Source organism: Bombus pyrosoma, linkage group LG18, assembly GCF_014825855.1.
Source record: "Bombus pyrosoma isolate SC7728 linkage group LG18, ASM1482585v1, whole genome shotgun sequence".
NCBI classification, from domain to species: domain Eukaryota; kingdom Metazoa; phylum Arthropoda; class Insecta; order Hymenoptera; family Apidae; genus Bombus; species Bombus pyrosoma.
The window spans coordinates 1,093,353-1,670,068 of NC_057787.1; the positions used below are offsets into that span (position 1 = coordinate 1,093,353).

Sequence of the window (576,716 nt, forward strand, 5' to 3'; positions counted from 1 at the left end):
CGCCCTCCTTGCTTCGCCGCTCTCTTAATCGCGTCCAGGCATCCCCGTGTTCCTCGTCATCCGATAACGCGAATGGTTTTCCGGCCTCTTGCTTCTTCCGCTTTCTGCTATGGCATTTACCAGTAAAAGTTAGGGGCTGATGAGAATGTAGCAGGCATTCGACCCGTCTTTCCTTCCGCCTCTTTGTAATAATTCAGGGCAAGTTCTTCTGTCGCGATGTACGGCACCGATACCTCAAGATGGGATACATATTTGCATCTTGGATACTCGTTTTAACAAGAATTCTTCCGTTTGAGACTTCAATTTTCTGTTCGAAATGCCAGCACCGTGTCGCCAATCCCTCAATGTTACTGTAATTTGGCCACTTTGCGAATCATTGATTTTGATGACCATATGGTGCAACAATTCTTTTTAAATGGCACGTTTGGCTTGCGATAAAACAGCTCCTGCTACAGATCTTTTGACCCCTTAACCTACAACTACGGGCATGGCCCGTAGTACATGATCGGGCCAAACGTAAACGTTGCGGGCATAGCCCGTAGTAGATGATCGGGCCAAACGTAAACGTTACGGGCATAGCCCGTAGTAGACGATCGGGCCAAACGTAAACGTTGCGGGCATAGCCCGTGGCACGTGCTACGCAAGTCGTGCGAATGGCTCGAAGGCCGCGCGAGCTTTTCTTACGTTTTCCGCGCAAAATTCTCGAACGTAAATAGTAGGTTAAGGGGTTAACTCCTTGGGCAGTTGTTTGGGCCTTGAGGCCACTAAATTCTACGAAAGTATGCACCAGTCAAAGATATGTTTTCCATTTTTCCGAGGACTTAGGGAACGTGAGGAATAATTTTTCACTGGAAACCGTGCAGTTGTCTGTTCTGAAGGAATTCCGTATACGTTAGCCGCAAAGTGGCATTTCGTTAAAGAACGATTTCGAGCAAATAAGACAGCGAAAAGACAAGGCGGTTCGAACGATGGATACGGTGGCTGGGCGAGGTTTAAGGACCCTCGAGATTTCCATCAAAGATGGAAAGCCTCGTCTGCGTAAGCGCGACCTATTACCGAAAGACGTAGCGCGCATCCATCTCGGCTTGGCGCGGATAAAACGACCGCTTTACTTCGGATTACAGCGGCGCAATTTACAGCAGACGCGAGAGCACCTGTTCGTTCTTGAAGAAATGGAAAGGTGGCTGCGCGTAGCTCGAAGGGTAGCGCCTTCCATGGTATGGGAATAGCGTGCTTCGCAAACGTTGCGGTAATTGAATCCCAGTAAGCCCCATCCCTTTATATAGATGTAGCCGCTTAAACGTATAACTTCTCCCCTTTTGGCCCATCTTCTTTCTTCCTCGTCGTTCTCGTATTCCGTCGCGAAATGATGGATTCTCGGATGGATCGCCCTGGCAATACGGAACGATTGAAAAGTAATTAACATAACCATCAGCGGGGAACTAAAAATATTATTAAAATTCATTGAATTGAAAGATTTGCTAAAAGGGGGCTGAAATTGGCCCCTGAAAACTCGACCATCTTTTGATCTTCCGTCGTAAGTCGCAGAGTTAGCGCAGAAGAGCCAGGGGAAGCTTCCGGACAAAAGTTGTTTCTTGCGATCAGGGAAGATTTTGTCAATCGTTCGAGGAAAATAACTTTCGTCTTCGTATGTACAGATACCTTTTTAAAATATAGATACAGGCTGTGTTGCGTCGTCGAATCGTGGCAAATCCTCTCGGCGATCAAAAGATTTCTCGATCTCAATTTACGTAATACCATGGCGTGACACAGTGCACGCGCAATAGAAAATTTCCATTATGCATGGTCTGACGCGAGTGTGTTCCGAGAAACGAGGAAAAACACACGTTCTTATGAGCGAGGCATTACGAATTCTGTTTTCCTGATATATCTAACGACGAAGTGATAAGACGCTCTATTTGTTATTGTCAGAAACGTCGAGGGCAGTTGTCTGACGGAGGCGCATTGACAGTAAGAAATAGTAGCTTGTTTGCCACGTAAATAGTAAATCTTGCCTCTGTAACGATCGTGTAAAGATGGTTGACAAAAGTCCTGAAAAACATCCTAAACGCGCTTACGTGTGACAACGTTCGAAACTGCGAGCAATAACAACGACAACCAGGTGCCTGTCAATGGAGGAAAAATGGAGTTGCACGACGCTGATGTTAAATTAGAATTTTTCCAAGCATTTAGGCTGCTTTCCATGCAACTTGTGGGTAACAAATGTGCACCTGCACGCGCAGGACTCGTAGAACGGGTGGAGGTGGGACAAGAGCAACGTCTATCAGAAGAGGCAGCTATCTGACTGTTCCATTTGCCAAAAATTTACGAAACTATAAAAGCAACGTATAACCCGGAACTAGTGACTCGCCAATTGCCTAATATCATTATTTGGAAAATTACGGTGTAAGAGATGTTGCTTTACTGCGCAACAGTATCAACGAATCGATACGTAGCGTGCAACCGCACGAACTGAAGGTTCTCCATCGATAGGAAATTTTGCTTCCACCGTAAGAAAAATTTCGAAAACACCCTCCACCCTTAAATCTCCCCCGGCCTAATCTCGCTCGCACGCGAGACATGCCGGCAGATTCTCCGGCAACGAACATTCGGTTGCTGAAGGGCAAAATACTGACGCACGATTCTCACGTTCCTAGCAGACACGTTAGCCGTTCCGACCGAGCGATACGGATGTGCTAGGTGTAGACGAGTCGTAGCGTGCTCCGCCCTCATATAATTACTTCGCGCTCCTCCGTTGCTGCCTCCGTGTACGTGTATTTGGAAGCACGAAGCAGAGCAGAGAGAAGCTCGGTATGTCCTGACGCACACACCAAGAGCTGGCGGTGGCCGACTCCCTCTTTCGGCTTAAGCGTATTCCGGCAGCGTGCTCGTGGCGCGGACCGAGGCGGGTCGTTGTGATCTCGCAGGCTGCCCTCGCTCTTTCTCCGCGTGTTGCGGCCGTGAGCGTGTCTTGCTCGCTCCAAGGGTTGCACGGCCAGGGGATGCACGGGGCGATGGTCGAGGAAGGGGGGTTATTAGGCAACGCAACACCTCATCCCTCATCCGCGTAACCGCAGCGCAGCGTGTATTATGTAACAACACGGAAACGAACTGCGGCCCGGCCGGTCGGTCGGTCGGCGAGAGAGCCACCGAGAGACGAGCTGTGTGTCGTTGTTCTGGCGTTGTTGCCGCCGCCTGCCGCTGTTCCGTTGTTAGCCCCGCTGCTGCTTCTGCAGCCGCTGATATTACACGCTGCGCTAACAACACAGGCGCGTTCGAAATAAGCGTTCGTAGCTCGTAACTCTCGCTCTGTTCCGTATTATTTGCCTGTAAGCAGCGCAGATTTTCCCACTTCCTCCGCTCGCATGTACCGCGAGGTATCACGAACGTACATCCTCTTTCTTTTCTTCTTCCGCTGAAGGCGCAGGACGTTTCAAGGTACGGTTACACGCCGACGTTCTGATGAACGAAGCGTCTGAAAGCCACGCTGCGTGTGCTTGTAAGGTTCGCGCACGTGTTCGGTTGCTTCGACGTATCGAGTTCAGCCGAACAGGCATTCGCTGTTGCAACGGTCCACGCGAGAGACAGAACGTGGCCTTGGGTTCCTCTGTGAGACGGCGATGTATCGCGAGATTGTAACGAATGCCTCTTTATACTCGCATCATCGCTTATGGGAGCGTTCATTCTCGCGAGATATTACGACATTGATTTTCGATATCCTCGGTCAGTGCACATCAGGCCACGCAGCGTTGTAACGAAGCGCTTGCACGGTTCATGGCTGAGCTTGCTACGTAAGAAATAAACGTGGAAATGTCGCGCTGGCATCTTACTGTCGTAGGCGTATCTCATGCGTCCATCCGATACAGATATCGCCGTGCGGAAGATTGCCTGAACGTGTTCGAGCACGCACCTCGGAGAACGTCGTCGCGTTCAACAGCGCGAGTTACTTTGTTTCGCGCGTTTCATCGGGAGGAAGCGGATAGCGGGCATTTTCCAACGATGGGATATATTTTTATCGGGCTGCTTTCTAATTTCGTGCGGCGGACTATAAAAATGTCGAGGCTGACGCACGAGCCTCGGTTCCGAGTATCGTCTACCCAAGATAACGCGATTCTGCTCTGGTGTACGTCCAGGGACCGTTCTGTTTTCCCTGTAAATACTGAAAGGAACTGACATCACCTGCTAGACTCTTTGATCTGCCTATCCGGGCAGTTAAGATGTCAAGGCTTCTTATTAAAATAATTTAAGCGGCGACGACGAGCGGGACTGCCGTTCCACGAACGGTATCTCGCCACTTCGTGTCGCCGCCGGAAGGGTCCGCGGCACGAAACCGTCGATGAAGAATGTTCGTCCCTGGTCGCGGCCGGTTAGTTAACGCCCCGGCTAAATAACTGCTCGTACCACGCCGGGCACCGTCCCGACCGGGCTTGTTATTTCTGAGAGCGTCGCCCTTCGATTTCCACCGAATAAATTCCGACACTCGGACGACGCGTGCCACGTATTTTATTCCGCCATCGTTGCAAACCAACCTAACCTCTCGTTACGACGAACCGACGATATATCACGTCTTTCTCATTCGCAATGTTCTTCGTTGTCGTCATTGATACATCTTCGAATCGAACATCTCTCCTTCACCACACGGGCCTCGAGCAAGTCAAATTCATCGACTGGATTTTTCACTAACCTCTTCATTTCATTACGCGAGTGTACGATTTTCAGGTATTCGATTTTCAGGAAACGAACGACTTACTTTTCCACCAGATCGACCGTCGTGCTACGAATAATGGTGCATCGTAAGGTGTATTTTTTAAAAAAACAGCGTTTATAGTATCATCAGTTCTCCTTATTTATGGAGTTGATCTATGTAGCTTGTGGAAGATTTATACGTCAAGAGGATTCTAATATATCTCTATCCTTCCTATCTTCTAAACTATCTTCTATCTTCTCATGCCTATGCCGTTCTTGAACCCCTGCCACCCCTGTAATCTGTCGGGTACCTTTAAAATCCCCGACACATTCCAACAAAACGTGTCGACCACTAGCGACTGTAATCCTTAGAACTTGGACTTAGAACGTAGCACGTTGTATCCGAATTATTCAACGTGGAACATTCCTACAACTATCGGTCCACTGCTTCCGCTACATCCAAAGTGGAATCAACGAAACGTACGAAACTACGGAGGACCCGATAGATACGAAGCTACGTAGATGGCCCTTTTCCGGTGATTTGAAAATTTCCTGAACGGGATAAGTCCATGGGCGGAGTTGAAAAATTAGCGACTATTAATCCGGCTAGAAACCGATGTAGTCGATAGCAGCTGGACCACGTCGTTGTCTTGCACGGGGTTGTCCAACTAAGGAATAATACAAGCGCGCTAGGCAGAGGAGACCGACCTACCCCTTACTATCCGCACACCCGTCGTCCGTAGATAAATCTTCCCGCCCTCTAATTGGCCTTCCCTCCATTTCCTCGTCCCATAGCCTCCCTCCACCTATTCCTTCTTCTCTTCTCTCTGCTCTCTTCCTATCCAACCGTTGGCCGCTTCCCCTCATCTCATGCCACACTCTTGCTCACCCTTTGCTTCCCTTTCGCCTCGGCAACCCGTGGTCTGTCTCTTCTCTTTCTCCGGTCTCATCTTGGTTCCGCTTCCCACTTTCGAGGCTCGGCACGGCTCCAGAAAACGTTCTCACCCTACGGTTCCTACCACCTCCGCCCTCCACCCCCACCTCGGTTTTCCCTCGAGCCCTGCCACAGAGATCTGGCTTCGCATCCAAGCCGGCGAATTATTAGAATTATTGAACGTTATATTGGCCGCAGAGTGTTCGTTACACCGCCAGAACTCAATTATGAATTAAGTTATCGGGTAATGGCGTCGCGAGATGCATGGCCCTTTCTTCCACGTTTATTCCGCACGGCGCAACCGATGGCTCGTGCTTTTCAAGACGACTCGGCCAAATATCGCGAGATATTGCCGGTAAACAGACAGAGATGTATCTCTCGTGGTTTCTTAGCTAATCCCCCGATGAACATTTTCTTGGTTTAAGCTGTGGTTACGATGCACGTGTGTTCGATGAAACGCTCTGACACATCTGAAGAAGACAATGCACGTACAGGCTCGTCGTATGTGTACCTATGAGCGTATCGAAAGTTGAATTACTTAATTGTGCTCTTTTTTTCAATTTCATTGTCCCACTCCTAAGGAAGAAGCGATTCGTTTCAATAAATTTATTTGCAAGATAATATTGTATTGTATTGTATTATTAATGACAAGTAGATTGAACAGGTATTAATTAATTATACTTTTTCTTTAAATTTTATTGTCCAACTCCTAAGAAAGAAGCAATACGTTTCAATAAATTTATTTACAAGATAATATTGTATTGTATTGTATTATTAATGACAAGTATATTGAACAGGTGTTAATTAATTGTGCTCTTTTTTTAAATTTCATAGTCCAACTCCTAAGAAAGAAGCAATACGTTTCAATAAATTTATTTACAAGATAATATTGTATTGTATTGTATTATTAATGACAAGTAGATTGAACAGGTGTTAATTAATTGTGCTCTTTTTTTAAATTTCATAGTCCAACTCCTAAGAAAAAAGCAATACGTTTCAATAAATTTATTTACAAGATAATATTGTATTGTATTGTATTATTAATGACAAGTAGATTGAACAGGTGTTAATTAATTGTGCTCTTTTTTTAAATTTCATAGTCCAACTCCTAAGGAAGAAGCAATACGTTTCAATAAATTTATTTACACGATAATATTGTATTGTATTGTATTATTAATGACAAGTAGATTGAACAGGTGTTAATTAATTGTGCTCTTTTTTTAAATTTCATAGTCCAACTCCTAAGAAAGAAGCAATACGTTTCAATAAATTTATTTACAAGATAATATTGTATTGTATTGTATTATTAATGACAAGTAGATTGAACAGGTGTTAATTAATCCTGCTTTTTCTTTAAATTTCATAGTTCACCTCCTAAGAAAGAAATGATTCGTTTGAATAAATTTATTGACAAGATGATATTATATTGTATTGTATTATTAATGACAAGCAGATTGAACAGGTGTTAATTGAACAGAGAATAATGTTCGTTGAACGTGAACTAATCGCAGCAAACGTGTAACAAACAGCGCAACTAAATAATTAACCAACGACTCGATTCTCATCAACGCAATCCGCTCTCTCTTTCAACATCTCAACTCGTGCTGTTGTTAATTCGTTCTTTGTCCCATAACAACCCCCTGTCTTCTGTCTTAACTTCTTTATAATCCGCACAACATCCCTCACGCCCCTCATCCATCACACTACAATATAAATCGCAGTAAATGGCAAAATAGATTTAAGAAACAGCGCCCGTGACGTTATTACCATTTTCTTCTCAATTTTCAATTCGTGGAATTGAGCGAATACGTAATCATCGAAATAGCAGCTCGTCGGAGCTCACGTTGTTTCGTACGTCGTTTTCATTAACGGCGCGTAGTTCTGCAAATCAGATTTATTTATACTCGTACGCTTAGCTTGGCTAATGCCACGCGTATAAATCACGATAAACCGTTTCTTCCGTACAGAGTTCGTAGCATCAGGTGGAAAGCGGTGTCCTTTTTAGTAAGACAAGATAGTAATAATCCTTGTAGATTTTACGGTATAAAAATGAGGCTATTTTTCGTTATAATTGCCAAGGTCTCGTTTACCAGACGTTCGAGGCTCCACGTTAAAACTTTGCCGTAATACAACGACGTTTGTGAAATTTCGTGAACTTGTTAGATCTAGGTAGAGGGCCCAGGTCGTGACAAAGAGAAAATAGAGCAAGCCGCGATTTACCTGGCAATAAAAGTTGACCTCGAGCTGTCGTGTATTCCGCAGAGCAGTATTTTTATCTCGCCCTGATTCGCTAACCGATGGGACGCGTTCCCTGGAGCCTTGAATTTTGAATGACACCGATATTTTCACAAGATATCTCCATGTTCTTTTCCTTTTTTTTTTTCTTTCTTTTTTTTTTTTTTGTCACTTCTCTCATTTTCCGCTAAACGACGACAGTTTGAATTATCATTGCTGCCAGCGCGCCAGCCTCTGCCACTTTTTCTTACCTTCCCATGTAAAAAATATCACGTTTTATTACCTGCGAACGGCATAAAAAATAGATGACAGTTATATAAAATGTGCAATTTAGTTGTAACAGGTGAAGTATCGCTGTTGGTTACAAAATCGACGTATTTCAGGTGTTGAAATTGAAGGAAAAACAAAAGAAAAAAACTATCGTTTGAATATTTAAACATCGTCGCATATAATTCAAGATATACCTGCTCTGTTACGCAACGGTAACAGAGTCCAACGTCGTTTTACCTGGTTGACCTCGGCTATTAGTGCGAAGGCATTTCCGCCGCACGCAAATCGGGCCTTCGTGCCGGGATTCCTTTAAAAACCGTAGATCGGTAAAACGGGGCACGCACGGTGCTCCCGAAACTGTAACAATTCGTGACCTAACGGTACACGTTGGTCGAAGATGTTTGCGGAAACGCTGCCGATCGTCCCGTCACGCGTTTAGTTTCTTTATCTCAGTGCCGGACAGGCGAAGAAGAAGGACAAGGAAAAAAAATACGGTATCTCATTGTCCCTGGGAAATAAAGGCGAAATAAAGGCGAAATAGAGGTCGAGACTCGGTGGCCCCCGCTTCGTTTCCAGCGTTGCGTGGAACCAATGAAGGGTATCGTAAATCTACAGCGGCGCGGGTGGTAGCTTTTTGCCGGTTACTGCTACGTTTGCCTTCGTTTTTTCCGAATTCTTTGTCCAACGATCGCCCATACTCCGCCTCTTGGTTTTTCCAAAATCAATGACCGCGTCTTGTGACATTTGCTGAAACCCAAAGCTCTCGCTGAACTGACTGCTGGTGCAGTTGTTTGATAGCGTGTTTCGTCGCGTTCTTTCCATTTGAAAAATTGGAAAGAATTTCGAAAGAAAGATGATCTTCGTGTCTTGCAACTTCTTTGGTAATTGCCGTGAGATTATAGGCATAGCGTTGGAGGAAATTCCGGTTAATCGAACGATATGCGACATTTTAGGAATATGGAGTTTCCTCGAAGCGAAAGTATATCTTCTAGAAAGACTCTACAGAGTCTTGCGGATCTTATAGAAGATAGATCTTATAGATTTAGCGTGGAATTTCCTTAAAACAAGGTCCTGGGTTGTTAGGTTCGTCCTTGAATTTTATAGCTCCGCCACTGTAAGTTCCTATGCGTCAAAAAACCAACCACGTTGCTCGGTGCCTTTAAAAGACATAGAGCTCCTTCCAAGGGAACTTGCTTTTTTTTATTTAATTCTTTATATTCTCAATTTGTCCAATTTGGACATTTGGTACAATTTTTTAACTGTTTGATTATCATGTGGGTGGCTGCCCCCAGCAGCATACCATCTCCATGTTTGTTAGGTTATATTCTTCGTGTTCTTCCAACTTTTTTTTTATCTATGAATTCAATTCTTTATTTAATACTTTGCATTCTCAATTTGTCCAATTTGGACATTTGGTAGCATTTTTTTAACTGTTTGATTATCATGTGGGTTGCTGCCCCCTGCAGCATACCATCTCCGTGTTTGTTAGGTTATATTCTTCGTGTTTTTCCAACATTTTCTTTTTATCTATGAATTCAATTCTTTATTTAATACTTTGCATTCTCAATTTGTCCAAGTTGGACATTTGGTAGCATTTTTTTAACTGTTTGATTATCATGTGGGTGGCTGCCCCCTGCAGCATACCATCTCCATGTTTGTTAGGTTATATCCTTCGTGCTTTTCCAACTTGAGCGAATTTCATGGATGAATAATTGCTGTTCAAAATCAAAAGGAGTTATCAATCTAATTAACCTTCGATCGTTCTCATCGTAAGAATCGTACACGCCATAAAACCGTACGCTTGTGGAGCAAGTAGACGCGGTAACATAACCTATAATTAATTCTCAAAATATGGTTACCAGCCTGTGGAGTCGTGGCGGCCAACAGGCCACGTTTGCATCGAATACTCTCTGAAAAGGTTCTCGCGTCTTGATGATTAAGAGCTCGTTCGCATTCAAGCGGCGCGATCGCCAGCAATGATTCACGGGGCGAAAATGGCAGATGAGACGCGATGGGTACCTCGCCGGGGCCAATCCTGGTAAACTCGACACAGGGGAGCAGGTTGAAAAATAAGCGGAATTTCACTCGCCCCCGGGATGGGGAAAAAGAGGAGACGCGGCGATTGCGAAACAAAAGGCACGATAATTGTAGTCGGCCCCCAGGGAGGCGGCCGTAGAACGCGGAAGGGCAATCGGCTTTATATGGCGGCCCGTTCGTAATAAACTCGAAGAAGCGGCACGTTAATTTGTAATCGCTTTTGTGGTTGGCTGATGGTCGCGCCTCTATTGAGTGGTTTCCAGCGGTGCAAAAGGGCTGTGAGAGCGGAGGTCGCGCGCGCCGATGGCCCTGCAGGGGAAACATCCGCGCGGTGATGGTTATGCAGATCGACCAAGGGTGCCATGGTATCTGACAACGGTATAATAACTCGCCTGCCGCCGTTTCTCGGCTAACGCAGAAATAAAGGCCAACCCTTCCCTGGCACGGCCGCGTTTAATAATTTCTAAGCGCTACGACTGCCACGGGCCGTGACGAAATTCGATGCCGCGACTGGAACCTAAACGTTTCGACACGCTACGACTTCTGCACGCCCTTGGTTCTTCGGTGTCGCGCGACGTCCATTTTCTACCCTCGAGATTCTGCTATGTCGATGGTATAACGTCCGCCATAAGAATTGGGACACCGTAACGCTTGCAAGGAGCTGACGAGAACAGCGAAATCTCGAACGAGTCAGCACAATACGTGCATTTTGGTGCTTCAGGTTGATGGTGAAACGATCGCAGAAGGATTTCAATGGCTCTATATTTTTAACACTAATATTGTTTTTTCTCGCTAATATTAAACTTTTACAAATTATTTTGATAAACTCTCGATTACGCTTATTTATTACAGTACCGCTGCGCATTTTCACAACGTTCGGGACGGAAACTGTGATAAAAACATTTACAGTATGAGGAATTGCTGCATCGAGAACATAATTTCTCGATTAATTCCTTGAAAACAAAGGGCCATCCACTCAAATGCTTTTGGGGCTGTTTTACTAGCAACCTGAGGCATCCAATGCGCATACAGTCGACTCGTCCGAGGTTCCGCGGTTATATATCCTTGTTAGTACACGTTCGATGATTCTCACTATCTTCGTTCGCCAGTTATTATTAAATAAGCTCGCCAGAAAAGGCGAGAAATTATTTAGAAGCTTACAGAAAATTATTCGCTAAACGCCCTATGTATTTGATATATTTTCATTAGCATTTTTTCGTTTCTCAAAATATGTCGAAGTATTTGAAGTTGCCCGGGTTCTTTTACCTTTCGAACAGAGTTATGTCACGCAGGCTGTTACAAAACGATGACGAAACGTTCCAAACTGAACGGCGCAAGGACGCCGATGAAACTCCGCTCTTCTACACGGTGTTAAGGTTCTTCTCTTCTAATAAACGTGGCGCTCGTACTGTGCAATCGCACGTAGAATCTGAGGAATTTGGAATTCAGAATGGTGCTCGAGGCGAGAGCGGCAGTTTGCCAAAAATCGAGGGCCGAAGAAATTTTCCGGTGGCGGCGGAGCGCGCGTTTCCGTGTCTGCCACGACGGAGGGATGAACGCGCCGCGAATACAACGCGGCTCGGTGCCACCACGAACGACGGAGGCAACGTAGACGAAGAGGAAGCGATATCGGTGCGGTGATAGAACGAGAAGAGGACGGCCGTGGACCCGTGTAGACGGGGCTGAAGAGGATCGGGGGAGAAAAGGAAAAAGGAAGGAAAAAGGTGTACCGGCAACAACGTGTACGTGATGTATTGTAGCATCGAGCATTCGAGCATCGAGAGGCGGCGACTTTAGCGGAGGAAAGAAGGAAACGACGGAGGAGCGAAAGAAGAGCCGTCGCTTCGCCTCGAAAGAAGAAAGAAGGAAGCAACGGAGGAACGTGGTAACGGAGAACGAAGAAAGGGGTTGGGAATGGTTCGACGGTGTGTGTCGGCGCGAGAGGATGAGGGGCAAAGCAACTACTCGTGCTAGCGACGAAGAAGAATGAAAATAAGGGGTAGCTCGGCGCCGCCGCCCCATGCTTGGCTTGCAAACTGACTTCCGTCCTCCGCGCGACTATTCAGACGCCGTTGGCGTTTTTACCGAGGCGAAGCTCGACAAAAAAAAAAGAAAAAGAAAGAAGGAAAGAAAGAAAAGAAAGGAAAAAGATATCGGTGAAGGAGCAGGTGGAGAGCTGGAAGAAAGAGAGCGAAGAAAAATATATAGAGCACGATGGAACCCGAGCTAGAGGCTGTGACTGGTTGGGTGCTAGTGGCGCGTTTCCTAGAGGCGAGCTAGCTGCCCGGCTCTCTGCTAGCTAGCCGGCTGGGAGACCTAGCAGCCGGTCCTCGTCCCGTGTACGCCGCCACGACGACCAGCGAGTCTATAATATATCTCTTGCCTTATCTGCCGCTTGCTGTTTACTGCCCGATAGACTCCGCAGATAGCAGGACCCTGCATCACCGCCTCGCGAGAGAGCCGAGTCACTTACTTTTATATATGTTGTTACTTACGTCAGGGAGCACGCGGTAGGGAATTCGTGAGACAAGTTGGAAAATGCTGATGGCCGGACGGAGATACGACGCGACGCCCGTCGCCGACGCGGCTAAGCGCGACCGACCTTCGCTCCTCTTCGTGGAATCCGCTCCCTTCTTCTGGCCTGTCCGATGGAAAATGATTTAAACGATCCCCGCGCGGCGTATTGCGCCACCACGACTCTCCAAATCTCGGCTACGTCGCTCTATGAATATACGATGACGTTCGTTCGCCACCTTCGCTACGGGACGACGAAGACTCGCTGCCTACCACGAAGCCCAACGAACGTGAAACGGGAACGGGAAAATTCCAGTTTTAGGGTTCTAGAACAGGCGTATCTGCTGGAAATTGAACGACACCGAGTTACCGTTACGTTGAATATGGTGTAATTCGCGGTTGACGCGTGCCATGAGCTCAGTGCAGGCTAGCAAAAGAAATATTGCAATTATTCGTTGGCGAAAGTTTGGCCATTCATCGGGAATTTCTCGATCGGTGTGGCTGGGCGGTTGGTGGTTGCCCAGCTAGCGTGGCGTCTATAGCGAAGGGCGATACAATCGAACGCGGGACTCGATTCCGGCAAGGGAGGAATCTCGGCTGGCTTGCAAATAAAGAAAATGAGCTGGCGGAAAAGGCAACGTAGACACGAGATAGTGGAAAGAGGTATGAAAGATACACAAGAAGGCGAGCGGTGGTCCTCGTACCGGAACTTCCTTCCTTCCGCCGACTGATCGACGAGCCAAGTTTTCTCGTCTCTCGGATTTGGGTCGGCATCTCCGCCTTCTTCTTTCTTTTTCTAGCCTTCCACTGCTTCCTTCCCGCAGGTTCATCCCTTCGACCTCTTCCCTCTTGGTTTCTTCAGCGCTGATTTTCGACTGGGAGGTTCGTCGCGGCCAGCCGAACGCGCCGGTAATTTCCAGCCAAGTTTTTCTTCTCCTTTCTCGACGTATCATTCGCTGCCTCATGAAAGTTTGATGACGAAAGCAGAAGTTAAGAAGCGGTAGGAAGCCGCGCACTCGAGGTGTATACCGTTGCCACGTTTCCGTGCCGCCAGAAGAAACCGGACTTCGCGGAAACAAAGGAAAGAAATGTCTCGCGTTCGGCAACTTGGTATAACTTATCAGCGCCGCGTGCACGCAAGAAACGCTGGATTTCGTATTTCCGTATAAAGCCAGAGCTCGCGCCAATCCGGCCATCTCCCTAATGTAATTTGAAATTGCGCTTACAAATGATTCATCGGCCCCGGCATTTGCATCGCGTTTTAGCGCGATTTAGACGGACCCTCCTCTTTCTTGCCATCCCACCGCCGCAATTCGTCTTTCGCCGAAATCAGCAACGAGGTGCTGCTTCTATTAAACCGTCGTGGATCACCTTCGGTCGGCTCGATCAATCTTCCTCCTCGTCGGACACCGCCGTATATGGCTGACAGTGTTCGCTCGGCCTCTCGCAAATTATATCAGCCACTATTTGTTGCGGAATTTTGTAAAAACGACGAGAGAACAATTTTAGACGAAACTCGGTTCGTACGAAAACTGGCCGAGGAAAGTCGCCGGTTCGTCTCGCCTTCTTGCGCATCACCGGTGTTCCTTCGTCGCGACATGTCTCTCCTCCTATTACACACGCAGATCCATGACAAATGAGATACATAGACGAAGGAGAGTTCCAGATACTGGATGAATATTTAAAGAGCTGAAAAATTCGAGCAAACGGATCAGCGGCGTTCCAAGCGGATAAAGTCAAGATGTAAATAAGAAGCATAAAATGTACGTAAAAATAAAGAGCCGAAAGAAACGGTAATGGCGTTTACTTCGAGTGAAACTTTGGAAAGTGTCCAGGGTACAAAATTTCAATGCTCGATGCCCCATTCCGTTCCGCCCGAACTTTCCCAAATATTTTTCTCTCGTTAAAGTCACTGCACCAATTAACTGAATTTATTCGATTGGACACTAGGAATCAGACAAGCGAGTGCATAGTGGATTGCTATGGCGGCCACGAAGCCATGATTCAGCGGCCCAAACGGACGCATATCCGAAGCAACTGGGAACGCGTTAAAACGTCAACAAACAGACCGGTTGGTGGATTCATTACAAGGGAAACGATTTTAGAACTTCCTGACAAACGCATTCGTCAGCGAGGAAATTCGAGTAGAAATATCTTTTCCTTCGAACGAAGCAATCGAGAGCCATCTTTGCCATCCGCGTGCATCGGAAAGAGACAGGCAAACGAAGGGGAAGCGTCGTTTCGTCCCCTCGTCTTTGGCGCAATAGCTGCTCGGAACAGCTGTTGTCCTATGTTGAATCGCACTTTGTTCGAACACCGGGGGAATAGGTCGGAGCAAGTTTTTCCTATGTACAGGCATTCCCACCCTACGGCCATTTCTAACTGCGGATTTTTCGAGGCTGACGTCAGTCCATCGTGAGCCTGCACGTCCGTTCGCGCGCGTGTTCTCGATTTTTCGATTCGATAACGACTCGATTCACCGATTGTTTTCTCGCCAGCCAATCTCCCCCGCCATTCCTCGGCCGCCGTGGAATTTTTCCACCTTCGAATCGTCCGCGCGTTCTTGCGGCACGAGGTGTTCGTGGCAACGAGCGACCACGCGTTTCTTGCATCGTCCGTGCAACGGTCATCGAATACGACGAACGAGCTGAAACCGGAGAAACCAGGCGTCAGCCGATCTGTCTCCCGACGTTTATCTCGTCCGCGGTACTCGTCGTACGATGGCACAGCGTTTTCCATTAGTTCTGCAAATGAACGTGTTCGAGAACGCAAAGCTGAACCGAGCCGATCGTGCAGCGCCGTTTGAAAATGGAATCGAAGTAAGCCAGGGATCGTAAGTACGCACTCTCGACCCTCGTCTCGTACCAGCTTCGACGAAACTTCGGCGAAGAACGTTTTTTCCAACGACACGGTGTCCGCCTATTTCATGGCAACTGGGTCAAAGTAATTGCTGTTCTTGCGCCACGAAGGGATCACCGTACATACACAAGAAGGTCCATCCTTCCAAGGGGAATACGTTCTTGCGTAGATCGTGCCGCGACGCCGTTAATAACGGGACGTTCTTACGGTGAAAAATCGATTGCGAATACCTGAAATATGATAATAAAGGTGAAATATCGAGAGGTCCGTGGAAAGTGGCCGAGCGTCGGCCTGCGATCCTTCATCGTACAAAGCCTTCGATAAGGCCGCTATTGGAATCTCGATAGGGGTGGTTGAGGACGGGCAAGTAGTTGGGAAGGGGTTGGCGGGGGGATGGGTGGTCGCGGAGATCGGATTTGTGAAGCGTCTCGATGGAGCAAGGACGAGCGTCGAGGACCGCGAGGGCACAAGGAAGAGAGAAAAGACGGATGGCTGGACGGTGTTTGTGCACGAGAAGCTGCCGAGTGCGTCGCTGTGCTCGTCTCCCGCGCCAGTATTCTAGTTCTGCCCGGATAAAATGTAGATGGATGAGCCATAGATTTATACCGATCCCTGTAATATCGTATCTACGCGGCGCAGCAGAGGGAGCAGCGAAGGGTGAAAAGAGTGTTCGGAGGGGTTTGTCAACGCCGCGTCATGATGTATCGCGATCAGCTGCTGATAACGCATCGAAGATCCATTAAAGAACCTATTCGCGGAGTATTTTTACGAAGCTTGTAAATCCCGATTTTTCACGATGTTTCGCCGCGTGTTTTCCACTGTTACGCGCGCACAGTATTTGCCATGTTTCCTGGAAAAATTCATAAGAATTCGCTTGTGCATTTGAAATAGCAAGGAGCACTTCCTTTCTTTTTTTTTTTTTTTTTTTTTTTTTTTTTTTTTTTTTTTTCGAAAGATCGGACGATTTAGCAGTCCGCGAAACGACGTTGCAACGGACATTATCGATTGAACGCACGATGTGGCACAATGTCCGGCGCGGACATTGCGTACGTTTTAAAAGCCGCCACTGTTTTTGCCCGGACTATTCGTAAATCGTCCGCGTTGATCAATCATTTCCGAATCGCGAAGCACCCAGGAGCGGTGGACAGGTCTCATCAATCCGCTATATCGTGGAATCGCGCATGGGGAGGGAAAATATTGGCAAGTGTTTTACGGGGATTCCAGGTCGAGAGGGAGAGATCGGAGCAACGGTTACACCGCACGGCCATATGTAACGCGACCATAACGTCGTACTGGAACATCATAAACGGTCGATGATCGTTCCTTTTGCCTGGGCTCATCGAGGCAAAGAGTGAGGAAGTCATTGAAAAAGAGAGGTTTTGTCAGAATACGGGATATACCGGCGAGGATTGGGTCGAAATTGGGATGAGAGGCAACGGGATGCGAGGAGGGATGTCGGAGGAAAGTGCTGGTGGAGGGGATGGAAGCAGATATATATCCACGGCAATGCGTTACGGGTTCAGCTAAATCCGCCATGATGAATGTGTTGGCGGGAATAAATCCGCAATGCACACCCCCACTGCCTTCATCCTCCGCTGTGCCGACTCCCCCTCCTACTTCTACCCCGGCGATTCCCCCTCGCACCATCTTTCCCACCCCTTAACGGCTCGTCCTCATACACTTTCGAAACATATCTCTTTCTTCCTTCACTCCTTTCTACATTTCTTTATTTTTTCCCTTCTTTCTTCCTTTCCGTCCTTCGTTCCTTTTTTTTTTTTCTTTTCTCTCCCACCTTCCACATCCCTCTTTTTGTCAGCGCTTCTCCTTCAGTCTGTTCCTTGGCTTCTCTTTTGCCGTTGCAGTCGTCGGCGTTTTTCTTTTGCTTTCTTTGTTCGGCCGCCGCGTCTTTATATCGAGCACGCCAGCCATTGTTCATTTTTTGCGATACTTTTGTGACGCGACCCGATGCCGCGTATATTTCTACAACGTTCGTCATTCCGCATCTCGCGATCGCCTGTATAATCAGGCAGCAAAGGCGTTCGAACAAAGTCGTTTAGCTCGATTACCGAACGATTTATCCGACTACCACGAGCTTCCTTAGGAAAAATTTATAGCCGCGAAGGAACATAACGGATAAAAGTTTCGCTCGTGCATTGTTGCCATATGGCCGGTGAAAAAAAGCCCGCCGACGGAGCGACTTTTACCAAACAATGCGTCGTGCCGGCCACGCTCGACAAATAGTTTCATCGATTTGTTTACATCGCGTATTTAAAATGCAATTCTCCATCCGGTTATCGATCTTTCGCCTGCATCTCCTCGCATTTATTTCTCCGTTGCAAATACGAAACACTGTATTCTTCCGCGTCCATGATGAAGCTGTGCGCTTGGGCGCTGTAGATGCCGCGCCGATGTCGACGATGCGCGCGCACGCACGTGATCACGCGCACACATAGGCGTAACGCGACCGATCACGCTTGTTCTTCTCTCGAACGCTCGACCTCTTTTATTTATGCTCGTCTGCACCGGACAGGTGGACGTTTATTAGGATTTATAGAACGGATCATTTCACGCTTGGCAAGTGTTTTTTTTATCGCCGCTTTTTAAATCAGCTACGACGATCGGCGACCTGACGACGCGAACAAAGAAGAAGACAACGCTGGCCGCGCGCTACGGAATCGGTTCGCGCGCGTCTCCGTCTCAATGCCGTCGACGATAATTTATTTGACTATTCCGCTCGATTTTGCAGCGCGACGTCACCCGAACGCTGTAATTGCGCGCTGTAAATCAAATATCGTCGAGACGGGGAAAAGTATCCTCGGGAAAAAGAGATCGGCCCGGAAAGGAAAATATTTCACCGTTGTGAACGCGGTCACAAAGGAATCGCCGAAATTCCAACGGCCTGGGACCGCGTTGCGCCCGTACGCCGAAAGAAGAAAGAAAAAAGGGGACTCGCAGCCGCGATATTATATTAAGAAATTATGAATCGCGCGCGGTTGCGCGCAAGAAACACGAATCATAAATCTCTGGCCGAGGCAAAACTCTATGAGCCACGAGGAAGATATAATTGACACGACAGGCATAAATTCCATTCACCCATTATTAATGACGTATTTCTCCATTCATTTTCATTCTTCGGTTATAACCACAACTGGTTACTAACTGTTTATCATCTTAGCCATCCGTCCGCGGCGAACGGAAATTTATGTCTTCATCGATAGCCTACTCGTTGCACGGCCGGGAGCAAGTATTCGCGTTCCATCGTCTGCGCGCCGAGACTTTCTGCCCGACCCGATCAATTATTTCATTGCCTTCGGTACCCGTTCTTTATTCTTATATAATCAACCGTTTAAAAAGTAAAATGTATGGAAAATTGTTGAAAAACAGAAGAAATGACGATCGATACAAGCTGAACGCAAAGGCGTCACGTTATTCGAACGGTGTTGCTGTTCTTCTTCGTTTTCGTCGAAACGGCCGGTCCCGTAGCGTGTCGTTGTAAAAAGTGAACGTGTCCATGGCACCGCTCTTTATAGAAAAGATCTATGAGGAAGAAACCATAGGTAAGCAGTACGGGGTACGCTTAGCCAAAGGTAGCCCAAGAGAAGACTGTAGGAGGCGGCGGAGGAATAGGAGGCGCAAGCCCAGACACACACCGGTCGGGTTATTTATTGTAACGAGGACTTATGGCGACAGATTTAGGAATTAGGGTATCGCAGCAGGCCCGGCCCCTAGCAAGGGTTTCCATGGAGAACCCGTACGATACAAACACGTAGGTGTATTCCACGGCATACAAATACGACGTCCTAGGGCATCCTACTGGTGAGCACGTATGGACCCACGTGATACCGCAATAATCCACAAGGATTATCCTTCGTGTTCCAGCGCGAGTACGTAGCGAGCGGAGGGCCTATCTGGCCACTGAACTGCCCGGGAATATTCGTATCGTCGTCGAATACGGCCTACGAAATCTGCCTGGAAACCGTTCGAATCGCTTCGCCGGACACCCATAAATAACCGCTATCCGGCAAAGAATCACGCCGCGGACTAATGATCTTGATATTGTTGCTTATCGAACGATCCGAACTTTATTTTCTCACGCCGAGGCGTTGCGAGGTTTCGCTAATTTCAATCTCAATACGCTTTCTTTTTGTACCTTTTCTGCTTTCATTTTATCGTCTGTAATTTTCCACGTTATTTATGAATTATTCAATGCTTCAGATTTCCGTTCGATTATCTTCTTATCGTTTATGACGTTACATGTCGAGAAATAGTCTTCCTATGATACTTTTCTGTACATTGTAAAGCTTTTTATTTATTTACATTGTAAATTTGTTAGGAAATTCGTGAGCAATTCTGTAACTGCAAGTTTGCTTTCCGATCGGAGTTACGCACATGTTGCAAAAGTAGGTTACCGAGAGGGCAAATGTTCAATTGTTGGTACCGATCTCTCGTGGATTAAAAACGTAGAAAGCAAAATTCCAAATCCATTTGGTGACCTGTCGTTGGTGTCGAAGGAACGTTGCTGTACCATGGCGACAGGTTTGCGTTTGTCCGGTTCCTCAGCAACCCCGTGGTCAACGTCTGACCTCTCGCTTGCTTATGAAATTTAATGAAATTGCCAATAACAATATGCACGCCGTTACTGGCAGACGATCGTAATCGATTGATAATTGCAAGAACGAGAGGCCAGATCGTGTGGACGTTGAAAATTACGTCGTGACATCGTTGGTCGTGAGTCATCCGGCGAGAAAACGGGCGCACGATACGCGTTGAAAGGACCCTGCCGCGTCGGTGCGGTGGGGAGAACGAAACCGGTGCGCGGAAGAGAATCGCGGCGCTTAGGCGCGAGCTGCATGTGAAATGAGTCGAGAGGATAAATAACCGACAGCAATAAGCTCGCGTGAAATTATGAATCTTGTCATCCCTCGTTCTCCGTCTCCTACGTTATATCTCGAGAGCCAACCCTCTCGATTATTGTCCCTTTTTTGGGGCGGCTGGATGACGACCGCTTCATCCAATGAAAAAGGGTTATGTGAGTCACGAGATTGATGGAATTCAGATGGTAGACAGAGCTTTGTCGATTACCGATTTTTAATTATTGCCATTCTCTTTTCATTTAATTCAGCTTAATGATCGTAAATGACCATGAATTTTGATTATATCACGTTCGATGTCTAACCTGTGTGAACTTGTAGGGTTTTCTTCTCATGTTTTACGATCAAACGGTAGAATTTTAATAACATAATTGAAATGAAGATGGTTTGTCAGTTGCAAACACCATTTTAGTATTAGTTTTGATGGGCCACCTCGTCGATACAACTGAAAGATCCCCATCTACCCTGAAGAAGAGATTGCGACGTCTACTTCTGGTGCAAAATACGACATACACAGGATTGCTGCCATAAAACTAATAACATGATATCTTTCTATCCTATCTACGATAGTACGACGAGCATTATTTTTCAGGAGATAAGAACACAATTTTCTATAGTACGCGCGACATCAATCTTTTCCTATATGTTGAGGTTAAGGTTGACTGATCGAAGAACGAGTGGACGAATTATAAAGAAGTTGATAGAAGAAAGACAACTAATCTAGGGTTATAATTGTAGCAAAATACACCAAGGAAAAATACATTAAAGAATAGTTAATTTCAGATAATTGTTCATCTGTCTGCAACTAATATTCCTATGAAGAAAATTGTGGCACTTTACCATTAGAACTACTGATACAAAGTGAGTGGTTTCAGTCTTCTTTTTGTTGGCAAATGGTGTTGAGGTTAGGTGATTGAGGAACGAGTGGATAAATTATAAAGAAGTTGATAGATGAAAGACAATCAATCTAGGGTTATAATTGTAGCAAAATACACCAAGGAAAAATACATTAAAGAATAGTTAATTTCAGATGATTGTTCATCTGTCTGCAACTAATATTCCTATGAAGAAAATTGTGGCACTTACCATTAGAACTACTGATACACACAAAATGAGTGGATTCAGTCTCCTTTTTCTTGTCAAATGGTGTTGAGGTTAATGGATTGAGAAACAAGTGGATGAATTATAAAGAAGTTGATAGATGAAAGACAACCAATCTAGGGTTATAATTGTAGAAAAATAAATCAAAGGATATCTACCGTCAGATAATTGTTCATCTGTCTGCAACTAATATTCCTATGAAGAAAATTGTGGCACTTTACCATTAGAACTACTGATACACACAAAATGAGTGGTTTCAGTCTTCTTTTTGTTGGCAAATGGTGTTGAGGTTAATTGATTGAGGAACAAGTGGATGAATTATAAAGAAGTTGATAGAAGAAAGACAATCAATCTAGGGTTATAATTGTAGCAAAATACACCAAGGTAAAGTACATTAAAGAATAGTTAATTTCAGATGATTGTTCATCTGTCTGCAACTAATATTCCTATAAAGAAAATTGTGGCACTTTGCCATTAGAACTACTGATACACACAAAATGAGTGGTTTCAGTCTCCTTTTTCTTGGCAAATAGTGTTGAGGTTAGCTGATGAATTCGTAATAGAAAAGTATATTGAAATAATTAAAGGTATCAGTATAATGTTTATGCTGGTCCAGATCCTTGCCCTCTTAGTGTCACAATACAATGGAATGATAGGGAGCAGGTTCATGTATTTACAGCAAGAGGACATTACCAAAAAGGTTAACCTAATAGCTTCAGGCAGAGGCTACAATTAACATAAATAGAAATCTGTTTATTAGGTGCTTTGTTGCTAGACGTTGCAACCCAAAATATAATGTACATTCAAGTGTACAATAATATGCAGCTCTCCTTATCTAGAATATTTCTGCGTAATAGCAGTCTCAAGGTCACGGATGTACATAAATAAAATGTAGAGTTTTTCTTGAAGTAGTCACAATAAAAGATAGAAAATATGACATCGTGTTCTCTGTCTGCGAGTTCAATTCATCACAGATATTCGGTCGGTTTTTCGCGAAACGCCAGATTACCAATTCCACCGCGGTCACGCGGAATGTTACACGCAAGTGTTTTGTTGGCGGCGAGAAGTTCCTGTTCGCCATCGACACGTGCGCAAGAAAGCTGAAACGATTTGCACGTATTCGAAACACACGATGGAAAGTTTTAGCGGGCGCACGAAATCGGAATCCCAAGGGTCCGTGGACGTGTTCCGATCATCCGGTTGTGTGACATCGCGTGGAATTCGAAAGTGCGGCTCTGCAATCGATGGGACGGGACACCAGCGAGAGGCGCATCAGGCTGTGAAGCCGAGTCTCGGGGTCGCGCGAGTCGAATCCCGAAGCGCTGGCCACGCTGATTTATACGAGTGGGCAGGATCAACAACCGGAGAGCTGTTTAGCCGGTGCGTCTCATATTTATTTATCGGTGGCTGGAACTGCTCTCGCGCGATTCTAGCGCGTGCACGCGAAAATCAGCCTCTCTGCCCTTTTCTTTTCTGCTTCTCTGGCTTTCGTTCTTTTCCGACCGTTTGTTTCTCCACGCCAGTCCCACGACGTAGCTTCGCGATCGTTGCTGGAACCGGCAGCGAAACGTTCGCGAACCGACTCGCTGGAGGAAGTCGGAGTAGGAACGAGGGCGGAAGTGACGCCGGCGCCTGAACGGAGCCAAGGCAGGGCGCCGGTGCGCTCCGATGCCTCTATCCATGCAACGTCCACCACTGTGTCTTCGTTATGTCATCTTCCTCGCTCGCTTCTTTCTCATAGTCACCGACCCTTCTGCTTATTAACGTTGAATCGTCTTTCCTCTGCGCTTGAAAGATAGCACCACTTTTACGCAACTTGGATGGCCAATAACATCCAATGTATTTTTAACATCGATTTCCAGCATTCCACGTGTTTTATGGACAGGGTGATCTTTTTATTGCGCGGCTAAAATACGCCACGCAAATGAACGAATTACAGTGCTGCTTGGAATGGTAGAGAATTTTGGGAAATTTGTTGTGTCGCAGGGAACCGGCAACACTAAAAAACGTGATTACAATTTGAAAAACAAAAAGCCAACGCCGGACATAATTTACCCTACCGCGTTACACTCCAACGACCTTTATAACTGGTGTAATTACAGAAATTGATGGTCTGCCACGTTTTTTCACTTAGTTGCGATGCTATCGGTATCGAGTGGGTCGATATCATGATCGCTGATCGATGATCGGTCCCTCCGGCTGGCGCTACGAGCGAAACGACGCACAGCTCGCTCAGGTATTCCCGATCGTGATTTCCTGATCAGCCATGCACGGACTAGCGAGTGTGCGCCAGGCCTACGTTACCACGTTCCACGTTCACACTTTTTAGTATGTACGGTTCGTCTTTCGATCGTCGGATTGGATGTTCGTCGCGTAGACGAGCATCGGCCCAGGGTCTGCGCACGCGGACGATTTAAACTGTTCCGTCAGTGTGGGCGTGTAATTGTTACGGGTGTCTCGTGCGCGCACCGCCGTTGAAAATTTATCGTTCGCCGTGTGTGTAATGCGTAAATTATAAACGCTGGGCTATTAATTAATCCCGCATAGATTTCGCCGCGGCTTCCGTTGCTTCCTGGCCGATCAAAATATTCCCTTAATTGATGAGGACATCGGCCCACTGAAAAATACATACATTGTATACGCGCAGGCCTCTGGGATACCGTAGATAGAACGAATAGAGCAAATGCTACATTTAATGTGAGATGCGCGCAAATAAATAAATGCGTACGGTAGATAGAGTTGCGCGTCGTTCCCGCCATTTCCGCCAATAATTCAGCGGCAAAAGTGTCGCATCAGTTTGAAAATCCTCCTCTTTTAATCGTAAAATGTTTCTTTCTTCTGAAGCTTCCTTCAGGAAGCTCTACACCTTTGTTCGATTACCTTCGTACCGGACATGTTGAAATATCGATCGATCAATTGGGAAATTCTCACTCTTGCAAGCGATGCAAGTACGGTGAACTCGAGGTAATTTTTGCAGCTTCTCCAACCGACACTTTAAACGACGATACTTTGCTTATAACACAGCTACTGTGTTTCTTATTTAACACGTTTTGCGTAAAATTAAATATATTATCAATCTGACTACAATTTTGCTATATATATTTAATACAAATATTTCAACAATCTCAAAATGCTCACAACCGTTCGAACGTAGGAGAATTCTTCCGTAGCTTCATAGTGTACAGTGAGTGGAATATCACAGTCGCGTGAAGCTCATAGCACGAAACCCACGAATACGAATTGTATTGCGTAACCATATTACTAAATTTCCTCGAACGTGAAACAATCGAAAACTCAAAAACTCATCTCGCGCGTGGGGGATGGATCTCCGACTGCGCGGTTGCGGAGGCGTTTAGAGAGGGCAGCGTCGAGATAGCGGGAAGGGTATGGCTCCATTTGGTTAATTCATTCGCATATTAAAGCTCTATATCACGGGGAGGACGCGTGATCCGCGCGCGCGTTCCCGACACTCGCGGCCACTTGGTCGCCCGTGGCCACTGCGAGATGTCTGAGCGTGTACGTGCACGACGCACGAGCTTCTTAGCCTCGTGTTCCCTCAGCTCGCTCACCTTCCACTCCGTGTCGTTTGTACCGTTTGACGCGCGCAAGATTAACTACGGGCACGTAGCCTCATCTGTCTATCTCACAGCGTGTAATCGCATGTACGCGACTAAGTGCATCGCAAGAGTAATCAGCAGCGGCCGGGCCGACGCGGCTTTGATTAATTGAATCCGCCCTAAGAGACGCGCGTGGCTTTATACCTGCTGGCACGCACGCACCGCATCGCCACTGTTCATTCACGGGCACCCGTGCCTGGCCTTAGCTCGCGGTTAATTATATCCCCGAACGATTTCTTCAGGGTTTCCTGGACTACCGTTTGTCTTGATTGTGCAACGCGCTCGCTCCTCTCAACGTTTCGTTGGCTATGGATGGGGCTAGTTTGGAAGGTGGCGGTGAGGCCAGGACTCGGCTGCAACACCGATCGTATTTATTAACGCGTTGACTGCCGTGGGGGTCACCGGTGACCGGCACTCGATTTGGCTATAGCGCCGTGGGGGCCACTGGTGAGCGGCGACGCAGCAAATATTAAAAGTACGATTGTTTGAGAAAAGGACAATCGTGATAATTGTCTACAACGCCGTGGAGGTCACCGGTGACCGGCACTCGATTTGGCTATAGCGCCGTGGGGGCCACTGGTGAGCGGCGACGCAGCAAATATTAAAAGTACGATTGTTTGAGAAAAGGAAGATCGTAATAATTGTCTACAACGCCGTGGAGGTCACCGGTGACCGGCACCCGATTTGGCTATAGCGACGTGGGGGCGGCGACGCAGCAAATATTAAAAGTACGATTGTTTGAGAAAAGGAAGATCGTAATAATTGTCTACAACGCCGTGGGGGTCGCCGGTGACCGCCACTCGATTTGGCTATAGCGGCGTGGGGGCCACCGGTGGCCCTCGCCACGAAAAATGCTTCGAGCATGATTTTATAACTCATTTTATTTGCTGCAAATAATATTTCAACATAATGTGCCTCGCATAATGAAAAGTTCGGGTCGGCGCGTTGGGCAAACCGTGGAAAATTCGTCTGCCAGTCAACATGTTGAGATATGTATGATTTGATGTGCTGGACTAGGTTAGATGCGTAGTAGAAACACTTGTACGTGAGTGACAGTGTGTGGAGGTATGTGCGTGCGCAGCGTCTCGAAAACAAATGAATGTAAACAGTACAGTCGGTATGGAAGAAAGTGCCGAGACGCGTACAAGTTTGTATCGATGAATATCTTTGCGATCGCTCATCAAATAAACATAGAATTACTCTAATGTTAATTCCGAGTGTAAATTTAGTGTTCCTATACCATTATTTCGGCTGTTAAGATCCACAATTCTCGACAGTATCGTAATTTAGTGTTTGTTGCGAACCATGGAAAAAGCGGTCGATCGGATCGATTCTCCGTGCGTGGTGATCCGACATGAACGATGAACGAACGAACGAACCAACGATTGGCGGCGTCGTGGCCATAAAAAGAGAGAAGAAAAAGCACGGTTCGAGTCGTGGAAAAAGGTACATTAATCTCGGATGGCGAATCCGTAACAAATGGCGCGTATCGTTTGTGCTCCAATCACATTACACGGCCGGCCCGGTCCACCGGTAATTAACAGGTAATTATTTATAATGGAACAATGGAATTTAAATTAATAGTTTAGTTTCATTAATAACACCGCGTAATTTCGCCCCCGTGCATGTCAGTGTTAAATAAAATATATGTACCGGTGAACCCAACGCCGCATTACGGTCCGGTAATGCGCGTACTGCATGGCAAAACAGCGCCTCCGACCAGTGTGCGCCGCCACCCCCCCTCGAACGCCCTCTCGAACGGCGTCCCACCCTCCTCTTCGGTGCCCCTTGTCTCCTACCCCCGCAGGCTGACGCATACGCCCTACCGGAATATAACCACTCTATGTCACGTCTGTTATAAACGCGTAAACACGTGCTGGTACCTCTGCAACCAGGTTGTCCACTATCAAGTAAATAATGGCGCATTAAGCTTTTTCATTCGTATTCAGATATGTGCGGTTCAGTTTCCGTCCGTGCATACCGGCGCGCCACGTGTGCGTTCCTACACGTGGAATCGCGCGCTCTCTCACGCCCGCCAGCCGCCCCCCGCTCGATTGCGCCACGCACGCCAGCAGGTTGTTGTAGCTGCCTCATAACAAAAAGTCCACTACGCGGATTCTTATCGTTCGCTAATTAGCGAATTTAAAGTAATTGTAGGGTCATCGCAGCAGTCTCCAAGTTGATGATATTCTAATAAGAGATGGTGTTGTTCGTCGCTGAGAAAATACAAAGCAGCGAGGGGGGTACTCCGCTTGTTCGCTCACCATCGCGCGATTCTGTATGATGTCATCGGTAAATGGTAAATGTGTTTATTTTTATGATCGGAATGAACCGAGGAAAAGCAGTAAATTAGACCAGCGTCCCTTCCAAGTGTCGAGCGACCAACTGAATGTGCTTGTTACTTGATCACCGTTCGTAATCGCGGTTACCGAAAAGGTCACGGTACAACGATTACAAGATTCCCAAGAGAACGGTTTCTTCGATTCACGGCAGATTGAAGAAACGTGCTATTTCTACTCGGGATATCTTGATCGATGATTGTTCTCGGTAACGAGCGAAAGAATAATGCACGCGGCTGCTATAAATTCATTTCCAATTGAAAGTAATCGGTGCACGTGGCGTGTTCCCGGCCGAAATTAACTGGAACTTAGTATTACAAGTCCTCGGAGCGGAGGGTTGAGGCGCGTTCTCCCTTGGAAAAAAATGCCTGTATTAAATCAACCGGCGCTTCGTTCGTTGCCCTTCCCCCCTTTGTCCTTAGCCGATCGTGGGCCGAGGCACGGGCTGCGGCGAGGACCTACTTATCTCGTGAAAGAGAAGGGAGGCTCCTCTCCTCTCTTCGTTCCTTCCACCGTTCTTTTCTTTCCTTTTCTTTCTTTTTTTTTTTTATCTAGTTACGGAGGCTCGTCTGAAGGAGAATTTCTGGCAGGCGGCACGGAGGTGGAATGGAATGGAAAGATGGGTGAAGAAGGTAGCGGGGGACGTTAGAAAGGGGTGGGTGGCGGAGGTGGAAGCTGGAAGGAAGGGTGTTATCTGGGTGGCGGACGACCGAGCAGCAACATAAATATTAGGCTCCTCGTTAATGCCTCTGGTAGCTACTGGCGTTACGTTTCGCAGTAAGTAAATTACGCGATATGAAATTATTAGCGCCATTAAAGAAATTTATACTTTTTTGGAGGCAGCCACGGCCCTCCGTCTTTCGCGTTCGCGTCCGACCAAAACTCAAGATTGGTGACGATTTTTCTATTTTATCTGCTTCCCGTTTGCCTCGTTGCTTCGGAACCGCTCGCTATCGTAACTACCCCCGCGTGCACCGATCTTCTCTCGCTGCCTCCCCCTTTGGGCCGCCAGTTACTTCGTTTTTCCCGGTGCCATCGCGCGCGTCTCCTTCCCTCGAGCCGAGTTGCGCGGCCCCCCCACCGCCTATACCGCCTAATGTATTTGCAAGAGCCAATTCCCATCGTTATCCTCGGCTATGATCTACGGTTACGGCGCTTTGATTGTCAGATATCTGCGCCGTTTGCTTCACCTACGTGAAATGTTGCCTCGCGAAGAGGAGCGGCCGCCGACACCGCGCCGCGCCGATAACCCACAGGTGGGACTTTTACGGCGCTTTTTATTTCCTTTCGATTTCTTTCTCGTTATCTCGCTCTTGTCCAGTTTTGGCAAGTCGTCGAGATTCTTGTCGACGCTTCGTGTGTTAAAACGCGGATGTAAATTAATGATTGCAACATGAATTGGTCAAACCGAAATGACGGAACATTGGGAAAGTGCGTGTTCCAGAAGGTTTACAGATGTTGGAATCGATCGATTTAGTTGGTTTTTAATTCGCAATGTCCGCTGTATATATTATAATACCTTGCGGCATTTCGACAGCGTTTCGACGCGCGTTACAACTTTATATTTATTAAATCGTGGCGCATTTGCATTCAAACTGCCATTATCCCTCAGTGTAGAAATTCATAGTTTAATGGCAGCCATTCGATATCTCTTTGTATGATAATAAGCAGGATATTTATAACACGAAACTGATAACCCAGTACGTATTCATGATCCAAATTGATGTAAATTTCTTCCAATCGCTCGGACAAATACGCCTGACGATTCGTACGGAAATAAAATAACTTCGAGCTAGAAAAGACCTTTCTTGATCATCAGCCTATTTTAAGCTATTTAAATTCTTAATGACAAGTTTTAATTACTCGAGATGTGTAATGACCGTCCCCATACGAAACTCATATTTTCTATCAGTTAAATCTGCCACAATCTTTCCATCACCTTCGACCTAACTGTAATTTTTAAAAAATACTAAGAAATAACTGAATTTTGAACGATACGTGACAAAGATTCTTTTACATCATCGTAAGACATTGTGAATTTTCTCTGTTGAAAATGAGAGCAAACTGCGACAAACTTACTCCTACAGTTTCTTCAATTATCGCGTACTCGTCTTCACGAGTGAATTCATTTGAAACGCTACATTAATATTCTATTCTAATCAAACTATAAATCCAATTGTTATTTATGAGCAAACAGAGAGCCTTAATTAGCTATCGTTTCAACTGCTACGTTTAATTCTGGACAGCCTGATGAAACTGTGTGAGCAGCTTGGAGATGGGCGTTGGGAAGGGCGACAGGTCAATTAAAGTTCGCGAGACAAGTCGCGGGAGCCGGTCAGGGGCGATAATTTAAGCCGAAGCGGAGCAGGAAGAACGATCGGTTCGATCGGATTGCGCAACCCGGGACCGGGCACGAATTTTGAGACGGACTGTACATTCTTGCCGCGGCAAATAAAACGAGCCGACGAAGACAACATTATTACGGAGCGCTGCCAGCCATTGCTCATGCCCTGCTTCCTTGCGTATTTCCATCCTTATACGTACGTATAGCCGCGCACACAATCACGAAACAGTACGCCCACACGTAACCTCGCGATACGCATCGCGCGTTCTCCCACACGCCGAAGGAGTCGCGAGTGAAACACTGGAGCGCGCGCGCGCATGTGCCTTGCATAAACAGGCGTCTTCTAAAGAGAAGGAAAGACGAACAAGAGAGAAGGAGGGATTCTCTTCGTGAATTCGTATTTCATTGCGTTTCTCTGTTACGCTATCGACAATAATTGAGTCTACCCTCGAATGTGCAGTAGACCCATTAATTGCAAATTCTCTCTCCCTCTCGTATTCCCGTCACATCGATCAGAAAACGGATTCGTCGTGGCGTACACGACAAGATATCGTCGGGAACTGTGCATCTTAATCGGCGAAATAAAGGTAAAGGAACACCAAGTTTACGCTTGGAATCTATATCAAAATACTTTTAGATTTGTTTAACAAACGATTCCCAGGATTTTCGCGGATACACATTTGCACGCGTCTCCTAACCTTCTCCATGCCGCACTGCTAACGGAACAGTTGCGTTCGTCTGTTTTTCGAGACGCTGTGCGCACATATGTGTACTCACATGTACGTGTGTCACCACCACGCGGCTAATCTAGTGTAGCACACAAAATTACACGTATCTCGATAGACGTGCAATGTCGTGTAACGATGTGTGAAACAACAGAAAGCTGCGTAGCCGAAGACAGACGATTTGATCCGAGGAGACACGAAAGGCGACGACGTTGGTGACGAAGGACTCGTTGTTAGGCGGCTCCGCTAGGGGTCCGCCTGGCGGTCAGCTTTTTATTACTCAATTAATACTAATTATGATAATTAATTGGAACGACCGGAGGAGAGTTATCCACGCGTCGGCGATATTATTGCCAGGTGGGATTGTGTACGGTGTGGCGTACGCGGCGTTAAATCAGCCAGTCGTTAATAACGATTACGTATTATTTAGACGAGTGAATTATTCGCGCGGTGTTCACCGTGCGTATCGAGCTTTATTTGCATATTCGAAATCGGCGCTTTCTCGAAAAGGTTAGACGAAGCACCGATGACTCGGAACGGAGATGGAGAATTGATGGGGCGAATTAAAATTCATTTATTCGTCCGACTCGTTCCGATCGAATTCCAGAGAAATTATGAAAGCTTGGCGCCGCTACGCTCGTTGCGTAAAATCAGACAAAATGATTGCGAAATCACCGAGCGAACAACCGAGTCACCGCGAGGATGCGAACGACGGTACGTACAAGGTAGCGTCACCGGAGATCGCAAGGCCCGACGTTAAGGTACTGTCGCGTAATGTACGAGCAGGTCGAACAGAAGAGAGAGAACGAGGGAATAAAGTGTACGGAGGGCGCTACAATGGAGTTGGCACGGTCTGCGGTCATAGAATCATGGCTGTCTATTCAATGAGCTCGAAAATAGCCTTCTCCAACAGATATCTCGAGGGGATTCCGTGGACGGGATGTATTTTACGAAGGTGCACGACCCGCTGTACTTCTAATACCGCGTATCTGTATTGTTAAACGGCAATTCTTTAGGGAGGATAATATCGGGCGCGATGTGCTCAGATTCACAGACACCGGACGTCATCCAAAGGCAGTACCCTTCGATTGTGCCGAATTTTAGGCAAATCTATTATCCACGGTACTTCGTCCACCGTATCGTCTTTATGGTCCGATTCGTTTCAAACTACGCGCGAGCATACCGGACAGAATCTACGAAGAAGATGGTAACTCTGAAGACGGGACTTGCCCGACCACTGGCTCCGTCCTGACGTACGACGTTCTCGTGTTAAACGCGTTAACGCTACGATTTAATGCAATTTTGTTGCAACTTTGATGTAGCGAACAGCCGACTACGAGGCACCGTGGACGTCCGTCTTGACGATCGAAATGAAGCGCGTAATTCTTTAGCGAGCCGTTACGGCGGGGATTAATCGAGCATCCCGAGGGGACCGTGGCCGTTGAAACGCTGCTCATTCGTCTTACGTGTCGCGCCTGCGATGGATTACAAGCTTCTGAATGTGTATTCTTCAGCGAGCCATTGAGAATTTCGATGAAAATTAATGGAGCATCGAGCGACGAGCGGCCGCAGCCGACACTGGCATAACGCGACGAATCGCCAAATCTCCGCGGAATATCGCTGACCCGAAGCGAGCTCGCTAGAACAAAAAAAGAAATACAGCGAAAGTAGCACAATCCTGGTAGGTGTGGATGGTAGATCGGCGAGAAGGTGGGTAGAAGGTGGAGGGGAAGAAGGATCGTCCAGGAGGTCACTGCCGAAGGAGTCGTAAGAGGGCAAGGAAAGGGGGTGGAGTAAGGAGGTACACGGGCGGGGAAGCGGGTTAAGGGAGAGAGGAGTAGAAGCGAGAGGAGAGGAAGACGAGAGGTTGCCCTCCATGAATCACGACACGGAGGCTGATTTAGAGGCCCAGAAGTTACTGCTATAGGTACTAGCTGCCTTCTGTAACCTTCGCGCAAACCTACCGATGTACAGAGCGCCCTAACAGGTCCCGTGATCCAACGTTTCTTCGCGATAATTGTTCAAATTCTGTTTCCATTCCACCCAATCATCTACGAAACTACGCGTGCTTGGAATAGGATCCATTTGAGTACCGTCGGATCGCCTGGTCGGTTTATCGTAATATCGACGAATTGAACGCACTGGCCGCTCCTTTTGTTCCGCGTGGTTATCGGTGGCGACGGCAACGATGCGAGAAAGTAGGTAGCCAGATATATCATCCGACGAGATTATTAAAGTCCGAGGGGCGAACGTAGCCGGGGCCCGGTACCGCCTCGACAAAATCGGCCGAATTAAGACGGCGCGCTATCAGCACCGAGTCCATGAAACAGACGAATAAATTAGAGGCAGTACCTGCCCATCGAGAGCGCCGTACTGATAAATCTCTGCGCACGCTCGCGCAGATGCGAACCGCATGTATTTTACATTCTCAATTCGGGATGACCAGATTTATTGGGCTTCACCGACCAACCAGCCTCCCTCTTCCAGCCTTGGCCGTACGAGCACGCGTGCATCCGTGTATACGTGTTGCTGCCCGCTTGCCTTCCTATTTCTGCCAACCTATAGATTCATTCATTCGTGTGTCGTATGGAGGAGAGCGGCGCGTGAACGGGAACGTCGACGATCGTAAAGCTGAGACAGAAATATCGCTGGGCTTGACGAGACCGCGTTTTCCTTGCCGCTTTCCATCCTCCAGCCTCTAAGTCACCTGGAACGGCGACAAAAGCATGGCCAGACCGTCGACCGGCTTGTGAAGTCTGCCCGGTCGTAAAATACCTACGTTTGACACGAATCCGTCATAATTTAACGGATGGCGAAAGGAAACGAAGAGAAGAGACAGAGAGAGAAAAAAGAAGCGGTGGAGCTTCATTATAAAGCCAGGATTCAGCGATAAAACAATGACAGCCGCGCAACACGCCGATAGTAAATCGAACGTATAAATTCGCCGGGCCACGCTGAAATGTGGAGGGATCAGGCAGTGGGATAAAGAGACGGGAATCGAACGGGAAGAGGACAGAGAGGCATCGAGTGATCGGCACGATGGAACGAGAGAGGAACAGAGGTGCTCGAACTGGCAGATAGGGAGGAAAGGATCATGCACGCGTACACCGGGGTAGGAACGTTGAGGTGAAGGGTGAGAAGAGGAGACGAGTGAGTGAGTGAGAGAGAGAGAGAGAGGGCACACGGCAGAGTAAGTGTTAGTGGCTCGTCGCTTCTCCATTTCAAGCCTAAGCGCGGCTATTCATCAGGATTTCGGCGCGCAGACGTGCTTTATTACTGCTCGGTCGAAATTGCTATCCTACGACTCCATTCCGGCCTGCGAGCTTGCATGCGCCGCTACCCCGACGAGCCTCCCCTTCTCCTTCTGCCTCTCACTCTATCTTCTTCCGTGCTGCATCCTCGTCTGCCACGTCCTCCCGTTGGTTGCATAGCCAGGGTAATGCATTAGAAGCTCATATAAGGTTCAGTGGCGCGCTCGCAGTCCCAACTCTTAACGGAGGCGGGATGGAGTTAATCAGATCGTGGAGCAATGCGTCGCGGGCGAAACCAGTGGAAAATTGTGGACGTTTCTGGACAGAACGGTATTCGGTAGGTAGAACACCTACCTAGCATCGTCCTGACAAGCAGTCACCAAGGAACATTAAGAGATTTCCTCATAAACTGATTTTACGATTATCGTGCGGTTCTGCTGCACCGGCTTATCTCTATGCCCTCTAATCGCTAACCTTTGAACTGCACGAGCTGGAAAGTCGAAGAAATTAATTTGGTAACGCCAGCTTGGTGTAGACAGTGGAAGCTTTACGATAACCGAGCGATTCTGCTGTTTCACGCTACTTTTCTATCTGGCCGGATGGTCCACGCCCCCGAGAACGTCTTATTGTCTGGCAGGATCGTTTTCCAGAGAAGAGGAAAACACGATGGAATTACGCAGATGCTGCGATAATCGAATCGACTGGAACGCTATCCATCCAGAGTCGAAGGTAACAAAGCGACATTAGCGTTTCCGCGGCGTTGACGGTGTCGCGGCCATCGTCGCGCATTTCGTCCTTTCTGCAGCGTCTGTTGGTTTTTCAGAGCCGGGTAATATTCCCGAATAAGTGGGGAAACTCTTATCTTCCTAAGTGCATTACCAGAACCGCATACATTACTCCCTTACGAGCGTCCGCGTGTATTGGGTACATAGAGCCGCGGCCAGGTTTACGAGAAGGTTCTGAAGCAGAATATTTTAAATGTATGCAAGAACACGTTCCGCCCTTCTCCTAAAGCAACCACTGCGAAGTAATCTCCCTTTCATCGTCATGAAGAACTGACTCGTGTCGTTGCTCGCTATAAAAGCACACGCCTACCCATCTAACGTACCCCAACAAATTACAATATTATACCTGAAACTGATGGAGGAAACTCGTGTTCAGTTACCTACTCCATTAGTTCATGATCATCCGGTCGTCTTTTCATCTCCGTTGTACCAACGAATGATTCTGATTCTTAAAACTCTCTTCCCCTTTTTGCCATTTTGTCCATCGGATCGACCTGTGACCCTGTTTGACCGCAGAAACTTGTCGCGGTCGCGATGATTCGAGTTCTTCTTCTGATTTCTATTTCACCAAAAAGTGTTCGTGCAGTCCCTTTTTTTCCATTTAGTCCATCGGGTCATCCTGTGACTCTGTTTGACCGCGCGGCCGCGATGATTCGAGTTCTTGAAAACAAAGGAGGAGAAACAATTTCTTGAGAAGCGACCTGTTACGTTGGGAAATACAAAATGCCATTTCTTCTTCTGATTTCTATTTCATCAAAAAATGTACTTACAGTCCCCTTTTTTCTATTTTGTCCATCGGATCTACCTGTGACCCTGTTTGACCGCAGAAACTTGTCGGAGCCGCGATGATTCGAGTTCTTAAAAACACACGAGGAGAAACAATTTCTCGAGAATCGACCTGTTACGTTGGGAAATACAAAATGCCATTTCTTCTTCTGATTTCCATTTCACCAAAAAGTGTTCGTACAGTCCCTTTTTTTCCATTTAGTCCATCGGGTCATCCTGTGACTCTGTTTGACCGCGCGGCCGCGATGATTCGAGTTCTTGAAAACAAAGGAGGAGAAACAATTTCTCGAGAAGCGACCTGTTACGTTGGGAAATACAAAATGCCATTTCTTCTTCTGATTTCTATTTCATCAAAAAATGTTCGTACAGTCGGGCTGATGCTAAAGTTTCTGAAGAACCGAAAGCGAATCTCTCGAGATGTTTCGCCTTGGCGTCAAGGAGGCGAGAAAGCCGATGAAAACTCGAGGATATTCGAGTGGACGTGTGGCCATCGAAGCGCCAAAAATTCGGAAGAAAATCTTGTAGAGAAGCAGCGTGACCAACGAAGCATCTCTCGGTGATATGTTCGATGGAAACGGTAACGTGACAGCAGCGGCATTTCGCGGTCATCCAGTTCGACCGCGATAATAATCGTAACTCGAATGGAGAACGGAGACGAGTATGGTGGAAAAGCGGCAGCAGCAATAACGATGTTTCGCGAACAGTTGAAGAAACACGAGCACGCGAGTAAGCGCCCCCTCTGAACGTCTTTTGCTTTGTTTTGTTCGTGTGGTTCTTTCGTTGCGCCGCCGCCGCCGCCGCTGCCTTCTGGAGGCAGCATGCAACGAGTAAAGAATAAGACACCAGACACATATTTTACGCCGGGGCTCTTCACCGACGGAGAATATCGCGAGCGAGCGAGCGGTGATGTCGCGTTTTGAGTTATCGTCATATAAAGTACCAGCACCGAAATGGTAGATGCGTTGGTCTTCGATATTCCCGTGGCACGCTCCATCAGCTTGCCACGTTCGCTTCGAATCACAAGAAAATCCTTTATGTTCGAACGTCCGTTATGGCGAACAATTCTACTGAAAAATTAGCTATTGTGACGTTTGAAGTTTCATAGAAGACTGCTGTTCTGTTTTATAGTAATCCCATAGATCGTGCATTGTATGGATATGGGAAATGTGGAAGAAGCGACGAGGAGGAAGAAAATATCCGGAAAGTCAGGAGTAAACAGTTTCATCGGCGGCGAAGAGTTGCTTTGGAATTAATACTGCGTCGTGTTCTTAAGTTGGAGGGTATGGTCGGCCCTGAGAAAAAGTGTGAAATCCCGCATGCTGGGATCGAGGTATCGAAGGCACGAAGTCAAGAACACCGAGTCTGATTTACCGCGGCGCAACGTCAACCGGATGAAATATTCGTGCAAGCCGCAGCCTGTTTTAGCAACTTCGTGCTTCTCTGCCGCAAAAAGGAAAAGGCTGGTAATAACAGGTCTCCAGTATTGAACGATTCGCGCGTCTTATCGCGGGACCAATTCCATTTCTCCCCACCTCTACGCTACCCCCTTTTCTTTCGCCCTCCCTGCCCCTTTTACTCGCGTTTGCTTACTTCGCGCAAACCACCGCCACCCACGCTTTATCGGAAAGTTTTTGCAGTGTTGGTGGGTCGGACGGGTCATCCATCGTGGCGGGTGGAGCGGAGCGTGGCGCGAAAGAAGTGCGAGGAATGTTAATACGAATATTATGATTTATCGACGGAACATCGGATAGAGAAGGGAGGCGGAAAGGGGAGGAAGGGTGTTGGTTCGGTGTTCCGGTCCGGTAAGGGGTGGCAAAGCGAAGGAAAGAAAAAGGAGGATAAAAAAGGTGGAAAGCCTTCGGGGTACCGACACACATATACATTCGCGCTAACGTTAGAAGCGTGTGTCGGAGGCAGCGCTTGATCCACACAGGCGCGAACGCGCGCGCGCAAGTAACATGGGGCGAGGCGTTTTTCTTAGTCCGCCTGAGCCGGCAGAGATTTATTCCCAGGTCCCGCAAGACAAATGGTAAGATTGTGTCCAAAATTTTAACAGCGCATTTGGGTGAACACGTCCTTGCTCCGCGAGGAGACTCCCTCTCCATCTCCTTTCCCACCTCATCCGCCCATCTTCTATGCCGGTCGTACGGCCCGGTATAAGGGATAAAGATAAAGGGGCAGGGATTGTCAAGAGCAGAGGGGCTGCACATAGGAAAGTGTTTCGCGTCGGACCGAAGACTCGAGCGGAAAAGGAAGTTTTCTAGTTATCCCTTCGGCGAGAATGCGGTCCCGAAACTCGTTGCTCGGTTCGTGACAGAATCGAGCCGTGAAACGAGATCTCCTGGAAACTGCCGGTTGGGGACGGGTTTATCCCAATTATTGGCTTTCGATCAGCTTTCCCCGCCGCTTTACGTGCCCCGTTTTGCACCATCATCTCCGTACGTAATTTAGGACGCGAAGGATCGAAGACCAAGAGCCGTTCTTTCATCCTGCACCGATGCTTCTTCCACTCCGCGCCATTCACTGCCAGTCTCCCGAAGCTGTTTTGCAATTCCAAGAATCGCGATGATCTCTCCATTTCGATTAAAATGAAACGCTAATTGAATTCGAACGTCAGAAGGAAAGGGAGTGAGTAATTGTCTTAATAAATATATTATACACCCAAGATCCCTGCAGCAATTCACGTGTCTCGAGATTGAGTGCAGAGACGCGGACTAGGCGAGATATTAACGTATTATATCCAGCAGCTCATTTCTCCTAGAGGTTGTACATTAATTTAAAGAATGTTGTCGACTGAGCGGCATTCCATATATGAAATTTTGCCACCAAAAAGGGTAGAAAATAAGGAGAATTGCTCGGCCTGTATCTATAGTAGATGGGAGAGCGTGCCTAGCGTGCCCGACCACCAATTTCGCTGCCGTATAAATAATACACTGAGGGATGATTCTCCTGGATCTGGACACCACCCTCTTCTCCACGAATTAGATTTCCTATCTATCTCGGAACGAGCGTGCTTCTTATGCCGCGGGGCTTTTATTACATCGCGGCAAGAAACAGAATTGCCTTCGCCACGATCTTCGCCGTCTATTCGAACAAGCGTCCGTGTTTCTCCCACGGTTTACGCTGCAACCTCACCGGTAGCTTCTTTCTCTGATCGACGACACATGGCTGAGCGTTCGGACGAACCCTGACAAAAATGAGATGAAAATGTGGAACGTACTTTCCTCGAGTCTAACGCACCGCTTGGAATGAAATCCAACTATCGACTTTCCCCAACTATTCGATAAATAAAGCTGGCCGCCCCTTACTTTAACTTAGTATCGTCTGGCGACAATGGCAATACGAGGAACGAGAATCAATGTTGCTTATCGGTAAATGGAGACGAATCGTGTCGGGCTTTGCAGTTCTTCCCCATCAGGCGTCGAGAAGATGCAGCAGAGCGGAGTGCCGCGTTGACAGGGTAAAGACAACGAAAGAGAAAGGGAAATAGAAAGATGGAAGAAAACGAAGAGGGCGAGGGTGCGAGGATAGGGTTGGCAGGCTGATGCGCAGCGCGGAATAAACGCGCTTTGCGTTCAATCAAGTCGACTACAAAGGTGGTCCCAGGTCCGCTTCTCAACGCGGATAGTCAGGAGATTCGCTAGGGTGAGAGATCTCGCGTAGATCGGTCAAATTATCCAGGCAGAATCTCATTGGACGATTCAAACGCGTCCAAACTTCCCCCTAAATTTATATGTTCAAACGTGTGTTTTATCGTAAATGAAGAACACGGAATCTTCACATCTGAAAGTCAGAAGCAGCAAGTTCATCCGCGTGCCACTGTTCCCTCGACTATAAGAGTTACTATGGATGCGTATTGTCGAAGATAGAGGACAGCCTGGAGACAAAGAGAAGCTAGTGAACGCTTTATTGGCGGGGGTGGTGAGATCCTCTTTGTCCGTAGAGGCTGCTCCTAGCCCCGTTGCAATCTCTTTTCTTTGCTCACGTAACCAATTCTATTCACCCGGCTCTATCCATCTCTTTTTCTAAGGCGGTTCGTTGATACCGATTGCGATAGCGCGACGCTGTCACCCCATCCATAAAAGTGTGGCCGTCGGACCGGCACAATTTTAAGTTTTACGCCATTTACAAAATGAGTCGCCATTATTTTTGCCGGTTGGATTTATCGCTACATACATTTGGACCGAGCGACAATCCAATTTATGTGGGAGTCCCATAATAGTCTGCCACCGCAACGCGAGAAACCTCCTTCTCGTCGTTCTCTTCTCTGCTTCGGCTTTTCCCTCTTCCGCCACACGGCTATCTATCCCCGTTCTACCCCGCCGAACCCCCGGCCAGCACTGATTAAATAAAAGAACAAATGGAGGTGACTCCTAATTAGTGCACTACTTCCTTGCAGTCGTGCGTTACGTCCGCCGCGACGTTCCCTTCGCTCCCTCCACTCGCAACCCTTGCTGAATTACCGGCTCCTCCTTCGCGATGCAATAGCGCGTCCGACCATCTTCTTTTTAATGGAAACACGAAGCATCGAGAAACACCGAGTCGCCAAGAATGAAGGAATTATACAGCATAATATTCATGGTTGTAAAATTGGCCAGTGGTCGAAGTTTGCGATTAATTTTTTTTTTTTTATTTAATAATTTCAATTCGCAATTTATCCAATTTGGACATTTGGTGAATCTTTTTTAGCTGTTTGATTATCGCCTGAGTGGCTAACCCCAGCGGTGTACCATCTTCGTGTTTGTTAGGTTATGTCCTTTGTGCGCAATTAATTTGACACGGGTTAGCGATCGTAATGACCTAGAGCTCCGTTCGAGTATCAACTTACATAGAAGCGGTGCTTACTTTGCGACAAAGATTGGAAGATTCGTTTGCTTGCGAAGAGAAACGATCGTAACTCATTCCTAACCTATATCGTGGCAGCTCCGATTTTACGACTCACCGTTCAGTCGATAACGATAATAAAAAATGATTTCTGATAAATGAAATGTCTGGGAACTGAAATACAGTCATAAGAATATACGTATATGTATATTTGATTGCTTCGGAGCACATGTTGAGTACGTCAAAATAGCAGTTCATCGGAACACGCATCCACCGTGTAGCCATAACCTGATATCCTCGCCATACTTCTCACTTTATTTTATGATGCCACTATATCAATTCCACGTACTATACAGGATCTTGTAAGACAGTAGAAATTACTCGCTTCTTGATTTAGATATCCGAGCAGCAGATTGTGATAATTAGTTGCAACTACGGATTGCTCGTCACAGTGTTTGCGTCTAGCGTGCCCTAAAATCGACACACAGCCACGTAGCCGTAGGATTTGTAGTATTTCTCGGTACTAATGAACGAGGAGCCGTTTCATGTCACCGGAGCAGCGGTGCCATTTGTCAGGCGAGAGTAGGGCTTAATTGAGAATGATAAATAACAGGTATGTTTTAGGACGCAACGGATGCTAATTCAGATCTATTAGGTCAGCGGGATTCGTGTTTCTTCGCGGTCGAACTCGAAGGAGCGTAGCATTTCCTTGCGGGGGTGTGAAGCGCATCCGCGATCGAAAAATTGCAGCTGCCACCGCAAGCGATTAAATCAAACAGAATTATAGCGAAAATACGAGCGCGCGAAATATTTGTCGTCGTCAGCAACAATTTCTACCGCGCTCGTCCAAACAGAGCGGCGCGTTTCCGCGTAGCCGTGCACGCGAGCGCGCAGGATTTATCGCGAAATTTACGATGTAACGGAGCGCAATTTCGGTATCAGCCTCAAACTCGCGCACCCGTCGAATTAAAACTCCAAAGTGCTGGCGGAACGAAAAAAAGAAGAAAAAAGAAAAAAAAGAAAAACAGTCGAAAATTAAAACGAACAAACAAACGCGTATATGGAAATATATTACATTATTCAAAAGGCTGGAGGTAATTCTATTGGGCGAGGGGGAGGGGGGGAGGTGTCGAAAAACGGTCGTGTTTACCGGGTCTAGGCAGGAAGCCGGCTCGTTTTCGCCAGTCATCGCTCACCCACTGTTTACTCGAGATGATCGAACGCCGGATCAGAGAAAAACGTATAATACGGAAGGAGGGGGGTGGGTGGGGGGGTGAGGGTGGGGTGGATGAGCGAGGAGACGTGAAAGGGAAGGAAAAGGGAAAAGTTGGAGTACCCGAGGGGGCCGGAGAAACGAGCAGTATCGGACGATAGCGAGTCACAAGGGGTTGAGGAGGGCGGGGGCGCGGCTGCGTCTGAGCTGCTCGCGATCTATGGCTCTCCTTTCTAACCCCCACCTTTTCATCCCTACTCCGTGGCCGGTCTGGAGCTAGCTAGAAGCAATTTTTTGTTCCTGGCCCGGTTGTATCAAATTACGATAAATATTGCGGTGCCGACGTGCACCCCCGCCATCGCATTGACTCCGCCACCAACGTCGCCACTCTGGCCATGACTTAACGTCACTGGGAAAGGAAATCAACGCGTTCGGAAGGCGTTCCTGAGCAAAATGGACGACCCAACGATTCGCACGGAGAATCGTCGGGGTTGTTAGACCGAGTGTCTTTCGCAGAACCAATAGCGAGGGGGATGCGAGAGTCAGAATTCGAGGGAACGAAAGGGGTGTAGCACGGTTGACCTTTGGCTCGGTAGAAGAGGCGATCGCGGCGCGCGATGTTCCGCGTGTCAATTCGAAACGGTGTGTTTGGCGGTGTCTGAAAGGGGAGAGCGCGCGAATGTCGTCTGATTTATGAAACGTATGAAAGAACAATATAAGTGAAAATAATCGAACGTTGCGCGATTACGTGCCGGCGTGATCGGCTAATGCTTCGAGTCACGACAGAATCGTATTTGCCCATATTTTGTTTAAACGTGCCGGTAACAATGGAAGACCGCGCGAGCGATAGATTTAATAAACCTGGCCGGTCGAAAATGAAAATGAAAATGAACGCAACGGTAACCGGCTATCGGAGCCGAAAGAATAGTTGGCAGAAGAGTAATGGAGGCACTCGGCGTGATGGCGAAGAAGCGTAGAACGCGGTGGAGAAAAAAGAAGAAACTCGATGGCATGGGTTGGAAGGGTGGGGGGGGGAGGAGGAGGAGAAAGATGAAGGAATCCCGCGTGCGAAAGACTCGGGATGATTCCGTAGAAAAGAAGCGTGACGAGGCTATGTGGAAGCAAGTATTATGTATACCAGGAGGAAGGTAAATATGTGCCTGACCGATGGTGTATATAGGCAGAAAGGTATCCACCCTATCCAGTTGCGTGCGAAGGATAGAAAACACGAGGCAAGGGAGGGTCGAGGGGGTTGTGGGCGGTGGATCGGGGGATGGTGGTAGTGGATGAGGTAAAAGGAGACAAGGATTGGGAAAGGAAGAGAGCGAGCGAGCAAGAAATAGCACGGCGAACGGGGTTGGCGGAGGGAAAAGGGAGAAAGAGAAAGGGAGAGAAAGAGAGGCGGCTATGGGTCAGGTAGTGGGGGCTGACAGAGATGAATTCGTTTCATTTCACGCTGGGAAGCTCTCGCGTTCCCCGCGTCCGATGATTTACTGGGCTACAATGTGGTAACCCATGATTTATCGCTACCAACACGCCGCCTCGCCACTACGCCATACCTGGTACCATGACTACGTATGCGTCGGGTCCGTGTGTCCAGAGAACTTTATACTCTCTTTCTCTGTTTTTCGTTCCTCCGTCCCTCGTCTTCTTTCCCTTTCGCCTTCCCTTCTCGCTATCTCGCGTACTTGAGCGTGTCTTCGCTCTCGAGCGCAATGGGAGGAGAGAAAGGGGGTTGAAGACTCTCATGGCCACAGTCATGGAACATATACTATCCACCTACCTACGGATCGCGTAGCGGCGCGAACCACGATGACGTCGTTGTCGTATTCTTCGTCGTCTTCGCCATCGTCGTCGTTTACGAGGCGGCACTTGGCGAACTTCGCGATTCCACGGTCCGCCACCTTTATTTATGCGCCAGGGACACTCTCTTCGGCGTTGGTTTCGCGCCGCCCGTGCACGCACAATCCGTCATTTTCAATGTATGCTTATCTGCGAATTAACTATCGAAGTCACTGCCGGCACCGGTGTACCGGTGTTCGCCGATAAATTGCCAAGAACCGAGAGAGCTAATCATTAACTCGCCGTACACGAATTGATCTATCGGTCGCAACGCGCTATTATTCCGTGGCGGTGTCGCTCGAACCGGCACCCGTGCAAACGAAATTACTCGCATTGCCACGGCTCACCGCTGCCCGCCAGTTTTTCCACGTTCCGCGACCGGTCTTTCCATCGCACGCATTCATGCGATCTGACTATTTCTTCCGGCAGACCACAGACGATCGAATTAATGCTCCCAGCGTTTAGTCATCGGACCCGTTCCGCTGATCGAACGCGCTCAGTCCCGTGCAACCTAAGCGTCACGCGACCCTCTCGTCGCACTCTTTTGACGTCCTACACAGTGACGAAAGTTGCCGCGAGCCTTAAAACTATAGCGACCGTGGCCAGCTTCGGAGTAGATTAACAGCCACGAGACAGAGTGCATATTAATGTGTGGTCGCGGTTGCATCAGCTGGACCACGCAGACTTTGGGCCCCGTCGTCGCATCGCTCGGTGAACCGTAACGCGACCGTATCGCGGCCATCATGGTTGAAATGGACCTGGTCAACGCGAATATGTAACAATAACTACGCTGAGCGGAGGACAAAACGTCGGCAAAAGTTGCTCCACTGGCGGCTATTATCGCTCGCTTACTGCACCCGGAACCCGGAACTTTCACGGAATATCTTTGCGTTACGCGAGGATTCAGACTCGAACGCGTTGTTAAGAACATACTGTAGGAAGAAAATACAGAAACTATTTGTTCTTTGATACCTTGCACGTGTTGCAAGCGGGCGCAGGCAAATTCAAATCAGTTTATGATACTCTTTCTTGATAACGACAAGAAGATAGCCAAGTATTTCGCAAGGTTCTTAGATCGTATCGGGAAACAAAAGTATAAACTATGCAAACGCGTGGCAAGCATTTCCAAGAAAGCGATACACGAACCAGCATAGTTTTTCCCAGCACAAGAGTCCGGGGTTAGTCCGTCCCCATAAACCTCGCTCGGTCCTGTCCAACCGCTGTCCGCGTTATTTACGCGACTTGAGCTTTGCAAGAATAACAGTAACTTGGCGAATACTTGCGCCGATGGAACGCGCACTGGACTGCGGATACTGCAGGGAATCCTTTCGTACAGTTATAAGTGTAGGTAATTGCAAACGGTCGTAAGTTGCTGGGAGGTGGAACGATACCTTGTAAGGCGTAAGGTATCCTCGGCTCGTTGGAAACTCGAAACCAAGTCTTAGCTACCGCGCGAGACCGGCAACCGCGGCAAAGTTCGCTGCTCCCTGCTCAAAAGTGGCCAGACCAACTCCAAAGGGTCCTTCGGTTAGATTCATTAGGGATCTTACTGATCCGGACTGTGTTCCGTGCACCGGCAGCCACCTTGCCACCAAATTTATCTCGACCACGTAAACTTCGCTCAGCCGTTGTAAACAACCGGCAAATCCTTCGTCGTTTAAACGTAACCACCCCTGCAGCGCCGGACGACGTTCGTCGAACGATATTCCAACCCTCCGTGACTTTGCGCAAGAACTGTTTTCCCTGTATGATGATTCACAAGTAAACTTTCCGCCTTCTCTTTCGCCGACATGGAAATTCGTCGAAGACGGAAGTTCCAAGGAACTGGCTAAGGGAAGTTATATTTATCCGGCCGATAAATCAGCTTGCGCGCTTAGGATTACTAAGAAGTCGACCCGCGTCGTCAAGGTTCGCCGTTGCCGGGCAAAATGTTAATGCACGTTAAACAGCAAAACGGTCACATTGCTGCAAGAACATGTCACGAAAATAGAAAAGTGGCTGCGAGTCAAACGAATAAAAGCAAAGCCCGACAAACGCAACCATACTACATTCACATCGCGAAAGCAGATGCCACCAAACATCCTACTGAACGCACACAACACAAACGAGACAAGCCAAATACCTAGGACTCCACACAGATACACAACTCACAGGGAAACAGCATATTAAATCAATAATAGACAAAATACAGACAACAAGGAGACAAATGCATCGGCTGACGAGTGGAGAATCCAAACTAAGCATAGAAAATAAATGAAAGATATACAAAACGATCATAAAACCAGTCTGGACGTACGGAATACCACTATGGGGGACAGCAGCAACCGGCCATATAGACAAAATAGAGACAATACGAGCTAAAACTCTTAGAACAATAGTAAACGCCCCATGGTACGTTAGAAACGAGGACACTCGGAAGGACCTGGGAATGCCAACGGTCAAGCAGGAGATTAGCAGATGCGCGGAAAAGTACGGAGAAAGAATAGCAACGCACCGGAACCGTCTGGCTGCGGAGACGATCAACACAAGGAGCATAGAAAGAAGACTGAAAAGGAAACACCCAACGGACCTCGCAAAGGATATAACCCAACCCCCCTGGGGGTAGCCACTGGCGCGATAATCAAACGGCTGAAAAATTCCACCAAATGTCCAAACTGGACAAATTGTGAATGTAAATTATTAGATAAAAAAAAAACGGTCTGGTTTCGGAGAGGCAATTCGCTTTCTCTGGCCGGCTGGAGCGGGTGGCGGGCGATGGAACGGACGAGCGTCGTTCGATGTCTTCGCTCGTTGGCGTCGGTCGGCGCGAGATAACCTGGCGAAAATTTCACGCAGAGGATACCTCGTCGCGAGCGGGCTCGAGAACGCGGCATCGCGACGTGCAAGTGGCGTTGCATTTTTCCCGTGGTTTAATTAATCGGCGCGCGAGCATTCCGCTCGGCGCGATATCTCAAACGCGGAAGCGTTATATACGTTGCGTAACTGCGTAACGAGATATATTTCACCAAATAACGAGTCGCGAGGCAAGAAAGTGGCGGTGTTTAGCTCGGTGTACGCGCGCGTACGGCTTTAGCGGCCACGCTTTATGATTTGTGGGCCCGTGCAACTTCTAGGCATCCATCACATTTAGCGGTTGTGAAACGAGAGTCGAGTTGTAAAACACGCCGGCCAAATGAGGATATACGTGGCGGAAGAAGTGCCCCGGGGTCGTCCCGTTGCGGAGCGTCGCGCGCGCCGGAGGGTAAGTTGGCGGATGGGGTGAGGCGGCGACGGGATTGCTCGGTGGATACGCATGTGCCCCCAGAAAGCGGATTTTATAGCGCCGTTAAGTTAGCTCGACGATTTTCCAAACTCGTGTGATTGTCTTGTCGCGGCGAGCCGGCTATTAAATGGCACGGAAAATAAATATGCTCCGATCTGGCGTTTCGTTTTATACGAGCTCGTCCTTCCCCAAGGATACGTTAAACCGAACGTCCACGTTTTATAGTTCTGATTCTCCGTCCTTGCGTCATAATATCGATACTTGCTGCTATTTGTCAAATAATTCCGACGTATGTATTCTGCTCACCAATTTCCATACGTCCAACACCATCAACTCTGGTATCCGCTTTCCTCTCTGTCGTTAAAATCAGCAACAAAATAATTATCGTGCAGTCAGTAAAGTGAACAACACGAATAAACAAAGTAAGACACAGGTGCTAGCAAATGGAAACTAAAATGAAAATAAATGTCGGAGATGAAAGGACGTCGGGACCTCCCTTTGGCAATGTTTGCGAAGGTGTCCAATACTTTAGTCCAGACTTTTATCATAGCTACAATTAAATAACAAAACTGAGAAACAGTCGTTTATGTCCTAATCCGAGTACGGGTGCCCGAGGTTTATGACGGTGGGTTTGGGTGTCGAAGTGACATAACTGAAAGTAGCCACGGTCACGGGAGGGACGTGTACCTAACAGAGGTGTGGAACAATTACATAGCTTCTTCTTAAAAACAAAGATTGACCCGCGAGGTACGGAGAGGAGTGTACAAGGGCAGTTTCACTTGGACTGTGAGTCAGTTCATTCAGGGAAGTTCTGCTTGTACGTTGAGTCATGTCGCATTCGTCATCCCGTTGGCCTTGGATTCGTTATCGAACCTAAATTCATTGTCGTCGGCATCTCGTTTGTCCGATCACCGCTATTACTTGTTAACTCTTGTAATAATCGCATCTGTAGCAATAAAGATCAGCTGGAATACAAAACCACGATGGCCGATTCGAGCGAAGATTCGTCAAACGCCCAAAATTCCAACGCCAGCCCGACATGTAAATAAATTTAGATATCTTGCGTGAAATAACAGAAACGATCTTGGGTTTGTCCGATACCTTCCGCTTGCTTCCTAAAAACGAATCCCAAGAGGACTCCTCTTGGGAACTTCTGAACTTTCTGTTTAGACTGACGGACGTGAAATTAAAGTTTGTACGTTCAGCGAACTGATGCACTTAACGAGGAGGCCGTTTCCGCGCGAGGCCTCAACTTCTTTAAGCAACAACCCTCGACAAATATACTGGCGTGTAAGTCGGGGGGTTGCCCGAGGCTTTCATCGTTGCTTCATGGGATTAGCTTGATTGCGCGTGGAGGCGTAGGCTCAAGGGGAATAATTGTCATCGCGCTTTCCTTACAGGCTGTTTAACCCGACGCACCATCCGGGACCCGATCCAAGACGTCTACTGTTTAACGAATTAGTCGAAGATTTACGCGACTCGAGCTTTTGCACAACGTTGTACTTAACATGTTGCCGAGTAGGGGGACTATGACCTACAGGCAGTCGCGAACATTCGACGAACCACTTTAATCGCGAGGCAACAAACCGATGAAATCGTAATACAAGTGATGACGTCAGGCGAAAAAGGAAGGAAAGAGAAAAATACGAATAACACGAGGAGACAAATTAAGCGCAAACCCGCGAGAAATGACCTCGGCGCATTTAGTCGCGATATCGTGGATCGATAAAGCGAACGTTCCGAATGTGTCCAGGTGAAAATTACTCTCACGTACGATCGAGATAATTTCGCAAGGTGCACGCGAGACCAGCCCTTGTCGGCCGGCCAAGTGACCCAAGACGACGTGTCGTGGCCTCTTTGACTCGACCTTCTCCGGTTTCGGCGAAATTTTCTATGGCTCGAGGTGGATGGTATCGAAGAGGAAGATTGCTACGATGCTTTTCACCGTCGTGCCCCGTAGCCGTAAGTCTGAGGAGGGCACGAAGGATGGGAAAAGGGTGGAAAGCACAAGGAGGCAGCTGAATGACGGGATTCATGCCCTGGCTGTGGATTCGTAGACCCCGTGAATGGAGCTGGCGGAAGGGCTTCGGAAATTAAACGTCCTGTAGATGGTCTTTTTTCGTGTGCGGTAATGTACGGTCTTCTCCCACTCTTTCTTCTCCCGCGCCCTACCGCCGCCCCGTTCTTTGCTTCCCTTTCCCTGTTTCTCTCGGGGGAAGGAAGAGGCTGGGGACCTGCCACGACGGCCAGGACAATTTCGCTGCGATAAGGAAGTAGATCGAGACGGCAGATACGCCGCATCCTCCTTTCTGTATATATGCCAGCGTACACGATGTACAGCCGCGTATCCGTGTGGATACGCGCGCGCGTCCGCAAGCATTCGAGGGAAACGCCGCTGTATCGTAGCCTCGTCGTAAAGCACCCGCGACCGGTTAACCGTATTTCCCGTGAAATTAGGAACTCGCGAGCGCAACTCTTTCTTTGGCACTCGAAAGTGTGCTGGAATTTAGAGAACGAAACGAATCTCCTCCGCTAACGTACGTGGCTATGTTATTAATACGGCTGATAATTAAAGAGCGCATCTGTAACGTATCATTCGATAATGAATTACGGAATATCGTTTCCCGCTGCTGAATTATGAATTCTTAGCAGAGGCAATAAATCTCGATTTATTAATATTAATACGTCGATTGTCGTGTATATGAATTCTAGGTTTCTTACGCATAGTAGTAGTAGTATTATTCGCTTGCTTCATCGTGATAGCTGTATTTTTACCAATAAATTATTTCATTACACTGTTATTATTCCGAACATAGTCGATGCTGTTACTACCTTCGCAACTCGTAATTACATAATTGATTATCCAACTACTAATTAATTCCTACGCTCGAGTCTGCTCGTGATTATCGCCGTATGTAAAATGTTAAAAGAAAAATTGCCAAAATATAATAAGACGATCAAATCCGCGTAGAAAGATACAATTGCAAGAGCTGCGAGGGGTGAAACGTTCGTTCCACAAATCGATAAATCTAAAGCTGTACAGTATGTGGATAATATATTCGGCGATCAAGCCGATCTAAACTACGGGAGTCGTGACTTCAATAGCAACCGGTGATCAAGATTCGACGTGCATAGAACGATCGATGGCGAATGAAAATCTACGGGAGTAGGAACGCGTGTCGGAGTCGCATAACCGCGACATTGACTTTCACTCGCGATGCCGAGGCGCATCACTTTGGTGGCGGAAGTTCCACTCGTTCGGAAAGCGATCGGTCTTAGAGGTGTTTTCACGATGTTGCCGGAAGTATTATCTCGTTTTACGTGATCGCGATCTGCTGTGCGCGACATCCATCAAGCCCGCTGCAAGAAAGTTGAACCGCGCAGTAACTTAGCGTCCTACTTTGCTTCTTGACAGTCTATGCGCGCCTTGATCGATGCTATCTCTTTACGTAACGCATCGCTACCATGTACGATACACCGTACAATATGCGTTCAGCTTGTCTATGCGATCAATGTGCAAGTGTTTCTCTAGAAAATTTCAAACGCTAGAAAAAACACCTAGAAAATCGTCTACGAGATCGAAGCTGGAAGAGTAAGAAAGTGATCGGGAAGGAAATTACGATTTACGCGTATTTCATTCGATTTTAAGAAGAGAAATCGCCAACGAGGGAGTTAAAGCTAGTTAAACCGACTGGCCATCGAGGTGAAACCGACACATCTTAATTTCCTGTCAAAATATTGACAACGAAGCGGCCATTAGCATTATGAACGACTCGTACTGGGTCAGTACCGGTTGGCCGGCTTCGCCGGCTGTTTAGTTATTGTTTCCGCTACAGATTATAGGGATGGGGTCTTTATTGCCCTATGGCAGTAATATAGGTATACCGACTCACCGATACACTCCTACGAGCTTATGTATACATTCACGTGTAGGCTTGTGCAAGCTCGCACCTGTTGGCGCCTGCGATTATGGCCGCAATAACATTCCGTCAAATTGCGAACACGTACCTAGACCTTCTAACCCGACCTAAGCTGCCAGAGGCATTCCGGTAACCGCGTGATCGTCGTGACTTACGTCTATTTTCCTATCTTTTCTTTTCTTTTTTTTTTTCTCTTTTTTTGCCATTGCGCTCTCGTAATTATTTGTTATGAATTTTCGATAAAAAAAATCTCAAGGATCCACGATAGATCTCTGTGGATTTCTATTTTACAAAACGGTGCACGAGCTTTGACGGATCGACGGGGCAGCAGGTGCGTGGTAGAAATTGTGACGCGGAGAGCAATAGTCTCGTGTAATTCGATAGGGACTAATAAAAGGCTCCGTAATATATCTTCGCGGCCAACTTTTTTCTCCCGGTCGCCCGTTTATATTTATTTCGCGTGTTCGCGTGTTTTTGCGGACTTTTTCGGAGCTAATATTGTCCGGCAAAACAAATACGTGAAACGGAAAGGAGACCGGGCTCCGATTCATTGATTTTACGTCGCAACATTATTTATCGTCCAATATATCGAGCTTGTCGATACCATTCGTTGCGTCATGCGCCATAATAACGGTATCTTCTTCAAAATTGTTCATTGCCAGACTGGAGGGCGGGTGAGTGGTGGCGAGACCGGGACGTTCGCGCATTAAATTCTTCCGCCAACGGTTGACGAACGAACGTCGCGGATGATGCACGTCCTCCTTCTCTCTTTTCCACGCTCCCCCATGTTATCAACGTTCACCGTTGGTCGTGGGGAAGAGAAGAAGGGAGGTGATACACCTCTGCCTCTCTAAATTCACCGACGTGGAGGTTGAGGCTCGATTTAAATTTGCCCGAAGTGGAATTGGCCGTGTGGTGAAACACAATTTCGCGGCGAGTTCATTCTCCCTGCGAAATTCGAATTAATGCGACGACGTACGAATTGACTTTCTGAATTATTGCCAGCAGACCGAACCAACTTTCAACGGGCGGCGTGCGCGCTACCCTCTAATGAAAAGAATTTCCGATGAAATTGCCCGCCTGCCCCGGCCGATGATTCCCGCTTTGAGGAACGCCTTCGGCCCTGATACTCGCTAGAAACGAAAACGCGACGCAAATATTTACGAGATACCGCGCCGACGTGTTTGGTCAACAACGAGCAGGAAGGAACGCGTGTTTTCGTCCGCAAAGGCTGATGAATTATCCTCGCTGGGCTTCCAACGCCTTTCCATATTCGCCCCAAGGAAACGCGTTAATTTTTCGATTAACAAATCTCCATTTATCTCTCGATACCTGTCAGAGATCCCGTGCATTTAAAACGAGAGAAAAAGATGGGACAGGAAAAAAGACGATAGAGGAGGAGAAAAGGAAGAAAGGGAGAAAGCGACGCGAGTAACGAGTCGATCCAGCAATGAAGGCTGCGCGAAAACAGGAAAGCCGAATGTGATAAGGGAGTAATTAAATTCGTACACTCTTTGCGCGTCGATAATTCGCGCCGAGGTAGGCTGGAGATTCCGGTAGCACCGAGAGAGAAAGAGGGAGGGAGAGAGAGAGAGAGAGAGAAGAGAGAGAGCGAGCAGTTGTAGAGGATACACGGTGCGGCCACCACGTGGTTGCACAGAGAATCGAGCATGTGTGCGGAGGAGCGGCCACAAATCACCATTACTCGATGTGTATCGCGACGCTATATAATTATACCTATAACGCCAAGCACCAGGTAATGGCTCAATCCTGCATGTGCATGCGATGATAACCAGGCCTGAAGGTGGGCCACTAGGTGGGGTCTTGGTAACCCGCGAGATTCAAATTGCTCGCGTCCGATTGGCTCGCGTGGAGTCACGTGGTCCGTTACGTCATCGTGGCCATCCTCGTGAGCGCCGGAGCCTGCCAAAGGGAGTGAGAAAGAACGAGAGGAAACGGGAGTGCGCGCGAGAGAAATGACGCGAGAGGGAGAGAAGACAGAGACATCGAAGCTGTCCTTAGAGCACGCGAGTACGATTACTTGGTGGAAAGAAGACGACGAACGATTCTCGTAAATAAGGATAGATCGAGAACGACGAGGAAGAGACTGATGGTGGCCGGGAAGAGGAACGAGGTTAGAGAAGATGGAAACAGAAAGAGAAAGAGACAGCAGGCCTATACCCTACGTCGTGCCCCCTCCCGCCATTAACAACGCCCTTGCATATAAATCCCCGTCTCATCTGTGTGCGGGCGGGCATGTGTGAGGGGACCGTTTGTCTCCGTCTTGATCGCGCGTCCCCTATATCGCTTGGTCTCCGTTCACAGTCAGTTTTCTCTCTGTCGCTAATTCTCTCTCGCTCCCTCGGTCCGGATTCCCCGCCTTTGCACTGGCCGCAGGACAGCCGGGACGAGGCACGAGGCAAGAGGAGCGTTCGAGGGGCCGTGAAACCGACGGAGAGAGCGGACGAGAAAATGCCGGGCGAGGAGGAAAGCGAGAACGCGTGGCAGGGCGAGAGAGAGAGAGGCAGGGATTTCTAGGCGGTTAGAGGGAGACGGAAAGGCGAAGGAGCGAGGCAGAGCCGCGAACAGAGAGAGAGAACGAAGGCAGCGCCGCGTGGCGGTACGAGGTGGGGACTATCGGGCCGTAAACCATCCGCGGTGAACATTTAACTCACGTATTGCCATCCGACAAGTTTGCTTTGGCCCGCGAGAGAGCGTCACCCGAGCGAGCGTCCGACGTCGAAGCGAGCCTTCCGCGAAACACGCGAGGAGGTGGATCAGAGCCTTCGACTTCACGTGGCTCTAATCCGTTCCGTTTCGTATCGTTCCGTTCCAGACAAAACCACCGACTTCTCGTTCACCCTCGTTCCGGGTCCTCGATCGTGCCCGCTCTCCTTTTTATTTCGCGCGACCAGCTAACATACAGACGGGGATCCGCGACGCGACGCGACGCGCCACAACCAACCGGAATCACGTATCGTCAGCTGGGAACGATCGTTCCAGCGTGGAACGATCTTCCCTGAGATCTCGAGTCTACGCACCATCAACCGGCGAGATAACCTCTACCATCCTGCCGACGCGGACACCTTTTGGACCACCAGTCATCCGACACGGAACTTCCGGATGCAACAACCGATTCCGGTCTGAACGATCGCTATCATGAACAAGAAACGAGCGCGGCCTATCCTTCCGCAAACGACCCTCTGCTTTCGTTGAGTCTTCCAGCCAGCCGCTACAGGGTAAGTCATCATCGTTCATCTTATTTCTTCGACGAGTGTACGCCTCTATTTCGAAAAACTGTGCGATATTGCAACGCGAACGTAGGTAAACGTTTCGTACACGCGGCGAAACCACTCTTCTAACCTATTCGATCAAACAATTTTCGATGACATCGCGACAATGTCTCTCCCGCCAAAATGTAGGCTCAGTGCACATGCTCGGGTGATTGAGGTTATCGTGCCAAAGAATATTAATTCTTATCGTATCTCGGCCATTTGTGATGTTGATGTAAACTAGCGCGATACTCGAAACTATAATATGTTCCGGAGAATATTTTCGATTTCGCGATCGCGACGCCCGCCGCGAGAAAGAATAAATGCGTGCACGTGGTTCGCGTGAACGTATGCCATGAAACGACCCCCGCGATTCCAGATAAACGCAACGATATTTCTTTTTCCCCGGCTACGTACGCTTGCACGTACAGTGTATAGATATCAATTACGGAATTAATCTCGGCCGAGGGAGCGTGCATCAATTTTCCTTGTATCTCGTTCTGTCAAACGGGTGTTTTACGACCGGCGTTAATGAAGAACTATAACTGAGTGGACGTGATACGCTTGTAATGCATCGAGGCTCGGCATAATAACGTCTAGCGATAAAACGTCGCCGCCCGTCAGTCCACCGAGAAATTCACCAACAGGACTAGTGCCAAATGATAAATAATCGTCTATTTGAACCTAATAATTACTTTTGCTCTTAAGCTGGCGATTAGACGCGTTTCATCTTGTCTTCTAAAATTACTTGAAAAGCACTTCGTATATTTTCAACGTCGTTAGGTACAGTGTCTTATTCTTCGAACGATTCCTCAAACTTACAGCTAGGAAAGTTAGATGATAATATGACCACAATTTCTATCATTTATCCCGCGTTATCCCGATTGTTCCGATCGATCACGTTTAAGTTGGAGTTTCCCACGGAAAAGGGGGGAAAACTGGCCGAAAATAAAGTGAGTTCGGTATCGCAAGGCCCGGGGGTAAAATAGGTGGTGTGTACCGCACCGACGCCTGACGGGGACCATAAATAAGGATCCGACGGTCGGTGCGGCTGCAGCCAGTGATAAGCGTTCCTTTGCCCCCTCCAGCACCCCTTCTTTAGAGTTTCTTCTTCGTCCTCTTCTTCCCGCTCGAACACCTCGAAACGCCTTCTCTGATACCATGCATCTTCACTTAGGGGTGGAACGAGCATTATTCTTGTTATTGTCGCTCGACCCGATTGCTCGGTCAAAAAGTTGCCCTACCATCGTTGTCCAGGAACCTAACCCTAATCGAAAATTTCCACGCAAGACGTCGGCAATACCTGCGACTTTGTAATATTTTCCTCCAAGTTCCTCTGCTTTTTAAGCTCCCCAGTAGGGAAATGCTCGGAGAAAAATGATGATATGGCGTTTCGCCACATACAAGCAGCGTAACTCGTACAGCGCTTGAAACTGGATTAAACTACAGTTTCGAATTAATTCGCCGGCCCTGTTAAAATACATACTAGCTGGTTGCAACCGCGCAAGATTATTGCAACACTTGCAACCCCTGTAACACACGGGTATAATTAGTTTGTCAAAGTGACAACGCTATGCTTTTTTGTCCCCTACGACGGAACCACGTCCCAACGGTACAATTCGACGATCCTCTTACGAAACACGTCGTTTCTATTCGGAACAAGCTGTTGGTACAATTGCACGTTTCGTCTACGTTCAAAGGCACCTACGCAATTAAACGATACAACGTTGCTTTGTGTCGAGCTTCTTTCAAGAATCTCGAACGATATCGTGGGGTAAATCTGGCAATAAATCCACGGGTTCGCGGAGGCGTAAGATGGTAACACGGTCGGTCGACCTGTATTGCCGCGAATATCGTATCGGGCAAACGGGGGTTGGAAACACACGAGGTGGCTGAACGTTTCCTAACTGTGTAACGTATAGGTGGAGCTGGGCTCCTTCATCCCCTACGGGCAGCACGAAGCGACCATTTCTCATATCAGTTTAGCCGACACTTTCGAGAACTTGCTCGGAGAGCCCGGGGCGTCGCGACGTCACCCGATGCCTCTTGCCCTCTTGCCTCCTCGCCTACCTTCCGCCTCCAACCCTATTCCGACTCTTCTACGACACCTTGCCTACATTGGGATTCCTCCCTTTCTCAACAACCCCCTCGTTCAACCCTCGTCTCATACTTCAACTTCCATTTGCGTTCAAGATCGTCCCCGTTTTAGCCTGTGACTCGCTCAGATACGGAGAAGCACACGCACGTGCGCGTCTTTTCTCTCCTTTCCTCTGCTTCTTTTTCTACCCTGTTGGCAGTCGCAACCCTCGCAGCCGGCCGTATGCCCGCGGCTGCGAGATAACCGATGCCCGAAACTTAACAAATCCAACCGCAGATGATGAAGAACTGCGCGACCTTCTGGATCAACTTTGGCCAAGGCAGAGTACGCCAAAGGTAGCAACGATGAATGTCGTCTGCATTTGCATACTCTTTGCTGTATCGCCGATTTTATTGTTTGGAAAATGTATTAGGTCGTCCGAAAAGATTCTTTCCTCTTTTTAAGGAAACAATGGTTGCACATTTTCCGTTTTATATTATTTTCTCGAATTACGTATGATCCATCTTGCTCTATCGAAATAAAGGACACAACGTTCGACAGATTAGCTTTCATATTTGTACAAAGATAAGGTAAAAGAAGGACACTTTTAACGTAACGAAATTTTTCCCTGTAGCTTGTTCACTGTCATTTAGTTCCAAGTCATAGTCTACTCGTCCAGCGTTCTATCCGTTAGTGGATTATAGAATAGCTATAGACGATTCACTATTCTATATCCAGTAATATAATGACGCATCTGGGTGTGTTGTTATTTTGTAAAAAAGTTCCCCGTTGATTCTGCTTGGACCTGTACCGTTTCGGTCTTTTTAACTGCAATCATCCAGGTTATGCGACTTGCTTGTCTTTTTGCTTCCAACCGCAAACCTATCTTCCTAAATTTCCGCGAATTTAATACCGCGACCGGCCACGTTATATATCGCTGAACGTGAATTAAGTGTTTTCGCAGGTGTTATACGTTATTCAATAAAAAGTAACGGTTTCAAGACACAGTTAAGCCTGATAAATGGCCGCCTAGATAGTATTTTTAAATGGGCGGGGAAGGGGTAGCCGGGCGCATTGCTCGTATAAATTCGTCCAATCTTCCAGTTGAGCGCGGAGAACTCGCGTATTTCTATTGAATTCAATAATTCAAACGCGGATACGCTATATCACACAGAGCATACCAAATGGCGCTACTTCCACGTGCTCTTAATTATCGGTTCAAGTAATGATCCGGTTGCCCGCGATTCGCAATTTCAATTTCTCGCATCGTAGCCTGTCATTCTGAGAAATCATGCAGAATTAAACGCTTCCAGATTTGGAAACCATCGTTTCCGTGTCGAATAGGAAACAGATACGATCCTGCATCGGAAAATTCTGTTCGAAAATCATTGACATCTGCGTAATTTCTCGATCAATTCGTAAACGCGTATTCCGTAGGCCCCTAGAAATGTTTTTCGTGCAAGCTCGAAGGCATAAACGTATTTTAGAACAATTTTAAGGCAGAATCGTAGCGGTGGGAAGTTGAAACCGAACGCGCTTGACGTTATGGCTGCCGTCGGATCGTACGCCGATAGCAGATCGCTCGGCACGTCGAAACGCAGCGAAGGTTGACCCGCGAGAGTTTCGAAATTACCGCACAGAAGCAGAAACAACATTCCTGGCGTGACGGGGGACGATATCGCGAATTTATTACGCTCGCTAAACGCACTTTTGAATATTTTGTCGGAGGTGCCGATGAGTGTATGTAACGCGGAATAGTTGGGTGACATGCTGTTTCCAGTCTCTTTACCAGTTGATATAATTTCGCGTAAGAAATATGCCCGTCGCGCGTCAGCCTCGCCAAGCGCGTTACATAAAGTAAGTAAATTAATGATCGGGTAGTTAAACAGCAAATGTATCACACGTGGAGTAGGTATTTTGAATTAATGGCCGACTATTAATTTCCGAAGCAGTTTTCAACTCCTCGGCCGAACCGGTATCCCCGCCATGATATTTTTCTCTCGGTTACGAGCAAATTGTTGCCGATCCTCCGCGCAAATTAATTCATTCGATCGGCTTCTCGATCCGGCACGCTCGAAATTGTTAATATATTGGACTCCTCCTCTTCCGTTCGTGCATCGAGAATAATCCCCCCCGAATCGGCGCAATTACGCCTGGAATTATTCCTTCCGATCGCGATTTCGTCTTTGAATTTTCACAAAACGACGCGCCAATGCCAGCCTGATCGGGCGAAGCAGCGCGCAGGCGTGCGCTTCATAATTGAGAACACCGTGCTGCCGATCGCGAATGTTCCGCAATTTCGCCCTGTCATGCGACATTCGCGCGAATAAATCGCGAATTAGAAGACATAAATCCGAACGGAACGCGTCGAGGTAGGAAAAACGCGGCTGGCGAATGGGGCCGCGATTTGCCGGTCGATTTTTTATGCCGGAACATCGCCGAACATTGTGTTCCGTTGCACCTTGAAATTGCCTTCGGTACGTTCTTCACGGATCAGGTTGAAAGCTGAAGCGTCGCCTATAAGAGTGACCTTAACCATAGCAAAAAATATTTAAATCGGTTCGTTTGAAAGTACAATGGGATTGTTTTGCGGCCTGGAGGAAGAGCGCGAGTCGCTTTGAGGAGGAGGTAGGCGCACAAGGGTAGGCCACAACGGGAGCCAGACCCGAGGGTGTGAAAATGTTTTTAGAGCAAGGTCAAGCGCAATTGCATCACCTGTACGTACCTTCGACTCCTACCTGGCTAAGTTAACACTGAAAAACGAAGCTGGCCACGGCCGTGTCCATAAATTCGAACGGTCGTAACGAAAAAACAAGTCAAAATGCCTAAAACTAGGTAGTTACGGAGGATGTCTAGTAACGGTACAACGACTTCGACCTTTTTGCGGCCGAAGGTCACTGCTCCGTCGTTTCCACAAGCGCGCTGTTTGCCTCGATGCCTGCGCTCGTTCCCAGGACACTCGCGTATACCTCCACGGTCACGATTTTGACTGTTGTGAAATACGAGAATTCCAACATGATATCGCTGCTTGCGTGATCTTTTGCAACGGGCTGACGCGACCACTCGTCGCGTTTCGTATATGAGATACGCGTCCGGTCGAGAGAGTCGTTAACCAGAAACATCGAAAATACGTGGATATTTGATCCTTAGTCGGGCTAAACTGATAATTCGACGGTTGCATTACCCAGGGGAGGATTATGTGGAAAAAGCTGAACGACGGTGGAAGCATAGCACCAGCGCAGTTTGTCGTAAATCATAAATCACGGCGGCCCATCGAAACGGACGACATTTACGCTAAAACGATTAAGTATGTCTCGCGTCGATGATTTACGAAGTCGTTGCAGTCGGAAAGAATACAGACGACAGAAGGAGCAAAACGAATGACGGAAAGAACATGGTGGAGGGTGGTAAGCTAAAAGGAGAGACGGAGGAAGAGGGAAGAGCGCAGGGTATCGCGAGACCATGATCGATTAATGAATTCGACTTGGAACGGATAAGACACGAAGAAACCTCTCTCATTTGTAAGTTGAATTATGACAACGATCGCTGCGGCCGTTCGTTAGCCATTATTTATAAATTCAACGTTAAATGGGGAGGTTGGATATGAAAAGTCCGTCGGCCGTCCGGGGAGGAGACGGCCAGAAGAACAGCGGGACGATAATGGACGGGCAACAACGAAGAACCGGCGATTCCGTTGTTGCCGTCGTTGATTTATAAGTTCAACTCCAGACGGACAATATTTTTGTTTTAGTGCTCCTTTTATCCGAAAGTGTACGTGCCCGGACTGCCGGATGGGTGCGAGGTGGACATAGGTGGCTGATGATGTCACTCGCTTTAAGCGAGCGAAAACTCGAGGGAAGGAGAACGAGAGAGGGAACATCGTACGAGGCACCGGACATCGGGACTACACGGTGCCTAGTTTAAGCTGGGTTGTCGCGATGGCACACAGAGATTACATCGTACACCGCGGAATATACCGAAGGTGTCGGCGACGATTCTTAGCTACACGAAGATTCTTAATAGCCGGTCTCGCCGTATGACTTGCTTTACGCTTCATCCTTACTGCACCTTTTCTTTCCGCGCACGATGCCCGCTACTTTTCACGGCTTTCGAAAAATCTCTCTACGAGATAGTGTCGCCTTTATGGGGAACCGTGGTAGAGTAACAAACGTGAGAAAGCTGAGAGAAAGAAAAAGAGAAAGAGAACCAAGGTTTCTAAATAAAAATCTTCCGGGTCCTAGTAACAACGTCTTATGTAATTCTACCATCTGTTTTCTAAACTGGAATATCGTTACATTCGTAAGAATTGATATCGCGGCAAACAGAGTGTGACTGATTAACAGACTTATACCGTTACGGTAATTAATGAATATTCGTTGATAAAGAAAAAGAAAAAAAAGAAGAGGAAGAAGAAGAAGAGAAAAAAGGAAGTAAAAGGTTTTTCGGCGCGAATGCTTGAAATTTCAAATATCAACGAAAACAACGAGTTCGATACGATTGCGAAGAATTAAACGCGGGCAATTAAATCTCCGTCGAATACGCGATAAATTGCCGAGATCTAGACGAAACAATTTGTTGGACATTAATAATTAGTAGTTCGTTAGCAGGCGTAGAAGGTGCAGTGGCGCGGAGATCGCCCCCGATTAGACACTCGGTGGAACGGGTTCCTCGATCGTCGGCCGTTTTAAAAGTCGGAGAATTGCGCAACGGAACGCTGCCTCTAATTATAATTGTTCCATTGATAGCATCCACGCATCGGCCAGAGCCGTGGAATGGAAAAGAAGTGCGTGGCTGACGCATTGGGGAATTTTTCTTCAGGCAGCCGAACGCTGTTGGCGTTGCTGGAGCGCGCGCTGCCGTGGAAATGCGGTTTGCATACGTTCGTAACGTGCCACACGATGCCGTAGCCGCGACATCTGATTAACATGAGAGGCCTGAAACACCTGTGTGCCTCGATTCACTCGAATAATTATTCGCGAGTTCGTTCGGTTCACGACGTTCGCACAAGGACGCGCATTAAACATTTTCTCTGTTTCGTTTAACGGTCTCGCATTTTTACCGAACGGCGAATGCCGGTCGAGAGAAACCTGCGACATTTCCTTTCGCGTTTGCCATTTGATCGAACGACCTTGTTAATTATTAGCGCGCGCGCAGATGTACTTCCGGTGAGCGAGTTATGAATCGCGAAGCGGTCGAATGGAATTGCGAAACTTTGGCAAATTTCCTAAATATTTATCGAACGGTTTTTACCGATGTTCGATCGAGTGCCATTACGAAGTCGGTTGCACATAAAACAAACAACCGGGGATACTCGGTTTTTGTCGGTTTCTTTTTCCGCCGTCGTTGCAGTAACAAACGATTAATGGCCGGTTTCGAACGGCCACTTCGTATTCGACGTTCATTGAGTCATAAAAGCCGATAATGATCGTTAAACTGCGAGATCTTGCGTACGGTTCTGCGCTAACCAGCCGTCCCCAGTACCGCCGACAGTTTCCTCCATTAGGATACGGAGAAATTATGCGAACCGGATAGAAGAAAAGGAAGATGGCGAAGAAATGAACTTATAAGAAATAAGGTAACGTTTACGCCTTCGAGCTGGAAGTTGCATGTACGACGCGTACATCGGAACGTTTCCTATGTGCTTGGCAGGTGTTACTGTTTATGGGAATCCCCTGGAACAGCTTATCCGTGTGCGCGCGATGAGGGAGCCTCCGATAAGGAGGATAGCGGTTAGCTTTCGCTTAACCCGGTTCTAATTATGGTATTCCCATTCCATGCATTATATTCCATATGTACAGGGTGTGTCGTATGAACGTTAGCTTCCAATGAAAAAAAGTATTGCAGATTATTTTTCCAAGAGGCGGAGGAACGAGGAAAGTTAAATGTGTATATTCTAGAGAAATGAAATTTATTGCATTTTGTATAGAGGGATTATTATCGCGCCTAACAACCTCGTCTAATTGTTGATGCAAATGTGTAAATAACTCTGAAGAATAGACGATTTAATGGTGAAGGAATAAAGATGTTCCTCCGATGTTGTTTATCTTATCTTTAATTCAACGATTAAACGCATCGGCGAATACCGTCAAAGTGGCGAACATCTAACTCTTAGAAATGTTTGATTTAACGTTTGGCGAGCACGGGACCTCGTTACCGTTGCGAGTGAGTAATTCTCGGCCGCTCCGTATACACTGTATAGCCCCTTACGATCATTACTCCGCTACCCGGTTACGTAGTAACCGCCAAGTTGACCATGATAAAACGAGAAACTGGTTCGAGGACCATGCATGCGATAGAGCTGTTAATGATAAATCGAAATGTGCAGACTGTAAAGAAAGGTAGCAGACGCGGTGGTAGCTACGGGGCTACACCTACACAAACATGAATATACATGTGTGCACGCATATCGATATCTTTTGCTCGCTGCCAGACAGCCGAGGGAATCTTCTTCTCGTTGGTTTGGTCGCGTCACTCGGATTTACGTATCCTCGTTTCACCCTCTACCGAGAGAGCCTGCTTAATTAAGCGTTTAAGAGATGAAACTGGTTCTGATGTTCTTCCTTCTGCTCGTTGTTCTTTCGCCGCACGCATATGCTTACGACACAGCTGTTGCCGCGGCGGAGTTAAGTTGTCCGACTTTTGAGGAGCGCCGATTGTCTTCGAAATTAATTAAACGTTTCCACGAGTCGCGTCGTCTCGTTCCCCTTGGTCTTTGCCCCCGTACCTCGCCTGTGTCTAGTTGTCTGTCTAACAATGCCACCTTTTAACCGATTTCGAGTCGTCTCTAGGCCGAGACCACGCGTCCAATATGTTGCGTGCTCGTTTACCACCACCGAACACAATCTTCCAGCGTTGCCTCTATTTCTCTTCTTTCTTTCTTTCTTCGGACGTCCTGTGAACCCGGCTCAGTTTCACCGAAAGCGATTTATATTCCGATTATGCAATAGAACGGTGGCGATACTCTATTTGCCTGCTGCCTGTTCTTTCCACGTTCGTCGGCGAGAAATATCGGGGGAATATGTTTCCAAATAGGCGGCTTCGCGAAACGCATTGAATCAAAACGCGTAACGGAATCGCAACCGGACTGTGTACTACGTGTCTTATGAGGTGTTCCCGTTGTTAAGTACGATTTACCGTAAATTCTAGAGATTTTATCGGTTCACATCCCGCGGCATTGCTCGGGCTCGTGTAGGAATGTCGTTTTATAAGCGTTCGCAGCCGCCATTGATACCGAGGCGAGCCACCGCGCTGTTATCTCTGACCTCTGAGAACAATCGAGTGATCGCTCTATTTCTTTCGTATTATCTTCTGCGAAACTCGTCTAAATTTTCTTCCTTTTTTTATTTCTGTTGCTCGTTCACCGTTGTGCAAAGTACGCGCTAACGCGCACGGGTGCCTCGTTATTGAAACCTTGAATTTGAATTGAAAATTGAATATGTAACTCGCCTCTTAATCGCGTGTAACGTCGGTACGCGGCTTGTACTCAGCGCACGTATTTTTTGCATTTCTGAAATGCGCTCGCGTATGTCGTAAGCTGAAAGACTGCAAAGTGCGATACGACACGTCGTTGCGCCTACCTGTACCGACGTTTTTATCTTACCTTTCTATTTAAATGCTGCGTCGCTAGGTACTCTCTACGGTAAACTTTGCTTCTGCAGTAAAAGGGTGTATAAGGAATTCCATCTGTTTCTGCATTCTCTTCATTTAAATATAAACGCGTTTGCACAAACGATTTTAGACAGTAAACAACCCCCTCTTGCTTGACATCTACTTTTCTTGAAATGGCACCTACTTTGTGATCGACAACCGTCAAGGTTTACCGGAATCTAAACGAGTAACTTTTCTTGACTAAAACAATTTATGAGGAAAAGTGTTCAAACAAGGAGTATTTTACATTTTCTACAGCAAACTTTGTTTCTGCAGTAAAATGGTACATAAGGGATTCTATCTATTTCGGTATTCTCTTCATTTAGATATAAGCACGTTTGCACAAACGATTTTAGACAGTAAACAACCCTCTGTTGCTTCAAACAGCATCAAATTTGCGATCGACAACCGTCAAAGTTTACCGGAATCTAAACGAGTAACTTTTCTTGACTAAAACAATTAATTCAAACACACAGAGTATGAGGTAAAGTGTTCAAACAAGGAGTATTTTACACTCCTACAGCAAACTTTGTTTCTGCAGTAAAATGGTACATAAGGGATTCCATCTATTTCTGCATTCTCTTCATTGAAATATAAGCACGTTTGCACAAACGATTTTAGACAGTAAACAACCTTCTGTTGCTTCAAACAGCATCAAATTTGCGATCGACAACCGTCAAAGTTTACCGGAATCTAAAAGAGTAACTTTTCTTGACTAAAACAATTAATTCAAACCGGACAGAGTATGAGCAAATGTGTTCAAATAAGGAGTATTTTACACTCCTACAGCAAACTTTGTTTCTGCAGTAAAATGGTACATAAGGAATTCCATCTATTTCTGCATTCTCTTCATTTAAATATAAGCACGTTTGCACAAACGATTTTAGACAGTAAACAACCCTCTGTTGCTTCAAACAGCATCAAATTTGCGATCGACAACCGTCAAAGTTTAGTGGAATCTAAACGAGTAACTTTTCTTGACTAAAACAATTAATTCAAACACACAGAGTATGAGGTAAAGTGTTCAAACAACTTTACACCGATTACTTTACACCACAAGAATGTTTGAACATCTTGTCTATCCACTTCGCATATAACTCAAACGCATCATTCTAAATCACTTGAAATCTCAAACGAATTGGTCGCAAGCAAGCGAGAGCCCTGGTTCGAGGTGTCTCGTTGGAAGAAATTGATAAGAAGAGCGCGTAACGGGATAAATGACAAAAGGGCCTGGTTGTGGTGCAGGTGAACGAAAGGAGTAGGTAGGGATAGGTAGGGAGAGTCGGGTGTAGGTGTAAAGTGAGCGTGATCGCACGATGGATGAGCGAGGGGTACCAAGGGGGAGTGGTCACCGGTTGAAGTCTCGTGCTGACCTATTCCTTTCTGTGCCGCTGCAGTGCATTATGGCCGCTCTACAAGGCTCTTGGCCTCGGGTCTGCCTCGATCACCATAGACGGTCTCCGGCGTTTGTCTAAACGCCAATGCGTTATCCTTTAGTTTCGCGCGCGGATCACTGGTTGAAATCTTCGAGAATCGTAAACGTCTCGCGTTCGCGACCGTGCTTCTTTCTCTTTCTCTGTACTTTCTCTCTCTCTCTCTCTCTCTCTTTGTTTGTCCTTCTGCCTCTCTGTGATCGCGGTTGGCCCACAGTGGAACGTGGCCACGCTGGTGTTTCCTGATGGCGCTGCTCGCCGTATCTGTGTACGTGTGAGCAGCAGTGTGTCAGCTCGTCGAGACCGACGAGGGGAACAGCGGAGAGTTTGCCGGAAAGCAGAGAGGGGACTTGTGTCGTTGCGGCACAATGGGACCACTACTGCAACGCTGTAAGTATCCCGAGAGCTTACAGACTGATCTCTCTCTCTCTCTCTCCCCCTCAGTTCTCATCTTACTCGACCTCTCTTCTTCCCTCGTTGTCCGGTGCTTATACCCCGTGCACTTTCGTTCTTGCAATAGTCTCTCAAAGCTTTTGCGCCGCCGGGCTTTGGCTACCATCGGTGCACGGGTATTTCTGGGATTAAGAACCCGGCTGGAAGCGTATCGCCAGGCCAACTGGTGCGCTAGAATCAGCCGAGAATCCGGTAAAATCTAAACGGCCGTAGCGTACGACCGTGTCCTCGTGGTATCCGTTTCGCGATAAAGTCTACTTTCCAAGTGGATCGACGACCACGAGGAGAAAAAGAACGGGGGAAATTTCCACGCGTCGCGTCCATCGAATATCGCCTCGAAAACTGTAGTCGAGCACGTTGGTCGAAGAATCGAAGCTGATGAGTCGCTTACTTACTTCTTTTCTCTTTGGTCGTTGCTGCGTTCCAGGTCTAAGTGGAAAATTATAGGATGGCGAGAGCTCGGTCAGTGAAACGTGGTACCGTAACTATCCGATCGAAGTTAGCTTCGCGGGTACTGGAACAGCGCGCGAGCTTAGGAGAATCTAGAGAGACAGACCAACCGGTTCGCGACTTTGGCGGCCGCCATCTTCCCCTCTCCGTTTGTCTGTTTCGCCTCGCGTGAGAACCTGCTCCCTATATATCCACCTTTCTACTCTCTGGGCTACTCTGGCCGAGAGTTCCGTTTACGAATTTTTTTCTCCGCGCAATTCTTGTCGTCCCCTGACGATCGAACAAAGTGAATCATCTTTGTCAATAAAAAGTGTTCTTTTGACAAACGAATCTTCTTCAGACGAACGTCAAAGCCGTTCCCTGATTCGATCCTGGCTGCGTACTAAGAATATACCGTGTGCGTGTTGGAAGGGAAGAAGGAACCGATGATCGGAAGAAAGGTGAGCGAATGGAGGATTATGTACGCGAAAAGATTAATGAAATGTTGACCGTTACGCGGCAGCCGTAGTAACAGTCACGCGATCATCTTAAAGGGGATTAGCGGACGAAGCGCGACGCGACGTCGCGCAGAGGATGAGTTATCATCTACTTAATTTAATTATACGTGCCAGTGTTTTAAGATGCGCAAGATTTTTACGCTCCACGGACCATAATGCAGCGTGCTCTGTCCACCACTGGTATAACTCACTGCCGCTGCTTCTTGCATTAACGTTTCGCGTGCCTTTGGCCGGAATTTAATATTCATTCGTCGCCTTATCGCCTTACTAATTTTCTCTTTGCCTGCGCGCAATATTTGCTACGAAATTCCAACTCGAATGTACGATGACGGTGACGAATGTAACACTACGAAATCCATTTTTACGTACAGGACGAAGGATTTAGGCTCTAAACTGTAGAGTTTTGTTGGTAGGAACAGGGTCAGACTACGAGCAGGACACCTTTGCCTGCACCTTGATTATCCTTGTCCTCGTTACGCGATAACAACGCAACCAGAACGTAGCCACAGCTCGAAGAAGCTCGCCCGTCGAGCTGAATTCCAGCGTACGCAACACGTACAAATCGAGGCAATTAAACGTGCGTAACGCGTGCTAGTGCTATTCGTAGTTACATGCTTGATGCTGTGTCTAATTCATCAAGAAGGGACGTTCGTATTCCAGCAACGCAACGGTGCACCGTTGTGCCTATGTACTTTTAGCTTCGATCACATCCTTGAGCCTCCATTTTCATGACCTTCCAATGAACTTTCAATCGTACCCTCCACCAATGAAAAAGGAAACCGAAGTAGTAACAGGTTTAAATAGACTTGCCAGAGTTTCGTAACAAATTTCCGTCAGTTTTCTTCAATATGATTTACATAGAATTTACATATAATTATAACCTAACCTCAACCTAACCTAACCTCAACTCTCGCAAATACGAAATTTCGTTATGTACATATTTACATCTTCCATGTTATTCTCGTTAATTTGACATTATCTCTGATTTACATCTAATACTTTGACATTAGCCACATTTTCCTATTTTATGAAACTTACGATCGATCCTTTCGTGGGGGAAGAAACGCGGTCGCGGAACATCCGGGATGCTACACACGCGACGCAGAAATTCCCGTGATCTGTGCTGTATTCGCGGCGATACAGGATCTCCGCGCTAATCTGCCGACACATTGGCCTATCGCGGTCGTTCCGTACCCAATCGGGACATGGGGATCATGAGAATCCAGCCGGCATAAATCAGAATGGATGACGAAACTCTCACCGCTTGTTCCAGCTAAAGGGATTTTCTAGGTCGCGAGAGTGGAACGTCGACCATGCATCGTTCGCCGATTCGTTGTTGGATTTCCAGCGATGGGAGAAGAGCGTTCGACCAGCTTGGCCGATTAAAATCCCATAAGACGGTGTCGCGCGTGCCGCGTTTACGCGCAGATTACCTGACAGAAGACTTAATGACTAGCCCGTGATTCATGATGCGTTTAACACGTTCACCGCTGCATACTTACAAATTATTCTTACGTAATATAGGAAAGAGTGGGAATGTGAAATACTCATTTTACTTTTTAATATAGATAGTCTCGGAATGATTGTAAATAAAAAATGTAAGCGAATCGAAAACGGATATTATTTTGCAGAGACGTTATCAATCATTGTTAAACACGTAATTACTGTGGATAGATATAATTCTTAATGTCACATATTTCTACGATAATATTTATTGCTAACGTTTACTCTATCTGCCTGTGTAATGCAACATCGTCGTTATGAAAGTATTTCCCATAATTTCATGATTTTTAACTTACTCGTTCAAATGAGTATTATTATACAATATTATATATTGTATATGTCGTATATCTGTTGTATTGGGAAGGTGCCCAATACTTTGGTCCAGGCTTTTTATTATAGCTGCAGTAAAATAATAAAACTGAGGAATAGTTGTTTATATTGTAATCCGAGTACGGGTGCCCGTGGGCTTATGACAGTGGGCTTGGGCTCGAAGTGACATAACTGAAAATAGCCACGGTCACGGCAGGGACGTGTACCTAACAGAGGTATGGAACAATTACATAGCTGTCCTTAAAAACAAAGATTGACCCGAGAGGTACCGAGAGGAGTATATAAGGGCAGTTCCACTTGGATTGCGATTCAGTTCATTCAGATAAGTTCTACTTGTACGTTGAGTCACAGCAGGATCGTGTATCACATCGCATTCGTCATCCCGTTCACCGTGGATTCGTTATCGAACCTAAATTCATTGTCATCGACATCTCGATCATTCGATCGCCGTTGTTACTTGTCACGCTCTGAAATAATCACATTTGTATCAGTAAATATCATCTCTGGTACATCACCACGATGGCCAATTCACCTGAAGATACATTAGACGCCCCTAACTCTAACGATAACCCGACATATACAGGGTGGTTGGTAACTGGTGGTACAAGCGGAAAGGGGGTGATTCTAGGCGAAAAAAGAAGTCGAAAATATAGAATAAACATTTTTCGTTCGAGGCTTTGTTTTCGAGAAAATCGACTTTGAATTTTCGCTCGGTACGCGTGCACTTTATCACGTCACGTTATAACGGATCTCACTGTAGATCGTTGTCTCGATGGATATTATCGCAGTTTAAGCTTGTTTTTACCGTAACGAAAGATTAGGAATACGTAATGAAATAATATGAAGTAATCATAAAGTTTATTATTACAAAAATTGCTGAAAATGTTGCCCATTCTACCGAACACATAGTTCTGCTCTTCTAATTAAATTTCTATTACACGTATTAATAAACAAAATGGATCACACGATGTAAATTGTAGGATAAAAAATGTAACGGATCGGAAGAATACAAAACAGAAAATATTGTGCGTCTATTGTTTCCTTGTGAAACGAAAGAAACTTATCGGATAACCTAATATATATAGTACACAGTGTTTATATTATACGCGTCTAGTGATATCTTGCTTCAATGACATGCAAATTACTGAATGAAAAAGAGATGGGTTAATAACGATGATCAATAATAAGATTAACTAAAGTTGCAATGAATTCGTGCCAGAAGTTGCTCCGTTTCGTTTCGAATCATTCGCTGCGCTGATGCGATGCTCTTGATTCGATATCCGACGTTAGCGCTGGTGAAATTGGCAGCGCCAACTGGTATCCAAATGTTTTGTCAAAAATATTAAGGTGTAGAGGCCAATTTGTCTAAAGTATCAGCTGCATCAGGATTGGGTTTGATTGTTTCATAATGGCTGAGGTAATTCAATACGTACGTTACGCTAAGGTTAAAATATGTGCGTTAATTGTCCGTACGTTATTAAACGTACCATTGGAATGGTGGGATAATTTAGGAAGCGTCCGTAACATTTTTCATCTTGTTCCCTCACGCTGATTGTCAATGTTGACATTCGGTAAAATATTACGAAATTTACTTCTCATTCAAACGTATGCAAACTTCACGTCAGATCATATAAACATCTCATACTATAATCTTGTGTTAAGAAATATTAAGTTGGTATGATCGCTAGTTCCTACAAGCTAAGTTGGTACGACATCTAACGACGCTCTTTTGTCTTAGGAATCGACCACGTATCAATTATCTAAATGTACCCGGTGTGTTCAGACGTTTTGTACGAGGCGGCGAAACGTAGAAAGTAAAATAGAATCTGTGTGAATCTATTAAATATCAACCCCAAACCAATATTTAATAACATCTTGTACTGTCAATTACCTGAAAAGTAGCATAAGTGACAAAGTACTTAATTCCCAGGCGGCAACAGTGGCTAGCAAGAGCTAGCATAAAAATATTTCAGATCCATTAGTTTCCAAATTACAGTTACGCCATTAGTATATACATTAGTACATACAGTTAGTCATTATTGTATGAACCTGGTAGTAAATTTAGTTATCGTTTACTTCGTTTTATTTTCGTAAAATAGATACCGCTGACAACAACGACCTAACCTTCACTGTATTAATTTTAGGAAACCGTGTAGAAACATAGATTCTACGTCACACAGAAATACCTACCATCCATTGGCACAGACACTTAGAGGTTGGTAACACGATCCTGTAGATAAATACAAATACAACGCATCATTCCATCTGTTTATCTCGTTGGTAGAAAAAGGTTCTGCTTACAAGACGTTTCCACCGAGCCAACTGCTATCTCGTCAACTAATCAAGCTGCATCAAACCAGTCGACACGTTGTCATATGAGCACCGCCGTTCCTCTCTATCACAGTTCCAATAACCAAGAAACAAGCGATATCGACTCTCACATGTGTATCGCGGCACGCCTCTACGGCGAGGTACATTCGAGCCGCGTCCACCTGTCCGCGGAGCGAGCGAGGGACGAATATTAACCGCATCCCGCGCGGAACGGTGTATCAGCGGCGAGATTATTCGCGAGCACGGCACACGTGTATCGTGTAAACGCGTAAGTGTACCGTACACAGGCAACCGCCTCTCGGTTACTATAGCGGACGGGGCCCGACCGGCGGGTTTCTGTTAGGTTATGTTCACCTGCCTCGGTGGATCGGAGTTGGGACTGAGCGGGCTCGGTCCGTAACCGGCTCGGCAGCATGTCACCCTCTTGCGCGGGTGACTCTATGCCTGGTTCCTTTTACTTTGCAGTCTTGTCACGCCTTCCCTTCCATACGGCGAGGAAGCGAACGAGTCGGCGAAGAGAGCGAGCGGTGCACGCGAAAGCTACCTCGAGAGGAACGTTTACACCGCGGCCGTTGGCCGTTTTTCGCATTCGCGAGAATCTCACGCAGTCGTGGCTTAAGGCCGCCGACTGATAAGGCAACATCCCGGATACGAATGTTCCATCCGCGAACGATTTTTTCACGCGCTCCACCAGCTCTCTGAGCACCGACCGTGCGTAACGGGATCGCTTTCTCTCTCTCTTTCTCTTTCTATGAGCCGGCGAATATTTTCGCTCGTTACACCGCACCGATAGGGACGTTGGCACGCCAACGTTGAAACGTTCCTCCGCTTCCGCGATGATTCGATAAATTGTTAATCGATCGTCTGTCTTTTCACCACTTCTCACAATAACGCCTCGTTGTACGCCAATAAATGTATTTGTCAGGATCATAGTTGCTTCGAGTCTACATTCGCTGTAATCATCTTCTTAAGTGTAGCTTCTCTCATAGCGGTATCTGTAATTCCCGTAACCTTGGAAGGTTCCTTGGAAGGAAAGCTGCAGGTTATAATTAATTTTTATCTAATTTCACTCAGCCTCGTTTTGTCGTACCTTTTTCTGTCAACGGCAGGAAATATGGTACGCTATTTATGACTGCGTTGCGTCTTCCGTAGTCGACCGGATGCGCGGTCGTTCGCAGCCAGTCGAGCTCCGAAAAGCCGCGATATATCAGCGCAATTCTTGGGACACGCGAAGACGAATATCGGTCGACTCAGACGCTATAAAATACCATGCTGTATCAACAAATTTGCTAATTCGCCGAACCTTGCTTAGGAAATACGCATTCTCCTCGCAGAAAGTTATATTCAGGTATCGCGACTAGATCGTATTTATCAGGCTTGATACGTGCGACATTTTAGACTAACCAGAATCGTGAGGTTATTTTTATTTAGCGACTAGTTTCGGCGCAAGCTGCCGTTATAGATCAATAGCTCGCGCACGATCAATTAATCTGGCTTAATTGGAATGACTTGATAATATCGCGGCGCACGGCTGTCGCTCCTTTCCCCATTTATGGAACAACGTATTTAGAAATTACGCACCGGAGCATTCACGTGGACGATGGCGCGCATGTGAAGCCGCGGAGCACACGCGTACCGGTTCCATAACGAGGATTACTTCATCCTCCTTGTCCTTCGAGGAGCCACCGACTCTCGCGCGATTCGCTCGGCTAGCCTTCTCTTCGCTACCATATAGCTATCGGAAAATAATGGAATACCTAACGTTTACTCGCGTTATATACACAGAGTTTATTCAAAGAATATCACAATAGTGGAAATACTAAAAACTAATGTATCTACCGGATAAAAATGTTAATTATGCAACAGCTTTTAAATTTTGTTGAAATCTCTTGACAAAGTGATGTTCAATCTCCCAGATAAAGGAAAAAAAAAAAAAGGAAAAATCATAATGAATTAGTCAGCAGATTAAGGACTAACGTAGGCATCCTAAGAAAGGTGTCAAGTGAATAATAACACCTTCCAAACCTTTCTAATCTTTCAAAGGCAGAACGAACGTATCGAACTTAGAATACAAGAAGATAAATTTGGGAAAAGTGGTCGTGGCTATAATAAAGGAACGTTTAGGTGAAGAATGAGACGTCGGAGAAGGCGCATCAGCGGAATGGAAATAGATAAAAAGTAGGTCAGTAGATAGAAGAGGGAAATTCGAAAAGCGTGGTCATAAGATAAAGACAAATTTAAGAGTCCCGGCGATAAGAACAACGGCGGTACGATCGCGTAAAACAAGAATGACGATTTTCATTATCGGTTTAGTGGATCAGAGCCGTGTCACCCTCGAACGACCGAGAAGTAGGGTTCAACGTTCACCGAGAACGTTTTCGAAGGAAAACAAAACCGTTCGAGCTCGTTTATCCTTCAGCCTCTGTAGGTAAGCCGTTTCGCGTCGGAAGTACGTTTACCAGATCTTGCACACACGTTCAATAGCGGTGACGAATGGTCCCTTGGGTTCCCGAATTCTTCCCAGTGGACCGTGGTTAGCACGGTCGCAGAAGCCAAAGGTTCTGAGACGGCCCGCGAGGACGTAACTCATCGCCACGCCTCTGCAACGTAGCACGTTGCATGAAACAGTGCTTCCTCCGCTCAACGTGCATACGTAACGCTCGCTCGCTCTGTGACAGCTGAGCCTCGCTATTCGCGTGTCCACTCGAAACTTTCTATAACGAACCACCCTTCCGTCACACCACTACTCCACGTTTCCCCTTTTCGTGACCAGACCGAACGACGAACAAACGAGTCGACCAGCCTTTTCTGAATTTTCTGCCTTGCGATTTCTTTTCGTGTATCGCAATTGGTCATAAAACATATCACGGAATATAGTTCTAATTTAATAATAATAGATTAACCCTTAGAGTGCTATGGACGCATATATGCGTCTGGCGAAAGCCATCGGTCTGGACTAAGGACGCATATATGCGTTTGTCAATTTTTCCGGACACCTACGCAGAAGTGATACTATTACGTTTGTACGAGATAAATATAAATGCATTTCAATGTTAATGCCGCGTTCGAAGAAACTGTCTTTTCTTTTTTTTTTATTTAATACTTTGCATTCACGATTTGTCCAATTTGGACATTTGGTAGAATAATCGTGCCGGCACAACACAACTGTCAAGAAGAAAATGTGTCGTTCGTGTGAAAAATAAGAGAAGCAACGACAGAAAATGCGATGTCAGATTATGTATCGATGATTGTTTTGAAATTTTTCACGCACAACTGAATTATTAACTTGTGTTATATTTACTAAATTTAGTTTTCTAATTTACTACCCAAATTCTAGTAAATTGTAAATTTCAATGTTTATAATAAATAATTAATACTAAAAAATAACGCTCTTGAATCATTTAATCTCGCGCAAAAGCATTACTATAACTTATTACGATTTGCGCTTTGAATAGTCGATCAACAGAGTTCAGTATAGCGAAAAAGTATCCAGTCCACAGCGATCGTCAGCGCTGGCAGCGTGCCGTCCGTACGGATGGCATAGGCTGCGAGTATTCAGCACTCTAAGGGTTAAAGAATAAAGTTCTTATTTATCTGGTAGACCATTTACAATTATTACAAAGTAAATTATTTTGGCGTGGCACCGTAACTTGGATCATAAGAGTTCATAGTATGTTCGATTCTAGTTGAATCTAATGCTTCAATCTAAAGAATATTGTCTTTAGTCTGCGGATCTGATCCGTCGTGTCAAGCAGTCGGTGCTACGACCGTTCGCGGAGAGACGCGTCAGCGAGAGGCGTAAATTCTCGCTACGATTCGGATAATCGACGCCGCGAATTAGTCGTTCCCCTGTTTCGAAGATAACAGAGCTGGTTCGATGAGTTTAACACTGAATTAACAGGCTTGACACAAACTGGTATATTTGACAATATTTAAAATAATATAATGAGCACGTCACAAATTATTTTACGGTTATATAATTAGTTTGTTAGTAATTCGACCCGACTTTATAATATTTCTTGATGTATTCGGTAAACTACGCGATTTTAGATTTATTTGTCAGAACCTGTCGATGCATAACGTTCGAATCCTCAAATGGTACTGATTGCCCTTCGATCTTTTCTTTGTCGTCTTTGGGAGACGACCCCCACTACGCTCGGGTCACGCCACCGTTCGCGCCTATGATCACGTATGCCATCTTCTTTGTGTATATGAAATAACGGACCGAAGGCGAATCGACGTTTCTAGAACTATGCGCTAGTCGTCGCTACATTGTGTATATTTCGCCGGTCCTATAAGACGATCTGTTTGCGGCAGTGTAGTACCACGAGCGACGGTTAGGGACACGGCCTATGGTAAGCCTCGTGGCGTAACAGTTGGGAAACAAATGGGTTTTAGTGGTTGTTAACTCTTAGATTATATCTGTTTCTGAACTTGTATATTTCTTCTTTGTATATCTCAAGGTCGCGATGTATTGTTTCCTTGGTAACATACCAAGGTGCATCTATTAAGGATCTTAGAGTTTTCGATTGGAATCGTTGGAGAATTTCTATGTTGAAATTCCCCATAGTTGGATCCTATAGGTCCGAACAGGTTTTAATATGGCTTCAAAAGAATAAAGTTATAATTTAATCGATTACCCGTAGGACTTGAAATGAAAATCTCGAGTTACGTCACCATGATTTTCAACCCGCCAAATATCTCGCGGGTTCAACATCGCTCACACGTATGACGCGTTTCATCGAGTGATCGCGTCATCGTATTCATCGAACCGTCGATATCTCGTGTCAGAAATATCCTTCTATCTCTTCATCTGTCGACTATTTCTCTTCTACCTAGCGGCTCAGTTTCTTCTCTGTCTCTGTCACCGGCCTTTCCCCAGCTTCGACCGGCTCTGGCGTTCTTTCGTCGGTTCGAAGGACGACCGCACGAGAGAATAAAGCCTATCCATACTCTCAATCTGTCAACCGCCTCCCACCCGGCTACACGGTACACATGGCGAATCAAGCGTTGTTATGTAAATATGGAAAAGGTTGTTGATTCATGCATGAGGAGGGCATGAATCTCGTTGTCTTGTCCGACGAGCCGTGAAACTGATGCATTTGTATCGCTAGCCTCTCTCGATCCTCTCTCGCGTATTGTGCTGTGGTACGCGTGCGTTACGTTCGCGTATCTGTTCCCCACACGGTTATTCGTGTCGAACGAGCGGCGTTCGTGAATTTCTATTCGTCGAACGAAACGAACGTACGTTGCCATTAGCCAATCATAGAAACAGCTAAACATTATGGAAACAATATACACGAGGCAGGTGGTTTCTTTTTGTTAATTTCTGTCCTTGTCCGACTCGAACCGATACGACGAAATTCACGACGGTTCTGTTAGAAAGATAGACTTGCGATTATAGGGCCATCAAGGAACCGAAATACAAGTTGAATTCCACACCTCTCGGGTGTGTTCACGAACACATTTATTTACGGCCGTGGCGAGTTTCGGCGCGAGTATACGCGCGGCATGTCGCGTGTGTGGATAGTCGCGACGACCAATAGACACCGCTGCTCTACGGCCGTGCAAGGATATTCACGGAGCCGCAATAAAGCATTTACCCACGCGTTGTGTATGCACATTTATCCTCATCCTCTGCGCGATATCGTTCGCGTATGCCTTCGTGCATACAATTGCATATCGTCCATCTTGGCCGCACATTGCAAATATGTATGAAACTGGCCTGTTCCTCGTGCTTCAGAAAGCGGCCGCTCGTGACGCCGTTCGCTTCATATTCGCTTGAAAACCCCAACTCGGTAATCGTTGCGGTTTTCCTCTCTTCACCTTTCATTATTTCACCGACGATCCTACGACTGATAGATGCTGATCCCTTAATCCGTCTATTGATAAAACATCGTTGAAATCAATCTATAAAGACTATTAATTATTATTAATTATTAAGACTATTAATAAAGACTAGTAGTCTCTAGACAGATTTTTATGTCCTGTTCTTAGCCTACAATTTTGGGTGTATTCTGTTTAATTTGATATTCCATTTTGTTGAGGTTAACTGACACAGCAACGAGCGGATGAATTTGTAATAGGAAAATATACTGAAATAAGTAAAAGTGCAGGTATAGTGTATGCCGATGCAGATCCTTTCAGTGTTACAATACAAAATAATGTGATAGGGAAGCAAAGGACATTGCCAAAAAGTGAACCTTAGTGCGTAGCTCTAGCTGAAGGCTACAAACAATAGCAACAGAAATCTATTTATTTATAGCTCTTTCGCTCTAGACTTTGTAATCCAAAACAAAATTTATATTCAAGGCCACAATAATATGGACCTCTCCATACTTTGAGCTTTTTCCACTGAATTCTATTCTTTCCCTAACAACAGTCTCCAGGCTACGGACATACAAAACAAAATATGTAGAGTTTTTCTTGAAGACTTGAACAAATCACTTCAACAAATTTGTTCGTTTAATATTTTCTTTACGGTGCCGTAATTAATATCAACAAATACTCAAGTTTGATGTTTCTCGGACGAGTGACGGTCGTTAAAGGAACTAAATTCTACAATTTTCACACGTTCCCCTGTTATGTGTAAAAAAGCGGCCGCTTAATCGGAAGGATCACGAAACGCTCGACTTGCGACGCGGCGCAGCGTAATCTCTTGGCGCGGAATTTCGCGATCGCGCGTCCGAAGTCTGAAGTATCCGGCGTATCTGATCGGAACTCCGGCCGTGTATAATGGAAAAACGTAATATTTGTTCGGTTGATGAGCACGGGTGAAATATAGCGCGGCTCGGGAATAGGTAACCGGAGGCCGGCGGGGTAGGAGTTAGAATGAGACCAACACGGGCATAAATCAACATTACTCTGCATTAGAGTAGAGTTTCCGGCGTAGCTACCTACTGGAGTTTACCAGCAAGGTAAACTCCGGCTAAAGGTGGCTACGCCGCATTACGTGTACGTACAAGCGCGCTCACACAGTAAACAACGCCAGTTCCCCCCCTCAACACGTATGCATTTTGCGCGTGTATCAGGTTTGCGGAGCCGACTCCAACCCTCTAACTTCCAAGTTACTTACCTACTTGCCACTTAGACGCCTCCCCCTCCTCCCTCCCCCCTCCCCCTCGACCAGTACGTAGCAGACTCTGCCAGTAATTCACTGTCACGTTTACAACGCCGGATCGGGACAGAGATATCTCTTTGGCCCGACTTCTTTTCCCTAACGATTGTTAATTAACCCTCGAGGAAGGTGTTGGAAATACATTACGGTTTTTCCTGTTGTTCGTCCTTGAAAAAAGGGGAACGTTGTTACGGTAGGCGACGATGATGAGGGCGATGGCGGAAGTTGAAAGGAGGAAGATGTCTCGAGGTTCAGAGTTACGTACATCTTCCCCTGGCCGTCTAATTTGCATCCATGGCGATTAACATAATCTGTATTGCGAATATTTATTTGGAATTAGCCGTGGCTTGCTCGTAACTCATGCAGGAATTAGTTAAGCTCAAGGATTTCGGGCTTACCAATCTCTGCCGCCTTTCGCGCTATTGCCTTCACCTTCGCTATGGCTGCCCGTTATCGCGCCATCCTTCTCCCGTCCTTTCACCTCCTTTTAACCCTCCGCTCTATCACCAGACGATGCTGAAGAGAAATTGCGTTTTAAATAAACAATCTTAGATAACTGGAACGTTAAATCATCTCTTTTGAAATATATAGCTTGCCGGAAATGGTTCTTCCGTTTTGCAAGGAAATAATAGACGCGCTATGCTTTTTTCTTTTATATTAGTTTATTGAATTATGCACGAACATAATAACAGAAATAAGGATCATACTTAATTCAATAAAATAATATTGCAGTACCGTGACTACTGTAGTTACTTCATTCATGATAAGTAGGTTGAACAGGTGCTAATTGTACAGAGAATAATGTTCGTTAAGCATGAACTAATATCGCAGCAAACGTATAATAATCAGCACGACTAAATAATTAATCAACGACTCGACTCTCATCAACGGGATCCTTTGACATCTCAACTCGTACTGTTGCTAATTCGTTCTTTGTCCCCTAGCAACCCCTTGTCCTTTGTCTTAGCCTGGCTACGTACGTGCTCAGCAACCCCCCAGGCCCCTCATCCATCATACTACAACATGAAACAGAAATTGTTCTTCGTCTATTATCGCCTTATGAAACGAAAGAAACTTTTGGAACAACCTAACATCATCCATACTCCTCATACGATCTAGCAATCTTAAACGGTCATCCATAGTTGCTTGCGTCTCATGTTGAAGGAAGAAAAACTTGTCACTAGGAGAAAAGTCAATGATCGAAACTGCGGACGTTTAATTGTCAGCGACGACGATTAAGAATGTCAATTTCCCCTGAACACGAGGTTCTCATAGTCCAAAGGATTGACAGGATAAAAATGCCCGTCAATCAGCCAGGATGGCATATGAAATTTACATATCGCGGAGCACGGGAATTCCGGCGCGGAATTAAGGCTGAAACGGGGCCCCAGGATCCGGACGTAGGATCGTGGAGCGGGAGAAGTCGCGAAACGAGGATGATGGATTCCCGTCAATTATGGAGGCAACATCGTATTGTTTTACCGTCCGACGGCAACATTGATTGATCGCTGCCGTAGTCGTGTAGATACTTGGCTTCGGGCCTTTTTGCGTCTCTCCGACCAACACACCGATCGCAGCGTGTGCATCAGCGGCTGGTTGCATGTGCCAGCGTGCACACCCAGCCGGTAGCGGTGCATCCGCGACGAGATGACCGCGGTGCGACTCATAGGATCAACCTACAACGCCTAACTTCTTACCAATCCGTCCGCTACAACCTGGACAAGCGCAGGTTCCAATTTCTCACTCGGCCGGGCCAATTGCTCTGGCTTTTCACAGCGTTGCCAGGAATTGGTGTTGGTAAGACCATTGCGCACGGTGATAAATACCTTGCCAAGGATAGAAGAAATCGATGCGTGTTCTCATGAAGAAATTGGGTTCGAACATGTGGGGGCATCGGTTTATTTGGCTTGGAAACCCTAATGGTTTGGACGAACTTCGTGGTTGGGTATACGACAGACGAAGGGCGAGAATTTCCTAAATATTTAGATGTTTAAACGGAGAAAGAAGTAGAGAAAAGATTGGGAGGAGCAGACTGCTGAGGAAAGAAAAGCGCTTGTTAGCTGACTCTATTTCTGTATGGTAGTCAGCAATGGGCCATTCATCAGGCGAGTTGTTAAAGACAAACTCATGGTATTCAGACGGCCTGTACTTGAAGTAGCTGTCAAGGTGCCAAGCGTTAATAAATATACTACCACCCCTTGGTAAGAGCAGATAGTCGAAATCGCAGTCTGTCTTGGCCGACACCGAACACGTTGTTATCCACCATATATAACGCGACCATCAGACGCCAGGATTCCTGCTTATCCTCTTTTCAATGTCGATTGTCCTTATAAAATCTCGAGTTACCGATTTTCATGTCTCCGATGTGTCCATCCCTCCGCGCTTGTTCCACTGTGTTGGAAACTGTATCTGTCGTCGGGTTCAAGATAAAAAGAAGAAGAAACGCGGAAGATATTGTTCACCGGCAACTGTCTTAGCAGAAACGCAAATTTAGCAGCGCGGAGATGACGCGTGCGAACGTGACAAAATCGCGTTGGTTTATAGCCGAACGTACGTACGATACAGCGTGGTCGCTCGTTGACTTCAGACTGGAAGCTTCTCGCTCTGTTCTTATTCCTTCCTTTGCACCCGTCCCATGCCAAGTTTCCCTCCGCCGAGGCTGCCATTCTTCTTTGCGGTTACCTCTCCGAGGAATAAACGCAAATTAGACGTGTCGAGCAATCCCCTCTTTGGTAAAAGATATTCCCCCGTAACGAAGATTAGAAATAGATTCGCGTACAACCGCCACCAAACTGTGCTTTATTTTTAGACAAAAATTCCTTCCGACCACTTTCCATCGGAACAGTAAAAAATCCAGCTCGCTTTTAGATCGCGATTTGTGGCGTACCGTTTTAGAGTTTTATGGGTTCGTTGCAAGATGCGCGCCATTTCGTCCAGGCCGTCACTACGAAGTTCCTTTGCTTTGCTTAAGGTCTTCAGATTCTTTGTCTCTTTGATACTGTTTGTGATAATCGCGATACTTCGACCGAGCCCAGAGTGTTTCACCCCGCGGCGTCCTTGAGAACTACGGTAGTTCTGACCACTTCCGCTGCACCACGTGCATTCCCATAAGTTTGTGTCTTAATAAGTCTCGGACTCTAATGCGAAGGGTGTGATTTCTAATAAGCCGTGGTAGATAAGCATCGAGTACAGGGCAATTCAAAAGCGGAAAGAACAGTGTAGATAAAAGTTGCATCTGAATTACCACCGTCGAATTATCGTGCGAGTCCATCCAGCTATCAAGCTGGCGGTCTTAAGCGAAGAAGAATAGAGTCTTTGATGGAACATTAAATTTTTATCGCTGTCCATTGCAATAACGTCGTACACCATCCATTATGTCGTTCTAATGACACGCTTTCGATGCCTCTCTCGAGACCATCGTTCAAATATGAATCAGGGCAAACGATTAAGCTTAGACACATCTTGGCTCGTACACGCGTTCCACGCCAATGTCGTTTCTCCAATGTTTTCAACTATCCATCCGAGCATTCGTCAGCGAATGCGTCTCGGTGACACACGCGAAGGAAATTGATCGACTTAAGCGCACACACAGCGTATCTGTGCCAAATCTTAAAGAGCTATGAGGCCGATCGTAACTGTCGGACATAAAGCTCGCCCCCGCGGCAACGACGCCGCTTGAAAAAGTGGCCGCCTAAAAGGGGTTGGGGTATTAGACGAGACGGCAGTATCACGGTATTCGCGTAATAATGTTCATGATGGACGAGTTCGCAGCGTATTCTTGGCAGCAACTTCGGCGGCTATCGAACGCAACGGAGGGGGTGGTTTGGGTTAGGTCTGAAGAGCGTGGCTGGGGCGCGAGTACGAGGTGGGGTGACACTCGAACGAACTAAGGATGGGGTGGGTTGTTGGCTGAAACGAGTGGCGCGGATTCGTACAGCCAGTAGGAAGTTCCGCGAACCGTTCTCCGCGTTTCTAGAGATTTTTCTGCCGCCTCTGGCCGGTGTATATTCCGTAGCGCGCCGGAACCAGACACCGCGGCCTCCGACGAGCAAAGCAAATATTTGGAGTCACGCCACTAAAAACTCGAGACCAGCCAACAGACGAGTTGATTTGTTTCCCTACGACGCCGCTTTCTTCGCTATTTTTTTTTTCTCTTCTACCGTCTACCGTCTCCTGACGCAGACATAGGCCTTCCTCTTCCACCATCTTTAACTCGAGCGCCATCCTCGCGATGCCTACGAAACTCGAGAACCTTGGAGCGTCCATCCGAAAATGACTTCTATAAGTCAAGTTAAAGGCAAACGCGCCCCCCACTCGGCTCGGCCGCTCTGTTTATCGGCCAACTTCTTTTGCCTCGCGAGAAACTGCCTATTCTACTGCCATCGATCGGCGAGCGTATCCCCTGCCGCGTCCTCGCGTACTGTTACGCGTGTTTCGCTTACGATATATCGAGTTCAGACCGGGCAACTGTAAGTTGATAAGTGTAGAAATTAATTGGAATTTATCGGTACAAAGGCGTAATTACTTATCATTCTGATAGCATCGACGCATTCTTCATACTCGCGTCGATTATTCTTTAATAAGCTGCATAAATAAAATCTTTATGCATTTTCTGCACGTGTAATGTGTATTAATTATTGCGCATACTTTATCATCTGATCTCCATAATATCGACCAGAGAATTAATTAATTAATCGTATTAATAATGTATCAATGGGAAGAGAATCGACAGAAATCTGAAAGAAGTGAACTTGTGTCGAGTACACCGTAATCTTCCCTAGATTTTTATCAGAAAAGCAAGAATATCGTGTTGCGAGGCTATTCAGTGCTTTAACCCTTTCGCTTCGGTAGCCCAGTCCGCAGAAGTACTGTCACTGAAGGGAAACTCGTGCGTGGTTGCTGTACATACGTTTCCCCGAGTCTTAAATGACAATAATCCTTGTAAAAACCGTTTCACTGTCAACGGATTTAGTGGATTTTTTCGCATGAAACGGTACACGATCGTTTGGATGTTTGAAATATATCGCGTGACACTTTTTGATGTTCCAACAATGAGCAACTTTAAGAACTGATTAACCCAATACGTCAATAAAATCCACGGAAAATGTTCTATCGATAATGAAAGAAATTGGCTGCAGATAGCAGCACTTGTATCTGCATCATTTAAATGGCGGATATTTGGGGCGCCACAGTCGACGCGAGAGGTGTAATTGATGTCCTGAGAAAAGATGTCAAACCAAAGCAAGTTTGCACTATGCTTGGACTTTGTTCGTTATACATACAGGAAATGAAAGCTTCTGTAACAGAATGCGCTTTGTGCAAATCTACTATATCAGTAATAGATGAATTTTCGCATAACAGCATTAGGAAAGTGTTGTCTAAAGTATGCAAACATTTACCAGCAGACAAAGAACATAAGTGCACTACCTTTATTAATTCGTATGGGCAAAGCACAATAAATATTGTCAAGAAGCGCGAAAATATTTACAAAATATGCAGTAAAATAGGTCTTTGTGCACCCAATTGTTCAATAGTATCTTTGGAAAATTCGTGTAATTCGAAAATCATATAAAGCACTGTGCATGGAGCCCTGTCTACTTGTGTTCTACTGATGAAACAGCCGGCGAATGTAAGGCTGTTGAACGTTGCAAAGAAAACGTATGGAAGGCCGATTTCCTAAACCTTTACAAATTGCAAGTCGATTCAACACTTCACCGTATCGAGCAAGCTACTATGCATTCTGCTTTCGCGTCAAATTGTGGAAAACTTGGACGAGAGTTAATTTCCTGCGCTCCATACACTGCGTACCGCTTTCTTCTTCGTCCTCCTTCGCTTTTAAAGGTTCATTTAAAGCCTATCCTTTACCCGTAACGAACCAACTCTTTCCGTCGGCGTTCTCGGTTACTCGCACCCTCGCTTCACCACTTAGGCTGGCTATAGAGGTTTTCTTTTTTTTACCACCCTTAAAAGCCGTGGCCTATTCTCTGGCGCCCCGTCTGAGCAAGCGACCTTCTTGCGCCACGGCGACATGTGTTTTATGAAACGAAAATTTTGCCCGGCCGCTTTAACACGATGAACGACACTACGGTGCTAAGGACAGGGGGACAGCGCTTGTTACCTTCGTCGTTCTCTCTTTACAGACGACATAAAGGTGGCGCTCAGCCGCGAGATGGGGCTCGTTATAATTGCAGGAAGCGTCCCGACGAAAAGTATACGCGCGTGCGAGCTTAGAGAGCAGCGCGGATGTTCATATCGGCGATTTATGCGAACCCGTTGATAAATGGCGGCTTCTGCTGGACTCTAGCGTTCGCTTGTCCCCTGGTGACGAACGAGCTCGGCCACTTGAATCGAAAGCCGAAACAATCATTTAAATTTAATTAAACCGGAACGAATTTACGCGGTCGCGCCACTGAGCGGGACGCTTTTAAATTCGCACGGTGGTCTGTCTTCGCCACGGTTATTTATGTTTTCCTCCGTAAACGACCGCCGTCACGCCACGCGAATAATCTTCCCTCCGTGTCTTTCTCCAATGAACTTTCAATCCGTTCGTACTCCTATTCTCCATTCGCTTTAGATATCATATTTTTCATTCGGTTGATGGACGGATGGAATTTTCATGTTTGAAGATGTGCGCTACCAAAGTCATTAAAAGCAAAGAGACCAGGCGGCGGTATCTTTGTGCGCGTTCGTATCCCGCGCGAAATTAATTAGTTAATTAAGCACCGAGCGATGGTGTCCATCCAATTAAATCCGGCCGGGTGAATGCGCAGACTCGACAACCGGCAGAAGCGGCTCGCGTTATACCGACAACTTTCCGGCCACCCTGGATTCCCCCTTGTCGTACAGAGAGCCCCTCTCGCGCACTGTCTTCCGCTTTCATCTTCGCACTCCATATCCACGTTCGAGTGCCTTATGCGCCGTGTAGTCACGTGTGCCACGTGCTTGCCATACCTGTGCGTCTGCTTGCAACCCTCGACACCGATGCGCAGGCCATGAAACTTCCTCGATTTTCCTCGTCACGCTGTTCCTCTGCGCGTTACGTGAAAGTATTCGTCTTGCAGATACGTACAAATAACGCTGGTCGAAATCCTGTAATTAGAAATATTTATCGCGTTGAGGAAACTCGTTTAAATTTAGTCCACAAAGACTGGCAATTATTACAAATTAACATGTTCAATGCGCAAGAGTTTCTACGATTATTAAACAAAAATTTCACCTGTGTTTTGTTCTGAAATGTCTACACGTTGGATGGTTGGAAAATATTGCAAAGAGACGTATATGTATCTATTGAGATATGCGAGGCGGTTGTTGGCGACCGTGCCCATGAGAAATACTCTTGATGTTCAACAAAAAGGTTCATTAAACTATTAACAATTAACAGAGACAATTAAAAATTAACCATCAACAGCAATTAATTACTAACCTTTCGCACTTCGCAGCTCGGGGCAGAATGAATCTTTGGTTCGAAACCAAACGGATTCTTTCCTTTGTTGCCCCTGCATATCCCCACTACGTACGCGTTTATTAGACGTCCGCGACGTTGCCGCGTATGCATTCTTCCGAATATTCGGCGAAAGAATCGTAGGGACATCGATGGTACATTAGGCACTTACGCTTTCGAGGTATAGCGCTTCGTGTCGCGAAGCCGTTGCAAAGTTCCGTGGTCGAGTGCCACCACATATGTATCATTTCATGTGTTACGCTAGGTTAGATGCGTAGTAGTAATACTCGTTTGTGAATATCGGTATGTGGAAGTATGTGTGTCTCGAAAACAAATGAACGTAAACAGTGGAGTCGGTTAGAAAGCGGTGAGACGCGTGCAAGTTCGTATCGATGAATATCCTTGCAATCGCTTATCAAACAAATATACAACTATTCTAATATGAATTCTAAGTATAAATTTAGTATTCCTGTACTATTATTTCGGCCATTAAGATGCAAAATTCTCAAGAGTATCGATAGCGCATTCAGTGTGTTAATACGAACTCGTCAGTAAATTAAATTTCGTCGATTAAAGATCGATTAAAGTCAGGATGAAAGCGTATCGGTTTCAAAGGTATTTATTATCACTCTATCGTGTTACTGGTTACTGGAGGGCGTACCACAAATCACTCTCGCAAATTCTTCCTTCCCCTTTCGAGTCCTCTTAATGGAGTGCTTCTTCGAGCCCCGCCACAGAAACGTTCCAATTTCACCGACCAAGTGGTTGATTAACGTGCGTTAATTATTTCTTTCGGCTCGGTTTTTACGAGACGATCGGTGGCCTGCCGCGTTCGTCACGCCTCCTGTATTGACGCAAGAGTTATTACTTCATAGCATTCCGGGCTGCTCGAACGCCACGGGATCGCGATGCTTGCGCGGAATGATCGATCGATGATCCTTAATTATTCTTCTCGACGGGTGAGAAAAACGACCGCCACCGCAACGATAAGGAACCCCGTTGTTTCACTTCACTCTAAACGCTATACTATAGTATTGTGTAGGAAGAAGTCTCGTTGGTGATTCAACTTCATTAGAAAACGTAGAAAGAAAAACGTGTCGATATGGTATCTAGTGTGAAGTGTTCCGGTTTCATTCTGAGGCTTTCAAGAGGTTTAGTGTTCTGGGAAAACACTCGTTCACGGCGCACGTCTATACAACTGCACGCTATAGCCAACTCCGCACACTGTAGTTACAAGCTAAGAGTAACAGCGAAACCTTCAAATTAATCATGTTATCTGAATTCAAACAACTTGAAACTACCCTGTCTGTCTTACTTTGCTGAAATATCAAGTTTCTACCCTTCTGTTCGCTAATCAAGTCGCTTGAGTTTAATTATCTCGGCTAATCTGCACCAGGCTCGAAGCAATAAGTTGAACACTTATAAGAAAATCCTATTGACGATTTTGTAAAATAATATTCCGCGTTATTGTAAATATTACATTTACCAAATATACCAGAATATTTCAATTAGTAGAAATGTTTTTTCTTTTATATTAGTTTGTTCATTAGATTCAGCTAGAACCAAACATACGATAATTATTTGTTATTCACGTTATAACACCACGCCGGAATAATTATAATTCTCAATGAGAATTCATTGTAAATTACTTGTAAATAAAACAAAAAATATTAGTTTGTTGAATCGTGCACGAACATAGTAATAGAAATAGAAGGAAATGGGTCATACCTAATTCGATGGAATAATATAAAACAAAATCGTTCATCTATCATCACCCTACGAAACGAAAGAAACCTTTCCAACGACCTAATACATTTACACCGCATCTATACCATAAACCAAGTATATATATCTCGTCAAATCTTGCCATAGAGGAACTCAACGAGACCTTCCTCGAATTATCCAAACGGTCAGTCTATAAACATCGCAAGATCTCTGGTCGTGAATGTATCGAGTGTGTCCCTGAAGCTTCGGAGGCTCCCTGAACGTGCGAATATTGCTAGAGGAGATTTAACGAGCGACGAGAGAGTCGGAGAACGAGCGTATCTATATCTATAGATAGCGTATATACCGTGTACGTGTATACCGTAGCGAGCGAACGAACGAACGAACGAACGGACGAACGAACGGACGGGTGAAAATGATGGGCCGAATGAAACTGGTGTAAAACAGCGGGTAAATTTTAGCGTGAAGAAACAAAGCGTTTGTTGCTGTTGGACGAGAAGAGAATGAAGAGCGCGCGCGCCATTTTCCGCAGGGAGGGGGTGGCTTGGGGCCGCTAGCGAGCGGAGAGAGGTGAATCGGCGGAGCGATTTGTCCCGTCTGTTAATTAGTGAAAAAACGGAGTATGAATCTCGAGCGATCGTATATTACCGCGGCCGTAATGGATGGGATTACAGCTGCTGTGTTAAATTAAACCGACCGGCGGCCGCGGCTACGCTACAGTACGTTATGTAGATATAGCTACACGCTAACCCGTAGCGCAGGGGGTTTCCCTTCCTCTGTCTATGTATTATCCATGTACAGCAAGTACCGTTACCTATAGTATTTTCCCTCGACTAGCCCGTCTCTGCCCCAAACCATCCCTTTCGCCCACCCGCTTATCCAAAGGTTCGCGTCCGACACAGAGGTGTTCTTCACTCGACACGTAGAATTCGAGGAAACCCGGCTACGTTACGCGTAATTATTTCCGCCGACATATTGGCGGTCCTTGCCTCGCTAGTTCGACTTGCGAGTAACTTTAGGGCACGTATACACATCCGACTTGGTTTGCGGATTTCCATGGAATTGTGCGAGCACAAGGAACCGTGTTTAGGTAATATCTGTGGCGGCACAAATACCACCACTCGACACTAAGTAGCGTCGGACGACGGCAGCGCAGTGGTTAGCGTCTTAGCTTACGAACGTTCGGGACCCGGGTTCGAATCCCGGCGATTCGCAGTTCGATTTTTCTTCCACGATTTTTAAATAACGAGAAAGTACAGCACAGTACCTCAGCAACGCGACATCCACAGGCAGCTACAATTATCACGGACAACACTTTACACCTCATATCTGCTAACGCGGTTCGACGTGAATTAATGCACGAGCCCATGTACGTTGATATGTTGTTCGAGTTCCGTGATTTTAGTGTTGCGAGCTTTCTTTGCGAAACGAATGGAGCGAGAGTTCCCTGACCGGTTGCTAGCGGAACGAATCGTGTCCACTGGCTTTTCTCTGACCATGATGATGCGACGAAAACGGGTAAATTGTGTGTATAGTGGAAAAGGGGGGTAGGTTGAAAAATATTCAGCGTACACAACGAGAATTCACCCTCCCCACGCCATGCAATACTACTACCCTAGCCTCGGTTGTTTTTGTTGCCTCCAGGAGGCTGCAGAAACCCGGTCTATCTCGTGCAATTGCGTGCAGCGACGTATCAGTCGTTAGTCAGCTCGCGGGTTGAAGGATGGAAAATGGCGATAAAGCAGAACGGCGCGAGAGTTGGCATGGCACTCTTCCGCGCAATTATTACGCAATAAGAGGGTGAAGCACGTGTTGCCGGTCCCTACTGTTTTGACCGGTTGGTGATTTACACGTCGCTTACCCAGATATATCCCGGCAATTAATTAACTTATCAATGGCTTGCGACCCCTGTTGCACGGAAGAGTTTAAACGGAGAAGCGAAACCGTGGATTTTCGATGGTTTCTACCCCATTAGGTTCGCCAGCTGTTGAATGCTCGCAACTCGAATCCTTTCGTGGATTATCGTACGTTCAGTTCACTCACTCTGTTCTTTCCATTCGACGTTATTTCAAAGGTTTCCGAGCGCGCATTGATTATTCTGAAGCGCCATAGTACGCGACAAGTATGAACATTTACGAGTCTCCGGGGGATGTAGAGAAAGCCGTTGGCTCCGTGACTTCGATGCCGGAATCCTTTGGCAGCGAATAACGGATCGACTGGTTATCTCGATAACACAATTAGGTGGTCGCGGTAACTCGGACCGGTTGGACAAATCTCTTTTATCTGCACGGAGAGGGGAAGATAGCGGAATTTTCTTGGTTCTGCACGGTACACGCTGCGCGTAGTAAGCAAGGGAACATTTACGTGGGCGCACTAGCTTGCGCGCGCGCGCGCGCGCGCACGTCCGAGAGGAGGAGGGTGTTCGAGAGAGGAGGGAACCTGGGAAAAGAAGAGAGAGCCCACGGAGGCAAGGAGAGATAGATTACTCCGCCATTCTTGCAATTTCCCTGTCGTATCGAGGCTCGTAAATTCCCGGTGAAATATGCGAAGGGGCGCCTGGTGCGGGCAGCACGCTGCTGCTCTGCTCTGCTCCGCTCCGTTCTCCTCTATCTCTCTTCCTCTCTCCCTTTTTCTCTCTCCACTCACCCGCACATTCGTCCACCCTTCTCACGCTGCCGCCCTTTACTCCCATGATAGGGGTTGCAAGGGGTATGTCTAGCGGGGCATAGTCCTCGGCCTCGACGTATCACCGTCCGGGGTGCGAAATATCCGGAATTAGCGTTATCTTGCGGATCGCCTTGGTGAATCCTGGATTTTCAACCGGCCACGTTTATCGGCCGCCATCGAGCTACCCACCCCACCGAGAAAAACGGCCGTTGCACATTTCGCAGTCGGCATTCACCGGTGCTAGAATATCCTCGAGTACCTACTCTTCTTCCTCGTAGAATGATTTGGAACGTAGGAAACCAGACGTCGATCCATCGTTCTCAGTTTTGTCATTAGCCCGCGACTATTTCCATCGAGCGAGCATTGTATTTTCATGTTTTACGCTGATACGTTCCAGTTCTCCCAATGGGAAATAGCTAAATCATTCGGATTGGCTGGATAGCGGATGTTGATACTGCAGGCCCAGTGTTATTGCTTATCTGAGGAGCGGCCTTTTTGCGCGATAGCGGTTTGCCTCGCCATAGGGCCAGGATCTAAATCGGAGGGTTGCCGGGACGAGTGGCTTTCAGATACAAGGGGGAGGTGTTTGTCAAGACGATAGTAGAGGGGAAAGTCTGCGGTGGCAGATAAGGGCGAAAGAAGTAGCGAACAGTTGTGGGGGTGGAAATGCTCGAGCCACTTTTTCGTCGCTGGAGAACCAACAGAGGGAAGAGTAGCGGAGCTTATATCACCGCAGCCGCGACTGCAATTCGGCCCCTATATTTAATTTCGCTGCTTCGGGGATTGTGGATGGCGTAGGTGGTAGAAGCGGTAGGGCGAGTAAGAATCGTCGTTTAATCTAACCGTGATCCTATCTTCCTGGAATTTATCATTCGATAAATTGCCTGCGTGTCCCCTGCTACGTCGAACTCCTCGCAAGATCTTGTCCCGCCGATACCTCGAGGACGCGTGCGTGATACACTGTTCCTATGATATTGCGTTCCTGACTCAACAACCACAGGAATCTCGGTAGAGAGTCGAGAAATACACGGTAAAAGGAGCGATATTTAGGTGGTAATGGTTTCTGGAGCTCGCGGATGGTCCTTGAGATGGAGTAATTGGTGGTTTATGAATCGTAGTGCACCTCATCTGGCTTCCTCTGGTCCGTTTTGGCCGGGTCCAGCGCGGGCCACGACTATTTCCGCGTGATTCTCACACCCTGCTTTGCTCTTAACTTAATGTTGTTTCCCTCAGTCCATTAAAAGCTACGCCACTCGGCTCGTTTCACTTCCCACACTGCGGTTGCGGCCTTGTGGTCGCACTTGCTTCGCCTGCCTTCTCCCTCTTTCGCCAGAGCGCACGAGAAGTCGTGTTCCATTACCCTCTATGCCAACCTGTTCTTCTTACCTGTTTCCCCTTCTTGCGATACCAACGAAAGTGTGCTGAACTTTTTGCCCCGGCGCGCGCCACCGCTTCTTACCACCAACTTACTAAGAATAATAGTGTCGTATCACGGCAGAGCTTCCTGGTCGCGGCGCTCAAATTTAATTAACACGGTGTCACTGAAAAAACGGTTCGTCACCCGAATAGGACCTCGTCGTTGATCCCTTTCACCTAACATTACTACCTGTAATCGTTATAACAAATTTATTCATTGCTCTAACCTTATTCATTTTTGGCATCTGTTTTTCTTTACTCTTCTTGGTAATCCTGAGCCTCGATATGTACGATACTGCAACACGAGTTTGTGTAACACAGCATTCTTCAGGAACCTGTCATTATATGAGAATTGTCCTTCCCTTCGTGTCGATGTTCGATAAATATTGTAGGACTTTTGCATCTATTTAGAAAAGGGAAATTATGGTTATTTAACGTCATTGACAATGTGCTACAACTAAGACAGTTACATAGCTTACAACTCTCTTTCACGCGGACCATCCTCCTCGACACTCTCTGACTTCTCAACTCACGACTCCCTGTTAGTTCGTCTTTCTCCCTTAAGCATCCCTTTGTCTTTTCTCACAGCCCCAACACGTACGCGTTCCGCAACGGTCAAACGGCCAGGGTCACGTAGGTCTTCTTTCCGCGCGACAATTCGACCGAAGCAGCGACGACACATTGATGGGCCTGTCAGCACTTAGGCTTCCTCGCAACATTGTTCGTGATTCAGCCGATATTTCTTAGGTCATTCGTCTGCGATACTGCGATATTCGTGTGATGTTAAAGTTAAAGTAAACGGATCAGAGTTATCCGTTTTCCAAGGTCACGAGTATATCTTGATAGGAGAATTAGCAACGCCGGTCTATCGCGTGTTCGTCAACAGCCATCATATTTTTAACGAACCGCTGTGAAAGACGCGAGGCTCACTGTTGTAGCGGCCAGGGGATCCGTCATTTCGTAGCTCCAAGTCCTTCCACCGCGTCCATCTCGTTATCACCGGTCAATAGATCACCGGTTGTATCGCGACGCGTACGTTTCAATCACTCAACACGTTTCGCGATTTTCGCAACCTGTCGGCGAGGTACGTTCGGGCAATCTGAATTCTCGCAGAGATCCAGTTTAGAAGCGATGACAGTTATGGATCTCGGCATCGTAACGCCGTGCCAACCGGTGATGTCGTTTGTCATCCCTGTGCCACCGTATCCCTCCCTCCCTGCCGCCCTTCTCTCAGCCTGTCAAGCGATAGAGGGGTGTCGGTCGTAACAGCGCGCCAGGATACAACCGAGCAGCCCCAGAACGCGCGTTAACGTTCTACACGTGCTCACCTAATCCTGAATACGGAGTTTACTGTTACGTAATGCACCGCCACCGTGTTACCGCGCACCAGGTACGATATCAACCCCCTTCTGTTTGGCCCATCTTCATCCCTCGCCACCTGTCTACAATCGTCCTCCAGCCTCTCTTCTCTACACCATGCCATGTGTACACAGAGTGGACCCAGTCTGACAGAACTCGCAATACGCAGTAGTTAATATACTGGTTTCTCGTCGTTAGCCGAGACAACATTATATCTCGGCAACCGAGGCCGTGGTTGTCGCGGTGTAATTCTAGCTGGGCCAATCAACCATCGAGGCAAAGCTCGCCGCGAATTCAGATTGATGCATCCGACTAATTGCGCCGGCCAGTTACTTCGACAGCGATGCTGCGGCTCGCGCTGCCACCGTGTGATCGCACTTGTTCGCTACAAGATCTGATCTGTGTGATACCTGAAAGGAAGATTCTCTTTGCGGACTGTTGTATTGGGTTGGCAACTATGTGACTGCGGATTTTATCGTTAGACGGTAATGACAAAATCCGCAGTCACTTAGTTGCCAACCTAATATGATACATTTTCCACTTTCGCACGACAAATCGCCTCTTCCATTTGTTCTTGTGACCCGTTTTCATAATTCTTTTTTCCTATCGTTCTACAAGTGGATAACTGTGACGAGACGGACAAAGAGGAAGACATAATGGAGCTATTGGGTTGGCAACTAAGTGACTGCGGATTTTGTCATTACCGCCTAATGGCAAAATCCGCAATCACATATTTGCCAACCCAATACAACAGTCTGCAAAGAAAATCTTACTTTCAAGTACCATAGAGATCAGATCTAATGACAAAAGCTGCAATCACTTAGTTGCCAACCCAATGTGATACATTTTTGACTTTCGCACGAGAAATTGACTCTTCCATTTATTCTTCTAATTCGTTTTCATAATTGTTTCTTCCTATCATTCTAAAAGTGGATGATAGTAACGAGACAGATAAGGAGGGCGTTGGAGAAGCAATCGTACTATTGGGCTGGCAACTAAGTGATTGCGGATTTTGCCATCAGGTGGCAATGACAAAATCCGCATTAATTAGTTGCCAACCTAACCTCAATACAAAACCTTAGCCCAACCTAACCACAATACAAATCCTTACCCCAACCTAACCTCAATACAAATCCTTACCCCAACCTAACCTCAATACAGAACCTTAGCCCAACCTAACCCCAATACTTTCGCACGAGAAATGGCCTCTTTGTTCTTGTAACTGGTTTTCATAATTGTTTTTTCCTATCGTTCTAAAAATGGATAATTGTAAGAAAACAGATAAAGGGGAAGAAATAATCGAACTACTGGGCTGTCATTGCCACCTGTCATCAATCCAATAGTTGGTACTTTTTGACAAATTTGCAGCATCGCAGTTTCTCTGCTTTATACCGATTCTCTTGGATTCTTGTCAGAAACGATAATCGACATTCTCCAAGAGCGCGTACTTGGGATTTTTCGAACGTGTTTCAACGTAGATCCACTTCTTGCACGTTCTCATTTTCTAGAATCCCTGTTGCAAGTGACTAAATATTCCTCGTTTTAGATTTTATTCCGTTCTAATCGCGCGCAAACGAGATCAAAGGACATCCTTGCAATTAACGATGCGAGATATCCGAAGGAACGATAAAAAAGTTAGTCGCAATAAAATTACCTAGCAGAGTAATCTCCAAGCTGATGCCTGCAGCTGTCTTTTTTAAGGAAGCGAAACGGTCGTGAGAAGCGTGAAGAGAACCGGACTCAACATCTTCATCCCGTTTCGCTTCTATCGCAGTTGATGACCGGTTGCTCGTAACGGGCTTCTATCGATCCGATAATACCAATTCGAAAATTACGGGATTTAGGGAGCCATTTAACTGTGGGAAGCATATTCAGCATCGTGGATTTTGCATCTCTCGACACGCGAGCAATCGAAAAGAGATTCGTTCTCCATCCGAGGCCGGACACGAAAAGAGGAGCCGCCGTGACCGTTAAAAGATAACCCAGTCGAAAGTTTAATTCGGCTGCCTTTGATATTGACGAGTTAATTAAATCTTTCTTTTTTTTTCCAACTTAATCAACCTATGACGATGAGAATAAAAAATCGCAATTCCGTTTCGAGTCAGCGCGTGCTAAATCGCAATTACGCAACCGCTACATGGCTACAACGTTTTACATAAAATTCTAACTGAACTGGGAAACGATGCTGCTCACGACGAAACTTCGGTTGACAGTGAGTGACGAATGGCGCGTTCACCGCGCTGTCTATGATTGCTTAATTCGCATGCCGATGCTCGAAACCGGCTAGGGCTAGTCAGTTCGTTCTTATCGCGATCTTACTTAGTTGAATAATAATTAACCTCGCCGGCTCCGAGTTTCCTTCTTATCGTTGCAACTGTCTCGACGTCGAGTGCGCTTTGTCCACGATAAGCGTATCCGTGTTGAAAATCAAGCACTGGTCGAGTACTATCGACGAAACTCAAACATCACTGAACATCGTCGAACATATATTTCGTTTGGGAAATAAATCATCGTTTTCAAATTTCTATTCGGCTCAACTGAAATTCGTCCGAAAGAAAAGATGGTCGGCTGGCTTCTTCTCTGTTTACCCTCGAAATTTTCCATCCATTGAATTTCCATTCCATACGTATAATAACGTTTAAATTATCGCGAGAAATCGAACCTACCAAACAATTAAAAGTGAACCCTTTCGAATGTTTTTTCATCCCTTTGTGAATATCGTGCTAGCGCATATGCCAGCGTCGGAATAGAGGCGTCGGGACGTTGGAAGATGGACCGTTGGCATATAAATGCTATTAATTTAAGCAAAGGAATGCATCGGCCCGTGAAAAGACTGTGCGTGCGCACGAATAGGGAAAAAAGGAAAATTACGTTGTGCTCGCATGGTTACGAGGTTTCGTAGGGTTGCACCCTGGGGGCTATTGTCGTCGGATTCCATAGTGGCAGGAAGCGAGCGTGCAACCATAATCTATTTAGAGGAGGGTTGCGAGGCGTACCGTTCTAGGCCCAAACTCCGCCCTAATACTTTGGGAAATAGTGAAAAGTACTAGGTGCTCCGGCAAGACGATAAATTTCGGCTCATTAAATATTCTAATATGCGCTCACCCCTAAGCGGTCATGGCCACGATATTGACTCGAAGAATTCACGTAATTCGGTAGCCAACGATGGAATTACAAATTGAAATTAAAGACAGCGGAGGGAGGGGTGCTTCCGCGTGCGAAAGTTATTGAAATTTTTCACTGAGCTGATATTACGAAACGGCGTGAGCTTCGTGATTAAATTTCTGTCGAATCTTTTTTATATGATAATATAAATGATAAAAATTCGCCTTCTCTACGTTACGAATCTACCTCTTGTTTAATATTATACGAATCAAGTTTATAAGAATGTTGAGAATTTTGGATCTTAACTGTCGAAATAATGCTACAGGAATACTAAATCTACGCTCAGAATTTATATTACAATAGTTATACATTTATTTGATAAGCGATTGCAAAGATATTCATCGATACGAACTTGCACGCGCCTCACCTTCTTCCGTAACAGACTGTGCACTGAACAGTTTGCGTTCATCTGATTTCGGGACGTACTTGCACACACACGTACTTGCACACACTGATATTCACATACAAGTGTCACTACTACGCAGCTAACCTAGTCTAGCAGATAAAACTATAGATATCTCGATAACGAAAAAGTATGTTGTGAAAATGAGAAATAAAATTGATTTTTTTCTTAGACACTTAATTATCAGATGCTTAACAGAACTCTTCCATCTACCGATCGTCCTATTTGAACATCTGATAAAAATGAAAAAAAATGTTTTCTTGGAAAAGGAACGGTTTTAATGAGCCGTTCGTGGGGCCCGAATCCGGCGTTCTAGACGAGGGCAAACGGTTCTAGGTAAGCGGCGAGCGAGGGGAAAAAAGGCAACTCGATGCGTCGGATAACGTAATGCAGGAATGTCGCGCTTCTGGTTTTTTTTCGTCGCCGCTAAGTAAGAATGAAAGCGCATGGCCAACGTGTAACTATGCGAGGGAAATATGGCAGAAGGATTCTCGTCCCCGGTCATTACGAATCTCCTACTCGATGAACGTTTTACACATTCGTCTGTCAAAATAATTCTTTCGATCTGAAATAATCTCTGAGGAAGAATTTTGAAAATAGTAACTGCGATTCTACGGAACTCGCATCTATTTAAAATAAATGTCGCTCACACGGTGTTCTTGTCTTAAATCTAAACCTTCGTGGCTAAAGTTTACGTACTCTATGCAGTAAAATATACCCGAGTACCTTCAGGGCCACGGAAAAGTCGTGTACGGACAAAAATAAACATAAACGAAAATAGAAGAAAATAAAAGTTACGTAGATATCTGGTGGAAGAGTTAGCTCGTGGTGACACGTAAAACACACAAGCTTCGATCTCGGTTCCGGGACAATTTCGTAAGCCCCACCCCGACAACCCCTACCCTTCTATTCTAACCAGTCCCCCTTTTACCCCCGTCAGAAAATCCCATCATAGCAGTCGGGGTAGAGCGGGTCCATGGCACGTTGGGTCCACCATAGTAAATCAGGCAGTCGCAGGCGGTCCTTCTGATCCGGCCGAGCCGGGCTGCCGTAAGACGCGTCAACTTAGCCCGTCCTACTCGCGCCATCCACACGAAAGTAGTGAAATAACTCGTCTAAGTAACTCTATCTACCCCGTGGAATCGCTTATGGCTCATAAACGCCTCGTAACTTAGCCCGGTGGCACGCGCCCTTGAGAAATACTGCCGTGCACCACAGAGAGAAAAAGAGAGAGAGAGAGAGAGAGAGGAAGAGGGAGAGAGAAAGGGTAACGGTCGCAGTGTTATCTATTACCGAAACGCGCGCACAGTTCGTTCCGTCGTAGAATATGCGACGGTTTATTTTTTACCGCGTGTGACGAGTGACCGACATATCCGCGAAATCTTCTTCCATGTGGTGATGCTGCATAGAACACGATTGCTGTGTTAATTCACGCAATGGGACGCATCGGAAGCAGGTAATCGATGGAGATTTGGAATTTAATAATTCATTAGCTTTGTCTTCTTCTTTGTTGTTTATTTGAAGGAAGGAAATTGTGCGTGGGATATTTTAGAAGTAAAGATTTTCCTGGCCTTTTAAAGATCGCATTATTAAAAGCAAATATAGATTTATGATTTTTTTCATTTATTACGGTTGTTTCCTGTGACGTCGGGTATTTGACCTTGGAATATACAGCCACCGTAGAAATTTTCCTTTGTACTTTCTATCTTTACATAGATATTCTATAGTAATCATTTATTTTTCTCTGGCGAAATTACCAAAAATTCATGCACCTCGGCTAAATATTATTTTTCAACCGGTTTATGTAATCTTTACTCTCGTCGATAAATTACGCGGCCCACCAAATGTAAATGGGGTTTTTCGACACGCAGGGCACGCACCCCCCGCTTTAATTCGCCGCGCAAATTCGCGAAAGTTCATTTACGACAGATCCGTTAAAAACACGGGATAATAGCCCGGTCGAAATGAATCATCGACGGTGGCCGAACGAACGGCTATAGAAATTAATTAAAATTAATGAAGCGTAAACGGAAGTAACGATAACATGACGGATCGACGCATTTACAAGCAACCTACCCTTCCCACTCCGCAATTCTCATAGTGTTAACGGCACGCGAATTTTGCGATCGTTTAATTTACCTCCATTGACAAAACATCAGCTCGCCTCTTTCCAGCGACGCCCGATGAATAAGGTTCTTCGTCCGTGTAATTTCGAGGTTAGAATTTTGTTACGTTCGAAACAACTCGCATAGTAAAATATCGAATATTAAATAATTAATACAGAAATATTTCAGATGAATTATTAAACAGACGAATGATAAAATCGCAATAGTCAGTGTACATTAAAATCATTTTAAATACCTGTACAGAGATATTATATGCCGGTCGTAAACGTCGCTCGTTCGATGTGTTCAACTCTACGCTTGCTAGTCGACTGTGTAATGTCGTTACAATGATCGTTCTAGAGAGCACGTTCGTCTATTCGTATCGATCGGTGGTATTACAAAAACTGTAAACGTATCTGCGGTGTACGGTTACGAGTAACTGCGACGATGTTTCGCTCGGAGTTTGTTTACTTTAAGCCTAGCGAACCAAAACAACGTTGGCATAACACTGTGAGTCTCTTTTTATTGGAATCTTTCGTTCACTCGCGTGCTGCTACATGTTCATATTGTTTACGTAGAATTTAGAACATATTATATTATCTGTAAATAATGCTTATACGATCCTGCTGCTTTCGTTTTAACCAACGAAAGGACTGCTAATATTCTGAGTGAAAAATTACGAATATTACGATTCTTTAGCGTTCTTCTTACATTGCACCGCCATGTCGAGTGTGACTCGACGTCAGTTTTTATCTCTGGTCGAGTCTCGCCTTTTTCTACGAAACGTACGAAAGAAAGGCTATATCAATATATACCATACACTTAAAAATTACAAAATACAACAATAGCGTGAATAAAATTGATATTTTCTTTCAATTGTCTTATTTTTTAGTCGAAGTAAATTTCAAATAAAACACTTAACGGAACGCTAAATAAAATAAAATTCGGAGTGCAAGGAGTTAAAACTTCTTCTAGCCAAAGGAAGATACAATTTGAAAGTGTCGCAAAGGACACAGGACGAAATAATTCATAGAATGTTTCGTCTAAGACACTGAGATATACATAAAAATGTTTTCCCTCTTCTCAAATATCTTTCAAGCCACATTAACGTCCGAACTAATATATAAAATTATAAAAAGACATATTTGACATATTTAAAAATTTTTATCCTCGGAATGATCTAACCGTTGCGTCTATAATACCATGAACTTCTAATCTTCGGAAACGCACGTCCAACAGAACCAGAAAAACAGTGATGCACAGTACACAAATTTTCGGGTAGTTCGAAAGTTTCATCACACCGACGGTGGTGGTGGACGCGTGCTATATACACGGAGGTACGAACAGTCGCGTTTCCGCGTATATAAACGCGATACGTGTCCTGCGTTTACACCGTTGATGTATGTTCTCGGCAGCGATCGATCTCTCTCACACGAACTGCTAATTGTGCGGCATCATAACTCTCTGCGTGTGCTTCATCCCTCTCTACCTATTCCTATCTCTCTCTTTCTGTCTCTCCTCTCCCGCCTCCTACCCCCATCATACGTACACATACACGTGCACCAACATACCATTTCCCCACTCTTCTGCACTTTATACAACCGCGTTAGAAACCCGTGTATTATTTCTACGCGTACGTAGGTGTGCGAGCGTGCACGCTCGAACGCGAATAAGAGTTGCACCGGTTACACGGTGTAACGCCGCTATTATAGTTGCTGTGTAGTGAACGGCCGAAGAGAGATGGCACGACGACGGGGTGAACACCGCGGGAGTACATTACTGTAACGTTGTTTACGGGGTGGCTCGACAGTCTTTCGGCCCATTGCCGATTACCGACTATCCCATTTCGCTTTATCATCCGCGCTCGACGAGGTCTCCACTTAATTGCTCGGCAATTTTTTCAACATCGAGCGCGATTACCTTGCCGCACAGAAACGGACCAAAACGTAACGAAGAAATCATGTGTAACCTGTTTCAAATCGGACACCGTTTAACGATACCGAATTTTCTACAAAACTTTTCTATAAACTTTCGTGAAAGCACTGATTGCGGATTAAATTACTTTCGACAGCTTCGTCTATTTCCTCTTGTAATTACCAATGGTATGAGGGACTGTTCTCGATTCCCGTTTGCCAATCGTTTTACCAGGATCGCTGAATTACGTATCGTGCTCTTGTTCCTTAGGCGACCCGAAATTACGCCGTTCGAAACTCAATTCTCCGTATCAATTTGCTCCTACTTTACCATTCCATGTCTCTTTCCCCCTTTTATTCTCTATCTGGCTTCGGCTTCACGTTGAACTCCATTACCCTCGTTTTCCGAGAAGAAAGTTTCCATGAGTCGGCGCCTATGAGCGCTGGCAGATAGAAAAAGGAGGGTTGGCTGACAGTAAGAAACGGGAGGAAGAGGCGCGGGCGAATAATAAAAATCGCCCTCGTAATTCAAGCGAAGGATCCTGGCGCGGGATAAGAAAGTATCGGAGGGACGAAGAGGGTGAAATCGCCTCGAGCTTCTTATCTCACCGCGAGGGTGACATTAGCGTTAGCACGGTAATTCTCTGTCTTGGTTGGCGTGTGCAGTGTAGCCCGGGTAAAGAAGTCACGCTGCCATCTATGGTCGACTTCATCCACGCTACAAGGGCATTATAATTCGCGTAATTCGTTAAATGAAGGGCTAGCGGGGATTTAATGGTCGAGAGACGAGTTGCCTAACAACGCGTTGCGACGGACAAAAATTGCAGAACAGCGTCTGTGTAGAGTCTCGTTCGTTCGATCATTCGCGTCTTCATCGACCGATCGCTCGTGTTAATGTTCTCGCAAATTGAGCGCGCGATGCTCGATTAGACACGAGCTCGCAAAGAGGCGGCAATTACAGGGTAGATAATCTACAATTACGACTAAATACAGCCATACTAGAGGATGTCGACGATTCGCTAGGTGCTTTATCGTGAAAAAATGTCAGCAAACCCCTGCCAGTTGGCTACCGTGATACATGTTGTGCATCGTGTGTCCACGCCGTTTACGTCTTGTTCTTGAAACGTTTACTATTGTATTCATAGCAGCGCCGCTTCTGAAATGAGTACAATGGGTAGCAATTGCACAATCGTCGTTTATCGATGCACGATCATCTGGAGAACGATCGGGCAACACGCGAGAAACGGCGAAACGCGTCGCTCCATACACGCGCTTGTAATTTGCTACCTCGGCCGCACCAGTTTTTCATTTTTCCAACGCTGGCAATCTTCCTGCAATTTTTTTCTTCCACGTTGCATCTCGATCGCCGATATTGCCGCAGGTTCAGCACGCGAAGGAATAGAATCGGATGACGAGACCGGCTGTCTTCTAATCGGACACGAGCAACACGCAGAGCCAGATCTTCTTTTTGTCCGCGTGGTTCGGCGATTAAAAAAGCGATAATCGTCGAAACAACATGGCGTCATTTACGTCATTGGCGTCCACTTCTCGCCCAGCAGATCGACGACAAAGAGTCGCGAGAGCAACGCGGCCGCGCGGTTCACTTGAAAGAGGCCAAATGACGTAACGATCGGCGAAGCAGTAAATTCTCCGATGTATTTGTCGCCGGTCGGGAAGAGAGCGCGTGTGTCTTCCCGTTGGGAAGAGTATCGATGGGCGACCAATGGGCACCCACGAAGTTCCTTCGTGTATTCTCGTGTAGCCCGACGGACCGCATTCTTCCCCGTGACTTTAGGCATTGTTCCTGCTAAAGTTCTCTTCTTCTTCTTCTTCTTCTTCTTCTTCTTCTTCTTCTCTCTCGGCGTTGTCTCTCTTCACCCTGTTCGTTGTATCCGTCGCGTCGGACTCTCTCGTTTTAAGACCCACCTCACCCCACGCTCCAGGCTTGCCTCGCCATCCGGCTGGCTAACCGAGCGGAGGACCGCTTATAACAAGCCGGACAGAGCGGAGTTTTTGCCCCGACGCCTCCCTTTTTTTCTCTGGTTCTTTTTTTCTTTTTTGACTGCGCTAGCACAGCCGAAAAACGCCAACGCTTGATTTACGACCGCCACGATGACCGACTGTTGTCCTCATTCGCTTATGAGTGCAGGGGCTGCTCGACCCGACCTTGGACCGACCAGGCCCACCACTACCTTATCCTTCCATACGTTGCACGAAAATGTGCTCCGGAGATTTGATTATCTAGCATCGCGCGATAAGTTTACCTGACCGATGCAGCAAAATAATTATCCCGCCGGATTGCACCGACCGAGTCCATCTTATCGTACGGCTGGCTGGTTTATTCCTCTGATTACCGATCACCGGGTCGATCAGCGTGATTTATTTAGTGCAGGTTGACGCCCCCGAGCGTCAATTGCTGCTCGCCCCTTTCAATTCCACGTACGAAGCGATGATCCTTCTATTTAACTCCTTTGTTTCTAATAGACTGCTTCGCATCGAGTACTATGCAGACTAAATTTTTCTATTTTATTTAGTAACATAAAATTCTGTTCCATTACGTAATCGGTTAAATTTACAACGATTTTATAATCAGGTTTTTTTTTATCTTTCACTCGGTAGAATTATATGCATTTGATTTAGCGATCGGTTAAATGATATTTGGCGATGCTGTTTCAATCGCGTTTCACTTGTTTCTATTTCGTATAGTAGTAGAAATATGTCCAATTGAGCAACTAATTAAATAGAATTTGACAATGCTCTTTCAATCAAATTCCATTTTATTTATTTCGACTGTCGGTAGAAACAAGGAATTTTGTACGGGCTTTTGGGTTTTCCATCTATCACGAATCGGCCGTAAAATCGCGTAGGACTTGGTTCGTCAATGGAGAAGTACGATGACTTTGTAACGAGTTTTACGACTTCCAACACGGTTTGTTCGATTGGACATTCTTCTTTTTTTACAGGGTCTTCTTTTTCCAGGTTTTTTCAGCCGTATAAAAACGCCAAAGCGTAGATTTATGGCTTTACAGCGTGCTGCGGTTGTTCCTCCTGACTTTTAGTTGTCGTTTGACCTTCCATAGTTACCGAGACGATTTCGAAGCTGGCCCTTTTTAGGCTTCGCTTATCTACCATTGCCACTGAGAGGGCCTATCCTCGTCCTCGTTCTAGCTACGATCGACGAGTGTCCCTTTTTTACTGGTGCCAGTCTTTTGCCAGTTTTTACGTGTTTACCTAAGGACAATAATATCGTCTTTCTCCTCGGCATCTAACCTTCTTAGGGACTACTTCTCTTTTATTCCACCAGCTAAAAACTGTCGCTGATTTTTGTTCCACGATTCTCTTCTCCGAAGACTTTCGAAATTTACCGCGTCATTTAATTCGATCATTAGACGCGAAAGAAGGTATCATATTATCATATTGCCGTAGAAATTCGAGATTCGATAATTCGAACCTTACGACTTGAAAGTCGCAACAAATCGAAGTATAAACTTACTTCGTCCCGAATTATTTGCGACATATCTAGCTATGTTATTTTATCTGTATAATACAAATTCACCAGGAAATCCAACTTCTGCAAATTGCAGTTTGCCTCGGTGAATAACAATTTGATTACCGCTGCCCCTAAAACTTGAAAAGGTTAGGAAACTAGATATATGTTGTACATATCTACACTTCACAATGAAAGGTCGTATCTTCACTATGCTCCTGGTCCTCGCACTGTATCAAGTAAATTGTCATTTTTTTTTTTAAATAATTAATCGAACCCGGAAAGTTGAATTTGCCTCTCCTTGAACCGCGACAATTTTAACTCTCTGCTTAAAATTCGAATTACCGAAGTTTCGCCGCATTAGCAATTCATTATTATCAAGAACGACCATCGTTCGTGTTTCCTCGGTCACGGATCGGCACCGCGGTTCCTTTATTACATTTGCGATTTCCGCACGCCTTTAAAAAGGTACAGCCAAGATCCTTCGAAGCGTAAGACGCTTATCGAACAAGGAAAGGTCACAAGAACGCACGAAACGGCGTAAAACGGAGCACGTGAAAGTAAAGAGTTCGCTTATCGAGCCACGAATAAAGATCGTAAAGTGTCTTTAAACGGCGTATTGCTAGCCACTTATCGGCGAACGAATCGTTAATTTCGCAACGACCAACGAACACACATTATTTTTGCGTCTACGCATAGCCGAGCGGTTCGTACACGCGCGGCGCTCGTGTTCCAGAAGTTTCACCGTGGCGGCGGCGGCGGCGTTGCCCGCGTGCACACAACGCTCGCAATTAGTCGCAAAAGTTCGTGCTTCGCCTAATAATGGATTTCCTCACGAAGAACAAATTGGTGGAACGATATATCTTTCTGGCGCCCTGGCGAACGTGTGTATTCTTACACGCGAACCACCTCAGATATTTAATTTGCGTGCACACTGACACGCCCGTGGACGCGCGCGAGCGCGCCCTCCTTCCTCAGGACACGTACACATGCACAAAAGGACAGAATAACGTGGGATGCACCGATTTCCATGCGAAACAAGCAAAAAAAAAAAAAAGCGACGACGAAGTTGCATTTAATTACCACCGTCGACCACGTTGCATCAATGCGACCGGATTCCGGGGAATTTTTTAATCCGCGACAAATTCGTGTGACGGGATCGACGGCCCGCGGACTGTGTACCTTCGTGTCGCGCGACTCAATCGGTATCGTTGCTCGTCCGATCGAGATCGCCGATCGAGATCGAGACCGTCTCGTCGTATTCCTTTTTCGGTTTATTGATGTCTCTTTATTGGAACTGACCGGCGCGCCTCTTCCTCTCCCTGCACGCTATGTGGAAAATTTTTTCTACCGTTTTGTTTTTCTGTTTCTGGATTTTCATTTCATTTTGCGTTTGACTAAAGCCCCATTTCTATGACATCGATGGAGGTTTACTTAAAAAAGAACGTATAATAAGAGGTCATAACATTGGTATGCATTTGTTTATGTCTATTTTGACTGCAATGTCATTGACACGTGTTTTTGTGGATTATTTTGAAATTTGCCTAACGAATGATGTTATTGGAAAACTACTTAGGAATATTTGCGCGGTAAGCACGTAACCTAGCGATAAATCAAGCAATTTCGTTGGGAATACACGGGCGTTCCGCATGAAATTTTTAACTCGCCGCGTTTCGGCTAACAAAATAAACGTACATTCATTTTACGGTTTGCCAAGCTTATCATAAACATAAACCACACGCGTCTTCGCTACGCCGCGTAGCAACGCTGGAATGAAATTACAATCGCGAAGATAGCGTCTTTGACGCGCTTGCCGCCGCTCTTTTATGCAACGGTTGCCCCGACTTGTCATAAATACGTCGATCAATTCGTTTCGAGCACTTGTTGCCGCGTCCTTCGCGTTACTCCTGGCCAATTCAAACGTTGACGACTAACGAACCTGCTGATTACCTATCATAAATAGGAACAAGGATGCATAGCACATTGTGCAAAACGGTAATGAAAAGGACACAACGTAACGCGAAGCTTATATTATAAAAGACAGCAGCAAAGAAGACAGAGTGTAAGGCGAGAATATCAGCGGCAGTTTAATTAGGCAAATTATAGCGGATGAAAGTGGAAAGTGGAGAGTCGCAAGTCGAAGCGTGCATCAGTAAAAGAGAAAACGAAAGCGGGAGAAAATGCTCTGTCACACGGAGTCTCGATGAATTTTTCACAAACTACTTTCTTCGTTTAAAACCTCTTACAAATAGTCAAAGGCGTGAGCGTTCACGCGGTAGTCGCGCCCAACTAGGAAAATCAGCCAAAAGAAAGCGGCACGAAGGGAGAAAGAACATCGGACGGACGTACGTTAGAAAGGAGCGCGAAGAGCGTACACGCGCCCGCGGATTAAAGAGTTATTTGAGTCTCGGAGGCGGCCATAACTCTCCCGGGCTATTCCCGTCCCGCGCTCGCTCGCCCACCGGAATATTTTAACATCGGGGGTGGGTGGCTGGCTGGCTGGTCGCCTTTTACTCGTGTGCGTGCATCAGCTTGGTGAAATACACGTACATATCGCGTGTAGTATCGTTGTGTCGGCGGAGAAACGAGAAGAGATACGCGCGCGCGCGCCAACAGGCAAGTAAGCATACACGAACGCACACCGACACGTGGTGTAACGGGGAAAGGAGGGTTGGTGGGTGAGACGACAGGGTCCGCAACTCCACGCAGCTGACAGCTGTTTCCTCGGTGGGCCGACCGGTCGGTGGGGAGGATTCAGCCTAGTCGCGCCCCTTCTATAATGGCTCCCTTTTCTTCCTTCCCCTACCTACGCCAGTATGGCTGGCATGGGTTTCTCTCTCTCCTAGGCTCGATGTTACGTCACAAGCACACGCCGTCGTTTGTCCTTCTCTATAGACCGAATGACGTCAGGGCTACATTCCGTCGAGCGGTGACGTAGCGAGGCGTAGCGTCATCGCCGATACGGCCGGCCGTCGATCGGACGCCGACCGCCAGGGGCGCGCCGATCGCCACGCGAAACTGTTACGCCGATCTGTTATCCGATACACCCGTGCGCCGCGCCACGCCGCTCTGGTTACGCGGATTGCGGAACCATGCGATCGCAATACGTTCTCTTTGATATATGACAGGGTCAACAAGGTTTTCGGCTACTCTCGAAGCATCTAGATTTTCCAACAGCCCCGGTCCACTTTGTTCCACGCTTCCCGAATTGTAAATCTTTCGGACCTGTGTGTGGTCTATTACGTGGATCGTATTCGAGTTCGTTACCCCTTTATTATGTCTACATGAAGTACAATTTCTTTCTCTCAATACGTCGTTCCTTCGTAATTCGAATCATCGTTTCTAACATCACGTAAGATACGATAAAGATATTTCGATAGAAATGAAAAAAAGTCAATATCGTCGACTGGATATTCAATTTTGGCGATAGGGAAAAGAGGTGCGAATAGGTTTTTTAGGGGTGGCGATAGTATAGGTTGGCGATATCGACGACGGCGTAAGTACTTTCTGACCGCACGGTGCCGGTATCATCAGCGATAGGCAGCAATCGTAAAACGCTTGTTTTACGATGGACTATCGCGGTGGGAGGACTGCCGGTTGTGAGCGGTAAGCGTCGAGTGGGGCTCTCACAGTTTACGAGCGCATAACAGACGCGTTTATGGCCGTGATCACGTGGCCCCCGCATACCTATGGCTATATAACCAGGTCCCATAACCCACTGTGGAGTAAACAAATCGTAAAGCTCGGTTTCGGATTTACTGACCTGGCACAATATACGGAAAGCAATACGGAAAGCCAGCCACTTGGCAATGATAACCAGTTCCCTGCCACGCTTGAAACAGCCAAGTGGGGGTTCATCATGGTGTGGCGTGCTACTGAGATATCGTTTGAAATACATACAGAAGCAAAGGGTTGGAATCCCGTAAGGGTCACATGCAAATCAACGATTTCTGGATATTTCTATATCTATTAAGATTACTATTTTATTCTATTGGGATTTGTATGGAACATTAAATTGAAAATATTACAAATATCATGATTATTTATATAATAATAAAAACAACGGAGAAAATGTTGCTTCCAAACTGTGTGGCAATTGGTATTAAATTTCTCAGGTATATTTTTCTTTTTGTCCAGTTTCATCTACTCGTACATACACTGTCTTTTTACGGGCTAGTTAATTAGTTGAATTTGTGTCAGTCGATCTTGTCGTTCTTTTGCTCGTAACGGAAAATAAAATTGGGACAATGTAAGCGTCATAAAGTCTCCGGGATAGACCTAAAAATTTGTCTTCCGCTGATTTTGCAGAGTTACAATATCTTTCGATCAATGGACCATGATGCGCCCGCGCACACAATACTTCGTCTTCTATGCGTTGTTTCGTTTGTTCTCACGAATGCCGCCAGATGCCAGCACTGCTTTATGACCCTGGTAGTGGCCAACGACTATTCGATCGTTTTATCTTCCACTTACTCTTCGCCTTTACAATTGCCATGACATAATACCCTCTATTTGCCTGCTGGAAGTTTTGTGAAATATGCGAATTTTCATTGGGCAATAAACAATGGTATTATTTAACATTGCGTTATTATTTTTACGCGGCTATTTACCAAGGTAATTCCCACGTCCTCTAAAGTGCAAAGCAAACAGCGAATATGGTGTTTAGCCTTAGATTATGTACGCTGTTATTTTGAAAAATTTAACAACGACCGCGATAAATCAGGGTATACGAAATGTAGGATATTAATTTATCGTCCGTTATTTATTCCAATAAAATAGAAATATTGGTCGTTATAAAAATTACTTAATAATTAGAGGTACGAACTTTGAGAAAACAATTGTGCGACCTTTCGTTTCTCTTACGTAACATGTTGTATCGTAACAAAGAGTTTTAAGCAAGATACAAGACGCTTTATTACCTTCGATTACATATCGTTTGCCAACGCAGTCGTACAACGATTTCCTGTTGTCACTCGAAAAGAAGAGAAAAGAGACGAGACGTGACAGTACATCGTTGTAAAAAGAAATTTGAACTCCTTCGAGCGAAGAGACGAGCAGCAACTCTCTGCGTAGCCGTAGAGAGCCACCGAGGTGATTTATTCGAGTTAATTCCAATTCCATTGGAGCCGCGAGGGCAGTTGGAGGGGGTGGGAAGGGCGAGAGCGGGTGGGGTGGAGGGTGGATATTCTTATGCAATTTGCCAGAAAGGTTCAAGAACCCGGGAGATCCCGCAATTTATCTTGCCTTATGTTACGCCGAGCCAAGGCAACGGAAGATAGATGGCGTCACTGCTACCAACCCCTCCTCCCTTTCCGTCTCTTTCCCTCTCACTTGCTGCCTCTCTTGGTTTCCTCGCCTCTCGGGTCACCCAAACCCCGTACAGACCCCTGCGACCACCCCTTCCCCCAACCAATGAGGGACGACCGCGGTGGCCATCTTGGATGGAGAGTTATTGAACGAAAAAGATGAGTAAGAAACTTGTTATGGGGGTGCGTTCTCTCTGCGCCGTTGGGAGTTGTGAGGGAGTGAGAGACAGGGCGGGCGGGAGGGTAGACGACGAGAACTGGAAGCTGAAGAAGGGTGGCTGCGAAGGGTTGTTGGCGCTATATTGATCAATTGCTTTGCCGTGCTTTGCACTACTTTCCTACTATAATGTAGAATCCCCGTTGGTGGTGCCACGATACCCACTGCGTGGTCGAGTGAGACTAATTATATAACGATCGTGTTCTTGGGAATTTCAGTACTTTCTGGCATTCAATCTTCCACGCTCGGTCCGTCACTCTTTGCTAGATTAATTTCATTCGCACCACGACTTTCCGTTTCCTTTACCCTGCGATTATCGTTACTCTCATTCAGTTATAACCTTGTGACATATACAACGGAACTTGAAATTCTTTCTTATTTTTTGCCCTTTTTCTTTTATTCCTTTCTTTCTCTGTATAATCTTGGAGACGTTTTTAAGGCATTCGGGCACCTTTCACTCAGGCATTTTTATCGCGTCCCTCGATCACGAACGTCGTAATGCGGATATTGATGGCGAATGCGATGGAAAGAGCAACGACGTACGGGTGGTCCTCCGATCGCATTTCACGAATGCTTAACGCGTTCCCGGTTTATGGACGCGTGTGCGCGCGCGAGCTGACCGCGTAACTAAATTTCGCCTTGAGCATTTTAGAGGCGCCCGTCGGCACGCAGGCCGGACTGCGTTACAGTCCACGCATACACGGACCGCCGATTCGTGAGTTGTTTAACAATGCCGCAATTAGGTTGATGAATTGTGACAGGCATTCGCAAGTAATAAACACACGCACCGATCGCACAGTATTTCGCGACACACATATTCGCGCGTTGTTCGTTGAACATTAGGGACGGACAGAAGGAAACCGAAAATTTCAATTTGTATGCAAATACATTTGTTCGGTGCGGGTGTTGTCGTAGGTCTGCGGAAAACGCGACTCACTCACGTGCAAACTATTCGCCAGTCGAGCTGAAACTTTAACAACCTTGGAAATTTGCTCGCGTACAGTTGTTTATGCATTTTTTAGTCTAATCGCCATCTATATTCGCCGCTCGGTTCATTTGTTACAAAAGCTTTCACGTTTAATACGTCACGGACTTTATTCGCTGTTTTTGTACAAACTGGAAATATATTTGTGAAATTTCTATCGAACGAATAGATTTAATTTGTCTATTATCGTATACTACCCGTTTAATTTCATTTGTATTAGGGTACGATACATACGTTCACGTTGTTCATTCAAACCTACAATCTTGTTTCTCAGCTACTTCTCTGTTAAAAGAAATCGAACATTTTCGTATCGCTAGCAGAAAAGTTTTAACTAGAACATACATTTTATTCAAACTTGTTAATCGATTGAAAAGTATGTCATCGTAAATGACATTTATTTATCTTAAAACCGTTAATATAACAAATTATTGATATAATATTTATATCAATAAATTCAATAATCCGTGTGAGCAAATTTTTCCCGCCAATTCTTACTGTGTTAAATTTCTCTGGAAAAAAACTCTCCGTTTTTTTACCGACTGTGTTCACCGTCTGGCTGCTAGATGGCGCAGCTGGCGACGACATTGCGAGCGTCATCTATGGCGATTCCGAAGAAGTTTCTAGCGAACCACCACGTGCGCGCGCCCCACCAGGCGGCGTGAGTTGCGAAGAGCGGGGGTTTTGCTTGATGGTGTGCGCGTCGAGCTCACCGGCAAAAGGTAGTGGGGAATAGACACCCATGGCATGCCTGCAACGGCGCAGAATCCCATCGATCATTCGTACCGTTTCCCCGTGTTTCACGCCGCCGTGTGTTGCACCGTGTAGAGAGAGGAGTCGGCCACCACTGCCCTCCCTCTTCAACCTCCACTCTGCCCCTGACACGTCCACCCATCTCACCCCACCCCCGCGCGAATTCCCCCTACCTATACGACGTGCTGAGTCCGTGACGGTTCGGCGGGCAATGCCGACCAACCATCACGAGGCCTTACCTTCCCTATTATATTTATGTGGCGGCTCGCGGTCGGGAAGGTTTATGTGGTGTCTCCAGTCTGTCTCGTGCCACTCTTTTTTTCCTCGTCCTCCTCCTTTTCCTTCTTTCCGCGCGTCCGACGTTTTAGTGTGCCATCAATGTTTGTCACCGTACTCTGCACTATCGATGAAATCGTTTCGTCCGCATAGTCGATCCTGTCGCCTGGTTCCGTCTCGATAACGTTGCTCGGCACAAATCCTGTGATCACACAGCGTTGATACCGTGTCAAAGTTACTAGTGCACCCGTCGTACTTAACACACGCACAGTCCTTCGATCAGATCACACGTCGAAATTGAAGTTGAGCGGCTTCCTTCCAAATACATCGAGCTCTCGTGCGATTATCGGTCGAGTCACTCGAATCGATTCTCGCACACCGTTTTTGCCGGCATTTCGTCGTGCGCTCATGCCGCAACCGTCGTTTCGTTTCGAATCGCGCGCATAACGTGCCTCAGTGTGTGCATCGCGAGACCCGGTAGCATGATCAGCAGATCGAAGCGTGCACCACGTGTACAGTGGACTCAATAAGTGCAGGCGTACGTTCAACACTGACCAATGAGAATGTAAGGATGCAGGGCCACGCTCCGGATACCGACGACGTTCACTTGTCCGAAACGTAACCTTACCTTGCGTGCATTTTGGCGGATTCACTGATATTCAGCCGGTAACTTTGAATTTCATCTGTCGTTGCTTTACTCTACCGTCTCCCCACGTTCCGCTGATATGATTATGTTCTCGTGTTTATTACGCGTATTTTCTTGGTCATCGTAAGAAAAATAAACGTGCTGCTTGTTCAAAAATGAAAATGGGTCTTTAAATTGATCTAATAGAATTTTATCGGTTCTTACCTTACAAAACCTTACAAAATTTATAGAAAAATTAGATTCCGATATAACCTGTGATAGTTGCCACACAAATAACAAATATCCTCTTATGATACGACAGTCATATTCAGAATGAACACAGATTGCGCTAACAGACGGCAAGATCGATCAACGTTAAAATGAAAAAGCCACGCAGGAATATCTCATTGCGATTAAAAATTTTCTGCAACATCCGTTCTATCGGTGTCGGTTCGGACGAAAGGGGTCTCCATAGTACTTTCGTAGACACGTATGTACAGGTGCTTCTGTACACGAGCGCGCTTGTAAGCACATGTACGAGCCGCACGTTACGCAGAGTCGATCGTAAATCAGTCAGTTACCTATATATGCGCATATAATACGTACGCAACGTAACGGTATGTAATTTATTGTTTCAGGTAAGTGACGTTGCACCGCCCCAGGACTTGCGAAGCACATGCGTGCATCTTCCTTTCCCGGCATAATGTAAGCAACCCACTGTACCTATTACATTACGACCGATGTCAAGCGGACGCGCCGCTGCGTTCGCCATTGCTCGTTCGGGGAAACAATGAAGCTAGACCGCGCGTCCACACGCTCGCCTGCGTTTCAACCACCTATTGCCCTTACGCGCAGTTCTAGCCACAGTTCTCCGTTTTTTTTACGAAAATTTCACCGCTCCGGGAATTTATTGTCTGATCAGCCGGACAATGAGTGCAGATTTTATCGGGGTATTCGATACACACGCGACAGCGCGCGGCGACTTCGTATCGTCCGCGATCACGTTTCCATCGTCTCTTGCGCGCTCGTGTTCCCTTTTTGTTTCCACGGTACACGGTCTCTTTCGTGTGAACGGTGAATTTTTTACGCAGTTCCGGGAACACTTGATTGCGAGTTTAATGGGCGAACGCGAAGGACGTGGCTGCTGCTTTGTTTACGGGGTGTTGACCACGGTGTTCATAAATTGTCGCTGAAAGCATAATCGCAAACGCTCCGTGGACGTTTCGAATGGCAAACGATATAAAGGAAGGTTACTGTGTAAAACTATTATTAACGTTAAAGTGGAAAGAGGATGTTGTCTAGCTTGCTTGCGCGATAAATTATACCGGAAGCGAGCAGAATTGCGCACGTTCCGTGCGCAGATTATTAAGATGGCGGTGTCCGTCAAAGAGATTCTTCCGGGTAGGTTTCTTAATTTTACAACGAAGATCGCGTATCATTCGAATTACCCGATTATGAATCGGCAGATCGGTTTATATCGGCATGGGATGATAGCGGTACTGCGTCCGTGCGAGGCAGCTGTCGATACGAAATCCGGTTTTCTACCGATTTCGATTACACCTTCGCTCTGATATTCTCGCGGCGATAAGTGGACCATAAAGACGAGCACCTGTAATAAAATATATTACCGTAATGGTGCGTGCTTGGCTTGCTGCAAGATAAAGGACGCTGCCACGAGCGTACAGGTGTAAACGGGCCTAAACGAGCTGCGGTTATTAGCGGACACCGCGGGAGGGTGGGAGAACAAGAAAATAATAATCCAAAGATGGATGAAAGCGAAAGGACAAGGGTTCGTCGTGTTCGTCGGGAACCAGCCGCGGTACGAGAGTGAAATGACGGGTAGAGGGGGTTAGGGTTTCATGGGCAACCGGCGAGAAATCCTCGTCAACGACGTAGCTGAGATAGGCCACACACCGGCGGCTTGTAAAACACGCGGCGAGATTAAATGCTTCATTAATGTGATTAAAGTAAAAAGCTGCGTGAGTAATGAACCCAGCTGAATCATCAGCCGGTCATGCGGTCTACGCTCGAGCCTTGAATTGCTCTGTTGCACCTCTGTAGTTGGTATTTAGCCCTGCGTCCCCTTTCGTTAGATCGCAGCTGTAGCTTTGTTTCAACCACTTCTTCAGCTTTGTGATCGAAATATTAAGACGATTGTCGTGTCAACTATCCTTTATTTCTTTCTGAAATTTCTTCCCAAAGAAACGTAGTTTCCATATATATATGAAATCGCGATGTATCGTTTGTAAGACGTTTGTGATATTATACGATTAATTATATTATTTGTTATCATAGTTTGTTTGTCTCGAAGAAAGGAAATTCGCCTGAGGAACAATATTTCATGCTTCTGTTATTTTCTCTTACGAAGTGCAACGACTCTAAAACATATCACTTTTCAACAGAGTCTCCGCGCTAGATCGGATTTAGTTTTCGTAAATACTTCGCCGGTAATTCAACACGGTCAAATCGATTTCACGAGATTGGAGTGACAGGGGAGACCCCTGGGCCTTGGTGGCTTAGAGGAGAAACGAGTCGGAGGCAAGGGCGAGGCGGTTGGATGCAGATACCGGAATTTTTGTGCAGGCCCCGGAGAAGCGGCTATCTGGCCGTTCAGAGGATAAAAGTCGCGGTGTTCACAATTGGTAATGCCGATAGAGCTGCCATCTTCTTGCCATACAAACGTCCTCCCGGTTACAGGCGGACCGGCCTTTCTTCGCTAAACACAACGATCGTTGCGCATTTCTTCGCCACGCGCATCACAAATGTCCACCGAGTCACTATACGATACTTTGTTTCGATTGCGTGCACCTCTTAGAAGCGTAGCCCGCACTCGCGATCTTCGTTCTTCTTCCCTTTGCACATTGTTCCACGTGCTTCTCCTTTTACCTGTCGCGATATTTTCTTTAAATCAATATTCATGGCGGGAAATTTGAATATTCAATTTGGCTATCGAGCAAGAACGCTCGGCTAAAACATAAATTTTGCGAGAGATGGTTTGTTCATGTTTTTTTGGGAAAGGCGGGAAATTTCTGCTCTGAATATTAATTCTTCCGTTGAGGTTGCCACAGATCTGCTTCCACCGAATGAAAAGCATAAACATAACGACGATTCTTCATAATTAGTACTATGCAATTTGTATCAAAATTTATTGACGTTGAAGGAATGTCTCGTGCTAGTTAATACTCGACACAGTTTGCATACCGAGGCACGTGTAAATGTCAAATGTCGCGCAACATATGAAAACGCGCCACTTGCTGCTCCATTCCTGAACGCTATGCATATTTTACAAGAGGCGTCACACAGCGCCATAGTGAGTCACAAACCACGACACTATAAATTGCATTATTAGGTCATTACCTGGTTTCTACAATCTATCAACGCTCAATATTATCCATCCATTCTATGTTCGCGATAAAATTCAATAATAAAATAATAGGCACCATCATCGTCATCATCATCATTCCCCATCGTGACAGTGCGGGTGTTTATGCAAATTTATATTTATCTGAATACAACCGGTTTAAAGCAGAGTTTAGTTTCCTCCGCTAAATATCATAACAGACGTTATATTTTGGATATTTTACATATCTCTTCATCATATGAATATTCTCTTCATTTTTATATCATTAACACTTTAAATTCTCACTACAATTACGTGTCTAAGAGTTTAATATTGAGCGAGGAATATATAATGAATTAAGAATACATATTCATATGCTGCCTGCCTATTTTATAGTTATTACATAAACAGAGCATATATGCATTACACACCAATACCTATTTTGCACGCTGTAATATATTATCTTATCTGAGCATCAGCTGTCAATGAGGAACAATTCATAAAAACTACGAGAATGTAAACTAATTAATGCAGATAGAGATCTAAAGTAATTACACGCTATACGGAATGTTAGCTCATTTCTAATGTTATCGATACAATATACCGAGCAAACTATATGTGCCGTAAATGCACAAAAATCAGCACTCCACTTATTAACAATTATTATAAAGTCCATCGCTTCTTCCATGAAAAAGGAGAAGACAAAGTTCTTTAGAAAGAAACAGGGAAGAGTGGAAGCCGTGTCGAATGGAAAGGAACGTTTCCGAATGGACAGTGGCCGTTTCATAAGCCTTCAATTGGCGTTCCTAAAGGCGTCAGTCTTACGGCAGGCGTGACATCCGATCGGTTTGCGAGCTACACGGCAAACGTCAGGTCGTTACAGCGGCAGATACGAGGATCTTTGACGGGGCGGTCGCGCGGCCCGACGTACAAGGTGCCGTGGCTTGACGCAAAGTGCAAGGAGATGCGATCGACGATTATGCACTTACGGTGTTACCGTATATAAACGGGCCCCGTATAAGCCTCGCCGGGTATGCATGGCGCACGTATAGCGCGCGGACCAGGCCACGAGAGCAATGTATCTTCCGCCGTGACATTGGGGTCTGCGCTAATCGCGCGACAATCTTCACCGCGACGAGCGAAGCGGCGCGAACCGGGACGAAGAGGACGGAGAACGACACCGACTGCGCCAGTGCACAAGTATTCCACTAGATTCGAAGAGAAATTCGGACCAATAGCTAGGCCTAGGGAATTCGAGATCTTCTAGAGATATTTTTGTTTTGACGGTTGAAACGCCGTGTATCTAGTTTGAAGGTAGGACATAAGAACACTGAATCGTGGGGACGTGTGAAAAATGTGACTCGATTAGATCGTATTGGACTCTGTGTCATCGATTACGATCTATCGGTTCCGATGTAACAAATTAACTAGCGAGTGGCCGTTTGCTTTAACACTGTTTTTTCATGTACTTCATCCGTTTCGTCTGGCGTAATGTTCGCAGTAATTTATTAATTCTCGAATAATTCTCGAACAACTGAAATTTCACTTTTAGCCTACTTTCGTTTATTCTCTCTCTCACCTTTTCGAATTCGTGCAGATTTTTAGCTTGCGGGCCGTGAAAGTTCTTTCACGAATAACAAGAGTAGAAACCTTGGTGTTCTTGAAACAATAGAAGTTGCTAGAATTGCTGCAAGACGCGAGATGGTGATTCTGCAACTGAAAGGATTAATTCTTAATTTTGAAATGTGGTAGTAAATCAGGTGGAAACACAAGAAGCTCTCCAGCAAATGGAAACGCTTCTTCTTCCGCAGACGCTGCAAGGAAATAAGTGGGAGTGGACGTGGACGAATCGCAGAAGATGGTAAAAACGCAAAATACTGAACAAGAAAACAGGAATGAGAATGAACGAGTGCTGTTTAACACATTTGATCTTACTGACGCATATCTTGTTTTGCTACTTGAATAATACTCTTGACGCAGTTGTTGCGTTATATGCGTTTCAGGAAAGTAATTTCGACATACAATGGACGGCGTGTTAAGGAAAACATTATCAAAGTATTTCTTTTGAAGAAATGCGATTTTAGCCTAATATTAGTAAATTGACAAGTGACAATTTCTAGGTTATAAACTTCTCCTATACTTACAATTTCATAACTTTTCATCAAGTGGGGTTAGGTCACGTAGCTCGTGATTTCTTAAACTCATCTACTTGTAACGTTACATGTAAAAATATTATAATTTATTTTTCTATCTTTCAATATTAATAGCTTGTATCATGTAAATTAACAAAATTAGTTCGTACCTTAGTCAGAACCTAATGTGTTGAAATTCAAAGGACAAAGTGAGAAGATCAAGGAAAGAATGGAAGGAAGAAGGATGCCAGGGATACAGAAAAAGATAAAAGAGAAACACCAGGCGAGGAGATAATCGCTTGTGCGAATCGAAAAGTGCAAGAAACGGTTGTAAAGCTGGAAAGAAGGAAGAGGAGGAAGAATAAGAGGAAGATGAAAGAAATCGCTTGGCCCGACGCGAGACTAAACTGTTCGCGGTGCGCGATATCTCGACGCTCACTAGCAAAGGACAATCGTATAATTAGGTGTCCTGCGGAAGGCTACACAATATCCACAGGGAAGACACATTGGCGGCAGGTTGGCTGCATATTCTACGAGATGCGTTCCGCGCGGAGCAGATAGGAGTGATCGCGAGAGGCTATCGCCCAGCAATCGGAGTGTCCACGAGTAATCGATGCTGGAATGCTGGTAGGAATGTTCGAACTGGTCGACGAACGGGATCACCCGGATGCTGGCGTTGCCTTTAACCGAATGCGCTGCTTAAAAATGCCGCTTTTTGGCATGGCCACGCGACCGCCTCCGGTTCCGCTTAATCGCCTATAACGCTCATTGTGAATGCAGCCGTCCTTCCTGTTTCAATTAACTCGAAATATTCTGCAATATGTATCCTACGACGGCATATATGACAGTGAATCTTGTTCGATGTATAGAATGGAAGGTCGACCGAGTGGCCGCGTATACGGCTCTGCGGAGAAATTGAATATTCACGTTGCGTGTGGAGGGCGCAACGTTAGAGCGGCTCGTCTGAAAATATCGTAGTTCGCGACCACTTATATCGCATATTCTCTGTAATTTTTATACCCTTCGATAAGAATCTTCTACACGGATTCTTCTATAAAAACTAGGTGCCGTAGAAAGAAGTCTGACGTTTATAAATTGGATGGTCTTAAACCATGGACGATGGAGTTTGAATAAAGGTGAGAGAATTGAGACATTGAGAGACGATTGAGATTCATCGAGTGAATAGTAGCGACGTTTCTGATAGTGGGAGTATGTTGACCAAGATCCTTCTATTTCATTGGTCCGCCGCGAACTTATCCGACAACGTAATTACCGGCGTGTAAATGTATTTACGCTCGGTAGACAGGACGCGCGTCAACAGTACGTGCATTCGCCATGGCCGTATTAATGCCGATAAAAAATTGCGGAAGCCAACAGCTGCGGTGGCGCTCTCTATCGAGAACAGAACGGTCAGATACGGATCTATCGAACGCGCCTATGCCGCTATGTGGAGCGCACGCAGCGAGCAGACCCGTAATTTATTTGCCGCCGGCCGCCTACCTTCCAGCTCCAATATAATCATTATAATTATTGTCTCCCCTTCAAATCGAGTTCGATAATCATCGCCTGTGTATTTGTTGCACGGCTCGCATTAACGGGCCAGTTCGCTCGTACGGCGGAGACTCCCCGTTCCTCCGAACCACGAATCTGTCCTTCTGTTTCACCGTTTCCATTGTTCTATGCCATTCGTGTTGCTTCTGCGAGCCGGCGAGACACGAAACTCTACCTTGCAAGGTGAGCGTGGCGGTAGGGTGCGATCGTTCTTCTTCTTTTTAAATAGCTTTCTTCTTTGAGGTTTTTTTTTTATCTTCCAGAAAGATTTGTTAGAAATAGAAAGAAAAAAAGATTTAGAGGTTTTGGTGTGCGGGTGGAAAAGTAACAGAACACGCGAAGGTATTTTCGTGGTTCAGTTAGAAGGTACATCGATTGTTCCATAAATTGTCAAGTAGAGGAAAATGATATTATTTTTTTAAATGTGTTTTAGTACTTGTTTAACGACAAACGAAGCAAGAAGTAAGTCATTTGTTCTTATATACTATACAATCATGTATGTATATACATACTTGGATAATGAGAAATTTACAGAAAGTGAAGTCTACCAGTTTCGCTCTTAAATGGACAGCAACAATAACGGCCAATTCTTCGATAATGTTGAACGTTTCGCTCGTTCCATTGTTCCTACTTAAAAGTGAAATTTCTGAAATGTACCGCAACGTTTCCCTTATCTAATGAAATTTCTTCATCGAAGCTGGAGATAACCGGTTTTAAAAATTTCTACGCGGAAGTCGTCGAAACGATATAATAAAAAAAAGCCTGGGGAAGAAATAAAGAAAAACGCTGGCATTCCACGGACTGGCATTTATCGGTGGCTTTTCGTTGGTGTTCACGATAACCCGCAGCGGCGCTCTCGACCCCCGGTATCGCGTTCTCGTTCCGGCGGCGTAGCGGCAACCGCGACATTATAAATTGCGACGATCCATTCACCGTGTTAATTTGTCCGCTTTTCAATTAGCGGCAGAGCCGAGTTCGAGCGATGGCGTCGGCGAATAAATCGAACGATGCCGGCGACGCTGCTCGTGAGAGAGGCTGTCCGTGACTTTCTAAATTCGCCATATGTGTCTGTGTGTACACGGTGTACGTACACGTGTGTATATCGTACGTATTAGTAGTAGTTGGCCCCCATACTAGCGGGCGGTGCGCTGCGCCGTTGCCATCGCTGTGCCGTAGCCGTTTCACCGACAGGTGGAAGAAACTTCTCGCTTCCTAGCGCTTGGATCGTTTCCAAAATTCGTGCTGCTGCCGTATCGATGCCCGAAAAACGTTTGATCGCGCCGCGTCACTAGGTGCAGAGAAAATATTGCCCTTCGTTATGGAACACTCCTTAGAGTGCTGAATACTCGGGGCCTATGCGGTCCGTACGGACGGCGCGCGGCCAGCGCTGACGATCGCTGTGGACTGAGTAACAAAGTTATAGTAATTCTTTTGCGCGAGATTAAATGATTCAAGAGCGTTATTTTTTAGTATTAATTATTTATTATAAACATTGAAATTTACAATTTACTAGAATTTGGGTAGTAAACTAGAAAACTAAATTTAGTAAATATAACACAAGTTAATAATTCAGTTGTGCGATTACTGTTGTGCGATCGTCATTTACTGTATTATTATCGTTAAAGTGCGACATTTGTAATAATACAATGTATCGATCTCGTGCTATTATTTTGCGGAAAATATTGCTTTCCAACAGTTCGCCCGTAGACCAATATTCTCTCAAAGACAGTTTCAATTCTACCAAGTGTCCAAATTGGACAAATTGTGAATGCAAAGTATTAAATAAAAAAAACACACAGTTTCCTCGAACGCGGCATTAACATTGAAATGCATTTATATTTATCTCACACAAACGTAATAGTATTACTTCTGTGTAGGTGCTCGGAAAAATCGACAAACGCATATATGCGTCCTTAGTCCACGCCGATGGCTTCCGCCAGACGCATATATGCGTCAGTCCACGCCGATGGCTTTCGCCAGACGCATATATGCGTCGGTAGCACTCTAAGGGTTAGAAGACATTAATTGTTTTGCGTTTCTTAGCGATCGACGTCGAACGTCCGAGTGACAAAGTAGCGGAGAACGTTAGCTGCATTCCTATTTACGCGTTGCCTGTCATGCTACCTCCTCTCTTGTGTTTTATGATTGTACGTCGGCCGCAGAGCGTCAAAATTTCCACCAATGTTTTATGCCAATGGTGTGTAATAAACAGGCTGTATATCGAGATACGAGGAAACGAAACGCGCATTCGTCTTACAGCCCCGGCGATGCATGCAAGGAGCACCGTTATCAGAGAACAACTCGGTATATCTAATCAGCTAGACCGAATTGAAATCGGGTTGAGGAACGGTAGATTGACGACGGGCAGGCTTTCGTGCTGGGATTTGATGAATTCGCGGTATTGACACACGTGACAGTAATTTCCATGGAAAAACTCGGTACGGTTGGTCGTAATATTCCGTCATTTAAAAAGCATCGCTGCGGCCGCCGCCACGAAGGGAAAAGCAAGTTGGTGCCGGGCCACCTGCAGGCAACTTGGGAGCGTCACGACGCCGCCGTCGCGGCGAGTTACGGCCACAAATCACGCAATTCGTAATTGCCGCTACCAACTACGCGATTTCATGTAAGGGGAGGGACACACGGCCGTGTGTTGGTTGCACGTGTGGAAGGAAATCCATAAACATCGATTGCCTGTGCGTTCACGTTCACGTGGAACGTCGAACGTCGAACATCGAACACCGACGAAACGCTAAATATTTCCATATCGTGATCCGCCACTATGAAATCGCGGGAAAGTTCTTTGAATTCGCGCGCACGATGTCTGCACGGCCCCGTTTGACGGCATCCGTTCTCCGAGCGAAATGCCCGCGCGTTTTACCTCCTACGGGCATAAGAATACAATCGTTGGGAATACTCGGTAAAAACGATCGGGAACTTCAAAGGATTGCGTCGCACTGGTTAAGTCTCGAGCATAACGTTTTAACGAAAGAGTTTCGCAAACTTCGAACGATAACCTGAAACTTCGATTTCAGCTATGGCTTACGTTTTTAAATTTCAATTTCAATTTGGACGTGCACTTTGAACTTCCCAATATGAATTTAAATTTTACAGTTTGTCCAGCAGGACATTTGGTAAAATATTGTAGCTTAAATATTTGTTAAAAAATATCACGTGGATGGTCACCTCCAGCGGGGTAGTTTGTTTGGTTATATCCTTTGTGCAATTTAAATCTCTAAATCTAAATCTTCAAATCTTTAGTTTGCTTTTTTCGTATTTACATTTGAATATTCAAAGAGGAAATTTGAATCTTCCACCTATATATCACCCGAGTAATTGTTAACATTTTGCTTAACGATCCTTCTAATATAATTCTAGCTGTATGTTCGTTGCTATCTCGACCGTACGCTGTCCAAAATTATGCGCATACTCGTTCGAAATCGTATCGATAAAGATGATGTAGCTTCTTTTACTGGAAGAGGAGAAATATTCTATTTCGGGCCCATCGAGCGAGGCGATTAGGTTTCTAGTTCACAGCATCGCGCCGTTTGTTACACGTGACCCCGGATGGCGTGGGGTGTGAGAGTGCAACATTGTACCAACACGCTGCAATTTCCGCGGCGATATATTATGTTCGCGTTCCAAGACATTACTTCGGCCTCCGTCGATGTCGGGGTAACAGGCTGACCACGGTGAGTTTGATTTCTTGCCGATGCAGGTTACATTTTCTGCACGGCAACTGGAAGAAACCGCTGTCGATAATAAGCAGCCCTACGACGCTTGTTCGCATTACAACCGATTGATTATCCCATCTAACGTACGATGATCGACTGCTTGTTCCGATAATGACATACGCTTCATTGTATAGAAGATGGCGTTCAACCGCAAAACTGAAATTAAGATATCTGCAATTATCTGCAACAACCTTCCGTTTGGTCAATGTCAGACCCATTATTGACTGTATATACATTTACATACATGCATTGTACGTAATGATTTATTTATTTACGTACGAACGTAGTTATTTGTTTTTTGAAGCTGATAACGAAGTTTTACATTTTTAGTTGTTATTTAACGTGTACGCCGTAACTCAAACCTACGTAGCTATTTAGAGCACTTGTGCGATAGCCTAATTCAAATTTCACCGGCCAACGCAAAGTAAAAATTACGAAATTATGAGAAAGAAATTCCTAGTATTTGGTTCTCCTTTGCGGACACGTCTTTCACAACGACGCATCTTTATACACACATGAAACCTAACCTGTCGAACGTTGTGATCCTTGTTTTGATAGAGCAAAATGAATCATACGTGATTCGATAAAATAATATAAAACGGAAAATGTACATCGATTGTTACCTTATAAAATGAAAGAAACTTTCCGGGGGACCTAATATTTTGCAGGAAGATACAGCGCGGATTGAAACGAAGTTTAAAAATCGTGCGACAAACATCGTAATCTTTTAAAATAGGATAATAGAAATTTAATACACGAATAATCCGCAATCTAGAATATTACGTGATCAAAATATAACATCAATAGAACATGATCAAAAATATTTAATACTAAAGCTATCTACCAATACACAGCATAGACAAGTACACGCTACCTTTTTTCCATCTCTCTCTTCCCCCTCCCTTTCTCAGCGAATAGTATACAATTCCACGTATAATACAGAAACAAGTGTAGCGTCAATCTTCTTACTAACATTGTATCGTCAGTAGGTATACGTATTATGTTTCTCTTGCCTAACTTCGAAACTTGAATCCCTTCAGCCAGTTAACTGACGTTATGCGCGATAACACGATCGTAAAAAAGCCCTTCGGAGAACATTTAACGCAGCAAGTAACAAAAAATCACCTCATGGCATCGCATAGATGTTTTGCGATGTATTGCCGTGAACGCAACGGTTGCGACGCATCGGTTCTTCCGATGGTCGATCGCGGAAGAAACCTGGCGACGCGACGCGCGGAAGATTTGAATGTTATCTGACACAGGGATCGACGCGTACGCGTCCAGGTCCACGTCATCGCGTAGTATATCACGCGCTGCGTCGGAACGTGTTACCATTGTAACACGCTCGTTCCTGGGGCAATACATTATTCCGCGTTTCGCATTCCCGTGTATTAGTCGGTGTTCCTTTTAACACGATCGCCGTGCCCGGTACAGCATCGCTCACGGTTCCGTCCACGCTAAAAGCTTTCTCCGCTCGTAATTACCGGCATATACGCGTGGGCCACTGCAATCGTTCCGAAATCGAGAAACGCTGCGGATCCGACCAGGAGAACCATAATAGCTGGCAGAAAGACCTCTCAAAGCCTTGCTTTTTTTCGCCCTGCAGAGAAATGATCGGGGAAGAAGTCGTTGAGAATCGTGGAATCTGGTTTGCGGTCCAAATCTAATTCATTCTACTTAGTCTTCCTTCGAATTTGAAGTTTCTACTGGAACTATGGCATAAAGATTGCCGTGGTTTTGTGAAATGTGACTTTGTATCCTAACTGGCTATCCTATGATTTCTTCAGCTGATTGTCAAATCTTCAATGTTATGATATTGCATTGGATGATATTATTTGGAAATGTCCATTATCTGTATTTGAAGACCCCATAATAGATAGCACAAGTGATAAAAACCTTTAGATTGGGAGTATAGTTGTCGAAGTTAAATGTTAATAAAAATGTCCGTATATTTTCAAACACTAAAACACTAGATGTCACTACTAGTATGGAGAAATATTTGTACCATTCTTCCTTTAGTTAATGTTCGTTTAATAAGTTTAGTTTCTTGAAGAACACTTGTACACACTGATTCTCCATTCGGCCCTTTATTTAATCAATTTGACATCCCATTTCAATGAAGTCGAAATTCAGATTACATTTTGTAACGAATACACTCTGTTTCAATTGAGCGAAAAATATAATCTCTGCCATGACAGCGACTCCATGTTAAAAGGCAAGGGGTTAAAATGGTTGGTCGAGTCATTGTCTGCTCTTTTGGTAACTGCTTTTTGTCCGAAATAAATTGGCCGTTCAAGGCCACTTCCGTAATCATACATTTCTTTACATTATAACACAAATTATAACAGCCTCCAACTGTTCACAAACGTACGTAAAATATTCCCTAGAAGTTTCAACTGTACACGAGAGATGTCGTCCGCGTACATAACTTTTCCCCTCCTCTATAATAAAAGGTTTCTAATATAAACACGTAGGTACGTTGTATTAAACACGGATAACATTCTCCTAAAGAAAAGAAAATAATAAGAACGTACTATAACGTACGTGTCTTACGTGCTTTACAACCGGAAACAAGAACCGCGGTTCTAATAATCACACTTTAATAATAACCTTTATACCTCTATCTTCGAGTAACCATTTAACGTGAACGAAGAATTTACAACTCCGCTATGTAGTTTACATATGCCACTGCACTGCATTGCAAACCATTTATATACTTTAATCGTTCGTTGCATCACGCAGATGCGCGTAATTGCTGCGGGCAAATTAATCAACCGACATATACCTTAGTATCAAAAGCATATTAACAATTTTTCCCAAGTTAGCCACCTCTGCAGAACGCACTTCCGCTCTCTTTCACCGTGAAGATCTTTTCATTGTCGGTACTCGTACTTACCAATCGATCCATAGGGGTACCAATATACTTGCATAATTAGCTCGAATGCATTTTTCCTAAGATTCCATCGAAAATAAATGGACTGGTTCCATTAGCATAGGTGTGTTCGTGTGGTATATCCGGAGGCCTAGGTGTAGGTGTGTCGGTGTGTTTCCGCGCGCGCCCTCGCGCTCCTTCCTCCTTCACCGGCGCTGCCTGCCATCGTATCAACATCGCACTTCATAATCCTGCCAGTGTTTCTGCGCGTCTCGATCCGTTACCTCACCGCGATCGGCTCGTTCTCTATGCCTCGAGTCTACCTAGTTCAGTGAACAGCCGTGTTTTCTATTCCTTCGCGTCTTTCATTCGCGTCTTTCATTCGCGTTTCATAGACGTTTCGTAGATATTTCCTGGCGGACAAGGATAATCCTGATGGATGGAAGCGGAAACTTATGGTCGAGTCGCGTCGCTTGCGCGATCAAGATCGACGTCGAGATTTTGTGCTTCGATCGCAGATGTGGTACACGTGACTAAGACGATGTAAGACGCATTGATAACTTGCGAGGTATATTTACGTTTACGTAACGAGTTGGGTAACGTCCTAAGTTATATTTCTTTTATTTAATTCCTTCGACGTAAATTATTTCGTTAACTCGTAACATTCGACTGGACGGCATAACAAAAACGCCATTTGTTTCTTCTAATGCGTTTCGATCGTGATTGAAAAGTGAATATAATTGCCGTTAAAATGTCCCCGTAAAATGGCGTAAATAGAAGGTCCGGCCGAATCGTTTCAATCGTTGGAAAGTTGGAAATTTCAGAGTCCGGCCCTGACACGACGGGGCAAAAAGTTGGTTACAATTTGTTCTGTCGCTGGGGGCGAGCCCATCGAAACGAAGCAAAAGGACGACATCGAAAGACGTTCCGACTAAGGGGGCCCGGCACTTTTGAGTCTCGCCGAACGTCCGGAATACTTATCTCGAAATAGATCATGAGAATTCGACGAGACGCGGTCCTCGCAAGGGAGCCATGGTATGCGAGTGAGAATAAGGATTTTTCCTAGTTAGATCCATGGCCGACGGTCGTTCCGCCCGGTGCCGATATATCAGGCAATACGCGTTTCTGTCGTGCCAAAGTGAAATGCCATTTCTATCCGTCAGGCATCGAGCCAGCGGTGCACGACGGTGAATCGTAGCCGCGTGCTTCTTGACCCTCATTTTTTGGTATCGTGCCGCTTTCGGACGAATTCTAACAGTGCATTGTGACCGAGACCATAAATCACCTCCAGCTTCTAAATTGCTTCAGTTTGACAGTGGTTCTTTTTATCTCTATTCTTTTTTCTTTTCTTTACTCTTTCGGTTTGCCACTTAGGCTTCAACAAATCCCGCAGAAATGTATTAGAAATATCGTATAACAGTACTCGTTTTTCGAACCTAGTCATTTCTCGTATTGTCACCATCGAGCGAATGTGGCAGGTGATACTTTGCTCGGAATCAATTGGCCGCTCAAGGCCATCAAACGGTTATCCCCACTACTAGAATCGTTTCATCATTGTATCCCTTACTTTTCTCCATCCTGTGTACCACAAAGACGGACCACGAAATTACAATATTTACTACCGATGGCTAGCTTGCAGCGACCAATTAATTCCCAACAAAGAATATTCGACGCATATCCATTGTGTTAACCCGTGAGTCTATCGAAACCAGCAGCCAGCCAGGCGAGGGGTTAGTCTTTGCTAAAAAAATTCGTCTGTAAATGCAATCTTTCTCTATGAGAAATAGCAGCCTGACTAGTTGAGCGAAGAGAGAAGAAAAGGGAGGTGAAAGGTAGGATGGGTGGGAGACTAAGCGCAATTTGCCCTGCGGGCCCCGTGGGTGGTTGCTCGATTCTTGGTTCTGTTGTGCGGGATTGGTCAGACGTCTGACAGTTGACGGATGACAAGCCGGCCTTACAGTTCTCCCCTTTTACGCCCTCGACGCGAGGCTTTGGTTCCAGGTTCGGTTCCTGCCACGTCCATTATGTGCCGTGAGCGAGGCTGAACCGGGCGTAACGGGATTATTAACTGAAATAGGCGTATAAGTCATGTGTCTTCGTCTACCCTGCCGCCAGTCCCTTCTACGCTGGCGATCCTCTTCTCTTTCAACGTCGTCTTCGCGCATCTAATTTTCAAGAGACCTGTACGCTTGGGAACACACGGGAACGTACAAGTCTGTTGGAAATTAGAGAAATTCCCCCGTTCGTGAGCCGCGAGAATTCTCGGCGATGGCTGCTGGATAAGCAGCGGCACGCAGTCGAGATGCGAATCTCGGAAACATTAAAAATTATTTCCACTTCTTCCCGGGTTTATTCGCTCGACCACGCTACTCCTCTATCTCCTGTCGTATGACTCCTGCCTTTGCTACGGTGTTTCCTTATCGCGCCTCGATCGTTATTGCCTTGATCTTATATGCGTATGACCCATGGTGACAGGGTCATGGGACTCGGCACTAGCCGAGTGTGTGCTTTCTAGTTTATGTCAACGAGAATGTTGAGAATGTTAATCTACTAGATTGTCCTAAAAGTTTCTTTCGTTTTAGAAGAAAATAATAGATGCCCAACATTTTTTGTTTTAATACAAACGAAGCGTGTCCTACGACAGCTACAAGACGATCGAAGATAAAGACCAAAACATTTGACAGGTTAGGTTTCATGTTTATACCAACATGGCCGGCTAAAGCAGCTGCGTGCAGATAGTGAAAGGCATTTTTGGGATAACCTAATAGAAACACTCATGTGTTATTGATAGTTTTAGAAAGTTCCATAAAACAATTTCTCTTGTGTATACATTGTTGCGATAGAAAAGTTAAATAGGAACAGCTTGACCTTCGTCGCACGTGCGACTCAGAATCTTTTTCCTGCCCAAGCATTGGCAAGAGGGAAGCGAACGATTCGGTCGATCCCCTGGTTACATGGAGAATACATTTTTCGATAACCGCGGCGAGAGATCGTTGGCGAGGCGGTGGTCGATAAACGAGTTGTCGGGTCACAATTTTTTGATGCCGAATGCGCGATAAAACGGCCACGCTGGCGCGATGATGCGGATCTAGAAGCGACGCGCGAAATGTTCAGCAACAGAATCCGCGCTTCGTAGTCTCGCGGTTAAAGGAACGGCGCGGTGTAAGAGGTACACACCGGTGTCACGTTTATCTGCACGGCGATCGGTTGCGCGCACCGCGATTGCGCGAAACCGCTGCGTGGCGGTCTTGCAAGCCTCCGCTAGCAAAAGTATCAACCTCGTGTGTAACCGGCAAACCGGTTGAGCTTCGCGTCTTAGTTTTCTGCCGATCTTGTTCTCGCAAAAATCGATACCAGTTTAGTTTTCTGGTTCGATTAAAATTCGATTTCTTAACGATTGGGACCGTCGTATCTGCGTGTCGCTAGTCGGCAAGCAAACGGGAACTCGTGCGGGAAATTATAGCCGTTTCTCAATGATTCTTGGCGCGAGATTTCAGATAACGACGATTCGCCGACTCGTAACGAACACGAATAGTCTTTTTTTCCTGAATGGTATCTTTTTTATCGTGGTAAAAGAAAAAGGAACCGAGGTGTCGGGAAACACCCCCCATGGTTTTTCTCTCAAATTAGTTACAAATAAGCGCGCGGTAGGTAGCAAGTAGACCGTCCTTTCCGTAATAATGATTTGGCTCGTCATTTATGGTGAACGGCGGCAATAAACGCCACACAGAAATGGTACTACGATGTAAACAGGAACAACGCAAATGAGAAGTAAATTAATTCAGATACTCGTGGATTGGCGTGTTTTGCACGAGGAATGGCCTAACGTGTTTTCAGCCACTAATTAAGATTATTCCTCGAGTTTATCGCGTTCTTCCGTAAGCGGTGTGTCGACTTCTCATTGTATAGTTTTGGTGGAAGTTCGTGATGCGTGAGAAAACGGACACGAACCGGCATCCCGGTTTGTGCGGCGATTAAATCTCTCGCTCTTCCACGTTACTTATATATCGTTGTGCCTGTAAAAACGGTTATGTGGACTAATTGGTCGTCGTTGATCCTTCTTCTTCTTCTCCTTCCCTTTTTCTTCGTTCTTCTTATACGCCTCTTTTTACGATCCAGCTTTTTTCCTCTTTCTTTAAAACGCTTCTACATTCGTGCAATCCTTTTTTGTCGTCACGTCACAATTTCCTCCCGCCTCGATGCTTATGAGTTACTGCATCCATGAGGAGTATTACTACCTGTCGAACCTGACTCGTATACTCTTGCCCTGGCCTATCATTTATCATCTCATTTTATAGTCAACTGATCGTGCTCCTCGCTGAATTGCCTGTAGCAGTTTACTCCGGATTAAACCTACCAATATCCTTCTCAAGCACATACATCTTACACAATGTATCAAAGTTGACTTATTTTTCAAATACTTATCGATTTAAAAAAATCTCTATGTTTCCTCCCTTCTTTCTGTACCATCGGGGAAAAATGAAGATAGGAGGGGAAAACATATCGCTGCTTAACCCTTAGAGTGCTATGGATGCATATATGCGTCTGGCGAAAGTCATCGGTGTGGACTAAGGACGCATATATGCGTCTGGACTAAGGACGCATATATGCGTTTGTCAATTTTTCCGGACACCTACGCAAAAGTAATACTATTACGTTTGTGCGAGATAAATATAAATGCATTTCAATGTTAATGCCGCGTTCGAAGAAACTGTCCTTTCTTTTTTTTTTTTTTATTTATTACTTTGCATTCACGATTTGTCCAATTTGGACATTTGGTAGAATAATCGCGCCGGCACAACACAATTGTCAAGAAGAAAATGTGTCGTTCGTGTGAAAAATAAGAGAAGGAACGACAGAAAATGCGATGTCGGATTATGTATCGATGATTGTTTTGAAATTTTTCACGCACAACTGAATTATTAACTTGTGTTATATTTGCTAAATTTAGTTTTCTAGTTTACTACCCAAATTCTAGTTTATTGTGAATTTCAATGTTTATAATAAATAATCAATACTAAAAAATAACGCGCTTGAATCATTTAATCTCGCGCAAAAGAATTACTATAACTTATTACGATTTGCGTTTTGAATAGTCAATCAACAGAGTTCAGTATAGCGAAAAAGTATTCAGTCCACAGCGATCGCCAGCGCTGGCAGCATGCCGTCCGTACGGATGGCATAGGCTGCGAGTATTCAACACTCTAAGGGTTAATAATACAATAGTGAGCATAGCATGAAAATGAAGTCCTTACTCATCGAGATGCGATCAAAAATTGGTCAGTGATTTAATTCGCCGTTTCGATGCGGGACAAGTTATTCAACGCGCGATCGATCGTCTAATCGTTATTCAATCAATGGCCGACATTTTGTGCAGCGTTCGAAGGAAAGGTTAGACGCTCCTTGACGCGAAACGACGTGCCTTCACGCGCTCTCTATTCGAGCCAATCTCTAATAATATACTTTAACACTTCGCTGATTCGTTTCGGTAGACCACCCAAATGTATACCGATCGAACGATTTAGCTTCGACAACGGTGGCCCTGATTGGTATTGCAGGAGAACGACGGCCGTAAACGCGCAAACAAACAGTAGGTTAGTCGAAGTGATTGATAAGCAGCGCCACGCGCCATTCGACGGACAAATACGATCGTCGAGAAAGCGACAGGACCGCCCGCGGACAGCGTTCGCTGCTCTATCTATACGGCTTCGTGAGCTGAGCATGCCCCCAACAAGGAGACTCTAGGGAGTTGTTGAAAAACCGTCTCGAGATTATAGACTGGAAAAACGTGATAGTTGTAATGTTAATAACGAGGAAACAATAGCAATCGGGGGAAAAAAGTACACGTGTGTCGAATCGGTAGGCAGAGCCATGCACCTCCAGAACGAGCAAACACCGAATCGGAAAGACGACAAGACCGCCCGCAGTGCCACACCACGGTATTATGTACGACACAAACAAGAATGATTGTGCCTTTCGCGTTTTGCCTTTTGCCAGGCTTTCTAGGCGCGACAAGATATTCACTGTCAGTGTTCACATCCTGAGCATTGATTTATCGTTTACCACCAGGATTCTTACGAATGCGTTTAAACGTCTTTTTATGGAAATAAAGAGAATTGTTGTAGGAATTAGAATGTATGCAACATACACGGGTACTGTATGAAGCAGATAGAAACGAGACAAAGAACTAGAAAGTATTGAATGAGGAGATTTCGAAATCGGCATGGAAACATTCGTGAAATTCTGTAACCATTGTGAGTTCTCCTTCGGATCGGTTGACGAATATAACCTTAATTAGCATTTTGTACTAAACATATGCACAATTTGTCCGATATTCGATGTAAATAACGAATGTGGTTGCCGGCAGCCCTCAGTTGTAAGCAGTTATTTGCATACATGAATATTGAGGCACCGATATCGGATTAAGTGACAACTAGCCGAGATAATTGCTTGAAAAAGCAATATAGTGTATATATAGCGTTCGGTCGGCGATCGTTTGGTCGCCATGTGATTCGAAAAAAAGGAACCGGTTATCGGGGACGATCGTGTTACATTGACTATTTTTTTTTCCTGTAATCGTGATTTTGTCGCTGCCGCGTCCATTATGCAAATTGAATCGACACTATTCTCGACCATCTTATTTCGCCACTTATCGATGGGAACGATCGCTAAAAAATGTTTAACGCTACACGTGGCTTGCCGAAGCATGGCCAAAGTTTTCCGCGGGATTCCCGCCAAAAATGATTCCAGCCACCTATCGAATTCGGCAGGAACCACGAGGAAACGGATGTTCCGGAAAAGTTCGAGAGATGGCGTGTCGTGTGATTCGAGGTCGGGGCGGTGGAGTATGCCAGCTGTTTCCGTGCTGCCACCTTCAGTGGCCCGTTCAAAGTGAAGGCGGTACTGACCTGCGCGTGTCCCGCATCATCATAACACAAGCCGAACGCCATGCTGCCAGAAGATTTATGGGCCATATCATGGCGCGGCATCTAAACGATTATTTGCTGTTAAACGTAAACGGCTTATAAAAACGAGCCTGCATAATAGAGTAAATATAGGCTCGATGTTCGGCCCCGGTAAATTTATAGATCCACTTAAAACGATCTTGTATCGACGCACTGACTGCTAACCCTTAACCCTGACGGAAACTGTCCCGGACAACAACGTAGCCTTCGTAGAAACCGCCATCTAGTGGATTTTTAATTTCTTTTCTTTTCTTTCGAATAAAAACCAGACAATTTTAAGCGAAATTAATTTTTTCTCACGATATAAAAAACTTATACAACGAATCCTTGACAAATTTGTCTGCTGTTTCGTTCTGCTTATCTCTTTTGTTTTTTATTGACGCATCTAAAATTAATATTTCAAAAGGCGAAGAACAAATCGGACGGGGTCCAACTCGATCAGATATTTGCATGCGTCGATCGTCTTCCTCGTACATCAAGCGCGTGTTTAGAAAGTCAACCGAGTGCCTCCTATGAAGAACAATAATTTATTAAACGGATACGTCATCGCCCTGTTGCGATACTTGTGCGTTTCCCTCATTGAGAATCAGAAGAGTGAATCGCGGCATTTGAATAACAAACGGTATGCAAATTCGGGTTGCCCCGCAGTCGTTTAGTCCCCCGTGCGGATCTCTATGCCGCGAAATCCGAAAATATACTGTGTCCATTCCCGAACACGCGTCTTCGATCATTCTACATCCTGATCGATTTATTATTCGTGCCGTTAAACATTTCAACGGAGTAAATCGATTTCCCTTTCTCCAATGTCCTTAAACGTTTTCATGTGTCTGGAGGCAATTGATATTCCGTGTAATCGTCAAACAACTGTCAGTATTTCTCTCATTTTTATTTTAATTCCTCTCCTATATATTTCAACGATTTATGAACATTATATATTTATCGATAAATTTTAGTCATCTTTTCGATGAATCACGATAGTGGAATAAAACAAAATATCGTGTTAGATTTCATCGTACGTTTTAACGCAGGAATGAGGAAATACATTTGAATTTTTCAAAATTATTCCTACCTTTTCGGCGTTGCGGTGATAAATAAGGAATCTTTGTACATATAAATTTTACAGATCCTTTCGGTGAATCAGCAAACTGAAACAACGAAATAAAATATTGTCAACGAAAGATCTAACTATTTCTCGTACGATTTTTATCATCGACACGTGAAATTTTATCGAATATCCTTGGAAATTATTGCTGCTTCCTCGGTGTTGCCACGATATAGAATAAATTACCATATAAATAGGGTTCGGTGTTACATCGTATTTCCTTGTAGAAACAGCGCGGCGCTGCGTCCTCCGGCGTTCGTTAATCCGACCGGCTGCTCAGAAATACCATCGGCAGGGAAAGCTCTTAATGTTCTATTCTTACATCTCGCGGCATCTCCGGGGCCAGCGCGGCTTGATAGCCTTCCTCCAAGAAGATTTTAATTAAGCCCGCCCTTCCAATGTTTCGTCTGATTGGATGAGCTAATCCCGTTCCGTAGAAAATTTAGGGTGTCCCTTCTAGAAAGAGACTCAACCCTGCTCTTATGGCCGTTAACATTTTTTCGCGGCCTACTAAGAAAATTATAATGATTTATCGACCGATAAATAAAATCCACCCTTGCCCGGCCAAACCTCTGACATTCATCTTGTCGTTGACGTCGCCGCGTTTCTCTTGGACAATTCTGGTATTTTTAACGGGCGCGTGCCTCCGCTTCGATTTCATTTTTTTTTCCTCCCCCCCCCTTTTCCTTTTTCTTTACTTTCGATTTTCACCTCGAAGCTTTTTTACGCCGCTTTAAACCCACCGTTATTCACAGCAAAATGTCCAAAACAAGTAACACGTCACTAAGACGTTTTCCAGGGACGGAATAATTGTAGATCTCCCGAACTTAAAAACATCCTGCCCGCGCGCTGGTATTTTTCGGCCGCAGAACACACGGAATATAGATGTCTTCCTTTTTGACAGAGCTGTATTTTTCTATGGTAGAACGACCCCTGAAAAAAAAACAGCTTGTTCGGCGATGAGTTTTCCCAATGATGAGTTTCCGTCGGCATTTTTGTCCATCATCATGGAGGCGCAGTTCGGTCTCGGTGGGAGGGAAAGTTTCTGACCAAGTGGAGGGGATGAAAGGAAAGTAGTAGCACGTCAGGGGATGACATCTAAATCTCCCTTTTCGTTTCACGCTGACTGCCCGCCCTTTCGCTGGCTACGCTCCTAGTCGAAACTCCCTTTCTGCTTGTTCTGCCTCCTCGAGGGGGTGGGTTCCTTTGGTACATTCGATGGCAAAATCTTCCGGCTATCCTTCGGTATAGCATAGCAAACTTTTCCAAACGAAAACTCGTTGTTTTATTTTTGTACAAGTCAACGACAGTTTTTGAATATATTAGATTGTCCGAAAAGTGTCTTTCTAATTGTCTTTATACAAACATATAATTCGCTAAAATAATATAAAAGGAAAAATGTTGTGCGTCCATTATTTTCTTACAAACTTTTCAGATGACCTGATCATTGCAAGTGTATTATGAGGCATTAAAATGTAATAGCAAAGTATTTGCTCAGTCTGGTTACGTGCAATATGCTTTTCTGTGACTCACGCTGAAAATATATTATACTCTGTCATATACATATCTAATATAAGACTCGTGAGTTCGTATCTACCGGTATTTAAATAACTGTAACTGGAATAGAGTGATAAAAATAATTATACACGTACGTGTGTTTCGATTTCGTGCAGGCCGACCTTAATTTTCGTACAAATTATCTGTACGTTCCTAGTAATTACGTACATATAATATTTGGATCTCGATAAAAGTTGACAGTAACTTTGACAAAATTATGTATGTGTCCTTAGTAATTAGAAAGGAACAAAAAATGAAAATTATCCCGATACCAGTTCTCTAAATTGTCCTATTAAACTCAATTATCGACAAATTTTCAAGCGAATTCTTCAATTTTATTTTTATCAAATAACAAGCATCTTTATCATACGAGCAACCACAGAATATGACATCTAGTATGATATACATCTTCAACGTGAAAATAGGACGCACTTTGCTATAGTACGGTTCCATGTCCTGGGACCACGCAGGGAAAATAAAATTCTTCCGTCGGTTCCGTAATCTGTTAGCATCTCATTCCGAAATGGGAATAAAGGAAATTCGCAATGAGAGAGAAAGGAAGAGGGAGAAGTTCATTGTCAATGGCTTCCCGGCGGGTCCCAGGGCCGACGTCGTTTCACGCAAACCAGAGCGCGGCCCGTCGGCGCATTTATATTTTTATGGCGGTGAAAGTTGGTTCGGGGGTCGCGACCGTGAAGGCATTTCACGTCCCTAAGTTTCGTTGCCGCTGGAAAAACGAGGACAATAACAAAGAAACTTGAGCGAGTTTCACTTTTGCCCCCACCAACTATAAGCTCGGCTAAGAAAAATCTGCAAAAGGAGAAAACCGAAAGAGCGTTCGTCACTTTTCCGCACCTGAACCAGTTTCTCTGCATCTTTCAGCGCGATCCTTCGATTCTCAGTCGGAGAAAACATGGAAATCTTCAGTTTGTTTCGTAATCATGGCGCGTCTTTCATCTCGTAAAGTGAATAAATCTCTGAAAATTATCGAAATTCGATTGTTTGATAAAAGAATTGGAAAGAAGCTAAGAAAAATAATTAAAGATGAAATTTCGTGAAACGTACAGCGACTGGGTTTGCTTAATATGCGATAGGCTGGTAAATTAGAGTATATACGTGTCTGATGAAAGATTGTAGGGATTTCGCGATTAAACACAAGAGGATGAAGAATAGCCGGCGGTACTTTCAGCGACGCGGTTCGTATATTTCGCGCTGGTATTCCGTGGTAATCTATCCTCGTTTCTCGGATTTCACGTAAACAGATCGCTTCGAGTTTTACGATTGTTTCGACCTTTCGAATCGTTTCGACGGTGTCCATTTCAGTTCTGTTTATATTTCTACGATACCCAGTTGCCATTTAGAATCATCCAATGGGTACAGAAGAGCACGATACTGCAGCCTAAATTATGAAGTTACGATCTAACCTTTCTACCATTAATGCATACATTTTTATTACGCAATTGTTTGCCAATGTAAACTTCCTCCGAACGAGAAATGAAAAATTGAAGGATCGAAAAAGGAAGAGCAGAAAAATAAAGCAGACCACGGAGATTTAACACTTGACCCAGTCCAGCTTCTAAATTATTGACTCATAATTCAATCCTATCTCTATGTACACAGAATTTTATTACATTTTTCTCGACGGGTACAAACTTTTTTAAACAAACTATCGACGATTGGTCAATCAAAAGAAAAAAAAAAAAGGAGAATAGTGGAGAAAAACGAGGTGATCGCGGGGGTAGAATCGCGAAACACGTCGAGGCCGCGAGTTTCCACGTAACGCGCCGCCTATTCTACGAAATCGTGCACGTGTGCAACGCCGGATTCAGCTGCCTCGTTCGGTTCACGAATGAATTATCGCCCGTATGGGTTGGGCTCTTTCATTTCCAGTCCACGCGGTAGCTCCGTCCTTTCCTCCCTGTTTGCGCCGGCTTCCCCTTCGCCGGCCCTCTCTTTCCGCCGTATCGGTCGAGCCTGCCGTCAGCAACGCTTTTTCCCATCCCTCCGCGATTCAACCTCGCTTCACCACGCTCTCTCTCCCCCTTTCTTTTTCCATTTCCAGCGGAAAGATACCGTACCGTACCCCCTTTTCTCTATCCCCTTTTCACCGTCTATCCTCGACCGTTTTTATAGACTGCAGCGTTTTCGCTAAATATCGAATCTGCTTCATTTCACTTTATTCGCCGAGTTCATTTATTTTAAACGGAGTAATTCAGGCCGGTTAGATTTGAATTTCTTTTTTTTTTTTTTGTAATTGTAAAATTGATATTCTAGCAATTTTTTCGCCATTTAAAGTTCGGTACAGTTGGCTTAGGATTTGACGAATTTGTTTACCCGATGTTTGTTGGAGAGTTTGAGAAATGGTGTCTGGAAATGTATCGTTTTGCAGAATATCTTGGTGGAGTACAGACTCGGAAACTGGCAACCTCTTTCGAGAGGACAAGACACCACCCGTCACAACAGCTGTTCTTTTCCTCAGAGCTGCGCGTTTCCAAACTGTATGCCGGCAACGACCGCCTTCCATTTTTGTTAGGAAATCAATGTGAACGATTCCTCGGGTACTTTCAGTCGAATGTTGCGAACGTAACGGGTTTGGGAATTTTCGAATTTTCCGATTACTCGACAGATACATAAGGAAGTAATATTCGAAGCTGTAATATTTCAAAGTTGTTAATATTGAAAAGTATAAAAATGGCAGAAATATCCGAGCAGCGGTTGTAAAGATGACAGAAATTTAATATTAAGTACAGGATTTTAATGCGACTAATAAACTTGGCGATATTTTGAAAATCGCGTGATTTCGTTATATTATACCGTGACGCCATCGAAGAAAATAAATTGGCAAAGATAGTAGTAATGGCTGGCGTGTTTCTGGATGCAATTGAGTGGTTGTTTTCCCCCTCCGTAGCCAGAGGGTCAGAGAAACGAGGAACGAATCAAAGGGAGAACGCAATCAATCGAATGTTTTCCTTCAGAACGTTCGCTTACAAACGTGACGGGGAGGAAACGCGAGACGAGGGTAAATTGAAATTCCGTGACACGGAAAGAACTTTGATTGGAAGAGGGACAACCCCTGCGAGATGTCCAGTAACAGAAACCATCTCATCTTAGATGAAACTCTTACTTTTCTTATTTTTCTTCTTCTTACTTCTTTTCCTTATTATCATTTTCCTCCAAAACTTCCTATTCTCCTCAATCTCTATTAACGCAAAATATATTTATTTTTTTGTAAATTGACCTTAATTTAGGAATTGACTTGTATAGCACGCAGCTAATTCCTACTATTAGGTTTGGATGTACACTACCAGCCATAAGTACAAACACAGTTACTCGTTACATTTATTGCAAAACTATCAATCTTTATTTTATATGCAACAACCCTTGCGTGATGTCCAGCAACAGAAACCATTTCATCTTACATTTCTTATTTTCCTTCTTCTTATTTCTTTTCTTTACTATCAATTTCCTTCAAACCTTCCTATTCTCCTCAGTTTCCATTAAGGCAAAATATATTTCTTTTTTGTAAATTGACCTTAATTTAGGAATTGACTTGTATAGCACGCAGTTAATTCCCTCTATTAGGTTTGGATGTACACTACAAGCCATAAGTACAAACACAGCTACTCGTTACATTTATTGCAAAACTACCAATCTTTATTTTATATGCAGCAACCCTTGCGTGATGTCCAGCAACAGAAACCATCTCATCTTACATTTCTTATTTTCTTTCTTCTTATTTCTTTTCTTTACTATCAATTTCCTCCAAACCTTCCTATTCTCCTCAGTTTCCATTAAGGCAAAATATATTTATTTTTTGTAAATTGACCTTAATTTAGGAATTGACTCGTATAGCACATAGCTAATTCCCTCTATTAGGTTTGGATGTACACTACCAGCCATAAGTACAAACACAGTTACTCGTTGCATTTATCTTTATTTTATATACAACAACCCTTGCGTGATGTCCAGCAACAAAAACCATCTCATCTTACATTTCTTATTTTTCTTCTTCTTATTGCTTTTTTTTACTATCATTTTCCTCCAAACATTCCTATTCTCCTCAGTCTCCATTAACGCAAAATATATTTATTTTTTGTAAATTGACCTTAATTTAGGAATTGATTTGTATAGCACGTAGTTAATTCCTTCTATTAGGTTTGGATGTACACTACCAGCCATAAGTACAAACACAGTTACTCGTTGCATTTATCTTTATTTTATATGCAACAACCCTTGCGTGATGTCCAGCAACAGAAACCATTTCATCTTACATTTCTTATTTTTCTTCTTCTTATTTCTTTTCTTTACTATCATTTTCCTCCAAACCTTCCTATTCTCCTCAGTCTCCATTAACGCAATATATATATATTTTTTTCTAAATTGACCTTAATTTAGGAATTGACTTGTATAGCACATAGCTAATTTCCTCTATTAGGTTTGGATGTACACTACAAGCCATAAGTACAAACACACTTACTCGTTCCATTTATTGCAAAACTACCAATCTTTATTTTACACGGTATTTTACAATATACACAATATTATATTATTAATATTATTTTACGATACATACGATGAGAATGAAGTAACAAGTTCGTGGTAAAAGAATTCTTATAAACGGAACAAAATTCATGGTGAAATAAAACGCGCAATTTGTATGAAATATCAGTAGACGTAACACTTATGGCCGTCAGTATATATGTACACATAATTATCTAAAAAAAAGAACCATAATTCGACCTACCCATTTCGTTACAAAATACCACGAACATTACAAACGATGTAGATAAAACGAAAATAAAATAAAATTAAAAAAAAAAAAAATGGAGAAAGCACTGAACAAATTCTAGTAAAGTAACAAGGGTGACACCCCTTTGTAGAAGGGGGTTAGAAATTTAATCGCGGAGAAAAGGGAAGAGTAATGGCGGGTAGAAGCGGGGATGGCGTCGAATTGAATGTTTTCGTTTTGAGGTGCGCTTTGGCCGGTCGATCGAAGCGGAAGAGTTCCTCGAAGAGGGTAAATTGGAATTCCGCGACGCGAAGAGTAGCTCGGTTAGCTCACCGGGCCAAACAGGGGGTCAGTGGGGTGAGGACGAGGGCAGGAAACCGGAGAAAACGAGTATATGCGGAGGAGCAGAGGGGAAGAGAGAGAGAGAGAGAGAGAGAGAGAGAGCACCAAGGAACGAAAGAGGAAAGAGAGAGGTACCCAAGGAATATTTACTGCCATCTTCTCTACCACTTACCCACAGATTCCCTGCCTGAACTTGTAAACACCTCTTAACTATATAGAGATAGTATCTCGGTTTCCCTTCTCGTGTAACCTAAGCAGTTACGCGGTTGTTATAGTCGAAAGATTATTAATTAGATCGTCCCGTGATTACACACGAATTTCCTTTTATCTCTGTTCCCTATTTCCTCTACATTTCTTCATTGCCCTTTTATTTTTCTTCAATTTGTAATTCCTGTACATGGAAATGAGTTTCCTATAGAGACGCATGTCTCTCGATTTCTGCATTTCCATCCCTCTCCCTACACTGCGATGCCGAGAGGTTTAATTGATTCGAACCGCCGTGACTATCGGATTATTAATTGCGCTGTTAATCGGGCACGACGGTAATTAAGCTGTCGACGATTCAGTTTTATGATGCCACGCGGCTCATGCGCCATGCGTCTGCCTTTCGCGGCTCCTTCCTGATCATTGTCGAACACGTAAAAGACCTTTGATTCCATGCAGATTTATGGCTTCCAGGAAGGTTGGAAATTTCTTTAGTTCTCGCTACTTTCGCAAATATTCCAAGCCAAAAAAGCATTTCTATATTTAGCGCCTGGAACGAGAAATATGTTTCATTTTTGCGATCACAAACGTAATGATAATCAAAGACGGATGCCAAACATATCGAAGATTTACGATGACAGATGTCTTGCAGGAAACGCCACGTTCATTAACATCAAGAACACGGACGATAAGCAACAAGAATTACGTCAAAGTGGTGTTAACGAGCTGCCTCTTGCGAAATCGAAATTCCTCTATGTTTAACGATCGCGATTAAACATCGGCGTCGCAACGAAAGTAAAATTTGCGACAGGACGGAAGCGAGAGGAACACGCGGAAGCGGCAAAACCGGCGGGAGCATTGCCGCGATAATTGTTCGAATTCAATGAAATTGCCACGCGCTTCCGACCGGCCTGTTGTTTTTCGATCGATTCGCGCGCAGCCTCGTTTTGCGTCTGTCGACGCCGGGCCCCTTGTCGATCGGTTCACCTGAATAAACCAGTCGGATATTTGTCAAATGACTGAATCAATATTTGTCGCTAAAGTCGCAGAAGAAGTTTTATACGAGACGTCCTTGCGATTCAAATGCGTGTCGCGAGATATGTTATTTTATCGAAGCGTACGTTTGTACATCGTTGCTAATCTGTTAATGGAACATCTTTGCCAGAAATTTCTCTAATCACAGAATCAAAAGTTAAGGGATAAATCGGTTTCAAGTAGGTCGGTTTTAATCCCTGCACGTGTAAATATCGTACATTTTATTTTCAATGGAAATATTTTGGCGTAAAATAATGTAGTAAGTAAAGAAATTATGATAACCAAAAGGTTGATAACCAATTCATACGATGAATGATCTCATCTTCTCTGGTTGGTAGATTTAGGTTAGGTTTTAATCCTTGCTCGTGTAAATATCATACATTTTATTTTCAGTGGAAATATTTTGGCGTAAAATAATGTAGTAAATAAAGAAATTACGATAACAAAGAGATTGATAACCAATTCATACGATGAACGATCTCATCTTCTCTGGTTAGTAGGTTTAGGTTAGGTTTTAATTCTTGCACGTGTAAATATCGTACATTTTATTTTCAATGGAAATATTTTGGCGTAAAATAATGTAGTAAATAAAGAAATTATGATAACCAAGAGATTGATAACCAATTCATACGATGAACGATCTCATCTTCTCTGGTTAGTAGGTTTAGGTTAGGTTTTAATTCTTGCACGTGTAAATATCGTACATTTTATTTTCAATGGAAATATTTTGGCGTAAAATAATGTAGTAAATAAAGAAATTATGATAACCAAGAGATTGATAACCAATTCATACGATGAATGATCTCATCTTCTCTGGTTAGTAGGTTTAGGTTAGGTTTTAATCCTTGCACGTGTAAATATCGTACATTTTATTTTCAATGGAAATATTTTGGCGTAAAATAATGTAGTAAATAAAGAAATTATGATAACCAAGAGATTGATAACCAATTCATACGATGAATGATCTCATCTTCTCTGGTTAGTAGGTTTAGGTTAGGTTTTAATCCTTGCACGTATAAATATCGTACATTTTATTTTCAATGGAAATATTTTGGCATAGAATAATGTAGTAAATAAAGAAATTATGATAACCAAGAGATTGATAACCAATTCATACGATGAATGATCTCATCTTCTCTGGTTAGTAGAATTAGGTTAGGTTTTAATCCCTGCACGTGTAAATATCATACATTTTATTTTCAGTGGAAATATTTTGGCATAAAATAATGTAGTAAATAAAGAAATTATGATAACCAAGAGGTCAGCTATTCAAAAGATGAATTAACTCATCTTCTCTGGTTACTAGGTTTAGGTTAGGTCTAATTAACTTAATCTCTTGTTGCAGCGTTTTAATATCTACGTGCTTTTATCTTGAAAGAATTATACATTTTTATAGAATTCTTAAATATTCCAAATTATAAAAAGTGCGAAGAATATTTTCAAAACGAATTGTACATTTTGTTGGATACTTGAAAGTTTATATATTTCTTAAGAATAATTTTTCTTAAGTCAAGAAAATATTAGAATTTTTAATTGGCTGGCATAATTACGGGTGACCGTTGTTTTTTTTTTTTTTTGAGAAAAACGCGGAAATAGAGTGATTTCGTCGGTTTTCCGTTGAATCGAGCGAGACACGATCGGCACCGATGTCAACACGGAAATCCTCAGCTTCTATTTTATTCACGACGAGAGAGAGTCAAAGCGAAGAACGTTGTTCGGCTACGTGTGTTGAAAGCGGAAACGCGGAAGGGACTGGAGGATCCGCGGAGACGATGCTCGACATGCAGTGCACACGTGCATACGTATAGCGTTGTATTTCATTCTTCGTTCACGTAAGAAACATCGATCGATGGATTATATTTGATTATTATTATTAAAAATCACCTATAATTTCCTCCTCGTCTGAAAATGACGGTAGAACGAAATTGGAAATTGAATAGAAAACGAAGAAGACAACTGACGATTACACGTCAATACGTTACAATACAATATACGTAAAATTCTAATTCTAATTCTAATTCTTCCAATTTTAACATATAACGATGAGCAGCATATTTCTAACCAGAATGAAGGAGACTATTCGCCTAATATTATGTTTCTTCTAACTGAATATTACACGCGTGTTTAAACTGCCGTGAGAATTTTATAAAAAAAACCGTTACGTTTCACACGACCATCCAATAGCGTGGACCATTCAATCTCATATCTCTTTCCGCCCAAACGTTCTCCGAAAAAAGCGGCTAAAAAACAGAGCTCAGCCACTGCTAAAAAATCGGGGACGAGGAACATGTATTTCGTGCCTGTGTCTCAATCCAAGCAATTTCCATTCGGAAAACCGAGCGTTTTCCTTTGAACGACAAGAAAAAGAGGGGAAAAAAGCGGCAGTGCTCACGGCTTGTAGCCTGAAAGGCAAGAAATCGAAGCCCTGAAACAACGAGAGAGCCGATGCGCCCTCGTAGCTTGTGCAGAGACGCCGGAGACGCGGAGATGTAGAACGAGAGAGACAAATAGAAGGAGACGGTGAAACCCACTAAATCAATACTCTGCCATCGCTCCAACTCTAGCTCATCCCCTCGTGCCCCCTTAGCTGCCAGCGTACCTCTCTCTCTCTCTCTCTCTCTGCCTCCTTCTCTCTCTTTCTCGCGTTCTCCGCTCCTCCTTCGGCGTCGTTCCGTTCGTGGCATGCCACCCTTCGTTCCACCCCCGTCACGCTCTCCGGCCCAAAACTTCTCTCCGGTTACTCCCGCAGAGAGTTTGCCTGTGTCGGGGTTGAATTTCCCCCTCGCGCGTCTAACTACAGCTCGCGAGACGTCCACGATCAGCCACGAGGAAACGAGCTTCCTACCGGCCGTCTTTCGCGATACTCCAGCGTGTTTCCTCGCTTCACGGTGGGCTCGGTCTTCCGGCTTCCACGGACCGACAGAGCGTGTCCAGCACTTCGCTGTAGGTTCGATTCCAGGATGCGGCCGGTGTCGACTCGCTACTTGGAACTCGTACTTGCTGTTCTATTCTTGGGGGTATGCTCCGAATGCCTGATGAAGAATTCGTTGCGTGGCCGTTCTGGATTGTAGCCTTCGGTATATGCTCGATGCTTCACCGCTTCTGTCGGGTTTGTTGTTTCAAAAGACGGGGCATTGTTTGGCTTGGTGGAAGGGAGACGTATTATCTTGGCCACTGTTTTTAGCTACCTAAAATTACGTTCCTCCGTCTTTAGGCTATGTTTCGGGACAACGGAAGCGTAAGAAGTATCGAATGATCGCGATAAATCATTTGAAGTGCCTGTCGAATTCTTTGCCTCTTCGATTTTGTTCCTACGTGTAGCGCGGTTCTTATACAAAAAAGGAAGTCGCCAGTTGGATAATCGTTCTGAAAGTCGAGTCGTAAAAAAACCTAGCGTCGAGTTTCGAGCCTCCGCGTAAGGCTACCAGGATCAAAAGGACACGAGTCTACCCGAACATGGTCCATACGGATATCACGCGATTCATCAGCGAACTGGGTCACGTAGATCTGCTGGCACACGCTCACGCAAGCGTCCACCATTTGCGGACCACTACCGAACCTATCTACGATCGTGAGATACGACTGGCCTGCGAAGAAGTAGGAGGAAGAGGTCACTGATTGCCGAAGGGGACCGCTTCGGTGCGTGTCTGCGCGACCGAGTGTTAGTCGACGATCTGGCTAAGCTCGTTGGCCCTCTTTCTTCTATCCCTTTCTCTTCTTTTTTCTTTTTCTCTCTCTCTGCCTATCACTGTACGATCGTCGTGTAACTCGACGAATGAACAGTCAGCTGCCGTTTTGACGGTCACCGGGCTACCGACGCCATTTGCGTTGCGGTAATCTCTCTGCCGTCGGGGTCGAGCTGCTACAAGTTTATTTATCGAGTTACTCGACGACCAGTTTATGTTTTGTTCATTAGCAGGGCTACAAGCCTTTTTTTCCCTGCGTTATCGTTCTCTGTAGTTTTTATTGCGCTGCCAGAATTCTCGACGAAAGGGAGGCGTTTTTTTGTTCCGAATAAATAAATTAAGCGACGAAGAAAATGCAAGACGTGCTTGTAAAAAATTGCTAGAAACTGAAGCTTATTTTTCTAACTCGGAATATGCGGAATATGTTTCACTGAAGAAATCGAATTTATCGTAGAATTTCATTTATCCAAGTCCATGGAGTTTAGTCGTGTGACATAACACGAATATGATTCATGCAGGTATTTGTAGTTTATATAGCAGAAGTTTCTAGTAGAACCACGTCGAAATCGTGTACAGAATTATTCAAATGGTCACTGAAGTTCACATAATGGAAACTCATTGATTCTTCCCACCTATGATTTTTCCTTCGTGCAATGGGAATTCACGTTCACACAAATTGACATAATAGACGGGAGTGCAGTAAAATTGAATTTCCAACAAACGGACCTTTACTCTACTTTTCAATTCCATTTTAACATTCTCATCCCATTAATCCTGCTGTCTATTTATCCCGTCGCTGGAAATAATCCGAAGGAATCAACATTCCTGGGGCATCGATCTGAAACATTTAGCAAAGGCGACATCCCTGAAGCCGAAGTACGTGCGCAGCACCGATTAAAAGTCTGGATTAGCGGCTGAAAAAGAAGGGAACCGCGGCAGTCTGGCAGCTTCTTAAAGGGAGCATCGTCGTCCTCCCGGCGAGTCCAATTACACGGGCAGCGGCTTCTGCTTTGTTTCACGGCCGTTGCCCGTTGTCTGATGTCTCTCTCTTTCTCCTTCCATCCAGCATTCTCGTTCCCTCGTTCTCGTGGTCTCGTTGCGGATCGCGGTCGTACACGGTGCAACTTCCGTTGGCAGCCAGCGTTGCGATTCCGCGACTGCCACCTAGCGCTCCGCAACTTAGCATCCCGTTAATTTCTCGCGATCCGCGCTGCGATTACGCGCCGCCGAAAATTTAGCGCTTTTGAACCGCCATTTAAATCTTCGCGCGCTCCCCTCTTCGTCTGCGGCCAGTCGGGCCGGAAATAGCGTGGCCGCCATCGTGTTAGCACCGCCTAATACGCTCTTCGCGGCCCACTTATTTATTAGGCGTATTAACTCGATCCTGTTGAAACCGTCCCGACTGTTAATTAAAAGCGATCGTTGCTCGACTTGTCCGAGTCGATCACGAGACGATGGCTTCTTTCGTTTCTTTTGTGCTGGATGACGAAGAAGGGCGTGTCATTTTAAATATGGCGCTGAGCTTGGTGATGTTTCGCCGTAATTTTCATTGGAAGGTCATGGAACGTTGTTACTCGAAGGCCAGCGATCCTGATTGATTAATTAACAGTGAGACGTTCTTGTCTCTCCTCTACTGCCATTCTTCGACCCGAGACAATTCATTTTCGCTCGATCGATAAGGAAGATAAAGCTACGTATCTTACCAATCGGATGGAAGAACAAAAAAATATTTATACTTTGCAAGAAAAATTCACTCGGTTTATTTCCTGTCGAATAATACGTTCTTCGTTGAAACCGTTCGACGAAACACGCAACAGTAATATCGAACACGAACCACCAAGTACATGGTAATTCTATTCAGATTGGAAATATCAAATGTCGAATCCATCAGGAGCGTATGTACACATCACGAGATCCGCTCGTTCCTTGCAGCGCAGCGCAGCAAACTTCGAAGCAGAACACCACTGTTCCGGAGGTGTTCACGGTTTTCAATTAGGCGCAGTCAAGGATACGCTTTCTTGTGGCTATAACTTGTGGGCGCAGTCACGCATTTGACGACCAATTAACGGAACGCCGCGTGCAAGGCGATAGAAAGAGAGAGAGATAAGACTTTAGTTTCCTAAACAAGTAATTAACAGTTGCGATACGTGATGTAACCGATTGCGTGCAGTAATAGCCCAGAGAAATTTCGCCGAACCCGGCATATGTCGATTAATATTTATAACGCGATGCGCTCTTTAATAACGCATTCCGCGTACGCTGTCCTTCTTATCTCGCGATATCTTTGCAATTAATTGCCGCCTGGCAAACCGCTCGCCGCTAATTAATCAAAATCTTCTCTTCTAACTGTTGCAGGTAAGAGCGCTTTGACGTTTCTCCTACGCGAACGCGTCGTTCACGGTGATGCCGGTAAGTGTTGATTCCCTCTCGAGCGTGATACAACGACGATGTACATCTGGTAATTAGAAACGCCTTGGCACACGGGAATTTTCCTATCAACCGTGTGCCAACGGTTCGTCGCGCTTTGCGGAGGAAACGATCGCGTTTCGCAGCGCAATTTTACGCCTCGTACCTCGATCACATCGAGTATACGCAACCGACGTTATGTTGTTAAAGTTATTAGGGACGTTATTAGCAGGAATCTCGGCATTTTGCTTCTAACGGCACCAACGCTGGCTGGCTTGGGTGTTTCTATTAACGTACTGTTTGTCGTTAGCCAAGGTTCATTCAATAGTAGCAAGTATGGCTGTTTCGTGTCGTAAAGCCGCGTTTTCATGCATACGTGCGTCTTGTAAAACGATATATGTGAAACACGTGCGCTGGTGATTCTTCGGTAGACGAGGCCGCAGGTTTAGTCTCTTTTGCAAGGTGTCTATGGTGTTCGACGAATAAATTGATATTAGAAGTTCCTTTCTCCTGATATTTCTCTTAAATATGCTTCAGTTATTTTAAAAACAGCCATCGTTTTAAACCGATCATCGAAATACGGTTATTCTCGTTTGAAATCCAGAAACTTGGAAACAATTGTATCTGTTAGTGAAATATAATCCTCGAACTGATGTGACTGCTTTTCAAAAGTCACGTTTACATGCATAGGTGTGTCCTTGTAAGGCGATACACGAGAAACACCGAGCGATGGTGGTTCTTCGGTAGGCGAGACTGCAGGCTTAATCTTTTTTGCAAGATGTTGTCACACGCTCAGAAACTGTAATACGATAGCCTAAATATCCTGCATGCCACAGTCATCAAAACAATAACAAAATAGTAACGAAATAGCTGCCTCTGATATACACCAGGGGGACCAAAACCTCAGTATAAAAACGCTCTCAAATAAGCGCTCGAGATCAGTCTGTCGTAACACTTTGAACAGTCACTCTGTTGGATTTGTATAATAAATTCTATTACCATATACAAAGTTCAATTTCTTCACCTTATTTGTGAAACGTTCCAACTGCGACGCGAGGAGATCACCGGCGATCTTCATTTTCGTAATTTCTTGTGCGTCTCCTACGTGACAGTGTCTGTGTCGTTTGACGAATAAATTGATATTAGGAGTTCCTTTCTCCTGATATTTCTCTTAAATACTCTTTAGTTATTTTAAAAACAGCCATTTTCTAAACCTATCATCGAAATACGGTTATTCTGAAATCCAGAAACTTGGAAACAATTGTACTTGTTAGTGAAATATAATCTTCGAACTGATGTGACTGCTTTTCAAAAGTCACGTTTACATGCATAGGTGTGTCTTGTAGGACGATATATGTGAAACACGTGCGATGGTGGTTCTTCGGTAGATGAGGCTGCAGGTTTAGTCTCCTTTGCAAGGTGTCTATGGTGTTTGACGAATAAACTGATATTAGAAGTTCCTTTCTCCTGATATTTCTCTTAAATACTCTTCAGTTACTTTAAAAACAGCCATTTTTTAAACCTATCATCGAAATACGGTTATTCTGAAATCCAGAAACTTGGAAACAATTGTACTTGTTAGTGAAATATAATCTTCGAACTGATGTGACTGCTTTTCAAAATAACCCGTCCGGTCCTTCCTCATCAACCAAGCAAACAAAAATAAAACAGTTCTAGTGTTTGTAGGCTGAACGTCATTCGTACGATATTACAACAAAAATTCAAGATAATCGTCTAAAAAAAATAGATTCAAACGTAAACAATGAATATAAACATGAAAATAACATATGGAATCAACGCTTTTCGTTACTTTTCTACCGATATTAGCTCTAAAGCTACCTCACAACAATTCTCCTAAAAAATTACTGCAAACCTAACCTACAATTCTGCAACTTTTCACGAACCTGTGCCACCTCAACCAGCTCGAAATTATCAGTTTCCATTCCATCAGCATTGCACGCAGGTGAATCGAGCATGGTTTCATCGACGCTCGGCTGTACGTCGATGGCGTGCTCGCTTATTTATATCATTTGCTGCCTGGCAGGGCGTTACGAATAGGGCGAGTATCCACGCGCTTCTGTCCGCGATACGCCGGCACTGGTCGCTCGATAACTTCACGATGGCCGCGAAAAGATTGACGGCCGGGTCCGTCGATGAGTTGGCGCGGACCGAACACGGATTTTCTGCGATTTTCCGCGCGATCCTCTCGCTCGTAGGCCGTGCACGTCTCGCCGAGGTTCCAGAGACTCGCATTCAATTCGATTCGCGTACGCTTCCTCGTGGCACGTGGTGCGTCGGCCGAGCCGATCGCTCCACACTCCACACCGTTTTCCACTTCGAATCTCTCGTTTCGCTCGTATTTTCACGAGTCCACCGCACCCGAAAGCTCGTTTCGATGGAGTAACACTGGTTTTTTTGAAATAGCTTGTACATACATCGAAGTTTCAGAGGCAATATTTTACGAAGCCGGACTGGCCGGAATTTGCCAGTTTTTAAAAGCACGCCGGCCAACCGCGGCGTGTACAGGGTGGTTTTTAGAAGGGGAAACGATTATGTGGGTGGAGCGGTGGGAAAGTCGACGTTTTCTATTTTTCCCTGATACGAATTGTATAGTCGGAGATAACGTCTATAGCGGATAAAGCGAATGAAAGATGGAATTGATACGGGCGAAATATCGGCCGCGGACCGAAGTAAATTAATCGATTAACCTTCGCGTTTCAACCAACGCTCCACTGAAAACTGCCCGACAGATCGATCAGTTTCTATTTGCATAACGAAAACAAATCACAGGAAAGCGTTCGTCAAATATGTATATTTCAGGAAAAAAAAAACACGTAATTTTCTTCTTTAACCCTTAGAGTGCTGAATACTCGCAGCCTATGCCATCCGTACGGACGGCACGCTGCCAGCGCTGACGATCGCTGTGGACTGAATACTTTTTCGCTATACTGAACTCTGTTGATCGACTATTCAAAGCGCAAATCGTAATAAATTATAGTAATTCTTTTGCGCGAGATTAAATGATTCAAGAGCGTTATTTTTTAGTATTAATTATTTATTATAAACATTGAAATTCACAATAAACTAGAATTTGGTTAGTAAACTAGAAAACGATAAACTAGAAAACTAAATTTAGCAAATATAACACAAGTTAATAATTCAGTTGTGCGTGAAAAATTTCAAAACAATCATCGATACCTAATCCGACATCGCATTTTCTGTCGTTGCTTCTCTTGTTTTTCACACAAACGACACATTTTCTTCTTGACAATTGTGTTGTGCCGGCACGATTATTCTGCCAAATGTCCAAATTGGACAAATTGCGAATGCAAAGTATTAAATAAAAAAAAAAAGAAAAGACAGTTTCTTCGAACGCGGCATTAACATTGAAATGCATTTATATTTATCTCGCACAAACGTAATAGTATCACTTCCGCGTAGGTGTCCGGAAAAATTGACAAACGCATATATGCGTCCTTAGTCCAGACCGATGGCTTCCGCCAGACGCATATATGCGTCCTTGGTCCACACCGATGGCTTCCGCCAGACGCATATATGCGTCCTTGGTCCACGCCGATGGCTTTCGCCAGACGCATATACGCATCCATAGCACTCTAAGGGTTAAAAAACGTACACCAAGTATTGGTGAAATCAGGTTGTTGGAGAAAGCAGCGCGTAAATACCAGTTTCGAACGCTACACACCCTCTCGTACACATCCATCGTTCGCTTCTTAGGCGTTCCGTTTCCTCATCGACTCTCGAATTTATTTGGTCCGGTTGGGAAACGAATACGGGCAACGGCTGGTGGAATACGGGCGATCAAATGTTATCGAGCGTACGCGTCCCTTTGTTGACGCAGAAAGAAGCAGCGTGACAGCGGTTCGCAACCCTCGATCCTTCCATAATCGAATCGAGGGAGGGACGCACATAGGAAACGAGCGAGTGAAAAAGCAGCAACGATAGGATACGATTCATCGGCAGAGCAGAGGAGATTCTCTGTTCGCGGGAGAAAGTGTAAAGCGGACAAGAAAGACGGCAAGCAAAGCGGAGAAAGAGAGCGAGCAAGCGTGACGAAGACAAAGAGAAAAGGAAGAAGAGGGAGGGCGCTGGATATACGCAACCACCGTCGTGTTGGATCACGGGGGCGTAGAGAGAGGAGCGAGAGAAGGAGATCGGCAGACGCGGGTGTACAGGGGCAGAGATAGAAGAAGAAAGAGAGAGAGAGAGAGAGAGACATAGACGAAGAGCGTAGCTCAACGCATGTGCACAGGGCGCCTCGCGTCGCGGCGCTCTGGTCCCGCCGGTCGGAGGCTGCGAAACCGAACGGCCGGAATTCGCGGACCAGAGTGGTCGCATCTCTCGGTTCAGATATACACGCGCAGCGCAAGCCCCAGGTCCGCGGTTTTCCATGAAAATCGAGGAACGCGCGGCCCACCCGACGCTGGCCAACGCAACTGTACCAGCTGAATCGCGTGTCGATCGTCGACGGAATAATGCCGCCGCGAGTATCGTTCCGTCATCGGTGACGAACAACGATCGTTTCGAACCACACGCTCCACGATCGTATCGCGACCACGGTGTGCACGTGCGACATGATCGCCCGGAGAAAAAACGTCCGCTGAATCCAGCCTATCGCTGGTGTGTCCGAGTCTCCACAGAGGCAAGTGCGTCCAGTTAACAGAGACGATCCTACGACGCTCTGAGGCAGCACACGGTGAAGTCATTGGAAGAGAGTTGACGCGGTGTGTCTACCACTTGGCGAACAGAAAATCTTCTTTCATCTGTCGCGTCGCCGGCGGATGTTGTTACATCGACAGGCTTCGCGGATCCAACCAGCTGCATTCGGCTCAGAATCGAATACGAAATACGATCGAATGAACCAGTCGGGTTCATGACAAGCTAAGGCAATCGCTCGCTTATTTTTTATTGTTATTCATCGGCAGACGGCTTGGCTGTGGCTGGCACTCGCGATACGTTAAACGTTCCACGACTGTTTACTCAGTGGCATTTTATGCGAAACGTTGACACGAGTAGGTCGAGTGGTTTTTGCTAGTGTGCGGGCGTGAAGGACGCAAAGAAAAACACTGAGAAGTGACACGCGTATTTGAGAATACGGTACCGATCGCGGATTTCTGTGAAACGGTGGTAGCGAACAACAGGCTCGTGTGAGAGAAGGGTGATGGTGATTGGACTCGAATGGTCGCTTCGCGTCGTAGAGCAGAGTAAGTTTCCACGAAGGACACATGTTTGGTGGACGGTGTCGGGTCGTTTCCACTCGAGGCCAAATAATTCGGTGCTGGCTGGCTCGGTGACTGTACGTGTTCACGTTCGGTCTGCCAGGACCACGACCACGAGCACGACTAGGACCACGGGGCTGCCCGAGGAGGTGCCGGTGCGTGGAGGGAAGAACCAGCCACGACGGAGCCCAGCGCCGGGGCACGGACAACAAGGCCCCCGGTGCAGGGAAGAAGCCAGGCAGAAGGGGAAACCGGGGCCAGCGTAGCAGCAACGGCCCTGAAACTACAGGGGAACCTAGCTACCCCCTTGCACAGGGGGGAAACCAGGAGGAGACCTCGCCGGCGGAGGCGACGGAAAAAGAAGCGACGGAGGTGAGCGCGTTCACTCCCATTCTTCCTCGTCTTTCACCGTCATTCTTCGATTCCCCGTTTCTTTTCTCCTCCTCCTTCCTCGTCTTCTTCGTCAACGCGAACCGTAGCGAATCCTCAGCGCGTTTTTATTCACAGTGTGCACGGCCGCACGTCGTCGAAACTGCCACCTCGACACGTGTAACTCGCACCGATGTTTGGAAACGAACGAGATTTCACGGAGCTTTTTTTCACCAGAATTGAGTCGTCGAGTCTCGTTTCTCGAGCGTAGATTTCAGGATTCGTGGAAGTACGCGGATCATGTCACGTGCACCGGCGAAAAACACAGCGGTGCACCGGTTCTCGCGGCCTCCCTTCACATATCGAGCGCGAACGCTAATAAAACGACGCGCAGCCAACTGAATTGCCCGCAATAACGCGATGGAGATCCGGTTTCACGAGCATCGCCTGGCTTTTTACGAATTATCCATCGGAGAATGCGACCGGTGTGGTCCTAAGAGGCAGAAATGCCGGCTGAAATTCCACGGCTGTCCGTCGGTCGAATCTCAACGAGCCTTCGATTCGAGACGGACGCGAAACCAGCGAGTTTCGAATCATGGATTTGTTTGCTCGAGAAACAGGCCGGACACGGAATTCGACGCTCGCGACAACAATGAGCGTCGCGCGTCTCGCTAAATATAATTCGCAGTTCTGATTCACCGGGAAACTAATTAATTTGGCCGGCCGTCTCCCGCAATTTATTGCTCTAACACTTCCAACCGTGTAATCCAGCCGCGCGAATTGGACGCCTGCACGACGGCATTCTTACGTTTCACCGATTTTTCACACAAAATCGTTTTTCTTAGGACGTGTCGAATACTAATCACGTATCGCTAATTAATTTAAATTCCACTTGTTTTTCCATTTCACAACATTAATATAATAATCTCATTAATAGAATAATCTCAAATTTATTATAAATTATAAATTCTCAGTGTTGTCAAAATTTCAAATATTATATTTATATAATAAATAAAAATAAATAGAATGTCAACATTTAGAATGTTATCGCTAATATTAAAAATATAATTTTTTCTTCTTTAACGAATATAACGAACGTTTAATGATCTCCTCGCTCTACTCAAGGACTTAATTATCGACTTTGTTAATTATTCGCATGAAGTGGTTTTACGATGATGCGTCCAAATCTACGAAACTGTCACTAATATTTAAGATACAATTTTTCCCTAACGAATTTACTGAACATGTAACAATTTACACTATGCTTAATTAATATTAAAATCGGATAAGGAGGAGCGACGTGAAATACGACGAACGAGCCGCGTGTCAGTGGAATTAAAGGGAAGGCAGAGGGTGCACGGTCGCGTTTACGTACAACAGGTCACTCGTTGAATAATTTAGCAGAGGAAAATATTGGAGAGCGGCTAGTGACAGGCCTTGAACGTCGCCAAGAAGCGACACGAAATTCGCTTGAACGGTGCATCGACTGGCCGGAACGTTATGATAAAATGCGCGACGTACGCGGAGATAACGTGACGTTTAAATTAACGCCGCTGCCGCAACAAGCGACACGCTTCGAGTGTCACATTACGATAGCCTCGGTAACGGTTGATCAATGCTGCCGCCAAAATTCGTTACCGAATTCCTGCTTATTCATCAAAATTCCCGCCGCTGTCGATGAAACGTTCGAACATCGACGAAGTTATCTGATTTTTCCTCGTTCCTCTTTTTTCCTTTTTCATTCATTCTATTTTCTTTCCTACTATTTTTCATCCGCTTTTTTTTCCCCCCGATTTTCGTTTCCCCGGGGGTATCTTCCGCTAACACGTCCGCCCGATGAAATCGAAAGCCGCGCCCCGTAAAAAATAAACGAACGCGGTCGCGCTAAGCGAATCGAAGAACGAATAAATTGCACAGGTAGCGGGAATCGAAGTCGCTGAAAGATTAATCGTTATTGGCGCGGGTGCGTCTGCTTCGTAACACGTGGCTGCCGTCGCACTCTATTTGGGTCTGTTTTAACGCGATCGATCGTCTGGCGATAGATTTTTTCGTTTCGGAAAATCCGAGAAATCAGTAATGAAGATAACGTAATGAAGATAGCGAGAATAATCGATGAAATTGATTTTTGTTGTATGGTCGATTCGTTAATTTATATTCTTCTTGGCGAGTAAATTTCTTTTTATTATTAGCGTGTTCCTCTTTTCGTAATTTTATGATAATCGTCGTAACAAATCCGTGGTAGATTGCCTGGAAATAAATTAATCGTTTGGCCGCTTTCACGTTTTCTGTTACTTCTGCATGTTTACGCAACACGCTGGTCTTCATTCCTGCTGTACAATTAGCGATGCCATGGATAGCCAACTTCTTCCCACGTTCCTTTCTCGAATTTCCTTTCACGCGAAACACGTCGCAGAAACTAAATATCGATTCGTTTCTTAGAAGTCTGCAGCTATTATTTCCAAGCAAGATAACTCGGTTTTTCAGCGAAATGTAAATATGAATATTTTTTTAAAACAATTTATGAAAGTTCTTGCGAGTCCGTTTCGTTGATAACTCTCCATCTTGTCAACTTCCACCTTACCACAAGAAACGATATCTTCACTTCTCCACCAATCAATTTCTCCAGCTGAACATCTTCAGCCAAACAAAGTTTATGATAACAACATACCCTTTCGATGCCCAATACCAACTTAAAAGCAAAAGTACAAAAATACCCGTGTCGCCTATTACGATGATTAAAGAAACCGGGAGAGGTTAACTTGTCAACTCCCAACTCCCATCTTGCCACAAGAAACGATATCTTCACTTCTTCACCAATCAATTTCCCCAGCTGTACAACATCTTCAGCCAAACAAAGTTTGTGATAACAACATACCCTTTCGATGCCCAATACCAACTTAAAAGCAAAAGTACAAAAATACCCGTGTCGCCTATCACGATGATTAAAGAAACCGGGAGAGGTTAACTTGTCAACTTCCAACTTCCATCTTACCACAAGCAAAAAGCGATATCTTCACTTCTTCACCAATCAATTTCCCCAGCTGTACAACATCTTCAGCCAAACAAAGTTTGTGATAACAACATACCCTTTCGATGCCCAATACCAACTTAAAAGCAAAAGTACAAAAATACCCGTGTCACCTATCACGATGATTAAAGAAACTGGGAGAAGTTTCGCTCACTCGACCACTGGATACACGCGCTTTCTCAACAGTCCTTGCAAGACTAACGACGGCGCAAGAATTACCGTTTCCTCGAAAAGTGCGGGCACACGATCAGGCTGCGTGGTGCGCCGCGTGCCATGGTCATTCGGTAATTCGCTAACCGCTCTTTAATTGTAATTGTTCCGCGGCGGATTCCAGGTCGGGCCGTGGGGTCCACGCAAAAACACGGAATTCCAGTGTTAGCTGCAATTGGTCGGTTGGTTCTTGTTGCGTTACGAAGGCAGCCATAGCGCCGACCGCTCGACAGCGCGTCACAATGCCGTTTTTCTTCCGGCGCGTCAACAAATTTCATCGACGTGCCGATCGGATGCCTCGCTGTCGACCACCGCGCCACTGCGCGTGGAGCGAGCTTCCCAGGAAACATTCCTCCGGCTCGTTTGTCCGCGAGTCTAGATCGCTTACCTAGATACCTTAATGGCCGGTCATTTTGATTAAATGCCGATAATTGGCGCTCGATCAAGAGAGCCGCGAGATTGTTCTGCGTTCGCGCCACGAGTAGATTAATCGTTCGTCTCGCGAAATGAAATCGATCTGCCGTAGAAAAACCGTGAAACGAAACGATTTATCCTTTACGGTTTGATTTCTTCTAGCTCGACCGACTTCTTTCCGTTTATAAGCGTTCTACGCGCTACAAACTGAGTAAATGATATACGTCCTATTGTAGAATTTTGATATTGTAGGAAATTCTTCTGTCGAATGATCGAGTCATTGACTCGTCTCGCGTGTCTTCATAAAGAAGGTTCAGTTGGTCTGCAACAATCTTAAAGGCTGCAGCAATCTTCTGCCCATCAAAATACGTAGCGACAAGTGAGGAATGAAAATGAATGATAGTAAGAAGTAACTAGTTACGTCACGTGTCTTTGTGTGATACTTCGGTGATATTCGCATGCGGAAGATAAAGCCTTCAGATCTAAAGGTACAAAAATTTATTTCCTACGGATATTAGTTGACTACGAATGTATAACTCCTACTCTTCATTACAATAATCCCTTCGACGAACAAAATACAATTGGCCTCGCCGTTACTTCACCCGGGTCCCAACGCTCTAAGGTCCGTATTTTCCTTCTCAAGGCGTCACAAGCATCTGCCATCTCGACGATCTTCCAGCTTTATGACATTCGTTAAAAAAAAAAACGCCATGCTGGTTTTTTTTTTTGAGGAAAAGATCGGCTCTGGGCGCGGCTCGCGCGCAATTCTTAGGTCGAGAAGCCACGATGCTGGTTGGCTGAGGTTCCCCTCGCTCGCATTACGGCCCTTCCGTTCGTGACAGCGCGGCATCGGGGGTGGGGGAGGGTTGCGAAGGCAGGAAATGAAGGGAACGGACGGGGGGTGATAGGAAAATTTGATGGAGGGTGGCTGCTGGGAAGGGGAACAGTATAGAGTGAAACAGACACAACGAGCAAGAGGAAGCAAGAAAGGGGGAGAGGGGACGAGCCGATCAAGGGGAAATAGGAGGTACGGAAGGCTATCAATGACGCGTTAGACCACGTCACGTCGTGCAACACATCTGCCACCGTGCGCCGTCATATATATTATCTTGACGATACGTCAATTCGACCGCTGATCATTATACTGATTACCTTGGCACGCAAACTGTCCCGCATGTGCGCCAATTCTCATGACTCGGTTATTAATAAGCGCGGCTGGGATTTCGGTGAAAGGACGAGGGTATTTCGCAGAGAGGAACATGGTTGTCAACAAGGAAGCTCCTTGGCAGGATAAATGTCCCTTTTCGCTGGCCTGCAAGTAGCTTGTCTCTGTGACGCGGAAATAAAATATACGAGAATCGGGGAACTGAAGATTGAGCAACCAAGAGACTGTAGAAGCAAGCAAAGCGATTGTACCAAATAGGATGATAAACGGAAGCAGGGACGTGTTAAATGTTTTTAGATTGAACGATTAGAAACAATTAGATTACTATGATTTATGGAAGCTTCTTATAGTATTCTGTTTATATGTATATTTCAAAGAATTTAATTAATATAAAATAACTGTTAGATAGATAACAGTAGGTATCACAGGTGCGTTCGTTACATTGCGTCATAGTGTTTTACTCGCTTTATTTTTCAAAATTCGAAACTCTCAGATAAAGTCATTGTTCTTACATAATCGAAAACACTGGGTCGCGTGAAAATTCCCCGTAGAACGAGGACCCCCGTCGATGACTCGAACTGTAAAGAAACACCTTAGTGCTTGGAACACAATTTAGCAATAGAAGGCACTTTAATTCTTGAAAATGAAATCTATTTCGCGGAACGTCCATAAATAGAGAGCCTCGTTGCCTTAAGAAAGAAGCTACGTGTACACAATGTTAGAGCGAGAACAGGATCTCAGTTTCGATAATAGCTGCTTGAACGGCAAAACGTAAGGAAGAGCGGATGGAAAAGGGCAAAGGGAATAAGGCAAAGCAGACGGAAGGTGCTGAAGAGAAGAAGCTTTGATGGTACGGCGTACCCAGCGCAAGGCCCCGGAGCGGCCGGTGCCATAAATTTTGATATTATACACGAGGCCTCGTCGGCTCCGGGCGAAAGAAGAGAAAAGAGAGGGGACAGAGGGAGGGTTGGAGGAATAGCCCGCCGGTGACGCAACCAACAATGCTCTCACGAGGTTTTAACTTTCTTTTTTCGCTCCCTAGGCCCACAATGGTCTTGCGCAAACTTTCCCCGATTTCCCCAGAACACGTACCGTTCATTCGCTACAAAGGATGAACAGAGGCAACGGTACAGTTTGCGAGGCAAGAAGAAAAATTCTGTGCTGCTGGTGTCTACCGGCCTTCTGCTTCCCTACGATGCTTCTTTCCTTTTTTTCCGGCTCATTTTTGCTTGACAACGAGTCGTATTCAAGGTCGAGATATGAAAACGTGACTCCCCGAACGATCCCGAATTTATTCCTTGGGGACACTGCAGAGTTTCGTTCACAGTTCCAGCTTTGCTTCCTTTCCCACTTGTTGGTTAAATCTTTTAATTTTCTTTTTTCTTTTAATTATTTAATTCGTACTTTACAATTTGTCCAGCTGGACATTTGGTAAATTTTTCTAACTTAATTGCTAAATAATATGTGCATGGGGGGCTGCCCCCAGCGGGATACCATCCTCCAGAATTGGTTAAATCTTGGATTTGTAGATTCTGAATGGGATTAAGAGAAAGTGTGGTAGTTAAGGCACCAGATCAACCGTGCTACGATTTTTAATATCATTTTCGTTTCAACATTTAAAAGAAGCTTTAATGTTTGAGGAGAATTCATAAAATTAGGATAACAGATCACAGATATTAGGTGATCCCAAAAGTTCCTTTCGTTTTATAAGGGGATAATAGATGCACAGCATTTTTTGTTTTATATTATGTTTTTGAATTATCTGTGCTATTTTTTGGTTTATATTACTTATTGAATTATGTGTGATACATAGCATAGTAATAGAACAAAATGACGTATGATCCATTTTGTAGCAATAGAACAAAACGTAGCGCACATAATTCAATAAAATAATATAAAACGAAATTAACTTTTGGGACGATCTAATTCGTCAGTAACAATATTCTGATATTTTCCTCAAAGTATAAAGTAGTTTGTTAAAAATAAAGGAATACGCTTGGTTCTCAAAGATCAAAATCAGTCTAACGATCAACAGAATCAAACAGCATAAGAATTATTTTCCAAAGCAATTTTCAAATCCGTAAGATTTCCTATCCTAAGATAATAATCCTAAGATTTCTATTGACCAAAAGTATAATGGCACTTTTATCCCCCTTTGAAGCTAACCCTTGCAGTCACAATTTACGTAGGTACTTCATCCCAACTGCCTCCATCTCGTTATCGCGCGACCCTCGGTTGGATTCTTTCAGCGAGAAATCGGAGAAATGCGGTTCGTTAACGAGTTCCTTCGTACGTAAACCGAAGCTATTGGTCTCACGAGGAGATACTCGAAAGATTCTAGCGTCAGTTCTACTGGAACATTTTTATTTCGGGAACGAACCATGCAACGCAGTGTCAAATATACATGCCCCTTGTTATTTCTCGTACTCTCCATCGCGATAAATCAACGACTTAAACGGAAAGACCAAAGTAACGAAATTCGATAGAAGTGAAACGCTAGTAGATGGTAAACCAAGAGGCCACGTGTTCGATAATTCACCGACAGATTATCTACGAAATTATATAGAGTTTAACGCGTTTTTCTGCCCTATTTTAGTGGCCGTGGTTTCTAACCGCTTTTTAAATGCGCATAAATTCAGCCGCGATTTCGCCGCGCCCCGAGCCAATGGGAGGCGATAAATAGGCGGCCGGGGAACAATGGGGCGAGGGCACGTTATCCGCGTTCGAAATGTGTCTTTAATAGGTTAACGGGACGCGTCGATATCTATTGACCGAGAGTCATCTACGTGGCTTTTTCATTTCTCCGACGGAAAAAGGGGAAAACCGATAGGATACTCGGTGAACCGTGACTCCGCGATTTCTATTGTCCGATCTGCGTTTATTTCCTCTGTATTCATATAACCTGCCTTGATATTCTCCATTTTTTTTTTTTTTTTTTTTTTTTTTCGAAATTCATGATACGCTCTATTATATCTGTTAGGTAATTTATTATCGAATTACTTGAATGACCAAGGTCATTCGTCAACCAGCCTATTTCTCTGATAATTCAATCGCATTAATTTCAAAGGGAAATTCCCAGCACGCGTAGCTTCGTTATTTCCTCTATATAATTTACCATTAAATTATTACAACTATGATATACCTACATCATTCACGAAGCAGCCTGTTTCTCCAACAATCCCATCAATTTGAAAGCGACGTTACTCAAGTTTTCGAGCCGGCAATCAACAACACGCTAACTCAATCCATCTCTCCTTTGTGGAACGCGGAAGGTCCGCGCTAATTCGTCGAAAAAACGATACCGTTACGCAATCGGAGAACCCGCCCCTTATTGTTTTCGAACGCGAGCTTCTTAAATTCGAGTTATTTTCGTGCTAGCACGCGGCAAGATGGATGGCGCGTGGGCATTCTGGCAACACCGTTGCTGCTCGCGACGGCAACTGCTAGACAGTGAGGAAGAACACCGCGAGAAGACGAAGGAGGGGAAGACGGGTAAAGACAGAGACGCGGGAAGAATAAGAAAGAGAGAGAGAGTCCTTCGTGTTGGAAGTTCTTCCCAAGGAACGTCGCGCAGTTGGCGAACGGAACGCCAGCCGCCCCCGTACGTCCACGTCGTTTGTTCTTCTGCCCTCTGTCCTTTTCGTCCTTTCTCGCTACCACTTGCGACATCGTGTGACGCCTTCGGGGCGCCGCGCCTCGTTATTCGCGTGATTTATGCCGCGCTAATTGCATCGCGGTGAACAATAACCGCGCTGTTCTTCGCTCGATTGTCAAGGCCGACATTGTCTCTCCCTCTTTTTCCTGATTCTTATATCGATGGATATAGAGGTCACCGAGACTTCTGGAGCCAACGATGATTAGACAGCTTTTTGTACGATATTCTGTAGGATGATTGGTTTTCATTAGGAAGAATTACCAATTAAACGATATTAATCTTCATCGAGGGTTATTAATATTATTATTATCGAGATGAATTAGGTTATGTCGAAAAAGGTTAGAATTGCTTGTTTCCACCATCTTGGTAATTTTGCTCTCGTGCGAGCTTATCGTTCGTCTGTGAAATTTGATCTTTTCGTCTTGTAAGAAACAATAACAACTTTACGTATCGCTCAGCGAAATCTTAGCGTTCAGATAGCATTACGTGTTTCCAGTAGAACGATTTCTAGGACCAGAAAATTCGGTAGTAACCGAGAAATTTATAGTTTATTGATCCTCTGTGGTCGCCATTAATAGTGCAGCGATTCGATAATCCAATAATCCATTAAGCAGAAATTCAAATTAAAATTGAAGCTAAAATTCAGAATCCAAACATAAATAAAAGAAGGAAAGAGAAAGAACTTTATCGGCGAAATAAGGACAAAACAATGCCACGTGGCTCGTAGCGAGAAGCACAGGTATCCACCCGGTCGTTTCTCATGAATCCTCCGCCATTCCTTGTACACATCGTGTTTACCACGCTGCACAGCTTACACGTGTAGCCGGCTACGTTTCACGCGATGCTTCTGTGTGCAGTGGCGGCCCCCTGCTCGTCGTCTGTCTGCTTGGTTATGCAAATCACGATGCTCGCGCGGTTCACATTTACGCGTACTTACGTTCGACGATGCATCGTCCATGTTTCGATGTACAATGGGCTGTCGATTTGTTATTGTAAAAGTGAAAAAGCGTGACGCAACGGCACGTTATCGTCCGCGCGACGTCTCAATACCACAACACAGGCAAACGATGCTGGCGGTCTTAATTCTGTCACGAGAACGCAAATCACCATGGACCTTTATTTCTCTCCGTCTTTTTCTAGAGCGCTTGTAATTTATAGCCAGCCGTGGCATGTTTGTTTCGTCTGTTCACGCGTCCCTGTAAAATATTTCACTGTTCGCAACGAGCGTAACGAGCATCTTATTACGTAATCGTCCTTCGTCTACTGGCGCTATATTCGACAGACAATCACGTTTTCTGTTTCCCATTTTCTTTTTAATTTATTGCGAACGAGCTTGCAATCTCTTACTTCGTAAGATACGTGTCATAGCTTATCATTATTCGAACGAGTTCAGAAGTAGATGGACAGTGCTTGAATTATTCCAGTTTAAACCTGCTGGGACCTTCGAATATTTCATGCTTCAATTTTGCTTTCGTTTCGATCGAAGGAAGCCTTCTAATGTTTTATGAAGAAGCCTATAACTATAACTATAACTGTACTATAACATTTAGATGACAAATCGTGTATATTAATGACGATTCTTCCTTATTTTATTTCCTAGCAACAAAAGATTTCAACTCGTTGGAAAGTGATTCAAAGAATGTATTTGGTTGTCCGAAAAGTTTCATAAGGTGATGATAGATGAACGAGAATTTCTGTTTTATATTATTTTATTGAATTAGGTGTGATCCATTTCTATTTCTATTATTATATTCCTGAATAATTCAATAAACTTATTGAGATATGTATAGTTTTATGTGTTAGACTAGGTTAGGTGCGTAGTAGTAATACTCGTATGTGAGTATCAGTGTGTGGAAGTATGTGTGCGCGCGGCGTCTGGAAAACAAATGAACGTAAACGGTTCAGTCGGTCAGAAAGTGGTGAGACGCGTGCAAGTTTGTATCGATGAATATCTTTGCAATCGCTTATCAAATAAATATATAACTATGCTAATATAAATTCTAAATGTAAATTTAGCGTTCCTATACCATTATTTCGGCTATAAAGATGCAAAGTTCTCAACGAAACTAATATAAAACAAAAAGCACTGTGCGTCTATTATTTCCTCATAAAACGAAGGAAATATTTCCGACAATCTGATAGAAGGATTAAAAAATGTACAATTTTCTAACCAATAAAATTCACTGTTTCGATAAAAAATCGCTAACAGTAGCGAGCAACCCTTACTTTTAAAGGTATAGCGAATATAATTTGGGTGTTTCAACGGCAAAATGCGGCAGCTGCCGAAGTCCGGTAGAAGTTTTGTTTTTTAAGGAAGAATACTTTCGACGTTGAAAGTCCGTGCACGAGATCGAGATCGGTGAAACCGTCTTTGTAATCTTTCGCAATAAGTCGAACTTGCCGCCGTTTTTTTCGATGCACGCGACACTCTGTCATTAGTTCAGTGAATTTGATTCGATCATGGTCGTTGAGAGATACTTAGATGATTGTATTCTGGCCTGGGAATCCACGTAATAAGTGGTCCTCGGGGAGTAGTAAAGAAACTACCAGCCTCTTTGCACACGATATTTACGACCACCATTGTCCGACAGCTGAGAGTAGGGATTTTCGCGGTCGTACGAATACTTCGTCTTCCGAGGGTCAAGAGTGTGGTTTTCTCCATTGCCTACCTTTCTTCTCTCGCTATCTCTGAAAATTGTTTTCGTCTATCGACGTGCTGAAACTGTTCCCACATATTTCCTTTTTAGCTTTCTAGCAGTTTATACAAAGTTTCTTTAAAATCAATTTAAGCAACAGTTCTATGCCTTTTACGTATTCTCTTCATCGATCTCGTAACAGTAACATGATTCACGTTGTTCTGAAGCGGGTTTGCAATAAAAATTATTGTTGAAATTTATTCTTCGTTAAACCTTGACATTCGCTACTTGCAACGAACATTTAACCCTTTAACAATGTAACACGAGGCTGTCAACTCTAATTGCCCCTTCCAAATCGACGATTCTAAATTCTTCGTCAGTTTATTATTCCACAAAGAATATAACCTAACAAACACGAAAATGGTACCACCCACACGGGGTTAGGTTGAGGTTAGGTGAATCAAACAGCTAAAAAATTTCACCAAATGTCCAAATTGGACAAATTGTGAATGTATCGAACTAAGAATTTCTTGCCCAAGAACTAGCACCGATTCTTCGTGGCCGTAACAACAAGGAAACAAAAGGACAAGGAAACGAATCCGTAATCATCGGTAGCAAGCGCCATGGTGCGGAGGATCGGTAATCGTCACCAGATGGTAGGCATCATGGCGTAATTCGAGCCACGTAATTTTTCTCCTTCGGCGGCAATTTGGCCGAGTTGGAAACCGAGGGTTGAAACCCATACTTGCCCTCCCGGAATATCAAAGCGTATCAAAACGATCGAAGCAATCAGAAGGAACGGCCGGCCGCGTCCGGCTGCTTTCGTTCGTTCGGTTGTTTCGTAAGTTCGAGCAACAGCCACGGTCGTTGTGTATTGCCGGTCAGCAGGCAGGATATCATCTACCGATCCTCTCTCGTTTCTTTCGTGCGACGTGCACGAGGGGGCGGCCATAGGGCAGCATATAATTATCAGGACCGTAATGGCGGCCATAAATCATAGGCGCTTCTCTGCCCCCGACCACGGGCTCATTTCTTTCTTCCCTGGTCTGGGCCGCGGCTCTGCCCACGGCTACAGGATGAATACGGATGAGAAATCGGCCCGGTCGATTGGATAGAGTCATCACTCCGCTGACCGCAGTGCGAGCAGCGACTCCATTTTCCTTGGAAACGCGTCTTCTCTGATTCGTCGACACTTGGAAATACGTAGCTCGAGTCGCTGTAAAAGTTGCATCGTTGCATGGTTAAAAAATAAGTCAGCGCTTAGATTATTTGCAACATTCTGTGGAATATTCTGTGCAAGATAGTACAACTTCATTTAGCTAAACCTATTGGGAGGCAAATAACTCATATAACCGAAGTTCACATTGTTGTACGATCATTGGTCATTCGGAATAGTAGGGTTCTTCATTATCAGGTTTTAGAAATGTCTGTCTTGTTATTTATTTAGTCGATGGATATCAACGAACATCGATCGTATTCTTAATCCTCTGTCTATTGTATTGTGTATGTATATCTCTATATATGTATTCGTTGACTTTAACATTCCACGCAGTAGATTCAGGCAAATGAATTCCATCGGCAGGGCTTGATTTCATCAAACGCGAACTGAAATTTCGCTACAACAATAAATGGCGTTCGGATAAAGGAAGTTTTCTCTATTATCTATACCTAGTAATAGGCTCTAATTTTCTCGTTTCTCTCTGTGAATAAAGCTTTTTTCGTTTTATAAGAAAATAATGGATGCAGAATATTGTTTTATTTTGTTCTATCAAGATAAAGATCACAGCGTTCGACAGATTAGCTTTCATGTTTGTATAAAGATGCATCGGCGTAGAAGACGGGCCTGTAAAATACATCTACGTCTTTATTAGTACAAAGTAGTACGTAATAGTAGTAGAGTTGGGTGCGCGAATGAAGGGAATGAGCGATAAGAGCAAGATAAATGATGGCGTCGCGACCAATAAAGCTGTACCGTGGGTGTCGTTTTCTTCGTCAATTTCTCGTTTTCAATAGTAATGTTCTGGAGGAAATGAACAGCGGGAGCGCAAACACACGATGTTTGCACGATCCGTTCCATACACGCGGCAAATTTCCCGACAAAGACGATCTATTGCCCCTTCGGCCGCAAGGACAAAGGGATCCGTTTCGTCGATAATCAGGACCCTTCGGTTCTCGCCTCCCCAAAGGTCAGCCTCCGGTTGTTCCGCCAATGGCGGACCGTTCAATCGTCCCTCGAGACAAGTTCCTTGGATCTACACTAACATACACAGACGATGGCTATCCTTCGAGCTGACTCGCGAATCCAACCCCTCGACTGGCGACTGACATTTTCTACCCGTGACGATGGGGTGGGCCTTGGACACGGTTCGATGGTGGGGCGAACAGGAAGCCAGGGAAAATGGAACAGGAAATGGGCCCGGACGTCCAACGATAAGCATGGTATTTTCTTTTGGTATTAACTTGTGGAGGGGTGAAATTCCATGTTGTTTTACCTCCGCTATGGAGTTTAGAATTTGCCAATTCTTAGTATCAGAATGTTTAGGGATGAAGTTTGAGAATGATCTGTTTTACCTGGAACTTTCTGGGTTCTATAATAATCACGTGGTATTACGTGGGAAGGAGGGTAAACGAACCACACAGAATCCAAATTGATTAAATACATCGAAGATTTTTTTTTTTACATCGACTGTAGAGCAGTCAACATCTCTTCACCAGACTATTCATCCTTAGAACAGTCACCTACTTCACTTATATCTTCTCTACAAAGTTGGAAATGTCTTTCAACTGTTGATCAAGCATTCTACTGATTAAAATCGAAATAGGGGACCGATCAGTTCGTGGCGTCATTGCCCGTTGATCTCCCATTGGCGCGCTTCCTCGCGATGGTGTCCCTCCGCCACTGGTAGAAAAGGAAAAGGTAATCTAACAGTATAACGTGTCATTAAAATGTAGAAATTGGCGATATGGAGTTGATCGAGCGTAGCCTTCGAATGATTCAAAAATGCCACGATCTTGGTTACTCTGGAAGCGATAAGAAGCAACAATCTGTTCGTCACACATCTACGATCAATCGCACGAGTGTTCATACCTTCCGTAACGACGAAAGTTTCAAAATTACCTTACAGTTAACCCATTCGCTGCTGTGACTCACAATAAATTTTGTTATCGCAACACCGTTCCGTGTTTTTGTTTCGCATTTCTGTAAAAAAATATCCAGCACGTCCCTCCGTTCTTTCGCGTCTACTGCCCCTTGAAAAGTGAAACGCGCGAATCTTGGCGCGCCACAAATTTCCCGTTTCCGCCGGTGATTTACAACCTTCGGACAATTACGGGAATGCGTTGGTCGCGAGCTGAGCTCGCTCGACTCCTCGTCACCAAGCTGACATTTTATCATGATTACGGACCAGCCTCTGGTCACGCATCGACGTGGACGAGAGGCGGAGGGGGAGGGAGCGGACGAAGTCGAAATCGAAAGGCAAAAAGGGCGCCGGAGACGCCGCAGTTGTTTCGCAGGTATAAGCGAGAATTATGATCCATCTACGTGGCGATGGACGCGAAGGGACTCGGCCGCGCTTTTCCGCCGCTCTGCGTTATATTCTTCTGTTCTGTGACCGCGTTCCCTCTTTCCTTTTTTTCCTCCTCTTTTCGTTCCTGTCTGCCGTTCCGCGTCGCTCGTTGCCCGCTGCAACGAGCGGTGCTGACATTTGAAATTTGTTGGGAGAAAGAAGAGGTAGGGTAGGATGTTTTGTGAATAGTATTTAAACCTCGGCCGACTGTATAACATTATGAAGATTTCCAGAGGCGTTGATGCGCCACCGACGAATAATACAGAGACACAGAGGCGGCGCGGTTTAAATGTATGGAAATTAACTTGACCGGATAGTGTGATCGCCGTTGACAATCGTAAATGAAATCGCACGTAGCTTGGCTTTACTACTTAATTCCAGTGGCTCGGAAAGCAATAAATCCATTCGAACTGCCTGCATGCGACTATGAACCCCATCTATCTAAAGAACGTTCCATCTACAGAGAATTCTCTGTTTCGTTAAATGCCAGAGAAACCTCAAAAACCAATAACGATAATAAGATAAAAGATGTAGCGAGGTTTCAGATTTCAAGGCCAGCAAAATTTCACCATTCACTTTGTTCTTGAGTGATGCGCGTTTTTCCCTCCCGTTTCATTGGGTTTTCTTCGACGTGGCTTAGCGCGCAGCGACGCACAGGGTTGCACGGGGCGGCGTGGAAAAAGGGCGAGAGAAAGAGAGCGAAGCGGTAGGTAGAGAGGGAAGCGTGGACGAGGGAAAGCGAAGCAGGGATTCAGGGTGGGGGTTCGTCACGGTAGGAGGGGTTGGTTTCGAGGGGGCACTCGGGGTGGGGTGCGCTGACAGCTCGACGCTCTCGTCCGTTCCACGCTCGACAGGAGGATACGCTTCTCTGCACACATTCACCATTTACGCACACGCATACGAACGACTCGTGCACCGACACACACAAATTTCTACGCGTCTACATGTGTAACAACGCGTCCCTTTTTTTCTTTCGGCTCGCGTTCGACTCGTCTTCGTCTGTGCACACGTGCGCGTATACGCACTCACACAACGTCGTCGCGTCTGCCACCAGTTTCCCGTTTCTTTCCCTCTCTGTTTCTCTTTCTTCGTTGCTCTGGCCGCGCGTTGGTCGTTCGTGTGCGTGCGTTAGCCGTCACATTGTGTAGTTTCGTTTCTGTCTGTACTTCTGCCGAGTCAGAAGCTCTGACGCGGACGCGGAGTCGTGGTAGCTGCGTCGCTCGTGTTCCCACTGCTTCTTTCTCGCGCTCGTGTCGATGACAGTTCGCCGGAGATCAACGTGATCATGAGCGTCATCGTGGCTGTACTCGCGAATCGTTCGTGCCCCGGTGAACGTCGGACACGTGATCCCGAACGTGACGTTCCCGAGCTCCCACGTGTCTGTCAGTGAGCCGAAGAGTCGCGCCGCACGACTGACGTCGGTTGAACGCGTGTGGAAATGCTGAATGTTGCAGTGCAAAATCGTGAAAAACTTCCTTACTGTGTGCAAGACGTTCTCTTTCGGTGATTTCAAGTATTGTTTCAGTCTCTTCGCGCGTTTTGTGTAATTTTACATCGGATCTGCCATTAAAGTCTTTTGATCTTGAGGATTCTCACAGTGGATCGAGATTTTCAAATCGAACGCTTAAACAAAAGTGATCGAATGTCAATTTACATGGCCATATACGATTATAGTTTGCTTGGTTATATATCTGCAACATCGCGGACAAACGAGTGTCGATCATCAACCTTTGACTGGCGAATCGTACGTTGAATGGTGCGCCGAGTGCTTGCCTATATCTCGTCTACCATGTTGATTGCAAATCGTCGGACACCTTCGAAACACGAAATTCGTCGTATCGCGGAAAGGTACTGAATCATCGCAATTTAACTACCGTCTTTCGCATAAGAATTTCCTTTCTGTCCAAATTAGTATTACAATATTGTAAGGATCAAGCGTTTTTCCCATCCTTTTAATCTTTCAATTACCGATGAATCATAGCAACCGATCTACTTCGATATACGTCTCTATGCATTAGATGCATTCGTACTAATTACACGTACTAATTTCCTAAGCTAATTATCGCAATAAGAGGCGAGTACCGCGACGTGCTCTCGAGCAATGCCGCTAGAATCGTTCCGCTCTCGTGGAAATAGTGGCACGCGCTTTGCTTGGAGAAAGCGTGCTGGGCTCCGTTACGTCTTTGCGTATCGATAGACGGCAGTGTGTACGTAATTGGCGGCGTGTTTGCACAGTCTGCGGCTGCAACAGCGCGTCGTCGGTTTTCGCGGTTGACAACGCACCGCGATAACGCCGTGTCTCGACCTGTCCTGCTCGCATAATTGCCGCATTCCCTCTTTCTCTCCCTCTTTTCTGTTCTATTTATATATACATATATGTTTATGTTGTGTGGCGATTCAAGCGAAGCCTGATTCGTCATTTTCGTGTTTATCGACCGATAGTAACCGCGAAGAAAATCGCAGATCACGCACAATTGCCTGCGAGCAGTCGCAGATACATGGTAATAGTTTCATCAAGGACGCATCATGACGCAGAGTGGAACGTGCATTTGATGATATTATGCCAGTATGATAAAAAAGACTATTGTTTGTTCGATCCGTATTGATGAAGGTTTCGCGTTCGATTTGGCTTCTTTCTAATGATATGGAAGTGATAGAAACGGTTGACAGTGGACGTTGAGGTTATGGTCTACAAATTCGTATCGTATAGTCGTCTGTGAATGTTACTAATTTAATCTGTACTTTTTAAAATAGGAAAGGGAACAGGATATTCGTGCTAAGAGTATCAGACTCGTTAATACGACGTTTTTCGCATTTCGCACCGCCATTTACTTCTTTTTATTTAACTTATTAGCTGCTAACATATATCTGTTCCGAAATTATCGTAAAATTCATATTACAACCTAATACAATTATCTATAATTTACATATATAAATGACACATTCTGGCATATATTAAAGACTAGTAATTCTAGTATTGAAATATCTCACGCACAATTAATTTACATACGAAACTGGCCTCGTTATCTTGATGCTATAAAACATCCTTCGCTATCACGAAGAGATGCATATCGAAGTGCCATAAGTGGATTATCACATTCAACACATCGCAAACATTCCGTACGACTTTCACTCTCATCTATTTTCTATCCATCTGTTACTATCGTCTAAAAGAAACTATTATCCCTGGAACTTTCGTCAGCCGAAATAGAAGCAACGTTTCACCGAATGTTTCCGGTCTCCGTTCGACCTGGTGGAAGACAAATGTGCCGTTGAATGCGCGACACCCCCGCATTATCTCGGATTAAAATCAGAAATGCAGGTCAGACGGTTGGCCGGCGTTCGGCGGCCACGTGGCCATGCGGAGGACTCGTTCGACTCGCCAGGACACACGACGAGATTACTCTTTATTACCTGAAGATAACAGAGAGAACTGGTGTTGCATAATCTTCGACCTGACCGAGCTATTTTTAATCTTGACGAGCAGCACGCGACCGGATACGAGAAAACGAGAAAATTGTGGAAAAAAACACGAATCTTGTCTACATAAGTACTTGATTAGATCATTATGCATAAAAGATTTCTTCTATGAGATAATGTCGCCAGCAGGAAAAATGGAAGAAATGTGAAAACCTGCAGGACAATTGCAAGCAACGTAATGGTTCGGTTGATCGTAACACAGGGGGTGGAGGAACCGTTTCGATATGGTATCGCGACCCTATAAATATTTAATGAAGCTGGAACCCTTCGGATTGACGAGGGTCACCGGGATTAAAGCTCTCGAGGATAATCGGCGTGTTAAGAAACGAGTTTACAAGGCGATTAACGGGGTCTGCTACGCGATTTTTCGTCCGTGTTCTATACTTTGTCGCGTATCGCTACGATGCCGAGGAAATATCAAATTTCAAGTTCGTAGAAGAACGTTGCAAATGGTGGTTAAATGGTGCATGAAAGGTGAACGATAAAATGTGGTCACGCGAGATGTTTTTAGCAGCGTTGACGATAAATTCGAGATAAAAAAGGCGTAGATGAGACGGCAACAGGTTACGAAAGTGCGGAGAAATCGTAAGTGTAGATGAAGCAGCGCGCGTAACAAGAAACCGGAGAATATTTCTTTCCTCGACGCGCGGTTTCTTTTAATTGTAGATTCGTTCAGAGGGAAAGAATGCGGGTCTGCAACATTGTCACTGACGGAGAACACGTTTCGAGCCGCGAGCAAATATTCCATTGCATCGAGCGCCGCGTGCAAACAGTCCCCGCGAATAATCGACCTCACTTTGCACGCGCGCCTGTTCCTCCAACGTTTCATATGCATTGTGTTTTCGTGACGAACGTATTCTATTCGGATCGCATCTCTTGAATCTATTATACGCGACAGTTGCTTCACGCCGTGTCAGCTTTCTTGCTACATATCGTACGATGTTCGATAATTGAAAAGCGCAAGTACAGAATTTCTTATCGGTAGAGCGAGGAATTTTTAGGAATTTTTGATCGCAGGTGTAAAGATGCACAGAATGCACGTAATGTGCAGGAAGACGATTCTTCGAAAATGGAATATAAATATTAGATCGATGACTTTTACACCAAGCAACAAAATTTGCTATCCAAGTTGCATGTTTTTAATTATATTCATAACAATGTGAATTTTCATAAATTTTATCGCAGTCTAGCGGTTATTTACTGCGACTTTTATCTTTCAAACCCGCCAATTTCGATACATTCTCGAATACGTGTATTCTACGACAAAATATTATCAAACAGCCTTTTGTCATACAACACTTAAGGACCGCGCGATCCATTTATTACAATATTTCATATTTAGTCTTTGTTTTCAAAGGCTGTTCCAATTAATATGTACCTTCTTTCTTTTCCTCGAAGAAACTTTGTTTTAAGAGCAGTTTAAGAAAATCGGAAAGAGATTTAAGTAATTGCAGAGGTAAGACGCGACCAGACGACGACGACAGCGCCACCTAAGGACCCGTTGACCTTTTGCGAGTTGCCACTTTGTAGACACCGTCGACCAGACTTTGAACTTTGCCTTGTATTCGGTCGGCAACTTGAGCAAAACCCGAATCCGAGGGTGATCCAAGGGTGAAGACGCTTCGCTGCACTTCTGATTTAGTAGATCCGTGGCCACTGAGTCGAGGGTGGGGGTGTCTACTAGCTTAGAGAAGCTTACAACGTGAGATGAGGGAGGAGCGTGAAGTGTGGGGGCCTTGAAAGATTGTTAATATGGAACCCTCTATTAATCACGTCTGCTCGTTTAAACAATCTTTTACAAAAATACGACCAATTAATTTCTTTAATTTCGTGTTGTTTTCTGATGTTGTAAGTTAAACACTTTGATCTTTAATAGTTAAGAATAATACGAATTGCATTGCATGTGATAACCGAGAATTAAAGGAGAGTTTTGCTTTTACAGTGGGCAGATTTCACGAGAGATTTCATTGGTTTTCGTGTTTAATATCGTTTACGCGTTTATATAGTGTTCTTTTATTTGCCGTTGTTATGTTCAGGTTCTTATCTATCTCTCGCTCATTTCACGCGCCATTAAACGTCAATCATTGTTATTAATCAGCTAGCTAATGTCCAATGGCATATCTTTATAAATACATTTAGAGCAATGGAATCCAGATAGAAATTTATTTCATTCGCTGTACCACAGCAAGCGTTTTATTTTGGTTGCTTTTTATTTGCAACTTTGCGCATACTGCCTGTATGTACACGTTTAACGATTAATTTGTTAAGTTTTAAACAAGTTCAGGCATTGTTTAATGTTCTCCAGCATCGTCTGGCTTATTTATGTTTCAAATAAGCAAGTCTTTTTCTCTAACAAATTCCTAAAAAGATGCAACAGTTGCGATAACAAAAGATAGGTTAGGTTATCCGAAAAGTGTCTTTTCTCTACAGACACGTCTTTATACAAACATGAAACCTAATTTGTGCAACGTTGTGATCCTTATTTTGATAGGACAAAATGGATCATATTCGATAAAATAATATAAAATGGAAAATATTGTGCATTGGCTATTTTCTTATAAAACGGAAGAAACCTTCCGCACGACCTAACAGAAGTTAATAAATTGGAACATCCACTTCATTTTACACCGAACGTACCAGAAACACATTCTAGCGACTCATAGTTTTTCGATTCCCTTGTGAAATCGTTGTCTATGTTTGCGTATACCTACGTCGCATAATATGACGACTGTTGGAAAAAGTTGTTCAGCGACGGCGCGTTGGGACGAAATATTCCAAGGAAATCCGTGCGGTGAAAATAGTCCGAGAAAGGAAACTGCGCGGCGGGACGAGCTGCCTAGAAAATGTTGCGCGAAGAACGTCGCACGCACCTGTTTCCCTTCGATTTGCAGGAGAGAACGCCGCAAATCCGCGCTTCCCGCCACTACCACCTCGCAATTAGGATAATTAGCTGCAAGACCTGTCGCGGATTCGAGGAAATTTAGAGTCAGCCGAGGTGGTGAAATTTTTCCTGCAATTCTATGGAAACCGCGTCGCTCTCGTTACTTCGAAAAATAACCATCGTCCTCGTTGACCTGAGTTTGTAGTCCACTTTAGAAATACTATGCGAGCTTGATGAAATATCTCATCGAGTTTTCGAAGAAGTTCTATTTTATCTTGGACTTTGTTTAGTTTCGAACATTGATCGTCCTATTAATCGAATTATTCCTTAACGAAAGAAATTTCTGTGATTATGAAATTGAAAAACAAATCAATTTCAAGACGATGAATCTTCGTTCTTGTAAATGTGAATGTATTAGGTTGTCCGAAAAGCTTTATCTTTACGTAAACATGAAACCTAATCTGTGGAACGTTGTGATCCTTATTCTGACAGAACAAAATGGATCACACGTAGTTCGAGAAAATAATTATTTTGTATTTTTTAATTTATAATATTAACCCTTGGCACTCGAAAGGTGCCTCGAGAAGCGCCAGTCCCTGTTCATGTTAGATTTCGACATCTGCGATTGATGAGAGTGCAACATTGGTTGGTAAATTGGTTCCTTAGTTCATTAAGTTCTTTGTTAGGAAGCGTAAAGTGTTGGACTTTAAAAATTTAATCCCATACGCCTCTAAAACTATGGTTCTGGCAACGTCTGCAAGGTTAGTTTAGATTAGACGATCGTGGCAAAAGTATTATAGGTTAGAAACCCTCAAAGAATGGTTTTCGTAAGTGAAATTAGCTGAAATGAAGATGAACTTGATTTGAACTGTTGAAAAATGGGATCAATTATATCGAAGAATGCATCTTGCTGAATGCTTTATAAATTATCATAAAAAAATTCAGAAATTAATATTATAAAATCATATTTCCAAATATGTAAGTATAGATAAATTATTAGAATATAATTGTTTTTTGTAAGTTAATTTCTATATAAAATCATTTTACGTTAGCCGTAAAACACGCGTTACATATACACTAAACCATCCGGAGTAGCTGCTACGCCCCACCGAAAATGTCCTCGAGTGCAAACGGTTAATATAACTAATTTTTAACTCAAGTAAGATGATGCATTGAAAATACCTAAGTAAATTACTATACCGAAGCATTTGGAGATCGATCGACGAATTAACTTGTCTTCTTTAATTAAAAGATTAAAAATCGATGAAGAATAAACTGATATTACGTGCCTCTTCAAACAGTACGTTTAAGAAACAATTATCTGTTTCGCTGGTAAATCGCGTACAAACATCCATAATCGATGTATATGCTGGAAAAACATTGAACAAAATAGATATAACCGTAAAGAATTAATTTACAATTTCATCGACTGACACTTTTTGGTCACCCAGTAGTTAATTAACAACTTCGAATTATTTATAATTATTTATATATATGTCGGAGATGAAAGGACACCGGAGCCTTTCCTTTGGAATTTTGGCAAAATCCTCTAATACTTTAGCCTACATTCTATCATAGCCGTAATTAAGCAATTGTTGTCATTGTATTTGTTCGAGATTTGCGATGGTGGGATTGGGCTCGGAGTGACACAACTGGTCGCCGAACGTAGCCACGGTCACGGGATGGACGTTTCGCCTGACGGAGGTGTGCAGTGGTTGTATGGTTCTCCCTAGAAATGTGGTTGTGGCGGCATACGACCTCAAGAACGGGCCTGGCCACGTGTGATTTTGCCTGGGAGGTGTCGATTTAATGGGACACGCGTTGTATTAATAATCAAACTCCAGACAGAAACTGTCTAGCAACGGCGATTGCAACTTTCTCGATGCTTCCAACCAGTATATAACAAACGAACGGAATCGCAAAGAGAGGAAAATTTTCATCGGTCTATTATTCGTGCGATCGCCTTGGAAAGTTACACATCGAGCAGCGTATACCGAGTGTCCCAGCAGACGTATTTTGTGCTTCGAAGTATTGCACGTTTAGTAAAGAGTTCTCCCGTTAACCGTGGATTCGTTATTGAGCCCAAGAACATTGCGAATAGCATCTCGCGCGTCTAAACACCACGGTTGTTCGTCGAACTCTGTAAAAATTCATATTTATACTTGTAAATATAATCTTTGTTGTACGAAGCGATGGCTAATTCAAATGAAAAATAGTTACGCGCCCTCAATTCCAACGATAACCCGACATATATATACTGCAACGTTAAAGAAATATTCTCAATGTTCCACTCTATCGTTTCGACCATTTTGTTTTCATCTTCTTTCTGTTGACATTGAAACCGTCCGTGAAATCGATCCCATTCTATGTTTCTTCAGTATTCCCTCTCCTTTGTGTTTTTGACCCTCCATCGACAGATACGTTCGTTCTTCGAACAGAACTCATTATTATCAGCACGATCATATCTTAATGACACGTAATTTCGTGGCGATGCTTCTTGGAACTGTTGCTTGATTTAATTTCAAACCTCGGCTACGTTATTTCGCAGGTTTCCGTTAATTCTGGGTTTGGCAACGTGTTGAGCAGAGGCTCCTTAATTCGAGCGGCCGCAGAGCGTGTAAGGACGTCCGTGAATTCCCTTTTCCGAAATTTAAAAAATAATCCCACGCGCCCATCTGCAAATTAATCCTCCTGCAACTTTCCTCTAATATACGCGCACACGTGGATTAACATCGTTTGATGCTTCTACGAAGTATGTTCAGGTTTCAAAAGGGTTTTCGATCTCATCCGTGAAATTATAGAGCCAGCTATTCTTTTATGGCCAGCTTTTTCATGATCGATGTAACAGGACGAAATTTATTACATTCTGACTTTTGTCCTTATTATGTAACCAAGATTGAGGGTATCGTGCAAATATCCCTAGAACATGGATCTGGGAAGAAAATTCCATTAATGTGAAGCAGGCATGCGATTTACTTCCGCCGGAATATTTTTTTATTTTCTAATCGTTCAATTTTACGACAACCAAATAAAATAATTCAATAACGTCTAACGTAGTGTGTTCTGTGATCGATATAAAATAAAAAGACTTATTACGTTCTGATTTTTCTTTGCAATCGTTTCGTATCAGGTCTTCCATCAACGATTGAGAAAACCTTGGAACTTTTAAAAAAGTTAAAAATTTAAAATTTAAAAATCACCAATCTTATCGACCTTGCAATTATATTCTAACTTTTGTTTAACGTCATCGTCGATAAAAGTGTGAAAAAGCATAGAAACATGAAAAAAAAAACAATCTTGAAAAAATCGTAATAAAACGTTGCTCTCTTCGAACGTCCAATCTACCCCTATGGAAATACATTGTTTTTCAACCCCTTCGTTCGATGAACATCAAACGGGGAAAGTCGAAGCTCATAGAATGTAACGTACGTTCTGAAAAATAACACAATGTTGCAAACCGTGGATAGAGGAGCGTCATATCGATCAAGTAAAACGAAAAGGGGAAAAGAGAAAGGAAGAAATAATAGAAAGCATGGCCGTGAACAACTCGAACGATTTTTTACAATAGCGCGCCGCGGGCCACCGATACTCGCTTCAAAAAGCAATAAATATTTCAGCTAACCAGCGTGTATGTATATAAGGCGTGCTGCGCAAAAACGTTCCATTTATATCGCGGCACAACTTCAACACGATGTACCCGACTCTTTCCGCCTCCCTTCCTCGTTGACCTGTTCGCGTGTGTATCGTGTACGTATTGATACATACAGCGGGGCTCCTTACGGTTTACGAGCTGCTGCCATGATTTATCGCGATCGGCTAGTGCCGCAAGGATCATTAGAAACGTCGCTTGAGACCGCGAAACGTCGATCGGGTCGGTGATCCTGCACGCTACGACGGTTTATTGATTCTGCTCGCTTCGACACCCTTTCAGATTCATTCGTCAGTCCACGAGATGATCTTTTAACGAGCTGTGAATTGCACATTAGGTTGATATACATGTTGAGGTACATGTTGAGGTATACGTCAGAGAAACATGAGGCAAAAGAGGAATTGAAGATTCTTCCGTATAGGATGGAAATACGTTCGTGGAATTTTGTTGTTTTTTGTAGGATAGAGAATTTGTAAGTGCGTTAATTTTCCATGAATATGTTTAAGGAAGCATTACGTGAGTCATTCCAGGTCTCCCTTCATTTGTTAATGGACTTAGCATGTAGGTTATCGATAAAGATTAATATTATCAGCGAAATTTTAAGTTGTTGATAGTAAAGTCGTTCTGTTAGACAAACCAAGAATAAGGCCACTTCAACAACAATATAATAATATATTTATTTCGTATAAACAATAACAGTATCTGTATTTTTCACACGAAATAGGAATATCAAATAAGACTGACAGTGTACGAAATGTAAATTGCAATTAGCCATTTCCAATTCATAAACTATAACATTTTATTTGAAACTAATAATATTACGACCACCAGTATCGTTGAATTTTTCCAACGAGTAATCACATTGGACGCTTCAGACGGTCTGATCGACACCGATAGTCCACTGTATATCGGTTCTTCGCTGCGACAAATTTCCCCGCTGCATTCCTGCCACGTCATGAACCCCATCCATAGTACACGGGTGTTTTCCAGACGCTCTCGTCGAGCATCGTAGGAGGGACGCGCCGGTTATCTCTCACGGCCTTCCGATTTAATTAAGCACGGTTTCAGCTCGAGCCAGGAACTTTCGATATTAGGCCCGGCTCGCTCGTATCTATCGGGTCGAGCGAGCAAACTCCAACTCCCCTTCTGGGCGGTATACCGGTGGTGCACACGGTTCGTGGCGTTCTCACACGCATACAAACACACACAGAAGAGGTACGCACGCGGTATCCGTGGCGTGTGTATGTGATCTCGTTTCCAAAGTCCGAGAGTAGGCAGCGGGGCGAAGCCAGCCGGCCTTTGTTCACGGCGTTGAATCTACCGGGCTTTCAACCCCCTACTACCCTATCCGGTAACCCTCCGTCGGACGCTGAGCATCGCGACGCCTCCTCTTCCCACACTCCTCTTTTCGTTGCTCCGCTACGTTCAGCCCTCGCTCTTCCTCCCCTTCCACGTCTCTTGCGGCTCCGCCACGACCTTTGTGCTCTTGTCAACTTGTCAAACTACCCCTACCGTGAGCTTCGCCGAGGCAGCATCCAATACCAACCCCTGAACCAACCACTCCGCCGAATCCTCGCTTCTCACCCTGCCCCATCACCGCTACTCCTCCCAATATCTTCCTTTTCTTGCTTGCTGGCCTCTCTATCGGTTTTCTCTGTCTCTCCTTCTGTGTTCCATGCTCCTTTCTATCTGTCATGCTACACTCCTACGGACAGCCGGACAAGCTACCGGAAACGTATTTCCTAGGGGCAAGACATGGACAGAAGCCTGTCTATAGTGGAATAGGGTAGACCCTATTTCGGTTTTCTTTCGATTATCGCCGGTTCCTTTGGGATAGGCCACTTCGTTGCTAGTTAGTGTAAGGGACGTCGCAGGGTGGTCTGATCTTTCCTGGAGTTTCTCCGGGGGATGAGATACCTGAGTTTATCTCGTGGAGATATAGTTGGCAGGATGGATACCTGGAATGAAATCGTAAATTCTAGTGTCAAATGGTAACGCTTATTGATAGTGTATGTAAAGTAGAAATCGTGTACAAATCCTTTGAACTTTAGGTTGCAGAAAACTTGTCCTAAAATTCTAAGATACCTTCCAGTCCGAGTTTCATGAATTTATGAAAACAAGAGTGAAAAATTGCGCTTTTGATAACTTGGTAAAAAAGCTGACCAAATTTGTTTCCCAATTAAGAGGCCCAATTACGAATTAAATCAAGTTAAATTTGACACAACAATCGCCTCTGTTTGTATGCTCGTCACTGTACATATTTGTTCTTTCTATTCCTCTTTTATCAGTCCAATAAACGGTAAAATATTGTTATAAAATATTTACAGAATCTTCGGTCTTGGTTGTTTCATTTATACGCCAAATTCTTTTATATATTTTTATCTATTATTATAACCAAATATTCTTAGTAGCGTTCGTTGCACGTTTCACGGAGGACCATGAAATGTTCTGCGACCCTACGGTGTTTCCCTTCGACAAAATTCGATCTCAATATTAAAGTGCGCGCTCGTTCCAACGCGATTCAAGATAGCCAGCTCACCATTTGCTAATTATATCTGTTAATTGTATAATATCTGTAGCCAGGCAGCAGTGTGTTCAAGAGTGTTGTACGCATACCGTTACACTGAACACGAGCGCGACATATGTAAGAGCTAAATGTTTCCTCTGTGCCGGACATTTCCGCGATTATCGTAGCGCGATATCTCTGGCTCGTCCGCCGCTGTATAGAAGTTTGCCTCAACCAGAGAAATTTGCATTTACTTAATTTGCAACAATGTTTCTTCTTTTTTTCTATTTTTCTTTTTCTTGCAATGAACGAAGATGAATTTGAAGAGATTGGCAACGCTATAAATACAGCGATTTGTTTTGACGTTTTATTAATCGCACGTGATCTTGAAAATTGCGCGATAATTAAAAACAAAGAAGGACAGGTTGCAGAGAATTGTTGATGATGGCTGGTTCTTGTTACTCTTGACGAGTACCTGCAGTCGTGGCAAAGTGAAGAAAATGTCAATGTCTCTTTGATGTGAATTGTACTACAGCTTTATCGGTTTAAGTGTAGTAAATTTAAGTTAATGGGCGACAATTAAAGGTAAACTGTCTCATATCTCTCTAAATTTCTGGGCAACGACGTTGGAGCAAGGAAACATCAGATAAGATGGAACGTAGTTAATCCTTATGCAAGTAACTAAAATGTTAAGTTTGAAAATGTAATATTTCACACTTTTATTTATAAATATAAAGGGTAACTCGGGTTTTTAGTTGTCCACACTAGGATTAATATCGTTATATTCTTCTTCATTCGCTACTAATTCCTCCCTTTCATAGTTCCAATTCATGCTTCTTACAACAACAACGTATATAAGTGTAGAAGTATAATTACTTCAAGAAAAATTCTACACATTTTCTTTTGTATACCCGTGACCTGGAGACCGCTGTTACAAACAGAATAGAATTTAGTGAAACAAAAAGCTTCGAAATAAGGAGATGCATATTATTGTGACCTTGAATATAAATGTTTTGGGTTACAAGGTCTAGAAATAAAGCAGCTATAAGTAGATTTCTATTGCTGTTTCTTGTAACCTCCAGCTACAGCTACTGCACCAAGGTTAACTTTTTGACAATGTTCTTTACTATAAATATATGAACATGCTTCCTATTACATTCTTTTGTATTGTAACACTGCAAGAGTGAGGATCTGGATAAGCATACACTATACCTGCACTTGTGCTTATTTCAATATATTCTTCTACTACAAATTCATCCACTGGTTCTTGTGTGAGTCAACTTCAACAATATCACACATTAAATTAATAAATAATGATAACAATTTATTTAACTTTGACTTCATATACTATACTTGAACTTACTCTTATTTCAATATATTTTTCTATCACAAATTCATCCACTGGTTCCTCTCTCAGTCAACCTCAACAATATCATACATTAAATTAATAAATAATGACAGCAATTTATTTAATTTTGATCTCATACACTATACTTGTACTTACACTTATTTCAATATATTTTTCTATCACAAATTCATCCACTGGTTCCTCTATCAGTCAACCTTGACAATAAAACACATTAAATTAATAAATAATTATAATAATTTATTTAATTTTAATCTCATACACTATACCTGTACTTATACTTATTTCAATATATTTTTCTATTACAAATTCATCCACTGGTTCCTCCATCAATTAACCTCAACAAGATTAATATTGCTATACGCTCTTCTTCATTTGCTACAGATTCTTCTCTTCCATATTTCCAATTCATGCCTCTTACAACAACGACATATATAAGAAACAATGATACATTGTTCTCTGTATAACAAAGCGAATATGAAACTTCAATATCCGATGAAACTCATAAACAAAGTTACAAACCAAATCACGTGTAATGCATAATTAACCATTTCTTATATTATTCACGCTTCACGCGATTCTCCTCTAAGGGTGAGTGGTGCAATTTTTCCAGAGCATAGAGGCGTGTTAATTCGGGAAAAAATCGCATCGTCGTTCCCTGAACGCGACATAAATTAACTCTGGGGTAATTATTTCAAAGTCAAGGCAGCTGGACGGCCTGGGGGATGGAGATAGGGATGGGTTGAAGCCGTAGCATGAAAAGGTGGCGGAGGAGGCGGGGTGGAACTGTTGGAATTTTTGACTCACCTTGTACAAGCTGTCTGTGCCGAGAGGCGAAGGAGACATACGGTGAGCGAAACTCTGGAGAACCGGGGTGAGACCGTGCAACGTTTCGGCCGAGCGAACCCGCGGCTTGATTTATAGGGTGGCGTCAAAACTTTCCACTCTCCGTCGTGTCTCGCCGCTCTTATAGGTACCCCCTCGCGCGTTCGCGACGAAATAAAGGCTCACCTTCGTAATTTCGACCTCGTTGCCGACGCTCTCATCGAAGACACGCGTCCCTCGCTCTTTGTCACGTTCCGTCGTTCTTTCGCATTAACGTTGGATCGATCAACGCGTTGACTATTGTTGAAGTAATTACTTGAAGAAAAACTCTACATCTTTATATACGTATATCTGTGACCTGGTGACCGCTATTAGGCAGAAAATAGAATTTAATGAAACAAAAATATTGTGAATAAGGAGAGGTGCGTATTATTGTACCCTTGAATATACATTATGTTTTGGGTTACAAGGTGTGGAAACAAAACAGCTATAAGTAGATTTCTATTGCTGTTTCTTGCAGCCTTCAGCTGCAGCTACAAGTTTAACCTTTTTGGTAATGTCCTTTGCTAGAAATATATGAATGTGCTCCCTGTCATAGCTTCTTCTATTGTATTGTAACACTTCAAGAGTGAGGATCTAAACTATGGATCAGCATACACTATAGGTATACTTATACTTATTTCAATATATTTTTCTATTACAAATTCATCCACTGGTTCCTCTATCAGTCAACTTCAACTACATCACAATTTAAAATAATAAATAATGACAACAATTTATTTGATTTTGACCTCATACAGTATACCTGTACCTATACTTATTTCAATATATTTTTCTATTACAAATTCATCCACTCGTTCTTCTATCAGTCAACCTTAACAATAAAACACATTAAATTAATAAATAATTATAATAATTTATTTAATTTTAATCTCATACACCATACTTGTACTAATACTTATTTCAATATATTTTCCTATTACAAATTCATCCACTGGTTCCTCTATCAGTTNAACCTCAACAATATCACAATTGCAATTAATAAATAATGACAATAATTTATTTAATTTTGATCTCATACACTATACTTGTACTTACACTTATTTCAATATATTTTTCTATTACAAATTCATCCACTGGTTCCTCTATCAGTTAACCTCAACAATATCACAATTTCAATTAATTAATAATGACAATAATTTATTTAATTTTGACGTCATACACTATATTTGTACTTACACTTACTTCAATATATTTGCTATTACAAATTCATCCATTCTTCTTTCAGTTAACCTCAACAGCTATGTTTGTGATTTTAATGGATGATTGTTTGGTTAGCTGAGATGAAATTAGTTCATACAGTTCATACAGTAACAGCACAAAAATTGTCTTTGTGCTCTCAATATCCAGGGTATCCACGGTTACTGGCGATCCTAAAAAATCGAATATAAAATTCCAAACTTGAACAATTTTGCACAACGCTTATTTTATTAAAGTTTTATTCTACCACTAATTATTTCTATTTATTTCCCTATTATTTTATATTATCGATTACTTTACTACTTTAGTTAATATCTAATCGCGTCTAATTAATAAATTCAATTTTATTATAAGCATATAGTTCGTTATCCTCTGCGATTTCAAGTATCTACTTGTCGATGGTCAATTTTTCAGCTTATCGCCGGGAATACGAGGACTTCACTATATTGAACGAGCAGTTAGGAAATCTTCGTGGAAATGATTAGGAAGTGAAATCTGTCCGAGCACCATTGTTCCAGATGTTACGTTCTTCCACGATAATTACTCTTTCCGAGGAAGGTGCTTCCTAATGGAAGGTTCGAGTGTCGGCAATAAGAATGAGTAAACGTTAAGGTTACGCGTAACGAAAGGTATATAGTGTTTTGGAAAAGTATTAGGGTCTTTGTATAGACCCTGTCCCGTCGGTTAACCATGCGCTCATAAATTATCAATTATCGCACCCTTTCGACTTGTCCCTGTGGAAACCAGTTATCTTGAATCATGAATTTTGATTAGCAATTTTAAATTGCCAAAACAACTACTATGAATTCTATCAACTTGAAAAGATCGAAGGGAATCAGTTAATAATGGAATTATTATTAAATTAATGGAATTTAAAAAAAGTTCTATGGCATATTTTTGTCAAGATTGAACGGACGATAAAGTACGGTTCTACAGTTCTCGCCGATCGTCCGGTATACACAGGTTGTTGATATTCCAGCAGAAAGCGATAGAATGTCGAGCACAAAAAAGCGCGTTAAGTGTTCGGCAGTTATGGCACAGTGTAACTTAATAGTCCACTTATCTTAGCTAACGTTGACAAATATCTTCAATTTGTACGTAATATGAGAAAAATCTGGATTTATGTTAAACCAGTTCTTGGAACGTTACAGTTCTTGTCGTTTGTTAAAATGTGAACAATATTCAAATATAAAAATTAGAGAATTGTAACGGGGTTAAAGTTTGAACACTCATTCGAGGTTTCCATTTAATTGCGTTGTTGAATCCTTTTCAAATTTTACTGACATAACCTCAAAACTTTCATCTTCCTATTGACATCAGCTTGTCTAAGCAAATTACTTTAATGTACATCATTTCGCCCATTCGAGTTTGCATATGTAAGCGTTCGAATACTTTCGTCAGCCACTGTATTTATTTTTCCTTTCTTAAAAATCCCTAGCTCTCAGCGCACTTTTAACACTAGAACTACCGATAGTTAACACGAAGCTATTTCTACCAAAACCAGTGAAAATGAAGGGTCCTTAAAAAATACCCAATGATAGAATATTTTTATATTTATTGATTTATTACTTTCTTACAGAAGCAATTCCATGTTATGTGGTACATTTTTGCTATTATTAATCCATCTGCGACCATCGTCCCTAAATGAGGGTCGACGCGTTTATAAAATTGTAGAACCAGTCGTTTCGACTGCTGTGGTATTTCTAGCGTTAGCATCTAGCGATCTAGCGATCGATCCGGAATTTTCCTGATAACTGATATCGTCGTATCGAATGATACGCGGTGAAAATTTAAAAAACGAGTGACAAGTTGTACAAAACGAGGAAACTGGTTAATTGGGATTCGATAAACAGATTGCAGGATCCTTTTACACTTTGGCAAATACCAGTCATTTTAACTGATATTGGCATAAGTAGCCTCGATGCAAAATTATTTTCAGTTTGAATACACAAAAAACAAAATAAAATTCATTATATTATTCTTTTAGTTATCGTTGGGAAAGTCGTTACATCATTGCGGAAAAAATATAACACGAAGTAGAAATTTTCAAATAAAATTGTAAAACCAGCTAATTTGACTGGTGTTAATTCTCCGTTTATTGCAGCAATTCCACGGTTTAAAACAGTGCCTCGTTGTCGCTCTTGTTCCCGTGACTTTATGCTGCCAGAGATTCCCTTAATTCGTCGACTATCTTCCTGCGACTTTTAAAGTTCATCCAGGAAACTTTCATTGCTTCTTGATGGACCATGAGATAGCAAGCGATGTCCTCCTCAGACACGGTTATTAACAAAGTGGAAATCTAGATCTTGTGGAACCTTGCCGACGACTTTTAACCTCGTCAGCCAGGTGAAACTTAACGTTCTCAGGAAACGCCGCTTTTTGTTTGTGTACGTAATGTCAGCGCTCGAGGAGATCCTATCGGTTTTGGCTTTCACGCGCAAACGAAGTCACGCGCGTCATTTAGTACTTTTTGTGTGGAAACATCTTGATCTGTCATGTGAAAAAATTAACGTTATAAAAAGTAAAAATTAATTTGAAATTCATCTTTGAACGTATCGATAATATAAATGTTACCAAATAATTCTTCAATTTGCAAGCTTATTTGCCCTTTCAGAACTTTTTTAATTTCCAAGAAAAATTATTTTTTACCCAGTGCTAATAATAAACACACGTTTTTCCAGAAAGTTCCGCAAAAAATCATTGCACTGAAACTCATTGTGACTTTCACCAAAGATAAATATACTTGTCGTTTAGTTAATTGCTTAATTAATTACTGAAGTACAATGTTGCACATATGTACGCAACATTGTTTCAACCTCACGAAGAAAATATTACGACGGCGGCGAACGTATTTTGTAAGAAAATGAAATAAAAAAATTTGATCAACAACAAGTATAAATAAATTTCTGTGTCGTGCAGAGCTCTGCTAATCTGAATATTAAAAGTTCACTGTCAGCTAAACGACCTCGTTTCTTTTGACTGTAATAAAAATGTCGTAGCTGCAATTCTGTTCGTTATCTCGTGACAAGATAAAACGGACTAGATCACGTGAAACAGTTTAACGAAGCAGCTTTAATTTCTCCTGATTTTTCAAGGAACCATTGACCCTCGAGACAAAGCGCGCCGGGGTCGAAAAGAGAAAGCTGACTGCCCTAAATTTCATGGGTCGTAGAGAAAAAAGTTTTCACGAAAAAATGTGAAAGTTGGGTTCGTTGCGATTCTGCTAGGCTTTTCAACGTTTTGCCACCAACGTGACAGCAAGTAAATGGCAACGCTGGCTGTTAGGCACCCCGTTGCGAGGACGACGCGCAAAATTCGAGCGATCTACGTTGAGAATTGTCGGTGCTCCCTCGATTTCTCTTCCCTCTGTTTACTGTTCTCGCGTTACGAACGAAGGTGACCTGTGGCCATTGAAATCGATACAACGTAGATCTTGATGCTTCCACTGTTACGGCTGAGTCGACACTCCCGGCCATTTTATAAATTCATCGTCGAAAGTAAAGAGCGTGTAAAAGTTATTGTTCCCATAAAAACCTCGTTGTATTTTTTAGCTTTCGTTCTAACTATAATCATCTTATCGATCGGTATCTTTTGCTTTAGTGAGAAAGCTTTCTCGTGTAGAAATACTTGATATTTGTAAGTCGAAAGGAGTCACGCGAAGCTATCAGGCGTCAAAAGTAGCTAAATAATTTTGCAGCTAATCAAACTTTCCAATTTACGCAAACAAATTTTTGTTTCCATGCTCGAACTGATTATCTCTTTCGCTATCTCTTTCCGGTCTGGCGTTTAGCTATCTTTCGGATGTTCTCGTTTAATTCAAAGATGATGTTCGGCGATTAAAATGGTCGAGGAAATTAGGACGACTCCGAATAGGATTATTCGTCGCGTTTCTACGATAGCCTTTCGATGTAACGAGGCCAATCGAGATGATTCCAGTAAATTGCGCCCGAAAATCCGCTCTATTTATCGCTCGATACTTTCCGAAGCTTCGACTCGTCGTTCATCGCGTCGAATAAATTACAGCGATTGGTCGTAGGAGACGCATTATTCATCGTATCGAGTTTCGCCTGAACATGTCCATGTTCCTGATAATTTCAACACGTTTCACGAGCTGATATATATTAAAATATTTCGTCGAGTCACATCTGCTTACGAGATACAACGTCATACGTGATGTGTCATCGGCCAAGCGAAGACTTTGCCTCTGCGTTTATTATATTCGTGCGAAATCCGGTCGTCGATTGCATCACGTTCGCCAACACCACGTTCATATTCAATTGTCGAAAGCGGAAAAACGATTGTTTCAATAGCATCGGAGACGGGAGAAGTTTTTTAACGCGTCGAACGTGGCGACGGTCTCCAGTAAACGACGGAGGAGTTGACATTCATTTGACATTGGCCGCGAGTGGTCGCCATGCGATGAATGTGTAAAAACATGTACTACAATTTTCCATCTCAGTATAAATATTCTACGTAAAATATCACATGCAATCTATATATATAGTATATTAGTAATAATTAGCAAATGAAAATAATAAAAATAAAAAATAAAAAAGATACAGTAATAATACAAAATTAATGGAGAAAGAGGGCGATAAGTTAGGCTACCTATTTCTTATAGGAAAGCGGTTTTAAAATTCAATGTGTTTTCAATCAATGGCATGCTACTAAAATTCTTATTTAGTTTCCAAGTCAAACGTACTTTTTCTTATCCTTTTCAAAACTTTGAAAGTACTGCTCGCTATACCGTTAAAATATTCCTCGTTTGGCCGATAGAAGACTTGATCATCTTCAAGAAGCTTCAAAAATTACACGTCATTCATATGTGAAGTTTAAACTTAAAAAATTATGTCATATTAAAATCTTCTTTAGAATCGAAGAGCGAACAATCCGCGTGATCTGCAATTTTTTGTTTCGTTGTTCGTTCGAAAATGATACACACCACATGGGCAGGAAGTTGTGCAGAATGTGTTAACGAGATTCGAAATCGGAAAAAAAAACGAGAAAGAAAAAAGGAAATCAATCACGTTGGTAGCCGATAAAGGTTTCATTGAAACGAGTGTATCTATGAGGACAAAAAGCGTTATCGAGCACGTGGTTACCTTCGATCTACGCGACCGGAAAACAAAAACAACTTTGGCCGAGACAGCTCGTTGAAAAATACGAGCGTTGATAATCTCGAATGCAGAATTGAGAGGCGAGCGAGAGAAAAATAGAAAAAGATAGCGTGGTAACTGACGCGATGCGACCCAAGTAAGTTGTAAACTAACAGAAGAGAAAAAAAGAAAAAAAAAAAAAAAAAGAAAGAAAGAAAGAAAGAAAGAAAAGGGAGGTTAAAATGTACGCGAGGTTGTAATACATATCGTCGGCTAGCAAAACACTGGTAGGATTTATCTACGACGTTCATGGTCTACTGTTTCGACCCTCTTCTTCCTCTTGGCACACCCTTTAGCCAGCAACGCTAACCCGGAAGTCTATATGTGTCTCGGTGTCTCTGTTTATTATAAATATGTCTAAATATACCAGCATTTTGGTACTCACGATGGCGAATTTTCTTCAACGTGTAACACGATCCTGTGTGGTTTTTCGACTGTCTCAAAAATTGATAAATATTTACGAATAACGTAATAATCCGTTTTTATCTGTTCGAACTTGATTTTGTTATATGGCTGTATATTATTCACGGCGATTTATCATGATCGGTGATTTACACTTTGCAAAGGATTTATGAAATATCGGCACGATTTTGATATCGTATGTCGTAACGAATTAATATGTTGATTTTTCGAAATTGATTGTAAATAGCATATTTCATAAAAGCAATCATGTATGTCAGTATACTTGAACATATTGACCGGCGTGAAAATTGTATATCATTTATTCACCACACAAAGTGCACACATCGCGCACTTCCATATTACGATATACCGATACTCGGAAGTTAAACTGGTTAATTTTATTTTTCATGTAATGGTAGCTCATATACAGATAAATAGATTCAAACGATAGGCGTTCATATACATAATTAAACACTGAGCTGTTTATCCAAACAAATGAAACTGTGTAAACATACAGAGTGACTGCAACAAACATTCACGCGGATCCTTATTTTCCGAAGAAGCGTTTTTTATTAGGTTCTGCGTTTCACTCTCATAGCACTCAATGTTGCTTGTCATATGTAAACATCGCTAAACGATACGAAATTCAATATACTTGCACCGAATTGAGCGAAGATCTCGAATAAGAGTGCGAAACACATGCAGCGTGTTTTGGCAAGCAGCGATTAAGTTACACTGTATCAAGTTTCAAGCACCTAACGTGCTTCCTTCGTTTGTAAACATTCGCAAATATCGACAGCTTGTTATACTGAAACGATCGACAGGCACTGCAGAACTTTTAGGTTGGCAACTAAGTGATTGCGGATTTTGTCATTATCACCTAATGGCAAAATCCGCAACCACTTAGTTACCAATATACTACTCACGCAACTGGGATATTATGTTACTAATTCAACTTCTATCAGAATGTGCCATTAGTGGACCCGCATTCGAGCATTCCTTTTTATTAATTACAATCTATCAGGTTGTCCGAAAAGTGTCTTTCTTTTACAGTCACGTCTTTTGCAACAACGCATCTTTATACAAACATGAAACCTAACCTATCGAACGTTGTGATCTTTATCTTGATAGAATAAAACAGATCATGCGTAGTTCGGTAAAATAATATAAAACGAAAAATGTTGTGCATTCATTGATTTCCTATAAAACGAAAGAAACTTTTCGGATAACCTAATACATAAATGCCATAAGAAATACAATGTTGCACATGTTCATAGCGACTGTAGCTCCACTACTAATCACTTTAAAGTATCCGCAGCGACCTTTATCGTAGTTGAAAGAACCTCTACCTGCTGCGATACTAAATGTTATCGGATTCCTGGTGAAACACGTTCGCCAGGATGGATTTTGCAATCGGTGGAAACGCGGGACGGGAACGAGCGGTGAGGTCCGTTTCTCGCGGTCAGCTGACGCGAGACGATGCGAACTCGGTAGGGGAAATGGAATTACGGATGCGGCGTGCGTGGAGAGCGACATAAGCTATTGGGCGGCCGGCTTTTGAGCGGCCTTGCAAACTGGTTTCCTGCAGGCCGACTCGATTATGCTAATCGCATATGCATGTTAGCATTTGGCTGATCCGCTGGCGTGTTGGTTCTCCGTTCACCGGTCCGGCAGTTCGATGTGTGTTCGTGTAAACGATCTCACATACGAATAGAACCGTGATCCTTTTCGATGGAGCAGCGGTGCGCTCGAGAAACCTTGATCGCGGCCACCCTTCAATGCCTACTCGACCTTCCGCCAGCTGGACACCTTCCACCGTGCGTAACGGTATTCTTCGCTGATTTCCCTCGACTATGCTTTGACGCTGTCCGTTACTCTTCGTGCAAGGTTTTTCTTGCCGGGGATTTTTCTACGGGAAATTTATCTAAACTCAGCAATAATAAGTTCATTCGCTTTTGAATGTTGGAATAATTGTTTAGAAAATATAAACATACACGCGTGATCTGAATTTATAAAAATGTGGAATGAAGAAATTACTCGTTGGTTAGATAAAGTTTGTGCGAAAATACGGTAACGCTTGACCTGTTTCTTCGAGAAAATGAATTTATTACAGCTTTTTTTCTCTTTTTTTTTATTTAATAATTTACATTCACAATTTGTCCAATTTGGACATTTGGTGAAATTTTTTAGCTGTTTGATTATCTTGTGAATGGCTACCCCCAGCGGGGTACCATCTTCGTGTTTTTTAGGTTATATCCTTTGTGAATTTATTACAGTGACTAGAAAAAGTATTCGAACATTATGGTATTTATCGTTGCTTGTACGTGTGTCTTTCTGTGTATATCTTCGATTCTTCGAGGAGCAGTTCGAGCCATATCACATTTCAGTTGTGAAATACACTAAACTAACGCCGAAGATCGTGGTTAGCCCGATTCAAGATCACATTCCGAGAAAGATCCCGTCGGTATTTACCACGCGCGAGGCGCTCTCGCCGATAATATCATTCCATTGCATTCCGTTCTATTTACATTTCGTGTGCATTGTGGTTTTGCAGATTCATGGATCGAATCGAGGTGGCGAAGCATCGCGAGAATCAAGAGATGTAGCGATTGCAACACTACCGAGTCATAGCTATTTTGTTCCATTTAATCTCAGTTCTCGACGATTCGCCTCCAACCATCCACAATGAACTGTATATATTCGGTGGCAACTAAGTGATTGCAGATTTTGTCATTAGTTGGTAACGACAAAATCTGCAATCGCTTAGTTACCAACCCAATACAATACCTTTTCGACTTTCGCACGAAAAATCTGCCACAATTTTCGATACACGCTGTAGCTTTCGAATCGACATCTTCCATTGCAGACTCTTGTAACTCGTTTTCATAATTATTTCTCCCTATCGTTCTAAAACGGATAATTGTAACGAGACAGATAAAGATGGCGTTGGAGAAATAATGGTGCTATTGGGCTGGCAACTAGATGATTGCGGATTTTGTCATTAGGTGGCAATGACAAAAGCCGTAACTACTTAGTTGCCAACCTAATAGAACGCAGAATGCAGAATGTAATGCAGAATGACGACTTCCGCGAAAATCGAGTGTATCTGCGCTTCGTTAATTTCCGATTGAATACGCTAAATAAAAAATAATCAGCAGAAGCTCAATCCCATTTGTGAAAAGAGGCCGAAGCTGTAAGAAACAAAATTTGGTTAAAGATTAAAATAAGATCTTTTCCTAAATACTTGCACATACTTAACATTGAAAACGTAATGTTTCTCGGAACTGAAGCTTCCCAGCGAAATTTGTCAGTCCACATTTTCGACTAAATGTTACACGAAGCTTGCATTACAATTTTCAATAAACTCAGCATCTGCTGAATCTTCTAATTTCTTGGACGCGAAATAAGATCAAGAAGAGTGCGTTTTACTACGCCAATGAACGTTCATCGTCGGCTCTCTCGGCTCGATGGCCACACATATTCAAGAGGATGGAAGCGAAGATTTCGAATCGAGATAAGGGCACGCTCAGCCAATTTACTATGTAACAGATACGTTTGTTAGAAAAAAGTGGCATAATTATTTTATTCGAACTGGTTCGTGGGTTCGAAAATGCGAAGGATTTCTTTCGTTCTCGTCGCGTAACTTCGTAACCGGACTTCGCTAATACTTTGCTTATTACTAACGCTGTTCGTAAATTAATGACATGCAATTAGTGTTCCCTATGAGACTTTAATTGCGCTGCTACGTCTGTTTCCACACTGCACGATCGATGTAAATATTCATCAACCTCAACGATTTCGCGTACCGATATTTCTAAATTTTGTCCGATCTTTATCTATTGCAACTTGTTTCTTCTGTGTTTTAAATTACGTCATATTAAAAAGAAAAAAAGAAGAACAATCTATAATTAAAGTAAAAAAAGTCAGACACGCGGTTTCAATTACGCTGAAATACTATGTGGGGATATAAAAAATGTAGATAGATAAGTTAATCGTGTAATATCTTTCATCCTCTTTTCCGGTATCAGAGCTCGAAGAAAAAAATGTCCGATAAATTGTCCGATAAAATGACCGATAAAATCTTTCATTTCGGGAAGCTTTGGATAGAAAAGTTTCAAACACATTAGCATACATACGTGTCAATAATCGCTTAAAAATTTAGAATAAAATTGCCGAATTATTAAAATTGAAGATTGAAGGAGTCGTCGACCTTACAAAGTTAAAAGTAAAAAAGGAAGAAAAAAATAAACCTTGCCAGAGAAATCAAATCACACTGCTACGCATATTCATGGAGACTCAAAGATTTCTCACACCACCGTTTAGATAGTTTCACACCTATGCGTCAAAATTTCAAAAATATCTGTACTTTCCAACCGAGCCTTGAATTGTTAAATATTTTTCGCAACATTCATCAGTGTGTCGTAAATATATTCAACTCTCCAGCTATTCCACGTGCAAAGCGTTTATCAATAGCTGGATCAGACGCAGCGGAAGTTCGGAAAAAAGCCGCCACGAGAGCAGCGGGAAACGCGCGTTGGTCGCAGGGATCCGATCGACGCGGCCGGAACTGGAATGCGCTCTCAAGGTCGTAATTTTATGTTCGCTGTTTTATTTTTCTCCTGAATGGATGGAGAATGAAGAGGTGGCCTGGTGTGGTTCGAGGGTCACCGTTTTACGACCTCGTTTAGTTTACGACTGTTTCACGGCGTGCGAACGACTGGCACGAGCTACGGGTCCCATAACTGTCAAATCCTGCCACCGTTTACGGTGACCACTGAATCTTCCAGCTGGCCGCGATATTTCGTCGCGTTTATTCGAGCAACGCTGTTCGAACGAGCGCGTGAAACTTTCATGGGTCATCGCGCGACTATTTCACCGCTCGATTAGCATTCGTCAGTTTATCGCTCGGATGGCTGGTGGTGGTATCGTGTTTCAACGAGAACGTTTTATTTGTGAAATAGCAGTAGGCAGGAGTTTCTGCTTCATTTTTTCCTTCCTTTCTCTCTCTCTTTCTTCGTTCTGCTGTACGTTTTATGGCTTCCTGTTGCAAGCCAGGGGAAACGGATATGGTGATGTTGAACGTAAAGAAGATGCAGGCGTTTTGCTAATTTAATAAGATTACATAGGTGGCGTGGCAAGCGAAACGACGGCAGGAATTTTATATTTGAATCGAAGATCGGTCGAGTGAGATTTCACCGCAATTGGTACGCCATGGATAGATACGTTATCCGGTTTTATTTAAACGTTTCGCGATTGAAACGTGTCGCTGACGCGGACAAGTGGTTATTTTATTCAAACGGATCGATAGCAAAATGTCTCGTGTAAATCATGCAGCTTGTGAAACGCTACATTTCAATGTTCATACGTTGTACATATGAAAGTAGGATTGAAGAAAAGAAACTTGTTAATAGTTGCATTTGATTTCGACGGTGTATTCGAATAATTACTTGGAAAGTATCAAACGAGTTTGTATGCTCGATGACTCTTGGAAGAATCGCTGTTCGAGCTGATAGAATGACAACTTCCTTTTACAGCTTGATAACAACGACTAGTAAACAACCGCGAGGGACAAAGAAATTCCCCAGCGAGGAGCCATTTTGTTAACTAGAGGCCATCATAGCTGCCTGACGTCACTTCCATATCCAACTATGGCGTCACGTGACGCTCCACCCTGTTTTCAATCACCTTGGACCCGAACCCACCCAGCTGTCAGACACGCTCCACCCCGTTTTTTCCACTCTTTCTGGCTATCGCCATCGCCATCTGCCGGCAATAATATGAACTTCTTAGAGCTTTAAATGGCTAGCTAGTTTATGCCCTTTCCGGTCGGTGTCACCACCGAATAAAGCTCGATGACCTGAATTCGTGTCCTTGAAAAAGTTACGGTGTCGAAGCAGATTTCGACATCGATAGTCACGCGGAAGAATTTATCTGCCATTCTTCCAGTCATTTCCACCGTTCAGGAAGCGGCTTTCCGTTAAATACGAGTTCCCTCCACGTAATTAAACGCCACTTTCCAACGAGAGAATAGCAAAAACGTTTTCACGGCAAGACAATGCGAACGTTTCCGATAATACCCAGGCGTGACGTTTTCCATTTCAAACGGTTTATTACACGGCTGGCGTAACAGCGATCGCGTTTAATCGCGCCAAAGTAGGAAGCTCTGTGCTAAGCTGCGTTCGAACGAGTCTCTTCAAAAGAGGGGAAAAAGACAAAGAAAGAAAAAAGAAAAAAAAAAAAGAAAACGAGAAAAGGAAAAAAGAAAAAGAGGATAGCAGACGGAAGCAAAGTGTTACGCGTCGCGTGGTTCCAATGGAAACGAGCCGTAAACCTCGATCGCTGGGAAAGAGGTTGGCGAGGTAGAGAAACGAGAAACAAAAATAACTCGCGCGGCAGAAGGACAATGTTGCTGTTCCGTGGAGGGGAAAGAATACGTAAGGGCGAGCCCGTAAAGCGGGAATTGAGTTAAAATCCTGCGAGAGGTAGAATTTATACGCGATCCAGGCGGGCACCGGTGCGGGGAGCGCGGCCAGCCGAGTACGGAGCGCATGGAATCGCTATCGGCGGCCATTCATCAATCCGAGGAATCAATACGCTGGAATTAATGAAAGCGCCGCGCGAACAGCGAGCTAGCGGCCGGAATGTTAATCGCGATCGTCCCGCGTCCGACCCATTCCCGTGTACAGCAAACTCCCAAGGGCCCCACCTCCACCCGCAGCCCTTCAACCTGCCACCCCTCCCCTTGCCCTTATCCTTCCCCCCACCTTTCGATCCCCTTGTACATCCGTCCCCGTCTCCCATGCCCGCGTGCTCTCTACCATTACCAATACGACCACCGTGCTGCCCACAATGCCGTCGCACCGTGCATTCTATTCTCTCGTCTGGAATCGCAGCCCTTTTTTCCCTTTTTTATTACTCGCGGAATCGGCGATCGTTCGCTCCTCTCACTCTTCCAACCAATTTGTTCTGTAAATGGCTGGTGTTTGTTCGTTCATAGAAACTGGTTCTAGGAATTGTCTGTTTAATTGTTTAAGGCTATAGTTAGTATAGTAGAAGATGTGCATTCGGACCAACTGGCGTTCTGCTGTATGAAGTACCCGAAAGCCGCAATGCACGCGTTTATAAGTAGATTGCCAGCTTTTATGGAAATTTCCATTTTTATCTAACGAGCAATCTAGGAAGAGATTCATCTTATCCGCTAGATATCGTAATAAGTATATTAGTATAGTATATCTTGGATATGTCTCCATATTACTGCATTTTTGCAATTTTACGTTTTTTTTTTTATAAACGCATAAAGATCCGTCTATTTATAGGAATCTATATACATATTTACTTGTTTTGATGTACGCATTGAATTCAGAACGTCAGTTTATTCGAATACTCACTCACCGTGAACGTAGCTTAATGCTATAATTGAATTGATAGAAAGCATTCGGAATAGATGTATAGAGACTTACTTTATTTGCATACTTCAGACGAATAGCTTTGTTTATGTGTAGAGTGTAGCCGGTGCATGAAGGCAGTAGGTTTCGTCGTTCGTTATCGGACATTTCAGTCGCGTCAAGTGGTATGAGCCAGTAGGTACACAGACACGTGATATTCAGGTGGAGGCACTGAGTTAAAAACTAACTTCAGGGCGATACCGGTGAAATGACGCACGGTCGGTATGGAAGGTTTCCGGGCCTGATCGGAAGATCGGTCCGGAAGATTGAAGATCCAGCCGATAAAGGACCGACGGATCGTCGATGTTTCGAAATTTTTGAAATTACCGGTATTGTCGCGACTTTCCGATCTATCGTTAAATCTATTATTAATTAAACGAACATTATTGCCATGTGTAATGACTGCCTGTTACTGTTTTTGTATAGAAACGATCTCTTTAATAAAATCAATTTCACTGTATGGGAAATATAATCCTCGTTCTGCGGAACTTTGTTTTGCCCGAAGTTCTTAAAAAGGAAGGGGACGCCACGATTCTAGTTACGTACTAACTAACGAGTTGCGGGGAATTCATGTCGGCAAGCAGTGCAGCAAAAAAATTAGTAGACTTGGGGAGAATCTCGACGAGGCGTTCAGTAGCCGTGTTGCTTAATGGACGGGAATTTTCCAAATTTAACGATCGTTTAGCCCGCCCACACAGAAGGGACAAGCGAGTTTGGCGTCTGGGCGATGGCCGTCACCGTGACGAGCACGTGTGTAACTCGCCTTCTGTCATTTAGAGTAAAACTCACTTCTGTTCGTTCAGTTCGTCGAAAGATCAGCAAACGGAGCTTTTGCCGGCTTCAGCGACTGTTCTAATGGACGAGCTCGGTATAACACACGGTACTTTGATACTCCGACGAGATTCCAATCTATTTCTATCTGTATCTTTTTCTCTTCGATAAAAAGAAATTCAAAGTATGACGATGAAATGAAAATCTGTTTTTTTTTTTTTTTTTATTTTCTCGTTAAAATTGCCACCGTTTTAATGTTTTAATATTCTTGCATATGATGTACGTAAAATCAATCGAATTATCATTTTCATGTTACAGGTGTGGCATAACTTCGTTAGCAGGGTGGACAGAGGAACGGAACGTGTCTGGAGCGGCTTGGCGTTTTGAACGAAGGTACCACACCGAAGAAGAACTCTGATTACCATCTTACCCCCCCCCCTCGTGTACAAGTTTTAAACCTGCCCCCTAAACTATCCCCCCGCAGCTTGATAACTCACGGTTCTGTAGTGCTCCAGTTTCTAGTTTTTCTTTCTATATCGATGAGTCGAGTGTGATAAACGGGCAAAGGAACGAGACAAGAGTATTAAAGAGTATACATAATTTGATGATACGCTAAGTGATTCACGGTGATGTTGGTGTGATACAAAGAGTGTTGCGCGCGCGCGTGTTGTCCGACAGTGAGAGTGTGAGGAGGGAGGAATCGCGCCGGAGGAGGTGATACTGTATGTATAAATAATAGAAATTTATTCATGTATATGTAAGGACGTGTGCCAGTGTGTCCGTACGCAGGTATTCGAGTACAAAGAAAAGAAAAAAAAAAAAAGAAAAAAAAAGAAAGAAGAGAAACCCGACTATCAAAAGTGAAGACAAAAACAAACATATAGTTTGCCAGTACGAAGAGGACAAAGAGGAAAAGAAAGAAAGAAGGAGAGGAGAGGAGGAGTAGAGTAGGTGGAGAATAAATTAAAAACCCTGCCTAACGATCAGAGACTAAGAAACGAAGAAGTGTGAGGACACGTAAGGGAAAAAAAAAGATCGAGGTGGCATTAGAAGGTGGGCCAGGTGGGACAGTAGCATGAGTTCGTACTTCGCGAATTCGTACATCCCGGACCTGCGTAATGGCGGGGTGGAACACCCGCATCAGCATCAGCAGCACTACGGTGCCGCCGTCCAGGTGCCCCAGCAAACGCAGTCGGTACAACAGCCATCTCAGCAAACCGGGGATCCATGCGATCCCAGTCTCCTACGTCAGGGAGTGCCTGGCCATCACTATGGGGCCGCTGGTAGCCAGCAAGATATGCCTTATCCGAGGTTTCCTCCGTACAATCGGATGGACATGCGGAACGCGACCTATTATCAGCATCAACAGGAGCACGGCAGCATGGACGGGTTGGGTGGTTACAGGTCGACGTCCCCGAGCCCCGGTATGGGCCACATGGGACACACACCGACCCCGAACGGACATCCGTCCACTCCTATTGTCTATGCGAGTTGCAAGCTTCAAGCGGCCGCGGTCGATCATCAGGGTAGCGTACTCGATGGACCGGACAGCCCGCCATTGGTCGAGTCGCAGATGCACCACCAAATGCATTCGCAACATCCTCACATGCAGCCGCAACAGTCACAACATCAACAGCAGCAGCAGCAGCATCAACATCTTCAGGCGCAGCAGCAGCACATGATGTACCAACAGCAGCAACAAACGCAGGCGGCGTCGCAACAATCTCAGCCTGGCATGCATCCGCAACAACAACAGCAACCTCAGCAGCACCAAGGGGTGGTCACGTCGCCGCTTAGTCAGCAACAGCAGGCCGCTCCTCAAGGTGCGGCCACTGCCAACCTACCAAGTCCGCTCTACCCGTGGATGAGAAGTCAATTCGGTAAGATGGACTTTCAACATGTAGATGTTCAAAATGTCTGTTGCTTGCGCTAAAATCGTGGGGAAAGTGTACACAAATTCACGCGGCCGTGGTTAGGAGCTTTTAAATTTGCTAAGATGTCTCTGATGGATATGATACGACCTCGTATCGCGATAATATACGATGCACTGTATCGAGAATTCGAAGAGAAAATTGTTTTAGCTGAATGAAAATAATAATCGAATTTAGTGAAAGAAGTTTTCGCTCAAAGAACTGGTGTATAAATTTAAAGGATTAGGAAGACCACTAGAGTAGTAGAAATCGAGAAGCAACCATGTTGAATCCTCCATTTGCATCCGAATTACCCTGCTGGTTAGCACGATTTCAAAAATTGTACAGCGAACGTTACTTCAAAGGAAAGAATCTTTCTATCTCGGAGTAGGAAAAAGAGAAGAAACAGAAATGTTACATTCGTAAAGTCAGAGAGGAGATAATACGTGAGGCGGTTGTCGAAAATAGGCTCAAGGATTTTCCCGCGTGACCAGAAGGTTCGGGTAGAAAGCAAGATTTCTAGAGAGGACGGCAGGTAGTCGGCCGCTTTCAGATTTATGCAACAGTAGGTAAAACTAGACCACATTCGTACGGTTCGCAAGCCAAGATTGGCATAATGTCTCCAGTTTCTAGGTATACCGACATCCCGAGTTATTTATTGCCCTGACCTTTTAGCTCTCGCTGGTTTCACCACACGTAAGCGTATACCTCCCCATAAAAGTTCTCTTGCTGACTGTGCCCGTGTTGGCTCCACGGCTTGGCAGAGTCTCCGCTCATCCACTTTTATTCCCATGATAACTCGCGGCTGCTTGCTTCCACTCAATGGTATGCTGAACTAGTTCGCTTGTTTTCACTCACCTTCCTTCGTCTGTCTAGTTAGACAGGAATCTGGTATATTGAACGACCAGTACTTCCTTTTTCCAAGTACTTTCTGTGAAGACGAGAGCAATTTCTATTGAGAATTCGTTCTATTTGACGAAATTCCAGCCTCTTCGTGATCTTTATGAAGCTGAGCGTAATATATTCAAGGGAACAAGAAATACCACCTGCTTTTTCAAATATAGGGTTGTAGCGTAAGAAAAGCTTTAGGAAATCTGCTGGAGTCGACCGTGACTGCAAAGAATCGCACGGGTAATTTCGGAATAATGAGTTGGGAATTTATGGCAGCAATAACCAAGTGATAATAGCCGTTTTCTTTAACCCAGAGGTGTCCCGGGTTGGGCAAGAGCACCGGTTCCGGCGCTCCACTGTGTTTGCTCGTATTTTCTTCACCCTTCCCCTGATTCTTCAAATCCGAGAAAATGCCGCAACCTTGCAAAGTCAGGCTTCCTCGACCCCTTTTTCCTTGCTACCTTTCAGCACTCAGTTGCTCGATGAACTCTGCTCAAGTTAAATCTTCGCTTCTTCAACTCGAATTATTGCAAGTACTCACTTACAATATATCAACTTTCAAGATACTTTGCTAAATATTTTGCTGCTCTTATAAAATCGTTCACAAGCTGCCACCTGTTCTTTACTGGATATTTGTCACGTAAGTGTAATTCGAATTTTTATACATTTTGTACCGTTTATTTTTTACACTGGATGTGAGAATGTAATAATCTTACGAAACCATCTCTCGGTTCATTTCGAAAGCTGGTACCAACCTGCTTGATTCGCCGATAAACGGCGTGGTTCACGAATGACGGGACTGGTCCATGCTCTTCGTTGCCAGTCAAAAGAAGAAAGAGGATCGAGTGCCTGAATCTGCTCACAGATGTCGGCACGCTTAAGTCTTTCCGATCGGTTGTCCAACAATATATGTATTCGTTCCTCGTGGTTTATTTAGTAACCGTATTGATTTCACACTATCTTCGCCATATCTTTTCATAAGTAAACAAAAATGATTCATATGGAAAGCACGATATACATTTACACCATCTATCTTCGAACAAATCTTACAGAGAGTATCTTCTATGCTCATTTAAAACCAATAAAATATGTAGCTTTGTATCAATAATTCTCTCGGTTTAACCATTATAAACACAGTTGCGTGTTTTATATGTGTATTTCTATTCCACACGGTTCCATCCATCGTGTATTTATTAGCCATTCGAAACAAGATCAATCGGCTCTCAGAAACGATGTATTCTAACAAACATCCTTCATATCTGGTTTCGATACTAATTCGATCTATGATTATCCACGAGTATTCGTTCTTCTCTGGTTAACACTGTTCATGAGGTTTGCCACTCGATCGTATTACCCTTACAGGTCTACCAATCATGATAAACCTCATATCAATTTATCTAGCTATCCATTCGTGGCCGTGGCTGCCTGTTTCTTTCCACGTTGCAAAACACCAGCTGAGCTAAGCGTGCTATAAGCAGGACTCCATGAATAATGCATGGCTCAATTTTATAGATGCAGGTGCTCTCCCGGGCATTTGCCCGGTGAAACCGCCGAGATTCCCTGGCACCTTACGCGGGACATTTGCGTTACATAGGTTAGGAAATTCCGGCATAGTTGGCTGGCTCGCGAAACCCCGGCATGCGAGTGCGCATCGGTGTCGTTTACTGCCGAACATCATGAAACGCTTCGTGAACGTGCACGACTTTCATCGTGAAAGCTTCTTCTATATACAATGCCCCTTTGCTCCGCCTTTCATTTCTTACGACGACAATTTTCACTAAATATCCCTAGCCACCTGTCGAGTCACGTGACAGCTTCTGGTCGTATTACCAGTCCTAAGCATTGCGTAATTAGTATTTTTATTATTCTTCGAAATGTCAATATGTGTTACAATCCACGATAATTCCTGTTTGTCAAAACATTCATTTCCACAATCAGTGATACCTCAAGGAAATTTAACATCTTTGCTAGTAAATATTGTTTCACTTAGTGTAAATAATGTCGACGATTTCGTTAGCGATTAATAGTTGCGGACGTGAACCATGTTTTCGTTGGAGATAAATAATTCTGTGGACGTTGTAAGTTCCCTGATCCGAAGTTTGCGGATGCGCCGACACTGAACTTCGGTAAAATTGTTCATTGTCATTCGTATCTTGCATTCGCATGCATGCATGCACTCACATGCATAAACTTTCATTGATTAGCATTTTCTTTTTCAAATTAATTCGCCAAGCAGATAAAATTAGAACCAATTGCGGGGAATGATAGTATTCGGGGTTCGTGATCAAGTTAATTAGCTCGATGGAAAAAGAAAACGTGAAAATTAGCTTGCACAGGCTTACACGGATTCGACCATCGGTAATTGCGGTGTAACAACTGCAACAGCATACGCGTTATCTCAGTTTATTCTGCGAAACGCATTATCATACGAAAAAATATAATATTTCTCGTAGCCAGGGCCCATGAAACACCATCGCGATACCATAAAAATAACATACAATGAAGTTATAATTCAGAAGTTGCAGGTACCGTGACGTTTCGACGATTCCACCGGATCTTACGTTATAAGACAAGCAAATTTTTAATCCCTTTTATTTCGGAATCAAACTCGCAACGAAATTCTGATTTAACGCTGACTGATTGTAATTATGTATCGATATTACGTCGTCGAACATGGATGCACGTGAATTGGTCGGTTTGGTAGAAAGAAAAAGCCTATCGATATCGCCGATGCTTTTAATACGTAAGATAATTGCGATCCTTTTGCGTGAAAAGATTTATGGTATCGAGTTCCTCCGGTTCTGCTTGGTCTCCCCTCCTCCACTTCGTCCCTTTTCTCCCTCTCACAAATAAGCATGCAGCGGTGCAGTTATACATAGGTGTGAGGCTTCCGTTATTGCGTACACGTGTACGTGGTACGAGCGCCACATTTCTTATGTAATCCGAGCACTGACACGAATGCTTAGCGGACGAACAAAGTACCACGGCGAAGAAACCGCACTACCGTCGAATTAATCGCGCGAAATATCTACGTAAATGGCCAATAACCCGTGCGCGTAATGAGGAATTAAAGTGGCCCTTACTCCGCTCCCTGTCTCATTTTATTTCTCCTTTTTCCTCCCACCTTTTTTTTTTTTTTTTTTTTTTTCCGTACGACCTGGCTAATTGAGGGCGCAGATTTATAGACTGGACACCATTTGTTCATTGAGGCACGTGGCCGCGTTTATCCGGCGAGAATTTACCAGATATTAGCGCGCATCTTTTAGTTATTTGTTTTTTTACAGGTTCCTAACCTTCTCTCGTCGCTACCTTTTTTGAGGTTATCTTGCTATGTATGTGGTAGATTTTCGTACATAGCTGCACTGTGATTTTTTAAATATAGCAGCCTTAACTGCGGGCTACTTGTGACGCAAATATTTCACGTTTATCGCGTCGTAAGATATATTCAGGTATTATTATTCCATCAAATTGTATACTAGCCTTACTTTTCTACGCCCAGTTTACTATCACACGGTTACACGTTACGTTTTGCTCTATAAAATAAAACATCAGACGTTTACGATAGTAACAATCTACTCTCTGAACTTAGGTTAGAAAAATCTCCAACGTGCCATCTAAATGGGGAAGCGTGTGTAGCAATAAAAATTCTTTCGCCCAACCTAACCTAAAATGAAATTTTAATTTAAAAGAAGTAAAATCCGGTCGAACTTCGGTCGTTTCTCGTTCAGAGATATCTGAAAGAACGCACGAGGGTTAAGCGCAACCGCTCAACACCTGTAACCCTTTTTTCCTCGATATGTGAGAAGGATAAAAAAAAAGTCCCTAGATACCATGTGGCAGGCGTACAGTTTTAATCTGCGTCTGTGCTGGCGGGGGTCATGGCGATCAACATTCACATCTCGAAACGCGTTTCGTTCTAGTTCGCGTAGTGTCAGACACCAGAGATTGGTGTCCGAAACGATGGCGGCTTCGTGAGATATTCAAAAAGAGATGGAACCCAAAGAGGCAAGAAAGGAGGAGCGTCGAGGAAATGACGTGAGGTCGAAAGGCAGAAAAGGAGAAGGCGAACGAACGCGGTATACGGTGAAACAGAGACGGAGGTAGTCGACCGGAGGAGGGCGTAGAAAACGTTGACGATGATGGATGAGACCACAGAAATCCTATGTCCGTTTGCTTTTTCGGGCCGCCGCCATAAACTCCCGGGACAACTATGGACGATATGGGCTCCTTCGCCTATTAAACATGGAAATTTGGGGAAACTGGGGCGAAAAGGGTCTAAATCAATGATCTTATTACACATACGAACTACAGTCTTTTTTTTTTAGGATCGCTGGCAAGAATTCTTGAAATTCTGGAAATTTAATATCAAGCAAGAATTTAATATCGGTTAGGAACCCGAGATTTTTAATATATTTGCTTCATTCGTTATTCCTTATTCGCAAGATAACGCGTTAAAACACTGCCAGTTTTAACGTATTTCCTTCATTTGTCATTGCTTATTCGCAAGATAACGCGTTAAAACACTGTTGATTCCTAACTTACGTTATAAATTCCCTGTCGTGAATTTCAAGATTCCCAGTTACCTCTGACCTTATCATCGTCCCTTGCTGTTCGTCGCGAAGACTGCACCGTGAGCGGGTGTAAACAAAGGGGGCGGGGGGCCGGTCGTAGACAAAGTCAGGAACAACGAGCAAATCCAATAATTTTCTCTCGTACAGATACATAGGTCGCATCGGGCCCATTCTGGCTGCTCATTATCTCGACCTTCTGGCGCTCTCCTCTGGGCTTTCAGACTCCGTCTCCTTGTCCGGTTCTGTCTGTTCGTCTGCGGTTGAAAGGCAAAAAAAGAAAAAGAAAAAAAAGAAGAAGGTGAAGGAGAAGAGGGAAGGCCTCCTATCAGATACTCTGTGCTCTCCTCAAGGGCTTCTAAGACCCCTCTATGAGTGTCAGTCGACTTGACGTTCTTCTTACTCCGGCGGCGACTTCTGTTGAATTCCTTTTTCTCTCGTCCTTTACGAGTGATCTTGGCGCAGGTGGCTGTTCCAAGCTTAGGACGCTTCCACCTCGTCCAGTTTCCTCAGACGAGAATAATCGTGTCCAGCTTGTCCTATGCAGCAGAGGAGACCAAAACTGCTGTCATCCTAGTCGATAGAGCGAGTTGTCTCTGTTCTTGAAATATCTTTCTCTTTATCGGCGATTACCAAAGACGCGCGGAACGACTATGACTTTGTTTTTAGATCGCAGATGCAGGAAGTTCGCGAAGCTTGGAACGCGACCCTGCGTGTACCCGCGCCGATGCATAAACAACCGACGAAATTCCTGAACGAAGCTTGTCTTGACTGCGTGGCGCGACCCCTATGCTCAGGCCATGCTGCCTGCCGGTCCTTTTGCCGGGGAAAAAACGACGCCTCCCCCCTTCGGGCGAAGAAAGTTCAACGAAAACAACGTGACATAAAGCAGCCTAGGACGGAAATACAAAAAGCAAGACGGATTGCCGGGCTTAAAATATATGGAGAGTCAGACAGACGCGAGTTGGGGAACCGGGTGCAAGTTCGATCACGTGTTCAGGATTAAAGAGACGGGCACTATTTCGACGTAAACGTTCAGGAGTTTCTGCATTTTGCTCGAAATCCAGCAACGTGTTTAGGCAATATTTTTCCTCGCCTATTACAACATAGTAACGGCAACAGAGTTGAATGAATCGGACGAAGGCAACTGAATCTTCGGAATACCCGTTCTGGAAGGTTTTCCAAGGTGGTTCACCGGATTCCACGCAATTAATCTGAACCTCTGTCAGCGACGTGGACCGGTCATATAATCCGAGAGGCTCGTGTAGCGAGAGTCTGTGGTGTAGGGAGGCAGGAGAGAGGGCGAGCGATAAAATTAATGGGATATCTAGGGTATCTAATCGAAGAGCATTTCAAGGCCTGGCCTTAAGGTGGCCACGTAAAGCTTAGCTTAATTGGGCAGCGAGTGGTGGCCGCGCCTTATTAGCGGGTTACAACATCCGGCTAGCTGTTCATCTGAAAAGTCCTGTGCATGTATCCTGCGGCGGGTCTGAAAGACCAGTCGGTCCGCAGAGAAGCAACAGAGAAAGAGAGAAACAGATGGAAGGGGAAAGAGAGAGAAACAGAGAAGCGGAGCAACTAGCCTATAATAAGCCGTACGGTTGTGTACGTTCTGTTCTGTTCCGTTCCGTTCCTTCATGCTGCGCCAGTGAAGGCAGACCCATAAATCTCTCGGGCATACTCCAGGGGACATTTGATCCTTGCGTAACCCAACGCCGTTAATTTATTGCCCCGCGTTTAAAGTCACCTCCGTCCGCGAGAGAGCAACGGCTACGCCGCCATCAGAACGCCGGTTCAGCATAAACCGACGGTTGTGGCTAGCTTTTCTTGTTATCGACCTCTTTAACACGCCCTACACTTTGCTTCATTCGCAACATCCATCCTTCGATCGAGAAAAAATTCCTGTTCGCGCCATCGTTATATCCGAATCGAGGTTGCCCAGACCTACGGAGACCTTGTGATACATCGTTGTTTCAGCTGTTCGACGTTCCTCCTTCTCGCGATATTCCATTAGGAAAGAAAATCTCACACCCTCGCTATCTACATCGCGTTTCCCACGACGCGTTCGTACAATGAAAACGCCATTAATTTCTTTTCAGCCGGCAAGAATGTATACCGGTGATTAATTTGCCGGAGATGTTGCGCGTTGATAACGCTTTCACACCGTTTTCCAAGGACTCGGTTGCGCGAATACAATTCAAGCATTTAGTATCGCACCCTACGTTTCGTATCTTCGTTTGAGAAAGATGAAAAACGAGGGGAAATATTCATCGAACACTCACCGCTTTACAGAATAATTCAACTATCGTTCATGTGTTTGCTAAAACTACTGTTTTTGTAATTTGTTGTAATTTGCCAGGTGGTCGCGATGAACGTGCATTGCTGTCCTTAGCACGTGACCTTCCTCTTGTGTTTCACCGCAATGTGTCTCCCTTGTCCTTACAGGTCGAAAATTCGAATAGCTTGTTTTCCATAAGTTGTGCAGTTTACAAGCCGATTAAAGTTTCTGTTCACGTTGGCCATCCAACGTCTGTTTAATTAAGCTCGCATGTTCGACGCATGGCGAGAAAAAGTCCGATGTCTAATTCAGCGGGCGGACAGGGCCTGATCAAGATTCGAGTCTTCGCCGCTGGGATCGATTGACTTCGAAACAGACAGCTGCATACGTAATTCGAGAGGATATTGCCAATATCCTTGCGCCATCTTCTTATTAGGACAATAGTTACTCGCGCCAGTTTTAACGTTAATCCTTCGTTTCTCATTGTAGCATTTGCATGACACTATAACAAGGCATTATTACTAAAAAACAAAATATGTAGAAACTTTATATGAAAATTTGCTCACCGTTCGTCCCTATCTGCTTTGCTATGAATATGACAAATTATTCTTAAACCGAGTGATCCTCTTTTACTATTTGGCACTGTCCGTTGTAGAGATCTGATTGGTCGATCTACATCGTATTTTATTGCCTTCCATGGCATTCACCAGCCACGTGAACGTTGAGGATTCTCTTGCAATTAGGCAATGAGAGTGTTATCGATAAAGAGGCACGAACTAATCGGCACGGACCAGCTCGAGCGTGACTCGACACCATTTCATTATTCCGTGAACGCTTTGATGATCTTCTGGGTTAGACGGCGTACACCGTCTTCAAGAGGCACCTTCATTAACCGGCTGACGAATGAACATTAATAAGCCGGGCTTCCAAGTGGAGGCGCGTTCGCGCGCGACTCATCAGCCTCTTTGATGAAACCCGAGATCTATGTTTATCCCGGGCATCCTTTGATTGGCTGGCTAGGACTCCAATTTTGCGGTTTTGAACACGGCACCGCGTACAAACTCGTCGTTGATTGCCCCAGCGTCTGTAAATTGGGCATCAAAGAATGTAGGTAATATTAGAAAGTTTAATTCTAATGTATTTTTAAAAGCGCAGTTTACTCCGACGGAGCGGACGAGTATTTAAGATGCGAGAAGGATTCCAGCAAAAACTGCAGGCTGTGATGCAGAGTAATTGTTCGCCAACAGGCAGGGAATCAGAGGAAGCTAGGCGAAATGGTTAAAAGTTATAAGAAAACGCTAGAGATTGGTATGTTGTTAATTTGAGAGCGTAGCCCGAGGGAGAGAGAAAGAAAAGGAGGAGAGGGCATGTTCCCAGAGTTTCTCTCCTTCCCTTGGCGCGCTGCTCTTCGTCCGGTCGAGCAACGCTTGGAACCCTTGAAGAGAAGAGAATCTCCTCTTTCTCTCTCGCTGTGGAGGAGAGTCGCCATCCGTCTTCATCGGCCGACAGCGCGACGGGCGGCGTTTGCCTCGAATGCTCACCAAGGAGTTTTCTTCTTCTTCTTCTACTCCTCCTCGTACTCCACCTCCTCCTCCTCCTCCTCCTCTTCCTTCTGCTCCTTCTCTTCTCGCTGCTGCTCATCCCTTCTTTTTTTCTCTCCCTCGTACCACTCTGAGATATTCTCCTTTTGCCCTCTTGCACTCGTGTGGCAACAGCTAACCTAACCCTTTGAGATTATGCCTGGTGAGAGAGTATGCATATACGTGTACGTGGCCACCACGCAAATACCAATATAAACACGGACACGCGGTCCCAGACGTTGGTTCCATACAGAGTCCAGCTGGTTTTCTGTGTACGTCCGCGCTTCTCCCTTTCCCTTGCTCCCTTGGCAAGTACAATTAATATTCTTGTTCGGGATTCGTGTACCGCCACACCGAGCGCAGATCATGTCACGGATATCTGTAAGGTATCTATCATACGCGGAACTGCGCCTACGAACCGGCGGTCGTGAGCTTTTTCTTCGTTGGACAGACATTTTTGTTTCGTCCCGAGCCCGTAAAAACTTTCCCGCGTGCCGAAGCAGGTTGCAGGCCGTGGCGTTCATTAAATATCTCAGATTGCGGTCTCGAGCTCTCCCCGCCGAGTATACGCGCCGCTAACGAAGCCTCCCATGATCCTCTTTCCCTATGCCATGGCTATTTCCAATGGATCGGAATGTCGCTGAACGCTAGAATTCGGCAGTTCTTCTATTGTTTTTCTCTTTCTTGAGCTTTTCTTTAGGATTACACTAGGACAGATGTCGATAGTACAGAAGTTATTCTTATACCGAGTTAGAATTGTTCTGAAGAGGTTAGGATTAACCCTATGCGGTATACCAAGTTGCTCAGTAGCAAAATGATTAAAAAGGAACTAGTTCCACTGATCGAACCACATTAGTATTGGCTTACAGTGGTCTACTTACGTTTTAGCGAGAAACCAAGTTTCTTGAAACGACATTGAAATTAGAGCGCGCATAATGCTCGAGTATTATACCGGCAGTTTTGAAATCACAGTACGTTTCAAGGGTAATTCGCTTGCACATGCATCCGCGGAGTGTCTGTGACATAAAGAGGAGCAATAAAAAAGAAGAAAAAGGTTACGGGGGTTACATGTGACGCTTGTTCGATTGTAGGATCAAGGACGCGAGTTGGTCCACATCCAACCTGGCAATTCTTCTATTGTTTTTCTCTTTCTTGAGTTTTTCTTTAGGATTACACTAGGACAGATGTCGATAGTACAGGAGTTATTCTTATACCGAGTTAGAATTGTTCTGAAGAGGTTAGGATTAACCCTATGCGGTATACCAAGTTGCTCAGTAGTAGAATGATTAAAAAGGAACTAGTTCCACTGATCGAACCACGTTAGTATTGGCTTACAGTGGTCTACTTACGTTTTAGCGAGAAACCAAGTTTCTTGAAACGACATTGAAATTAGAGCGCGCATAATGCTCGAGTATTATACCGGCAGTTTTGAAATCACAGTACGTTTCAAGGGTAATTCGCTTGCACATGCATCCGCGGAGTGTCTGTGACATAAAGAGGAGCAATAAAAAAGAAGAAAAGGTTACGGGGGTTACATGTGTCGCGTGTTCGATTGTAGGATCAAGGACGCGAGTTGGTCCACATCCAACCTGGCAATTCTTCTATTGTTTTTCTCTTTCTTGAGTTTTTATTTAGGATTACACTAGGACAGATGTCGATAGTACAGGAGTTATTCTTATACCGAGTTAGAATTGTTCTGAAGAGGTTAGGATTAACCCTATGCGGTATACCAAGTTGCTCAGTAGTAGAATGATTAAAAAGGAACTAGTTCCACTGATCGAACCACGTTAGTATTGGCTTACAGTGGTCTACTTACGTTTTAGCGAGAAACCAAGTTTCTTGAAACGACATTGAAATTAGAGCGCGCATAATGCTCGAGTATTATACCGGCAGTTTTGAAATCACGGTACGTTTCAAGGGTAATTCGCTTGCACATGCATCCGCGGAGTGTCTGTGACATAAAGAGGAGCAATAAAAAAGAAGAAAAAGGTTACGGGGGTTACATGTGACGCTTGTTCGATTGTAGGATCAAGGACGCGAGTTGGTCCACATCCAACCTGGAAATTCTTCTATTGTTTTTCTCTTTCTTGAGTTTTTCTTTAGGATTACACTAGGACAGATGTCGATAGTACAGGAGTTATTCTTATACCGAGTTAGAATTGTTCTGAAGAGGTTAGGATTAACCCTATGCGGTATACCAAGTTGCTCAGCAGCAGAATGATTAAAAAGGAACTAGTTCCACTGATCGAACCACATTAGTATTGACTTACAGTGGTCTGCTTACGTTTTAGCGAGAAACCAAGTTTCTTGGAACGACATTGAAATTAGAGCGCGCATAATGCTCGAGTATTATACCGGCAGTTTTGAAATCACGGTACGTTTCAAGGGTAATTCGCTTGCACATGCATCCGCGGAGTGTCTGTGACATAAAGAGGAGCAATAAAAAAGAAGAAAAAGGTTACGGGGGTTACATGTGTCGCGTGTTCGATTGTAGGATCAAGGCCGCGAGTTGGTCTACATCCAACCTGGTCGTAAGAGACCTGGTCGTGAAGGATACCGATGCATAACCTCGATTCACGCCAGATCCCTGACGAGTATATATATTCGTAGCTAGGGAAAAAGGAGGAGAAACGCGAGACTAACGAGGAATCTGTGCGGTGATTTCCATGTTTCAGAGAGGAAACGAGGCCGGCAAACGTACACCCGATACCAAACCCTCGAGCTGGAGAAGGAGTTCCACTTCAACCGATACCTGACCAGGCGGCGGCGCATCGAGATCGCGCACGCACTCTGCCTGACGGAACGGCAAATCAAAATCTGGTTCCAAAACAGACGGATGAAATGGAAGAAGGAGAACAAGACGAAGGGCGAGCCAGGCTCGGGCGACGGCGACACTGAAATCTCGCCGCAGACATCGCCGCAGGGTTGAGAGATCCCCGAGGAGTGGAACTTCCAAAGAGGTCTCATCTCTCTCAGGGTCGTTAATACCTTGTTTCCAGCACTACCTCCTCCCCCTACACATACATACACATATAAACACATCTGCCCCTACCAGCCCCGTCAGACCCCATGCTAGCCCCGCCGCCCCCCGCCCCCGCCCCCCCCCTATGCAAGCCCCGATACATCTCCAAATATCAAACCCCCCAAAACACCCACACGCCCAGCCCACCCCAACCCAACCCAACCCACCATCACCCCACTCATACAGCAATGACGCTTATTTTGTCGTGTTAATCAAGTTGCTCGTACCAAAAAAGGAGAGGACAACGTAAGAGGGATAAACGGGATAGAGACGATCGTGGAAGAGAAATGGACGTTGCCGACAGTGTGGATAGAAGTGAAGACGTGAACGGAACGATGACAAAGGGATGAAAGGATAAGGAGCGAGATTGCGCGCGCGAGAGAGAGTTGAAAAGAGAAGGAGAGGGTAGGAGAAGAGAAAGAGGGAAGGCAGTGCGAGATAAGACGAGGAGGTTCGAGTGGAAAAAGGAGCAGAGGGGGACATGGAACGGAGTAAAAGGAAGGAAAAGGAAAGGAAAGGAAAGGGAACCGGACACACGAACGAGTCGGATGAAGATTTATAGGGACGCGCGATCTTCTAATAATCACGTAGTGGAATGTCGAAGAAAACGGAGAAGAGGCAGAGGAATTGGATCGGATCGGAGGAAAACTGGATCACATGCTAATCAGAACCGCGTTAACCTCTATTACATTTAATCGAATGTAATTGTACTAAAGCCTATAATGCTAGGGATAATTTGGCAGAGAAGGAACGACAGAGAGAGAGAGAGAGTGAGACAGAGAGAGAGAGAATGTACGAGAGTGTGTGGAAAAAAAGAGCGAGAATGAGCGAGAAAGAGAGGAACAAATATACGTACTTTAAAACGCGAGTGTCATGAAAGTTACGCGAACTGAACGAATCGGTCCTTGTAATTGTATAGTAGAGTATGCATGAGCGCCTGTGAAAACGTGTAAAGTGATATATATATATGTGTGTGTATATATGTATATATATGTATGTGTATATATATATATATATACATATAAATATATAAATATATATAAAAGAAGTAAAGAGAGCGAAAATGCGAGGTATGGAAATTTTACTGAACGAATGAGAATTATGAGCGAACGAGCGATATGATCGCGCGGATCGAGCGATGATGAATCTTTCATGGATTAAACGTTGTATTCGCGTGGAAAAAAAATTATCCGTTAGGAAAACGTTTTATTATTTATTCTCTTACACGTCGTACACGCGTAGTGTTCGTAGTGCGGTTAGGTCGTAAAAAGAAAGAAAACTAGCGGAAAAAGGACGGTCGTCCAGTCGTGTCTCTATTTAGCGAGTAGATGAACGGTTTAGTGTTCTTTAGAAGATCGTTTAGATAGGTTTTTCTCTATAATACCGCGGTGGCTCAGCGAGGGTTATTTAGTAATCGCGAACGTGCCAAGTGTGATCTTCGAATGTGTGTTTCTCCAGTGCCGGGAGGATTCGATACGGATATGCGGAGATGAAGAGAGAACGGAATGCAGAGGAAGTTCCGGTAGAACGGCTGCACACTTAACATTATCTCTGGTTAAAGAACGAGGTTGCGAATGAATTAAACAGAGAGGATGGAGCGAAAGAAAAAAGTCAATGCGATGTTCGATTACGTTGTCGTGAAGCCAGTGAAATATCAGTGTGTGCTTGTAACGCAATCCGTTAAATTCCAGTGATATTACGGTGATCAATCGGATCTGTCGATTTGCCAGTAGTCTTGGCCAATCACGAATACGTCGAACGAAACGGGGGATCCTTTTCTCCGGAAAGTGTGCTGATCGAATGAATGAAAACAGTGCTGTTAGGAGTGCGGAGGCCTCCGCCGGAGCAGAATCGAATCGACTTGACATTTCTTCATCAGTGTCGTCGTAAGGTCAGTTAAAAAATTCTATGCTTACTTGCACTTTCGTGTATGTATGTTTTTGTCTCGTCATTATTGCAATTCTTTCCTCTTTAAGTATTCCGTCATTTTCTTCCGACTGGTTTTTTACAATTATTATCTCGAGTTTATTCTTTCGATCGTATACTGCTTGAAGAACATGTCAAAATGAACCATCTTTGTTTATTCTCGTCGGGTGCGTAGCTAAAAGATTACGGGTAATATATCGCTGTGTATTATAATTATACATTTTTCTTTTTTGCAAGCAAAAATACCGCGGCTACTTGAGTAAAAAGGTGTTTCCCAACAGTCCGGACCGATTGTGTCAACAGACAAATTAGCTTTCTTGTCATAAATACACTTTTTACTACTTTTCTTATATTCAAGATACAAACTGCATTTCAATTTAAAGGACAGATTTATGATGTTTACTATTCGAATACATTACAATCTACTTAAGAAAATCGCGCATTTTGTTGCAAACACCTTTCATCAACGTAGATGACGCGTCCAAGTGTTTTAAAAAAACGTTTTGCGTATTTACGCAACAGTATTTGCGTTCGCCTTGTAAATATTCGAAGCAACGGTGAAAAAATGTAACTCTTATCAGATAGATCCTTGATAGTACCAAAATTCGAGGGATCTTCAGGGGCGAGTGACCATTAAAAATTTACTACTGCTCCGCGAGATACGAGGCCAAGTTACCAAGTGATGTAATTCGTAACATATTTTTGGAATAGGATGCTTTCGGCATGAAACAGCTTGGCACCTTAACAGCGATTCTAGGAATCAGAGCTGTCGATCGAAAACGCTATCCTGATCTGCTCTTATTTCAAAGCATCCATCTCTCTTTCAAGCAAAAAAAAAAAAAAAAAAAATATTCAAAAAGGGCAGAAATGAAAATTCAACAGCATCTTCATAGTTTCCTCAAAAGACTGTACTCTTCAAGTTTATTATATGTTCAATCAAAATTTTCATTCGTGCATATCTAAAGAAATTATTCCTCTGAAACAAAGATACAAAATAAAAATAGCTTTTTCATTTATTTGCAAGCAAGTAAAAAGATATTCAAATGAAATTTAATAGACTTTGTCCTTTCAGTTTTGTTATTAATGCACGGTCACTAGTCACATGTTTGAACGCATGTCCACTGTGACCCTAGTTTTCTTTCCTTGCATGTTTGTTGAAATGTGAAACGAGTCTATTCGAATCTTCGCGCCCATAGAAACTGCGTTAAGTGTGCCAAGCAGTGGCCAAACGCACCATCTGTCCGGGCCGGTCGATAAAAATGCTTGCGATCGATGACGGATCGATGACGCCGGATCGTGACCTGGCCGATGACATCATCGTGTCTATCTATCGGGCCGAGGACACGTCGGAGAACTCTGCCGCGGCGAATTCTTGTGCTGTGTTGTAAAACTTAGATCGACATAATTTAGTTTATACCTTGTATACACGCAATTTAATGATATACGTAATAAACGATAATTAACGAATACGTAATAATGTATAAACGATGACGACGATGAAAAGGCGGTATTTAAATGAAATGGACAAAAACAGAAAACGATAAAAAAAGAGAGGGGGAAGGTAAAGAAGAATATAAATGTACATAGGAGGAAATAATCTGGGGATTTCGCGAAATCTCGTTTACATGTAGATCGCACGGGTTCGAAGAATGTTCCCGTGGGACGCGAAACGATGTCCCGCGAACTTTCTTCCGGCCCGTCCTCGCATTAATGGGGAAAAATAAAAAGGAGAAACGATCATGAAAAAGAAAAAAAAAATGGAAAAAAATTGGAGATATATGAAACTGATATACGTAATACATGGTCCAGCTCGCGCACGCGCATCGATTGGGCACCGGCCGGCCTTTCTTTCTCGAGAGATTTATTTATATATAACTTTTTGTCCTTGAGGAGCAACGAACTGTGAAAAACGGAAGATCGTCGACGATCGCTCGCTGTCTTTTGCGGACAGTTATTCTTTTTTCGGGGGGAAGCGTCGAAACCCGTATGTTTACGGTCAGAGGTCGTGATTCTAAATTGCTCGGGCAAATTGGCGTCAATTAAGCTCGATAGCCCGTTGAGGGCCTCCGCGTCGTTGTCGGTATATGGGTTTTCGTGAAACTTTTAACAAAAGAGAAACACCGGCGATAAATAACAAATCTTTGATTCTTGTTCTGATCTACTTACCTCGAATTATTACATACCCTTTTTGCCTTTATGTCATTTCAATTATGTCCATGTCAGGCAGTCGTATAGTTTTGCGGGTTAGGATAAGATTATCTTTGCCTTGTCGTTTACATCGAAAGTTATTTATAAGAAGATACTTATATACACTTTTCGTATTATGTTTGTTATTGAGTTTAAAGCAAACTGTCACACTTCATTTGTTTAATCATTAAATATTTTCAAAATATTTATAGCACTTGTACATGCAACTGTCAACCATAAATATTTTTGTTTCGCCGTTTTCTCACCAGTAGCTCTGTCTGTCAATCGACATCGATATCGATTAGTTGTTCTTTGTCATTCGATTCAGTTTTCGACTCGCACGTCACGTTGGTTAGCAAATTTTCTTCCTTTCTTGTCGAAAAATAAAGTGTCTTCTTCTGTGTTGTTGATTACAATGTTTGCGATAAATCGATTAATCTCATATAATTTGGATATTGTTTTTGCGCGTTTCGCGGTAGATAAGTGAGACATGTGTTAATTCTGACTGCATTAATCAGTGATACCATCTATGTAGGCCAGGTAATGGCCGGCATTGAAGCGTAGGGTGCGGCTTTCGAGACAAAGGAGGTATTTATTACTCTTGCATCATAGTATCAACTGTTACGACACGGTGGTCAACAGTGCAGGCGAAATTTCACGCATAAATGCCTGCTTGACAAACCGTTTTCACAGAGACTTCTCGCCGGCCACTACATAGGTTAGTTACATTAATCCTCGCTGAATGTTTAGTAGATTGGCAAAAACACGTTCACATTGTTGTGTCTCAATTCATGGTAGCATATGTTCATAGCAGTAGGTCAAATCAATCGATCAGAAATATTCTTATTAACGTTCTTGCTTATTCAAGGTCCTGCTGGGTGTGTAGGAACAAGAAAAATTTGTTTGGTCTTTATTGGTAAATTTATCACCGGTATTTCTCTTGCCAACGATCATTCGTGACACGTGGAAAAACAGAATTGTGCAATAATTACGCGTCACCGTTTAACGCACGCGTTACTCAGAGTTCTATATTTATTTAATCACCCGTCGTTTAGATAAAATGCAATTTTGGACGAAAGGGACAAACACAAAGATTTTTCTAAAAAAAAAAAAAAGAAAATCAGTGGACGTTGTGAAGTTTGTTAGATGCCGCGAGCGATCGCCGTGAACGCCAGTTTAGCTTAAAGTGAAAATTTTGTATCCATCGGATAGCGAACACACATTACTACTTATATAGAGTAAATATATATGTATAAATGCGGCAAAAAAGAGAGATAAGGCGGAAAAGTGAATTCCTACCGTTAACTGGAATGTGTAAAATGCAAATTATATATTTTATCTTTACTCTTATATAGTCGCGTAAAAATTAAACAGATATACGTAATTTAAACAAGAGTGAAAAAGAAAGAAAGAGAAGAAAGATGCGAGAGTACCGTGATTGTGTGTAGAGGTAAAGCGAAGAGGCAAGAGGATTAAGTGGAAGGGAGTGAAGTTAGGAGGAAGAGAAAAATAACGATAGCAACATGTGCGTACGTACGAAGTGAGTCACTAAGCTAGCGCTTAATCGATAAGGTTAACGTCTAAAGCCTAAGTCTTAAGATGATAATTAAATAGAATTAAGGAAACGGGCATATCGGTTGCAGCGGGCGGGGGCGGTGGTCATGGAAAAAACGAAAGAAACATCTGGTCGAAAAAGTACTTTCGGTCGCCGTTCTATGTACCATGGGCAATGCGCAATTAAGTAACTAGCGTGGGGTTTGCGATCGTGTATATAGTCAATGTCTATTTGGGGAGCTCGCAGACACCACCTATCGGATAGAGGATTTAAAACGCTTGATAAGAAATAAGCAGCTTTTGGTATCCTCCATATTAATGTAGTAGTACCGCGTAATATTTATTGTTACCATATTGCGTGTAGCAAAATGGTTTTCCTTTTGTTTCCAATAATCGCCCAATAAATATTTTTTACTATATATATCGTGCGTGATTCAATAAAAATCTATAGGTACGCTCTAAACATTCGTTGTTATTGTTTTAATATGATATTAACTTGTCAAATTCGACTTTGAATGTATATACTTACGATACTGTTGGATATATTTATTATATATTTTGAATTTCATTTTTCCACTGGCTTACAATGTCCTTAAGCAGTTGGGTACGGAAAATTATATCATAATTGGCAAATAATTATAAACCACGTCCTCGCACGCCCATGCGCCGAAGAGTTCCTGACAACCTGTCAGTCTCCAGACAGGTGTCGTTAGTTTCGTATACCTTTCTAGGTACTGTATATCTATCAAAATATGTAAAGAGAAAAAGGAAGGGTAGTCCATCGCCTCTCTACTTCAGTCAAAGCGAAATCCATTACTCCGAGTGCTGTAACTTAAGAACGTTCATCATGCTGTACAATTCAATTAACCGTCTTTTATACGACACAAAGGAAAACATAAAAAAAAAGGACTGACAGCCAAAAATAAAACAGTTAAAAATGGATTTATAACTTCATATCGGTAAAATAGAGGAAAATTTGCTACGCTCGATAAGGACATACGCGCCGTGATATCCCTAAACTTCTGTTCAATTACGTCGCTTTAGTCGGTGTTTTTTCTATTGGTTTTATTTTTTGAAAAAGATCGTTTTCGCATAAATTGAGAAACTAGTATAGAAGTTGAGTACTTATGCTTTCGCCCAGCGTCGTATCGTCTGAATAAAGATGTCTGAATTAGATGTCGCGTTTAAAAATCTGGCCCGACGACTCGCTCACTATACATTCAATGCATTTGTAAATATACAGGTAATTGTAAAGTATTGCTTTTTTTCGGCTGCAATTTGAAAAGTCGCCGTCATTGTTTCAGAAAAAACATTTTCCAATTCAACGAAAAGTTTCCTAGAACGCGCGGTCTCATTGATAATAATTCCGCTGTGTGAAGACTGATAGACCCGGTAACACGCGACGAAAACGGTGTTTTACACGATAACAGTTTAAAACGTATCCGATTAAAATAGTATTGCCAGGTTCGTGTGCTACGAATAGAATTTCGTACATCTCGAGGTCGTCATTTAGAGAATTGATTCAAGGTTTTTACTTTTAAAAAATTCTATCGGGGAAGAAAAATAAGAACAATAGTACTTATCGAGGGTGTTCCGGTTTTTGTTGAAACGCGGCGATGTAAGTCCTGTGTCACGGGCCACGCTGTTACAAGAGAAACACTGTAAATAATTCCACGCGAACGAAATGGGCGCATCGACGAGGTTTTTTTTATCGGCGGGGCAATGTGAAAGGCGACGTCTGACGTCGTGGCATTGAATCGCGAGCCGCGACCACTGTATACGATACCGTGTAGGTAAAGTAGGTACCTGTTTAATAGACTAAAAGGATTACAAAGTAATGGTAGCAGAGAACTAATTAATTACTATTTATTGATACGGTACTGTAACGATATACGAGCAACGCCATGGCATACGGACGATTCGACCACCTCCGATGGTCTGATTGCCTGTAACCGTGACGAGGAAAATAGAGTAAAAGGATGACAATATTATTAAGAGCTGCCACGTTGTCGTCCCCAGATGTATGTACTTGTGATCGCTCCAGTGTGTAGAACTCTTATGCTTTGTTTTCAATAAAATCTCGAAAAAAACGATGACCATCACATTTTGTAGATATCTATTCCACATTTGTAGACTTCTCTGTATCATTATCTGTATTTATAGATATCGATACTTACGGACACCTATATTTACAGATTCATCCGTGCAAGTAGTTCGTACCAATGCGATTTTATGAATAGAGCTTAAGATATCGTAGTACTGGAATTATGTACGTCATCTTCTTTTTCGCTACATCGACTGCACACTCGAGCCATCAGTGTTACGTGGACACATTGCTCCGACCGAACCGGTGGAACATTCATGTACATGTTATATTGTACAAGAACATATTACACACGTACACACACAACAACCGCGCACGGACGCACGTACACACATACGCAGCAGTACACGCCCAACACACAAAAAAGACCGGGTACAACGCATTCGTTTGAAGCGGGTACGCGCGATGCGGAAGAAAAAAAGAGAAACACATTTAGATAGGGGTGTGCCTACAGGCCGAAAAATATGTAGGCAACGCCACTTTACCGAAGTATAAGTGGAAAAGATGATATAAATAAAATAAATCTATATATATATATATATATAAATTATATATATTTAAATATAAATATGAAATATAAATATAAATATAAATATAATAGTATTACGAATTACGATAAACGTATATAATTATTTTGTAGTGTCCTGCATTATGTAAACTAAATGTACACATGAGAGAAAAAAAAATGTATGTCAGCGAACGATGTTGATTATAATGATAATGATGATGATAACGACGATGATGACGATGACGACGATGACGGCGATAATGATGGCGATGATGATGACGACGATTACAATAATAACGATACGATTGCAATGACGAACGATATGCACGCGAATGAACTATGTATTATGAGTAATGACAGCGACGATGACGATGGGAAACGATAATAGTATTATACGCTATCATGTCGACAAGTCTAAACCGTATTGTATTATATTATATAAGAGTCTGTCCATATTAATAATAATTATATTAATTATAATAGCTGTGTTTGAAATCGAGAAATAAATTGTGGTTGAATATGAAAATCAAAGAGAGTGTGAAGCTCGGTTTGGGGGGGGGGGTGGCAAAGACGGATCATCCGGCATGTATGGTTTTCCCTTCTTCAACTTTCGTTTCTACGTCCGACCGAACTTTATCGATCGAATATACGTGTTTGAAAGCAGTCACGTGGACTGTTGGTTGGGATCGTTCGACCCCGCTTCGAGAGATTCATCGTACCTTCGTGTGCACCGTCCTTTCTCTCTTTTCCATTAACTAACCGATTGATAGAACTTCATCGATTGTTTTATTTTAATGTCAGCAGCGAGTATATAATTACGCTACTGGTTTTAAAGTTCGAGACCGTGTTCATGATCATTGTATCTTGGAATATAGCAGACAAATAGCTATAATTACCATCTGTCATTTTACAACGCCTTAATAATCATCATGAGACGTCATTAAATTCATCAGCCATATATCTCGTAACTTAAACGATACACCAAATCACGATAAGATATAGAGACAAATTCGACGATCGTGTTAACTAATGTCCCTCGTTGAAATTAAATTGAAATTAGAACGATCGGATAATCATCGCCGGAGGGTGGTCTCGAATTCGTATGATTGATGACTGTACGTCGCTCTAATTCGCGGCATGTGACGTATTTGGGAAGGTGGTGCCGGAACGATGTTCGAATTCGGGTCGATCGGCTGAACGTCTTTCACGGTCGAACGAAAATATCGGCGGTTCGCCGCTACGCCACTGGGACCCTTCGAAAAGGTTGCCCGGTAACCCGAAGGTTGCATTTATACGAATTGTGGCGGAAGGAACCATTGTATAATCCAAGATGGCCTCCACCTCGGAGAGGATTATTATTGGCTAATACGAGGCAAGAGGCTCCGCCTTGGCTCACGGCTCGTGACGGGATGATTTATTGGGATTTCTGTCTGTTCGCCCCTGCGCTGCAACGAACATACCGTGTGCCTAGCTTCTAGGAGGCCGGTACGCCTGGAACACCGCGATATTGGATTTCGACATTTCGCCCAACTGCAGCTGTAACAGCCCGCGGATTTCTTCTATACGTCGTACAGATGTCTCTATTCTCGCTTTGTCCACGTGGAATTCCATGTGTCTTTGCCTGACCTAATTTCCCCTTCCTATTTCAGCGCTGCTTTACTCCATCGCTCTTTCGTTCGATCCGCTAATGAAATTTTCGACGAAGATTGCTTTGTTCCTGGAATTCCAGCTTTGTTGATATTTAATATAGGATGGTAAAATAACTTCATCCAACTGATAGACGCCGAAATACGTATATATACGTAAGTGGAAATTCGAAGGCTCGATGCAGTGGTTCTTGAGTTATGAGTGCAGTCGAGAAGTGGGTGAAGATCAAACAAGCGTGTCGACTTGAACGTCTGTCAGGTCAATTGACGGTTTGTCTCCCTTTGTTATTTATGGTCAAGGACGTTCTGCCGGTAGAATTACCCGTATCGACTCGCTGCTAGGTCATTAGACTATCCAGATCTGCTTGAGCAACTGACATCCACTGAACATAAGAAATCTATTTTAAAGAACAGTACCTAACGGTAAGTATTCGTCCATCTAATTAGCTCTGTCAAACAAACAAACAAGAAATAAAATAAAGAAATAAACAGGATCTTAAAACGTACGTTCGGCACGTTTAAAATATCAACAATGAATTGTCAAAGTAAATTGAACTGAATAATTCCCACTTCCGACGATTCACAACACTGTCTGTCACGCCAACGATCAGAACGCCTGAAGGTTATCAAGGACGTGAAACGGAATCGTCATCGAGTGAGTATTAAAGAGCGTGCGTAACATAAGAGGAGGAAATGCACGTGCTGACCTTTGCCAATTCCGTTGTTGCAGGTGCATCCAGGTTGCAACGTAGAAAGGTGGAGGCGAAGAAGAAGAAGGAAGATGGAAAGGGAAGAAAAGAAAGAGATAGACAGATAGACGGACGGAGAAGGGGAGAAGTGTGAGGCGGTCGAGTGAAGAGCCGGCAAGATAGAGGGGCTCGGCGGGAGGATGGCGGTCAGAATTTATGGCCGCTTTATCACTTTACCGGCCTTGCCGCGTCTCCTTTAGCCGCGAGGAGGGCAGGATCTCACGATGAACTTTGGCACTCGACTCCGCCGCACTCGACGAGCGGTGAGCCCCTCTAACTTTCTTGTTTACTCGCGTTTCGCCGAAGAGAGATTACGCGTACACCTGTTTCCTCTTTCGCCCTTTCCCGGTATCCTACAACCGAATCAGACACCGTTTGGGAATGGAAATTGCCTGCTGATGATTACACTGAGTTTTAAACCGAGTCATCGAGGGTTCACGAACCGTGAGGGATCGTTTCATAAATTTGGTAAATTAACGAATATCTTAATTACTGTGTAATTCATATTTGGCCTTTGGATATTTATTATTACTCTTGCTATGACGATGTACTTAGGTTCATTGATTTTCTATCGGCAGAGTTTACTCTTTAATCTATTATTTCAGATTTATCTTTTATTTATCTTACCCTCATTGGACAATATTTCGATCGTCGACGTATAAAACATTCAGACATCCGCACGAGGATTACAATTACCGCTATCGAGGAAAAATCTGCAACAAGCGGGTTTGGCGCACAGATCGGGGCGTTCCACGTGTCACCCCTGGCGCAGGAAGAAAACCGCGCGCGGCAGGCGTCGCGAAATTTACGCGAGGCCGTGCAGGCGTCGTGACGCGCGTACGACTGCATAACGCATAAAGTAACCCCCATTAACAGACCATAAATTCAATCCCTGCGGCACCGTTGTTATGTATGAGCGTCGTTAGTGTTAATAGAGTGTTAATTGCTCCTATACCGCTCTCGATTCTGTTCAGGACGTAGGTGACGGAGCCGCTGATGGTGGTAGAAGGCGAGACGGACGAGCGGCGAGAAAGAGAGACGAGGAGAGAGAATGCCATGGAGAGAGACCGTAGAGGATTCTCGGTTGCGTGTTGTCCAGCTACTACTAGCGCCGTGCTTCTGCTGTTTTGCATAGGGAATGCATCAATTTTCGGCGCTTCTCGTTCACAGATCCCTCTCTTCCTTTTACTCTCTTTCTCTCTTTACCACCCTTCTTGCCTCTATCTTCGTACTCTCTGCCCCTAGCCGGGCGCAGCCTAACTTCCGGCACGCACAACTTCCACCGTTACCCCCACCAGCGTAGCGTTTCCCGTAACTGTAATTCGCATCGAAGATAATTGATATCCCTGTTGGTCGCTTCCCTCCATCAGCGTTACGTGATCGCCACTTTCGTGACGTTTGTAGTAACGATGATCGTTTGCGATTTTCTTGTTGCCCTCCGATGGCACTTTGTCGCTGATTTACGGTTGCTTATATCGATTCTGGTAATTCCGATCTTCGTCCAGGATATAGCGCTTGACTGACTATAAATGAAGCTTTCAGCACACGTGTCTATATAGCGGATAAGTGGAATGTAAAGTTGTTCGTTAGATTTCATTGTTCTTTGGGCACACATAGTAGATATTTTTAGTTAAGGCGTTTCTCATTGATCTAATTATATAACTGCCATTATGGAAGCCTTTTTATAGTTTCTTCTTTAATATTGTACTTTAGAATTGATAGTTCAGCGAATGGCTCTTAAAGAGGAGGAATTTCTACAATCTACAAATCAGTGCAAATTTAGTAATCCAATTATTTGAATAGAAAATGCATTCCTCCTGAATAAGCCCATTGACAATTTGTCTTTAACTTTCTCACCTTAATTGGTCTGATCAAACTGTACCAATAGTTAAGCTATACCTACCAATTATGTTCATCTTTAAGTTTGTAAAACGGATTCTTGGTATTCCTATTTTAGAATGAATGTTCCCAATTGGAATAACATTTTTAAGCAAGTTTAGAACGAAACTTTAGGAGTGTCGTTAAAGTAAAAGTTGTACTTGGCGGAATGAGATAAGCGCGTGTGATAGGTGGAAATATTCAGAGTCGAAGGCTGAGTGCGAGGAAAACGGTGGCACTTGCCTCGGATCATTCGGCACCGGTGTGGAGGAGCTAGAATACATAACGTAGAACGGGACATAAATCAATAATATCGCCGCTCCCTCTCCTTCCTTTCCTACCCCGGGACACGGCGGTGCTCCCCCGAGCAGCGTCTCTCCTCTGCAAACCGCCGACCGACGCCGGCGTCTCTCTCGCAATCAATGTTCGCGTCTAAAGCGTCACAAACAATATATGACCTCCGGCGTTCGACGATTAATACGTCCTGTCGCATGCGTGCAAAAGTATTTCCACGACTTAATTAACGAATCAATCGACGCGCGCGTCCACCAGACTGGTGCACGCCGCGAGAATTATATTTCGAGCACAAAGCTTCCGCTTCTTCTATGTTTATGCGATCCTTTCTTTTCAACGCAATATCCTTTGTTGATTAGTAAAAGTCCTTCATCTTCTTTTGAAGTAATTCTACATTTAATAAAACTGAATAAAAACGCTATGACATTTAGTGAAGCTACTTAGACTTTGATGCGATAGTTGTAAACATTCAAAGGTATTTGAATTCTTCAAGAAATGAATTCCTATATATAGAAGTACCAGACCATCAGATCCTAACTACTTTGTAGAATGAACCCTGTTCGCCCAACTTTTCTCGTGATAGCGATCAATCTACTGTTTCCTTGGCGTTGTCAGCCGAGACTGAGACTGCGGGAAAGCAACTTTCACCGTGTTACAGGGCCGTCTATTAGCGCGTTAAAGCGAAGTTAGTCAGGGTCGTCGGGGGTAGCAGGTTCCCAGCTGGTTCCGCGGAGTTTCGTGCTGTACGTGTCGTCGATACGGAAAGGCTAAATGCAAAACCTTGTAAGGGGAGATGGTCTCGAGTTGCGACAGGCCAACAAAACATTCTCGCAATTAGCCTGTATATCCCGATGACGCTGGTGTGCAGTATCCTCATGGGGGTAGAGAGTGTCCACGGATGGTCAGGTTAGAAATTTCGTTTCGTCCAGCTTTCATCCCCTTTCTCTCCTTCGCGTCAACATTTGATACGTACTACCAGGTTGCTGGCCACCCTCGAATAAAAAGAAAAGAACGTTAAATAATAAAAAGCTGCCGGATTTATGCTCTGGAGAATTGGCCGTGTAGATTGAGAGACGCGTGCTAGTTGCAGGCAAAGAGAGAGGGACTGGAAATTCGTCGGACGAAATTGAAAAGTGGCCGGGAGATATGGCCCCGGACGAATATCGGTAGGCAGATGGATGAGGAGCGGCCTCGAACAGGGGATTGAAACGGGCAAACGGACGTGAAAAAATACCCGGCGAAGCCCGATCGACTGAAAAGTGCTTGTACCAGCTACGCTTTTTCTTTTTCTCCTTCTACTCCCTTCTTTTTTCTCATTCGGTATTCTTCCATTTTCGCACCGTTTGCCCGCTTTGTTTTTGTTTTTCAAGGGAAAATTATGTGGATAAATCGTGCCACCTATGTGGCTCCAAATGTTCGCGCGACTTTGCTTCCTCTTTTAAAGGTGGAACGAGGGTAGATTTGCTGGAGGATGATGCCAGTTCACACGATACGTCACGATTAATACCTTAGTTTCTAGATTTCATAACAAATCTTCAAATGTATAACGAATGCTTCAACTGTTCCAGGCGATGCAGTGTAAAATTTTTAATTGCAATGAAAATTATTGTTGATATCAATGGATCAACATCATAATAAGATACAGATGCAAGATATATGTATTTCTGGAAGCACGAAGTTGATGAACCTGGAATGGAAATTCATGAAGGGTGTGGTTCCTGTGGAGGAATATAACTTGGCTTTCATCAAATACCGATCGTTACATTTAAGACACGTGTACAGGATTTGACAAATGGATTCATTTCGACGTAATCTCCAACCTTCGTTGCATTTTTCATGAAATTTTATTATACATTTCACCCCATACATAACATCGTCGTCTTATCATCGTGCTTAGGTTACCGATTAAGACGTTCAGTCTTTTCTAGGATGAAAATTATTTACTAAGCTACTCTGTAGGTAGACCATTGCCAAGACAATTCATAATTTTCCGAAATTCTTTCAAAGAATTGCTACACACCACGCTACTTAAACCGTCATGTACCACATCATGGATCGGCGACTAAACTGAAAAAGCAAGGATAGCCCGCAGCAAGTGGGAAGTTGGCCAAAACGAGGGAAGCCGGTGAAGTTTGTAACGAAGTGGTCGCGAGACCATTTCAAAACTGGCGCCGTTTTCGAGGTGGCTGGCAGCCATTAGGTTGCCCCGTGACATTCGAGGGAGAGGATGATGGTTCCATCGAGTAGGTAGTGCCTAGACGGGGCTCCACCCAGCACTTAGTTCACGTCGTGACTGTGGCCCGGGGCACGGCCGTTTCCAGGGTACAGTCACGCCCCTGCCGTGCCGGCACTGTACTCCGATTCGCTGGCCCATATCTCATCTGGTCCATCGCATTAGCCTAATCTGCCAACTACGAGAGAATAGAGGGACGAACAAGCAAGAGAGCGAGAAAGCCGGAGAAAGCAAGAGCAAGAGGAAGAGATGGAAAGGGAGTAGAAAAAAAGGAACGGAAAAACAACAAAAACGCGGCCATCGATGCATGCCCCCGCCGCCACGAGAGATCGCTTGGTGAGGTGCTGCCACCTTCGCGGCCGAACCGTCAACGCGACCGATCGATTTTTTTACAATGTTTCACCGGAACGTTTCCCGTGCCTTCGGTTCCATCCCTTATCTCGCGAGGATGTTCCTCGATTCGCGACATCGAACCCCCCTTTTTGGCGATTCCATGACACCAGACTGGACGATTTTCCGCCGATCGAAACGGCACCTTCCACCGACATACTTGAAGTAGCGCGCAGGGCGGACATGTTGCATCGGCTGAGGTAACACTTGCTTCAAATTTCCTAACAATCAGATTTTCGAGCTTCTTGATAACGTAGTTATTATGTATCGAATAATGTAATTTTCGTGGAACACATGTTTCTACTTGATTTTTAAACATTTGGGATGAGTCTTCTTGGGTTGAGGTTAGTATTATACGCAAGTCTGAGTAACCTCTTCATAATCATTTTATTCGTGGTTCAGTGCATGAGTTGCATATCTCACACAAATAATACGTGCAATTATGAGCTGAGAAAACCTGAAATATCGTTTCTTGTATTATTCTTGTCAAAATGTTTCCAATGCTTTTCTCATTATTCTAATATTGTAACTTCTATTTTTCCAGTTAAATTGATGACACAATAAACATCACTTGCTATCCTTTTATTCAATTATGGGAAGTTACAAATAACAGAAGAATTCAGAACTTCGTATATAGAACCGAAGAATCCCATAATTACAATAAACCTGATCATGTCCAGAGCAGTTTTATGAAAATCAAAAAATTCCTCGATGCTTTCAAATTCCGTGGCTTTCCACGATACACGATCTTCCAATAATCGCCAAACATGAACTCTCCGTGCTCATAAGAGCGTCATCCGTATTCTTGAAACGATCTTCTTCTCTGAAACGCGTTACAAGATATTATTGTTGGTGGCGACACGACCAGTTCGTTGTCCGGTGCACAGTTTAAAAAATAGTTTGATCGTGTTGCAGCAATCGCTGGAGCAACAGTTTTTGCGAATTATCTTAGAAACACGGCCTGGGTGCGATCAAGCAGTCAGTTTGCGTCTCACGACGGACGAGGAAGCAGCCTGTCGTCACGCGGTTCGACTTTCTGTTCTGTTCGAGTCATTGTCGGCGAGATCGGTGAGTACTTTCTGCATGCCATGCAATTTTCCTGTCTTTGTTCTCTTTAAGTTGCTCGACTCGGCCCGATTCCGACCTCGAAGCCGATTTCTGGACGAAGCGACGGGAAAGTGAGTTCGATGGGCTTACTGTATCTCATCGGATTAGTACGCCGACTTAGATTTACATAACCTTCAAATTAAACAACAACCTTGCTATTTTGCATGAGCTAAGGTAAAGAAGAGAGATTTGGTATAAAGAAACAGGAAGAACCAGCGTCTGATACAAATGTTCATTTCATGGTACAATGTCTCTCATATTTTATTCTATGGGAAGTATGTTTTTGTATAGAAAAGTTTCTACGTCTTTATTTTAAAATATTGTTCTATAGAAGACAACTGTGTCCATTATGAAATCTTTATAATTTTTGTCTTTTATTATTTAATTTATACTTTGCAATTTGTGCAGCTGGACATTTGGTAAAATTTTCTAACCTAATTGCTAAATAACATGTGGATGGCTAACCCCCAGAAGGATACCATTTAATGACAAATTTCTTATCTTCCTGTATTCTGATGGTCACGTAAAGCAAATACTTAAATCAGCATAAGTACGATACGTTTACGATCTGGTTTTGTTCGTTTGCAACATGTTTACAGGCAAAAGTCGCCAAGTGTTCAATAGCCCGGCATAAATTCTCATTTTCTCGTCGAGCACATTCGGAACTCCTGTTCACAAAGACGTTACGTGGCGGTGGCCAGGTCGGCAAGAAAAAAGCCAGATGTTGGGAATGTCATGGGTCGAATATTGCGAGGAATTTTCGGTGCCCATAAATTGCTCCAATTTCGAAGGAAAGCACATCGCGACACGTGTGTACTGGAACAATGCTGGTTTTCTTTGGCCCGGAAACAGACCTGCGAACGTTCTGCCATTTCGCTAGCATCGTGCAATCGTTCTCGAAAGGTTGTTCGTGAAATCCGTTTTGCGTAACGGTGAAACGAAAGAAAGACGGGAAAACGTGAGGATAAACGACCGAATCGGATTGTTAAGTACTTATCTAGCTATTCAAGTCTTTGTCAAGTCGAGTACCGAGTCTTCTCTGTGCATTCTCAAAGTAAAGATGCGTGGAAATATGCAGAAACAAGGTCTTTCTGTAGAATGTTAACCTTTTAACCGGGCAACACGCGTTAATTAATCTGCTAATTTCTTAGATACGATAATTCCTTTCTTCAAGGATTTTTATTTATGTATGGCACATGCTTGGGCACTTTATTTGCGCATCGTTTCGTTTATCTTGGAAATAAATCATCACGTGCCATGTTAAATTTTGCAAGTACCGCAACAAAATGTAACTTTGTAAAGATTAGTTTGCCTTTATCAATAGGAAATTTTGATTAACAGATAGTTCAGTTGACAGGACAAGAATTAGCTACTTGTACATACATTGGGTTGTCTGAAACGTTTCTTTCGTTTTATGAGGAAGGTCTTTTCTTTTATATCAATTTATTGAATTATGCAGGGACATGGTTATAGAAGTAGAATGAAATGGATCACATGTAATTCAATAAAATCATGTAAAAGAGAAATTGTTCATCTATTAGTGTGGAAGGAATACTTTGGTTCTGCATACTTTATTTATAACTGTACTAAGAAATTAATTATTTTGCTATAGAATAACGATGAGAGAGTTGCCTTATTTATTTCTATCGATGCTCGCGGATTTTATTCTTTTTTTCTATCAGTTTCTTTCGTCTTATGAGGAAATAATAGACGCGCTATGTTTTTTCTTTTATATTAATTTACTGAATTATACAGGAAGTCTCACGTAATTCAATAAAATGATGTAAAAGAGAAATTGTTCATCTGTTATCAGCTTGTGAAACGAAAGAAACTCTTCGGACAGTCTAATGTATATGAACAAGTCAATAAGCAGTTTCAAATATACAAAGTCAAAAATGAACTTGTATTATTCCAGTTACGCATAGCGGTGCAATTATATTGTAACGTGCGCTTGCAATGAATATTCCTAAATGAGTGAAACTGTTGCAACACTTTAACGAACATATGTGTGAAACAAACATGTAGCACGTACAATATAATGATAAATATTGAACTACTTTCGTTGATGGCGTGTATTAGGTTGTCCGAGAAGTATCTTCCTTTCGCAAACGTATTTCTAACAACAGCGCACCTTCGTATGAAACGTGAAATCACAAATAATAGACGCGCAATGTTTTATTCTTTTATATCAGTTTAGTGAATTATGCAGGGACATGGTAATAGAAATAGAACGAAATGGATCACACCTGATTCAATAGAATAATACAAAAGAGAAATTGTCCTTCTGTTATCAGCTTGTGAAAGGAAAGAAACTGTTCGGACAAGCTAATGTCCTTACTTTTGGTGTTGTGTGATAATATAACACCAGGTATATTTTTCTACAAAGTCGTCTATTTTATATTCCGCGTATATCGGCGCAGTTAGCGATGGTTAGCGCACGCGATTTCATTTCTAGCGCGAGTACACCAAGCGAGAATTGGGTGGCGCGAAGTTTCGAGATCGGCTGGCTGGATCTCGTGCAAATTGAATATCTAGAGGAAAATTGAAGCGACGATAGATGATGGGGAGCGAGAGATGCTTAAAGCGTTCGCTTAAATTAATTCGCCTGGTTGTTAAAGCCTAAAGCGTGGCATTAGTTATTAGGCTGTGGTGTTAATTATTAGATGAAATGAAGTAAATAGTGTATTGTGTGAAAATGAGCCTCGCTCGGTTCGTTATGGTTGCATCAAGTATGCGTGTAATTTATTACGTGAAACGATACGGCTGACTTGTACGCGACGCATAAATTTTCACGCAGGTGTATGGTTTTTTCTTGTTCCTTTAATTATATAATCGACGACTATTACAGTTTTCTTCATTTTCTTCGGTGTTACGTTCAGTTGTAGTTGCGTAATTCGACGAATTCAAATTATCCTAATGATAATTTAAGTTTCATATATTTCGTATATTTTGAAGCAAATGCTCTTCAAATTTGATACAATTTTCGCGTATTTGAGTGTTGAGCCTCGTACACGTGATTCACGGCCATGAGAGAAATTAATGCGCGGAGGTCGGCTTTGAAAATCACCGAAACGTTATAAAAACGAAATTATAATACAATCATGATACACACTTAATAACTTACGGTAGTCAATGTCGGTACTTATTAACCATCTTATTTATTAACTCGTTGCGTCATTACCCATTGACCTTTAGATCACATACGATTACAACAGCCGTCTATATTCTGCGAAATTATATATTACGTGTTGTCGTTTCTAGGCTATAATTTACATTACTATTAATTATAACTTGCTATTAAAGACCTATCTAGTTATATCTAGATCACTATAATAAGCCAAACACACAGTGCTGTCGATCGCAATCTTCTTATCCTTTCCGCGTTGAAAAACCGTTCTTGAAATTGCTAGAGCAATGTTTCAATCATACTATCATTAAAAACTACACAATGTACGTTTAATAGATAGGCTGGACAAGACTGGATTATCAAACTTTGGTTTCCCTATTTTCCGTTTTTCTAACAATATATTGCAAATGATAATTAGCTCTGTTCAGCAAATATCTTTAATTTAAAAAACAACTTTCCCAAACATTCCAATGGAAACGTAATTGTTTCTTATCGCAAACCAATAATTAATTCTTTGTCGAACAAATATCTTCACTTTTAAATCCATCTCTTCCAAACATTCTAATAGAAACATTATATCTTCTTATTATAATATATCATAAAGTGTGTGTTTTGTATTGCAAATGATAATTAGCTCTGTCGAACAAATATCTTCAATTTTAAATCCATATCTTCCAAACATTCTAATAGAAATACTATATCTTCTTATTATAATATTTCATAAAGTGTGTGCTTTGTAATTGTTTCTTATTGCAAACAATAATTAGCTCTGTCAAACAAATATCTTCACTTTTAAATCCATCTCTTCCAAACATTCTAATAGAAACATTATATCTTCTTATTATAATATATCATAAAGTGTGTGTTTTGTATTGCAAATGATAATTAGCTCTGTCGAACAAATATCTTCAATTTTAAATCCATATCTTCCAAACATTCTAATAGAAATACTATATCTTCTTATTATAATATATCATAAAGTGTGTGCTTTGTAATTGTTTCTTATTGCAAACAATAATTAGCTCTGTCAAACAAATATCTTCAATTTTAAATTCGTCTCTTCCAAACATTCTAATAGAAACATTATATCTTCTTATTATAATATATCATAAAGTGTGTGTTTTATAATTGTTTCTTATTGCAAACAATAATTAGCTCTGTCAAACAAATATCTTCAATTTTAAATCTACCTCTTCCAAGCATTCTGATAGAAACATTATATCTTCTTATTATAATATATCATAAAACGTGTGCTTTGCAATTGTTTCTTATTGCAAACAATAATTAGCTCTGTCAAACAAATATCTTCAATTTTAAATCCACGTCCTCCAAACATTCTAATAGAAATATTATATCTTCTTATTATAATATTTCATAAAGTGTGTGTTTTATAATTGTTTCTTATTGCAAACAATAATTAGCTCTGTCAAACAAATATCTTCAATTTTAAATCCACGTCCTCCAAACATTCTAATAGAAATATTATATCTTCTTATTATAATATATCATAAAGTGTGTGTTTTGTATTGCAAATGATAATTAGCTCTGTCGAACAAATATCTTCACTTTTAAATCCACGTCCTCCAAACATTCTAATAGAAACATTATATCTTCTTATTATAATATATCATAAAACGTGTGCTTTGTAATTGTTTCGTATTGCAAACAATAATTAGCTCTGTCAAATAAATATCTTCAATTTTAAATCCATCTCTTCCAAACATTCTAATAGAAACATTATATCTTCTTATTATAATATGTCACAAAACGCGTGTTTCGTAAGTGTTTCGTATTGCAAACGATAGATTTCATTCATCGACTGTTCGACAACACACGGCGTTTTATTCGCCTTTTGATTCGGTTTATCGTTCATCTGTGAAGTCTTCAGGCCAAGTGCGATGGAAGAAGCCCGAGACGTTCGTGAGACATTGAGTCGTCTGGCTGACAAATGACAGCCGTTTACGTTCCTCGACCGAATATTTTCGGTGTTTCTTCTCCGTCGACCAGCCGTTCTCCTTTTATTTCAACCAAATCCGCGAACAATGCTCTCGGCTCTATTATGTTTGGGCAATCGAATCATCAGAAACAACACGTGATTGAGGTGGAAAAGATGGAGGATTGGTCGTAGCTGTTACCCAGACCTATTGAGCTAGATCAGTGTTTCTTTGTTTAGGTCTGGGCAAACAATCTACACAGCGATCTTTGGAACTCACACGGTTAACTTTTTGACAGTTTGATAGAACGATCGACCGATTTATTTATATAGAAAGTAACGTTCTCTTTATCTTGCGGATTTCCTCCATTTCTGGTATTAAATATAAAAAAAATACATTTGCAATTTTTCATAGGAAATTAATGATATTAAAAATCCGACTTAATCATATCTTTTTATCATTAACAAATTTCTATAAAATCGTCATTAATATGCCATTTCACATTGTAATGTTATGCGTGAAGATGTTCTCAGAACGTTAAAAATCTTCTTCTTCTTCTTAAAAGGGAAGTGAACTGGAGACGTAACGAGTTAAGCAATGCAATTGAGTTAAGACGTAACATTTATGGCATTATATTTGACAATTTGAGTTTTTCTTAACATTTTGACTGCCACGTCGAAATCACATGTTTCACCGAGGACGTCACGGGAGCATTTTTATTATTCAAAGCATATAATGGCAAAATAATAATAAATTGACGATGTACGACAACATTCTTCCCCAATGGACCGTTTACCTTATTGGCGGTCATGGGTGACCATCGTTGGCGCCTTGCTAACAGTTGATAGCGACATATTGTAACAAGGCTTCGTTTATTTCGTTGTTTCGTCGCAGGCAAAACGCGCAGAAGATATTGGTAAACAGTATTACGATTATTTTTATGATCTCGACGAAACGTTCGGCTGAAATGGTGGAGATCCGGGAAAAAATTATGTTTGTGATAAAGCAATGGTAGTGGTAGATTACAAGAGAGGAAAATGTGCTGTAGATTTATCAGATCAAATGGTAGCATATTCTACATCATATAGAAGAACCCTCAAGTGGCATATAAAATTAGCTTTAGAGTTACTGTTAAATACATCAATTTCAAACGCGATGATACTCTATAAACAAGCAAGAGAAACAAAAACCAAGGTGTCAGCTTTTAGAATGGCACCTGTAACGCACCTTACACAGTGCCATTCACCAGAGCCGTGAAATATACTTATTCGATAAAGATCGCGACACGAAACGCAGAAGAAAGAAGGGCAAGCGTACCTGGCAGGAAAATTTTGCAGAGAGTGGTATAAAAAAAAATGTGAAACAGTTAGGATCAAAAATTGCTAAGAATCGGACCAAAGAGGCGACCACCTATCGTCCAGATCGTATCGATGGGCCACATTTATGTTTGAAGTGTTTCAACACAGTGCACCGTTAGATGCAACGTTTGTTCTCGTTTGTAATCAAAGTGTTTAATTGTTCAATGGCACTTTTTATTTCAAGGAATCTTCCATTTGTCGAGTATATTCAAAATGCCCCAACTGTCAATTTTCATTCAATTTTTACAATTGTAAGAAGTCGAAGCGCTCCGGTCGCCAGTGACCACCGTAGCGTCGCGGGAGAAACCGGTGGGCCATATATGACCCACGCGGCAGTCAAAGTGTTAAGCTAAGCTGTTAAAGGGTTAAAGTACCTATGAATAGAAGAATTGCATAACTTTCTTGTTCAAATTCTAATTACTACGTTGCAAAGACGTAAATGTCATTTTAGTTTCGATGCAAGTAGAAGCTTCTCAGTTGTTTTGAAATTTTTCTTCGCTAAAACCGGACGGGAATTTGTCTCGTGGCAGAATTTCGGTAATTGCCGTCGCCACAAACGTCACGGTCCGATTCCCTTGCTCGTCGTGATTTCTACCGTTGATTCCTTTATTCCGCGGAGAACCGATTCCATTCACTCGACTAATGATCCTGGCCTCTTCGGAAGTAGCACCTGTTTCAACAATGACTCTGTTGTCGCGCATAACGGAGAGCAAGATTAATGATGCCTTAATGACTGCATAAATGGTTTTGAGCGGCCGTCAAACTATAACTCAATTCTGGCGTAGAAAATATTCCACGTGTGAAATGTAATTACTTAATTATATTTCAACTGCTTTCGGATATACATATTCGTTGTTTCATGTATTTTTTCTTTGACAGCTTAAAATGTCTTCCTCTGAGCAGGCTTCCCAGCATTTACATTTTGTTAACTGTACTCGACACGGTTACTTAACACATTGTTGACCGGTTGCGAGTAAACTCGTGACGCGCTTCTCTCGCACCAGCGTCGTTTAACTATAAAATGGTCCAAAAAATTACCATTTTCTCCGATAAACTGCACCTCGTTCAATGGATATGAAACGCACTGTACCTACCTGCCAGGAGATAAAACAAGGTGCAATAAATTTCTACCGCAAGCAGCTAGAGAATGGACAACTGTGGATTGTCCTGACACTTCTCGAATTTCTAAAACGGCTCCTTATTACAAGGATGCATCCTTCAGACTTGTCGGACAACTAAGACACCACGTGTTAGGAAAAATAGTCACTGGCAGAGAAACAAATCCGACTAGAGCGTGCAGAGTACGCCGTTGCAAAGGAAAACGCAGCGAAACTGGATACATTTGCAAAAGCTGTGTGCCATTTCACGGAGGCGATTGTTACACTGTTTACCATAAAAGTTGAATAGTAAATCAAATTTGTTGAAGTTTATTTATATTGTTTTACTTGCACAAGTGACATGAGGTTTCCAAAAAAGGCCCATACAACTATCCTTATTGAAGTTACGTTATTTTCTTCGTGCCATTTTTCTTCTTCTCCTTTCAATTAACAATATTTAGCGACCTATAGAGTGTTTCATAAAAAGAAGACTAAAGACAGAACACCGCACTGACCTGACTGAAGAAATAAAATGGACAAACTGGAAAATGGTACCCGGCTGGCGGTGGCCATCCACTTGTTATTTAGCAATTAAGCTAGAAAAATTAACCGAATGTTCTCCTGGGCAAATTGTAAAGTAGAAATTAAATAATAAAACAGAAAAACCCATAGAATACACTTCAGGTACAGCTCCAAACATTTCAGTATATTTTCAAAAACGAAAAAAGGTACCAGATAGAGAGTTAGACCTAAGGAAACCATTACATTTAACAAGACAATTTAAAAATATTTCTTCAAAAGAATGCACGAATTTCTGAAAAATGTGACCCGCGTGTTAGTCGACATTTTTATTCATCCTAGGAAGAAGTGCCGTTTTCCAAGTGCCGTTATAATTGCCAATTTGCGCAAACGTAACTAATATTTAAAAAAGCAGAACCACTTTGAGTATAACAATTTACCTAAATCGCCGTTGGCCAGAAGGCTTCTCAATTCAAACCGCAATATTATCCTGCGCTGATCATAAAAATCATAAAACCGCGAAACTTTTTAAGCAAAGCAACCGCGATTCCATCGTATCGATGGCAAAATGTCGAAGGCGTACGAAATTGCAGCGAGGGTTTAACATCGTCAGCCTCGTGACTTACACAGTGGAGGCAGGGAAAATGGAAAAGCCAGATAAGGAAGTTGCAGGATCCTGGTGGAATGGTTCTGGCGGTCAGTTGCACGCTGAGTTCCGTGGCGACTTCGGGCGTAATAGCTGGAAAAGAGAAACGATGCGCGTTAGCCCGTAATTAGCGAACCACCGATAATCACGCGCTGCACGCGCAATTATCTTCGGAAATTTTAGAAAGCTCGTTAGTCCGTCCTCCCAATTACTACGAATATCCTTTTAATTACATAATCGGCTTCGTAGTTAATATTTAATCGCGCTAGCGTACGGCTCGTTCATCGGCAAAATTTCCTACAGCGAATTTCCGATCGGATTTTAAGAAGAATATTTTCTGGGACGATGTTGCGTTCCGGCAGACAACGGCCCAATCCTCCACTCATCGTCCTCCGCTTCTTATTCCTCGTTTTTTCTTCTTCGTCCGCCTTCTCTCCTCGTGCGCTCATCTTCTTCTTTTTCTTCTTCTTCTTCTCTCTTCCGCGTACATTAATCACCCTTTGGCGAGATCTCGCACAACTGGCATTCACTTTGACGACTGTGCTCGCTTTCCTCTCGTTTCGTCGCTTTTCAGTTCCATGTCAAAGGGTGCACGGACGGCCTGCTCTTTGCTGCTCGTTTTCTAAAACACGTCCTATCGCAAACACTGCTTCGCTATCGCTCAACATTTCGCTATAATTTTCTTGTCAACTGTGATTTATGCGCCCCGATTACGCATAGCTACATTATGATTTTCTGCATTTGTAGACCCGGGAAATTATGATCGGAGGCTAATAGCTTTCATTCCTTCCTTTATTTACATCTACATTTAATTCTCTTTCGAAGATGATCGTTTATCTTCAGATTCAAATCGTTGGGAATAAGATAACGCGATACACGTCGCACAGAACATTCGTCAGACTTCGAAGTAAAGGAACAAAGGAGGAAGAAGAAACTTCTATACACCTGTTACGACTCGATACGATCAGCCATCAATTTTCGGCAACCGGCCCCGATACCAACAGCGTCGATAATGAATTTTTATCTCGTCGCAAGATCGATCGCACTCTTTTGTACTATGCGATGGCGAGCCGTGTCACATCGTTCGTGTATTTCCTTCACGTTGTTAATTCCATTGCTTTAATTTCATCCGGATTATGGTTCTGACGTTTGTTGGCCGTTGCGTGGGCAGAAACAGAGGCAGCCTGAATCCTGTTGTTTGTCGTTCCGTTGCAACGTTCCCTGCGACCGTAACAACCATCGAGAATTGTCTTACATACGTGGCCCTTGTTAAACGCTCTCGACAGTTACAAGCTCCGCTGTACGCTGCGCGGCCGTAATTGAAGAGGATTTCGGGAACTCGTAAGAGGGTTGGCTGCCAAAATCCGTCGTCGAACTCGGACGTTGCTGTGCAAAAGAAAATATCACGTTACACGGCCGTTCTATATTTGTTAATTAGCTTGGAATCGGTTGTCTGGTAATTAGACCCCGGTAGCTTTCTATCTGCCAGTTGTTATACAACATTTTTTCACGATGAATCGTCGGCCGATTTGTCAGCAACACACCGTGATACAGCGCGTTATGGAAAATGAGAAAAAGATTCCGGTACACGTAAGTGGATCTAGTTGTACTTAATGGTGGTAGGAGTTTCCTGCGCGCAAGAAATAGGGGAGCCGTACGGGGCAGCAGAATGATCGGTATGGTGTCCGCATCAATATGGAACGATAACACGGAGGCTCGTGCTCAGGCGATATTTATGTCTGACATTTTGTCGGCCCTTGCAACTTCCACCACGTTCGATAATTATTACTATTGAGATGTGTATAATTTTATGTGCTGGACTAGGTTAGGTTAGTAGACACACTGGTATGTGAGTATCAGTGTGTGTGTGCGCGGCGTCTCGAAAACAGCCGAATGTAAACAGTACAGTCCGTATGGAAAAAAGTTTGTATCGATGAATATCTTTGCAATCGCTTATCAAATGGATATAGAATTATTCTAATATTAGTTGCAAGTGTAAATTTAACGTTGCTGTAACATTATTTCGGTGAACAAGATCCACAATTCTCAACAATTACAATACACGAGAAGGATATTGGTTCTTGTGTTTTTGTGGAACAATGAAGGAACTGTTGCAAAACTGTTGAGGAAAAATAAACTTGTTACCAGATCGCGGATATTTGTAGATGTGTAAGCTAAATGTGTAAAAATATACAGAATACGTTGCAGATAATATGCAAAAGTGAGGAAATATTGAAAGCCAGATTTTGCATATATGCAAGTTATTAATTAGTTGAAGGATAAATACTGTCAGTAAAATAGAACTTAGGTTTTAGCGTATTAAGTTAGAATGCTGCATAGAATCGTTATATCTGTCATTGATAATTATCAATCGTTTGCTGTCCTGTGTCGAGTGTGATATCAGTTTCCTCAGCAGGTCTCAGCAGCTCCTTTGTCGAGTCCCAGCTTCTTTTGTGAAGCGTGCATTTTGGAAATTCTTTCAAGATATATCATACACTTGAAAATTAGAAAATACAGGGATAGTGTGAATAAAACTATTTATTTTGTATTTAAGCGAATTTGTTTTTTCCTGCATTTATTCAAATTGTTTTATTTTTTGGTTAAAGTAAATTTCAAATGAAACGCATAAAAGTGTTGGCTGCTAGTAATGAAATTGAAATAAAGTTCCCAATGCAAAGGGTTAATAAAGATTCTAATCTGTTAAACAATCTCAATTTTGCACTGTATTTTATCAACCCTGGAGTATCAGTGTCGTTCTACAGAAAACATGCTGTATGCAGATTGCATGCATTTTAACTAAAAAATAAGGCAATTTAAATAAATAAAGGAAGAAAGAAATTCACTTCAAGTAAATTTCAAATGAAACACACGAAAGTGTTGGCAGCTGCTGGTGACAAAATTGAAATAAAATTTCCAGTGCAAAGGGTTGATTGATATTCTGATAATGAATATTCTAATCTGTTAAACAATCTCAATTTTGCACTGTATTTTATCGACCCTGGAGTATCAGTGTCGTTCTACGGAAAACATGCTGTATGCAGATTGCTTGCAATAAAAAGTTACTTCAAATTCACTTCAAGTAAATTTCGAATAAGACACCTGAAGATAGAATTAATAATAAATATTTTGCACTTTTGATTTTGATTTTGTTGCTGAAAATACAGATAAAGTTACACTTGTAGTTGAAATATCGTGGAATTTAGCGATTCTACTCCAGCTAATCGTAGACTCGTATCTTGAGAGCTAACAATAAGAACAGAACTGCCTTGTAGCATTAAGTACTCAACCGTTTCATGTCGGCCATTAGAAAAATTCTAATTTTACTCGCCGCTGATATATCAAGCAGAGGGAATTCAGCGTTCCGGTAAGGGACGTGTACAACATACGAGTAACGTGCAATAATTACAATACGAACAAGCAGAGCAAAGTTTTAATCGGTCCGGTGGATCGCGATTTTCACCCCTTGGCGAATCACGCAGCCGCGAATCGTTACGAATAAATAATCGTTACTCGCTCGTGACGTTAACGACCGGCTGATTATCAATTTCCATTATTGCGTTTAGTGTCCAGAATGTGCTTTAATACAACGAAACGAAAAAAAAAAAGAAAGTAAAAATGAGAAGAAACAAAGGAGAGAAAAAAGATTAAACGAAAAAAATGCGGTTAATATGGAGGCGCGGCTGGCCTGCGAGACTGGCGACCTCTAACGAATATTAATATGGCGGCCGAGTCAAAAAACATTTCCCGCGCATTATACGTTTAATGCGATCCCAGCGAATGTGATCGCGTAATTCAAAACGCATCGTGAAACACACCTTGCGAAAATTATTCTCGATCCTCTCGTTTCACCTGTATTTCCAAGTACAATAACAAATTTCACCAGTTTTATCTTCCTTCAAACATAATATTTCGTCGTAATTCGCGAGATACAGGAAAAAAAATAATCCTCAGATTTGATCGATTTTATAAAAACGAGTAAACATCGATCGGGTTCTTGTCCCGCGTACATTTCGCAACTGCGAGCAAAAATGTTCCGTTCAGATGTCTGACAGTATCAAACGACACTTCACCCTTAACCGGCATAATATTCGCAGCTGATAAACTTAATCGGTAAACTTTGACAGTTTCTTGCGCCGCAGTGGGGGTAGTCGAATGGCGGCAAATTGATTAACAAAAACGCGGAGTGCAAATTCCCGGGGAAAAAAGAAGAACGGCCAAACGAGGAGCGGTGAGGGGGTGAGGTAGCGGGACGGGGCAGGGGTAGCGGCAGAGGATCCCGGGGCGCAACGAATATTAATAACGTGGCAAAGTTAAAAATGTTTACCGTGCGTTACGTTTGATACGAGGGCCACGAACGTGGCAGCAGGGTCCCTCGTGATTGATCGCACGTCTCTGCATCTCTCCCTCTGACACGGGGTGTTCCTATGGATATTGCTTTGGTACGGCGTTGCAGGCCGCCATCTCCCCCCCGTGTCTGTCGAGGTAGACCCATAGCCGATCTGTTCTATCCCCCTACGAATCAAATCTAGCCCCCTCTCAGCTTCTACCCCGTGCACGTCATCCATGCTCCTCTGTTGTTGGCCGAGTCGTAGCCTCGGGTTCGCCATGTGCAAGCAGGAAAATCATCGTGCAGGAATGTAACGCGACGAATTCATCGTCCAAGGATGTTGGTTCGCAATCTCTGCCGGATGTTTTCGGCCTATATACGCGGATATTGCGCGGGGATTTGGTAGGGGAATGTTGGGGAAGGGAGAGTCTCCTACGAATTGAATAATAAATTAACAGGGGACCGGGTCGGCTTTATTATTTCAGGACACCGGATTTCTCATTTATTTTTTACTCTCTTTCTCCTTCATCGTCTTCTTCTTCTTCTTCTTCTTCTTCTTCTTTCTTTTCCTCGTTGTCGAGGTGGTTGATTTTCGGACACGGTGCTGCCATGTAGTAGGAAGCGTACTCGATGCAATTAATTTCACGCTAGTGGCACGTATCGCGATTAATCTGGCGTTGGCAATGGTGTGACAACGGTGGCGATCGAAGTCGTTTCAAGCAATTAGTGAGGAAAAAGTAAGGCGAGCCGCGGCCGTATAATTAGCCGTTTCTCAAATTGAACGGCGCGTTGTTGTTAGTTACGCTTAGTCGCTTGATAATCTCTTCTTTCGTTCGCTCGTTAATGAGCGCCCTAGCGGGCGGCGCTCGTTGTAATCTCGCAAATGGCTACCGTGCAAACGTGACTAGACGATGACTGAGGGAGAAGGATGAGAGGGCAGGCGGCTCAAATGAGACGAAAGACGAACGACCTTTGTGCGAAACACGTCAGCTCTGACCGTTGATTCTTCAGCGCGTTGCGTTTCCAATCTTGCGACTATAAAACCCTTCTATGGCTAGGCAAATTTCCTACGGGATCGTGTTGTCACTGGCCATTTTGCCAACCTCTGAAGAGAATATTCGCCTATGGCATACGGTGCTTACGTAGTCGAACGTAGTTGGTCAGGTTCGACGAGGTTCCTTGATCTTTGCACGACCACCGTGCGCATTTAGTAGCAACTGGTTGCAGTAGCAAGAATTAGCAATTAATCTTTCCGTCGGTATATTGCGACGAATCAGAGAAGGGGGACACGGTCAGGGTGGAGGGGAGAAAAGGGCAGATAGGACGAGGTGGAGGATGCAAGCAAGAGATACGCGGAGAAGCCACGCTAAAGAGGGTACCGGTCGCAAGACAGAGAGGCAAACGGTGGAAGGTAGAGCGTTGGCGAGGCAAAGGGAAGAGAGAGTAGTTACAGACCGGGCATTATGCAAACGACGCAACAATTAGACCGTGGTCTTCCACCGGTTATTTAGTATTTAATATAATTTACCCCGGCGTCGGCTACGTAATGGCTATCTTCACACATTCCACCAAGACTTTCGAATATCCAACAGGTATCCAGCTGTCGTTGTTGTCGGTCGTTGCTGCGTCACTTTCAAACGATTAATGTCGTACGAGATGCTGGATCTCTGGCGAACGTTCTTGTTAACGATTAAGCCACGATAGACATCTCTGTCTCTCTCTTTTTGGTCTCAGTGTTTTCGTCAACCTGGAACATACATGTGTTTTCAGGAAGGTGCAACGATCGTAGTGTTTTATGAAACCTACATGATATATACTGTCTTTGACGAAAACATTGGCGGATGGTGGAGAGAAAAGAAGGATTCAGCGGAACAAAAGCGTATCACGGTGTCCGATAAATCCCTAGGCTGGTGGACGAGGAAGAGAAGGAAAAAAGAAGGAGAAAGGCTGGGAGAGCCTTCAATTTCCTCGTCACGAAGCGGGCCAACAAAAGCATTCCGGCCAGATAAATTTCTACGCCGGTCGCTTTTCGCGTCAGCCCTTCGACAACCTTCAGGTTGCTCACAAAGGAGCACACAGCGATGGCGGTGGGCAGCGCGAGCGGTAGGCAGGTCCCTCGGGACGCTGCCTCTCTCTCCCTCTCCAACCCTTGTGTCTCCCTTCCACGTTGTCCCTTTCTCTGTCGACCAGCAACGAGGAAGACAGAAATAGCGGCGGAGCAACGAAAAGAGAAAGAGGGGGATCGCATCTTGCTCCGCAGGACTCTCGCTCTCGCCACCGGCGCCCCCGCTATTTATTTTCCAGGATTTCAGAGTCCGAAGCCATTAATCTCCGCTCCGCAGCGTCAGTGGAGCGCGTCAGGGCGACGTCGGGGTGCGTGGCGTCGGCGACGTCGCTCTGCTCTTAGCCGCAGCCTCGTGTACAGCACCGTGGCAGCCTGCTGCTGCGGAGAATACAGAGAAAGCAAGATGGAACGATCGGCAGGGGAGGAGGTAAACGGCAAACCGGGAGATGAGGTGTCGGTAAAAGAGAGGTCGGCAGAAACATCGAGTCAGAGAAAGAAGCAGTGAATGGGGAGGGGGGAAAGGTGGTCGGTAGTTCAGGCAGGGGGTGGTGGTAAGGCGCGGGATATGGGAAGTTCTCTTTGGCTTTTGGAGGGGGTGCTGATGGCGGCGACGAGAGGGGAACCTTGCTACGGCCAAGTTATGCAAAAAACGTCTATTCGTGAAAGGATGCTGCGAGGAAGGTGGAAGACATTAGTATCGTCAGATTTCGACCCCCCCCCTGCCCCCTTCAGGCCAGCGTGATGGTCTTTTGATGTCCGTTCGCTGGCTCGATTTGCCGCGTCCGTTCCCGGTTTAACGCTCATTACCGTATTAATGAAATTGGAATTGGCTCGGTCTATGAATCGTTCGGCAGCTCCTTTTTCCTTCCTTTTTTCATTTATATCGAGTATAAATAGTTTTGGCGTACTTTTAGATAAAAATAAGTAGAGCGTTCGTCTCTGAGGGGAATTCATTTTGACGGAAGAACTCTCATCGGCCCGAAGAACTCTGCTTACAAATTTCCCTCGTAACAAGAACTACCGCGTGACCTCGGCATTGAGCGTGACCCGGCCGTGATCGCGTTAATCGCGCGCCGCGCACCGCCTGCCCCTGCGCGCCGTAATTTCGCCTTAAACAACGGTCGTTCAAGTTGTTGCTTTAAAGACACGTCGCGAATCGACGTAAATGCCTCGGTTTGGCCACGCACACCACCTCCGAACGAGCCTTTGGTGCGCGAAACAGCTTGGACAACGAGTGGACGAATGCCCGTGTCTAAATCCGCCGCGAATAAACAGGCAGAAAATGAACGCTCTTTAATTCGACGCCGACTGTAATTTGATCTTATAGGTAAAATTACACGCCGTTGTATTATCAATCTCCCTCTCCCTTTACCTCTTTCACTTCCTCTCTCCTTCTCCTCCCCTCTGTTCGTTACGGAGGATCGACCGCGTAATTTTCAGGCTGGCTGAATCTGTAATCAGAGTGAATTCACCTGTACGGAGACGCGCGTCGATACCACGGATAAGATTGCGCAGCGCTGGAATTATCGTGCGCGTCCTTCGTACCAGCTACACTTCGAGGTCCCCATTTTTCTCCTCTTCGAACGATTATAATATACATGTCGGGTTAGCGTTAGGTTTAGGGGCGTGTTACGAGTCTTCATTCGGACTAGCCATCGTTCTTGTACAACACAGATGATACTTACTGGTATAAATACGATTTTTACGGCGTTTGACAAATAGCCCTGGCGATCAGACGCTCGAGATATTAAAGACGGTGTTCCTAGCTTCGATAACGAATCCACGGTCAACGGGCCAACTCTGCGTTAAACGTGGAATGTATTTTGAAGCGCGAAGCAACGTTTGCTGTGACGCTCGGTACAACACTGCGCGTAAAGACAATGTGAAAACTGTCCAACGTGATCGCAAGAATAAAAGACTGATGGAAGCTTTCCTCTCCTTACGACCGCGTTTCTTCGTCGCATATTGGCCGGGGCTACCAACAAAATTCCAGCCACCGTTGCGGCAGACCAGCGTACAGGGGTTCGATCGTTAATACAACGTGCGTCCCACAATATTGGCGCTCCTCTGTTGGGCAGAAACGTTCATCCCGTGACCGTGGCTACGTTCGGCGAACAGTTGTGTCACCCGGAGCCCAAGCCCACTGTCAGAAATCTGGGGCAAACGTAATCGGATTGAACCGTAACGACTACTTCTAAGTTTCATTGTTTAAGTACAGCTATAACAAATAGCGCGGACTAAAGTATCGGGGATGTTCGCAAAAATTCGAAAAGACAGGCCCCGGTGTCCTCTCATCCTCGACAGGATTTGTGCTGTGCATCGCTTGGTCAGGCTTTGCCAATTAGTCGCATTAATTGCAGATTCGCCGGCTAGCTTAGCTTTACGATGAAATTCACCGTGTCCTCGGCCCCTGATCTCGTTGCTGAGACTCGCAGCATGACTCTTCTTGCCAACCACTCGGCAATTACCAATCGCTCATGCGCATAGTCTCGTTGTTGCTGATTGAACGCAGGAAATTGATGCTTTCTGTGTACATTTAAATAATATAAGACAGGCGCGTTTTCTGTTTTTCAACGTAATTATGGAGATCTGAATAGTTTGATGGCAGTTCAATCACTTTTCATCCGCCAAGTTTCTGTGATCAGAGAGTCGCGTCGCTGTTGATCATTTCAGGGAACTCGTTGCAGATCGGCTCGTTTGTTCGAGTTAACAACCGCAATAGTCTATACCAAGAACTTGATAGCAGGAAAAATAGTCGGAAAATGCTGGCTAGGAATTAGGTTGTCGCGCCGACAGACGGCTACACAGTATCTTGACTCGATGATTTCATCCTTTGCCTCGGTTCGCAGAACTTGTCGTTTGAAAATAGAATCGCCTGCCACTTTGTATCTATCATCGCAGGGTTAATATCTCGCGTTACCCGTGATTATGATATATTTATAACTTATATTTCAGTATCTATCTTCAGATAAGTAGCAACTTCTTTGCAAAAGTTCATATTCCTATGAACACGACCGAATGCACATTTCACCCCCTTTGGATATTTTTATATTCCGTACATCTGCTGAGTTTGCTATAAATTCATAAACATGCACGGTATCATCAACGTTGCCACTGTGTTATACACACCGTGTACGACAAAGTACAACAGAGTGGCTAAATTTCACTGCCTAGTTGCTAGCCAAAGCAAGTTTTATTTCCACTGTAGAAGCTGAATTCCTTGAATAATTTTAACATGGATATTACCTTTCCGTATCAAAGCTGCCTATATTACGAAATAAAAGCAAGTTTGCTAACCCTATTCGTACTTTCGATGCACGTAACAGTGAACCAACCCTGTGGAAACTTTCTCTGCGGTGAGATGGGTGCGCGGTGGCGAGGGACAGTGAAAAACCGTTTCGCGGAGGCATCCCGATACTTTCGTTCATTAAACGTTCTATACTTAGTTTGCATAACTCAAGCCAGCCGTCGAGTGGCGTTGTCGGCGGGGTTGGGGGATAGAGGGGCTCATGAATACCATCGTTGATTGAGAATCGTGAGCGCAGCCGGGATCTCAGGAGCGGCTCTCCTCTCGTTAATTAACATTGTGCTCCATGGAGAAAGACGTCAAAGCGTCTGTCGGCTCTCACTGCCAACCCCTTTTGTCCCGGACGCAGCAACCCTTCTTTCACCCCCTTTTATATTGTTTACCGTGCTCATTATGCGAAGCTTGTTATTCGTCTCTTGATGTTCTAATCGGTAGACTGTGGCGCTTCCTCTTCTTCCGCTTTTTCTTGTGTCCTGGTTTACTGGAAGAAGTTCTTGGAATTTTGAATGTGAACGATAAAACTGGTGGAGGATAGGTCGGATGATGAAAAGAAGAAGAGCGAGCCAGCCGGACCGTCGGCGGAATGTCTCGAGGAAATGGTGTTCCGGGGCTGATTCCGGCTTGAAAGAAAATTCCTTGTCTACGATGATCGCCAGGGATGATTGGTAACCTTTCCTGCGTCTTGCTTCTATTTTTAAAGGCGACCTCGTTTTCTTGCTCCCATACCATTTCCATTGGCGATAGATCTTGCTGACGTAAACTGGTTTCTTGGATTTTATAATCTTGGAATTTTCTTGTTTCCATAGGGAGAACGTTGGTCGAAACAATTATCGAAATACTGCGATTCATTTTTATTACATCGAATAAGCAAACAGAATTATACCAGTCCTACAGAGTTAATTGATTGACACGCTATTTCTGTGATACTGTGATAATGGAAATTGGCTTTCAGATAATCGTTTAACCCTCGATTAATAAGATTGTGTCGCAACAGTTTCAGTTAGTAGCATAACTAGCACATCACTCAAATTGACTGGTTTTACAATTTTATTTTAGAATTCCTACTTTGTGTTCTAGTGTAGCATAGTAATTACATCCATCCTATTCAAACGAGTTGTTAACATTGAATATTTTGTACATTTGAATCTCCCATAATTGTATAAACATTCAGAGAATACTTATTAACACTAGAACTAACACTCCAGTGAAATTGACTGACTCTACAATTTTATGTGAAAATACCTACTTCGTGTTATAGTGTAGTATAATTTTGTCCAGCCTTAATTATTTAAACGAGTTATTAACATTGAATATTTTGTACATTTTATACTTGCACATTTTAATTTCCCATAATTGTATAAACATCTAGGGAATATTCATTAACACTAGAACTAACACTCCAGTGAAACTGACTGGTTTTACAATTTTATTTGAAAATTCCTACTTCGTGTTCTAGTGTAGTATAATTTCGTCCAGCCTTAATTATTCAAACGAGTTCTTAACATTAAATATTTTGTATATTATATACTTGCACATTCTAACCTCTCATAATTGTATAAACATCTAGGGAATATCTATTAACACTAGTACTAGCACATCAGTCAAATTGATTGGATTTCCAATTTTATTATAAAATTTCTACTTTGTTTTCTAGTGTAGTATAGTGATTTCGCTTTGACTATTCAAACGAGTTATTAACATTGAATATTTTGTATATTATATGCTTGCACATTCTAACCTCTCATAATTGTATAAACATTTAGCGAATATTTATTAACATTAGAACTACCACACCAGTCAAATTGATTGGATTTCCAATTTTATTATAAAATTCCTACTTTATGTTCTAGTGTAGTATAGTGATTTCGTTCAGCCTTAATTATTCAAACGAGTTGTTAACATTGAATTTTTTGTACATTCTAACCTCCCATAATTGTATAAACATCTAGGGAATATTTATTAACACCACAACTAACACTCCAGTGAAACTGACTGGTTTTACAATTTTATTATAAAATTCCTACTTTGTGTTCTAGTGTACTATAGTGATTTCGCCTTAACTATTCAAACGAGTTATTAATATTGAATATTTTGTATATTATATACTTGCACATTCTAACCTCCCTTAATTGTATAAACATCTAGGGAATATTTATTAACACTAGCCAAATTGACTGGTTTTACAATTTTATAAACGCGTCGACCCTCGTTTAGGGACGATGGTCGCAGATGGATTAATAGTAGCAAAAATGTACCACATAACATGGAATTGCTTCTGTAAGAAAGTAAGAAATCAATAAATATAAAAATATTCTATCATCGGGTATTTTTTAAAGACCAGTCATTTCCACTGGTTTTGGTAGAAATAGCATCGTGTTAACTACCGGTAGTTCTAGTGTTAAAAGCGCGCTGAGAGCTAGGGATTTTTAAGAAAGGAAAAATAAATACAGTGGCTGACGAAAGTATTCGAACGCTTACATATGCAAACTCGAATGGGCGAAATAATGTACATTAAAGTAATTTGCTTAGACAAGCAGATGTCAATAGGAAGATGAAAGTTTTGAGGTTATGTCAGTAAAATTTGAAAGGATTCAGCAACGCAATTAAATGGAAACCTCGAACAAGTGTTCAAACTTTAACCCCTTTACAATTCTCTAATTTTTATATTTGAATATTGTTCACATTTTAACAAACGACAAGAACTGTAACGTTCCAAGAACTGGTTTAACCTAAATTCAGATTTTTCTCATATTACGTACAAATTGAAAATATTTGTCAACGTTAGCTAAGATAAGTAGACTATTAAGTTACACTATGCCATAACTACCGAACACCTAACGCGCTTTCTTGTGCTCGACATTGTATCGCTTTCCGCTGCAACATCAACAACCTCTGTACACCGAACGAATTAGCTTCGCGTTAACTATCGCTAGTTCTACTGTTAATTGCATTTTTTTATTCTTCCAGACAATTTACTATTCCTTCATTATCACGTACCACACAGAATACAATCCATCACTGCTTTTGTTAAAATTTTTGCAAACATCTACGACTCGGTAATAGCAGCTGAGTATTAAACAGAATAATAGCCATAAAAATCAAACGATTTCCCAATTGTTTGATCAATCTCCAAACCATTTAAGTATACCATCATTTTTACTATGTACATTTCCAGGACCAAAACGCACTCTTCATCAATAACAGTTCATTTTCTCAAGAGTAACGATCTCTCAGCAGCGACGTCGTGAAAAGGGTGCGCAGGGTAATGACGGCAGCGAGCAGTCTCTCGTATTAGGAAACAAGTTTAAGACCGTGTGGTTGAGTCTGGAAACTCCATGGTGCAGCCCAGCGTGCCGATATTATTACTATGTAAATCACCCGTTCTCCATAGTACGCTGACGCCTACGGTGACAGCCTACCGAGTGGCCCGACGCACGATGGATGAGCTTGAGCTTCTTATTAGATATTCCTATGCCGCCACCCTTCCGATCTGCAAACATGTTCCTTCATTTTGCGTCGATATACGTTGTACCCTTATCGGGGAAACTCGCCTGTTTGTACACGTGGGCGTAGCACAGTACTCGGCTGAGGAAATTGCACTTCAATTGAAATTGTCTGCTTCGCTTTCTTCTTCTACTATCGGCATTTTCAGACTGAACATTTAGAGGTTCACGGTGAAAATAGGTACTCGGCATCATGAGGAATAATTGGTTTGGAAAAGAGCGTTAACGGGGGTGGTGAAGTGGAATTTCGAATATCCTGTTCAGCTGCCTGTTGGAGAGAGATCGAGCCAACTTAATGTAAAACTTCCGTGACTGAACGAATGGAAAAGTGGAAGAGGGTTCCCAGAGAAAGTTATATTTAAACCATTAATTCGACTTTAATGTACCCCGGTAACGAAAGAAATTACCGCTGACGAGAAATTGTTACCTTCGCTGGACGTCCAAGTTAAATCAAATTCTATTCCTGATTCTGTGCGATAGCTTCGTGTCATTGTCTTCGAAGCTTCAATAAGCAAACCTTCTGACAAGCCATCTTCCTCAGCTCGCAGGCAAACTATATTCGATTATTCTGAGAGTTTCTGTATTATTCTGAACGCGTATCTCGCTATGAACATTTAGTTAATTCATGTACAAACTGCAACAACGTTGTTTACAAATTCTTGCGACTTTTCGCGTTATTGTTATTAATTATTAATATTCTGAATTCCTATACATTTATTCGCGTTACCATCAAATGGTTTATTCATTGTCAGCCATCTCTCATTTGCGTTTATTGTCATTTGTTGTTACATGAATTCTTCTTTAAAGAAGTCACAGCTAAATACCATCCTATTCCACTGAGGGATGTTTCTATGAAAGAACAGTTAAACCAACAATTATAAAATGTAAGTGACAGTACGTTATTTTCAAATGAAAGATTCCTTGGCAAAATTAAAAAGAAACCAGACAGTAGCTTTCCCTCTCTCTTACCCTGCACTCTTTGAGACACATTCTTTACACCTTCCCTGCGTAAGATAAGCGATAAGATCCTGCAATTTAGTCAAAAGAAGGAGGTATGAAGGAAGAAGCAACGGAAAACGATTGAACCGCCAGGGGTGGCTGAGACACTTGGATAGGAGGTCGGCTGACGCTGCTACCGCCCGTCTGCCCTCAACCAACGAGTGACTACAGACATTAGTCCACTGACACCATTGACACTTTTATTAATGACATCGATGCCTGAAGCAGCATCCCCTCCAGGGGCCTGGTCTTCGTTCACCCTCGACAACCCTCCAGGGCAGATTTTCTGCCGCGGCGAATGCAGCCGCGGTAACGTCGAGGATTCGTTCCTTTCCATCTCGCAGACCTTTTTTCCCAGCATTATTGTATTCCCCGGCAAGAAGAACAGCAACTTTTCTCTCACTCTCCACTCTCATCCCGTGTCTATCTCTTCTTCACGGTCCTCCATTCTCTTCTGTGGCCTCTTTTTCTCCGCTGTGACCCTCTCGCTCCGTCGTCTCCGGTGTTCTTGTCGCCCTGGCCCCCGTTGCCGCCCTTCTTCGCCGCCTGTTCATCCATTCCTCTGTCCTGGGACCTCGCGAGGGAGCGGCTCTCAAGTTACATTGAAAAATCTGGCGGACGGCTGAAAAATTGGCGATACCTATATCATCTATTGTGCCTTGCAAGCCTCTCCAAGCTCGATCCGTTTGCCCGCAAAAAAGCGTGTATTTAACGGATACCCTCGGTGTTCAGGCAGCCGGCGTGTAGCTGTTTCTATCTTCTTTTCACTTCTTCAGTATCGATCGCTAATTAGAAATTATGGACCGGTTCTAATCTGTTTGCAAACGTTGCTTGTAGTCAGCCGGGACAAGGAGCACCCAGCTTGCGGAGAAATTGGGGTGGCTTTATGCGTAGGTTTGGTGAATCATACGACGCTGCTTTTGAATTGATCGTTGTTTGGATACGGGCAGTCTGATTGTGATAGTATCGGAGCATTCAGAAGCTGTATCGACCAACTGAAAAATTGAAAAATAGAGAAAAATGATAATTTTACGAGCGTTATTTTGTTCATCTTACTGTGAAGTTTACTATCAATTGTGTCGTCTTTTTAGGATAAACGTACTTACTAGTCATCTATTTCTTGAAAATTGAATATCAATCGCAAAGTTGAGGAATTTATAAGGAACATAGTTTGGCTTTTGGAAAGTTCATTATGAATATGAAAAATACTTATACCTATACTTATTTCAACATACTTTTCTATTACAAATTCATCAATTGGTTCCTCTATCAGTCAATCTCAACAATATCACACATTAAATCAATGAATAATAATAACAATTTACTTGATTTTGACCTCATACACTATGTCTGTACTTATACTTATTTCAAATTCATCCACTGGTTCCTCTATCAGTCAACCTCAACAATATCATACACTAAATTAATAAATAATAATAACAATTTACTTGATTTTGACCTCATACACTATACCTGCACTTATACTTATTTCAAATTCATCCACTGGTTCCTGCAACAGTCAATCTCAACAATATCATACACTAAGTTAATAAATGATGATAACAATTTACTTGATTTTGACCTCATACACTATACCTGCACTTGTACTTATTTCCATATATTTTTGTATTGCAAATTCATCTACTGGTTCCTCTATCAGTCAACCTCAACAATATCATGTATTAAATTAATTAATAATGGTAACAATTTATTTGATTTTGACCTCATACACTATACCTGCACTTATACTTATTTCAAATTCATCCACTGGTACCTTTATCAGTCAATCTCAACAATATCACACATTAAATTAATGAATAATAATAACAATTTACTTGATTTTGACCTCATACACTATGTCTGCACTTATACTTATTTGAACATACTTTTCTATTGCAAATTCATCAATTGGTTCCTCCATCAGTCAACTTCAACAATATCACACATTAAATTAATACATGATGATAACAATTTATTTGATTTTGACCTCATACACTATACCTACACTTGTACTTATCTCAATATATTTTTCTATTACAAATTCATCAATTGGTTCCTCCATCAGTCAACCTCAACAATATCACACGTTAAGTTAATAAATAATAATAACAATTTACTTGATTTTGACCTCATACACTATGTCTGTACTTATACTTATTTCAAATTCATCCACTGGCATCTCTATCAGTCAATCTCAACAATATCACACACTAAATTAATAAATAATGATAGCAATTTATTTAATTTTGATCTCATACACTATACCTGTACTTACACTTATTTCAATATATTTTTCTATTACAAATTCATCAATTGGTTCCTTTATCAGTCAACTTTAACAATATCATACAATAAATCAATAAATGATAATAACAATTTACTTGATTTTGACCTCATATACTATGTCTGTACTTATACTTATTTCAAATTCATCCACTGGTTCCTCCATCAGTCAATCTCAACAATATCATACACTAAGTTAATAAATGATGATAACAATTTATTTAATTTTGATCACATACACTATACCTACACTTGTACTTATTTCCACATATTTTTCTATTACAAATTTATCTACTGGTTCCTCTATCAGTCAACCTTAACAATATCATACACTAAGTTAATAAATGATGATAACAATTTATTTAATTTTGATCATATACACTATATCTGTACTTGTACTTATTTCAATATACTTTTCTATTACAAATTCATCAATTGGTTCCTCTATCAGTCAACTTCAACAATATTATACACTAAATCAATAAATGATGATAACAATTTACTTGATTTTGACCTCATATACTATGTCTGCACTTGTACTTATTTCAAATTCATCAATTGGTTCCTTTATCAGTCAACCTCAGCAATATCACACACTAAATTAATAAATAATGATAGCAATTTATTTAATTTTGATCTCATACACTATACCTACACTTATACTTATTTCAATATATTTTTCTTTACAAATTGAGGAGTTTATAAAGAATATAGTTGATCAGTTTGGCTTTTGGAAAATTCATTATGATTATATTCAATATAAGGAACAATCTTCTTTTCTGTCTTTAGCCTTTTTCTTGTCCTGTACCTGAATTTTCTATTTTTATATCCCAATTGTGCCCTCTATTTTTATTTCCTATTCTTATTCTTTATTCTTTATTCCTATTGCCTAGAACTTTTACATTACACGAAAAGACTAAATTACTCGCAACATTTTTACCGACAATCCATTCGTCATTTTGTATAAAATATTTAATAAAATTAATCTACGATCGTTGAGTACCTAAATCCACGAAAGCATCTAACGTATTACTCAAAATTAGTCGAGACCCAGTACGATACCATATTATATCTTACGATTAGAGTGGAAGGGTGGGGGCAGGAAGGAGGCAGGGTGACCCACACTCGGGACAAATAAATCTTATAAGTAGGCGGTTCACGATACTCGGATCGGCGGCCGCAAATCCGCGGATAAGCCATCGAGAACAAAAGTCCGGGAGAGAACAACGTGGTCAGAAAAATACGGTACGCATTCGACGGTTGGGATAAACGCGGCGAATGGTTCCATTGCACGAACAAACGATCCGATCGAATTGTCATTACAAACGACGTGAGAATTTAGAACGTCGCTGTATATATATTGCTTGTTACCCGGTCGATCGTGCAGATATTTCGTCCTCGTTGTCATCAGTTTTCATAAATTTCTTAACTCGCGTTTTCCAAACACAAAGTTTCCCTGCCAACTTATCCAATTTATTACTCGAATTTATTTTAAAACGACGACGCGCCTCATCGCCTCGATAGAAACGATCTAAGCAATCGAGAAACCATACAGCCACGAAGTTGTTCGTTCAAAATTGCAGCCCATAGAGAAGAACATCTTCTTAAAGACGTTATCAAGGTTATCGCTATTGCACATTATCCGAACAGCTTCCATAACCCGAACCACGATCCACCACACGCAATCCATGTTTCTCCCATTTTGATAACGTTATCGAATGCTGTAAAGAAAACTGGACGCTGCGTGGCATATCGTCTTTCAAAATCCTGATCATCGAACGACATAAGAGAAACGAGGAATTTGTCTCTACTTGACTCGATGGACCATGTTCAACGGAAACGAAGTGTCGACGCATGAGAATCCCTAGGCCGGGTAATCCGAATTCCTGATCTCCTTTGTAAAGACCTCTCGAACAGTGTTTTCCCCGAATATCCCACCACTTCACGTGGCAAGCGGACTGGGGTAAAACGAGCAAAGGAAAGAAGAGCGGAGCGCGTGAGAGAAGGAGAGGAAGGAAGATAAGAAGCGTGGAATCGGTCTAGGCTGGGTCAGGCTCCAGCCTGCTATCTCGTCGGGTTGGAAGCGTGTGCTGATGGATGACAAATGGCTCCTCCACGACGCGTCACTCTAGGCACTGCTAGGGGCTCCTCCTATACGTGATCAACCATAGCTCTGGCTGACGTAGGGGGAATAGGAGGGGCAGAGAGAAGAAGAGAGAGAGAGAGAGAGAGTTGGGGTAGAAAACCGTGGCGCAACGGGGGTTGCGGTAGGATAGAGCGCGTTGCTTGAAGAGGGGTAGAACCGACACGGGATACGGGGGTGGAAAGGGGGTAGAGCAGCAGGAGCAGGAGGAAGGGAGTTTGAACGGGTCGGCGGAGATAAAGTGGGACGTCTGATCCTCCGTCGAGGCGAGCAAAAAGATCCTCGCGCTTCGCGTCCCAGGAGACGGAAGCCGGGAACGAGAAAAACTCCCCCAAGCCACGTCCACCCGTCCCTTCTTCGTCTCTCTTCTCCTCTTCCAGGCCCCTCCTTGTCCGATCTTCTTTGCACTCGCACCAGCATCACCGACCGACGTAGCCGACGCTTTCATCCACCTTTTCCAGCACCACGAGCCACCCCTCCAACACGAAGAAAGAATCTTCGAAAGGGAAGAATCTCATCCCGTGGCGATGGCCCTGTTAATTAGTTCGGAATAATCCAGTTGTATGCACGTGTAATACAAATTTCTAACGTGCACAAGACGCGTTGTCGCGTCCTCAAGCTCAGTTTTTGGAGGATTTGTAATTGGCGAAAGAGGGTAACGACGCGAGCTCGCATGAATTTACGATAGAGATTGGTCATTTTATTAGCGTGAAATGTTTGTGCGTACGGCATGTTGGAGTACGTTGGAGGGAAAATCGAGAAGATACGCAACATTTCGTTACGTCAGATTACGAATAAAGCAAACACTCGGAAGAGGTTGAAAGATGGATGACTACGTGGCTCGAGCCTCCATCATGAGCGACACGTCAGGCGGTTCGTATGAATTCTTCTTGATTGCTGGGCCGGCTGTAAGCATAACGAGCCACCCGCTACGTCCATCAACCACGCACCGGTCAATTCATTTCGGATACGAACACCGGCGTCTGACCACGCACACCGACGTACTCGCGCGCCCCTCGCAACGCGTACCACACGTGTCCTCTCTCTTTCCATCCTTCAGGATGCACTACGCGCGTCACGGACATGCCCGCAGCGTGTACTTACGCGCCAGATATTCCCGCTGGGTTGACGCCTAACCTGCCTACCTACGGTATGCGAGGTGCTCGTTTTGCTCGATTTCTTGATTTCAATCTTCGTCCAGTTCGGCCGTCGGAGACGGACACGTCGGGGGACTGATGAGCTGCTTTGTAAGCGAAATGTCAAACCAGGGCCGAGCCCGTTCCTCTGGCGGATAGAAAAATGTGCACATGGTATCGAGCCGACCTGTACAAACACGGCACGTTTTTCTCAACGAGATACACGAGGAGGGCTCGCCCAAGTTATCGAGGGATAGGGGAATCCCTGTAACTTTCGGTTACACCATCTGCAAAGAACGTACGTTGTTGGCTATTTGTATGATATTTTGCCCAGGAGTTTCAAGCTCCAGAAGATTCCAATTAAAATTCAACGTGTTCCTTCTGTTGACACGATACTAATAATCCGCGCGATGACTAGAAATACTCTCTGGCGCATCGAAGAATGAAGCCGTTACCAAGGCCAGTTATTAAATACCTGTCTGTCCTTTTAGCGCGAGTACGCCGCGTATAATTTGCGGACAAGCGGAGTCCGCGCGCGTTTCGCCCTTAGGTTTGCTCGTATCAATTACCGTATATAGCAGGATAGGGCCAGAAACGCAATAAAGACATTTAACATTGAGCTTTATTACAGGCGACCAGCATATCAAAGGTTCGAGTCTCCGCGTCCATAGGCAGCGTTTAATATTTTACCCGTCTCATTTTCGCTGCTCGTAAACTATTCATTTATCCGCGCCTATAATCTTGATCGAAACTACGCATTATTATCCTTCTTGTACCATCAGCCTCCCCTTCGCCGACCGCCTCTTTTCTCCCACCCGTTGCCCCCACCATCTTCTTACCCTTTCTCACTCTCTTTCTCTCCTTCCGTCTGCCCTTTCGGCTTCTACCAATTTTTACGCACGTCGCGGTTATTTCATTTTTCTCTGCGGTGGTGAACGTTCTAGCAAAGACGATTGTCGTTACGAGGGGTTGGTCGGCACGGAGCGAGGGAAGTATCGCGATGCGATTGTCATCTCGTCGCCAATGACGTTGACGTTGAGAGGCTGAAAAAATGTCGAAAAATGTCCACGGCGCGCAACAGAGATCAGCGGATTTCCCATGTTCCAGCCGCGTTCAATTATCGATCGGTTTAACGCGAGCTGCGTTGTTCAGCCGTTCGCATTCTGCATTTATTAGCGAGCAACGCAGAAATAATTATGAAACGAGGAAAGAGAGACGGAGCGAGGCCTGAAATTTGTCCTCTGCTTACGGTGTATTGATAAACGCCGTTTCGCCGTAAAAAGAGAGAAAGCCAGCCATAGGCGTAGACGCTGACGGGGCTGATCCGCGCCACCAATCTGCATAATATATATTAAAGTTTATTATCGTGAGCGGCCACGAATCGATACTTTGCGGTCTTTACTTGCCGGGCCTGCTTTTTGTCTAAATTATACACGTCGCCTAATGTCTTAACTGAAATCGGCTCCGAATCATTATCATAATTTTGGCGTTTCTCGGGGTTCTTGTTTTCGTGGCGCACGATGCGTGCAATCATGTTTCTGGGTGGCGTCGCAAGTTATTGCCGGTTTTTATACGGCGATTGAGATATCGCTGTGTATATACTGTATACTTGTCCGTTTCTTTCTTGCTTCTTCTTCTCGTTTCGTTCGCTTTGCCCTTTCCCTCGCCGCTTTCATTGCGTATGTCGAGGTTAACCTCAAAATGACGTAAAAATGGCGGCAAAATACGAAAGGTAGACGATACGCAGACCTAATTATCGTGGAAATTTTGGGCGAAACTCGTGCCGTATAAAGTTGATAAAAGAGACAATTGTAAGTTTACAGGCTGGTCTCGGTGAAAATTGAACGACAGCAAAGATCGATCCTGCTTTCTCGATAACTATGGCACCGTTCCGATCGTGTTGAATAACGTCGATTTAATTTCGTCCTTGTAATTTAATGGCGTTATTTATAAAGCAATTCGTAGGGGTATCTGTGTACGATTATTCATGCGAATCAATTAACATTATAATTTCTTCCATTTAATTGTGATTCATTCGGTTCCGGTGTACTGTAAAATTTAATTGAGTATAAAATTGATGACACTTTCGATAAATGGATAAATATCGTTGCGCGTATAATAACAAACACTTAACTTTCGCAAAATTCCCACCATCCATTTGTATCCTGTGGATTATTATCTTTCGTAAATCGACAACAATTTCCTCTAAAAAGCTAATTTTTGTGATTCTCAAAACAGAAGATGAGAAAAATTTATTGAAATTACACCATCTACGCTTTGTTCTATATTTGAAGCAATTTTCTTTCAACGTCACTGTTGGAACATCTTCCACGTTCAACTACATTTAGCATACAATAGAATGCACGAAAATCCAGAGTTTTTGTTTCCGTTGAAGAGAAACGGCCGAGGACGGCGACTATGCAAATTCCACCCCCGAAACGACTGTCCCCTCAGTCGGTCAGACATGATTAAACACAGAATGGCGTTGTTTCAACCCCTTGCAGAACGTTCAACGTAGCTACCTCTGGAGGCATCCGACTCGCCAGGATCCCTACGATTCATCCCTCAGTTTAATCACTACCCCCTTGAAAACTCGGCATGGCCTGTGCTTTCGTGGCATTCAATAACACGAAGGCCACCCCTCTCGACGATGGCCCGCAGCCTTTATCGGATCTCCTTATTCCGCTTACACCCTACGAATTTATCTCGTTACGTTTTGATTCTGTCGGCAGACAGGCCACGACTCATCCCCTAATTGCTATTCATTCTCGTTCATTGATAAACTCTTTCCCCTTAATTGGAATTATTACCGCGGTAAGTTTCGTTGTCTAATGTCGCCGAAAGACACGCTCCTTTTCTTTATTAATTTTCTCCAGCAGGATAATAGTTGGTTCGATTGCTGTGCTATCGTTGCGAGGAATAAATTTTTATAAATTTGCAGAATATAACTAGGAAATTATTGATTTGTCTTGAAGAATTAATTTTATGAATAGGACCCTGAATATTCAGCTTCGTTAGTTTTGTATATTTGATTTCGTACTAAGTTTCTTACAAATGAACAAGCACAGTTATGAATCAAGGCTACTGCTGTTTCACGATAATTAACAGCAAATTAAACATGCCACGGAAAGCTGGAAAACAAACAAATAGCCACCTTTTTGTGCATTTTTAAAAATTGCGAAGAATCCAATAGCAGCCATGTTGATTAGTTCGATGGTTCTGTACAGTGTCGATATTCCAATGTCGATAAGAATGGAATAATAGAGAAGAAAAGTGAATGGAGGAAGAATGTCGACTATAAAGAGAGAACACGTTACGGGAATTGAAAAAATTTCATGGTTCGTGACAAAACGTAAGCCAGGGGTTGGTCCTAAATCTTCTGGAGAGCTAGAGAGAATGCGACAGATTGTTTCGTTGCATAGGATGCCGTAACAACCGCATTTAAACCGCTAAATGGATCGTCTTTCTCTCTATGTGTATCTCTTTAACTGTTATGTTATGGCGACTCTCCGGCTGCGCCATTCTACATCCCCTTATAGCATCGCGTTTACGTTTACGAGCACCACCGCTGACGTTTACGAGCCACCGGCTGACGTACGAGCCACTTGCTGCTCTCTTGCTTCCATTGCTGGCGCCCGCACGTTAACGTTTTGCCACCGTCGCCTCCGATCTCCGGTTCGAATTTGTATTTTAATGTTATTTTCATCTTTTAATGTGCCTTTGCCGCTTGAAGTTTCTGTCGATTTCGAATAAATTATTAAAAAGTAATTTACCTAATAGTAAGCTAACCTAACCTAACTTAACTTAACCTAAAACCTAATTTCTTTTATTAATGATGGTAATAATAGAAATATGGCGAAATGGATGATACTTAATTGAATAAAATAATATAAAAGAGAGATTGTTGTTCGTTTATTATATTCTAATTTATATATTATTTATATATTATATTTTAATTCCGCATGCTTTATTTGTAACTATACTAAGAAATGAATTATTTTGTTGTAAAGTAACGATGAAAGAGTTTCATTATTTATTTTTATCGATTTCTTTTTTCTATCAGTTTCTTTCGTTTTATAAGGAAATAATAGACGCACAATGTTTTTTTTATTATGCACGAACGTAATAATAGAAATATAAGGAAATGGAGCACACCTAACTCAATAAAATAATACAAAATAGAAATTGTTGTTCATCTACCATCAACTTACGAAACGAAAGAAACTTTTCGAACGACCTGATATAATTAAAAATAACGGAGGATAAAATGCAGTGAAGAAATATTTGTGTAGAATATTGGAACAGTTGATAGGATTAGGAAAGAAAAATTGCTGATAGAAAATGAAATAGAAAATAAAGAATAAATAAGGAAACTCTTTATCATCGTTAGTTTATAATAAAATAATTAATTTATTAATATAGTTATAAATAAAGTATGCAGAACCAAAGTATTCCTTGCACACTTAGAGTATCTGAAGAAAAACTACTAAGAAAAATTCTTGATCGAATAATAAATGAAATAATAACGACGACTCTTTCATTATTATCCTAACAGACATACAATTATGTCTATTTATAACTACACACAAAGTATCTATAATAATATTAATTTCTGTTTTGTCGGAATTTCCCTAATTTTGTAAGAATTTAAACGATTTCATAATATGCAAGGTACATGATCCTTATTGCTTTAACGTAGAATTTCTTCAAAGAATATCATGTACCTTAATAAGAATTGCTTTAACGTAGACTCTTCTCTTCCTTTTCTTTGAAGAATATTATGTATCTTAAGGAGAATTGCTTTAACGTAGACTCTTCTCTTCCTTTTCTTTGAAGAATATCATGTACCTTAAGAAGAATTGCTTTAACGTAAACTCTTTTCTTCGAAGAATATCATGTGCCTTAAGAAGAATTGCTTTAACGTAGACTCTTCTCTTCGAAGAATATCATGTACCTTAAGAAGAATTGCTTTGACGTAGACTCTTTTCTTCGAAGAATATCATGTACTTTAATAAGAATTGCTTTAACGTAGACTCTTCTCTTCTTTTTCTTCGAAGAATATCATGTACCTTAATAAGAATTGCTTTAACATAGACTCTTTTCTTCTTTTTCTTCGAAGAATATCATGTACCTTAAGAAGAATTGCTTTGACGTAGACTATTTTCTTCGAAGAATATCATGTACCTTAAGAAGAATTGCTTTAACGTAGACTCTTCTCTTCAAAGAATATCATGTACCTTAAGAAGAATTGCTTTAATATAGACTTTTCTCTTCAAAGAATATCATGTACCTTAATAAGAATTACTTTAACGTAAACTCTTTTCTTCTTTTTCTTTGAAAAATGTCATGTACCTTAATAAGAATTGCTTTGACGTAGACTCTTTTCTTCGAAGAATATCATGTACCTTAATAAGAATTGCTTTAACGTAGACTCTTCTCTTCTTTTTCTTCGAAGAATATTATGTACCTTAATAAGAATTGCTTTAACATAGACTCTTTCCTTCTTTTTCTTCGAAGAATATCATGTACCTCGAAAACGCTGAGAAAACGTCTCATTATAATAAGTTCCGGTAAAATTTGACCAGCAAGACACGAGAATGCTGTCAAGAGAAATCATGCAGGTAGGACGCGGAGGGTGGTCGAAAGGTACAGGCGGTAGAATTCGGGTGCAATTGGTTTTGCATTTCGTCCACGTAACCGGCGTCCATTGCAGGAGCAGCGTTTGAGCGATTTATGGGTTCGGCAACCGCATTGTATCTGTACGTGCCGGGCGCCGTGACGCACCGTGACGTGACGTGACGTAACTGACAAGTCGGATGTGAAACCTGGGAAGCCGATCTTGCGTCTACCTAACGTTCATCCTAACCTGCCCTAACCTGCAACGTTACCCATCGTCGCGTGTTTCACGCTATTCCACTTCTGTATATTTCCTTTCCTCTTTCTTCTTCCTCTTACTTATTCTTTGCTCTCGCTAGCACGCGTATCTATACGCTCCACGTGTCTTTCTTTCCTCCTTTTCTTTCCAAAGCTCCGCGGCAAATTTATCGCTGGCAGCTATCCCGGCAAAAGGAAGAAAGTTGTTCAAAATTGTGTACACACTCGGCGTACTACAGACGGCCAACGGTTGCTCCAGCAAGGGGGTGATAAGTACCTAGGATCAAGGACTTGGGCTTGGCTGCTGGCCATATTTCTCAAACGTTGTTGTTGCTCGCGGTGGGATTTTCTATCGCCAATTGATATTCGTATCTTTCATACGGTTTCGCGGCACACGGTTCCCTGAATTCCTTCCCTTCGTGCGATGTCCGCATGGCATCTGCACGAGATTCTGCTCGACCGATTGGAGGGATGATAGATAAGCCATTACGAGAGTAGCCAGGATATGAGAAATTCTTTAGATTAACGAAACTATCCACTTCGTTGGCTCAAAGTTGGTTCAAAGATCTGGTAAAGGAAGATTCTTGCAGACTGTACATACTTCTGGCTAAGCTGTGTATCTGGCTGATTTCAGAATAATCAAGGCTTCATGATCATAAATCTATCAGGACGAGAAAAGAAAAAAGGAGAAAGATGCAACAACTGACGCACATAGCAAGAAGCATCAAACGTATCTCGGCGTTCATTCTTCTTGTGTCGGACCGACGAACAGAATTCCCGCATCGGCGAGTAATTACTGCGGTCGTTAGCGGCGGGCGTTCTTGAATTAATAATGACGTCACAACGCCAGACACTTCTGTTTGGCTTTAATAAGGAGACGACAGGTCGCGTTCGCCGTTAGCGACGCGCGGGGGATGCTGTTCTCTCTCTCTTTTGACTGATTAACTATCTCCGGCGCTAATTATCCCCTCAAGTTGTTAGCCACCCTACACGTGACGTCGCGTCTGACGAAGACGTTCACCCGGCGAAAACTGCGACGACGTTGTTAACGACAGAAACGTGGATGTCCCAAAAGAGTACTATTTTGCGTCTGGTCGCGTTTCAACGCTTTGGCTCACGCTTCATTCCCATAGTAGAGGCTATTCTCGTTTTAAGAGCGCAGTTCTACTTTTTAGTATATACCTGTTACATTGTATTACACAGCAGTCAAATTGACTGGTTGTACAATTTTATTTGAAAATTCCTACTTTGTGTTCTAGTGTAGTACAGTGATTTCGTCCATCCTTAATTATCCAAACGAGTTATTAACATTGAATATTTTGTACATTTTATACTTGCACATTTGAATCTCCCATAATTGTATAAACATCTAGGGAATATTCATTAACACTAGAACTACCACACCAGTCAAATCGTCTGGTTTTAAAATTTTATTATAAAGTTTCTACTTTGTTTTCTGGTGTAGTATAATTTCGTCCAGCCTTAATTATTCAAACGAGTTCTTAACATTGAATATTTTGTACATTTTATACTTGCACATTCTAATCTCTCATAATTGTATAAACATCTAGGGAATATTCATTAACACTAGAACTAACACTCCAGTGAAATTGACTGGTTTTACAATTTTATTTTAGAATTCCTACTTTGTGTTCTAGTGTAGCATAGTGATTACATCCATCCTATTCAAATGAGTTGTTAACATTGAATATTTTGTACATTTGAATCTCCCATAATTGTATAAACATTCAGAGAATACTTATTAACACTAGAACTAACACTCCAGTGAAATTGACTGACTCTACAATTTTATGTGAAAATTCCTACTTCGTGTTATAGTGTAGTATAATTTCGTCCAGCCTTAATTATTTAAACGAGTTATTAACATTGAATATTTTGTACATTTTATACTTGCACATTCTAATCTCTCATAATTGTATAAACATCTAGGGAATATTCATTAACACTAGAACTAACACTCCAGTGAAATTGACTGGTTGTACAATTTTATTTGAAAATTCCTACTTTGTGTTCTAGTGTAGTATAATTTCGTCCATCCTTAATTATTCAAATGAGTTCTTAACATTGAATATTTTGTACATTTTATACTTGCACATTCTAATCTCTCATAATTGTATAAACATCTAGGGAATATTCATTAACACTAGAACTAACACTCCAGTGAAATTGACTGGTTTTATAATTTTATGTGAAAATTCCTACTTCATGTTCTAGTGTAGTATAATTTCGTCCAGCCTTAATTATTCAAACGAGTTATTAACATTGAATATTTTGTACATTTTATACTTGCACATTCTAATCTCTCATAATTGTATAAACATCTAGGGAATATTCATTAACACTAGAACTAACACTCCAGTGAAATTGACTGGTTTTACAATTTTATTTGAAAATTCCTACGTCGTGTTATATTTTTCTCCGCAATGATGTAACGACTTTCGCATAACTGAAAAAATAATATAATAAATTTTATTTTCTTTTTTATGTATTCAAACTGAAAATAATTTTTCATCGAGGCTACTTATGCTAATACCAGTTAAAATGTCTGGTACTTGTCAAAGTGTAAAAGGGTGCTGCAATCTGTTTATCGAACCCCAATTAACCAGTTTCCTCGTTTCGTACAACTTGCCACTCGTCTTTTAAATTTTCACCGCGTATCATTCGATACGACGATATCAGTTATCAGGAAAATTCCGGATCGATCGCTAGATCGCTAGATGCTGTTGCTAGAAATACCACAGCAGTCGAAACGACTGGTTCTACAATTTTATAAACGCGTCGATCCTCGCTTAGGTACGATGGTCCTAGATGAATTAATAATAGCAAAAATATACTGCATAACATGGAATTGCTTCTGTAAGAAAGTAATAAATCAATAAATTATGAAAATATTCTATCGTTAGGTATTTTTTAAAGACCAGTCATTTTCACTGGTTTTGGTAGAAATAGCTTCGTGTTAACTATCGGTAGTTCTAGTGTTAGCTGCCATGACTGGTCCTTTGTGTCGCGATGATAATGGCGAGAGGTGGATTCAAAGTTGAGGATATACAAAGTTAAGGAATTGATAAACTTTTTGGTCCCTAAGTTTTCTAGAACATAGGCTTCTTCGGAGAATAGATTTATAGGAACGTCACAGGTTCGAGAAAAGGTGGGTGGAGCGAAGTTTCGGAAGAACTTCATCTTTCCTTGGAAAATGAACTTTAAGCTCGGGGGATTTTCACGTCCATAACGGAATTAATCGCGTTGTGTGCCGGTCCTTCCTTCATTTATTTGTCAAAAAAGGAAAAACTTTCGATAGTTTAAATACGAACTTAATTCACAAACGTAATCTATGTCGTTTAATGAACAATACAGTCGTATTTCTTCGATACTTCGATAAATATTCTATATGAATTCATATACAGGAACATAGAGAAGCCATGTATCCACCCTGTGCGGAGTTGGTTCAACCCCTGTGCACGAAGCCACACGAACGCTCGAACGGCAAAAGTAAACAATGAGCCTGCGTTGCGGTGGGTTTTATTTTTTGAAAAATGGAGGAACGACAACGCGGCAGCCGGACTTCCGGAGGCCTGGTCGACAGCTAGCATTTTCCCTGCCTCCCCCCATTATGCTCTCGTTCTCTCCATTTCGTTTCACCCCCGTTTCTTTCAACCGACTCTTTCCCTCTGTTTTCCTTGCCTTCTTCCGACGTTCCTTTATCGACCCGTCCATCCTTCTTTCTTCTCCAACTCTCTCTCCCCTTCTGTCTTTCTTTGTTTCTCTCTCTTTCTCTCTCTCTATCCTTTCCACGTAAGAATTTCTGACGGCACCCTCTAGTTACACTCGATCTTTCTAGCTGACGTTTATCCCTTTCTCTACCGATCTCACGGTTTACCTCTCGCTCCCGCCACTAGTCCGCTCGCTTCTTCAACATCCCTAGCATTCTCTCATGATTCATCGCCGCCACGATGGATTATCCGTCTTCTCCCCCGCTACACCCTCGCTGGGTCAGAGACTTGACCAGATCGGACACGAGGCAACCATCGACCTGTATCGTTTCCTTCACGACGATCCCCAATTTACCCTGAGAGATTAATGCTTGATATTTTGGCATCTTATAAGTTGACTGTGTGGCTGCTTGTGCAGTCGTGGATATTTAGACACGCGAAAGTATGTGAAATATTCAAAGTGCAGCGTTTAGAAATGTTGCAGTAATTATTTCAAGAGAAACTCTACATCTTTATTTCTGTATATCCGTGACCTGCAGACTGCTATTACGTAGAAAATAGGACTTAGTGAAAGAAAAATATTGTAAATAAGGAGAGGAGCATATTATCGCGCCCTTGAATATACATTATGTTTTGGGTTACAAGGTGTGGAAACAAAACAGCTATAAGTAGATTTCTATTACTGTTTCTTGTAGCCTTCAACTGTAGCTACAAGTTTAACTTTTTTGGTATGTCCTTTGCCACAGATATATGAACGTGCTCCCTATCATAACTTTTTCTATTGTATACACTATACCTGTACCTATACTTATTTCAATATATTTTCCTTTACAAATTCCTCCACTCGTTCCTCCATCAGTCAACCTCAACAATATCATGTATTAAATTAATTAATAATGGTAACAATTTATCTGATTTTGACCTCATACACTATACCTGTACTTATACTTATTTCAACATACTTTTCTTTCACAAATTCATCAATTGGTTCCTCTACCAGTCAACATCAACAATATCACACATTAAATTAATAAATGATGATAACAATTTACTTGATTTTGACCTCATACACTATACCTGCACTTATACTTACTTCAACATACTTTTCTTTTACAAATTCATCAATTGTTTCCTCTACCAGTCAACATCAACAATATCACACATTAAATTAATAAATGATGATAACAATTTACTTGATTTTGACCTCATACACTATACGTGTACTAATACTTATTTCAACATACTTTTCTTTCACAAATTCATCAATTGGTTCCTCCATCAGTCAACTTCAACAATATCACACATTAAATTAATAAATGATGATAACAATTTACTTGATTTTGACCTCATACGCTATACCTGCACTTATACTTATTTCAACATACTTTTCTTTTACAAATTCATCAATTGTTTCCTCTACCAATCAACATCAACAATATCACACACTAAATTAATAAATGATGATAACAATTTACTTGATTTTGACCTCATACACTATGCCTGTGCTTATAGTTATTTCAATATATTTTTCTTTACAAATTCCTCCACTCATTCCTCTATCAGTCAATCGCGACAATATCATACACTAAATTAATAAATAATTATAACAATTTACTTGATTTTGTCCTCATACACTATACCTGTACCTATACTTATTTCAATATATTTTTCTATTACAAATTCATCCACTCGTTCCTCTATTAGTCAACTTCAACAATAAAATTCAGCAATTGGAACCAATCTTTGCCTAGGTTTAATGCTTCTTGATTACATTGCGAGGTACTCGAGACCGTCAGTTGGCTACAGGTGTCTATGTCTTCATGAATATCTACAAAACTATCTAAATCGTTCAAAGCCTAACAAACATTGTACAATTTAGTGGACGGAACAGATCTCTGTTTAGATGATTGAAAATTGAATGTTAATTGCGAAGTTGGACAATGAAATTGAAGAATTTATAAAGAACATAGTTGGTCAGTTTGGCTTTTGGAAAATTCCTTATGAATATGAGAAACAATCTTCTTTTCTGTCTTTAGTTTTTATTCTAGTCCTGTACTTTAATTTTCTATTCTTATATCCTAATTTTATTCTCTATTTCTATTTCCTGTTCTTATTCTCTACTCCTATTTCTTATTCTTTATTCTTATTCTTATTATCTAGAACTTTTACATTACACCAAAAGACTAAATTACTCGCAACATTTTTACTGACAATGCATTCGTCATTTTGTATAAAATATTTTACAAAATTAACCTACGGTCATTGAGTACCCAAATCCACTCATCAGAATACTTAAATACTTTTACCAAATCTGCAGTTTACAATGCAACACATATATGCTTGTCCGGAAAGTGTCTTTCTTTCGCAAATGTGTTTTCTACAACAATGCACCTTCGTACAAACGTGAAACCAAGTAAAATATCGCGGTGTTTATCCCAACAGAACACAATGAATCCTACGTAATTCTACAAAATAATACAAAAGAAAAAACCTTGTGCTACTCGTATTATTTCCTCATAAAGCAGAAGAAACTCTTCGAACAACCTAATATTTATACAAAATTCTACTATTTTATTTATAACCAAGAAACAACGCAGTTAATTAACCATACACCCTATATACCTACTACTACTTCTTGCCTGTTATGATAAAGGAAGAAAAAAAAGACGATCGAACGTTACAGGTTGGTCGATAACGCTCACGCATCCGGGGGAAAACTGGGGGGCAGCGAGAGGCGGTCGCGCGCGGTATACGCGAAGGCGTGCGCAAAACCGGAAATTACTCTCGATATAAAATATTCTTGATACCGGTGAGCAATGGCTCGCGATCGGCCCTACTTAATGCCCCCGGCTGGTGCTTATAATAATCTCTGCTAATAATACATTTAAATATGAAAGACTAAAGCAGGATACCAGCCACGGTAAGCTAACCAGAATTAAAAGACGCTCGATGACGACGGCGTGTGCTGTACCGAGGGTGGATGGACCTTCCGCGGGACCGTTTTTCGCGTTCGCGCGCGTACTTTCCGCACTCAGCGTACGTTTCTTCTTGTAAACTGGTCTTCGCGGTCTACCATGGCCGCCGCCGCCGTCGTTCTGTATTCCGGTCCGTGCTGTGTTGCTCTGTTTTTCGTTTCACGAGCGACCGCCCGAAGCTTCGAACGCGGCCCTCGTTCTCGGACCAGGCCCCGACCGTTTCGAAAGTACAACGTATTACGCGCTGCAAAACGCAATTTCGTTTCCCGGCGGGGCAATTTCGAGAGCTTCGAGAGCCACACTTTCTACCCGAGTGAGCCTCGCTAATTGCGCCCCTCGCGCACCAACAGTCGCTTTTCTTTCTCTCTTTATTTCTTCCTTTTTCTTCTTCCACCTCTTTAGAAGCCCTTCCCGATACCAAAGCTGCTACTTTCCAACGAGTGTTTAAGCAAAGTCGATTGGCGAAGGAGAATGCGTGTTACGTAAGCGATGCTAGGTGAATTGGAGGCTGATCGAGAAAGGGGCAGCAACGTATATTTTGTGGAATCGCGTGCGAGCAGATTAAGTCGTTACCATGCTACTACGATGGTCGAAGGGAAAAGATGGCTGTGGACGATGAGCGTGATATTCTGTTGCACCAAGTGCTTCGATAGAATAGATGCGTCTATTTGCGTTTACTCGAATGGATGATGTGCTGTCGGCATTTTCTTCCATTTTATTTCTCTACGACAGGTTAGAGCATTCAAAGAAGCGTTTATTATGTATAATGTTTGTTCATCTTCATTAATGCTTCTTTGATGGAAACGGTCCGCCGCGTCGCTTCGAAACCTGTTGGCTCGAAACGCTTCATTTCATGAAGACGTTGTACGCTACTCGCAGTCGTAGGAAAATTATTGCCATTTGCGACTGATCGATCGAGCTGCCGGGCCCTACGGTTAATCGTAATCTATCATTTGCAGTTATGCTACCCGATTCTCGGATAAACGTGGCCATTTCCTCCTGTCGTTTGCTATCACACTCGATCGTTGCTGACACTTGTCGCTCGCCTTTTCCATCTTATTGTACAACTCGGCCTTCGTTAACAAGGATATTTCGCCAAATTCAAAAACCTCCGAACACCTTAATGGCGTACATTTGCCGTGAATATTCGCGGCCAATTTCATTTCCAAAGAATTCATTATCGCAAACGACCTTTCATTATACGAAACGGACGAAAAAGTAGTTGGCGAAAAATAAAAAAAGAAAAAAGAATCAAAGGAATTGCTATGAATCGTTTTGTAAAATGGGTAAAATGTAAAGAGAGAAAAAGAAACGAGATGATAGTAGAACCTCTAGACAGAAATTAATGCGCGGTTAGTTATAATTTCGAATGCAAATTGTACGATGTCGCGTACATTGTATCTTTCGCTGAATCACCAACGAAAGGAAAACATTGGCAATCGCATCTTTCTTACGATATCTTGCAATTTCCTAGCGTTTACATTTTTTAAACTACGCGCCGGAAATTGCCGGTTCAGCAAAGATGTGTAAAATAAGAGCCGCTTTCGTTCTTTCTTTTGTATCGCGATGATCGCCTTTGCTCGTTACCTGCACACGATCCGGTTCGTCGATTGCTCGTAAACTTTTCAATGATTAATTCCTTTTCTGCTATTTAACGTTGATCGAGTTCACGCTGCTAAGAAACGTTAAAATCACCTAGAAAAATGATTTCATTAATTTTATTTAATCGACTAATTTAATTTCATATAAAATTCACAGATGTTTTACAATTTCGCGAATGTTTTCTAGTCGTCGATTGAATTTTCATTTCTAGTGCAAGTCATCACGATGTTCAACGCGTATTTAATTAGTTTAATTAGGGCAAATACCCTGTTACCTAGCTGATTTTACAGAAATGATGTCGCCTGCTTTTGACTGCGCTGGACGTTAAAGAATGGCCGATGCGTCCATAGAAAGCTGCTTATAAACATCTTTATCGGGTTAACAGCTATTGGCAAAGGCTGCTTTCCTTTGCAACGCGGCTGTGATATACTGGGTGTTTGGTAATCCTCTCGTAACCGCTTCATTACAAGTCGCGGTAAGATAAAAAATTTAGCGAGAAGAAAATTAGAAATAAATAGCCAGTTTTCCTAGTACAATTCCGATAAAATTTTCCTGCTTTCGATTTAAACGCCTGGAACATGCAATTTTTCACGTTGGTGTGAATTTCTCATCAAACAGCTACATACAGTCGAATGGCAATTTATTAAAGCAACGATGATTCCTTATTTATTTTTATTGATTGATTGATTTAGTTTTTTTCTTTCCTAATCCTACCAGCTGTTGTTTCAATATTTTACGCAAATGTTTCTTTGCTGTTTTTTATCCTCTGTTATTTTTAAAAGTTTCTTTCGTTTCACGATAATAGATGAACAACAATTTCTCTTTCATATTATTTATTGAATTAAGTATCATCCATTTCGTTGTATTTCTATTATTACGTTTTGCATAATTCAATAAACTAATATAAAAGAAAAAACATGATGCGTTTATTATGTTCTTATAAAATGAAAGAAACTGATAGAAAGAAAAAATAAAATTCGCGGGCGTCGATAAAAATAAATAAGGAAACTCTTTCATCGTTGCTTTATAACAAAATAATTAATTTCTTAGTATAGTTATAAATAAAGTAAGCTGAATCAAAGTATTCCTTCCACACTTAGAGTATAATAGACGAACAACAATTTCTCTTTTATACTATTTCATCTAATTACTACTACTAGTAATTCAATAAATTAATGCAAAACAAAATTGCGTCTATTATATTCTTACAAAACGAAAGAAACTTTCCGGACAACCTAACATTAAACCACGATAGCTGTGAATGAAAGTTGCAAACGTCTTAATCGCGTTGACATGAAATTTGTCACACGAACAGAAGATCCTATTGTTTCAAACAGCCCACGATGAATCCGTTCGTCTGACAGGCGAGACGTTTCTCTTACCGCAGAAAATTCCAACAAGCATTCCACTCTAAATCACTCGAGAATCAACAGACAATAACATTTGCCTATGCTCGCTTTTTTTTTTGCTTTATCAATATCGTTCAGGATAACCTACAATGATCGCTACGATTGGTAAACGGAACGATGAACGACAGCGCGGAACTCACCTGTGGCTAACAAGTATCGAAAATGCAAGACCAATGTCGCACGCAACCAGAGTGTCCTGATTTTTAAAAGGCGCTCGATCTCCGATTTTCTTATCCTTTCTTCCTCTCTTTTCCCTGACTTTTATCCCGCGGCGAACAGGCGTCCATTAATCAATGTATACATACATTGTCGCGGTGGACAGCCCACGTCTGACACGGAGGATGATTATCTGAAATAAAATATCGTGCGACAAATCACTTCCTTGCCAAGAGTCATTTAACTGGTTATATAAAATTACAGGCGCATTGTACGGCGGAGCAGCGTGCAGAAGTCGCATGAAAAGTGAACCGTGAAATACGACCGTTAAATAATTCAATGTAATTCCGGCGTCGTTGACGGCAAACAACCGATGTGAACGGAAACTTTTCGTCGCGGCTACCTGTTCAATCTTCCAATCAGATTTTCGACAAGATTGCCGACGTAAAACCAAGCGTACGAGGAATGTTTTGTTAAAAAATGTTAAGTTGGTATGATCGCTAGTTCCTACAAGCGAAGTTGGTACGAGACTTCTAACGACGCCCTTTTGTCTTAGGAGTCGATCACGTGTTAATTATCTAAGAATAACCAGTGTGTTTAGATGTTTTGCACGGCGAAGCAGCGTGCAGAAATCGCATGAAAAGTGAACCGTGAAATACTACCGTTAAATAATTCAGTGTAATTCCGGCGTCGTTGACGGTAAACAACCGATGCGAAAGGAAACTTTTCGTCGCGGCTACCTGTTCAATCTTCCAATCAGATTTTCGATAAGATTGCCGACATAAAACCAAGCGTATGAGGAATGTTTTGTTAAAAAATGTTAAATTGGTATGATCGCTAGTTCCTACGAGCTAAGTTGGTACGACTTCCAACGACGCTCTTTTGTCTTAGGAGTCGATCACGTATTAATTATCTAAGTGTATCCGGTGTGTTCGGACGTTTTGTACGAGGTGGCGAAATATAGAACGTAAATTAGAATGTGCGTGAAGCTATTAAATATCAACCCCAAACCTATATTTAGTAACATGTTTTTCATTTGATCACCAGGTCTTGATGTAGGTTAGATTCTTGACGATAGATGAGAATCAACAAGGACAAGCAATCAGGTTGCTTGGAACAGCTTTTGCAAATGTAAGAAGAAATATTTGCACCGGTGACGAGATGGCGACGCTATTAGTCCTGGCGATACAATAACCAACGACCCAGGTGAAAATCCTTTGTCAAACTATCACGAAAGAACCCGCAGAAAATGCGAAATTCCGCGTCGCGCTTTCCCGCGCTCGAGTTGCATAAATCATGCCGGAAACGCGGCGTTTCTCATACGGACGAAATAAATTCTTTTCTTCATTTTCATGCAAACGAAGAGCGCGGCCGCCATATTCTCGATCGGTCGGCGCGACATTTTTCCGCCGGCAACGAAACCTTTCGTTTGAAACGCCTTTGCCTTCCACGTCTTCGTTATGCGCGTATAACATACATATGCACACATTCGCGTGTATAAACACTGTATTACGCGTGCCTACGTATTTATTATTATTTCGTTTCTTCTTTTTATTCCTGTTCGTTTGCCACGCTGCCGAAGCACAGAGCCGTCAGACGCAGGGACGCCATTCGTCGTGGCGGCGCATGTGAAAATACGACGGAAATATTTCACTTTTCGTAGCGCTCGCGCGCCCCGACGACAGCGTCGCGGTGCCACGTCACGAGGCATTCATTTCGAAATACGTACACTGGTACGTCCAGGCTCCGGGGAGTAGCCTTAATAAATGTAGAAGCATTTATAAAGGCAGCAAGATGCGAGTATTCTCTCTCTTTCGCTCTGCCTCTTTTCCCTCGTCTTCTTTTTCCATTTCGTATTCTTCCGTTTCCTCTCTATCGTTTTACCTCTTCGTCTGTTTCTCTTCGACCGCTGTGTTTTTTCTCTTCTTTACCATTCGCGCGGATGACGGATGGAAATAAACGTGGAGAAACGTCAATACCGAACGCTACCGGTTCGCAGCGTGAAAGCTTGGCCGACGTGAATGTTTTTCCTGAACGGAAAATCGCACTTATCCTGCAGCTTGAAATTTGGCGGCCGATTTCTCTGCTTTTATTTTTCTTTTCGCGAAAATAACAAGAAGATTGATTATTATCCATCGCGTGTTCCGTAAAGCTACTATACTTTTGTCACTGGTGTTTTTCTGCAGTATAAAATAGGCGCTCACGGATATAACGTAGAATCGACAGCGTTGTCTTTGTCAATTTTTCAAGCCGCGCAACCTGCCACCCGGTTGACTAATGGTCCGGCCAACTTTTGTTCTCGCGATCGCTTCGAAATATCCGACAATGTGTCGTCGCAACGAGCCTTACGCAACCTCGCTTTCGCGAGTTGTGATTGAGTATTGTATCGGAAGTGTGTACAAATTGTAGCCAAGCACACGACGCACGGATGTCACTTGAGCTTATTGTGTCGAACAATTGAACGCCGGTGGGCGACGTATTATTTAACATCGACCGTACGACCGTTCAAAATTCATTTGTTTCTTTATTCCTGCAGCTTATCCGCCATTCATGCGCGATATCAAAAATTATTTCCCTTCAAATTATCTTCTTTTTGTTAAGGTACAGAGAGAATTTTGGAAAGAACAAAAAGTTGGAAATTTATTTAATAATTATCTGAATTTAACTGGACATAGCAAGGACTCGACAATCTACTCCCTAGTTTCTTTCTTTTCTTCTGATCGCTTCTAATAACTTCCAACCGCTTTTAATTGCTTTTGTCTCAACTGAGACCTGGACACGCTCACGTACACTCTCACACGTACTATTATTTATTTATTTATTTATTTATTGTTGCTTACTCCGTGCCTTTCGGCTTTGGTTTTGGTTTTGGTCTCTAAAACTATTGCAACTTTTGAGCTTTTGCCTCCTTGCTGTGCTTCCTTATTGTCGTTCCTCCCCGTCTTGTATTGCCCTTCTCTTCTCCATTATCGTTTTCAGTGCTGTTAGTCCTTCTCCAGTCTCGTTTAGTATTTTTTCTGTGTCCTTTGGTCCTTCTTCTTTCCTTTTATATAGCCTGCATCTTTCTTCTCCCTCTTCTTTCCAGTAGTATCTTGCTTTGGTCTCGTTTCCACATCTGAATCTTGTTAGTATTTTCCTGTCCTTCCACTTCATCTTCCCTTCTGAGTATTTTGGTAACTCTTCTTTGGCCATTTTTCTATAATGTTTGTTATATTTCTCCCTCTCTTCTGATTCTCTCTTTCTCCTTTCTTCTATAATTTGCTCTACCGTCATCCTTTATTGCTCTTCTCTTGCTTCCATCTGTGTCCCTCCGTTTCTCACCTCTTCTAGTCCCTTCTTTCTCTTTCTTGCTCTTTTCCCTTCTTCGCCATTTCCCCAGTTTCTCTCTCTTTCCTTTATGCATCTTCCTTTCATTTATGCCTCTCTGTTTCCTCTTACCCTTTACTACTTCCTTTTATCACTCTATGGCTTTCCCTTCATACCTTGCTGCTCTTCTTAATGCTTTTTCTTTGATTTCTGTTAGCTTGCATTAGCATGCACATCTAAACCTAAGATCCATTTCACATATCTTCTTTGCATTCTATCCAGTCTTTCTCCCATCTACCACCCCCATACACAAATACAGTACATATATACAGGACATACAAATGTACTATCAATTTAACACTCTTTGTATCTCATACTGTACGTATACAGCTGCCAAATATTCTTTTCTCCTTTCTATTTCCCACTTTCCTTCCTATCCAGTCTTTCCACCCCCATACCTGCACACGTACTATATAAATACAGTACACACAAATGTGCTATCAATCTAACACTCTTTGTATCTCATACTGTACGTATACAGCTGCCAAATATTCTTTTCTCCTTTTTATTTCCCAATTTCCGTCGAATTTCACCACTCACACGTTTCTCACGGTGAAACTTTCGTCCCACCAACAGTTCTTTAATGACGACGTACAGGGGTTGGAAGTTGGTCCCCCGACACGGACGGATTCGGACCGACTGAAACAAATGTAAAGGCATTTCTAACTGTAGCGAGGTTCTCGCACCTCCTCGTGTACGCCGCTCGTCCGACGGACGTGCTTTTGATCGAACTTCCGGCAAACTCGAACCTTTGGCAAGCGTTCGGATGAAAAATGCTCACCTCCATCCTGTCACGAATTCAATCACGCTCATCCCATCTCGTAATACGGTCTCGCTAATTGAATATTCTTTCGCAAGAATTCCTTCCATCTCAGTTAAACGCGAATCCTATTGGAAATCGAAGGAAAATCAAGAGATTACGTTGAATGTGTAAGTGCCTAATCGGCGAACACGATATCGTTGTATCCGTTGACACGTTAGCAGAGATATGAAAATATCAATTTCGTTTGGCTGTTAGCAACGACCAAATAATCTCTATAAATATTTATACTCGCACACACAAAGAAGAAACGCCTATTTGCAGCTGCTGTGTAATGACAGTTTGGTTTCACGCGCGTGGATCCGCGTCTATTAATAGCGCGGATCTCGCAACGTTTGCGCTTTATCCGACGTTATCTCGAACCGTTTAACTTTCCATTAGGCGAGTCGAAAAATGACGAAATGCGAGCTGAGAAGGTCGGCCGGATGTTATCTCTCGGCTCGGCTACAATTTCTCATACGATCGAAACCTCGTCGATCTATCGTTTCTTTGTCCGTGTCACTTTTTTTTCTTCTTCTCGAATTTTATAACAGCGGAACGATGTCACGTCTATCTGGACGTTTGGACAAATGAGAAGGTGGAACCGGAATGATATCGATGCTAGAACATGATTATTAAAAGTGGATATTTCAGGTGCTGTGTTGTTTAGGATAGCGTGAGTGTCGGTTGAACACGAGTCGTAGTTTCAATTCCAATCCACTTGCAATCGTACGGGCAAAAAGAAAGAAACAGAGTCGTAATGAGCAAAACAATGATCGCCGCGTTAAGGCGAAGTACGCAGCGATCACGAGCTTTTAACAGCGCGTTCAGCGGGCCACGCCGAACGATTTATATTCCCCTAGCACACGGCTCGACCCTCTAATCAATACCATTGGATCTAACGCGTCTCATTTCGTCGGATCCGGCAAAAATTCACTCGGCCACGATCGTGTCACATCTCCGCCCTGTCTTAAAGAAGAAAAACCACCGCGTTTTAGCGAACAACGAGATTAGACGTAAAGGTAGAAGACGAAAGAAATAGATGAAAATGAAATCGACGTAGAAAAGTGGACAAAAGGTATTAGGTTGTCCGAAAAGTTTTTTGCTTCATTTTCTAGAAATCTCATTAGGCAATTGAAGAAAACAGTGGAGAGGAATCGTTAGAAGAATCATCGTTGCTCAAAGTAAAGGCATACAGGATTGGCTATGCACTTTGGAGGTTCTTAGAGCTGCGTTTAATACTGCAGAGTTTCTTGCCGATGGAAGTTTCTCTGTGAATTGTAATGTTATTAGGGTTAGGTTAGGATTGACATCATCAGTGAGGTTGGGTTACTACGATTCCTACGACGAACATTGAAACGACTCTTTATCGGTTGGTTTCACTTGAAACAATATCTTGGAAAGTATTAAGAAAGTTAGATAGAGATGTATCAGGTTGTCCGAAAAATTTCTTTCGTTTTAATAGACGTTTTATATTATTTTCTCGAATTACGTACGATCGATTTTTTTCTGTTGAGATGAACACCGTGACGTTTCACAGACTTGGTTTCTCGTTTGTACGAAGTGCACTGTTGTAAGAAACACGTTTGCGAAAGAAAGACAATTTTCCGACCACCTAATATTTCGATATTTATCGTGGAAAATATTTATGAAAATAGCGTTATAGGAAACATTTTGAAATTTCATTAGTACCTTAATGAGACACGGCTATCTCAATTCATCAATCGAAAAGTGTATATGGAAGTTACAAAATATTTATTACAATTTGCATTACATTAATTGTATTTATTACATTTAGTAAAAAAATTAGTATACAAAAATTAGTATATAGACTATGAACATATAATTAATGTTACAGCCTCACTAAACATTGTAGCTTACTAATATTAGGTTGTCCGAAAAGTTTCTTTCGTTTTATGAGAAAATAAAAGACGAATAACGATTTTTGTTTTATTGTATTTTGTCGAATTACGTACGATCCATTTTGTTCTGTTGAGATGAACACCGTGACGTTTCACAGACTTGGTTTCTCGTTTGTACAAAGCTGTACTGTTGTGAAAGACACGTTTGCGAGAGAAAGACACTTTCCGGATAACCTAAAAATTTGTATATCTTTGTATATAGTGTGATTTCTTAACTATCTATAATGTACAATTTGTTAATTCGTTAATGATATTAGTTAGCAAATTATCGTTTGTGCGTGCCTAGACAATTTATAAAACATTTTACAAAATTGTACAACGTAAGTGCACGAATTAATTACGAATTTTCATGAACGTAACTAAAGAAATAGAAACTAAATTAACGTTTGTTTCACCGTTTAAATATTACACCAGGCAATTTTTATTTCGTGATACCACTAATTATACGATATTAGTAATTAACCTCTTAGATATTAGGTTATCCGAAAAGTTTCTTTCGTTTTATGGGGAAATAATAGACGCGCAATATTTTTTCTTTCACATCAGTTTATTGAATTATGCACGAACGTAATAATAGGGATGGATCATACGTAATTCAATAAAATAATATAAAAGACAAATTGTTGCAAAAAGAAACTCCTCAGACAACCTAATACAATGAATAATTCATTACTCAAATACCTTGACCATTTCTATAAAGTGAATGCTTCCAACGAATATCTTATATCTTCTTATATACATTTTGCAATTTGTTGCAAATTTTACATATCGTGTTGCTCGAGTCTCGTTACACTGGTTCGAAAATTTCAAATTGTTTCGTATAACTCACGTAACATAATATTCTTTCGTGAGTTACCATTTATTCGAGAAACATTTTTCCGAAGCCTGGACGAATCATCTCGATGTATCTCGCAGCTGTTCCGTCGTAACGAAAAGCGTATTCGAATGTTGGTGAAGATTCTGGCACGATTTTCGTGCGCCGTTGAAAAATAACGAAAATGCGGCCGGCCGTGCGACACGACGTTGCCGCGACAATTAATTTTCGGCCAGTTAAATCGCGGCCCCGGGGGCAGCCAGGCAGATCGAAAGTGCGTCAAAAATACGTGCTTGTATGGACGCGTATATACGTCACGTAGCACATCGACCAGCTTTTTCCTTCGTTGTTATTCACCAATACGATCGTATAGAGGCGCGTTTTACTTGTATCGGTGTTGTGCACGGTCGCGAACGCAATACGCTCGACAGCTCGTGAGCGACGTATTAATAGAAGCGTACTTCGACGCCGTGCGTCGTTGTTGCCGACTGTCAAGCGATATTCTAACGAGCCGTGACCGTTGAAACGCGACGATTTTTCAAAAGCGAGAGATCACGTCGAATAGGATACACAGGCTGCAGAGAAATTCTGTAACGAGTCCGAGCCGAACTGGCCGCCAGTCCAGTCGCCATGTTCCGACGGCCGTCGCAGCGCCATGTTGGCCTGCCGCCTCCGACTCACGCTCCATCAAGCAAATACGAGCCGTATTTTTCGTTTTTAATGAAAAATCCTTGCGGAATTGTTGTGCAATTTCTGTGATTTGTAAAGCTGTGCCATGGGACAATTTTCGTGGGAAAAAGAACGACCATTTTTGGATAAATTTTTCAGAAGAAATGGTTTTAAGAAGACACCAAATTTTTATTTTTTTTTATTTTTCATGAAATAAGTTTCATCTTTTTGGAGAATATTCCTTTTGTGTTTCGGTTTAAAGGTAAAAGGTTTGATTTGTCTTGATTAGCGAATCTTGCTCGTTTTCACTGGTAAATTTGTGGAAAGAATTATTTATGTCGGAGTGAAATGTTTTTAAAGAATATTTGTACCCCGTGTACATATTTTCCCCCCCCCCTTTTTTTTTCTCGCGAGAAAAAATACAAAAGCATTTTTTTCTATAAAGTAGGTAATATATTTCTGGTGGAGTTAGTGGAATTATTTCGATTTATGTTTCACTCGGTTTATTTTTGATTTGTATCTCTGACTGAATAAATATAGATCTTGAAGCTTAACTACTATTTGTTGTCGCCCTCTATAGATTCGCTATGAATTCAATATGCGATCATAAATAATTCTCTTGCTGTTTTATACACGTCGAGGTGGTTTGTACACTGGATTAATTTTTGGTGTAAATTTATTCGCTCATTAAGCTGTATCCCTTTCGGCTTTTACACGAGAACCATTTTAACCCAAATTGACGTCATATTCCTGATTATTTCGTTGCTTTAGAATTTTTCATTTTTATAATCAAAATATTTTATTTCCTTTGTTCCATTTCAATTTTTATTTAGAATCATTATCAATTACGCAATCTTCGAACTTTGTTTCATAATTTTGTCTTTTGTCGTTGATTCGAGTAATTAAGCAACTGCGATAAATTTCAATAACGTTATTTAATAATTAATTCTAAAGCAAAAAGACGAAAGTTAGCCGAAAATTACGCTGGTAATTTGTTTTTCCTGCACGCGACGTGGCTTAAATTTATGCGATCAAGTGAAACCCAATGAAATATCTCCGGTGGAAATAAAACACGAAAACGATGCACGAGTAATTAAATGTAACATAATTGTTTTTCCATGAAAAAATGTCCGTGCGTATGTCGCGTAATCCGACGGCCGACGCATTCGAACAGGTCCGAACGCGACGACTTGTACCCTTGATAATTAGAACAGTCAAATAAAATTTATCAAGCATCTTACGGTAAAAAGAATCACTTTTAATGGAATAATTTTCGAGTAGATTTTTTGCAGCTTCTTCTAACTTTTTTAACTTCTACAAAATATTCTACCAAAGAAATGAATCTTTTAATGGAATAATTTTCGAGTAGATTCTTTGCAGCTTCTTCTAACTTCTTCAACTTCTACAAAATATTCTACCACAAAGATGAATCTTATTTAGAAAATAAAAGCTATCTATCTATTCGAATCGATAATTAGAACAGTCAAATAAAATTTATTAATCACCTTACAGTAAAAAGAATCATAAAAAATGGAATAATTTTCGAGTAGATTCTTTGCAGCTTTTTCTATCTTCTTCAACTTCTACAAAATATTCTACCACAAAGATGAATCTTATTTAGAAAATAAAGCTATCTATCGAAGATAGTTAGAACAGTCAAATAAAATTTATTTACAGCAAAAAGAATCACTTTTAATGGAATAATTTTCGAGTAGATTCTTTGCAGCTTCTTCTAATTTCTTCAACCTCAACAAAATATTCTACCACAAAGATAAATCTTATTTAGAAAATAAAAGCTATCTATAGAGGATAATTAGAACAGTCAAATAAAATTTATTAATCATCTAACAGTAAAAAGAATCATAAAAAATGGAATAATTTTCGAGTAGATTCTTTGCAGATTCTTCTAATTTCTTCAACCTCAACAAAATATTCTACTACAAAGATGAATCTTATTTAGAAAATAAAAGCTACCTATCGAAGATAATTAGAACAGTCAAATAAAATTTATTTGCAATAAAAAGAATCATAAAAAATGGAATAATTTTCGAGTAGATTCTTTGCAGCTTCTTTTATCTTCTTCAACTTCTACAAAATATTCTATTAAAAAAATTCTATTATTCTAAATATTTTATTAAAAAACTCAATCTTATTTAGAAAATAAAAGCTACCTATCGAAGATAATTAGAACAGTCAAATAAAATTTATTTGCAATAAAAAGAATCATAAAAAATGGAATAATTTTCGAGTAGATTCTTTGCAGTTTCTTCTATCTTCTTCAACTTCTACAAAATATTCTATCAAAAAAATTCTATTATTCTAAATATTTTATTAAAAAACTGAATCTTATTTAGAAAATAAAAGCTATCTATAGAAGATAATTAGGACAGTCAAATAAAATTTATTTGCAGTAAAAAGAATCATAAGAAATGGAATAATTTTCGAGTAGATTCTTTGCAGCTTCTTTTAATTTCTTCAACCTCAACAAAATATTCTACCACAAAGATAATCTTATTTAAAAAATAAAAGCTATCTATAGAAGATAATTAGAACAGTCAAATAAAATTTATTTGCAATAAGAAGAATCATAAAAAATGGAATAATTTTCGAGTAGATTCTTTGCAGTTTCTTCTATCTTCTTCAACTTCTACAAAATATCAAAAAAATTTTATTATTCTAAATATTTTATTAAAAAACTGAATCTTATTTAGAAAATAAAAGCTATCTATAGAAGATAATTAGAACAGTCAAATAAAATTTATTAAGCACCTTACAGTAAAAAGAGTCATAAATAATGGAATAATTTTCAAGTAGATTCTTTGCAGCTTCTTCTATATTCTTCAACCTCAACAAAATATTCTACCACAAAGAATTTAATCTTATTTAGAAAATAAAAGCTATCTATCGAAGATAATTAGAACAGTCAAATAAAATTTATTAATCATCTTACAGTAAAAAGAATCACTTTTAATGGAATAATTTTCGAGTAGATTTTTTGCAGCTTCTTCTATCTTCTTCAACCTCAACAAAATACTCTACCACAAAGAAATTAATCTTATTTAGAAAATAAAAGCTATCTATCGAAGATAAAGAGAATAATATACAAAATTATTTCCACTATACAAGCAAATCAAGGAAACAGATTTCCGAATATCACTTTCCGAAAATCGTAATAAACTCGCGGCCTTCTCCAAGCCGTTCGAGAAAGGCAAATTCGACGAGGAAAATTACAGGATGGCGTGACTAGTTGTACGCGCTGCTAACGATAAAACAAAGGGCGATTCGATCGAAATTTATCGATATTGCGTGGCGTTGCGCGCGCGTTCCTCGAATCGGTCGCTAATCGACCTACGATTAATTTTATTATTCGTCACGACGCGCAAAGTGGTGCAGTCTTATAGGCTGGCAAAAATTATTAATCGAGAACCGGGGCCACCTCGCGATACCGCGTGCCCGTGCGAAAGAAACGAGATGAGGAAGAAGAGGCGGAGGACGTATTTACGAAAGCGGCCCGCGTGTACCACGTGTGCGTCGTAAATCATTTGGCTGACTCCTCTAATTATAAGTATGACTATCGCCGCTATCGCATCGTCGTCGCGCGTACAACGCCCGAAGCGAGACAAGCAACGGTGAACTTCTACACGATAAAACGATCCTTGCAGTCTTGAGGTCGCGATACGTTCGAGAACAGACGAAGAAAGAAGAAGAAGAAGAAGAAGAAAAAAAAAAGGAGGAGTAGGTGGCGTAAAAAGGGCCGACAGATGAATTCCATGTTGCATGGAATCGGTTGCTCGTTTACCAAGAACCAACTCCAAACGAGACCGTCTTTTAATTGACTTTTTCCCCACTTCGGCATGTTCATGAGAAGAGGCCAAGTTTTTACCTTACGTTTTGTATATGTTGCCATTGGTTGTTTCGGTTGCTGCATCAAATGGAACCAGGTACTTGAGAGAAGACTCAATTTTAGGTTTGTCGTTGAGTTTCTTTTTCATACTTTTCACGATATCGGTGTTCGCCTTGGCAACTTGGTAGCGCACTTTAAGAGAAATTCTTTGCACCAGCGAAAGTAAGACACTGGATTCTGCGCAGATCGATATGGTAAGACGATATTGAGATGGAAACGAGCGCGATTTTCTATGTGAGAAAGTCGAAAATTATAATACATTATCGAAGATCTCTCTATTGTGGGGCGCAAGTCTGGCATCGAAGTATTCTTACTCTTCTCGTCTGCTTCTCAACTTCATGAAGCTGAAGCTTCTTTTATTCATAAATTGGATATTCCAGGTTCCATTCCGTCCGCGTCAAATCCAATGGATCTCGCTTAAACTTGGCTATTTTATCGCATTTTTCAACGTCGCGCGATATTTCTCGCGAAAGTAGCGTTGATAAAGTGAAAAAAAAGAAGAAATTTCGTTGGGAATTAAATTTCGATCACGTCAACAACTTTGCCCAGCCGACATTTAATAACGAACGATGATGGGATCGCGGGAGAAACGGTGCCCGAATGGGCGTAAAACTGACGTCGGCGACGAGATCGGGGCGGAAGCAACGTGGCACGTTATCATTTGCGAATTTAAAAATATTTTCGATAACCGATATCGACGGCCACATCGCCAGGCCGCTGTCCGCTGCCGGCAGATATATCGCGCGCGCGAAAATATTACTTGTCGTACATCATGCGAGTACGTACGCGCACCCCGCGGATATCGCGACCCATTATCGATATCGCTGTGATACCTAACGCCTGAATTCTAATCGCGAGACCCTTCGAATCCGGTCGATCAGTAGCCATTTTGACGTCTGTTGTTGGATTGTAAAGGACGTATTCTGTTGGATGAAGTTCTGTTATGGAGATAGACAGGCGATTGATTAATGCGACGATTAATCGAGTTTCTTGGAAGCAGAATCGTTTAATTAGGCTTTTTATTAATTTGTTAATTTTATTACGTAAGTAGATGCGTGATTAATATTCAATTTGGGGAAACAAACGAGCTACTGTGGTAAGTTCATTCGTGGGAAGAAGACGAATAACGATAAATATTCAGATGAATTTAAGGGACACTGTTTGTGAAATATTATTATTTTGCTGTACTTATCAACTTGTGGTTTTGATCAGTGCAGCCTTTGAACAATTTAGTTGAAGATTGCTAGAAATTTATTTAAATTGTACAGTCTAATTGCTCAGATTTAAGATAAATAAGAGAAATGGCATTAGTCGTGTTGATGTCTTCAACAGTTAAATTAAAAAATTCAACTAAATACAAAAATCATTATTTTGCTGTACTTGTCAACTTGTGGGTTTGATCAGTGCAGCCTCTGAATAGTTTAATTAAAGATTGCTAGAACTTTAATCTAATTGCTGAGATTTAAGATAAGTAAGACAAATGACATTAGTCGTGTTGATGTTTTCAACAGTTAAATTTAAGAATTTAAATAAATGCAAAAATCATTATTTTGCTGTACTTTTCAACTTGTGGGTTTAATCAGTACCCCCTTTGATCAGTTTAATTAAAGATGGCTAGAACTTTAATCTAATTGCTGAGATTTAAGATAAGTAAGAAGAACTGCATTAATCGCATTGATGTCTTTAACAGTTAAATTTAAGAATTTAAATAAATGCAAAAATCATTATTTTGCTGTACTTTTCAACTTGTGGGTTTGATCAGTGCAGCTTTTGAACAATTTAGTTGAAGATTTGCTAGAAATTTATTTAAATTGTACAGTCTAATTGCTGAGATTTAAGATAAGTAAGAAGAACTGCATTAATCGTATTGATGTCTTTAACAGTTAAATTTAAGAATTTAAACAAATGCAAAAATCATTATTTTGCTGTACTTTTCAACTTGTGGGTTTGATCAGTGCAGCCTTTGAACAATTTAGTTGAAGATTGCTAGAAATTTATTTAAATTGTACAGTCTAATTGCTCAGATTCAAGATAAATAAGAGAAATGGCATTAGTCGTGTTGATATCTTCAACAGTTAAATTAAAAAATTCAACTAAATGCAAAAATCATTATTTTGCTGTAGTTGTCAACTTGTGGGTTTGATCAGTGCCCCCTCTGAACAGTTTAATTAAAGATTGCTAGAACTTTAATGTAATTGCTGAGATTTAAGATAAATAAGAAAAATGACGTTAGTCGTGTTGATATCTTCAACAGTTAAATTAAAAAATTGAACTAAATGCAAAAATCATTATTTTGCTGTAGTTGTCAACTTGTGGGTTTGATCAGTGCCCCTTCTGAACAGTTTAATTGAAGATTGCTAGAACTTTATTTAAATTGTACAGTCTAATTGCTGAGATTTAAGATAAATAAGAGAAATGGCATTAGTCCTGTTGATTTCTTCAACAGTTAAATTTAAGAATTTAAACAAATGTAAAAATCATTATTTTGCTGTACTTATCAACTTGTGGGTTTGATCAGTGCCCCCTCTGAACAGTTTAATTAAAGATCGCTAGAACTTTAATCTAATTGCTGAGGTTTAAGATAAATAAGAGAAATGGCATTAGTCCTGTTGATGTCCTTAACAATTAAATATAAAAATTTAACAAAATTCAAAAACGAATTTGAAAAAAATTACAGTTATTATACCCAGTTTGATGATTGCTTAAAATATAATACAACGACGATTAATTCGTAGTACAAATATTTGGTATACAAGACTTGCCAACTTCCGTCTACAGGATTTATGAAGTGCATCAAATCTGAACGCGCAGTAACGGTGAATTAATTTCAATCGTTGCCGAAGCGAAACAAACGTTTTTCCTCCACCATTTTGACCGCAACGTGCCACCAACTGAACCGATCGATACTTGTAAATAGAACGCGCCGCGAAAGGCCAAACGGACAAGCCAACGACGCGTTAAAATTAATCCAAGATACAACGCCGATCAAATGCCAGATCGGTTGGTTATCTTACTATCTCATTCATTTACCTCGATATTTCCACGTGGTGCGTACTCGACGATCGTCCAGGGAAAGGAACGAACCAACCGCGTTGCTGCGTAACAACTATAAATCACGTTGGACACTGGAAAGCGCACTGTGCTACACGATTTTTGCTACGATCGATTCGATTGATCGAGCATGAACCACGCGAAACGCGAAAATCAAAAGAGGAAAAAACGTAGGCAAAGATGATAACTAAGATAAAGAGCGATCGCGATCAGAAACGGAACATCCGGACGTCGAGGAATTTTGCGTAGAACTGAACCAGGTAACCGATTTTCTCGCCCAGTCGAAATGAAACCCTTTAGTCGCCGCGACCTTGAATCTCATAATTTGCTTATTCAAAACGAATATTGCGGGGTGCGGCGGTCAAGCCTTTGGGTTGTCCGGGCAGTAAATCAAAGTGCGAACAGATCAGTTCGTTCTGGTCGTTCTCCTTTCTCCATCGGCTGACGGGGGGCCGCGGAAAAGGATGAGAACCGATGCTTCGACAGGTGAAGCGAGAATCTAATTTAAACGATCGTGGCGAAGGTGGTTCGTTGCTATCGTTTGTACAGGATATTGCGCCCCGACCTTTCGTCAAGGAATTTCGCTTGTGTCACGGAACCAATCTGGAATATTTTAGTTGAAACTTGCTTGGGAAATGACGCAGAGTACGTAGACTGTAGATGTTTCTGCATTTATGGGATGTTTAAGGGATGCAAGTTACGTAGATTGTACACAGTGTGGAAAAATATAAGTGAACAGGTCTCGTGATAATAAATAATAAAAATAGTTGGAAAATTAAAGGAAAAATAGTCTGGTAATAGAAAGAAGAAATGGCTATTTTTTGGAAGATGGAACAAATCTTCGCTTCCTTAATCGAGTTCAGAAAAATACTAATTTCTATGAACATTCACAAATAAATAAATAAATGATAAATACAGTTCAAAAATTAAAGGAAAAATAGTTTGGTAATAGAAAGAAGAAATGGCTATTTTTTGGAAGATGGAATAGATTGTTGCTTCTTCAATCGAGTTCAGAAAAATACTAATTTCTATGAACATTCACAAATAAATAAATAAATAAGTGATAAATACAGTTCAAAAATTAAAGGAAAAATAGTTTGGTAATAGAAAGAAGAAATGGCTATTTTTTGGAAGATGGAACAAATCTTCGCTTCTTTAATCGAGTTCAGAAAAATACTAATTTCTATGAACATTCACAAATAAATAAATGATAAATACAGTTCAAAAATTAAAAGAAAAATAGTCTGATAATAAAAAGAAGAAATGTCTATTTTTCGGAAGATGGAACAAATCTTCGCTTCTTTAATCGAGTTCAGAAAAATACTAATTTCTATGAACATTCACAAATAAATAAATAAATGATAAATACAATTCAAAAATTAAAGGAAAAATAGTCCGGTAATAGAAAGAAGAAATGGCTATTTTTTGGAAGATGGAATATATTGTTGCTTCTTCAATCGAGTTCAGAAAAATATTAGGTCGTCCGAAAAGTTTCTTTTGTTTTATAACGCGCAACATTTTCCGTTTTATATTATTTTATTACGTATAATCCATTTTGTTTTATCAAAATAAAGACCACAACGTTCGACAGATTAGAACAGTTACCATTAACAAAAATATCGAAAGTAATAAGAAGCAGTCGTAAAGTAATACACAATTTCTTAAAAAATGTTGAAAATTATGGCAACAAGAAAAGTACTGGTCAACCGTACTCAGCAGCAACAGTTCAACCGTTGTCAACAGCGACAGTTACCATTAACAAAAATATCGAAAGTAAATTGGAAGCAGTCGTAAATTAATACACAATTTCTTAAGAAATGTTAAAAATTATTGCAAAAAGAAACATATTAGTCAACCGTCCTCGAGCATTTGACGAGAATTGTAACAAATAAATCTCAGTCGTATTAGTTCGATTAATCAGCGTATTTTTGTTCTCCACTGTATAAAACATTAAACGCTCACTATGGAACAACAACAAACAATAAACGTAGAAATTATCGTATAAATAATAGCATAAATATGTGCATTTTAACCGTAAGAGAAAGTTTCGAATTTTTAATGTTTATTAATGCCGTTGCGTGTCCATTGGCGAATGGACTTTGGCTTTTACCTTTTTCTTTTCAACTTCTTAGTCGCCAAGTGCAACATTCTTGCTGACATTTGTAGATACGATCATATTTCTTAATTCTTAAGCCCTGCAAACGATTGTTTGCCAAGTCTGCTCAGCTGGCGTCTCCGAGAATTTTCGCAATTTATTCGATATTAATCTTCCTTTTTCGAGATGATACCGCCGCTTTTATTATGTATAATGCAAACTCGTTTGTACCTTTCCTACTCTATTATCATTGCAACTTGCAGTTTACTTTCGTTCATACTTCACTTCCAACCACGGTGTATTAGATCGAAACGTAGCAGTTTCGCTGTTGCTCGTATTATTATCAGAACAGTGGCATGTTATCAGCGGACTAGCGGCGATTACGAAATTCTATACTTAAACTTTCTAATGCCAGTATTTCGTAATACGCGGATAAGCTTCGGAGGCGGCCAGCCTCTTTAAAAAACCTAACCATCGTGTTTTAGCTACGTCAGGCCAAAGTTCAGATGAATCGACTGCCTCTCGAGAAAGCTACTTCTCTAAAATCAACAACGTGATGCAACAAGATCAATCTTCCTTTCGAGCGTCTCCGTTATTATACGCAACTTAAATTTCATTTCATTTAGGAGTTTCAAATTTCCTTGGAATTTCAACTGGAAATAGAATGAGAAGAAATATCTTACAGAAGCTACACTTCTTAAATCAAAATTACAAAAATTCTACTGGCTCATTGGCAGACCTTGCAACAAGATCAATCTTCCTTTCAAACATCTCCGTTATTATATGCAACTTAAATTTTATTTCATCTAGGAATTTCAACTGGAAATGGAATGAGAAGAAATGTCTTACAGAAGTTGCACTTCTTAAATAAAAATTACAAGAATTCTACTGGCTCATTGGCAGACCTTGCAACAAGATCAATCTTCCTTTCAAACATCTCCGTTATTATACGCAACTTAAATTTTATTTCATCTAGGAATTTCAACTGGAAATGGAATGAGAAGAAATGTCTTACAGAAGTTGCACTTCTTAAATAAAAATTATAAAAATTCTACTGGCTCATTGGCAGACCTTGCAACAAGATCAATCTTCCTTTCAAACATCTCTGTTATTATACGCAACTTAAATTTTATTTCATCTNAGGAATTTCAACTGGAAATGGAATGAGAAGAAATGTCTTACAGAAGTTGCACTTCTTAAATAAAAATTATAAAAATTCTACTGGCTCATTGGCAGGCCTTGCAACAAGATTAATCTTCCTTTCAAACGTCTCCGTTATTATACGCAACTTAAATTTCATTTCATTTAGGAGTTTCAAATTTCCTTGGAATTTCAACTGGAAATGGAATGAGAAGAAATATCTTACAGAAGCTACACTTCTTAAATCAAAATTACAAAAATTCTACTGGCTCATTGGCAAACCTTGCAACTTAAGCGTGCAGAGTAAAAAGCCATATTAAAACCTGTTTAAATCTATGGGAAGTTATGGGGAACAGCGAGTAATTCCAACCTGGAAATTCTTCAACGATTCCAATCAAAAACTCTAAGATACCTACAGTTAAAGAAGAAATATGCAAATTGAGTGATAGATATAACACAAGAATTAACAACCACCGAAACAAACTAAAACAAACCAAAACAAAAAGATATTATCCTCCAGATTTAAACATTAGATTCACCTAGAACCAAGCATACGATAATCATTTATCATTATAGTACCACGCCAGAATAATTTACTTGTAATTCTCAATGAGAATTGATTGTAAAATTCTTGCAAAAGAGAAAAAGAATTTGCACTTCGTCTGGCCATTGTGAACGGTGGCCAGAAGTTGTCACGTATCCAAACCACCGCCCATTGAAAGTTTCATCCGAAAACCATGTGACATGTTGGAGGAGGCTGAAAGCCGATGTTTCTCGTTTCCTCTGTCAAGAGTATCGCTTTACCTCGTCCTGGAAGATGAATTTCCAGACCGAGCACGACCTTGCATCTCAACTCAGCGTGCACATGGTGAAGCGTAGGCGCAAGGCTTTAACACGTCTGTCTGACCTCGCAATAAATCAAATGAAATCGGTGAAGTTTGATGAACGTTGGGTCGGCGACGATACAGGTGACCTCGTTGCGCTGGCCATTGACTTGAAGTAGGTCTCCAGGTATATTCTCTTTGGTTTTGCATAACTTCTGGCAACCCCTTGTAACCAGTAAACCCTTCTCAAGCTTCTGTCTGCCGAAATGGGAGCAGTTTTCCTTGTTCTGTAAGCCTTGGACCAGCGAACAGTGAAAAGAAAAAGAGCAGAAGCGTAAACAGTCGCTGTTTCGGTCTCCACTGGCACCCTGCGGTCATCGTCAAACCTGATCGCGCGATTCGCTCTGCTTCAGTTACGTTGAATGCCGGACACCCTCGGAAGTCTTTGCGGATTCACCGGGGACAAGGTCCGAAAGAAGGTTTGCGGATGTGGCGCAACTTCACGTGAAATCCTCCGGCTTTTCGCCCCGTTGCATCATCACGAACCCATCCTCCTTTTCCACGACGATTCACCGACGTCGGCCATTGCCGGTCGGCTAACCGCGATGGATCAAATCTTGCGTTTACTTTATTCTCTTCAGATCGTTGCGAGAATTTATGCGAACCGGTTTTTATAACGGTCAGTGACTGTTTTAACACACTGTACAGGGTAGCTGATGATCTAATCGTACGTGAAATTTTATCATTGAATTTCTTGGTTCTCAGGTTTTATCCTTATTGGAACAAGTTTTAAATATTTCGTATAAGTTTCCATATCATTTATTTATAACTGTCAATGAGAATTGATTGCAAAATTTTTCCAAAAAGAAAAAAAGGTCTCAAGTAAATTTTCTTCAGTTCTTTTTCTTTTAATTCTAAAACAATAAGGAAGAATTGCAAAGTTACAGGAGTTTGGAAAACTGTGACGTAGATAAAGAAAAGAATGGAAGAATATTGTTTTCCGAAGAGCGAGGAGGCAGACGTTCGTCTGTTTTGCGTAAATAATTAGCTGTTGGTTCGTTTCGAAGTGCGTTCGTATGAAACCGAAGCGAATATTTTGCGAAGATAACAAGCGATATAATAAGCGCGAAATTACAGCGTCGAGGCGCATAATTATTATAACAACTTCCTTGCAATTTTCCGTGATACCTGCGCGATCTCACGTCCCGAAACGAGTTCTCAACGCATTTTTCATTCGATCCATCCTGCGTTTAAAAAATTCCTTCTATAGATTCTTACCTTTACGTTTGTTGCTTATGAAACACCGATAACTCCCAAGGCAAGAGAATGGAAAATCGAAAGAATGGAAGAAAGGCGAACTGCTGCAAGATCTCAAAAAAGATCAAAGTTTCACTTTAAGATTCGCCAATATTATTTTCTATCGTAGCGTTTCTAACCTCCTACTATTGGGTTGGCAACTAAGTGACTGCGGGTTTTGTCATTGGGTGGCATTGACAAAATCCGCAATCACTTAGTTTCCATAGATTGAGGTTAGGTTCGATGATATTGGCGATGTCTAAGGAATTGCTGCTTAATTTCTTATCTCGTTATTTTTCTAGCTACCTGAATGAGAGTTAGCTATACGATGCTACGAAGCGCAAGCTATGGATGATAATGTGCGATTATAGCAATTCGGTATAGTAGCTGTTCAGGTGCCACGTTGATCCATAGATTGAAATGTCTGGAAGAATTATGGTGCAGACACGCTATTGTTAAATCTATCTTAGAATTTTACTATTATTTGTGTTACCTTAGGATGGGTGAACTTATGGATCATTCTATCGGCAACTAAGTGACTGCGGGTTTTGTCATTTGGTGGCATTGACAAAATCCGCAATCACTTAGTTTCCATAGATTGTGATATCTGGAAATTGCTGCTTAGTTTCTCATCTCATGATTTTTCTAGCTACTTGAATGGAAGTTAGCTATACCATGTTGCAGCAAGATATCAAGAGCAAACTATGGATGATAATGTATAATTATAGCAATTCGGTTGATCCATAGATTGAAATGTCTGGAAGAATTATGATGCAACACGCTTTCGTTAAATCTATCTTAGAATCTTGCTATTAAATAATAATATAATAATAACAATAATGATAACATAAATATGTTACCTTACGATGGATGAACTTATGGATCATCCTGTAGAAGTTGGTTGGTCACCGTAGAGGATGGTTGGTTTGTTGTGTTTAAATAACAACATAACTCGCTGTTGAAAACCGTCGAGTATATTTAAAACGATAAATAAATTAATACAGACAATAATCACTCGTACTAACGGATTCCCTGATAATAATAAGATCGCTGATAACTCGTTGATAACTGATAGATACTGAACTCCTTACGATCGCGTTTGTTTATTTATCGTTTTAAATATACTTGACGGTTTTAACAGCGAGTTATCTCGTTATTTAAACACAATAAACCAACAAACCTCTACATTGGTGACCCTAACGTGATGTGAACAGGACCAACTATCCTCTACAGTTCTATTATTTGGCAACTAGGTGATTGCGGGTTTTGTCATTAGGTTGCGCTAACAAAATCCGCAGGCACTTAGTTGCCAAGCCAACAGATCGAATCCCCCACCCGTCCACTGCAAATGAAGCTACGTATAGGAATTAAAAAATTATATCTGACTCGCCTGTTTCGCCCAATTTATGTGCATCATGGCCCATACTGTCGTGTTTCATTTTCCAAAGAAAAATTCTGCTAGAGAGGGTTGAAATGAGAAACATAGACGAAGATGGCTGGAAAACGTAGCTACAGGATAGACAGCTGCGTAATGGGAGGGGAAAGGTTCTCAGGCGAGTGGATGGGAGAAGGAGGAAACGTCCAATTGACGGTGGACGAGCGTCGAAACGTGTGCGGAAAAAGAGGATCGTTGAGCTTGTGATCGGTCGGCGGGCGCGAGGCTAGCGAAAAAATTGCGTGCCAGGTTGCTGGAAAAATTACGTATTCTCGGTAGACAGATGATTTTCGCGCCGTTACCAGCGACGCCTGCGGCTTAATTCGCCAAGACACGCGAAAGCGCGCGCTAGACGATGCATAATTCCCGCCGCTCGCTGAATATGTACATTTTTATCAAGCACAGCCGATTCGGCTTGAAAACTTCGGCGACGTCCTGACGGCGCGGCAGGGGAAACCAACGAGGAGCCAGAATTAACGACGCCATGTTGGTTCGCTGGAATCAGCGTCGTAATTCCTCTTATTGGCAACACGTATTCACTTAATTCACTTTCTCTTTCTGCATATTCTTCAAATTTCCAGACGAAATATCTCCTTCTTCGCATTTCTTCTTTCTGCTTCGTTTATCAACTTTTTGCTTTGTTATATCACATTCGTGCGTAGGTGGAAAAGAAATGGAGGACTTGGAACCGTAGCGAGGTCGTTTAATCCGTTGCTATTTTTCATAAAATAGTGTCGTATGTTTAAGTATGACGAATAAATGAATTAATCGAATGGAAAAGAAAGAAGAAAACGGAGGAAAAATAGAAGAGTGTAATGTAGGGTGAGAAACTATATAAAGTACAGTTAGCGTAAATGTAGGTTATGGTTGTTTAGTTTAAGCAGATCCATGTATCGTGAAAAGGAAAATATTATGTTAAATGAAAAGAAAGGAATAAACGAATTAATCACACTTTTTCAGATTGTGAAAATCGTATAAAGTTACAACTGAGGTATGAAATCCCGACATATAAAACTGTGGTTCTCAGTCTCTTAAACACGAGCCTCTGAAAGCCTGACCAATTTCATAAATTCAGAAGTAAAGAGAAACGATAATGTCATAAAGATTTGTCTTATTTCTGCTATCTGCTAACGTTAACATGCTGTTCTTTTAAAAACTTGGACCACTAATCGGTAATCGTGTACGGTTTAACTCGATGACAGGTAACGATCTAGTTTTTGAATTATGATGGTGCTAGGAACCGGTGGTGCAACACGTCAAAATTCATCTGGCAGACGCGAATCGTAATGGCTGATAAGGTGAATAAAACAATTTGTATGAGTTAGCACGGTGATGAATGAAGGTAAATGGTTCGAGACAGAAGGTGGGAGGTTTCGCTGCGGACGCAACGCCGCGCCTCTAATAATGATAAATGAATAAGTAGCCAAATCGGCCTCTACAAAGGGCTCATTGATTCGATTTGATTGATGATTCCACAGTCTTTGTATTTCGGTTGCCGATGGAAACCACAAGCGTAGTACGCCTCCCTTGTTGTGAAACACAACACGTTATTGTGACGGTAGCGTCCATTATCGAGTTGACGCCCGATTCTCTGGAACGCCCGTAACGAAGTTATCGGTAATTTATGGAAAAATGACACGGGACTGTGAAATTTCCGGATAATTCATTTTCAGGTAAATCCTAATATTTTGAGTTCTATTTGTGGAGTATATAATTTATAACGCCTCAAGTATTTACAATGACTGAAAGTATTTGAGCTCTTGAAAACTTGTAAGAATATCATTACAATGTGGAGAATCTTCTGAGGCTTTGTTGGTGTTGAATTAGCTACTTCAAGAAAAATTATATATCTTTATTTATGTGCATCTGTGACCTGGAGACCGCTATTACGCAGAAAATAAAATTTGGTGAAAGAAAATATTCTAAATAAGGAGAGGTGCATATTATTGTACCCTTGAATATGAATTATGTTTTGGGTTGCAAGGTGTGAGAACAAAAGAGCCATAAGTAGATTTCTATTGTTTCTTGTAGCCTTCAGCTACAGGTATAAGGTTAACCTTTTTGGTAATGTCCTTTTCCTATAAATATATGAACGTGCTCCCTATCATAACTTTTTCTATTGTATTGTAACACTGCAAAAGTGAAGATCTGGATCAGCATACACTATAGCTGTACTTACACTTATTTCAATATATTTTTCTATTACAAATTCATCAATTGGTTCCTCTATCAGTCAACCTCAACAATATCACACATTAAATTAATAAATAATTATAACACTTTAATTGATTTTGACCTCATACACTATACCTGTGCTTATACTTATTTCAATATACTTTTCTATTACAAATTCATCCACTGGTTCCTCTATCAGTCAACATGAACAATATCACACATTAAATTAATACATGATGATAACAATTTATTTGATTTTGACTTCATACACTATACCTGTACTTACACTTATTTCAATAAATTCTTCTATTACAAATTCATCCACTGGTTCCTCTATCAGTCAACATGAACAATATCACACATTAAATTAATACATGATGATAACAATTTATTTGATTTTGACCTCATACACTATACCAGGTACTTACACTTATTTCAATATATTTTTCTATTACAAATTCATCAATTGGTTCCTCTATCAGTCAATCTCGACTATATCACACATTAAATTAATAAGTATTGTATTGTAACACTAAGAGAGTAAGGATCTGGATCAGCAAAAACTTATACATTATACTTATACTTACACCTTTATTTATTTCAATATATTTTTCTATTACAAACTCATCCACTTGTTCTTCTATCAGTCAACCTTATGAAGAATCCTAAGAGTAGGACCAACTTATCAAAATATATAATAACAAACCAACATATTATTATTTAAATTAATATTCTAAAGCATAAATGGGATGTCTTAAAATAAATGAAAAAACCAAACATTCTAAGTATATCCTGTGGGTATAATCAAATAGAAAATGTAAACACAGATTGTTCAAAGCTTTATGAAAAATCCAACCTATCAAAATGGATAATAACAAACCCACACATCATTATTTAAATTAATATTCTAAAGCATAAATGGGATGTCTTAAAATAAATGAAAAAACCAAACATTCTAAGTATATCCTGTGGGTATAATCAAATAGAAAATGTAAACTCAGATTGTTCAAAGCTTTATGAAAAATTCAACCTATCAAAATGGATAATAACAAACCCACACATCATTATTTAAATTAATATTCTAAAGCATAAATAGGGTGTCTTAAAATAAATGAAAAAGCTAAACATTCTAAGTGTACCCTGTGTTTATAATCAAATAGAAAATGTGAACACAGATTGTTCAAAGCTTTATGAAAAATCCAACCTATCCAAATGGATAATAACAAACCAACACATCATTATTTAAATTAATATTCTAAAGCATAAATAAGGTGTCTTAAAATAAATGAAAAAGCTAAACATTCTAAGTGTACCCTGTGTTTATAATCAAATAGAAAATGTTACTTAAACACAGATTGTTCAAAGCTTCATGGAAAATCCAACCTATCAAAATGGATAATAACAAACCAACATATTATTATTTAAATTAATATTCTGAAGCATAAATAGGACGTTTTAAAATAAATGAAAGAGCCAGACATTCTAAGTGTACCCTGTGTTTATAATCAAATAGAAAATGTTAGTTAAACACAGATTGTTCAAAGCTTCATGGAAAATCCAACCTATCAAAATTGATAATAACAAACCAACATATTATTATTTAAATTAATATTCTGAAGCATAAATAGGACGTTTTAAAATAAATGAAAAAGCTAAACATTCTAAGTGTACCCTGTGTTTATAATCAAATAGAAAATGTTACTTAAACACAGATTGTTCAAAGCTTCATGGAAAATCCAACCTATCAAAATGGATAATAACAAACCAACACATTATTATTTAAATTAATATTCTGAAGCATAAATAGGATGTCTTAAAATAAATGAAAGAGCCACACATTCTAAGTGTACTCTGTGTTTATAATCAAATAGAAAATGTTACTTAAACACAGATTGTTCAAAGCTTCATGGAAAATCCAAACTGTTTTGGTAATGTCCTTTTGCTGCAAATACATGAACATGCTCCCTATTTTTCCATTGTATTGTAACACTAAGAGAGTAAGGATCTGGATTAGCATAAACTTATACATTATACTTACACTTACAGCTTTATTTATTTCAATACATCTTTCTATTACAAATTCATCCACTCGCTCTTCTATAGTCATGCTCAACAGTTAGCATACTAATAAGATACGAGTATTGCGATTACATTGGTAAAACGTGGGACCATTCTGAAAACGTATGTAGAATATATAATTCATTTGATGAAATAAAAGAATTAGTACACAGCTCGAATAGCAGTCTCGAACATATAATTACTGCTGAAGATTAAAGCCACTAAAAACATTGCGGCTTATTAATGCGATAAATAATTGAACGTTCAAATAATTATTGCCAGTAATATCCATAAAAAGTTTCCTACAGGTGTCCATTATATATAAAATGACAGTACTTACATCGACAAATAATATCCACTGTGTGGAGAAAAAGGATATTTCTGTGTCAGAAAACTAATTGAAACGTCATCAAGTGACCATATAAGTTCAAAGTATTAGCATTCGCGCGTGTAAACCAGAAGATGAACAGTTCAACCTGAATTCATTAATTCATTCACCGATATATTCGTCAGACGGGACCATAGTCTGAATGAGTTTGCTTATCTGACTTTGCGAAGGGAAACGCGTCGTGGCGTCGATGATTCGTCTTGGATCTCAACGATTATCTTCGTGCATGCAATTATTAACATGGATCGCGACATGTAATCGGCTCTTATCGAATTTCCTAATCTGCAGCGTTTAAAAACCGGTGGTCAGACGCGACTCATTAGATTCGTGGCCGTTATTTTCACACCGATAACGCGGCTCATCCAACATCTTGATACGCTTCACCTGTCGCGTGCCGAGGTAACCAAGCATTCTGGGTAATTCATCTGCAAGAGAAATGATCCGAGATGCCGTTAAAAGCTGCGTCCACCCTAATTAATTTGTCCGGCGAATAAATTTCCACGTTCGACGAATCGGTAATTAGCGTCAATATCGCGATGAGTAACGCGAACGCCGGCTTCCGTTGATTTTTCTCCCACTGTAAACAAGACGAAACATAAATTAGCGGATCTCTAGCGTTTTGTTAGAAATTAATGCAGCTCACTGACCTAACCTAACCAGAGACGCGACTCCAAATGTTTCCATCGAACTAAATACGCGTGCTGTTGTTGCGCGATATTTTTGCCCGATCTTGTTTGGTCGACAGATTATTTTCGTTTGTTGAAACACGTGACAGAGCCATGCGCGGATTCGACTCTGCTTCGATGTATTGTTTTTATCAAGTAAACAATTGCGTTTGTCGCGTGTGTTCAAAAACACACGAGTTTCGCACGAGTGCGCGTCGAGCCTCGCTATAGGCTTCTATGCCTCGATAACGAATGTACTCCATAAATAAATTTTTGCCCCGTGACCGATGCTGTTAATAGGTTATGGTTGACGCTCGATTATTCTGTGGCTCGGATGGAATTAGGATTATGAATCATCCACATGGTTATTTTATTCTATTTTCTGTTTGTTTAAGCCAATGCCCTGAAATACGATCGCTGACTCCGCATCATTTTAATCTTTAGTCTTTAGTGATACGAACGTAGAATAATTACCATGATTCAAAAAATTGACACTAAATTTAACTAATATTAATAACGAAAACCCTTATTGCTGAATTTTCTACGGTGCAAATTAGATTGAGGTTAGGTTGAGGTTAGGTTGAGGTTAGCTCTTCTTCTCTTTCATTTTTACGATTCATATGCACGATTCATGGTTCACCTCCGAGAGATGATGACACGATAACGCAGGGAATCGTGTCAGGGATGCTGATAGATAAGAAACACGAATGTAACGGAAAAAATGAACACGCCGAAGAATTGTTGAGCGTTGGCTTGGAATGACGAACCGGGTAGAAGATCAGAGGGTTTTCGTGGCAGAGTGATTGGTGGCAGCTGTTAGTTTAATCATCGCGCATTAGCCGAACTACCCCTTAGCCGGAGGCCTCGCCCACTTTCACCCTCGGATTCCGCGTTGTTCGTATCGTTCGGTCGCCTCTGTCAGCTTTGTTCCGTCCTCATTTGTTTTATTCAGAGTTCGCGATACACGTCGCCGTTTGTCACCGGCCACTCTTTCCGCGTTTCCAGTCACTCGCCTCGACCAATCGCACGCGTCCTACCCGTTGTCCGTCATTTTTGTATTTTCCAATGCCCTCGGCTCCAAACGCTTCCCATTTTTGAGCAAATTTCTCAAGTGGAAACTTGTTGTCTCTTTTTCTTCTTTTCAATGGAAATTCAGGCAACAGTTGTTTTCTGTAATATTGCGATAATAATGGGAGGAGGAGCTTTCTCTTGATATTTGGATTATTGTTATCATATTGTTATAATGATTCAACGAAGAGCTGACCGAGAAAGCGCGTTATACGATAACTTGAATGTGGATATCGATGCAAATTTGTATTTTTATAAACATAAACATAATGAAGAAATACAGTGTTATGTAAATAGAGGTTCGTTTTGGCTATTAAAGATTGCACCTTGTATTTTGAATATTTGATATATTTGCATATTGGTTGCATTCTGTGTGTTTTTGCATCTCTACAAAAATTCCCATAAACATAGAAAAATAAAAAATTAATAAACATTTAATAATAACGCAGTGAAAAATACAATTTTGTAGAATAATAACGTGTTTAATTACAATAAATTTAACTGATGAAAACGAAATATTTGTCCGGGTCAGAATTGACCCAGCCCTCGTCATACGAGGATTAAGACGATAAACATATTTGTGTTCGAAGGAACGTAACAGATCTTCCTGGGTTTCTTTTAGCAAGAGATATTTCATTTCTTTTGTTTCTGGTGTCGTCTTCAACCACAGACAAGGAAAACCTATAAAGCTGGTAGAACGTTTTGTTTTTCTGCGCGAGGGATGAAGCGATCTGGGACCACTGTTCGTGGTCGAAGTTAAAGCAGAATTTCCAGATCTCGTCGACCTGGTTTTTGCACAAACACGCGGTTAACTGTGTCACAGTAGAATCTTCGTTGGAACGTGTTTCCCGCGTTTTCGAATTTACGAGGTGGCGCGTCGCGTATGAAAAGAAATCGAAGAGAAGAACCGTAGAAAGAAGGTCGGCTGGCAAGAACAATGATGAATGTGACGAACTTCGAGATTCGTTGGCAAGTTCAGTGGAAGGCAAGTTGCGCACCGGCTAATGTTGCCATGCTTTTCCCCCTTTTTCTATCGCCTAATTATCCTGCAAAATAAGACAAAACATCGATATTTTAAGTAAGATATTTACCACTGGATTTTCAGAAATCTTGGAATTTCGAAGTTTATTCGACCTCATCAGGTTATTCTTCGCGAGTTAATTTCAAATTGACCATTAAAAGCTGCGAGTGTCTATGCAAATTCAGATTTTTATAACAAGCATAGTGATTTCGTCCATCCTTAATTATTCAAACGAGTTGCTAACATTGAATATTTTGTACATTTTATACTTGCACATTCTAACCTCCCAATATTGTATAAACATCTAGGGAATATTTATTAACACTAGAATTAACACACCAGCCAAATTGATTGGTTTTACAATTTTATTATAAAATTCCTACTTTGTGTTCTGTTGTAGTATAGTGATTTCGTCCATCCTTAACTATTCAAACGAGTTGTTAACATTGAATTTTTTGTACATTTTAATCTCCCATAATTGTATAAACATCTAGGGAATATTCATTAACATTAGAACTAACACTCCAGTGAAATTGACTGGTTTTACAATTTTATTATAAAATTCCTACTTCATGTTATAGTGTAGTATAATTTCGTCCAGCCTTAATTATTCAAACGAGTTCTTAACATTAAATATTTTGTATATTATATACTTGCACATTCTAACCTCTCATAATTGTATAAACATCTAGGGAATATCTATTAACACTAGTACTAGCACATCAGTCAAATTGATTGGATTTCCAATTTTATTATAAAATTTCTACTTTGTTTTCTGGTGTAGTATAATTTCGTCCAGCCTTAATTATTCAAACGAGTTCTTAACATTAAATATTTTGTATATTATATGCTTGCACATTCTAACCTCTCATAATTGTATAAACATTTAGGGAATATTTATTAACATTAGAACTACCACACCAGTCAAATTGATTGGATTTCCAATTTTATTATAAAATTCCTACTTTATGTTCTAGTGTAGTATAGTGATTTCGTTCAGCCTTAATTATTCAAACGAGTTGTTAGCATTGAATTTTTTGTACATTCTAACCTCCCATAATTGTATAAACATCTAGGGAATATTTATTAACATCACAACTAACACTCCAGTCAAATTGACTGGTTTTACTATTTTATTATAAAATTCCTATTTTGTGTTTTAGTGTACTATAGTGATTTCGCCTTAACTATTCAAACGAGTTATTAATATTGAATATTTTGTATATTATATACTTGCACATTCTAACCTCCCTTAATTGTATAAACATCTAGGGAATATTTATTAACACTAGCCAAATTGACTGGTTTTACAATTTTATAAACGTGTCGATCCTCGTTTAGGGACGATGGTCGCAGATGAATTAATAATAGCAAAAATGTACCACATAACATGGAATTGCTTCTGTAAGAAAGTAAGAAATCAATAAATATAAAAATATTCTATCATTTTTTAAAGACCAGTCATTTTCACTGGTTTTGGTAGAAATAGCTTCGTGTTAACTATTGGTAGTTCTAGTGTTAAAAGTGCGCTGAGAGCTAGGGATTTTTAAGAAAGGAAAAATAAATACAGTGGCTGACGAAAGTATTCGAACGCTTACATATGCAAACTCGAATGGGCGAAATAATGTACATTAAAGTAATTTGCTTAGACAAGCAGATGTCAATAGGAAGATGGAAGTTTTGAGGTTATGTCAGTAAAATTTGAAAAGGATTCAACAACGCAATTAAATGGAAACCTCGAACAAGTGTTCAAACTTTAACCCCTTTACAATTCTCTAATTTTTATATTTAAATATTGTTCACATTTTAACAAACGACAAGAACTGTAACGTTCCAAGAACTGGTTTAACATAAATTCAGATTTTTCTCATATTACGTACAAATTGAAAATATTTGTCAACGTTAGCTAAGATAAGTAGACTATTAAGTTACACTATGCCATAACTACCGAACACCTAACGCGCTTTCTTGTGCTCGACATTGTATCGCTTTCCGCTGCAACATCAACAACCTGTGTATACCGAACGAATATCGGTACTTCTACAGTTAACCTATAAACGCAAAACCATAATTGTTCTTTTCTAAGCAAATGTTCCTACAACATAAGGGAGAGGAATGAAATAAAACGACACACGGAAAAACGTCATATGTTGGTTCACGAGTCCCCTTTCCTCACGGAATTCACTGACAACAAAGAAAAATGATCGTTGAGGATCTCATCACACTGTTCGTCCCTTCTACGACGTACAGTGTTTTTATAAAAATCATGGAATTCCGAAGAATGGCGAAAGATAGCACGTCTGAGAAATCTTTCATGATCCGCGTTTCTTCTTGTACCGATTAATTCCCTACGTCTTTGAATCGTGACCCTCGATATCTTTCTTTCGCGTGCGATCCCTCGTCGGCCATTTGTAAATGGTCCAGGCGTTCCATTTGAATTATTATGTTGCCCTTTAGATCGCCTCGGTGATACGATCTTCATTAGTAGCTGACAGCCTCTGAACATTGATCTTCGATAAAGAGTACAAATAAAAGACGAGAGATAATCCTACAATATCTTTTCTTCAACTCTCGCAACAGAACAGACGTATAATTTTAAAGGGAAACGTCTAATAAGCAACGTTTAACAATTTTCTGCTCCCCAAATCCATATTACCTCTATAGTCCCGCTAAAGACCTTCTTCCGCGTACAGAAGTGGATCTCATAGCGCTGAAGAACAACAATTCACGCTGTAAATACCTTTAATGTTCGCTCAGCGACCAAACGATCCTCGCGCTAACGTCCTCGCAACGAAACACCGAGCATCGTTCTTCCACGGTAACAACGACGTTGAAAGACCTTTTCAAGCGAAACGAACGAACGACGGGAGGAAAAGAAACGTTGAAAGAGAAGAAGAAGAAGAAGAAGAAGGGACGGGGGGCAGCAAAGATTTCGAAAGAAAAATACGTTGAGAGCATGCGAGAGGAAAGAATATTCCAGGGGTGGTTTCTCTCGCCGGTGTCGAAGCTCGCGAAGTGGCGCATTCAGCAGTGGAAAGGGGTGGGGTAAAAGGGGTGTGGAGCGGAATAGAGAGAGGACCAGGGTAGAGAAAGACCAAGCAACCTGGTCCCGGCTCGCTCGCTCGCGTCCCAGCGCGCAACAAAAGCGTGATAAATCGAGTACATTAATTCGCATTTTACCTTTGTTTGCGTTATGGAATACAATATTAAATGGAATGGGCGCACAATAGATAATGTTGGGCGCCATCATTTACGCGGCGCAGCGCCGCGTAGACGAGAGCGAGACATTGCTTAGGTTGCTCGGGGAGTTGGCTCGGGAATTGTTCCTGCCATCATCCTTCGCCGTGGAATCCGCCTGCCGACACCCCTCCACGCCCCGCCAAATCGTTCCGATCGCCGTTTCACAACCAACCAGAGCCATTAATCTGAGACCTGCTGAGAACCTGCTCCTCTGCTTGATTGATCCCCCGTTGATTTTGTCCTGAATTCGTCCTCGAGGAGGCCTTGATAGCCGATTTCCGCAACACCTCGTCGATCTTTATTTTTGGTCTTCGTATCTATACTCAACAGGTATCGTATGACGAGAAGTTAGCGTTGCTTGGGAGAAATTTATCCCTCAATTCTATGATCGAATTTGAAAAAGCTAGGAATCTGACTGGAAAGGGCGATTAGAAATATAGCGTCTCATTAGCGTCGGCGTTACAAACAGCGGCTATATCCGCGCGCCATTTGTCGCCGCCCAAACAACTGCCGTATCGTTGCTCTTAATGGATTTCAATTTGAAACGATCAACAGCAGAATCGTTGGTCCATTGACTAAAATTCCAAACATAGAACGAGGCTCGTGTCACGGCCCGTCCACCGTTTGCTCGGTTAAATCATAAAATCAACAATCGGTACACGCACAAACAATTTCTCCGGAGTCTAAGACGAAGAAAGAGGAAGAGTGAGGAGGGGGGGGGGCAGAGAGAAGTTAGCGATCTTTAATCGAAACCGGGCAACGTTTCCGCTCGATGTCTGCTGGCAGAACTTAAGGCCCGTGGAAGTTGGTAGCTGCAAATGGTGTTGGCAGGCCTGGGTGACGCATGGATTCGATTCCTGGGAGCTCGTGATTCCGCTCGGTTAGCCTCGCGTCACTCCCAGCAAACCCCATTACCCGCTTCAACCCCCGGCTGCGTCGTCGCTGCGCTTCTATTCCGCTCGCTGTCGTGGAATCTGGACGCCGGCGTGGCTTACCTACCATCTACACTTAACCACTAGCACACGTATGAGCACGGTTGCCAACTGAAACGCTCGAAAGGACCAGGGGAACGTTGCCATTGACGTTGCGATCCGAAACCACCGCCGCTGATAGTACGGTTCAGCGCGAGTTAATGCAATGTCCAGTGATCGGTGATTGATGGTCTTTTCTTTTTTGCTTTGTTCTTGTTTCTTTGGCGGAGAATTGTCGATTCGATAGCGTACGACGAGATTTTGTCTTTTATTTTGTTTGGATAAAATTCGTCGGATTCATAGCGTCCTCTTTTGCACTGTAACTGTAATTGCCATAAAATGGTGGATTGATAAAATTCTATGGGAAATTGTGGTTCTTCTCTGAATTTTGCTAATTGTAATTAAACCACTCATGGGAAAAATATGATCATTTCGATGTTAGTTGGCAGCTGGAAGCATTTTAACTAATTGTGCTAACCTAAATCGAAAGATGAGTCTTTTAGAAGCAGCTGATGAATCTTACGTTTTGTGATGAAGCAAATATTGTATTTATAACGATTTTCAAAGTGTTCAAATGGTCCAGGGTAATATAAGCAGAAAAATATGGAGCAAAAGATGTAAAGTGAAAGATATTGTTGATATAAAATTAATTGAATTCTACAAGGCCACGAACCTAACCTATCTATTAATGTTATTCAGCAAACAAGGATCCTTGAATTTTTCCTAAATTGATAATATTGAGTTTTATAATCGTTTCTCTGTGAAACATAATATCTAACTTATGATGTTTCTGTCTTGTAATTTTCGTAATTATAACTACAACAAATATAATACAAATTTCATGATAATTAATTAAAAAATACATTCTTTGATTATAGATTCTTTTTAATACTATGATTTTTATTGAATTTGATATTGATAAGAAGAACATAGGCGAACTTAAGGAAATTCGATTAATTTTTCGAATGAACTTTTTTTCCCCCCACCAATCGGTATCTGGAGCGTTGGTAAGAGGCAAAGGACAGAGGTTTCGCACGCGAGATCTCCATTTCCATGGCGCAATTTAATCGCGGCGAGGATGTCTGCTAGAGAACCGAGTCGTACGAACGAATGAACTAAACTTTCGAGAGCTATCGATTATCAGCTGCGCTCCCTACTATTCTCTGTCGCTCAGAATTCTCCGTTCCTCTTCCGCTGCCACCCTAGCCCGACATTCATTAGCCTCAGCGATGGCGAAGTAATTTAATTTGTTGCAGGATTTGTGGAATGTTAATGAAAACAGGACAGGCATCCCTGTGTCAATTTCTGATTAAACTTGGTACGACTGGCCTGCTGTATGCGCGATGTTAGTTCACTCGATTCGATTCAACGCTCCGTCCCATTCCTATCGCATAATTCGTCATGAATTCCTATAGTGTTTTGAGTAAACGTTAATAGGAAATTGTTTAAGAATATTTATAAAACGATAGAAGAGTTACGAATGATTAGGAACGAATTCTTTTCTTGTATCGATCATTTCAGACGTACCAATAAACACGTCCATTCGCAGAAGAAATATTCAGAGCGTAAAGAAGATTAATTTGAAAAGAAGGTCGTAGCCAGAGTATTTCACAGGTCATTATCTGCGAGTCCCAAATTCCCTGCGACTCATTTCTCCTATTACCCTTCGTAACCGTGTTACAACTTGAACATCTACGAGGACACGAACCTAACCTATCTATTAATATTATTCAGCAAACAAGGACCCTTAAATTTTTCCTAAAAAGAAACCTATTATTATTAAATTAAAAAATATGAAAAACAATTTTCTAACGCGCTAATTATACGCATCGATAATTGAAGCGAAACTTGAACATCTGCAAGGACACGAATCTCATCTATCTATAGTAAACGAGGATCTTTGAATTTTTCCTAAAAAGAAGCCTATTATTATTCGTAAAAAATATAAAAAACAATATTCTAACGCGCTAATTATACGCATCGATAATTGAAACGCAACTTGAACATCTACGAGGACACGAACCTAACCTATCTATTAATATTATTCAGCAAACAAGGATCTCGAAATTTTCCCTAAAAAGAAACCTAAAGTAAACCTAAAGTAAAAAATATGAAAAACAATATTCTAACGCGCTAATTATACGCATCGATAATTGAAACGCAACTTGAACATCTACGAGGACACGAACCTAACCTATCTATTAATACTATTCAGCAAACAAGGACCCTTAAATTTTTCCTAGAAAGAAACCTATTAATATTCGTAAGAGATATGAAAATAGATAACATCAAAAACAATATTCTAACGCGTTAATTATACGCTGTGGATCGATAATTGAAACGAAATCCTCGCGTCGAATTTACGGGCACCCTGCAGCGCAAGTTCATCAACTGCTGTAGGCGCATTTGCAACGATGTCCGGACGATCTATCGGCGATATCGGTTTGCACGTCGATGCACGATGCTGGCGAGCGTGCACCAGAGTAACGGGGATAGCGAGGCACGACATCCAACGTTTCCAGGGGGTGGAACTGGAATGAGGGTACCCGCTCGCCCTGGTAATGGAATACCTCCACTGGAGAAACGCAATCACGCTGATGTTTCGGAACCCCAAGGCTGCCACGAGGGATTTCCACGCTCATGAGCAGATCAGACTTGCGTGCTGCTGCTGGCTCCTCTGTCTCTCTTATCCCACTCCCCTCTCGTTTCTCCAATTTCCCCTTCCCTTGCTCCGCCATCCCTCCACCTGTCAATCAAATATATCTCCAGGATGAAATTCTTTTTCCGGATTCGTCGCTCGTATCGATTAGAAACTTAACCGATCGTTTCTTCGGTGGAATACGAAGTTACAGCATTCCTTGGTTTCTTAACCGCTGGTTCCAAGAAATCCAATCTCGTGAAATAATTTTGTAATTAATATTACGTGTACAGGTTTGTACGATTTTGTCGAACGAACAGTTTTTGCAATTTTGTGATCAGACGGTTCGTAGTATGTGAGATTAACTTGTCTTATTTATGAAATTAACTAACTAATTCGCTAATTAACTAATTGATATGAAATTAACCCTTTGCACTCGAAAGGTGACTGTCATTCACCACGGCGTTCCATGCTGCAACTCCAGTGGCGAGCGAGAAGCGACAGTCCCTGTTCATGTTAGATTTCGACATCTGCGATTGATGAGAGTGCAGTATTGGTAGGTAAATTGGTTCCTTAGTTCTTTATATTCTTTATTAGGAAGCGTAAAGTGTTGGACTTTAAAATGGAGATAAAATATTTAATCCCATATGCCTCCAAAACTATGGTTCTGACAACGTCTGCAAGGTTAGTTTAGATTCGACGACCATGGCAAAAGAATTTATAGGTTAGAAACCCTCAAAAAATGGTTTTCGCAAGTGAAATTAGCTGAAATGAAGATAAACTTGATTTGAACTGTTGAAAAATGGGATCAATTATATCGAAGAATGCATCTTGCTGAATGCTTTATAAATTATCATTAAAAAAATACAGAAATTAATATTACAAAATCATATTTCCAAACATGTAAATATAGATAAATTATTAGAATATAATTTTGTTTTTGTAAGTTAATTTTTATATAAAATCACTTTACGCTAGCTGTAAGACACGCATCACGTATACGCTAAACCATCCGGAGTAGCTGCTACGCCCCACCAAAAAAGTCCTCGAGTGCAAAGGGTTAACTAGAATTTGATATTTGCTTTATTATGGAGAGCATTTTTCAGGCGAGGTATCTCGTACATCATATAGTTTCAATAATGTTGAGGTTATTAGGTTAGGTTATGTTATTATAAACAGAGAAAATTGGATAAATTGTAAAGTAGAAAATATATTTTAATACAGAAGTGTAAGTAGCAATATAATTTGAGCTGGTGCAGATCCGTACGCTAGCAGTGTCACCCTATAAATGAAAAGCCTGAAACCATCGTTGCCTGTCTACTGTCTATGGTCTGCCTTCGTCCCAGTCTTTTGTCTATACGCTGTCGATGGCTTCAGTGCTTGAGAAAACTAAAAAGACCAAGTGGCGACCACTTCAACAAATAATATTAGTTTAGTTATGCAAAAGTTATCAAGATCTGGGATTATGTCCTTTCAATCGAATAGTTCATTTTTTATTCTTTATTCTGCTGTTAATATTGGCTTGGCAACTAAGTGATTGCGGATTTTGTCATTGGCTGGTAATGACAAAATCCGCAATCACTTAGTTGCCAACACAATGGTATCAGTTTGTGGCCTTTTAATTCAAACAAATTCACAACTTCTGCTACTGAGAATGGTGTTGAGAATTAAAGATGGATTTTTATAAATTTGTTTGATTGCAAAAAGCACAGATTAGTGTTACTAAGAGAAATGGAGTATTTCAGAGGATAAAGTGTATATAAAAATTCCAATTAATAAATTCCACTATCTTGAAAGCAGGATCTCGGTGTAAGTCCTGAACAGGAAATGGCAATTTCTCCCAGCAATACTATCGCGAGGCATCGCCCTGACTTTTGCTCCTTCGTACATTGCCTCGGACGATGCCGGTTTCAGCGGACGAATTCCGCATTCCGGAAATCGCGGAACGTTATTCCAGGTCCCATGCGGGTCGTCCAAGCCCCCCGGAGCGACATAACCCGTGGCCGTCCCCGGAGCCAGCGAATCTCTTCTCGGCTAAGTCGCCGGGCAAAGTTATGAATTCTTTCGAAAATCTTGCCGGTGATCCTTCGAAGTTGAGCGGTCGGCGGGGATCAAAGAAGTTGGTATGGCTCGGCCGGGGGGTGGAAAGGGGTGGATCAAGTTGCCTTAGAATGAAGCCTCGGGAAGAAGTCGAGGACGACGACGACAACGACGAGAAAGGTGAAGAAGAAGAAGAAGAAAGTGCAGGAGGATAAGAGAAGAGGGTTTTCGGTGAGAAGAATCCACCAGAGGGTAAAGGGGGTCGCAAAGGGGGGAAGGTAGTAGGAGTATAAGATCGACAGAAGGGGCTGAGAGAATCGTGAAGCTTGAGACGACTAGGAGGGTGGTGGAAAGGGGAGCAGCGAGCAAGCAACGTGGAATACAAAGCAGCGACCGAATGATAGGAAGAGGTGGCTGAAGGAGTTTGGAAGGCTAAGCGGTCGGAGGGGCTGAGACGTTGGGAGAAGACGGGTTCGAGAAAGAAGAGACCCCCTGCCGTCTATTCAAACCGCGCATGAGTTATTGCCATGGATAATTCGTAAATATGTTTATTTTGATTTTGTACACAACGCGGTTTTATTTCGTAGCCGGTTGGACGCTCCTTCCCCCTGTTCTTCCAGCCACTTTTTGGAATCGGCTTTGATCGCCACTCTAGTTTCGGATTATAAACGAGCACGGCACATGTTTCCAGAGGTAAACCAGAAAAATGACTGTCCACCATGCGCCTCTGTCGGTTTATCGCAGCACCAGCATTCCACTTGGCGTCGCGTACGCGGCTACGTACGTGAAAGAATGTCATGACATTTTTAACGGCCCGGTAGCTGAACACGGAACACGGACGAAGACGTACGCAATTTTCGTATCCAAACGCGTTAACGATCCAACAGACCAATAGAACGAATCGGTAGGGTCGAAGGTCCCTCGAACGTCGTTTGAATCAGAAAAAATTCCTCGTTGATGGAACAAACGACAGAGGGAACCTTTCAGACGCCAGCAAACGGTTCCTCGAATTCCTATAATCCCGCGCAAGCCCTACGCTTCACTAACTCCTAATATCAATGATCGCGAGGGGAGAGTCCCCGTGGAAGATTCCTCGATCATTGATATCACTCGAAGAAACGGCTTGGGTGTATCGTGTTTGTCCCATGTTTGGACACGAAGCTTGGACGAGAGAGGCTTGGTCAGGGTGGTAGAGAAACACGGGAGAGAAGGTCGAGCCGAGGACGAGGGGATGAACGGAGACGGGAACCACGAGGGAATATAACGGAGAGGCTGTTGGAGAGAGGGAGAAAGGAGACAGGCCGAAGGAGAGAAGAGAGGAATGAAGCCCGCCATATCAGTCTTGCTTGCGCCGACAGTTCGTCATTTGTCACTGTCGCGGCCATTAATAACTCCGCCATCCTGTCACTGTGGATAATACGAGTAGGTCTCTGCGCTCGGGCTGTTGTAGCTCCGGTAGGGGTGGTGTTCCGTTCAATTCAGTTCGGTTTAAGGGGTCGCTACAACGGATTGGAAGAGCATGCCTTTCAGGGGATGTGTCATTCGTCGCTCGGGGATATGGCGTGCGATCTTGTCGTCCATCTTGGGATATGTTCGCTTTTTTTACTAGTTCCTAACATATTTTTTATGTATCTATGGGATTGAGAATAGGTTAAAATATGTACAGATATTAGGTTATCCGGAAAGTGTCTTCCTCTCGCAAACGTGGTTTTTCCAACAATGCACCTTCGTACGAACGTGAAACCAAATCTGTGAAATGTCGCGGCGTTTGTCTCAACAGAACAAAATCCATCGTACGTAATTCGACAAAATAATATAAACCTGTTGAGAATTGTGGATCTTAATAGCCGAAATAATGGTATAGGGACACTAAATTTACACTTAGAATTCATATTAGAAGAGTTATATATTTATTTGATAAGCGATTGCAAAGATATTCATCGATACACATTTGCACGCGTCTCAGCACTTTCTTCCATATCCGACTGAACAGTTCACATTTCTTTGTTTTTGACACGCCGCGCACACACATACTTCTACACACTGATATTCACAGCAAGTATCGCTATTACGCAGCTAACCTAGTCCAGCAAATAAAATTATACATATCTCAATGAAACCAAAAAACGTGCGTCTATTGTTTCCTTATAAAACTAAAGAAACTTTCCGGACAACCTAATAGAATGTTATACATGTAATTGTAAAATAATGCTTGTTAATAATATAATAAATCACGTAATATCGGAATAAGAAACGTAATGTAATTTTTTTAATAAACAATATTTCAAAATAGTAATTTCATTGCTTCCATATTTTACCAATCCATATCTATCAAATCTGCAGAAGACGATTAGAAAAATGGCGATTTTAACCAGCAGCAGCCAGGACAGCTGAGAAACGTCCGTCAGCTCGTCATCGACACGGTTCCAGCGTCGTCCATCATCCGGGCCGCGTATCTGCGCGTGTCAAGCACGTCTGCTTTCAAGTACTTCGAAGCGATTAAAACAAAAAACGAAAAGCCACAGGGAAAAAAAACAAAGTACATATCGAGAAAAACAGTCACTAAAAAAGGCAGGGAAAAAGAAGAAAAATAGGCAGAGTGGTCGTAGTGCGTTGGGGAAAAAAATTTTCGCGAAAGCCCTTTCATCACACTTGCCCGCCAAACTGTCTCGCTGCAGTTTTTATTGTGTCCGAATTGCGAGAGCTACGGGGGTAGAGAATTATTGTGAAAGCACCGAACATGTGCACGTTAACACCGCGAGAGCTCGTTTGCCCGCGGACCAAGGGCAAAGGGTCGGCACGGGGGACGGGGGCGGTGGGAGATGCGGCAAGCTTGTTGGTATTACGTAAGCGTGGCGCGGCCATTTCAAAAATGGGGGAAAAAAATATACGCGGGGAAAAAGAGGTTATGTCCCGGCCGCTGGCTGATGCCAACACGGCTTTTTAATTAGAACCGGCAACGCGCCGCCACCTGACATCCTGCACCGCCGCCACCCCTTCATCAAAGTATCATTCTCATTTCGTCGAATTTCACCGGCAGAATTGCGATGCATCGAGAGCCATGTTGCGTGAACTGCGAAACAAGATGGCGGAAAAAAAAGTTAAAAAAGGAGGATAAAGGTAAAGAAAAAAGATAAGAAAAAGATGTTACACGGTTTGTACGTACGTAAATGCATATGCCGTTAACAGCCTGCAGGCCAACATTAATTGCGCTGCTTTTTAAATGCATCGAACGGCCGCGTTTAATCGGTCAGCTCGATCGCTCCACTTGCCCGGTGAAAGGTTCGATATATGTATTATTATTTCAACGCTGGAGAACGTAATATTGTATGATGAGAGCCGCTTCCTCGCTTTCCAGAGACGCAATGCACCGCGCTTTGATCTGCCGGCTATGTAAGCGGGAGGGCTGTGCCACCGAGTATCTCCATTGGTCTCGTTGAACGGTGAAAGGTTGTTCCGTAAGGACGTCGTTTGTTACGCCTATCGTTTGTGTATCCACGCGGAATGCGCTCCGTGTTCTGGAATGAGCGATCGGGGCTGAGTAATCGGTGATATCCTGGCAACCTTTGCCTCGATTTGCATCGGCCATTTATGTAGTCGATATTCTGGTATGCGTTGCTTGCCACGATGTATCCATTGTATTGTGGTGGACGGTATGACGTGTTGTTGGTTAAAGTAATAAGGAGACGAGTTGATTTAATTAACTATATTTACCGTTCAAGGAAAACTCTACATCTGGTCTTTTTCATTTTCTCAAGCACTGAAGCCATCGACAGCGCATAAACAATAGACTGCGACAAAGGCAGACCATAGACAGTAGACAGGCGATGATGGCTTCGAGGTTTTCGGTTATAGGGTAACACTGCTATTGTCACGTCGGAGACACAAGAAATCATGAAACCGATAGATCTCCTCGTGTCGCAGTTCGAAAGTTTCACGAACAAGGTGAAGAAATTGAACTTCGTATAAGATGATGGAATTTTTATTATATAAATCCAACAGAGTGATGGTTCAAAGTGTTACAACAGAATGAGGTCTTGAGCGCTAATTAGGAGGGTTTTTATATTGAGGTTTTAATCCCTTCGGAGGGGTTGTCTGTTATTAAATATAGTTTTGGGGTTGATATTTAATAGATTCACACAGATTCTATTTTACTTTCTATATTTCGCCACCTCGTACAAAACGTTTGAACACACCGGATACACTTAGATAATTAACACGTGGTCGACTCTTAAGACAAAAGAGCGTCGTTAGAAGTAGTACCAACTTAGCTTGTAGGAACTAGCGATCATACCAACTTAACATTTCTTAATATTATCGTCGGATGTATATCAGATATTCCGTTACTGTTTGGTTATTATTTCGATAGCTGCGGCATGCAGGATGTTTCGTCTACCTGATTACTGTTTCTGAGTGGGTGGCCTTCTTGAGCGTGTGACATTAGCGTGCGGATCGGGACCAGCTAAAATTATATTCCTACTTGTACTTACACATCTGTATTAAAATATATTTATAAATATATGCTTTACAATTTATCCACGCGTTCCTCTCTTCATACATCCAATAACCTCAACATTTACAGATATTTTAAACTGAAGAATACAAAGTTAATCGCAAGCGTTGCTCGCTTATGATATTCGTTATGAGATTGCGCGATACTGCAGTGCTGATACTAATTGTTATAGAGATTCGCTAGACTGATTTATTACATTTATTCGCTCCGCTGACTGACCGACTCGATACTGATATTGATTCGCGCGACTGATTGTGTCTGGTGGATGCCACGTAAACTTGAGACTTCGATTATAAAAGAGAAGAAGGTTAAGCCGTAACTCAATTACTAACTTTCTTTTATAGAATTTCATTATAAGTACTGTTGAGAATTGTGGACCTTAATAGCCGAAATAATCTTATAGAAACACTAAATTTACTCTTGGAATTAATATTAGAATAATTATATATTTATTTGATGAACGATTTCAAAGATATTCATCGATACAAACTTGCACGCGTCTCGGCACTTTCTTCCATACCGACTGTACTGTTTACATTTCTTTGTTTTCGAGACGCCGCGCACACACATAATTCCACACACTGATATTCACATACAAATATCGCTATTACGCAGCTAACTTAGTCCAGTAAATAAAATTATACGTATCTCAGTAAGTACAATGATTACAATGATTTTACAGAGGTAAAACGATACTGAATCGCAGAAAGACTGAACAAGAACTGCCCGAGCTAGCTCAAGTCTCGGCTGATATAAGTTTTGGTTCGCGGACGATGTGCAAAAGAGTCCGAAGCTCGGGGGTCGATGTCTCATCTCTGGTGTAGATTAAGATGTGGTTGATGTCACAAGGACATGGTCGTCTATTTACACAGGTCGAGGGGGGTACTGAAAGGTTTGAACTTGTCGCCGGTTGTAGGTTGCACGTAGCAGCGAAATTGCTTTGTCCGGAGTTTGTTTATTACATTACGTGCGTCGTACAGTGTTAATCCTGTGTGGCAAAACAACTGCGTGAGATGTCCTCGAATCGAAACGTCCTAAGAAGCATATGCCGCTACAATATATAGAAGCTGGAATAGTAACGAAATATTCTATACACCTTTGCTATTGTCGCTTTTGCTCGAATCTCCATTTATTCTTTAGCATGGTGGAACTGTCAATCTGAAGGTCTATCGATTCTAAGATTTCTCAAGGTAAATATCAATGATTGCCTTTGCTTTGCCACTAGAGGGAAACGTGAAGAAGAAACCAACTTGGCACAATGGATACCTACAAATAGAATAATACGGTGAGCTTCTAACCCGATTCTTAGGATGCGTGACAATAGCATTTTGCTAACGATTCAATAGGATTCGGGGATCAAGGACATTTTTAAGTTCGGAAAGGATTTCAACTTCACGCTGCGACCGAACGATTCTTGTACGCGAGCCCGACCTTCGTTTCCTGCGTCACGAATAGCGAAAAGGATGGCCATAAATCCCGTCAAGGTCACTGACTCCGAGATCCTTTCAGTTTCCTCTTCCTCTTTCGCCGACTCTCGTGAAATCGTTGCGCATATCTGGTTTAGAGTAACCCGACCAGCGAGTACTCTTCCTGTTTCCTTTTCCCTTTATCCTGGCCTGGCCCGAATCCTCAGATCCTTCCATTACGCCACCGCAACTGTCGAGAATTCTTCGCTTCAAATTCGCCAATTTCTCTCGTCTTGGGTTTACAAAGAATTCTTCACGGATACTGTCAAATCTTTAAATTATGGTTGTTAAATTTTTCATGAAATACTTCGGTTAAAATATCTGCACGTGGCATTTAAATTTTGATGTGTTGGCTGGGTCGTTCCAGGAAATTCAAACTGATTCTCGATCTGGTTCATGTCAGTTTTGTAAATACGATGGAATTTATTTCTAAAATAAATAGAATGATACGTAGAAGGCAGAAGATTCGTAAGTAAAAGGATTGTTATGTCCGAAGATTGGCAAAATAATAGCAAACTAATTTAAATCCTGCCAACTTCTTTAATTATGTTACCGAAGAGGTCACATCGATCGTCGTAATATCTAATCGTTCGTCGAGGAAATTCGAAGTGTTACGATTGAACATTTTACTGTTGGGGAATTTTTTACGATTAGCGTGAGATTTCACGGGAAACGATACGATGATTGGGATAGAGGAGCGTGGGAAGGCCGACCGGAAGCATGGCCGAAGAAATCATGAAACTCAGCAGCGTACTGGGACGATCGGAGCTGTCGGCGGGAGAGAAGGGTGTGATGCCGGGAAACGGGGCGAGAGCGCATTCTGCAAGACGAACGAGGGGAAAGTAAAAAAATATCGAGTGCGATTTATCAAAGGCATTTCTTGGGCTGCTGACTCTGTACGAATTTTCGCCATATTCCTGCGAGGGCGAAAAATGTTCAACCTTTGTCCCTATCTATCCAACTTGTCCGCTAGTGTATGCAGTAATTGATTACTATTATCGTATCGTACTTCAAACCTTGTTAATTATTAATTATTATTTGTTTATTAATTTATAAAAATGACAAGACATTGCGTGATGTTGGCCATTAAATGACGCGACAGACGCATAAAGCTGTTGCTGTTTCTAGACACATAAGGCGTTGTGTATTCCTATTGCCAAAGTGTAGAGTATTAAATTATTTATTTTATGGTAGCATCTATAAAGCAATTTTTTAAATATTTCGTTCATTTCTTTACTTCAATACTAACCTAATACTTTACACTTTGGTAATAACAATAATAATTATGAACGTTGTAATAAATTATTTATTTTATGGTAGTATCTATAAAGCAATTTTTTAAATATTTCGTTCATTTCTTTACTATAATACTAATCTATTACAACGTTCATGGTTATTAGTTTGCGATTTCCTCATATCTTCTACACGTACTTTAGCTGTTTAATAATGTTGAGAGCTTTGGATCTTAACTGCCGAAATAATGATATAGGAACACTAAATTTGCATTTAGAATTTATATTAGAATAGTTATATATTTATTTGATAAAGGATTTCAAAGATATTCATCGATACATACTTGCACGCGTCTCACCTTCTTCCATACCACACTGTTAACTGAACAGTTTACATTCATTTGTTTTCGAGACACCGTGCACACACATACTTCCACACACTGATATTCACATACAAGTATCACTACTACGCAGCTAACCTAGTCTAGCACATAAAATTATACATATCTCAATAAATAAAAGAAACATTCTTTGTGTTGAAATAACTGCTTCAAGAAAAGCTCTACATATTTATTTGCGTATATCTGTGACCTAGAGACCACTATTACACAGAAAATAGAATTTGGTGAAAGAAAATATTGTAAATAAGGAAAGGTGCATATTATTGTGCCCTTGAATATACATTATGTTTTGGGTTACAAGGTCTAGATCTTTGTTCCTAGGAACAAAGCAACTAATAAATAGATTTCTATTTGTGTTCCTTGTAGCCTTTAGCTACAGCTATAAGGTTAACTCTTTTGGAAATGTTCTTTTGCTGAACGTGATCCCTATTTTTCCATTGTATTGTGACACTAAGAGAGTAAGGATCTAGACCAGCATAAACTTGTACATTACTTTTACACTTATACCTTTATTTATTTCAATATATTTTTCTATTACAAAATTCTATCAGTCAACCTTATGAAGAATCCTAAGAGTAGGACAAACTTATCAAAATAAATAATAACAAACGTACACATCATTATTTAAATTAATATTCTAAAGCATAAATAGGGTGTCTTAAAATAAATGAAAAACCTAAACATTCTAAGTGTACCCTGTGTTTATAATCAAATAGAAAATGTAAACAGAGATTGTTCAAAGCTTTATGAAAAATCCACCATACCAAAATGGATAATAACAAACCCACACATTATTATTTAAATTAATATTCTAAAACATAAATAGGGTGTCTTAAAATAAATGAAAAAGCTAAACATTCTAAGTGTACTCTGTGGGTATAATCAAATAGAAAATGTAAACAGAGATTGTTCAAAGCTTTATGAAAAATCCAACATACCAAAATGGATAATAACAAACCCACACATTATTATTTAAATTAATATTCTAAAGCATAAATGGGATGTCTTAAAATAAATGAAAAAACCAAACATTCTAAGTATATCCTGTGGGTATAATCAAATAGAAAATGTAAACACAGATTGTTCAAAGCTTCATGGAAAATCCAACCTATCAAAATGGATAATAACAAACCAACACATTATTATTTAAATTAATATTCTGAAGCATAAATAGGACGTCTTAAAATAAATGGAAGAGCCTAACATTCTAAGTGTACCCTGTGTTTATAATCAAATAGAAAATGTTACTTAAACACAGATTGTTCAAAGCTTCATGGAAAATCCAAACTGTTTTGGTAATGTCCTTTTGTTGCAAATACATGGACATGCTCCCTATTTTTCCATTGTATTGTAACACTAAGAGAGTAAGGATCTGGATTAGCATAAACTTATACATTATACTTACACTTACAGCTTTATTTATTTCAATACATCTTTCTATTACAAATTCATCCACTCGTTCTTCTATCAGTCAACCTGAACCCTCTGAAACACAAAACGATGATATAATCCCAATAACTACACATAAATTAACAATTCCAAGATATTTTATTATATTTGCAACGATGATGCGTTTAAAAATTAAAAAGTGCCATATTTCCACAAATGATGGAATATTAATATACCCACTAAATCATACTTCACAATTTCACGTAAACCTCCACCATCATAATGACCCATTTTGTGTATCTCCTACAACTGAACACTGCCACCACAAGCTACTCAAACCCGGTAGCTGAACGACAAAGGGTCACCAGCGCGTGAAAATGATTTCGAGTCGATCTGTTGAACCATTCATAGAAGGTCGGTCTTGCGAGCTTCACCGCGACCGATAAACGTGATTTATATGAGGCGTCGATTTTCTCGAAATTTTCACCGGTTTCCTAAGGGCGACGCCACAGGAGGAGGAAGGTACCAGGCAAAGGGGAGTGGTGAGGTCGAACGTACGATAGGTTCATCGGGTCGTGTTCCACCCCCCGTCGATCCGACGTTTCGTTCGGCCGCGACGCGGAAGCGAAGGGAAATAAATTACACGGCACAGCGTCCAACGGCTACGTCTAGTTCGCTTCACCCTCCGGAGGCCTCGAGGAACACCTCCCCTTGCTCCTTGCTCGCCTTCTCGCGGCTCATCCGGAGCCCCTCCACATCGAATCCACCCACCCGTGGATCGTGAATCGAGTCTCAGCTCTTCTTCGTTCGCGTCTTTCTTCATTCGACGATCACGTCGCTTCCTCTGGTTGAAAACTCTGGACGAGCCAACTTCCACCAATCCGGCCGCGTTATTAATGCTTTTTAATTTCCAGCCGATTCTACCACCAGCTACCCTCTCGTCCTGCTTTAACAACGGCCATGTTAACAAATTGTGTAATTAGGATGGATCTCCCGGGAATTTGGTCAGCTGGATCACGTGGCTAATTGCTTTCGTGGCTCGTACCACGATCCCATCTCGTTTCGGTTGCACGACTTTCAAATGGTTTTGACGGACGGTTCAATGAAATTCGCTTGTCGTTTTGTATTTTTGTTACGTCGATTTGAGGGGATCTGGTCCGCGGTATTTGTCACAGGCTGTAGAACGTATGATTTTTGCAATCTTTGATTTTTGATTTTTTGCTACATTCTACATTTTAAATCATACTTCTTTAACAAGTTCCATATACCGTATTTGTTTTATTTTTCAATTAATTTATGCTAATTTACATATTAAAACTGATCATTCTTAAAGACGTATGATTTTAGGGTGATCTGGTTGGCAACTAAGTGGTTGCGTATGTTAAATAAGAAGGAAAATTCATAATTTTTGTCTAAAAATATAAATTTGTTCAATTATTCCCACATACGGCACGTAACTTGTTGTGTACCTGCCATGTGTTCTTACCTTTTCGGAAATAATACGATAAAATATGTCCGAAATCCGCGTCTTGTTCTTGCATTTTTAAATTGGCATAAAAACGAAATTAAATAATTAATCGATAGAATTTTTCTATTAAATTAAAAATGGAAGTCCAAGGAACAAGAGAACAATATAGGTTAGGTGCTTTGAACAGATTGACAAAACAAAAGAATGTGTTAAGGCTACCACCTATTGACAAAATCCGCAATCATAATTATGCAATTTAAAAAATTCTGCAAAATACATTCTGTACTCTACAAGAATTACACTCCTCCCCAAATCAATTTTACAAAAATGTACACAAGAAACGAATGTGAACGAACCTTTCGTTGAAACCATTTCAAAATCCTTCAATCGCCACAGGCAACATCATGTTCGTTATTTTGGGAAAGAATTCTCATTCCAATTGCTATGGATAATTCTTTCTTCTTTAAGCTGACACAATTGATTCGTTTGGACATAGAAGCACAAGTGTGTCACTCGCGCGATCGATTCGTAGCGGAGACTAGGCAGAAAGTTTCGGTGGAGAACGGTATCATTAAGATCTCATTATTCAAATTCGATCTTTGCATACTTAATCGTGGCCGTGTTCGTGTAACCACCGTACCCGGGGACTGGCTGCCAAAGATAAAGCATAATATCGCGATTCCCGGCCGCGTAATGATGATGACCGGCTTGCCGCCGCGTGGATAGCCAGGTAAGGGCTGCGCCTTCGCTACATAATATGCGTAATGTGAAAAGAGGCGATTTTCTCGGTGCTGGCGCGAGCAAAACGACCAGCCTTGGTAAATTCGTGTTATCAGTGGCGATGGAGAGCGTGCTCGGGGGGCCACAGCCGAATGAAGTTGCTAGTGGAGAATGGCCGCTCACGAGCCAGCCCCGTGAAACGCGCGAAATTATGCTTACCATGGCCGTGACATGGGATTGAGTTATTTCGCCATTTCATTTGTCATGCTTCGAACGAGCTCTCGGCCACTGCTCCATTATTTTTTACACGTTAAGCTTGTTGTATTTAAATGAGCAATTTATAGAATTTAGCATTAGAACTACCGATAGTTAACACGAAACTATTTCTACCAAAACCAGTGAAAATGACTGGTCTTTAAAAAATACCTGATGATAGAATATTTTTATATTTATTGATTTATTACTTTCTTACAGAAGCAATTCCATGTTATGTAGTACGTTTTTGCTATTATTAATCCATCTGGGACCATTATCCCTAAACGAGGGTTGACACATTTATAAAATTATAGAACTAGTCATTTTGACTGGTGTGGTATTTCTAATGTCGGTATCTAGCGATCTAGCGATCGATCAGGAATCTTCCTGATAACTGATATCGTCATATCAAACGATACGCGGTAAAAATTTAAAAAACGAGTGGCAAGTTGTACGAAACGAGGAAACTGGTTAATTGGGGTTCGATAAACAGATTGCAGGACCCGTTTACACTTTGATAAGTACCAGTCATTTTGACTGGTGTTGCTATAAATAACCTTGATACAAAATTATCTTCAGTTTGAATACCTAAAAAACAAAATAAAATTCATTATATTATTCTTTTAGTTATCGTTGCGAAAGTCGTTACATCATGCGGAAAAAACATAACATGAAGTAGGAATTTTATAATAAAATTGTAAAAGCAGTCAATTTGACTGGTGTGGTAGCTCTAGTGTTAATAAGTATTCCCTAGATGTTTATACAATTATGGGAGATTAAAATGTACAAGTATAAAATATACAAAATTGTTATATGGACACTAAATGTTATAGAAACACTAAATTTACACTTGGTATTAATATTAGTATAATTATACATTTATTTTATGGACGATTTCTATGATATTCATCGATACACACTTGCACGCGTCTCAGCACTTTCTTCCATACTCGACTGTTAACCGACTGAACTGTTTACATTCGTCTGTTTTCGAGACTTACGCACACACACATTTCCACACACTGATACTCACATGCAAGTATCTCCACTACGCATTTAACCTAGTCCAGCACATAAAATGATACATATCTCAATAAAAATATTCAATGTTAAGAACTCGTTTGAATAATTAAGGATGGACGAAATCACTATACTACATTAAAAGGAATTTTCAAATAAAATTATAAAACCAGTCAATTTGACTGTGATGATAGTTCTAGTGTCAAATATTAGGTCGTTCAAAAAGTTTCTTTCGTTTTATATTATTTCGTCGAACTATGATCGTATGATCCATTTTATTCTATCAAGATAAAGATCACAACGTTTAACAGGTTAGGTTTCATGTTTGTGTAAAGATGCATCGTTGTGAAAGACGTGTCTGTAAAAGAAATATTGAAGAATCTGGAAAATTTCTTAATAATAAAGCAGTCAGATTTTTAGATCTTGAGAAGGTTACAATTTAAAAACATTCACCATGTGTATCATATTTTAATACGCTTGAAAATGCTGTTTGTACGAATAATTTATCTAATCGAATGCTACTAACAACGTTTCACTATTTATCGCTTGTACCAGCTCTTATTAGCTTCTGATATTACAGTTCCGCTGTAGATGAATACGTCTATGCATTTTGTCTAAATTATCTGTGTATCGCATTTCACTTGCCCGACGTATATAATTTATTCTGAACAGAAACAAATGATTGGATAGATAAATATAAAAATATGTGCTCATATAACTGAAGTCTTGCTTTTCATGTTTTCTACAAAGTTAAAAGAACAAGTGGTGTATCATTTTTCATTTTTCTCAAGCTGTGAATTGTAACGCGATAAATGTGAGCGATCTGCTGCCAAAACTTGGCAAATTTCATTACATCGATCAAAACATCCGCAAATCATCGTCTATAATTATAACCCTTTTATAAATATAAAATATTCGGAAGATTAACTCGGACCGAGTAGATCGCGTGAGAACACCGATATTTCCACGAAGCCTTTCCCTCCTGTTTTTCGTTTCGTGCGTCTTTTTACCTCGATTCAGCCGTTAAACAGGCAAAAGAAAAAAGAAAACGTTCATTCTCGAGATTCGGCCGCGTGAAACACCAAAGAGCGTCTTTCGCGAGACAGGAAGGACTATTAATTACTGTCCACGATGGCTGAGCGCACGGCTAAGGAAAGTAATTATGTGTCGCAGCCAGCTACTTGCGACTTAAGACGTACGAGCCGCAACAAACGTAATTTTTTAACGCCTCTACCGAGCCTGCTTGAAAGAGGAAGAAAGAGAAGAATTCTCCACACCTGACACAACATTCCGAGATCGAAAAACGAGACCCGAATATAAATCGAAATCTTCTATAATTAAACATTCACGGCGATTTTAGCATTTGAAAGTCGTGAATATTCAATTAAAAATCCATGTGCGTAACGTTAAAATTAGTACAATAGGGGTGTTTATCTCAACAGAAGAAAATCGATCGTATGTAATTCGACAAAATAATATAAAACAAAAAACATTGTGCGTCTATTATTTCCTCATAAAACGAAAGAAACTTTTCGGATAACCTAATATCTAAGAGGTTAAGTACTAATATCATATAATTAATGGTTTCACGAAGTAACAATTGCCTGGTGTAATATTTAAACGGTGAAACAAACGTTAATTTAGTTTCTATTTCTTTAGTTGCGTTCATAAAAATTCGCAATTAATTTGTGCACTTCTGTTGTACAATTTTATAAAATGTTGTATAAATTTTCTAGACACGCACAAGCGATAATATGCTAACTAATATCATTAACGAATTAACAAATTATACATTATAGATAGACTGTTAAGAAATCACGCTATATACAAAGATATACAAATTTTTAGGTTATCCGGAAAGTGTCTTTATTTCGCAAACGTGTTTTTTACAACAATGCACCTTCGTACAAACGTGAAACCAAGTCTGTGAAACGTCGCGGTGTTTATCTCAACAGAACAAAATGGGTCATACCTAGTTCAATAAAATAATATAAAACAAAAAACATTGTGCGTCTATTATTTCCTCATAAAACGAAAGAAACTTTTCGGATAAACTAACAGATAACCTAATCCGGGTAACCTAACGCCACAATTCGATAGCTATCCCTTTATATTCCATAATATCCCATAGCCATGCAAAGTAAAGAAAAAGCACCCTAAAACCTGCACGAAAATCACATTCCAGAAAAATACTAGGAACCCTTTTGATCTTGAGGAAGGATGAAAGCCGATTAGGGGAGACAGAAGACAATACACAGCGCGCGCATCGTGGCCGGTGCGCTCGCGCATCCATCAGCGTTGATGTCTTTGTTCTTCTCGCTGTACTGCCACGTAAGAAAGATCTGGCAGGCCTCGGAGAATAAGGTAGGGAGGCGGCAGCAGGAAGAGACGACCGTGGAAAAACAGAGTAGCTCTCTGTCCAGGGCGTCCTAGTCGCGATCCATCAAACGTCAGCGATCAGCTTTTTTCTCGTCTGAAAAGTGTGTCCAAGACACGCACACTGAAATCATCGGATCGTTGAGCCGCTGGAACGGAGGCCAGCTGTCGTTTCTCTCGTTTGTGTTCGTCTTCCGCTCTTCCTTCTCTCTCTCTCCCTCTCGGAGACGGTGTTTCGAATTCGAGCCGATTCGACCAGGGCAAACACGCGTGCGGTTTTTCCATGGCTACCGAGCCGATTTTTCAAGCGCGACCCGTGTGACGCTTATAGGCTCGAAGATTGTAGAAGGGGACGGGTTTCCGACACGCGGTGAACACGGGCTGGGGAACACGGGCCAGGAATATGAGCGGAACACGTCTCGACCCTGTACTCGAGATAACCGAGCTCGCGGGAACATGTCCGCTCGACGAAACACCTCGCTAAGAACGAGCTCGGATTTTTACATATTAATTGGAGGCTGTGGTGGAAGATGTCGTTGCATGTAAGATCTAAAATGTCGATTCTCTGATGCGATTGGTCATTTCGTTTGGAAGAGACAGAACGTGTTTATTAATTCGTGATGCTTCGTGTAGTCGTTGTTACTTGTTCTTAACAGCTTCGCTAAGTTTTATTATAATAACGACGTGATTACACTGTGTGAATCGTATTTAGTTTTTTCATCAGTACAGTAATCCTGGAAAGTTCAAAGAGAATTATGCAACTACTTGCTTGCAGTCCTAACACGCTGGAACATTAAATTACCAGCGTTGCATTCTAATGGGAATACACGTCATTCTTTTACGATGAGCAAATTACACGCTTCTTTCAGCGTAAATTGAACAAACGTATACGGTGTGCTTCTTAAAAAGAAAAAAAGCAAAAGGAAAAAAAGAAGGAAAAAACGATCTAATGGAAAAAAAGGCAATTTTAGCCATTACGCTCATTGAAAACAGGCAGAAGAGCGGCGCAGTAAAATACAAATTACACGGTCAACTTCTTTTCACACTCGGTAGTGCATCGAACAGCGATTAGAACCGCGTTACGTTCGAGGGAAGATTGAAGACATCAATTACCAGCGGAACCTATCGGACATGGACGTCTAGAAAAATCAATTATAAATAACCGGCGTTGTATCGAACGGACGTTTCTAATGTATAATAATGCAGCCCGATCGTCCGCCGCGGCGTAATCCAATTTCGATGTTTGTTTTTTTCGCGACACGCGTGATAAAGCGGCGTATCCGAGCGTGGACGTGAAAAATCGTGGCCATATTGTATATGTGCCTGTGACTGACTGCCTACTTCACCGTCTTGCAATCCATACGCTAAGATTAATCAATGACATCCATTGGAGGAATGTCTTCGGGTTTGTATTTGTCACTCGCACGGTTCCTTTGAGACCGCTCTCAATAGAGGGATCGGATAAATGGAAAACGAGCTGGAGCACGGAATCGATCTCGTCACCATGTACTTTTTAACCCTTTGCAACGATCTTTTGCTCGCTTTGTATTTCAAATTCCAGTCGTCTTTCTCCTTTTCCAAGCTGATTACACGCGATGCGCTTGTGAATGAAAGGTTAGTTACGTAAATTATACGTAGAATTATAAAACGTATCGTTTAAAGTAATTTTGTTAGGAAATAGAGTTCCTTTGGCAATCATTTTTACAGGAAACATTTATTGACTGCGTCATCGACTTTCTCACTCCGACTTCGTAACTCTGGGGAATTTCCTTTAGAACTAACGCAGTACAAAGTATCTTGTACTGATTGTATCATTTTATGTAATGTTCTGTATCCAACTACAGCGTGGCATTAAACTATACTGCGTTCTTTGCATTACTTCAAACTTAATCATATCTTTTTATCCTTAAAAAATTTTTATAAAGTTGTTATTAATATACCATTTCACATTGTAATGTTATGTGTAAAGATGTTCTCAGAACGTTAAAAATCTTTTTGTTTGTTGAAAGGGAAGTGGACTGGAGACGTAACAAGTTGAGCAATGCAATTGAGTTAAGACGTAACATTTATAGTATTATATTTGACAATTTGAGTTTTTCTTAACATTTTGACTGCCACGCCGAAATCACATGTTTCACCGAGGACGCCACGGGAGCATTTTTATTATTCAAAGCATATAATGGCAAAATTTTCATACAATTTTTACAATTGTAAAAAGTTGAAGCGCTCCGGTCACCAATGACCACCGTGGCGCCGCAGGAGAAACCGTGGTGGGTCATATATGACCCACGTGGCAGTCAAAGTGTTAATCAGTACTTTAGACACCGATAAAGGCTATCCGTTTAATTTTCTGTTCAACTATACATCCACGTTAACCTTCCACATGACTGTTACTTCTTCGTACAGCAAAAATAAATCATATATTCTTCACATGGGTAAATTTCTATTCTACTGGTATGCAAAAAATATCCAAAAGAGTCCTCTTACGCCATTGTATTACCATGAACATGTAATTAAAGCCGGGTAAGTACGCAATAATTCGCGACAGGGTACAATGTTTTTAACGCGGCGAAAAAGGGGGCGGTCAGGGGTGCACTCGACCGCTTCGAACATTCTTCTTGCCCAACGTGTATCTGGTGCAGGCTGCGCGCGATCCACTCTATTGTCCTAACCTTGCTGCTTGTATTTGGCACATGCGAGTGTGCTTCAGAAACTCTCGACGCGCGCGAGAAGTTTGCATAAACGAGACTGCTGGTGTCAGCACGGGACACCAGGCAGCCTCGGAAATAGAATACACGATATGAAGAACGTCCGTAACGCGACAGGATCTAATAAACGTTACGGCGTTCTCGCCACCACGAGAAGAAAAAAGACAATACAAAAAGAAATATCGTTTCGCGGGAAAAGAATCGATCTGGTATGGGAGGGGGGGCAATTGAAAAATTCGACGCGAATTTCGAAATTGTTCCAGCCGCTGCAACCTACCGTTACATGCAAATAGGATCCTCTGCGTGTGATTGCTTTATGCCTCGCAGCGGAGAACTACGCGACGTAACGATGAAATCGCTGGCTGGTCGCGTTCGTGTGGAGGTTAGGTTGGGTTCTACGCCTGTGTTTTCGACGTTTTTCAGAAGAGAGTGCTTCGATGGTGCTCGTGACGTAACTGATCGTTTTACAGCTAACTGGGTAGAATTTCAGCTACGATTAGTCACTGGCTATATAATTCATCGAATTCCTACAATCATTTGTTTCGGAATTAATATTAGCTTGTTATATATGAAACGTTTGATTCTTAACGACTCGTATGCCAAATAGGATACATCATGCGATCATGCACGAAAGAAAAAATAATAATGATACGTGTACAAAGATAAAAATATTTATCGAGAAAGAAGATGTAGAAAATTGATAAAACGAAATCGGAATTCCATATTTTACAATGCAATATTTATTCTATGAAATTGCAGCGGTACATGAGCTAGAGGACAATTCGAATCATGTTGTTTCGCCTCGGAGTATCAACCTTGTACGTAATGAAATAATAAACCAACTCCGGGCAAAACAATATCGCCGCTACGTGCAAGCGTCAAACAAAGACGAATTTAAATCATCCTAAGGTGACCAGTTTTTCAGTCTCAGTCTCGAGCTATTTTTATAGCAATCAATACACAGTCTTTAGCGAATTAATTAATACCGAGCATCTTAGCGAACATTCTCTGTATTTATTAATTATTTTTAAATATATTTGACGGTTCAACACCAAGTTATCTCGTCATTTAAACCACAGACCAATCCTCTATAAAATAAACCTAGTATTTTCCTCAAACGAATTCCTCACATTAATCGTCTACGATATACAATAACATTAAAATAACATTAAAATCGTAAACAATAACCACATCAAAAAGTCACTAATGTAATTCTAATGCAAAATGATAATAAATAGAAAGCGATGAAACTGTGTCCATAACCCTCCCACTACTCGCCTCAATAGCCTTCAAATAAAACAGCTAGCAATAATTTTGTCCGCCCCTTGGTAAAAGTGCTGTGGAAATTTCAAGAAAGCAACAACCTCCATTTGCCCTGTCCTGCTTCATCCACCGCTAGACATGTTCCCCTAGCAGATCGCGGCAAAAAATTAATATTCGCGAACGTAGCGCGGCAGCGGAAAGGCGGCAGTCACGTTGCACGCTCGCGTTGTCCTCGGACGACGTATTTGTCAGGCGCAAGAATGCTTTAGAAAGAGCGTTGTGCCGCGGTGTGTGGGGGGTTGGGGGTTGAAACGCAGGTCGGAAGCGAGGGTTGTCGGCTGGCAACGCAGGACAGAGCCGCCGCATGGCACCGGAATACGTAATACGGGGAATAGCCGTGGCCCTGGTTCACGTGGTGGCGGAGGGCTTTCGGCGGAGGGTGGCTGGAACGAGGGGTGGCGGTGGCAGCACGCTGGGGGAAGGGCTGGAGAGGGTAACGAGCCGCGGCAATTAATATCGCCGGGTTTCCACAATGCGCTTGCAAATGAAAGGCCTTTGTGACGTATGATTGCGTTACCGAGTGAATAGTTGAGTAATGGCGGTTCGTGGCGCCGCCATCCGAATCGCGCTAACCGTGCAAAAGCTCAGTCTCGGCTGCCGCCCGATAGTACCTGCCAGACGAGCCTCCTTCTCCTCTTCCCCGAACCCTCGCCAACCCACTTCTGACGCCGACAGTTTTCGTATTGAAGCCAACCTCGGATGGATCGCTTGTGAATGTCGCCGCTGTGTTCGAATCGTCCAACGAAATCTCCAACGCTTGTTTGCGTCCCAGCCGCTTACGGAATTTCCCACCTTCTCATGTGACAGCGATCGTCGTTCCGCTGTGTGCACCACGGAGTATGCACTTTGGAGGTTCTTAGAGCTGCGTTTAATACTGCAGAGTTTCTTGCCGATGGAAGTTTCTCTGTGAATTGTAATGTTATTAGGGTTAGGTTAGGATTGACATCATCAGTGAGGTTGGGTTACTACGGTTCCTACGACGAATATTGAAACGACTCTTTATCGGTTGGTTTCACTTGAAACAATATCTTGAAAAGTATTAAGAAAGTTACATAGAAATGTATCAGGTTGTCCGAAAAGTTTCTTTCGTTTTAATAGACGTTTTATATTATTTTCTCGAATTACATACGATCGATTTTCTTCTGTTGAGATGAACACCGTGACGTTTCACAGACTTGGTTTCTCGTTTGTACGGAGGTTTACTGTTGCAAGAAACACGTTTGCGAGAGAAAGACACTTTCCGGACAACCTGATACATCAGAGCAAATGAAGAGTTGGATGGAAAAAGATCTCTAATCCGTAAAAACTATTCCAAATATTAATACGTTCGATGCTAATAAAATACATCTGTATTTACCTGTCTCATCCCTGGAACTGCACATTTTCTTCACGAGAAACGCCTTTGCTTTGAGCAACGATGATTATTCTAACGATTCTTCTCCACTGTTTTCCTCAATTGCCTAATGAGATTTCTTGAAACACACGAGGACTAAAAATACACCGGTTATGTCAGTAGCACGATGTTATTTATTGTTATATAATCGCAATGACGTGGTGTAACGTACATGTCAATGCAACAAATATATTCAAATACTTTAGTATATATTCTTATAAAGACTTGAAAATTCATAACCAAAACTCCTAGAATCTAAATAATAAAATCTCCATTAAAAAAAAAAAATACTTTTAGTCTCACTACTCTTCGAATATTAGGTCGTCCGAAAAGTTTCTTTCGTTTCATGAGGAAATAATAGACGCACAATGTTTTTGTTTTATATTATTTTGTACTATCCGTTTTGTTCTGTTAAGATAAACACCGCGACGTTTCACAAACTGTACGAAGGTTCACTGTTGTAAAAAGCACATTTGCGAAAGGAAGACATTTTTCGGACAAATATATTGACACTTTAATCAGTTTCACTGTTAGATGGAGGGAAAATGTGTGTGTTAATGGATATGAAATTCGAGGAGAAATTAAAATTGATATGATTTCTTTGATGGATCTAGTGTGGGTAGAGGAGAAAAAGATCAGACGTCGAGTGTGACGAGTAATTTCCAACCGATACCCGTTGACCAATCACCGGTTTGGCAAACGTGTCACGGAGCTGACAGGAATCCGCTGCAACGCAAGCTTATAATTTATCGGATCAAAAAAGGTGGACGCAAAACGTATGGGTTTTGCATCAGACACAACAAATAAATATACGGATTTGTTGGTGAGTCCTTGCCTAACAGATTCAGTCGTTGGTATATACATCGACGAGATTGCAACGTGCATTGCACATGCTGGTTGTTTAGCCTCGTGGAAAATGCAATATTTACCGGAAATATCCACGCATTTGTCAATATATATCTTAGACTAAATGCACTGGCTTTGCCAGAAAATTGTTTAACATAACATCATGAAACGTCCAACTGATTATATGTATCCTCGTGTTTGTCGTATGCAAATATTCCCCATTTTGTATACCAAATCGATGTACACGCCGATAAAATGTAGATTCATCGATAACAATCTCGTTTAATTACGTTACGTTAAATTGGGAAATGAGAGTAGTAACGAGTCAAGTGCTTCACATTCACAATCGAATTTTTCTGATTTAAACTGCTGAAATTGACAACGTGAGTTCATGCTCGCCATTCATATGCAGACGCGTTAGTTACAAGAAATAGTAACTAGAAGATAGCTCTAGTTACAATCGATAGATTTAATCGATAGGTTTAGGATGTTCTTTTGTTTTTATCCCTAGTCCATGTATGTATGTGCAATAAAAGGTTTCTTTGGCTCAGAATGGTGTGATAGATTTATCCATTGAATATAATAATAGCTATTGTGATCCTACCTCTGAGTATAGAAATAACAACAGTAACGTTTACGATATAAAAATAAAAAGTTTCTACGGAAAATAATTTGAAATAATGTACGAAAGTTTCCAACTAAAGATTCGTTAATTTAGACGGAGAATTATAAAATGTATAGTTTCAAATTTTACCGATATAATCACGATAGTTGTACCTCGTTAAAGTAATAACAATATTCCAAAATGTAACTGTTGAAAACGACAACGTGAGTTCGTGCTCGCCATCCATATGCAGATGCGTTAGTTACAAGAAATAGTAACTAGAAGATAATTCTAGTTACAATCGATAGATTTAATCGATAGGTTTAAGATGTTCTTTTGTTTTTATCCCTAGTCCATCTATGTATGTGCAATAAAGGATTTGTTTACCTCAGAACGGTGTAATAGATTTATCCATTGAATATAATAATAACTATTGTGATCCTACCTCTGAGTATAGAAATAACAACAAAAACATTCATCGATAATAATTTCAAAGTTACTATTTTATTTAACTCTGTTACGATACTTGAACTTTTATGTTTTAATTTCATTTTTGTGTCAATGAAATTTTTTATCTTTCACGTAGTATCAATTTTCTCCAATTTAATAAATTGATTAACAACTGGATCTAAAAGAATTAAAAGAACGCGATAAGTTTAAGCTCCCACGACGAGGTGCTAATTTTCACGTTATCGTGGCTTCTGTTCGATGTTCGATATTATTGAGCAGCAAGTGGAAACTGTTTCGATAAACCTCCGACCCCTGCACGTTTCACCACGAGGGTTGCGGGAAGCGTGGTTAGTCGCGGAAGATCGAGTATGAATAAATAATTTCCGTGGAGCTCCTGCTTCAGGATGCTGTCAGGATGGGTTACAGGCACGCTGTGTATAATAAGATTGTGATATATAAGAAAAATGTGGAGCAATTTAGAAACAAACAATGTATAACATATTAGCACGATGATATTAATTCCCAGAATAACCTTCGTGTCAAGAGTCAACAAATTACGATTCTTATTATATTTGTGAGGGAATTCAATAACATGGAATACCTGCAAAATAGAGAAATGATAATAGTAAATAATTCAAGAAATGTATAAATTAATATACACAACAACAATGTTCCAAATCAAGTTATGGGGTTGATAAAAACACCTAACATGGTGACAATAATTTCTTTACGTATGAATCGCGTAGAGCAGATTTGCAATGGAACATCCAATTGTCCGAACGTCCAAAACGCTGAGTACATGTCGTGTACTGATAACACTCACACGGAGCTAACTTAACATCGCCAGTCGACGTAGTATTACGAGCATTGCATACAATTTCCACTGATCCTAATTCAAACAGTCAACCCTCCGTCATTATCAGCAACGAACCATCAAACATCTAGCAAAATCAAGGAAATTATAAAGAGCATGAAAAAGAGAAGAGAACGTAACAAAGACTAGGAAGAAAGAAAAGGGGACAGAGATGAAAGCGCGGAAGCAGGAGGAGAGGAAAATAGAAAGAGACTGTGGAAAATAGAGGAAGAGGGTGAAGGACGTGGTAGGACGAGGCCCACGGACTATGAGTAATATTGCGGGGCTTTTCCACCCCTGGGAGCGCGAACCTGAACGTGGAGGGTGGCTGACGGGGGTGGGAGCCCAGGGACGGTCGGGCGTGAGAGAGCCGCGAGAGGGTGCAACGGAGGGAGGAGCGCCGATCCATCAGCGTCCCTCCACCCTCGCCTTTCCGCCACTCTCATTTTTCTCCACGGTCCGCGCTCCATCATTCCGCGTCACATCCGCCCTCTTTCATCCCTCTTTCCTCCCTCCGGTTCTGATACGGTGCCGTGGCTCTGCTTCTCCTTGTTCCTCGTTTCTCCACCGACGATTTCGCCGGCTCCTCGACCCTGAAGTCATCCCCTCCCTCCCCATCCTTTCTCCTCCGCTACCAGCATTCCCTGCCAGTAGCTGCGCTACTGATTACACTTTCCAAATTCATTAGCGGAGCCCTTGTCGGAGGTTTGGCCGAGTTCGACTGTCGAGAACTAAAACGTCGTGTCGACTATGTACACACGGAGTAGGGGTAAGCCGCGAGAGAGAAGCACCAGGCAAGGGGGTGAGAGCGCAAAGGGTTGGCCCGTTTTCCTGTAGCTGTCGTTATGGATGTTTGATGAGCTGTTTTGCGCAACCGAGAACCGCTGCCGTTGGCTGTGTTCGCTTTTTCGACGAATCGTTCGGCTTTGGGGTGGCAGGGCTGTCGATGATCGGCCAATTAATATCGCTCGGGCTACGAAGCAGGGGATCAGAGGGTCCTGGAAATTTTGTACCACAGCGATTTTAACAGCGCCAATGGCTACCGAGAAAGTTCATCAAGAAGTCGTTCCTTTTTTTAACTGCAATTCTACAACGTAGAATATTTCGATTCTTCTGAAGACTAATATAAAATCCTCGACAGAATATTGTCGGGCCCATACTTGGAAGCCAACGATCGCCTAAACTCGCAATTCCCCGATGTCGTCGTGTATTTATTTTCATTGGAGTTTAATTAGCTACGCATTGCTTGTAACGGCGACCAATTAAATTAATAAGCGCAGGCATCTGTTAGTATATCCGGAATAATGGCGGTCATCCGTCTTCAGGGTGCTACTGTGTTGGATCTGCGAGCCAGTCTCACGTGTAGCTGATTTCGCGAATACTCGATACTTAAATACACCGGTCCTCGATTCGATCGATTCATTGTGAGCACAAAACATGCTGGTTTTCACTAAGAACCAAAGATATCGGGTACACAAATGGACACCGGGCTACGAATAAAACGTAATGTTACGAGAGAAGGGATATTGGCTTGGATTCGAGCGTACGATTTAGCCACTAATGGACTGCCATACTTTACACGTCGAAGGGAATATGTTTAAGAATGCATGTTGATGCGCGGTAATTCACTTTCGTACGTGTTAATATCGGCAGGCCGACGACGTCGAGGAATACCCTCGGTTAATATGGCCATAAATCGGCTGGCCTGGTAATCTAAAAATATTTTGTAACGCGTTTGTCATTGGGCAGCGGCGAACAGCGCCTCTAGAAGCAGGCTTGTGAATTAAATATTTCATTTCGAGCGATCAATCTCGAACGGGGGAATAACGTACCCTTTGGCCGATCCAGCCCAAGACTCGTTCGTCGTTCGTTGCTACCTTCTTTTAAAACGCGGTGGCGAAAGAAACAAAATGGGCGGTACGCTTCCGCGGTAATGACCGCCGACGTCATCATCATTATCGCCCTTGTGTCCTGGTACGTTCGATCCCAGCGACGTCTATGATGCCTCGCGCACGTCGATTCGATGGTTCTTTGATGGACGACGGCCATTCAGATTTCTCCATTCGATTTTCTGTTGAATTTTAAATGCTGAATTTCATTAGGCTACTTTGTCACGATATCGCTTAATCCTATCGATGCGAACAAAGTTTTGTACTTGAAATTACTTTATTAAAATTATACAAATTTTATATTACCTCATCGTAGTATCGTGGACGAGGGGCCTGGGGGGGCGGGCGAATTATAAACAAACGGCTGCGGAACACGTACGTGGTGGGGGTAAGACAAAAGACACGAGGCTAAGACAAAAGACAAGGAGTTGCTAAGAGACGAAAACGAATTAACAGTCACTGTGAGTTGAGAGTTGTCTTAATTATAATACGTTATTGTGATTAGTTCACGTTAAACAACCATCGTTTTCTGTTTAATCAACGTCTGTTTAATTCATTTATTGTAAATAAACTAATTGTAGTAAAGATCCTACGTTATTATATTCATAAGTTATGTACAAGTCGGTACATCTAATGTTTCATGTAGTTTATGGTTCAAATAACATGAATTTTTCAGCGAACTTGGTGATATATTAGCTGGTTCCTTTGTTGTCATATAAAGTGGCAAGTATTAATCATATAGCCGTACATTTTTGAATGATTAACATCTTCCACTTTGAAGATATATACAAATATGCTTCCATCAAATATATTTATGTCAAATAATATCTATAATAATATATATGTGAATTATTATATATGTAAATAATAATGTGTATGTATATTATCAAAGATAAATACCGACTTGTGTAACTTATGAATATAATAAGGTAATATAAATATTTGTATAATTTGTAGCATCTTTACTACAATTAGTTTATGTTTATGAATATAATAATGTAATATAAATATTTGTATAATTTGTAGGATATTTACTGCAATTAGTTTATTTACAATGGATTAAACAGATGTTGGTTAAACAGGAAACGATGGCTATTTAACATGAACCAAATACAGTGACGTACTACAATTAAGACAACTAAACAGTTGATTTGCGACTCTCGTCACTACGGTTACAACGCTCTCTCTCTCTCTCTCACGCGGACCACACTCTCTCGACAACACAATTCGCACTCCCTGGCTTCTCGATTTACACTCTCTGACTTCTCAACTAACACTCACTGTTAATTCGTCTTTTTCACTTAGCATTCCTTTGTCTTTTGTCTTAGCCCCACCACACACGTGTTCTGCAACCGCTCGTGGCCAAGGTCACGCAGGCTTTTTCCGCATAATTATTCGATCGAAGGACCGATGATACATTGTTACATTGATACAGGGTCTGTCGACACTTAGGCTTTCTCGCGACATTGTTTATGGCTCGCCCGGTATCTCTTAGGCCTTTCGTCCACAATACTACAAATTTACATAAGAATATTCACCATGAAATATATAAATCAGGGCCGGCGTAACCTTTTGCGGGGCCTGAATACACATCCGAATGCTACGCTTAAATTTTACAACGAGGAATTATTTATTTACAAATGCTGTTACATATTATATATTTTTTATAAGATGAATATTAAATCTTTATTTTTTAAGCAGTTTTTTAAACAAATCCGAGTAATGTTCTTTCGTATGCATAATTCGCTTTCAAGGGGCAAAACATTCAACGAAAGTAGAAAATTTGTAATCATACATGACTTTTGCAAAAAGCTATTGATGTAGTTTAATTTCTCTAAAAAGTACATTTTTCTGAAAGCGCCTGGATTTCTTTTATCCAAAGTAGTTTCCAGAATATGAGCACTTTATGGAGTTACACTGAACTTTCATGATTTTTCTCACTCCTTAAAACCGAATCATCGCTACTAAAAAAATCCCTTGCGTCTGTTAATGGTATTCATTCTGTAAACAGTTAATCAAAATCGGTGTCTTTTAATTGGATAATTTTCGTGGACCGCGGGGCCTCTCTAAACGCGGGGCCGGCTCTGATATAAATATACAGTTAAATTAACACTAGAACTACCGATAGTTAACACGAAGCTATTTCTAGTAAAACCAGTGAAAATGACTGATCTTTAAAAAAACCTAATAATAGAATATTTTTATATTTATTGATTTACTACTTTTTTACAGAAGAAATTCCATGTTATGTAGTACATTTTTGCTATTATTAATCCATCTGGGATCATCCTCCCTAAACGAGGGTTGACACGTTTATAAAATTATAAAACCAGTCGTTTCGACTGCTGTGGTAGTTTTAGTGTTAATAAGTATTCCCTAGATGTTTATACAATTATGGGAGATTAAAATGTGCAAGTATAAAATGTACAAAATATTCAATGTTAAAAACTCGTTTGAATAATTAAGAATGGACGAAATCACTATACTACACTAGAACATGAAGTAGGAATTTTATAGTAAAATTGTAAAATCAGTCAATTTGACCGGTGTGGTAGTTCTAGTGTTGAGCAAAGTATCTAGACGATTTATACAAATCCTAGATTGATCTACTCCGTAAAATATCAAGTATCAGCGGCAATATATAAACAAGTACACTATCTGTTGACGGGGCAAAGTTGACAGGACGAGCATCAGGCACGATCAAGCCCAATTCTATTAAAGCAGTCGGGCAAACACGACGTAAACAGGAACGGAGAGTGTCCGGTGGTCGTAATCAAATACGCATTACCAGAATATCCTAGCCACGTCGCGTGTCCGCGCGAGCGCACCCGATCCTGGTTCGCATACATACTCCAGGTAGATGAGTATTCTTTGAACACCGCTTCCATACATCTGCCTACGATATGACGTGTTTCAGTGGGCCGGCGCCACGTACCGATAGGTAATAACGTGTCTGCGGTACATTTATCTTGGCACGCGAGGCGACCATCATGCTCATGAAGCCGAATCAGTGGCGGTGATCTGCCACCATAAGGAAAAAGAATACCTGCCGCGGATTTGTTGCGCACTGTGACGCACAGTCCAAGATTTAGAGGGTGGAACGCGTTAGAAAATCTGTGAAACGTGTGTTCAATTGAAAATCCCCAGTCGAAATTCCGATTATTAGTTGCAATTCAAGATAACAGCGATTAAAATAATAACAATCGTTTGGCGTAAAATAATCGAGTCCGATACGGCTAAGTTTAGGTTAGTTGCATGGAACGGCGCACGTGATCGCATGAGAAGCTTATCCTGTGATTACACTCCGGAGAAAATCTCGGATATGGTATAATTTTTCATATAATTGGTCCTTGTTGAAGTGGTCACTTCTAAGAAAACTCTACATATGGTCTTTTTAGTTTTCTCGAGCACTGAAGCCATCGACAGCGTATAGACAAAAAACTGGGACGAAGGCAGACCATAGACAGTAAACAAGCGACGATGGCTTCGGGCTTTTCAGTTATGGGGTAGCGTGCGGATCTACACCAGCTGAAATTATATTCCTACTTGTACTTACGCTTCTGTATTGAAATATATTTTCTACTTTACAATTTATCCACGCGTTTCTCTGTTTATACATGTCATAACCTCAAATGTCCTAAACTAAGATAACCAAAAAATTGTTGCAACAACGACGATACACTTACTGAATATTAATTATTTTGAGAAATAGTAAGAGAAATAGAAGGCTACTGGAAGTTTCCTAATTCCTTTTCCATCTTCTGACTCTATTCTTCTCCTCAGCCTCGTTGTTACTTGTCGAAAGTCGAACCTGAGGAATCGCACCTGACGTAACGCCAGCTTAGGGAAACAAACGCCAGATACTTCAGGTACCGCGAGCCTCGTAACTCTTTACGCTGTTCCTTCATCTCTGTTTGCTTGCCACCTTTCAATGGACGAAAGAAGAAAGAAAGGAAGAGAATATATAGATGGAATGCGCTGCATATTCTCCCGCGGTGCGTAGCGGTCGGTGGAGGCCGACGAACAAATAACAGGTTGGCCATGGCGATATGAAATACGATTACCCCGGTTCGGCGTACGAGTTGCATCGGTCAGCCGCTGCCAAGTTTTCAGCGCATCGGTTTGTCAGGGCGTGCCGTCGTTCTCGTGCAGCATCGGTAACATGGACAGAATTTTCAAGCATGTCGCGCATCCGTCGCGCGAAAAGGTGTGCTCCGGCTAGAGAAACAGAGATACAGAAAATCAGAGGGAGATGGAACTAATACGCTTAGGGGTTGAGAAAGCAGAAGAAAGAGGGAGAAGAGAGAAACGATATGAGGTAGACATCGCGAGCGCACGGCACACAGAGTCTACACACAGCACGAACTTGTTCGGCTTGGGATAGAATAGGATAGGTGGGGCCGTTATTAATCTGGTGTCGAGTTGAGCACAAAGTTATATAGGAGCTCAGGAAATGAAACACGAGAAACCTCCCCCTCCGTCGTCCTCGCCGCGCTAGCTGGCTCCCTCTTGCTTCGCCTCTTCTGCGTCCACCTACTTCGCCACCCCGTTTTGCCCTCTCCTACTCCCACGTACAGGGCTGGACGATCCTCCATCCCCCTTTTCTCTGTCCCTACAGTCCCTACATTCAACTTTGAATGTATTACCGGACCACCAACCCCCTGGCTGGCTCTTCCAGTCTCCGGTCAGATGGAGATATAACGATCACCGGCACATGAACCATGGGCCCGCGGAGACATGCATATTTATGTCGGCTGCCCATAGTCTCAGTCTGCCGCTGACACTCCGCCTGTCCTTTCCACAAACTTATACCGACCTTCCGCGTTTACTTCGTACCCCAGCTTCACCCTTTTTGCGTCCGCCGATAAGCACCGTTAGCTGCTGTCTGAGGAACTTTGGTGCATGAGTGAAAGTATATCTTTTATCTGCGATTGTCCAATGATATGTACAAATTTGAAGCTTCAGAAGTTAGAAGTTAGAAAAGTTAGGTTATAGGCTTAAGACCAATTTTACGACACTTTCGCTAGAAAATAAAAAGATTGTCGAAGGAAATATAGAGGTGGGACACTAAAGTCCTACTTTTATCTGGAAAATGTAAGGTTTCTGGGAAAACTTAGGATTAAAAGGTAGAAGACGAAAGGAAGTTTGTGGTCGCTTATCGCTGATTATAATGCCAGATATCTATGAGCGGAGCCAAACAACACGAGTGAATGGATAATAAAACTAACAATCTCTAGGGAAGCGGAAGAGAGGGGGGAAAGGATAAAAGGAGGGGGAAAAATGGCCAAAGAAGAATTACCAAAATACTTAGAAGGGAGGATGAAGTGGGAGGATAGGAACATATTAGCAAGATTCAGTGGAAACGAGACCAAAGCAAGGAAATACTGGAAAGAAGAGGGAGCAAAAAGGTGCAGGCTATGTAAAATTAAAGAAGAAGGACCAAAGGACACAGAAAAAATACTAAACGAGACTGGAGAAGGACTAACATAACTAAAAGCAATAATGTAGATGAGAAGGGCGATACAAGGCCGGGAGGGGGCGACAATTAGGAAGCATAGCAAGGAGGCAAAAGCCCAAAAGTTGCAATAGTTTTCAGAGACAGAATAATTAAGGGAGTGCAATATAATAGAGTGGATAAGAGGGGAGGTAGATATATAAAAATCGAAATAGGTAAAAAAGATGGTCCAAAGCTGGTCCAAAGCTGAAAGGCACGGACTAAGCAATAATAAATAAAAGATAATAACTAACAATCTCTGGGAGGATCAGTATCTGATATCCGTTTAAACGATCCATTTATAACACACTACTTTAAAGTTCAATAATTACATTCTCTTTACTGATAAGGAACAATATTCTTAGCTTATCTTATCGATCATTCGATCCATCTCGCTCCATTTCGAGTTGCCGGTATTTCAGACGTTAAAAATCTGCACTCAGAGAAACCCTTCACTCGTGATCTGAAATTCGATCATTGCAAGGGTTAATTGCTAATATATAGGGGGACTAGATTCGAAAGGGCGACAATGGCAAGAAGGCATGAATTACGCGGAGCCGGTTGTCGTCAGCCGGCGGCTAGATTCCTTCGATATCGAGGGGCAGAGGAATGAAATTAATCGGTTTTACACCGGACCGGGTGGCTAGGGGTTGGTCCGGTCGAGAGTCCAGGCCTTTGGCGGCGGGCGGAGAAAAAGCGGGAGGGGTAGCCGCGATTAAAATCGCATCAGACCGACTTTGATGCACGAAATGCCCGCGTTACCGGTCTCTGCCTCTTTCGAGCAAAGCGCTGTACGCGCCACGCACACGATCCGAGCACCGTAGAAAGCGTCCTCTTGCTTGCGCGGTCGTTCTTCCTTCTCTTCAGCACTCGCGGCTGGCGTCAGAAAAACGCGGAGCTTCGTTCGCCGTTGATGGACTTATAATTGCGCGGCTATTGCCCGGCGCGGAGAAGATGGCGGGGACGGTGGCGCCCTCGAGATGGCTGCGCTGACTCGCACGACCGCGTTCCACGATATTCTGCCCTTTTCCTCGACGCTTACGCGCTCTTTGCATAAAGATAGCCCTGTACCAGCAGCTGGCCGCAATGATGTCGTTAATAAGTGTGTTCACTTGAGCTGATGGTCGGTTAAACTGGAAAAGATGAAGAGTCTCGAGATCGCGTACTTTTTATTTTTTCCTCTGCTCTTTGGTGATCAGGATATTTTAATTGGGGCAGGATGCTCGTCTCAAGCTTCGGCTCCTCTTCTATCCTGCAAACTCTTCGCACACGGTGTATACCAATGTAATCAACGGACGGATACGTTTGCCTATAGTTCGATTAAAAAAGAAACTAGCGAAGATTAAAGGAAAACAATTGCAGCGTGAATAAGGCACTGGTCATCTCACCGTAGGTTGCAACGAGAGGGGTGAAAAGAGACGCGTGCTCGAGCTAGGGAAAGGAAGGAGGACGAGGAAAGAAGGAAGGAACAGAGGGAAGACAAATGCCGGGGCCATCAGTGCGCCAAGCCATTTCTGCCTCATTGTGGACTCCATTTGCGACTCTTAGATTGCCGGTGAAATATCTCGCCGCGGTGATGGAAAAATCGCTAACGTAGGGAACCGGCAAAATAAAAGTAGCGGCATTTCTCAGCCAGAGGGGGCAGCCACGAGTGGTTTGCTAGCGCACGGTCGCGGCGCTTAGGAGGGGCAGGGGTGACAGGCAAAAACCGAAAAGCGATAGAACACCGACGCTCCGTGCCGTTGAATACAACCGTAGCCGAGGCAACACCCGAAAGAAACTTCGGGGACGTTGATGGAGTTGCAAGTGTTTGCTCTACTCGCGACAAATGCCTCGTTCTAGCGTCTTCGCCCCTAGTCGTGTCCGCCACCGTCTTGTTGCCCGGTTCATGGATCGTTTTGCTTTTTACCATCCCGTTTACTCCCCTTTCCGCTTCCAACTATCTTGCCATCCGGTCGATACATTCACCCTGTAACCATATTTGTCAGTTGTGTTAGGATTCGAGAAATATTTTGAGAAACGTTGAAAGGTCGAAAGATTGCCACGGAGCAGGGGGATTGTTGGTGTTGATGGATACGGAGGAGGGGTTTGGAACTGCGGATCGTTTGCCTTCAGAGATGTCGGCAAAGTTTCTGTTTTACGACGAAAGGTTAAAATAGGGTGCGGACTTTTCGTAAACGACGATCGTATTATATTTAAATGATATTGGACCAGGTTCAGCGACCTTTCGAATAACATAAACGTGATTTCACAGAATATGAGGGTTATAAAATAATGTCCTCAAAAATATGACTATTCTACTTGCAAATTTCAAGATAATCAAAAACTCCTTATCAAATCCTTGTGTACAGTACTATGAACACTATAACTTCCTTAAGAAATTATCCAAATTTTTTTAATCTCAGTATAATCTTGACAATTCTTATGTACAATTTTCTTCAAAACTGAATAACGCAACGTTCGCATCTGGAAGCAGAGAGTGGAGGAGGCAGAAGGAACAAGGGAAGCGATAATAGACAATAGAACGACGGGTAGAGCCGGGTAGAAAGGAGAGAAGGACACGATATAAGGAGCGAGTTTTTTCGCGACGTGATAGATGAGCCAGGACCGAACTGGTAACAGAAAGCAGCGAGAAAGAAATCACGAGCGTAGGATCCCTATGGGGACGCGGTGGCGTCATTAGGCTGCTCGGGTTGGAGAGTTAATGCACCGTTCGCCGGATTTCGCCCGGAGGCCGGTCGGAAAAACCGAGCGAGGTCAGCATGTGAGCCGGGAGCTGGAAAGAACGACGAGCGCGTAAATGGCGTCTGCTAAAGTTGCCACGCTTTGTGATTCTGTTCCCGAGTGAAACTCTTCGTGGTCGTCTCGCGAAAGAAACTGCTGTAACGAGATCGGGGTTGATGCAGCGATCGCATGCTGCCTGATCAAATAGACTCGCCGAAGAGTACTTTGCGGCTCAGCGAGAGCGACAATTCTGCATGCAGAATTTGGTGTCCGCTATCCTCTGCTGAAACTGCACGTTAGAAAGTTGTTCAGCAACTGTAACACGTTTGGTAGTGACACATTCTCTGTCCTTGTAACGAGACCGATGAGTACGTATAACAAAAGACGATAGGTTTTCAAGATTGTTTAATTTTGAAAATTTATTTTCTGAGAAGTAAGAAGCTGCTTGTACTGTCCTCGTAGAATATCAGTGAAGAATCCTGTTTTAAAACGTGCAGCAAATAAATAAATGCGATTAACTGATAAACGTGGCGCTGGCTGGTGAAACTGGAGGTAAGAAAAACGACACAGTACGAGAAAGTGGTGATTACAGTGAATATATGCAGATGAGCAATCACTTAACACTAGCAAACATTTGAATATAACGAAGTATGTAATTATTCAAATACAGATGATCACACAAATTAGACTGATTCCTATTAAACTATCCTGAAGAGGATCCATAATGAAAAGCTCGAAACTAAAGACAGTAGTCAATTGGAAATACTAACCTCCCAATTAGAAAAGATTCACGAAGAAGCAATCGGCACATTTGACGACTCAATACCTGCCGAAGAAGTTAGCTCGTAACAGAGAGAATCCTGGCTGGAAATCCATTCTGAACAAACGGACCAGCCACCGCCATTTCTCTTACGCACGTATAAACTCCGTTGCCAACAGGGAGCGTCCGTGTGTATCCAAACAGCAATCAGCTCATCGACAGGCGAGCAGATCGTGCTGGGTACAGCGGAGAATCTCTCGTAACGAGAGCACCCCGGAACACACAAACGAACGAACGTGTACCCATTGGAAGAACGAAGGATAGTATGGTGAAAGCAAGAAGGAAGGAAGCGAACAGAGAGCCGAAAGGATGGAGGGTTAAGCGCCGGAGGGATCCGACCAGAGGAAAGTGTAATCCCAGACGATCAGCGTGCGGCAGATTCGGCCTTAATGAGCTCCAGCAATGATAAATGACGCCGTGGGCCGCGCCTCTCTCTTACCGCGTTTATCCTCTGCTCGGAATAAGGTGTATCCTTGTACGAGGTATCAGGCCTGGGTACCTGGTCGTCTTCTGAACGGCATCCATCCCGACCAGCCTTCCATCTCCCGTCTTCGTTCCACGGTGTAAAAGCTTCATCTCCGCCTACGATCCCTCAAACTCGGCCCAGCAATCGAGGGGAATTCAAAATGGCAACCGTGCTCGCACGGTCAGACCTCCCTCACGCTAGTGACAGCCATCCATCCTTCGTTCCGGGACGTTTCAATTGGGTGTCCTATGCAACGGATCTCGTCCTGTCCATCCACTGTCTCGACATGTAGCCCTAGCATCGGATGTCGCTCCGTTTCCGCCACGAATTGGGCAATCCCTTTCCTTCTTCGTCTCCCACTGTTTACTTTTTCTAGGTTATGGGTGGACAATTGTTTGACAATTCAAACAATCGGGATATTTGATGGAAATCCTGTTTGCAAATAGGGGATGATAAAATAGTAGATGGCTTTAGAAGCTATGGATTTATTGGATGTGTAAATTATTACTTACGAGGAAGGTTTTTTGTTTGCTCGAGGTTTGAACTGGGGATATTGGATGGTAGCTTTGTTTGAAGATACAGAAAGATACGAAGATGATAGGATAAATCTGGAAAAATTTGAATTCCATTGAGTCAAAGGTCGTTCTCGTAGAACAGTGAGATGAATTTTTCTTAGGAGTCAAGAAAAATTAGTTGTAACGATAATAAGGGTTCGAGAACCCCTTCAGCGTTCAGTTTCTTTTCGAGGATCACGTTCGTTAATGGCTTTTCCATCCAAACTGACGTGTAGCCATTCGTTTTCGTGACGTTTCAATTGTGAAGCGATCTTCAAGAGCCAGAGACGGAAGTTGATTGACCGTTCCTTTGAAATTTTCGACCTCGAAAATCGTAAGATGCCCGAGATGCGAAACTACGAGCTACCTGGTCCGTCGACGAGTCAGTTTATTAACGAGGGTAGAGAATTCTAGAGCAGAAACTTAACTGCAAACTTCTATAATCATAGACCTGAAAGTTGACAAAGGCAAATTAATTTTAGTTAGGTGAATGTTAGTTCTTGTATTACCTACATAAATTACTTGTAATAAGAATTAAACGATACATTTAAAAGTAAAAGTTTGATAAACAAAGAGATAATTATACCCCAGAGATTAAGAATTCCAATGACGAGTTAACTCGTCCTCCCCTACTGTGTTCTTTGCGTTACTTGCATTATAACTAGCATAAAATTGAAACGAGAAATCATGCATATCAATGAGTTTTAAATTTGAAGAAATTTTTTATCAATAGAAATATACTGTTACATTGCAAGCTTCAATTTTCTTTCTATTTTTATATTCTTTTTATATTCAATTCTATTTCTCAATTTTCAATTTGGAAATATTAAAAATTCTTTTACTTGTTGAAGCGAAAAATTATAATACAAAAATCGAAGATCAGTATAATTAGTATTTAAATTTTAAGATACCCAACGATTCGTTTCCACCTGTTTATACGGTGACAAAGAAATTACAATATTTCATGATAGTTAATCGACGTGGTAGCTGAATCGGTTTCGCGGTATCGTGGAGGAAGTCATTTCCCGTGTGTCATTAATCGAGGCGAAAGAGTGCCTCTACATTAGCTACAATCAAGCCCTCGCAGGTGCAGACGGTTATCGACGCCATACTGACAGGTGATCTGCTCTCGATGGAGGAGGGTGATCTTTGGTTAATGAGCTCGTTATCCCAAGCATGTACGAACAACCGATTTGCCGTGGCTTTGTCAACAGCGGCTCGATATTCGCTATTTGTTGGTAATTGCTTAATAATCCAGCCTAACCTCCAAATTATCGGTAATTTCAGATGGAAAAAGACCTGTTTGTATTGCGTGTTTGTAATATTCAGACAATTTCGTCTATTAACATGCCAATTTAATCGATTACCTTGATCTTGGAGCAAAATGGATTAAAGGGATAGCGTGCGCATATATGTGCGAGGAAACCTTCGTCCCTTTCGTTCTCGAGGTATAATAATACCAAGTGAGACGATACCTGTTTCCCATGGTTAACTGTGTGCTTGCGTTCAACGTCCTTGAAGCTACCAGATTCTCAGCAGACACTAATAATTACTTTCGAGTTTCAATGACCAGTTTTAATGAAACGTCGCTTTCAAGGTTTCCAAATAAGTTTCAAGGTACTAAGGAGTTGAAAGTTTCAAGTTTTGCTGAATACATTAACACTTTCTCGACTCCTCTTGCGTCTGTATATAGTTCAGTGTATGAATGATGATCATCTGAAATGTCGGATTTTTCAGAGAAAATTCAAGCCGAATAGTTTAATGCGATACATTAAATATAAGTAATATGTCATATATTCCAAGAATATACAGAATCGAATATACAGTAGAGTTCCATTTATATTACACGTCTCAGGACAGACAATTCATATAATAAGAGTTCATTGATGCTTTCAGCTACCTATGATTTTTCGTAACTATAGTAGAAGTTTACGTTCATATGAGTTACATTCAATCGCTAGCAGTGCATTGAATCTAACAGAAAGTAAAATTTCGTTGAAATACGTTAAAAGTCACATGAATGGAAATTCTACCGAGATAATGAATAGATTTCGTATAAATAAAGTTCTACTGTACCATACGCAATCGAGAAACTTTTAAAAATCACCAATACCTTTCCTAGTATCTTCCTTCAAGTTAATAAAGTCCAAACAAACGAAATTCTACTATACAGCAATCTTAAAGCTATCACCGTATACTTGTTAGGTTATTCAAAAAGTTTCTTTCGTTTCATAAGGTGATAATAGATGAACAACAATTTCTCTTTTATCCTTTTATTTCCTTTTCGTTCTATTTCTATTAGTACGTGCATAATTCAATAAACAAATATAAAACTATTGAGATATGTATAATTTTGTGTGCTAGACTAGATTGGCCGCGTAGTAGTGACACACGTATGTGAATATGAGTGTGTGGGAGTATGTGTGTGCGCTGCGTCTCCAAAAACAGATGAATGTAACTGTTCTATTGGCAGTGTGGTATAGAAGATGGTGAGACAAAGAAAGTGGTGAGACGCGTGCAAATGTATATCGACGAAATTCTAGAAATCCTTTATTAAATAAATCTAAAACTACTTTAATATGAATTCTAAGTGTAACCTTAGTGTTTCTTTACTTTTATTTCGGCAATTAAGATCGACAATTCTCAACAAAAACAAAAAACATTGTGCGTCTATTATTTTCTTATAAAACGGAAGAAACTTTTCGGATAACCTAATGTTATTAAATTCCCTAGATACTCTCCGGAGCTTAAAAAATTCCTAATTCTCCCAAACCTTCTAAATTCCAATATTATTCACAATATCGATTAGGATGTTCGATTTATGAAACAGTTGAAAGGTCCTGGACGAATTCTCGGAGTGGTGCAGTGTCGTCAAACGATCGCGGCAGAGGTCCGCGGTGTTACAGTGCAGTGGTCGGCTCGTTCGCTTCGCTATTCGTTACGTGTCCGCTAGAAAAACGGCGAACGTGGTTTCTCGGCGGAGGTTGCAGAGACTCGCGCGAGATCCCGCAAAGGGCGCAGGATCTTTTCGTTGCCGTGAATGCGCTGCATTAATCAAGCGCCGCGGGCGCCTGACGTCTTAATCCTGGCTAGCCTACGCACCGTCCGTTCTACGCCCACGCCTCAATGTACCTACTAAACGGCCGCTACGTCAGCGATTCGCGGCCTTTGTACGCGGCCATCATTGCGTCGTGGGATCGTTGGTTTCTTCTTTTCGCGGTTCAGCCTAACGGAACTCGGTTCGTAGTCGGCCGATTATTATTCAACAGGCACTGCGTCGATATTCTGGTGGAATGAAAATGCTATACGCACCAACGTTATCTTATTCATGGTACGGGAAACGGGGAACAGTTATGTTGCATGCGCTTCAGGGGCAAAAAGTGTGGACAGCCTTCGTTTGTCTGCTTCGTCCCGGTTGACATTGAATAGGCTGTGATTCGGATGGTTTGTGCGTAGGCGGTTTACGCCAGAGTAGGTGGATATCGAAGATATTGATAAATCTCCTGGTTTTCGTTATGGCTGACTGATATTAAGGAGAATGAATTTATCGAAGGAGGGATGAGGCGATCGTGTTAATGCTTGGCAAAAGATCCGATCATAATACCAATGTGAAATATGAGGTTGCTGGAACTGTGTAACTGTATTTACATGTACATGTGACATCTACGAGGACGTGGAAGATCAGTTAATGCGAGGATTCTTTGAGTTTTGTATGAGCACAGTCTTGACAAATGGTAAATTACTTTACAATTTCCTTATTTTCTCCATTGATTCTTACGAACTCAAGCTACGGTGTCTTACGCTAGCATGTTCCTATTATAAGAAAATTTAATTATTTTCAGCGATAAACCAACCAGAACGATGGATTAAAAAGACTTAGAAGACTCGATTTCAAATAACAACTATTCTTTCCAATTATTTTCTCCCTGAAATTCGAAACTAATGAAACTTACGCAATGTAATTTACCGTTCGAAAGCCAATGTAAAATTCCAGTCACGATATCTCATCGATTTCCTATGTTAGTGCGTGTCGCGACCATCCACCAGGCACCGCCAAACGAGTTTTTATACTACGTTACCATTAAGAACGTCGCTGAGACCGATGGACCCTAGTCGATGACCAGGTAAGCAAACGGATCAGTGGTGGGACGAAGGTAGGGAAAAGGGAAAAAGTCGTGAATACGACCTAATCTCGAGAAGCGGCCGGCATCGTTTCGTGGGTGTCATGCTTTCACTTCGGTTCAGGTTGTCTGCAGAAGGCGATTGGTTCTCGCTGAGCTCCTCCCAGAATCCATTAAGAGCCGAAACGGAGAAACACAGCATTAATTTTAAAACCAATCCCTGAGGAGAAATCGGGCATTGGCCGCCATTCGTGCGAGCTGCCGCTGGAGAAAATCCATCGAAAAAAAGGCTTCTTAATTACTTCACCGCTTGTTCCCCTCTGCGAAGCATCGGAAACACGCGAGATGACTCGCCTCCGGGATTAAACGTATCTGTTTTGTCCTTCAAACGATCCTGTCGATCATCGATCATCTGCTCGCGAGGAGTTTCAACCCTTCTCTTTACAAAACTTCGTCGTCTTGAACAACACAAATCGCATACGTTGGTTTTATCGAGGATTATTGTAACACTTTGGATTATTGTACGTTAGTTGTAACACTTTCTTTGAAAGTATCCCGATATAATTTATGTATTTCCTAAAAGTCAAATTTTTCGTGCAGGATACATCTACGTTTGTCCAAAGAACCTTGTTATGGATCTCCAAGCGAATACGAATGCGCATAGTAATTGTAACTATAATTAGAATGTGCTTGACTGTTTATTTGGAAAATGTTAATGTGCAAAGATATACAGACTACAAGACGCAAGAATGTGGAAAATATCTGAAGTAAAGTATTTCTTTTCCTTAATTCCATGCATGTAATTTTTGTAGTTTTTTAATTATTTACGTAATTTTTAATTTTTTGTATTCATGTAAATTTGGACGTAAATATCCTTCTATTGGATTGGCAACTAAGTGATTGCGGATTTTGTCGTTAGATGGTATTGGCAAAGTCCGCAATCACTTAGTTGCCAACCCAATAGTTGCAATAGAAGCACACAAGTTTCATTTTATTGCAGCCTCGCTTTATTCGCAGTTGTCTCTAAGTAAGATCGTCACTGATACCACAATTGGCCACAACTGTCCGAATCAATCGAAGCTTGTCCGACATAAAACACGCTGCAGATTCATTGAACGTCGTTAATCCTTGCTCGCTAAGCTAATCTCGCCGCAAGTCACGATAAAGCCGAAACCTGGGAAATATCGAAAGATAAACAGAGTGATGGTGAAACGATCGAGAGACGGGACTATACACCGGGAAAGGGTAAGAGGAGAAAAAGAAAGAAAGAGAAAGAGAGAGAGAAAAGCGGGAGGGTAAAGTCGAAGTCGGGCACAAAAGAGATGAGGAAGGATAAGGAACAGAAAGAGAGAGAGAGAGAGAGAGAGATGGAATAAGAAGAGAGGAAGGTTTAGGTAGCTACTCTCGCTCAGGTTGAAACGAAGGGAGCCGCCCTGTGTTTGTGCTCTCGCCGGGGAGCACAAAGAGAAATGGCGTGGTATTTATCAGTGCTCACCCCCTCTCCCTCTTTTGTCCCCTTTCCAGCATCTCCCGTTGCTCTCCGCCTGTTCCCCCGGCATACCACTGTCTTTGTCTAGCGCTCCTACTATTGCCTTGCTTCCATTCCACATCCAAATCCATTCGCCTGCCTGCCAAACCCTCCCTCTCCACCACCTCTCTTCCACCCTCTCCTCTAAGCTCTCTTGATGCCCTTTCGCGCACCACATATATGGCCACTCGATCTTCTCCTCCGCGGGACTTTGACAGCTGTCTAATTCACGTTGCGCGCTCGTTCACCTGTGTACGTGGATTTCCTCGCCCGTTGTTCCATGGACGACCCCTAGCTAAGTACGTCACGCCGCCTTGCGTCGATTGGGAAAGAGGCAAAGGAGTAAAGGAATTTAGAATTCTTCGAATGATATAGAGAAGAGTAGATTTTGATTATCTCGTTGTAGTATCTTTGTTAGTTAACTTGTGGAGAAGTTTACGTTGGTTGACCTTACAGATGTTTAGCTACCAACGATAGACGCTGTGAGTTATTAAATCTGATTAATAGTTTTTCATTTTTGCATAGATACTAGATGTTGAGAATTGTGAATCTTAATCGACGAAATAAAAGTAAAGGAACACGTAGATTACACTTAAAATTTATATGAAAATAGTTTCAGATTTATTTAATATGTAATTTACAGGATTTTCGTGGATACACATTTGCACGCGTCTCAGCGCTCTCTTTATCTCACCATCTCCTTTACCGCGCTACCAATGGAACGGTTGCATTCTTCTGTTTTTTGAGATCCTGTGCACATGCTGTGGGTATAATCAAATAGAAAATGTTCAAAGCTTTATGAAAAATCCGAAGAGTAGGACCAACCTATCAAAATGGATAATAATAAACCCACACATTATTATTTAAATTAATATTCTAAAGCGTAAATAGGATGTCTTAAGATAAATGAAAAAGCCAAACATTCAAACTGTACTCTGTGGGTATAATCAAATAGAAAACGTAAACACAGATTGTTCAAAGCTTTATGAAAAATCCTAAGAGTAGAACCAACCTATCAAAATGGATAATAACAATTCTCATTCTAACATCTCTAACTACATATCTGCATCTTTTCGGTTGTTTTACTTTAATTCACCTGGCATGACGTTATCAAATACGAACCGACCTACCTTTGCGGCTTAAAATTTCCGTGCTAGCTATCCCTCGGTAATCAGGACGAACGTGAAAAAAAAGAAACAACGGGGACAGAATGTAGGACGAGCAGGAAAGTGAGGAATTAGGGGTAGCTCGCGAACGGGCCAGCGAAATTTCCGAGCAGGCCCGCGCCGCTTATTTGCAGCGACATTAGCGCGGTAGCGGCGGCGGGTCGCGAGTCAAAACATTACGTAAGGTTTTTAGAAGAGGAGGAGAAGACTAATAATCTCGAAATAATGTAAGCATAATAAATGGGCGAGCATTAGCGGGGCGCTCGGCAGCCGGCTCATATTTTCGGTGGCGCTGGCTTTGACGTAGCATTACTCCAAAGTGCGTTACATATTACTACCATACACATAGCCACTTTTACACACACGCTTATACAGTGTCCTATGTGTGTGCACACGCGTGCATCTTTACGCGCGAGCGTGTGTGCCCCGCTGGCGACCTATAATATATCCTTGCAGCCAGTTGTCCCAACACAGGAGCACTCCATTTCGTTTCCTGTTTTCTTCGCGAGCGAGCCGACTTCTTTCACGACAGACCCCAGGTCGCTGTTAACGATCGTGCAAATACACTAGCTGTTAATTAAATGACAAATACCGGCCGCTCAAGTATTTTTTAAAGCGAACGTGAGCGTCCAGCGGATTACGATCGTGAAACGTTCCTGGATGAATATCCTGTGGACCAGGTGGACAAAACGTTGGCAATAATTCGCAATCGTAAGGAAGCTTGGAGGAAGAGACGATTCTTGACCGCAGCTCGAGCTCTTTTTATCTGGATGAAAGTCGACAACTGTCAGAATATGAAGTTGTCAATTCGATGAGGTTAGGTTTTCGGGTCAGATGAATATTTCAGTTAACCTAAGTATTAGGTCGTCCAAAAAGTTTCTTTCGTTTTGTAAGTAAATATGAATGCACAACATTTCTCGTTTTATATTAATTTATCGAATTATGATCCATTTTGTTGTTGTTTGTTTGACAGATTAGATTTCACGTTTGTATAAAAATGCGTCGTTGTAAAAGACGTGTCTGTAAAAGAAAGACTCTAACAATTTAATTACGCCAAGTTCAGTTGTGATGAGTTTTTAGAAGATGTATATTTGGAAACAGATTATCGAAGTCGTTATCAGTAGCGTGATAAACAGTGAAATATATCGTGCAATTACATTGACAGCTCGACTACCGTAGTTCTCTACGACGATAGAAGATTTTATACTCGTAGAAAGGAAAATTTGTTCAATTAATATTAATATACTCGTTTGTAATTGCCATAATTCAATAGCGCATGTACATTATTTTATTTCATTTTACGTATCATGTAAAAGGCTAGCAGTGTTCTATAAGAAGCTTCATTATCAAATGTAAAGTTCAAGTTCTTCAACATGTTGAAAGTTATACGGCTCAAATAATTCTACCGTTTTGCGATGCGTATGCGCATACGTTAAATATAATTAAGATAATTCGTGTTTCTCTAAAGAGGCTCATATCTCATAGTTCAGAAAGCGAGGGAAATATGTTCTTCGAACAGCACAGTTTGATGATATCTATAAAATGAAAGTTTCGATGGTAGTGAGCGGAAATACGCGACGAATTGTTCAATTTGTTACTATTTTCTGGAAGATTCTTATCTTCTTAAGAACCGTTCCACCGCGGAAGATAAAGTAGACGGAATAAGGAAAGTGAAACGTACACGGCAACATCTAAGAAACGAAGCTCGAACGAATTAAGGATGCGTCGTTACGCTTCTCGAAACATGAGAAATAGGATAAAAATTGCGGAAGACAGGTAGAATCGGTTAGTATTAATTATGGAAACCCTCTCGAAATACCAGAAGCCAAAATATTTCGCGTGATTAATGTCTACTGCCCTCGCGATTCTCCTTCCAAGTTAATACGTTTTTGCGGCACATTTTTATTGTACAAAATCGAATTTCGTTGTGTTTTATAAAAAAGTACAGTGAAAAATGGCCGCACGAGCTTCGAAATTCTTCGATCCGTACGTTCTTCGTAATAACGTCAAGCCTTCTAAAATCAACGAAAGCCATCGACAAATTTATAAGACGCGCTCTTTTTTTAAAAACAGACAAAGATCCTGGCACGCATGCAAAGACGAAAAATACAGGATTTCCATTGGTCGAAAGTGGTGGAACGACGATATGCACGCGACTTGGGCTCACGCGAACCTTCGAAGCCTCGTGGCAGCGACCAAGGGTCCGGTGAAGGAAGAAGAAGAAGACTATGACGAGGACGAAGATGAGTGGAAACGCGGCAGAAAAAGAAGAGGATGAAGCAGCAGAAGAAGGAGCAAGGGGAAGGGAAGAGCGCGCAGTCAACGGGTACAGAGACTATCCGAGGTGCCGGTTGACAGCAACAAATGCCTCGGTGCGGGCAAGACGGGGAGCTCGCGCCCGGGACGCCGGTTGCAGGACCAGCTTGAGATATTACCAGGCAGATGCGGTCGCGCGCTGATCAAAGAAACGCTTCTCACTGAGAGAGATTAAATGGATGCTGGTGCGCGCCGGCAAACCACCACGCTGTGGCTACAAATAATAAGTGGAGAGTGAGAGAGGGAGAAAGGAAAGCAGGGAAGGCCTGTTGAGTAGAAAGGAACCGTAAGAATGAGAAGGATAGGAAAAGAGAGAGGTGGGTTTGCGAGGCACAGGCTGCTGGCCGTGGCCCTAACTCGCATTTGATACATTCCCATCTTCACGAGTATTGCTCTCCCCTGCATTTGTTTCTAACGCGATTGTACTCACACCGGAACCAGGTCAACTCGATTCAGCTTCCTTGCGAGGAAAATGAATGAAAAGAGAATTTAAACACGATACCGCGCACCGAGTTTCGTTGGTAGAAATTGAAGGCTATCGGAAGGGAAAGATTTTATTAAAGCTTCCTCGAGTCTAGTTTCGAGTCTGAAGGATACTCTTGAAAAAATTCAATCACTGGTCAGTAAGAAGTATCTGCAGATGCAAGATTTTGGTTAACACGTAAGACTTGGATTGTTGCAACATCGTATTGCTTTTAAAAAGATCATGTTTGTTAAGGATAATATTTTGCGAAATGATGGAATTTCAATTTTTATTAATATGCCCATTTTGTAGGTTATGATCAGAGAGCTGGCACGTGGTTCTCAGTAGCAGAATGCAAACTAATAATCATGAAATTGTAGGCAGATTTACGTTTACAGTATGGTATATAGATATCGTATGAAAATTATCTGTCAGGCAACAAGATTGTAGAAAATAAAAAGCAGATCCGCAACTAACGCGTTATAAGGTGCTGTTTAATCTGCTACACACCGTTCAGCGCATAATACGATGATACGGTAATGAAGGAGGTCACGCGAATCTAATTGGCACGCCATTTGAAAATCACGAGTAGAGGAAGGGGATCGGAACGCAGGATTAATGAAAACAAACGAAAATCGGCGTTTACGTTTGCTTGGCGGCCGTTCGCCCTGCAATTTAATCAATTTACCTTCTCGACAGTATCAGACAGAATAATGAGAATGCATCTCGACAAACGTTATCATCGTCGAATCAGTCCTGGCAACCCCTTATTTAGAAGATAACAGCGGCTGTTCGCGAAAACTCACTCTCCTCGAATGGTGTTGTCATTCGTCGCGTTCCTCCTACCCTCTCAAAGGGTTTAGACGCGAAGCAAGCTAGCCAATGAGAGAGAACCACCTTCCGTTCTCTTTTCCACCTTCTCCAGAGCACTTACCATCTTCTTTCACCGTCCCCTCCTACGCCAACATGCTCTTTCTCCCTCTATCTTCGTCTACGCTTGCTTTTAACTTCTCGCTCGGGTTCTCGCGATGAGATATGACTGCCACATTATCACCTGATTATGTTATCACTTTGCATCGGCCGTTCCTTTGCCGCGCTGCCTCAAACTACCGTTTATCACGACCGTGGAGATCCTGCGGGCTGGTGAACGGTCGTTGGAACGGTACGATCCTTCGAGCGAAGTATAGTCTTCGATTCCGTGGTCTTCGTTGATTTCTGGTTGCTTGCTTTCACTATGAGAGCCGCGGCAGCGTCTGGGCCAATGTTTCCTATCGTTTCTCCAGCGTTAAGTGCGTCTTGTTATTAAAAATCAAGCTGTTAAGAATTGTGGATCTTAATTGTCAAAATAAAAGTAAAGGAATACTAAGGTTACGCTTAGAATTCATATTAAAATAGTTTTAGATTTATTTAATGAAGGATTCCCAGGATATTCGTGGATATCATTTGCACGCGTCTCAGCGCTCTCTTTGTCTCACCATCTTCTTTACCGCGCTACCAATGCAACAGTTACATTCATCTGTTTTTCGAGAAGCTGTGTACACACATACTTCCACATACTCATATTCACATACGTGTGTCACTACTACGCGGCCAATCAAGTCTAGCATACAAAATTACACATATCTCAATACAAGCATATCGAGATGAATAAGCGTTGAAGGTCTTCGTGGTAACATTTTCTGAAACCAAAAATAACCATGATTTTCATTCAAAAACCAGTTTACGATTCACAGATGGGAAATTATTCATAGACTACAAAATAATGTTGCCTTAATAACAAAAAATTGCTAATTTGGCTACGAATATCTCACTCCAAATTAACTGTCACAGCGCAGTATCGCAAGAAAATGTACCCTCCCGGATAAAGAAATCGTAGGAACATTTCGCTGCAATTCCCTCGCCGAAACTTTCACCAAACGTGCGGACCAACCCCTCGACATTGCCTCGTTTCCAATACATCCCATCAAACCTAACCTTCCAAGCAATTACAAAGCATGGTAACAAGCCGAGCCACCCTCTCACCCTTAGCGAAGATTAAAAACTCGCCAGGCATCCATCAAATCGATCCACGCGTGCCCCATGTGCGTATTCCTGGACCAGAGAAGGCGAGGACCCGGGCCGCAATTTTCCAGGTAGCGCGGAAAATCGCGGTGGATTCCTGCACGGCGATAAAGATCCAAGAGAGGGGAGAAAAAAGAGATTGCGCCGGACAGTCGTGTAGGCAGTAACTGGATCTGGTACGAGGTTGGTCGAGAGAGTGCAGGAGTTGAGGCGAGCATGGCAGAGCGCTGCGGGACCATCAGGTCGCCCACAGCTCATCGCCAAGCGATCACATCTCATCGCCGCGTACCATCACAGACTATTACAAACAGAGCTCTCGTCGCGCCCTATCCCTCCGCTGTAACCGTATCGTGTCCCCTCCTCACACACTCTCGTCTCTACTCTTCCGTGTCTCTCTATACATCCGTTTCTCTCTTACCGGCCGCTTTTCAACCCCATCGCGATCCCACCTCCAGTCGTACGTATCACTGCCGCTCTATCAGCATATCCGACCGCTTAGCACCTACTTCCCAGGAGTGCGATACCGCTCGTAACTCATTTGAATTACACATTTCCCTGGGTCCCGCGAAATAATACGTGTGAGGATCCGCGAACACGCAAATTGCCGCGTGTACCGCTCCGGTACGAGGCTCGCGTTCCCAGCCGCGATCAACCGATGCTGAATTTCAAGCGGCGATTTCCACCAACTAGGATACGACACGCTTGGGTCCTGATCGGATTGCGAGCCGCTTCCTTCAGCCCACCAGCCATCATTGTTCGTTATCCAACGTGATCTTTGCTTTTGCCCTGGATCAAATTATAGGGATGAGGGTTCAGATTGAGTTGTGGATGGATTATTTCGATGTGAGGAGGAGGAGAGAGAGAGAGAGAGAGAGAGGTGAGTGATCGGTTGCAGAAGTTAACTGCGTGGTTGGATGGTCAGTTCACTCTGTGTGAGATGTTCAATGATTGCAGTAAGCAGGTGAGGTTTGAAGGAACGTTAGGTAGCGATGGTGTATTTAGTTCAGGGACTCTGTTGGCTAAGAGTTATTATGACTCACGTATGATCGTTAAAGGCGTCAAGTTTAATGGCTTTCCTGTGCTTTATGCTTCATCAGAATTTGTCATGGATAAGGCTTCGTATTGTCTTCAGATTTTTTCTTGCACGCTATTGTGTTTAACGCGCTGTTTGCGTCAGTATACTCAAATATCGATTTGGTAATTGTTTTATGTACGAAAATTTCTAACTAGAGATTTGTTAATTTAGACGGAGAATTATAAAATGTATCGTTTCAAATTTTACCGATATAAACACGATAGTTGTACCTCGTTAAAGTAATAATGATATTTCAAAACGTAACTGTTGAAAATGACAACGTGAGTTCATGCTCGCCATTAATATGCAGACGCGTTAGTTACAAGAAATAGTGACTAGAAGATAGTTCTAGTTACAATCGATAGATTTGATCGATAAGTTTAGGATGTTCTTTTGTTTTTATTCCTAGTCCACGTATGTGTGTGCAATAAAGGTTTTCTTTGGCTCAAAACGGTGTGATAGATTTATCCATTGAATATAATAATAGCTATTGTGATCCTACGTCTGAGTATAGAAATAACAACAGTAACGTTTACGATATAAAAATAAAAAGTTTCTACGGAAAATAATTCAAAATAATGTACGAAAGTTTCTAACTAAAGATTCGTTAATTTAGACGGAGAATTATAAAATGTATCGTTTCAAATTTTACCAATATAAACACGATAGTTGTACCTCGTTAAAGTAATAATGATATTTCAAAACGTAACTGTTGAAAATGACAATGTGAGTTCATGCTCGCCATCCATATGCAGATACGCTAGTTACAAGAAATAGTGACTAGGAGATAATTCTAGTTACAATCGATAGATTTAATCGATAGGTTTAAGATGTTCTTTTGTTTTTATCCCTAGTCCATGTAAGTGTGTGCAATAAAGGTTTTCGTTGGCTCAGAACGGTGTGACAGATTTATCCATTAAATATAATAATAGCTATTGTGATCCTACCTCTGAGTATAGAAATAACAACAGTAACGTTTACGATATAAAAATAGAAAGTTTCTACGGAAAATAATTCGAAATAATAGTTTCCCAGCCACTGTATGTACGCTTTCACTTTGTTTACCTTCCACATTTATTTCTGTCCATTCATGATTTATCTTTTGATTCTCAAATTATGTATTTACTTCCTGCTTTTTTAATTTCATCCTCGCTTCGTTTAATTATATCGCTTTCTTAAACTCTGTTTTTCTAATTTATCACCTGATTACATACCTTCTCGCACGTATTCGAAAAAAGATAAAAGATTGCTTCTGTAAGAAACGCCGCGTTCTGTTTTCCAGTAAGAAAGTTCGCGCTTCTGCTCGAGAACGCTCGAGGGGGCCCGCGTAAAAAGATTAGAACTCCGTAACTGCTCGAGAAAGTAGCTGTTCCGGTCCCGGGAGTATCGACGGCGTTTCGACAAGGAAATGAACGCGCCAGCGATTGATCGCTGCGCTCTTTCTCTCTCTCTGTACCGGTTGGCTACGGCTCCCTGGCGCCTTGCTTCGCTAATCGAGGCCCATTAAAACACCCTCGGCTGCCGCGTTGCCGAACCGCGAGCGAGCTCTGCGAATTTTCTCACCCTAATCTTGCTCGGTAATGCTCGAACTTTCTAAACCTGCAAGATCGCGGCGAAGTGGCTCTTAACTTGCCTACGGTTGCACGCGAAAGACCGGCTGCTTTCAGCATTTCCGAGATTCTTCGGCTTCTTTGGTCGCTGCGATAATTGCGCCAGCCGGTTTCCTTCGGCGCCGCCATTCTTCCTAATTTTTCGATCCATTGAATTAATTGGAGTACATTCTACAGGAATCTGGAAAGAGATCACTACTTGTATTCCTCTTTGATGTAAGAACTATCAGAGTGAAATAGTTCGTGATATTTTCATAGAAATTTTGTGTGCTTTTTTACCAATTTCAATGATTTTTCATGAACTATGTAGATAAAAGATTGCTTCTCTCTGTGTTGTGTTATACACAAGCAATAATTATGCCAACTAAATATATATCAGTAATGCTGAAGTGACTACTTCAAGAAAAACTTTACATCTTTGTTTATGTATATCTGTGACCTGGAGACTGCCATTAGGCAGAAATATTCTAAATAAGGAGAGCTGCATATTATTGTACACTTGAATGTACATTATATTTTGGGTTGCAAGGTCTAGGAACAAAACAATTAATAAACAGATTTCTATTTATGTTCCTTGTAGCTTTTAGCTAAAGCTATAAGGTTGACTCTTTTGGTAATGTCCTTTTGCTATAAATATATGAACGTGCTCCCTATTTTTCCATTGTATTGTAACACTAAGAGAGTAAGGACCTGGATCAGCATGAACTTATACATTATACTTATACCTTTATTTATTTCAATATATTTTTCTATTACAAATTCATCCACTTGTTCTTCTATCAGTTAACCTCAACAAGTAACAATTATTAGAAAAATCAAACTATTTGATTGATCACTTTAAATATAGAGTGTGTGATACAACTGAAATAAGAGATTTATGATAATATAACCAGAAAATAGAAGTAATGGCATTCAACTAGTATCGTAAATATCACAATAATTATAGTTGATGTTGAGGTTACATCAAAGATTACATCAAAAGATACACTAATCTTCCATTTTGATTTTTCTGGAGTCTCCCTTTACATATTTATAGTTCGAATATCGATCATCCAAGTTTCTAGTGTTAGTCAACAAAACAACACCAACTTTATGAATTTCTATAGCAGCAAGTTGCAAGGATCACCGTCTACTACATTTCAAACATTTCTGCGCGTAAATAATATGCCCGACGTGTTAGCAGTAGTATAAATAATAAACTGTGAGTAACACGATCTTTTCGAGCTTCGAAACACAACCTCTGCCCAACTCCTTTGTCCCTGTGCCAAAAGAACGATAGGCACAAGGTTGGTAACCCGTGTCGATAACGCGGAAGATCTGCCTCGGTCACAGACACCGGCTCGCAGCAACGTTCAGCACGCGAAACGCCTGACAAGGTTTACGTATGTGACGACTGGTCATTGAGATCGCGTGATTCTTTCCAATTAATTCCGCCAGCGTGGCTTTCATTAGCGAAGCAGCCAGTAGGGCAGAAAGTATCGCGATTCAATCGCAAATCTAGGGAAATTTCACGACGAAGGTTTGCCAGCGATAGGAAGCCATTTCCGTGGCAAGAAAGCAAGAGATATGACAGCCATAGACGGGTACGAGAGGTGGATTAGGGTAAAAAGAGAAGAGGGTAAAGCAAAGAAGAGAAGAGAATAGAAGAGAAGAGAAACGGTTGGCGCAACGAGGACCGATCCTCTCGGCGAGCAAGGATTTCCCTAATTATTATAACCCATTAATGCGATGAGCGTTATTATTTTAATGCCCGTATCTGCCGGCAGTCCGGGCTAATTTGCCTCCGTGAAATCGATTGTGCCGCGTGCGTTTGCACGTTCATAAATAATCAGGCCGTGTTTACAGGATGAAAAATCGGTGCCGGCTCGGTAGCGGCGCGCTGTCTGACGTTATAATAAATCCGCTGTTTCGCGGCTCTCTAACGAGCGTTCTTGTCGGACGGTTGTCGATTATATCAATCGTTCCGAGCCAAAAGTCTATACCGGACGGTTTCCTTCCGCGAAACTCCGCGCTGCGCGCCATTAAACCCCGAGACCGCTGCCAATTCCCGAGATTCCGTACGAACGTTCATTACTTGGCGCTTTTAAAACACCGGAAAAACTGCTGTCATGCGAATCCTCCTGTTCGGACATACACCGGTACATTTGTCTAGTCGATTCAGCTGTCTACGCCTTTATCCAGTATCGAACACTCGTTGTCGGTAATCCTTCCAATGTATAAATCTTTCTCGTGAGTACGTTATTTATTCCACGTTTTTCTCAAATTCTATGTACGTACGTGTACAAGCAACGAACGGTATTTACATGCTTTTGAATTTGAATTTTTTTAGCGAAGATCGCTACCTAATCCATCATGGCGGACGAAGCAGGAATCACGAAAAAAACATTGTCTGGAGAAAAGAGCAACGGTTCGTAAGATATTTAAGCCGCGAACCAGTTGTCGGATAAGCGTATCGTGTGTTCATGGCTGTCCGCGTGCCTCTGATAGTTATCATAATCTGGGTATTTCTGCGGGGTTATCGTTAACCACCCACCGATACATAAAGCATAACGATCGAGTGTCCTTTACCGGCCACGGGACATGGTGCACACCGTTGACAGGAGTTTCACGGCTCGGCCGACAGATGGCTGTCGTTTAAGCGTCGCTTCAACCCCTAAGCCCGTTGCGCAAAGCCTCGTTGTTGGTCTATCCCGTGGCTAAGTTCGGCTAGAGGGTGGATGAATTACCGACCCGACAACTCGAAACGATGAGGTTCAGCTTTATAGTCGTTCGTCTAAATAAGCGGCCACGCCGTTCGTGCTCTGGCGTGACTACCGCAGGCGACACGTTTATATTTATCCGTCGTTCTTTCCATTCTTTTTTCTCTTTAAATAACACGTTTCTTTCACGCGAATCGATCGCTTGTGACGGAAGATTACCGTGATCGTTTGACGCGCAACCGGTCGAGAATGATAGTTGCACAGAGATGCGACGTTATCCATGGGAAATCGACGACTCTATCTTGCCTCATTACTCATGGCTAGACTGACATCCGGTTCTGACATTCGAATTTATAATTCCTAATCAACTTAAACACATTCACATTACAATCTTCTAGAGAATTAATGACGTTTAAGCCTCTAGCTTTCCCAAATCCTATCCAACTTTCCCAGGTTTCTTAAATCTAGTTGCTCTTGACCCAGAACCGTTCTTCTACCAAATGCAAACTCATAATCGGTGAGTCTTTAATCGCAGAGAAAAATTAGAAACCGGTAGAACGAGCATTCGCATAGCCACGAGGAAACCTTGAGAATCCGCTAAAATCCGTACCGTTATCTATCAAAAAGCTGCGCGTCGCATACCGTGGATACCAGACGCTAGATCGACGATAGAGACAAGATGTTGTGGGAGGGTGAGGTGGGCAGGGAAGCAGAGAAAAAACGTCGGCGAATTTCTTTGAAGATGTTCCCGAAAGCCTGAGACTGACTCCCCTCCACCGTGCAAGAGACGGTAGACCGAGCGTGATTGCCGTAATTTCGCCTCATTACAATTACGCTAATATCCAGCCATCAATTAGCCAAGGCTAAAGAGGCTCGCATTAAATAGCTAATGCATCGGCGTCGTCGCTGCTCGCCACGGCTCGAGATCAGACGGTTCGCTCACTCACTCGTTCGTTCGGTTGCTCGTGCGCGGTGCACGGATGATAGAAATGATGATGACCGCCGTGAACTAGGTTTCCACGGTCAGCCTTAATGGCTAAATTACACGTTACGATTGTATCGCGACTCGCCGCACCGTTTCGTCCACTTAATACCGCCGGTCGGGGGAGTTTCGTGCTTTGATAATTGCCAGCCATGAATCACCGCGATCGCCAGAGACGGTAGCCAATAGGAAAATCGTTATAAGATCTGCTAATGAGCGTCTCGCGATCTCCTCGCTTCGTAAACCTGTTTATTTCATGCGAGGAAAGTGAAACCCTTCATGAGCATCTGCCTTATAATGTTTACTGTGAAATGTATGTATATTGTGAAGTTGAGATTTAGATTTGAAATATTGCAAAAATATTGCTTTGGAAAATTTTGAACTGTCGCTTGGTATCTGCAAGTTTTCATAGTGTCCATAACCCTGATCTATTAGATCGTCCGAAAAGTTTCTTTAAGAATAAGAAAATAATCTTTTATATTATTTTATCGAATTACATATGATCCATCGTGTTCTATCAAGATAAAGATCACAACGTTTGACAGATTAGGTTTCATGTTTGTATAAACATGCATCGTTGTAAAAGACGGATCTGTAAAAAAAAGATACTTTTCAGACAACTTAATATTTCGACCGAAGTAACCTAACCTAAATTCGACTAAACCTAAAGTTTGCGAGACAAGTGTCGTCGAACCTTCTCGAAAATCGATCGAATTAAGAAGCAGCGTTAAGACGTCGATAACGCAGGAGTTTCAGAGCGAGTGATTAATTCTCGGTACGTATGAATGACGAGCATAGTATCGCCTACAGACGAGACTCCTTTTTACTACAACGGACAGATAAACCGAAAGAGGGTTCAACGTTTCGCGGCACGTGCTTCTAGTCTTCTAGTTCTTTTCATATATATGCGTCGATGAACTCGATATTCTCTGATTTATATTCTCTTGTTTCGGCTCGATGGTCACGATACTCTTTCCTTTTTGTTACATATTCCACGTATCGTTTAATGATCCTGATATTTCTCACGGACTTGTAAACATAAGACACAGTTGTGTGTGGAAACGTTGAGAAAACACCAAGTCTTCTTTGATTGATTTGATTTATTTTCTTCTTCTTTTCTGTTTCTTCGAGCAGGATGCATGTTTTTCGAATAATTTACAGCTGAAAAAGGATTTAGCTTTGGGAAAACTCGTCGCGGCATCTATTAAATGCTATTTCCTCGCATCCCGTCATCGGCTCGTATTTTCATGATTTATCGTCGCTTGTGTGTGATGCAATACCCTCCATCGGGGGCCGTAAGTGCGCGTTTAAACGATAAATCTCGGAAGTCACGGTAGGAGAAGCTTTTCAGGTCGCGACACACGCGGGGTAGCCTGGCTTCTGCCTATCGATACCTTGGCCGCTGAAAGAGTTTAAATACGTGCTGCGGAGGAACCTCTTGAATATTTTAGTCTCTCGAATCTGCCCTTATTCTATGACCATTTATCAAACTGCTGCAACGAGAATTTCTTGGTGAACCGATATCTTAAAAATTATGTTAATTTTCTGTATTACGCTTTAGCTATATACCATTTTTATTTCGTCTTATCAATGGAAATTAAATTATCGCTTTTATATTTCGCCGATTTTGGATAAATCAATTTTGAATTTCTCTACACTGCATCAAGTTTTCAAGCACAGTTGTACGATTGCTACCATCCTTTTCACAATTCAATTAATATTATTGTTACAATTTTACGGGTCACAAGTTACAAGTTGTCGACGATGAATTCTCTTACACAACTGTAATCAGTTCTTCAGCTACGTTACTGGTCAGCTGATCGTTCTATTCGACATTTTATAAAATTGTACAACACAAGTGCACAAATTAATTGCGAATTTTTATGAACGTAACTAAAGAAATAGAAACTAAATTAATGTCTGTTTCACCGTTTAAATATTACACCAGCCAATTGTTACTTCATAAAACCATTAATTATACAATATTAGTACTTAACCTCTTAGATATTAGGTCGTCCAAAAAGATTCTTTCTTTTTATGAAGAAACAATAGACGCACAACGTTTTCTGTTTTATATTATTTTGTCAAATTACGTACGATCCATTTTATTCTGTTGATATGAACACCGCGACATTTCACAGACTTGATTTCACGTTTGTACGAAGGTGCACTGTTGTAAAAATCACGTTTGCGAAAGAAAGACACTTTCCGGATAACCTAAAAATTTGTATATCTTTTTATATAGCGTGATATCTATAATGTACAATTTGTTAATTCGTTAATGATATTAGTTAGCAAATTATCGCTTGTGCGTGTCTAGACAATGAATCTTTCGAAGCAAATCGTCCGGCAATTACACGATTCAAACAGGTATTACAGTTTGATTGATTCCGATTAGTTTCGCGTTGCCAGTCGCGGATATTGCTTTCCACCGTTCTCGAATAGCGGTGTCTTTCAATTACAGTTTTCTGCCATTTCCGTGGACGGACGGATCGATAATAACGCGATAAATCTGGCCGGCTATCCATGGTCAGTTATACCAGTCAACTTATTCTTTCGGCTGTTCGTAAACAACGTGACAAATACCTCGCCAGCCCATTAATCAACTCGTCGTAAATTCGCCCGCCACTTCGACCGCTTTAATTGGAACTAAAACGCGAACTCCTAGCTTCGTTCGCGCGTACATCGAACTCGGATTACTCGCTTTAGACCGACGGGACGCGCGCGAAACTTCCGCTGCAAATGCACACGACCAAAGCCATCGTAGAAACGTAAAACTCGGTGAAAAGTTTCACTTTATATTTCCTCGAAGTTACACAGCGAATCTAACTATTAGGTCGTCCAATAAGTTCGTGCCATTCGTTTTCCTCTTTTATTTCAGCATTATGTTTTTATTCACATTTTATTGATTTTGGAATATTCGAAATTTTAATAAATAAAGATCCTAACAGATTTTTCTTTCATCCAATAAAATGTCTAATTACGATTCATTTAATAATTACGATAGAATTCTTTATCACGTGTTTCATGAATATAAAACAATACACGTCGAAGATGATTCATGTGAACTAACCTTAAACAATCAAGTTGATTCTATAGAAGCCATTTGAGGAGAAACATTCAACGAATAACAAGCATTCTTATTAAACTACATATTAAAAAATGTTAAATATACTTTGTAACAATTGTTACTGTGTTTGCCTTATGAAACTTGTAAAACACGGCACGTCCAAACTGGATTTGCATACAACAATCTTTTAATATGCCGTTTAATAAGAATATTCGTTGATTGTTTCTCCTCGAATGGCTTCTATAGAATCAACTTGATTGTTTAAGGTTAGTTCACATGAATCATCTTCGACGTATATTGTCTTATATTCATGAAACTCGTCATAAAGAATTTGAACTCGACGTAACGCCAACTTATTACACGACCTAATACTTTAGCAAAGTATGAAAGTAAAAGTAACTGTGTCAAAAAGTAAAAAGAAATGTAATGAACAAAGTAAATGTTCCTTTGTTACAGATGTTGAAAAAGTTTGAAGAAGAAGATGTTTGGTCCAGCAGCAACATTTTTTCCCTCTGCTCTACCACACCACTGGGACAATGTTACAAGCGTGGATTGCAACTTATAAGGAAAGCTCGAAGAAAGTCGAAGGCTTACACGAAGCTTCGCGCGAAATCAAGATCTTGGTTTTAAGGTGGGGACACTGAGGTAATGGCGTGTGCATTATTCTGATAAATCGCCTCGGCTGGCGTCAAACCTGACTCTGGCCTGACGGCAACCTTGGTCAATCGTATCTACTTCTACGCAAGTAGAATCGATCCTGTGCAGGATATTCCAAAGGAGACTTCTAAGGAAAAATACCACTACGTACATGTGCTACGAATTGCGCCGGTTATATCAGAACTCTTTCTATCAATTTAGGAGATACTTTACAATTTGCCTTGAAATTAAAAAATTAAAGACTGTGAAGGTAAAGGATTTATCAAGTAATTAATTCTATAACATAATTCGATAATTATGGTGGTAATTTGGAATGCATAATGCGATATGTTTTTTAATAAAATATAGCGTGAAATACGATTTTACAATTTATAAAATCAATTACAGTTTGGCACGTTCATAATTGTATGATTAAAAATTGTACGATTTTGAAATTTTGTATAAAAATTGTAATAAATTCTATAACGTAATTCGATAATGATGGTGATAATTTGTAATGTATAATGCGATATACTTTTTAATATAATATATAAAATCAATTACAGTTTGACATGTTCATAATTGTATGATTAAAAATTGTATGATTTGTAATAAATTCTATAACATAATTTGATAATTATGGTGATAATTTGTAATATCTAATGCGATATGTTTTTTAATAAAATATAGGGTGAAACAGAATTTTACAATTTATAAAATCAATTACAGTTTGACACGTTCATAATTGCATAATTAAAAATTGTACGATTTTGAAATTTTCTATGAAAATTGTAATAAATTCTATAACATAATTCGATAATGATGGTGATAATTTGTAATGTATAATGCGATATACTTTTTAATATAATATATAAAATCAATTACAGTTTGGCACGTTCATAATTGTATGATTAAAAATTGTATGATTTGTAATAAATTCTATAACATAATTTGATAATTATGGTGATAATTTATAATGTATAATGCAATATGTTTTTTAATAAAATATAGGGTGAAACAGAATTTTACAATTTATAAAATCAATTACAGTTTGACACATTGATAATTGTATAATTAAACATTGTATGATTTGTAATAAATTCTATAACATAATTTGATAATTAAAATGATAATTTGTAATGTATAATGTAATGTGTTTTTTAATAAAATATAGCGTGAAACACAATTTCACAATATATAAAATCAATTACAATTTGACATAATTGTATGATCAAGCTACATCACGTCAGAAATAAGCAAGTGTCTTATTACACACAGCTATGGTGATCATAAAGAATAAAATCATTGCAATGTGATTTTGCAATTAAAGTGATATAATTGAAGTAGATGTAGTGTAGTACTATTTTCGCCTAACCCGATTTCCGAGCAACCAGGCCAAGTCCAAATTAACGCGAGTTCCCAGTACCAAAATCGAAGGATCGACGACGCTGGCTGAGAGCGCACTCGCAGCATTATTAATCGACGATGCAACAGCGCAGTGGATTGGGCCGCCTCGAATTTCCATGGACACTGATTAAGCAACACTCGCGTTCACTTAATATCCAGATGTCCGATAAAGACCTTACGACAGAGTTGCGGCGATCGCGGGTCGAGATAGATGCGGCGTCCGGCAGACGCGCGTCCACCGTGGCAAAATATTCGAAACGAATGACTCGCGTCGTCGTGGACACGGCTACCGTGCATTTGTCCGCTCGTTCCTTCGTCTGGATCCTATTAATCCGTCGCTAATGAGCACCGTCCGATCGCCGAGTGGAAACGCGCGAGTATCATCCTCGAAAGGAGCAGGATGGAGGATGGGCTCATTACGGGCCACGCCGCGTGTGCTTCGTGACTGGCTCAATATTTAACGCGTCTCGAGCCGTTCCATCACCTTTCGATATCTCGACACCTGGTCAGCAGGATTAGAGAACTAGTTCTGAGACTTGCGACTGTAATCGATGTTCGTTGATTACCGATTCGCCTATTCGGGCACGTTCGTTCGTACTGAATGCTGATTTTCGAGAAAATCTGACTGCTGAGACGAGCAAAACTCGAAAGAAGAATTAAAGAAAGAAAACTAAGAAGGAAACACTAATCTCACTAAAGAAATAAAATAGTCAAACTAGAAGATGGTATCCTTCTGGGGTTAGCCATCCACGTGCTATTTAACAATTAAGCTAGAAAAATTTACCAAATGTGCAGCTGGACAAATTGTAAAGTACAAATTAAATAATAAAAAGAAAAACTTTCGAGAAAAGTCAATGAGTGTGGAAGAAGAGACCATTTGGAAACCATTTCGGAAGAGTGGTTTATAAGGAACAGAGAGATTTTTGTGAACGGGAGAGAAAGCTCTAGGTAACGGTTATTTGATATTGATAGAGAGGAGAAAAGCAAAGTTTAAACGTGTCAAAATTCCTAGTAAATAGAGTTGACAATGTAAAAAATGAACGGCCATCGAGGTTCAACTTAGACAAATATCGAAAGCGGACAAGGGGGTTTTTAGAATCAACGAAGCATAACCAACGATCAATCGCCACCTTTGCTATCTGGTTGCTCCGCTTTGAAAAATCCCTCGCAACCGCAGAGCGTTAATTAACCGAAAAGTCACAATTACGGTTCGAGCGCGCGTCGAGCACGATAAAAATCCGAATTCCCCGTGTCTTGGGATTATCTGGGGGATCTGTGAAAGGAGAAGGCAGGCTGTAAGCTTGTGGTTAACAGGCGTATTGATCTGGACGGTTGGGTCCACTGGCCGGTTTGATAATTAGTCAATCAGTCAGCGGTGTGCGTTGTTTTATTGAAATACGGTCTGGAGTCGAGGGCCAACTCTTAACAAGCGGCGCACGGTTCATTCATGCCGGTTAATTCCCACTCTGTTTCCTTTTCGCGTTGCTTCGTTCAGCCACTTTTACGCGCACTGTGTCATTAATCGTTCGATTAAGCCGACCGATAACGCCCTCTCCAGGAGAGCGGTCCTCAGGCGTACCACCAGCCGGCGCCATAACTCCCTAGCGTGGCAAGACGCGGTTACGAACGAACGAGCCACGATCCTGACGTTCGCGTTCGTTGGAGAACCTGCGACCGCCTACCTGGATCATCGGTACCGATTTTTCATTCGAAGATACTTTATTCGCCACGCATGCGGCCGCTCGAGACGTCGTGAAACATAGGGACATTTGGATGGACATGAAAATACACTCTTATCGATTCCGCGAACCCGAACGATTCCTTGCTTACCCTGAACCACGTCGATAATTAATTACAAGGTCGGATTGAGATTGCGTGGATGGTCGGGAAGTTGTTAACGAGACCAAATTCGAGGGAGGAGTCGCATCAAGCGTCATTGGGTTTCATCGATTCGATTCTTGAGGATCGTTCGGTGATCTCAGAATATTTTGGTGTCTGGTAATCATCGAATGTTTCTGTATCTGGAGATTGTTATTTTAGAAAATTACTACTCTTTTTAATAAAATGCAAATAGAAAACATAAAAAGGATTTAATAGTTTTGATCAACGATGCTAAAATCACTAGATTTATTAGTACATAATTCTTAATTCTCACGTTGTTGCAGGGATTGTAGTATCCATTTCAAAGAAGATAAAGAACTTTTTACTCTCCAACTTTCTTTTCTATTTTTTGCATCACTATTCTACATGTACATTACCGTGCCATAAATATCGAGACACGATGATATCTCGTATAAACTGTATGCTTTCCACTGTTTTCATTTTCTAGTTATTTTACTAAAAATTTATTATTTCATATTTATCTCTTGCCAAATCCCTAGCTTGTACCTGTTTTAATCTCGGTTAATTGCTCAATTCTGCTCATAAAGCGGTCGTACAGGGGCGACCGGTTGAAAATAGTTCCTCGGGAACGGAAGCAACAAATAATCGTCCAAGGTGCGGATGCAAACCGCGCGTAACGTGGTTCCCGGTCGCGCGAAAGCCAGGAAAGAAAGAGAAGGACGACGAAAGTGAATCGAAAGGAGGGTGACATACCGAAAACGAGGAAAGAACGATCGTGAGGTACAAAGGACGAGAGAGACAAAGATAGAAGAAGAGAGAGAGAAACGAATGGTCGAAAAATAGAGAAACGCGTTAGAATGGATGCGCCCCATATAATTTCTGCGATGCTTCTCGAGTCTTCTCCTCGCCTCGGAGATCATCCCTGAACTGTGTCGAAGAGTCATCGTCTATGAGCAGCGAGCTCGTGTCATTGTGTCAGGCTTACGACTTCGTGTGTTGATCCATTGTCGCGGAACATGCGTCCTGTCAACTTCCAGAGACTATAGGGACAGTTAAATTAATCAATGACTATATCGACTAGAAGATAATCAGTCGTTAGGAACCCTGAAACTGCTAACCTTTAAATTGTCATGATATGTAAAATCCCACCTCATGCAAATCTTATTTTAATATTATACCATCTTGTGATAATACCATCGACGATTATTTTGCCTTTTTGAAATGGTATATTAACAATTTTCAAAATTGGATCAATTCCAATGGAGATGTTTGATTAACAATATTCGATGAGATTCGATGTATTAACCCTTTGCACTGGGAATTTTATTTCGATTTTTATTTAGCAGCAGTTCCCAACGCTTTTAAGTGTTTTATTTGAAATTTACTTTAACTAAAAGATAAGACAATTTAAATAAAGAAAGGAGGAAACCTAACCTCAAATACCAGTTTTATTCACACTATTGTTGTATTTTCTAATTTTTAAGCGTATGATACATCTTGAAACAATTTCCAGGATGCAATTCTGCTTTTCTATCGCAAGTTCCACAAAAAAATTGAAAGAATGTCGAGTGGGACTCGACAAAGGAGCTCCTGAGATAGAAACTAATGTCGAGTCACACTCGACATAGCAGTGCAAAGGGTTAATATCGAGCACAGAAAGATTCGCAGGGATTGAAGATATAATTGCGAATGAACTAGATCGAATTATTGTAGATCTTAATAACGGCGCCTATGGGTAGTTTACACTATACACGCGTACACGTTATATATACGTAGTACCGAATTTGCAGTGCAAAGCAAACCGTATGTCGGACATCGGCACGATTTATCGCGTTGACACGTGTCTCTTACCGAGACGCGTTTCGCCCCTGTGCACGGCCTCTCTTTTAACCGCGATTAAAATACATTTTCGAGGATAGAACGACCGAATTTCCGCGGACCCCGTTCTCTTACCGTGAAATGGTTAACTCTTTCGTCGTAATTTATAACCGCCTGTGATGCGGCCTCACCGAGAGCTTTATTAAACATGAAATGGAAACCATGTTGCAAGAAACATTAAACTATGTCTTGTATTTGGAAAACTAAATTTAGAAAAACATACAAATATTTTGGTAGAATGGAACATTAACTTTTAGGGGGAGGGGAGAGGTGAAAGCGGGATAATTTCTTACGTGAAAGTTCCTCCTATTTTAATAAACTAAAAGTAAATTCATCTTTTTCCAAAAATATCACACGTTTACTGAAGTTTGGAAAATTTCAGTCAGACAAAATAAGGTACATTGACGAAAGTTCCCATGTACGTATTAACACTAGAACTATATATAGTTAACATGAAGCTATTTCTACCAAAACCAGTGAAAATGACTAGTTTTTAAAAAATACCTGATGATAGAATATTTTTATATTTATTGATTTATTACTTTCTTACAGAAGCAATTCCACGTTATGTAGTACATTTTTGCTATTATTAATCCACCTGGGACCATCGTCCCTAAACGAGGGCCGACACGTTTATAAGATTGTAGAACCAGTTATTTTGACTGGTGTGGTATTTCTAGTGTTAATAAATATCCCCTAGATGTTTATACAATTATGAGAGGTTAGAATGTACAAGTATAAAATGTACAAAATATTCAATGTTAAGAACTCGTTTGAACAATTAAGGCTGGACGAAATCACTATATACGAAGTAGAAATTTTAAAATAAAATTGTAAAACCAGACAAAATAAGGTACTTTGACGAAAGTTCCCATGTACGTATTAACACTAGAACTATATATAGTTAACACGAAGCTATTTCTACCAAAACCAGTGAAAATGACTAGTTTTTAAAAAATACCTGATGATAGAATATTTTTATATTTATTGATTTATTACTTTCTTACAAAGCAATTCCATTTTATGTAATACAATTTTGCTATTATTAATCCACCTGGGACCATCGTCCCCAAAACGAGGGTCGACGCGTTTATAAAATTATGGAATCAGTCGTTTCGATTGCTGTGGTATTTCTAACGTTAGCATCTAGCGATCTAGCAATCGATCCGGAATTTTCCTGAAAACTGATATCGTCGTATCGAATGATACGCGGTGAAAATTTAAAAAACATGTGGCAAGTTGTACGAAACGGGGAAACTGGTTAATTGGGGTTCGATAAACAGTTTGCAGGACCCTTCTACACTTTGCAAATACCGGTCATTTTAACTGATATTGGTATGAGTAGCCTTGATACAAAATTATTTTCAGTTTGAATGCGTAAAAAACAAAATAAAATTCATTATATTATTCTTTTAATTATCTTTGCGAAAGTCATAACATCATTGCGGAAAAAATATAACACAAAGTAGGAATTGTAAAATAAAATTGTAAAACCAGCCAATTTGACTGCAGTGGAAATTCTAGTGTTAAGATATTACAGATGACGTTTCTATATATTCAGACATTTTCTAAGCTCAGCTTAGCTTTGAAATATCATGCGATTGTGATATTCTTGTACATCCACTACCCTAAAATCCAATGTACCATTTCATCACAATTCACGCCCTTTTAATCCACTGCACGTATCCTGGTCCAATTTTTCCCCTTTACCAAATCAACGACGGAAGGAGATGGTAAAAGAGAAAAGAAAGGGAAGGACGGGGCAAAGAGCGCACGCAAGCTGGGAACAGGATCGCGCGAAGCCAAAGATCGGAGAAGAGAGACTGCTCGTACAGGCACGTTGGCCGACCGGACAGATATGATTTATATTTCTTTCCGATCGTTCACATTAAAAATGGTAAATGCTCTTAATGACGGCATTAATAATTGTATTCAACGAACCGCCGGTATTGACCTGAAGACACCCGTGCGAGGCACGCCCGTAGAATACCCTTGTAACGATCTGGTCCGGCATTCATCTGGGCGGAGAGAGATCATTTGTGAATGAGCGAACATTCAATGGGCACACTTTTGATCCCGACATTATTAATTATCCGCAAGTAGCTGCTAGACGCTTTGCTCTCTTTTTTCTAGCCGTGCACGGACTTTCCAGTGCGGAGAACCCTCGTGTCTTTGACCCGTGACTCAACATTGCAATGGTTTCGAAATCGGTTGGATATCGGATCATTTTCTTCGAAACGTACTGAATTTCATAGGTATAAAACTTATTGTCAACACTGGAACTACCGATAGTTGACACGAAGTTATTTCTACCAAAACCAGTGAAAATGACTGATCTTTAAAAAATATCTAATAATAGAATATTTTTATATTTATTGATTTATTACTTTCTTATAGAAGCAATTCCATGTTATGTAGTACATTTTTGCTATTATTAATCCATCTGAGACCATTATCCCTAAACGAGGGTTGACACGTTTATAAAATTGTAGAACCAGTTATTTTGACTGGTGTGGTATTTCTAGTGTTAATAAATATCCCCTAGATGTTTATACAATTATGAGAGGTTAGAATGTGCAAGTATAAAATGTACAAAATATTCAATGTTAAGAACTCGCTTGAATAATTAAGGCTGGACAAAATCACTATACTACACTATAACACCAAGTAGGAATTTTAAAATAAAATTGTAAAACCAGTCGAAAGCAGACTGCATTGGCTCGCATAACAATGAAATTACTTAAAAATGTCAATTAGATACAGAACAGATATAATAAAATAAAGTGTAATCAGAAATACAATACGCAAAATCGAATAGTTAAATTTATTGAAAAACTATCGATTATCTATTTCCATGTAACTGCGAACTGTGCAAGTTTACGCATACTTGACAAGTTTCCAAACTCGAATTTCTCGAAAGTGAGGTGTTCAAGGCAATTACGTTATTCTTGACTTTATTTTCATACTTTATTGAGCTACAGAACGTTCCTGATTTCACTGGAACTATGAATCTAATGGCACAGTGTATATTCAACGTCAAAAATCCCTAATTCCATTTCCCGCTAATAATAGAAAATAAAATTTCAACACATACCTTTGTACGTATTGCCTCCATCGACAGCTAAACGGAACTGGTAGCGGCACACGAGTCGACGGAATATTCGCAGTGGCTCATATTACTACGCCTTGCAATGTCAACACTGTTTTGGTTTGCTAGTTTCAAAGCTAAACAAACTCCGGGCAAAATATTATCGCTGTTACTTGAAACCGTCGACCGGAATTACGTTTCAACTTTCCGTAATACCATCGATCGATACAAACAGACGAACGTGCTCTCTAGAACGATTATTGTAACGAGTCACATAGTCGAATAGCGAGCGTAGAGTTAAACGGTAGTATCGAGCGAGCAACGATTACGATCTCTATGTTTGTGCTTAAAATGATTTTAAGGAAATTAATATTACAATTTGATCACTCGTCTCTTTATTAAACAAACCAATACGTTTAATATTCACCTGAAACTTAACCCTTAACACTTCAACTTTTAATTGTGAATAACGACCGGCAACTTCAATTTATTCTCATCATACTTCGATTTGCAAGTTTTTAACTGTCAGATTTGAAACGCTACAGTGACGTGTAAATAATAACGTTAAAGTCATTCGAAACAATCTATATTCATTTGAGAAGTAATATAATTTTGATTACAATATTTATATTAATTATAATCGTAGAATTTTTTCAAATATCCATTCAGATACAAACCGGGTTTGTGTCCACAAGTGTCACAGTACTCATTGACGAGTATTATTTCTTATTTGTAAACAATTACCGATAACGAGCGAAAAATACATTTGCAGTAGAACACAGTACATTGGTGGTGCTTGAGAGGCACACTTGGAGCGTTAAGAGTTAATCTCGCCACGAAGAAAGAAAGAAAATTCGTATGTGGTGGCGGAGCCGGATATGGTCGTCCTCGATGGGCGTCTGACTGGAGGCGGGAAGAGGTGGCTGCGGGCCATCGGAAATCGCTGGAATCGCGACCCTTATCGCCTTATTAGAGAGGGGCAACTTGCATGGCGTCCTAAGCCGGACGCGGCGTGGCGCTGCGGCAGGTTTATCGGCCGCCTGTATCAGCGTACTCACGCTCCCTTTCATGGTCTTTAAACCGGCGCACTTAGCATGGCCCGTCATTATTTAACGGTGAGTAATAAAGTTGTACCACCAATTAGTCGACAGCGTGGAAGCACGCGCATCAACGACGCGGAGCTGGTAGCTGTACTTGCGTATCGTGGCCGACCTATCGCTGCGATATCTCGTTTCGATCGTCCGGCATAAAATCGGTAATCCGAGAATAATCGTTATTATGCCGATGCACGGTATAATCGATCATGCTTCGAGAAAATGGTTGATCGCTGCTTGCCAATTTACTTGACGTTCGATTGCTGTGCCGGAAACAACTGTTTTCCATCGATCGACACAGCCATCGGGCATTGCTTCGAGAAAGATGTCTGGGGAGGTGCTAGGTGGTTACATGGGATCATTGTATGTTTGCTAAAACGTAGATCGAGTATCTTGTAGATGATAGGAATTGTGTATAGAAGAGTTCTTTTCTTCAACGAAGGAAAAGTATATATAATCGTAATTGATGTTGGTAGAATTGGATGTTGAGGTTGAGTCGATTGCAAGATAGCATGGTCAGAGTTGACATGTGAATTTTGTCACACTTTTCTATTAGGTTATCCGAAAAGTTTCTTTCGTTTTATGAGGAAATAATAGACGTACCATGTTTTTTGTTTTATATTAATTTATTGAATTATACACGAACGTAATAATAGAAATATAACGAAATGGATCATACCTAATTCGATAAAATAATATAAAACAAATTATTGTTCATCTATTATCATCTTATGAAACGAAAGAGACTTTTCAGATAACCTAATATTATTAAAAATAATAGAGAATAAAGTGCAGTAAAGAAACATTTGTGTAGAATGTTGGAAGAACAGCTGATGGGATTAGAAAAGAAAAATTGCTTATAGAAAAAAAATATAAACGTCGATAAAAATAAATAAGGAAACTCTTTCATCGTTATTTTATAACAAGATAATTAATTTATTAATACAGTTATAAATAAAGTATGCAAAATCAAAGTATTTTACAGTAAGTCAATGCGTTTCTTTCCAACCAAATAAGAATTTTTTTCTTCATTTTATTCATTGATAGATAATTATTGCATGTTTATCATGTTTATTAGAACAAATATCAGACCGAGTTTCTGTTGCAGTTGATGCTGGTGTTCGATTTGAAAGAAGTCGATCGGAAGTCTGTTAAAGTGAGGACAACCAATCTGTGCGTATCCTCTGATGATTTTTATTCAGACATTTTTATTCGGCCAGCGTAGGAATAAAATGGAACGGAAAGACAAACAGCAGCGGTCACGTGTGAGTGAGCCACGGGAATGTAATTAATGAGCAGTTTGGCGGTCGGCCGGACAGCTGTCCCGTTTTTTTTTCTAACCCAGCGATGGACGGAGTCGCGGTACCGAGAACGGCAGAACGAGAAACGTGAAAACCTTGCGTGGAAGCGGTCTAGAAGACGCGTCTTCGGACGCGGCGGAAGGAACAAGATGGATTGCCTGACACTACCGGACAAGATCAATTGAATTTCTATTTGGACGTAACCGAGACCCGTTTGCCTCTAACCCCACCTTCTTTATCCACCACCAAGTCCCCCTTACCGCGACAGCCAAACTCTAATTCTTCTTCTACCGGTTGTCCACGTCACGATAATTGTAGAAAGTGATCTACTGCAACTTGATCCCTTCTTCCCCTAACTGATTCGTCGGTTATTCAATAATAGTCACGGACGTTTAGATCGTCATTTTGTTAATTTACGAATGCTGTTGGAATTGTTTCATTGAAATTTGGTATTTGGAAAACTTTGGTATTTGGTCTGGATTGTAAATTTTAAATTGCAAGCATGTACTTTATTTATTAGATAAATTTTATATTAGATCTTCTTCTATATTACATATTAGATTAATACCTTGATGTTTTTATCACGTTTATTATTATTCAGTTCTTTTTAGTTTTAAAATATGATCTAATATAATCATCTTAAGTCTTTTTACCTATGATGTGTTTGCAGGTGGAATTGTATTTTCTATCCAACTGTGTTTTTCTATTACACAATTTCTGAGAAAAATATGGCAGATGGTGAGTAACTGTGATTTATAGCTTTTTAAATAACTGCAGCAGGAAGATTTGAAAATTGCAACAGGGTTAAGAACAGGTTATTACGTTTATTATTACTCAAATCTTTTTAATTTTAAAATATGATCTAATATAATCATCTTAAGTCTTTTTACCTATGGTGTGTTTGCAGGTGGAATTGTATTTTCTATTCAACTGCATTTTCCTATTAATACACAATTACTGAGAAAAATATGGCAGATGTTGAGTAACTGTAATTTATAGCTTTTTGAATAACTGCAGCAGGAAGATTTGAAAATTGCAACAGGGTTAAGAACAGGTTATTATGTTTATTATTACTCAATTCTTTTTAGTTTTAAAATATGATCTAATATAATCATCTTAAGTCTTTTTACCTATGGTGTCTTTTCTATCCAACTGCATTTTCCTATTGGTACACAATTACTGAGAAAAATGTGGCAGATCAGTGAGTAACCACGATTTCTGGTTTTTTTAATAACTGCAGCATGAAGATTTGAAAATTGCAACAGGGTTAAGAACAGGTTATTACGTTTATTATTACTCAATTTTTTTTAGTTTTTAAGCTAATATAATTATCTTAAGCATTTTTACCGATGGTGTGTTTGCAGGTGGAATTGTATTTTCTATTCAACTGCATTTTCCTATTAATACACAATTACTGAGAAAAATGTGGCAGATCAGTAAGTAACCATGATTTCTGGCTTTTTTAATAACTGGAGCATGAAGATTTGAAAATTGCAACAGGGTTAAGAAAGGGCAGCAAGTATAATAAATATTAGTAAGCAGCGTAGAATCTTGATAAAACTTGGTATAATACGTTATATTAGCAGTAAAAAATCATGACACGACAAGAAATCAATCTTTGCGGAACATTATTTGCAGATATCAAAGTAACCAGACCTGCAATTCCTTTCAATCTCTAAGAACACGAAGAACGTAGGTGATTGTGCTAATAACTCGTTCGACAATTTCGTTCGAATAAACAGTTTCTGCAAGACATAAATAAAAAGGTACGAGTATTATATTCCTCAACTATGGTGAGATAGCCGAGTGATAATAAATGGGTTTGAAAGTAGCTGCCTAATTACTTCCTCGGACACCGCACGAACTCGCGATGCAACCGTTGATATCGCTACGTACTTTTTCCTTTTTCCTGAGCCCCGCGCCGGCTACCGGTTTTACAGCGACCGTTGAATTTAACTGTCTATTAATTAATGCGGGCCGATTAATTTCCGTCACGGCATAAAAACGCAGTTCCATGGAAAATTATGATGGCGCAAGGTCTCGCCTCCGCGCCATTTCCCTACGATTCGTATGTCATCGAACCATCGTTCTACAGATCCATGTGAAAAATACCGACATGTTGCGGGTATTTCGTTTGGGGAAACTAGAAAAGGGGGTAAGTTGAATTTGCATACTGTGCAGTCCACTTTCTATCTTTTCTTTTCTTCCTTCACCGCTTTCTTTTTCTTCTTTCCTTTCTTTGCTTCTCTTTCTTCCTTTTCTTCTTTTCGTTTGCTTGTATTTCTTCCCTCTCCTCCTTTTCTTCTTATCTTTGTCTTTCTTCTCTTTCTCCTACTCTTGTTCCTTTTCTTTCGCATGCTCTTTCCCCTTCTTTTTCCTCTTTTATTTCTCTTGTGTCTCTGGCTTCTCTTTTTTCTTTCTTCCCCTGCTTACATCACTTTCTTCCTTCTCTTTTTCTCTATTTGCCATTTCTTTCTATTTCTTTCGTCTCTCCTCTTCCTTTTCTTCTTTTCCTCTCCGTCTTGATATTTTTGTTCTACCGCTTTTCCGCCCACCCACATATATTCTTCCAAGTACGTAGAGAAATTTGTCATATTCGTAAAAGTATATGAAGTGTAAGTGAGATAGAGAGACAGGTTTGTCTGCTGATTCATTGATACCAGTATATATTTCCAGAGTAAAATAAAATTGTTTACAAGCTGAAAAATAAGCCTCCAAGGACGTGTTTGCACATGAACATTGTCATCGTTTTGATGTCTACAATTTACCCTGTACATAAATGTCCATCAAATATTTTGCCAAATCCTGTACAAGTACAGAGTTAGGAGGAATTAAATTAAACCACGTAACAATTGCATTAAATGAAATTCAACGTTGGTAAGTTTCATTCAAGTAAACAAGAGTTAGCGATACTGTCAGAGAATCATCTAGAATAGCTTCTTCGAGTACATCAACCGTGACTGACCATTAAAATACCGGCCTTGATAACTGGTAGCATGGTCACCCAGTTTTACGTCATTCGGCAATTTTTCGCGGTACTTCGTTTCTTTCCACAGTCTGGTATCACTCGCCGCGAGCGGATTTTCGCGGTCAATAACCGATTGTGGTATCGTTTGAACCGTGATACGCGTTCGCCAGACTTGGTTTATTCCTTGAAACGACGATTGTGAAAGTTGTTGCGATAAGTAGCGAGAGTGGTTGGAAACGAAGAACAAAATAGTTTGCACGATATTACGCGAAAGCGGTGATAATTTAAACAGCTCTCACTGACTGCGAATACATAGCTTGTAATGAAATGAATATATTGAATAACGTTAATATAATATTAAATAGTTACTAACTAATGTTAAATAACAAAATATTACATTTCCAGGGATTAATACTGAAATGAAAATGAGTTGGAAATAAAAACTTGGCAGAGACTTAATAGAAACGAATAATCAAAATTTAGTATAAAGTCCCGTATTATTTTTTGCTGTGTCTATGAAATAACGTAAATACGACGCCGCCATAACGTTATGCTCTAATGTAACACATGCTACCATAATAAACTTCATTACACTGATGTCTTTCAAATGACCACGGTACAGCGTGAACATGGAGGAGCAAAGGAACATAAGCGCGCAACGCGAGCATGACGTCGACATAAACGCCAGAGAGGGCAAACAAAATTTTCAAAAATTATATTCTCATGATCCCCTACTGACCTGAAGTAAGAAATTACTTTGATTTATGTACCCCCTAAAGTTCTTCGTTCCAATAGTATAATACTCTTTTCTTTTGCTTCTGAAGCAATTGTAATTTCCTAGTATATTCGTGTCCTTTCGCCAAGTAGGAAAGCTCGTTTGAAGCGAAAACCACGGAAAGTTGCCGGCATGCACCAGGCAACATGAGGTTCAATGTATCATTAGGTAGTCATTGCGATCACCGTGGGTCCCGTTGGTACACGCACGATCCGACGGACACGTAGGTAAGCCATCCTGGCTTCATTCACGTCAGATGCGAGGCGACCACGTCATTTATCTGCCAACCATTCCGGCTAACGATGCATTGCCGGTTTGTTGGTCGAGCGTCCTGGTATCCTCGTGTTCCCTGCACGAGCTTCGTCTGGAATTTCCATCTTTTTTTATGATGCCTCTCAAACAATTCTTTTGCACTTAAGGTAATATCAATTTAATTTGCATTTGCGCAATTTTATACCACTGTTCATACAATTATTATGTTTCCCTATAGGAAAGTACATGGAGGTTAATTATGAGCAATTTCTATGAAGACCAGGATTCCTTGTATTTATGTTAATTAACACGAAGCATAATACATGAAACCAAATTTGTTGGATCTTTGAGTACATGTACATTATCTGTTAGGGCACATGTATATTGACATTAGATCTTGCGATATTAAAAGTAGACTTTTACAACGAGGAATTATTTGTTTACAAATGCTGTTACATGTTATATATTTTTGTAAGCAGCTTTTTAAACAAATCCAAATAATATCTTTTCGCATGCATAATTCGCTTTCAAGGGGCAAAAAATTCAATGAAAGTAGAAAATCTGTAATCATGTGTGACTTTTGCAAAAAGCTATTGATGTAGTTTAATTTCTCTAAAAAGTACATTTCTCTGGATCTTTTTTATCTAAAGGATATGGAGTTACACTGAACTTTCATGATTTTTCTTACTCCTTTAAACCGAATCATCGCTACTAAAATAATGTCTCGCATCTGTTAATGGTATCATCATTCTGTAGAAAATTAATCAAAATCGATGTTTTTTAATTGGGTAATTTTAAAGACTGCCTTGCGTCGGCCCTGACTTTTAACATATTGTCATGTTCTCTCTCTTAAAGTCTTCGACTTTATTCACCTTGTGGTTTTGTATTTTACCATCTGAATTTATTTCCATATAATATCCTACCATGCCAATTCATCTGCATTTTATATTTTCGATAATAAATCAGGTGCGAGTATACGAATTAAAAATAACAAACGATTATTTCATAGTTGCAGGCAAATTTTACTGCCCGTTCACACCAATGCGGAGCGTCCACGTTTCAGTATCTTTCAGAAAGATACGAAGAGGAGACTCTTAGCGTCTTATCTCTGTCGTACGTGTTGAAGGAAAAACAGTGAAATAGTTTTTGTTGAGACCCATGGCACAGTTCGCTAATTGCGCTAGAGGATATTTAAGGTGCGTGTAAAATTTGGGAGTGGCACGTGGTGGCGCGCGCGGCCGTGCGAGAGGGTGGAAGCGCGGTCGTCTCTGCCGGCGACAGAGGAGCCCGGTCGCTTCCGGAACACGCGAAACTCTCATTAACTTCGACCGGGCGCGATATTGTATTGCGCTTTAAAGTCGTTCCACGCTCCTTGGAGCGGAGACGCCGGCTGCGAGCGGCGGCGGCAACGACTTAAAAAAAGTTCCAACCACGGAGACCGGAGTTTAATGGGTGCCACCACAAACGACAACGTCGATACTCTTCAAGGGAGGACGATGAGCGAATTTCAAACGCTTCTGCATCGCAAAATTACCCATTGCAGTCGTACGATATTCCATAGGATACTTTGTTAACTGATAATAAAATTCCCTGCTATGCGTACGATTGTTCCTGTGTATCAAATACGATTCACCAAGATCACGCGACGAATATTTGATTGCTAAATATTCTTATTTCTTATATTTTGTACCTTTTTTTCTTCTGTACACTAAGCGATAATGGGAAATTTTCAAACGCTTCTATGCTGGCAACAGCATGCACTGAAAGCATACGATATTTCATGTAATATTTAGTGGTATTGTGTTTTATGCATTACGTTCAATCTTTTAGGTTGGCAACTAAGTGATTGCGGATTTGTCAATACCACCTAGTGACAAACTCCGCAATCACTTAGTTGCCAACCTAATATATTATTCACACGAATAATCGTAGTTTAGTATTATATTTATTATTTGGCATTGGGAAATAATGAATAAATTTCAAGCTGTAACGAGGATGATGAGTGGAATTTTGTTTTTGAATTGCAGAAATATTCGCTGAAATTTTTCAATATCTAATTGTATCCATTATAAAGTGACATTCTACACATGTAGTTACTTCTGAACATGAATAATCATAACACGTGCGATTACTTACAAGGCCTTCAGCCTTTCTTATACACCGATTATAAGTGTTCACCTTACAACCGAATAATTTGCAAGAATTTCGCAATCAGCTGCTACTTTTGCGTGCACACTTTGGTATGGCGTGCAGGCGGATCAATATAAAATATTGAAATTATTACACGGTCTTCTTTATTACGAGTAACACCTTTGCCGACATCAATTACGTTCATACATATTATGCGCATTAATTTTATTTGCGCTCAGCCGATTCCGCTACTGGTAATTCTGCGCAAACGAGATTAATGTACATTAATTAAAGATGGGTGAGGGGAGGGGAATAGCGCGATAAAAGGACGTACCGTACAAGAACCGAACTAAAAAGCAAGCCTTTGTGATATTGAGCCTAGCGTGCCGGTTTGATGGTGTTCGGAAACCTCGATAGGGATCCTATCTAAATAGTTGCATACACATTACGCTTAGTAAACGATTTTATGTTAAAAGTGAACACATTATTCTAATAAAGCAGACCTGTGAGTATCTTGTTAACGTAGTTGCGATGATAAATGCACGATAACACGCGCTTTGATTTACGCCTTGTTTGCGTAATTGTTCTGAAGTTGTAGCATTGAAAGAATAAAATTAATTCCGCTATTGTATTCAAATTAATTTCATTTTTCATTCTTTCGATTTAGACGGAAAATATGCTTTCACCAAAGAAAACTTTTAAATTTTAGATCGCAAAATTTGATATATACAATCTGACATACAGTAGCTCAAGAGACAATTTCTATGAATCTGTTGCATTCGTTATAGGAAGCTTTTTCAAACTTCGATTTTCGTGACTGTATTGATAAATTTGAAGCTAATTTGAGAATTTATATTGTAGAAATTAAAATATTAATTCAATTTAGGCTAAAAGTGGCGTGATAAAAAAGACGTATGGATGTTATCCACCTGACGTTCTGATGATTTCGTTGAAACAAAGAAAATTAATTATCAAACTGGCAAAGCAAAGGGAAAAGCAAGGTGTGTAGCGGACTACGATGCCTTGATGGGCGCAGTTGATAAAATTGATATGATTTGTGTTCACTTCGCTGCGTTCGAAAAAGCACAAAATGGTATAAAAAATATTTTTTCCATCTCTTACACCTCGCTATATATAACGCATATATTCTTTACAAAAGTGCTAATAATAAAACAGGAACGTTTAAAAATTTTCATCCGCTTCTCGTAAAAGTTAGTAGAGGCTGAAGGAGGAAGAGTTCATTCGGACGACCTTCCATTTCGGTTAACGGAGAGGCATTTCTCTACATCCTGCGTAACTAAAGAAAATAATAAACGTTCTTCACGACGAAGATGCGCTGTTTGCACTACACATAATCGCATGCTTTTAGATTTACCATACAATACAAAATTATTAAATTTTCAATTTAAAAGATATAATTTGAAACTTTGATATCGTTCATGTTATTATTGCTTAATGAAATAAATGGTTATTAAGACTTCTCAGGTCATTACATAATTTATTTTACTCACAATCAGTATATTTTGCGATGAAAATTCAGTCTGCTCAGCTTGCGCTCTTTCGTAAAAAATACGCAGCCCACGGTGTGCTTCTTCGTAAAGAGTGAGCCGTCCATGGCGCACGCTTAACGTCGAACAACGCAGTGCTCAAAGGGCTAAGACATCTAATTACAGAACATTTAGATTGTAATACTCAACATCTTTCCTAAGCTATCTTAACCATCCAACGTATACTTCACGAGGAATCACGAATTTTGTCTCAAACTCTCATTCCTCCAGCCCCCGAAACCCTTCAGACCAAAGTACACGAGTAACCCAGTATCAATCTCTACATTAACCCAGCAAATCCACAGTCCTCGAGGACTTGAATAATACGAGCAACCCCTCGCCACTTCCTTTACCCTTACCACTAAAATTCGCGATCCCCTCGAAAACCATCTTCGCCAAGCTTCTTCTCTCGGCTTTAATTTCCAATATCGAACAGTTGGATCTTTCAAAGTGGGAAAGATCAGCGGCACCGTGGTGGCGTCGCTGGACCATCATCGTATCAATGCGCCTTGGATTGACAGTGCCGCCGGTGATAAATGATATTTCCAGCGGTCCCTCTTCCCCGTGGTAGTTCCGCGTTTGCCGTCGATCCACCCCTGCTGAGAGAGAGCTGGATCGGGAAGAGGGTGCCTCGGACCGCTCGCAGTCTCAACAGACAGCGCCGAGAGAGAGACTATGAGAGAAGATATCCGCGGTGAGAAGTAAACACGTTATACAAACGAATGCGGGATCGATAGCGTTGCTCGGAATCCCGTGAAGACGTACTCGTCTCCTCTTTCTTCATTTTTCCTCTCGTCTTGTTTCCTCTCTCTGTTCATCGTTCGGGACGTGCTTTTTCCAGTGCGACTGTCTTCTCTTTCGATGAATAGACTCTCTTTAGATATCGCAGGATACTAGTCCGCGGGGCACTTGATGTTCCGTGATCAATAACGTTATATTGCAATGTAATTCTCCGATTTATCGAGGAAAATGATTTACTTGCAGCACGTAGAGATTTCCGACGGGGGTGTAAGTGGAGACCGTTGTCGGTGGTGGGAGGGTTGCTGGCAATGAAGTTAATCCTCGCTGTAGTTGGCGGGGTGAATTGCGTTGTTACAAACTGCAAATGAAGCATCCGAACATTAGAGGTTTATAAATATTTTTGGAAAGATATCTTGGCCATTTGCTATATTTATTTTTAATTTATTTTTAATTTTATTTATTTGGTAACAGTGTGTATATATGAATGTTTGAAACAAGAGAATGTTTTTTAAGGTTTTCAAAGATTTACCGAGTGGTCTTGATTGAAGAAAATTACGTTTCCTGCATGAAATAATAAACTTTGACACTTTATGATACATAAGAAAATACATAATGTATAAAAAGATTGTTCTTTCTAACAAGGATTAATTGTTAGATAGACGATTATAGGGACTCGTTGAAAGAACGGATCAATTTCTATACGTATGTACGAAATTTCGGAGAAATAAACACGGAAAAATACTATAAAATCATACCTGACTAAATAATATCCAGCGTGAAGATTGACGTCGACTTAGGTTATACGTTTATTAAGCAGTAACCATTAATCATATATCTCCCATGATAAAGTCTCCTTTACAAAAGTTCCATGTTCACAAACCAGTACGATCGTAGTAGGAGTATTTAAATTTTAAAATGCTCAGGGGAAACAATGTTGTTGTGTGAGTAAAAAAGTTAAAATAAAAGTACATAAGAGTCGAAGAAATATACGACGACTAATATCTATTAATAAGTGGCAATATTTACTATTTTCATTATAACTTTTCAAATAGTCGCTTGGGATTTCTCGTACAGCAGAAAGATATGCCGCACCATAAACGGACCTCATACCTGCGTTCGATGTTATTAAATTCTGGAAAGCTTGTTAAAAGCGTTAGTTTTGCAGCCTGGGGAGCCAACGATGGAGTGGAACGTATCTTAACGTGACGAATTGATGCTACCTTTTTCCGCACTCTTTCTGAGAAAAATTATTTTAAAACATAAGCCTTGCTGCGTATTTCAAATCATTAGACAGATACTTTCTAATACGATAGAACTTCGTTTATGTTTGTTCTTTCATTTCAGTTACAACGAACTACATGAAAATTGTTAAGAAAAATATTAAGTTGGTATGATCACTAGTTTCTACATGTAAAGTTGGTACCACTTCTAACGATGCTCTTTTGTTTTTCGCGTCCGCCATGTGTTAATTAACTGAGTGTATTTTTTTTTCTTTTTTAAATAACGTTTATTGACCAGTAGATGAGTATTACATGTGTATGTTGTTCATAATAAACAGTGAATTTCGATCGTGTAGTGGTTTAGGCAAAAGTACCGATACGTGACGGTATGACATAGCTATACAATTGTTCATATGGCTGTGCATGGTGGTGAAGTACAAAATATAAAAACCGAATCTGTGTGAATCTATTAAATATCGAACTTCAAAGCCTATTTAATAACAAAAACGAATAAATTTTCACATTTTAACGTTGAAGAGAGTTATCCTGTAAATCGTTTACGACAAGAACTCTAAGCTCGAGCAGATTAATGCACAGTAGGACTCCATTTATACGAAGTTTGTAGTTCGATCTTCTCAGGCTTCGGCAAATTAGAAATTTGAAAAAAACTTTGAGCATCGTTTTCTCTAACAATCACAGCTGTAAAAATGTATCCATTTACATAGGTTGTTGAAATAAAAGTAGACGTATAACTGCACAATGAACGTGACAAAGGTTATCGTATTTTGCTCTAGTTTCCTGTTCCTTTGACCGAGAGATCGGCGGCCCTTTGAACGATTGCTCAGCAGCTTTTCCGCTCCGCCCCGTAACGCCTGCTTTTCTCTAGTTCGCTGCCATTAAACCCTTGGCATGCTATATGCAGACCACCATTTTGAACTTTCTAATACGTGTGCAACCACCTTCCATATTCTAATAGCACTGTCATTTGACTTTAAACAATTTTCACCGCGTATTTTCAACCCTCATTCACGCGGTATCTGTGCCAAGCCTTTAAGCTTTTTTAAATAAGAGAATCTCGGTGAAACGTACTGTACGTGACAAACAGTGAAGTTTCAGGCGAACAGGACTATAAAGCTAGTTGTGCAGCAACGCAAACAAAATATAAATCAATCGAACAATAATAGAGACCGTCTGGCTTGATCCCGATATTCCCAATTTTCCCAAATGGTCACAAACACCGCCCTTGCTAGCGGTGAAAATTCCGTCCCTTTCGAGGAAGGTACACGAGGCGGTCGAGGGCACACATATGTTACCCTCGGAGATGCCGCGCCATTTCACGCAATACGTAGCCCCAATTTAATTTGTCGTGCGAGTGAGAATCCTTATTCAAAGTAACTGGTTCGCCCCATGTCCCATTGCACAGATGTGTGCACGCACCTCGATCCAATGCTTCTGCTCCGTTAATTTCCTGGCAATGCAAACGAATATTCTATCGCAGCTTTAATTTTCATTTCTACATGATGTGTATCGTATTTTCCATTATCTTGCAAGCAAAAGATCATCAGCGATCGTCCTTGAGCGAAACACCCTGCCGATAATTCTTAATTCTAATAGAAAGTAATTTAGAAATTGCTTATATAATATATGCTTATAATATAATATATTTATATAATTATTGCTACTTAATGGAAAAGGAAAAGAATAAATTAGGTTAGATTTTTGAGATATTTAGGACGAAATATTTCTTCAGAACTGATTCCAAGGAATGAATTTTTACTTGTGATTCGAATGAACCTATCGATGGAAATTCAAAAATTCTAATTGAATAAATAGTACTTAAATGAGCAAGTGAAATTATAGAACGTTTTAGTCAAAGAATGCGTTGAGAGGATAAATATTGTGTTAGCTGCCAACCCAATAGAAACGAGTGATTCGTCGTTACGTTATTTCCCATGACTGCCATATATATCGTAAACGTATTATCGCAAGCGTAGATTTTAATGCATCGTCGAGCGAAAAAAGCCCCGAATTCTCTTTAATTTTACAAAAATCCTCTTTAATGATTGGTGTGCGCGTTATGAATCTCGGTGGTGTAAAATAAAAAATTCTGAATTACTGGGTTTCAGGAATGGTCGATACGTCACATGCTTCGATCGGGAGGTTAGGTACGTAAGCTTTTTCATATATAATTAATACCTTGAACCGTTGGGTCCGGCGTAATTATCGTCACAAGGTTTTCGACGAGGCACAGCACATGATCGGAAATCTTAATTGCACAGTAGATTCGCGAATAAACCTGGATGTCTTCCTATTGACAGTGAAGCAAGGAGAAACTCGTGGAAGGAAGGAGAAGCGAAGGAAGAAAGGAAAGAAGGGAAAAAAGCGCACAGGTTCTTATTTACAGCAGGACCAGGCCAGACATAGCATTAAGCAAACTACCTGAACGACACCTGGGATGACGTATTACAGCCAAAGTGCGCTGTCTTTATATTTTATGAGTCCGCTTCATAAATAGCAGCGTCCCTTAACAACCGAGCAGCTCGAAGACACGCGCCTCCCCACGCGTTATCCCCACCCCTGTTGTCATCGAAGAGGAAGAAGAAGAAGTCAGAACTGGAAGTCACGGTGTCTTCATTTTTACGTCGGTAATGTCGCCCGCACGGTCTCAACGATGCAACACCATAAACGGAATTATTGCCAGCTGTTCCTGTTGTTTTTGTGCCAGTCAGGTATACCAAGGGACGCAACGTTCACCCGAAACGAACGTCACTTTGCAAAAATTCCTCATCACAATGAGCAATAAAACTTTCACTCGCTACCCTTAACTTTGTTTTTTCCAGAAATTTGTTCCGTACTCGTCCTGCTGCAAGGTCGTACAGTTACTTTAGACGTCCTCTGCAAACATTTTACACGGCACAACAAATCATTTGGAAGTTTGGGCATTTTAAATGCTCTTAGGGTTAGGGACCTTATGGTGGGTTGGTGTTACGCTGGTCAAGCATTTACATATAGCTAAATCGAGTTTTAAGGACTCTTAAATTTTAAGGACACTTTTAATTTTTGGTGTTGCAAAATAATTGCTCGAGTCTTAAGAATAGACTCGAATAGAATTACATCTTCGATTTCTGGCGTTTTAACGTACTAATTTCTGGATCCTAAGAATCTTCCATTCTTACTTTTCATCCAGATACGTTTTAAATCATCCGTATCATTTATTTCATCATTCCAAGAATCCTGGAAATTATTTTGGAACACCAAAGATTAAAAATGCAATTCGATGCAGGAATTCTTCAGTAGAATCCAGAATTCTTGTCTGTTTTATCGAATTCGAGATTCCTATGGAATATCCTGCCTCGAATTGCCCATTTGACCAACGAACAAGATTTCCATGGCGTTTCGCCGACCGAGAACATCACTTTTCCTTTATCTAAAATCTCGCAGTCCCTCACGCGTCGCTCAAGCTTTCATTAACGGCGAGCCTGATGGCAAAGGTTACCGCGAGCGAGGAAAATTAAGTCAGTAGGTAAAATTATGGTTCGCGAAACGTTCTTTCGACCCTCGGTTCCTTCCCACAAGTATCGCCCTTTGCGGATTATTATTTATTATCATCATGGCCATTTCTTTGTCGAGCACGCGAAACAGGATCCGAGCTCTCCCAGCATCATTTACGTGCTGGTGTGCGTGAAAACGTGTCTATATACACAAAAGGTCTGCTTGTATTCGTGTGGACGCGTGTCCATCCTGATCAGATGGCCGGATTCCCCGTTGATTTGGTCACCACGTCGAACGAAACATCAATCACTTTCTTTCGGGGTTACTTTACTATTTACAGTTTGTTCGCATGGTCGTCTATTATCTTCAGTAGACGATAATTATTTCGAAGTGGGACCTTTAACCATAAGCTGATCATTAACGCCTGCTGCACTATTGTATCTCACTTAATCCTGGTTTTAGCCTGGCACGGTGCTCAAATCAAACGAGATTTTGTAATTCATTTTGTAATTCAGCATACATCAGTGTGACTGTTTTAATTAAACTATCTGTCTATAAGTTGCGAACTCAATGGAATATCACTTTAAGGACACTTTAAGATAATTGAATTAATATTGTTAGTAAAATTTTACAAGTTAGGAGTATTTTGTGTTTTATTAATATATATGTATTAGTATTATAGTAATATATGTGTTGATATTAGTCAATTCTTTTGCAATTATTGTAATTGATTTTGATATAAAGACAGAAAATTAAAAAACTAAATCTCGCAAATTACAAGCTATCGAGTTATTCTACGTGACGTAAAATTGCAAAATTGCAGAAAAGAACTCTATAACCTATAACTTGTTATTTCATTAATATTACTACTTGACAAGTTATTTCTTAAAATTACCCAGAAATGAATTTCATTTTGAAGACAGGGTTGTACAACTATCGGTCTAAGGATTTAACTAATAATAAAATATTCGAAGAAAAATACTAATCCTCTACCTAACTGTTAAATTGACAGTTTCCATCGTAATTTCAAGAAGAATGGCAGAGGAGAGGTTCCGATACGGTCAGTGCGTTCAATGGAAATGGCTGAGCCTACTTTCATAATTCTTCAGATTTCCTCGACCTTTCCTTTGTTTGTTTCCCTGGTCGAAAATGCACCGGAACGAAGGTGGGATTAATGAAAATACAGAAGATGAACGGGGGTAGAAGAGACGTGCTAAATGCACGTGTATATAACAGTAAAGAGAAGAGGGAAAGAAAGAGAAAGAGAGGGTTCAGCAGGGTTGATTAATCGTCGCCGGTCAGGCTTCTAGAAAGAGACGTCACTCGCAAGACTGCTTGCGTCTAGCTTTGCTACGCTCTTTGTTTACCAGCTCAAAATATCTATTTCTGGTTTCCTCCTTTCTTTTTCTAGAAACATTGCAAAATACCCTTCAAAAATTTTCAAATTTCAACCATGAACATTTGAAAAAGATTTTCGTAGGGAATAAAAATCTAACTTAACCTAAAAGTCACTTCCTTTCAATTATACATCACCCAAACTAACCTCTACTTTTCTAGCATCTTGTACTTTACTTCATCAAATAAAGACTACAGGGAAAAGACACAGTAAGTCAGATTTCATATTTTTGACAAGGATAGGATTATAGAATTTAGTTAGCAAAATTATCTTCTGCTTTAATTTCGAAGCTAAACGTATTTATGTTTCTTCAGTCTTTACAAAATTCTAGAAAATCGTACCTTTGGCTTCTGCAAAACCTCCTCAACTTAACTAAGATCTCTGATCTTGAAACATTTATAGAAGGTGATTAAACCAGTTGGTGTTTGTAGCGATAAGACGAGTTGATGTTTGTGTGGTCAAGTGCATTTTAAAACGCTTACAAATATATGATACAGAAACAACCTGTACAATACAGGTGATACAAGGTCAACTGTATGTCGCTCGATACTGATCGCTATAACAATGTTCGATGAGAATGCTCGATACTGATTAACAATTGATTCGCTGAAGACTAATTACCGATCGCTTTAACGATCGTGTTCGTTTATTTTTACCGATCGAGTTAGAACCAGAAACTTAGAATTTGACTTGGTTTCACGGTTGCTTGTAGCGGCGACGTTGTTTTGCCCGGAGTTTGTATATTATTTCGTATATCATAACGGTGTTGATACTTCGAGGTAAAACAATACAATTCAAATTGTCCTCTGACTCATGTGCCGTTACAAGCTGTTCTAATTTTACACTAGGTCAGTCTTCTACACAATCGTAAGGTGAAATCGAAAGAAGTAAATTAGCAAACTCATACCTGTGGTGTTTTCCTGTTGCGACCTTCGCTCCTGTTTATCCTCACATAGCGTCTCAAATCTGGCTTATCAGTTTATTCAATTTTGTCAGTATGTGGGGTTGCTCGATGGCGATAGGACGACTGGGTGCACGCAGTCCAAGAGACGTGCACACATGGCAGAGACATTGTGCGAGGTCGGGTGCTAGGGGAGCCAATATGGGTTTTGTGTGAATAGCGTTAATAGTGGGAGGGGATTGTGGCACAGATCGAAAAGCGAGTGCGTACATTGGGGGTGGCCTTAACTCTGAATCAAAGGGCAGCTGATAGAGCCGACACAGCAGAGCTCCCCTGTGGTAGCCGCGGAGTTTCACGGGAGGTGCGACATTGGGTACGAGGGTTGTTTGGCCCTGTCCCTTCCACCTCCACCCGGGTACGTTGTGTCCGCGTGGTACCGTAATAAACCGGTGAAAGTTTGCCTGGGAGCCCCTTTTTGGCACGCGTAGAACCCCCATGTACCGTAAATGGTCGAAATCGTCACAGGGACAAGATCGTTTCATTTCATTGGAAGTTGGCTTGACGTTGACCTCTCTGTGCTCGTCATCCCCTGGAAAGCTATTCTGGATGGTACACGCAGTGCGGAAGGAACGTGTCTTCGTTCCTGCTCCTCTAGTTGATCTTCTGACAAAATTAAGTGTTTCGTGTTATTCTTTAGTGAACGTTCGATAATGTGCATATTTATATTGTAATGTCTTACATTCTAACGCGTATCTTGACGACGTGTTGTGTACGTGGCATATGAGGCTTGTCGTCTAACCTAACCCCAAGTGCTCCAATCTGTGCCGTTTGGAGAATCCTGGTCTGTGAATCTGTGTTTTTAAGTGCAGTTATTCTAATAATATGGCAAACGCCGCGTATTTCGCCAACAGCGAGGCAGACTTGTGGTCTTGTCAGCCACCTATCAACGAACAATTTTCGAACAATTCGTATTCGCCAGCACGTCAGCAAGTATATCCAAGCCAAAATTACAATCAAAGGGCCAATCAGGATGTTGCAGCTCCGGCTAGCCTTTTGGAGACGCTGTTACGACATGGCAAAGACGCAGTAGGCCAAGATTACGTTAATCCTGGTGAAAACCCGGAAGCAGCAATAGGAGGCGGACAAAATATGTCTAATATTTCCTGTCAGTCTACTCCGTACACACCAACATCCTCGACTGATAGAATATCTCCTGTCGTTGCCTTTGTACCGAACGCTCAAGGTCAAATTCAACAGCCACAGATTCAACAGCGACAGATTCAACAGCGACAGATTCAACAGCCACAGATTCAACAGCCACAGATTCAACAGCCACAGATTCAACAGCTACAAATTCAACAGCTACAAATTCAACAGTCACATATTCAACAGTCACATATTCAACAGCCACAAATTCAACAGCCACAAATTCAAAATAGATGCTTTCAAAATTACCAAGGTTATCCTACACAACAACATTGCAACAGCTGCGTAACTGCCTCCACAGTGGTAAGAAACTCGTCCACGAACTATGGCGTACAACCCAGTTGCCCTGCTTACACGAGTGGTCATAATAATAAGAAACGCAGTCTTAACGAAACTGACGAGTTCGTGGACAAGCGTGCGCGTCAGCAGGTGGACTATCCGTGGATGAAGTCTTATTCTAACGGTTTGTAGGACAATCTTAATATTTCATATTTCTCAATTGCATGTAATTCTGTAGAATTTTTATATTATTCTTTGTATTAAAAATATTCAAATACCGTAGAGGTTAGTCTGCATAGATTGAAATTTGTCGAATTTCGTGGAATCTTTATACTGAAAATATTTAAATATTGTACAAGGTAATCAACAAAAAAGAAAAAAATGGAGCGCGAATTTAAGCCTATCGAATTCTATGGGAATAATTACTTTTTGCTCCCATTAGATTACGGAAATTTTCTTTTTATTTATTGTTTGCTTACATTTTACAATTTGTCCGTTATGATTTAGTATTTGATAAAATATAGCATGTGGATGGTTACCCCCAACGGGACTCCATCTTCCTGACTGTTTATTGTTCTATTATGAGGTCTGCAGGATGCTTCTCCTTCAGTCTTCTTTCTATTATTGTATCATTCGTTTCAGCAACCAGCTGATTCGGGTATGTTGCAAGTCTTTCTTTATACTTTTTTGCATATCTGGCGATTTCCTCTTTAACTGTTGGAATTTTTCAATCTTTTCCTATGTCCTCATTTCTGACGTACTATTGTCCTTAAGATTTTTGCTTGCCCTGTTTCTATTTTATTTGTGTGACTCATTGCTGCCATCCCCCATAGTGAGACTTACGGAAATTTCGTTAACATTTGCTACACTAATTTGCTAGTTGAGAAAGTATACATTTCTTCCTATTTGATATGACACGTAACATTGAAATTACCTTGCAGGCGATGGAAACAGCGTTGGACAGAAACGGACCCGACAAACATACACTCGGCTCCAAACGCTGGAATTGGAAAAAGAATTCTACTATAATCGCTACCTCACTCGAAGACGTCGCCTCGAGATAGCCAAGACTCTCTCTCTAACTGAGCGCCAGATCAAGATCTGGTTCCAAAATCGACGAATGAAGGCGAAGAAGGATTGCAAAATCGTTCACTCCGCATTAGAAGTGAACTCAGAAGGAAGCAATTCGCCGAGTCAACAAAATGCTTCACCCATCGATAAGCTGCTGATCACAAGACCAACCGCCGTATCAGCCCCGCCAATGATACAGCCAGAACAAGCTGTGATGCCCATTCAGCCAGAACAAGCTGTGATGTCCATTCAGCCAGAACAAGCTGTAATGCCCATTCAGCCAATTGCTGTCGCACAAGACAGGCTCCACGAGGCGTATTTTCATTATCGTTATCAGCAACAACAGCAACAGCAACAACAACAGCAGCAGCAGCAGCAGCAACAACAGCAGCAACAGCAGCAACAGCAACAGCAGCAACAACAGAGACGGTACGACGACGACTATTTTTAGAAATAGAATTAGGAAAACCCAGGTCTCTTGAAATCCTAAACGCTTATAGCGCTGTACATAAATGAATCGATTGACAGGAGACTATAAAAGTATAATTAGTATAATTATCTTAATAGCAATTTTCGTGTAATATTATTTTAGTAACGATATTTGACATATCATGATACAGAAGTTTCTCTTAAAAGACCAATACTCACGAAGATTTATTCTATTCGATATTATCTTCCTAAGATGTTGACTTGAAAGTAACGGAATTGCGTACGATACGTTGAGAAACCATCGAGTATTTGACGATTGTTTGTTGTTAAATTTGCAAGGTGAACTTGTTAGACTGTTTAGTAAACGTAAGTTGCTAATAGCGTATAGGAAATTTCGAGCTTTAGCATAGGTCGTGAGCAAAGAACGTAGTGTTGGGAACAAGATCAGGCCAGCTGACCCGGCAACCACTATGATTTATGGCCAAATGAGCTAAACAGTCGAGTATCCTGCGGCTCAGGTATCCCGAAAGCGAGGTCGTTCACGGCACATTTTGTTCGGTACATGGTTCTCGTCGATCGGTTCGCATTACAACACACAGTATCTGCATCTCGAAGAGAAGCGCGAGCGTCCTTTCGAAAATATTTTGACGCACTCACTAAATTTCATATTTTGACTGATTAATAGCACTGACTCGGCATTTCTCGCATTGTTATGATCCTTTGAACGTGGTTTCAAAAACTGAGAGATTCGTAAAAAAAAGTCCACTTGACCGACGGTTTCGCGCCTCTTCGAACATAATTCTGACTTCGACGATTATCGGTAGGAAAACGGTTTCGATATAAAAGACGAAAAATAATTTAAAAATTATCTATTCAAATATTCCACAGAAATTTGATAAAGAGGGAAGTTGGGAAAACGAATAATTGAAAGAAACATTTTAACGATTGTCCCATTAAACGTTGCAAAATATTTTGAAACGAAAATTAACAACAAGGGGAATACAACGATTCGGCAAAAATATTTTTTTTTTTTATTTATTGTTTGTTCATATTTCCTAATTTGTCCATTAGGACATTTGGTAAAATATTATAATTTAAGTTTTGATAAAATATAGCATGTGGATGGTTACCCCCAACGGGACTCCATCTTCCTGACTGTTTATTGTTCTATTGTGAGATCTGCAGGATGCTTCTTCAGTCTTCTTTCTATTATTGTTTTATTCGTTTCAGCAACCAGCTGATTTGGTTGTGTTGCAAGTCTTTTTCTTTATACTTTTTTGCATATCTAGCGATTTCCTCTTTAACTGTTGGAATCTTTAAGTCTTTTCCGTATATCTTCATTTCTGACGTACTATTGTCCTTAAGATTTTTGCTTACTCTGTTTCTATTTTATTTATATGACTCGTTGCTGCCATCCCCCATAGTGAGGGCAAAAATATTTGTAGAGTTTCTTGCGAGGAAAAGTTTCTAATTGTAAACGTTTTAGATGCTAAATGCAATGGATAGTCTCTTGGAGAGGTTAAGGAACTTGATAAAATTGTCGATTGGAGTAAACTTGAACGTTCGATAACAAGAAATGTTTAAAACGGGAAGTGGAAAATAGTTTAAAAATTGGTTGCCAGTGAAGGTACAGGACAACGTGGGAAGTCGTAAAGTTAAGGGATGAAGAAGAGTGGGGGCACGCTCGGCAGCTGCGCCGTTCACACGAAACAAGATGGCCGAAAACGTTCCTTGTGCGTGTACAAACGTTCATCTTACGCTTCATTTTCCCAAGTAATTTCTAATTAATAAATTAAGTTAATTTACCGCTCTCGCTGAAATCGACGAACTTTGTGTAGTCGCAAATTTTAAAAGTATCTCTTTGTCATCGTTACTTGGAGAAAGTGAAGTGCGCCTCTGAATAAATGGAATCTTTTACATACCACAAAAATGTAATCCTCAGTCCATGGGTTTTTGTTTGATTTAATAGTGGCTTCGAAATCCCAGTGTTAATTATTTAGATCTATAGTCATTTTTTCTAAATTTCGTTGTTACAATAATTTCAAATTAACAGTAATTTATGACTCATACGTATGAGAAACGTTTTTAACTTTCCTATTAGTTAATTAAATATAGTTAATATTTCTGTTTATTTAATATTTTAAGTCATCAGTTTTCTAGAAGGAAAGTACCAGTACCTGTAATTTCAGGTACTTTTATATTAATCGTACAATTATGTTACTCTTAATTATATTTATATTTAATTATATTCTTTTTACACCTGAATTATGAATTTATTAATTATAAAAATTACGAAATTTTATATGTAATGTTCCATTTTATACTAAAATAAATTTCACATAATTATGAGATTCATAAAAAATTCAATTTAGCTTCGTTTAATTAAAAACAGAAACGATTTATCTAATACAAGCAGAAGCTAGTAAACGGGAATCACATTTCCCTAGAATTAATTTAGACCGCCAGCGAAGATTCTCGTCAGTGGACTACCAGCAACCGCACGAAAGCGATTCGACAAACGAGGCCGGTGAATCGCGAGCCGTGTCGTCGTTATCGGTCGATCGCGAGGCATCGATGGCGATCGATAAAACATTTTAATGGGATCGCGGTTTTCCTTTATCGTGAGGATTCCTCGTGCACGACAGCTCTTCGGCCTTTAACTATACATCTCTCGCTCTTTTCTTATGCAAACGCAGCAGGGTCCATGGAGTGGAGGAGAGACGTGCCATTTGCGAAATGGTCACGGATTCTCGACCAGAAAGGAGGGGAGAGAAAGAGAAAGAGAGAGGAAAAAGGGGGGCCGAGTAAAGGTTTATATAGAAATGTATAGGTGAGGCCACATCGCGAGGAAAGAGAGAGCACAACTGTGGGACGAACGCCGGTAGCGAGAGTGAACCTTCGGTTTCTAGGGGTTGGACGAAGAGAGCGAGGGTCGATATTGTGCTTGACAGATAGTTTCCCATAGCTCCAGCAATCCATCATGGCCGGCACGCGGATACGTATTGGTTTTTCTGCAACGCGTCTTAGCTGTGAACCTCGAATTGAATATATTTTTTTTCCTCCCCACCCTGTCCGGGTAACCCGCGCGGAATTTATCAGCCCTCTTGTTCCTTTCCTCCCTTTTCTAGCTGAGTTTATAAGATTCTATTCTGTTCTCTTTTTCGATGATGTTTGACAATTTTATCAAATTGAACTTTCACAGGATGCGATAGAATATGTCTCAAAGTAGCTCTATGATACCTGGATTGTTAGAATTTTCCTGGCTCGAAACCCTAATTAGAAAATGGTATTATATCAGGAATGAAATTATGTACACGTCACGTATCCAAAATTATGGCGAAACCGTATTTTTACTTTAACTATTATTATCTGTAGATATTGTTACATTTATTAATGCGATCGTTGTTAGAGAGAAAATTCCTTTCTAACGGTTCAAGTAGAGTCATATTGACCTTTTATTAATTAACATTTTTATATTTTAAAATGTCTCACAGCGATTTGATGCAAATTTTCACGTTTGATTATTTTTATTGATAAAGATCCTTCAGTTGTATTCATCGATTTAACATAACCTATAATATTAAGTGTCAATAATGAGCAGAAAGGAGTATCTCAAAGGTTATATTCCAACTACATATCTCTATTACCGTGCAAGAAGCATCAGCCCACAGACCCGCCAACGACAAAAAGAGGACTATTGACCTGGCAACCCTTATTTATGCAAACACATGAAACCGTCCACGCAGGGATTTAATATATGAGCATCGTGACAGGCGCACAGCCACGACAAGATCTACTTACATTAAACCACTGCCTTCTAAACTTACTTGCACGAATCATTGCATCATTGGTCTCTAGCGTGTCCTATAGTTGAGGGTACCACAAAGTTCAATATGTTCATGCGAATTAAAATCAATGTATTCTATGCAAACTGAATTCAATACAAAAATAAAAATCAATTGTACATATAGTACATAATATATAATGCATATTATACTATATAATATATTATATAATATGTTCTATATAATATAATTATATATATAATATATAATATAGCATTAAATATTCTGTAGCATATGTAAAATATTTGAACTCTCAGGGCAAACAGAACTGTAGTTATCCAACAAGAATATAAATTTCAAAAGCAAAAAAAAAAGCAATTGTTCATATACTATATAACATGTAGTGCATACTATACTACATAATATATTGCATATTATATAATATTTTCTATATAACATGTAATATAGCATTAAATATTCCGTAGCACATGTAAAATATTTGAACCCTGAGAGTAAACAGAATTGTGTTATCCAACAATTAAATGAATTTTCAATGTAAAAAAAAAATTGTACATATACCATGAAATGTATATTATATACTATGCTATATAATATAACATATAATACAATTGTACATATATAATGTAACATTAAATATTTTGTAGCATACGTTAAAGTATTTGGAACTTTGTGGGAACTGTAATTGTTCAACGAATAAATGAGTTTCAATCTTTAACATATTTATAAATCATTTGCCTAAAAATTTATACATATTATTAGTAGGAAATAAGAAAAATTGTAAAATGAGACATGTATAAATTGTAAAATGAGACAAATATAGAAATGTTAACATTATAACAACCCAAACTAGAGTTAAACATATTTTATACAGATTTACCTACCCATTCTCATCTGTAGTTTACAAGTCACTTCAACCCATTGCTACTTACAAGTCATAAGAAATGTACTTCACGATAATTCGTTGATTAAAACCCGCTATCAACGACGATGATTACTTCCCCAAAGTACTTCTGGTTGGACGAGCGGCAGATATTACCGCTGGTGAAGGAAGAGGAGAAGAAAACGCCGCGCAAAGCATCCTCTTTCGCGTCGCGGAGAGGAAGGCATAACAGATACACGTGTCCTGGCGGCTCTGCTTTGCGACACGTGATTCATGGGGGTCCCGATACGTTTTTTACACCTGAGACGGCTTTATTAGAATTTCTAATGGGACGAATGGAGAAACAGAGAGGCGGAGAATGGACGAACGCCGAGCGGGAGAGAGACAGCTTTGAAACGACAAAAGAGTGACACGCGGCCGCGAGGCAATGCGGATCAGACCGAAATGCCCCGACCGTGGTCGACTTCTTTCCAAACCGATTCCCCCTATGCCTTTGGCTTTCATTACGTCAGTCTGAAATACATCGACGTCCTGACGTGATGACTTCGTTATCTCGGCCTACGTCCCGAAGAACGTACATCAGCGCGACTCTTCGTAGTATTCTCCGAATGCTATGGGACATTCGTAATTTTCATCGAAGTATAATTTGTTGCCTGTTGCAGCTCGGGTATTCGAACGTGGCACGTAATACGATCGAACATGTGGCAAATATAATTCGTAATGGCGAATGATTGTGACGAGAGAAGCATTTATAACATAATTGATTTCTAAAATATTTTGAAGTAATTCACGAGAAAATGTAACTTCCTCTAAGTAGAGTATTTTAGAATAAGCTGAACTGCAAGTATATTGCGGATTTTTCTACAATTTCACATTTTTATGAATGTGAAGAAATGGAAGTTACATTTTCTTTCATCCACTAAATACCATAGCAAATGTCTTTCTGTATATTTTTACACCTTTAAATTCCCTACGAATATCATAAAGCCCGCGTAGAAAATCTCTGCTCGAAGAAAATACCTACAAATAACACATCCATCTCCATTAGTCCAAAGAATGAACAATTTCAAACGTGACTTATTCTCGCCAATCGATATTCATCCAAATTTTATTATCGAATGGTAAACTGCAACGATGCAACTGTATCCGGTTCTGGCTGCGAGAATTCATTGGAAAGGAGCCTGCGGAACACCGGAAACACGGACCCCCAAGTCTGCAAGAACAAAGCGGCATCGTCGGCGCGATGACGAATCCGCAAACGTCCTGGCAATGATCGCGCTTCCAACGACTCGACGGTGTTTTGCGGCGAGAATGAACCGTGTCTGATCCGCGATCACTTGTCAACCTCCATCTCCCTTTCTCTTCCTCTTCGGCGAACGAGTTGGTTGACGCGCGCGCGCGCGCGATCGTTCAGGGCACGCCACCGCGACGTGGAAAGAGAGGACTAGAAGGATGGTAGGTGTAGGACAAATACCGGGCTCCGAAGTGGCGAATACTGAAAAGGTGGTGGGGATAGTAGCGTACACGTACACAACCGCGAGAGAACTTAAAGAGGAAGAGATAGCTAGTTTGGTCGGCGATGGTGGGGCGCGACGGTGCGGTGGTGGGGGGACGCGAAAGAAGGGTGGGGTGACCGGGGGCGGGCGCGCGCGACAATTCAACAGGAACGGACGCACTTGCCACATCTGGCGAGCGAGTGGCATACTAGTGGCTTTTCACTCGCTTCTCTCCTGCTTCGAAATTATCCATCTATGGTCGAAACGTGTAGCGATGATTTTGTGAGAATGTTCCGGCGAAATTTCGACATCATAAAGATAAGGAGAATGTAACAGGATCGTTTGAAATGCAACACCGACTGTACAACGAGTAGTCAGTTGATAAAATAGATGAAAATAATAGATAGATGGAGCGAAGGGAAAACAGGAAGACGATGATTTAATTACGTGAAGCGTAGTCGCGAGGAACGCGGAAAATATGCATGAAAACTGGCCGAAGTCGAGCACGAAGAGTTATCCGCGAGAAGCAAGGAGAGCTCCGCCTCCTCGGCCGTCCCCTTCGCTCCGGAACCCCACCGACACGTCGCCACCCCGCGGTGCCCCCCGTTTGACCAACTGGCTACTACGTCACACATGCTTCTGCTTGCTTCGAGCCGCCAACTCCGAGGCTTTCCTCTCGACCGGCTCAGTCGGTTCAGTGAGTTACGAGTTGCGTCCGGGTTCGCCGTACGTGCGATAACGGGGGCGTCAATCGGATTGCGCGATTGGGAGAGGATTCCTAACCTCGTGCACGCTTTCCTCTCTCCTTCTCCGTCTTCTCTATCCATCTTTCTCTATCCGTCACCCTGCCTTTCCATCTCTGTTGCTCCTTCCTTCGGTCCGTCTCTCTCATTCGGCTATGGGCAACAGGTTTGAATTTATGGGACAATAAAGAGTGCGGTGCGTAGTGCGCGCGTGTTTCCCTCTTGCTCGCACGAGCGCTCTCCTCTCTTTCCCACCAGCGAGAGCAGCCTCGTTTCTCCCACGGACACGTTCCGGCTCCTCTGCCATCAGAGAACACCGCGCCGGAGACTATCAAACTCTCATAAAACTGTCAGCCGCGGCCGGCCGGCTGACTTATGCGCATCCCTTCTTTCGTTCGCGGCTAGAGACCCGTTTGCTCCTCGACGCGTATTCCTTCTGAAACACGGGGCCCGCGAAATGCGGTCGAAAGTGACTCGATGGCAGTGATCTCCCTTTGGTCGCGAGAAATTTCGTCTAAGAGAAACGAAGAATATACATTCCGTCGAAGCAGCGGCCTTTCAACTCGGAAACTATCGAAGACCATCGTCGCTTAAGCTTGTTAAATCTTGAAGAGTACGACGAAAACATAGGAGGAAATTAAAGGTAGCGATTAAAAGCGATGATGATCGCGCGATACCGCTAACGTAACGAAAACCGAGAAATTGCAAAAAGATCGAAGCGATCGGCGATCAAGCAGAACGCGGCGGTAGCATCTCGCGGGGAACCACCTCTTCTTCCTTCTTTCGACGGCACGAGGGTGTACGCGGAAGGGGGCGCGTGCGCGCGTTGCCCCCTCGCAGAGACGGCAAGCGGAAGACTACTTCTTGGTGACGTTGCGGCTAGAAGATTGCAAAGGAGAAAACGACAGCAAAGCAGAAAGAGAGAGAAAGAAGCAGCGAGATCCTCGCCCCACCATCGGTCCTCGGGGCTCCCGAATATCTCTCCATTAGCCCCCCTGACGGTGCTATCCCCTCTCTGTGACCCCACGGATTTCCTGTCCTGCTCGCACACCCCTCTCGTCGGCTCTTGTCACGTCGGGTAGCAGCCAGGCAACACCACCACACGAGCAAGCAGCAGCAGCAGCGCCAGCAGCAGCACCAGCACCACACAGACCCGACGGAGACGCAAGGAACGGGGTTGAAGAATCCTACGCCGGCGGAGAGACCAATCAAGGTTTGACGAACGACGGGGATTGGTCGAGGCGCTCCTCTGACACGCAGAGAGCGCGGGCACGTGACAAGCTACCGCATACACCGGGCCTCCGTTGGATCGTAGCGAGGCCTTCAGTACGATACCAACCACCCTCCGCGCACGCAACAGGAACGGTGAACGCCGAGCCGCGGCAATAACGCTTCACCCCCTAATGCGGTGATATCGGTACACCGGCATACCGACGATTCACCGCGGACAGAGAGTCATTCGCCACGGTTCCGTCTTCCGTCATACGACAATCGCGTTTTGTTCGTTCGCCGTGTACGTTCTCATTTTTTCGTCAATCTTTCTGTCATACGGACGCATCGCATCGGTTGGTTACGTTGGAGATACGTCGTATCGCGAACGCCAGCACAACCGCGGATTTCGTGCATACGCTGTTTCAAAGGACACGCGGTGATTCGTGCGAATAAATCATCGAGGAAGAAAGAAATAAAGAAGTGCATGGGGTCTGGTCTTCAATGGGGCGACCCGATAAGCCGGCTGTTACGCGCTACTGCACGCTGCCTCGACGAGTTCTCTGTAGGTAATTGCGACTCGTGAGGTCGTAAAGAAGCAGAAGACAGTTTTATAGCCTAGGCCCACGTGGCCCTCGTAAACTCGACACGGCTCAGGTCGGTTTAGACTCTGCCCGCCTGCCGGTACACGACTGCGTCTCCTTCTATTCGTCGCGATCCCCCTCGTTCATTATCGAATCGTTTAGGGACGTGTTTATCCGCGTGTAACGGGCCGCGATAGGTGTGAACACGGCAAACGAACAAGAGAACGGTGAGCTCGTTTTTATTCCTAACCAAGTGATAGCACCTAATATCCAAGGTTCCTCTGTTATCGGCAAGTGTGACATGCTACCGTTCCCACCGTCATCGTCCTCGTCTTCGTCGTCGTCGTCGTGAAATCAACGACCAGCGATGACAGGGTCTCGTATTTAACGACAGTGCGCGTATCTTGCCGCCACTCGGAGATCCAGATTAGATCGGTGGTGTTGTTGTCGTGGAATATCGAATCGTAACACGTGTGGAACGAATCGGGTAACAGTGACGTTGACGACGGGTGCACTACTCGCGTGAACCATGAGTTCCTATCAGTTCGTCAATTCGCTGGCGTCTTGCTACGCGGGGCAGCAGACGCAACAGCAACCACGAGCCACAGCTAACTCACCTGGAGAACCGATGCAGGCGGCATCGCCTGCAGGTGGAGACTATTACAATCCGAATGCAGCGGCGACTAGCTACCCTGCACCGTGTTACTCTCCTCAGCAACACTATCCTCAGCATCCGTACGCCACACCAGCCTCTGGAATGCAACATACAGCGCCTACGGGTATGATAGACTACACGCAGTTGCAGCCACAACCTCGATTGAGCGCAACGACAACCTCGCAGCAACACAATTTGCACCAGCAGTCGCAACATCATCCGCAACAGCACCATCCTCAGCAGCAGCTGCATCAAGACCCGACGACACCACTTCTTCAGGCCGCGTCCGCGCCATCGGCACCGTCCACGTCGAGCTGCAAGTACGCCGACTCGACGTCCTCAACCAGCGTCGCGTCGCCCCAGGATCTGACCACGTCCACCTCTAGGAACAGTCCGACCCCTCTGGTAGCACCTGGCACCAGCAAAGCCGCGTCAGGCCTCACCTCGCCGCCTGGAAGTTCGTCGAGGTCGTCGGTCGCCGCATCGGCCGCCTCACCCGCAAGCGGAAGTTCCAGACCTGTAGCAGAGGGAAGTTCCACATTGACCACCGCGTCATCCGCATCCTCGCCAGCATCCTCGACCTCCAGTACCTCCAGCACTGGCAACAACACGTCGAATAAGACAAACCCCACCGGCAACGAGCCACCGAAGATCTACTCGTGGATGAAGAGGGTGCACATCGGACAGAGTAAGTCCCGAAACTTTTCTTCTTCTTATTCTTTTTCCTCTTAACTCAATCGCTGCGATCGCATTTAATTGCATTTAATTGCGGGTTAAGGTCGGACAGTAGACGATCTCGGGCCAAATTACTCTGCGAATTGGTCCTGAAGACAGTAGACTGTTCTATTCCAAGAGATGCTCGCGGTCAAGTTGTTAGGAAATTATTGCAAAACAAGCATAGTATGTGTTTTGCGGAGAGAACGTTAAAACACGGTTATTTCGCGTTTCCTTGTAGGACACGATTATTAACATGGACGTATAAATTAGACTTTCTGCGATTTTGGTTTTTACCGATATAGCAAGATCCCATTCGAAGAAGAAGAAATATAAAATAACATTGTCAGTATCGCAAAAGGTATAAGATATCGCGAGAGATATCTCTCGTTTTTTCATCATTCTCCAATTTTCGCTTCCGGCGACGCGTGCACGAGTTCCTTAAGCGTGATTGGCGAAAGAAAGTTTCGAATTTCTGGAAGTCCGACAGTTCTCGTGTTTCCTGGAACACGGGAAGTGTGTGGACCACCATAAACGAATTACTCCGGACGCACACGCACGATGGACAAAAAAGGACGACGTGGAACCACGCGAAAATGGAGATTCTGTCAGGCCGTAAATCGTGCGTCGGCTTGGGACCCGATCGGCGATAAGTCATCGCGTAGATCTACGAAAGAAACGTCGCGGTTGGGTAAAAGTAAGCAGTCGGTGATTTGTTTTTCGACGCCACGGAAATTTGTGCCAGTATGTCATAACAGGAATGCGGGTCTTAGTTGGCTGTGTGATTACTTCGCGGCGGCCGCCACCTTAAATCGTCGTTAAATCACGCATAAAATATATTAGCCGAGCGATTATAAATTTCGATACTCGTCGCTGATAGCGATCCTCGTTCGTATATCATGCGCCGTGATGTCCCGATGTTGCAACTATTTCAAATATTCTTTATCGCTTCTGTGAAATTTTTTGATAACCGTTTAGTAGGTAAATCGAGATAGAAGTTGGCTGCTTCTTTCGATATTAAATGCGTATTGCTTTATGAGCGGCTAATGGGTTGGCACGCGGCGAAAAAAATTTATCGGAGGGCAATTTGGAGCAATTTGCGTCGGGGCAAAGTGTAGTTTGTAAATGTTTCCCGTTATCGCGGAATGGCCGACGTGTAAAGACGAACGACGCGCAAGAATAGCAGAAAATAATCGATAGGATAGCCTCGCTTCTTCGAAACTTGCTGGAAATTACGCGACTATTGTGTCAGAAGTAACAGAAGAATAAATAGAAGCCAAGGGAAGGTGACGAGCGAATCAAAATTCCGAAAAATGATAGACGCGGATAATGCGATATTAGCTTGGATTCTGTCGAGGATGGTTATAAATGAGAAATATGTTAAATACTAGCTACGCCGTCTTCTTCTAAATGATGAATAAAAAATTGCTAAGCTTGGTAAGAATTTTGTACTTGTGAAGAATCTGACACAGGTTTTTGAAAATTTATTAAGAATTTCGAGTGTTTGGAAAAGTTCTTTATTTTGATAGACGGAATTTGTAACAGGAATCATAAATAGAAGAGAGCACATAGTTAAATGGGTTTCAGGGACGAAATTCTGAAGAAAAGAAATATGAAACCGTAACACAGGCACTTGAAACTTCTCTTCGACCACCTTTCCTATCATAGAACTTCGATACGAGTATCTAAAATTGAGACCTTGTTATTTCAGAGGATTTCAATGCTATATTTTCTTTCAAAGACAGCGACTCTTTCTAAAAGTCTACGAAAATTAATGATGCCAGAAATGGTGAAAGAGCCGCGGCAGCCCAACGTTCTCGATTCATTACCTCCTCTCGTCCCTTTCAAACAAACAAAAACAAATATGGAAAAATGCAAAAGTAAAAAACGAAATCATCTAAATGGAAGGAAGCCTGTGACCAGTTCGCAGTGCTGCCCTCTCGCTGTCCTCTCGCAGAAGGTATCTTCGCACCGTGAACCTGGAGATCTGTGTGAAACCGCGATTACGTAAACGGTGTCCCGACAAGTGACTGCCGCTACCGTGGTGGTAGTCCCTGGTGAAATCAGCTCGCTGATTCTCCCGTGGATAAGCGACGTCGACTATAAAAATACGGAAACGAGAGGAGACAAATAGAGTGCGTCGGTTTCGAGTCGTGAGGACGCCAAGGGGGTTAGAGCTGGTAGAGAAGGAAAGAGTAGGAAGGACAAGGAGGGGGCTAGTCCGAGGCCAGGACAAGAGTAATTCAGCGGAGTCCAAGAGACTGGATCCACCTGCCCCCGTGGTTCAAAGGAGATAAGACAGCGAGCGCTGGTCGCGTTCACATTAGTCGCCCCGCGTGATTTACTGCGTGGCCAGTATGATTCAGTCAGCGGGGAATTTGACGAAGAATTAATGGTATTATGATATCGTGTGTAACTCTATGTATGTGCGCCCGGGCCATAAATCAGGCTGCATTGTGAGGCGCGGGGGGCCCTTTCCTTCGTCGTCTTGCTCTCTTTCTCGATGGCCCTCTCTGTCTCGTCGCCTCGCCGTGTCTTTCTTTCACCGTTTCCATGGTCCGTTCTCTTGCGCGTTCCCTCTCTGTTAGTCTTTGCCTGTGCGCGTCCGGCCTCTCACGAACGAAGGCCGAAGCCCATTCGACGGGCCTCCCAAACGGGATACGAAATCCAAAGCTCCTTTCCTGCGCCTCTCTCGACTTCCTCTCCCTCGCGCTCACGCCTCCTTCGCGCTTTCATTCTTTCCCCTACGTTGCCTGTGCGTTTCTGATTTCCAGTGCGCGGCTGCTGCGCTGGGGGGCTAGGATTACCGACACGGATTTTCCCAACTGCGGCTAGAGGATCTTTTAGAGGCTGGAGGAACTTTCAGCGGCGAACGTTGCGAGTTCCCTCCTCCGACAAATGTGCTTCTCTTTGTATTTACCTGACTATTCTACCCGCTTGAAATTTTGTTTTAGTAGAAACACTTTGACAGAAACGTAAAGAACTGTCGCAACTGTGCAATATTACTGTGTCCTTGAATTCAATCGGATTAATATACGAGGCTATATTTAGAATCGTCTAGCTTGCATTGCTAGAGAAGCTTTATTATACTGAAAGAGTTCGTGTTTGAGGCTCCATTGACGGTACAGCAGTCCTGTAATATTCGTCTCGCTATCCAATGCGACGCACGGCGAACGGTACCGCTCTGTGGAGATTCGAATTTTTGGGGACGAAAGGACGTCTGTTGAGCGAACCTAACCTTACGTTAATTGCACTGACATTGTCGTAATAACAGCTTCGTTCACAGAATTGTGAATAAACGGGTGAAGCACAGGATGATCGTAAATCACGGAAAGTCACACGAACCTCCTGCCGTCAAAGGGTGAATTGTGCTCGAGATAATTACGCTAGGTGAGTTCTAACCTGACCGTCTCTTCTGTAAACGATCTTTGAAAGCAAAGAACCCGTTGTTCGTTCTCTTCTTTGCTTCTTTACTGTCTCAGAGATTCTGGATTTAGAGTAGTTTGATTCAAATTTGCCAGATCTACGAATGGCTAACGGCTATATTTAAGGAACAATGGTGTTGCTGTTGTACGGATTTCAAAATCATAGATTCAACATGTTTGCCTATGCATAGATTAAATATGCAAATAAAAAAAATATAGACAACGAGTGCGGTGTAAGAATATACAAAATATTCAAAGTATTCGTGACTGTTTTTTAGAAGATGGAATAAATCTTGGCTTCTTTAATGGAGTTTAGAAAAATACTAATTTGTATGAACATTCACAAATAAATAAATAATAAATACAGTTCAAAAGTTAAAATAAAAATAGTCTAGTAACAAAAAGAAAGAACTGACTATTTTTTAGAAGATGGAATAAATCTTGGCTTCTTTAATGGAGTTTAGAAAAATACTAATTTGTATGAACATTCACAAATAAATAAGTAATAAATACAGTTCAAAAATTAAAAGAAAAATAGTCTAGTAACAGAAAGAAAGAACTCACTATTTTTTAGAAGATGAAATAAATCTTCGCTTCCTTAATCAGTTCAGAAAAATACTAATTTGTATAAACATTTATGGATTCGTAATAATAAATAATAAAAATAGTTCAACAACTAAAAGAGAAATATTCTAGCAATAAAAAGAAAAAATGATACCTTTAATTTTGACAAAAACACGTGTCAGAAGATGTTATACGTAATATTATCTTCGTTCCACAAATCAGACGTACATTCGTAAGGGTTGGTTCACAGAACCAGTTGCTGCATTAATATTTACGTTATTCCTTTGTGCATGCTACTTCACTTGCTTGAAATCGTCATGAAAACCTACCGTCGCTTTACCATAAAATTCACTTTATCAAATAATCCGGATAATTGTCGATACAGTTAACGAGAATTTCTTTACGCATAAAATTCAAGGGAAAGTGTGGCTAATTTTTCTGATGGAAAACACGTGGAATTGCGGTGATTCGAAGCCGTGGCAGCGACACGATGACGTCAATCCTCGTCACAGGGTAGTATTTGTTTGGAAAGAGGTCGAAAGAACGCGTAAGAATAGACATCTCGCATGTCCGCATCCAGGAGGAAATAATTGATTCGTCAAGGGTCGTATTCAACAACGCGTCTTAGCTGGAGCGTCGCGACGCTTTGAAACACGCGCTGATACGTAAACATTGAACCGTGTGATCTGAAGAAATAAACGTGCCACGGATCAGATGTTTCCGCGAGCGAATTTTCCGCGTTCGAGAGAAGAAGCCACGATTATCTTCGAAGATGGGGAACATCGATTATTTTAGATCGAGGAATTTCAATGTGGCGTCACTTTCCCTACTAATAGATACACAATGTATATTTGAGCGCGTCGAATTTGATATAAGAAAGTTATTAGTCGAGAAAGACGATTTTTACTGGTTAAGATCGTGGAAGGTTGATGTTCAAATTTACTTTCTGTAGCGATATTTCCAAAATTGCCGGTTTCAGGCGAGTACTGAGCTCTCATACTTGCTTATTTTATTTTTGATCATAATAAAATTCAGAATTAACGATAGGCTTCCATAAGGCCAGTAAGTAAATATTCTTGCAAGGGCAGGTAATTTACTCGATGGAACATTTTTCCTGGAAGCCGGGGGCAGAAGATGGCATCATTTGATATTGTATTTTTTATTATTGGGCTGTGCAAAAAGTTGGCAAATTAAAAGTTGGGAGATGCTGAACGTAATTAGTATTCCGAGAAAATGATGCACGCAATTAAAGTCCTACTTCCCGGTATCCTTGGCTTATTCCACGCATAATTATCTTATACAAGAACGGTATAATTCTCAATATCCTTTCCATTATACGCGATCGGAATTTATTCGAAATTATGTATCTTGATTGTAGTTTAAAGAGTTACGTGTTTCACGATACAAACGGCGAATTATTCTTCAAAATAAGGAAGAATCATTAGGGATATTGGAAAAAGTTAAGCGTTATTAGCGTATAATGCAACTATGTATAAAAATCTGCACGATTATTCTCATAGAATGGAACGCGAAGACAATGCCAATTAACCTAACCAATTTCTCACACTTGCATCGACGTTCCCCTCCAACGAGCTGAAAAATCAATCAGAGCCGAGACACGAAAATCACAATTAACACAAAATCTCGTTGCAATCCAGTCGGAAATCTTCATTGTGGCCTGGTGGACGGTGAAAAATCGACGAGAAGAACGAAGTAGCAGCCGCGTTAATGTCCACGAAGCACGCAGCGTTAAGAGACTTGCGATAACGATCGTGAAGCGCGGCCTACCGGTGCACGACGATCTCTTGCGTCGACGAAACGAATCAGTGGCGAACGATGGTGGCTCATCTTCGAACTCGCCGTCTATTTAGAAACGGTCGATTGGCCGTTAAACGGCACGATAATCGGCCTCGCGCGACCCGCTATCGTCCATCGAACGATCGCGCAATTATTTTTGCCTGGAGGTTAACGATTCCACAAGAAGCTGGCAGAAGCAAGCGGAAGGTGGGTTCGCGTAATTACAAGCCGATCGTTCTCTCATAAATAAACACAGAGAAACGTCCTCTCCGGATGTTTCTTCTGGTCTATCCGACGGTAATCGTTCGGTCGTGAGTAGGTTTGTTTGGACGTTTCGGATTATTTGATTGGAGAACGATGTCCGTGTGATGGAGAAGACACAAACCAGGTCTTTCATTCGGTGTAGGAGTGGTAGAATACGTTTGTAATTGTAAGAGTAATTGGAAAGTTGTTGTAACAGGCGCTGAAAGCCTCATAGATTAAAGTTTCGCGTGGAAAACTTTCATGTAAACTTCGCTTCTCATGATTATAGAAATAAGATGCCTGGGTAACTGGACACTCTTGTTTTTACAGTAAATAGTTTTTGCTTCTATGTTATGAATAATAGATAAAGTGGGAAATATCGATTACTAAATCGAAATACTAGCTAATCTTTCTCAAGGACAAAGTAACAATTCTTCGCATTAATTGCAGTTTCTCTTGATATTTGAGAAAAAGCTTGGAAAACGAATTTTCTTTTCACACATACGGTTCGTGATTTAAATAACGGGAAAGTCTTGCAATAAAGTTATCGATGATCACTTTTCCGAAGAATTTTTCATAAATAAACCATATGGTTTGACGTTCGCGTGTCAAATAAATTACGCGCATCGATTAATATTGATTAGAAACGCCACGATTGAAATAGCTATATTTCCTTTGAATAGATTTTATTCCTTAGATTTTAGACACTTTTAACAAGTCAATTGATGTTCGAGGAAAATGTTCTTATAAAGAATGGCGCATCCGCTTTCATGAAAGCCCAGTCGAATCTTTTTCGACTTTGTCTGCTTCTTTTTCCATAATTAATCAGCAATAAAATAGAATGTTTTCACGAGAGAACGCAGCATTCGTGTCAAAGTCTATCGCCATTTGCCGTATTAATCCTGTTGAAGTAATTACTTCTTCTGAAGTAAGAGAAGTTGAAAAAGTTGAGGTCCATATTATTGTGCCCTTGAATGTGAATGTTGTTTTGAGTTACGAGGTCTAGAAACAAAAAAAGCTATAAATAGATTATTGTTGCAGTCTGTTGTAACCTTCAACTAGAGTTACACGCCAAAGTTCATTTTCTTGGTAATGTTTTTTGCTGTAAATGTATCAACGTGCTCCCTGTCATCTTCAGTTGTAACTTGACACTGCTACAGTGAAGATCTGCATCAGCATACACTGTAGCTGTATTTACGTCGCTATATATTTCTATTGGGTTGGCAACTAAGTGACTGCGGATTTGCCAATACCAGCTAATGACAAAATCCGCAATCACTTAGTTGCCGAGCCAATATTACAAATTCATCGACGCGTTCCTGCATCAGGTAACCTCAACACATCCGATCTTATAAATAAATAGCATGATAATAAGGACAATTAAAGACAAACGGATGAGCACGTAATACTCCTCTGGAATTCTAAGGCTGCCATGTAATTTTTCATAAAAGATTCATGTAACCGTTCTGAGTATCATTGAATGCCACACAAAATCCTTTCCAATGGAGGTTTTTGTGTGGAAACAAATGATTGTACGTGACTTCATTGTCGATCTGGCGTTCCATATCTTTTCATTCTCCATTTATTTACCATCTAGCAATCTGAAGATCGTCTACCTTCGCAGCCCGTAATCACGAGTCAATCATTTCACCATAAATGAATACTATGAACAGAAAGCGCTACGAGTAAAGGTTTATTGTACTTTATAGGAGCCTATCGGTAGCAGTTAAAATGGCTGGTGGCAAGAACTACCAGCGATTGCTTTCCCCCTTTAACAAGTCCGTCTCGATCGTCTTAACGTGTTGGTTCTGGTGATCATCGGTTGCGTTTTGAGTGGCTAGAACTCGTTACCGGCTGTGGAAAGGGTGGTGCGATTCGAGCGAAGGATAACAAGCGGATAATACGAGAAGCTATTACGAGTCAGCTCTTCGGGGTCATATTTGTTTGGTCGATTGCAATAAATAGCCGAAGCATTTGCGATTGATCGGCGTTCGGTCTGGTCGTGTTTGGGTCAAGGTAGGCAGCAACACAGGAATAGGTTAAACGTTCTATTCTCTAGTCGGCTTTTAATTTATTATTTCACTTAACTATCGCAAGAATAGAAATCCATTAAAGGGTTTACAATAACAAGGAGGCAGTTTTAACATTTCAAACGTATTTGTTGCGAGAACAAATACATAGATTTTTATGTTGAAAAATGCAGAAGTTTATTAGTATGAATTTCTAGCACTTTTTGATTTTCAATTAATGTCTGCTGATTTACTGAAGTTACTTGAAAATGCAGTTACTTTCTTGTTATAGTAGTCCATTCGGTTTCTATTATTTAGCTAGTGAAAGGTAGAAGTTAATGATGTGACTAGTTAAAAGAGTAGGTCTATTTCAGTTTATCATTTAGCTGGCGGTTCTTAAGTATGAGAATAGTGGAAGAATTTTTCTCAAGATCCTTGGCAAATCTACCTGCTTTTATTATGGTAATCTTCGACGCACTGTTTAATCTCGAATTAAAGCTCGCCAACGAGTTGGTCGAACGATCGTCTTTTTCCACCTGATTTCTAATAGGAAATTAACAAGCCTGTAGAGATCGAAGGATGGTCGAGGCAGACGGTATCGGCCACGCATGATGATGAGAACGCGCAGACGTATGTGCGCATTCACGATTATACCATGCCTAACAGGCGAAACTAACACGGGAACGCTAGACTAGAACTGGTTTTCCCAGTCGCGTCGCATATTTCATCCTAGTAACAACAAAAACTTTTTTTCATTAATATGCATTAATCAATCAGCATGCATAAGCAATACCCTGTCAAATATACAGCTAGTTCCGTGTTAACGTTACATACGCATTCGGACATTCACGCGGCAGCCATCATATTCTTCCTTGCGAGATCCAACTTTGCAGATGACCGCTTAACAATACTTAATTTACACCCTCGGGATTGCTACTTCATGGAGTTTTTATGGGAACCGAGATATAGCGGATGTTTAATGGCCGTATCCGGTCGAATCCTGGATGAGACGAGTCGAATGATTCCCTGAATGAAGACATTCGATGTATTTTCTTCCAATCGATTTTCTAAAATGTCGTTCTATCGGGTGTTTCCAATTTGAACATCCAACTCTAATTTAAATAATTTAAATTACCCCAATACCTTTCGCTTATCTTGTTTTCTTTCATAAAACCTGTGGAGAATTGTGGATTAATGGGCGAAATAAATGTATGGGAACACTTACATTACACTCAGAATTGATATTAAAATAGTTTCAGATTTGTTTAATATATGATTTACAAGATATTCGTCGATACACATTTGCGCGCGTCTCAGCGCTCTCTTTGTCTCGCCATCTTTTTCATCACCATGCGTACGCAACAGTTGCATTCTTCTGTTTTACCATACGCTGCGCACGCATATACTTCACACACTCGTACTCATATATGTGTGTCACTACTACGCGACTAATCTAGTGTAATACACGAAATTACACATATTTCAATAAAAACATAGCTCGCCGCTATATACAATCTCAGACCTTAAGAACCTAAATGGACAAAAATATTAGATCGTCGGAGAAGTTTCTCTCGTTTTATGAGGAAATGATAGACGCACAACGTGTTTTCTTTTATATTATTTTATCGAATTACGTACGACCCATTTTGTTCTGTTGAGATAAACACCACGACGCTTCACAGACTTGCTTTCACGTTTGTACGAAGCTGCATTGTTGTAAAAAACACGTTTGCGAAAGAAAGACACTTTCCGGGCGATCTAATGCCTCAACACAATTTATATTTAGAATCTAGCGATTTAGAAAAATACAAGCAGCGATTATGAAGCGACCAAACTACAAGGATGAACAGCAGCCATTTGAAAAAATTCAAAACCATAATCGTATAATGGCTGAAGCACGCGTTCACCTCGGTAGAAGGAGGATGCTGGCAGGTTGTCCAATTTAGATTTAGCGCGGGGAAAGACTCGAAGCGCGGTACAAATCACTTATTAGGACATAAATTTTCAATGCAAGCAGCTAGCGCAAACGGGATGAGCCGATGGGGTAATGGATGTGTGCCGGGAGCGAAGTGGGCCGCCTGTTGCTGCGTGGCCCGCTCACCACGGGGATCCTTGATCCTTATGCTCCTGCAGTCGCTCTCTTTCGGCCCCGGCAAACCCCTCCCCGAAGGAGGATTCCCGCTCCTGAAAATTTACGAGCTGCCGCTGAATGGCTCTAGCTGGCCTGCCGCCACGTTACACGCGTTCCGTGGTTTTCCCGCGACAAAAGTCGCTGGAAAACCGACGCGTAAACCTCCTGATGTCTTTTTCTACCGATTGCTTCCAAACATCTTCATACGGCCCATTGAGTACAAGCTTCTACACACAGACTTACAAACATATGCCAACACTTGCACACATATTTTATGAATATATTATGTATGTTATACATTTTGAAATTTCATTAGAACTGTTGTGAGATTTGGTTATTGTGGTTACGTTGATAAAGTTTGAAACGTGTTTGAAATCGTATATAGAAATTACAATATTGCAAATGTAGCTTTACTGCGTAACAATTAGCAAAGTATTTGAACAGTCAATTATTCATTATATTTATTAATTGTATAAGTGGTATTGGCTAATTAGACGTTTAAGGCCACTATTCATGCTGTACACTATTTCTCTTTCTAAATGTATGTTTGCAAGATTGATTTCTTACCAACATCATCATGCCAATTGCATGTTATTACGATGCTAATGAAATTTCAGAATATTTTCTACATTAAATTTCCTGATCTGTATTTGACCAATTGCAATCTAATGTCAGAAATTGATCGTTTTATTATTCAACTTTCGAAAACCACAGGAAAAATTGGTTAACGCTAGGTCAGACGTTGTTAACTCCTCGATTTAGTTTCGAGTTATTATAAATTTAACTTGAAGTCAATTAGAAAGCTGCAGTGTCTGAATCAGATACCATCCTTGTTCTCCCTGGCCGACAAATTGTCTACGTATTACTAGCTATTTAAACGAGACCGATAAAAAGGTCGGCAGGAATTCGAGGCTCGTATGAAACGGGGCATTCGTCGATCCAGGCCAAACGAGTGATTGTAAAAAAACAGTGTTTCACTCCGCAGGAAATTTATGGCCTGCTCTTGAATGGCGTCTGTTCGTGCGTCTTGGGCTTTGATACGACACGAGCACTGCAACAACCGGGCACAATGATCCTTGCGGATGCACCCAGTCTGTATCAACCCCGGGTATCGAGAACAATTTAACGCGTCCTCAAGGCGTAACATTGTCGTATAATTCTACCTGGTAAACACCACGACTGCCTGGATTATTTATGTGAATTAGAGAATAAGTCTTTACCTCTGGTCTTTTAATCGATCGTGACTCCCCTTCTTCAAGTCTTTCGAGTTTGCATTTTGTAAGAGCGCTGGTATTAAAGTGCCTCTAATTTTCTGACAGATGTTAGCGAATTTTTAAATAATTATATGAAGTGGTATATTGGGGTTAGGTTGCGGTTACGTATCAAGAAATACTCTTGATGTTCAACAAGAAAGTTTATTAAACCATTAACAATCAACAGACAGCAATTTACGATCAATAATTAACGATTAACGATAAACAACTATGGCAGCACTCGACAACAAATACCACCACTGAACACCTAACTAGTGTTGGACGACGGCAGCGCAGTGGTTAGCGCTTTAGGTTACGAACGTTTGGGACCCTGGGGTTTCAAATCCCGGCGAACGTATTCCGATTTTTCTTCCACGATACAAAATTAAGAAGAAAAAGCACAGTACCCCAGCAGTACTACTACCAACTATTATTGCACCTCACAACAATTAACGATTAACTATCAAGAGTCAATAATCACGTATCTCTAATAGTGTTTGCTTCGCTATGACGTTAACCCTTCGCACTTCGCAGTTCGCAACGGAATGAATCTTCTGTTCAAAAGTAAACGAATTCTTTTCTTTGTTGCCCCTAGATATCCCCACCAAGCTCGCGTTTATTAGATGTCCGCGACGTTGCCACGTATGCATTCTTCCGAATATTCGGCGAAAGAACCGTTAGGGATATCGATGGTACATTAGGCATGTTATTCTTTTACACTTTGAAGGTATAGCGCTGTGTGTCGCGAAACCATTGGAAAGTTCCGTGGTCGAGTGCCACCACATATAGAATAGTATGTATACTTTAAAATGCTATTTAGAATATTTTTCCACATTTTGAAATTAGTAAGTTGACGTTTCGAAATTGTTATACTCTAAGGGTTTTATTTCAGAGGGAAAACAACACTGAAGCATGCTGTGAACACTGAAATACGACTCTATGCATTTAAATGTGCTTCGTCGGTATTATAACGCCATCTCTAACAATTTTAGTCATTTGCTTATTTTCTGAAACGTGTTCGTGCAAAGATATTAAACGCTCGATAAAAATTCGCCAAAATTCTGCACCGCGCCGATTGTTTATGCTGAACGATTAGTCGAAGTTAAAACAATCTGAGAATTATTCTGGAAGATTGGGCGTCGCGACGCCTGATTTACGGCCGATCAACTGTAATAGACGTCTGCTCGCTGGCCGCGCGCTCCTTTGCAAATAAATCACACGAGATCAACGGTTCTGCGCATTTACATCATCGTTTTAAAACGTATGGTCGAACACGTTCTTCGATGCGATTGAACTCTCGAACAATTTTCGCGACTTCGTGGTTTCCTTCGCGCGGCACGTGTTCTCGTTGCTTGATCAATCTCCGAAACTCGTAAAATTAACGTCGCTCTTATTACCATTGCTCCTTATTATTGATCGATGGGGCAAGTTTCTAGAGGAAATCTTGAGCGAAATTGCCATAGCTAAAATCGTGGATTATTTGTCAAGGGATGTTGAATACCGTTTGAACAGTGAGAAATATATTTGCTTGTCATTGTTGATCGATTATCGAAAAGGAATTACTGCTTTTACATCATTTTCTCGTAGCATGTTTATCAATATTATGTTTTTGTCTTTGATTAAGGAGGTGCCCTGAATTTTTGTGATTTTAAAACAGCGTCTTTTGTGATTTTTTTTAGAAGGGAAAGAAAGAAACGAAGTTATCGAACTTCGAGCTACAGTTTTATATATATTTAACGAATACAAAAAAATTTTTTTAAAGTAAAACAAAAAATTATAACAGATTTCCAAGCCCATTGCATGGGCTCCGATGAACTAAGAAAAGGGCAGAGAATAGCGTGAAATTAAAAATGTTGGCGGGTTTAAGAAAGAAATGTGTTCTATAAAAAGGAAAAATAAACTTTAAGGTGCTACAACAATTTTTTAAATAAACTTTTTGACGAACTTTTTTATTATCGAGAAGAAAAATACACAATAATTTAATCCTTTTTTGATTTTTTTATTTCCATCAAGAATTAAGAGGAGGATCTTTCCCGCCGATTGAAAACTGCAGTCCATGAAATAGGCTTAAAAATCTGTTATAATCTTTTGCCTTACCTAAAAAAAAATTTTTTTGTATTCGTTAAATATATATAAAACCATGGCTCAAAATTCAATAACTTCATTTCTGTCTTTCCTTTTTAAAAAAAAAATCACAAAAAGACGCTGTTTCAGAACATTCCAATTCAGGACGCCCCCTTAAAGTAGGATATTACACGATAATTTAACTATAATAATTGTACCTGTCAATTTGTTTCTAACATCCAAATCGAAATAATCTTAGTGCCAGACAGATGTATATTTTTGCTTTTTTATATCGACAATTTTGTCTGTTTTCACACGGTTCTCAAAATGAATGAATTGTTTTCGTTCTTGCAATTGGATTACAGTGAAAGATATCGGAGAATCGGTTGAAGCATCGATCACAAGATGTACGTAGATGCGTCCTCTATGATGAGAAATATTTACGTAAATGATACGTCGCAGATAAGTTCAAGGCACACGAGGACACGTGCACGAAACGTATCTCTGTGAAAGTTACGTGTGTAACATCTGACAGATAAATGTTTATTTATCATGTATGTAACAGTGTTATTTTATAATTAATACAATCGTTAATAACTACGGCAAAAAGATACTGCAATTTAAACGTAATCTCATGCAGAGATATTTCAGAGTCATCAAGAAAAATGGTAATAATTGGACGAAGTTGCAAATCATTTAAAAATTAAATCACCTAACGTTTTTATCATTGTAAAGTGTGAAAATTATGCTGGAAAACCAGCAGCTTCTCGATGATGATATTCAGATCTAAAGTATTCGACGCTATTTAACGAAGTTTCGATTTTTTATTGGCTGGAGGAGTCTATTCGAGTTTACTTGGCTGGAGGAATTTCGACGATCTCAGTCTATTTATTTAAAGAAACATGAACAACGATTAAAAGTGATTAGAAAAAGTTGGAGAATTGATCGTGGAAATTGACATCGAAAATCGAAAGTTAGTTTTGTTTTAGGCCAACCATCCAATGACGTTTGCTATTGAAACTGATGACACGTTGTAGTAAAGAACTTGGCTATTGAAAACAGTGGAATAATTTTCAAGGACGATGAATTCTTCCCGCCCTTAAAACCCGAAACGCTAGAAAGGAAAACGTATGTTTGCTTGAAAATCAGCTCCACGAATCCTACGAGAAAATTAGTCGAAAAACCGTGACGATAAAACTCTCGTAACACCTGTAGTAACTGTAATGCAACATTCTGTCAGTTGAAAAAAAAAACGTGATAAGAAACGTGTATTAAGAAAGAGAGAGAAAAAGAGAGAATTAAAGCTACCGAGGCCAGTAGGGGAACAGAGTATGGCACCTACTTTGATGCGTGATAAAAAAGAATGCATAAGTCAGCTGCTCGCTTGCTGAAGAAAGATTGGTCACGGTGACATTCACGGTTAGCAAGGAGTAGGTCGTGCATATGAAGACGTCCATGAACACCGAATTCTGCATGCCAAGTAACAAACACGTCGAGTCTACTTTTACATTTCCAGCACTTCAGCCATTCCGTTAGTCGTTTCAACGGTTTCCTGCAATCGCCAAGTCTTTCTTTTGACATTTTAATTGCAAAACTGCCAAACATAGCACTAATCTGTGAACAATTTTCTTTCGAGATCTACTCGCTGTATCTTTGAAGAACGAAGAAGCAGGATGGTCTTAGCTATTTAATGACCACACGTTGGAACACTGAGAGAATAGTTGCTAGAGAGGCAATCGCTTTGAAAATGGCCCGAGAACGCTAATCACCGAACGGTGAAACGGTAACGTGCGCAAATCGTGTCCATTAACGGGTCTAGTGGTTAAGAGTAAGATGCAGAGTTGGTCCGAGTCAATTCGTTAGCACCTACGTTCTATGACACGGCACATTACGTCCCGTGTAACAATTTAGCGAACACATACATTTTCCATCCGTAGATCGCCACAGGCTGATCGATTTAATGAGAAAGAAATCTTGCAGGGCAAAAAGGCTTTGCATAATGCGACGCTTACGGGGCTTGCGTGAACCATTCAATTTATTTATTCATACGTTGAACCATGCGCCATTCGCCAGCTTAATTATCCCTTCGGATATTTCAATCCGCACGCGGAATCACGCTCAGCTTACATCGTTGCCCCTTTTACACCCCTAGCAACTATTTTCGGCTCGTGCGTACCGTGAATACTCTGATCGACTGGCTCCAAGGGAACAGAGGTTACCGTGGACACGGTAAAAGCCATTTTCCAAGACAATGTTGGTAAATACGTTGATATGTGCTTTCTTCTTTGCTGATTCTTATTTATATTTATTTGGCCAAAGAAAGATTTATGATTATCACGGAGATAGGGTGGTCAGACAGATTGAGGTTAGGTTAGGATTTGATATGATCCTTAATGGTTTCCTGCAAGTTGGGTAATTTTGATCAGTAAGAACTGTACATGTCTACTATTTGACACATTTGACTGCCATGATGTTGTATTCTTGTACACTGAAACTTGGTACACATATTTGTTTTATATGAATTATTATTCTCTATAATTTTATGATTTTTAGTTCATATTCCCCACATTTGTGTTGGTATTGTGTAGATAATTTGAAAATAAGTGCAGAATATGAACTGCTCAGAAGTGCAATCCCATGAACTGAGAAGCAGAGAAACGTGGTTATGTTAAAAAAATGATTTTCTTTTTGCTTTAGAGTGTACTATTGGCTTGGCAACTAAGTGATTGCGGATCTTGTCATTAGGTGGTAATGACAAAATCCGCAATTACTTAGTTGCCAACCCAATATCATAAACTTTTTAATTTATATTATTTGATACTTAAACTATCTAAAATGACCTCCAGTGTTGAAAATACTATTAATTGAAGCTACCAGAGTATCAGCAAGCTTACCTTCAGCAAGGAAACCAGAATTGAACGGGGCAACATATGTCAACTTCTCACAATAAATGAACTTATGACAGAAATTTACCTTCTGAAAATGAAAGCTCAGTCCTATACTTCTGTAACAAGTACTTACTTATACACAGAAAAGTAATTTTCTATGGATTCAAATTATTCTAAAATTTACAGTTGATGTAACTTAGTACTAAGATGTTTATTGCATTGAACACTAATGTGTTAATTATCTGAGTGGGTTAAATATCTCTAGCTAATTTTAACTTAATTTTGAAGTGTATAAATACTTCTGCAAAAGTCCTATAAACTGTCAATCAATTTGGCTTGTGAAAGTCTGATATATTAGTTTGAATGTTTAAAGAGAAAATATTTTATTTTATAAAGTAGATACGACGACATAATAGAGACATTCTTATTGAAGAAAATCGTTGATTACACATTCTGAACGAGCTCAGATTCGTTCGAAAGGGCCTAGTTGTTCGCGCGAGACAAAGTGCACCGTATGATGTCAGATAACTTGTGTTCACCAATTATCACATGGTGTAGCGTCAATTAACAAGCGCTTGCAGAGGCGCTTTCGCATCCCATGGATCAAAGTGGAAGGCGGAATTAAGTAGGAAACAGCTTTATTCCATGGCTGATGGCTCGGTGTAAAATATGTTCTGTAAAGTGCGGCGTAGAGGCGGCCCCCGCGCACAGCCGGTGACCCGAGACCATAAATAAATGCTTGCGTGAGGTTTACATACTACTGTGAATTCTTTGGAGGGTCCTTTCCATTTGGATAAGATTTTCAAACATCGCCCTCGGGAAAGCGTCAGCTACTTCACTAAAAACCAGCTTGGAGATCTTTCTTTCTCTTTTTTGTTTTTGTTTCCTGAAAGCGATGTGTCGCTACAATTTGTTCGCTTATTAAAAGGTCGAAGATAAATGTTTTAAGAACTCTTATACATATCTACATTATTTTTATTATTAAAAAATATTATATATATATGTTTGAATATAATATTTAATTTAATACAAAATTGATGTTAATTATTTTAATTGAATATAAAATTGAATATGAATGTTTAAATATAAAGAACATTTTTTAGAGTTGAAATTAACTAGAGATATTTAACGCACTCAGATAATTAACATATTACTGTGCAATGCAATAAACATCTTAGTACTAAGTTACATCAACTGTAAATGTTAGAATACAATTTTATTAAAAGGTCGAAGACAAATGTTTTAAGAACTCTTATACATATCTACATTATTTTTATTATTCTATATTATATATATTATATATATGTTTGAATATAATATTTAATTTAATATAGAATTCACTTTAATAATTTTAATTGAATATAAAATTGAATATGAATATTATATATATGTTTAAATATAAAGAACATTTTTTAAAGAGTTGAAATTAACTAGAGATATTTAACGCACTCAGATAACTAACATATTAATGTGCAATGCAATAAACATCTTAGTACTAAGTTACATAAACTGTAAATTTTAGAATAATTTGAATTCATAAAAAGTTACTTTCTATTCTCCAAATAAAAAAGGAATTGCAGAAAATTGTAGAAAAAACTTTTTAATTTATATTATTTGATACTTGAATTATTTAAGATGGCCTTCACTGTTGAAAATGCTATTAATTGAAGCTAGCAGAGTATCAGCAAGCTTACCTTCAGCAACGAGATTTCGCTATATAAAACGAAGGAAATCGGAATTGAACGGGGAACGGCTTCATTCGATAGGCGATGCTCGAGAAGAGCATTATGGTTGTGTAGAGGCGGTTCCACGTACACCCTAGCGATCCAGCACCATAAATAAATGCTCGCGCGAGGCTTATGTACTACTACAAGTCGGCCTCAGAGGCTCGAGCACCACCCGACTAGGGTAACCAGGAGGAACGCCATGGCCGATCAAAACCGACAGCCTCCTAAGAGGAACAAGCTGACCTAAAACATCGGTACTGCATGATTCATAGAGGACAGGAGCGGTAACTCCAGGGTCTCGGAAGAGAGATGCGTTTCCTATGATATCTACTTCTAACGCGTGCGCTTTGCATGGAAAATAAGAAGCAGATGTCACTTACAACTTCTTACGAATTCTGCGGAAATATTCCTTGGAAGATGATTTTCCTGACAAGACCTTAGTCTTTGTAATTGCTCAAGAACATAACCTATCCATTACTCTTTGCTATTGAGTTGGTACGTTGTATGAATACGCTGAAGAATATAACTGTTTAGGTTAATGACTAGATCACAAAAATCGTTGAATAGTCGAAAATATGTAAGATATCCAGAGTAAAGTACTCAACCAATGAGTAAAACAAATGCGAGGTTAGGTTTCATTTCTGTAACGCATTAGGAAAAATACGAATTTGCCATTGCAACGACACGTACGAAATTATGTTCCTGTTTCAAAACCCACCATACAAAAGTACATATTAATCGACGACTAATCAAAAATACATAAACTTCATGTAAAAGAATTGTATTTTAAGTTTCATGGCGTGTATAATTCAGCCCATCTATTTATCTGTCATTCAGCCATTTTAATTCCACATTGGAAGAATTACCTGCTAATACCAGGATAGTTCATTTCAGATTACTCTAAAGTTAGCCTGTGAGTGGGTTTCAAACAAACGCGAGTCCACTGGTATTCTGGAATTGAAATTGAAGCTTGAAATTGAAATAAGACGCGTTTCGCTTTGGCCGCGAGGCAAGATGCGTCCGGTGGCCGAAAATATGAGCAAACATCCTAAAATTGTAGGATAGGAAGTGTAGAAACTGCCAACAATGTAGCGTGAAGGAGGAAGAGGGGGTAGTGAGAACACGGGGAGGTATACAACACGATAATCCAGCGAGACCGTGGCAAATTGCGCGTGAAATATTCGCAGCGCGCCAAGAGAGACACAGGCCTCGATCGGATTACGCGTGTCCCGAACGAAAAACTGCTACGAAAATGATATCGTTCGCATTCTCGCGTCTGGAAATAAATCGATCCACGGATACACACGCGTCCCTCTCTTTGCGTTCGTTTGTGTGTTTTTGTTCGACCTTAGGCGAGAGCCTCTAGCATCGCGGCGGCCTGCGCGCTACTCGCAGACACGTAAAGAGTCGCAGCTGACTGTATTGTTCCCGTTGAAGGTAAGTCATTAATTTTCCCGCGGCAGCAACGCTGTCTCAGTCGTTTGTGTGTGCCGTTTCTAATATGTATGTGTGTGAATGCGCGCGCGTGCCTTCGTACAGTGTGTCACGGACCAATGTTCGAAGGATCATTGCCAATTAATTTTTAAAAATCTGCTTGGCATCGTGTGCCATTGCCTGCGATCTATAGTCGCGGTTGGTTGATTGGTTACACTGTTAGATGGCGATGTCGATGCTCGATGAGAATCTTAATGACGTTTCTAGACGAATAATGGATGTATGTTTTATTGCAAGTCTAGATGGCACCGTTACTAAGAACATTAGAATTCTTCAGATTAAATTAACTAGATTTTTATTATAACGAATGAAAGTATGAAGAATTTACAAGCTGCAGTAAACGTTAGTGAACCTGATCAGATCCTGTCATCGACTTGCTGTGTTTTTCACCCCACTCCGCAACATTTCAGACTCGATCTAATCTTAAGTTTGACGAACCTTGATATTGTATGGTTTCTTGCCGTAAATATTAAACGAAGAATAAGATCAACAGGATTACTCAACACATATGTAGCGGCGCATGAGCTAGAGGACAACTCAAATCATGTTTTTGTTTTGGCCTCGGAGTATCGATATCGTTAGGATACACGTAATGTATCCTAACCTAAAATAACAAATAAACTGCGGCCAAAACAATGTCGCTGCCCCGACCACTACAAATAAACGCGACCGTAAGAGTTTTAGTTACCAACGAGTTAGCGATCTTATTTGCGATTTACACACTGTCTTCAGCGAATTATTTTATTAATTATTTTAAATACACATGACGGTTTTAACATCCCGCCATCTAAATAACAACTCAATGAAACAATACTCTACACATATAAGCGTTTCACGGAAGATGTTTATTAGTAGACGTACAAAATTGTAAAGATGCATGAAAATGATTGAATTACTCAACACTTTTCTTTTAAACCGACTGCAATACTGAAAGCTTCCGAGATTCCTAAGCGCATTCCTAGTCCAGTAAATTCCAAAGTTATATTTTTGCCCATGTTATAGTCCATGCAGAATACCAAGGACGTTTGTGGCTCGGTGAGAGCGTGTAAGGCAGAGCACGTAGAGAGCACGGAACATTGAAAGGCAAGGACAGTGACATGAGTATCGGTGCCGTGGCGAGCCATACGTTATTCCACGAATGCATAAAGAGGCCTAAACGCTCTTATTATCGAAAAAGCATCGGGGATAGCCGCGCACTGTGAACGGAAGATAATGCATTCGGAGGTTGTCTGTAGCTTCGAGTCGCGTGTTTCGAACGATCGAACCGTTGCCTGATGGATGGAGACGCGTATCCACTGTACACCCATTCTTCCTCAATGCCGTTCCATCGTCTTCGTCGTCTTCCCTCTACGCACACACAGATGTCCCACGCGGGTCCATCTTCCTCGCGTCCCGTTTCTCTTCTTTCAGTGCCTCTCGTAGCACAAAAGTAACCCCTCGGCCGCAGGACAGTTTGTTGCGCGCGCGTCAATTCGGTCCCCTGCGTCCACGCACTCGAAGATGGCTAATGTGTTGTTGTGGATTTCATGGGGCTGAGTGACCCACTGAAAGCACACCGTCTAATTTTGGATCAGCTATGATTTATCGTGCCCCGTTTCCAAGGATTGGACAAGGATTACGGGGACCAAAAACGCGCTTACGAGGAATCGTACGATAATTCGAAAGCAATTGCGGTCGTCGAGGAATCGCGCGAACCTTCGATGATCGCTAGGTTCTTCCTCCTCAACTATTTCCAAAAACCGTAAATTTCATGAAATTGGACATGACATCCAGCTCAGTAGCGAACTATTTATCGTTGAAAGTGTTGGGCCAATTAAGGCTCGCTGAGGGGATCGTGTGTATCTATCTTCCGATGATTCCAAATTTCCAAAATTTTTTAAACCACTTGCACGGGCCAAAAAATGCGTAGAATGAGCAAATTAAGAACGATAGGGTTCGATAGTGAATAAAGTTTCTTCTGGAAATTATACAGTCGCTGTCTCGTGTACCGGAGGAGCTGCGAACGGTTCAAGGTCATCGAACATTCCAGGCACGTACGTCAATATTCCGTCGGTCCGCGAGCTCGCATAAAAGAGACGAAAGAAGGAGAGCCAAGTGCGACTTTCGTTGCCTGTCAACGGCTACAAAGTGCAGAAACGGTGGGGGTTGGCGTCGACAACGACGAGAGGCGTTAATTGAATTTGGGTTCGTGTGGATTATTGTGAAGCGTTTAAAGCGGCCAGAAACAAACCTATTTGCGTCGGGGAGCTTTCTCGTGGAAGATAACAAATGATCCACGAGGCGGCCGGCTCGCAAACTTCGGCATAAAAGCTTCACCGGCAGAGAGAACCCGTCGTTCTCCCTCTCTTTCTCTCCCTGTTCGTCGAGGGATCGGGCATCGTTTCCTTCTTCAACCCCCTTTGCTGTTCTTTCGTTCGTTTTACCCGCGTCGCCCCCCCTCCCTTTCACCGACACGCTCTTCTCTCAGGGAAACCTCTCGCCGTGCCACGCGGATTGAAAAGCAATAGTTTTTCAATCTATTTATAACTGTCCGCTTCACACGGCCAACGCGGAACCAGAATGATCTAATTTGATTAGACCGCTTCTTCGTTGTGTTCTCTCCTTTTCTTTCAAAGGTAAAGCGCGATATTAGGTTTAACAGACAGTGGATGTTGAAAAGTATTTGACCTCGAAACATGTGGCTGTTATGTAAGGTGAGTTGGAGAGATAGCGTACATTTATTATAATCCAGCAGGATTATGGATTATGGGTCTGTGATATAAGAACAAACAGTTTCTTCAAAGACTAAGATCAAATTTCCCTGACGGAGTCGCAGCGCCACCTATTGTACTCTCTAGGGTGGACAGAATGTCTTGGAAAAAGTTAATACACGTGAACGCGTTTAGGGCCGTGTTACGTGAAAGCGACGATGGTTTTAAGTATAGAAGCGTCCACAAGATGTCACAACTTTCACGGAGGCCAGCCATTAACACCTCAAAACAATGATACAGATCAGATCACAATATCGTCAGTCGCCATTCAGCCCACACTTTGCTGCTGTCTGACCAACCCATTCCACCCACGTGATCCACGTACCTCGACAATCCGAAAAATGGATGGGCTCGCAACGTCCAAAGTGTCTCTCTTTCCTCGCCTACTGTTCTCTGAAGTCATATCGTCGATTCAGAAGAAGCTCGTCACAGCACATAAATACAGAGCTTTGAAAATGATTGCTTGGCCGGAATGTTCGCGGGACGAGTGATGATTCGAACGTGTACGTTGTTTATCAGTGGAAATAGATCCGGCTTTCCAACGCGGATTTAACACGGTCGACAGATCCTAGAGCTGTGCTGTCGGACGTATGGTAACAGGTGGATCGCGTAACGACCAGAGCGGATGGAGGCGAGCGTCAAGCGGGACACGGCGTTTTCCTCGTCGCGGAATGTCGACAGGTCATTGATTTTGCGATCTTTGGCCGGCGATCGGCCGCCAGCTGCGAAAGCACCGAAAGGTCACAAATCAACCGGGATAGGGTCTGAATGACGCAAAACACGCCTAGATAAATTTAAATCGCGCGCACCGACCCGGGCCGAGTCTAGCGTTTTCGCGATACCTCCGTTGCGATGGTCGCGACTGGCTAAGAGCCAGTCGTCGATGTGGTCCGACCTGATCCCTATCGTCCACGAGGTAACTGACTCCATGCGAGGAACCCTTTACTCGAATAGTTGTTGCGCTAGGAAATATGAGGTTTCTTGGAAACGACGTGATCTCCACTACACAGATTGGTTATGCAATTGGGGGAAGCTTCAAAGGAACAATTCTTCGGAGGATGAAGCTTTGTGCAAACGTGGAACCACGGTGGTAGTTTGTTAGTTTCCATTATGATCACCTTATTGAGATATTGATTACTTTCGCATTTTCAAGAAGTTCCTGAAATTGTTCCTGAACTTGATTATGTGAGGTAGAAGTTGAAGAAATATCAAAAGATTATGATCATGTTCTTCGGTAATTTCTCTTCTGATTTTCTTCTTTAGGCTGTTTGAAGTTGTTTCTGAACTGGATCGTGTCAACTGAAAAGTTAAACAACGAGATGTTGGAAGCTCGAGAAGAGTTGAAGGACTGGTAAAAGATTATGATTACGTTCTTCGGTAATTTCTCTTATGATTTTCTTCTTCAGGCTGTTTGAAGTTGTTTCTGAACTGGATCGTGTCAACTGAAAAGTTAAACAACGAGATGTTGGAAGCTCGAGAAGAGTTGAAGGACTGTTAAAAGATTATGATTACGTTCTTCGGTAATTTCTCTTATGATTTTCTTCTTCAGGCTGTTTGAAGTTGTTTCTGAACTGGATCGTGTCAACTGAAAAGTTAAACAACGAGATGTTAAAAGCTCCAGAAGAGTTGAAGTCTTCTTCAGGCTGTTTGAAGTTGTTTTTGAACTGGATCGTGTCAACTGAAAAGTTAAACAACGAGATATTGGAAGCTCGAGAAAAGTTGAAGAATTATTCGAATACTATGATCATGTTCTTCGATAATTTCTCTTATGATCTTCTTCTTCAGGCTGTTTGAAGTTGTTTTTGAACTGGATCGTGTGAACTACAAGATTAAACAACGAAATATTTGAAGCTCGAGAAAAATTAAAGAGTATCAAAAGATTATGATCATGTTCTTCGGTAATTTCTCTTATGATTTTCTTCTTCAGGCTGTTTGAAGTTGTTTCTGAACAGGTTCATGTGAATTGAAGGGTTAAACAACGAGATGTTGGAAGCTCCAGAAGAGTTGAAAAACTATTAGAAGATTATGATCATGTTCTTCGATAGCTTCTCTTATGATATTCTTCTTCAGGTTGTTTGAAGTTGTTTTTGAACTGGATCGTGTGAACTGAAGGGTTAAACAACGAGATATTGGAAGCTCGAGAAAACATCAGTTCACTGTTTTGCGATATTTTCATTAGCCACGAACGGCGGTTCGAGGTTGGCTCGAAGACATCAGACACGTGCTGCAAGAAACGAACACCAGCGGAGGGTTAGCTTTTTTCACAAGTTAGTCATAGTCTACCATCTGTTCCATTTTCTTCCATACGCGTTTTGTAATTATCAATTACACAACGATTTCTTTATCGATCACGATGTCGGCCACACTTTCATAATAAAATACTTCTGACTATTCATTCGACAAATCATCTCGTCGGCACTTTCGTTTCTCAGCTAAGAATTGTCTCGGAAGCGCCACGAGAGAAAAGTAAATACTCCAGGGTTGAGAGACGGGAAATCGGATTTCGACTAAAAATATCACGCTTTCCTTCTTCTAAGATTTCCACGTATACTAAATGGAAAATAGAAATTCCTGTTTTGAAACCTGGCAAGAGAACGGACCAAAGGGAAATAAAAAAGAAGACGAAAAATAAAAGGCACGCGAAACAGTTAGCCGAGTATCCAAGAGTCGAAACAACGACAACTTTTTAAGAGGCATTATCTCGTTGACTCGGCCCTGAGATCTTGAGGCCGTGGACCACCTAGGCTTGAAAGATGCAATCGTAATTGCATAATAGGCACGATAAACTGGCCGGGTTATTTATGAACCTACACTCTTCTTTTGTCGGCCGTGTCAATGGGGAGCTGGGATTTGAACGGTGCTGGATGTGTTTCAGTGGATCGGGCCACGATGTCGGGCCCGAGTAGATTTTAGATTTACATCGTCTTTGTCGTCGTGCCACGCGGTACTTCAGTCTCTTCTTCTTTTTCTTCTTCTTCTTCCTCTTCTCTTTCTCGTTCGGTTAATCTCTTCGGTCGAGGATTGATGATTTATAATTTCTCCGGACTCAGATTCCTGTTCGTAGTTATAAATACTTGTTGTTCTGGCGTTCGCCGCGTTGAGGCCTGATTTTCGTTGATAAACAGCCGTTGCTCCGTCCGATTGCTCTCATCGGCCATTCGAAACGCCGCTTTAGGGAATATTTGCAAACCTAACCTCAATATTTGATATACAGCGCAGGTCATAAGCGTTCAGAAAATATGACGCGAATGAAATAATAGATTTATAATAAAATAGCTAGGAAGTAAAAGCAGCGATTAATAAATATTCCAATGTTTATAACTGACGGTGTATTTCGATTAGTTTCTTTTCTTCTTTCTCCGAATTTTTCTTCGAAGAAGGGCGCCATATTGGCGTTCGCATGACCCATCGTATGATTATTTTTAAATATAAATAGCTACGTAAATATTATAAGCATTCCACTTTGCATATTACGTATATCTTCGCACTTTTTCATCTTCAAATTTTCCTTAAACATGTAAAAGTGCTCAGTCTACTCACGAGTCACGATCATCGCAAATCATACTGTTACTTCGATCGGCTACATGTTGCTCTTCGCATTTCCGTCGTTATCGCTATCATCGTTGTTAGCCACGCCAGTTCCAATCATGCAACGTAGACTCTATAGAGTTCTTCACTTTGCAACGGCCATTTTGAGAAAATAGAAGCAATCGCGGCGCGATGTTTGCACCTTATCACTCGCGCCTTCTTCGGAGTTCTAATTTTTTCTTTCCTTTTTTTTTCTCTCTTACAACGAAAGCTGATTCTCTGGCCGAAGGCCGAATTCCACGACGTTCTTTCCGTACATTCCACACGGAGGTTTTCGTTTAATGAAATGCAAAGCATCTCTTGCATCGCGTAGCTCAACGAGCGCTGGATTTTTTGTCTACGTTTTCGGAATGCGCAGCATTCGCGGTCGCGCTTTCACAGAGAATGTTCGTGCGTCAAGAATGGTCGTTTTGCATGTTAACCATAAGACCTGCTTTGTTACTTTGAGCTCTATTTATATAAAATGCAGCGTTGCACATGGCTACATGTTTGCATCGCTAATTCGTCCAGCAATGGAAAGTTAATAAAATAAAAAGTGACTACGTATATGAATAATATACATTCGATAAAAAATAAACGGAGCACGATAGAACGATGTCAAATTGGTGCAATCGTCGAAGATCATATGTCATAAGTGTAATTAACTGTTTAAATATTCCTGTGATTTCTGCCAATTGTATACTTGCACCAAATATCTCGTACAGGGGTTAGATAAAATAATAGAGACACCCCTTATATGTCATATACATAAACGTATAAGAGATATTCCCATTATTTTATCATATACCTGTACGTATAACACATAAAACATATAAAAAGTGTTTTCATTATCTTGTTCAACTGTTGTAACTACTACATACATTTCCAGATTTGTTCCAAATTTTACTAAAGATAGCCAGGTCTCATTACAGTAGTATTGGGTTGGTAAATAAGTGATTGCGGATTTTGCCATTACCAACTAATGACAAAATCCGCAGTCACTTAGTTGCCAACCCAATACAATACGTTTTCGACTTTCGCGCGAGAAATCGCCCACGATTTTGATACACGCTGTAGTTTTCGAATCGACAACTTCTTCCATTTGCTCTTGTAACTCGTTTTCATAATTGTTCTTTCCTATCGTTCTAAAAACGGGTAATTGTAACGAGACAGATAAAGAGGACGCGGGAGAACTAATCGTACTATTGGGTTGCACTATTGCGAGCACTCAAAAGGTTAGTAATTTTAAACATAACATCTAGAGGTTAGTTAAACAAAAATACGCAAAACATTTTATCTAATGAGGTGGTTTATTATAGGTGTTAATTTAATAAACAGACGAGTGATAAAATTGTAGTAGTCAGTATATATTAAAATCACTTTAAATGCAAGTACAGAGATAGTGAGTGCCGGTAATCATCATAACCATCGCTCGCTCAATGCTACTGTTCAACTCTACGCTCGCTATTCGACTGTATGTTTCGCTCTTCTATTGGTTTGGCAACTAAGTGATTGCGGATTTTGTCATTAGGTAGTATTGACAAAATCCGCAGTCACTTAGTTGCCAACCTATAATATGTGACATATCACGTTTACATATCACAATTTTCTCAAATAATACAAACGATTTTACTTTTTAAATTAATGTAATTATTGCAATGGTGTAAAAAGCCTTCTATTGATGTATAAAGCTGGCTATTTGGCNCCTCAGACGACGAAAGTTGAATCAATTTTCATTCATATGGATTTCATGTTTATTACTTTCTTTTAGGTTGGCAATTAAGTGATTGCGGCTTTTGTCAATACCACCTAATGACAAAATCCGCAGTCACTTAGTTGCCAACCCAATAATACAATTTCAAATGTAAAAATCACGACGGATCAGATCCGCAGTTTAAAAAGACATTACTCTTTAGTTTAAACATTGGATTCAATTCAAACACTTATTAAACACATCATAGTACCACGCCATAATAATTTACTTACAACTTTCAATGAGAATTGATTGTAAAATTCTTCCAAATAAAAAAAAAGTGTACAAATTTCAGAACTTGTTTTCTCGTATTCTTCGAACATTCTCATGAGCTGTAGATGTGAATATTATAATACAGATTAATATTGAAAATTGTAAATTTCACGAACGACAGAAGAGATTGGTCAACGAAACACCGAGGCTCGTCTAACAATAAAGCAAAGTCTCCACTCACTCGACCCATAAACTTTTACGGTTTCCAAGCATCGGGTAAACTGAGCTGCTCGTTATCATTAGGTCGCGAAACGTCGATGGTTTTATTGCTTTCCTTGGAATTCCACGATCGATCGGTCAGATGGAAACGGACGATAAACCGCCGCTACTCGCTATTCCTATCAGATAATCGTTTAGATGCATGTGGCGGCGAGGGTTAACGGTGGTGAGTATTCTAAATATACATTCGTCGAGTCCGCTGTCGACCAGAGAAGCTCTATCATGCTTGCGCGTAGAGCTCGCGACGGTTGTTGGAATGCGACACGCGGCCGTTTCAGATTCTGATGCTGTTCGGCTCGCTTAATCGAGCAATTCTACTTGTGCGGCTCACCAGTTGCTCGCCTCCTCACCGATAGTGCTGCCGCGGCCAACGCGATTAATTGCACGTCCACCGAGATAATCCCGCCTTCCTTTATGCGGATATCTGAATCACGCTGGATGTCCGTACGTTTGATCAAACGACGCTGCTTGGCTTTTCGCAACGATGAACGTGGTACTGATGGCAGTCGATGGTTTACAGTGAATTTTGGTTTGCATTTTTTTTTATGAAAGTATAATTATAAAATTTTGTAGGTTATACTTTCTAAATGATTTCTTTATTCGTCTTAGGACTGATAATTTTTTCACCCTTTTCAACCCTCGGCGTTTACATATCAATTAATTCATCGCACTTGTATAATTTTATTATTTAATCAGTTAATTGTTTAATCATTTACAGTTCAGTTTGATCGTGTCTATGTTTACCCTGTTGGTGTAAATTTTATATTTGAGACCTGCGAGATGTTAGTGTGTTTTTAACTTTCCAATATGTTTCCAATATTATGCAAATTTCTTTCTATTGACAATATCGTTTATTATGGTGGCAAGATTTTCATTCTTTAACCCTTTGCACTGGGAATTCTATTTCAATTTCCTTAGCAGCAACTACCAACACTTTTAAGTATTTTATTTGAAATTTACTTGAAGTGAATTTCTTTCTTCCTTTATTTATTTAAATTGTCTTATTTTTTTAGTTAAAATAAGTTATTAAAAACTTCGCCATTAAAGCCTGATATTATCAGAAGATTCTCCCATCATGCTTAGGAATAACTTTTTATTGCAAGCAATCTGCATACAGCATGTTTTCTGTAGAATGACTCTGATGTTCCAGGGTTGATAAAATACAGTGCAAAATTGAGGTTCTTTGAGACAGTACAATCTTCATTATCAGAATATCGATTAACCCTCTGCACTGGGAATTCTATTTCAATTTCCTTAGCAGCAACGTTTTTAAGTTCTTATTTGAAATTTATTTTAATTAAAAAATAAAAGAATTTAAATAAATAAAGGAAGAAAGAAATTCACTTGAATACCAGTTTCATTCACACTGTTGTTGTATTTCCTAATTTCCAAGTGTATGATATATCTTGAAACAATTTCCAAAATTTCACAAAAAAAGCTGGGACCCGACAAAGGAGCTTCTGAGATAAAAACTGATGTCGAGTCACGTTGATATATCAGTGCAAAGGGTTAAGGGTTACTTAATTGATAGTGTCATCCACGATAGCCTTAAACCAGTCCAGCCCCTGATACTGCACACTAAAAATCAGTTGTTTAAACAATCCTCATCTATGGAAGATCTTGTTTATACGTGGAACTGGCGATGCCACCCCCGATCACGCTGTCACGAGAGACACAGAAAGGACAGCAGAACCGAAGGAGAACGGGGTCTAGCGAGGTTATCCCGGTCACGCGTTAGTCAGGCTGAACCAGCCGATCTGTCAGTCAGTTCGGTCAGGAACAGTCTCGATGCTGGCAGCCGGTGACACGTTCGGTACACAGGCTCGGCTCAGTGCGAATACACGCGCCGCGAGGCTGGTTCTATTAAGAGCGAGCCACGAAAACGCTAGACGACACGAGGTGACACCGAGATGCCTGACACGACACGAGCCTGCGCTTAGCGCGCAGTCTTTCATTCTACACCACACCGGTTGCCTTGGTGTCTTAACAGCACCGACAGCTATGCGACTCGTTGACCCTGTCGTTATTTCGCTCTTCTCCCCTATGGGCACGTCAAACATTTTTACGCAGTGAGACTCCCTCGGTGACGCTCGATGGAGCAAACTCCCGATTTTCTTCGGGAATTATTATTAGGCTAGACGCTGCTTCTTGCTTTTCCAGAGAGTAAATCTTTCAGAGTTTGCAGACAGTTTGGTAGGTTGCGATGGTGGTATTTTTTTCTATCTTCCAAGAAGTTCCAATCAAGTTTGATTCATTGGTAAAATATATTTGTGTGTCTTCTTGTGTGTATCTTTCAAGAGGTTTCAATCAAGTCTGATTCATTGATATATTTGTGTGTTGTTGTTAGGATTGTGGGAAATTTTAAGCTGCAAAATGCACACAATGTACAGACATATTGCAATAAGACATCTAAAATGTAGTACTTTGAGTTATAATAATTCACCAGGTTCCATTTTTTATTTATATTTGTACAAATATGAATATCTTCAGTTTAGTTATTATTTCATCTAACTGGCAATGATGCAGTCTTTGCTAGACGATTGTGAATCACATTTTTAATTGTATTTTATTTTCATACATTCTTCCTCTTAATTGAAGAATCTGAAAAATTTGAAATTTGAAAAAGAAACATAAAAACATGTTCGTTTGTAACTCTTGATATTTGGTATTAATGTGGTATTATGCTAACATCTGTAATTTCTATAATTACCAACGCCCATTGCAAATTGGTGAGAATTACGATCCTCTTCTTGTACGACCACGTTTCATCGCCGCTTCCTCCCCTTTTCTTTTGTTTATGCTGAGCTATCCGGACGTCTAGCGTAACACAAAAGCGAACGCTTGCAGCTGCTGCGAGTGGTAAGACACACATCGTTGACGGTCCGTATATTTTGTCATAAGTTGCTCGATGAGTAACGATAGGAACGATACAAACCTAATTAGAGTTGTATAAGCCCCTATCCTTATTATTCGCTGTTTTTCTGATCTACTAGCAAAAGTGAAACAAAACGAAAATAAGACGATAGCACATGGTGCGTCTATCATAACAATCTAATGAAACTTACAGTATGAGCATAACGAACCCTCAAAACGAACACGATGATTCATTGAGAAAGGGAAAAAGATGCATATGATACTTTGCATTTGAGTTTCAATAAAACTTTAAAAAGCCATTAATTAATATGTAGCGGAATTCGACACCAACTAGTGTCGAACGGCGGCAGCGCAGTGGCTAGCGCCTGAAGTTACGAACGTTAGGATACAAAAATGAGAAGAAAAACAGCAGTACCCCAGCAGCGACATCTACACCAGCAGCAGAACCTTATCTCAACAACTACTAACTAACACTTACACCTCAAATATTTAACACGTAGGATCTGACCAGAAACACACTTTCGTTCGAGAGAAAGAAAGGAAGAAAGGAAAAGAAAGAAAGAGAATTTTAATAATACAGCGCGAATGCAAAGAAGTAAAACGCTTAATGCACTATTCAGAGCGAAAGCAATTGCAGAGAAAGATTGATTGCCAGTAGTTAGCGGAGATTTTTTCGCCGATTCATTCGCGTTCGAGAGATCCGATCTGGCCTCCATTAATAGTAACACGCTCTCGTAACAAACGCTTAATAAAACGTTGTTCCACGGCGATTCGCGTCAGCCAGTTTTTCTCTAATTACCGTGATACCTTGCTCACCAAGAAGGAAAAGAAAAACAACAGGCACGCGTGTCGTTAATTGCTTGCCGCCTTTCCGTTCGTTGAACTGATCGCGATTCTCCGCCCGCCCAGCGAACAGATTTATTCTTTCGCTAGGGAAACCCGATCGGAGATGTCGTGTCTTACGCCCACACCCGTTCAATTATCGTCGTGTGATCCAGCAAGCAGCTTAATTTCAACGGTTATTTTCGGTGTTCGAGATAATGTTACGAGGAAAAGCTAGTCTCGTGTTTTTTCGCTCGCCTTCTTTGTCTTGCTTGTCGTGAAATAAAATGATTTACGTGTTTACGTTCACGTGGACCAAGTTTCTCTCGAGGACCGACAGTCAACTATATATGACAAATGGAGCGAGATTTCGAATAGTAAATGCACATTTTACACAATTTGTATATAGTATTTCAATTGGAATGGAAGATCGCTGTACTATTAACGTTTTAAATTCTACGTAAATGAAACGTCTGTCAAAAGGACTCGATTGTTCAATTCAAATCTCCTTGTCTGAGGTAAATCAAAGAGCGATAAAAGCTGATCTATACTGTTGAGAATTTTGGATCTTAATTGCCGAAATAATGGTATAGGAATACTAAATTTACACTTAGAATTTATATTAGAATAGTTATATATTTATTTGATAAACGATTTCAAAGATATTCATCTATACACACTTGCACGGGTCTCACCTTCTTCCGTACCAAACTGTCAACCGACTGAACAGTTTACATTCGTTTGTTTTCGAGACGCAGCGCACACACGTACTTCCACACACTGATATTCGCATACAAGTATCACTACCACGCAGCTAACCTAGTCTAGCACATAAAATTATACATATCTCAATATATACAGCGAATGGGAGGAAGTTTCAAAGAATAAATAAAAATTTAAAATTTGTCGCATACATGTTGAGGAAAATATTAGGTTGGTATGATCACTAGTTTCTACATGCAAAGTTGGTACGATTTCTAACGACGCTCTTTTGTTTTGGCATCCGCCATGTGTTAATTATCTGAGTGTATCTGGTGTCTTCATATGGCTGTACATGGTGGTGAAATACAAAATATAAAAACTGAATCTGTGTGAATCAATTAAATATCGAACACCAAAACCTATTTAATAACAATTGAAAGAATAACGTGTACATTGCCAATCAGTCAATTTTGCACATAAAACAGAAGAATGCGTTCAATCGTTCACGTTCTAACCAAATTTTCTTGTTCAAAGCGAGTGAAAGAGCACTAGAAGGACTGAAAAAAAAATAGATTACTGTCCGGCAGACAATATTACAACAGTTTTGCGTGTTCCAAAAGGAAGGAAGAGGACGGTCGATCGCGAGTCCGAAACAAACGAAACGAGGCTCGACTTTCACCGGGACCCGCATTCTTCCGTCACACAGGCCGGTGCATCGACGTTGACAAGACGCGGCTAGCGATTAATCATCGCGTCGTGCGGGAAAAGAAAGAAAGTTTTAGCCCCGTGTATTCCAGTCACGGTGGATCGCGCCAGTTCGCCGCCGTATCTTTATCACCGACTGATAATGGATCATTATCCAGCTCTCTTTGTTCCGCCGGTTGAACGAACCCGTGGCCGAATACGAATCCGCGGACGCATTCACGGATTATTCAAAAGGCGGTCCTTACTCTCTCTCTCTCTCTCTCCTTTCTCTCTCTCTCTCTCCTTTCTCTCTCTCTCTCTCTCTCTCTTTCGGGCTCGTACGCGTGTGCACGCTCGCGTCAGAGTTGTTGCGAGAGGGCTCTGTTGTTGCAAATCCTTGGTCGTGGCATTCTTTCACAGCATTGGCCCGATGCGACGTGGACGAAACGCGCGGACGAGTCATTAATCATCGGTGGCGGAGGATTTAGAAAAAGCATCCGACCGGTGTCCTTCTCGATGACAGAGCCTAGGCACAGCTTGTTCTCTGGCTAATAGTTTGATACGCGTTTATGCCGCACGCGATGAACCGCGATTTTATTATTCGATCGACACAACCACGTTCTTTTTTCCTCGTTGCTTTTCAATCGCGCTTTTTTACCGACGTTTTTATAGACGTTACCGACTGTTTATATTGTCCGATATTGTTCGATGTTGTTTGTTGTGTGGAATATCTAATCTTATTGTATTCTTCAAATTTCGCGATAAACACGCGTTTCGATAAACTAAGAAATTTGTAATATTTTTAGAAACACCAACGCACGAATAAAGGATGGAAAATATGGATATTGACAGTGATCTTTTCGTGTATTTAAAAATTTATAAAAAGTAAGAAGATGCGATTGGATGTAAAATCATTCAGAGAACGCGACAGAATTAAAGGACGCAGTGGATGATATGTCGCGTTCGTTTCGTTGTTTAACAGAGACAATGTGGTACAAGGACATGAAGGGAAAGTTCGTATTCATTGAATAGCATTTAACAGCACTGTTAGATTAGGGATTAGAGAGCGCGGAATTTCACTTATTCAAGGTTATTTCTTTAAGATCCATCAGGTAAAGAATTCTTTTGTTGTTATTCATTCACCTTAATGTTAGAGATTGGATAAGAATATTTTTTGAAATAACATTGAACAATAGATGCTAACATATATTCAACGATTTTATAACATATAGACTGATTTGCAAGTAGATTGATACACCAAAAATAACAACTAATCACTATGCTTGTAACAGATTCTGAATGCGGTGATTATCGGCTTTGGAATCTTCAGCGTCGAATCGACTACTTTCAATTTGCAATCGCTTTCAACGCTACCATCCGATCGGTCCAACTCCACCCCCGCATTTAATTTCCAAATCTCCCGTGCATCGTCACCATCAATAATCTCCGCCTCCGTCTTCTGCATGTTCCTTCTCCTTACTTCCAAGTCCATCTCAAGTATTTATATTTATCATATTTATTATTATTCATATTTATTTTTTTTTTCTTCACATTTATTCTCTATACATTTCCTTTATTCTGATTAATTGGGAAAAAGACCAATAATCTATTTTCTAGTTGGATGCTTGGATTTTTATGAAATTTATGTACCAGCCATTAGAAGAATATTTCTCTTCTTTAGCTAATCACCGCCTCCGTCTTCTGCATGTTTCTTCTCCTTACTTCCAAGTCCATCTCAAGTATTTATATTTATCATATTTATTATTATTTGTATTTATTTATTTATTTTTTCTTCACATTTATTCTCCATACATTCCCACTATTCTGATTAATTAGGTAAGAGACCAATTGAATACTTGAATTTTTATGAAATTTATGTAGCAACCATTAGAAGATATTTTTCTTCTTTAGCTAATCACCGCCTCCGTTTTCTGCATGTTTCTTCTCCTTACTTCCAAGTCCATCTCGCGTATTTATACCTGAGATGCACGTGGCGATAGACTCCAAACACTTGTATTTCTTTTTACTCAAACTTTGCAAATTTTATTTCTTCTTCTTATTCTAAAAGATTGACATTGCAAGAATTATTTCTTCACGTTTATTCTCCTTACATTTCCTTTATTCTGATTAATTGAGAAGACTAATAATTTATTTTCTAGTTGAATATTTGAATTTTTGTGAAATTTATGTACCAACCATTAGAAGAATATTTCTCTTCTTTAGCTAATCACCACCTCCGTCTTCTGCATGTTGCTTCTTCTTACTTCCAAGTCCATCTCGCGTATTTATACTTGGGACGCAAGTGGTGATAGACTCCAAACACTTGTATTTCTTTTTACTCAAACTTTGCAAATTTTATTTCTTCTTATTCTAAAAGATTGACATTGCAAGAATTGTTTCTTCACGTTTATTCTCCATACATTTTCTTTATTCTGATTAATTGAGAAGACTAATAATTTATTTTCTAGTTGAATATTTGAATTTTTGTGAAATTTATGTACCAGCCATTAGAAGAATATTTCTCTTCTTTAGCTAATCACCGCCTCCGTCTTCTGCATGTTTCTTCTCCTTACTTCCAAGTCCATCTCAAGTATTTATATTTATCATATTTATTATTATTCATATTTATTTTTTTTTTCTTTACATTTATTCTCTATACATTTCCTTTATTCTGATTAATTGGGAAAAAGACCAATAATCTATTTTCTAGTTGGATGCTTGGATTTTTATGAAATTTATGTAGCAACCATTAGAAGAATACAAGAAGAATCTGGATGTCTGAAAAATACATCCACTGTCTACTTGATTTGAACGTTTCCCATTTTGAATATAACTTAAAATTTGATCAAAATATAATTATCAATTTAGACCAATGCTAATATTTAAAAACTGTCAAAGTAATTTATCCACTTGCCTAAGCGCTTTTTCCAGAAATTTCTTCAGTTTCTCAATTCTAATTAAAAATTCCGACCAAAGGCTTACTCTAAAAACCTCTTCAATTGAGTCGATTCTACTTCCCTCAAACTATTGCCATTTTATAATACAAACTAACATACCAATGACTCTGTAGTTAACATCGTACAGCATCGAACTACTCGCGTGAGGATATTTCGAGCGTGCGGATTGTCTCCACGCTGCGCCATAGGGCGTATCGACGTCAGCGGGACATGGCTGGCAATTAATCACCGGAAAGGATCCACAGCGAGGATCTACGGGAGGAGCACGCTGAGTGTCCCTCGGTGCCCCGTTCAGCGACGTCGGTACGCGTGCCGGCTTTATAGTTCGCGCGTTCGACTGTCGTATAATAATGAGCCAGCCAGAAAAAGGAATTCCTTTTGACCGTTACAAAACGGCTAGGTGCGCGCTGGATAAACGATATGCGGGTTCTCTCCAGTCGGGCCACTATTTATTAAAAAGTCAGCTCGACGACGTGCTACATCGGGAGGAAAGTGATAACACGCGGCTCGAAAGGTCCGGTCATTAAGCTTCGCTGGACAGGAGGTGCGTCACTGGAAACTTTCCTCTGGAATCTCCAAAAGCAAGTTGATTTCCTCGTCAACGAGTTTCCACGCGAAGAGCATTTATTTCCTGTGAGAATTCTGCCGGATGAAAGTCACAGGTTTTGGGACCTGATCGGATCAAAACTTTGGACTTTCAATATTTTATTAATAAAATATCTTTCAATTTCTATTTAGATTTGTGTGAGATCTTTTTAGACGATGATCATTGACTTGGACTTTTTTAATTATTTATTAAGATTAATAGAAAAATAATTGTTCGAGGTTCGACGTTTCACGCAAATTAAGATTTTCTTACAACACCACATTTCACATGCTTTCACGTGACCATGCAATAGCTCAGCTACATCGCCGTCCCTGAGAGAGTCGAGCTCTCCCTTGCACACTGCTATTAATAGCCCGCTCATTATCGCTGTAAATGAGCCGATTCTTTAATATCCGCATTGACATGGATCTATGATGATCGTGAAGGGCTTAGGTTGAGGTTAGGTTGTGGGGTTAGGTTAGGTGCAATTTCGATCCGCTTAGCACCTGCTCGATTCGCTGATCCAAAACCATCGATATGGCTTTGCTCGCCTGTATCGATTAATAAAAAGGGAACAGGTAGAAATTGCAGCAGCTTGTAAGTGAATTCTATTATCTTCCATCGGTTCTAGTTTACCTCGGTTACCTTGTAAATCAACCTTATCAGATAGAAATCTAACGACCAGCTATATATTAAACGACAGCAATCGCGACGCCTGAGCAGCAAATTCCATCGATGAGGCTTCCTGAATCGATAAGATTACGCGAGCAACGATCAACGAGACATGATTCAGCGATTTCATAATGAGAGTATCGAACGTTATTGTAATTGGGATATTAAAATGTTAGCAGTAAATCGGCGAGTTTAGCCGCGAGCCGCTGATTGCGTGGCTGGAAAAGCAGAAGTAACAGGTTATTGGTATTTAAAGGCGACCTCGAGATTTCTCCTGATGCTCGTTGCCCGAGCTATTCATTACCGAGTCTTTTGCAACGCACAGAGGATAGGTGTAATAGGCGGAGTATCGTAATAACAGCGTTGCAAAATTATTTATGGCTCGGGCGTGCTGAGCAAATAGGTAAAACAGCTGCCAAGTGACCAGTTCGCGATCCGGTAGCCACGGTCGATGTATTAGCCGCGACTCGTTGAAATAATTAACCAAGTCGTGAAGCGTTACACGCGTTCAGCCCAGCTATTATGCATCGTACGCGTTTCATCCTCTTCCCCCCCTGTTCCTTCTTTCTGCATCGTTCGTGCGTAACGCTTCGATACATTGGATGATCGTGGATCTTGTCGCCTTCTCTTCGACTTGTGTTATGACACATTCTCAATTCGATAGGTCAATTTGATAGAAACACATGATTGCCTTTAGCTGATAATTCTATGCAACCTGTTCAAGCTAAGTTGATCGAAGGTGGTGTCAGATGACTGCCTCTCATGGTCGTTCCACCTAATGATCATAAGCAACCACCATTGATATCTAATCATAGACGACATAATTGAAGCTCAACCTTGAAAATAGCTTGGAAGATCCTTATTTATTTAGGAAGATCCTCAAATTTCCATAGAAGTATCTCAGACTAAAGACACAGACTCTATGTTGTCATATAAGGATCATGTAATAACAGATGGATATATTTGTTTGGCAGGCACGGTGAACGCGAATGGCGAGGTGAAACGACAGAGGACGTCGTACACCAGGTACCAAACGCTGGAGCTGGAGAAGGAGTTCCACTTCAACCGCTACCTAACGAGGCGGCGTCGCATCGAGATCGCGCATGCCCTTTGCCTGACGGAACGTCAAATCAAGATCTGGTTCCAGAATCGACGGATGAAGTGGAAAAAGGAGCATAAGATGGCGAGCATGAACATTGTTCCGTACCACATGTCGCCGTATGGCCACCCTTACCAGTTCGCGCCCCACCCAGGCCAGTTCGCTCATTTGGCCACATAGGACGAGTTCTCGCCCGCCGAGCTCGGAGCACACGCTGTCCGGTTCCCCGGGATGTACGGCGAGCAGAACTTCTAAAAGGCTTTTTTCCTGTTCTCGGCTCGGTCGCCGTCACCAAAGACTATAGCAAGTCTCGCGTGACCTGGCGGCCCGGGACACTTCACTTCCAGTAGGACACGTGGTGAGACCCGACGAGGTCTGACACAGGCCACCGATGCCTCGACGGATTGTCACTCGTCAAGCAGAATTTCTACTCCTCTCTTTCTTTTTATTCTTATCCCTCTCCTTCTTCTTTCTTTACCCAGGCTTTCCGTCGTCTCCTCCCATCGTTTTTTTGCTGGTATTCGAGTACTACACGCGTTGCGTTCAGACGAAAGGGTTTTAGAGTTTTTATCGCGAGGAACCTAGACCTGACGTGTTTAAACTTTAAGAAACGAAACTTCCTGAAATTCATCGTGATTTTACCATATTTTATGGTACTTTATCTTACACGATCGATTGGAATTCGACGGTTCGTCGGTCTGTGCCTGTGTCCATCCATAAGATACTCCGTCACAATACAACTATTTGAAGTTGAAGGGAAGCCAAAAATTTTCTGCAAAGCACGCCGTGCGCCCGATTAAATGGACTGGACGCGCTCCGAGGGGCTCTCGCCGCGGCTGGATTACAAACGTACCGATGCTGAACGCGGACGAGGAGCCACCTCAGCGGGTGAGATAAAACCGCATCAGTAGTTTTTAAGGCTTAGAAATTAGCGGTCTAAGAAATTAATTAATTGAGCGACTAATTAATTAATTATCTTGTCTGGCTGCGCACTGTTCCGCATCTCTGGATCTATCCAAACCCTCCTACTCCCCACCCCTTGGCCCCCCTATCCAACCTATGCACATGGTTCCCTATATTCCGAATACGAAGGAGAAACTAAAAAAGAAAAAGAAAGAAAAACAGAGGATGCGCTGATGTACTTACTTAACTTCTTGTTTCTTCTTCCACTTCCTCTCTTCTCTTTCTGTTCTTTCGCTCGTTCTCGAAATCTATCTCTCTGCGAGGGTGCGTTCGTCGATGGAGATTCGCGAACCACGCAGTCTCCATCGGCGTACCGCGCAGTTTCTATGTGCACGTTAAAGTCTCTACTTCATAGTACGTAAGGTGCCTATTAATACTCGAGCCTATTCTCTGCCGTTTTTCGATAGAGGCTGCTGACAATTTTCAAGGTCCGCTCGGTCGACACGAAATAAGTCGCCAAATCGATGCGACAAAGCGCATGTTAACTTTATAGCGAGTAAGAACAGCCGATAGTTAAGAACAACCTGTTGTATCGCGCCATCGCGAACCTCGTTTGCTATACCGCAGTTCGTTAAGCCAAATCGATCAGAAAAGTATCACTGCTTTCCTCTTCAATTTACAACATTGTAGATGTACACATCTAATACACCAAGTCACTTGTTTCACACGATATTCCATGTTCCTCTTTTTTTTTCTCTTTTCTGCCGTGTTTTTTAAATATATGTTTCTTCATTTCCTGTGTCTTCACCGAACACAACCAAGTTCTCGAAGATAACACTTCATGGATTTTAAATTTTCGATAGAATAATCAAGAAGAAAATCGGCGAGCAGCCGAGGATACAGCAAGCTCTCTGTAAATACCGCGGTCCGTGTTTTTCTATGGCAGCTAACGATCGTCGTTTCAGAACGAATTACAATATGAACTGTTCTTTTTTACGACGATAACTTTAGGCGTAGCACGCGTGCGATTCAACCAGAGCAACGCAATTTCGATACGGAACCGTATGAAGTCGAGTCTCGTTGCACTCGCAGAATTCTCGCGTCGCGTCGTTGTTTATAATAGTTGCAAATGTTCGGTGCATTATACATACGATACAATATTGTTCGAAATTGTACAAGAATTAAAGAATGTACAACTTTTCGTCTAGAGGTAACAAAGATTTCCAAATCAGCTGTTCACACGTACATATGTGAGATAAACACATTCGTGCCCGCGCATGCGTTTGCCGTTTGCCTGCGCGGTCGCAACTGCGCATAGCGACGCGACGCCGCGTGGAATACGAGCGAATGGAGCGGAGTTTGTACAGCAAAACGAACGAACCGACAAAAAACGAGCAATTGTCCTTTGAGGAAGAGAAGGAAAAGGAAGAGGAAGTGGAATAGAAAGATTCCTCTACTTAATCGAACAAAACGGCAGGTGTATAAATGAATTTAGATAATGTGTTCGCGGTCGTGGTGCGCGCACGTTCGCGCGCTCGCGTTAATTGGTTTATCTTGTGATACGAAGACATGAAAAAAAGAAAAGCTATAATTAAACGAGGAAAAAAATAAGATAAACAGCTAGCAGTCGCTCCGTGCTTAGTAAGATGTCGTGAACTGCGTAACTTTATGCGAAGCAAATTCGGAAGAATACAGGGATCTAAAAAAGTATATATTATCGATATTTAGAGAGAGAGAGAGAGTGAGTGAGAGAGCGAGAGAGAGCGCGAGAGAGAGAAAGATTACAAATGTAAGGTGAAAGCGAACAAGGCGGAAAGAGAGATGTAAGTGTAGGCTATAATGTTGAATTGTACATAGCTATTGAATATACGGCAACACAATATTGAACGACGTTATTATCGTACGAGGCGTTAACGAACGAGCCGATTCCTCCAGTTCTTTTGCAGTCGATAAGCGACAAAAAATGATGTATCCGTGCTTCGTGAAACGTAATTGTTTGTGATATCTGGCACAGATGCAGGATACAAGTTGTTCGAAGAACGAATCGAAGCATATTTCCTATGTTGCAGAATCTTTCGTTATCGCCTGGTACTTTATATAGGAATATTTAAAGAAAAAGATAGTGAGGATTATAATAGTAATTATTATTATTATTATTAATATTATTACAATGATTATTGAAATTATTGACATTATTGCTATTATTCTATTGAGAGTGAGCCTGTTGCTAATGACTTGGTCCAGTGTTAATATTGTATTTTATTTGTTTCGTTATTATTATTATTATTTTTTTTTTTTTGTTGTTCACGCCGCGTGTCGTACACAACACGTTCCGTACCTATGAATGCAGAGTTCGGTTTTTCGCGCTCTTTAAGGGAAAAGAATCCGTCGTGAATGGGAGACGCGGAACGCGTGTCTTTTCGACGTTCGTCGTTTTACTTTCTTCAAGTCGACCGCGTCGTTCGGTAAACACGCGTCGCCGACTCCGTAGAAATCGAGGATGAAAAGAAACAGTGGTCAACGAAGCGAAGAAGAAGAAGCCTATTTACTCGTCAGGTGCGAAGGATGCGTTCTCCACTTTAAATTAAGCTCAAGTATTACGTTCGTGTAGCGTCAACTCAAATGTTACTTCATTCCATGTAATATACGTAATAGTCTAACTAAAAATACCTACTTAATACATCTACGTAACCTAGAGCACCGTACGTGTAAGGTCGCATAATTATATAATTTAAATTGTAATTATTAAATGATATGACGTACAGAAACATACGGTCGTTATTCATTACCTGATAATCCGATATATTAAATTCATCCAACTACTAATTATGGCTTCTAAAAGCTATCATAACCTACAATTACAGAAGCAAGAAATCGTTCAAGGTTCAACACATAAATAATTTCGGCCATATTTACTCGTAAACTCTGCACATTTTGGTTAACGAAAAATATTAACGTCGCTTAAAGAAAAAAATACTTTCCCTCCGAGTGCAACAATAATTGTTGCGCATTACGAGATACCGAGCGACTTAACTGTCCGATAACGCAATCCTGAATTACTTTTAATCGGTGGAATAACACGACGCAACGCATAAAAATTGTGTTAATTACGGCGTGCTCGTAAAACGATAATTATTATGTTTACAATTACGGGCGATAGGACGAGGCCAGCCGTTGCTGAAATTCCAGGCCGCGATAACATTCGAGTCGAAAGATCGAGCGATGCCCAGCCCAAAGGTTATCGGATACAGTGCACGCGTGTACACGCGCATTTTTCTTCGACTATAATAACGTTCGGTATGTGTAGATGGATCGTCCTCTAATTGGCCACACGTTTGACGAGTTTTAATTTCAATCGTACGGAACAACGGTTCCATCTACCGAGAGCTTGTGAATTATCCGTAATTATCGATAACAAGGCTGGCTGATTATATTTCGCCGCATCAGAAAATAATAGTTTACCCGTTAACATTGAAACGAGCCAAATAATTGCCTTCTTTAATAAGAGATCGCATCGATGACAGTAATCGGGCGTATCCGATCGGTGGTCGATCGGCGGTGAAAAATAATTTCGTTTTCAGCTACCTGCTTTGTTCCTTTTATTTCTTCAATATCGACCATTCGTAAAATAAATTGGATAAAAAATATTTTCTACCCACGAGCACCACTTGTATGCTACAGTGACGTAATTCGAAGGACAAGGATCGAGAAACTGGTGGAGATCGGCGATCGTGAGCGGTCGAATCCACTCGAGTAGCGCGATAAGATCGCGTGACAACAGCGGGAGGTCGCGCGTGATAAAGCAGCCTCACACCCTCAAAAACTACCGAAACGGACAGGAGTCGGGTAACAAGGAGACAACAAGAGACAAGAGGACTGAACGCAAGTCACGATCTGTGCTTCGAGCAGTGCTTCTCTCTTTCTCTCTCTCTCTCTCTTTCTGTTTATCCTACGATTTGACCATGCTACCGACGATGACAGCGCAAGTTTCAATCCACCACCGGTTCCTCACGCTGTACGTTTCGCCTACTCGACGATCGTGACTTTCCTTGTCCAGATTGTAACGATAGACCGCACGGATCGAAGGATAAAACGAGCATGGCGCCGTCGAATTATCGATCCCTTCCTTTCCGCTGGATCCGTGGCCGGTATTACGCGGACAAGCATGAATCCATGATAGTCATTAACTAGAGTGTTCGTTGGCAAACGTAGAATTTTCATTTCTACCAACCTCTCATTTTGATGGTTCAATCGAAAGTCGTAAAGGACTTTGGTAATTTGATAGTCGATGATTATCGACATTGAAACCTCGTCTAACGAGTTCGTTACACTCTTCGTCTAGTCGAGGAACGGGTAATAGTGTATTTTCACTGTTTGAAGACGTGTTCGTGATACTACTACTCATAAATATGATAATAACAGAGCGCGAATTTTAGCATAATAGAGCGATGAAAGAATTCGATGACAGAGAGTTTGTCAAGTAACAATATAATTCTACAAGGTTTGATAATTACAAAGAACAGTTTCATTATCGTATGTTGGCTTTTGCAAATCAATTTAATCTCATAAAACGATTATAAAGAATAAAATACATCGTATCAATAATAAACAAGTGTCCAGATTCTTTTTAATGGTCTCTCAGGCATTTAGATCAAAGTTCTCACGAGCACAGCCTAGCAACCACATATTATAAAATATCTTTGTTCATTTCTGACTCTGTCAAAAATAGTCTTCAAACTATTTATCCTGACCATTAATTATGACAAATAACATTTAAAAAAATACCACAATTATAAAATCGCAAAATGTGTCTCAACACATCTTACAGATGTCGTCCTGTTCGTAAACGCTGTTCGCCATCACGTTTGCTAGTAAAAACCTAAAGAAATCCCCATGTGTTCGTTAAACGCTAGAAGCAAAGTGGTTTACATGAAACGGTAGAAAATTCGCAAGATTTCGAGGTAGGATTTTTCTTGGTGGGTAAGCGAGCCTCGTCTCCGGGAAAACTCGTAGCAGAAAGCGTGAAGCGTTTGGCGCGGAACGCCGTAGGTATATAATACCTCTGGGCTGGCGTCAGTCACTCAGTCAGTCATTGATACCGCGCGGTGATTAATGAAGAGTCAAGGTTCGGGATCACGGTGCCGAGTTCAGAGTAGGGGACACGACGGGAGAGCTCTCGAGAGGGACGAGTATCGATACCGCACGTTCCTTGGGAATAAAGCGGAGACGTGCTCGTCGCGCGTGCAACCACAGGGAATGCCCGGTGTTTGTTTCAGACGAGCGCCAATCGTTAGCCCTTCTAGCCTCGTGCAATGAACTTGAGTTATTATTCTGTTACAGTCGTTGTTCCATGTTACCGAGTTTGTATCAAGAAATGAACATCTTTCGTACGATCGTTATATTCGTGGAGGTCGAATTTCTTTCTAATTTTGATAAACCGGGCACCTTTGTTCGACACATTCAACGTCACACGCGTGTCACGCTTTAAATCGAATTAGGATTTATATTGATGTATGTAACTATAGTAGTCGACTTGAGGTGTTATGATTGCGATAGTTGTAGTTGCTAGTGCATAGAGAGGCCGAGATAGATTCTGCTGCTGGTGTAGAGATGTCGCTGCTGGGGCACTGCTGCTTTTCTTCTCATTTTTGTATCGCGGAATAAAAATCGGACTACGCTCGCCAGGATTTGTCCCGCGTCCCGAACGTTCGTAACCTAAGGCGCTAACCACTGCGCTGCCGTCGTTCGACACTAGTTGGTGTCGTCCGGTTGTATTTGCTGTCGAGTGCTGCCATAGATTAAAAAAGTAATAGAAGCATGTGATATTAAAATTTATAATAAAAATATATCTGAGTTATTGTACAAAAATACAAAGAACAAAGCACAATCCGTGAATAACGTTTTATTCCGAACGCGTTAATGGTAAAGTCTCGTACTAGCAGAATGTTCTCGTAAAGTGATTATAACTACGTGACAACTCGTCATAGAAACAGCGAGCCATAAATCGAAGCAAACGAATGAGAGAATTGTGATGCGAAAGGCAGACGTCTATGGCGAAAAAGTATCGCAATTCTCTAAAGCGGCACGATGTGGCCGGAAAGCCATTAACAGGCTCCCGCTAAGACACCGGCAAGATGATCCGCGTTTGGAAAAGTTCGATAACTCGATCGGCAGCGTGAGTTTTTCCGCGGCGAGTCAGAAAGGCGGCCCTCGATCCCGCGGCCCTTTCTCCTTCCATCAGCGGTCGATCGGTTGAGTGACAGGCGACGCAGGGACCAAGAAGAGAGAAAGAGTCAGAGACGAAGGAGGTAGAGCCCGTCCGTCTGTCCGTCCGTCCGTCCGCGTCGCGTTTGTTCGTCCGTTTGTCCGTCCGTGGCCGCGTCCCCTGTCCACAAACGGAGCGGAGCAAGACTTCACCACTTTTATGTACGGAGTCTGAATAACAAATCTGTCCAATTCACATGTCGACATCAAAGAAGATAATATAAACACTACATCGATACATCGTCTACAAAACCTTAATGTTTTATTAATGCGGCCTCCGTCCTCGTCCCATTCCGCCGAGTCCATTCCACTCCACAGATGCAGAGACTCGGACGGACACCAGGCGCAACTCTTCCTCTGGCCAACGAAACTCGACGATCTTCGCCGATCCACCGGTGGAGTATCAGCACGCTACGGGGAACACCCGCTTATCCTGCTCTCGAACCTCCAGTTTCTCCTTTTGCGCTTTTTGCCAGCCGATGAGATGTGCGCCCCCTTCCGGACAAGCTTTTGATCGCCTGTCCAACCATAACGTCCGCAGATACTTGTCTTGACGCCCCGGTATCGCGGATCGAGTCCCGCTTTTGAAAAAATTCGCAAGCGATAGTCGATGCATTGGATCGAAGGGTCGAAGGACCGAGGCTTCCGGTAGATTCGATGCAGGTTCAGAGATAAAGAATCGTTCAGTTCGATAGGTGAGATTGTGAGGTATATATAGAGTTATGAAGAAGTTTCCGATGTTTTGGTGCTTGTTTATAATATTGAAATATACTATAAGTCTAAAGGAGAATTATTGATTTGTGTGGTTCCATTGGTTGTGTATTCTTCGTTCGGTATGTTAGACTTTTAGGTTTTTTGATAATTGTGAGCACTCAAAAGATTAATAATTTTAAACGTTTATAACGTTTAAGTGTTAATTTAATAAAGAGACGAGTGATAAAATTGTAATAGTCAGTGTATATTAAAATCATTTTAAACACAAGTACAGAGATGGTGCATGTCGGTCTTTTAGATTTGTCGATAATTGTGAGCACTCAAAAGATTAATAATTTTAAACGTAACATCTAGAGGTCAATTAAACAAAAATACGCAAAACGTTTTACTTAATGAGCTGGTTTATTATACGTGTTAATTTAATAAAGAGACGAGTGATAAAATTGTAATAGTCAGTGTATATTAAAATCATTTTAAATACAAGTACAGAGATGGCGCATGCCGGTCTTTTAGATTTGTCAATAATTGTGAGCACTCAAAAGATCAATAATTTTAAACGTTTAGATATCAATTTTTGAATTAAACGAAGATACACAGACCGTTTTACCTAATGAGGTGGTTTATTATAAGTGTTAGTTTATTAAAGTACAGAGTATATAAAAATCATTTAAATACAAGTACAGAGATAGTGTGTGCCAGTCGTAATCATCGCTCGCTCAATGCTACTGTTCAACTGTACGTTAGCTAGTCGACTGTATAAACTCGTTACAATGGTCGTCCTAGAGAGCACGTTCGTCTATTCGTATGGATCCGTGGTATTACAAAAACTGCAAACGTATCTCCGGTGTACGATTACAAGTAACGAAGACGATGTTTTGCTCGGAGTTTGTTTACCTTTAAGCCTAGCGAGCCAAAACAACGTTGCCACTTCAAGGCACAACACTGTGAGTCTCTCCCGATTCGAATCCTCCGTTGACTCATGTACCACTACATATTCATATTGTCTATGTAGAATTTAGTACATATTGTATTATCTGTAAATGATGCTTATACAATCCTACTGCTTTCATTTTGACCAGCGATTATTTCATGTTAATACAATACACGATAACGATTTCTTTGCGTTCTTCCTACATTTAAGACTTCTTCTGGCCAAAGGAAGATACAATTTGAAAATGTGGCAAAGAACGCAGGAGGAAATAATTCATAAAATGATACTGAATACATAAAAATATATTTAAAAAATACTGAAATATACACAGAAACGTTTCTCCTCTTGCCAAATATCTTTCAAGTGACATTAACATTCGAACAAATATGTAAATTATAAAAAGACATATTTGATATGAAATTTTTATCCTGTGTAATTCTATCCTCAGAATACTCTAACCGTTGCGTCTATGACGTCATCAACTTCTAACCTTCGGAAACGCATATCCAACAGAACCAGAAAAACAGTGATACACAGTACACAAATGTTCGGGTAGTTTGAAAGTTTCATCACGTTAGTAAAACTTTCCAATTTATTATTAATGTATTGAACTTTATTATACTGCATTATTAATCCATGCTTTGTATTTCTAATTGTATTTATAACAATTCCTTTTCTCTTTTCACATAAGAACGAAGGATATTTTCTATCGGAAGGAAGATCGTGACGCGTCGAGTCAAACGGGAAGGGAACCAATGTGGAAGACGCGACGAGTCTCGTGACACGAGGGACCAACCTAATTCAATTTGCCGGGCACGTTTCCCGAACTCATCGATGGCTAACGTTGCAGCTTCAGCCGATTACCATATTCGCATTCGCGCGCGATCGATGCTTCTCTCGCGCGCCACTTCAATTTGTATGTAAATCCCCGCGGAGCCGGTGGGTTTGACCGAGTTACCCAGTTCGTCATCGGTCCGCGAGATAGTCATCGACATGTACGCGACGATGCAACCACCCGTGGCTACCGGTTGCGTTTATTACAACATTTTCATATCAATCCGGTCCACTGAAAGTCAGCCATATTGTAATTAACATACTTTACTTTTTTCGCAGCCTTTGAATGTTCTGGTTTTCTCCTTCAGATGAACTAAATTCACAAATATCGGCGCATATACTCGTTACGTTTACACGTTGTAGAAATAGAAAGAAATTGTAATTTAATTTAGTATTTTAGGTTATAGTATACGTATGATGCCATACGAGATTTATGATAAAATAGTAGGAAGTAATAAAAAAATTCATAGAATTTCAGATTCATAGAATTTATGCTAAATATCAAGTGGAATAAAAATAATTCTATATTTGTAAATCATAACTCGATATCTGATGTATAATAGGAATTAAAGCGTCATATGTGACTCAGACCATAAAGTCTTAAGATTTAACTAGTAGAAAAAATCGTTGATGATTTTTAGTGGAAAGTTGATGAAATGGGTAGTAACTTTCTCGTTATTATGTTTCTGATAAATGTTGAAATTTCTTTGGCGATGAAACAATTTATTCGATGATGATAAAAAGTGCGTAATTAATTGGACAACGTCCTGCGATTAAATTTTAGCTTCAGGACTTTCGGATTCATGGATGGAACGTTAGAAAGTAGAAAAGTAGCTGGAAGCACGGTGAAACGCTCGAAAAACACGATTTTCCATGACCACTTTAAACATAGTCTTTTACAGCCTATGATACTCATAAAAAACATCCGCACAGGAGTCGACTTTCCGTGTGTTTTAAATTACCTGTCCTATAGAAGGCTTCCCTGGGAACCTGAACTAGGATAACGTTATTTTTCAACTTCACTCGCCTTATAACTAAACTAAAAAATCATTCCTTTAAAGACGTTGTATCGCTTCCTTCATCGTTGACATCTTTTATTGATAAGAGTCATCTTTTTTTTGAATTGTAGATATGAGAAATGTGCTTGGATGTTTATAATTAACGTTGACAATGAACCTTTCAGTAGAACTCTATTTATTTGAACACACGAAAAGTTCATATTTAATAATTACAGGAGCTTTCAAAATATAAATGAAAAGTAATATACAACCATTGTGCTCTGCAAGGAGACAAATCTTTTTACATATACTACAAAAAAGGATGAAGGATGAATTGCTTTTAACACTTTGACTGTCACGTGCGTCATATATGACCCACGGTTTCTCCTGTGACGCCACGGTGGTCACCCGTGGTCATACCTTACTATTATATATAGAATGAGCAAATACTGTTAACTAATATCTTCCACACGTTTCAACAATATATTCTGCACATTTTGCTTGCGACGAAACAACGAATGCGAATGGTTTGTTGAAATAAACGAAGCCTCGTTATAATATGTCGCTATCAACTGTTAGCAAGGCGCCACGGTGGTCACCCGTGGCCACCAATAAGATAAACGATCCATTGGGAAAGAACGTTGTCTTACATCATCAATTTATTATTATTTTGTCATTATATGCTTTGGATAATAAAATACTCCCATGGCGTCCTCGGCGAAACATGTGATTTCAAAGTGTTCAATTATTTCTATTGTTACTAAAGATTCGTCTTGATGTCGCTTAAAACATCATATACATAACATAAGAAATAGATATTGACACGCAAAACTGAATTGATGGCCTTGAAATTATCTTCAGGATATTCTCACAGATACTTTGTAGATAAGTTAGATGCTGAATTTAAGCAAGACCCGGTATATAACATGTGATTTTGACGTGGCAGTCAAAGTGTTAACTTGTCCTGCCCTAAACGAATCTCCGTGCCCTACCAATACAAACAGATTGTTACAAACATTGGCAGATGTAAACCTAAACCGGTGACAGAGTTTTCGATCTCACCGTATCATCTCCATCTGCTATACTTCCAACGAAACGCGTAACTCGAGCCAAAAATCGACGCAGGGACTGTTTCGCTTCGCTGGAGTCCGGCTACAACGCACGTTACGCACGAAATGCATAAGCGCAGCCCCGTGTAATTGTATGCAGGAATGCAGGCAAGGTAGCGAAGACAGGGTGTACGGTCTTCTGCTGCCGTAGGGAGGTTTGAAATCGAACGAACGAGGACGAGCGGAACAGTAAGAAGGGCGCAGGGCGGCGGGGAACGAAAGAAAGCAGGAAAGACGAAGAGAGCGAAGAGAAGACGACAAGATAGATAGAGAGAAGCCCCTGATCCGCGGCTGATGTGACTGAAGGCCGGGCCGTGGAAAGAGGCCCGAGAGCTGAGTGACAGCCTCGCCACGTATGTGGGAGGCGAACCCGCAACAAAGGAAAGACGATAGCCTTATGCAAATAGCTGCGATATCGCGAGCACTCCCCGCGAGACACGGACCCGCTTCGTTGATGGAGAAGCAGACCACGGCAGAAACCTGCCCCGTCCACGGCCCCACGCCGGATTCGCTCGCGTTCTCTACTCGTTCAGACGCCCGGGGAAAAATTTTACCAACACGCTGCTGGGAAAACAGAATACACGGCCCTCGCGATTCTATTCCACAAGGAGACGCATGGTGGAAGCTTTGTGCACTGATATTGGCTTGGCAACTAAGTGATTGCGGATTTTGTCAATACAACCTAATAACAAAATCCGCAATCACTTAGTTGCTAACCTAATAGAAGAGCGCGATTTTGTACTTTAACCTTTAAGCGCTATAAACGCATATATGCGTTCTCATACGACCATTCAATTTAGGTTATGAACGCATATATGCGTTCTCGTACGACCATTCAATTTAGGTTATGAACGCATATATATATGCGTTTTCATATTTTTACATCCGGTGACTTTTTACGGCCGAGACGGCCACTAACTGTGCACATAGAATTAAGCGGACCGCAATAATCCTAAGGAACTGTCATAAAACGAAGCTTTTAGATTTGCCGTTAAGGCCGTTAATTGGCATAGAACATCTTCGAGTCAGGAGATTCCTTATGGCTATTGCTCTATCAGTTAAAAAGTGGGGAAACGTGAAGTTTTCCATTTTTCCTGGGATTCCACCCGCAAGCGACCAGTGATGGGGCAGTCTCCACCGAGCAAGAGCTTTTCTTTGCGACAGCATCGTCACCGAATTTCACTGGTTCATCGAATTTGGGTCAGTCAACATCTCCGCATTGATTCAATGACTACAGATCAGTCAACATCTCGGCACTGATCTATATCTACTTTAGATGCATCTTTCTAACTTACACATACGCACCCAGCGTAAATATCTTGTCTACAAGTTGTTGATAAATAAATTGATAAATTTATACGAAATAAAGGATTATCATGGAAGATGATAAACTCCAGCTGTAAAATTTTATGGACCTTCGTCAGTCCATTGCGTTCGAAAATACATAGATTATTTTGACTTCTGAATTCCCATTATTTAACTAATAACACGTCAAATATTAGATCAACACTCCATTATTTAGCTAATGGAACGTTAAATATTAAAACAATAAAAGTCAACTTCTGGTTTATTATTTAACTAGTGAATTGCCGTTTATTGTAGACCCTTAAATATTCAAACTACCAATAAAATCTTCAAGATTCTTTGATTAACTCATAGTAAACGATTTAATCTCGTTACTAATTAGAAACATTCATTAAAGAAACACATTAATCCAACAATAACCCAGCTATCAATCCGCTATCAAACTTATAGTGAGACACGTCCTTGTCCTAAAAGAATCATTTGGAAACCTTCGCGTTAAAATGACAGAAGGACTAACAATAATGGGAAATTGGTGCGGCAGGCCAAGAAAAAAGAAGTCAAGACAGACAAAGAAGCCGCGGAAGCGGTAAGAAGCCGGGTTACCGGTTAAAGCAACGAGGGAGGCCTTTAGACGTCACTCGGAATTCCAAATATCCGCGAGTTTCTACGATGTAATAACGAATGACACGGCCGGAGAACAAACGAAACGAGAAAGTCTGCTTGGTGGTAAGAGCAGCTCAGAGGGTTGAAGAGGGTATGGGTTGTCGGGTGTACGCGAGGAGCGAAGAGGAGGTTCGAAGTGACGGTGGTTGGGGCTGTTGGAATGGTAGAGAAGACGGGGTGGAGCGGGCGCTACAAGCGAGTTCCAAAGGGTCTGGCGCTTTCCTGCCGAGAATTAATCATCCCTGGCAGCTCTCAATGTCCCTACCTACTACTTTCTTCGCATTCCCAATTATACGCTTATCTAGCAAATCCGCGTCAAAGCTTAAACATAAACGACCTTCTTGAGAGTTGGAAATTTGAACTCTGTTGGCAAAAAAGAATTTACATGTACGTATTTATATGTAAAAATATTTTCCAGCAAACTTTCTTATCAGTTCGTTTCATGTCTTCTAGGAAACTACTTCTTTTTGTTCTGTTTCAACACGTGAAATAAATTGAAATTTAATATCCTGGAAGATGAAGCGAGTTACGTTACGAGTCTCTTGTAATGTAGCAACTCTTTGACGGGAAAGTGATTCGATGAAAGATGATTGTCACAGACAGTTGTTTCTGTAAAGTTCTCGGTCAACATTCGTACACTGTCAATCACTGAAAAAACTATATTTAAAGCCATATATTACCCTAATAGATTACAATGTTCATCAATCAACGAATCATTAGTATTCATTCACGGAATTAACCTGTCACTCAATTTTAAATCGACAAAAACGCTATGTATAAGTTAATTTAAAGGCGCGACTCGTCGTACGTAAATGAAACAAAGGCGGCAAACGCAACAGTCCAATTAGCGTGCCATTCGTAACACAGGTGGCAACAATAGGCTGCTCGTAAATAACTTTCTAGAAGGAGATCACGATGAAAGAAGAAAGGAAGTAAGGAGTAAACACTTCTACACATGGATACAGCAGCGGGGCAGGAGCGGAGAATTTACGAGATAGCTGGCCTCCCCACCGCCACCCCCCTTACTTGCCCCTTTTCGCTTCTACCTTCTCTTTCTCTCTCTCTCTCTCTCTGCTGCTGTCCTCAACAGGTGGTCGTTTTGCTCAACTTCTGTATAGTAATTTATAATTTAATTGATTTATGCCCGAAGCCGCGGTTATACAGCGACGGTACTCCGTTTTGGAGAAAAGTACCGTTCAGTAACATCGGTTCGGATAACGGTCCCGCTGCGAATCCGATTTACAACCGCGTTTTACCGCCTCTGGACCCCTCTCGATCTATCAATTCTCTACCTTCCTGTCTTAACCAACACTTTTTCTCCTGTTTATTGCCGTGCTTCTTAATGGGAAACGAAGGCCGTCGTTACTATTGCGCAAGAAGTGTTAATAGTTAGAACGTCTCGTTCGGAGATCTCAGGAAAGAAGAAGCGCGATAAGCACATTTTTCTTCGTCTTCTCAGTTTGATGTCCGGTGACTAAAAATACGTATTTTAATATACTGCGGTTATGGAAAATATTTATTAAATTAAATAATTAATTAAAATAGAATTGTTAGCGATTGTAAACAATACCTTAACATCTCCGATATTTCCATGGTTTAATATTATTTAATATTAAAAGGATGGAAATGTTATGGTCCGTAAAAGTATTTGTATTCTTATGTTGTTGTTTTTATTATATCTTCAAGGTTATGATCGAAGAACATTTCCCTGTTTTAGTCGGAAAATTTTGAAATATTTTCCAGACTTCGTAAAGTGTAAAGTTGTGTACAGAATCTTGGCAAGCGGTCCGCAGCGGATCAAATTGATTTCCGTTTTCCATGGATGGACGTTGAGAGCCTGAAAAGGGTCACTCGTGGCAAATGCAAATGACAACCCTTCCTTTTGTACTACTATCGGTTTTTATGTATTCCCACGACCTTGTGGCAAATATCGAGCAAAAGTGTTCGGACCGTAAATCAAAAGTACCAATTTTCCGTTACTTTGCAAACTTTCTCGCAAAATTTACTATTGGTAATACTAATGGCGAAAGAAGCGTAAGGCGTTACTGGATTTTCTAACGAAAATTATTCCCTTGTTTCCTTGGATCGTTCGGTAAATGTTTATTTAAAAGATACGGCAGCATCTGGAAAGAAATTAACATTTTTTAGCAGCAGCAAAGGTATAATTTTGTTGCTTCCTTTGGCTCATTTTCGATCGTATCGTATTTTTCTATCAATAAAGAGTTTCTTAAATTGGAAGAAAATATGGAATTCGTACGGTAAGTCGTTTTCTTCGTTGAAACTAAAACGAGACTGGAACGTGAAAAATTTAGGGACTACAATAAGATTAGATAAACGAGAGAAGAGAAATTGTCGTGTCAACGATGTTCCTATCGTTGTTTTACAAGCAACAGAGAAATGCAGGCTTCCATGGTCGAAAGGAAACTTTATCGACGTAACATCGGCAAATTAAAGGTGGCCGCAATTCACCGCGGGGTCATTAGGAGATAGAGCGGCGGTCGAATCACGACCGCCTTATCGGAAGACCAGATCGCAGCCAAAGAAAACAAGTCCTTCTTCAATTCAACTTACTTGATGAACTCGGGACCCGTCTGTTGGCTTACGTGCCGCGACGACTCGCTCGACACCTGCAAACTTTTCGCTGCTATTTTACCCTCATCGCGAGCGACTTATAGCCCCATTGAATTGTAGCTCGTTCGCGTTTTCTACTTAATGGTGTACTATTATGAAGAATTAGACGACTACCAGGAAACAAAGATCGATACACAACACACACTGTTGAATATATACACTGAAATATGTAGGAAATTAGTAATAATAAAAATATGTATTTATATGGGAAAAATATTGAGTTGGCAACTAAGTGATTGCGGAGTTTGTCATTAGGTGGTATTGACAAAACCCGCAATCACTTAGTTACCAACCTATAATAACATTTACATACCATAATTTTCTCAAATAATACGAAATTTTACCTTTTAAGTTAATGTAATTATTGCAATGGTGTAAAAACCTTCTATTGGTGTATAAAGCTGGCTATTTAGCCCTCAGACAACGAAAGTTGAATCAATTTTCACTCATACGGATATTTCATGTTTATTACTTTCTTTTAGGTTGGCAACTAAATGATTGCACATTTTGTCAATACCACCTAACGACAAAATCCGGAATCACTTAGTTGCCAACACAATATATCGATATTGAAAACTCTAGGGATGTGTAAACTAAACTCTAATTGAATTAATAAAAATGTAAACACGCGAATGGCAGAAGTCAGGAAATTAGGAGTTGGTGTAATGTAAAAAATTGGTAATAATAAAAGTATGTATTTACATGGGGAAAATACGTCGATATTGAACACTCTACAGACGAGTAAACTAAGCTCTAATTGAATTAATAAAAATGTAAACCCGCGAATGGCAGAAATCAGGAAATTAGTAGTTAAGGTCATAACCAAAAGAATTATAACAATGGTAGAAAATATACTGGAAAATTATTTAGCAAGGATTTCTTTCGCCGAAGTTTACACTGAAGTAATCATATGCTACTCTTATACCGTGCAATTTTCGGTAGAATTATTATGACATATTAATCAATGCTTTATTAAAACTATCACAAAAGATACCATAACCATCTTCCTCAATCTCATCCAAACTTCTGCCCTCAAAACTCATAGAAACACGTTCGCATGGACACAGGTGACCGGAGCTTAACAAAAGCGATCAGCGGACAGAGTATTACAAGGAAAGGGAGGAGTTGCGAAAAGTGGCGACCTTCGAGTTCTTTCTATCCATAGCGGGGTAGATTTGTAAGCTGCGTTAACCCTGGCGAGCAAAACTATTACAATTCCTGGTGCGGCTGAAGCGCGTTCCCTTCCCTTTTCGTCTGCCCATCCTATCGGCACCCGTTCCTCCACGCTCGTAGCCCTCCGTAACCCACGTTTCCCCCTCCCCCCACGGCGTTCTGGCATCGCGCCCGTCAAGGGAGATTTATAGCAACTCGAATTCCTCGACTACTAGTCGGCCGTGGCTGAAGGAACGAACAGCGGACGAAGAGTAGAGCAAAGCAGAGCAGAGAAGAGAAGAGAAGAGAGGAGAAGAGAAGGGAAGAGAAGAGAAGAGAAGAGAAGCAAAGAGTGAAAGGGGGGAGTGAGCCCGCGGTTCTGGAGAACCTGGAGGGCCCTCTGCCTCTGAGGGTGGTTGTAGGTGGCGTTGCCTGACGTTAGGTTGTTGGCCCGTTCGATGGCCTGCCAGAGTGTCGGGGGATGCAGAGGGAGGGCACTCGTCACTGCGACGTGACGGCCGCGGAACTCGACTAGCACTCCATCGCCTAACCTGTCGACGTCGTCCCGAGGATTGCGTTCGTACCGATGATGAGGATGGAACGTTGAAACCTTCGCGGTCTGGTCTATGTTTCTTAACATAACTAAAGCTACTGACCCGAGAAAAGAGTTACCGGTTTGTGAAATGAATTGATACGATGGAACGATAGTATTTACATCGGAGAATAAGAGAACGCGTTGCAGAGTTTGAAGAAATTATGAGGTTTTCATAAATAGTCTCCATGTTCTTTCTGATTTTCAGATCAGACTCTTATCGTAGATAACTTGCTATCTAAAACACGTATTTTATTTTGAAATTTATTTCTCTTTAGTAAATAGATTAAATCGAGAGAAGACAAGATAGATCGATGCACAAAAATTTCATACGACTTAACCTTACTCCGAATCTCCGAATGCAACTTGCAGAACCACAAATTGTAAAATCGAGGAATCGATATTCAATCGATTTGAAGTCTCGATTTGAAGAACTACGATTCAGAAAAGACACGGGAGCTACCCTTAACCGAGTGAAATCGAGTTGGCGCTTTCGTTTTAAAACAAAAGCGCGAACGGGAATAGTTTTCTCCTCGGGACTGCGGTGGGAATCGGAGGGAATAAAGGGAAGGGCCGCGTACGAGACGAAGTAGATATCAATCACGCGGGCCGGTGACGGGCTGAGATTTGGCAGCAGCTTCGGAACGCGTGGAAGAAAGAGGAGGGGGAAGAGCGCGGGGGCCGCGAACAACTGCGTCCATTCTATCGTCATTTTTCTAAGAAAGCCTTCCTCTCTTTCCTATATTGATTCACGAGTTATCGAAGTGTCAACGCCGACTGCTATTGTCGTGGTCTGGGTCGGAGCTGTCGCGTCTTTCCGACCAGGCCTGTCATGCCGCTTCTTCTTGTCGTTGTGTTCCAGTCACCGGAATCTTGGCAGCGAACCTGAATCTTCTACTTCTACTCGTTGAGAAACTGTGGGAGAACTTGTCTGCGGATTAATCGATTTTCATTTCTTATAACTATGCCTGTGCCACGGTTTTCGTTTCGGGACACAGCGTCGCCTGGCAGCCACTCTTACATTGCGAAATATTACGTGTCTTCTTCTAAAATGCCACGCTCTGCGTTTCAAGACCTTGATCCTTTTAATCTAGGATTTCTCGATTCGTATTTAACGCTCATGTGAATAAATAAAGTTTCCATTTTAATGCGTAGTGAATATTTTAACTCGTTGGCTTCGAGTATCGTTCCACTCTTGTGAATTTTGCTTACGATTGGCTTTCTGAGCTATAAACCAAATTTATGGTTTTCAGTTGGTATACATGATCAAGTAATGGAATTTTTAATTTTAACCTTAGTCCCAGATCTGATCGTAACCATAGGTTAAGATGGCTTCTTACACCATTGCGATAACTACATTAACCTAAAAGGTAAAATTTCGTATTATTTGAGAAAATTGTGATATGCAAATATAACTTATGTTACATTTTATGGGTTGGCAACTAAGTGATTGCGGATTTTGTCATTAGGTGGTACTGACCAAATCACTTAGTTGCCAACCTAAAAGAAAGTAATAAATATGAAATATCCGTATGAGTGAAAATTGATTCAGTCTTCGTCGTCTGAGGGCCAAATAGCCATCAAAGAATAATGAAATATTTTAAACAAGATATCGAGGTGTTTTTAAATCGCAACAAGGATGGTTCTAAGTTTGTTCTGATGGAATTCAAAGGAAAGGGCAGACGTTGCTGTGTTGTGCGGATTCAGTCAGCGTCAGTTTCAATGAGGAAGGAACCATGCCTTTCCTCTGACCAGTGTCAGTTACATGTTCTAGAATACTGGCCCCATGGGAGCACGAAGGTAAGACTTCAGCCAACAAAACTGCTCGGTGTCAGGAAGACTGAAAACGTGATGTGACACGTGCTCGCGTGTTTAGGCCGACGAGCGTTGTTATGAGATTGCGTAATGCTTGAACGTACGACGAGAAACACGCCGTATGAAATGTTAAAAATGTGGTTGACACAAAGATGATGATAAAACTTTCGTTATGTCTGTTGATAGAATTGATGTCCTACAAATTTAATTATAAGTTATGTCATATTAAAAAGTTACCTAGAATAGCATTTAACATTGTATTCAATTTTTCTACTGTTAAATTTGAGTTATCGAAGTTGAAAATTCAATAAGTGAAAAGAATCTTACGATACGAAAAGCAGCAATTTATTTAATGATAATAATTGTTTAATAAGAAATATTTAATATTCTTAGAGAAATTAAATGATGACTTTAACGTTATAACTCATTGAAAGAAATGCTAAATTGTGTAAAAGCTGAAACTTAGAGGAAGTAAAAATTCTGCCATCTACAAGAAAGCAACGATAACCATTTTATAAGCACGGTATGTATGTATTTTGTAGCCGATGGTAGATCTATGTTTCTTCGTGATCTACAGTACCAAGCGATAGAAATGTTCAACAATTCAGAGACACGTTATAAGATGGCGCACTAGTCGTCGTACAGCCATCATGAATCAAATTATGTCAAGAGAAAGTGGGGGGCGATGTTGACGAGAGGTGGGCCTTTCTGGTTAAGCCTACTACTCGAAGGGTGGAGTCGGCTACGCGTGACCTACGGCCACCTGGGTTCACCACATTGGCGAAGGAATGTTAAAATTCACGCACTAAGTATATTTGTCTGTGATTCAAGTTTACGTCAAAGCAACTAAACTTTTTAATCTATTCTAATTAATTAAACAAACCCCTTATTACGCGAAATACGTAGATGTATATAAATGTAAATGTAAGTATGACAGCAATTTAATTTTTATGTCAATATTTACGAAAGAATTTACAAATTTAGATTGTTTCAGTACACGTGATATTATATCATAATATGTCATTTATGACATTACAAATACATAGACGAATTTCCAGTTAGTGAAGATCACAGCGCACGTTTTTAGATGCAGCACTATGACGAACCAGAGGAACTGTATTTTGAAATAAAACCCGTCGGTAACAATTCTTACTTTCGTTCAATTAAAAACTATATCGTCTATTAATAATAATTTACAATAAAGGTATACACATATTTATTTAGACCAAACAGAACGCACTCATCGATCAATGTATTTTTTGTAATGAAAATATTTATTATTGTTAATAATATAATATAACTTTCATCACTGAGAAAATCATCATCCGCAAAATCTCTAATTATTACTAGTAAACTATTAATATTATAAAAATATTATATTATATACAACACTCCTATGAAGAATTTTGTACGTATATGTACGTATAATTTATGTATGTGTATAATAAATTTTGATTCTGTAATATTCAATTTCTGTATCGATAGATAGGTACCGACCGTCAACATTATCGCAGTTCGACTTCAGCCATTAACTAGGATAAGAATAGATATGATAATGACTATACGCGTGCAATCATGCCTAAGGCAGGTTCGTCTGTGGTTGAACGAGTCAGTCATCTGTTTCTATTTCTTGTGTTCACCGTATAAAATCACAGAGGGCGTAAGATATTTTCCAAGTCGGTATTTCAGCTTGAGGCACGAACTATCGTCACGTCTATCCCGCCAATGATCACAGACCATGCAATATCATCTACGATCGGTAAAGTCGCATGTCTTTTATTTTTCTACCATTGTTTGTCTGCGACGTAGCAAAATTTCTGATTTTTTGACGAACGTTAATATAGTTTACAATTATACAATCGCTAAAGAGCTAATTTTTGTATTACCTACATTGGTAAAATAAACAGTATTTCTGATTAATAGCGTAGTTCCAATTGTCAAGGAAATGTTTTTATTAACTAATAATTTCTTTACTCTGAAATATATTTTTACTCTGAACGCTCTTTAATTTCAATACTAGAATAGAGAAAAATTAAGGATGAAAGGAACGAAGTGTTATTACCATGCATGATTGATCAATGGAAAGGAGAAAGTTTATTCAAAATTACGTTACACATTCAGATAAAATGACATAATTCTAAAAGTGGCTTTAAAATAGAAATCTGAAGGCTCGCAGACTTTAGATCAAAACACGGTGAGCAATATCCGCTATCGCAGCGGAATATCTCGCAACAGTGATCAATGACTGGAATACTATTCGTGACTATGCAATCTTCGAAGGCTATCCATCAGAAAACGTCGACAAACTCAAGGTCATGGTCACTATCACGAACGAGTTACTGCTATAAGGAATGCGGAATATAAATAGGATCAAGATGCCGCAATCTACACCATACAATTGTTCGATATATAAATGACCTCAAAATATAATTTTTATTTTATACCACATTGCACTTACGGTCTTCTACAGTTCGATTTATCATATCTGTTATGATTTCATTACAAACACTTCATCTCCATAAATAGAAATAATATTTATTCGCAGATCTCAATTTCTCTTGAATATTTCTATGTTTTCTTTCAAATAATTAAATTATAACTGTAACAACCTATAGCCACTCTTGACGCATAATCGACGCATAATCGCGAAGAAAAGGTCTCGATCCAGACCGGTCAGCGCATCAAGATCACTGCACAAATTTTTTTCGTCGACCTTTTTTTATCTACCAAGAGAGAATCTTATCGCTTTCAAGAAGCTCTTGACACGCGTTGATTACGGAACACAAAGGAGGCCACTGAAAGCATCTTCGATAGCATCGTTTAATAGCTAACATAAAGAACACGATACAATCAAGAATCATGGCAAACAATTTCAAACGCCATGTTATCAAACCAACGAGAATTCCAAGTTCGATAATCATATAAACGTAGAATTGATTAAATGCAATTGATGCAAGTTTAACATCAATTTCATAATATTTCATCACTAGCTTCTCGGTACCACAAATGAATGCACAACGTGCCTACTTACTTTTCATCAGACTTGATATTTACAGGAAAATTATTCATGTAAATTATCATTCGTAATATTTTATTCTTATAAGCGTTAGTTATTAACATTACAAGTACTTAATTACATTCATGTCATAATTCCATAATATTCCGCGATAGAAGCATAAAATAATAAAATACATGACAACCTAGTTACATATTTTAACCAGAACATGATCCAGTTCTATTCGTACGGAGATTTGACAAAATCGAATTTATTATGAGTCCTCTCCAGAGGGCAGAAGTTCCGCGACTTAATATTATTTTGGTAGAGACTGTGGCGAAGAGTGGTGGATATAACTGTCACCGAAGACAATTTATGTTAATGACTGTTCCTGGCCCGAGGAGGGACGAGGCTGGATCATGAAACAGTCTGCAAGTCTCCGTGGAGTCGATCGGACACGCCACTGTCTGCTGGTGTAACTATGCCGGACTTCCCCCTCTCAAGTCCTGAAGCAACGCCACCCCGCTTTATACTGTTCGTTTCAACCCCACGATGGCGACGCCCAGCGTCGATCCAGCTGTCTACCACGCAAACTCGCCGAATCCACATCCCATGGCGCTTGTGCGTGACCCGTGATCGTCGACAAATGTCGCGTTGTGCTTGCATCGTGTCCAAACGTTTCCCTAAAATGTCATTTTAAATAATCAAATCGGTGATTGATAGTAATGAAAAATTTGCATTTACCCATTTTGTCGATGTGATTAATATTTTATGGTGTAATTAAGGGAAGAGAAGAGAATGATGTGGTGTGACGTTTAGGGTGTCCTCTCTGGTCTTGTGTGCTGATAAGATACAAAATGGATGTCATTGGGTGGACGAAGAAATTGTTCGACGCTGGTAAATTGATTTTTTGGTTTCGCGTTTGAAGTGAATAGTGCTTTTGATGTTGGAATTGTCAATAATGAAGATACGTCGAAGAAACGAATATGACTTGCTGCTTCTGGTTTTTTGTCTGTATGCAGATCTTTTGGTGATGATATGCATGTTCTATTGGTAGAAATAGAAGAGTACGAAGATACCTTAAGAGGTCACAGTAATTACGTCGATGTTAATGCATGTGTTTTCAACCCTCAGAGCGCAGACTCGCGGAAAATCCATTGCTACCATTTTACTTCGGACGAGACCAGGCATAGTGGAAATTTTGATGGAACGTCTAGCAAAGTTTTAGTTGTGTATTGGAAACTATTATCAAAAGGCCGATGTTCTTCGTTCCAGTGAGTATACGATCTCTAATTTATATGATCGATGATCGATACTTCTTGCATTTAAATCTTAATCCTATTGGGGAAGATAGCGGCTGTTTATTTACTCTAAAGAATTACATTTTTTGTTATCAAAGTAGAATTTATTTTATAGTTTACAGGTTCAGGTAGAATTTATTTTAAGTTATTATGGAAGTATATAATTGTCATATTTTATTATTACAACCTGTTTTTTCAAAATTTAACATATAAACTGTACAGTATTTTCTCTACTGAAATCCGATTTGTTCTAACACCAAATCAATATCGCATTCATTGCAACTAATATAATTCCATTGTTGTGAATAATCATCTACAGCAACGAGTGTTTAACATTTATCTAATTGAAATACATTCAAATCTAATTATACATTTGTTTTTATAGTCTAGCAGTCGATTACCATTAGCTAATTAAGTAGCTAAGACTTTCATAGCCTATCAATTAATTATAATAAAGTATAATTCAGTCGAATCATAAAAAATATCACCTCCAATGTGAATGTTCTTATACACTCAATCTATATATTCTTTAGATCAAATATCCAAGCTTTTTGCTATTGCTCGTTTAATTTTTTATACAACCTCGTGCATTCACGATTTATTCGACGATAAAGTTCGACCTTGTGACACAAAGAATACCAGATAACCGAGATCCTTGTAAATCTTTGCGAAAGATGAATAGTCCGGTGAGTCAAATCTCGTCGTCGTCGGATCGGGGACCGGTTGGTCGTTACGTTTCTATTTGGAACAGGCGAAAAGTCAGCTCAGTGGCGCCGACGGTGGTGGATTTCACGAGCTTCGGCCAACATCTCGGAATCTGGCGGGACGCTGATCGATCTGCTCCTCAACCGCGGCACACTTCAGTTTCGGTTCGTTTCGCAACCAACGAAAAGGTGACCGCGGAATTATACGCCGACCCGATCGATCCACCACCCCCCGCGCGATAATTTTGCGGTTTACAGTGGCCATTCTCTTACAAGTTACTCAGTTACTTAGTTCGTTATTCAGGAAACACTATCCATTTCCTGTAGCTTTCTTTTTATGTTATTTGTAACAGAGCTAAACGTTGTTTTTAAAATATTTGTACTCGAAATTCGATGTGTCAATTTTTCAGCTTATTGTTGAATACGTAGGATACTAACGATGTCATCTAGTCAGACGTACAATAGGTTAAGTGCTTTGAACAGGCTGACAAAACAAAAGAACGTGTCAAGACTATCTATTGACAAAATCCGCAATCACTTAGTTCCCCACCCAATATATCGATTAATAATACATTTTTTTGTTTCTTAATAATATATATATTACACGATGCGCTTCATATGGTATAATGTAAGAATAAACAATTACGAGCATACTACCACATGTTCGGTTATTTTCAACGCTTATTTGTATATAAATATATAGAACGCGAGAGAAATTTTGAAGTAAAAAATAACAAGTTATTGTGTTTACAGTTAGTGCTATTATTGCCAATCTGTTCCTCACATTCGACTTAAGGAAGATACAAAATTATCTTCGTTATTGGCAGTATCATAGTCGATCTTCGCTCGACCCGAATACGACCGAACTTATCCGTGATATTTTTCAAGATAATGTACGAGTTAATCTTTCGTGGCGCTGTGAGTCTCCGAACAATGGCTGCCCATGTTTGCAGAATGTAACTGTGAACCAATGTAATAGCAGAGTACTTCAAAATTCGCAAAATATAATAAAACCATCTTACGATCATAATCTTCCAAGTGGAGGAATGATAAGTATATCTAATTTAAATAGTATTGTCTTAATAGTTTTATTTTTGTCTTATATTTTCTTTATGATGTCCGTAATGATTTCTCTTAGAACGAGTTTCCAGCTAAGAAAAAGAACATTCGCAACACCCTACGTGACTGTATTTAATGAGCCGTTTTCGAGTCTGTTCAAGAAAACGACAATATTCGGTAGATGCGTAAGCATGAGGGCAAACCGGCTATAACTCCAATCAAGGACTCACTCGGCTCGGTCCACATTCCACGTCTAGTCCACCGATCCCTAAACTCGTCGGCACGTTCGACGTTATGGTCCATCTTCGTCCTGGCTTCATTATTTCACTGTTTTCGATGATTCTTCCCTGGACATTGTGACCTGATTCTTAGAATGTCAATTTATTTGAAGAAGAGTAATAGAAGCTATTAAAAGTTGAAGCTTTTAGTTGAAGCTATTAAAAATTGAAATTAATTTAGGCTTAACGAAAATAACTTGAGGATCAGATTATGAAAATGAAATAAACAGAGTCCGAAGGATAGTTGATATTTCAATCGATTCTTCAAGCATCTTTATCTCAATTTCGCTTTGAAATCGGTTTACTGACACTGTGAAATCGATCTACACCGTAGGCGCCGTTCTTCGAATGTGTTATTAGTTAAAACATATCGGCAGGTCCGGTGAATTGGCACCTGAATGAACAAAAAATGGCATGACATGACAAACTGTTGGATGATCGATGTCCTCGGAAATACAAAGCATCGTGATTTTTGCATATTGAAGGAACCATTCACAATCTTTCAACCTGTTTCTCTGTTGAACACGTCATTCCAACACTCTATAATTCTATTCATAACTATGTGCTTACTAAATTTAAATTTATCGTTTCAAATATCGTATCTTTTCCTATAGAAAAGTTTATTTCCATTTTGAAATTATTTCCACTATCCATTTGTTACTGTTCACAAGATTTTTCAAGGCCATATATTATTTCTACATTATACTGTTAGTTCATATTATTTCTGTTACTACCAAATGTAGAATTTATCGCTTGATGGAAATATGAAAAGAAAATCGGATATAATTCAAGCAATTTTGAAATTCACATGCAAATAGGATATTGGAATAACCGATCCAATTTTCGGCCAGCAATCATGTCTGAAATACGAGCCAATAACCGTTTCAATATTTTAACATAACTACACGCGAGACCGCCACTGCCAACCGTTCGCTACCACATCTCGTCAGAGTCCTGTTTTTATTCCGATGAAATGGAAATGAGCGTAGGCGCGATGCACATTCAACGAAAGTTAAACCGTGGTCGGTGAATTCATTGAAATGTACAGCTGCTCGTCCTACCGTTAAAACATTTAACGATCCGCTTGCCCCAACGTTCGCGTGACGACTTGTCGATTTCGCGATAAAAGTGTCGATGAAAAATGAACGAAATCGAGATACCAGTTCGACATTTAGATTTATTTTTTATTCAGATACGAAGTCTCTCACAAAGGATATAACCTAACAAACACGAAGATGGTACCCCGCTAGGGATAACCATCCACATGCTATATTTTACCAAATGTCCTACTGGACAAATTGTAAAATTTAAATAAATAATAATAAAAAAAAAAGATACAAAGTCTTATACTTGTGATACTTATATAGAAATAAATTAAAATAACCAATGACTTGTGTATAGGAAGGATTTTGCACTTAGATAGCGAACTGGCTTTCGTGTTTTGAAATTTGATACAACTGGAAATCTAAGAACTTGGTGATATTCTTTCTTTCTTTAAACAAACTCGATAATATCACAGTTCCAAAGCATCAGTAGAGTAAAATATTTGAAGATTTTTGCACAAACGAGAAATGTCGAACTTTGATAAGAATAGAAACATAAGAATTTAGTAATTTCTTCTTAAGAACCAGTGTCGCATCTAATGAAGACGGAACAGAATTTTAATGCAATGTTTTCCCGCAAAGCTTTCCCGCTGTTTCCGCGCAATTTCACGACGGACGGCTGGAATGAAGAAATTAAAGCATCGCTGCAATAAATTAACACGTTTCCGCGAGAAGTGACGTCATGCGCCGCAATTCGACCATGGGACTCGCAACGAGTTCTTGTTAGTCTTTTATAGTTCGCCATATGGGCACAAGTCGATTCCCACCACTGACACCGATACGCGCTGCTACAAACTGCACGTTAATTTACCCGGGGTTCGAGTATCCGTCACTTTTTTATACGCGATCCTTGATAAAAAAGTTATCATCGATTTTGGATTGGTCCATTGCGAACCATAAATACGTTCTACCATCGGAATTGTAAATTTAAAGAAGTCGTACATTATATAGGGCGACATAAATTTTGAGCAACACTGCTTCATAACCATTTTTTAAATTTCGACCGTTACTTAACAATGAATTATTCCAAAATTGTCATAAAATAAAGTCTCTTACAAAATTTCAAACTTGAAATAATCATTTTTCTTAAAATGTTGAATGTTAACGACCAGGTATATACACTTTCTACTCAAGTTCCTCCAAAATTTTCTTTCCAACTTTTACACGATCTGACATTTCACCTTAAGATTACAAATGTCAATAATGGAATATATTCTTTCAAGAGAATTACTCAAACGTTTGCTTTGCAACTTCCACAGTACGAAGTTTGAAATTAGTACCATAAAGCAACAAAGTCTAAATATTTTTTACTAATAAATCTTCGCGTTTATTGCTTTCTGTGAATGGTATTTTTAGACGAGCGTTTGACACTACGTTAAATAACAAAATTAAGGGGCCCTGAAAATTTTCCGAGAATTCCGCGTCCAGTTTTACGAATGCAGCGTAGTTTTATTGCAGCAGTTTAACAGGGATGCTCGGTGTATACTATTGTTCAACTTTTTCCTTGTCCTGACTGAGAGCAGGTATCGTGGACCTTAGCAGTTAATAGGCAGGGAATAATGGCGGTCGATTGACCTTCGATTCGTTGGCCAGCGTGCTACTCGGTTCCAACTTCTCGAAATTTAACTTTTGCTGATTTTTACTCTTAGAAAGTATTATTTCTTTTTATACCTTTACCTTTTGTACAGCGATTTTAACGATACATATATTATTAAACTTCAATTTAATTGTCGAGGAAATGGAAGTAGAGTTGTTAGTTTTAGCTATAGATCTGAAATCTGGTTATGTTTCCTTATTGTTAGATATTCAGTACAGATGTTATTATAATATGTACAAGTTGTCTGCTTTGTTCCTGATACATGGATTATTCTACGAGTCGGCCTGGTCTCGTTACGTTTAATTATCATGAATAATGCATAGTCTCGGTCAGCTTACCGCTGAAAGATCTACGATCTGGTTGCCGCGTATCCTTTCCAAGATCGTATTAAATATCGTGTAGTATTACTTCTATCGTGTCAAATTAAAGATACGTTTAAGCTAACACAAAAAGATAAACGTGACCCACAATTATATCCCATATAATAATTTCTCGTTTATTCTAGCACTCGTATAATACGTGAAACAGATCGTTCAAACAATCCACTGAAAAATAAAAACCAGTTCCAACATTGAAAAACACTATCAACCATGATCATCCACTGACAGAGAAAGATAAACGTAACGTAGAATTACATTCTATATAGTAACATAATCCCTTGTTTAATCCAGCACATAAATACTGTGATAAGTACGCGGATAATTATGCAGATTCATATTTTTATGGATATAAGCAGAAAAATGGAAGCTAGGTAAAGTCAGCCAGAAACCTGTATTTTAAACATTTCATACATACTTTTAGGTTATGTGCATTTGCATTCCACAAATGCATAAAAATCCTACTTATAACATGTGAAGCAGCTTTTCCAAAAGATTTAGCATGAAAACTCAGCAAAAGTCAATTCCAACACAGAGATACCTCATCAAACACTATCATATCGCAGTTACACAAACTTTCATCTCGCTGTGTCATCAATAGGAAACAGTCTCATGATCGATTATCTATCCAACCATCCAAACATCTTATGACCCGTACTTTCATTTTCGCAAACCTGATGCAACTTGCCTCTCTCCTACCCTACAGAGAGAAACTACAGGGATGAGGATAGAAACCGTAGGGAGGGTCCCTTTGAGGAACCATGGGGCCCGCGTTATCGCTGGAAATTCCGACACGGACTGAAAATCGCGTTTCACCAAACGAAAGAGAGAGAGAGAGAGAGAGAAGAGAAAGTGAGGGAGAGAGAGAAGAGAAAGAGTGAAAAAGAGAGAGAGAAAGAGACGGGGGAAACTGGATGGCTTCGTTCATTGTCGTGGAATAAAAGCTGCGGGAGTTCCCCACGAATGCTGAGCCCTCTCGCATGGATTTCATTTCAGGATCGCATAAAATGGTGCTGCTGCCAGTGACGACGCTGCTTGGGGAGCAAGGGGGAACAAGAACAGTGTATGAGAGAGAGAGAGAGACAGAGAGAGAGGGAGAGACAGTGAGGAAGAGAGAACCATCGAGGGGAGAAGAATGGAGAGGACGAAAGGCCGTGGAACGAGAGAGAGAAAGGGACGGAAACGGAGACAGAGATGTGCCGGCTGGCAAGCAGATGGTTGCGCCGTTTATTGGTTTATTCGTCGGTTCAGCCATCACGTCCCGTCCAGCCATCAGCCCAGCCGGTGTTCCTCTTTATATTCCTCACGTTGAGGAGGATCGACTTAACTGCGCGGGCCTTATCTACTCTACTTTGACCGCGACACGATGGTGCATCGATCGTCAGGAAAACACGGCTGCGTTGTCGAAGAACATGGTTAGGACTCGAGAAGTTCAGGAGAAGATTAGTTGGATTTATGGTATATAGTGAATCGTGGTGTATCGTCGTAGAATTGCTCTTTCAATCTTTCCTGATAATTGCACGTGCTTTTGTGTATTTTCAGAAGCCATAAAAAGTTGCCGATGATAAATCGTTCAATATTGTTATACACTGTTTATGTGAATTTATATTTTTGACGGTTGGCATTGTGTGTCTATGATGTGGTGGTTAGGTTTTGTAGTTTGTATTGTAATATATACTGTTTATACGTTTATGTGTTCTCGAGAACTTTGGCAATGTTTGTTTAGAGATATAGATACTTTTCGGACCATCGTTTGTGACGTACTTTTCATTTTACTTGCACTCCTATCGCAAAATAGTATTTTCTCGATCATTTCTGAGTGTTGAAACGTTCGTCGTGTGAAAGTGAAAGTTTCCGTTTAAAAAACGCGCTGATGAGGTAAAAGTTTGACGGTCGGTTTATTTTTCAGCGGCGGCAGGGTGCGGATGTCGATTGTCTGAAGAGGGGCTCGAGCGGTGAAAGGGTTGATTGATGCTGACTCGACTGCTTTTATCGCCACTTATACGGTACTCTATATATCATTTATGTTCTTTGTACAACATTTCAAATAGAGTTTATTCTAACTTGTACGCCTTCAATTCAGTGAATTGCAAATTCAGATATAAGAGAAATTCTGAATGTATTCGAATCGTTCATTTTAGATACTGAAAGTGACCGTCACCGTTGGAATTAAAACATTTTCTACCGATGTTGGATTACGTCTGTGCAATCGGCAGGTACGTAAATATAAATGACAGGAAACGACAATGGTAAATTAACTCTGTACTCTATTTCAGGAGTGACATCACTCACCATCAAATTACAAAACTTCTTCTAATTTCTGCTACATTCTGCTACAAAAGTCTTCGTATCACAGGTATATAAATAGCATTTTTAAACTTGAATTCCAATCCCGACATAATTTCACAGCTCTCCAAATTATCATTTATTCCTCTGTCTTATACTATTACAAATTAATAGTTTCAAGTAGATTGAAATTTTCCAAAATTGATATCCACATATGTAACTCATTATTATTTAAACTATCTAAACTTTAAACTTCCTATTCCAAATCAAATTATTAGACTGTGTTGATAATATTTATGGAAATTTATATTTTCATAAAAATAATTCAAGAAATGGAATCTAAGCAGTGATTTATCTCATTTATGAAATATTATAATATTATTATACTTTTCATATTTTATATATGTTTGCGTATTATATGCCTTTCCATATACACTTAAAAATCCACAGTCTAGTAATTATTAACTAATCAACAAGAAATGTAAATCTTCCTGTATTTGTACTTCATACGTAACATATTTTCTTATTATCTGCTCCCCATTTGCTCGTGCAACATGCCGCGGATCGTATTTTCTCGAGTATTGGAATTGGCGTGTGTATGTCGTTCACATGAGTTCCATTACGCGATCGTATGTTAAGTCCAACGAGAAAGCTTTCAACGGCCGTTGCGCAACAGTTCTAATGCCGATAATTATGCGAATACGGCGCAGGGGCGGGGGCAGCGATAATAGCGTCGCCGACATCGGTTCGCGTAGCCAGTAATGGCGTGCCAGGGGGTGAATCGATAGAGGGAGAAGTCGTGAAACTCGACAACGCTCCACCTATCGAATACTGAGCTTTCCCTGCAAGAGTACGCCCTCTACGCTTTTTGGAAAATTCGGCGATTCTCCTATTCGATTTATTCAATATCCTTTTAATTATTTATTATTATCATTATTTTTTTAGATAGTTCGAAGTTTTGGTGGTATTCAATACAAGTTTTCTAAAATTTAATAGACCAATATACCTGGGGAGGATGGTTGGTCGTGTGATAGTTTAATGACGAGATTACTCGATGTTGAAACCGTCAATTATATTTGAAAATAATTATAAATACAGAGTCAACCGTAGATTGCTAATGTTCGCTAAGACGCTCGCTACGAACGGATTCGCTAAAAACTGTGTGCTGATCGCTCGAGATTGGTCGAGGGGATACCGATACATTTCCACTCGCCTTTGTTAGACAGTTGCACGTGGCGACGACATTGTTTTGCCCGGAGTTGGTTTATTATTACATTATGTATATTCTAACGATATTGATACCCCGAGGCAAAACAACAGCGTGGCTCGAATTGTCCTCTAGCTCATGTGCCGCTACATATCTATATCTTTTTTGGTTAGATTCAAGAAGTGGTGAATATTATTAAAATTCTATGAAGAAATAGCATTGATTTTATGGATTGTGGAATTGAAATATGCTTTAATCAGTTTTAGCTAAAAAATTATTCGCAATATATCTCCAGTTATTTATGTAACTATTACAAGTAAATTTTTTAGATTGTCATGTATATCTTATTTGGCTAGTAGGAGCATTAAATATTCTGGAAATCTTTTAGAGAAGTTATTATTTGGAATAATTTTACAGATTATGTAATTCCAATATAGGTTTCTCAATTTGAAAAATTCTGAATGTTTTTTTTGGGTTATCAGAAGGTGTTGACTTATTGATCCCCGTGGAGAGATTACAACCTTCCCATGGGAACAAATCAACGTCTGGTGAGAAATATGTATGCGCCAAAGGAATCGTTTCGGATGTCATCGTTAAAGTCGGCTTCGAGGGATTAAAGTTTCTGACAAATTTCGGACGGCTTGTTAAAATATAACCTCTCACTCGAACGGCTCGATTTCTTTCCCCTTGTGTAATGTATATTATCAATCTAAAATTGGCATAATATTTGGAAGTCTTCGAAGATTAATGAGACTTATTCTTTGTAATCGGAAGTTTTGAAAATCGTTAGATCTTAAACATACAAATAAAAGGTTTACTTTAACTTCAGGTTTTTAACTCGACCCGCCTTAAGGTTTTGAGAGGATTAACCCTCGAGGAATCTCTCAGATCTATCGGTTTCAATTTTCCAGGTGAAATAATTTCGTTAGGTTAAATATTTTGATAATATACGAAACACACCTAATCCTACAAATTACTCTTCTGATTAAGCTGCAAATTATGGTGATATAATTATAGCACCCAAACTATAATATTTTACCAAATGTCCTAATGGACAAATTGTAAAATGATCTATTTAAAAATAAAAAAAAAAAAAAAAAAAAAAAAANTGCAGATAAGAGCGACTATACTTTGGATATTTTATATATTTCTCCATGTTATATACATACATATATTTTTGTATCCTTAAATCTGTCATAAACACAGTTTACTCATAACATTAACATTTTCAATCTCTTAAATATTTCTTGAATTACACATTAAGTACACTTTTAAAATGTTTTCTTGATATGCATGTATTTGCAAAATGTAATGTACTTTGGTGAATCTGTTGTCCTAAAACGCTTCCCGAACTCGATCTTCTTATACCTCTGTCTTTTCTGCCTTTCATTACCAACATTCTAATAACAAAATCCATTTAAAAGATCAATCCACATTTCATTGTTATCCGCATAACGAAGCTGGACGTAGAGACAACGAATCTAACGAGGTTTCCGCGATGATTTTCAGGTAAACACAACAGCGATGACCAAGTAACCTGGAAACGCAAGGTACATCGACACGCGTGCTCAAATAAAAGGAGCTGTACCGCTAAGGAATGGGAGGAGAAAGAGGACGAAGGAGAACACGGCCTTGCCTGCATTCAGCTGTGTCATCCGCGAGCCGTTAACGCTCAGGTGCTTTCGAACTCAGGGACGAGCATCAATCACTATCGGTAGTGCAGGTGTAATATGATTATTGTCGCTAAGATAACCTGCTATGATATACGTCCGAGAAGTGTGCCAAGTGACATAACAGGATTTATCTTTAACGGCGTATCGAAGCCTTCGAGTAGAAAACGAACGAATCACCGGCGCCGCCATTGCGTTTCTGGCTTCGATGATTCGTGACTTACTTTGAATGCATCGACTCGATCTATGTTTAGAAAGTTTCTTCAAGAACATGGAAATAATATCAATCTTTGTTAACTAACTGTTGAGCGTTGTTTGATGAACTTAGGGTTATAACTTTGCGGCACATTCAAGGGATGCAGTTTTAGTTTAGGTTAACTTGAAAGAATGTATGATGAATTTTTAGATGAGACATAGAATTTGTGAATGTAGAATTGTAAACATTTGCTTGGATTAGAAATCGAAATCTTTTAAAAATGCTAAAGTTAGCTTCCCGTTAGAAATGTTTTTATTAAATATCCTTTAGTTTCTTTTGGCTTCTTTGATTAATAATTTTTCTGAAAATTCCAATCGGGCCAGGTTTCCTTTGTGAGAATATTCGTTTCACGACACATTTAGCAGAAGTAGATGCTTCCCTGTTCGTTGTAACGGTGACTTGACATAACAGGTCTATTTTCGAATGACTTCGCACTTCAACAACTCTCGATCCTGGCTAGTGAGAGCGCCAATTTTTAACTGCTTATCGAATCCTTTCAGAGGCATCTCGCTTCTTGGAACAGGAACAGAATAATTCGTATCGAAATGCATGTATTGGATAAAAACTGCTTTGTAGACACTATGCTTTTAAGTTTGTTAAATTCAATGATAAATTTCAGCATACTGATCTCAAAATATTTTCAGGTGAATGAGTTCAACTGCAATAGACAGTTGAACACCTTCGATCACATACTGGGCCAACGAAGAGGTTAAAAGCGGCACGAGCGTTACTAAAACTCGTAAAGAAGCTTATAAGGAAAGAGAGCATGTGTCGTAAGATTTATGTGCCGATATGAGAAGGCCCAGTTAATGCTCTACATCTACCCTGTAGATCCGAATTTGTTTGATAAGAGGCGACAAATTCGGTTCTAGAGAGGTTTGTGTGGTGCATACAGAGCTACAGCGGTCTCGAAACAACGGTCACACTTTTTGCGTGTGCGTCTCAATGGAATTATCCAATTATTGTATATCGAGGTCGAAAAATTATGTCGAGGACATTTCAATTTCACTTACTTAAAAACGCATGAAATTTATTGTTTTAGATAGATCTTTGGAGTACATTTAATCATCGTCTCTTATAATTTTTCGACCGTTTCTTGATTTAATGTATTTCTTATTACACAATTTACGAGTTCATACGAAATTCTTGGAATAGAAAAAAGGTTAAAAACATCAATCGGTTATAAGAAATTGATTAACGAAACTGAAAGTCACTCAAGTTTGTACAAGAACGTATCGCAACTAGAATGTCGAGATGACTAGTTAAATAGATCAAACTGGATTAGAACTATTTTAAGAATCTTAAAGCTAATCTTCAATGTAAACAACAGTGCAAACAGTACTCTAAAAATACGATAAAAATCAATTTACTGTGGCAAATTTTCAACAATTCATATTGCGTAATACAAACGTCTCCAATCAACTTGTTGTAACGCGTTGTACCACGATTTCTCTAGCACATTTCGTTCCTTTGATCGAAGAATTTTATCATTAAAATCACAGTTACGCGGAATACTTCGAATTCCAAGCGTTTCCTCTCGTTGAACGATCTTCGTTCGGAAGATCGCGAGGGGCAAGAACGCAGTTGCCATAAGCGAGAACGTCTTCATTAATCCCGGTACGCAATTACTCGCAAATAACGCTGGTAGTCTAACAAGACTTACATCATGTTCGTTGCTCGCGATCGTTTTTCAACCACGCGTTCTTCAACTATGCGAACTGATTCTACCATCTAAAAAAAAAATCTGTTAGAGGCGATCAAGAATTAATGACCGTTATTAATAGCAACTCGTCGCGATTCCACGACTACACACAATACATTGAGAGAGAAAGGCTAGTCGACGATGAACCGCGCTCTACAATTGGCGACCCGACTTGACGCCACGATGCACACATTGCATTATAGCGTCCACATTCTTGTACCAACGTCTTACAAGCGGGTTCAAAGTTACATTACGTATCGTGGGAGTCGATTATTTTTAATATGAATGAAATGTTGTCGTGTTTCGATACATTTAGAAAGTTCGCTATTTTCGTGGTTTGTTAATCTGTTAAACGCTTCTTATCATTTACAATTAATTCGGTAATTGTGTAATGTTGCGAAGAGTGCTGAAGATCTAGAGAAGTCAGTTGGGAATTCATTTTTTATTTGTCGAGTGATAACTATTTGTATAACAAAGATTCAGCTATAATTAGGCATGGAATATGCATTTTGTAATAGGAGAATAATAACGGTGAATTGAATCTACTCTTCATATATTAATTGTCTGTACAATGAAGATTACAGTATTCTTAAATGAAAGTTGAAATATGTACTTTCTTGAGAATTCAGATGCATTACAGCTTCAGATAGAAAAAGAATACTGAATACAGAAAGGCATATTTTCAAAGAATCTGTAATAATATTAAGTAAGCGATTCTATAAATGTTCATCTATTACAAACATAGTCCATACAACTATGCAATTTATCTGATATTTTCAAATGTCTAAAGAATCCTCGTTGTCCAGATTCAATCCGACAAAAAAGTCGAATTTAAGCCGATTGCGTTTTCCAGAAGAGCGACAAAGAAAATGATTCGTTCACGGCGTAAGAGTCGGCCCGTCGTTTCATCTTTTTCAATTCGAGATCCTATCCTTTTATTCACGGTCGACCATAAGAGAAGCCGTAGCGTTGGCTCGCGCGTTTTCTTGCATCCTTCGGTAACGGCTGCGACGCGTCCATTAATCTTTGATCGTGCTCACATTAAAATGACATGCCGGTCGTTACGCAACCGTTCGTAAGTGCTAATGAAGTGCATACACAGCCGTAATTACCGGTCGAGTAGCCTGCCCACTATCCATAGGCGCGCGAGCTCGTAACAACCGAGCGAAGGAAAAGGGGGAAAAAATCCGAAGATTTCGTAACGATTCAGATGGAAAAAGAATGTTTCATGGCGGCAAACGCGCTGCACATTTTTCTAAATGACCAGTGATTTCCTTTGTGTGAAATTGTACTTGGAATGCAATGGAATGGAAACTTGTTAGAGAGTAGATATTATTGAGCAACTCGACTCGTTTTTATTTCTAATGTTAGTCAATGTTTATGATATCATCGATAACGTGTAAACGAGCTGACCCACGGAATTGTAAAATTAGATCAAATGTAATACATTACGTAGCGGAACATCGTTGAAGATCAAGTTAGAAGCTCGATAATTCTTCTATATTTCTGATTAATAATTCTATTTGTATAATAATATTTCTGATTGACCTTGTTTCAATCGAGAGCGATATAATGATGATCGAAGTTCCTTACACTTTTGCTACTTATGATTACAATAAAATATTCCTGTAAAATAGTATTTTTATAAATTGGCTGTGTATTTATCGAAATTCAAAAATTATGAGAATATATGAATTATTCAAAGTAAGGAATTCGTAAGATTTATGAATGTGGAGAAATCTCTAGGTAGATTCTATTTTTCAGTTGTGTTCATAAAAATATGAATTTGCATAAAAATCCACAGCCCACTTATAAAATTCGCTATTCGATAACTATTAAAAAGATTTTAGTAAGTTAGATGACTTTTAGTATCTCGTGATCAGGTAGTCGTATCTCAATCAAATAAGGTGAAGATCAGAGTTATTTACGCTTTTATTTAAACCTACAGAAAAATTAATTTATTCTTATAAAATAATAACTTATGATGATTAATTCACGTACTTAACGTTGCGCTGACGGGATGCGACTATATTTTAAATAAATCTTGTTTAAACCGTTTACATTATAAAAAAATTATCAAGGTAAGCCATCGATAAAATGTATTAATGTATTTACGATATGTGAGTACCTAATCGCGGTATGTAATCCTGACACATTATAGATTGCCTGGACGATAGGAAGAAAAAAGGGGTGACAGCGCGCGTTGCAATTAAGAAAATGGAAAATCTGCAATTCAGAGCGAATTGCTAGCCGTGGAAAAACTCGAGCACGACTAATAGAAAACCTGCTCAAAGGTCGATGAAGCATGTTTCAATGCACCGGTCGTTATGATTAACGAGGAAATGTTTATAATGGCGGTTAACTTCCTGCAACTTATTTATTCCTTAACGTCATTTTCGAGGAATTAGATAATTTTTTCTTACGCCTCGGATCTTAATCTGTTCCATATTACTTCTCAAATTTTATTAATCTTTATTCTTCTCTTTTATTAATCTTCGCCAATTCAGATTTAAATCATTGCCAAAGAAATTCAAATTACCTGAATAATAACTCGGAACGCATGTAACGTCGACCTATATAATTACATAATATTATTCACAAAATATTCGTATCAAGAATCTTACGAATTTCATGTTTCGGAAAACATCGAGCAGCTGCACTTACCTAAGCCAAAAATGGCAACACGCGATGCACATGGCTCGTTAACAGCGGCACGCGCATCAATTTCAACCATAATTTCCTTCATCAGGGAATGCACATAGGTGGAGAGGATCATTAGTTAATACGCAAACATCATCAAAGTGTCCTTAGCCGGCAGAAGAACTCTGTCGTTTCACAAGAGCGTGCTAGCGCCTCTCTCAACGGTCCGACATGAATTTCTTCATTAGAATCAGCAGCTCGACTTCGAGGTCATTAACTCACCTGTAAACATTGTTCCCCATCAAAACGTCGTCAGTTATATGAAATTGCAAAAAAATGGTCGCGAGCCAACGGTGTCGGATAAACGGTAAAAACCGCGTTACTGCTAACCGGACGTTCATCAACTCGATGCGCGCGTTTCTCCATTAGACTCGATTTACAAGAACGTTCCGGCATTCGCGCGCTTCTCATTCGGTAGGTTTATTATTCGAGCGCTTTTTCGAGCGGCACCTGCGCTTGAGATTCAACTGCGCTTCCATGCGATATATCACAGAATAAGCGTTTGGGAACAGCATGACCTGATTCACATTCGATCGTCTGTTGCGATTACGTCATCAGTGGAAATTAAGTTTAACGCATGGTGACATGGTACGAGGTGTTTTATGGTAGGTGAATCTTATCTTAAGCACATGATTTTAGATTGAGGTTATGAAGCCAAAGTTAAAGAAGCTACGTTATTTGATTGTATATTGTACATGAACAACCATTGTAAATTGAAAGTAGATTTTTTATATTCGATAGGGGAAATTTACTTTGATATTTTATGGGATGCCCTGTATGATTGATCCAATTATGGAGCGATTCAATCTTAAGCAAGAGATATTCTGAAGGAGGAATAACTACGAAAATGACTGGCATTCGAAGTAGCATTATTTATATTAATTACGAATGAACGTGGTAAATTGAATAACGTTGCACTTGTAATTCCGTTTGATATCTCCGAGTGAAAGAAGCGTGAAGTTATTGCATCGTAGTTATGTATGTAGCTTTAGTCGATCAGAATGGAGAAGAAATGAAATTGAAATCGCGTTGTAATTGGTATTACAGCTCTGAAATACAATCGTACCATGACCAATTAAATGCAGCCTTGGAATTCTGAAGAGCCCCGAATAAAATTCAGTCTCTTGAATAGCAATGACAGAGATCAACTGTGAGTAAAATAATCAAGCGAACATTTACCTACAAACATTCACAAAATTATCGTATATGTATATGTAAATTACCTTTTCTTCCACTATAGAACAAAGTCTTATTTGCGTATAAAAAGAATAAAATCCACCACTATTCCAAAAATACTTCTTCCACTCGTTGGAAAGCAATTTTTCATAACCACAATCACACTAAGGTGATAGCACGACGAAAACATCGCTGAAAAACTCAAAACTCTCATCGATCCACTCACAAAATAGAAGTTGCAGCGTTCCTCGTGGAATTTTTGTTGGAATGGGTGCACTCGCGACATCCGGCGGATGGGTCGCGCCGGAAGAGAGCAGCAGCCAGGTTTTGATCAGTTTCGTCGAATGAAGACAAACGGTTCGCGATGGGCGCGTTCACCTACGATTCCAGAGATCTTGGCGGAGTCTCGAGTCTAAATCCACATTCGAGTACGCGAGAAAACATAACAAGATTGATGATATGCCTGACACGCGGGAGAGGGTGCTGGTTGGCTGGTTGGCGAGTCTGGCGTCGAGAGCAGCCGGAGGAAACACCAACCGCAGGAATAGCTTTGCTACTTTTCATTCTGCCGCGTCCTTTGGTTCGGCCGAGTTCCATGCTTGTCAATCATTTGCCGAGAACCTAGCGACACCTTGCGCGTTCGCCGTTACGAGGTTGATGTTTCTTCCATGAAACGTTGCTGCTGGATATTACGTGATGCTATTGTTCGCGTTACCTCGATATCAGGGTGTTTCTTCTCTTTTTGCTGCTTCTGGGAATACGTGAAAGATCGTTGATGTCATTCTGTAAATATCGAGGCGAGATTGATCTTTTACAGCTATGTTTGGACGATGCTCCAAAATAATTAGTTGCGCTTATTGTCTTGAAATTGTCAAGAAGTATTACGTTTTTATAACGTAGAAGATCGCAGCAGAAAAATATGACAAGCAATTTTAAAATTTAATAATCCATTCTATGTATTACCACAATTGTCCTTTTAATTGATTGTGGAATTACATACAGTACTTTTGCATCCTATTGAACATTGCAAAAATGTTTCTTTGGTAGATTGTTTACTTAACTTTTATTATTAACGTTATGGTAAATTTCACAGATACATCGCTTACTTTCAGGAAATTTATAGTTGTAGAGCGTAATAAATTGTTTGAAATGAAGCAATTAACGAAAATGGATTTGTCATGTTGGCGTTTTATTTCAACGTTGTTGAAAACTTCTAATCAATAACTGAAAAATAGCTGCTTTTTGAACTGCGACTGGGAAGAATGTCAAAGGTAATATAGTTTCACAAATTATGCCCCATCAACGTGTGTAATAATTGCCGCTTTCTTCACAGAAGGGTTAGAAAAGAGAAGATTAAAAGAGAGACCGAAAAAAAGGTACGATGGAAACGATATCGAGTCCAGACTTTTTGCAACGGTCTAATTATGATTTATATCTGTTCGTTTTCTTGTTATAATGCGTACGTATCTGATTAGTTTTCGTAAATTACGTCGTTCCACATTTTCTTCGTGGAAATGATTGATGAATTCTAGCCGATTAACATTCCAGCTTGACACCAGTTACTCATTAGCTGGCAAGATTGTACCGCGCTGCATTAAAAATACTGCGGTTCAACCGTTTTATTAGTTGCAAATCGTCCGCGTTTAGTCCATTCATACATTCTCTTCCTATTAAGTAATTCTTGAAAGGACGTCTCGTTGTTTACCATCGCGCACTTGATGAAACAACGTTGCCCACATCGCGTACCTTTAATAAGAGAAAAAAGGCTTGTATTTTTTTTTATAATGGCTCTTTCTAGAATCTATTTCTCAAAACCGATTGGTTTCGGTAATTTATTGCTTTTAATGACAACGGGAAGGAGTTTAATTGAATATCCAGTGGATTAAGTTGATCGCAATAAATCTTAAGGCTAATGTTGCAGTCACCTTTTGTTTGTTCGTAGCAAATCATTGATCACTGTCAGCACTACAATCTTTCTATACACTATTGTATTTAGATTGTTTATCTTGACAAAAAGCTCAATCTTCTGAATGCTACACTAAATACCCTTAACCATGATCACGTACAACACTAAACGAAGTGAAGTGAAAATAAAATAAAACATTACTTTCGTCTTTCCTTAATTTGGATCTGTCAGTATTTCTTCAATTGTCAACTTCATTTTATTACTGTTCCTTATTAATTTACTATTCCCATTGTCCATGAAGAAGAAAACGCTAAATGTGAACAATGTTATCAAGAATTACAAAATAAATATCTACAATGGTAATATTTCTATGAGTGTTAAAAGGCAGAGGAAACAAGTTAGGAGAAGGATAGTACAAAGAAAAAATTGCAAGAAGTGCCAACTGCATCTGTAGGTCAATTTCAAATAACAAAATGTACAGAAACGGTCGACTGCCATAAAATCGTGCAGACTGATGGCGCCTCGATAATAAAATCGTCACTTCCATCACTATGCAAACGTCCAAGAAACGTCGTTTCGTAGTGCAGTACGAAATCGCTTAGGCGTCGTCACGTCGAGTGGTTAACGGAGCAAACGAACGGGGTTAACTGAACAGAGAGTTGGCGCAAACAGCGCAACCCTCGTCGGATTCGTCGCTGGTGACTGATGGCACGTCCTCGATCACGATGGATCCTCCGACAGCTGGAAACGTCACCACACGCCGGTAGAAAGAGGCACTGAAGAGGGAGGAGTTATGCAGAGGCACGTTCGATACAAATCATGCTAATTCCGCATCAGTTGTCACTCTGATCAGAACTTGTCTGCCTGGAACGTCTAACTTATGGCTCAGGATGTTGGTATCTTTTGTGATTCACCGCTTTAGATATTTCCTTTTCTTTGTTGAACTCTTTAGTCCTTAAAAAAGTGAAGGTTTTCGCTTACGTGGATTAATTGACTTTGGTATGTGAATGTCGAAGATGAAGCTATTTTTGATGAGGATTTCGTATAGAGAAGTAATCTAATTTTTGTTATACGTATTTACAGATGGCCGAAAGATGATCTTAGTTGTGTTTTCAACAGAGTAACAGACTTTAGTGCAGATTCAAGTTAGCATAAACCTTTTGCGAGACAAGTACTTTACAGATATAATTAGAGTTCATGTAATAGAAGTTCGCTGATTCTTTCCACTACACGTCGCTCTTCGTTTCATACACACAAGTAAGATAAATGGATTCAATCAACAATAGTAGGTATAATTGAGCGCTAACTAAAATTTCATTCAAACAAATAGGGTTCATAGAAACAGAGGTTTACTATATTCTACCATTCTGCTATTCGATTCTTCGATCCTCAATCTTCTATACTATCTTATATCGTTGCAGAACAACCTAAAGACTGTACAATCTCGCACCCAATATAGTTATGCAAATCAAGCTTCCATCACGAAATGGATCTCGAAGGGGCGCACGATCTGTTCGGCGCTTCCAATCTCTTCCCTCGTCGCGGAGACATCGCTTAATAAATATAAAGCAGCACGTTGCCCGGAGGTGGTCCACTATCCTGTCGCATCTCACAACTGGTCCCTCGCTAGTCTTCCTCTTAATTATTCCCCGTAATTCTTAATTATTATGCACGAAGCCGCGTACGAGTGTCGAGCAAGGACTGGTCTTCTAGACCATCAGGTCTTCAAGACTATCAGTTCGGACCGGATGTACTGATATCTCGTATTTTCAGGTGGACAGATAGTCATCAATTTAAGGTTAGGATCAAGACTATATAATGAACGTAAGGTCTGGCGGAGACGTGGAACTGTGGTGGCGCACGTTCGGCGGCCACAACAAGCATCGCTGGAAGAAACGAAAGAAGGAAGGTGGTGGCCGTGGGCCCTTTGATGCGTTTGGCCTTCGGAACTCTGCGTGGATCTACGTGGATCGGACGTGGACAGAAAGAGGTCGGCATAGATCTGATGCGATGAGCGCCGCTGCACTATAATATTAATGATGACTGGCTTGCCCCCTTAGAGGAGCCTATCTATTTCGTTCTGTCCCGGACTGTCTTGTTCTACTGGGATGCAATTTCTCGATAATTCTTCGAGTCCTCCTGCGGCCAACTCGCTGATTCGCCGGCTCGTGCTCGTTAATATTAATAAGCTGCTTAATATTAATATTGATAAGTCTGTTAATAGCGATGGGTATCGGTGACGTGGATACCGTAAGGTTAATAGTAGTCTGCCATTTTTTCACGCATCTGATCGATTCAGAATGATTTCGTGTTACTTTACTCGACTACTGGGACTGGTTTCTGGAATCTATTTAATCAGAATGAAGTGGAGTGCATCGAATTGCGAATACAGGGTAAATAGATTCGTTTGAAGTTCGAGATTTGTAGAATTCTTCACTGGAATTTGGAGGATGCTTCGTAGGACAAATATGTTGCAGTGGAAGTTTGCAATGAAACGTTGCAGATTGGTGAAACGTCGTTGGTAGATACGTTTGCTAACGAATCTTTTCGGTCTGTTCGTTTGTACATTACTCACCTTGCTTGTTGGATTTGTTTTTGCAGCAACGGAATATTTGCTGAAACTCCGTAAGAATAATGTCATCGAGTGTTTCACGATCGTGCACAACGATTAATGATTGTCCAGAGAGAACCACTTAGGAAATTCGCTAGATTCCTGACGAGTGCATAAATATTTAATGCGTTCGCTACATGCTGCCGTGCATCTCATGAAATTCCGCTGATTTATGAACAATTATTTGTCTTGCGTCGTTGATCGCAGTCTCAATTACGATCTTCTTCTTCTTCGTTTCTGTCTTCGTGAAATAAATCGTGCAACATTAAAGTAATGTTCAAAAAGCTTCATGGAAGAAAAGCTTGGAAAAAAATTCATTTCATGCGAAATAAGTAGTTTGAAATATGAGAACGAAGAAATGGAGAAAAAGTAAACGCTGGAAACGAGCGAATAAACGTAAACACGTGAAGTTCTAGGAAGAGAAGAATCCTCAGCAGCGAGTTTCATTCTCTTCTTCTGTAAAATCCATCAACTCGAGGTCAGAAAAATCTACGGAAATATAATTAATTGTGGGTTCTAAGCGAGCCGAAAAAAAGGAGAAAAAATGAAATAGCCAAGATGGTTCCAGCGTCTTACGTGACCATTTCTAGCCAGCTGAACCAAGAGGACGCCCAGCCCACTGGCTTAGAAGCGTACCGTTGGTAAGCCACGGTGGAAGATAATTAGCGATCCTTCGAACGGAGGATTTCGTGTAAAATGGCGTCGAACACAGCCCAATGCCGATTTACCTGAAATCTTCTCCAAAAGTTACAAAAAACTTAAATTACATCGCCTCATCGAATTTACTTAATCTAGAAAACTTTTAATAGAACATTGTCCGGTTTCTTTTAAGTAGAAATATTTAAACGACTAAGCAGCTTCGACTTTCTTCGTCGTGCCTAGCATTTGCATTTCCTGCACAATTTTCCTAGCAAACTAGTCCGTATGCATTTAAAATTTGCTATAGGAAACTTGTAATAGAACATTGTCCAATTTCTTTTAATTAGAAATATTTAAACAATTAAGCAGCTTCGACTTTCTTCATGACGTGTAGTATTTGCACTTCCTGCACAACTTTTTCTTCAATTTTCCTAGCAAACTAGTTCGTACGCATTTGAAATCTGCTTTGGAAAACTTGTAATGGAACATTGTCCAATTTCTTTTAATTAGAAATATTTAAACAATTAAGCAGCTTTGACTTTCTTCATGACATGTAGCATTTGCATTTCTGCACAACTTTTTCTTCAATTTTCCTAGCAAACTAGTTCGTACGCATTTGAAATCTGCTTTGGAAAACTTGTAATGGAACATTGTCCAATTTCTTTTGAGTAGAAATATTTAAACGACTAAGCAGCTTCGACTTTCTTCGTCGTGCCTAGCATTTGCATTTCCTGCACAATTTTCCTAGCAAACTAGTTCGTACGCATTTGAAATCTGCTTTGGAAAACTTGTAATGGAACATTGTCCAATTTCTTTTGAGTAGAAATATTTAAACAATTAAGCAGCTTCGACTTTCTTCATGACGCGTAGCACTTGCACTTCCTGCACAACTTTTTCTTCAATTTTCCTAGCAAACTAGTTTGTATGCATTTGAAATCTGCTTTGGAAAACTTGTAATGGAACATTGTCCAATTTCTTTTGAGTAGAAACATTTAAACAATTAAGCAGCTTCGACTATCTTCATGACGCGTAGCACTTGCACTTCCTGCACAACTTTTTCTTCAATTTCCTCATTTCTTCAATTTCTTCAATTTTCCTAGCAAACTAGTTGCATTTGAAATTTGCCTTAGAAAACTTTTGATAGAAGTTTGTCCGATTTCTTTGAAGTAAAGCCAATTTTAAATATATTCGAACCAGTTTGCTAGGGAAATTGAAGAAAAAGTTGTGCAGGAAATGCAAATGCAACGCGTGACGAAGGAAGTCGAAGCTGGTTAGTCGTTTATTTATCGTTTCAGGATTTTGCAAGACAGGAGAGAGATAGAAATGGCCGTGGGCTGCGAGGCAGTCAGCAAAGCGTATCCAGCGGGAAAAAATGGCCGTGGCCCTGACCACCTGCTGCCACTTTGATACCGCCGCTAGAATCTCATTTAGCCGTGTAATTCCGACGTTCATTGACGATGGATCGTCTCTCCTCTGCGGCATTGTAGGTGTACTGAAACACTTCGTACCTTCTAATATATGATCGATCAAGAAGACCGAGCGGAACATCATGCGCGTACAGCGTTACCAGAATCCATCGCGCGTGAACCAGTCGTGTTTCGCCCGGGAAAAAAATGCTTTCGCTCGATTTCCAACAGCCTCATCGTTCTAGAGGACCGACAGTCACTCGCATCTTGAACTGTGCCGTAAACTGAACTTCGTAGAGGCAATAAATTTGATCCAAGTATTCTTGGTGTCTTCCTACTGCGTGCGTTAGCGTCTGGAATATCTGGAGGAGATATTGGTGCAGGTTTTATGAACAGTTTCTCAGCAAAATTGCCACGTAGATTTGTCAATTAAAATTAAAGGAAGAACCGACACAGTTCAAGCGTTATATTGTAACAAGACTGTAACGAATAATTAAAAGACAAGGCGATAGAATCGCTAAAGGACAAACATAGTTTTATGGCCGTAAGTCTGCGGACATGGCACCCGATTTCCGGCAATGAATAGCCGCTGATTGTTTGCGCCGCGTCACGGTTTTACAGTCGCGTTTAATTCAATTTGTGAGTGACTTACGATGTCTGTCATTAGTCATCGTGAGGCGTGTGCGCGCCCGCGCGCCTCGTAGCTCCTTCGTATACACCGTGCAAGGAGAAGAAGAAGAAGAAGAAGAAGAAGAAGAAGAAGAGGAGGAAGAGGCTGGAGAGTGAGTACAAGGTTTACACGGATCTCGTCCGTTCGCGGCGATTATCGGTCAAGAATGAGCCTCATCAGGTGAATCGGCTCGAAATGGTACCGACGTAACGCGATTAATACCCTGCCATTTCGTCCTGACGATCCTTCAGCGAGACACCAAATGTTGAAAGCATGGATCATGCTCGAAGGTATTTCCAAGGCCATGAAAACTATCTATACACGAAATTCCAAATTTTTCCAAAATTTACAAATACCAAATCCTTTGCAGGGATATTAGAAAATGGAAGAATAGAACGAAACGAGGAACTTGTGCACTCGATGGACTTTTTCACGCGTCCCAATCTACACATATTCGTGCTGCCTTCTTTCGACGCGTCGGCTCCGTTTATCCTTCGCTTCTTCTTCAATTCGACGCTGCGAAAGGGCTCCGTGCCGCCAATTGATTCGCGACACAATGTCGGATAACATTGGAGAATGCCGCTCATCAGGTGAATCGGCCGCAAATGGTAGCCAGCTAATAAGTGTTTATTATTCGACCGGTGTTCGTGCACGTGGTCGAGAGTGTACGTAAATACGGAAGAACGAGCCGCGGCCACAAAGAGGAGAGAGAAAGTTACTGTTACACACGCCGAGCTCGCCGTCCACGTTCAGCCGTCCGACGATGACCGAGCAAATTCGTCCTGAAGGTTCTACCCTCGAGCGGACGCCAGGTCGCGCCGTGAAGCACGGAACAGCCGCACCGGTGACGCTCCGTTGCCCGTTTTACCGAGTACGCCGTCCACTTCGACGATCCAATTTTCCTGCCAGCTGCGACTATATGCGTTCTGAAATCAGTATTCCGTGGTTAGGCGATTTCAGTCGACGTTTACAGAGGGAGTATCTCAGAGGAGACTGAAATAGTTGAATCGGCTGCAATTTGAGATTTATAATATAGCAGAGTTCTGTTTATGTAGCGGGAGACACACATTTTGTGTGATAGAAATTACTCTTTCCATTGATTGTGCTTGTTTATGTGCATAGCAGGCTGGATGTAATTAACAGAATTCATTTAATTAGAACTCCAAATAAAACTTTGTTAGTCGAGGTTCTGTTAATTTCATTTGTTTTGTAATGGAAAGTAATAGAGTAGAATCTGATTTATCCGAATAATAAGGAAAGTTGTAGCAAGTTGATGAAAATCCAGTTGAACCGATGATACAGAACTTCTCTGTACTAACTCTGAGCCTATCGTTTTAGGAGGACCGTGTCATTTGTGTCGCTAATTTCTCACCAGGATTCTCAACTACACGGCATAATTATCATCAAAGAACATCCTTTCCTGTCATCTTTGCTGTTATTGTCTCAAGGACGCGTACAGAATAAAAAACTGCACAAAGTTGGAGATACGTTGACCAGGGCATGGAGCGTTATCCGTCGTGTGAACGAGAAGCAAACTGGACGCGAGAGGAAACATACGGAGGTGTTGATCGCGCGAAGTCGGACCGCGGAGAACAAGAGAGACGAAAGAAGAGGAAAAGAGCGGTGGCGGAGCACCGGCAGAAAGAAATAAAGAAGGAAGAAAAGAAATGAAAGGCTGTCAGAGCGGAGGCGAACGGTCGTGGGGAAGCGAGGCGAAATAGAGGGAGAGAAAGAGCTCTAGGAGGGTATTAGTTGGTCTGAAGGGTGGATGCGAAGAAAGAGAGTTCCCTCTTTCTTATATATTTTTTCTTATATTCTTCGGCGTTCCTTGGGAAAAGTTTGTTGTTTGAAGCAGCGCTGTGCCTCTCTCGCGATCATTAATCATGCCGAGTTTTGGTTTGACTAGCAGCACCGCCGGCATGGCTCTCCTTCTCCCTGTTTCTCTCTCCGTCTCTTTCTTCCCCACCCTTTCTCCGTTTCTCTTCGTGGTTCGTTGCTGTTACGTCGGATTCCTGCAGCAACGCCAACCTCGAAGCTTTGCAGGGGAAAGAAAGAGGGTAGCACAGACAGAGGTGGGGTGGTTTCGTTTCTACCCCTCTCGCTGATCCCCCAATCTTCTACCACCCTTGAAGGGCTGCTGTCCCCCCACATACGAAGATGCCGGCTATTCGGAAATATCATAGAGGGGTGCCACCGTAGAAAAGGAAACCCTTGTCCTCCGCCTCTTTCTCGGAACCCCTCAACCTCCCTTTCACCCCCGACACGGCGCGCATCGCCAACTAGGGCTGGCAACTTCTTTCTCCGCGTATCGTATGCCCCTTCGTAAAAGCCTTTTCTAGATACCAATAATAGATTCGGGAACTTTCTCCTCAACCGAGATGTCGCACTGTCCCCTTGTTCCCTTGTCATGGGTCAAACTTGGCTGATGGAAGTGCGAATCGTTTTCTTTTTTTCTTTTTACCTTTTTGTCATGCTCCCAGGGATTGCGACGTTCTTATTGCTGGTAGAATTTTTGGAATTTTTTATGGAGATTAGATTGATAAGATGTACATTTAGTATATGTTATGTAATAGTGATGGATAATAGTAATAATGATGAAAGTGTGAATCATTATTTTTCTTCCTTTTTATGATGCCTCCAGGGATTCTTATTGTTAGTAGAATTTTTGGAAGCTTTTATGGGGTCTAGATTGATAAAATGTACATTTAGTGTATGTTATGTAACAGGTAGGAATAATAGTGATAGATAATAGTAATATTGATGGAAGTGTGAATCGTTTTTTTTCCTTTTTGTGATGGTTCCAGGGATTCTTATTGCTAGTAGAATTTTTGGAAGCTTTTATGGGGTCTAAATTGATAAAATGTACATTTAGTGTATGTTATGTAACAGGTAGGAATAATAGTGATAGATAATAGTAATATTGATGGAAGTGTGAATCGTTTTTTTTCCTTTTTGTGATGGTTCCAGGGATTCTTATTGCTAGTAGAATTTTTGGAAGCTTTTATGAGGTCTAGATTGATAAGATGTACATTTAGTGTATGTTATGTAACAGGTAGGAACAATAGTGATGGAAGTGCGAATCGTTGTTTTTTGTTCTTTTTTGTGATACTTCCAGGGATTGCGACGTTCTTATTGCCAGTAGAATTTTTGGAAGATTTTATGGGCATTAGATTGATAAGATGTACATTTAGTGTATGTTACCTAATAGGTACGAATAATAGTGATAGATAATAGTAACAGTAATGAAAGTGTGAATTGTTCTCTTTTCCTTATTGTGATGCTTCCAGGGGTTGCGATGTTCTTATTGCTGGTAGAATTTTTGGAATTTTTTATGGAGATTAGATTGATAAGATGTACATTTAGTGTATGTTACCTAATAGGTAGGAATAATAGTGATAGATAATAGTAACAGTAATGAAAGTGTGAATTGTTCTTTTTTCCTTATTGTGATGCTTCCAGGGGTTGCGATGTTCTTATTGCTGGTAGAATTTTTGGAATTTTTTATGGAGATTAGATTGATAAGATGTACATTTAGTATATGTTACCTAATAAGTAGGAACAATAGTGATAAATAATAGTAATAGTGATGGAAGTGCAAATCGTTTTCTTTTTTCCTTTTTGTGATGCTTCCAGGGATTCTTATTGCTAGTAGAATTTTTGGAAGCTTTTATGGGGTCTAGATTGATAAGATGTACATTTAGTGTATGTTACCTAATAGGTAGGAATAATAGTGATGGATAATAGTAACAGTAATGAAAGTGTGAATTGTTCTCTTTTCCTTATTGTGATGCTTCCAGGGATTGCGATGTTCTTATTGCTGGTAGAATTTTTGGAATTTTTTACGGGGATTAGATTGATAAAATGTACATGTAATGTATGTTACGTAATAGCTAGGAATAATAGTAAGATGATAAGAATTACTGTTAATATTTCATGCTTAATCAAGTAGGTATATTTCGCCGTGTTTTATATCGGTTTAATGCGACGACTATGATCTGAAGGTGTAATGGAAGTGTAAAGTGAGTCACGTAAGATTACAAAGCGTGATATTTTACAAGCTATTAACGTTGTAGGAAATAGTACAAGATGGTGTACGCTTGATACAACAACAAATGAATAATGCATTTTCAGGATCTCGTTCGCGATCCTGACCTTTGGTGTAATAAGTGTCAGGTTTATTATTTTTTAACGAAGAGACATGTAATTCAGCGACGTTTAATTCAGGGAAACATCGAAATTTATCTTTAGAAGAAATATAATTTACATCTGGGAAACTTAATTTAATAATTAACAAGCTTTCTGAAAAAAAGAATCTACGAATAAATTACATTGTAAGTCCCACTTTTTGAGAAACTGAATATTCCTTGAATTAATTTAAATATCTCTTACTCTTTTCTTTATTAACAAAATAATTAAAAATTTGATAATCAACTTAGCTTACTAAAAAGTACTTTGTATATGCCCATTTTCTATAAAATTCTTGTTACAAAATATTCATATTCATTGAAAGAAACTAAAATAACGATAATTCGACTTCCAGGTGACCAGTTAAAAATTAGAAAGAAAAGGATCTCCTTGGAAAAGATCGAACACGAGACTCACCAGCAAGGTCTTTGCTGACAAAAGAGACGAGATTTCTGAGACAACAGAGTCTCATTGGTCTATTTGAAAGCACGTTCGCGCAACTCAGTCGGGTTCAGCAGAGGCGAAGCCATACCTGTGGATCGGTGCCTCGAAAGTTAAGGGTCCCGGTGCAGTTGATTAACGATGTGAGCGTCCAGGTCGAGGTGGGTGGCGCATGCCTTTGTGACAGCACGACCGCTCCTCCGCTCCTCGACATCGCCACTGTTGCTATCACGGATTATTATAACTCGTACGTTTCATCTGGTACTTCGATCGACCGATCGCTAGATATCGATGAGGTCCCCGGTTATCGTCACGTTTTTTGTCCATGCGTTAGGATAAAATCAGAACTATTGTACGATCTTTGAAACTGTTGCGAGCGATCTTCATCGAGCTTCATCTTTCAGACCTCGTGAAACGTTGATACAATTTGTAAAACGAGTTCACAGTGCACAGATTGATGTGAAGTGCAATTTTTGAAGAAAATAACGCTTGTTCAGTCAGCTATAGTTTAATGTCTTAAAATTTGAGTTTGAACTTTACATGGAATAATTAGAGTTGTTGTATATTATGAGGTATATTTTGTTATATTGTATAGTTTAATATCTTAAAATTTGAGTTTAAACTTTACATGGAATAATTAGAGTTGTTGTATATTATGAGGTATATTTTGTTATATTGTACAGTTTAATATCTTAAAATTAGATTTTGAACTTTACATGGAATAATTAGAGTTGTTGTATATTATGAGATATATTTTGTTAGGTTTAATATAATAGGAAACGAATAAGAGAATATTATATATTTTAAATATTTAAGAAAAATGATCAAAAGTGAGGAAATGTCTTGGGGAAACATTGATACAATTTTTAAAACAAGTGCACAATGCACAGATTGATATGAAGTGTAATTTTTGAAGAAAGTAGCGTTGGTTGAGTCAGCTATAGTTTAATATCTTAAAATTCGATTTTGATCTTTACATGGAATAATTAAAGTTGTGGTATATTATGAGGTATATTTTGTTATATTGTATAGTTTAATATCTTAAAATTTGAGTTTGAACTTTACATGGAATAATTAGAGTTGTTGTATATTATGAGGTATATTTTGTTATATTGTATAGTTTAATATCTTAAAATTAGATTTTGAACTTTACATGGAATAATTAAAGTTGTGGTATATTATGAGATGTATTTTGTTAGGTTTAATATAATAGAGAACGAATGAGAGAATATTATATATTTTAGATATTTAAGAAAAATGATCAAAAGTGAGGAAATGCCTTGGGAAAACATTGATACAATTTGTAAAACAAGTACACAATGCACAGATTGATATGAAGTGTAATTTTTTAAAAAAGTAGCGTTGGTGGAGTCAGCTATAGTTTAATATCTTAAAATTAGATTTTGACCTTTACATGGAATAATTAGAGTTGTTGTATATTATGAGGTATATTTTGTTATATTGTATAGTTTAATATCTTAAAATTTGAGTTTAAACCTTACATGGAATAATTAGAGTTGTTGTATATTATGAAATATATTTTGTTAGGTTTAATATAATAGGACACGAATGAGAGAATATTATATATTTTAGATATTTAAGAAAAATGATCAAAAGTGAGGAAATGCCTTGGGAAAACATTGATACAATTTGTAAAACAAGTGCACAATGCACAGATTGATATGAAGTGTAATTTTTGAAGAAAGTAGCGTTGGTTGAGTCAGCTATAGTTTAATATCTTAAAATTAGATTTTGACCTTTACATGGAATAATTAGAGTTGTTGTATATTATGAGGTATATTTTGTTATATTGTATAGTTTAATATCTTAAAATTTGAGTTTAAACTTTACATGGAATAATTGGAGTTGTTGTATATTATGAGATATATTTTGTTAGGTTTAATATAATAGGAAACGAATGTGAGAATATTATATATTTTGGATATTTAAGAAAAATGATCAGAAGCGGGGAAATGTCTTGGGAAAACATTGATACAATTTGTAAAACGAGTTCACAGTGCACAGATTGATATGAAGTGTAATTTTTGAAGGAAGTAGCGTTAGTTGAGTCAGCTATAGTTAAATTAAAGTTAGCTGTAGTTAAATTATAGTTAAATTATCAAAAATATGGGAATGTCTTGGTAAAATATTAACAACTAGTAGTGTCATATAATATACAATAAGTTTAATAAATTAATTATAATTTATTTTATTCTGTTTTTAATTCATTTTAATTTTACAATATATAATAAGATTATTCTGTGCAAATATCAAGGTAGAACTTCAAGATACTAAAGCTCAATCGACTGAAATAATTTTGCCAATGTGGGTTCCGTTTTAAGAATTCATTGCAGCAAATCCAATTTTGAACAAATATGTTTCTTAGTTTGAAATTTGATGGAACTCCACGTTATAGATCAGACGATTTTCACTTTGTATCGCTTTTACATACAACTTCGAGAAAATTGTGGCCTCCGGTTTCAGATTAATTTTCAGCCAAGGCTCAAGTTTACTTGGAACATTAATTTAAAAATTGGCTTTGAGCCATTTCGCAGGAAATTGCAATCCTGTCGTTGATTAAACTTCGAACGTAATATGTATTGGGCCTAGATTCCAAGTCCAATTTCGCACAATGACTTTTAGAAAAGGATCGTACGTGTGGAAGGACACGAGGTCATCAGGAAAATTATAGCTTAGACTCCATGTCGGGGAACATTGGAGTATGGCGGTGTTTGATATTAATCATAACGGTATGTTCTCAGAGCATGTTCGAATATTCAGTAACTCGTAACTGTAGTTGCATCAATGATGAATTGTACGTTTCCTACGTGTCCGATGCATTCGCGAAATGGCAACAAAGTAATTAAAAAAATTCACGAATTTTCCACACACGACTAAATCTAGTTTATTTATAATCGCGACTAATTATATAAAAGTATGTTAACAACTACGTTATTAAATAGCGAATTAAATCAAGAAAATTGTCGATTAATTTTTCGATAAGTAATTTCAAATAATTTCGTAAACGAGCAATACATCGAAAGAGATCGATGGAAAAAAGAAGGAGGATCCATTTTGCGAACCAAGGCAATTTTATATTATTGATGGATTTTTAATTATAGGAACATATTGATAACTGCAATTTTATTAAGTTGGATGAAGAAACTCATTGACTTATTCCTCACAAAGAAATTTCAAAGAATTCTCCAGAAGGGCAATGTATCAAGAAACATCAATAGAAGAAACCATTTTATGGAAAAATTAAGATTAAATTAAAAATTTAATTAAAAATTAAATAAGAAAATTTCTCGATTAATTTCCCAAAGAGGATTGTGTAAGGATTGTGTAAACGAGCAATGCATCGAAGAAGACCAATGGAAAAAGAAGGAGGATCCATTTTGCGAACCAAGACAAATTTATATTATTGATCAATTTTTAAATATAAGAACATACTGATAACTGCAATTTTATTAAGTTGCATGAAGAAACTCATTGACAAATTTATATTATTCATGAATTTTTAAATATAACAACATATTGATAACTGCAATTTTATTAAGTTGCATGAAGAAACACAAATTTATATTATTGATCAATTTTTAAATATAACAACATATTGATAACAGAAATTTTATTAAGTTGGATGAAGAAACTCATTGACTTATTCCTCACAAAGAAATTTCAAAGAATTCTCTAGAAGGGCAATGTATCAAGAAACATCAATAGAAGAAACCATTTTATGGAATGAGTCTACCTTCCAGATGAAGAAATTGAATATTATAAAATTAAATAAGAAAATTTCTCGATTAATTTCCCGAAGAGGATTGTGTAAGGATTGTGTAAACGAGCAATGCATCGAAGAAGACCGATGGAAAAAGAAGGACGATCCATTTTGCAAATCAAGACAAATTTATATTATTGATCAATTTTTAAATATAAGAACATATTGATAACTGCAATTTTATTAAGTTGAATGAAGAAACTCATTGACAAATTTATATTATTCATGAATTTTTAAATATAACAACATATTGATAACTGCAATTTTATTAAGTTGCATGAAGATATTCATTGATTTATTTCTCACGAAGAATTCTCTAAACGGTTAATGTATCAATAAACATCAATATAATGAGTCTACCTTCCAGATGAAGGAATTGAATATTATAAAATTAAATAAGAAAATTTCTCGATTAATTTGTCGAAGAGAAATCTGAAAGGATTCTGTAAACGAGCAATGCATCGAAGGAGACCATTGGAAAGAACAGAGGAAGGATCCATTTTGCGGAATGAATCGGGTCCAGCAACAACGGCGGCAGAGAGAGAAGAAGGAAGGCGGGTAAAAAGGATAAGGGTCGATCTGACGAGGGTATCTACCCTATATTGGCAGGCGTGGCTGCGGGTTGCAGGGTGCAAGAGGGCTTCGAGGGATCGCTGATTGGTTCTCTTCGAACGGAATCGACTGAAAGACAGAGAAGCAGAGAGAGAGACAAGCTTCGTAAAACAGGAAGAGAACGAGATGGATAGACAAAGCTCGTGAACATGGTTCGCGAAGCTGAGTTGTCGAAGGGGTCGAAATCGAATACGTCCTACAACAAGGATGAAGGCACGGTGAAACCCTTATTCACGTGGTCCCTTAATAAAATGCGCATTTATATGAGCCTCTTGCGTACCGTTATTGGCTCGAAATAGAATTTGCAACGAGGCTTAGTGGCTTAGCTGAAATGAGTTCTCTGATTAAATATGGGGTGGATTTAATATCAATATAAAAAAAACGTCGACTTATATCGAAAACATACTCTTTTAACCACTTTGACTGCTACGTGGGCCATATATGACCCACCACGGTTTCTCCTGTGATGCCACGATGGTCATTGGTGGCCGGAGCGCTTCAACTTCTTGCAATTGTAAAAATTGAATGAAAATTGACTGTTAGGGCATTTTCAATATAACCAATAAATAGAAGATACTTCGAAATAAAAAGTGCCCCATTGAACAATTAAACGTTTTTATTACAAAATCAATAAAAAGAAAATGAGGACAAATCTTGCATCTAACGGTGCACTGTGTTTGCATCCATAACTTTGAGGGGTAACCCACGAATATTATTATAAACACACCTAAGAAAATAATTGTGAATGCTGCTTTATGATCATATAATTGAGGTTAGAAGTGTGAACATACCTTACTGTTATATATAGAATGAACAAATATTGTTTATTAATACCTTCTACACGTTTCAACAATATATTCTGCACGTTTTGCTTGCGACGAAACAACGAATGCGAATGGTTTGTTGAAATAAACGAAGCCTTGTTATAATATGTTGCTATCGATTGTTACCAAGGCGCCACGGTGGTAACCTGTGACCACCAATGAGATAAACGGTCCATTGGGGAAGAATCTTGTCTTATATCATCAATTTATTATTATTTTGCCATTATATATTTTGAATAATAAAAATGCTCCCGTGGCGTCCTCGGTGAAACATGTGATTTCGGCGTGGCAGTAAGTGTCAACGCAAAAAAATTGAAATAATTGATAGTGTATGTTAATATACATTTTTAACAATTAATAATTTTTCATGATATTGTAAAATGAAGATCACGGGAGAGAAACATTTTGCCGCATGAGGGGGAGGGGGTGACTGTGGTTTCGTGGCTGAACCCTGCAGCCCTGTAGCTATGGCAAAGCCACGAATTCGAGGTACCAGCTGAAGAGATAAATATTATAAGCACATTTTCCTTGTTTACTTGATTTTGTTACTAATTTATGATAAAATTGGAAGATTTTGATGTGACGTATTTGAAAACAAAAATAATCTATTAGACCCAAAGATCTTTAATATTTGAACAATTATGACTAACAACATTTTTAAAGATTTGATAAAATATGTTTTTACCTCCAAAGCCAAATAAACAGACAATTTTTATAATATGGAACTGATTAGCAACGTATTGAATTTTAAAATTATTTGCATATAAAAAATAATAGGAAATTTCATTTATCACGTACATGCACAGTACTTAACAAATATAAAAATTAGAAATTCATTAATAATATAAATTCTGAGAAAATAAATAGCATTCAGAAAACATAATTTCTTTTTACTTTTTCTTATCTTTCCAGGTATTCGCTGGGCCCACGGAAATGGCCTCGTTTGATAACGTCGTTCTAGGGAGGACTCGGGACGACGAAGTTTCACGGACGATGGAGGGTGATTCGAGCGTTCCTGAGCTTCTCTGGATGGGTGATTGATTCGCTCTGAATGATTAAAGAACGCGGAAGAAGGGTGCTAGGAAGGGGGTATGGAATAATAGCGTTCGATAGACTCATCAAACTTTCTCAAGGAAACTTTAAAGAGTCCCGTCCAGCTTCGCAGGAAGAGTGGATGGATCATCGTGGTCGCTTTCGTTCACTGTCGATCTTGGAAACGATCCATTTTCGAAATTGCAGAAACTTTTCTTTTTCGTCAATTTCCTTAAATACTGTTCCTTCGAAAAACTTACATTTTTCGAGGAATTCTCATTCAGATTATATTCCTTCAACCATGTTTTTATGAATATAGTTAAAGGAATGAAACCATGTTTTTATTAATATAGTTAAAGGATTAAAACCATGTTGTTTTATGAATATAGTTAAAGGAATAAAACCATGCTTTTATAAATATAGTTAAAGGAATAGAGCCATGTTTTTATGAACATAGTTAAAGGAATAAAACCATGTTTTTATAAATATAGGTAAAGGAATAAAACCATGTTTTTATGAACATAGTTAAAGAAATAAAACCATGTTTTTATAAATATAGTTAAAGGAATAAAACCATGTTTTTATGAACATAGTTAAAGGAATAAAACCATGTTTTTATAAATATAGTTAAAGGATTAAAACCATGTTGTTTTATGAATATAGTTAAAGGAATAAAACCATGTTTTTATAAATATAGTTAAAGGAATAAAACCATGTTTTTATGAACATAGNTTAAAGGAATAAAACCATGTTTTTATGAATATAGTTAAAGGAATAAAACCATGTTGTTTTATATAGTTAAAAGAATAAAACAATGTTTTTATGAACATAGTTAAAGGAATAAAACCATGTTTTTATGAATATAGTTAAAGGAATAATACCATGTTGTTTTATGAATATAGTCAAAGGAATGAAACCATGTTTTTATGAATATAGTTAAAGGAATAAAACCATGTTTTTATAAATATAGTTAAAGGAATAAAACCATGTTTTTATGAACATAGTTAAAGGAATAAAACCATGTTGTTTTATATAGTTAAAAGAATAAAACAATGTTTTTATGAACATAGTTAAAGGAATAAAACCATGTTTTTATGAATATAGTTAAAGGAATAAAACCATGTTGTTTTATGAATATAGTCAAAGGAATGAAACCATGTTTTTATGAATATAGTTAAAGGAATAAAACCTGATTGAGAATTCCTCCTGATTGAGAAGGAGCAGAAATAAAAGAAAATGAACGAAAAATAAAAGATTCAAAGTTTCTGCAATTTGGAAAATGGATTGCTCCCAAGATAGACAGTGAACGAAAGCGACCACGATGACCTATTCAACAAAAATTCATGTTTTTATGAATATAAATTTATATAAAAATCCGCAGTTTACTAATTTTACTTTCAACTCTAAATTATTTTACATTCCAAGCGTACCGTTGCTTGGATTCTTCAAACGCAATCGGAGAGAGTTGGTGCAAGTAAGATTCGAAGAATAGATAAAGTTTAAAAGTGAAGAAGTCGGAAGATGAGAAAGCAAAGAAATGATGGTGAAAGGGTTGAGATAAGCAAATAGACTTTCCTTCTAGGCGTCAAAATTTGAATAATTTACAACTCCTAAATAATGACTATTGTAATCAACTGGAACGAAGCTTTTTTGCGGCATAATCAGTAACCAGCAATACTCCTAGAGAAATGACAGTAGCCATGGATTGTGGGACATGACAGGGCACTCGGTTTCCTTTGTCGTAGCCAAAGGGTTGCAACCTTTGATTTATTACTGTGCGAATCGAATTTTTTCACCCGGAGAAAAGTATTCGTATGAGCAAACATGCCGTGGGTGGTAAATTCTGCAGACGTTCGGAAACGAAAGGATAAAATGGGTCAAAGAAATTTCGACGTCTTCCGGACGATGCAACGATCTGCTCTCCAGACAGCAAGTTTCGAACTTCTTGATTCATTTGTCAGCTTTCTCGGTGTATAGATCCCAGCGGTGTTTTCTTACGTTCGAAGATTCGAAGAAAAATTACGTTTCACCGAACTTAGCGTCTGTTTTTGCAGCTCCGCGCATCAAGAAGATAAAATATATTCCTGTGGATAAAAATAATATTAAGAAGATAAAATGCATATCGTTAGCGACGTATCCGCTCGCCTACTTCGCTCATTGTCAACGCATACATATTGCTTGTCCGAAACGTTTCTTTCGTTTTATGAGGAAATAATAGACGCACAATGTTTTTTATATTATTTTGTCGAATTACGTACGATCGATTTTGTTCTGTTGAGATAAACATTTCACAGACTTGGTCCCACGTTTCTATGATGGTGCATTGTTGTAAAAAACACGCTTGCGAAGGAAAGACACTCTCCGGACAACCTGATATACGATGGGCTAACAATAATAGCAGTGTAAGACAAAATTTTTGCAATCTAAACTTTAATTTAGTACGTTTTCATGACTTAAAAATATAACGAGTTCTGATGAATGAAAAATATTAGTAAACTTACTCCACTGTAATACTTAGGCTAAATTAGAATAAAAATTGCATGAGACATCCTGTCTAGTGTGTTGAAAAGGTCAAATGTGGAATCGAATACTATGCAACTCGAATAGGTAGACGAATACTATGCAAAAATCGTATAAATTGTATTCCAAAAATTATCAACGGTAATACGTCGGAAAGAAAAAAAAAAAAAAAATCAAAAATTTCATCGTATCGTGCAGCTGCGATATCCAACTTGAATTATATTCGCGTGGCGTGGACTTCCGTTGCACGAGCGTGGTCTCTGTGGTAGATAAAGATCGTGCACCTACCGTGACCACGAAAGACGGAATGAAAGATAGCGGTACTGCTTACGGAGGGTTATTGTGCTTCATCGGTTACGGCTCATCAGCTGCTGCAACTTCTATCTTCGGTCGGAAAAGGATTGGAGGTCCCAAGGCGCCAACTTCGTCTTGTTCCGCCTTCGTCATGTTTCCCACCTTTTTTCACGTTGTTCATGCTGGACGTCCTATTCAGGTGCGGCTTCTGATTGCTGTAAATCTTCAAATTAACAATAAATACCGCAAATTGGATAGGCTTCAGGTCCTTGGTAGGCAAACAGAGAATCTATTGTCCCTGGAACCTCGTAAAAGTTGCTGGAGATCCTTCTTTGGTTTCTTCAAATCTTATTAAATGAATACTATTTTTACATCCGTTATGAGTAAAAGTAACTGTTGAAATGTTTATTTTAAAATACGCAGTATAAAGTAAGAGAAGATTATCTGATTCATTTTTTCATATGCAATATTTTCTTATTCTTTATAGACTAATGTACAATAATTTTGATTACTTTGTGCAAAGTTCATGATTGAATTCTGAGTTATTGAAGCTTAGCTGACTCAAGTGATATACCTTAGACTGGGATCACGCAGTTACAGAGGGTCCATACATTTATTAATTTCTTACTAAACGTATTCTATTATTCTTCACTGTTTCTTCAAATTTTATCAAATGCTCGAATACTGTTTTTACATTTATTATGAGCAAAAGTAGCTGCTAAAATGTTTATTTTATAATACGTACCATAAAGTAAGAGAAGGTTATGTTAAAAATGACAACGTGAGCTAGTGCTCGCCATCCATATGCAGATGCGTTAGTTACGAGAAAAATTAACTAGAAGATAGTTCTAGATACAATCGATAGATTTAATCGATAGGTTTAAGATGTTCTTTTGTTTTTATCCCTAGTCCATATAAGAATGTGCAATAAAGGTTTTTCTGGCTCAGAACGGCGTGATAGACTTATCCATAGAATATAATAATAGCTATTGTGATTCTACCTCTGAATAAAGACGTAACAACAGGTTATTTGATTCATTTTTTCATATGCAATATTTTCTTATTCTTTATACACTAAGTGTCTCCTGATGTGCAATGATTTCGATTATTTTGTGTAAAGTTCATGATGGAATTTTGAGTTATTGAAGCTTAGCTGACTCAAGTGATATACCTCACCATGGGATCACACAGTTATAGAGGATCCATAAATTTATTAATTTCTTACTAATTCTATCATTCTCACCTGAACAAAAGCTCACGTCTATACCTGCTGAGCTTAACCTAACTATGAGTTTCTAAACTTCGAACTAGATAAAAAAGTTTTGTTTCCAGTGCTTCTGCATCCTCTATACACGCTAAGTGTAAGAACTCTATCAAGCGTTAAAATGTCACAGTGTGTGTTGCATCATGAGAAACGAACCACCTCAGTGTGTCTCGACGAGGTATTTACAGAACGACTATCGATGCTCATTCTTACGTAACGCAGCCTATGACAGACTGCTTGGCGATAGTTCGTGGCTGGCAACGCGAAGAGACCAGGAACACGCTTAATTCGGAACCATTAACGCGCACCGAATCGATTGCGATTTTTCTATCGGGCCCACAGACGGCACGGACTTTTTGAAAAATGAGACGCTCTCCTGCACTCAAAAGTAGTCCTAAAACGCTTGAAAAAATGCCGACAATACGAATCCATTAATCTTGCCAGCTCGCGTTCCCGTCAGCTCTTTTCTTCCTCTTTTCTCTCTGTCCCGCTCTCGCCGGACCTGCGTGCCTCCAGGACATCCCTTTGCACTTACCACCTGGAGCAGCAACGATTTTCCAAAATCACCTCGCTACGAAAATGATTCACTTACAAAGTTGCCAGTCTACGATTTTTATATGTCGTTGATACGTCTTGGTAGAAATTAGGTCTCGTAGAAAAAAGTATGAAAATAATAGAAAATATAGTGGAAATTATACGTACTAATTTCTACACAGACGTATATAATTTCAGCGAATTAAGTGTAACAATATACGGTTTCTAGACAGAATAATTAAGGCTTTCTCGAGTGGCCGTATAAAAACATAAGTACAGTGGAGGCACTCGAGACGTCAGCGAACGCAGCGCTAACCTCTTTACCTCGTTTCCTCCTTCTATCATGGACTAATTCCACAAAGTAAAACGCCATTCGTCATCTTTTTCCAGACATCATCTTTTACGTTATTTTTAGTCCACATCCTATCTTTATTCCGAGTTTATAAATTCTCTTCTCTATTTCTTTTCTCGTTACGTGTCTGAACAGCAAACACTTCATTCCACTTTTGTGTCGCAGGCATAAGACGTGGCATGAAGATATCGAAGGTCCTTGAAGAAGCAAGTCAAAGAAGGGATAGATGGGTCGTCCGAAAGCAATTAGCCTCGAAAATATTTCTGGCTTGCGTCCGAGGGCCCTTTACCAACAATGCGCCAGCGTTTTCGTTGTATGCAAACTGTCTTCAAGTGACGAAGGGTGTCGAATGGTAATTGTCGAGGTCACGGATGTTGCTCGACCTTAACCTAGTTACCTCCTTCTTTCCGTTGCTTCGAGCGGTAATCAGTGTCCAAGGGACGTTCACAGAAACTCTCCCTTCGCAAAGGGTTTCCCTGGTGTCGTCTCAACGTGGCTCCGAGCATTTCTCTGACTGTGGGAAAGCTGCTAATTGGAAACACGTTGGAAGAAGACTTTATCATATTTAAATTTGCTTCGGTTGGAAGAGAAATGAAGATATAATTTTTAGACGTTTTTAATTGGAAGAATTAATGAATTTTTAAAGGAACATCTTTGTAGATATGTATCCGAAGTTCTGTTTTATTTTATCTTACTAAACATTGTCTATTAGACTATCATAATGAAGACCTATGAGATTTAAAATATCAGAAGCAGCGTTCTTTAATCCTTTCACAGTGTGACAAAATGAGAAAGAATTCAGAATGTAGTACTCAGTATTTTTGATCCCAGATAAGAAAAACACATAAGAAATGAATATTAATAACTGATTGTCATCTAAGATGTGAAACTTGATGTATTATAATTGACACTGTAAAAGAGTTAGCCTTGTGACGAGTATCATCGGGACACAAATCCTAATCACAATTTACACTACGTAAAATGGGAATCAGCATTCTCGTAGCATGTTTGCCCGCAGCATCCCTTAAACACTACTCATCTTCGTCTTCATCTATGGAACACTTTTCACGACGATCATGCTCATCTTTCCGCCACGCGGGCCTTTCCACCACGACGTGTAACACGTCGGAGAAATTCAGCTGGCGAGCTTCTGGGCTTGCCGGAGGAAGGATGTCACGACGGCCGAGAGAGGAGGAGGATCGTCGCTAACGACTCCGCGAGCCGTAGCCGCGAAAGGTGATGAATCACTTTTACGACTCACTCGGCCATTCTTCCTCGTCCGAGGAGGCCGACTGTCGACGTAAGCCGCTATAAACGTGGCTTTTTCTCGCCTGGTCCGGGCTCCTTTGAGCGAGTCGCCGGAAGAGCCTGCTCGCCGCACGCAAATTGCTTTCAAGCAGCGATGTCAGGTGGTAATTGGTCGCGGGTCGCGGGTCACGGGTCGCGTTAACATCGTTACCATCCCTGTGCACCGATAATTATCGCCTTTTCCTTTCGTTTTTCATCTGGATATCGCGCGTAAAGTGGAACTACCGAACGGCCTTTCATTAAAGTGTATCTGAAACTTTCACTCGACACGATCGCGAGCCTGGTTCGTTGTCGTGTTTTCTTCCTGCGCGTAGTCTGATAAAAACACGTGTTTCTCTTGTCGCGTCGCGGCCAGCACGCCTTTCCAACTGCGGCTGATTGCGCCTTTCAGCGAGTCGCGTTCATTTCAGACTGCAGCATCGCGCTCGCCGCCTGTCACTCAATGAAAGATGCTCAATCAGCGCTTTTTAGGCAGGTGGAAGTGAAAATGCTTCTCTTTTTGGTTGATTCAAGTGTACTCGCGCATCAGAGGATCAATTGCTTGCTGGTTCTGTTAGTTAATTTCCAGCATCGACTGTCTAGCTTCTGAAAAGGACTTCAGGAATTGTGATGTTGTTTTATGTATCTGTAATTAGCTGGACAGGCAAGTGAAAGTTTTAGATTTATTTGAAGAGGGTTTGCTATTGATCAATGAGGGTGACGAAATTGCACCATGTGAACGAAACCTTCTGATATTCTAAAAATACAAAATGTTCGACTGAGCTGTCTTGTGGTGGTAGGATACAAGTCATTCAGTAGCCAATCCTTTTGCTTATTTGATGATTTTTAATGTTCTATATTTCATGTACTTTTGTTACATCATATGACTAAAACACTTGATCTAACAAAAGATATACATATTTATGTATAAATCAATTTGACCTTGCGCACTGTTGTGTGTTGCTGTTTCACCTAACTTGCTCTACCTTTCAGAAGCAGCACGGAGGATCAAAGAGTGACAGCGACCCATACGAAGATCAACCCCAATACCTAAGCCTTTGGAGGTGTGTAAGGGCGTCCCCAAGAGGACACAGTCCCCCTTTTCACGTCGACAAACGCGGGATCGTGACTCAGCAGCGAAATAGAATCTCCGGAGACTCGTGCTTTTCGCTTTGGATGGATCTGCTGCCAACACCTTCACGTGGGATATATGCGAAAATAGCCGGGATCTTTCGTAGATTTAGGGATCCGGACACGCGTGTATTCTCATACGAACCATGTCGAATTTCGTTGCTCGGACGCGTAAATATTTGGAATATTCTGTAACCTGCAGATCGATCGGTCCCTGAAGACTTTAATATCGTCGAGCGCGTGAAAAATATTTTGAATCTACTTTCTTCCTCATTAGAACGCAGGTGGCCACCTGTTAATATTAGAAATTTATTAGCTTTCTTTTGCAATTGTTGAGAATTGTGCATCTTAATCGCCGAAATACAAGTAAAGGAATACTAAGGTTACACTCAGAATTCATATTAAAATAGTTTTAGATTTATTTAATAAACGATTCCCAGGATCTTCGTGGATACACATTTGCGCGCGTCTCAGCGCTTCCTTTGATTCACCATCTTCTTTACCGCGCTACCAATGGAACAACAGTTGCATTCGTCTGTTTTTCGAGACGTTGTGCACACACATATTTCCGTACACTCATATTCACATACATGTGTCACTACTACACGGCTAATCTAGTCTGGCACACAAAATATCTCAATATAATCTCAATAGGAATATTTCAAAATTGCTCTGCGTTTTCATCCCTTAAATATCTTCACGTACACGTCTAAGATTTTGTTTATTGTGAAAAGAGGAATAATTTTATAGAGTGAAGAGTAACTTGTGTGTACGATATTCAATTTCGTCGTGATATTACTTTGCAATGGAATTGCAAGTCATTTTGAAAACACCTAAGTTATTAAAAAAATACTTTGTTTGATATGAAAAGAGTTTGTAGGGCTATGAACATTGTATGAACATTTTGATTATTTACACTAAGGTTACAGCTTCATGAGGATGTTTTGATAGTTTTTGATAATCCTGACGTTCCAAGAACAACAATTAAATATGCAAATAGGATAATGCTTGGAAACATACGAAGGGTTAAAAGTCGAAATGATAAAGCGAGGGACAGGGTTTGTAAGATTCATGAAGCTGTGGTTATACGTTTTCTTGTTCGTTTCAAGAATGATTCTTGCGTGTAATTATACGCGATTATAAATGAGGCACCGTTGCATTGTAAATTCTCAGAAGTTGTAAATTATCATGTCATTGAATGTATAAAGAGATGTAGATGAACAGCTACTGATTGTCGATACAGCGACCGTAAACGTTTTTGATAAAAACTTATTCCCCTAAGATCTATGTCCATGGCAATTCCATTACTTGTACACATTCAAGCCAATCTGTAATTTCTTAAACGTTAAAGAGCAATAATAATAGTAATAATAATAATAGTAATAGTAATTTCTTAAATTTCTTTATTGTTAATTGTCATTGAATTAAACAAAGAAAATCCTTCTCTTTGCTCTGTGTCCTATACACCCTGTTTTCGTACACGTTCGATACTCGATATTTATTTATCGTGATCCTGAAAGATCGATCTACTGGGTGTCATAATTTAGTGAACAGGGAACGCCAAAAATAGGGAAAAAAATATCCAAATTTCTTGGTGATTCGTGATGTTGTCGCGAACGATCAACAAGTAAAGCGTAACAGGCCAGTAATAAAGCGATGAAAGTGATAAATCGCGACGGTTCCACCCCCAGGTCGGGCAGCGGCGTATTGCGTTATTAAAACTTTCCTAATGGCCGATAATAAGCAGCCGGCCGGGTGGATTGATATTAAATCGTAAACTACTGCGTTCTCATTTATCATTATCACGACGGAACTCGATGGTTCATAGCGCGCGACGCCTCCGGTTGCAAACTTAGCCGGGGAATTCCAGCCAAACGGGTTTTCACTGGAAAACGTTCCCGACAAGCGAAGAAATTCTTTTTTTCGTGTCGTTGTAAAAGAGACACAAAAATGTTGTCATCATTTGTATGCCAGTTTCCCTATAATTCATGTAGTTGATATTCTTCTCAGTAGAGAAGACATTTTTATAACAATCATGTACTATTCAGGTTAATTAATCAATTCATTTAACATTCAATTAACCTTTTTATAATGTTTGTATAAGATTTTATCACGCAATAGTTTACTATTAATAGTTTATTATTCCATATCTTCTTGGAAAACCTACCAATATATATCTTCACGTGTCCTAAATTATATACAAAAAAAAGTACATACCTGGTGTGGCATCAGTTTTGAATGGATTGACAGAATAAAACTATAAGTCAGTTTCCCTACAATTCATGTAGTTGATATTCTTCTCAGTAGAGAAGACATTTTTATAACAATCATGTACTGTTCAGGTTAATTAATCAATTCATTTAACATTCAATTAACCTTCTTATAATGTTTGTATAAGATTTTATCACGCAATAGTTTACTATTAATAGTTTATTNATTCCATATCTTCTTGAAAAACCTACCAATATATATCTTCACGTGTCGTAAATTATATACAAAAAAGTACATACCTGGTGTGACATCAGTCTCGAATGGATTGACAGAATAAAACTATAAAGACGAAAGGAAATCTAAATTCTTTTGATACACCACTTTCTTCGCTAGAGAAAAGATGCTAATTGTATGTACAACTTTCTACTAATTAAAGGATATTATACTTACAAAATAGCATATTGGGAGCTTCAATACAAATAAGAAAAGAATTCCTAGAAGAACTCCAGCATTAAATTACGTTATTTTAACCATCCAAGAAGTTGAATGACAAGAAATCCTAGAAAATCCTAGCGTATCCACATAGAGTGTGAAACAAATAGGGTCACAGAAAGTTTCATATTTAATTGGTCGGTTGCACTCCAAGTCTTCGAAGCACACGTGGCGCATGTCGATGAGCTCTCATGGGCGATCTCACGATAATCGTCATTTGGGAGATCGCGACGATCGCGTAGAAGGGAGATGGCGAGGGAGAACGAGAGGGAATCGTCGTTGACGAACTACGTGTGCAGGGGTGGCTGTGGGTGTAAAAGGGGGGTGTCATGCCGGCTCACCGGCAAATGTGATTGATTGTGTTTCGCCGGAAGAGCAGAGAAGAGGAGCGACGAGGGCTCGAGCAGAGAACCGGCAAGACGTGCGCGACTGAATGTTGGATAAAGAAGAAATGTTGCCAGAAGACGGTGTCGCGCGGGTGGACAGGGGTTGAACGAGGAAGACGGAAGCTTAGAGAGAACGTAGGTTGGTGGAGACAGAGTTCGATCCGCAAAACGAGAAGACAACGTCCGCACAACCCTCTTTGCTCTCGTTTTACGTCATCCGCAAGCTCCTTCAACCCCCTTCGCAGATTCCACTCGACGCGGCGTTCCTTTCGTCCTAGAGAGGCAGCAAGTGGCCGTAAGAAAAATAGAAAAATAACTGTGGCGTCGTATCTTGCTTAACGAAAAAGCCTCGACTCGAGGAAGCGCAAAACCGGGGAAAAAACAGGTGACGCGTTCTCAGGGCTCGTTCAATTGCCACCCCTTCGTGTTCCGCTATTCTTCTATTCTATTCTTCTTTATTATCGCCCCTTTAATGGCACACGATATTCTTCTTATTTCTCGAGTATTTTTCATAGCTTCTTGTGGGACAATTGTGTTGCTTGAAATGGGTAACTGATTCCTGAAATTTTACTACTATTTTTCCAACCTTTCTAAAATTTACTTTAACATTTACTCTATTTTATTTTATTGAATATACCTTCTCTTATGAAATTACTTTCGCTGGAAATTCCACTGTCAATTCGAGGAAAAGGAGTGTCTATATTCAGCATCGCTCAGTCTCGACTGAGCAAAAGTAAAATGCTAAACGGTAAAACGGCTGGTCGAGAGAAGCCTCGCCATTGTACATTGTCGTAGCACGGCAAAACAGAGTGAGTATGCTCTTTGTGTAATGACTCGGCGCTTTATATGCTTTGCTCCACGCAGCTGATCGCGGGTAGACGTACTTGACCGAGTGCAGTGAGACACTTGTAGAGCACTAATATAAACACGCGGTGAAAGAACGCCGCAGCCATTACTTTCAATTTGGTCCGCGTCGAAACGTCTTACGTAACGCGTGATTCCGTGTGCACAGCGGCCGACGAGACGTTCTGATAATCACGCTGACCGATAGACGATCGACCGTGAATAGTCGCAACATTGATAAGCTGGTTTTAACAAAGAATATTATCAGCCTAATGGACCAATGGACCAACAAAAAGAATATTTGCATTAGTAACGTAAATTCGAGATATAAATAAGAGTTTGATATTTCGCGAGCAAATCAGACTCGTATGACATTTTCTACTTAGTCGCTGTATATGGTTAAATGGCCTATTCTACCGTATCTTCGCACATCGCTCTATTCATTCGTAATTACACTGCGGATTTCTCTACAAGTGTATGGTTTCATGAGCGGAAATACTGTTATTAAATAGATTTGGGAATTTGTTTTTAAAGGATTCACGCAGATTCAAGTTTTATTTTCTATATTTCACCACCATGTACAGCCATCTGAACACACCGAATAAACTTAATTAACACGTGGTCGACTCTTACGACAAAAGAGCGTTGTTAGAAGTCGTACCAACTTAGCTTGTAGGAACTAGCGATCATACCAACTTAACGTTTCTCAAAAAATACGATAATGGTTTCTAAATAGAGATTTGTTTTGCTACTTAAACATAACAATTATTTTACCTTAGATATATTGTGCATTTTAATTACATGCGTTCTGTAAAATATCTGCACATTTAATGAATACACAGCTTTGCTCGAGCGATCTAACGCGTCTATTACTAAGAGGAATCTGGAAATACGATAAAAGCCGCGTCACCCCGGCGACATCTGCCAATTAGCATCGTGATATCATTTAACCCCCGATGTCACGATCTCAATAACGTTAGACAGCATCGGCGTGCTTTTCGTCGAGCATTGACCATACTGGCGTAAGATGGATTTCAGAAGGATGGAGGCGGGTTAAGGAGATCCGTAGGAGTGACTATACCGTTCTAGGTACCCTGGAGTATGGCCCCATAAGGGCACAGGATCCACGCTTTCCGTGGCAGGGGTTGGTCTCGTGCTTCCGCGGAGTGGGGTTAGCTGGCGGCAGAGTAAGAGGAACGACGAGGAGAGGGGGTGTCCCGGCTCTCCGCAACGGCTCGAAGCCAGCCGGTCTCGTTGGACCTGGAGGGAGTTGGGAACAGAGTTGCCGGAGTTGCCAGACGAGTTTCTGCCGAGGCAGGACGAGCTCACTTTCATGGCTCTCTGACAGCTTGGCCGGCGGTCGATGGTGTCTATGTTCCTCGGATCGAATCGCTTGAAAAAATCAGTGTGAAGTGAATGGGATCGATTGGAGTTTGAGAAGGTGTCATATGGTGGTCGGATATTTCAGCGAAATTGAAGATTTAACGAGCGATTGCTAGGACTTTTCCAATGCATCGGGGACATTGATCGAAAGTTAGAAATATTATCGTCGATAAAATAGTGTAAAGTGTGTATGATTAGGAAAAAAATTATAAAGAATTCTAATGTCATAGAGAACGAGTGCGTAGAAGAACTCTGGTGACCGTCGCTCGCGAAGGAGGCACGAAGAAAGAAGTTGGTGCACCTGCCGCAGTGGTTCTCGTGGCGCCACTCACGTGTTGCATGCGTGCCGCGCTATCCATCATGGTCGCAAGCTTGGAGCAGTTCTGATTGGTCGGAGTCGCGGTCACGTGGTATGGTAATTGGGCTTCGGTGGGCGGGAAGGAGTGAACGAGGCCGCGGAGCTTCGTGGAAGATCGCAAAAGTGGCGGAAGGAGAGGAGAGGATAAGCAGCTGTCCACCGGGAGTCTGCTACTCTCCGTGGTCTTGCTCTTTTCGCTCGTTTTCTCTCCCCCTGTCTTTCTCCCTTTTCCGTCTTCTGCGTCTAGACGCGGTACCCTTTCCCCTCCGGTGGAAAAAGTCACCCTGCTCGCGGCGGCAGAGAGGGATGTCGGCCACGGGCCACAGTGCAGTGCGGTGTATACGCTTCCAACAATGAATATCATCAACATGGAACCGTGCGATTCTATGAATTAAACCTGGAACGTCGACGGAGGGTCGGACGAACTGGAAAAGTACCGTGACTACCGTCGATCATTGTTTGGCGTGTAACAAGACTCGAATCGTGGAATCGGGCGTCGCGAGACAAGAAATCCACGCAAACATGAGTTCATTTCTGATGAATCCATCCACCGGCGGTGGATATCATCATCACCAACACCAGCAGGCAGCTAGCAGCCATCATTTGGCCGCGACTTCCGTGATGGTGGATCCAAAGTTTCCTCCTAGCGAGGAATACAGTCAGAGTAACTACATCCCGTCCACTGGAGCGGAATTCTTTCCCGCCAGCGGAGGTGGTCATCATTTGAATCATCCGCAGTCTCATCAATTACAATACGGTTATCATCAGCATCATCATCAAGCGGCGTCTACTCCTTATGGAGCGTCGTCCGCGGTGCAGCTAAACGGCGGCTATGCCAGCTATGGTAGCTACTATGGACCGCATCATCCTCATCATCAAGTGCACGCCGTTCATCACGCGAGCCTGCATCCTCATCATCACGCGGTGGGCGCCTTGGCGATGCCGCCGGAGGCTCAACAACCGCCGCTCACGTGCCCATCGTCGATGCAGAACCAGCAACAGCCACAACAGCAGCAACCACCTGTGTCTGCATCGACTGTTCTCGGCTCCACTCCACTATCACCGGGTATTATGCAGAATCATGTGCAGCCGCCGGATAGTCTTCAACATCATCAACAGCCGAGTCAACAGCAGACACCGCACGAAAGTAACGCGTGCAGTCCTGCGAGTTCTAGTCAGCTGCATCGTGACAACTCGCCGGATCTTCAGCAGCAACCGGCTACCGGTCAACAGTCTCAACATATACAAAACTCGCAGCAACAGCAACCATCGCAACAGCAACAACAGAACCAACAGCAGTCGCAGCAACAGCATCACGTGGACGAGGGCTCCGATCAGGATGACATGGAAGATGATCAAATGATGGACGGGTCGCCGGGCATGCTGGAGGATGAGGAAGAGGAAGAGGAGAACGGGGACCGTGTGATTTATCCGTGGATGAAGAAGATTCACGTTGCTGGTGTCGGTGAGTTGGAACTTTCAACGCCCCTTTTTATTCCCACATCCCAGTGACGATGAAGATTGAGCAATTGTAGTATGGTAGCTTAATTTAGACAGGTCTCACCACGAAATACGCTATTTCCAGTTATTCTGCAATTAAAGGTGCAGGCTTTAATTGAATTTTAATTGATAGTTTGGAAATTATACGTTAGAAAATGGCAAGGAAGACTAACGATCTTCGTCCGACGGAACATGATGACTCTATAATCCTAGGTTTTACTACTTAAAAAACGTAGTATTCGTCCATGTTCCATTGTCATTTAAACTCCTCTGATATTTATTATGCTACATTTATACATTTATTATTATGCTTATATTCCATTGTATTATTCAGCTTTAAATACGATATTAACCAGTTTCTTTGTCTTACTTCGGCGTGTTCTCAGTTTCATCGTGTTTTCTGACAATCCGATTCATTGCACGTATTCGCTTTTTTGCCGTTATTAGCTCACTATTAAACGCCTGACGATAAAAACATAATCGCCATGTGTTTACCACACGCCACGGAGCGCATGACGAGAGTTCGGAAGCGATGTTGCAGGATTTACCTGTGAAACTAATACGCCGAGGCCGCAAGGTGACGCGTTACCGACCAGTCGGAAGACTGATGGGCTGCAATTTATCGTTCCACCTTCCGATCACCTGTGCGAGATTTTAGAAGCCTACCCATTTACCACCTATTCGGTTACGCTTAGTGCCGCTATTCTTCATCTCGTACCACACGTCAACTTGAGAAATAGCGAACTTTAAGGACGACTCTAAACACGTATTAGAAAAACAGACAAATCGATGCAAGGTTTATCTTATTGTTAGAAATAGGTTTCAAGCATAGACACGTGTTATACGATCTCGATCATTTTCTTTTCTCCTTTTTCTATTTTGTTTACCTGCTTGTAACTAGTTTGCGTTACAAACAGATAGGCTTTCCACTAAGAAACTTCTAATAAAAACGCATAAAAATTACTGGGAACTTTTTATATTTCTTGCACGCGTGAATGTCGTCTGTCTCGTTTTTTAAGAAGGTCGATATCGAATACAAAATGTCGAGGAGTTACACGATAACATAGTACACAAGCTTGGAATACTATTCATTGGAAACGCGGCGTTAGGAATGGCATGAGTGGTACGTGTAACGAACGTTGCCGTCTGCGGCAGGCATTTCGCAGAAGGATTATGAATCTACAAAGGGAATTTTTGCAACGTAATATGCCAGAGAATTGGGCTGCCTTTGCAGCCTCAAATTTCTATTCCGTTTTGACCGGGGAAAGTGCTGTTCATTCCAGCTTGCAACTATTTCGCTTTTCAGGCCGTTCTACACGGATACTATCGAACCGGAATATCATAATTCATATTTCCAGGTAACAAAAAATATCATCGATGAAAGAAGCACGGCGCACCGTATGCGAAACAAGTTTTTAACGCGTCGTTCCACCGTAACAAAGGTTTTCTTTCCATCTTTTTTTTCTCATTGTAAGCTCCGTTGGAATCGAGCTACGGCTAGTTGAAAGCTCGATAGTTAAAAAGCGATTCGTAAAGTAGCTTTGAAAATTATTTGAAAATTATACGTATTTGGATAGTTTTGGAAAATTTTATTTTGATTTTATTCTTCCTTTGTTTTATATACTTTATCTTGACGCTAAAATATGGTGCGTCTTTAATCTTGATTTTACGATTTTCAAAAATGCTTAGAATATTCTTCTATATAGTTTTGTATAGAAATTGTTTACCAAAACTTACGCAGAAGAATGCAATATAATTCTAATTCGTCGTGGCGAACAATCTTACGAGTCATATTCTTCATTTTCTTGCAAGAAGAGAAAGTTTTATCAACTACCAGTATCAGCATATCATCTATGACATTCTGTGTTATAACTAGACTGAGGATATTTATGTAATTTCATATTGTTATAAACTTTAAAGAAGTTTAGATAGAAAGCTGTTTTATGATTTACAAATTACAACAAGTACTTTGCTTCCAATAGCTGATATCTTTTTGCACATTTCTGTATCTTTAAATTACCCACAAGTGCACAGAAAGTTAGTTCTATCAACTACCAGTATCAGCATATCATCTATGACATTCTGTGTTATAACTAGATTGAGAATATTTATGTAATTTCATATTGTTATAAACTTTAAAGAAGTTTAGATAGAAAGCTGTTTTATGATTTACAAATTACAACAAGTACTTTGCTTCCAATAGCTGATATCTTTTTGCACATTTCTGTATCTTTAAATTACCCACAAGTGCACAGAAAGTTAGTTCTATCAACTATCAGTATCAGCATATCATCTATGACATTCTGTGTCATAACTAGACTGAGAATATTTATGTAATTTCATATTGTTATAAAATTTAAAGAAGTTTAGATAAAGACTTGTTTTATGATTTACAAATTACAACAAGTACTTTGCTTCCAATAGCTGATATCTTTTTGCACATTTCTGTATCTTTAAATTACCCACAAGTGTACAGAAAGTTAGTTCTATCAACTACCAGTATCATCATATCATCTATGACATTCTGTGTCATAACTAGACTGAGAATATTTATGTAATTTCATATTGTTATAAAATTTAAAGAAATTTAGATAGAGACTTGTTTTATGATTTACAAATTACAACAAGTACTTTACTTCCAGTAGCTGATATCTTTTTGCACATTTCTGTATCTTTAAATTACCCACAAGTGTACAGAAAGTTAGTTCTATCAACTACCAGTATCAGCATATCATCTATGACATTCTGTGTTATAACTAGATTGAGAATATTTATGTAATTTCATATTGTTATAAACTTTAAAGAAGTTTAGATAGAGACCTGTTTTATGATTTACAAATTACAACAAGCACTTTGCTTCCAACAGCTGATATCTTTTTGCACATTTCTGTATCTTTAAATTACCCACAAGTGCACAGAAATTAGTCTAATTAGTTAGAATTCCTCCTTTCGTTTCACCAATATGTTGCAGATGTACATATTTCAAAAGTGACACAACTAAAACAAATTCTTCAACTACTATTAGAAGGTTACAAAAATATCATTTAATACTAAACATTTTGTTAATGACAATAGAATAAATTCCAACAAACAATAGTCAAATATTATTTCAGCAATGTTCCATCTTTGGTCCCTGGAATCTTCCTTTGGCGACCTTCAAGTTCTTCCAACAAAGGTCTGAATTATTTTGATTTGTGACACTTTTGAGATATGTTTCATTCTGAGAAAAGAACACAACTATACTGCAAATATTTATGTGATTTTATATCGTTATAACAAATTAGAAGTTTAAAAAAGTTTAGAGATTTGTTTTATGATTTACAAATTACAACAAGTACTTTACTTCCAATACCTGATATCTTCTTGTACATTTCTGTACCTTTAAATTCCCCACAAATGCACAGAAATTAGTCCAGTTAGTTAGAATTCCTCGTTTCGTTTCACCAATATGTTGCAGATGTACATATTTCAAAAGTGACACAACTGAAACAAGTTCTTCAACTATTATTAGAAGGTTACAAAAATATCATTTAATACTAAACACTTAGTTGACGATAGAATAAATTCCAACAAACAATGGTCAAATATTATTTCAGTAATGTTCCATCTTTGGTCCTTGAAATCCTCCTTTGGCGATCTTCACGTTCTTCCAACAAAGGTCTGAGTTATTTTGGTTTCTGACACTTCTGAGATACACGTACGATATGTTCAATCCTGAGAAAAGAATCGCAAGCTCCAAATGCATCCTCGCGGAGCGTCGTCATTTTTATCCGCAGGAGTATCATTTTCGCGCATAACACGGTCCTCGCTTTCACGTTCAGTGCCAGTAAAGTCTGGTATGCGTGTCCGACGGCCTGTCGGAGACTGCAATCTCTCCCCCTTTGGATGTTCGAAGCTCAGCGACCGGACGTTGCTGTTAGGAGGGGCTTCTCGAGACCGTCGGTCAGCTTCGGAATGGAATGTGTCTGCACAGATTCTAAACTGAACTCGCTGCCATGCTTCCTCTATCGTGCTCGTACGGACCACCAAGGAACGCTTCTAGCATGCCACGCGAGGATTGACGTCGCTTGTGATACGACCAACGAATCGATGCACCAATCTCTTCTCATGTGTCATCTTCGTCGCGACCTGAACCGATGCTAGTGACGAGCCACGATGGTCACTTCTGATATCAAGTCTCGGTTACAACTCTTTAGAAGAAAACCATAGAACTACGATAAAAGCTTATGATAAGGCGGGAAATAAATGGGGTGTAAAATGGACGAAGAAATTGTACTGTAGAATTTTGTTTGTACCAACTCGTCGGAGGATAAGCAATTTATACGCAGAACTCCATTTATTTGTGTTCATTGAAGGATATACAATTTTTAATATAAGGATTTAGCGATTGTCTTCATTAACTGTGATTTTTCACCTGTGCAATAGGCGTTCATGCTCAAAAGAATTTAAATAATTGGGTTCAATAGACAGTTGGTTGAATCAGGTTGCATCAATAAATGGAGTTCTTCTATTCAGATTGGTGTGCATATAACATTGAAGCTTCTTCAACCTCACCATTATTTATAATTTTTTGTTTATGTAATAGAATTTTATATTTATGTGAATAGAATCAAAAGTTATTTCATTTGGTGCTAATTAACATTTTTTTAAGTTTTGCTGTAGAAGCTTAAAATGTAATGAAAAGTAATGAAAAGAAGACAGGGTGGTGCAAGGGGTTGAAAGGGTGAGATAAAAGTATACTACAGTTGGGTCATTCAAATTTAATATGGGGGTTGTGAAGAACACAAAACGATTAGAGGATCGTTGTTTGTCACTTTGATTTTTACACCCACTTCTTATGACTGTGCATTTTTTCTCAACGACTACCTTAAAGTCAATCTTCATCGCGGTATCAGACGAATAACATGTCAATTTATCAAGCACATGAGACTTTTTCGCTTCTGTTCATTCAATTGTGTAACGTCGCTCAGATGATGGCATCTGAAATAACGCGAAGATAAGAAGTTCGATATTATTTCGATACTATATGATCTTATTTGTAAATTTGGAATATTTCTGATTATATAATATTTATTATTGTATTGGGACTATGGGAACGACCAAATAACCTCAGACCTGCATTTCTTCAAAATGTTTTCTTCTGAACAACTTGCTTTCAGTTTTACTGTACGTACAATTTTAATATTATTTCATAACCAAAAGGACCAATTTGAATTTATCAAATTTATGTTCGAATATCACAGCAAATCATCATTCTTTTGACTAACTTCAGACTTGCACTTCTTCAAAATGCTTTCTTCTGAAGAACTTGCTTTCAATTTCACTGTACGTACAATTTTCATATTATTTCACAGCCAAAAGGACCAATTTGAATTTACCAAATGTATGTTTGCATATCACAGAAAATTATCATTCTTTTGACCTTTGCCTAAGAAGAGATAACTTTGATAATCCGGCGCGAATTTCGACAAGCATTCCAGCTATTTTCTTCAGCTATTTGTTTCCATACTATATGATCTTATTTGTAAATTTGGAATATTTACGATTATATAATATTTGTGATTGTATATGGACTATGAAAATGACCAAATAACTTCAGACCTGCATTTCTTCAAAATGCTTTCTTCTAAACAACTTGTTTTCAATTTTACTGTACGTACAATTTTCATATTATTTTACAGCCAAAAGGACCAATTTGAATTTATCAAATTTATATTCGCATATCAATCATCTTTCTTTTGACTTTTTGCCTAATAACTTTGATAATCCTGCTCGAATTTCGACAAGCATTTCAGCAATTTTCTTCAGCTATTTGTTTCCATACTATATAACCTTATTTGTAAATAAATAAATAAATTAATTTAAATAAATTAATTATTGCATATAAATATTGTAAATAAATGTAAATGTATTTGGAATATTTACAATTATATAATATTTGTGATTGTATCTGGACTATGAAAATGACCAAATAACTTCAGACCTGCATATTCTTCAAAATGCTTTCTTCTAAACAACTTGTTTTCTAAAAGGACCTATCATCAACTAAAAGGACTTATCTGAATTTACCAAATTTATGTTCGCATTCTTTTGACTTTTTGCCTAATAATTTTGATAATCCTGTTGGAATTTCGACAGGTATTTCAGCTATTTGGCGCTCGAGCAACGCGTCCTTGAAATATCGGTCAGCCGATTGGAAAATGTAGAGCCAGTTGTTTCAGCGTTTCACTGGAGAACGATGGTGTCGGTGCACGTGTCACGCTTCTTTATCCATTGCGATCGGTGATCGCGCGTTCCATGAAGTCGAGCGTGTGCCACTAGACGGTGACACGTCGCCTCGAGAGTATCGGCAATAGTACAAGTCTTAAAATAATGATGCTTGTCACTGGTCGGAGCCTGCACTCGTTCGAAAGCTGCAACAAATTTAACATTCAGATAATACGACTTGAAAATGCTCACATGGATGCACGTTATTAATTGTCTGCTGTGTTTTTACTTCCCATTTGTTATCACGATTCACTTTCGATTCTTTTCTTTTCTTTTTAGCGATTAAATAATCTTGAACAGAATCTCAAGATTATTAATTTTAGAGAGCCATTCTTCATTCAAGTTTCCTGAAACAGAATTATATTTATACTTTAAATATAATACGTGGAAAAGCGTGTTATAAAGAAGAATCGTCAGCAGTGAGAGAGAATGTACGATAAAAATCCGATTGTATTAAAGAATTCATTCATCGCGTTATTTCTTAAGACGTTTCTATACGTGTTGCGGATAAATAAGAAAAATCGATTGCCGCATATTAACTAGAAAAATCACACGATAACATCGGCGTGTAATTGCTTGAATAATCGCTTGGCTATTCGTGGCGTGCTATTTTCTAATGACAGATAAGGTCGAAACGATTACTTGCTAAAACTCTGTAATCATACAGAAAAAGCTAATCATATTTATATTCATCATTAATATAATTTTTGTTATTAAATAGCCTTGGGAGTTTGTTTTTTAATGGATTCACGCAGATTCAAGTTTCACCACCATGTACAACCATCTGAACACACGGGATACACTTAGATAAATAACACGTGGTCGATGCCTAAGCAAAGCAGTGTCGTTAAAAGTCGTACCAACTTAACTTGTAGGAACTAGCGGTCATACCAACTTAACGTTTCTCAACAATTTCAAGAATATATTATTTCTAATTCTTCGTTATATTCTCGGTAGCTTTAAAAACAACCATATTTTAATAAATTCGACTAGATTTTGGTCTCTAGAAGCCAGTCAACTAATTTCATTCGATTATTTCTAATTCCTCGTTATATTCTCGGTAGCCTTAAAAACAACCATATTTTAATAAATTCGACTAGATTTTGGTCTCTAGAAGCCAGTCAACTAACTTCACTCGATTATTTCTAATTCCCCGTTATATTCTCTGTCTCCTTAAAAACAACCATATTTTAATAAATTCGACCAGATTTTGGTCTCTAGAAGCCAGTCAACTAATTTCGCTCGATTATTTCTAATTCCTCGTTATATTCTCGGTTTCTTTAAAAACAACCATATTTTACCACACGATCTTAATAAATTCGACCAGATTCTGGTCTCTGGAAGCCAGTCAACTAACTCCACTCGATGTGTCTGTTTGGTTCTTGCAGCGAACGGCTCGTACCAGCCAGGGATGGAGCCGAAACGACAGAGGACCGCGTACACGAGGCACCAGATCCTCGAGCTGGAGAAGGAATTCCATTACAATAGGTACCTGACGAGACGGCGACGGATCGAGATCGCTCATACCCTGGTGTTGTCCGAGCGGCAGATTAAGATCTGGTTCCAGAACCGGCGTATGAAGTGGAAGAAGGACAACAAGCTGCCGAACACGAAGAACGTGCGCAGGAAGAACGCGAACGGTCAGACAGCGCCGCCGTCAGCGAAACAGACTAAGACACCGGCCACCAGATCGAAATTGGCAACCGGGAACAACAACAGTCAAAGGAAGAATAACAATTCCCCGTCGAGTGGAATCGACGCTAGTTTGGACTCGGGCGTTGGTTTGACGGACATGGCAGACGTGCACGCGGTGAACGCCGCCCTTCCGCATACGAACGTGGTTCATCCGAGTTTCCAAGGTCACCCGCATCCTCTGGCCCATCTTCAAGCACAGCTGAGTCATCATCATGTGAGTGGCATGATGGAGGGCCCGACGGGAGGACCGTTGGGACACATCGGCTCCGGAAGTATCAGTCCTCTTGCCCCGGCGACCAGTCCGTCTGGACTGTCGCAAGTCTCCGCGCCCATTCCGCCACCGGCGATCAAGTCCGATTACGGGCTAACGGCGCTGTAACATCCGTCCGGGGAACCGGACTGTTCAAGTCGACTGCCGGGCTTTGTTGGTACTGCTGGCCAGGGATTCGTTGCTGTTTGGTCGTAAAAGCATTCGTTTTAAATTCGTTAGCTATTTATCGAGTGAGCTGAAGTTTCACGAAACCATCGAAGAGATTGAACGAATGGAAAACGAGGTGGACAGATTGTTTCAACGATTGAAGAACATAGTTGGCTACTACTGAACGCATGAGGGTAGACACTTAGAGAGGAAAAGCTGCGTCATCCTTTGATCCTTGCTCCAACGAATCATTGTTTGATGGATGATCTGCCGGCAAGAAAGAGATTCGAGTAGCCGGAAGCGCGGATCCTCCATTACAATCAGCAGCAGTTCTCCAGGACGAATTCTGGTATAACCTGGCGTTGGCCTAGAAAGGAACATCAGTTACTGGAACATGGTCTAGAAGCCACGGTGATTCGCGCAAATCGCTCGTCTATTGTGTCTCAGTCGAAACAGTGACCTGAATACACAAAGGATGGGACTGAAGTTTCATGCGGTCTTTCTCCTTCCCAACACGGCTGAGTCATCATCATCTGGATGATACGGCGGACGATCGAGCGACTGGTCTGGTAAAACAAATGGGCGCTCACGATGTCGGTTACTAATTTTCTTCACTCTCGGTGCTCTCTGACTATTGGGGTTCACAGTGTCTGTCACAGGATCGTCGAGGTAACAGGGACGCTAAACAGCGTCTAGCGCTAGGTCTTTGCAAGTGAGAAGTACCATGGCGCGTACTTGAAGACTGAGTGACGATGTCGGGGACGTTTGTCAAGTGTCACTAGGTGTAGAAAACAGGGTCCAGGATTTACAAGCTCTGGTCAGGAACTGATAGACACGGGGCAGTTTATAAAAGAGTGTGGAAAGATGTGAGTTATCGTTTGAAACTTTGTGAAAGAACGTCGGCCCGAACAACTGGCGAGTGCTCGTGTGTAGCGTTGAAAAACTGCACTCGATACGTCGTAAGTCAAAGTTTCTTCTTTCTAACGATAGAATTCTCTGCGTTTCAAAAACTTCGACATTCTTCATTTGCATTGTTTCTATTGGGTTCTTGTAATATTGAAAATTTTGTGAAAATTAATTCAATATATTTCGCAGCACACTATTGGGTTTTTCAAAAGTCGAAGTTTTGAATCTCTCGATTCTTCCAATCTCCCACTATGACTCTTCCTTTTGTCGAAAGCTCTGGTTCGATAGATAACCGTCCCTCGACTCAAACGTAAAAGAGGAGATGGGAAAAAGGAATCGACTCGTCCCACGACGCGTGAAACTGTACATACACCTGGATAACGTACGCCATGTATATAGTCGTGTAAAGAAATTCTTATTACTACGTGATTAAAGTGCATCGTATTTCGTATGTCATTACGTAAGTGTGCGGTCTTAGTGTCTTAAGTATTCGATAGGGAACTGTCGCAGAACGTTCCAGCCACGAAAACACATTTATGTTCACCAAGCGTTGAATCATTGAACATTGTTTCTTCGTGTAGAAGAAGAATTCGTTTCAAAGGAAATGTACAGTGACGCCTGCGTTTCGATATGAACGTATTTATGCAAAAATAAGAGAGAAAAGGTTAATAAAGTAGCGAAGAAAATAACTGAGAATATTTGTCTATAAATATCATGCGGATTTAGCTGCGTTTTCTTTCACTTTAACAAAAGGACTAGAATTCCACCTCACAAGATCCTATTCCCATAGAAACTTCATTTTCTCCGTTCTTTTCCAAATTTCCTGTTAATAGACCCGTTGATTTGTCCAATCGTTATTGAATTTGCCAGAGTTGTTTGCCCATGGAACCGGAGTTCGTTGTCCGCGGCAAAGTGGAAACTTCCTGTACTCGTCAGACAGGGCGTAGCGAGATCGTCGGACCGAGCGAGGCTCTGGCGAAATCTCCTGAAATTCGCTTGAAGCTCGCGTCACGTGCATGTTGTAAATAATGCTGCGAGATATCGTCTATTTTTATCGAGAAAGTATACCGAACGACCAATAACAAGGATTTAGATTACAAAAAGAAAAAAAAAAAAAGATGTAGCAAGTGACGTCAAACGAATCGATGTATTACGAGAGAGAGAAAGAGAGAGAGAGAGAGAATAGCAATGAACCGTTAATTTAAATGCACAGAGTCGCTGTGACGATATACCAAAACGATGTTTATCTGATTAAATATAGGAGTATAGAGATATTAAGAAACATTAAACGCGTTCTATTTCGAACGAAGGAGGATGAAAGGCGGTCCTAGTGTAACTAGCCAGTTCTAAGCAAACAAGTGCACGAGTTTACAAGGACGTTCTATTAAGTGTGACATTATATTCCTTGACATTCTACCGATAATGTATATAGCCTGTACGATAAGAATCGGCACACTTCGATGATTATGCTTATATTGATCGTAGTGATCGATTAAGATACAGTCGTGAAGTAAGTTGAATCAATAAATAAATGTTTCGTAATTTACAATAAGGTCGTGTTTCCTAAAAAAAAAAAAGAGAGAAGAAAAAATCGACATCCTTCCATCTGAAGAATTTTGTATTTTTTTTTTTTTTTCGTTTTCTTAAGAATCCAGTGATTCTATTAATGTCAACTTCTTATCGTATCGCGTATAGCCTAACTGGTTTTTAGCGAACTATTATCATCGGTTTCGTTGCTTCTACGTACTTAAGTTGCGCACATTTTGCTGCCCCCCCCCCTCTCTCCTATTCGTCGTTATCGCGAACGTGAAAAATGAACATTTCGGTTATTATAGATTTATTATGTGGCGCATTCTTATCGGTTTTTCGCGCGATACATCATTTGAAGCAGGAAACAAACGATAGCCAGCCGAGTCGAGGTAAACTTGTTAGTTGACGGCGTTGACAGTATCTCATCCATATTACGTATGCAAAGTTGCGTGCATATATTTACCGGTTTCATGGAGAAGCCCGCATAATAAATCATTTCCCTTCGAAAAAGGAATACACCGATCGGTGGAAAACGCGCGAGAAAAATAACGAGATAATGCCACGTATGAATCATTCTGATAAAACCGACCAACGAGCATAACGTCGCCTTTGATAGCGAACCCTCGGACGACTTAATGCCGCCAAAAAATTCAATTGTCCGTTATCTTCTGCACAAACGAAACGTCAATTTGCTGCGAGGCAATCGTTTCACGCTGTGTACCCCAATTTACCATCAACCACGGGAAATGGCATTTCCAGCGCTATAGGGGTTCGTTATAACTCTATATCAGTCAATTTGAGATTCCACGAGTTTATTAAATAAGACGGAACGATGACTAGCACACTTTTACAAATATTTGACGAGCGCTTCAGTGAAAGCAATACTCTTAAAAGAAGGAAAAATGGCCAAATGGTGACCACTATTGTTCCCAAATTATCGAATTTCCAACGTTATCGCGAAGAAACTTAGAAAACGACCAAGTAACAATCGTTGTTAAATAAATTCTTTAATTTCCAACGTCCGTACAAAGGGAGAGCATTGAAATACGTCTAAACAGCAATAGTTACCATTCCTTGGCCATTCAATTTCCTACGTCCTCGTAAAAAAAGAGTTAAGAAACAACCAAGTGCCAATGACTAGCCTTCCTAATTTATCTAATTTCCATCATAATTCTTCAACTTTATTCTACTATATGTACACGTATCATTTCAAATATCAAACCCTATCACCAAATTCGGTGCCAGTTCTCCATAGCAGAGATATCGATTTCTTACGTGGGGACATTCGACACATACGTAACGCAGTATTATGCTAGCAGTACAGTTTACAAGCATCGAGGGGACATTCTGTTGGGTAGCCTGGACGCGAAAGGGGTTCTCCAACGGGTGCCGTTTCTCCTATATGCGTACGCGCCCATGCGTGCAACATTGTGGCTGTTGCGCATGCGCGAACACGTGCGTGGTTGCCGCAGCATGGACTGGGGATATGCCGCAGCAGCCTCGAAAAGAAGGGTGGCACCCGGAAAGCGAATGAGGGGCCGCCTGCACGACCCTGCCTCCGCCCATGCAACCAGCAGCCCAGCCAACAGCCGAGATAACCTGCTACCACCCAGGATCGAAAGTCAGACATGGCTCGTTGCTGCTTTCGTTTCATGTTTTCTGGAATAATCGCATCGCCTGTCCGCGATGCGATGTTGTACGCGACGTTGTCATTGCGAATGACCCGGTGCTCTGGAATTTTTTACCATTTGGGCGAAAGTAGGCGTTTCTTAGGCAAATGATATTTACAGCATATTTCTTTCCTGTTTTCAACTGCGCTGCGTTCGTTTCATTATTTTCGAGTATTTTCTACTTATCTAACGTTAAGAAACATGTCAAGAATATGAGGATGCTCTCATTGCGTTGAACTCTTCTTAGAACTCAAATTCAGAAAATGGTTGATAATTCTGAATATATTGTTCTGCAGTTTTCAATGGTTGATAACTCAGGGATGATGGGAGGTTAAGATGAATGGAATATAAAAATATTCCATAATGAAATTAGCAATGGCAGACGATTGCGTGTTCCTGAAAATGGGGAATGTTTCAGTCCACATCCTGAAACAATACGTGTCATCATTCGATCGATCTGTAAAACATCTTCAATCCAACTCAGATTAATTCGAACACGGTGTACGATAGATCCATAACGAATTTCCAACTAGATTCCCTAGTTTTGGGGTAAAAAGCAGAGGGAATCAGCAAGCGACACGATTACCAGCAAGGTTCTCGAGGAGGAAGGAAGCACACAAGAGCAGCTAATTGCAAGATCTATACACTAATCCGCTATCCACGGAGCGACCTACGTTCTCTTCCGGTCTTGAATACCCTTACAAGCCACTCTCGGATATAGATTGTGTTGGGCGTGAATTAAGGTAAATAGGCTGACCGGTTGATTGTCTTGAACTATATCCCTCAAATTACTTGGCAATTATTTGTCTCTACATCGAAAAGGCTCCATATATTGTCGATATTAGGACATCTGCCTATTCGAATAGTCAAACAAATTTTACTTTAGTCGAAGTACAGGCATTTGCAACAGAGTTAAGGTACAAGAAATATAAGGATACTGTTAGAGATAATATTAGGCACAGCAGATAGATGAGAGTACAGTAATTTGGTCTGAGTATACCTAGTTTAAAATGAGGTGAAATGTTCTGTAGTGTTTTACAAATATTATAAGGGACGCGAGGGAAATAACAGGTTTATAATAAGAAAGAAGAAATGTAGAAGATAAAAGCACTAAATCGGTAGATTATAAAATGGAAAATCTTGGAAGAACAACAGATACCTTGCTCCTATGTCACATTAAAAATCAGGGGACGATCTTTGTTGCAATTTCCTTCTACTCATCCAATGTGTCCCTGGTCTCTTTGGGGGTGGGAACAGACAGCGACACTGTACGAACGCGAAATACCTTCCGGGCCGGTTATCAGATCCTCCTTACGATTCGTGACCCTATTTTCAGGCGGCGTTATGCCACCTACACGCCACGTTCCACATTCGTTGCGCCAAGACAAATGATCCGTATGCGTCGGTCATTTCGCCTCGCATCCGCCTGGCAATCGCGCGATCTACAAGCTGTACGATGTACGGTGTACAGTGGGTGGCCAGTGAATCGCTCGTTTGGCAAAGTACGGGGACAAACAACGTGAAATTCGCGCCTTGTCCCGCCCCCCACCACCCCCGCAGCTAAGATTTAACGGGTTTCTGACCACACACTTCGGTTGCGCAACATTGCTGCGATCTGCCTAACAAATGATTCGCTGGGAACCATCAACGTTGCACTATTTAAGTCGATTGCAACTTTGGGTTCGCGAAAAAATGCATTTTCTTGGATTCGTCTAAGACTTTTCTTATCGCAAGGTGAAGCGATTGAAAAATGCTGTTTTTTGAAATTAAATAACTTAAAATCCTTGCTTTAATGCAAAATTGCAAATTTGAAAGATGCCAGCAATTTACGTCCAAATTTTGAGCCAACGAAAAGGAACATTTAATTATGCATCGAAATGTGAAGTTCGAAGTTCTCAGTTGAATTTCTGAAAAATATTTGACGAATGAATCGGAGAAGTTGGAATAATACTCCGTTGGAGTATTGGACAAGACTTCCTGGAGTTTTTGAGTAGATTGGAAGATTTATGATGAGACGTAACAAGGTTGCAGTTGAAGGTAGTGCGGTTGCAGCCAGCACTTCCTGTTGAGATAAGTGGACAGCTGAGGACTCGGGAAAGTGATTGCAGTTTCTGAAGCAAACGTTGTCTGACTTTGAAATTGCACGCCTACTGCATTCACCAAAACCGTACTTTACTGTCATTTTTCCAACTTCCTATAAACTTTTACTTTATCTCGCTTTCTGTTTAGATAAGTTTATCCACATAGGACACGCGATGTTCATGTTGAGAATTTTGGATCTTGATAGCCGAAATAATGGTGTAGGAACACTGAATTTACGCTTGGAATTGATATTAGAATAATTATATATTTATTTGATGGACGATTTCTAAGATATTCATCGATACGCACTTGCACGCGTCTCAGCACTTTCTTCCATATCCGACTGTTAACCGACTGTACTGTTTACATTCTTCCGTTTTCGAGACGTTACGCACACACATACTTCCACACACTGATACTCACATACAAGTACCTCCACTACGCATCTAACCTACTCCAGCACATAAAATTATACATATCTCAATAGTTCAATATGGCTACTGGATAATTCATGGTTAGGCTTGGTGTTCAGCAGCGCGGCGGTCGGTCGAATTTGAAAACAGCAAAAATGACGGGGATTCGAGCGATCCCCATTATGTGTAATTGGAGGGGATTAACGAGTCACGACTCCATTTATCAGGGCTCGTAATTACAAAGCATCCCGCTTCTCTCTCTCTTTCGTGCCACCCCTTCTCGCCGTGGCGCGTTCATCGCGTCACTTTACGCTCGCTCCACCGACTGACTGACATCCCCCAGAGGCAGTTTCGCATCTCAAATACACATTAGGCTGTAACTAAAGATAACAGGAGCCCCGTGTCGTCGACGGGGGAGCCCGGTGAAATTAGATTCGAAACCCGCAGACACCGCGGACACCTCGTCACCCTGTATTCGATCACCGCTGAGATGCTAATCGTAACTCCGGGAGACCTGGGCCATTTTACCGGAGAAACGATGGAAATATGTTTTGAAAATTGGCGGCAGTTGGAAACGATGGACGATCATGCGAATTGCTTGAAACCGTTCTTGTTATGCACAAACAATTATCTTCGACTTTGAAGAATAGATAGCTATATATAAAGCAGTAATCAGATGCTAGAACTACTGAGTTTGAAAATACACAAGTACACGTCTATTAATTGAAGTGAATTGAATAACATTGAACAGAACATTGAACAAGATTATTGTTAAATTTTTAGAAGGATGACAATATGGTCAAGAGACAACAGAATCAAGAAAACTGAACGCTACTGTAGAAAGCTACATTTTGAACTATACATTTGATTTACTTATTTTTGATTCAGTTAGTTTCGTATATCACACTTGGTACGTTTATTTATACAAAATTCTCGAAATTGTTACAATGTCATCAAGATAAGAATGTCTGGAATACTTAATAACGCATAAACTATATTCAATAACTTGGTTGCAATGAAAGACAAAATCAGTTACAATACTGGGACAATGTTTTTTTCTTTAGCAGGGCAGTTAAACGAGTCCGGTGTTACTGCACAGTAGCAATCGTGGACACGCGCGGTTGATGCAGCGACCCAGCCGGAAAGTTAACACGGGCGGTCGCGTCGATCCTCGGAATTAATTAAAACCATCGAAACGAGGGGGACGTGTATTTTTATCTGGCTCGGTCTTGGTGACACATCTATCTCGAAGCTGCCGTATCACGTAAAAAAGACGAGTTCTGCTACCGCCTGCTACTGCTACCGTAACTTTATCTTCGCTGCCAATCCCAATGCGTCCATTTATAAGTTTCCTTATAAGTATCGACTCGCGTCGTCTGCTCGCGATCAAATCTGACTTCTGGATTGACAACTGACTCGAACAAATCGTCGCTGATTGTTGTTAAAATGTTTCTTGTGTTGTGATTGCTCGCGATACTGGTTTTATGGAAGGATGAACCATGGTTTCATTAATCTGTAGCTCCTCGTAGTATCTTTCAAAGAATATCAATATCAGACTCTGAACAATAACGTTGAGCAACGCGAGTAGCAACAAGAACTGGAAATAAATCTCTAAATATACCTTCTTGCTTTACTAAGATTCAACTGAAATGAGCCACCTCATCCCCATCAGCCTTCGTTTCTTTCTCTACAGATCATTATCTCGACGAAACCGTTTTCTCTTCGCTTTCACGACGTTTCCAAGCTATCTGCTGCTCTGTCCTCCATACTATCCTTCGCCAAAAAGAGCCAACAACGGCTGCAAGTCAACTTGACGAAACAACTTGCGAACGAGTCGCCGCGGCAACATCAGCCACCGCGAACCGCGCTATTACCAGGACTCGTCGACGGTACCTGTCGCTAGTCGCTGCCCCTGCGTGGATCAGCGGCCCGAGAAAAAGAATCAGAGCGACAGAGAGGCGACTACGTGTCCGTCGGCCAACAGATAGAGACGAAACGAGCAGCCTGGGCGGCGCAAAGACTTCGACTCGCAAGCCGCACGTTCATTAATCTTGATCGGATCAGTCGAGATAGCGGCGAGCTGTTTCGGAAACCCTCCCCCACCAGGCGTTCTCATCAAGTCCCCTAGTACCATCGTTTCAACCTCCTCTTCCTCCACCTCCACCTCCACCACCGCCTCCTTCTTCATCTTCTTCTTCTTTCTCTTCTGGCTCGTATCCTCCATCCGCGTCTCGCAGCTCCTTTTTCTTTCTCCAACTCTTTCCTGGACCCTCCTCTGCACACCAAGGGTTCAGGGGCGCAAGAAAACCCCCAGGACGGATCGGTACCGCAGTGCCGACGACGGCCAGCCGTTTTAATTCCGGCTGAATCGACTGCCAATCCCCTTCCCTCGACCTCGTTCGCCCTCTCCCCTCTCTAGCCTGCATCGAGCCTTTATAATTCATTAAATTCTTTTTTCTTTCGTTGCACAACCTATTCGACGTGAACTCGGTGATCTTCTCTCTGTTCGTATGGTTGCATGTGCGGTGCTGTTGAGAGGAGAAGGTACGCTCGGGGTGACACTCCAGGTGTTGCGTGTTTACTGTACTTTGCTTGTACAGGAATTTTCGTCGATCATTGATCAAGATAAACTCGTGATCTTCTTATTTGCTGGAAATAACAATGTTTGATGAGAAACAGGATGGATTCTTTAGTCGTTCTTAGGTGTAAGTTCTGTCAAGATTGAAACTTTTGTGAATGTTACTCTACAGACGTATTAACATTTTGACTGCCACGTGAGTCATATATGACCCACGGTTTCTCCTGTGACGCCACGGTGGTCATTGGTGACCGGAGCGCTTCAACTTTCTACAATTGTAAAAATTGAATGAAAATTGAATTAACTGATAAATAGAAGATACCTTGAAATAAAAAGTGCCCCATTGAACAATTAAACATTTTTATTAGAACATCAATAAAAGAAAATGAGGTTAAATCTTGCATCTAACGGTGCACTGCGTTTGCATCCATATCTTTGAGGGGTAATCTACCAATATTATTATAAACACACTTTAGAAAATAATCGTAAATGCTGCTTTATAATCATATAATTGAGGTTAGAAGTGTGAACATACCTTACTGTTATATATAGAATGAGTAAATACTGTTAACTAATATCTTCCACACGTTTCAACAAAATATTCTGCACGTTTTGCTTGCGACGAAACAACGAATGCGAATGGTTTGTTGAAATAAAAGAAGCCTTGTTATAATATGTTGCTATCAACTGTTAGCAAAGTGCCACGGTGGTCACCCGTGACCACCAATAAGATAAACGGTCCATTGGGGAAGAACGTTGTCTTGCATCATCAATTTATTATTATTTTGCCATTATATGCTTTGGATAATAAAAATACTCCCGTGATGTCCTCGGTGAAACATGTGATTTCAAAGTGTTAAATTATTTCTATTGCTGTTGAAGATTTTGAAAAGTTACTAACGCTGCATTGCAAAGTTATCTTCAATTCGTTTTGATGTCGCTTAAAACATCATATACAGAATATAAGAAATAGATATTGGCACGCAAAACTGAATTGGTGGCCCTGAAATTATCTTCAGGGTATTTTCACAGATACTTTGTAGGTTAGTTAGATGCTGAATTTAAGCAACACCCGGTATATGAATACTTCAACAAGAGAAGCATAATATCATCTAAAATTAGAGCAACCGATAATTACTGAAGCAGTACTTTTGCCCTTTTATATCCGCTTTCCTGAAATCCTTTTCATAAATTGGCGGGAAATTCAAATACAATTGGCAGGCGATTTTCACATTTGAGAAAGCTGAAGCCGTGGCGTCCTGAGCGAAACGTGTGATTTCCGCGTGGCAGTCAAATTGTTAATCCTTTCGATATTATATAATCAATTTTCTAAGTTATTAATTAACCAAATGATAAGTACATGTTTGGTAAAACCACCTGAAAAAATGTGCTCCTGTCATTAATTTTTCTTATAGTAAAAAATATTTACCTGTGAATGCAAAAGAAAAAGAAGAGAAAGAGAGATAGAGAGACGAAAGGAATTTTTCGCGAAAAATGAAAAAAGCACCCCTATCACAGAGGATATGGCGAGGCAAAAAATACGTCCGAGCAGCAGCACAACGGCGGATAGCGGTGATCAGTGGGTAGCTCCTTTAATTTCACCAGGATCGCCTGTCAATCCTCCTTCATACCTGCTCCTTATAATTCATTAAAATTCTTTTTGCTTGCCTGAAAACGTGACGGATCTTGTTTTCAATTTAGTAGAGCCCCGACTGTGACTACCATAATGCCCCGCATGAGTTACCCGCGGAATAGCAATGAGTCTTCTGGACGGCCGGCTGGGAGTCGCGATCGGGATTCCTTCGTAGAAACTCGTTTTCGGCCGCGGAGAATGAATTTTGAACGACGGGGAAATTAGAATTTTTGTTCCACCAGCGTCCCTCCACTCTTTTTTCTTCCTCTTGTATCTTGAATAATAAATGGCGCTATAACAAAAAAAAAAAAAAATGAAAATGTTAGACTTCGATATCGCGCTGAATGAAAAATCGATTAATTTTACGTTATTTTCATTTGCTTGAAATGTACGAAAACATATTACTTTTATCTCGTATCGTAATTATTTAATATTATATAGAGTTACGGTTGCAACATTGTAAATTGATTGTTCAAAGTATGACGTTGCTACGCAGTCGAACACGTGAAATTAATGAATTTGCGGTTTTTACGTCTGTTCTCACGAATTAATTTTGTTCTGTAGCAACAGCGTGACTTTCATATTTTACAAAGCGTTGCAAGGTTCCAGAAGGTCTGCTTTATCTTTCATCGGTGAGAAAATGTTGATTTTTCGGGGATCATGGCGTGAAAATAAAATGATCCGAACAAACCAGGTCTCAGGTTAAATTTGTTGCACGAAGATCCTATCATGTTATACGATATATACGGGGTGTAAATAGTAAATTTCGTGAGCTCCTCGGTGACACGTTTTATCAGTGGTTTACGTGGAACATAGGGAGTAGCCAGTGGCGAAACCCTCTTAGCCCTCGACAAGTATCCCCTTCGACACTAACCGAATTGGGCATTATCGCCCTTCGTGTAATTAATCCTGCGATTCCGTTAACCCAAGATGAAGAAGGATCAGTATTAATCTTGTTCATCAAAAATCATCCCACTTCTGCACGAAGCCTAGAACTCTGCTCCATTTTCTATTACAATGTTTCTTACTTAAACTTTACTATTCAAAGAGTGATATCAATTTTCTTGTAAACAGATTCTGGATTTGCACGTGTTCATAGGAAACTTCAATGTGGATAACATAGAAAAATAGTAGAATTTGGAAAATCTCTTTCTCCTGTTATAGTAATTAGAAGATAGAACAAAGCTCAACTTAGGCTCTAATTCATAAAAGTATAAATATGCAACAAAATTTACAGTCTTCTTATAAGATATCAGATATCCTCGCCAGTTTTTTGATTAAAATTGGAATAAAAGACGAGCAGAAATTTGATACATGGTAAGACTAGTAAAATATGGTTTTTGAAATTCATTCGAGTTCCATGCGCAAGGTACAATTCGTTCTTGCCACGCGTTTTGCAATTCTGACACGTTATCGACTGTTATCCAGAGCATCCAGCGCAATTCCTTTATCGCTTAATACGCCGTGACGACTTGAAATTAAACCCATCGCTCGTTCGACAAAAACATAATCCGACGATGGTAAAGAGGGAAATCGGACATCGGGGCAGGGAGGATCATAGCGGAGCGACCCGTGACGCGCATAGAATCGCCATTTCAAGCTCCTCTTCACAGCTGCTCTCTTTTTTCCATCGCTCCCATTGTGACAGCCCCTCTCGAGCACAAAGCGTGGACACGAGCTACGATTCTTCACAGTTACAGCTTAAAAAGTGTCTTAATCGTGGTGTACTGTCGTTTTAAACAAACTCCTAATCGCTCTTCAAAATGCCTTTGGACTATCTACGTTTCATGCAGTTCAATTTTTTTCTCCTAACAAATATATTTCTATTCATTTCTTCTTTTCTTGTCGCTCTAAATCTTTGGAAAGTTTCATGTGTCTTAAAGGACACCGCGGTCTTCTCAGCGATTTGTCAATTTTCCCTGAACAGTGTCGTGCTCCAAATTAATGACAACATTTTCAGGAAAATGTCCGGACGAATGAATTGGATCCATGACGCACGCATTCCGTTTCTCACGAGCCGAGGCTCCAGGATCGACCCTTCGATACAATTAAAAGAAGGGTCCGCCCTGGACTATTTGGTCCAGCCTACAACAACATCCTGCCGTACTCGTTGAGCGGGATTGGACGAGGAAAGATCCTTTGACATTGGTCCACGGCCGAATTCCTGGACCATTATTAACACCCTGCTGTTTTCCGCTGTCTACGTTTCGATTTTCATGGCTGCTGCTCATAGAAAGTAAGAGGATATTTCCTCTTCTTCAGGCAAAACTTCTGGAAAATTTAAGTTTCCGGTTGAATGCGTCTGTTTGATGGAAAAGAATAAGTTAAATGGTAAAAATTGAAATTGGTGTTTTGATTCTTTACAAAGAACAATATTAACATTATATTATTGTTAGTTCTAAAGATACAAATAAAGGATAGACAGTAACAGAAGAAAAGAAGTTCATAATTTCTCTTCTTTGTTTCCTTTGGCTCCTCAATTTCCTCTCTTCTTTTTTGATTCTTCCGAAAAATTCAATAAATATTAAAATAGTATGAGATGAATTTGTTTTGGAAAAATGTTGTACCAGGTATGTCGATAGTTTGACAAAAGGGGAACGAACTTGAAACAAATTTCTGAAGGATACACGGTAATAGAAGAAAAGAAGTTCATAATTTCTCTTCTTTGGTTCCTTTGGCTCCTCAATTTCCTCTCTTCTTTTTTGATTCTTCTGAAAAATTCAATAAATATTAAAATAATATGATGAATTTGTTTTGAAAAATTCTTGTACCAGGTATGTAGATAGTTTGACAAAAGGAGAAGAAACTTGAAATTGGACAAATTTCTAAACGATACACAGTAAGAAAAGNAAAGGAAGTGCATAATTTCTCTTCTTTGGTTCCTTTGGCTCCTCAATTTCCTCTCTTCTTTTTTGATTCTTCTGAAAAATTCAATAAATATTAAAATAATATGATGAATTTGTTTTGAAAAAATCTTGTACCAGGTATGTAGATAGTTTGACAAAAGAGGAACGAACTTGAAACAAATTTCTGAAGGATACACAGTAATAGAAGAAAAGAAGTTTATAATTTCTCTTCTTTGGTTCCTTTGGCTCCTCAATTTCCTCTCTTTTTTTTTGATTCTTCTGAAAAATTCAATAAATATTACAATAATAAGAGGTGAATTTGTTTTGGAAAAATATTGTACCAGGTGTATAGATAGTTTGACAAAAAGGGAAGGAACTTGAAATCGGACAAATTTCTTCGATCGGCAGCGTTAATTAGCCAAGTCGAAATTGTCAATTTCATCATGTTACGTAAATAATGAGCTGGCCCGTAAACAAGCTCTGATAGATGCTTAAAACAAACCCTTAATTGAATTCACACTTAGTCATTCCGGTTCGCTCGAAAACCGACGAGTCATCCGGCACTGATTTTTTCCCTCCTCCCTTTGCCCTCTTGTTTCCACCAATTTACCCCCGGCAACGCGATTTCTGTCAATAAAACTAGTTTCCACTGCCAAACAAGCAAATTTTTTTGGAGTTTTCCTTCCAAGTGGCTAATATCTTAATTCTTTGATTCGATTGGCTCTCCAGTTCAGTCCTTCATTCTGTAAAAAGTTATCATAATGTAAAAAAAAGAAGAAAGGAAAAATGTGTTTAAAAATGTACGCACATGTTGCAGCAGTAGATTTAATTTTTTTATCCAGACGCAGACCTGGTGCAAGTCTGACAGCTGTTACATTGTGATTTTGCGTATGTTGTATTCCAGAAGGCCTTATCGCAGCCGCTATTGCTCGCCCCCGAACCGTTACATTATTCATGTTTAATATCATCAAGTATTTCATCCCTCTGGACAAAAGGCAGCCAGCCATCGCTGACGGCGATGTTAATATCGCCAACATGGACGCGTCTATTGCCATAACAGTATCGCGAACAATCAAAGAACCAGCTGTCATATTAAAGAAATTGCTTTCGAAATATATCTTGCGATCTTTCGAAAACAATCGATGCTAAAAAAATATTTTTCGCTTTTCTTCTCCCTCGATTATCTGAAACATTTGTATTTTTCAATTTGAAACATTTGTTATTTTATTTGAAACGCAAGATCGAGGATCGAGAAAGTACCTTTGATAAAAAAAGCAGCTATTTCTAGGATATGTCTTTTGAATAATAATATTTCGAAACCCATGAAGTTGTCTCCAGAAGAAATTTCTTCAATTCTTTTTTGTTCAATGACGAGCAGGATTGGTAAACACAGACGTGTTCATTGCTATAAAAGCGACGCAAACAATTGAAAAAGTAGTTTTATTAATAAAGAAACTGGTCCTAGAACAATATATTCGAATAATATTTCGAAAACCCTGAAGTTGTTTCCAGAAGAAATTTCTTCAATCCGTTTTTGTTTAATGTGGTAATCACAGACGTTTTCATTGCTACAAAAGCGACGCAAACAATTGAAAATAGCTTTATTAACAAAGAAACTGATCCTAGAAAAATATATTCGAATGATATTTCGAAAACCCTGAAGTTGTTTCCAGAAGAAATTTCTTCAATCCATTTTTGTTCAATATGGCAAACACAGACGTTTTCATTGCTATAAAAGCGACGCAAACAATTGAAAAAGTAGCTTTATTAATAAAGAAACTGGTCCTAAAATAATATATTCGAATAATATTTGGAAAACCATGAAGTTGTTTCCAGAAGAAATTTCTTCAATCCTTTTTTGTTCAATGTGGCAAACACAAACGTTTTCATTGCTATAAAAGCGACGCAAACAATTGAAAAAGTAGCATTATTAATAAAGAAACTGGTCCTAAAATAATATATTCGAATAATATTTGGAAAAACATGAAGTTGCTTTTGGAAAAAGGTTGTTTGGACTTTTCTTCGCGCGATGATTAGCAGAATTCGTGGTCTTACCATGATCGTGCAACCTCGTGCTTTCTATTTATACGAAGTTTGCAGGAAATGACTATCCACAGAACCGCAATCTACTCAGAAATCAGCAGGCATGTTAAGAAGACAAATATGAAACAAATTATGTAGCAACGATTAAGTTAGATACTACTTAAATTACAGTATCACGTACAGGCGCATGCTGCACGTTATATTTGCGTAACATACTGTTATTCAGAACTCTGGGTAGCGCTTTAATTTACCTAATTACCATCATCTTTAAATAATCATTAGCACCTTCTACTCCATCAATCGTAACAGGATTGTGATAATCTGTACCATCAGCTAATTATCATCTTCTAACCGCTCGTACGTGCATTACTTTTAACATAATGTTGCTAATAAGACAACCATATTATAGACAGTGATTCCTGACTACACACATTTCGCAGTGCAATCTTATGACATAAGATGTATTAAGTATATAACTGTAATTCTATTATACAATATGAACCGATTAAGGAAAGTAATTATAGCTGTAAGTTCGTTTCATATTGTAAGATTATTTCATGAAACGTATTATCTATCAATTTGAAACGTGCAACGTGTTATCTCAGTTTTATAATTGAGATTAAGAAAATAATTGTTTTTGATTAAGAAAAATAATTGTTACTTCAGACATTAATATTTATCACTTGTGAAAGAAAAATTGTTTCATTCATAGATAAAAGCTATAGTAATTACTCTCACGAAACGTCCAAATCTATCCAGAACGTAAAACACATTTTTTAATAATTACAATTTCAGAAAATACAATTCCTCCTCATACTCCAAATTTGTTTCTTTTAGACTGCGGATGTTTATACAGATTCATATTATTGTAAAATAGATTCTAAGTCGAGATTTGATTCATTCATTGAATTTTACAATGAACGTTGCACTGCGAATATTTCATATTGAAAATACTTTGATACATTAAATACTATCCACATTCTGTACATTCTTGCATCCTTAAATCCCCATAAATGTGAAAACGTGCAGTGTATTAATATTCAACCATTCACAATCTCATGCTCTCAAACAACCTCAATTTCGTTCGTTCCATCAACCATTTTGTTCCTCAGTAACAACCATCGCACTCGACCAATGCCATTCGATCACGCGAATATTGCGGATCGCAAGTTGGTAGAAACAGCTGAAGCATTTAATCCGGGGTGTGTCAAAGAAAACGCGGAAATAGAGTCGGGGAGAAGAGGGCGCCGGGACCGAACGCTGTCAGCGTCGCGGCGTCGCCAGGGACGCGTCGCCATCCCCATATCCCATCAGGTTCGCCCTCGTTCCCGCCTCGCCGTCTCCCTTCCTTCACAAAGGGGTTGATGGTGGCTCCGGATCATTCACGGCCGCCGAACGCCGACAATACGCCGGAAATTTCAACGAAACGCTCGCAGCCCCGTTGATTTCCGCGGGGAGTACCCGCTGCCTCTGTCTTCGTTCCGCCTGCCAGTCTTTTCCACTCTTGCTGACTTCGTCACCGTCGTCGAACGATGGCCGCACTGTCGAATCATCGTTCAATCCTACTAGAGGATTATTTTGGATACAATATTGGCTAGCGAAAATGATAACGAGAGGAATATCAAAGAGGTGGTTTATTGTTCTGCAGTTCAAACGATTGTTCCACGTGACGTGAAGAGGAGAGTTTGGTGAGTGGAACCAGTCGATGGTTTATTTTGTCTAGTTACTTTGGTAGAAGTTGGAATGCGGGTTCTTCGTGTATGCCTTTTGATATATAAGCTAGAAATGGAGAATTTGAATTTTTTAATAAATTTGTGACAAGACTGAACTAACTTTTGATGTAATTTTTGTTTTAGTTAGAGAGTAAAGCGAGTAACATTGATGAGTTTTGTATTTTGTCAAGAAATAAGGACGTTTATTGAGAAAATAGTCGATTAAACATTTTTGCATATTAGTAGCCAAGGATACGTGTTCAAACTTATTTTAAAAATTGAGATAGCTAGATAATATTTATCTGAATGCCATTTTAAAGCGCCATTCCTTTCAGAATGTATTAAATGGCGACGGAATTTCAGACATTCTACGTGGAATAATTCTAAACCGTTTATCTTTTTGAGTCCATATTTTGTGACAAAATTTGTTTATTTAATCGGTAGATACGAATAAAACTTACGGATCGTTGAAATCGAAACGAGGAAGTGCAATTATTAAGATCGACGGCGATCGGATATTGAAGAAAAGCAGGATCAGGGCAAGATATCGATAAGTGATTTAGATAAGCGGAAGACGAGTCGATAGAGTCAAAGTCATCGTGCTTGGAGCAGGCACTGACTGATTTCTTCCTCTGTTCCCGTGACTTCTTCATTTCTTACGACTCCTGTCTTGGACAGGTTCATTTAACGCGGAGGACACGAAACTCTCCACTCTATAAAGAAGAAGAAGAAAAACTAAATAAAATTAAATACGTTCAATTAAGTAAAATAATAATAAACAAGAAATTAAATGTTAAGCGATCAAGCTCTAACTCTTAAACGAACCTGTATAATATAATTCAGCCCTTAGGAAAAACCGTACAAACACCTTCCGCAATTACTTAACAGATCCCAGTATTGAAACAAACATACTGTTCCAAGATTTCTGAAATTTCTAAACTCAAATCTGATCTATTTTACCAAATCCAAGAAGCTGTACAGTATCTGTTAGACTGAGTTCGTTGTAGAATTATTTAAAACTTGTCTTCTCTTCATTCTTCCCTCGAGAATGCTCATCTTCTGTCGAACTGAGGCCAACGTTGGTGCGTCGAACAAGAGAATCTCGAGGAAAAACGGCGAAAACCAGCTGGAGGCAGCGTTGGAAATAGTCGATGGATAATCAGCGGTGGCCACGAGAAGGGAGAACGAGGATGAAGAACTATGGAAGAAAGTTGGCAGGCAGTCAGATTGCAAGTAGAGAATAAGAGAGAAAGAAAGAGAGAGGGCAGTTGCGGCAGCAGCAACCGCGGCAGCAACGTCAGCGGCAACAGCAGGGGTTGCTGAAAGAGAGAACGATACCAGAGGGAAGAGAAAACGTGGTGGCCGTCCAGGGAAGAGAGGAACGGACGATAGAGAAGGAGAACCCAGCGAGTTTACGGCGGGGGAGAAGAGGGAAAAGAGAGGAGAGCGGTGTACGGTGCATGGCTCTCTGTTGCGATCATTAATCACATTCTCGTGTCATGGCTAGCACCGCGCCGCCAGGGGTACCATAGTAAGGGTATACGCTAGTGGTATGAGACTACTAAAGGGAGGACCAGGATACTGCCGCTCTTCTGATCATGAACACCGTGGCTGCCTTCCTCTGCGAGGCCGCCAACCAACGCTACGATTACCGTTATCCTTCCTCTCGAGAACCTGGATCTGGAGTATCGTTGCAAAAATACCGGTCTAATAGGGTACAGCGTTTACCCTTTGATAGCAAGCTTTCGTTTCCTGGCGACGCGGTAGTATGTACACATTAGACTTTCAGGATTTTTCTGTCTGATAATTTCACAATTCACAATATTGGTGTCCTAGCATTTTCGCCAATATACGTATATATATTGAACTACAGAGAATTTTATTGATAACCACATAATCGGTAATATTAGCTTTTCATTTATGTTCTCTTTCCAAAAATCTTCTTTTGATATGAAATATGTTAATTCAAGATGTAGTTTGAATTACATATATATATATAATTCATGTAATGTATTCAAATTACATCTTGAATTAACATATTTCATATCAAAAGAACATTTTTGGAAAGAGAACACAAGTGAAAAGCTAATATTATCGATTATGTGGTTATGTGATATTATATATATTATGTGGTTATTGACATATACATCAATTATTACAATTTATTGATATATATATATTATTATTATTTATTGATATATATAACCACATAATATATAATATCATATAACCACATAATCGATAATATTAGCTTTTCATTTCTGTTCTCTTTCCAAAAATGTTCTTTTGATATGAAATATGTTAATTCAAGATGTAATTTGAATACATTACATAAATTATATATATATATTTAAATCAAACTACATCTTAAATTAACATATTTCATATCAATTATTATTATTTATTGATATATATATATATATATATATATATCAATAATTATTGTGGTTATATATATATATATAAACTAATATATAAACAATATGAAACTAAATTCTCTATAATTCAATATATATATTTATATTGGCCAAAATCTTAGGGCACTAATATTGTCAATTATGAAATTATCACACAGAAAAATCCTGAATACATATTTATACACATATATATCAATAACTACAATATGAAACTGAAATTTTGTGTAATTCAAACTGCATCTTGAATTAACATATTTCATATCAAAAGAAGAAGATTTTGGAAAGAGAAGAGAAATGAAAAGCTAATATTATTGATTCTTCCTATGAAACTCGACAAATATCGATCTTCGCATCAAATTAAAAAATTGTACCCAAGTTCCAAGAATTCTAGCTGTCGAACAGACAAACTTTTCTATTGGCAATTTTCGTACAAAGAGAAAATGTCAGCAGATGGAAAGGCCTACGGGTTTCACGTCGAAGCTTCCGTTTTGGAAAACTGGCACACGACGTGGAGGTTTATGCATCTTTTCACCGATCTTCCTCAGTTCTGACCACATCAAAACAATGTCGACCGTGGCATTGTTCCGCTTTTAACCCTTTAGTCGGGTCTCGGGACGAGGATGGTCATAAATAAGTCGCGCTTCTGCCACGAGAGGATTTATCCGCAAGTGCAGGTACTTTGCTAATTGCCGTGACGGGACTAGAAAGTTGATAGAAAGAGTTCCGCCGTTCTCTATTAACGGGAAAGGTGTCCGGTTGCCTTTTCCTCGACAGTTTCCTACTTTTCGCTTCCAGTCTGTGTAATGACTTTAGTCGATGCTTCTAGAAAGTGTCAAGATGGAAATTTAGCATTATATTTAATTATTTATATATACCTAGTTCCAATTAAAATAATATGATAAACATAAATACGTAAATACAATCTTGATACCATGTCAACATCGGTGATCATCAAGTTTGTCAACAGAGCACTTGTATACTTTTAGTAATTATCAAAAACAACACAATCTCAAAATCTGAAAACCACCTAGTGTTAATTTTAAATGTAAATTCAAATTTACATTACATTTGAATAAATTTAAATCCAAATTTTGTACCTTAACTGTATACACCGGGCACATAACCTTCATTTCAGTTATATCAGCGTTACTTACACTGTCCATCTTATTAATATTCGCAGCGTAATACCGAAAGTCGACACACTTAACGAACATAAACTTCTATACGAATAGAACGAAATGCTTCGATTCGAAAAAACTTCCCTTGAAGATACACAGAATCGAAGCTTCTATAAACTACACGTCAGCCACGTCAAAGTACAGGGGAAGTGTATAATTATCATTGTCAGTGTTACTGTGCGAAAGCAGTCCTGGAACAACGGCGGAAACTGTATGCGTGATTCCAGGTCCAAGTTCTAATTACCTGCAGATAAGTATCAGCCGGCCGTCCGCAAATGGCGTGCTCCTGCAGCGACGTCTGAGAGCTCGTCAGTCAAACACGTCAGCTATGCCCGGATGTTATCGTGCCAGCGTAATAACCTTTGTGTCACGCTTACCGGTAACTATGATGCTCTCGAAACGTCGAAGGATGAGAAACGCGATTCCGATGCATTGATACCTTCCTCTTGTAACGATTCAAACGCTATCGCACGCTGGGGAACAGCGTGTTTTCTTTGTCGTAGGTATTTCCAGAATTTTATATCCATTGTTTACATAATTTTTCATTGATCCGCCAACTCGGTATATTTTTCATTTAATACATTACTACTTTCAAAAATCTACGTTTCAGATTTGGTTTCTTAAGTATTTTATAACACACAAAAAAGAAATATATAAAATTTGGAAGAAAAACTTGTAACGTTTGTGGTCTTAAATGAAAATTATTTGTTAAACATATGTAAATAATAAAAATTCTTCCAGCAGTGAATATGCAAAAAGGATGTAGTATAGGAAAAACAACAAATTCCTCAGTAAATTCCGTTTATCAAAATCGAGATAAAACGTTAACAATGGTATACATATAATAAACAATTCTTTCCTTAACATACCAATTTCCAGTTAATAAAAACCAAACAGAAAAAAGCAATTCGCAAGTACGTAGCTATTTAGAATTAAATTTAATAATTTCCTCTGGTAAACCTAACCTAAAATGGATTTCAGGTCTCTTGCAACGTGGATAGGATCTCTTTTCCAGCTAACCGCGCATTAGATCGTCAAGAGGTGTGCCAGGTATCCAGGAAGCGCTCTAGAAACATGCACCCGATACCCAGCCACATAAGATATTGTTCTCCCGATGAAATTAATAGTGGCCGTAAGCCCCGCCGCGTAGCATTAATCCTCGCGGCATTAGTGACACTCTGAGGAACGAGAACTAGGTTGGAAGGGGTGCGCGGACGAAACTCGAGAGCTAGCTGATTCTCAGCAGAAGGGGACACGAATCTCTTCGTGTTAGAAGGTTCGAGGCAGCGGCTGGGGGCAGGATATTACGTTCGCGGACCAAAGGCGGAAGAGAACGAACGAAGAAGAAGGAAGAAGGGAAGAAGAAGAAGAAGAAGACAAGAGGTTGGTTGGGAAGAAGCAGGTCGAAGAGACTCTTCAGCTTGTCCACGAAAGGAAGATTTGTGCGGCTCTTCCACCCCCGACTGCCACCCCTTTCGCTGCACGGTTCGTGGATCTGAAATAAATGGTTATCGTGGATTACCCCCGGATGCTGACACGTCATAATGGCGGGGATTCGCCTTAACCCAGTGGCGCGTCATTGGAGAACGATATTTCTTCATCTGTCGGTCATTACCGCGCGATTAATGCCTGGCGACGTTACAAAGCTTCCACGATTCGTGAACGTAGCTCGAGGTGATCGTCTTTTGGGAAATACGTGGTAGGACGGCGACACGTTTCAATTCGACTTTGGAACAGGTGAGTACCTTGTGACGACGTCAAATTGATTTGAATTACAGCTAAAGTTGTTTAGTATCTTTTATTAAAAATATGTGCTACTATACTATCTATTCATTTTCATGTGTTCGCGTATTTGGAATTGCAGTTTGCAGCAATAAGGAGGCAGAACACCGATATTTAATTTGTATTTCTTGGAAGAGAACGAAAGATCTAGATTATGTATTCAAAAGTGCAAAAGTTTATTATTACGAATATAGGTTGACTATGAATGCATAGCACGTTCCAAAAATCGATTTAATTTTATTTGATTTTGAGTTAGTTTTTCTTGGTTTATTCATATTAATGGGAAACGTAGCAGCCTCCTTATTACAGTAGCCCCTTCAATTATGCATTTGAAGAACAATCTTTTAGAAATTCATTTCTATCAGTTACGAAAGGTATTTAAATCTCACACGTAAGGTTAAACAGAACCAGTTCTATTATCACACTTTCATTTTTGAACGATATAACCACGATTCTTGCGTCACCCGATATCTACGAGAACATTCCAATATTACAGTTGGTACACGATCAACTAAACAGATCGAACGATACACGATATTACGAATGGAAGGTGTAAGAGAGAATGGTACATTTATTGTTAGTTGCAAATGCGCGTCGTAGCGGCTGGCCGTCGAACCACAAAAAAGAGCAAGATCCGGCTGACTCGGTCGTAGTAGATATCTAGCCTGTAAACGTTTTTTTCCGCCGTGAGTACAAAGGTTAACGTGCAACCCGGTAGTACCAGGAGAACGCCAGGGATCACGACAGCTGATGGGGACAGAGCTCGAGGGACGATCAATAATATAATACCCCGTCGCCCCGGGTACCACCATGCTATCGTACCATCGAATCCTGGGCTGGCTTTCATGTGCTCCGATCCGCTTATCGTTCGCCTTTTCGTGAACATGTTTCGTATTTTTTTCAGGACGACCGTGAACGCAATTGTTGACGCCCTTCCACGTCGTCGATGACGACAACAAGGAGTCGCTGTGGAAACGGTGGACACAGATGCTTTGAATCGCGATAAGGCGTACCGAGAATAATGACGACATGGTGGAAAGTAGGTCGGCTAATTTTGGAATCAAAAACCCTGGTAAGAATTTTTAAAGAAACGCTTTTAATGACTAGAAGTATCGCGATAGTTGTTAGATGTATAAATTCAAGAGCTCCTTGTGAAAAGCGATACGTTGATTTCATTGAATGGATGGTTAGAGAAGGAAGTTTTCGTGTTTTTAGGCATATAACTCCTATATTATAAGATATATATTGATGTAGTTTTAAGGTTGTAAAAGTTGGTAAGCTTTTCTTTTTAGTATGATCTTTATCGTAAGGGTGGCTCAATTTTAAACTGTGCTGCCATCTGATGGTTTCACATTTTATTTGATGTTTATTTGTTTGTTTATTTCGACATTTTACTTTGTTCATTTTTATGAAATTTATACGATTTATAGGAATTTATACCATGTTATCAAATTTACATTTTCAAGCGTAGTTTAATTTAGTTCATATTTAAGAATTTCTGTATAGTTCCTTCTACCGGTAATGTCGAGATCTGCGATTTTCTCGTGATTTACAGATTTCTGTCACACCATAGGAGGAAAGCGCAGAAGTAGTTTCACATATTTGCGGTAGGGATGCAAAAATCGTACTAGCGTACTCTGTAGAAACAGCAAACAATTTCAATATTATTCATTTCCATTAAACTAGACGAAAATATAATTTTTAATTGAAATTAATTACCACTAAAAAATTAACTATTGGTTTAGACACTATTTATTTATCTCGTTATTTAGAGACGGGCAAATAAAGTAATTAGGACAGATCTTTTCAACATTTCGGGTGATACATTTATTTTTCAAACATTACATTTACATATTCAATGTATATTAATTCATAAATATATAAATATATATCTAATTAATAAATTATATTACAGAATATATGTATCCTATTTAAACCTAATATCTACAAACAATTACGTATTTTAAGCCTACATATAACAATATATTTTGCCTGGCAGTTGGTTACATTTAGGACCTAGAACTATACTATACGTCGAATAAGCTATATCGTTTAATCCTTCGCTCGAATGTACTGTACACTGTTTGCAAGTAGCTGATGACTCCTTTCTAAAACTAAAATATCTTCTCATAGGATTGTTCAAAAAGCCCAAGCGCCAGATTTGCTCGAACGTGTGGCACTATGCAGTGTAATCTAAAGTCGCGTGGCATGTCATCCGTAAGATACCTGTAGAGACGAGCTTCTGATATTTACAATTCTACAAAAGCCCGGATCTACAGGGTAGATCACGAATGTGCCTATCTTATGCCCCCACTCTTTTCGGCCATTGTCTCCTCTAGGTAGCGAGATCTGTAACATAGAAGCCCAGTTTTTATTCATACGTCGAAACCACGAAAGAGGAGGATAGGGTTATGTTTAGGTTAGAAGGCTCATTTCCATGAATGCGGTAATCGATAGCGAACATGGTGTTGCCCATCGTTAAATTGCACTCTGAAAATTGTACATCGTGTCCAGTCATTAAATTACCATTCAGTGCTACAGGAAGAGTTATCCTCGAGATTGAATACGAATCGTGCAATGGTTGCAATAACCAAGCGATAGTAATCGCGAATTAATTGCATGATACCGATTGCAAAGTGATCAAGCGTGCAATGACACGTAGCTACATATGAATAACCGTATGAGCATGACTATATAAAGCCGGCAGGGATTAGAAATTTCGCCCCAGCTACCGAACCGTACGTGACGCCGGAAAACCTTCACTAAAATCGGACGTGACATCGCATGCATATCCGGAATACGACAGAAGGAAGTCGATGTATTGTAAGTATGATACTGTCTTGTCCACGGTTCAAATTGTCCGATTTTTAACGCTTCGTTTGATGGATTCTATCGGGCTACGCTATCGTTGAAAGAATCAACCTGCAACCACAGGTGATCGTAACATAGTATAATATTAGGTTAGCAACTAAGTGATTGCGGATTTTGTCATTAGGTGATATTGACAAAATCCGCAATCACTTAGTTGCTAACCTAATAGTAGAAACGTTGATCGACAAATAGAGGACCAATAGTCGTGTTTCCTCTTCCATTAATTTCCAGTGACGTGAAAAATAGAAAATTAACAAGAGATCGGAATTGAATTCGTGGAATCAGAGTGGAAGAAAAATAGCAATGGCAGAACACGAATCAGGTACTTCGACTCTCATATGATACCAATATTAGAGAAGAGAATAGAACTTTTATTAATACGCAAAGCATTTACAGAATAATTAGTGACTAACCATTGGAAAATAGGAGGACACAAAACATTACATGCTTCTGATCGTTCGCGCGAGCAACAGGCGGAGCAAACAGCTCGCGTGCAACGCAGCTGTTCAACAACCGATTAAAGTGCATAAGCCAAAGACCTAAAAAGATTAGATTTCACGAAATTCCAACGAGTAACTATAAGATAGGCAGGCGTGCGCGCCTTCACGTTCACAGAATCGAGGTCAAAGTATCGACATGCTGGGAATACTATTAGAAAAGTGAAATCACGAAAACGGACAGCACGATCGCTGTGGCAAACGTGAGTAAATCGTTAATAGACCCATGCACGTGCACGCCAGACCCTCTACTATTTCACACCAAAATTCACATACTAAATATCATGCAAGAAAACAGAATCGTGGAAATTGTAAGGCTCAGAAATACAAAACCAACGTACACCCGTTCATCCCCAACATAATATCGAACACAAAGTGAATTTTCACAGAATTAGTGAAATAGTTAGGTAAGACAGTCCGCTTAGATTTGGCGGAAGAATGAAAATCTTGTAAAAATCATTCCTCAACTCACATCCCTGTTTAGCGTCACGCGTGCACATGCATCCTGGACCCGTACGTGTTTGCGTGCGCGTGCACGACTCGTCTCACTGCTATGCACCACTTGCAGCCTGGTTCACAATAGCGGCGCGATTCGCGCGTTTTCCAGCGTGTAAAGAGCGCGCGAGTGGAAGCGCGGAAGGGCCAACGCCCTTCGAAACGAAACGCAGCGGCCGACTGTCCTTTTTGGCCCCGAGCGGAGAAGGCATTCGGCGACAAGCGCGAATCCTCGAGTCGCGGGGCGTCTCTCCCACGGTTGCCCGGCCGAAGCCAGGGGCATCCCCCGGATTCTGCGATGATTGGACCGCGCGCACCCTCGCCCCACTCGCGACGAGGGGGATGCCACCGCACAGGGCCGTGGCCAACAAACCAGGTGCCACAGGCAAAACCCGCGAAATCAGTATTGATATCGCATTATTCGACGCGCGCCCAACGTTTTTTTCTCTGTGACGCGGATGTTATCGTGCGAGTGGAAACGTTTGCTAGAGGGTGGATGGCTGTTGGAAAAATGGGGTGGGAGAATTTGTGGATGGGGGTAATTGGCTCGGGGAGATGATGGCTTGATTGTTGAGAGTAAAAGGGACAAATGAGACCTGAAATGTAATGGATAATGTTAGCTATAAGTTTCATTTGGCGTAGTACGAGAGATGAAATTAAAATAGATGATGTTTTAAGAACTAGAAACAGAGCATTTTGTTTTATGAACAGCATGTACATAGGTTTGGATGTTTGAAGAGAGAACAAGTCTATGTATTTTATTGTGAATCGTTCAGGGAGGATGTGTATGAGACAAATGTAATTTTATGAAGAGGGTAGCCTCAGATATTTGAAGAAAAATGTAGGTTTGCGCATCTTATTATCATACAGTTATAATTTATTCGCTGTACAATTAAAATAAGCGATGGTTTCAGAACCATATGGTAGTCAATTTTATTTTATAAAGAGAATGTTAGTTTAGATATCTGATGAAAGCATAGGTTTTAAGTTGCATAGAACAAGATCGAAGATTGTATTGAGTGTTAAAGTGGAAATTTTAGGAAAATGAAAATTGTATGTTGTATGGATATGTAATTAAGAGTCACCTGGTATCGCGTAACGATTAGGTGTACAGAATTTCTCTTATGAAATTCTTGCGCAGAAATTCATGCATTGTATACGTATGGCGTGAGCGTGAAGGAACTTCATGTGGCTCTGTATTAAGAGAAAGGGACGCCGAACAATTTTATCGTTTACATGACAAATTGACGTCGGGGTACACTCGTATGTCATCGACATTGCTAAACGATTGAGTTTCTCCGAACCGAGTGCTTGTCCTTTATTCGCAAATTTCACTCCATTATTCCATTTCCCCTTGCAATATTTAGATATATTAAGTTGTGACGTATGGAATGTCCGATTTATACTGATTCATATTTCCATGAATCTTGAAAAGGATTATTTACACATGTAAATATTTAAAAAATTAATATCACATAGAAGATCTTCAATATTAAAATGTTGATACATTTACAAAGATAAAAATATTTCTATATTTAATAGGAAGATTCAGTAAATTGGTACAGCAAAATCAATTTTGTTACAATTTATGCTCTTTATATCCAAAATTAATTCCTTTTTTTAATTCCCTCAGACTAAATCTCAAAATTGATAAAATAATTATAGAAAAATCATACGAGAAGGATGTAGTACGTAGAAGAAATATTTATACAAAACTGAAACGTGTTTGGCCTAATTCTTATATCAATTACAGTTAACGAAACCGCTATACGGAAATCATACAACGAGCACGGCTACGAAACGAAAGAAAGGAAGCAGAAGTAAGAAAGAAGTTGTAACAAGTGGAAAGCATGGAAAAACGACGTAGGAGAATTTCCCGAAAGTTGTATCCAGTTAACACTCGTGCAGAGCATAATCACGAGTGGATACAGCCCTGAGGTCGTTTCAACTCGGTGGAAATCGTGCAGCCTCGGCTTCGAATCCCTGTCAACCGGATCACAGGCGAAAGGGAGAGGGTAAAAGGCAGGGGCCACCCTTCGTCTCATCATCTTTTCGCGCTCATAGCCGGGCATATCTGCTCGGAGCCAGGCCTGTGCTCTCCTCTTCTCGGAGGAATCGCCTGGAAAAGCTCCGTTTTCCCTCGACCTACCCTCTCCACCCTCGTGTCGCCACCCCCACCTTCACCAACAAAGTCTCCCAATAACGTTAGCCTGCTCCGTTCCTTCTCCGTTCTGGAGCGACGTATTGATCGTCTCTCTGCTCTCCTGAAGCCGCGACCGGAGGAGCCTGACATCCGCTGAGGGAAACGAAGAATGGAGAGAAAACGCATCTTCGGAGAGAGGGAGAGAGAGAGAGAGAGATAGATGTGAGGGGGTGGCTTCGATGAAACTGGCTCTGTACAGGCGTATCTTTGTCGAAACTGCTATCAGGGAAAAAATAGAGGACCCACACTGCCATTGGAAACGGTCACGTCGTCAAGTGGTGCGCGTGCAAAAAGACCAAGGCCATCTGATGGTCCGAGGGTGGCAGAGAGGATAGTTCACGGACTGGAGGAAGAATTTGAGGTTCGATTAAAGTGGAAAGTATGGAACTCTGCTAGGATTGTCTTCAGAAGAAATTTCAATACAAATCTGGAAATTATTATCTCATTGAGGAGCAACGCTGTGTTAACACATTCCAATTGCAATTTTTATTTTCAATCGATTTAGATTAACTTCTTGCTTGTTTTAACGCTGCGAGTTTGGGAGAGAATTCCGAGGGTTCGTTTAAGATTTGTTCATTTGTTATTTCCTTCGACTAGATTCTACGATTTTAGGAAATTTATACACATTTCTGTTCGCTTGATCTCTGGATTCTTCCAATTATATGTTAAACACCTTAGAACATGAGAACTCTCCTTTATTTCCCAAAAATGGAAGATAGATTGAAGTATAAAAATTCGGAAAATGGACTACTAGGAAGAAAAATGTATAGATAAAGGTCAAAGTGACAGGGGAAATAATGTTCTAATGGTTTCGAGCAGCCTGGTATGAAAAATAGAAAAGAATTGCCGAAACGATGTTAAATTCAGGTAAAGTAATTTCCAGCAATCGATATCCATCATCAACTTAAACTCTTTTATCGGATGATCTCCATTAACCTTCTAATTAACACTGACTACCTTCCATAAATCACCCTGCACGCTTTTCCATCATCGTACCTGCTCGAATGAAAATAAAAATGTTACCTGCTACATGGCGACACGATACCATACTATAAATACAGTGGTAGACAGCGTGAATTGTCACAAATATTCGACGGATGGCGAAAAACAAGTGGCCGGGAACACGAAAGCCGATAAGCCTTGGGACGACTTAACTCGATAAATCGGCGACACGTCGTTCGCCACGGCGTAACTTCATCCTCGTATCATACGTCACTCAACCAACATTCTGCCTGTCGTCCTCTACTCACGTGCAATACGTCTTCTCCGAGTTTACCCACGTATCGTTGCTTGTGAGGCCTCCGTGACGAAGCTTCTCTCTTCTTCTCTTCCTAACTTCTTCCTTGCACACCGGAAACATCGAACACACTTTTTTTTTTATCTTCACATTGTTCCATCGTATTTGTTGGTCTTTCGGCGAAGAGAAAAGCGTCTTCTGAAATATGACGAGTAGAACACGTCTTCTTTATTTCTCATGCAACAAGAATTAACGATCAAAATGTTTATAACAGCCAGTTATATTCGTCACATGGATTATAGTTTTAATTCCACGAAGATAAAATGTATTTGTAGCAAAGTTTACTTTGAATTCTACTATATATTACACTTTTTAAATAATAGAATGAACAGCCAGTGTTTAGTGAAATATTAAGGAACAATACACAAATTGAAGGGTTAAGTCTTCTGTTGTGTTTGTAAGTAACTTCACGTTTAGAACTAATTTTAAAACGTTTCAAACTAACTAACTAATTCCACGAAGATAAAATGTATTTGTAGTAAAGTTTACTTTGAATTCTACTATATATTACATTTCTTAAATAATAGAATGAACAGCCAGTGTTTAGTGGAATATCAAGGAACAATACATAAATTGAAGGATTAAGTCTTCTGTTGTGTTTGTAACTAACTTCACGTTTAGAACTAATTTTAAAACGTTTCAAACTAACTAACTAATTCCACGAAGATAAAATGTATTTGTAGCAAAGTTTACTTTGAATTCTATTGTATATTACACTTTTTAAATAATAGAATGAACAGCCAGTGTTTAGTGAAATATCAAGGAACAATACACAAATTGAAGGATTAAGTCTTCTGTTGTGTTTGTAACTAACTTCACGTTTAGAACTAATTTTAAAACGTTTCAAACTAACTAACTAATTCCACGAAGATAAAATGTATTTGTAGCAAAGTTTACTTTGAAGTCTACTATATATTACACTTTTTAAATAATAGAATGAACAGCCAGTGTTTAGTGGAACATCAAGGAACAATACAGAAAGTGAAGAAATAAGTCTTCTGTTGTGTTTGTAAGTAACTTGTACCGATAAAAGTAATTATAATCGTGTACTTTATCTAACAAACTTCATGAGAAATGAGTACATATGTCCTAAGCAGTAAATAAAACCTGGAATCTAGTTTTGGTAAAGTTTGATACAAAGAAGATGAAGAAATCCAAAGACACACTTGGCACATAATAGAAGGATTAAATGCAACAATTCTTTGGACTTGGAAGTAATTTTAAACAGACCTGGGGAAGCACGATATTAATCACTAAAATACAATCCATTTGATAGAAACCTTACATTCACTGTATCTATGTTCGAAATGGAATGGAAAAAGTAACAAAGCAATTTTCGGGTGCCATGTTTCAGCGATGGCAGCGAAGAAACGTTGGCGCTAGGATAGTGGATGCATTATACATTAAACGCGGCTTCGTTGAAATTACGATCGGTTTATGAGCAACAAAAATATGTAGAACGAACGCACGTAGCACGGGGAAAATGTATCCCGACCAGGGTCTCCCGTTCCCAGACGTCGTTTACGACCGACCCGTATCCGTGGTTAACACAGCGACTACATATTTATTGATTAATTCACGCCAACTCATCAGCATACAGCGCAATTTCGACGTGGCCGACAAATAGCGGAGGATGTTTCGTAGTATGAAAAGCCGAGGACAAAGATCGATAGCGTGCGTTCTGTGTGAGAAAAATAACATTTATTTTGCTTGCAATATGCGGCAGTGATTCAAGCAACTATGGGATAATCGCTTATAGACAAAAATTAGTTATGCAATTTTGTTGAAGATATTCGAATTTTGTATATATGTCTCTCATAAGTTACTCATAAAATGTTAGTCCTTTAAGGGATGAGAAAATTGAGAGGCAAATTATCCTTAAAATTCTACCGCAGCATGTAAAATAGAAATATCGAATTTTAGAATTGTTCACTAATTATCCGAATTCTATAATTGTCTTAGAAGAAATTTAATTCAGTAAAAATGATACTTATAGAATATTAGAATTATTTAAGGGATGAAAGAACTTGAACTTCTCCGTTAGATATTTTCAAAAAATATTACAAACTGTAGCAAAGATATTCTAAGCTAAAATTTACCTGTCATCAAACATTTTCACAATTTTCTTCTTTCCAAGGTCCCCCGTATCAACCCCATGGAAATTTTTCTCGGAAGACTCTCTGACAAACTATGGGAACGCTGTTCGCTACCGAATTCCATTTTCTGCCACGAAGAAATCTTCGAATTTGATCAACGATTACGTAGATGCAGGAAGAGAGAACGTCGTCCACGCTATTTCCGTCGATCTTCGCTCAGACACACGATGCTTGCAAGAGGTGCTGTCTTCGACTGGCATCGAGTATCGTATATCGTGGAATGCTTCAAGAAGGAAGGAACGTCCGGGCTCCGTGTGTTGAATAATAAATCCCGATCGCCGGTCGATTTCCTTTTCCATACACCGACCAACACCGCGATTCGCATTCGTGGCTCGCTGCCCTTTTGAATCTCGGATCGAGTACGCCATAAAAGAATCGGCTCGCTTCCCGTCGCCTGTGTTCTTCGCGATCGATGGGTCCGTTGCATGGATGGATTATGTCATCCACGGCATTTCGATCCACTATGGAATCTTCCTGTTGATCGACGATCAAAAGGGAGTGGCCTGGAAATTTCAAAGAAGAATCTGTTAAATTATTTATTTGGCAGTTTAGGTAGATGAATTGTAGGAGTAGCATATTCTCAGAGTACGCTATATCTCGATTTATAGATGAAGACGTGTTTTGAAATATTCATTTATTCTAAGATGAATTTTGGCAGTGTGATATGTGAAGAATTTTCTATGCTTTGTCCTGTATAGATGAAGTTGCTTTTTGCAGTTGTGATTGACAGAGAAGCTTCTAGAGTTGGAGTAACTTCATCTTATTTCTTGTTTTTAAAATGGTGGGATTATATGATTGAGAGAGTAGGGTGTATAGGATAGAAAGTTTGAATAAAATAGAGTTTATAAAGTGATGCCAGCTACTTTAAAATGTAACTGTTACTTTGTGAAACTCTGCAATATTAAAAAGAAAGGGATTATGCAATAACTGTAAGTTTTCTTTCAACATGAAGTTACTAAAAAATAATTTCCACACATTTTTAATANTTGTCTTTTAATTTTCTATGCTTTGTCCTGTATAGATGAAGTTGCTTTTTGCAGTTGTGATTGACAGAGAAGCTTCTGGAGTTGGAGTAACTTCATCTTATTTCTTGTTTTTAAAATGCTAGAATTATATGATTGAGAGAGTAGGGTGTATAGGATAGAACGTTTGAATAAAACAGAGTTTATAAAGTGATACCTTAAAATGTAACTGTTACTTTGCGTAGAACTCTGCAATATTAAAAAGAAAGGAAGAGAAATGAAGTGAATATACATTAACTGTAAGTTTTCTTTTAACACGAAGTTACTATAATATTGTCTTCTAATATTACAATAATCAAATTCAGAATTAAGATACAACTGGCAGGAACATCCCTGAAAATGCATTCATAGCCAACTAAGACAAGAACAATTTCTAAATTTAAGAAGAAAAATTTCATAACAAAAGACGTAGCTGTATGAAAGAAAGAAAGAAGAAGAAAGATTCCTGAAATATTGAAAGAACAAACACTTTGCTCGATTCACGGCAAAAATTCCCTGAAACTCCATAATAAACGTGCAACGCCCTAAAACGCGATATCCAGACGGAAAAGGAGAAATCGAGCTCTCAGCCGATAATTTAACGGAGCAAACAAATTGCACGCGGGCAGCTTCGAATAAAACACAAGTCGGTTGCAGCGGAAGCTTAAACGACTGGGCTAATGTTATTGAGATGAATCCGAAAGCCAGATGGGCGGGTTAGAATCCCCCTCCACTGCAGACAAGGAATCGCGATGCCGCGCATTTCCAAGCAAAATTTTACCTTCCACTCTCGTCGTTCTACTCGTTTGAAAAATGCCCTCCGTCGAGAATTCAATTGCGCCTCTGCAAACATAGATTATACTAACTGCAGCCTGATTAACCACGTCCTTATCGATGTTTTCATTCGACGATTCTTAAGACACCGATAGATAGACATCTTCAAATGAGCATACCTATATTATTTATAGTAATTCGAAAAAGTATTTGCATAATATATTTAGTATTAATGTTAATATTATATCAGGATTTTTATTAATATCTGTTTATTATATTAGCGTGTATTATAGTATTTAGATAAGTATTTATTATAACATTTTATAACGTACTGATTTATTAATAGGGTTGATTTCTGTTAATCAATTAATAATTAATTAGACAGGTACATGAAATTTCATGTAATTTAAGGTATATATTTATTATATTAGCGTGTACTATAGTATTTATATCAGTATTTATGATAACATTTTATAACGTACTGGTTAATTGATAAGGTTGATTTCTATTAATCAAATAATAATTAATTAGACAGGAATACATCAAATTTAGTGTAATTTGAGGTATCTATTTATTACATTAGTATGTATTATACTATTTATATCAGTATTTGTTATAACATGTTATAACACACTGATTAATTAGTAGGGTTGATTTTTTATTAATCAATTAGTAATTAATTAGACACAAATACATGAAATTTCGCGGAATTTAAGATTACTTTCAGATAGCTACAAAAATTTGATAGTGTGAAAATAAAATACAAAAGGCATGCGTAATACTTTTTGTAACTACTGGTACTTTTATGGCAAATTTTGGAACAATTTTTATGGTCGTAGATATAGGGTTCTGGTAGTTGATAGCATCAACCAAAGGTATTATACTGAATTTAACGTTAATTTCTTGCAATAGGGCTCGGTAAATTTTACAATAGCTCTTAATTGCCTTACTGGCGGTTTTATGGATACCCTTGAATAAATACAAGCTCTTTAACAGTTAGGTTTAATTCGTTCAATTTTCACCTTTTACGAGCACCTAGCATCCTAGCCTTTTGTAATTAGATTAGACTGGTTAACTGACATTAACAATCCAAGCAGAATTTCAATTTCCTCTCCGTTACAAATTTTTAGTTCATAGAAACAACTTTCTGAAAAGTGGTATATAAGTAACAAACAGTAAATGTTTTAGCTGGATGTTTTTAGGATGTTTTAAGAGTAAACAAGTCTACTTACTACAGAAATAAAAATTGTTTCAACAGACTATAATATTCAACAAAAGTATCAAGCAATCATTGGAAGCACTTTTATCAAATTACTTCAACAATAATTTACACTCACAGCCATAGATACCAAAACATCTACTTAAGTAATAACAACTATAGCAAACTTTAATATTCACATTACATACAAATAATTAAATGAACCTATGATGAAACAATTATAAAATAAAACACACAGCCACAGATACTGATACACCTACTTAAGTAGTAACAACTATAGCAAATTTTAATATTCACATTACATACAAATAATTAAATGAACCTATGATGAAACAATTATAAAATAAAACACATAGCCACAGATACTGATACACCTACTTAAGTAGTAACAACTATAGAAAATTTTAATATTCACATTGCACACAAATTATTAAATGAACCTATGCTGAAACAATTATAAAATAAAATACAAAGCCATAGATACTGAAGCACCTACTTAAGTAGTAACAACTATAGCAAATTTTAATATTCACATTACATACAAATAATTAAATGAACCTATGTTGAAACAATTATAAAATAAAACACACAGCCACAGATACTGATACACCTACTTAAGTAGTAACAACTATAGCAAATTTTAATATTCACATTGCACACAAATTATTAAATGAACCTATGCTGAAACAATTATAAAATAAAACACACAGCCATAGATACTGAAGCACCTACTTAAGTAGTAACAACTATAGCAAATTTTAATATTCACATTGCACACAAATAGTTAAATGAACCTATGATGAAACAATTATAAAATAAAACACACAGCCATAGATACTGAAGCACCTACTTAAGTAGTAACAACTATAGCAAATTTTAATATTCACATTGCACACAAATAATTAAATGAACCTATGATGAAACAATTATAAAATAAAATACACAACCATAGATACTGAAGCACCTACTTAAGTAGTAACAACTAAAGCAAATTTTAATATTCACATTACATATAAATAATTAAGTGTACTTATGATGAAAGAATTATGAAACAAAATCAGTAGAATCATCCACTTTGTACAACATATCACATCCTATGCAAACGCAATACCTGTATATCCCAATACTAACGACGTGCATCAAATAAAATCACGAAAACTCTACATGCAAACATTTGCAGCATCCATTTGGACGTTGAAGGAAAAGTTCGAAAAACACACTTCATCAATCGGAACAAACAAGCGAAATCCAACCCAAACCAGCTTCCGTCACGCTCATATCTGGATATCGAGTACTTTTTCCGTGCACAGCTGACCGGTTAATCCGAATTTCCGCGTGCGAGCGTTCGCGAGGAGAGTTGCATTAAGCGAGACCATAAATCATGGTCGCCCAGAAGAATGGAGGGAAGTTGGAATCTGAGTGACGTCTAGTCAGAGAGCTCCTTGTCGTCGTTCCCGGTGTCCAAGTGTTCGCCGACGGTTACGAAGAGGAGGGTTTACAGGGAACGCGGAGGGTTCCTTCGAGGACGTTGACGCGGGTCTCGCGGGGCATTTTTGCGGACGAAAGGTCCACCCTATCTGAAAGCCGACGTAACAGGAGATTCCGCTTTTCCACCGTCCTTCCCATTTTATCCTTTGTCCTTCATTTTTCCCTGCATTCCCCTTCCCACCCTCTATGCTCGCGCCCCTTATTTCGCGGCCTCGAATCGAGAACCTAATATCGCACGACAGACGTTCAAGCTGGTGGAGATAGCGAGCGTACAGCAGGAAATCTCTTTACGTTTGAGGAATCAAGAGAAAGAAAAAGATTTTTCAGGGTAAACGGTTTGTAAGGTGGCGAGGATAAAGTGCGAGGTGAACGTTGGAATATTCTATTGTTGTAGATTTTACATTTGAACGTTTGGAAACGTATTGCGTGAAGATAGTTTGGGAATTCAGAAATTCTGGAATTTTGATGTTTAGGAATTGCGAAAATTTCAACACTCGATGGTTGAAAATTGAGAAAGTCTACGAATATGATGTTTCCAGACTTTGCAAGTTTGGAGACTTGAAGCTTGGAAATTTCTAAATTTGAAATTTTCACTCTGGGAAATTTCGGCAGTTCGAAAATTTGTTTGGAGATTTGAAGCTTGGAAATTTCAAATATTTGACAACTTGACTTGCCTTGACAATTGGAAATTTCGAAATTTGAAATTTTCACTGTGGGCAATTTCGGCAATTCGAAAATTTGTTTGGACTTGACTTGACAATAGGAAATTTCGAAATTTGAAATTTTCACTCTGGGGAATTTCGGCAGTTCGAAAATTTGTTTGGAGACTTGAAGCTTGGAAATTTCAAACACTTGACAACTTGACTTGACTTGACAATTGGAAATTTCGAAATTTGACATTTTCACTGTGGGGAATTTCAGCAATTCGAAAATTTTTTTGTACTTGACTTGACAATTGGAAACTTTGAAATTTGAAATTTTCACTGTGGGCAATTTCAACAGTTCGAAAATTTGTTTGGAAACTTGAAGCTTGGAAATTTCGAAATATTTGACAACTTGACTTGACTTTGCAATTGGAAATTTCGAAATTTGAAATTTTCATTGTGGTGAATTTCGGCAATTCGAAAATTTGTTTGAACTTGACTTGACAATTGGAAATTTTGAAATTTGAAATTTTCACTCTGAGCAATTTCGACAGTTCGAAGATTTGTTTGGAGATTTGAAGTTTGGAAATTTCAAATATTTGACAACTTGACTTGACTTTGCAATTGGAAATTTCGAAATTTGAAATTTTCACTCTGGTGAATTTCGGCAATTCGAAAATTTGTTTGAACTTGACTTGACAATTGGAAATTTTGAAATTTGAAATTTTCACTCTGGGCAATTTCGACAGTTCGAAGATTTGTTTGGAGATTTGAAGTTTGAAAATTTCAAATATTTGACAACTTGACTTGACTTGACAATTCGAAATTTCTAAATTTGAAATTTTCACTATGGGCAATTTCGGCAGTTTGAAAATTTGTTATCTAAAAAATTCGAGAATTTGATAGGTAATAAATTAAAAAATATCTTCACTAGTCTGTTAAAAGAGTTATGGACTTTAAAATTAAAATTCCTCCAGTTTTCTAAATTATCTTCGATTTACTTCGTAATTAATAATCTTCCAATTAGCATCGCACGGTACATGCATTTGCCGATAGATAACCGAGATAATCGATCGATTAAAATTCTTCCGATAATTTCAAAATATAAAAACCGTAAACTCGAGGAAGATCTAAAAGCAAAGTTCATTTCCATCGGTGGAAGTGTCTCTATCGGTAAAAATGATCTCGTTCAGACACGGCAAGGGCAACAATATTGAGGCTCGATAATACTTGCTGCGAGACGCGGGGGTGTAACGGAAGAAGACAATCATTTGTCAGGGTGAAGTGGACGCGAATGCGAACACGTTATCGCGGCTTTCTCCTGGTAATCTATCGCGTGTTCTTTAACAGAAAGAGATTTCTAGCGAAATGAAACTGACAATACGAATTCGTGTAGCATCAGCCAGGAAAGATTTCTGAAAGACGATGAATTTTTTACTGGGCGTGTCTCTTTAGTACATTTATCATATTTTGATACGACAAATAAATATCAAAAAAAAAAAAAAACTGGAGCTTTTTCTATCTTTATCCATAATTCTGTGAGATATTTTTTAACATTTATTTATTTATTTTTGTATATCTTCGTTTAGTACGAAGATTGTTTACAAATCAGAACGATTTACAAACGATGCAATCTTACAGCTTGTTTATATCAGGTTTGAAACTAATTTAATAAAACCTATTCACGCGGAAGGTTTGAGGGTGTGGGTGGCGTGTGATTTTAATTAAAAAAGTGGATGTTCGTCCTGGGACGACGGGGCAGAGTCGAGAGAGGGGGAAATATCTGTTTCGCCACACCGTTGCCAGGTCTCTCAATGTTTCAAATTAAAGCTAGCAATAATTTTTAATAAGCAGCCACCATGAAGAGCTTCGAATTCTTCATTAAAATTCTTTCAGAAATAGGAAAATCCAGAAAACAGAAACGAAATACTGTACGTCCATTTTGCTTTCTCAAACAAACACGAAATCGAATATTCAAATTCGGTCACTCACAAACCAGGATCAGTTAGCATGATCTATAAATCAGCCTGGAATTACTAGAATCTCGAAATTCTAGTAATAATAGAAAAAAAAAACCAGCGGTTTGTTTAACGGGCCACTCCATCCTCAACGAATTTATTTATCCATCCGGCAACCGGTTAAAGAGACAAACAGAAAGCACGACACGTACGCGTGCGTTAAACGTTGCTGTTAAAAATAACTTCATCGAACAACCTCTATTTCTCAGCACGAAAAAAAAAAAGAAACAAAAAAGAAAAAGAAACGAAGAAATCTGTGACAGTACTAAAAGTGACAAAAAATAGATTAATTTCGTCCATAGAAAGAAGCTTCGTTGATCGTTCGATTTTCGACAAGCATTCGAGGATCGTCGACATGGTGCTGCACTCTGTGCCACCGACAAATTCATTTATCCTAACCTCCTTGCAAAAAGGATAAATAAAAACCGCGATATATCTCGTACATATCTAACCACTCCCTGTTATTTACATATTCTTTACATATCTAGACAGACGTATATGCGATCCACGTAGCGGGACTCAAGTCTACGTTTCATGCACACATAGGAAATGTGTGTACAGCGTAGAGTATACAGATAGATATGTAGATGTGAAGGTACACGAATACAGAAGAGGCAGGTTTCTGTAAGTAGCTAAGCAGAAAGTGTACATAGGTATAGGCGGAGACGAGGGGTTGGCAGGCAGTCCAAAGCATCGAAAGGGGGTTGGAACGTGGTGGCAGTTGGTGGAAAAAGGGGAAGGGGAAGTTGCGATTCCATCTGCCAGCCTGTCATTCTGATACTACGTAGAATGTCGGCTGTTGGCGGAGACGATCAATACATTGCAATCTATATAAAATGGCTGCAGTATCTGGAGCGTCGTGAATAAAACGCGGCTGTTCTATCTTGCTCTTTCCCCTCCCCTTCTCTTTCACTCTTCCTATCTCTCTTCATTTCGTCGTCATCGAAACGAAAACCTACATATCCGTACAGTGTCTTGGGAATCGAGCGATTTTTTTTTCTTTTGAAATGGAATCTGAAGATAATGTTCCTTTTTTTCTTGTATTTTCTTGTATTTAAATTCCGAGAACTGCAACGGAAGGTGAATGGAAATCATATGGGATTGAGATTACGAACTTTGTTTAACCTTAGTTACGGATATTCAAGAGACAGTCTTAATGCACGATAACTAACGATTCATAGTTTTATTTATGAATGATAAATAATTTAACAAAGAATATAATAAATGTAGATGATAGTGATAGAAAGAGAAATGTATAATAAATGGTTAGTAACCGTTTTATGAATCAAGCGACTAAAATAGAGAGGAGATCTTTGAAGAAGAATTTTGGTAAGAACTGTACAGAGACGCAACCTTACGATTACGTGCGAAGGGATGGCAGCATCTCTCTTCATGGATTTCTTGTTTGTGTAGATGCAAAAGAAACGAATTAAGAAAGAAAAATAAATGGTCATTCTGATGGACAACTGTTAAAATAAAAAATGCAGAATATTTAAGATGAAATATGAAGTTTCCACATTAACGCTTTTGTTACGAAAAGACATAGAAAAAAGGAAGCACACGATGTGAATCAACATCGTGGCTCCACCTCGGAGATCCTTGGAGATTTAATACCGTTCGAGAGGTCACCGATAGGTGGTGTCAGCCATGTTATTTGTCTGTTTCACTTGACGATTTTGGACGAATAAAAAATTGATAGGATTAAATAAAAATATTTTCATCTCGCCTTTTAACTATCCCGAAGGACGATGCAAAAATTATTTACTCTTTCTGGAACGCTCTATATGTAATCTTTTATTCAGGGGAAAATGTTTCATTAGTCTAGTCAATTGCACTCGTCAATGATAACAAAAAGTAACAAATCTGTCAAATCAAACTACTTATACAAACAAATTAAATTACTTATACATGCACGGTTATTAAACTCTAGTATTTATGCAACAATTATAGGAATGAAACTTTAATTAATCGATTACGCTAACAGCCGAATATTTTCAGGAAATTTAGAAGCGCTGCAATCAGTACGTGCCATCGATCAAACATTTACGCCATAATTAAGAGAAAAAACAAGCAATTATAAACATCTATCAAACCGACTATCAAATACTAATATACAGCGATACACTTCATTTGGTACACTTCAATTACGGTATCGACAGTACATTACTAAGAACGCAAAACGTTAATTTCTTGAAAAATTCCAATTATTAAAATGATACTTTTACATTGCCATATAATCCATGTTGTAGTACTTACTTTGACAATGGAAAAAGTGCAAGGATCCATTCGACATCCACGTTGTTGCATTCACGTCTGGCGGCGACACCGAGCAATCTAAGGGCGATTCGCACGGTGCGACGGGAGCAACGACTCACGATTAACGGCGAGTTTGGTTGAGCCAAGAGAAAGCAAGGAAATCCACGGCCACGAAAGAAACGAGACTCGAGAGTCGATGGACCAACTGCACGGGGTCCAAGTCGAGGTAGAACTAACCCAGGTTTCGGGCAATAAAGGGGATCATTTTGAATCTGTGTGCTGAAATTTATGGTCCCCCACCAGCCTATGCCTGACTATAGGACCGCGCAGTAAAGGACGGCTATTAATTTTACGTTTGTCGTGGCGAACGATTCCAACTCCGAAGGACTTCTCTCTTCCACTGCCAAAAGATTTAACGTTCCAACAAATGTAAATTTAAGGATCGTTGCCGGGAAAAATTCAACTGAAACTTAATATAATCATCGATGAATGAAATCATAAGGGTACTTTCATATGTATATAAAGGGTGATCAAGTTCTAATTCCTTAACACCGGATAGATCAATCAAAATGATTTATTAACAAACTGGTAAACGTATCCTTTCTATAAATACAACTATTCGCCCAATTTATCTAACCTTCTCTAAATAGATTTTTTTTAATAATTTAGATTTTTAAATAAATGCCACTCGAATTTGAAGAAATTAAATACAATATGACTTTTGTAACGAAACACACAGTTCCAATTAGAATAAACTTGTATGTTCCACTAAGACTCAGTGACTCCATAAAAATCCCATAACAATACAGCAGTCGTTCAAATAAAAAAATTATTTTCTCATAGAAAATTCTTTGACGATTTAAAAAGAAGGTTTACTTCATACAACCAAACGAATCACTTCTATAGTTTTAACAACCAATTTTCCAATATTGTTTCAATATTCTTATTTTCAACGCCAAATCCACGTGCCGGTACCATCAACGTGATGATCCACTGTTCTTCCAATTTCAAGCTCTCTTTAAACAATTGTTCCATTCGCAACAAACAAATTCGATCAACAAAGAAAACACCACTGAAGTCGTCGTAAATTTGTTTTTAACTAAAGGATACGCGGATTAGGACGCGCACGCGTGCATCACGACATATCACTGATCCTGGAGCACGCGGTCAAGGATCGAGATGACGGAGTCTGGATTGCAGGTGATGTTGGCCGGTCGCCGATCACCGAGGTTATGCTGCAGGGAAACGCAGAAGGGTAGTATCATGGGGAAATGATTTATGACTTTGGGGACCAGGTAGGGCGCTATTCAGCATCAGCTTCGTTCTCTTCTTCCATCGTCCTTCCTCTCGGCTTCCCCTTTTGCATTAGACGGCTTCTCTCGTGTCAATGCGTTTTCAGTTCGCCTATTTGCGCAATACGAGCAAGATCCGACGGCTACAGCATCAACTTTACACGAGTTCGCGAACAAGTTACGCGATCACGTGGATCTTCCTTAGCGACGGATGGAAAATCGTCAGTGACGATTCGTTTCTTCGTTATTACTTGAAAATTGGATACCTGGTCAACATCGGTTCGACAATGCTTTTGAATTTGTGATACGTTACTTTTTGTTTCCTGTGGCTTTTAAATGAAGCAGCAGCTGAGAGTCCGAGCAAGACGAAGAGGTTTCAGGAAGTAGATTCTAAATTTATCGAGGTAAAGTTCGAAGACATACTCTATTGTCCTGTATCTTACGTAGAATCCATATATTGAGAAGAATTTTCACATTCTCGTTCATTGAATTGACATGTTTACAGTAGAACTTCGTTTATATGACTTTTATTTATCTGAACGAAATTTCAGTGAACGTTCGATTGCACCAACTACTGTTCATTAAATTCATTTATTTGTTTTGTTGATTAAATTCACATATATAAGCTTCATCTATTGATAGATTCATAGGTTTGTCTACTGATAGGTTCATATAAACAGAGTGCTACTATAATTGTGCTAAACCTGAGTAGGCAAATTTTGCATATAAATTCTGAATCACAGTTGTCAAAAGAGTGCCTTCCCTAGCCAGAAATCAACAAAAAGGAACAGCCCACCATTCCATGGTAACATTTTTCACCAGCAACCATGACAAGCATCTCCATCCTTGCCAGCTTCCTTTATTTCCCAATATCTTTTCCCCTCTTTGTCAGCGTCACTCTTACCTCGATTTCTTTTTAGCCACGGTCACACTCGTGTTATTAGATCAACGAGATTTTATTAAAACCGCTGGTATGGCGCGCTGTTGCGGAAGGAGGAGCATTTCGTCGAGTTTGCTCGCTTATTGCATGCAAAGTGAAAAACTTGCTCATCGAGTTCACCATTATTACACGGTCTCGCGTGTGCGTAGCTTTCGTGATGATCCCCTCCACCTCATCCGCCCCTTTATTCCTCTTCGAACTTGTTCTTAGACGGACAGGACAGTCGGACGTCGCGCGTTACAAATTAAGTTACATAAATCCAGCGCGGCTACCCCTGCATTATGCATCGCGACCGCGATTCCCGAAGGCTAATTCCCTTGGCTCGCCAGGTAGAACAGCGTGCACATCTTCTTTTTGCCTTGTACGCCAAGCGGATTGGGATTCGAGCGGAATTGGCCGCGTTCGCGCCGCTGGAATTGCGTTTTTTGCTACTGGCCAACAGCTCTTTGGGATATTCGGAGCTGGACACTGACAACCGGCAGCGCGGTTCCAGTGTCCATTTCGACGCGAAGAAACGCGTGTTTCACCTTTTTAGCGACAGGTTTAATTGTCTGCAGCACGCGTGTAAATAAGAGTAGAGAGAGGAACCTGTTGGGGATTGGAAATTTATTTCAATTTCTTTCTCTTTCCTTGGAAAATGTCGTTTTAATTCTCACCTGACGAAGGCTGCGTGTCGTTATTTTAAGATTGATACGAGGATCACAGGAAAAGACGTGATCAAGACATTTTTGTTAATTTTCTTACCACTTGATCTTACTTTGTAACCAAACAGGAATATTGGTACAGCTGAAATTTTGTAAAAATCAAAAATAGAACTGTTAAAACAAAATATTAGGTTGTTCGAAAAGTGTCTCTCTTTTACAGACACGTCTTTTACAACAACGCATCTTTACACAAACAAGAAACCTAACCTGTCGAACGTTGTGATCTTTATTTTGATAGAACAAAATGGATCATACGTAATTCGGTAAAATAATACAAAACGGAAAATATTGTGCATCCATTATTTTCTTATAAAACGAAAGAAACTTTTCGAACAACCTAATACATTTTTTACAGTATTTTACAACAAAGTACTTTAACCTCCTTCAATATTTTAATATCACGATAAACAATATATTCAAAACGTAACACAAAAATATAATGTTGTTATTTCTGTATTTAGTGGTAGCATCACAATAGCTATTAGTTTATTCCTCGGATAAATCTATCACACCGTTCTCAGCTGATAACCTTTATTGCACTTTCTTATATAGACTAGGGATAAAAACAAAAGAATATCTGAAACCTATCGATTAAATCTATCGATTATATCTAGAACTATCTTCTAGTTACTATTTATTGTAACTAACGCATCTGTATATAGATGGCGAGCGCGAACTCACGTTGTCATTTTCAACATATAGCGTAAAAATGAATAAATTTCAATAATACAGTTGATCCAGCTCCCGTCATCTGAAGGTAAATTAAATAACGCATGTGTATATAACATTTGAAATCACATTATTTACAATACCTTACTATATTTTACTACTTTTTCAACATCAAAACAAATTTACACGCTACATTCTTCAAAATTACGTCAAGCCGAACTGTGAAAACTTTCTTCGAGGCAGTTACGTTAAAGTCGACCCGAATATCAAGAAGTTGCGATTAAAAGGAGACGGAATCGTGGCTGGTGAATTGCTGGAGAAAATAGTATTCCGGGCTGGTACATCGACCGGCTACGATGCACTGGAATCGCCAAGGAAACGAAAAAAAGAGGCGGCGGGAAATGAGGGAAAAGACAGACGCGGTGTCAAGGTGGCGGGCAGCGGCAGGCAGCAGCAGCAGCAGCAGCTACCCCGAACGATCATCAATCATCAAGAGCGAGACAATCGAATAGCGCAGCCAACCGGCGAACAGCTGTCGCTTCGTTGAGCTCTAACCGTACACGTTACACGCTGCCAGCGTGTTTTCTGAAAAGTCCCGCAACGGGAAAATATCGTGTTCCGCGGCTTTCTTTCTCCTTGTTCATCGTCAGATATATTAATCACGATCTTTATCGAATCCCGAGACCATTCTGATATCATCGAGAAAGGATTGAGTGGAGAACTGAAAGAAATATGGAACTCATAAAGGGTTGATTAAATAACGAGTTGTGGAGAAAATATCGTATGTAAAATGGAAGACAGATTGTCTAGTAGAAAATAAATATACTGGATGATATGAAATAAATATCAGTAATGTGATATTATCGATAAAGAACGAGTTGACATATTGGGTTGACAACTAAGTACCAACTTAATTGCCAACCCAATAAAAAAATATCGTATATGAAATATAAGACAGCTTGGCTATTCGAGAATAAAAATACAGGTGAGTACGAAGCAGAAATATGATTACTGTGATATTGTGAGAAAGAATTTATAGGGAAATGAAAGAAATACGCTTGTAAGTTTGTAAGAAGTTGACTAAATAACGATTTAAAGAGAAACATCGTATGCAAAGTATAGGACAGTTTGACTATTGGAAAATAGAAATATTACTGCAGCAGAAATGTTTAGTCGATTTATCTAATAAAGGACGAGGAAATATTTCATAAGTGGGAGGAAGTGTCACGCACGGTCTGCATTTCAAGGAGGCCTCCGATCCTCTTCGCATCATATTGTAACGCCACCATCAGATTTCAGCGCCATCCCCGCGCGCTATATTGCCTGCTACGTTTCATAAATAACTCTCATATTACGAAAGAATACAATTTCAATATTACATCCGATGGATACGCCAATATTGCTCGGACCCATGATAGATAGACGAGCGTTATTGTCTTTAGAAAAACATAACCATTTATTTTAGAAATCTAGAATAATACTGAAATCGTGGAACGATATTTCGTTGCTAACATGGCGCGCCAGATAAATCTTCGCGCTCTGATCACGCTCATAAAAATTGAACAAATTATTTTTTAAATTTGATTAAGCAATTTTTTCAATATTATCGAAATATTATTTGGCTCGTTTCTTCTCTTCTTTCGTTATTTATGAGGACGATTAAAGATTTTTCATTTGAAAGAGGCTTATTAAGGAATCCTTGCGAGATGGGATGAAAGCGCGGGAATTCCGAATGCAATTTTCATTCGAGGGACAAATGCTTACGAATGTTCGTGGAAAATTCGACGAAAAGGGGAAAGTGGAATGATAGGTGTCTGTGGGACAGAGCGAAAATATGAACGCGGGAACCAAAATTATATTAATAACGCCGTGCTTTCATCCCTCGAACTGACGCGGTGACGTCTCCGTCGCCTTTTAATTAAATTTTCGTGCGTTTTATACCGCTTGTCGCGATGTCACACTGTTATTTTTCCTCCACTTCCAAAGAAACTTCTGAGGTGGACGCTTAATGTGGATCCTTTGTCGCGTTTATTTTTTGCAACGAAGAGAAAAACGGAATTGTATTAACATTTCATTAATGTGTTTTTGGTGGCTGGTTCATCTAGGAACAATAGCGAAAACTAGGAAAAACTTGAAGTTTTCTATGAATCTAATGCTGGTAAGGTAGATTTCTTGGCTGGATCTTAAGTGGGAAAAGACCGGTTAGTACAAGATTGTCCATGGTAGGTGGCGTACAAGATACTTTTGTATGCTCTTAATTTCTTACGTCATTTTTGAAATAGTAATTCCTTGGATTTTGCTCGATTTTAAGCGATTATAGTTATTTCAGAAAACTGTTAATCTTCCAAGTAACGTTACTCGATAGTGGAGTGATTTTATGATTAAACGTGATTAACACAGAGTTATAAATTTACCTCTCGACATTTCTGTTGTTATAATACAAAATGTAAACCTTAAAGAAATTCTAATATAGACGAGGAACTATAAGCGACCAAACAAGACTCGTCTCCAAATTTGCCAAGACATCTCAACATATCCAGTATCGAGACACTTTTCACCCACTATAAACAAACTTTAAGAAACAGGAAAGAGAGAAAGACAAAGAAAAAATAAAATCACGAAGCTGAAAGCATATAATAAATCTTACAAGGGCTGTCTCTTAAAGTTCATCCCTCGTTACATTCTCCCAAAACATTAAAGGGGAACGAAAATGAGCAAAAATTTGAAGAATCAATTGAAACACCTTTCGATGGTGTTTAAATTTTTTGATTGTCCGAAAAAGAAGGAGAAGTTAAAAAGTGAACAAGTTACACCTCCAAGTCCCTTCCGCGTGTGTTCACATTTTTAACGTTAATACAGTTTGCAACGAAGAAGCGAGAGGGATGTTGCTCCAAGATTGATATCTTCGTAACACGATTATCAGCGAAGGCGTAGACGTAGCCAGTCAAAAGTAGCAAGCAGAGACGGGAGGGTTGTCACCCTTGTCTCTCCCCGAGCAGCGTGAGAAGCCAGCCATCTTGAATGATGTATGGCGCCGGTTACGAGGTCGACTGAGCGGCCATCACTCAACGCTGAGCTCTACGGCTTTTGGGGACACACGTCCTCGGGACTCTCGTTCTGTCCGCTCCTCTCTGGCCTTCTGTCTGTCGATGTTCACGGTAACTGTGACTTTGTCTAACTCTTTGCCAAACTCATTCATTTTTTGTCCTCCGCTTCCGTTTCTTTTTTTCCTTTCTTTTCCTTGATCAATCGATATCGTGTTTGGTTGGCAACTATGTGATTGCGGATATTGTCATTAGGCGATAATGACAAAATCCGCAATCACTTAGTTGCCAACCTAATATTTCGCAGAATTTTCAGCGTAAATGATTGAAAGAACGTTCATTTTGAAAATTGAATAATATATTTGACGAAAATTATAGTTAAAGTGGAGATGTCCATATATTTATGGAAAATTTAGCGTGTTGTCTGCCGAGTTTCAAAAATCCCTTACGGGCTGCGCAAGTAAAATGTTTCTATTATTAATTTTACGATAAAAGTAAATCAAAACGAGGAATCATTCGATAAAAAGTTAACAATTCATTGTTGAAAAAGGTACTGTTATTAAAAACTTAAGAATTGCTAAAAAATAATAAAATTCATAAACAAGAAACATTAAAGAAAAATAATTTAAGAAATTAAATTGATTTCAGTGTGGTATTTTTGAAAGTAAGGTACCGTACCACAGAAAGTAGCACTTTGCAGGTCGAATACTAGTAACGTGACGTGGATTCTCTTTTGATGGTGTAGCTGGTATAAAACACAAAACAATTAAATAAATAATCAAACTTTTTCTTATAAAACAAACAATAAGTTTACTGGAAGTATAAAGGAAGCATAAAACTAGAAGTCCCTTATATTACTTTTTCACGAAAATTTAGAATTTTTATTGTAAATGTTAATCTTTTATTTCACACGACGAGTATACACGTCAACCGCACCGAAGTAAAGTTTTGAATTGACGTGTACACACGTCGAACGCAGTTAACATGGTTAAATAACTAGAAATGTATAGAACGTACGTAATATGTGTGAATATACAAAACACGTAAAGTATGTGGTTTGTAATATTTGGAATATGAAATCTCTATTTACATTCCATTTCTTTAGTTGCATTCTTGGAAATCAAACTTTACATAAACATAAGTTTAGTTATAATAAATCTAGATATTAACATTCAATCTCAAAATAGCTTTGTTTCGATTTTGAAAGGAAGCTTCCAATAATAATGAAGTCCATTCTATAAAAGTTTGTTGAGAATTGCGGATCTTAATCGCCGAAATAAATGTACAGGAACACTTAGATTACACTTAGAACTGATATCAAAATAGTTTCAGATTCATTTAATATGTGATTGACAAGATCTTCGTCGATATACATTTGCACGCGTCTCAGCATTCTCTTTGCCCCTCCATCTTCTATACCGCACTACCAACGGAACAGTTGCATTCATCTGTTTTACCAGACGCTGTGCACGTACATACTTCACACACTGATACTCATATATGTATGTCACTACAGGCGACAAATCTAACCTAACACACAAAATTACACAAATTTCAATAAAGTTACTATTTTTTTTTTTCAGATACGATTGTTAATAAGTGTGAAATACCATTGATATTGAAAATTACACGAGTTTAGAATATGTGTGAAATATTCGTTCTTAATGTTTCGCAAGAATCACATAGACCTGTTTGTACATAAATTTATGACATCCTCATTTATTAAGTGACCATTATCTTTACATAGATTGTTATCTTTCTCTGGAAGCATATACGATTATATGATTATACTGTTTTTCCTTTCGTTTTGTGCCTCCTTTACCTGACACGAATTAACTCATTGAAATTACAACGTTGCCTACGTCGAAATCCTATTTATCCCTAGTGTTCTTTTTTGCTTAGATTTTACATTTGTACCTAACTTTTTGTACCTTCGTCATAGAATGTCTAGTTTAGGAAGTTTTGCATGCATCTACGTTGAAAAATCAGGTAGGCAATTTTCGGCGAACAGACACGTTCGTATAATATATATTCATTTTCGATTATTAAGTCGATTCGAATTAATAATTTATATAGATATTGTAATCAAAATTATATTAATAGAATAAGAATTATAGATATTATTATATTAATTATATCTTCCATAGATAAGTATAAGTATTATTTTCAATGACTTTAATATTATTATATACACGTCATTGTAGCATTTCAAATGTGACACTTAAAAACTTGCAAGTCGAAGTATTAGGTTGCCTGAAAAGTTTCCTTCGTTTTATAAGGAAATAATAAGACGCACAATGTTCTTTGTTCTATATTAGTTTATTGAATTATGCACGAACATAATAATAGAAATAGAACGAAATGGATCATACCTAATTCAATAAAATAATATAAAACAGAAATTCTTCTTCATCTATTATCACTTTATTAAACGAAAGAAGCTTTTCAGACAACCTAATATGATGAGAATAAATTGAAGTTGCTGGCCGATATTTACAATTAAAAGTCAGAGCGTTAAGGGCTAAGAATTTGACTATAATTTCATAACGATTCGACCATATTTTGTCCAATATATTTCATATAATTGCTAAGCCGTGTTCGTCAATTTTGACAAAACTCAAGATGTACGTCAAGTAACCGTCACTTGTCGTAACAATTTCATTGAAAAAACCATTCGAAGCAAGTTCGACACGGCTGGAAATTGGGAAATAGAAGAAGCGGAAGAAGAGAAAGTAGCGAATCGAACAGGACGGGGCGTAGAAATTGATGGGCATTTGCGAGAGCGAGTACGATGGCCCCGTTGTAGCGTGGCATATTCGTGTATGCGTAACGAAAAACGGTCACCGTTTCCATATGACGGGCCGTCAATGACAGTAGCCTGTAATCAATAACCGCATCAAGCTTACACACATTGCTCCACACGTTCCTCCCAGAACCCAGGACCATTCTACGTCCCCCTCCTCCCATCTTCTTTCGTTTCGTTCCCCTATCGGCGTATTTAATATGCAATAGC

The 576,716-nt window shown here is 41.1% G+C and overlaps 6 protein-coding genes and 14 long non-coding RNA genes across 46 annotated transcripts; 12 read left to right on the forward strand and 8 right to left on the reverse strand.

The window, feature by feature from the left end:
* The first annotated feature begins 53,092 nt into the window (after positions 1 to 53,092).
* On the forward strand, positions 53,093 to 220,097 carry LOC122577273 (homeotic protein antennapedia-like). 14 transcript variants are annotated; one of them, XM_043748491.1, is made up of 5 exons: positions 110,746 to 111,406; positions 112,004 to 112,070; positions 146,967 to 147,020; positions 197,357 to 198,918; positions 210,941 to 220,097. In XM_043748491.1, exons 4-5 carry the CDS (start codon positions 198,114 to 198,116, stop codon positions 211,192 to 211,194), a joined length of 1,059 nt encoding a protein of 352 aa, XP_043604426.1. In that variant the 5' UTR covers positions 110,746 to 111,406; positions 112,004 to 112,070; positions 146,967 to 147,020; positions 197,357 to 198,113; the 3' UTR covers positions 211,195 to 220,097. The 14 variants fall into 14 exon arrangements, 10 of the variants coding, with proteins under 10 accessions (XP_043604429.1, XP_043604428.1, XP_043604431.1 ...); XM_043748494.1 differs by lacking the exons at positions 110,746 to 111,406; positions 112,004 to 112,070 and adding an exon at positions 53,093 to 53,654; XM_043748492.1 differs by lacking the exons at positions 110,746 to 111,406; positions 112,004 to 112,070 and adding an exon at positions 125,269 to 125,534.
* Positions 77,608 to 85,194, reverse strand: LOC122577277. Its single transcript, XR_006320193.1, has 4 exons — positions 84,742 to 85,194; positions 84,477 to 84,614; positions 77,924 to 78,041; positions 77,608 to 77,836 (listed from the first exon to the last, which is right to left on the reverse strand). It is a non-coding gene; the product is annotated as an uncharacterized LOC122577277 (long non-coding RNA).
* On the reverse strand, positions 183,127 to 208,244 carry LOC122577280. Its single transcript, XR_006320195.1, has 4 exons — positions 208,227 to 208,244; positions 207,252 to 207,769; positions 206,690 to 207,187; positions 183,127 to 183,437 (listed from the first exon to the last, which is right to left on the reverse strand). It is a non-coding gene; the product is annotated as an uncharacterized LOC122577280 (long non-coding RNA).
* A 416-nt stretch (positions 220,098 to 220,513) lies between the features above and the next one.
* Positions 220,514 to 366,902, forward strand: LOC122577275. Of its 2 annotated transcripts, XR_006320190.1 has the most exons (6): positions 220,514 to 221,635; positions 221,705 to 221,867; positions 221,943 to 222,429; positions 222,567 to 226,956; positions 227,672 to 227,824; positions 366,145 to 366,902. XR_006320190.1 is itself a non-coding variant. In XM_043748502.1 (5 exons), the coding sequence occupies exons 3-5, from the start codon at positions 222,186 to 222,188 to the stop codon at positions 366,316 to 366,318; spliced, it is 366 nt and encodes a 121-aa protein (XP_043604437.1). In that variant the 5' UTR covers positions 220,514 to 221,635; positions 221,705 to 221,867; positions 221,943 to 222,185; the 3' UTR covers positions 366,319 to 366,902. The 2 variants fall into 2 exon arrangements, 1 of the variants encoding a protein (XP_043604437.1); XM_043748502.1 differs by lacking the exon at positions 222,567 to 226,956 and having other exon boundaries at positions 221,943 to 222,224.
* On the forward strand, positions 272,895 to 306,241 carry LOC122577276. Of its 2 annotated transcripts, none has more exons than XR_006320192.1 (3): positions 272,895 to 273,033; positions 273,102 to 273,260; positions 306,212 to 306,241. It is a non-coding gene; the product is annotated as an uncharacterized LOC122577276 (long non-coding RNA). The 2 variants fall into 2 exon arrangements; XR_006320191.1 differs by lacking the exon at positions 306,212 to 306,241 and adding an exon at positions 294,032 to 294,164.
* Positions 348,207 to 349,080, forward strand: LOC122577281. The gene is made up of 3 exons (XR_006320196.1): positions 348,207 to 348,331; positions 348,440 to 348,721; positions 348,843 to 349,080. It is a non-coding gene; the product is annotated as an uncharacterized LOC122577281 (long non-coding RNA).
* An 11,184-nt stretch (positions 366,903 to 378,086) lies between the features above and the next one.
* Positions 378,087 to 382,675, forward strand: LOC122577371. 5 transcript variants are annotated; one of them, XR_006320237.1, is made up of 9 exons: positions 378,087 to 378,211; positions 378,299 to 378,498; positions 378,573 to 378,700; positions 378,767 to 379,089; positions 379,611 to 379,811; positions 380,308 to 380,646; positions 380,770 to 381,096; positions 381,168 to 381,400; positions 381,939 to 382,675. It is a non-coding gene; the product is annotated as an uncharacterized LOC122577371 (long non-coding RNA). The 5 variants fall into 5 exon arrangements; XR_006320236.1 differs by having other exon boundaries at positions 378,299 to 378,700; XR_006320235.1 differs by having other exon boundaries at positions 378,299 to 378,468; positions 378,573 to 379,089.
* A 10,563-nt stretch (positions 382,676 to 393,238) lies between these two features.
* On the forward strand, positions 393,239 to 395,517 carry LOC122577350 (homeotic protein antennapedia-like). Its single transcript, XM_043748644.1, has 3 exons — positions 393,239 to 394,025; positions 394,783 to 395,263; positions 395,505 to 395,517. Exons 1-3 carry the CDS (start codon positions 393,239 to 393,241, stop codon positions 395,515 to 395,517), a joined length of 1,281 nt encoding a protein of 426 aa, XP_043604579.1.
* A 6,713-nt stretch (positions 395,518 to 402,230) lies between these two features.
* On the forward strand, positions 402,231 to 446,775 carry LOC122577202 (homeotic protein Sex combs reduced). The gene is made up of 2 exons (XM_043748347.1): positions 402,231 to 405,402; positions 443,857 to 446,775. The coding sequence occupies exons 1-2, from the start codon at positions 404,589 to 404,591 to the stop codon at positions 444,159 to 444,161; spliced, it is 1,119 nt and encodes a 372-aa protein (XP_043604282.1). The 5' UTR covers positions 402,231 to 404,588; the 3' UTR covers positions 444,162 to 446,775.
* Positions 446,776 to 458,347: 11,572 nt separating this feature from the next.
* On the reverse strand, positions 458,348 to 460,812 carry LOC122577370. The gene is made up of 4 exons (XR_006320233.1): positions 460,678 to 460,812; positions 460,274 to 460,493; positions 459,273 to 459,825; positions 458,348 to 459,176 (listed from the first exon to the last, which is right to left on the reverse strand). It is a non-coding gene; the product is annotated as an uncharacterized LOC122577370 (long non-coding RNA).
* Positions 460,813 to 463,645: 2,833 nt separating this feature from the next.
* On the forward strand, positions 463,646 to 465,279 carry LOC122577182. The gene is made up of 4 exons (XR_006320111.1): positions 463,646 to 463,877; positions 464,286 to 464,415; positions 464,501 to 464,816; positions 464,887 to 465,279. It is a non-coding gene; the product is annotated as an uncharacterized LOC122577182 (long non-coding RNA).
* A 1,741-nt stretch (positions 465,280 to 467,020) lies between these two features.
* Positions 467,021 to 485,555, reverse strand: LOC122577215. 7 transcript variants are annotated; one of them, XM_043748367.1, is made up of 3 exons: positions 484,530 to 485,555; positions 483,092 to 483,349; positions 467,021 to 467,570 (listed from the first exon to the last, which is right to left on the reverse strand). In XM_043748367.1, the coding sequence occupies exons 2-3, from the start codon at positions 483,201 to 483,203 to the stop codon at positions 467,305 to 467,307; spliced, it is 378 nt and encodes a 125-aa protein (XP_043604302.1). In that variant the 5' UTR covers positions 483,204 to 483,349; positions 484,530 to 485,555; the 3' UTR covers positions 467,021 to 467,304. The 7 variants fall into 7 exon arrangements, 4 of the variants coding, with proteins under 4 accessions (XP_043604302.1, XP_043604303.1, XP_043604304.1 ...); XM_043748368.1 differs by lacking the exon at positions 484,530 to 485,555 and adding an exon at positions 483,458 to 484,204; XM_043748369.1 differs by lacking the exons at positions 483,092 to 483,349; positions 484,530 to 485,555 and adding an exon at positions 470,182 to 471,471 and having other exon boundaries at positions 467,305 to 467,570.
* Positions 483,987 to 484,501, forward strand: LOC122577217. Its single transcript, XR_006320141.1, has 3 exons — positions 483,987 to 484,105; positions 484,175 to 484,277; positions 484,368 to 484,501. It is a non-coding gene; the product is annotated as an uncharacterized LOC122577217 (long non-coding RNA).
* Positions 485,556 to 503,336: 17,781 nt separating the features above from the next.
* LOC122577181 lies at positions 503,337 to 506,016 on the reverse strand. Its single transcript, XR_006320110.1, has 3 exons — positions 505,970 to 506,016; positions 505,262 to 505,447; positions 503,337 to 504,494 (listed from the first exon to the last, which is right to left on the reverse strand). It is a non-coding gene; the product is annotated as an uncharacterized LOC122577181 (long non-coding RNA).
* Positions 506,017 to 506,339: 323 nt separating this feature from the next.
* On the forward strand, positions 506,340 to 511,121 carry LOC122577373. The gene is made up of 3 exons (XR_006320239.1): positions 506,340 to 506,666; positions 507,540 to 507,726; positions 509,655 to 511,121. It is a non-coding gene; the product is annotated as an uncharacterized LOC122577373 (long non-coding RNA).
* A 3,866-nt stretch (positions 511,122 to 514,987) lies between these two features.
* On the forward strand, positions 514,988 to 538,429 carry LOC122577211 (homeobox protein Hox-A4). 2 transcript variants are annotated; one of them, XR_006320136.1, is made up of 3 exons: positions 514,988 to 516,930; positions 524,621 to 526,304; positions 538,118 to 538,429. XR_006320136.1 is itself a non-coding variant. In XM_043748363.1 (3 exons), exons 2-3 carry the CDS (start codon positions 515,988 to 515,990, stop codon positions 525,304 to 525,306), a joined length of 1,629 nt encoding a protein of 542 aa, XP_043604298.1. In that variant the 5' UTR covers positions 514,988 to 515,257; positions 515,338 to 515,987; the 3' UTR covers positions 525,307 to 527,800. The 2 variants fall into 2 exon arrangements, 1 of the variants encoding a protein (XP_043604298.1); XM_043748363.1 differs by lacking the exon at positions 538,118 to 538,429 and having other exon boundaries at positions 514,988 to 515,257; positions 515,338 to 516,930; positions 524,621 to 527,800.
* A 4,236-nt stretch (positions 538,430 to 542,665) lies between these two features.
* On the reverse strand, positions 542,666 to 544,731 carry LOC122577223. The gene is made up of 3 exons (XR_006320147.1): positions 543,584 to 544,731; positions 543,220 to 543,471; positions 542,666 to 542,825 (listed from the first exon to the last, which is right to left on the reverse strand). It is a non-coding gene; the product is annotated as an uncharacterized LOC122577223 (long non-coding RNA).
* Positions 544,732 to 545,308: 577 nt separating this feature from the next.
* Positions 545,309 to 546,970, reverse strand: LOC122577222. The gene is made up of 4 exons (XR_006320146.1): positions 546,598 to 546,970; positions 546,273 to 546,544; positions 546,107 to 546,191; positions 545,309 to 545,997 (listed from the first exon to the last, which is right to left on the reverse strand). It is a non-coding gene; the product is annotated as an uncharacterized LOC122577222 (long non-coding RNA).
* A 3,107-nt stretch (positions 546,971 to 550,077) lies between these two features.
* Positions 550,078 to 559,799, forward strand: LOC122577221. Its single transcript, XR_006320145.1, has 5 exons — positions 550,078 to 550,958; positions 551,238 to 551,328; positions 551,403 to 551,706; positions 553,752 to 557,183; positions 557,636 to 559,799. It is a non-coding gene; the product is annotated as an uncharacterized LOC122577221 (long non-coding RNA).
* A 7,950-nt stretch (positions 559,800 to 567,749) lies between these two features.
* LOC122577190 lies at positions 567,750 to 570,494 on the reverse strand. Its single transcript, XR_006320120.1, has 3 exons — positions 570,370 to 570,494; positions 569,943 to 570,072; positions 567,750 to 569,874 (listed from the first exon to the last, which is right to left on the reverse strand). It is a non-coding gene; the product is annotated as an uncharacterized LOC122577190 (long non-coding RNA).
* Between the last annotated feature and the right edge of the window lie 6,222 nt (positions 570,495 to 576,716).

What these genes read in the sequence shown, in the direction of transcription:
- LOC122577273 (XM_043748494.1), top strand. Translation starts at nt 198,114, where the DNA reads ATGAGTTCGTACTTCGCGAATTCGTACATCCCGGACCTGCGTAATGGC. An exon ending in GTGGATGAGAAGTCAATTCG is followed by an intron (nt 198,919 to 210,940) that starts GTAAGATGGACT and finishes TCCATGTTTCAG; the next exon opens with AGAGGAAACGAGGCCGGCAA.
- LOC122577211 (XM_043748363.1), top strand. Translation starts at nt 515,988, where the DNA reads ATGAGTTCATTTCTGATGAATCCATCCACCGGCGGTGGATATCATCAT. An exon ending in GATTCACGTTGCTGGTGTCG is followed by an intron (nt 516,931 to 524,620) that starts GTGAGTTGGAAC and finishes TGGTTCTTGCAG; the next exon opens with CGAACGGCTCGTACCAGCCA.
- LOC122577215 (XM_043748367.1), bottom strand. Translation starts at nt 483,203, where the DNA reads ATGATCCTCTCCACCTATGTGCATTCCCTGATGAAGGAAATTATGGTT. An exon ending in TGTTGCCATTTTTGGCTTAG is followed by an intron (nt 467,571 to 483,091) that starts GTAAGTGCAGCT and finishes ATGACATTTTAG; the next exon opens with GGAAACGTTTGGACACGATG.
- LOC122577350 (XM_043748644.1), top strand. Translation starts at nt 393,239, where the DNA reads ATGGCAAACGCCGCGTATTTCGCCAACAGCGAGGCAGACTTGTGGTCT. An exon ending in GATGAAGTCTTATTCTAACG is followed by an intron (nt 394,026 to 394,782) that starts GTTTGTAGGACA and finishes ATTACCTTGCAG; the next exon opens with GCGATGGAAACAGCGTTGGA.
- LOC122577275 (XM_043748502.1), top strand. Translation starts at nt 222,186, where the DNA reads ATGAACTTTGGCACTCGACTCCGCCGCACTCGACGAGCG. An exon ending in TCCGCCGCACTCGACGAGCG is followed by an intron (nt 222,225 to 227,671) that starts GTGAGCCCCTCT and finishes ATCGTGTTGCAG; the next exon opens with CAATCGCTGGAGCAACAGTT. An exon ending in AGTCATTGTCGGCGAGATCG is followed by an intron (nt 227,825 to 366,144) that starts GTGAGTACTTTC and finishes CCTTTGTTACAG; the next exon opens with ATGTTGAAAAAGTTTGAAGA.
- LOC122577202 (XM_043748347.1), top strand. Translation starts at nt 404,589, where the DNA reads ATGAGTTCCTATCAGTTCGTCAATTCGCTGGCGTCTTGCTACGCGGGG. An exon ending in GAGGGTGCACATCGGACAGA is followed by an intron (nt 405,403 to 443,856) that starts GTAAGTCCCGAA and finishes TTTGTTTGGCAG; the next exon opens with GCACGGTGAACGCGAATGGC.